The sequence below is a fragment of the Artemia sp. Qi Xiang Cuo genome, chromosome 8, assembly GCF_049724085.1.
Source record: "Artemia sp. Qi Xiang Cuo chromosome 8, ASM4972408v1, whole genome shotgun sequence".
Taxonomy (NCBI): domain Eukaryota; kingdom Metazoa; phylum Arthropoda; class Branchiopoda; order Anostraca; family Artemiidae; genus Artemia; species Artemia sp. Qi Xiang Cuo.
Genome location: NC_142801.1, coordinates 17,721,147 through 18,273,063, shown reverse-complemented (window position 1 = coordinate 18,273,063; position 551,917 = coordinate 17,721,147). Strand labels below are relative to the sequence as shown.

At 35.2% G+C, this 551,917-nt stretch overlaps 6 protein-coding genes and 1 non-coding gene across 16 annotated transcripts in view; 4 read left to right on the top strand and 3 right to left on the bottom strand.

Moving 5' to 3' along the window:
• The window catches only part of LOC148949211 (uncharacterized), a 340,130-nt gene extending 270,239 nt beyond the window's left edge, over nt 1-69,891 (bottom strand). The window contains exon 1 of one of the 4 annotated variants that reach the window (XM_089092875.1): nt 69,678-69,891. In XM_089092875.1, coding sequence (XP_088949001.1) covers nt 69,678-69,698 — 21 coding nt within the window. In that variant the 5' untranslated portion in view covers nt 69,699-69,891. Of the gene's footprint in view, nt 1-19,464; nt 19,545-57,309; nt 57,375-57,942; nt 58,042-69,677 lie in introns of those variants that run through there. The other 3 variants (XM_089092872.1, XM_089092873.1, XM_089092874.1) reach the window with 3 other exon arrangements.
• On the top strand, nt 66,769-138,465 carry LOC148949209 (uncharacterized). The gene is made up of 2 exons (XM_089092876.1): nt 66,769-66,786; nt 137,349-138,465. Exon 2 carries the CDS (start codon nt 137,462-137,464, stop codon nt 138,083-138,085), a length of 624 nt encoding a protein of 207 aa, XP_088949002.1. The 5' UTR covers nt 66,769-66,786; nt 137,349-137,461; the 3' UTR covers nt 138,086-138,465.
• TRNAP-AGG (transfer RNA proline (anticodon AGG)) lies at nt 83,384-83,466 on the top strand. Its single transcript is given in 2 exon segments — nt 83,384-83,420; nt 83,432-83,466. It is a non-coding gene; the product is annotated as a tRNA-Pro (tRNA).
• Nucleotides 138,466-148,717: 10,252 nt separating the features above from the next.
• On the bottom strand, nt 148,718-391,200 carry LOC148949208 (uncharacterized). 4 transcript variants are annotated; one of them, XM_089093251.1, is made up of 13 exons: nt 391,127-391,200; nt 258,314-258,474; nt 243,509-243,885; nt 238,149-238,302; nt 227,941-228,040; nt 208,166-208,329; nt 205,821-205,982; nt 187,108-187,201; nt 183,175-183,334; nt 178,488-178,656; nt 165,203-165,361; nt 161,401-161,581; nt 148,718-148,824 (listed from the first exon to the last, which is right to left on the bottom strand). In XM_089093251.1, exons 1-13 carry the CDS (start codon nt 391,134-391,136, stop codon nt 148,760-148,762), a joined length of 1,956 nt encoding a protein of 651 aa, XP_088949377.1. In that variant the 5' UTR covers nt 391,137-391,200; the 3' UTR covers nt 148,718-148,759. The 4 variants fall into 4 exon arrangements, with proteins under 4 accessions (XP_088949377.1, XP_088949378.1, XP_088949376.1 ...); XM_089093252.1 differs by lacking the exon at nt 391,127-391,200 and adding an exon at nt 273,378-273,486; XM_089093250.1 differs by lacking the exon at nt 391,127-391,200 and adding an exon at nt 273,186-273,306.
• LOC148949207 (uncharacterized) lies at nt 308,694-504,736 on the top strand. Of its 4 annotated transcripts, none has more exons than XM_089093246.1 (7): nt 308,694-308,768; nt 365,632-365,736; nt 389,480-389,695; nt 395,860-397,456; nt 473,048-473,471; nt 487,412-488,140; nt 502,062-504,736. In XM_089093246.1, exons 2-7 carry the CDS (start codon nt 365,725-365,727, stop codon nt 503,137-503,139), a joined length of 4,056 nt encoding a protein of 1,351 aa, XP_088949372.1. In that variant the 5' UTR covers nt 308,694-308,768; nt 365,632-365,724; the 3' UTR covers nt 503,140-504,736. The 4 variants fall into 4 exon arrangements, with proteins under 4 accessions (XP_088949372.1, XP_088949373.1, XP_088949371.1 ...); XM_089093247.1 differs by lacking the exon at nt 308,694-308,768 and adding an exon at nt 343,637-343,656; XM_089093245.1 differs by lacking the exons at nt 308,694-308,768; nt 365,632-365,736 and adding an exon at nt 370,933-370,989.
• A 20,238-nt stretch (nt 504,737-524,974) lies between these two features.
• Nucleotides 524,975-543,880, bottom strand: Burs (Cuticle-tanning hormone bursicon). The gene is made up of 4 exons (XM_089092870.1): nt 543,758-543,880; nt 535,303-535,421; nt 529,074-529,199; nt 524,975-525,911 (listed from the first exon to the last, which is right to left on the bottom strand). Exons 1-4 carry the CDS (start codon nt 543,810-543,812, stop codon nt 525,777-525,779), a joined length of 435 nt encoding a protein of 144 aa, XP_088948996.1. The 5' UTR covers nt 543,813-543,880; the 3' UTR covers nt 524,975-525,776.
• Nucleotides 543,881-544,149: 269 nt separating this feature from the next.
• Nucleotides 544,150-551,917, top strand: part of Pburs (bursicon subunit partner of burs) — a 9,716-nt gene continuing 1,948 nt past the window's right edge. The window contains exons 1-2 of the mRNA XM_089092869.1: nt 544,150-544,261; nt 550,885-551,009. Coding sequence (XP_088948995.1) covers nt 544,150-544,261; nt 550,885-551,009 — 237 coding nt within the window. The remainder of the gene's footprint in view (nt 544,262-550,884; nt 551,010-551,917) is intronic.

The following is a 551,917-nucleotide window of genomic DNA, read 5'->3' as shown; positions in this document are numbered from 1 at the left end:
ATCTGAACTGAAGTGGAAAATTTTTATATTATTTTGGGAAAATAGAAATGATCAATAACTTATTTCATTTTCATTGAGAAAATTCAGAATTGAAGTTGAACTTTTCTTCACTTCCTTGAGAAAATTTAAAATTGAAGTGAAACTTTTAATCTTCATAGAAAATAATCACAATCATAGTATAACTTTTACTATCTTCTATGTAGAAATTTAGAACTGAACTTTAAATTTTTTATGTCATGGCGAACTTAAAACTGAAGTGTCAGCTTTTTTATTTTCTCTGGAGAAATTAGAATTTAATTGTGTTCTTTGGTAAAATTCAGAAGAGAACTTGAATATTAACGATCAAAGTATAGCTTTTCCAATATTATATGGAAAATTTGGAACATAACTTTAAATTTTTTTCATCTCTATGTGAAAATTCGGAACTGAATTTAAGAAAATTTAGAATTAAAGTGAAACTTTTTATCTTCATGGAAAATAATCACTATCATAGTATAACTTTTCCTATCTTCTACAGAAAAATTTAGAATAGAACTTTAAATTTTTTATGTCTTGGTGAACTTAAAACTGAAGTGGAAGCTTTTTATTTTCTCTGGAGAAATTAGAAATCAATTATGTTCTTTGATAAAATTCAGAAGAGAACAAGAACTTTTCTATCTTCTATGAAAAATTTAGAACAGTATTTTAAATTTTTTTCATCTGTTTGAGAAAAATCTGAATTGAAGTGGAAAATTTTATATTATTTTGGGAAAATAGAAATGATCAATAACTTATTTCATTTTCATTGAGAAAATTCAGAATCGAAGTTGAACTTTTCTTCTTCCGGGGAAATATTTGGAACAGAACTTTAAATTTTTTCATCTCTTTGAGAATGGTCAGAACTGAATTTAAGAAAATTTAGAATTAAAGTGAATTTTTTTATCTTCATAGAAAATAATCACAATCATAGTATAACTTTTCCTATCTTCTACGGAAAAATTTAGAAGTGAACTTTAAATTTTTTATGTCTTGGGACTTTTCTTGTTCCGGGAAAATATGTGGAATAGAACTTTAAATTTGACTCTTTGAGAAAGGTCGGAACGTAAAAAGTTAAAAAATACCATGTTAGAAAATTCAAGAAAGTATTTACAAATTGGGGAGGGGACTCTTTGAGGTTGGAAAATAGGTTTAGGAATGACATTATGAATGGAACTTGTTCAGAAAAGATATAATAAAGCCATAAAAAAGTATTAAAAAAATGGAGATGGGACTCTTTGGGGGGCCCGGGGAGGGTGTTTGGGGGACCCTTGGGGGAGGGCGTCCCTTCTGTGTCTCAATGCACAAAAAATATTAAAAAAATGGGGAGGGGAGGGGAGGAGGGGAGGGGAGGGGAGGGGAGAAGGGGAGGGGAGGGGAGGGGAGAAGGGGAGGGGGAGGGGAGGTGACGGTGAGGAGTGGGGAGGGAGAGGGAGAGGGAGGGGAGGGTGGGGGGCCCTTTGGGAGCCTGGGGGACCTTTGGGGGCCGGTGGAGGGCCTTTGGGGGGTCCTGGAGGCCGGTTGAGAGCCTGGGGGACATTTGGTGACCGGGTGAAGGCTTTTAGGACCCCGGTGGTCTTTTGGGAGCTCGATGTGCCTTTGGGGGGACTGGGGTGGGCCTTTGAGGGTCTGGGGGCCGGGTGGGAGCCCTGGGAACCTTTGAGTACCGGGGACTTCCTTCGGGGTTGGGGGGGGGGTTTGGAACCGTTGGGGGTTGGGGTAGGGGACCTCACAACACTGTTCAATGGAACTTGTGTATTATAACGACCACACTCAAAAATCATCTTTTAAATCATCTTTTAAATCAACGTCTCTAACGGTTTCGCCGAAATAATTCCATAAGCTGTCTAAAACCGTTTCGCCCAAATAATCCCTAAAAGTAATTTCATCGTGTTCCTTTTGTTTGGCATCTCAGTGCTTTCACATTTCAAATTTCTAGGAAACCCTTTCCTACGTTAATCTCTTCATCTCATAAATTTTCCTAGCTAAACTATTATGGTTTCGTTAGAATATCAATTTATCTCTCCGACTTAAAGCTCCGTGAAGCCGTATTTAAAAATAGAATTTCTATCTCTTTAGACTCCCACATAATTCCAAGATAACAAGTGATGTCCTTTATAATTCATGACACTAAAGATCAATGAAGCCCTATTTAAAAATAGAATATTAATTTTTCTCTCTGACCTAAAGAACGTTTATCCCTCAGACCTAAGATTAAAGAAGCCTTAATGTTTCTTAATTCACCCTTCGTGAAGCCCTATTTAAAAATAGTATATTAATTTTTCTCTCTGACCTAAAGAACGTTTATCCCTCAGACCTAAGATTAAAGAAGCCTTAATGTTTCTTAATTCCCCCTTCGCGAAGCCCTATTTAAAAATAGAATATTAATTTTTCTCTCTGACCTAATGAACGTTTATCCCACAGACCTAAGATTAAAGAAGCCTTAATGTTTCTTAATTCCCCCTTCGTAAATCAATAATTCCCCCATCGATTATGTAAGGTTACGCAATCAAGTTCTCGGAAATTCACTTCCCCCTCGAGTCCTAGATCAATAACATTGTTCCCGTTAGAATTCAATGCGCATGTGCAACCTTCGTCCCGGAGTTATTACACATAGAAACAACAAATAAATCGATCTTGGAAAAAGAGGTCATTGACCCCATTACGTAATCATTCTCCCTAATGACTCTATGCCCATATTTGGTGCCCCGTCAGTATTCTATGCCCATATAAGGAGCCCCGTCACGAGCTTTAGGGTCACCTCTACTGATTGGATGTGTTTAGGGAAAGGATGGGCGTGGGAGGGGGATTAGGTGCCTTTCAATCACTTTCGACAGTACAAAGGCCTTATTGACTCCCACGAGAACACCGTGCTGCCACCTACAAATTTTTTTAACACCATATTTGGGCATAGAGTCCCTAGGGAGAACACGTGGTTAATGGGGTCAATGACCTAAATTTCCAAGGTCGATGTTGTTTTGGGCAAGTGCATAGAGTCATTAGGGAGAACACGTGGTTAATTAAAGCGATTGGGAATTTGGAACACCTGTGCTGTCAGTCATTAATCAAATTGTTTCCAGGCAAAGTTTATTAATGTCTGACAGGTACTGTCAATCATTAATCAAATTGTTTCCAGGCGAAGTTTAATAATGTCTGACAGGTGATGTCAAGATTGATTGATATGTCACGAAATGGGAATTAATTTGTTGTTCCTAAGGGGAATTATTGATTCAAGAAAGGGGAATTAATTTGTTGTTTCTAAGGGGAATTATTGATTCACGAAAGGGGAATTAATTTGATGTTTCTAAGGGGAAGGTGGGGAAGAGATATATTGATTGCGTAATCAACTAGGACAAATGGATTTCTTTGAAATTGATTACATAATCGGTAGAACCCTATAAGCAGCTCGTGACGGGAATCCATTTATGAGCATAGAATGACGTAATCAACTAGGACAAATGGATTTCTGTGAAATTGATTACATAATCGGTAGAACTCTATCAGAAGGTCATGATGGGAATCCAATTATGGGCATAGAATGACGTAATCAACTAGGACAAATGGATTTCTGAGAAATTGATTACATAATCGGTAGAACCCTATCAGAAGGTCATGACGGGAATTCATTTATGGACATAGAATGACGTAATCGACTAAGACAATTGGATTTCTGAGAAATTGATTACATAATCGGTAGAACCCTATCAGGAGGTCCTGACGGAAACCCATTTATGGGCATAGAATGACGTAATCAACTAGGACAAATGGATTTCTGTGAAATTGATTACATAATCGGTAGAACCCTATCAGAAGGTCATGACGGGAATTCATTTATGGGCATAGAATGACGTAATCGACTAAGACAAGCAAGTTACTTTCTTAATGTCCCTCCTAAACCCATTTTCCAACTTGAAGTACTTATCTTTTTTACCTACAACTATACTTTACAGCTTTTTGGGTGTCCCAACACCAAGAAATACCTTTGAATGACCATTTAAGAGCAATTTTCTTTCATAATGTCCCTCCTAAATCATATTTCCAGCTTGAAGCACTTATCTTTTTCACTCACAACTATACTTTACAGCTTTTAGGATACCTCAACACCAAGAAATACTTTTCAAAGACCATTTCAGAGCAAGTTACTTTCTTAATGTCCCTCCTAAACCCATTTTGCAACTTGAAGTACTTATCTTTTTAACCCACAACTATACTTTACAGCTTTTCGGATACCTCAACACCAACAAATAACTTTCAAAGACCATTTCAGAGCAAGTTACTTTCTTAATGTTCCCTCCTAAACCCATTTTGCAACTTGAAGTACTTATGTTTTTCACCCACAACTATACTTTACAGCTTTTGGATAGCTCATCACCAAGAAATACTTTTCAAAGACCATTTCAGAGCAAGTTACTTTCTTAATATCCCTCCTAAACCAATTTTCCAACTTGAAGTACTTATCTATTTCAACCAAAACTATACACTACAGCTTTTTGGATACCTCAACACCAAGAAATACAGATCAAAGACCCTTTCAGAGCACTATAAATTCTTAATGTTACTTCTAAAACTATATTGCAACATGAAATATTTATCTTTTTAACCCACAACTATACTTTACAGCTTTTTGAGTGTCCCAACACCAAGAAATACTTTTCAAAGACTATTTCAGAGCAAGTTACTTTCTTAATGCTCCTCCTAAACCCATTTTCCAACTTGAAGTACTTATCTTTTTCACCCACAACTATGCTTTACAGCTTTTTGGATACCTCAAAACCCAGAAATACTTTTAAAAGACCATTTCAGAGCAAGTTAATTTCTTAATGATCATCCTAAACCCATTTTGCAACTTGAAGTACTTATCTTTTTCACCCAAAACTGTACTTTACAGCTTTTGGATACCTCAACACCAAGAAATACTTTTCAAAGACCATTTCAGAGCAAGTTACTTTCTTAATACCCCTCCTAAACCCATTTTTAAACATGAAGTACTTACATCTTTAAGTCAAAAAACTACTCAACTTCTTATTGGTTTACATAAACCCATGAAATAAAAAAAATTGAAAAATAATGAGAGATATAATTTAAACAAGAAAAACAAAAACAATAAAACTCAAAATCATAAATACACTGTTAATCACAAACAAAAAAGTTAAATATGTTTGGATACATAAACAAAAAGAAATACTTATCAAAGACCATTTCAGAGCAAGTTACTTTCTTAATGTCCCTCCTAAACCCATTTTGCAACTTGAAGTACTTATCTTTTTCACCCACAACTATACTTTACAGCTTTTTGGATACCTCAACACCAAGAAATACCTTTCAAAAGCCATTTCAGAGCAAGTTACTTTCTTAATGTCCCTCCTAAACCCATTTTGCAACTTGAAGTACTTATCTTTTTCATCCACAACTATACTTTACAGCTTTTTGGATACCTCAACACCAAGAAATACCTTTCAAAGACCATTTCAGAGCAAGTTACTTTCTTACTGTTCCTCCTAAACCCATCTTCCAACTTGAAGTACTTATTTTTTTCACCCACAACTATACTTTACAGCTTTTTGTATACTTCAACACCAAGAAATACTTTTCAAAGACCATTTCAGAGCAAGTTACTTTCTTAATGTACCCCCTAAACCCATTTTCCAACTTGAAGTAATTATCTTTTTCACCCACAACTGTACTTTACAGCTTTTTGGATACCTCAACACCAAGAAATACTTTTCAAAGACCATTTCAGAGCAAGTTACTATCTTAATGTCCCTGCTAAACCCATTTTCCAACTTGAAGTACTTATCTTTTTCACCCACAAATATACCTTACAGATTTTTGGATACCTCAACACCATGAAATACTTTTTAATGACCATTTCAGAGCAAGTTACTATCTTAATGTAACAAATAAACCCAATGTTCAACTTGAAGTACTAATCTTTTTCACACACAACTATAATATACAGCCTTTTGAGTGTCCCAACACCAAGAAATACCTTTCAAAGACCATTTCAGAGCAAGTTACTTTCTTACTGTCCCTCCTAAACCCTTTTTCCAACTTGAAGTTCTTATTTTTTTAACCCACAAATATACTTTAAAGCTTTTTGGATACCTCAACACCAAGAAATACTTTTCAAAGACCATTTCAGAGCAAATTACATTCCTAATATCCCTCCTAAACCCATTTTCCAACTTGAAGTACTTGTCTTTTTAACCCCACGCTATACTTTTGCTCATTTATTTTAACTACAAACCAAGAAATACCTTTAATAGACAATTTCAGGGAAATTAACATTCTCATGGTTCATACTCAATTAAATAGCCAACTTAAAGTACTTATTTTTTTCACCAAAACTACACTTTAAAGATTTTTGGGTGCTCCAACACCAAGAAATACTTTTCAAAGGCATTTCAGAACAAGTTCTTTTCTTAATATGCTTCTTAAACCAATTTTACAAATTCTAAATTTTTCCATAGTAGATAGTAAAAGCTATATCATAGCTGTGAATATTTTCTCGAAAGATAAGCAGTTCTATTTCAATTTTAAATTTTCTCAATGAAGTGAAGAAAAGTTCAAGTTCTCTTCTGAATTTTCTCAATGAAAAAGAAATTAGTTTTTATTCAATTCTATTTTTCCAAATAATATAAAAATTTTCCACTTTAGTTCAGATTTTTCTCAAAGGGATGAAAAATTTAAAATACTATACCAAATTTTCTCAACGAAGTGAAGAAAAGTTCAAGTTCTCTTCTGAACTTTACCAAAGAACACACTTCAATTCTAATTTCTCCAGAGAAAACAAAAATCTTCCACTTCAGTTTTTTATTTCACAAAGACAAAGAAATTTAATGTTCAATTCTAATTTTTCGGTGGAAGATAGAAAAAGTAATCCCCAACCCGAAGGAACCCCCCGGGCCCCAAAGGCCCCTGGCCCCCCGGTCCCCACAATGCCCACCAAAGGAGACCGAACCCAAAGGCCCCAAAGGCCCCCCGACACACCCAAAAGACCAACAAACAAAATTTCTCTTAGAAATAATTTATTCATCTCTGATAACACTTTTCTGTTCGAACTAGGAAGTTTTCTACCAAAGATACCAAATATTTTCATAGAAGTAACATTTTTTGATTGTGATAACAACTTTTCTGTCAGAAATAGCAAGTTTTGCTTAACACTAACAAACCCACTCATCAAACTAATGATATTTTACTTTAATACTAACATACTTTTACTGAACACACGCAAATTTCTCTTAGAAATAATATTTTTCATCACTGATAACACTTTTCTGTTAGAACTAGCAAGTTTTCTACCAAAGATTGCAAATATTTTCATAGAAGTAACATTTTTTTATTGTGATAACAACTTTTCTGTCAGAAGTAGCAAGTTTTGCTTAACACTAACAAACATTCTCATCAAAGTAATGATATTTTACCTTAATACTATAATACTTTTACTGAACACAGAGAAATTTCTCTTAGAAATAATATTTTTCGTCAGTGATAACACTTTTTCTGTTCGAACTAACATGTTTTCTACCAAAGATACCAAATTTTTTCTTAGACGTACCATTTTTTTTATTATGATTACAACTTTTCTGTCAGAAGTATTAAGTTTTGCTTAACACTAACAAACATTCTCATCAAAGTAATGATATTTTACCCTTAATACTAACATACTTTTACTGAACACACACAAATTTCTCTTAGAAATAATATTTTTCGTCAGTGATGACACTTTTTCTGTTCGAACTAGCAAGTTTTCTAGCAAAGATACCAAATTTTTTCTTAGAAGTAACATTTTTTGATTGTGATAACAACTTTTCTGTCAGAAGTAGCAAGTTTTGCTTAACACTAACAAACCTTCTCATCAAAGTAACAACATTTTACTATAATACTAACATACTTTTACTGAACAAACAAAAATTTCTCTTAGAAATAATATTTTTCATCATTGATAACACTTTTTCTGTTCAAACTAGCAAGTTTTCTAGCAAAGATACCAAATTTTTTCATAGAAGTAACATTTTTTGATTGTGATAACAACTTTTCTGTCAGAAGTAGCAAGTTTTGCATAACACTAACAAATATTCTCATCAAAGTAACTATATTTTACTTTAATACTAACATACTTTTACTGAACACACATAAATTTGTCTCAGAAATAATATTTTTCGTCAATGATAACACCTTTTCTGTTCGAACTAGCAAGTTTTCTAGCAAAGATACCAAATTTTTTCTTTGAACTAACATTTTTTGATTGTGATAACAACTTATCTGTCAGAAGTAGCAAGTTTTGCTTAACACTAACAAACCTTCTCATCAACGTAACAACATTTTACCCCAATACTAACATACTTTTACTGAACAAACAAAAATTTCTCTTAGAAATAATATTTTTCATCAATGATAACACTTTTTCTGTTCAAACTAGCAAGTTTTCTACCAAAGATACCAAATTGTGTCATAGAAGTAACATTTTGATTGTGATAACAACTTTTATGTCAGAAATAGCTATTTTTGCTTAACACTAACAAACATTCTCATCGAAGTAACGATATTTTACTTTGATACTAACATACTTTTACTGAACACACACAAATTTTTCTTAGAAATAATATTTTTCGTCAATGATAACACTTTTTCTGTTCGAACTAGCAAGTTTTTTAGCAAAGATACCAAATTTTTTCTTAGAAGTAACATTTTTTGATTGTGATAAACAACTTTTCTGTCAGAAGTAGCAAGTTTTGCTTAACACAAACAAACCTTCTCATCAAAGTAATGATATTTTACCTTAATACTAACATACTTTTACTGAACAAACAAATATTTCTCCTAGAAATAATATTTTTCATCACTGATAACAATTTTCTGTTCGAACTAGCAAGTTTTCTACCAAATATACCAAATATTTTCATAGAAGTAACATTTTTTGATTGTGATAACAACTTTTCTGTCAGAAGTAGCAAGTTTTGCTTAACACTAACAAACATTCTCATCAAAGTAATGATATTTTACCTTAATACTAACATACTTTTACTGAACTTACAGAAATTTCTCTTAGAAATAATATTTTTCGTCAGTGATAACACTTTTTCTGGTAGAACTAGCAAGTTTTCTACCAAATATACCAAATTTTTTCGTAGAATTAACATTTTTTGATTGTGATAACAACTTTTCTGTCAGAAGTAGCAAGTTTTGCTTAACACTAACAAACATTCTCATCAAAGTAATGATATTTTACCTTAATACTAACATACTTTTACTGAACACACACAAATTTCTATTAGAAATAATATTTTTCGTCATTGATAACACTTTTTCTGTTCGAACTAGCAAGTTTTCTAGCAAAGATATGAAATTTCTTCTTAGAAGTAATATTTTTTGATTGTGATAACAACTATTCTGTCAGAAGTAGCAAGTTTTGCTTAACACTAACAAACCTTCTCATCAAAGTAACAACATTTTACCCTAATACTAACATACTTTTACTGAACAAACGAAAATTTCTCTTAGAAATAATATTTTTCATCACTGATAACACTTTTTCTGTTCGAACTAGCAAGTTTTCTAGCAAAGATACCAAATTTTTTCATAGAAGTAAAATTTTTTGATTGTGATAACAACTTTTCTGTCAGAAGTAGCAAGTTTTGCTTAACACTAACAATCCTTCTCATCAAAGTAATGATATTTTACCCTAATACTACCCTAACTTACCTAACTTAAACATGGAGAAATTTTTACTAGCTAACCTAACCTAACTTAGCTAACCTAACCTAACCAAACACCAACCCAGACATGTATGCAAATAGATTCAGAGATAAAAGTGAAAAATATTATTTCTAAGAAAACTTTGTGTGCGCGTTCAGTAAAAGTATGTTAGTATTAAGGTAAAATGTCATTACTTTGATTAGAAGGTTTGTTAGTGTTAAGCAAAACTTGCTACTTCTGACCGACAAGTTGTTATCACAATCTATAAATGTTACTTCTACGAAAAAATTTAGTATCTTTGGTAGAAAATTTGCTAGTTCGAACAGAAAAAGTGTTATCACTGACGAAAAATATTATTTCTAAGAGAAATTTGAGTGTGTGTTCAGTAAAAGTATGTTAGTATTAAGGTAAAATATCGTTACTTTGATGTGAATGTTTGTTAGTGTTCAGAAAAACTTGCTACTTCTGACAGAAAAGTTGCTATTACAATCAAAAATGTTACTTCTAAGAACATATTTGGTATCTTTGGTAGAAAACTTGCTAGTTCGAATAAAAAAAGTGCTATCACTGACGGAATTTATTATTTCTAAGAGAAATTTTTGTTTGTTCAGTAAAAGTATGTTAGTATTAGGGTAAAATATCATTACTTTGTTGAGAAGGATTGTTTGTGTTAAGCAAAACTTGCTACTTCTGACAGAAAAGTTGTTATCACAATCAAAAATGTTACTTCTAAGAAAAAATTTGGTATCTTTGCTAGAAAACTTGCTAGTTCGAACAGAAAAAGTGTTATCACTGATGAAAAATATTATTTCTAAGAAAAATTTATGTTTGTTCAGTAAAAGTATGTTAGTATTAAAGTAAAATATCGTTACTTTGATGAGAATGTTTGTTAGTGTTAAGCAAAACTTGCTACTTCTGACAGAAAAGTTGTTATCACAATCAAAAAATGTTACGTCTAAGAAAAAATTTGGTATCTTTGCTAGAAAACTTGCTAGTTCGAACATAAAAAGTGTTATCATTGACGAAAAATATTATTTATAAGAGAAATTTTTGTTTGTTCAGTAAAAGTATGTTATTATTATGGTAAAATGTTGTTACTTTGATGAGAAGGTTTGTTAGTGTTAAGCAAAACTTTCTACTTCTGACAGAATAGTTGTTATCACAATCAAAAAATGTTACTTCTAAGAAAAAATTTGGTATCTTTGGTAGAAAACTTGCTAGTTCGAACAGAAAAAGTGTTATCACTGACGAAAAATATTATTTATAAGAGAAATTTGTGTGTGTTCAGTAAAAGTATGTTAGTATTAAGGTAAAATATCATTACTTTGATGAGAATGTTTGTTAGTGTTAAGCAAAACTTTCTACTTCTGACAGAAAAGTTTTTATCAAAATCAAAAAATGGTACGTCTACGAAAAAATTTGGTATCTTTGTTAGAAAACTTGCTAGTTCGAACAGAAAAAGTGTTATCACTGACGAAAAATATTATTTCTAAGAGAAATTTCTGTGTGTTCAGTAAAAGTATGTTAGTATTAAGGTAAAACATCATTACATATATGAGAATGTTTGTTAGTGTTAAGCAAAACTTGCTACTTCTGATAGAAAAGTTGCTATCGAAATCATAAAATGTAACTTCTATGAAAATATTTGGTATCTTTGATAGAAAATTTGCTAGTTCGAAAAGAAATAGTGTTATTACTGATGAAAAATATCATTTCTAAGAGAAATTTTTGTTTGTTCAGTAAAAGTATGTTAGTATTAAGGTAAAATATCATTACTTTGATGAGAAGGTTTTTTTGTGTTAAGCAAAACTTGCTACTTCTGACAGAAAAGTTGTTATCACAATCAAAAAATGTTACTTCTAAGAAAAAATTTGGGATCTTTGCTAGAAAACTTGCTAGTTCGAACAGAAAAAGTGTTATCATTGACGAAAAATATTATTTCTGAGAAAAATTTGTGTGTGTTCAGTAAAACTATGTTAGTATTGAAGTAAAATATCATTACTTTGATGAGAATGTTTGTTAGTGTTATGCAAAACTTGCTACTTCTGACAGAAAAGTTGTTATCACAATCAAAAAATGTTACTTCTATGAAAAAATTTGGTATCTTTGCTAGAAAACTTGCTAGTTCGAACAGAAAAAGTGTTATCAATGAAGAAAAATATTATTTCTAAGAGAAATTTTTGTTTGTTCATTAAAAGTATGTTAGTATTATAGAAAAATATCATTACTTTGATGAGAACGTTTGTTAGTGTTAAGCAAAACTTGCTACTTCTGACAGAAAAGTTGTTATCACAATAAAAAAATGTTAATTCTAAGAAAAAATTTGGTATATTTGGTAAAAAACTATCTAGTTCAATCAGAAAAAGTTTAATCATTGAAGAAAAATATTATTTTTAAGAGAAATTTGTGTGTGTTAAGTAAAAGTATGTTAGTATTAAGGGTAAAATATCATTACTTTGATGAGTATGTTAGTTAATGTTAAGAAAAACTTGCTACTTCTGACAGAAAATTTGTTATCATAATAAAAAAAAATTGTACGTATACTAAAAAATTTGGGTATCTTTGGTAGAAAACATGTTAGTTCGAACAGAAAAAGTGTTATCACTGACGAAAAATATTATTTCAAAGAGAAATTTCTGTGTGTTCAGTAAAAGTATTATAGTATTAAGGTTAAATATCATTACTTTGATGAGAATGTTTGTTAGTGTTAAGCAAAACTTGCTACTTCTGACAGAAAAGTTGTTATCACAATAAAAAAATGTTACTTCTATTAAAATATTTGGTATCTTTGGTAGAAAACTTGCTAGTTCGAACAGACTAGTGTTATCAGTGATGAAAAATATTATTTCTAAGAGAAATTTGCGTGTGTTCAGTAAAAGTATGTTAGTATTAAAGTAAAATATCATTAGTTTGATGAGTGGGTTTGTTAGTGTTAAGCAAAACTTGCTATTTCTGACAGAAAAGTTGTTATCACAATCAAAAAATGTTACTTCTATGAAAAAATTTGGTATCTTTGCTAGAAAACTTCCTAGTTCGAACAGAAAAGTGTTATCAGTGATGAAAAATAATATTTCTAAGAGAAATTTTAGTTTGTTGGTCTTTGGGGTGTGTCGGGGGGCCTTTGGGGCCTTTGGGTTCGGTCGCCTTGGGTGGGCATTGTGGGGACGGGGGGGCCTGGGGCCTTTGGGGACCGGGGGGTTCCTTCGGGTTGGGGATTACTTTTTCTATCTTCCACCGAAAAATTAGAATTGAACTTTAAATTTCTTTATGTCTTTGTGAAATAAAAAACTGAAGTGGAAGATTTTTGTTTTCTCTGGAGAAATTAGAATTGAAGTGTGTTCTTTGGTAAAGTTCAGAAGAGAACTTGAACTTTTCTTCACTTCGTTGAGAAAATTTGGAACAGTATTTTAAATTTTTCATCCTTTTGAGAAAAATCTGAACTAAAGTGGAAAATTTTTATATTATTTGGAAAAATAGAATTGAATAAAAACTAATTTCTTTTTCATTGAGAAAATTCAGAAGAGAACTTGAACTTTTCTTCACTTCATTGAGAAAATTTAAAATTGAAATAGAACTGCTTATCTTTCGAGAACATATTCACAGCTATGATATAGCTTTTTCTATCTACTATGGAAAAATTTAGAAATTTTAAAATTTGTTTAAGAAGCATATTAAGAAAAGAACTTGTTCTGAAATGCCTTTGAAAAGTATTGCTTGGTGTTGGAGCAATCAAAAAGCTGTAAAGTATAGTTGTGGGTGAAAAAAACAAGTACTTCAAGTTGGAAAATGGGTTTAGGAGGGACATTAAGAAAGTAACTTGCTCTGAAATGGTCTTTGAAAAGTATTTCTTGGTGTTGAAGTATCCAAAAAGCTGTAAATTATAGTTGTGTGTTAATTATATTATTTATTACCTTTTTATATTTTTTTTATTATTTTAATTAATTTTTTAAATTGCTCTTAATAGTTCTTAGAAAATTATTTCTTTGTTTTGAGGAATCCAAAAAGCTGTAATGTATAGTTGTGGGTGAAAAAGATAAGTATTTCAAGTTGGAAAATGGGTTTAGGGGGGACATTAAGATAGTAAATTGCTGTGAAATGGTCTTTGAAAGGTATTTCTTGGTGTTGAGGTATCCAAAAAGCTGTAAAGTATAGTTGTGGGTGAAAAAGATAAGTACTTCAAGTTGGAAAATGGGTTTAGGAGGAACAGTAAGAAAGTAACTTGCTCTGTAATGGTCTTTGAAAGGTATTTCTTGGTGTTGGGACACTCAAAAAGCTGTAAAGTATAGTTGTGTGTGAAAAAGATAAGTACTACAAGTTGCAAAATGGGTTTAGGAGGGATATTAAGAAAGTAACTTGCTCTGAAATGGTCTTTGAAAGGTATTTCTTGGTGTTGGGACACTCAAAAAGCTGTAAAGTATAGTTGTTGATGAAAGAGATAAGTACTTCAAGTTGCAAAATGGGTTTAGGAGGGACATTAAGAAAGTAACTTGCTCTGACATGGTCTTTGAAAGGTATTTCTTGGTGTTGAGGTATCCAAAAAGCTGTAAAGTATAGTTGTGGATGAAAAAGATAAGTACTTCAAGTTGGAAAATGGGTTTAGGAGGGACATTCAGAAAGTAACTTGCTCTGAAATGCCTTTTGAAAAGTATTTCTTGGTGTTGAGGTATCCAAAAATCTGTAAAGTATAGTTGTGGGTGAAAAAGATAAGTACTTTAAGTTGGAAAATGGTTTTAGGAGGGACATTAAGAGAGTAACTTGCTTTGAAATGGTATTTGAAATGTATTTCTTGGTGTTGAGGTATCCAAAAAGCTGTAAAGTATAGTTGAGGGTGAAAAAGATAAGTACTTCAAGTTGGAAAAGTGGGTTATTAGGGAATATATGACTGGGAATTTTTCTGAAAGTTCCATTGAAATGTATTGAATGTTGTTTATGTATCCAAATAAATCTCATGTATATCTTCGTGTTACAGTTATTTGTCATTAAATATGAAAAATGGGTTTAAGTGGTATAGTAAGACTTTATATTTATCAAAAATGGACTTTGAAAGGTATTTCTTGGTGTTGAGGTATCCAAAAGCTGTAAAGTACAGTTGTGGGTGAAAAAGATAAGTACTTCAAGTTGCAAAATGGGTTTAGGATGAACATTAAGAAAGTAACTTGCTCTGAAATGGTCTTTGAAAAGTATTTCTTGGTGCTGAGGTATCCAAAAAAGCTGTAAAGTATAGTTGTGGGTGAAAAAGATAAGTACTTCAAGTTGAAAAATAGGTTTAGGAGGGACGTTAAGAAAGTAACTTGCTCTGTAATGGTCTTTGAAAGGTATTTCTTGGTGTTGGGACACTCAAAAAGCTGTAAAGTATAGTTGTGGGTGAAAAAGATAAGTACTTCAAGTTGCAAAATGGGTTTTGGAGGAACATTAAGAAAGTAACTTGTTCTGAAATGGTCTTTGAAAGGTATTTCTTGGTGTTGAGGTATCCAAAAAGCAAGTAACTTGCTTGTCTTAGTCGATTACGTCATTCTATGCCCATAAATGAATTCCCGTCATGACCTTCTGATAGGGTTCTACCGATTATGTAATCAATTTCACAGAAATCCATTTGTCCTAGTTGATTACGTCATTCTATGCACATAAATGGATTCCCGTCACGACCTCCTGATAGAGTTCTACCGATTATGTAATCAATTTCTCAGAAATTCAATTGTCTTAGTCGATTACGTCATTCTATGTCCATAAATGATTTCCCGTCATGACCTTCTGATAGGGTTCTACCGATTATGTAATCAATTTCTCAGAAATCCATTTGTCCTAGTTGATTACGTCATTCTATGCCCATAAATGGATTCGCGTCATGACCTTCTGATAGGGTTCTACCGATTATGTAATCAATTTCTCAGAAATCCATTTGTCCTAGTTGATTACGTCATTCTATGCTCATAAATGGATTCCCGTCACGAGCTGCTTATAGGGTTCTACCGATTATGTAATCAATTTCACAGAAATCCATTTGTCCTAGTTGATTACGCAATCAATATATCTCTTCCCCACCTTCCCCTTAGAAACATCAAATTAATTCCCCTTTCGTGAATCAATAATTACCCTTAGAAACAACAAATTAATTCCCCTTTCTTGAATCAATAATTCCCCTTAGGAACAACAAATTAATTCCCATTTCGTGACATATCAATCAATCTTGACATCACCTGTCAGACATTATTAAACTTCGCCTGGAAACAATTTGATTAATGATTGACAGTACCTGTCAGACATTAATAAACTTTGCCTGGAAACAATTTGATTAATGACTGACAGCACAGGTGTTCCAAATTCCCAATCGCTTTAATTAACCACGTGTTCTCCCTAATGACTCTATGCACATGCCCAAAACAACATCGACCTTGGAAATTTAGGTCATTGACCCCATTAACCACGTGCTCTCGCTAGGGACTCTATGCCCAAATATGGTGTTAAAAAAATTTGTAGGTGGCAGCACGGTGTTCTCGTGGGAGTCAATAAGGCCTTTCTACTTTCGACTATTAAAAAGGGAACTAGCCGTTTCAATTTACAAGCAAACGAGCCCTTTTAGAAGTTTCTACGACAACTCCTTCGATACGAAGTGCCCTGGTCTAAGATCCCCCCCCCCCCCAAAAAAAAAATAATAATACATTGTGCAAACATCGTTCTTTACTTAGGCAGCGTTATTGCTCTGCCTATGATTCTAAATACGTAACATATGTAAAATATATAAACGAACAGAACTTATTTGGTATATGAGGGATTGCCCCTCCTTAATACCTCGCTCTTAACGCTAAAATTTGAATTTTTGTCCCAATTATTTAAGAGCAACTCCTGATACATAAGGGCCGTTTATATAAAACAAGAAGCTTTTCTAAAATTATTAAGAAACATTAGCTTGAAAAGCGAGTGATCAAGGAGGGGACAAAGCGCTTATATGCGGAATAATTTCTGTTAGTTTTAAATTTTAATGTTATTCCTTACTTTCAGTTGAAAAAACTTTATTTAACCTCTAATTGTTTTTCAAATAATGCAAGGAAATCTTGCTCTCCTCCCTGGAAATTCCTTCCCTCCACGGAAAATTTCTCTAAGTGAAGTTCCTCCAGCATAAAGTACCAACCCAGAAAATTCCCCCCTGACAATCCCATCTTGACCGAAAAATCCCCCTCGCTGAAATTAAATTTTATTTAATCATTGGCAGCGCAATCGCGCTGCCTAAGTAAAGAACGTTGTTGGCACAATGTATCATATTTTTTTCTTCCATACCAGGGCACTTCGTATCGAAGGAGCTGTCGTAGAAACTTCAAAAAGGGCTCATTCAATTGGAAATTGGAATGGCTATTGCCCTTTTAAATAGTCGAAATTGATTGGAACGCGACTAACACCCCGTCCACGCCCACCAGGTCCCCAAAAACATCCACTCAAAATTTGGAGATAGCCATTTTGTTCAGCGTAGTTGATTTCCACATAGAAATTATGTTTTTGAAGAGGTCACTCCCCCACAGCCCTCAGGGCAAGGGGTGTAAGTTATGCCCTGGGGGCATATAAGACCGATGTTGGCACAATGTATTATTTATTATTTTTTCCTTTAGATCAAGGCACTTCGTATGGAAGAAGTTGTCCTAGAAACTTTGAAAAGGGTTCAATCAATTGGTAATTGGAGTGGCTTGTGCCCTTTTTAATAGTCAAAAGTAATTGGAAGGCAACTAACACCCCTTCGACGCCCACCATTTCCCGAACCACATCCAATCAAAATTTTGTGACAGCCACTTTGTTCAGCATAGTTGATTTCCAGATAGAAATTATGTTTTTAAAGAGGACACTCCGCCAGAGCCCTCAGGGCAAGTGTTGGAAGTTATGCCCTAGGGCATATAAGGTTTTTATAGTAAGTGTTGTCGTAGAAACTTCAAAAAAGGCTCATTTGATTGGAAATCGAAAGGAATAGTGCCCTTTTTAATAGCCGGAAGTGATTGGACGGCAGCTAACCCCCTCTCACGCCCACCTTTTCCCCAAACGTATCCAATCAAAATTTTGAGATAGCCTTTTTGTTCAACGTAGTTGAAAGTTCTGGAAATTAGGTCTTTGAGGATGACAACCCTCCCCAAAGAGCCCTCAGGGCAAGGGTTGTAGGACATATAAGGTTTTTATAGAACGCATTGTCATAGAAACTTCAAAAAGGGATCATTCGAATGGAAATTGAAATGGCTAGTGCCCTTTTTAATAGTCGAAAGTGATTGGAAGGCAACTAACACCCTTTCCACGCCCACCATTTACCCAAACACATCCAATAAAAATTTTAAGATACCCATTTTGTTCAACGCAGTTCAAAGTTCTGCAAATTATACCTTTGAGCAGGACACTTCCCCCACAGTCTTCAGGGCAAGGGTTATAAGTTGTTCCCAGGGGGCATATAAAGTTTTTATTGAAATCTTTGGCGTAGAAGCTTCTAAAAGGGATCATTCGATTGGAAATTAAAAGGGCTAGTGCCCTTTTTAATATTTGAAAGGGATTTGAGGGCAACTAACCTCCCTCCTACGCCCACCTTTTCCGCAAACACATCCAGTCAAAGTTTTTAAATAGCCATTTTATTCAACATAGTTGAAAGGCTTTGGAAATTAGGTTTTTAGGAGGACAACCCCCCCCCCCCACAGCCCTCAAGGCAAGGGTTGTAAGTTATGCCCTGGGGGCATATAAGATTTTTATAGAAAGTGATGTTGTAGAAAATTCAAAAAGGACTCATTCAATTGAAAATTGAAAAGGCTAGTGCCCTTTTTAATAGTCGAAAGTGATTGAAGGGTAACTAACCCCCTCTCACGCCTACCATTTCCCTAAACACATCCAATCAAAATTTTTAGATAGTTATTTTGTTCAAAGTAGTTGAAAGTTCTGGAAATTGGGTCTTTTAGGATGATAACCCCCTCAGAGCCCTCAGTAGAAGGGTTGCAAGTTATGCCGTGGGGGCATATAAGGGTTGTATAGAAATTTGTTGTAGAAATTTCAAAAAGGGCTCATTTGTTTGGAAATTGAAAGGGCTAGTGCCCTTTTTAATAGTCGAAAGTGAATGGAGAGAATGTAAGTTATGCCACTTGACAAAGGGTAAAATGCATTGGCCGTCAGAGAGGCTTTGACTGAAAACACAAAATAAAAGTAGCCCTTTCAATAAATTAACGTTAGTGATAAAGGCTTCTGATTAGCTGAAAGTGGTGTAATGCGATCATTTTCAACAGATCAAAGTCCATTTACCGATCCTTTTGCTTCAAATCAGAGCCATTCAAAAGGGAAGAGGAAACTGCCCCAAGCGCCAGAGCCAGAGGAAGGTTCGGCTGGGGGTTGCCCGCTTTGACCATTGTTTGTAATGCTGTTGGGGTTTTTTGGCTTATATTTGAGTTGGGAGGGGGGCACCGCAATAATTTTTTTCCAACCCAACGAATGGCTCTGCTTCGAATTGTCACTTCTGGTACAGTTTCTAAAACCTGTCTCACATATGCACAGACAGTGGTAGTGGTAGTATGCAAGTGCACTGGTTTAAAATAGCGACACTTAAGTGTTCCATTTTCAAAATGACCTGGATGTTTGTGGACTGCACTCACTACCCTGTTAGAAGCTCAGTAGTTGCTACTACTATAACATATTATGTACAATATTAACATACAAAATTTTACACAAAATCCCAGCCATCTCAAGAGTTTAGAATAAAATCAGGGACATTATATGCTAACTTTTCTGATATTATAATCCTACCTCCCCGCAAGTTATTTCCATGGCCTATATTCCAAACAATCCACTTACAGATGTAAAGTAATTACAAGTGTGTTTTACTGAGAATCGACACTTGAAAGAACTGAGAAAATGTTAGGTATCAGAGATTGAACCTTTATCAAATTAAAAGCAATAAAAGCAATGTACTTGAAAACATTTAGCAGTTAAGATAATAATTTACTTAGATATGAAAATAGAAAAAGCAATAAAATCCTGGTAATGAAAGAAGTAATTGGCAGCCAATTATGCTAAATCAATAGAGATATCTAGACAGATATTTACAATTTCAAAACGAAAAAAATTTTTGTTCTTTCGGTAAAGATAAGTATTTTGTCAAAATTTGAATGGTTTTGTAAAATATCTAAAATATTTCCTTTGTTTTCTTCGTCTTTTTTTTTTCGTTCTGGGCATATTTCGGGATCAGGTCTGCCGAAACCCAAACACTGATTCCAGGGAACAAATTTCTTTGTGCCTGCGCCATTTTTTTTTTAGTAAACCGGTAAACATGCAAGAAAAATGTCAGGTAATGTCAGTGGGTCTGAATATTAGGAACAAAAGACTGCAAGTCTCACTTCCCTAGTGATTTCTTAAAATTACAGATGTGGATTGTTCAGTATAGCATCAATCTTTTGAAAGTTCTGATAGAACTTCCGTACTGCTTCTCAGTTTTGTATTGAGTTTAAAAAAGAAGCCATGGAAAGTTCTGAACTAAAAATGCCGCAATAATTCATTAGAAATAAATAAAAAAGCAACAAGTACACCTGCTCTACAACACAAAAAACATTGTGCTGGACTTCTTTGAGGCTACGGCGATTGGAATATTATTAGCTGTTTAGCTGTGGCTATTTTAGCTGTATAATGTATCTATAATGCTTAAATCACAGCAAAAGACAGTGGCACCAATTGGGAGGAGGAGAAGGGAGATATTTATCATTCCCTAGCTTCTTTATCCCCCCTAGATTTCGAAAAATACATATTTTTGGTATTTACGTTGAATTTTCATTGAAAAAAAAACAACAAATTGCCCACCCCAGTAGTAATGGTGTTAAAGGTTTCAATTACACTTACAATTACACATGAATTGCGCACGGAAAACCCACGCATGTGTCATTACACTTACACATGCAAATTGCAAAAAAAGCATGCAAAAACCTATAAAGTGATTAAACACGTTATGAAAGTTACACCTTTTCAAAGAGAGTGAGTATCCTCTCACATGGCCTTCCACTTCTACGGATGCCCTAGGAAAATATTTCTATGGAAGCTCTACACCTTTTCAAAGAGATTCAGAACTCCATCACACAGTTTGACGTGCAAATTGCCAAAAAATTAAGTTTTGAGGAGATTACGTTCCTTGGCACCTTTTCATGTTGTCAATCAGATGGGTTTTGAAAGCACAGTGTGTACATGTGTGTAGGCTTTGTTATTTAAAAAATTGGACGCTACAATCAGAATTCTTTGATTGACATTTGCAAAAAAGGGTTTAGCATTTGCAAATTTGATCCTATTAAGGTGGAAAAAAAAAGAGTTTAGCATTTGCGAATACTTCAGAGCCAACTTGCTAGCGAAAAACCCGTGTGATTGACTTGAAATAAAAATTTTTAACAAGAAAGGGCTGAAAAGTGTTTTGGGGGAGATGGGATGATTGTGTACTTTATAATACACAAGTGATGTTTGGACAGTGTTGTCAATTTAAAATAGTTTAACGTTATACTATACGAAGAAGTAAAACAATTTTTTTTTGTTAAATAAGTAGTTCTTGTATCTTTTAAAAGAGCTTTACGGGGTTTGAGAGACTCGGTTGCCCAATTCCGTGTGGTTTTTCTTTACTTGGTGCCCATTAAAAACGAAATTTTTGTGTTAAATAAGTAGTTCTTGTATCTTTTAAAAGAGCTTTACGGGGTTTGAGAGACACGGTTGCCTGATTCCGTGTTTTTTTCCTGGACTTGGTGCCAATTAAAAACAAATATTTTGTCTTAAATAAGTAGTTTTTGTATCTTTTAAAAGAGCTTTACGGGTTTTGAGAGACCCTGCTACCTTATTCCGGGGGGTTTTTATTTAATTGTAGCTCCATAAAAAAAAAGTTTTTTTGTTAAATAATTAGTTCTTTAATCTTTTAAAAGAGCTTTATGGGGTTTGAGAGACTCGGTTGCCTGATTCCGTGTGGTTTTTCTTTACTTGGTGCCCATTAAAAACGAAATTTTTGTGTTAAATAAGTAGTTTTTGTATCTTTTAAAATAGCTTTAAGGGGTTTGAGAGACTCTGTTGCCTGATTCCGTGTGGTTTTTCTTTACTTAGTGCCCATTAAAACGAAATTTTTGTGTTAAATAAGTAGTTCTTGTATCTTTTAAAAGAGCTTTATGGGGTTTGAGAGACTCTGTTGCCTGGTTCCGTGTGGTTTTTCTTTACTTGGTGCCCATTAAAAACGAAATTTTTTTGTTAAATAAGTAGTTTTTGTATCTTTTAAAAGAGCTTTACGGGGTTTGAGATTTTAATGCAGTAGTTTTTTAGTAAGGACACTCGATATCCTAAAAGAGTTTGATTCAAACTTTTACCTTGAGAATCGATGTTGTTAGAAGAATTTCAAAAGGATCGTTTATGAGTGCTGGCGTATCTGATGAAATAGTTTAGGTCGTATGAACAATTTAATTTTTTTTTAATGCAGTAGTTTTTTAGTAAGGACACTCGATATCCTAAAAGTGTTTGATTCAAACTTTTACCTTGAGCATCGATGTTTTTAGTAGAATTTCAAAAGGATTGTTCATAAGTGCTGATGTATCTGATGAAATAATTTAGATTGTATGATTAATTTAATTTTTAAGTATTTTTTTTTGCAGTAGTTATTTAATAAGCACACTCGATATCCTTAAAAATGTTTGATTCAATTTTTACATTGAGCATCGAAGTTTTTAGTAGAATTTCAAAAAGATCGTTTATAAGTGCTGACCTGTCATTGATGAACTAATTCATGTCGCATGATAATTTTTTTTTAATGCAATAGTTTTTTCAGTAAGGACACTCGATATCCTAAAAGTGTCTGATTACAACTTTTACATTTAGAATCGATGTTGTTAGCAGAATTTCAAAAGGATCGTTTATGAGTGCTGGCGTATCTGATGAAACAATTTAGGTCGTATGATCAATTTTTTTTTTTTTTTAATGCAGTAGTTTTTCAGTAAGGACACTCGATATGCTAAAAGTGTTTGATTAAAACTTTTACCTTAAGAATCGATGTTGTTAGCAGAATTTCGAAAGGAACGTTTATAAGTGCTGGTGTATCTGATGAAATAATTTAGGTCGTATGATAAATTTAATTTTTTTTAATGAAGTAGTTTTTCAGAAAGGACACTCGATATCCTAAAAGTGTCTGATTCAAACTTTTACCTTGAACATCGGTATTGTTAGCAGAATTTCAAAAGGCTCTTTTATGAGTGCTGGCGTATCTGATGAAATAACTTAGGTCGTATGATAAATTTCATTTATTTTTTTAATGCAGTAGTTTTTAAGTAAGGACACTCGATATGCTAAAAGTGTTTGATTCAAACTTTTACCTTGAGAATCGATGTTGTTAGCAGAATTTCAAAAGGATCGTTTATGAGTGCTGGTGTATCTGATGAAATAATTTAGGTCGTATGATAAATTTAATTTATTTTTTTAATGCAATAGTTTTTCAGTAAGGACACACGATATCCTAAAAGTTGCTAGCGAAAAACCCGTGTGGATGAGTTGAAATAAAAATTTTTAACAAGAAATGGCTGAAAAGTGTTTTGGGGGAGATGGGTTAATTGGAAGAAGGATGTATTATCGAAGTTATAGTGGAGGGCGAGTTGCTAGCGAAAAATCTAAGCTAATAAGGGTTTTTTACCATAAACTCTAGTTTTTTGTAAGAAAATTATGGAAAATACAATTCGTTGGTTCATAGGTGAAACTTAAGTCCAGGTATGGATCGAAAAATAAACTATTTCTGTAAAATCTGAGCTAATAAAGGTTTTTGGATACTCATAATAATGAGGACTGATGGTTCTAATTCAATTTTTTTTTCATAAAAACAAACTATTTTTTTTTAACTTCGAAATTATTCAACTTTATTTTTTTTTTTATCATGAACCCTTTCTAGACCAATTTGATCAACTTGGAGAAAGTTCAAATAGAATCGTTACTGATATTGATATTAGTGCGTAAACTGCAAACTGGCAAAAATATCCAAAACTTTTTTTCTTATAGCATTGTCTATGAAGACATTTCTTCATCTTAATTGGCTTTAGAAATATCATGTAAAATAAACTAGCCAAACCGTCGTTGCTTTGTCGAATTTTGAGCAAACAAAAGGATTGTAACACCTGATTGGCTCGTTTGTATGCAATTTCAAGCCAGTGAAAAGAACGAAACGTCTTTAAGTCACATTTTTTTTAAAAAGTAAATTCGTTGTTTCTCTATGATGCAATCCCAGCGTCCCCCTGCTCTGAGTGTTGAAAATGATTTCACGACATTATTTTAGTTTTTTTTTCTTGTCCCAAACTATTTTTTTATCATGAACCCTTTAGAGATCAATTTGATCAACTTGGAGATAGAATCGTTACTGATATTGATATTAGTGCGTAAACAACAAACTGACAAAAATATCCAGGACTTTTTGATTCAAACTTTTACCTTGAGAATCGATGTTGTTAGAAGAATTTCAAAAGGATCGTTTATGAGTGCTGGCGTATCTGATGAAATAATTTAGGTCGTATGATCAATTTAGTAAGGACTCTCGATATCCTAAACGTGTCTGATTCAAACTTTTACCTTGAGCATCGATGTTTTTAGCAGAATTTCAAAAGGATCGTTTATGAGTGCTGGCGTATCTGATGAATTATTTTAGGTCGTATGATAAAGTTAATTTATTTTTTTAATGCGATAGTTTTTAGTAATGACACTCGATATCCCAAAAGTGTTTGATTCAAACTTTTACCTTGAGCATCGATGTTTTTAGCAGAATTTCCAAAGGATCGTTCATAAGTGCTGGCGTATCTGATGAAATAATTTAGGTCGTATGATAAATTTAATTAATTTTTTTTTTAATGCAGTAGTTTTTTTTTTAGTAAGGACAGTCGATATCCTAAAAGTGTCTGATTCAAAATTTTACCTTGAGAATCGATGTTGTTATAAGAATTTCAAAATGATCGTTTATGAGTGCTGGTGTATCTGATGAAATAATTTAGGTCGTATGATCAATTTAGTAAGGACACTCGATATCCTAAAAGTGTCTGATTCAAACTTTTACCTTGAGCATCGATGTTGTTAGAAGAATTTCAAAAGGATCGCTTATAAGTGCTGGCGTATCTGATGAAGTAATTTAGGTCGTATGATAAATTTAATTTATTTTTTTAATGTAGTAGTTTTTAGTAAGGACACTCGATATCCAAAAAGTGTTTGATTCAAACTTTTACCTTGAGCATCGATGTTTTTAGCAGAATTTCAAAAGGGTCGTTCATAAGTGCTGGCGTATCTGATGAAATAATTTAGGTCGTATGATAAATTTAATTTTTTTCTTAATGCAGTAGTTTTTCAGTAAGGACATTCGATATGCTAAAAGTGTTTGATTCAAACTTTTACCTTGAGCATCGATGTTCACACACACAGAGCGACGACACATGCACAGAGACGACACGTGCACAGACACGACACACACACACACACACAGAGAGAGAAAACACACACACAGAGACGACACACACACACACACACACAGACGACACACACACAGAGATGACACACACACACAGAGACGACGCACATACAGAGAGGACACAGACAATACACACACAAAGAGATGACACACACACACACACGGACGATACACACATAGAGACGACACACACACAGAGATGACACACACACACAGAAATGAAAAACACACAGAGAGAAAACAAAAACACATATATGACACACACAGAGAAGAAACACATAGAGACGATAAACGCACATATACGATGCATACAAACAAATACACAACGTACACCGACACCACGAACACGCACACAACACACACACACACACACACACACACACACACACACACACACACACACACACACACACACACACACACACACACACACACACACACACACACACACACACACACACACACACACACACACACACACACACACACACACACACACACACACACACACACACACACACACACACACACACACACACACACACACACACACACACACACACACACACACACACACACACACACACACACACACACACACACACACACACACACACACACACACACACACACACACACACACACACACACACACACACACACACACACACACACACACACACACACACACACACACACACACACACACACACACACACACACACACACACACACACACACACACACACACACACACACACACACACACACACACACACACACACACACACACACACACACACACACACACACACACACACACACACACACACACACACACACACACACACACACACACACACACACACACACACACACACACACACACACACACACACACACACACACACACACACACACACACACACACACACACACACACACACACACACACACACACACACACACACACACACACACACACACACACACACACACACACACACACACACACACACACACACACACACACACACACACACACACACACACACACACACACACACACACACACACACACACACACACACACACACACACACACACACACACACACACACACACACACACACACACACACACACACACACACACACACACACACACACACACACACACACACACACACACACACACACACACACACACACACACACACACACACACACACACACACACACACACACACACACACACACACACACACACACACACACACACACACACACACACACACACACACACACACACACACACACACACACACACACACACACACACACACACACACACACACACACACACACACACACACACACACACACACACACACACACACACACACACACACACACACACACACACACACACACACACACACACACACACACACACACACACACACACACACACACACACACACACACACACACACACACACACACACACACACACACACACACACACACACACACACACACACACACACACACACACACACACACACACACACACACACACACACACACACACACACACACACACACACACACACACACACACACACACACACACACACACACACACACACACACACACACACACACACACACACACACACACACACACACACACACACACACACACACACACACACACACACACACACACACACACACACACACACACACACACACACACACACACACAAAGAGAGAGACACAGAGAGACGACACATGCACAGAGACAACACACACAAAGTGACGACTTACACATAGATACGACAAACACACAGAGACAACAAACACACAGAGACGACACACATAGAGAGACGACACACACACCGAGAGACGACAAACACACAGACACAAAAAGACGACACACACACAGATACGAAACACACAAAGAGACAACACACGCACAGAGACGACACACACACAGAGTCGACACACACACAGAGTCGACACACACACATGTTCGACTCACACACAGAAATGACAAACACACATAGAGACGACTCAAACATAGAGAGGACAAACACACAGAAACGACACACACACACACACATATACAAACACACACACACACACACACACACACACAGAGAGGCAGAGAGACGAAACACACACACAGAGACGAGACATACACAGAGGCGACACACACACACACAAACACACACACACAGAGAGGACAGATATACAGAGAAGACACAAAAAAAAAGAAAACACACCCACAGAGACGACACGCACACAGATACGAGACACACATAGAGACGACCCACACACATACAGACATAACAACACACACACACACACACACAGAGACAACACCCCAACAGAGACGACACACACACACACAGATACGACACACACACAAAGTGACGACTTACACATAGAGACGACACACGCACAGAGACAACAAACACACAGAGACGATACACATAGAGGGACAACACACACACACACACACACACACACACACACACACACACACACACACACACACACACACATACACACACACATAGAGCCGACTCACACACAGAGAGGACAAACACAAAGAGACGACAGACACAAAGAGACGACTCACACACAGAGAGGACAAACATACAGAAATGACACGCACACACATAGAGACGACACGCACATAGAGACAACACAGACACAGAGACGACATACACACACACAGAGACAAAACACACACAGAGACGACACATACACAGAGACGACACACCCACAGAGATGACACACACATTGAGACGACACACGCACAGACAGGATACACAATACAGAAATTTGGAAACGGGTAACCCCGTCTAAAATTTTTTTTTTCATAATTTCCTGAATTAAATTTCTGTTCTGGAATTTCTGTTCCTGGACAACTCTCAAGGTAAAAGTTTGAATCAAACACTTTTAGCATATCGAGTGTCCTTACTGAAAAACTACTGCATTTAAAAAAAAATTGATCATACGACCTAAATTATTTCATCAGATACGCCAGCACTCATAAACGATCCTTTTGAAATTCTGCTAACAATATCGATTCTCAATGTAAAAGTTGGAATCAGACACTTTTAGGATATCAAGTGTCCTTACTGAAAAAACTATTGCATTAAAAAAAAATTATAATGCGACATGAATTAGTTCATCAATGACAGGTCAGCACTTATAAACGATCTTTTTGAAATTCTACTAAAAACTTCGATGCTCAATGTAAAAATTGAATCAAACATTTTTAGGATATCGAGTGTGCTTATTAAATAACTACTGCAAAAAAAAATACTTAAAAATTAAATTAATCATACAATCTAAATTATTTCATCAGATACATCAGCACTTATGAACGATCCTTTTGAAATTCTGCTAAAAATATTGATTTTTAAAGTAAAAGTTTGAATCAAACACTTTTAGGATATCGAGTGTCCTTACTAAAAAACTACTGCATTAAAAAAAATTAAATTGATCATACGACCTAAATTATTTCATCAGATACGTCACCACTCATAAACGATCCTTTTGAAATTCTTCTAACAACATCGATTCTCAAGGTAAAAGTTTGAATCAAACACTTTTAGGATATCGAGTGTCCTTACTAAAAAAACTACTGCATTAAAATCTCAAACCCCGTAAAGCTCTTTTAAAAGATACAAGAACTACTTATTTAACACAAAAATTTCGTTTTAATGGGCACTAAGTAAAGAAAAACCACACGGAATCAGACAATAGAGTCTCTCAAACCCCATAAAGCTCTTTTAAAAGATACAAGAACTACTTATTTAACACAAAAATTTCGTTTTAATGGGCACTAAGTAAAGAAAAACCACAAGGAATCAGGCAACAGAGTCTCTCAAACCCCTTAAAGCCTTTTTAAAAGATACAAAAACTACTTATTTAACACAAAATTTTCGTCTTTAATGGGCACCAAGTAAAAAAAAACCACACGGAATCAGGCAACCGAGTCTCTCAAACCCCGTAAAGCTCTTTTAAAAGATACAAGAACTACTTATTTAACACAAAAATTTCGTTTTTAATGGACACCAAGTAAAGAAAAACCACACGGAATCAGGCAACCGAGTCTCTCAAACCCCATAAAGCTCTTATAAAATATACAAGAACTACTTATTTGACAAAAAAAATTCATCTTACTTCTTCGTATAGTATACCGTTAAACTATTTTAAATTGACAACTGTCCAAACATCACTTATGTATTATACAGTACACAATCATCCCATCTCCCCCAAAACACTTTTCAGCCATTTCTTGTTAAAATTTTTTATTTCAAGTCAATCACACGGGTTTTTTGCTAGCAAGTCGGCTCTGAAGTATTCGCAAATGCTAAACTCTTTTTTTCCACCTTAATAGGATCAAATTTGCAAATGCTTAACCCTTTTTTGCAAATGTCAATCAAAGAATTCTGATTGTAGCGTCCAATTTTTTAAATAACAAAGCCTACACACATGTACACACTGTGCTTTCAAAACTCATCTGATTGAAAACATGAAAAGGTGCCAAGGAACGTAATCTCCTCAAAACTTAATTTTTTGGCAATTTGCACGTCAAACTGTGTGAGGGAGTTCTGAATCTCTTTGAAAAGGTGTAGAGCTTCCATAGAAATGTTTTCCTAGGGCATCCATAGAAATGGAAGGCCATGTGAGAGGATACTCACTCTCTTTGAAAAGGTGTAGAGCTTCCATAGAAATATTTTCCTAGGGCATCCATAGAAATGGAAGGCCATGTGAGAGGATACTCACTCTCTTTGAAAAGGTGTAACTTTCATAACGTGTTTAATCACTTTATAGGTTTTTGCATGCTTTTTTTTGCAATGTGCATGTGTAAGTGTAATGACACATGCTTGGGTTTTCCGTGCACAATTCATGTGTATTTGTAAGTGTAATTGAAACCTTTAACACCCTTACTACTCACCCCCTGGACTACAAACTACATTTTACCCTCCCCCCTCCCTCATTCCATGTTTTATTGACTTAGCACCACTGGATCCGGAATTAGAAAAGGAATTCCGATACAATTCTCCCTTGTCTTTTTTTTTTTTTTTTTTTGCATTTTATCATTTCTTTTATGCTGAAATACGATGATTGGAAATATTGAATTCAACTAGTGATCCACCCTTCTTAAAAAGATGTGATTTTGTGCTTAGAAATAGATCGATAAGTCTAGGTCTCTCCCATTGAACGATAGTGTTTATAATGGAGATGTGGAGCAGATACACCTCCCTTAATATTTTACCGTTGGTTTATATATATATATATATATATATATATATATATATATATATATATATATATATATATATATATATATATATATATATATATATATATATATATATATATATATATATATATATATATATATATATATATATATATATATATAATATACTATTTTTACAAACGAGCAATATAATTGTATGTTTGTTTATTTATGTATGTATGTATTTTTTCTCGAAAACGGCTCCATATTTTTGGGAAAAAGTTCTATTGCTATTTTTAAGTGACCAAAAAACTGGAGGGCAACCTTTCTCCCGCCCCTTTTTTCCCAAAATCGTCCGATCAAAATTTTGAGATAGCCATTTTGTTCAGCATTGTTGAAAGGCCCAATAACTATGCCTTTGGCTATAACATGACCCCCCACAGCCCCATGGGAATATAACATGACCCTCATGGGTATAACATGACCCCCATGGGAAAGGTAGGCATTCATTTTCGGGTGGGGGTGGGCAAATTTTCTTCTGGGGGCTTTTCCAAGGGGGAATCTATGGAGAGGAAAGTTTCCAGTGAGTGAACTTGAGTTCACTCACTGTGAAAACACAAAGTGTTCACTCACTTTCGCTATATTCTTATTATGAGTGAAATTGTACACTGGGGAAATTTACCAGAATTCTTATACAAATTCTTATATCAAAGTGTGAAAACACACTTTGCGAGTGAACACAAAGTGTTCACTCACTTTCGCTATATTCTTATTATGAGTGAAATTGTACACTGGGGAAATTTACCAGAATTCTTATACAAAATTCTTTTTATATATCTTGCTTTCTCTTTTCCGTCTCAATTTTACGCGCAAAGCGGTTAAGAATAATTGTCTGGGGTAAATTTTCATTGGAAATAAATTGTCTAGTGGATATTCCCGTGGGGAGGGGGTTTCTGCGTGAAGGTGGGGCCAGATTTTCTGGCATTATTTAAAAAACGATCATAACTTAAGTAAAAAAAAAACAAGTTGTTTCAACTGAAAGTAAGGAGCAACATTAAAACTTAAAACAAACAGATATTATTACGTATATATTTGCTCCTCAACACTTCGCTCTTTACGCTAAAGTTTGAATTTCGTCCCAATTCTTTAATAATGACTCCAGAAACACATGAGCCGTTAGTAGGGACCTATCATGAGGTCCCATCCCTCACCCCTGCTGCCATCTACAATTTGATCTAACGGTACCTATCCACATAGACAATGTTATTGATCCACGAAGGGGGACAGATTTCTGAGAAATTGATTTGCATAAACCTCATCTAGTCTAATGAGGTCAAGGTTGATTGATTTGTTGTTGTTGTTGTTTGGCCAAGTGTAATGACACGAGGTGTGATTTACATAATCGTTAGGGGAATGTATTGATCTAGGGGAGAGAATTTCCGAGAACTTGATTGTTGGTGTTCATCCAGGAGAATTGTCTCCGGGAGAAGTTTGCACATGCGCTATCAAGGTCAATTGAGTTGTTAGTGTTCGTCCAGGAGAATTGTCTCCGGGTGAAGTTTATTAATGTCTGTTGGATGATGTCAAGGTCGATTGATTTGTTGGTGTTCGTCCAGGAGAATTGTCTCCGGGCGAAGTTTATTAATGTCTGTTGGATGATGTCAAGGTCGATTGATTTGAAGGTGTTCGTTCAGGAGAATTGTCTCCGAGCGAATTTTGCACATGCGTATTAACGGTGGGGAGAATGTTTTGATCTTAGAGATGGAGAGATTAACGCGGGAAAGGATTTCTTAGGAATTTAAAATGTGACAGCGCAGGTATGCCAAAACAAAAGGAACACGCGTAAATTACGTTTAGGGATTATTTGGGCGAAACTGTTTTGAGACATTTTAGAAGATGATTTAGAAGATGATTTGAGGGTGAAACTCTGTGGTCGTTATAATACACAAGTTCCATTTGAACAGTGTTGTGATGTCCCCTACCCCAACCACCCCCCTACCCCAGCCCCAAAGGCCCCGATCCTCCTACCCCAACCCCGAATGAACCCCCGGGCCCCCAAAGGCCCCCGACCCCCCTAATGCCCCAGAGCCCCCAAAGACCCCCGGGACCCCAAAGCCCACCCTCCCCCTCCCCGCCGGCTATTTTTTTTAAATAATTTTTGAATTTTATTTATATGGCATTTTTTCAACTTTTTTACGTATCTTAAAATGACATAAAATATGCTTACGGCTCTACCAATCGTACTCTGTGCATGTTCATAGACACGACACGGCTTTCCCACTCGTACTCTATGGCAGGTTATCGACACTACCTAGTTTATTGCATGCATTAAATCAAGTGAAGATGAATTATTCGACGAAAGTATGTGCACATGATAAAATCATCGTCGTGTTGAATGCTGACAAGGAGAAATACCTGAACTATGAAACGAGTGCAAGTGGTAACACTATTGGCAAGGTATGCAGGCATTGTCATGACAGCGAGAAGTTAGATTGCTTTGGAGTACCCAAGAATTTCAATCGTGTAAACGTTGGATATGCGAGAGTAACATTACCAGAGAAATTAGTGCTCAAAGAGAATGCAAACTTAAAAATAATTGTCGATGATCGGGGACAACTCCTTGCTACTGTTGCTGGTAACACATTACCTGTTGATACATCCTATCATCATCTTTCCGGTATTAAAGAGCATTTTAAAGAGACAAGAAGAAGACAAGCATACTCCGGCACTAATGTCATTAATCATATCTTATCAATGTGCCAAAACTGCTATCTATGTAAAAAATAATGTGACAATAGACAGTGAAATCGCAGGCAGAATAAAAAGGACATTAGCAGACAATATCATCAATGAATATAAAGATGAATCGACGGAAAGTGAAGCGCAAGTGTACTAATAATGAATAATAATGTATTTAACATATTTTTATATTAATATTCTACATGTCATTATTTCATTAAAAATATCTTATGCATTATTTTGTTAAGTGTTCATTATTTTTAGGGTATGCTAGAACGTCAAACGTGCAAAATATCTTTTAAAAAGGTCAGAGATGTAAGAAAAGGAATTTTTAGAGAAAAAGATACTACTAGCAGGCTCAATTTTTCATAGAAGATAGAAAAGTTCAAGTTCTCTTCTGAATTTTACCAAAGAACACAATTCAATTCTAATTTCACCAGAGAAAATAAAAAGCTTCCACTTCAGTTTTAAGTTCACCAAGACATAAAAAAAATAAAGTTCACTTCTAAATTTTTCCGTAGAAGATAGGAAAAGTTATACTATGATTGTGATTATTTTCCATGTAGATAAAAAATTTCACTTTAATTCCAAATTTTCTTAAATTCAATTCCGACCTTTCTCAAAGAGATGAAAAAATTTAAAGTTCCGTTCCAAATATTTTCCCGGAAGAAGAAAAGTTCAACTTCGATTCTGAATTTTCTCAATGAAAATGAAATAAGTTATTGATCAATTCTATTTTCCCAAAATAATATAAAAATTTCCACTTCAGTTCAGATTTTTCTCAAAGAGATGAAAAAATTTAAAATACTGTTCCAAATTTTTCATAGAAGATAGAAATGTTCAAGTTCTCTTCAGAATTTTACCAAAGAAACAATTCAATTCTAATTTCACCAGAGAAAATAAAAAGCTTCCACGTCAGTTTTAAGTTCACCAAGACATGAAAAATTTAAAGTTCACTTCTAAATTTTTCCGTAGAAGATAGGAAAAGTTATACTATGATTGTGATTATTTTCCATGAAGATAACAAGTTTCATTTTAATTTTAAATTTTCTTAAATTCAATTCCGACCTTTCTCAAAGAGATGAAAAAATTTAAAGTTCTGTTCCAAATATTTTCCCGGAAAAAGAAAAGTTCAACTTCGATTCTGAATTTTCCCAGGCAAAATGAAATAAGTTATTGATCAATTCAAATTTCCCAAAATAATATAAAAAGTTTCCACTTCAGTTCAGATTTTTCTCAAAGAGATGAAAAAATTGAAAATACTGTTCCAAATTTTTCATAGAAGATAGAAAAGTTCAAGTTCTCTTCTGAATTTTACCAAAGAACACAATTCAATTCTAATTTCTCCAGAGAAAATAAAAAGCTTCCACTACAGTTTTAAGTTCACCAAGACATAACAAATTTAAAGCTCCGTTCTAAATTTTTCAATAGAAGATAGGAAAAGTTATACTATGATTGTGATTATTTTCTATGAAGATAAAAAGTTTCACTTTAATTCTAAATTTTCTTAAATTCAGTTCCGACTTTTCTCAAAGAGATGAAAAAATTTAAAGTTCTGTTCCAAATATTTTCCCGGAAGAAGAAAAGTCCCAAGACATAAAAAATTTAAAGTTCACTTCTAAATTTTTCCGTAGAAGATAGGAAAAGTTATACTATGATTGTGATTATTTTCCATGAAGATAAAAAGTTTCACTTTAATTCTAAATTTTCTTAAAGTCAGTTCTGACTTTTCTCAAGGAGATGAAAAAATTTAAAGTTCTGTTCCAAATATTTTCCCGGAAGAAGTAAAGTTCAACTTCGATTCTGAGTTTTCTCAATGAAAATGAAATAAGTTATTGATCAATTTTATTTTCCCAAAATAATATAAAAATTTTCCACTTCAGTTCAGATTTTTCTCAAACAGAGGAAAAAATATAAAATACTGTCCCAAATTTTTCATTGAAGACATAAAAGTTCAAGTTCTCTTCTGAATTTTACCAAAGAACACAATTCAATTCTAATTTCACCAGAGAAAATAAAAAGCTTCCACTTCAGTTTTAAGTTCACCAAGACATAAAAAAAATAAAGTTCACTTCTAAATTTTTCCGTAGAAGATAGGAAAAGTTATACTATGATTGTGATTATTTTCCATGAACATAAAAAGTTTCACTTTAATTCCAAATTTTCTTAAATTCAATTCCGACCTTTCTCAAAGAGATGAAAAAATTTTAAGTTCCGTTCCAAATATTTTCCCGGAAGAAGAAAAGTTCAACTTCGATTCTGAATTTTCTTAATGAAAATGAAATAAGTTATTGATCAATTTTATTTTCCCAAAATAATATAAAAATTTTCCATTTCAGTTCAGATTTTTCTCAAAGAGATGAAAAAATTTAAAATACTGTTCCAAATTTTAAATAGAAGATAGAAAAGTTCAAGTTCTCTTCTGAATATTACCAAAGAAACAATTCAATTCTAATTTCACCAGAGAAAATAAAAAGCTTCCACGTCAGTTTTAAGTTCACCAAGACATGAAAAAATTTAAAGTTCACTTCTAAATTTTTCCGTAGAAGATAGGAAAAGTTATACTATGATTGTGATTATTTTCCATGAAGATAACAAGTTTCATTTTAATTATAAATTTTCTTAAATTCAATTCCGACCTTTCTCAAAGAGATGAAAAAATTTAAAGTTCTGTTCCAAATATTTTCCCGGAAGAAGAAAAGTTCAACTTCGATTCTGAATTTTCTCAATGAAAATGAAATAAGTTATTGATCAATTCTATTTTCCCAAAATAATATAAAAAGTTTCCATTCCAGTTCAGATTTTTCTCAAAGAGATGAAAAAATTTAAAATGCTGTTCCAAATTTTTCATAGAAGATAGAAAAGTTCAAGTTCTCAAAAAAAAGGCAACGTAGAAAAGTTTCCAAATATTTTCCCGGCACAAGAAAAGTCCCAAGACATAAAAAATTTAAAGTTCACTTCTAAATTTTTCCGTAGAAGATAGGAAATTGTGATTATTTTCCATAAAGATAAAAAGTTCAAGTTCTCTTCTGAATTTTACCAAAGAACATAATTCAATTCTAATTTCTCCAGAGAAAATAAAAAGCTTCCACTTCAGTTTTAAGTTCACCAAGACATAAGAAATTTAAAGTTAAAATCTAAATTTTTCCGTAGAAGATAGGAAAAGTTATACTATGATTTTGATTATTTTCCATGAAGATAAAAAGTTTTACTTTAATTCTAAAGTTTCTTAAATTCAGTTCCGACTTTTCACATAGAGATGAAAAAATTTAAAGTTCTGTTCCAAATTTTTCATAGAAGATAGGAAAAGTTATACTATGATCGTTAATATTCAAGTTCTCTTCTAAATTTTACCAAAGAACACAATTCAATTCTAATTTCTCCAGAGAAAATAAAAAGCTTCCACTTCAGTTTTAAGTTCACCAAGACATAAAAAATTTTAAGTTCAGTTCTAAATTTTTCCGTAGAAGATAGGAAAAGTTATACTATGATTGTGATTATTTTCTATGAAGATAAAAAGTGTCACTTTAATTTTAAATTTTCTTAAATTCACTTCCGACTTTTCTCAAAGAGATGAAAAAATTTAAAGTTATGTTTCAAATATTTTCCCGGAAGAAGAAAAGTTCAACTTCGATTCTGAATTTTCTCAATGAAAATGAAATAAGTTATTGATCAATTCTATTTCCACAAAATAATATAAAAAGTGTCCACTTCAGTTCAGATTTTTCTCAAAGAGATGAAACAATTAAAAATACTGTTCCAAATTTTTCATAGAAGATAGAAAAGTTCAAGTTCTCTTCTGAATTTTACCAAAGAACACAATTCAATTTTAATTTCTCCAGAGAAAATAAAAAGCTTCCACTTCAGTTTTAAGTTCACCAAGACATTAAAAATTTAAAGTTCAGTTCTAAATTTTTTCCATAGAAGATAGGAAAAGTTATACTATGATTGTGATTATTTTCTATGAAGATAAAAAGTTTCACTTTAATTCTAAATTTTCTTAAATTCAGTTCCGACTTTTCTCAAAGAGATGAACAAATTTAAAGTTCTGTTCCAAATATTTTCCCGGAAGAAGAAAAGTTCAACTTCGATTCTGAATTTTCTCAGTGAAAATGAAATAAGCTATTGATCAATTCTATTTTCCCAAAATAATATAAAACTTTTCCGCTTCAGTTCAGATTTTTCTCAAAGATATGAAGAAATTTAAAATACTATTCCAAATTTTTCATAGTAGATAGAAAATTTCAAGTTCTCTTCTGAATTTTACCAAAGAACACAATTCAATTCTAATTTCTCCAGAGAAAATAAAAAGTTTCCACTTCAGTTTTAAGTTCACCAAGACATAAAAAATTGTAAGTTCAGTTCTAAATTTTTCCCTAGAAGATAGGAAAAGTTATACTATGATTGTGATTATTTTCCATGACGATAAAAAGTTTCACTTTACTTCTAAATTTTCTAAAATTCAGTTCCGACTTTTCACATAGAGATGAAAAAAGTTTAAAGTTCTGTTCCAAATTTTTCATAGAAGATTGGAAAAGTTATACTTTGATCGTGAATGTTCAAGCTCTCTTCTGAATTTTACCAAAGAACACAATTCAATTCTAATTTCTCCAGAGAAAATATAAGCTTCCAATTCAGTTTTAAGTTCACCGAGACATAAAAAATTTAAAGTTCAGTTCTAAATTTTTCCATAGAAGATAGGAAAAGATATACTATGATTGTGATTATTTTCTATGAAGTTTCACTTTAATTCTAAATTTTCTTAAATTCAGTTCCGACTTTTCTCAAAGAGATGAAAAAATTTAAAGTTCTGTTCCAAATATTTTCCCGGGAGAAGAAAAGTTCAACTTCGATTCTGAATTTTCTCAATGAAAATGAAATAAGTTATTGATCAATTCTATTTTCCCAAAATAATATAAAAATTTTCCACTTCAGTTCAGATTTCTCTCAAATAGATGAAAAAATTTAAAATACTGTTCCAAATTTTTCATAGAAGATAGAAAAGTTCAAGTTCTCTTCTGAATTTTACCAAAGAGCATAATTCAATTCTAATTTCTCCAGAGAAAATAAAAAGCTTCCACGTCAGTTTTAAGTTCACCAAGACATAAAAAATTTAAAGTTCACTTCTAAATTTTTCCATAGAAGATAGGAAAAGTTATACTATGATTGTGATTATTTTCTATGAAGATAAAAAGTTTCACTTTAATTCTACATTTTCTTAAATTCAGTTCCGACTTTTCACAAAGAGATGAAAAAATTTAAAGTTCTGTTCCAAATTTTTCATAGAAGATAGGAAAAGTTATACTTTGATCGTGAATATTCAAGTTCTCTTCTGAATTTTACCAAAGAACACAATTCAATTCTAATTTCTTCAGAGAAAATAAAAAACTTCCACTTCAGTTTTAAGTTCACCAAGAAATAAAAAATTTAAAGTTCAGTTCTAAATTTTTCCGTAGAAGATAGGAAAAGTTATACTATGATTGTGATTATTTCCCATGAAGATAAAAAGTTTCACTTTAATTCTAAATTTTCTTAAATTCAGTTCCGACTTTTCTCAAAGAGATGAAAAAATTTTAAGTTCTGTTCCAAATTGTTCATAGAAGATAGGGAAAGTTATACTTTGATTGTGAATATTCTTCATGAAGATATGGAGCTCCACTTTAATTCTGAGTTTTCTCAAAGAAGTGCAAAATGTACAAGTTCTCTTCTGAATTTTTTTAGAGAAGAGAAAAAAAGTTAGCTCAATTCTGAAATTTACCAATGAAAATGAAAAAGCTTGAAAATGAAAAACCTAATTTCTCAAAGACATAAAAAATTTAAAGTTCAATTCTAAATTTTTCCATAGAAGATAGGAATGGTTATACTATGATTGTGATTATTTTCCATGAAGATAAAAAGTTTTACTTTATTTTTAATTTTTCTTAAATTCAGTTCATTCATCTAACCACCAAAAACAATCGGTTAGGTTAGGTTAGGTATAAATAAATATTAATAAATAATTAGAAATATTTCTCCATGTTTAAGTTAGGTTAGGTTAACTTATCATGAGCGCTCATGATAAGCTAACCTAACCTAACTTAAACATGGTAAAAAGTTAGGTTAGGTTAGGCTAGATTAAGTTAGGTTAGGTTAAGTTAGGTTAGGTTAAGTTAGGTTAGGTTAGGTTAGCCTACGTACGCGCGCGTACGTAGGCTAACCTAACTTAACCTAACTTAATCTAACCTAACCTAACTTTTTACCATGTTTAAGTTAGGTTAGCTTAGCTTATCATGAGCGCTCATGATAAGTTAACCTAACCTAACTTAAACATGGAGAAATGTTTCTAATTATTTATTAATATTTATTTATACCTAACCTATTGTTTTTGGTGGTTAGATGAATGAACTGAATTTAAGAAAAATTAGAATTAAAGTGAAAATTTTTATCTTCATAGAAAATAATCACAATCGTAGCATAACTTGTCCTATCTTCTACAGTAAAATTCAGAACAGAACATTGAATTTTTCATGTCCTGGTCAACGTAAAAATGACGTGCAAGCTTTTTATTTTATCTGGAGAACTTAGAATTGAATTATGTTCTTTTGTAAAATTCAAAAGAGAAATGAAACTTTTCTATCTTCTATAAAAAATTTGGAATAGTATTTTAAAATTTTTTATCTCTTTGAGAAAAATCTGAACTGAAGTGGAAAATTTTTATATTATTTTGGGAAAATAGAATTGATCAATAACTTATTTCATTTTCATTGAGAAAATTCAGAATCGAAGTTGAACTTTTCTTCTCCCGGGAAAATGTTTGGAACAGAACTTTAAATTTTTTCATCTCTTTGAGAAAGGTCGAAACTGAATTTAAGAAAATTTAGAATTAAAGTGAAACTTTTTATCTTCAGAGAAAATAATCACAATCATAGTATAGTTTTTCCTATCTTCTACGGAAAAATTTAGAACTGAACTTAAAATTTTTTATGTCTTGGTGAACTTAAAAGTAAAGAGGAAGCTTTTTATTTTTTCTGGAGAAATTAGAATTGAATTGTGTTGGTTGTTAAAATTCAGAAGAGAACTTGAATATTCACGATCAAAGTATAGTTTTTCCAATCTTCTATGAAAAATTTGGAACAGAATTTTAAATTTTTTTCATCTCTATGTGAAAAGTCGGAACTAAATTTAAGAAAATTTAGAAGTAAAGTGAAACTTTTTATCTTCATGGAAAATAATCACAATCATAGTATAACTTTTCCTATCTTCTACGGAAAAATTTAGAACTGAACTTTAAATTTTTTATGTCTTGGTGAACTTAAAACTGAAGTGGAAGCCTTTTATTTTCTCTGGAGAAATTAGAATTGAATTGTGTTCTTTGGTAAAATTCAGAAGAGAACTTGAACTTTTCTATCTTCTATGAAAAATTTGGAACAGTACTTTAAATTTCTTCATCTCTTTGAGAAAAATCTGAACTGAAGTGGAAAATTTTTATATTATTTTGGGAAAATAGAATTGATCAATAACTTATTTCATTTTCATTGAGAAAATTCAGAATCGAAGTTGAACTTTTCTTCTTCCGGGAAAATATTTGGAACAGAACTTTAAAATTTTTCATCTCTTTGATGAACAGAATTTTAAGAAAGTTGGTAGGATTTTTTTTAATAGTCATTTCTGAGAGAGAAAAATGGGCTCTTTCTAGTGGTGTAACTTGCATCTTTGCATCACTGCTTAGTGGTGCAGAAAAAATATGTCCTCATATGTGGACGGTGGGAACTAAGGTTTCTAATTTTTCACAATTTCCAGCAGAATTATTTGCGAACAAAAGTATCATCTATTTATTTTCAATTACAAAAAACTGACACTTAGCGTGTGTTAAAACTCTCAAAAAATTCAAGGGACAAAAATTTTTCACATTTCACACACTTGATCCGCGACTTGCTAGTACACGACTCTAGCGAACAGCGTCCTGCGTTGGTGGCATTCGTCTTGGTAGGCCAGTGGCCAGTCAGTCCGTCATAGCGAATCTTGGGTGCAACAATGCAATTATACTTTCGTTTTCGTGTCTGAGAAACCGACGGTGACTGGGAAGGTCTCCCGCGAGGTCTAACAGATGCTGCAAAACCAGTTTTCCCGGTGTTGATCAAAGTTCTTGCTACACTGGCCTTGAACTCCAATAGGCCAAGCTCTTTCAGTCCAGCGTCTAAATCGTGCTTTTCCATCCCTGCCTTTTGTGCCTTACGATACAGAATCCACGCATTTACAACTGCAACGTCAACGAAGTTCCAAAAGACCTTCATGTAGTATTTTTTCCCTCTCCGGTTATGGCGGTACAAAGCAATGAAATAGTTCATGAGATCGACACCTCCCATTGATTTGTTATATTCTTGAATGGCATATGGACCCCTCACTGGTACTTGCATTCGGTCTTTCTTTGACCACCTTTTGACTTCATCTTGAGGTTTGACACCAGCGTAGGTGGAAATGGTGTGGACGATCTTGTTATCAAACCAGCGCAAAATTGTAACATTGTTATTTGTGACGACAGAACTTGCTCAACGACCATCAATCTTCAACTCTCTTTCTGGCTGCAGCTTGGAAGCTGCTTCTGCGATTCGATTCTGTCTGACTGTCCCAACGAGATGAATCTGATTTCCAGCGAGATACTCAGCTAGTGAAACTGAGGTGAAGAAGTTATCAGCATAGATTTTATAACCTTTTCCAGTCAATTTCTGGGAAAGACGAGCAACGACATCACCACCAACGCCTAATTCAAACGTTTCTTTCCCTACCGCAGCTCCTTCATACATTTCGAATTCGTGGATGTATCCTGAAGAACTAGCTCGAGCCCAACTTTTGAAACCCCAAGGTTTGGGTTTGGATTTGATGTACTGCTTCATTTGGGAGCGACCTTTGAAGGGTATCATCATTTCGTCTATGCTGTGGTGTTCTTCGAGAGGACCATTTTGTAAGAATGTACTCTTCAAAACGTCAGGAACCGGTCTTACTTTGAAAAATTTATCATTTTCCCCACTCTGCGCTTCATTGAAATGAAGGTATTTGGAAATTTCGTCAAAATGATTGCGAGACATAGAATCAGCAACAATCGGAATCCGCATTGCTTCGTCAGATTTCCAGTACCACTTCAGGCGTGGGTATTTGAGGTAAGTGATTACTAGGTTTATCCCCAGGAAGAGCTTCATTTCATGTACAGAAACGCTGAAACTGCTACCATGTGAAACAGCATAGTGGGTAGATTCGAAAGCAATTTTCTCGATCAAGGCATCTGGGAACAGTCTGAGGAAAAACTCTACTGGCTCCTTCAGCAATAGAATGTCTGGCAGCAATTCATCACGGTCTGCTTGGAAGGTCGGTCGCGCTCCTGCTAATGGATGGTCAGCAGCTCTTCAAACACCCTTTCGCTTGCTTCCATTGTTAGATCTTACAGCTGGGGTCTCAGAAATATGAGCACTTGCAGATCCATAAATAACATCCTCAATAACAGCAGCGACTGTGTCGCTTTCACTTGCACCGTCGAATTCACAGCCGAGTTCCGTTTCTTGATCGTCAAGCAGCTCGTAGAAGGTGTCCGCATTTCCTGGAAAGTTAGATGGATCCCATGTGGGATCGCTGTCATCTTCTTCGCTTGAAAGATCAGTAACATCGAGATCGTCAGAGACGACAAGGCAATCTGCAGCACTGAGTTCTTTTCGTCTTTCCATTGCTGAAAGAAACACTATGCCGATTATTCACAGATTTCGGATATCCTAGATGATGCGTATCGTGACGTAACACCTTTAAGTAGGCATTCCCTTCTTAGACCACACTGCTGTTCTATCACAAGCGAATAAATTTCCAAATGGGGATGGATCCATTTATTTAGACAGTGAAAAAAACATTTTTTTGACAGTGTTTTTTTCACTGTCTAAATAAATGGATTTATCCCCATTTGGAAATTTATTCGTTTGTGATAGAACGGCAGTGTGGTCTAAAAAGGGAATGCCTACTTAAAGGTGTTACGTCACGATACGTCGTACATATGGGGAAATAAGACCTACCAAGTACACAACTATAAACTCAACATTTCTTTTGCAATTAGAAGACACAGAAGACTTTGCCATCTTTATTACAAATTTATTTTACGTTTGGGCAATATTAAAGAAGAAAATTTACATCGAGACTTTGAATGAACTCTGTCAGTGACTTTTCTCTGAAAATAATCCAGTGAATAAGCCGGAAGTTAATTATTTTGTGAATGACCTGAAAAGTTACTTTTTTTGTATATAAATATGCTAGTTTCAGTTATATTATTTTAGTAATTCTACTGATGACGATTGCTGTATATGTAATCGAAATATCTGGACTTTTGTACCTGTTTTTTTTCACTGTCTAAATAAATGGATTTATCCCCATTTGGAAATTTATTCGTTCGAGATGATGCGATCCCATGGATTCGATTGTACTTGTTTTTCCGGTCTTACCGTGCATGGAACTCTGAATTTCCCATTGTCCACAAACAAGGACATATGCTTATCGAATACCTTGGTGCCCTCTAGCAACAGAAATCGTAAAAACAACAAGCGACCCCTAGATGTCCCTTTGACATTCACTACTACAGTGTCATCGGTCCAACTACCCTTGTTTCCCAGCGTCCACAAACGGGGACAAAACGCAATGGCGATGTGCTGATAACCCAGAGTTGCAAAGATGATGTAACAGATGTCTAAGGAAAGTTTAATGACATAATTTTCTACAGCGAAAATCCCAGACTTCCAAATCCAGCCCTTATCAGAGGAAAAAATTTATAAAAGGAAGAATTCTTACCTTTCTGATGTTTGACCTACCTGAGACTTTCTATCGGGCTAGAACGCATGGCTTACCTTACATGGCGATACTGTGTACAGGTGAAATACTTGAAAGACACTTCTCTAACAGATGGCATGTCAGTGATTTCATTATATTTTCACTGGGTTCTGGGATGAAAGATTAAAGATTTGTCCTCAATTGTGATCGGTGGGAACGAAAGGGTTAAGAAGATTTAGAATTAAAGTGAAACTTTTTATCTTCATAGAAAATAATCACAATCATAGTATAACTTTTCCTATCTTCTACGGAAAAATTTAGAACTGAACATTAAATTTTCTTATGTCTTGGTGAACTTAAAACTGAAGTGGAAGCTTTTTATTTTCTCTGGAGAAATTAGAATTGAATTGTGTTCTTTGGTAAAATTCAGAAGAGAACTTGAATATTCACGATCATAGTATAAGTTTTCCTATCTTCTATGTAAAATTTGGAACAGAACTTTAAATTTTTTCATCTCTATGTGAAAAGTCGGAACTGAATTTAAGAAAATTTAGAATTAAAGTAAAACTTTTTATCTTCATGGAAAATAATCACAATCATAGTATAACTTTTCCTATCTTCTACAGAAAAATTTAGAACTGAACTTTAAATATTTTATATCTTGGTGAACTTAAAACTGAAGCGCAAGATTTTTATTTTCTCTGGAGAAATTAGAATTTAATTATGTTCTTTGGTAAAATTCAGAAGAGAACTTGAAATTTTCTATCTTCTATGAAAAATTTGGAATATTATTTTAAATTTTTTCATGTGTTTGAGAAAAATCTGAACTGAAGCGGAAAATTTTTATATTATTTTTGGAAAATAGAATTGATCAATAACTTATTTCATTTTCATTGAGAAAATTCAGAATCGAAGTGGAACTTTTCTTCTTCCGGGAAAATATTTGGAACAGAACTTCAAATTTTTTCATCTCTTTGAAAAAGGTCGGAATGGAATTTAAGAAAATTTAGAATTAAACTGAAACTTTTTATCTTCATGGAAAATAATCACAATCATAGTATAACTTTTCCAATCTTCTACAGAAAAATTTAGAAGTGAACTTTAAATTTTTCATGTCTTGGGACTTTTCTTCTTCCGGGAAAATATTTGGAACAGAACTTTAAATTTTTTCATCTGTTTGAGAAAAGTCGGAACTGAATTTAAGAAAATTTATAAACAAAGTGAAACTTTTTATCTTCATAGAAAATTATCACAATCATAGTATAACTTTTCCTATCTTCTAAGGAAAAAATTTAGAACTGAACTTTAAATTTTTTATGTCTTGGTGAACTTAAAACTGAAGTGAAAGCCTTTTATTTTATCTAGAGAAATTAGAATTGAATTGTGTTCTTTGGTAAAATTCAGAAGATAACTTGAACTTTTCTATCTTCTATGAAAAATTTGGAACAGTATTTTTAATTTTTTCATCTCTTTGAGAAAAATCTGAACTGAAGTGGAAACTTTTTATATTATTTTGGGGAAATAGAATTGATCAATAACTTATTTCATTTTCATTGAGAAAATTCAGAATCGAAGTTGAACTTTTCTTCTTCCGGGAAAATATTTGGAACAGAACTTTAAATTTTTTAATCTCTTTGAGAAAAGTCGGAACTGAATTTAAGAAAATTTAGAGTTAAAGTGAAACTTTTTATCTTCATAGAAAATAATCACAATCATATTATAACTTTTCCTATCTTCTACGGAAAAATTTAGAACTGAACTTTAAATTTTTTATGTCTTGGTGAACTTAAAACTGAAGTGGAAGCTTTTTATTTTCTCTGGAGAAATTAGAATTGAATTGTGTTCTTTGGTAAAATTCAGAAGAGAACTTGAATATTCACGATCATAGTATAACTTTTCCTATCTTCTATGTAAAATTTGGAACAGAACTTTGAATTTTTTCATCTCTAGGTGAAAAGTCGGAACTGAATTTAAGAAAATTTAGAATTAAAGTAAAACTTTTTATCTTCATGGAAAATAATCACAATCATAGTATAACTTTTCCTATCTTCTACGGAAAAATTTAGAAGTGGACTTTAAATTTTTTATGTCTTGGTGAACTTAAAACTGAAGTGGAAGCTTTTTGTTTTCTCTGGTGAAATTAGAATTGAATTGTGTTCTTGGGTAAAATTCTGAATAGAACTTGAACTTTTTTAACTTCTATTGAAAAATTTGGAACAGTATTTTAAATTTTTTCATCTCTTTGAGAAAAATCTGAAGTGAAGTGGAAATTTTTATATTATTTTGGGAAAATAGAATTGATCAATAACTTATTTCCTTTTCATTGAAAAAATTCAGAATCGAAATTGAACTTTTCTTCTTCCGGAAAAATATTAGGAACAGAACTTAAATTTTTTCATCTCTTTGAGAAAGGTCGGAATTGAATTTAAGAAAATTTGGAATTAAAGTGAAACTTTTTATCTTCATGGAAAATAATCACAATCATAGTATAACTTTTCCTATCTTCTACGGAAAAATTTAGAAGTGAACTTTAAATTTTTCATTTCTTGGGGAACTTAAAACTGACGTGGAATCTTTTTGTTTTCTCTGGTGAAATTAGAATTGAATTATGTTCTTTGGTAAAATTCAGAAGAGAACTTGAACTTTTCTATCTTCTATGAAAAATTTGGAATATTATTTAAAATATTATAATGTCTTTGATAAAAATCTGAACTGAAGTGGAAAATTTTATCTTATTTTCGGAAAATAGAATTGATCAATAACTTATTTCATTTTCATTGAGAACATTCATAATCGAAGTGGAACTTTTCTTCTTCCGGGAAAATATTTGGAACAGAACTTTAAATTTTTTCATCTCTTTGAGAAAGGTCGGAATGGAATTTAAGAAAATTTAGAATTAAAGTGAAACTTTTTATCTTCATGGAAAATAATCACAATCATAGTATAACTTTTCCTATCTTCTACGGAAAAATTTAGAAGTGAACTTTAAATTTTTTATGTCTTGGGACTTTTCTTCTTCCGAGAAAATATTTGGAACAGAACTTTAAATTTTTTCATCCCTTTGAGAAAAGTCGGAACTGAATTTAAGAAAATTTAGAATAAAAGTGAAACTTTTTATCTTCATAGAAAATAATCACAATCATAGTATAACTTTTCCTATCTTCTATGGAAAAATTTAGAACTGAACTTTAAATTTCTTATGTCTTGGTGAACTTAAAACTGAAGTGAAAGCTTTTTATTTTCTCTAGAGAAATTAAAATTGAATTGTGTTCTTTGGTAAAATTCAGAAGATAACTTGAACTTTTATATCTTCTAAGAAAAATTTGGTACAGTATTTAAAATTTTTTCATCTCTTTGAGAAAAATCTGTTCCGAAGTGAGCTCTTTTTATGTAATTTCTTTGACACATAATTGGTCAGTAACTTATCTCATTTTCATTGAGAAAATTTAGTATTGATGTTGAACTTTTTCTTCTTTCAGGGACATATTAAAAAAAGAACTTTAAATTTTTCCATCTCTTTTAGAAAAGTCGGAACTGAATTTAAGAAAATTTAGAGTTAAAGTGAAACTTTTTATCTTCATAGAAAATAATCACAATCATATTATAACTTTTCCTATCTTCTACGGAAAAATTTAGAACTGAACTTTAAATTTTTTATGTCTTGGTGAACTTAAAACTGACGTGGAAGCTTTTTATTTTCTCTGGAGAAATTAGAATTGAATTGTGTTCGTTGGTAAAATTCAGAAGAGAACTTGAATATTCACGATCATAGTATAAGTTTTCCTATCTTCTATGTAAAATTTGGAACAGAACTTTAAATTTTTTCATCTCTATGTGAAAAGTCGGAACTGAATTTAAGAAAATTTAGAATTAAAGTAAAACTTTTTATCTTCATGGAAAATAATCACAATCATAGTATAACTTTTCCTATCTTCTATGGAAAAATTTAGAAGTGAACTTTAAATTTTCTATGTCTTGGGGAACTTAAAATTGAAGTGTAAGATTTTTTTTCCTCAGAAGAAAATAGAGTTGAATTTTGTTCTTTGGTAAAATTAAGAAGACAACTTGAACTTTTATATCTCAAATTAAGAATTTGGAAAATTATTTTAAATTTTTTCATCTGTTTGAGAAAAATCTGAATTAAAGTGGAAACTTTTTATATTTTTTTAGTAATATAGAATTGATAAATAACTTTTTTCATTTTCATTGAGAAAATTCAGAATCGAAGTTTAACTTTTCTTCTTCCGGGAAAATATTTGGAACAGAACATTAAATTTTTTAATCTCTGAGAAAAGTCGGAATTGAATTTAAGAAAATTTAGAATTAAAGTGAAACTTTTTCTATTCATGGAAAATAATTACAATCATAGTATAACTTTTCCTATCTTCTACGGAAAAATTAGAAGTGAACTTAAAATTTTTTATGTCTTGTGACTTTTATTCTTCCGGGAAAATATTTGGAACAGAACTTTAAATTTTTTCATCTCTTTGAGAAAGGTCTGAACTGAATTTAAGAAAATTTAGAATCAAAGTGAAACTTTTTATCTTCATAGAAAAGAATCACAATCATAGTACAACTTTTCCTATCTTCTATGGAAAAATTTATAACTGAACTTTAAATTTTTTATGTCTTGGTGAACTTAAAACTGAAGTAGAAGCTTTTTATTTTCTCTGGAGAAATTAGAATTGAACTGTGTTCTTTGGTAAAATTCAGAAGAGAACTTGAAATTTTCTATCTTCTATGAAAAATTTGTAACAGTATTTTAAATTTTTTCATCTCTTATAGAAAAATCTGAACTGAAGTGGAAACTTTTGATATTATTTAGTGAAAATAGAATTGATCAATAACTTATTTTATTTTCATTGAAAAAATTCAGAATCGAAGTTGAACTTGTCTTCTTCCGGGAAAATATTTGGAACAGAACTTTAAATTTTTTCATCTCTTTGAGAAAGGTCGGAATCGAATTTAAGAAAATTTGGAATTAAAGTGAAACTTTTTATCTTCATGGAAAATAATCACAATCATAGTATAACTTTTCCTATCTTCTACGGAAAAATTTAGAAGTGAACTTTAAATTTTTCATGTCTTGGTGAACTTAAAACTGACGTGGAAGCTTTTTGTTTTCTCTGGTGAAATTAGAATTGAATTGTGTTCTTTGGTAAAATTCAGAAGAGAACTTGAACTTTTTTAACTTCTATGAAAAATTTGGAAGAGTATTTTAAATTTATTCATCTCTGAGAAAAATCTGAACTGAAGTGGAAAATTTTTACATTATTTTTTGTAAATAAAATTGATCAATAGCTTATTTCATTTTCATTGAGAAATTTCAGAATCGAAGTTGAACTTTTCTTCTTCCGGGAAAATATTTGGAATAGAACTTTAAATTTTTTCATCTCTTTGAGAAAGGTCGGAATTGAATTTAAAAAAATTTGGAATTAAAGTGAAACTTTTTATCTTCATGGAAAATAATCACAATCATAGTATAACTTTTTCTATCTTGTACGGAAAAATTTAGAAGTGAACTTTAAATTTTTTATGTCTTGGTGAACTTAAAACTGAAGTGGAAGCTTTTTGTTTTCTCTGGTGAAATTAGAATTGAATTGTGTTCTTCGGTAAAATTCAGAAGAGAACTTGAACTTTTCTATCTTCTATGAAAAATTGAGCCTGCTAGTAGTATCTTTATCTCTAAAAATTTCTTTTCTTACATCTCTGACCTTTTTAATAGATATTTTGAACGTTTGACGTTCTTGCATACCCTAAAAATAATGAACACTTAACAAAATAATGCATAAGATATTTTTAATGAAATAATGACATGTAGAATATTAATATAAAAATATGTTAAATACATTATTATACATTATTAGTACACTTGCGCTTCACTTTCCGTCAATTCATCTTTATATTCATTGATGATATTGTCTGCTAATTTTCTTTTTATTCTGCCTGTGATTTCACTGTCTATTGTCACATTATTTTTACATAGATAGCAGTTTTGGCACTAATGACATTAGTACAGGATTATGCTTCTCTTCTTCTTGTCCTCTTTAAAATGCTAATACCGGAAAGATGATGATAGGATGTATCAACAGGTAATGTGTTACCAGCAACAGTAGCAAGGAGTTGTCCCCGATCATCGACAATTATTTTTAAGTTTGCATTCTCTTTGAGCACTAATTTCTCTGGTAATGTTACTCTCACATATCCACCGTTTACACGATTGAAATTCTTAGGTACTCCAAATAAATCTAGCTTCTCGCTGTCATGACAACGCATGCATACATTTCCAATAGTGTTACCACTTGCACTCGTTTCATAGTTCAGGTATTTCAACTTGTCAGCATTCAACACGACGATGATTTTATCATGTGCACATACTTTCGTCGAATAATTAATCTTCACTTTTTTACAGATATGAATTGTGTGTTTATCCTTCCACTGCGTAAAAAATACTGATTTAATGCATGCAATAAACTAGGTATTGTCAATAACCTGCCATAGAGTACCAGTGGGAAAGCCGCGTCGTGTCTATGAACATGCACAGAGTACGATTGGTAGAGCCGTAAGCATATTTCTTGTCATTTTAAGATACGTAAAAAAGTTAAAAAAAATGCCATGTTCAAAAAATTCAAAAATTATTTTTTAAAAATGGGGGGAGGGGAGGGGGAGGATGGGCTTTGGGGTCCCGGGGGTCTTTGGGGGCTCGGGGGCATTAGGGGGGTTGGGGGCCTTTGGGGGCCTGGGGGTTCTTTCGGGGTTGGGGTAGGGGGGTCGGGGGCCTTTGGGGTTGGGGTAGGGTGGTTGTTGGGGTAAGGGACCTCACAACACTGTTCAAATGGAACTTGTGTATTATAACGACCACTGAGTTTCATCCTCAACTTCTCTTCTAAATCATCTTCTAAAATCATCTTCTAAAATACCTCAAACGGTTCCTCTTAAATCATCTTCTAAAATGTCTCAAAACGATTTCGCCAAAATAATTCCCTAAACGTAATTTCCGTGTGTTCCTTTTCTTTTGGCATCCCTGCGCTGTCACATTTGAAATTCCTAAGAAACCCTTTCCCGCGTTAATCTCTCCATCTCTAAGATCAAAACATTCTCCCCACCGTTAATACAAATGTGCAAACTTCGCCCGGGGACAATTCTCCTGGAAGAACACCAACAAATCAATCGACCTTGATATCATCCATCAGACATTAATAAACTTCGCCTGGAGACAATTCTCCTGGACGAACACCAACAAATCAATCGACCTTGACATCATCCATCAGACATTAATAAACTTCGCCCGGAGACAGTTCTCCTGGACGAACACCAACAAATCAATTGATCTTGAAAGCATATGTGCAAATTTCGCCCGGAGACAATTCTCCTGGATGAACACCAACAATCAAGTTCTTGGAAATTCTCTCCCCTAGATCAATACATTCCCCTAGCGATTATGTAAATCACACCTCGTGTCATTACACTTGGCCAAACAACAACAACAACAAATCAATCGACCTTGACCTCATTAGACTAGATCGATAATCCTTGAATAAATTATGTGTAATCAGGATTCCCCTCGATTATGCGCATCAATTTCTCAGAAATCTGTCCCCTTTCGTGGATCAATTACATTGTCTATGTGGATAGGTACCGTTAGATCAAATTTTAGATGGCAGCAGGGGTGAGGGATGGGACCTCATGATAGGTCCCTACTGCCGTTTAATTAGAACAATGAGACACTTTTTTAAACGTACTAAAAATACTTCAGCGTAAAGAGCGAGGTGTTGAGGAGGGGGCAGCCCCTTTATATACGTAATAATTTCTGTTCGTTTTAAGTCTTAATGTTGCTCCCTACTTTCAGTTGAAAAAAACCCTTTTTTATTCAAGCAAAAGCAAAAGTTTGAAGCTTAGTAGAAATCATTGTTAGAAATCGGACTAGCTTCAATAATCAAATATCTTTGAAAAGACCGCAGTATGAAAAGACATTAAATTGCGTAAAGAGCAAAAACCTGGTAATTATAACAATATTTGTATATATTTTAACAAGGGATTACAAAAATTTAAAAACCTTAAAAAAGAAAGCCTTTTTGAACGCAACCAGTTATATAATGTCAGTAGGAAGGCCTCAGTATGAAAAGATATTAAATTGCGTAAAGAGCAAAAAAGGTAATTGCAAAAATATGTGTATAGGCTATATTTTAACAAGGGATTAAAACAATTCAAAAACCTTAAAAAAGAACAACCAAAAGTTTGAAGCTTAGCAGAAATTTTTGTTAGAAAAATATCATTAACGAATTTCTTTTCGTATAAGTATAAGCAATGTCTTTTAAAGACATAAAAAAGTTTGAAAAAATTTTAAGTTCAGTTCAGGATTGTTAAAGTTATTACATAAACTGCAAAAATATTTACGGTGCCTGAACAATAATTTTGATATTTTAATTCAAACTAGAAAAATGCCTGAAAGATTTAAAATTAGTTTTTCTTTTGTTTGATAAAATCCACTCGCTATGTGATTAAGCTTATAGGTTTAAACGCAAGCCGTAATATAATATCAGTAGGGATGTCCAAATAGTTAAAATTTGCAATTATTACAAGTGATGATTCGGTATTTTGACAAGGGAATACTTCAATTCAGAAACCTTAAAAAAGAAAACTGAAAGTTTCAAGCTTAGTACATATCGTTGTTAGAAATCGGGAAAGCTTCAATTATCAAATGTTTTTGAAAGGACTGCAGTTTGAAAAGACATTAAATTGCGTAAACAGCAAAAAACTGGTAAATGTAAATATTTGTATATATTTTAACAAGTGATCAAAACAATTCAAAAACCTTAAAAAAGAAAATATTTTTAACGCAGCCAGTTATATAATGTCTGGCGGAAGGCCCAAAAAACAAATATTTGCAATTATTAAAATGATGATTCTCCATTTTGACAAAGGATTACAAAAATTCAAAATCTTAAAAAAGAGTTTTATTTGCACGGCACCACCGAAACGGTGCCGTGCACACCGCACCGGTCGCCGCGCAGCGGCGCAGATCGGCGCTATGTGAGCTTAAATAAACCTAGCTTTTTTGCATGTCTCTCTCTCTCTCTCACTATACCCGTGTCCCTGAGCAAGTGTGCTGCCATCTATATATATAGGTGTAAAGTGTCATCTATAACTGCATTTATAAAGATGGCAGTAGTGAAAAGGTGTCACCTCTCACTATGCTCCTTGTGTTTGAGAAGTTTATTTCAATTTTCAGAAAAAAAAATGTTCCTTCATTTTTCAAACGGTATCCTAGAGCTAAACATGATATATAAGTCGTAGAAGAAGATGGAAAGTAAACTAAAACATTTTTAGTGCTTAAAAAATTATTCAACAAACAAAAAATATTTGGAAAAATATACATATTAACATATTTTAAAAAAAAGCTTAAACCATTTGATAGAAGGAGCAGGAGCTTAGATCTTTGGATATCTGATACATGTGTACATATAAGCTATCTTTTAAGGTACCCATGGGGCTAAATATCTAACTTCATCTTGCAAATCATGTAGAGAATACTGGTATTTCTCACATTTGATTTCTTCTAAGTTGAATAATGGTATGTCTTGGAACATAGCCGTTTTCATAGCCATTTTCATTACGTGGTCTTATGGTTTCTCCGTAAAAGCCGTTTCGATTTATAAAATTTAATGTTGGACACCATCTTTTTTATCGTACTTAAACATATTGTATTTGATGATCCATTTATAGCTATAAACTTCACGGCGTTGTTCATCTAGCAACAAGAAAGCCGCTTCGAAAATAACACCAGTTGAGGAATATTTCAGTCCAATATATTCTGAATCAATCACACCAAACAATAGTATGGATGAATAAGGGCTTAAATTAAATAAATATGTAACGTTTCTGCCACAAACATAACACACCCTTAGAATAATTCCTTTTCACTTTAAAAAAAAAATAAGATGCAGGTGTTTATCGTTCGAAAGTTTGAAAAATACTTATTTAATGCCTAAAATAAACTAGGTAGTGTCGACAGGTAGTCATAGAGTACCACTGAGATATTCACGTAGTGTCTCTGTGCAAGCAAAGAGCACAAATGAAGTATATGCATAAATTAAAAAATATGTGAGGGAAATAATAGATGGTCGTCTTTTGAAAGGTGTTGCTTAGTACTTGGGATGTGTATAAAGTCAAAGTTAAGAAAATAATGTCATTCTAAGTGATGATGTGACATCCCTATGAGAGAAAAGATATAATAATGTCTTTTGAAAACTTTTTTTTAGTATTGGGGTATGCAAAGGCTTTGGTATAAGTTCTTTTAACCAATCTCAGTTTATAATATATCCTTTATCAGCTTGCTAGCAGCATCTTTATCTCTGAAAATTTCTTTTCTTACATCTCTGACTATTTAATAAACATTCTAAACGTTTGGCTTGCTAGCGTACCTAAAATTATGGAAATATAACAAAGTAATGCATAAAATATTTTTATTGAAATAATGACATGTAGAATATTAACATAAAATCTATTACATACATTATTATACATTATTAATATCATTGACCAACTTCAGGCATTTTGAATCTGTTCCATATATTAATTCATCATGTTCTCTCTTGATACTAAAGTTACTGTCTTCTCTTAGTTCATAACCAGTAGAACAATCATTAATCCATTCTGAGTCATACACAATTGTTACAGGGGTGTCAGTCACATGATCAATGTGCTTTGCATCTTCAATAATATTAGGTTCACTCACTATATTATCAGTAGTAGCAATAGTGTTCACATGCGCTTTATTTTCCGTTAATTCATTTTTATATTCATTAGTAATATTGTCTGCCAATGCCCTTTTTATTTTGCCTGTGATATCACTGTCTATTGTCACATTATGTATACACGGATAACAATTCTATAACAACGGATAACAACGGATAGACATGATATGGTTTATAATGTTGCTAGAAGAGCATGCCTGTCTTCTTTTTAACTTCCGTTGAATACTAATACCAGAAAGATGACGATAGGATCTATCCATAGGTAGCATATTCCCAAAACCATAAGTAAGAAGTTGCCCCGCGCTGTCAACTATTATTTTTATGTTGGCATTCTCTTTCAGCAGTATCATCTCCGGAAAACTCACTCTCGCATATCCACTATAACCATTGCAGAATGCTTTGGGTACTCCAAAGAAATCTAAACTCTCGCTGTCATGACAAAGCTTGCATACATTTCCAATAGTGTTACCACTTGTACTTGTTTCACAACTCAAATACTTCTTGTCAGCATTCAACGCAACGATGACTTTATCATGTGTACACTCTTTCCTCGAATAATTCATTCTCACTTTTTAAATATGATGCAGGTGTTTATCCTTTCAATGTGTTAAAATTACTGATTTAATGCATGCAATAAACTAGGCAGTATCGATAACCTACCATAGAGTACCACTGGGACATTTGCGTAGTTTCTATGAGCAGCCATAGAGTACTATTGATACATCCGCATTAATTAAAAATAATTTTCCAAGTCCAAGAAAATCCAAGTTAGAAAAAGAAAAAAGAATAGTGCCACTACTTCTGAATGTTTCCCAAAGAAGAGAAAACTACTTCCAGCCTTCAAACTATTCCTATGCAGAATGATTCAAAGTACCAAGGACAGTGAATTTGAAATATGATTGTTTGAACCGGTTTAGTAGAAACTAACAACACAATTCAAATATGAAATTTTCTTGATAAAACGTATCTCTGATTGGCCTCAGGCGGCTTTATATTACAGCGAGTTGTTAGAAGAAGTTCTATTTTCGTGTTTTTTGTAAGTCATTTGTACTATACCTTAAACATTTTCAGATATTTTCTTGATAAAACGTACCTTTGTTTCCCGCAGGTGACTTGGTAGTGCAGTGAGTTGTTAGTAGTAATTGTATTTTCTTTACACTAACTTTTACATTTTTTACAACTTTTACACTAACTTTTACATTTTTTACGAGATATAAACCTGGGCGATCACTAGCCTAGGATTACATTTTAACCTAATCGTATTAAAAATGGTTCATCCCTTCTCCGTAAGATTTATTGCGTCAATTTTGCAGAGAATCTTAGTTGGAAACAGCAGCCTGGTTGTTCACATATGCTTTTTTGTTTAGACTACAAGAGACATATTTAGTTGAACATAAAATCCCGACCTCAAATTATCCACCCAGTCTCATTCCCCCTTTACAAGAAAAGCAAAAAGTAGAATTTGCGAGGAATAAACTAGTTGTAAAAATAAATGTTTTATTACACAGCTAGCGAGTTATAAATCTGGGCGATCACGCCTAGAATTATATTTCAACCTAATCGTATTAAAAATGGTTCATCCCTTCCCGCAAATCAAAAGGTTTAATGCGTCAATTTGGTTGACAATGCACATTTTAAATAGGGTTACAGAAATAGCAAAATCAACTGAAACATTTTCACAGATGTATAAAGACGTTATACAAAGAATCTCACTCAATCTCACTCAATCTCTCTCAATCTCTTTTAATCCCTCATAATCTCTCTCAATCTCAGTCAACAAAAAATTATTGTTAAGAGATTTATGAGATTTATCCCACACTAACCTTTACACTAACTTTTACATTTTCTACGAGATATGAACCCGGGCGATCACTAGCCTAGGATTACATTTTAACCTAATCTTATTAAAGATGGTTCATCCCTTCTCCGTAAGATTTATTGCGTCAATTTTGCAGAGAATCTTAGTTGGAAACAGCAGCCTGGTTGTTCACATATGCTTTTTTGTTCAGACCACAAGAGACATATTTAATTGAACATAAAATCCCGACCTCCAAATATCCACTCTGTCTCACTCCCCTTTTCCAAGAAAAGCAGAAAGTAGAATTTGCGCGGAATAAACTAGGTGTAAAAATAAATGTTTTATTACACAGCTTGCGAGATATAAATCCGGGCGATCACGCCTAGAATTATATTTTAACCTAATAGTATTAGAAATTGGTTCATCCCTTTCCGCAAATCAAAAGGTTTATTGCGTCAATTTTGTTGACAATGCACATTTTCCATAGGGTTACAGAAAAAGCGAAATCAACTGAAACATTTTCACAGATGTATAATGCAGTTATACAATTAATCCCGCTCAATCTCTCTTAATCCCTCTTAATCTCTCTCAATCTCAATCAACAATAAATTGCTACGAGATTTGTGAGATTTATCTCACACTAACTTTTACATTTTCTATGTGCACGTAAGAATCTACTCGTGATTCCTTTCCTTTGGCTCAGTGACATATTGATTTGTCTGTCAGATAGAATTGTGTAACTTGATTTTCATCATATGCTTATTGTGTAAATCTAGGCTAAAATTTCCTAGAAGTATAGGTCTAACGTCACTCACATCTGTATTCAATACACTTAGAAACATCTCTGATTGGCCTAGAAATGGGTCTGGCCTTCTTCCGGTCGAATGTCAATATAGGCCTCTATTACTTAACTAGGCCTCTATAAACTGCGTTCTGATGTTTTGAATGGTTTAAACTGCCTCTCAAAACGCGCCACCCTTTCTAAAAAATGTGCTTGCACTGAAGCGACCTGGAATAAGAATCGACTTTTATGGAAGAATGAAAATACTCAAAACCCAACGTTAGCTACTTTATTTTCTTTAGGCAGGTTTACAGAAGCCTGAATTTTTGTTGAAAACGTCTGAGATTTCAGTAAAACTGCATTGAAATTCCACAGGAATTTTTTCGCGAGTGGGTGGGGAAGAATTTGTGCACGGTACAATGACAAGTTAATTATACCAATTTGTATGGAAATATGTACAGTTCTAGTATTATGAGGTTTTGGGATTCTCCTTCTGTTTATATGTCTGTACCCCCTCCTCCTTAATTCAGGAGAATACTGCCATTTGGTCCTGGTTGGGGATGTATTTGAAAGCTGTATCGAATAAGGACAAATGTTCAAGTACATTTATTCTAAGGATGTGTAATTTACCCAAATTCAATATTTATTTAATGTGAAAATAACTCACCTTATAAAGTACTATATCATTTACTGTCCTTGGCATTTTGATGGGCCTGTTTATAACTAAATTAATTTCTAAAGGATTTTCATTCTATGACTACAAAAATAAATTAAACTTTGTTACTAGTTTGACATTCAAAGTTCAATGAAACTGAATAAGCATGTTTTTTATAAGCAGAGGATAATTATTTGACAAAATTATTGCGTATCACGAAACTGTCATTTCCTGCCAGACAAAGAGAAGCATGAAATATATCTTAATAGCTATTATTATATCGAACAAAAAATAGAATATTGCAAACATGTACAATTGAGAGCCTCGCGTTTTCCCAGGCTGTTTTTATATCAAATGATAACGTGACGTCTCAACAGCACGAAAAAAGACTTTTATAGGTTAAATTAAAAAAAACTTTTAGTTTTTTTTACATAAGAGAGACATTAAAAATTAAAATGTGCAGAAATTATCCCGTAAAATTGGCACCCCTAAGTTTCACGAGTCATTAATCATAAGTATTATAGAGTGTAGTATAAGTTGGTAGTTGCAAAGGTGTTATTTACCAGCTGTTTTTTCCGCCATTTTATATCACAAAACAACAAAAGGGCCTAAAAGCGTCCAAAAAGGGCCTAAATATGATGTGGGGACGGTGAGAGGATTGTTCCCTGTTATTGCAAAAAGCATTTAAGTGTAACATAACAAACCACACTTATATCCTTACCTCCGCAATGGGAGAGAAGTGGAAAGATGGCAACCTATACAATATTATTTAAAAAACTGGCTTTGACTGGCCTTGACCCTAAAATGAATTTTGTTTTTTTCAGACCCTCTCCCTTCCTGAAAAAAATTGAAGGGTTACACTTTTATGGATGATTATCATTCTCGAAGAAGTGTTATGGAAATATTAGACTTCAATGTAAAAAATTGGGATTGAAGAAGAATATGGTATCTTCCCTCATATTTGAAGAAGCCTTTTATCAAATAATTCGTATTAAAAAACGGTAAAGAGCTACCCTTGTTAACAGAAGCCAAAGCTCTAAAAGGACAATAAACAACGGTTTGATTCCATTATTTGCAACAACAAAATCTATTATTCATGCTGACTCTAACTATTTATAAGTATAATAGCCCTAAAGTTGCTCATCAGAAGCTATTAGCATATGAGAATTTGTATAACTTTAGAAAAAGGTGTCAAATTCCGCAATAGTGGGGTGTGATATTGACAAATATCATTTAGCGTGATTATGCTTGAATAAAAACCCTTAAAGTATACAAGTTTGTGTATTTTTTCCTTAGGGGCTACCGTATCAAACCAGTATTTCATAGATTACTGGAAGAGGGCTGATTGGAATGAAAGTTTGAAACTCATGTGCTCTGGTTAAATAACAAAAGAGATTGCATCATAGGAAAGTGTTGAATTCTAAAATTTTATCCTGAAAAACACTTTGATCCAAACACGGACGACATCCAATTGAGAAAAAAAATCTTAGAACGATTGGAAGAGCATTCATATAGCCTCCGAGTCTCATAAGTTGTACTCACGTCCAATATATCAACATACATGCAGTACGCAAAAATTGAACAGTTATTATAGACGGTTGTAGAGAAAAACTAACAAGTATACAGCATTGTATAATAGCACACCGTCTATTAGGTTGCTGACCAATAGAGTCTATTACGGGTTGGGGGGTACCTTAGACATTGGGTCGGCAAACTTTTTTATAAAAGGGCCAAAACTTTACGTTGGGATATTACGGTGGGCTGCACTTAGGTCCCATTTCATTACACTGTAGTGTAGTATTATAGGTATACTATAATAAGTAGATTACATCAACAATACACACATATATATATATATATATATATATATATATATATATATATATATATATATATATATATATATATATATATATATATATATATATATATATATATATATATATATATATATATATATATATATATATATATATATATATATATATATATATATATATAAGCAAACGCTTATTGTACAGCTATTCATTTCTTTAAGTCTTTTGAAAAATATATTTTGGTCCCCTTCCATTTCCTTCACGTTCTAGTATTCGTTTTTAAAGTATTGGGGGGGGGGGTCAAATTTTACCGTAAAGAGGGGGATTGAATAGGGGGCAGCTTCCTTCATATATGCAGTAATTTTTCTGTGCTTTAATTTGTAGTGTCACTTGTTTTGAAATTAGTTTGATTTTTTTTTTTTTTTTTTTTTTTTTTTTTTGAAGTTAATTAAGTAAGGTTGGTTTCCCTGAAATATCTTGATCAAGGTATCTCCTGATCAGGATCAAGGTATCAATAAGAAAATTGTATACTTGTTCATAACTTTGGACCCTTGCACAGGAGGCTAGAAGGGTGGGCTACATTTGGAGACATTGTTTTGCTACGTTTGGAAATTTTTGACTAAAATGGCTGCCTTTACATTATGACATGATGTCATCTCTGACCAAGATGGAACAAAAGGGCGGGAGTGGACTAGTCACCCTCTGAGCAATTTCTTCCCTTAAAAAGGATTTTAGCGCTCACAATTCCTGTTCGAATGAGACCCAAAATGTAATTCTTCTACCGGTACCACTGCCTCGATGCGACGACCCATGGGAGAAAGAAAAACCAAATGAGTTACCTACAGATGAAAATTACACAGTGACACAGTAAGAAAATTGGTCTTAAAGAATCCAGAATTTAATGGCATAATCATACAGTTCGTGGTAACGAACTGTAAGCAAGGACCCGGCTCAATAGTTAAGGAAAGTCCAAAAAACGTAATGTTGATACCATTAGGTATATCAAAAGAACAAGCTTATTATGCTGATTTCAAATATATGAGTTTCATTAAGTTTAGTCTTAACCATCAAAGGCTACGAGCCTAAGAAAATTTGTCTGATTTTCAAAAAAAGGGGGAAATATCCCCTAAAATTCCTAGGATCATAAGGAAAATCGCACCATCAGATTCACCGTATCAGAAAACTCCACTGTCGAAGTTTCAAGCTCGTATCTGCAAAAATGTGGAAGTGTGTACTTTTTGTCAGAAGAAAGATCACAGATGCGTGTTTATTTGTTGTTGTTCTTTTCAAGGGGGATCTTATTGACCCAGTGGTCTTAGAATATCGTGAGAGAGCTCATTAGAATGGCAATTAAAGTTTCTAGTGCCCTTTTTAAGTGAACAAAAAGATTGGAGGGCAGCTAGGTCCCTCCCTGCCCTTTTTTCCCAAATTGTCCGATCGAAATTTTGAGATAGCCATTTTGTTCATCATAGTTCAAAGGCCCAATAACTATGCCTTTAAATACAACATGAGCCCCCCCCCCCAGATCCCCAGGGGAAGTTCTTTAAGTTATAAAATTCGACCATTGTTTACGCTGAGTATTTGTTATTGGGAATTTTGTATATATTTTCGGGGGTAGGATGAAGTTTCTCCTGTGGGTTTTTCCACAGGGGAATTTTCCATGGTAAGAGAAGTTAACGGAGGGTGAACTTATCAGGGGAAATTATATACAGGGGGAATTTGCCAGAATTACTATATAAACTTCTTTTTATATGTCTTGCTTTCTCTTTTCCGTTTCAATTTACACGTTGAGTTGTTAAGGCAATTATTCGGGGTAAATTTTCACCACGATTGACTTGTCAAGGGAATATTTCCGTGGGAATTGGGATTTCTCCATGGAGGTGGGGTAAGATTTCCTGGCATTATTTAAGAAACGATCAAAAATTAAATTGCAAAAAGCAAGTTTTTCAACTGAAAGTAAGGAGCAACATTAAAATTTAAAAGGAATAGAAATTATTACGTATACGAAGGGAATTGCCCCCTCCTCAATACCAGGCGCCTTACGCTAAAGTTTGAATTTTGTCCCAATTCTTTAAGAACGACTTCTGAAACATAAGGGTCGCTTAATTAGACAATAAGAAGCTTTTTTAAAACAACTAAAAAAACAACAGCGCAAAGGGCGAGGTATTGAGGAGGGGGCAATCCCTTTCATATACGTAATGATTTCTGTTCGTTTTAAGCTTTAATGTTGCTCCTTACTTTCAGTTGAAAAATCTTGTTATTTTATTTAATTTTCTTTTAGATTATCACTTTTGGATCTTGTTTTTCCTCTACGTGACGTTTCAAAACTTCTGCTTTCTAGTGTTTTGGTAACAGGGTGTCAAGTACGCTTTACTCACATTATATAAATATTAGACAGTATGATCGTCCCCTATCTCACCCATTATAAAAACCCGGACCGAGGTGCGAGTGCTCCAGAGAACGTAAAAACATAAGCGACATTAGATCTTTTCACGGGTAGACAAGTCAGATTTCTTTTGAACGTGAAACTTGGCTCCAACGTTGGAACACTAAATTTTAAAGAAACTAATTTTAAATTCATTTATTCCAATACATATATAAAAATCGGTAATTAATATTGCAATGTTATTATTAGATGTTTTTAGGAATTACAAGTAGGTTTCGAAGTCTCGAGTTGGTTTCAAAGGCATTTTGAGAAAGTTTCTGCCAAAATACGTGTTCCAGGGTAATTGGACCGCTGATGGCAGATCAAATGAGAGGAACTGCTTGTACGCGCTAATGAAAGAGTATGTGGGAGGAGCTGTTTGTTCGCAACGAGAATCAAGAGCCAGAAATCATATGTGGTGAACTTACTGCTAATTATCTTTATACAGTGGCTTTACTTATAGTTTTCTGATGGGTTTGATGAGTAGTAGCATTCCAAGGACTCTATTTTGAGAGGAACTAAGAGGAGGGATAATACATTATCTGCGACATGCCTCAGTATGTCAAATAACTATGAGGGACACAATATGTGACATGATCTGTGAAATGTTCCATAGTCTGTGTACCATATCAATTCAAGTCGACCGTTTTATGTCTTTTAAGCTATTTTTTAATTACCAGGGTATCTTGTATTTTGAGGTGTCTTATAAGTAAGTGGACGAGAGGCTATATGGGTGGCAAAATATATAGGTGGGGATAAGCAGGTATTTTTGCCCATATATTTTGTGTTTAAAGGCCGTGGAAAAGCTAGCGGTCTCAATTCTTTTGCTTAATTCGCAATAAACAGAGACCCAAAAGAAATTTTTGTTGCATTATAATTCTAAATAGAAACCACGATTCAGCTCCACTGAGAGCTCCATCATACTCTAGTTGCAGTAGGTCAGCAAACATCTAATGGCCCCACTAAAATGGAGAAGTTCCTTCTAAGTGGCAAATGTCTAGCGTGAGATTGCGAATACCAAAAATTACACAATGAACACCATTCATATATGCAAACCGATTGAACCAATTGCTCAATCTGAAAATTTTCATCAAACAGTTAGTGGTAACGAACTGTAAGTAAGGAGTAATCCGGCTAAAATAAAACCGAAACTCTAAAAAACAGAGTTTCGATACCAGTAGATATATCAAATCGGCTTATTACGCTAATTTCAAATATATAAGTTTTATTAAGTTTAGTTTTACCCATCAATGGCTACGAGCCTGAGAAAATTTGCCTGATTTTCGAAAGAAAGCAGAAAGCTTGCTGCTAAGGCTAAATAAAAAGCTCTCAAACCTTTTCAATATTTGCCTAATATGAGCCTTAATCTCGAATTCCTAATATTATATTTATTAACAAATTTATAAAATTTATAAAAATTTATAAAAATAAATTTATTAACATAAGTATTGCTAATTCAAAATCAAAGAGTTCGCGGTAACGAACTGTAGGTAAGGAGCAAGCCGGCTTAATAGTAACCAAAACTCTAAAAAACAGAATTTTGATACCGAGAGATATATCAAAATAATTGGCTTATAATGTTGATTCCAAATATATAAGTTTTATTAAGTTAGTTTTTCACATAAAAGACTACGAGCCTGAAAAAATTTGCCTTGTTTTTCAAACCGGGGGGAAACACTCTCTAAAAGTCAAAGAATCTTAATAAAATTCACACCAACAGATTCAGCATATCAGAGAACCTAATATCATAGGTTTCAACCCACAATCTGCAAAAATGAGGAATTTTCTATTTTTTACCAGAAGAAAGATCACGGATGGGTGCCTATTTGTTGTTTTTTTTTCGTTTTTTTCCAGGGGTGATAGTATCGACCCAGTGGCCCTAAAATATCGAAAGATGACTCATTCGAATGGAAATTAAAAGTTTTAGTGCCATTTTTAATTGACTAAAAAGATTGGAGGGCAATTCGGCCCCCTCCCCGTCCTTTTTTCCCAAAATCGTCTGATCAAGATTTTGAGACAGACCATATTTGAAAGGTTCAATGAATTAACCATAGTTGAAAGGCCCAATGACTATGCCTTTGAATATTACATCCCCCCACAGTTCTAGGGGAAAGGTCTTTAAGTTATAAAATTTACTCGTTGTTTACGCATAATATTTGTTATTGGGAAGTCTGCACACATTTTCGGGTGGAGGGGGGGGGGTGGATGGGGGAACTAGTGAGAGTTTTTCCACGGGGAATTTTCTATGAGGAGGTAAGTTTCCAGGGGGTGGACTTGTCAGGGGAAATTTTACACTGGAGGAATTGGCCAGACTTCTCTTTTTCGTTTCATTTTACGCATTGACTTGTTAAGGGTAATTGTCCGGGGTAAATTTTCACCGGGATTGAATTGTCTAGAGGATATTTCCGTTGGGATGGGGATTTCTCAGTTGAGGTGTGGCAAAATTTAAAACGAACAGAAATTATTACGTATATAAAGGGTTTTCTCCCTTGTCAACACCTCGCTTTTTACGCTAAAGTTTGAATTTTGCCTCGTTTTTGTAAGAACGACTCCTGAAACACAAGGGTCGTTGAATTAGAACAAAAAGAAACTTTACTAAAAGTACTAAAACACATTAGCGTAAAGAGCGAGGTGTTGAGGATGGGGAAACCCCCTTCATATACCTAATAATTTCTGTTTGTTTGAAGTTTTAATGTTGTTCCTTACTTTCAGTTGAAAAAACTTGTTATTTTATTTAATTATTATTTAATTCAAATGAAGAGCTCAGATGCTCAGATAGTGTCAATTTATGTCCTAATTTTCCAAAATTCAGTCAGCCATCTTTATTAACTATTTTTGGGTAGACTGCTCTTCTCCTTTCCGGTCCTGTTGGGCTTTGCTATTAAAATTTTCTCTGCTGTACAAGTTTTGTTTTGACTAAGGGAAAAATCCCATCCTTCTTTGTATATTGCTGTTCTAGAGAGCAGAGGCCCTGGCCTTGATTTTTGGGTAGGAACGAATCTTCCATCGGAGCTCTATAGACCGATTCTTTTTTCTCTCGCTTACCCCTACGAGAGCCGTTTCCTTTCGTCTACTTTTTGCTGAGACTTCCATAAGGAATACCATCCCCCTTTTTATCGCTTCATAGCATCTTTACACTTTGTCTGTTTTTGTCATGTAGGACAATTGAATAAATTAAGGGAAGTAATTGATGAAGAGAACTTTGGGAAGGGGAACGATACTTAGGGGAGGAAGGGTCCTTTTTCATATCGAAATATCAAGATGTTAACTGACAGTTACGGTCAGAATTGATCAAAAATAAACTCCATTTTATATTTGAGTCACATAATGTGTGACCGCTTTGTAATGAGGAGCAAATACTTTGCAAAGACTTGGCGCAATGAAGCGTTAGTGCATTAATACAACAATTTAGTACATTATTTCAGCCAGTATTAGGTACTTTGCACGTCGCCAAGGATAGTGAATATGAAATCCGATTTTATGAATTATTACTGCTACTACTAATTGCTCAATGCAACACCAAGTCACCTGAGGCTAACACAGCAATCCACAGTTCCCCTCCCTATTCCAATCTATTTAAAACCTCCCTCTTTAGACCCTTCCTCGAGAAGTTCTAATTGTTATTAAATAATTCCTTATGGCCTCCTCCCACCCGAATCAGGGATGTCCGGATCTTTTTTTTTACCCTAGAAGATCATCCGAAAAGGATGATCTTTGGATGTCATCTTTCGTGGTTAAGTGGAAACTTCCACAACGACAGGCCTATATCTTAAAACATTAGGAAAAATTGGAAATTCAATTTGTGATGGAAAAGACCTCAACATGCACCTATCGGTTTGATATCAGCGGGAAACAAATTTTGAAAATAGGAAACGTGGGATAAAAAGTGAGCTAGAAACGTCAAACAGTTTATAAGTGTCATTCACTTAACCATATAGTTTTGTAGATTAGCAAGGGAACATTTACCAATGCGTTCATTATGAAGGCTGCATATAATCACTAAAATACCTAAGGTCAAACAGTTCACGGTGGCGAGCTAGAAACAAAGAGCAACACTTGTCAATAGAAACCAAAACTCGAAAATACCAACTTTTGATTACAACATCTACATCAAAAGAACACGTTTGTTTATGTTTTTATTATATATCATTTATCTAGTGAGAATCGGTCAAACGATCGGTTATACAGTATTGCATAGTTATGTTTAGGGCGTATAACGGGTCTGCATGCAAAATGTGCTAGCTACGATCATTTTGCATACTACGAAGTAATAATTATTTTCTAACTTCACGCTGCCCAAAAACTGTACCTCCACTCCACTCCCTAATGTGGAAATATATAGCCCAAATTATACAACTCCAATGCATTCTGCAACCATCACTTGTCTTTGTTGCTATGAAACCGGTTTTCTCAGGTCTTGCATTCAGACCAAGAATTCGAGTGTGTTCTGAATAATTAAACAGTAGCAACCAGAAGAAATGCTGTTAAATTTTTGTTAAATTTGTTATTTTATCCTAATTTTCAATACCATATTCGCGTTCTTGACAGTACCACTCTCCCCAGAGGCTCCCATACATAGCACTAATCACAGTTTAAGGATATATTCTCCTTACTGTGAGCACTAATAATATATTACTCCATGGTTTTGAATGTCATGATGTGTAACTTGCAAACAGTTCGTGGTAACAAACTTAATTAAGGACCGACCCGGCTCAATGGTAGGCCTAACCGAAACTCTAAAAAACGGAATTTTGATACCAGTAGATACATCAAAAGGTTTGGGTTTTTATGCTGATTTCAAATATATAAGTTTCATCAAGTTTAGTCTTATCCATCAAAAGTTACGAGCCTGATTTTTAAAATTTGCCTTATTTTCGAAAAAAGAGGAAACGTGATAGAAACTTAAAACAAACAGAAACTTATTATGTATATGAAGGGGTTCGCCCCCTTGTCAATACTTCGCTCTTTACGCTAAAGATTTGTTAGTATTTTCAAAAGAGCTATCTATTCTAATTAAACGACCTTTGTGACTCAAGGGTTTGTGATTCGAACAAAATTCGAACTTTAGCGTAAAGAGCGAGGTTGTGACTAGGGGGTGAACCCCCTCATATATGTACTAATTTCTTTTTGTTTTAAGTTTTAATTTTGCTCCCTACTTTCAGTTGAAAACCTTGTTTTTTTTATTTAATCAAACAGTTCGTGGTAACGAACTGTAAGTAAGGAGCGACCCAGCTCAAAAGTAATCAAAACTCTAAAAACCGGGATTTTGATACCAATAGGTATATCAAAAAATAAATGTTAATGCTGATTTCAAATATATAAGTTTCATCAAGTTTAGTCCTACCCATCAAAAGTTTCGCGCCTGAGAAAATTTGCCTGATTTTCGAAAAAAAGGGGGAAACACCCCCTAACAGCTATAGAACCGTAAAGAAAATCACACAATCAGATTCAGCGTATCAGAGAACCCTACTGTAGAGGTTTCAAGCTCCTATCTGCAAAAATGTGGAATTATGTATTTTTTGCCAGAAGAAAGATCACGAATGGGTGTTTACTTGTTTTTTTTTATGTTCCCAGGGGTGATCGTATCGACCCAGTGGTCCTAGAATATCGTAGGAGGGCTCATTGGAACGGAAATAAAAAGTTCTAATGCCCTTTTTAAGCGACCAAAAAAAAAACGGAGGGCAACTAGGCCCCAACCGACGCTCATTTTTTTCCCAAAGTCACCCAACCAAAATTTTGAGATAGCCATTCTGTTCAGCATGGTCAAAAATAATGTCTTTTAGGATAACCTAATCCCCCAAAGTCCCCTGGGGGAGGGCTGAGAGTTATGAACTTTACCCAATGTTTACACATAGTATTGGTTATTGGGAAGTATACAGACGTTTTCAGGGAGGATTTTTTCCGGTAGTGGAGGGGGGGGGGGGTATGCGGGAGGATCTTTCCTTGGAGGGAGTTTGCATGTGGGAACGGATATCGCTATGAAGGAGACGCCGCATTTCCCAGCGTTTTTTTTTATTTAAAAAACGATCAGAAATAAAATAAAAAAAAGTTTTCAACTGAAAGTAAGGAGCAACATCAAAACTTAAAACGAACAGAAAGTATTACGTATATGATTGGGTTCGCCCCCTAGTCAATACCTCGCTCTTTAAGCCAAAGATTTTTTAGTGCCTTCATAAGAGCTATTTATTCTAATTATCGGCCTTTGTGATTAAGGGGTCATTTTTAAAGAATTGGAACAAAATTCGAACTATAGCGTAAAGAGTGAGGTATTGACTAGGGGGCAAACCCCCTAATATACGTATTAAAAATATATGAATATAGAAGTTCGTTACGTAAGCTAATTAAGTTGTGTATATTTATTACTAATAAAAAACATTCGTAAATAAAATTAAACAAGTTTCGAGTAAGCTATTTAACCAAAAAAAGTAAAACTATTATACCAATTTCGCTTTAGTCATTCATGTACGGTGAGCCAAAATCAAAACCTGCATTAATTCAAAAACATTCAAAAATTAGATAAAAAAAACAAGTTTTTTTAACTGAAAGTAAGGAGTGACATTAGAACTTAAAACGAACAGAAATTACTCCGCATATTAAACAGGCTGTACCATCAACACCGTCTCGCTCCTTACGCTAAAGTTTGACTCTCTCCGAGCTCTTATTTTTTAAACAATAAAAAACTTTAGCTTAAAGAGCGAGGCGTTGTAGAGGGGCTAGTCCCTTTCATATACGGACTAATTTCTGTTCGTTTTAAGTTTTAATGTCGCTCCTTACTTTCAGTTTAAAAAAACTTGCTTTTTTTTATTTAATCTTTCCTAAAATGGCCTAGCTGCATTCTAAACTCAATTAGATCTAGTTTCGCCTTAGCGATAGATAAAATCGTTGGATTAACATATTACTTGAAATGATTTAAAAACGGGGACTACAGTGAAAGAAAACATGATAATGAGATCAATAATAACATGCTGGTTGTTCAAACTTAAGAATTTCGTTGTTTTAGTATTGTATACATCCTAGGCCTATATATGGGGCCATCAAGGGAGGGGGGATGCATTATCAAAGCTCGAACATGCTATTTGAAACGAGGGTATACGGAAACGAGCATAAAATAAGATGTCTATTCGTACTATTTTTACTATTATTTTTCTTGTGTTTACATTTGTCCGTCGTAAATCTGTTCAGGGAGGGGGGTTTTTTTCTGAGAAGTATGGGAAGGGGGCTCAAATCCCGTGCCTCCCTGGATACGGCCTTGGTAATCTGTATCTGTTACATTCGAAAATTATTTGAGTAAAGTACTGGTAGAACTTTACTGTAAAGAGCGGGCGGCTAATAAGCGTAGTAATGTCCCCCCTCCTTACTGGCTCTTTTAGCCTCCAAATGCGTAATGTTACCCAGACTTGATATAACGTGATTTAATTTAAAATTAAATTGAAAACCTGTCTTGAGCCACAAGTCAGAACTATCAAAGAATGGGGTTCTAGTTTGAATTTCAAAATATAACGTACCTTTGGTTGTTTCTCCTTCATAGGTCTGATTTATGGTAGGCAAAGTATACTTAATGTAATTTATCTCCGTTGCGGGTACCTCACTCTCACTAAAACTCTCACACTGTTTAAAACTATCACCCTTAATCAGACATCATATTAAAGTTTCCTATTGATTTATATCACTGAGAAATAATTTCTACCCTAAATAAATGCAACAAAAGGAAATCAATAAAGAAACTGGTGTACGTTACCATACTGACTTATATAACAATAACTTTGTAATTGAAGTGACTCAAAAGTGTTTAAATAAAAGACCTCGAGAAACCTGATCTTAATGTCCTCTGAGGCATTGGTTTTCTTGACGGGAAAATTAACGAAACCCGAGTCATTTGGTTCGTATGAGGTTACTTTATTGCCCAAAAAGCCATACTATGTTTATTTACTTTTTTATTCTGCTAAGTCTAAGGTATGGACATTCCAGAATCTAATTTTGATATTGTATTACAATCACGTGAAAAGAATATTCATTTGCAGCAAAAAACTTAAACGCACAGCTCGATAGAGCTGTGCGTTTAACGGCGCGTGGTAACTGCGCGCCGTTAAACGCGCGTTTAACGCAAATAATTGCAAACGGCGCGTGGTAACGACTTATAGGTAAAGAGCGACACAAAGCAATTGAAATTCTAACAAGTGAAATTTCGATAATAATGTGTACACCAGATGAATCTTCTTCTTAAGTTAATTTCAAATATAGGAAATTCGTCAGTATAAACATACCGAAAAGAAGTTAAGATCCTGGGAATATTTGCAAATTTAGATAAAAATGGAAAAAACAACAACTGAAACGGCCAAATTTTGATGAAATTGCACTATCAGATTTGGGACGTTCAGGAACCCTATCCTTGAGGTTTCAAGTTCATACATGCAAGAACACAAAATGATATATTTGCTGCGTTTATAACTGTTTGAGTGTATTCTCCCCAGGGGTGACGGTATAGAACCAACGGCCATAGAATATCGAGAGAGGCTTCAGTAAAGCAAATAGTAAAAACTTAAGTCTCTCTAATGATCAATCATGCAACAACAAAGTTCTAATTTCTACTAATTTTGGGCCGGCAAATCAAAATTTTGGCTCAAAAAGGGCCGAAACACCATGAAGCAAAAATTCTTAGATAGCCAATTGCTCCATAGCTATGTACTGACATTTACTGTCTTATTTTGCAATCAATATTTAGGCCAACTAGTTGGGCCAAAATGTCGGCCCAGCCAGGGCCAAAAGCCTGTTGAGCGAAAATTCTGATATAGCCAATTGGCGTAAAGCTATTGAAAAGTTATGCACACAGCTATTTGTTGCCGCATTTGTCACTATTTCTGCAAATAGTAAATAGTAAAAACTTAAGTCTCTCTAATGATCAATCATGCAACAACAAAGTTCTAATTTCCACTAATTTCGGCCGGCAAATCAAAATTTTGGCTCAAAAAGGGCCGAAACATCATGAAGCAAAAATTCTTAGATAGCCAATTGCTCCATAGCTATGTACTGACATTTACTGTCTTATTTTGCAATCAAATTTTAGGCCAACTAGTTGGACCAAAATTTTGGCCCAACAAGGGCCAAAAGCCTGTTGAGCGAAAATTCTGATATAGCCAATTGGCGTAAAACTATTGAAAAGTTATGCACACAGCTATTTGTTGCCGCATTTGTCTCTAAACCATCCATACGAAATGAAGGGCTATTGTAAACCTCTATTTATTCTTTTTATATGCCCTTTTATATTGGCAGATGGTAATGGTTTACGTAAATTCCAAAGATAGACGATAAACGTTGGTACATGGTCTTTATTAAATAACCTGAGAATACACAGGGAAAATAAAGTAGCACAAAAACAACTAGCTGCTACGGAAACGAGCTATGGACTGCCTTTAGAAATGAGCGAAGAATATAACTTTCCTGGAACGGAAGTTCCAGCTATTGGTTGTTCAACCATGCCTGGGAACGGGCCCTTTCCCACGACTAGCCTTTGTCCCAAAAGCCCCCCCTGGACTGTTCTCGTTGACATATACATGGCCAAATCTCTAAGAAACGAGACACCAGAAAAAGCCTTCTCAAATTTATGTTCCAAATACTTTACAGATTCTCCCCCCTGTTTTAAGTTAAATTTCCCAAATTTGGCTTATCCCCTTCGCATTAAACCCTCAAGCTTTAATTGAATTCAAAACATTCAATACCCTTCCCAAATTATTCACTTCTCACCTACTAACATTCTTCAGCATAAACTACTAAAGAATTACATAATATAAACACTACACAATACTTGCATAAGTAAAAACTTACATAGTATAAACGAACCACACTAATAACAGTAGTCGGAAACTGGATATTTTAACACTTCATTTTTCTCTCTATACTTTAAAATAGACTTGTTCCCCATACCCCTGAATTTTGATGAGGACAAGGAAAGTTGGGATTATGTATAAACTTCGGATTAGGGCAAAAGAAATGACCGAGAAAGGCTAATTAGTCCTGAAAATATTGGCGACAAATAAATGAAATTGCATAAACTTATAAATAATGGAATATATATGTCAACCATTGCAGTTTGATTGGCCTACCCTGCTGCAATGACGTCAAGGCATTATTACCAATAAAATCTTCGGGGTTATATTGCTATGGAACGCCTCGGTTTTGACCTATTTGGTTTCGCTCTACTAATTTGTGGTTCGGCAAATGGCAGCACTACTATTGATATCTCTACATAACTATTAGCGCTACGCATTAAAACCATCCCGTGAGGCATCAACCTCATCCCACTGGACCTTTAAACCAGCCCCCTTTCCACCTTTTTTTTCTCATCCCACGGGACCTCAAAACCAGCTCACTTTTCCTGGGTAGCCAAACCGCCCTGCGAGGCATCAGTACCATCTCGCAGTGCAACAAAAAAAATCAACCCGAGAGGCATCAGTACCATCCCACGGGACCTCAAAACCAGCTCCATTTTCCTGGGTAGCCAAACTGCCTTGTGAGGCATCAGTACCATCTCGTAGTGCAACAAAAAAACCATCCCGTGACGGATCAGTAACATCCCAAGAGTCCTCAAAACCAGCTCCCTTTTCCTGGGTCGCTAAACCGCCCGGCGAGGACTCAGTACCATCTCGCTGTGCAACAAAAAAAAACATCCCGTGAGGCATGAGAACCCTCCCACGGTACCTAAAAACCAGCTCCCTTTTCCTGGGTAGCCAAACCGCCCTGCGAGGTATCAGTACCATCTCGCAGTGCAACAAAAAAAAAATATCCCGTGAGGCGTCAGCACCATCCCACGGGACCTACAAACCAGCTCCCTTTTCCTGGGTAGCCAAACCGCCCTGCGAGGAATCAGGACCATCTCGCAGTGCAACAAAAAAAACATCCCGTGAGGCATCAGTACCATCCCACGGGACCTCAAAACCAGCTCCCTTTTCCAGGGTAGCCAAACCGCCCTGCGAGGCATTAGTACTATCTCGCAGTGCAACCAAAAAAATCATCCCGTGAGGCATCAGTACCATCCCACGGGACCTCAAAACCAGCTCCCTTTTCCTGGGTAGCCAAACCGCCCTGCGAGGAATCATGACCAACACGCTGTGCAACAAAAAAAAACCATCCAGTGAGGCATCAGTAACATCACACGGGACCTCAGAACCAGCTCCCATTTCCTGGGTAGCCAAACCGCCCTGCGAGGACTCAGTGCCATCTCGCAGTGCCTTCTCATTATCATTGAGTCCAAATTTTACCTTCGTCAGCGCAGAAAGAAATTCATCGGAAAAAGAAGACGTGTCTCCTTTCCCCACTATCCGTTCTATCTGTTCATATTGTATTGCAACCTTGTACGCATCACCTAAACAAAAAAAAAAAATTCTGCACTGTTCTCTAACAAATACCGTTTGTAGGACGGTCTGATCCACTCCTTGAATAAATTAAGAGTAAATCTTCGAAGGACTACACCATCATCCCTGGCTTCTAAGGACACCCTACATGACCTTCCTAATTTTTGCATCCTTCTATAGAATAGATATACCCTTTCATCCTTAAATTGAGCCACGCCTACAAACTCTGCAACCATTTTGCCTGGGGCATATGCTACAAGTAATACACGTTTTAAACTTGAAAAATTTATAATCGAGGGGAGTCAAATAAAAGAGGTGGAAATATGCCATTTATCTTCAACTGTTTTACAAAATCAAAAGCAACCTTTTTGTTATATCCAGTTTTCGCCGGGTCAAATATAGGAATAATAACTGACATATTGAGATCAAAATTTGAAAAAGCAATTACTCTAAAAATTTAAATATTTGTTTTAAACACCGTTCTTTAATTACGGACGCTAAATTTTGGGCAATAACTTCACTTCTAACAACAAGGGTCTAATAAAATTTACTGGGTTGTTTAGTCGTGTTAAATAACTTACGAAAGATAGTCCGTCCCAAATCCATTGCAGTTGGTCTCAATTAAATCACTAGCGTCAAATGTAGTCACAATTGAGAATTAATTTTCTATTATCGAATTCAAAATTTTAAATTTTGGTTGGAAACTGTCAAATGTAGATCCCACGTCGACTGTATAAAATCATGTAAAAAAAACCACCAAACGTAGAATGGCTAAGCGATGGTAGAAATCAACCGGAGACTCTCAGTTGTAGAAATTTGAGTTAGTAGGTAGAAACTATCGGGAGGAAATTCATATTAGGCATTGTATAACAGTCTATTTCAAAATGTTCATTTAAAAGAACGTGTTTCAAGAAGGCGCTTTGAATAGAAGAAAGTTCAATAGCTGGTAAGGTGTCGATGTCTTATTAATCAGTCTTTTGCAGTATTTGCGGCTCAATATCACAGTCTGGTAGCGGGCGAAATAGCTCTTCAATATGTTGTCAGTATTTAGCGTGAGATGTCGTAAGTACTTATAACGGTCACTCAAATGTCACTTGGAGGTTTTCCACTAGTGATATATGCTCCACTAGTTTTAACTGCTTGTCACCACTCTGTAAACCTCTGCTGTCACCACTCTGTAAACCTCTATTTATTCTTTCTATATGCCCTTTTATAATTGGCTGATGATAATGGTTTACGTAAATTCCAAAGATTGACGATAAACGTTGGTACATGGTCTTTATTAAATAACGTGAGAATACACATAGGGAAAATAAGGTAGCACAAGAACAACTAGCTGCGACGAAGGCGAAAGATGGACTGCCTTTAGAAATGAGCCAAGAATATAACTTTCCTGGAACGGAAGTTCCAGCTATTGGTTGTTCAAACATGCAAGGGAATGGACCCTTTCCCATGACTAGTTTTAGTCCCAAAAGCCCCCCCCCTGGACTGTTCTCGTTGACATATACATGGCCAAATCTCTAAGAAACGAGACACCAGAAAAAGCCTTCTCGAATTTATGTTCCAAATACTTTACACTATTATGCAGTATACACAATATTGGTGACTGTTATCACCCCTTTTGGGGAAAGCACCATCCAAAAATAGGTACGATTTGATGAAAATTACGCCATGAAATTGAGCCTGTCTGAAAACCGTTTTATTTGTGTTTTACTGAAAGCATTTTGAGTGCAACAAAAAAAGCCAGCCGGTAATGAACCATTGTCTTTCTAAATATGTGAACTTATAAAAATTTTTACGTATATTCAAATCGATAAGTCCTTCCATTCTATTGGCATTATGTAAAACCCATTGGCCACTTTCCCATTGGCCACCATTCGTCCCTTAAAGATTAGGAAAATAAGTCGAAGCTTAGCGTAAACAGCAGGTGGATAATGGGAGAAGGTACAACCCCCCTCATATTCAGGATAATTTCTGCTTGTTTTCAGTTTCACACTTACATTGGGATTTTTTTTTCTGCTGATTTTTAGCACCATATCCAAGGTTATTCTAAATATGAGGGAAACGCCACCTCTTCAACCCCTTCTCCCTGTTTACATTAAGATTCAAGGTTCAATCCTAATTTACCTGGATGATCTCACTCATCTGAAGCACCCTGCACCAAACGTTTGAAACTACGGGCCTAAGAACCGTTTTTGGGCCCTGAAGTCCCCCCCCCCCCCCCGTTCAGACGCACACACAAACGCAAGATAATGCAGTGGCTTCCATCCAGCTAGTTGCTACTCAACTATATAACACTATATAAATGATAGTTTATTGATAAACGGACAGGAATTAAGGTAGATTTTGCGTGGACCGCGCGAGTAGTAAGGGTGTATAAGATTGAAAACCTACAAAAAAACCTACATGAATATGCGTGTAGTTTAACCGGTAATATGCCTTACCACGGGTCAGTCACCTATTACTACGAACGGTACTTGCCTTACTGACGGGTTTCTAGGGTAACACCCATTTTTTGGTACTAGGAGCGAGATTGTGTGATGCAATCTGACTGGTTTCGTTTCACGGGTTCATTAATAGAACGACTAATGTTTTTGAAAAGGGTAATTACTATTAAGTTCAATAACCAAAATAAACTTCCGATGGTTAAGAAAGCGTAACGGGTAATTAAAGTATGAGGAATGGGACGCTATAATTAGAATGGTTTTAAGTTGAAAATTGTGACGTAAAAATAACTCTATTTGCGAATTTTTTGTGAAAAGGTATTTGTGTAAAGGTATTGCGTTGGTTAAGAAAGCGTAACGGGTAATTAAAGTATGAGGAATGGGATGCTATACTTAGAATGGTTTTAAGTTGAAAATTGTGACGTAAAAATAACTCTAATTGCGAATTTTTTGCGAAAAGGTATTTGCGTAAAGGTATTGCGTTGGTTAAGAATGCCTCACGGGTAATTAAAGAATGAGGAATGGGATGCTTGCGTCAACAATACAAAGAATATGCTCAGATACTTAATAGATTTGACGCCTACAAGAGACATTGGTGAAAGGTATTCAATAGCTTAATTGAAAAGTAACGATAGAATGACATTGTGACTTGACCTAGCTTTACCTCTCCGATTTGGTCTGTATAATACACAAGTAACGTTTGAAAAGCATTGTCAATTTAAAATAGGATCTAACGGTCCCTTCGTTCCCCACTTTCTGTGGGGGCAGGGGTGGGTAGGAGAGGGGGAGGGGGAGTCAATTATGGAGGTAACACATTCTAAAAGTTGGCAAGGTTTTTGTTTTTGATAAGAATTGCACAATGAATGAACGTCATGAATTCCCCCTCCCCGCGCTAGGATTATTGCCTAGCTGTAACAATGGATATTACCTCTAAATACAGAGAATAAAGGTGATAGTATTCCGATACAATAAGTCAAGTATAATAGAATTGATGCTCCTAGTGGAAACTCGTAAAACCTTCCCCCTCCCCGCGCTAGGACTATTGCCTAGCTGTGACAATGGATATTACCTCTAAATACAGAGAATTAAGGTGATAGTATTCCGATACAATAAGTCAAGTATAATAGAATTATGTTCCCAGTGGAAACTCGTAAAACCCTTCCCCCTCCCCGCGCTAGGATTATTGCCGTACACAAGTAACGTTTGAAAAGTATTGTCAATTTAAAATAGGATCTACCGTTCCCTTCGTTACCCCATTTCTGAGGGGGCAAGGGAGGGTAGGAAGTGGGGGAGGGGGAGTCAATTTTGGAGGTAACACATTCTAAAAGTTGGCAAGGTTTTTGTTTTTGATAAGAATTGCACAATGAATGAACGTCATGAATTCCCCCTCCCCGCGCTAGGATTATTGCCTAGCTGTAACAATGGATATTACCTCTAAATACAGAGAATTAAGGTGATAGTATTCCGATACAATAAGTTAAGTATAATAGAATTGATGCTCCTAGTGTAGACTCGTAAAACCTTCCCCCTCCCCACGCTTGGACTATTGCCTAGCTGTGACAATGAATAATAACTCAAAATACAAAGTATTAAGGTGATAGTATTCCGATACAATAAGTCAAGTATAATAGAATTGATGGTTCTAGTTAAAATTCGTACAACCCTTCCCCCTTCCCGCACTAGGATTATTTCCTGGCTGTGACAATGGATATTACCTCTAAATACAGAGAAATAAGGTGATAGTATTCCGATACAATAAGTCAAGTATAATAGAATTGATGCTCCTAGTGTAAACTCGTAAAACCTTCCCCCTCCCCGCGCTAGGATTATTGCCTAGCTGTGACTATGGATATTACCTCTAAATACAGAGAATTAAGGTAATAGTATTCCGATACAATAAGTCAAGTATAATAGAATTGATACTCCTAGTGGAAGCTTGTAAAACCCTCCCCCCCCCCTCCCCGCGCTAGGATTATTGCCTAGCTGTGACAATGGATATCAATTTAATTGGGAATGAAAAGTCAAAGTGCCAGAATGCTTGAAATCCACTAGCTCAGAAGTGAGGTCTCAGTCCACCAGCCAGAATGGTTGAAATCCACTAGCTCAGAAGTGGGGTCTTAGTCCACCAGCCTGAATGGTTGAAATCCACTAGCTCAGAATTGGGGATCCCAGTCCACCAGCCTGAATGGTGGAAATTCACTAGCTCAGAATTGGAGTCTTAGTCAACCAGCCTGAATGGTGGAAATCCACTAGCTCAGTATTGGGGTCTTAGTCCACCAGCCTGAATGGTTGAAATCCACTAGCTCAGAATTGGGGTCTCAGTCCACCAGCCTGAATGGTGGAAATTCCCTAGCTCAGAATTGGGGTCATAGTCCACCAGCCTGAATGATGGAAATTCACTAGCTCAGAATTGGGGTCTTAGTCCACCAGCCTGAATGGTTGAAATTCACTAGCTCAAAATTTGGGTCTTAGTCAGTGTTCAGATTGGAGCGTTGGGGTCCGACTATCTGGGCTTTATTTGTCAAGGCCTGAATGCTAAGCGATGGACATAAGCTCGATTGGGACCCCATTGTGAAAATGGAAAACAAAAAACAAAAATATATTGTTGGTATGTGTGTAGAGCATGGCATGGTTACCGCTAGGGCAACAGTCTAACCGTTGACGGTTTTAGGTATCCGTGAATAAGTTCTAAGGCGAGAGTGGAAGTTGGGACAAATTTTTGGAGGTGCCCACCTCACCTGCCCAGAGTCTCAGGCAAGTGACCCTAAATTTGAAAAAGTAGAAATTGGCTCAGATTTTCTAAACTGAGCTGAGACAATGAATAGATACTACTGGGAAAGTGATTGGAGACGCTGGGCATCCGTGAACAAGTGCTAAATTGAGAGAGGAATTTGGGGCAATATTTGGGGTGCGCCTATCCGGTTCTTATCAAATGTCCCATCAGGATGCTTGAATTTTTAATCTGACAGATATAATTTGAATTTTAATCGCTCATTAAGAAGTGGGGTTTCATATAACAGGATGTTTATCTTCGATAAGATATTAACACAGGAAAAAGGTTTATTAATAATTTCCAAATATGTCATCGCAGTGATGTCAAAAAAAATTATTTGGGCGAAGCCGTTTTTGGTCATTTCAAGCAATTATTTCGACGAAACAGTTAGGGACATTTTAAAAGATTTTTTCGAACAGAATTTGAGGCTGAAACTCTAGGTTCGTTATAATACACAAGTTCTATTTGAACAGTGTTGTGAAGTCCGATACCCCAACTCGAAAGGGCTCTATGTTGGCTCGTTTTATATACTTCAGCTTGTCTATTCATTTGTGTTAAATAAAAATCTTGAATCTGGAAAATGAAAAAATAAGTATTTAAACAAAATGTACCATGCTGCTAATTAAAGAAACATTTGACTTGAAATGCTTCAGGAGAAATAGACTATTGCTTCTTTCTGAACTGTCTGGGGAGTGGGTGGGGGCAAGTATTTAGTGAAAATAATGCTAAAAAGGGGGAAATTAAGTTTTGAGGGGGGTGTAAAAATGATACTTATTTAATATCCCGGTAAACATACGACTAGAAATGCTTCAGGAGAAATAGAGTATTGCTTCTTTCTGAACTAATCATTCCTTGACAAATATTTTTTTTCATTTTTACTGTATTGCTATTATTCAAAACATTGCATTGTCTATGCCACATCAAACTAGCGAATAATTATCGTGGCTTTTTAGGTGTTCAATTTTTTTTCATTGTAATTAATAACATACAAAATGATGAAATTTAGATTTGGCTAAGCTCTATTTTTACTACTTTATATGAAGTGAGGGGGGGGGGGGCAAGTATTCAGTTAAAATAACGCTAGGCCGGGGCACAGTAAGTTTTGAGGGATGGGTAAGAATGCTACTTATTTAATACCCCGGTAAACATTTGACTTGAAATGCTTCAGGAGAAATAGACTATTGCTTCTTTCTGAACTGTCTGGGGAGTGGGTGGGGGCAAGTATTTAGTGAAAATAATGCTAAAAAGGGGGAAGTTAAGTTTTGAGGGGGGTGTAAAAACGGTACTTATTTAATATCCCGGTAAACATACGACTAGAAATGCTTGAGGAGAAATAGACTATTGCTTCGTTCTGAATTAATCGCAATTCCTTGACAAATATTCTTTTATTTTTACTTTATTGCTATCAGTCTTCACGATTACATGAATCTTTTTAGGTGTTCATTTTTTTTCAGTGTAATTAATAAAATAAAAAATGATGAAATTTAGATTTGGCTAAGCTCTATTTTGACTACTTTATATGAAGTGAGGGGGGTGGGGGCAAGTATTCAGTTAAAATAAAGCTAGGAAGGGGGAAATTAAGTTTTGAGGGAGTTGTAAAAATGCTACTTATTTAATACCCCTTTAAACATTTGAATTTAAAGGCTTCCGGATAAAGAGACGTGGGCTTCTTACTCCCAGGGCTGGGGAGGGGGTGGGGGCAAGTAATTACTGAATATAATGCAAACGCGGGGGAAAATAGAAGCTGTTTCCAAAAGATTTAGGATTCATTAACATTTTTCAACTTTATTTATTTTTTTCTTTCTGTACATATCTTAAAATTTCAAAATATACTTATGGTTCTAACAATTGTGCTCTATGATTGGTCAGAGACAGGATATTGCTTTCCCACTGGAGGTTTTATGACTCCTCCCCACAATGAATTCAGATGGTTTTAGGACTCATCTCACTACCCATAACTCCATTCAACCTTGAGCGAAGGTATAAAAGTTTGATGAAGTATTTCTCTACTTAGCAACTACATTAATAGCCTCCAAGATGATAGGACTGTATGACACAGAATTTATCGGATTAAAAAAATCATCTTGTGGTGTTATATTTGAATGTGCTTTTTTATTATTGTTTATGGATCTCGAAGAAATTGACTGTTATCATTGGATAGTGAACTATAATCTGTTTGAGTATGATAAAAGCATGTAGAGTACTACATTACGTTATATAAACAGACTGGGATTCTACGAGAGAGCGATTACCCCACTTAATAAAAGTGGTCAGGAACTGAGATATGTTCAGGAGGAAGTCACTGGAATTTGCAATTTTTCGGGGTTGAAGCACTCTACGTAAAGGGTAATGTACCTACAGATAAAGCTTTAATTCAAAAGTGTAACACTAGGATTCCACTTTTCAATCTAGAAGAATTTAAGTGTCCTAAATTTGAAGGGGGTTATCACCGTCCTGAAGACGAGGTTAGGTTATTCGTGCAGTGGATACCTAAGGACATACCTGATCGTGATAAATCCATAAGACATGGTAAAACAACTATTCTATATCATGGGATCATCGTTTCTGGATGTTTAAGTGTGAACTCTAAGTACTATTTTTATGTAAATATGTGTTTTTTTTTGTTTTCTTTTTCTCAAAAAAAATCTGTTAATACGTTTAAGCAATAAATATCTTTAAGCCTAACCCGTCTTTATTCTTTAGAATAGTTTTATTCATTTCTTTAAATTATGAAGAAATTGTAAGTAAGTAACAATGGCTTTCTTGAATTCGCTTTCTGGACACAATACAGATATTTAATTCAAGAAATCATAATAAAATCGCAAGTAAGTAATAAAGTGTTTATTGTTTTCACCTATTGGATACACAATACTGAAATTTCATTCAAGAAATTATGAAGGAATTGTAAATAGGTAACTCACTCATTCTTGAAGTCACCTCTTGTATAGACAATGCAGAAATTTCATTTAAGAAATTATCAAAAATTGTAAGTAAGTAGAAAGTTCTTTCTTGAATTCGCCTCCTGGATAAATAAAAAAGACATTTCATTCAAAAAATTATGACAAAATTCTAAGTAAGTAACAAACTCTTTCTTGAAGTTACCTCATGGATACAAAATGCAGAAATTTCGTTTAAGAAATTATCAAAAATTGTAAGTAAGTAGCAAATTCTTTCTTGAATTCGCCTCCTGGATCAATAAAAAAGACATTTCATTCAAGAAATTATGACAAAATTCTAAGTAAGTAACAAACTCTTTCTTGAAGTTACCTCATGGATAAATAATGCAGAAATTTCATTTAAGAAATAATGAAAAAATTGTAAGCAAGTAACAAACTCTTTCCTGAAGTCACCTCTTGGATAAACAATACAGAAATTTCATTAAAGAAATTATGAAAAAATTGTAAGTAAGTAGCAAATTCTTTCTTGAATTCACCTGCTGGATAAACAAAAAGACATTTCCTTCAAGAAATTATGACAAAATTCCAAGTAAGTAACAAACTCTTTATTTCTTTATTGTTTTCACGACTTAGATACATGATGTAGAAATTTAATTCAAGAAATTATGAAAAAATTCTCAGTAAGTAACAATTTCTTTCTTGAAGTTAACTCTTGGATACACAATACGGAAATTTCATTCAATAAATTATGAAAAAATTGTAAGCAAGTAACAAACTCTTTCCTGAAGTCACCTCTTGGATACACAATGCAGAAACTTCATTTAAGAAATTATCAAAAATTTTAAGTAAATAGCAAATTTTTTCTTGAATTCGCCTCTTGGATAAACAAAAAAAGTCATTTCATTCAAGAAATTATGAAAAAATTCTAAATAAGAAACAAATCCTTTCTTAAAGTTACCTCATGGATACAAAATACATAAGTTTAATTAAAGAAATTATAAAAAATATTAAGTAAGTAGCAAATTCTTTCTTGAAATCACATGCTGGATAAATAAAAAAGAAATTTAATTCAAGAAATTATGACAAAATTCTAAGTAAGTGAGAAACTGTTTCATGAATCATCCTCATGAATACACAATACAGAAATTTCATTTAATAAATTACGAATAAATTGTAAGCCATTAACAAACTCTTTCTTGAATACACCTCGTGGATACACAATGAATAAATTTCATTAAAGAAATTATTAAAAAATTGTAAGTAAGTAGCAAATTCTTTCTTGAATTCACATGCTAAATAAAAAAAAGACATTTCGTCCAAGAAATTATGAAAAAATTCCAAGTAAGTAACAAACTCTTTATTGTTTTCACGACTTAAATATACGATGTAGAAATTTAATTCAAGAAATTATAAAAAAAAGGAAAGTAATTAACAAACTCTTTATTGATTTCACCTCTTGGATACAAAAAAAAAAGACATTTCATTCAAGAAATTATGACAAAATTTTAAGTAAGTAAAAAAAACTCATTCTTGAATTTGCCGTTTACATGCACAATACAGAAATTTCATTCTATGGGACCTCTACACGTGATTAAACACGTTTTGAAACTACATGCTATTTGCTTGCCTTTCCTTGGCACCTTTCCAAACGAGCGGGGCTTCCCCACTGGTTCCTACACATTGCAAAAAAGTGACCAGTACGAAAACTCCACGTTTTCAACCAGACTGGTTTTTTAGACAACACCCATTGTCAGGTTGACCGAGTGGTTAAGGCGCTAGACTAGGATCTGGTCTCACATATGGGGTCGTGGGTTCGAGTCCCACACCTGACAATTTCCTCCAAAAGTCGACAGGAATGCCCCCCCCCTCCAGTGCTTTCTCGGATATGTTGAATAAAATATGCAAAGTCGACATAGCTTTATTTCATTTTTTTAGGTTAATTTAGACGAGATTACGTGCGCGCACGTAACCTCGTCTAAATTAACCTAAAAAAATGAAATAAAGCTATGTCGACTTTGCTTATTTTATTCAACATATCCGAGAAAGCGCTGGAGGGGGGGGGGGCATTCCTGTCGACTTTTGGAGGAAATTGTCAGGTGTGGGGCTCGAACCCACGACCCCATATGTGAGACCAGATCCTAGGTCTAGCGCCTTAACCACTCGGTCAACCTGACAATGGGTGTTGTCTAAAAAATAAGTCTGGTTGAAAACGTGGAGTTTTCGTACTGCTCACTTTTTTGCGATGTGTAGGAACCAGTGGGGAATCCCCGCTCGTTTGGAAAGGTGCCAAGGAAAGGTAAGCAAATAGCATGTAGTTTCAAAACGTGTTTAATCACGTGTAGAGGTCCCATAGAATGAAATTTCTGTATTGTGCATGTAAACGGCGAATTCAAGAATGAGTTTTTACTTACTTAGAATTTTGTCATAATTTCTTGAATGAAATGTCTTTTTTTATCCAAGAGGTGAAATCAATAAAGAGTTTGTTACTTACTTTCCTTTTTTTTAATTTCTTGAATTAAATTTCTACATCGTGTATCTAAGTCGTGAAAACAATAAAGAGTTTGTTACTTACTTGGAATTTTCTCATAATTTTTTGAACGAAATGTCTTTTTGTTTATCTAGCAGGTGAATTCAAGAAAGAATTTGCTACTTACTTACAATTTTCTCATAATTTCTTTAATGAAATTTCTGCATTGTGTATCCACGGGGTGTATTCAAGAAAGAGTTTGTTACTTGCTTACAATTTTTTCGTAATTTCTTAAATGAAATATCTGTATTGTGCATTCAGGAGGAGGATTCAAGAAACAGTTTGTTGCTTACTTAGAATTTTGTAATAATTTCTTGAATGAAATGTCTTTTTTATTTATCCAGGAGGCGAATTCAAGAAAAAATTTGCTACTTACTTACAATTTTTGATAATTTCTTAAATGAAATTTCTGCGTTGTGTATCCATGAGGTAACTTCAAGAAAGGATTTGTTACTTATTTAGAATTTTGTCATAATTTCTTGAATGAATTGACTTTTTTTGTTTATCCAAGAGGCGAATTCAAGAAAGAGTTTGCTAAATACTTACAATTTTTGATAATTTCTTAAATGAAGTTTCTGCATTGTGTATCCAAGAGGTGACTTCAGGAAAGAGTTTGTTACTTGCTTACAATTTTTTTATAATTTATTGAATGAAATTTCCGTATTGTGTATCCAAGAGTTGACTTTAAGAAAGAAATTGTTACTTACTGAGAATTTTTTCATAATTTCTTGAATTAAATTTCTACATCGTGTATCTAAGTCGTTAAAAAAATAATGAGTTTGTTACTTACTTGGAATTTTGTCATAATTTCTTGAACGAAATGTCTTTTTGTTTATCCAGCAGGTGAATTCAAGAAAGAATTTGCTACTTACTTACAATTTTTTTATAATTTCTTTGATGAAATTTCTTCATTGTGTATCCACGAGGTGACTTCAGGAAAGAGTTTGTTACTTGCTTACAATTTTTTCATAATTTCTTAAATGAAAGTTCTGCATTATGTATCCAAGAGGTAACTTCAAGAAAGAGTTTGTTACTTACTTAGAATTTTGTCATAATTTCTTGAATGAAATGTCTTTTTTATTGATCCAGGAGGCGAATTCAAGAAAGAATTTGCTACTTAATTACAATTTTTTTATAATTTCTTAAATGAAATTTCTGCATTTTGTATCCAAGAGGTAACTTCAAGAAAGAGTTTGTTACTTACTTAGAATTTTGTCATAATTTCTTGAATGAAATGTCTTTTTTATTTATCCAGGAGGCGAATTCAAGAAAGAATTTGCTACTTACTTACAATTTTTGATAATTTCTTAAATTAAATTTCTGCATTGTGCATACAAGAGGTGACTTCAAGAATGAGTGTGTTACCTATTTACAATTCCTTCATAATTTATTGAATGAAATTTCAGTATTGTGTATCCAATAGGTGAAAACAATAAAGACTTTATTACTTAATTGCGATTTTATTATGATTTCTTGAATTAAATATCTGTATTGTGTCCAGGAAGCGAATTCAAGAAAGCCATTGTTACTTACTTACAATTTCTTCATAATTTAAAGAAATAAATAAAACTATTCTGAAGAATAAAGACGGGTTAGGCTTAAAGATATTTATTGCTTAAACGTATTAACAGATTTTTTTTTAGAAAAAGAAAACAAAATATGACAAGGTAAAGCACAACAAAACACTACTGAAATATTCCAACTCTTGCTTTTCACGACAGAAATTCAAAATGAACTTCAAAAAATCAAGAGAATGTAACTGTGACAAGGTAAAGCTGTGGATTTCCACCATTCAGGCTGGTGGAAACATCCAGAAAAGATGATCCCATGATATAGAATAGTTTTTTTTTTACCATGTCTTATGGATTTATCACGATCAGGTATGTCCTTAGGTATCCACTGCGCGAAGAACCTAACCTCGTCTTCAGGACGGTGATAACCCCCTTCAAATTTAGGACACTTAAACTCTTCTAGATTGAAAAGTCGAATCCTAGGGTCACACTCTTGAATTAAAACTTTATCTGTAGGTATATTACCCTTTACGTAGAGTGCTTCAACCCCGAAAAAGCTGCAAATTTCACTGACTTCCTCCTGAACATTTCTCAGTTCCTGACCAGTATTATTAAGTGGTGTAATCGCTCTATCATTGAATCCCAGTCTGTTTATATAACGTAATGTAGTAGTCCACAAGCTTTTATCATACTCAAACAAATTATAGTTCACTATCCAATGATAACAGTCAATTTCTTCGAGATCCATACACAATAACAAAAAAGCACATTCAAATATAACACCACAAGATGCTTTTCTCAATCCGATAAATTCTGTGTCATACAGTCCTATCATCTTGGAGGCTATTAATGTAGTTGTTAAGTAGAGAAATACTTCATCAAACTTTTATACCTTCGCTCAAGGTTGTATGGTGTTATGGGTAGTGAGATGAGTCCTAAAACTATCTCAATTCATTGTGGGGATGAGTCATAAAACCTCCAGTGGGAAAGCCACATCGTGTCTCTGACCAATCATAGAGCACAATTGTTAGAACCATAAGCATATTTTGACATTTTAAGATATGGACAAAAAGAAAAAAATAAATAAAGTTGAAAAATGTTAATGAATCCTAAATCTTTTTGAAATAGCTTCTACTTTCCCCCTTTTTAGCATTATTTTCACTATTTTCAAGCATTTCTAGTCATATTTTTACCGGGATATTAAATAAGTACCGTTTTTACACCCCCCTAAAAACTTAAATTCCCCCTTTTTAGCATTATTTTCACTAAATACTTGCCCCCACCCACTCCCCAGACAGTTCAGAAAGAAGCAATAGTCTATTTCTCCTGAAGTATTTCAAGTCAAATGTTTACCGGGGTATTAAATAAGTAGCATTTTTACACCTCCCTCAAAACTTAATTTCCCCCTTCCTAGCTTTATATTAACTAAATACTTGCCCCCACCCCCATCACTTCATATAAAGCAGTCAAAATAGAGCTTTGCCAAATCTAAATTTAATCATTTTTTATTTTATTAATTACACTGAAAAAAAAATTGAACACCTAAAAAGCCACGATAATTATTTGCTAGTTTGATGTGGCATAGACAATGCAATGTTTTGAATAATAGAAATACAGTAAAAATAAAAAAAAATATTTGTCAAGGAATGATTAGTTCAGAAAGAAGCAATAGTCTATTTTTTCTGAAGCATTTCTAGTCGTATATTTACCGGGATATTAAATAAGTATCATTTTTACACCCCCCTCAAAACTTAATTTCCCCCTTTTTAGAATTATTTTCACTAAATACTTGCCCCCACCCACTCCCCAGACAGTTCAGAAAGAAGCAATAGTCTATTTCTCCTGAAGCATTTCAAGTCAAATGTTTCTTTAATTAGCAGCATGGTACATTTTGTTTAAATACTTATTTTTTCATTTTCCAGATTCAAGATTTTTATTTAACACAAATGAATAGACAAGCTGAAGTATATAAAACGAGCCAACATAGAGCTAGCCCTTTCGAGTTGGGGTATTGGACTTCACAACCATGTTCAAATATAACTGGTGTATTATAACGACCCTAGAGTTTCAGCCTCAAATTCTTTTTGAAAACATCTTTTAAAATATCCCTAACTGTTTCGTCGAAATAATTGCTTGAAATGACCAAAAACGGTTTCGCCCAAATAATTTTTTTTGACATCACTGCGATGACATATTTGGAAATTATTAAAAAACCTTTTTCCTGTGTTAATATCTTATCGAAGATAAACATCCTGTTATATGAAATCCCACTTCGCAATGAGCGATGAAAATTCAAATTATATCTGTCGGATTAAAAATTCAAGCATCCTGATGGGACATTTGATAAGAACCAGATAGGCGCACCCCAAATATTGCCCCAAATTCCTCTCTCAATTTAGCACTTTTTCACGGATGCCAAGCGTCTCCAATCACTTTCCCAGTAGTATCTATTCATTGTCTCAGCTCAGTTTAGAAAATTTGAGCCAATTTCCACTTTTTCAAATTTAGGGTCACTTGCCTGAGACTCTGGGCAGGTGAGGAGGGCACCTCCAAAAATTTGCCCCAACATCCACTCTCGCCTTAGAACTTATTCACGGATACCTAAAACCGTCAACGGTTAGACTGTTGCCCTAGCGGTAACCATGCCATGCTCTACACACATACCGACAATATATTTTAGTTTTTTGTTTTCCATTTTCACAATGGGGTCCCAATCGAGCTCATGTCCATCGCTTAGCATTCAGGCCTTGACAAATAAAGCCCAGATAGTCGGACTCCAACGCTCCAATCTGAACACTGACTGAGACCCAAATTTTGAGCTAGTGAATTTCAACCATTCAGGCTGGTGGACTAAGACCCCAATTCTGAGCTAGTGAATTTCCATCATTCAGGCTGGTGGACTATGACCCCAATTCTGAGCTAGGGAATTTCCACCATTCAGGCTGGTGGACTTAGACCCCAATACTGAGCTAGTGGATTTCCACCATTCAGGCTGGTGGACTAAGACCCCAATACTGAGCTAGTGTATTTCCACCATTCAGGCTGGTGGACTAAGACTCCAATTCTGAGCTAGTGAATTTCCACCATTCAGGCTGGTGGACTGGGATCCCCAATTCTGAGCTAGTGGATTTCAACCATTCAGGCTGGAGGACTAAGACCTCACTTCTGAGCTAGTGGATTTCAAGCATTCTGGCACTTTGACTTTTCATTCCCAATTAAATTGATATCCATTGTCACAGCTAGGCAATAATCCTAGCGCGGGGAGGGGGGGAGGGTTTTACGAGCTTCCACTAGGAGCATCAATTCTATTATACTTGACTTATTGTATCGGAATACTATCACCTTAATTCTCTGTATTTAGAGGTAATATCCATTGTCACAGCTAGGCAATAATCCTAGCGCGGGGAGGGGGAAGGTTTTACGAGTTTCCACCAGTAGCAGTAATTCTATTATACTTGACTTATTGTATCGGAATACTATCACCTTAGTTCTCTGTATTTAGAGGTAATATCCATTGTCACAGCAAGGCAATAATCCTAGCGCGGGGAGGGGGAAGGGTTTTACGAGTTTCCACGAGGAGCATCAATTCTATTATACTTGACTTATTGTATCGGAATACTATCACCTTAATTCTCTGTATTTAGAGATAATATCCATTGTCACAGCGAGGAAATAGTCCTAGCGCGGGGTGGGGGAAGGTTTAACGAGTTTACACTAGGAATATAAATTCTATTATAATTGACTTATTGTATCGGAATACTATCACCTTAATTCTCTGTATTTAGAGGTAATATCCATTGCCACAGCTAGGCAATAATCCTAGCGTGGGGAGGGGGAATTCATGACGTACATTCATTGTGCAATTCTTATCAAAAACAAAGTCCTTGCCAACTTTTAGAATGTGTTACCTCCATAATTGACTCCCCCTCCCCCTCTCCTACCCACCCCTGCCCCCTCAGAAATGGGGGAACGAAGGGAACGTTAGATCCTATTTTAAATTGAAAATACTTTTCAAACGTTACTTGTGTAAGGCAATAATCCTAGCGCGGGGAAGGGGAAGGGTTTTACGAGTTTCCACTAGGAACATCAATTCTATTATACTTGACTTATTGTATCGGAATACTATCACCTTAATTCTTTGTATTTAGAGGTAATATTCATTGTCAAAGCTAGGCAATATTCCTAGCGTGGGGAGGGGGAAGGTTTTACGAGTTTCCACTAGGAGCATCAAATCTATTATACTTGACTTATTGTATCGGAATACTATCACCTTAATTCTCTGTATTTAGAGGTAATATCCATTGTCACAGCTAGGCAATAATCCTAGCGTGGGGAGGGGGAATTCATGACGTACATTCATTGTGCAATTCTTATCAAAAACAAAAACCTTGCTAACTCTTAGAATGTGTTACCTCCATAATTGACTCCCCCTCCCCCTCTCCTACCCTCCCATGCCCCCTCAGAAATGGGGGAACGAAGGGAACGTTAGATCCTATTTTAAATTGACAATACTTTTCAAACGTTACTTGTGTATTATACAGACCACATCGGAGAGGTAAAGCTAGGTCAAGTCACAATGTCATTCTATCGTTACTTTTCATTTAAGCTATTGAATACCTTTTACCAATGTCTCTTGTAGGCGTCAAATCTTTTAAGTATCTGAGCATATTATTTGTATTCTTGATGCAAGCATCCCATTCCTCATTCTTTAATTACCCGTGAGGCATTCTTAACCAACGCAATACCTTTACGCAAATACCTTTTCGCAAAAAAATCGCAAATAGAGTTATTTTTACGTCACAATTTTCAACTTAAAACCATTCTCATTATAGCATCCCATTCCTCATACTTTAATTACCCGTTACGCTTTCTTAACCAACGCAATACCTTTACGCAAATACCTTTTCGCAAAAAATTCGCAAATAGAGTTATTTTTACGTCACAATTTTCAACTTAAAACCATTCTAATTATAGCGTCCCATTCCTCATACTTTAATTACCCGTTACGCTTTCTTAACCATCGAAAGTTTAATTTGGTTATTGAACTTAGAAGTAATTACCCTTTTCAAAAACATTAGTCGTTCTATTAATGAACCCGTGAAACGAAACCAGTCAGATTGCATCACACAATCTCGCTCCTAGTTCCAAAAAATGGGTGTTACCTTAGAAACCCGTCTGGTAAGGCAAGTACCGTTCGTAGTAATAGGTGACTGACCCGTGGTAAGGCATATTACCGGTTAAACTACACGCATATTCATGTAGGTTTTTTTGTAGGTTTTCAATCTTATACACCCTTACTACTCGCGCGTATGTTTAGGAATGTTATACAGCACACTAAAATCGCCTTTGAGACGGGGGGCTATAAAAATACCGTCTCCAGAGTTTTCATACTTTTTGCTCGGTAATAGAAGAAATATCAGTAATTTGCTATGACATGATATCTTTTGTTACCTAAAAAGAGGCGTAAATTTTTCATTTTCATTCTAATAAGGCCTTTTTCGATAGTCTACGATGACAGGTTCCATGTGATTTCCCTGGATACAAAACACGAATGTGTAACCATCCTTCAGTGGAAAATAAGAAGTTTCATGTGTTTAAAGATAGTAGATTTAAGGTTCTCTTAATGTTGAACACTATTCTATAATTTTGATCAAGATCACACCCCTTTTTGGGGAGGATTACCCCTTTTTTTCTAAGATTCTGCACATTTTCTAATGCCAATAACTCTCGATAAACAAATTTCAAGATTAATGAATGAAGTAAATTTGGATTCAGCATAAATATTATGTTCTATTGATGCCTATATTCAGTGGCAGTTCTAGGCTTGGGCGGCGGGGGGGGGGGGTGAAACTGCCTCCCAGTTCTTCTAAAATATGACATTAAATTCCGTCGTTCTTGAAGAACTGAGACAAAAAGTCAAACTTCATCATAAAGAGCGAGGTATAGAGAAGGGACCAGTCCTCCTCATGTACGGAATAATTCTGTTTGTTTTAAGTTTTAATGTTGCTCCTTACTTTCAGTTGAATTTTTTTTATTTAATAGTAATCTTAGTATTTTATTTTAAATCATTTTTCAAAGGATCCCGGGCAATCCACCTCCCCCTCCATGGAAAATCCCCCCTTCAAATATTCCTCCATGAAAAGCTCCTCCCGTTTAAAATATCAACCGTTTTCTATATCAACCGTTTACTTTATATGAACTGCAGGCATCTTTCATCTTTAGTAGCGATTGCGCCACCGTCCGGAATAGGCCGTGGCAACACATAAGGTCGAAAATAACATTTCGCTTTGGCTCAATCTCGTTTGCTTAAAATGGTACTAGAACTTCTGACTACTGTTTGAATGAGCACTTTTCCAATGCTCTCAGACTACTGGTTCGAGGCCACCACTACGTGGGAAAAACAAATCTACAGACACATCCTTGACCTTCCTTGGGGAAAGACATAACTTTCGTATTTTTGTAGATAGGGGATGAAGACCTATGTAAATGAGTTTTCTGTTCTGCTCCTAATAAGTTCTGAAGCCGATACCTTGCGGTACCTGCAACGTTCAAATTCTTCATGCAGGGTTACCAATTTCTGTGTAGCTTGAAGAACTAACCGCAGCAATGTTTCAAAGCTCAAATTCAAGTTGATTGGCTCAAATTCCCAATATAGGTGGAATCATGAGTTTTTATTGGTTCCAATGTCTTCCCGGTTAGTCACTTCCCTATTAGTCTAAAGGGCCTTCTAGAAAACTTGAAAATTGTGAAAAACTATTTTCAATAAACAAGCTATTACGTTTTCTTGGCAAGTCATACCCCCTGGAGAAAACCGGGGATAGCCTTCTCTCATAAGATATTAACTGGGTACACATGTTTCGATGTCTAACTCTAATTGAATTCTGAATTCTGAGTATAAGAATAAAACTAAAAACAAATTTATGATGAAAACATTCAGGTTTTGATAAGCCAAACAGGGATGTTAGCTTAAATAAAGAAAACCTTTGATCCGTCGGTGACCGCTTTTGTAACTGTTCGTTTTCTGGCATAACAATCATCCTTTTTCAAACCTATGGATTTTATTTCCTACTAAGATCATTCATTTAATAAAATTAGGTTTTCCGTATTCAGAAAGTGTCTTGTTTTACACTGTTTATATGCTTTGTCTTATTTTTTGTTTTGTTAAGTAAATTTTTCTTGCCAAGACAAGGCAACTTAAACGTTAACTTAAAGCTGATATTTCGGAAGGGTAACTACCTCCCGGGAAGTTATGATATTGGTAGACTCCAGGATGAGAATTTGAGGGAAAATTTCTAGGAACAGTTGAATACTAAACTTCGAAGTTTAAAATTTGATAATGTAAAAGATGGTTTGAATAATTTTAGAAAAATAATTTGTGAAGCTCCTGAAGGTGTCTTAGAGAAGAAAGATAGGACTGAAGCCAAGAATATTAGTGAAAAAGCTTTATGTTTAATAGAAAAGAGAAAGGACTTGTACAAGAGCTATCTGAGTGATAGATCATATGAAAACAAAAGGAAGATAAAGAAAGTGAACAGAGCATCAAGATATGAAGTAAAGAGTTGTGAAAGGCAATGGATAAAATTGCCAAACAATTGGAAGATGCAGTTTGACAGCACAATAGTAAAATATTGTACTGGCATGTTGATAAATTGAGAGGGAGTAGTCAATACGGACTTGGCCCCGTTAAAGATAGGAATGTGGCCACAATTAGCGATAAGGAGAGAATTAAAGGGAGATGGGCAGAATATTTTGAGAATTTGCTAAACCGACAAAGAGTTGCAGGAAAAGATATAGAGGAAAATGAAAAAGTTTATGATACCTTGGATGTGAAGGAAGAATTGTTTTATGAGGAAGAATTAGCAACAGTACTAAAAAGACTAAAAAATAATAAGCCTCCAGGTGCTGATAGTGTGGTAAATGAGTTTCCTAAATCTGGTGGATCTGAGGTTAGAAATCAGATACTGAAGATTATGAATATGATTTCTTAAAAAGGGGAAATACCAAACGATTTTAGGAAAACCTTAATTAAGCCACTTTATAAGAAAGATGATAAAAGTGAGTGTGGTAATTATTGAGGCATTAGTCTTGTCTCTGTAGGTAGTAAATTACTTAGTAATATGATACTTTTTAGACTGTGCGATGCCTTAGACAAAGTTTTAAGAGAAAAAAAGTGCGGTTTTAGAATAGGTAGAGGATGTGTCGACCAAATTTTCACTCTTAGGCTAAGAATTGAGAATTGCATGAGTTTTCAAAGACCATTGGTCCTCAGTTTTAGAGATTACGAGGAAGCGTTCGTTTCTGTTGATAGAAGAGCTTTAGTAAAGGTCTTATCCTTGTATGGTATACCAGACAAATACATTAAAGTGATTAGTGCTATGTACGAGAATAACACTGCTGCGGTTAAGGTAGGAAATGAGGTTAGCAGCTGATTTTACAGTTAGCAGCTGATCTTATCTTATCTTATTTTGCATTAAATCAGGAGTTAAGCAGGGTTGTGTTCAATCCCCTTTTATATGGATTATTTTGATGGACTTTGTCTTAAGGAGCACATGAAAGGCAATGGAAGACCACGGGATCAAATGGGGAGGAAAAAGACTCCTGGACTTAGGTAATGCTGACGATTTAAGCATCCTAGATGAAAGTGTGAGCAAAATGAATGAACTTAAGAATAAGTTTGAAAATTAATGTTAAGAAGACTAAGTCACTAAGGCTAGGAATAAGTGAAAATGAAAACATGACGTTGGGTAATGAAAACATTGATCAGGTGGGCAGCTTCACTTACCTTGGTAGTATTATTAGCAAGATGGTGGGAGCAGAGAAGATGTTAAAAGTAGAATAGCCGAGGCTCTGGGTGTTTTTTCACAGTTAAAAAAAGTTTGGAAAAATAGGAAGATAAGTTTACAAACCAAGATTAGAATATTAGAAGCTACAATGATGATAGTCGTCAAATGTGGCTCTGAAGCATAGGCGCTCCGAAAAGCGAATGAAGATTTGCTAAATGTTTTCCAGAGAAAGTGCTTAAGGATTCCTCTGGGTACCCGGCGGACTGACCGTATTTCAAGCAATAGGCTGTACAAAAAATGTAGTTCAATACTGCTCTCTAGGGCTATAATGAAAGAAAGGTTAAGGTGGCTAGGGCACGCTGCGCGGATGACAGATTGCCGAAGATTGTTCTTTTCGGCCAACCGTCTAGGGCTAAACGGAATGCAGGTCGTTCTCGTCTGTGGTGGGAGGAGGTCATAAAGAAAGATTTAAAGGAAATGGGAACTTCGTGGGAGGGTGTAAAAAGTGAGGCTTTGAATAGATTGGGATGGAGGAGCTTGCGTGGCTGTGTTGGCCTCCGGCGGCTTGGTGCTGCGATGAGATGTTAGTAGTAGTGTTAGTAGTAAGACAATGCAACATAAGGTTCAGTAAATTTTTTTTTAAATTGTTTGTTGGCTAATAGTGTCATTTGGTAAACTAAAAAAGCCAAAATAAAAATAAAAACTACGAAATGTATTGAATATCAAACATTTTCACCCAAAATTATCACCAGTAAAGTATATAGCTGTAAGCTATAGATCCAATATATCACCATATATAATTATGATAAGACCTGAATTTTCATTTTAATGCTTGGACCCTATGGGTTCCGTCTATTCATCCAAAGTAGTATCTCTTATATTTATTTTTGATGTAATTATTCATTTAATTGATATTTGTTTTATATTTCATTTATTCGATCATAGCAATTTGTGTTCATGTTAAGTTTGACTTTTTATATGACTTTATTTCGAGTCATTTCAGTTTATATTTCGTTAAAAAGCATTTTCAACGAATTAGTTTTCGTTGAAAAGCATTTTGGAAATTTTGTTTTTTAATTGCTTTAATTGAAAGAGTTTCATTGAAGATTAATGGTCGAAGTGTTGGTAGAGTTTTCCACTGCTGGATTGTCATTTTTTTCACCAAAAAATATTGGAATACAACACGGATTTTCAAAGTTATAAAAATTTAAACATTGTTTCCAAATTTTTGATCATCTGTAATTTTGTGCAATACCGTTTTGCAAATATTTATTGCACGGGGCGGAACGAGAGGAGGATCTTTAATTACGCGGATTGAATATTATATTTTTCAGTCTAGCACTGAGGCCGTTTCGACCCTTAGCTAATAGAAGCCGTTGAATATACATTTATCTTTTTCCATTATTTATTAAAATAATTGTATCGTGTACTGTTTTGTCAGAACTGTTATTTTTTTTTTTAATTGATGTATAACCATATGATTTATAAAAAAGAGTTCTGTTTTGTTGTCGTTAGTAGTATAGCTACAATATTTACAATCGGGGTGTCTCCCCATATAGCTATAATATCTAAAAGCGGGGTGTCTTCCATAGAGCTATAACAGTTTCAAGCAGACAGTTCTCCCGCCATACAAGCAGACAGTGTAACGACCTGATTCAACTACCGTGAAAATTCGTGTTGTTTCTGTTCAAAGTGCGTGACGTTTCCTTTGTATGAAATTGTGAAATTCTTTCTGTAATTTAATTTGTTTAATTAATTTACATATATCAATTTATTATTAATTAATTTACATAATTATATCAATTTTTTTTATACATGTATTATTAATTAATTTACGATTTTTTACATTCGAAGTATCTTCCCATTGATTTTTATGAAATTTGTGTTTGATGTAGGAATCGAACGTGAGACCCGTGATTTCATAAGGTAAAAGAACGACATGTTAATCGACTTAACCAAGAAGCCATTGAACATATTATGATTTTAGAAATACATCCAATGTATTGTTTCTGGGACATTGCCCAACTAATGTTAAGCGTCACAATAGCGTAACAGGTTCATTCCATTGAACTGGAACAAGTTCAAGCACATTCGATTTATCAACTGGATTTTTGATAGGTGTTAAAAGTGACCTTGTTTCGGGGCATTTTTATGGCATCATCGTGAGAATATGCATACCACGATGATTTGAGATGCATACTAGACAAACAATTTCTTATGATACTTGGGCCCCAAGTCCTACCCCTATGCCTCAACCCTATCCCTCCACCCTCCCACCAAACCCCCAACCCCCATCCCCCCCACCCCCCTTTTTTCTTTTTTTAACTTTTTTTTTAACTTTTTTTTAACTTTTTTTACGGTCATTGTACTGTCTGCTTTTACCTTGGTTTACCTTGTCAGTCCTACCCCTATGCCTCAACCCTATCCCTCCACCCTCCCACCAAACCCCCAACCCCCATCCCCCCACCCCCTTTTTTTCTTTTTTTAACTTTTTTTTTAACTTTTTTTTAACTTTTTTTTACGGTCATTGTACTGTCTGCTTTTACCTTGGTTTACCTTGTCACAGTTACATTCTCAAGATTTTTCAAAGTTCATTTTGAATTTCTATCATTGAAATGCAAGAGTTGGATTATTTCAGTAGTGTTTTGTTGTGGTTTACCTTGTCACACTTACATTCTCTTGATTTTTCAAAGTTCATTTTGGATTTCTTTCGTTGAAATGCAAGCCTTGGAATATTTCAGTAGTGTTTTTTCATGGTTTACCTTGTCACAGTTACATTGTCATAATTTTTTAAAGTTCATTTTGAATTTCTTTCGTTGAAATGCAAGAGGTGGAATATTTCAGTAGTGTTATGTCATGGTTTACCATGTCACAGTTACATTCTCTTGATTTTTCAAACTTCATTTTGGATTTCTTTCGTTGAAATGCAAGAGGTGGAATATTTCAGTAGTGTTTTGTCATGGTTTACCTTGTCACAGATACATTCTCTTGATTTTTCTAAGTTCATTTTTGGATTTCTTTCATTGAAATGCAAGAGTTGGAATATTTCAGTAGTGTTATGTCGTGGTTTACCTTGTCACAGTTACATTCTTTTGATTTTTCAAAGTTCATTTTTGGACTTCTTTCATTGAAAATCAAGAGTTGGTATATTTCAGTAGTAGATGGTAGTGTTTTACCTTGTCAAAGTTACATTCTCTTGATTTTTATAATTTCATTTTGTATTTCTTTCCTTGAAATGCAAGAGTTGGAATATTTCAGTAATGTTTTGTCATGGTTTACATTGTCATAGTTACATTCTCTTAATTTTTCAAAGTTCATTTTCAATTTCTTTCTTTGAAATTCAAGAGATGGAATATTTCAGTAGTGTTTTGTCGTGGTTTACCTTGTCACAGTTACATTCTCTTGATTTTTCAAAGTTCATTTTGGATTTTTACATTCTCATGATTCTTCAAAGTTCATTTTGACTTTCTTTCGTTGAAATGCAAGAGTTGGAATATTTCAGTAGTGTCTTGTTGTGCTTTACCATGTCACTGTTACATTCTCTTTATTTTTCAAAGTTTATTTTAGATTTCTTTCCTTGAAATGCAAGAGTTGGAATATTTCAGTAGTGTTCTGTCGTGGTTTACCTTGTCACAGTTACATTCTCTTGATTTTTCAAAGTTCATTTTGGATTTTTACATACTCTTGATTTTTCAAAGTTCATTTCGAATTTCTTTCATTGAAATGCAAGAGTTGGATTATTTCAGTAGTGTTTTCTCGTGGTTTACCTTGTCACAGTTACATTCTCTTGATTTTTCAAAGTTCATTTTTGGATTTCTTTCATTGAAATGCAAGAGTTGGAATATTTCAGTAGTGTTTTGTCGTGGTTTACCTCGTCACAGTTACATTCTCATGATTTTTCACAGTTCATTTTGAATTTCTTTCGTTGAAATGCAAGAGTTGGAATATTTCAGTAGTGGATTGTTGTGGTTTACCTTGTAACAGTTACATTCTCTTGATTTTTTAAAGTTCATTTTGGATTTATTTCCTTGAAATGCAAGAGTTGGAATATTTCAGTAGTGTTTTGTCATGGTTTACCTTGTCACATTTACATTCTCTTAATTCTTTAAAGTTCATTTTGGATTTCTTTCGTTGAAATGCAAGAGTTGGAATATTTCAGTAGTGTTTTGTCATGGTTTAACTTGTAACAGTTACATTCTCTTGATTTTTCAAAGTTCATTTTGGATTTTTACATTCTCATGATTTTTCAAAGTTCATTTTGGATTTCTTTGGTTGAAATGCAAGAGTTGGAATATTTCAGTAGTGTTATGTCATGGTTTACCATGTCACAGTTACATTCTCTTAATTTTTCAAAGTTCATTTTGAATTTCTTTCGTTGAAATGCAAGAGATGGAATATTTCAGTAGTGTCTTGTTGTGCTTTACCTTGTCACTGTTACATTCTCTTAATTTTTCAAAGTTTATTTTAGATTTCTTTCATTGAAATGTAAAAGTTAGAATATTTCAGTAGTGTTTTGTCGTGGTTTACCTTGTCAAAGTTACATTCTCTTGATTTTCCAAAGTTCATTTTTGGATTTCTTTCATTGAAATGCAAGAGTTGGAATATTTCAGTAGTTTTTTGTCGTGGTTTACCTTGTCACAGTTACATTCTCATGATTTTTCAAAGTTCATTTTGAATTTCTTTCATTGAAATGCAAGAGTTGGAATATTTCAGTAGTGGATTGTTGTGTGTTACCTTGTCGAAGTTACATTCTCTTGATTTTTCACATTCTATTTCGCATTTTTTTCACTGAAATGAAAGAGTTGTAATATTTCAGTAGTGTTGTGTCATGGTTTACCTTGTCACAGTTACATTCTCTGTATTTTTAAAATTCCATTTTGAATTTTTTTCGTTGAAATGCAAGAGTTGGAATATATCAGTAGTGTTTTGTCGTTGTTTAACTTGTCATAGTTACATTTTCTTGATTTTTCAAAGTTCATTTTGATTTTCTTTCATTGAAATGCAAGATTTGGAATATTTCAGTAGTGTTTTGTTGTGCTTTACCTTGTCACAGTTACATTCTCTTGATTTTTCAAAGTTCATTTTGAATTTCTTTCATTGAAATGCAAGAGTTGGAATATTTTAGTAGTGCCTTGTCGTGGTTTACCTTGTCACAGTTACATTTTTTAGTTTTCAAAGTTCATTTTGGATATAGTTTGGTGAAATGCAAGATTTGGAATATTTCAGTAGTGTTTTTGTCGTGGTTTACCTTGTCACAGTTACATTCTCTTGGTTTTTCAAAGTTCCAAAAACTTACACACACAAAAAAACTTACACACACACCAAAACTTACACACACACACACAAACTTACACGCACAAAAAAACTTACGCACACACAAAAACTCACAAACACACACACAAACTTACACACACACAAAAACTTACACACACAAAAAAGAACTTACACACACACAAAAACTTACACACACAAAAAAACTAACACACACACACAAAAAATCTTACACACAAAAACACACACACACACAAAAAAAAAAAAACACACACAAAAAAAAAATCACACACACAAAAACTTACAAACACAAACAAAAACTTACACACACACGAAAAAACTTACAAACACAAACAGAAAAACTAACACAAACAAACAAATTTACACACACACACAAAAACTAACACACACACAAAAACTTACACACACACAAAAAACTACACACACACAAAAAATTACACACACACATAAAAACTTAGACACACACACACAAAAACTTACACACACAAACACAAACTTACACACACACAAAAAATTACACACACACAAAAACATACACACACAAAAACTTACATACACACAAAAACTTACACTCACACAAAAACTTACACACACACATACAAAAACTTACACACACATAAAAATTTACTCCCACACAAAAACTAACACACACACAAACAAACTTACATACACACACACACACAAACACACACAGAGAAACTAACACACACAAAAACACATAAAAACAAACACAAACTAAAACACAAACAATAAAATACACACACACAAAAACATACACACACACACAAACTTGTAAAAACACGAACAAACTTACACACACACACAAAAACTTAGACACACACAAGAACTTACAGACACACACAAAAATTAAGCCACACAAAAAAACTTACACAAACACACACAAAACTTACACACAAACATAAAAACTAACACACACACAAAAACTTACACACACAAAAAACTTACACACACACACACAAAAAAACTTACACACACACAAAAACTTACAAACACGCACAAAAACTTGTGCGGCGCGCCATTCTAAGTGAACCTAGATTAACCCAGCTTTTTGCATATCTCTCTCACTTATTTTCTGAGGCGGGGGAGGGGGGGTCCCAGAAAATAGGTGCCCCCTTCACCATGTCACTTTCTACAGGTCTAGGCGTTTACCCCCCCCCATCCATGGAAACCCCATCACTTGGAAAACACACTTTGTGTGTTTGTATGTGTGTAATTTTTTTGTGGGTGTGGGTAAGTTTTTGTGTGTGTGTGTGTAAGTTTTTGTGTGTGTGTGTGAGTTTTTGTGTGTGTGTGTGTGTGTGTGTGTAAGTTTTTGTGTGTGTGTGTGTGTAAGTGTGTGTTTGTGTGTGTGTTTTTTTGTGTTTGTGTGTTTTTGTTTGTTTGGTTTTTTGTTTGTTAGTGTTTGTGTTTTTGTTAGTTTGTGTGTGTGTGTTTGTGTATGCTTGTTTTTGCGTTTTAGTTTTTGTGTGTGTGTGTGTAAGTTTTTGTGTGTGTGTGTAAGTTTTTGTGTGTGTGTGTGTAAGTTTTTGTGTGTGTGTGTAAGTTTTTGTTATTTTTTTTTTTTTTGTTTGTGTTTTTAAGTGTTTGTGTGTGTGTGTAAGTTTTTTTTTGTGTGTGTGTCAGTTTGTGTTTGTAAGTTTTTGTGTTTGTGTGTAAGTTTTTGTGTGGGTGTAAGTTTTTGTGCGTGTGTAAGTTTTTGTGTGTGTGTGTGTAAGTTTTTGTGTGGGTGTATGTTTTTGTGTGTGACGTAAGTTTTTGTGTGTGTGTAAGTTTTTGTCTGTGTGTAAGTTTTTGTGTTTAAGTTTTTTTTGTGTGTGTGTGTAAGTTTGTGTGTGTGTGTTATTTTGTGTGTGTGTGTGTGTAAGTTTTTGTGTCTGTGTGTGTGTAAGTTTTTGTGTGTGTGTAAGTTTTTGTGTTTGTGTAATTTTTTGTGTGTGTAGGTGTTTGTGTGTATGTGTGTATAAGTTTTTGTGTGTGTGTAAGTTTGTATGTTTGTGTAAGTTTTTGTGTGTGTGTAAGTTTTTGTGTGTGTGTGTAAGTTTTTGTGTGTGTCTGTTAGTTTTTGTGTGTGTGTGTAAGTTTTTGTGTGTGTGTGTAAGTTTGTTTGTGTGTTTGTGTGTAAGTTTTTTTTTGTGTGTAAGTTTTTTTGTGTGTGTGTGTAAGTTTTTTGTGTGTGTGTAAGTTTTTTTGTGTGTGTAAGTTTTTAGTGTGTGTGTGTAAGTTTTTGTGTGTGTGTGTAAGTTTTTGTGTGTTTGTGTAAGTTTTTTTTGTGTGTGTGTAAGTTTTTGTGTGTTTGTAAGTTTTTGTGTGTGTTTAAGTATTTGTGTTTTTGTAAGTGTTTTTGTATGTGTAATTTTTTGTGTGTGTGTGTAAGTTTTTGTGTGTGTGTAAATTTTTGTGTGTGTGTGTAAGTTTTAGTGTGTGGGTGTAAGTTTTAGAGTGTGTGTCATTTTGTGTGCGTGTGTCAGTTTGTGTGTGTGTGTGTAAGTTTTTGTTTGTGTATAATTTTTTGTTTGTGTAAGTTTTTTTTTGTGTGTGTGTTAATTTTTGTGTGTGTGTGTGTAAGTTTTTGTGTGTGTGTGTGTTTTTGTGTGTGTGTAATTTTTTTTGTGTGTGTGTAAGTTTTTGTGTGTGCGTGTAAGTTTGTGTGTGGGTGTGTGTAAGTTTTTGTGTGGGTGTAAGTTTTTGTGTGTGTGTAAGTTTTTGTGTGTGTGTGTGTAAGTTTTTGTGTGTGTGTGTAAGTTTTTGTGTGTGTGTAAGTTTTTGTGTGTGTGTGTAAGTTTTTGTGTGTGTCTAAGTTTTTGTGTGTGTGTAAGTTTTTGTGTGTGTGTAAGTTTGTGTGTGTGTGTAAGTTTTTGTGTTTGTGTAATTTTTTGTGTGTGTGTCCGTTTTTGTGTGTATGTGTAAGTTTTTGTGTGTGTGTGTGTGTGTAAGTTTTTGTGTGTGTAAGTTTTTGTTTGGGTGTGAGTTTTTTTGTGTGTGTAAGTTTTTTTTTGCGTGTGTAAGTTTTTGTGTGTGTGTAAGTTTTTGTGTGTGTGTGTAAGTTTTTGTGTTTGTGTTATTTTTTGTTTGTGTGTAATTTTTTTTTTTTGTGTTATTTTTTTTGTGTGTGTGTTAGTTTTTTTGAGTGTGTGTGTTTTTGTGTGTTTGTGTTTGTAATTGTGTGTGTGTTTGTAAGTTTTTTTGTGTGTGTGTGTATATTTTTGTGTGTGTGTAAGTTTGTGTGTGTGTGTGTGTGTGTCAGTTTTTGTGTGTGTGTAAGTTTGTGTGTGTGTGTGTAAGTTTTTGTGTGTGTGTGTTAGTTTTTGTCAGTGTGTGTAAGTTTTTATGTGCGTGTAAGTTTTTGTGTGTGTTTGTGTTTTTGTGTGTGTGTAAGCTTTTGTGTGTGTGTGTAAGTTTTTTTGTGTGTGTAAGTTTTTGTGTGTGTGTGTGAGTTTTTTTGTGTGTAAGTTTTTGTGTGTGTATTTAAGTTTTTGTGTATGTTTAAGTTTTTGTGTGTGTGTGTTAGTTTGTGTGTGTGTGTTAGTTTTTGTGTGTGTGTAATTGTTTGTCTATTTGCCAGTTTTTGTGTGTTTGTGTAAGTTTTTTTGTGTAAGTTTTTGTGTGTGTGTGTAAGTTTTTGTTTTTTGGAAAGTTTTTTTGATCTTTTGTAAGTTTTTTTTTGTTTTTGTTAGTTTTTTTTTTTTTTTACTCTTTTTGTTGTTTGTAAGTTTGTGTGTGTTTGTTATTTTTTTTATGTGTGTGTAAGTTTTTTTTTGTGTGTTTTTTTTTCTGTTTGTGTTATTGTTTGTGTGTGTTAGTTTTTTTGTTTGTGTTAGTTTTTTTGTGTGTGTGATTTTGTGTTTTTGTTTAATTTTGTGTGTGTTTTTAAGTTTTTGTGTGTGTGTGTATGTAAGTTTTTTTGTGTGTGTGCAAGTTTTTGTGTATGTGCGTAAGTTTTTGTGTGTGTGTAAGTTTTTTTTGTGTGTGTGTAAGTTTTGTATGTGTGTAAGTTTTTGTGTGTGTGTAAGTTTTTGTGTGTGTGTGTGTAAGTTTTTGTGTGTGTGTGTATGTTTTTGTGTGTGTGTAAGTTTTTGTGTGTGTGTAAGTTTTTGTGTGTGTGTAAGTTTTTGTGTGTGAGTAAGTTTTTTTGTGTGTGTGTAAGTTTGTGTTTGTGTGTTAGTTTTTGTGTTTGTGTATGTTTTTGTTTGTGTGTACGTTTTTGTGTGTATGTGTAAGTTTGTGTGTGTGTGTGTGTGTGTAAGTTTTTGTGTGTGTAAGTTTGTGTGTGGGTGTAAGTTTTTGTGTGTGTGTAAGTTTTTTTGTGCGTGTGTATGTTTTTGTGTGTGTGTAAGTTTTTGTGTGTGTGTGTGAGATTTGTGTGTTTTTTATTTTTTGTGTGTGTTTTAGTATTTTTTTGTGTGTGTATGTCTTTTTTTGTGTGTGTTAGTTTTTGCGTGTGTGTGTTAGTTTTTGTGTGTTTGTGTGTGTTAGTTTTTGTGTGTGTGTAAGTTTTTGTGTGTGTGTGTTTTATTTTTTGTGTGTGTGTAAGTTTTTGTGTGTGTGTGTGTGTGTGTGTAAGTTTTTTTGTGTGTGTAATTTTTTTTGTGTGTGTGTAAGTTTTTGTGTGTGTGTGTAAGTTTTTGTCAGTGTGTGTATGTTTTTTTGTGCGTGTAAGTTTTTGTGTGTGTTTTTTTTTTTGTGTGTGTGTAAGCTTTTGTGTGTGTGTGTAAGTTTTTTTGTGTGTGTAAGTTTTTGTGTGTGTGTGTGAGTTTTTTTGTGTGTAAGTTTTTGTGTGTGTGTGTAATTTTTTGTGTGTGTGTAAGTTTTTTTGTGTGTATGTAAGTTTGTGTGTGTGTGTAAGTTTTTGTGTGTGTGTAAGTTTTTGTGTGTGTGTAAGTTTTTTTGTGTGTGTGTAAGTATTTTTGTGTGTTTGTTACTTTGTTTGTGTGTGATAGTTTTTGTGTGTGTGTAAGTTTTTTTGTGTGTGTGTAAGTTTTTTTTTGTGTGTGTAAGTTTTTGTGTGTGTGTAAGTTTTTGTGTGTGTGTAAGTTTTTGTGTGTGTGTAAGTTTTTGTGTGTGTGTGTATTATTTTGTGTGTATAAGTTTTTATGTGTGTGTAAGTTTTTCTGTGTATGTTTTTGTGTGTGTGTAAGTTTTTGTGTGTGTGTTTAAGGTTTTATGTGTGTGTAAGTTTCTGTGTGTGTGTAAGTTTTTGTGTGTGTGTAAGTTTTTTTGTGTGTGTGAAAGTTTTTGTGTATGTGCGTAAGTTTTTGTGTGTGTGTAAGTTTTTTTTGTGTGTGTGTAAGTTTTGTATGTTTGTAATTTTTTGTTTGTGTGTAAGTTTTTGTGTGTGTGTAAGTTTTTTTGTGTGTGTAAGTTTTTTTTGTGTGTGTAAGTTTTTGGAACTTTGAAAAATCAAGAGAATGTAACTGTGACAAGGTAAATCACGACAAAAACACTACTGAAATATTCCAACTCTTGCATTTCCACGAAAGAAATCCAAAATGAACTTTGAAAAATCAAGAGAATGTAGCTGTGACAAGGTAAACCACGACAAAGCACTGCTAAAATATTCCAACTCTTGCATTTCAATGAAAGAAATTCAAAATGAACTTTGAAAAATCAAGAGAATGTAACTATGACAAGGTAAACCATGGCAAAACACTACTGAAATAGTTCAACTCTTGCATTTCAACTCAAGAAATTGAAAATGAACTTTGAAAATAAGAGAATGTAATTGTGAAAAGGTAAACCACGACAAAAAACTACTGAAATATTCCAACTCTTGCATTTCAACGAAAGAAATTCAAAATGAACTTTAAAAATCAAGAGAATGTAACTGTGACAAGGTAAACCACAACAATCCACTACATAAATATTCCAACTCTTGCATTTCACTGAAAGAAATTCAAAATGAACTTTGAAAAATCATGAGAATGTAACTGTGACAAGGTAAACCACGAAAAAACACTACTGAAATATTCCAACTCTTGCATTTCAATGAAAGAAATCGAAAATGAACTTTGAAAAATCAAGAGAATATAACTGTGACACGGTAAACCACGAGAAAACACTACTGAAATAATCCAACTCTCGCATTTCAATGAAAGAAATTCAAAATGAACTTTGAAAAATCAAGAGTATGTAAAAATCCAAAATTATCTTTGAAAAATCAAGAGAATGTAACTGTGACAAGGTAAACCACGACAAAACACTACTGAAATATTCCATCTCTTGCATTTCAACGAATGAAATTCAAAATGAACTTTGAAAAATTAAGAGAATGTAACTGTGACAAGGTAAACCATGAAAAAAAATACTACTGAAATATTGCAACTATTTAATTTAAGGGAAAGAAATACGAATTGAAATTTGAAAAATCAAGAGAAGGTAACTGTGACAAGGTAAATCACAACAATCTACTACTAAAATATTTCTATTCTTGCATTTCAATGAAAGAAATCCAAAAATGAGCATTTAAAAATCATGAGAATTTAACTGTGAAAAGGTAAATCACGACAAAACACAACTGAAATATTCCAACTCTTGCATTTCAATGAAAGAAATCCAAAAATGAACTTTGAAAAATCAATAGAATGTAACTGTGACAAGGTAAACCACGAGAAAACACTACTGAAATAATCCAACTCTTGCATTTTTAATGAAAGAAATTCAAAATGAACTTTGAAAAATCAAGAGTATGTAAAAATCCAAAATGAACTTTGAAAAATCAAGAGAATGTAACTGTGACAAGGTAAACCACGACAGAACACTACTGAAATATTCCAACTCTTGCATTTCAAGGAAAGAAATCTAAAATGAACTTTGAAAAATTAAGAGAATGTAACTGTGACATGGTAAAGCACAACAAGACACTACTGAAATATTCCAACTCTTGCATTTCAACGAAAGAAAGTCAAAATGAACTTTGAAAAATCATGAGAATGTAAAAATCCAAAATTAACTTTGAAAAATCAAGAGAATGTAACTGTGACAAGGTAAACCACGACAAAACACTACTGAAATATTCCAACTCTTGCATTTCAACGAAAGAAATTCAAAATGAACTTTGAAAAATTAAGAGAATGTAACTGGGACAAGGTAAACCACGAAAAAACACTACTGAAATCTTCCAACTCATGCATTTCAAGGAAAGAAATCCAAAATGAACTTTGAAAAATCAAGAGAATGTATAAAACTGAAATATTCCACTAGTGAAATATTCCAAGTCTTTCATTTCAATGAAAGAAATTCAAAATGAACTTTGAAAAATCAAGAGAATGTAACTGTGACAAGGAAAACCACGACAAAACACTTCTGAAATATTCCAACTCTTGCATTTCAATGAAATAAATCAAAAAATGAACTTTGAAAAATCAAGAGAATGTATCTGTGACAACGTAAACCATGACAAAACACTACTGAAATATTCCAACTCTTGTATTTCAAAGAAAGAAATCTAAAATGAACTTTGAAAAATCAAGAGAATGTAACTGTGACATGGTAAACCATGACATAACACTACTGAAATATTCCAACTCTTGCATTTCAACGAAAGAAATCCAAAATGAGCTTTGAAAAACCAAGAGAATGTAAGTGTGACAAGGTAAACCACAACAATCCACTACTGAAATATTCCAACTCTTGCATTTCAATGAAAGAAATCCAAAAATGAACTTGAAAAATCAAGAGAATGTATCTGTGACAAGGTAAACCATTACAAAACACTACTGAAATATTCCAACTCTTGTATTTCAACGAAAGAAATCTAAAATGAACTTTGAAAAATCAAGAGAATGGAACTGTGACATGGTCAACCATGACATAACACTACTGAAATATTCCAACTCTTGAATTTCAACTAAAGAAATCCAAAATGAACTTTGAAAAATCAAGAGAATGTAACTGTGACATGGTAAAGCACAACAAAACACTACTGAAATATTCCACCTCTTGCATGTCAACGAAAGAAATTTAAAATAAACTTTGAGAAATTAAGAGAATGTAACTGTGACAAGGTAAACCACCTTGTCGTGTGGTGGGAGGGTGGAGGGATAGGGTTGAGGGATAGGGGTAGGACTTGGGGCCCAAGTATTATAAGAAATTGATTGTCTAGTATGCATCTCAAATCATCGTGGTATGCATATTCTCACGATGATGCCATAAAAATGCCCCGAAACAAGGTCACTTTTAACACCTATCAAAAATCCAATTGATAAATCGACGTGATGTAACGCTTAACATTAGTTGGGCAATGTCCCAGAAACAATGCATTGGATGTATTTCTAAAATCATAATATGTTCAATGGCTTGTTGGTTCAGTCGATTAACGTGTCGTTCTTTTACCTTAGGAAATCACGGGTCTCACGTTCGATTCCTACATCAAACACAAATTTCATAAAAATCAATGGGAAGATACTTCGAATGTAAAAAATCGTAAATTAATTAATAATACATGTAAAAAAAAAGTAATTAATGTAATTATGTAAATTAATTAATAATAAATTAATTTATGTAAATTAATTAAACAAATTAAATTACAGAAAGAATTTCACAATTTCATACAAAGGAAATGTCACGCACTTTGAACAGAAACAACACGAATTTTCACGGTAGTTGAATCAGGTCGTTACACTGTCTGCTTGTATTGGCGGGAGTACTGTCCGTTTGAAACTGTTGTAGCTATATGGAAGACACCCCGCTTGTAGATATTATAGCTATATAGGGAGACACCCCGCTTGTAAATATTGTAGCTATACTACTGTCGTTAGATAAAATTAAATAAAAAAAACTAGTTTTTTTAACTGAAAGTAAGGAACGACGTTAAAACTTAAAACGAACAGAAATTATTCCGTATATGAAAGGGGCTGTCCCCTCCTCAACGCCTCGCTCTGTACGCTAAAATTTTTTATTGTTTAAAAAAAATAGAGTTGTGAGAAAGTCAAACTTTAGCGTAAAGAGCGACGCGTTGAGGAGGGGACAGCCCCTTTCATATACGGAATAATTTCAGTTAAAAAAATTTGTTTTTTTTTATTTAATTTTTGAACGTTTTTGAATTAACGCAGGTTTTGATATTGGCTCACCGTACATGAATAATTAAAACAAAATTTGCATATTAATTTTACTTTTATTTGGTTAAATGGCTTTCTCAAAACTTGTTTAATTTTATTTACGAACGTTTTTATTAGTAATAAATATAAGTAACTTACGAATTAACTTACGTAACGAACTTCTATATTCATAGATTTTTAATACGTATATTAGGGTTTCGCCACCTAGTCAATACCTTACTATTTAAGCTAAAGTTCTAATTTTGTTCCAATTCTTTAAAAATGACCCCTTAATCACAAAGGCCGTTAATTAGAATAAATAGCTCTTATGAAAGTACTAAAAAAAATTTGGCTTAAAGAGCGAGGCATTGACTAGGGGGCAAACACAATCATATACGTAATATTTTCTGCTTGTTTTAGTCTTTTTGATATTGCCCCTTAGTTTCAGTTGAAAAACTTTTTTTTTATTTAATTTCTGATCTTTTTCTTTAATAATGATGGGAAATCCGGCACCCCCTTCATAGCAATGTCCCTTCCCCCATGAAAAATTCCTTCATGGAAAGATCCTCCCATATAATCCCCGATAGAACTTTTAGTTTCCGTTCCAATGAGCCCTCCCAAGATATTCTAGGACCACTGGGTCGATACGATCACCCCTGGGAAAAGAAAAAAAAACAAAAAAAGAAATAAACACGCATCCGTCTTTCTTCTGGCAAAAAAATGCAAAATTCCACATTTTTGTAGATAGGTTATTGAAACCTCTACAGTAGGGTTCTCTTATACGCTGAATATGATGGTGTGATTTTCATTAAGGTTCTATAACTTTAAGGGGGATTTTCCCCCTTTTTAAAAAAAAATCAGTTAAATTTTCTCAGGTGCGTAACTTTTGATTTGTAAGACTAAACTTGATGAAACTTAAATAGTTAAAATCAGCATTAAAATCTGATTCTTTTGATGTATCTATTGATATCATAATTCCGTTTTTTAGAGTTTCGGTTACCATTGAGCCAGGTCACTTCTTACTTACTGTTCGTTACCACGAACTGTTTGATAGAGTTCGAACGGCACGAAAAAATCAAACTATTTTGTTTCTTGACTTGTTATTCTATTCTCATGTTCTCAATTACATTCAGTTGTTTTGTAGTTTTGAAGTGAATTAGCTGAGGAGAATGTTGAACTTTGTCTTACTACGAATTGATACAGCCGAAATTTTCTTCTAGAAGTCGCTATCTTTGTTAATTTTGTCTTGACCCTTTCATTGACTGGACCGTATCATATCAATAAAGTGGACATATGAAAAATAATTTTTGTCCCATGTTCGGGTTTGGCAATTCAATACACAACAATTACTTTTTCAAAAAAAAATTGAAAGAGATATTGGACTTATTGCTGACACCCAATAAGTTGCAAAACAATTTGCCACGAAACAAATTTGGGCTCACTTCTGGCGTCAAGGATCAATACGGGCTAAATTTTTTGAAATATATTCGATTTTCATTTATCTCCTTTCATCTCTTTCTCATTCCCTTGTAAGTTTCAAGCCAAAAAAAGGAAAATTTAATGTTTGCAGAAATTCACGTGTCCGAAATTGATGTAACCAATTTATTTAAATACTTTTTTTGCCTTTATATATTGATCAAAAGGGGTCTCCAGTTTTTTTGGCCAGTTTTAGGTGCTTAATGTTGATATAACCAAACTTCCATATGTTAGAGTTTTAAACTTGTAAAAAAGTGCTACTTTGGAAAAAAAGTCTCACTTTTGCTAAAAAGCGTCACAGTAGAGTCACGTTTCCCGAAAAGTACCACTTTAAAAAAAGTGCTTAAAGGGGCATGAAAGTGTCACCCGTGGCAGCGTTACTCATAACACAATCAACGAATATGAATTTATTAGCGAGCAGGTTGCAAATGGGCGTGTTTCAAATTCACCTGGCCTACAGGGTTGCCGCCACTGGTAATTTATCACCAGAACTGGTTATTTTTCATCCTCCTGGGGATTTTTCTGGTGATTTCCTTAAATCTGGTGATTTTCTTTTTTTAATTTGGTGATTTTCATTTAATTTGGTGATTTACTATAAAAGCGGTTGACATTCCATGCATGATTGGTTCCCACTGTCATACTGAGGTGAAATAATCAGTGACTTTCATATTTGATGTCTTGCTTTTATTCGTTATTTATAAAGAATGGCGTTACTTTGAGCTTTTCTGTATCCTGTTAACTTGGCAATCGGCATCTCCGTAGTTATATATTTTCATTTAAATACATATGTGTCCCACATGCAATGTGTTCTATAATCGGATTGAGGCTCAGAAACGAAAAAAAAATTCTCAGGTAAATAAAGCATAGGCCCACATTAAAATAGATTCAGAAGCATAGGATAGGTTTTTTTTTCAAGGGACTGAACAGTCTTAGGGAAAGGAAAGAAAATATTTTAGATTTTGAGTGCAACATATATTTTGTTTTTAGTGTCTTGAACACACTAAACAAAGAAATTGTCATAATTGGCTTTGGTCCTTTAGGCTTTTGTCAGACCTACTTGTCTATGACACATACAGAAACGTGCATAGTTCACCCTTGCAAGGACTGAGACTAGGCTTTGCCCAACTAGGCTTCTGATCCGAGTTTTTTCAGAAATTAATCATTAGTATTAAAGTAAATGGACTCCTGAGGGCGAAGTTCAAAAAATAAATTTTAACCTGATTTTCTTATGTGCAGAATGTTGACATGGGACAAGCCTCACTAGAAATGTTTAATAGCTAATGCTACATTAAATTTAAGTCTGACATTCCTGCTTTGGCCTATTATATTCGTACTCTGGATTAGATTCAAATCATCCACATTTCCTGTGCTTGCTGGACTTTGGGCTGAATGGTGTTCTGTTCTATTATTACTACAGTTGGCAAGTAATCTTGAGACAAAGAGAGAATATTTGCTTTATTCCATTCTTTCAAGCCCCTTTTCAGTGTTGTTTCTGGCCAGTTATATTGTATTACAAGTTTTTGCTTTGCATTCAGCAGGTGCAATCAGGAGTGTAAAGTCAAACAATTTACATGGCTGCCACATAATTGTTTTTATGTATCATTAAAGACTAATTGAAGTTATTGACAATAAGTTATTAGTAGTTAATTGGCCTTGATCTTTGACGCCTGACATTTACATCTTGATCTTGAGTACATTGGTAATTTGCAGTCTTTTGGGACATTCTTGTCTAGGTCATCAGGCTAATGCTCAAAACTTGATCATCATCTTGTAGTTTATTGTCATGAAGTCTTGTCAGCATCATTGATATGCTGTCATAGATCAAGAAAGAAAAGTAACTAAACCTTAACATTGATGATTTTGACAGACAGTTTCGATCACTGAGGCATGCAAACTATGCAATCCGTTCTAAAACTGGCGACAATCAAGCAAACTTTTGATCATTCCTGTCTGAATGTAAGAATGAAGAAGGCAATTTTCTTTTTCCTACCTTGCGGAAATTCATGGGTATCCTGATGACACGGCGACACTCAAGTGCTGCAGCAGAGAGACAGTTTTCGCTGCTATAGAGCAAAAGTCCCCTCTAAAATAAATTAGAGCCAGAAACTTTAAGTGCTTTGATGCATGTACACATATTTTTTGAAGACCCAGCAACATGGGAAATATCCTCATCACTAGTCACAAAGGCTAGGCTGTGGAAAAGGGAAGACCAGTAGCATTTTGGGATAACCTTTGATTTTTTTATCTATTTCTGTTTCATATTTAAAGAGCACAGAATTGTTTTTTCATTTAAATCTTCTGCACAAACTTCTGCAACGTGATACGCTCCTACATATTTGATATGATTTATTATGATATACTATATTTGATATGATTTGATTTGAAATACAGATTTTGACTTGATATTATTTGAATATTGACAGATTTGGTTTCCTTGTGTATAATTTATACTACCATTTAGGATATAAAACTAGTGAATAATAGTCAACGTTGCTCTGTACTTCAAATAGTTTGTCTTTGACTAAAGTCATCCTTCTCACTTCAAATTCGAGGACAGGACTTACGGATAGTTATTAAGATACTATAAGTATTCACGATCCCCTTTTTTATGTCTACACTGCTTATCCAACTTGTTAGCTTAAAGATAAACTGTAGCATTGGATCTAAAATTCCTGAAGATTCAAAGAAGGTCTTTGGAATTCATTCCCGAGGTCACGAATTTACGCATTAATTAACGGAGCTAGCAACAATAAATTCATTATAGGGGGCGGGGGGCAACTCCGCCAGGTACATTTTGTGAAGTTGTGGGTTCGCAAAAGAAATGCCGTTAAAAACTTAATAATGAAATCTGTTTCTGCTGGCTGGCAGAATTGCGTGCTCTCTGGCCCATGCTTCTTTTGTATGATACCTCCAAATCACAGTAGATAAACGGTCTTCCAGAGCACGCCACGGAAGACCGTTATTCCAGAGCACGGCTCTTGTCAAAGGAACCAGGGAAATAAGATTAATCACCGCTTGTCCGATATTTCAGCTTTGACTTGACCCATGACAATTTTCCAGAAGTAAAAGAAAAATATTAGAAATCAACACTATTTGAGTGGTCTTTTTCAGAGCTAAAGTTTACCATTAAGGATACCAACTCTGGCAGGGGGATTAAAAACACTCATAAGCAAAAGAAATTCGATTTGAGGACGAAAGAAGAGTATTGCGCTGATTATTTTCAATGGAAGCCTAGAAAAAAGGAAAAGAAAAGATTTCGCAAAGTAAAGACAAAGAAAAGTAAAATAGTAGTGAAAAAAAAAAAAAAGGTTCTTTATATCCAGAACCAGGAGTTTAGGTCACAGTTTCAGTTTTGGATGGAATTCCGATTTTTGGTATAAATTCTCTTCTTTCTTGAGTAGTAGGCTATGAAAAACATATTGTCTTAGCTCAGGATGCCCAACGCGTCTTTTTGATGTGGAGCCTATCATTATTGGCCACCGATTTTTGATGATTTTGGTGAAATACTGGTGGTTTTTGATGATTTTCTTGGTGAAAAACTGGTGATTTTTATTTCGTCGTGGTGGTTTTTATTTCGTTGTGGTGATACAGACCCTGCTGGTCTGTATCTTCACTGTTGAGAATATAAGTAGATTAACCTTAAGGCAGTGATGTATTTTTCATAAGATAAGGTTTGCCAATAAGGCATATACATTGTGTCTCTCGAAAATTTTTATTGTTCCTACACTTCCTACACTTTTATCGTTGCTTTCGATAAAAATGTGTAGATGGATCTCAAGCTGAAAGTCATCAACCAATTTTCTACAGAAAATAATCAAGGTTTACAGATTATTTAAAAAGAAAAGTGGTAACACTCGTAGCAACTCTAATTTTGTCCATCTCAGGCAGCCTGAGGTTGGGAGCAACTATGGCAATAGCTGGACTCGAACAAGAAAAGGAACCAACACAAAATGCTTCATATTTTACCCAAGTAGAACAACTCAAGAATTCTTAATTAGGGTTGGGAGCTAGTTTTACAATTTTGTGCAAAATAATACACAGTAAAAACCTGAATTTCTTAGTAGTTTCTGAATTTTATTGTCAAAATCAGGCTATATCTAACTCTATGAAATTGCTTTCCTAAACTCTTTGAAATCAGCATTCCACTACGTGTTTCTGCATGTTTTTGCAAAATTTAAATTTAACAAGATGACGTTGAAACTTCAGACTATAAAAAAATTGCAACCTTCTAGAATTGGCAAACGGCTACATGTTTTTGGAAATTAAAGAAAATTTAATAAATGGGCATAGAAACAAGCACGATGCATGACAAAATATTTTACTTCAGGCGATCTCGCGAAGAAAGGAAGAGTAGCAGAGCTCAGATTTGGTCAACTGCTACCATGACTACTATTAGAACTTATTTAGCACTAATTGTATCCCATTCAAAAATTGTAAAGGATGTATCATTTTTTGGGCCTCTAGTTGGTTATTTAGTCAACTTTTGGGATAAGATTTCTGAAAGTTTTGAAAAAACGAACTGAATTATATTTTTGTAACCCCACACCCTAAAAATAACACACAAAAAAGTCATCTCAATCTCTCTTTCATATAGCCTTAGAAAGCAGAATTGAACCAATTTTTTGGACAGCTTACTATTTGAAACAGGGTCAGTCAGTCAGCGACTACTATTAGAATTTACTTGGCACTAATTGTATCCCATTCAAAAATTGTAAAGGATATATCATTTTTTGGCCTCTAGTTGATTATTTAGTCAACTTTTGGGATAAGATTTCTAAAAGTTTTGAAAAAATGAGTTGAATTATATTTGTGTGACCCCACACCCTAAAAGTAACACGCAAAAAAGCCATCTCAATCTCTCTCTCATATAGCCTTAGGAAGCAGAATTGAACCAATTTTTTTGGACAGCTTACTATTTGAAACAGGGTCAGTCTGTCGGGTATCCAAAAATATCCTAACGCAAATTCTCTTGAAAACATCTAGCACATATTTCGTCTTTTAGAGCGCCCACGTTTCAGAACCGTACTTGACTACTGTCAGTAGAAAGGACCCTAAAGGTCCCATTTCTCACCCCTGCTGACACCTACAACTTTTTTACATAATTTATGCATGTTCTTATGGGTTTTCTCGCTTGAAAAAACAGGAATTTTATCACTTTTATGGATGTTTATTGGACGGTTATTATTGTTATTCAATTTATTTGTTGTTTTTCATGGATGTCAACAGCAATTTATGTCTTTTTTATGGTTTTTGTCAGTGAGAATGAAAAAAACAGCGACGAGTACAGCAATTTATGGATGTTTTATGGTTTTTGTCAGTGAGAATGGAAAAACATGATTTTTCTCACTTAGATGGATGTTTCTTGGACGGTTATGTGTATTGGTCAATTTATTTGATGTTTTTCATGGATATCAACATCAATTTATGTCTGTTTTATGGTTTTTGTCGGTGAGAATAAAAAAACATGATTTTTCTCACTTTGATGGATGTTTTCTGGATTATTGAGTCTAACGGGGACAGGGTCAATGACACTTCTTTCAAGATCTTGTTTTGTTGTTGTTTGGCCAAGTGCACGCTCGGGGTGAATGTTAAGATCCAGGAATAGGAAACAGGATCACGTGTTTCCTTCTTAGCCAATCAGAGACTCGGTTACATATTAGCGGCGGAGGATCGCAGAGAATATGAGGAAAGGATTTTTGCTATAGTTTTATTTGTCTGTGAATTCAATACAAAGGAGTAACAACAGTTTGACTTTACTCATTTGGATATACATTTGTGTGCTGACGATGACGAGTGGACGGTTTAACCTCTTAGAAGTGAATAGTGTAATTGAAGGCAATAATACAATAATAACAAATATTTCGATAGAAATCACAACAGGATCACGACTTTTTTTGGAATGGAATGAAGTCTATGCAAGATAAGTGATATCCTTGAGCAAATTTAAAATGGAGGATCAATTATGTTTCACTGCTAAAGTTGATATAGTACATGTGAATAGACTTCCATGTGCTTTAAGTGCATTAGTGAAACATATCTAAGACAATAAACTCTATCGGTAATTGTATATGCTTCGTATTATTGTTGTTGTAAATATTCAATAAAATTGTTTTTAAATCGGAAATGTTCCCTTTCTTTTCTGGGTAGGTTAGGTTCGGGCTGAAGATTGATGGTAAGTATGGCATCAACAGTCAGAGTAAAAGAACTGAAAAAAATTAACGTATTTAAGAAAGGGAGACTAAGATCAAATCTAGGATTTTTTGAAAAACATTTGATTTCCGATGACGATATTCTTAAGCTATAACTTAAACGCAGGATATTATCTTGTCAAGAAACACTTGCCAATATAATGAGGACTGATTCTCCCCCATTGGACTACTGTATGAAACTTTTAAAATGTGATTCAAATGCTTATACTCAATTTATTGATATATTAATTGGAACAAAGCAGAATCATATCGTCGATACATTTATGAAAGCAGTGATAACGAGTTCAATGTTGATGGCTCCCCCGCCATTCAAAAGAGGTTATGTCGAAAAGCTACTATCCACAACATTCTTCTTACTGAATTCATTGAGTGAGGAAAAACAGCTTTATTCTAACTGTCAGGGAGTCAAGTAGAATCGGAAACCAAAAAATGTTCGATATATGTCCACTGTGTATGTAAACTCTTAGCAGTTGGACTCAAAGTGAGAATTGCACAATTATTGATGACTATAGTGAACAGTGTAAATTATGTAATCACTGCAAATTACATAGAGGCTATGCAGTACAAATTAATTCATGTCTTGAGGAGATTTGTGACTCTCACCCTAGAGGGCACCTGTGCTCCAATTGTCACTATGATAAATGTGATCAGTGGGAGAATACTTACCCCGCTATGATTGAAAAGAATCCCAAACGTGATTTTAGTTTATTTCTACGAGATTGGTATCGTCGTGGATTTAAATTATTCAGGGAAGAGGAATCTGGTCTACGATTCAACTGTTGGAGTAACAAGACAATTTGGTTTCTACGACATCGTTGTGACGACACTGCTTACTATGACTATAAACCAAGTGATTTTTATTTGGCAGTTACCGAATTTGATTCACCATTTGAAAACACTGTATGTGATATTGCTTCAAATAGACAGATTGAAACTCGTGAATTTCATATGAATGCAAATAGTATGATTAACTATACAAAGAGATATGACAAGAGTGAAGTTACATTGTACTGTAGAAAATGTGACCCTGACTTTGCAGTCAATCAAGCTCAATATACAATGAATCCAAATGATTTACCGGCATTAGTGGTTCACGACAGTTGCCTTTACACCGATGAAGAAATCTAAAGTGAAGATTTAAAGAGACATTGTTGTATATATATATGCATTTTATTAATAAACAAATTCACAAACATTTTTTAAGCACTTTACTCTTAGGGCACTGAAATCAATACTGTATAGGTCTGAGAGGATATTTTCCACTAGAAAGTCGTTCAGACGTGGATTGTCACTATAAATGTGGAGAAACTGCTTGTAAGTATAGCCGCGACATCGGAAAACAAAATATAGTAGTGCATGGAAGCCACAGCTTTTAGTCATTAGATCCTGCACCCTCTTCCGATTTTGATTAATAGTTTTCTCACTGCTCTCAATATAGTTGCTGATGTGGGGTGTGTAAAATGTATGGGGTAGACCAAGAGGATCAAAAAATTCAATCGTCTTCATTGTTTGAAAGATGCACAGCCAATGACCCGTCAGCACAGTCGACGGACTGCTATTAACAATAATCAAGGCATTGTTGATAGTTTGAATTTTTCAAAGATAGTCGAGGGTAGACACTAGGATTTGTACTGGGATATGTAGGGGTCCATATTAAATACATTGATTATTTTACTGGTGTTCATGGCGCCAAGTCTAGTAGAACACTGCCTTCGGGAGTGATTTCCCAATAGGTTTTTTGTATTGATTTAGTGAGATTAGTGCAATACTCTCAGCCAATGGGTTGGCAAATGTACACTCTAAACGCACACTCCCCGTACGTACTATACTCATTTCCTGTGTGCCAGACTAATCCAGTACAATGATACCATGTGTTGTTGCAAACATTTCTTCGGTTATACCATTTTCAAATAGTTGCGAATCATGATCTAGGGTTTGCTTGGTCAACTCATACAATGTTCTATAGGATTTATTAAGATATAGATTGTAGAGTGGGATACCGTTTACTTTGCACACAAGAAATGAAAGTCCATATATCTCGAATTGATGTGGGCATCCAGTCCCTGATCCTATTGCACTGGCGCTTATTACAAATGTCAAAGTGAGTTTTGACGGAATTTCGCCGTTGATAAAGGGTGAATCGGTGAAGGTGCGTGACCCCGTTGCTATATGACGTTAATTGGTGATTGTTTGAGGAACAAGTAGTTTAATATTTTTTCCCTTGCCTCTCAGTTTTTCCACGGCCAAAGGAACAGAACTCATAACATGTTGTTTGCGTACATGAAGTATTGCAGAGGTGAGGGTGAGACTTACATCAGGATTGGCAGCGAGTTCTTTTCTCAATATGAAATTGGATGGTGCAAGCGTCAGTTTTATATCCACTTTAACATTGGGCGGCAGCCATTGGGGTATATTAAATATTTCTTGATATATTTTTCTAACTAGATTTAATTCACTAGTTGCAGCATTTTTAAGTGCATCTGTACTGTTAGTATTAGTAATATATTCATATCCATTGGAGCTGCCTCTCAATTCCTTGTATGACTTGGATGTCATCAATATGAATTGCAAATAGCTTGTATAATTTGAGATATTGTTGCTTGTGCTCATCAACGTGCCATTGATGTAGATACTCATTTGACGAAATAAATTATGTAATATACAATTTTCATAGGATATTCCATCGGCCCTAATTGGCATTGTATTATCAGATTTCCGGACTTTCATTTGTAAATCTATAAATGTTGAAGACATGTCCATAAAGTAGTCTTCATTGGAATAAATTTGAAAGTGAATATTAACGGGGAGGTGTTGTTGTGGATAAAATTGTTCATAGTATCCATGCTTGACACTGATATCGACATTTTCAGCATTGAATAGATTCAATGAGGCGGTGATTGAAGGTTGAGAATCCTTATGCGGCAGGTAGGACATCTTAAGAGAAGAAATCTAGTTTCGATCTAACAATTCTCTTCCTGGGGCTTCTTCTGTTTACACTAAGTGTCTTTTCTTTTCTTTGACAAGAGGAATGATGTCTTTCGTTTCCAACCTGAGTGGAGACTGATGAGTGATTCATTGTTTCTTGACCTTTTTAAGCCTTTACCATTTTGTTTTAATCTCTCGCCAAGGGTTCGCGCACTGGACCTAAGATTTTCCGTAGCACTTTTTTTTTAATCCTTGCCAGAGCCCCAATCGTATAGTGTAGAGGATGCAAGTCTGTCGCAGCCGGTACAAGATATTTTCTAGCCAGTGGTTGTGAAGAGCGAAACAGCTTAGCAAACCAACTGCCAAGACCATAGCCAGACATTGACGAGCAACCTTTGTAATAGTCCATTCCATTGCCTTGTTGTCTTGGACCAAGAGTATTAACATAGCAATCAATATCAGGACAAGTGAATACTACTTTTCTATTAGACATCTTGTTGTTGAACGATGGGACGAAAATGACATGTAATCACAGCCAAACCTTTTGAAATTGCTATGGGATCACCCAATTCAGTTCTTAGTGTTAACTGACAGAGTTCCAAATAGGAAGTGTTTACGGGAATATATTGAAGATGCTTTATATTGTAGTGGTGAATATGCTCTTGATTGGTTTTTCGTTAAAGAGCTGGTAGGAGGGGAACATTTGAATTACCAACCCGAGATGTTTCCACTAATGAAGCGTAGAGAAATATACAAGTGTCCGTGGAGAAGGCAGGCGGGTAGTCAGCAAAAATGAAATTAGTGTTTCCGGCACTTTTACGATTGATTATATTGAGCTTAAAGCCAAGAACATCCTTAAGATTATCATTGAGAGTAACCTTTTCGCTGGCAATAGGTGAACTAATGTAGATCTTACCCTCCTCCTTTGAATAGTTGAAATGAAAAGCCTCTTTTTTACGAGCGGAAATTCTTTTATTAATTGAACGACATAAATCGTTCATACAGGTTAGTTCCTCGTAGGGTAATTCAATATATGGATACTCCATCCAATTGGTTTTTTGAATTTGTTCTTGATCACTTGAGAATGGGAGTGGCCGGTTATAGCGTCTAATTTTTATTTCATATTTACGTTCTTTTCTCAGTATGTCGTAGGTATTTTTGATAATACAATCGACAGGAGCCACTTCATACTTTACGTCGAATTTGATGGTGGGGGAGAATTTCGTCCAAAAATCACTTGTTTTATTCAAGTTATTGCAGAGAGCATCGGAAACATTGGACATGAAAGTCACATATAAATCATTGGGCATTGTTAATGTCTTCAGCACTGACCCAAGAATCAAAATCTGAGTTGTATCCTAACCAGCGAATAAGTAACTGTCTCTTGCCCCTACGAGTACGACTCTTCAATTTCTTTTCAAATTGATAAATTTCACTAGTGTTTCTAACTTTTTGCAGTTCATATTCATAAAAACCGTCGAGAATCTCTTCATCTTTGGTGTCTCACAGTCGACAGGTCGTGGGTTCGGTGTCCAAGATTTTGGACACTTTAAAAAGTTCGGTGCTCCATAAATAATTCCCCTTTTCAAAAATATTGGTAGTTCTATTAATTCGAACAGTATAACCAACATTGAATTTCTTCTTCACATTTTTTTTTCTTTTTCACCATTGGAGTGTTGCTTTAGAAAAGCATCAAATGTATTTTCACTGCAGTGAACATCCCAAGGGTTTGAATTGGACAGAGATCGATGAGGTCGATGGTTGTATATCCGCATGATTTTAACTAAATCTTGAATAAAAGCCTGTCTATTTTTCAAGGTATAATATCTTGAAATTAATAGACGAATCGTTCTTATTAATCGTTCAGCCAATGCAGCTTTTATCGGGCTGTGACTATGATAAAGTGCTGTATTATATTTCAATAGAACCTTTTGCACATGGGGATTAACAAATTCACTGCCACGATCCGATTGAATTTTTCTATATGAATCCTGTTCAAGATTACTTTCAATGGCCAGAGCAACTTCTACACCTCTCTTTGATCGTAATGGAATGGCATAGGCATAGCGACCAAAGATACTGATAGCAACCAGAATAAATTTTTAGGGTGAACTTTGATGCCGTTGAATTGAATCTAAAATTAAAATATCAGTTTGCACAATATACAGAAGGAAAAAGACTTTAGTTTGTCGATATTGTTTGCCACGAAGCCTGTGATTCCGATGCAGTTTGTAACTCGGTTCATTCTCTAGATGCTATTTTGCTTTTTTCAATGTGGTGCCGGAGACAACTTTAGAAAGCGTTTTGGGAGATCTTAAACTCCCCGCTTCACCAATATTTTCATAGACACCTTTCAGAACTTCATCCATATTGAACGCAAACACTTAGTGTAATGTCCCCTCCCCTTTTGCACACTGGAGGGTGAATCAATTCGTCTTCGCTTTTGACTAGCAGTCCCAGGTGTTGTAAAATCATTGCTGCTGCTGCTGCTAGTATTTTCAAATATTGAATCTTCTTCTTTTTTAAATGGTGTTGGTGTGGGCGTTTTTGGAGGACTATATTCTCCTAGTTTCTTAAGAATTTGCTTATTACCAATAAGTCTTTTGGGAAAGTCTGATACACTTAGAAAGGTGTATAGATTATTGTCAAATGATAAAAGTCCTTTACGATTCGTTACCATATCACAAATTATATCAACTAGATTATAACTTTTTCCCTGAATTATAATTCGTTTCCCTGTGCTGTCGACTTGAACTTGATTCTCACCAAAAGTTTCCAGCATGGGAAATGATAATACTCTTTTACTCTGTTCTCGATAGGTCAGTGGCAATAGGTTTCCAATTTTCAATACAATTGAATTCAATTCTTTCTCCTTTGATGCTGCTGCAGTATCTTGAGGAGATGATTCCTGTTTAGAGGGATCGGTGACAGCAACGGTGGGTCTCTCACGATAAGGTTTATGCTTGTCCACACGTCGCAATGCATCTTGAAGCAAAAATAGTTTTTTGTCATCGGCAATATTCTCATCATTAATGAATTTGCTTAGATTGTCTTCAAAATGTTCTACGGGCAAGAGGACAAGTTCAAATGGTGTCAATTTATAGGGTTTTGCCTTTCTCTAGAGAAAACTGTTTACAAGTCCTGCAATTATTGGCAGTAAAAGTGTGAAAAAGCTACCGCCCGCTTTAAGGAGCTGTTTTCTTAAAAAAAATTTTTCCTTGTTTTTACAAGCCAAGGCGCGTACAGTGGAAAGATGTTGCTTTGTCTGTTGTCTAACACCTTCTGGCAGTTGAACATTGCCCTCAGTTAAATTTAAACAAAGTTCAGATATTAGATTAAAGAAATCATTGTCAGTATCATGTTTGAGTATGACCTTCCTAAGCAAGGGTTTTGAAGTGCTTACAACGGAAAATAGATGCCGTTGTTCGTGTAGTTTCTTCAGTGTCATAATGACAACTAATAGCCTTTTCTACTGTTCACCGGAAGATATACTGTAATTTCATTGTTAAAAATGTCGATGACTGCACGAAGATCCTCGGGTGTGCTCTGATTAAGATCCAGAAAAATGTAGCCGCTGGGTTTATTAGTCGCCTGAGTGCACGCTGACAACAGAAATCTAGGGGCGCCGGGGTATATCTGTTTATTGAGAGTTATTAGCGAGCTAGAATCACGAACAACTCGATAGATAATATAGATGGTGCAATTCAAAGCAAGGGTTCATATGCATTTGCTCTGATAAAACAGATTGTGTAGAACTAGGGTTATGGAAATCTGTTCATGGTGGGAGCAAACGGTGAACCGCTGTAGCATTTCCTGTGAGAACTGTTCTATGGATTCAGCCAAATCATCAATAATCAGCCACGAGTTCGATTCAATACTATTCAAAACATCAAGTCCCCGTATGAATTGTATTGGTATGGTTGTTGCAATAACTTTTATTTGATCGTAGGACTCCTGCCAAATACTATAGCAATAGTAGATTTTTTTCGGTTTTTCCAAAAACATTTTCTGACAATTTTGAATTATTTTAGCTAAAAGTGTTGTTTTCCCCGACATTGAGGGACCAGACAGAAACGATCTGAAGGGTGTTTTAAATTGATACATGCTGCTGCTGCTGCTGTTGACAACAGTCGGACTATAACTAACTGTAAATCATGCGTGTCCAATGAATAAGTAGTAGTAGTAATAATTTACCCATAGATCTATCTACAACAAGAACAACAAAAAAAAATATTTCATGGTCATTTATTTGCAACATGAAACCTCTATTTGTTCAACATGAACAACATAAAAATAACACTTTATGTTCAACAAGAACTTGACAATATTTCATGGTCATTTATTTGCAACATAAAAACTCTATTTGTTCAACATGAACAACAACATAAGAATAACACTTGTTCAACAATAACCTGACAATATTTAATGGTCATTTATTTGCAACATGAAAACTCTATTTGTTCAACATGAACATGAACAACAATAAAAATGACACTTTATGTACAACATAAATAAACACTTTTTTGTCCATCAACAATAACACTATCTGTACAACACTTATTGTCTTTAAAAAAACACTTTTTTTTGTACAACATCACTTTATGTACATTAGCACAGAGTAACACACTTTTCTGTACAACAACAACAACAACAACACTTTGTTGTACAACAAAAAAAACACTTGAAAACAACACTTGAAAAAACACTTGAAAATTGATAGCACAGTTGAACATTATGAATTTAAAAGTGGGGTCCCCCCCACCCCCCGGGACTGCGGGGCCAAAGGCCGGCCGCGGGCAGGCTCTATTAATGTCTGTGATCGGGTTAAAATGGCCAATTGAATTGGCAAGGTCACTAGATGGTGGTGTGTACAACAATCAAACCCAGTGTTTGACCAACTCAATCGACGGACCCCTTACAGGGAAAACCACCCCTTCTTTTTTGAACGAACCCCATCTTCAAATTCAGTTTCAAACTGAACAACAGTAACGCCAATATTTAAATGGACATTGGCCCTTTCAAAAATATCAATGGATCTTAGCGTTACTGGGTATTTTCCCTCTAAACAAGTGAAATCTACAATGGGAAAATTGGACCCGTCTTTCCCATATAGAGCCCAATCGTCTAAATTCGTCTGTGTAGCGTCACGTGCTAGAGGCTCGAATGGTGATACGAGAAAAGCGTACTTGAAACATTTTTCAGCTGTTTCAAAACAAATCCGCTGGACACCACGACAACCTACTAAATCTGGATTATAATTTAAAAATGTATCTCTATCATACCCTGCCCCCCTTTTAAAATAAAATATTTCTTAAATTTACAGATATTAACGCTTAAATTTTCAACATAAAGAACTACAGAGCCGCTCCCATTTTCGTTAAAGTTCTCAAGATGCGCTATAATATGACCTACCCACTCGCAAAAAACACCCTCAAAATTTTCGAAATTAAGATAAATCAAACGTGTCTCGGAGTGTACATAATGATGGTAAACTTCACTTTTCCCCTCAATTAAATAAAACACCTTTAAAACAATTGAAACCTTAATTGAATCTCTCCCCCCTCCCCATCATTGAATTTGGTTCTCCAGCAATGCACGAATTTTATCTACATAGTCATGCACAATTTCTACGGGGTCAAAAACAAAATTTCCCCCCATAAGTGAATTAAACTGATCACCAAAAGTTGCAGTGTAGACAACTATTGCATTTAAAATTGTATTAGATAATTGAAATTCGGAAAATAGTGTAAATTGGACATTACCCCCCTCCTGCTCTTGTATATCATCAGCACTCCCTCCACATTGTTCAATATTTGGGGTATGGGAATCCGCTTCAATTGTTTAAAGTGGGATTAGGTTATCGGGGGCTAGAGGAGGATTCCCAGTTAATTCATTTGAAAAATCGTTTAAAAGCTGTAGTGTATTTTGAGTTAAGTCCCCCTGCTCAACTGCGCTATTATCTACATTTAAAAAATCATTTTAAAAATCTTCAATATTAAAAGGTATTTCATCGGAATTAACAATACCATCCCATTCATTGATATGTGAATTGTCCTGAATGGCATGAAATTCCGTAGACGCGAGTTCTTCCTCTACTTCTTCAAATGATGAGGACGGCGACATGGAATAAGGGACCAATGGTCCAACCTATAAATGAAAAATAGCTTATTTTCAAAGTGTTCAAATCACCCCTACTGTTTTTAAAATTGAATTATTATTTACATATATGCTTGAAAACACACTTAATAGCAGTAGCATTTGATTAATTCACTACTCCATATATTCTGAAAGTTCCAATTTCCAACTTAATATAAGATATTTACAATCTAAAAGATGACATAGAAGGCAATACTTAACGAAAATCTAAAACGCTTTACATAGAATGCAATTTGATTTTGTTCAAACAACTCCACCCCCCCTTCAATTTCCACTATTTAATCCCCCCCCCCCCCCGATCTAGCCCAGCGGGCCACCGCAGCGCTTCCCCTGGCGCTTCCCGGGCGCCATAGCGCTTCCCGGAATCCGCGCCTCCCCACCTTAATATAAAATATTTACAATCTAAAACATGACATAGTAGGTTTTGATTTTGTTCAAACAATCCCTCCAAATTAAATTTCATATTAATACTCTTTATCTGCTTTTGAAAAAAAAACAAGATTTGAAATGGATAGCCATCTCCTGTCATGATACACAACTCATTTGAATAGAAATTTTTTTTTTTTAAGAAAATTTTAGTAGCAATGTGAAAATTTAGGTTATAAAGCGAAATCAATTACCTAACCATACTATTACCAGAAAATATTGCCTTTTTTTGGGTTCACTACCAGAATTTATCAGGGTGACTGCATGTAATTGACATGATTCAAAGGGAGAACTTTATATTTCCTTTGGGGAGAAAAAATCTTTTAATATCTCTGAGAAACACTTTTACAGTGTTGAAAAAAAGTGAAAAGAAAAGACCTAAGAAAAACATTGGAAGAAATAGGTAGATATTTCTATAACTAGAGGTAAAAATGCTTACATTTGCAAATTCCGTCTGGGCTTGCGTGCCGGATGGACCTGGCATAGCATGCTGGAGGGAAACCTCCTGACCTAGCGTTGGCGTGGCAGCTAATAAGGGTCTACGGAGAGCGGATTGGCAGGCGATGTCAAAATCCTGCACAGATAGGGCTGCAGCTTGGGCAGGTAACAGTTGTTTAGGGGGCTTCGGCCAACGACCGTACTGTATGACTGTCGCCTTCGCAAGAGTTTTATCTTGGACCCTTGCTCTCTTACTGGGAGACGGCGGGCATTCTTCACAATTGGACTTAAAAGAAGAGAAAAAATTAGCATTGTGATAATTTTCCTCTTTTTTTTTACAGAAGGAAAATTAGTACCCCCATCCACATAGCCATAATTTTGTCTAGAATGCATTTATCACTAAGAAACCCGCTCCCCATTATTTTCAGTAAAGCAAAAAGTAAAAATATACTAAACACAGAAATCAAATGCTATTTTAATTAATTAAAAAAGCTTATTCATAGACATCCCAGCCCCTTACTTTTCATGCAAAGAAAAACTTTGTTTTCATTTTACAATAATGGCGATAGAATTGAGGCATGTCCCCCTCCCCCCTTCAGTAATGTCCTAAATATATTGTTAGACCTTAATTTGAAAATAACTCGTTTCACTTCTTCAAATAGAGATTGCGTAGGCCTGCGCTTAATTATTGCAATTGTCTGAAAAACCGTTTTAATTTGAAAATAACTAAAACAATCCTTTTTTGATCTGAGAAACCTTTTGGTTAAACTGTTAACGTAAAGGATTGAGAGAGCGGATGTACTTTAAAAGGGGTGACAGTAATTATCATTGTGGAAATGGTTTGTCAATTTAGCGGCTTAATGACTATGGGATTGACAGAAGTCAGTGGACACTTTAAATCACAATACAGAAAAGCAAGAATTTTATCGAAAAGAGAATTATTTCAATTGCGAGAATTATACTTGTAAAAGCAGTGGGGGGGGGGGGTTGAGGACTGTTTAGGTAGTAAAAAGAACACCTTTTACGTTTTCTATCGAGTATAAAGATAGCATAGTGGAGTTTTGGGGGAGCGGAGACTTACCAAAATATACTGGAGGGTGACCTATGAAAGTAATTTTATTTTGAAAATAAAAAACAGAAATGAACTCACATTGCTAATTTCGGCTGTCAAGGCTTCTAGCTCATCAACAATATTCATTCTTGTTCTTTCAACTTTGTCACAATACTTTCTGATAATTTAATCACAATGCATGTCCGTTATATACGAAATCTCAAGGGCGAATTGGTATGCAAAGGGAAAATCATATGTAAGCGAGTCTCTGATTGGTTGAGATGGAGATGTATCCGAGTCTCTGATTGGCTGAGAAGGAAACACGTGATCCTGTTTCCTATTCCTGGATCTTAACATTCGCCCCTAGCGTGCACTTGGCCAAACAACAACAACAATAAATGAATCCCTCAGGCCTAAAGATCAAAGCAGCCATAATGTTTCTTAATTCCCCTTTCGTGAATCAATAATTCCCCACCGATTATGTAAATCAATTTCTCAGGTTAGGTTAGCCTAAAGATCAAAGAAGCCATAATGATTCTTAATTCCCCTTTCGTGAATCAATAATTCCCCGCCGATTATGTAAATCAATTTCTCAGGTTAGTTTAGCCTAATGATCAAAGAAGCCACATTTGTTTCTTAATTCCCCTTTCATAAATCAATACATTCTCCCCACCGATTATGTAAATCAAGTTCTCGGAAATTCACTTCCCCCTCGAGTCCTAGATCAATACATTGCCCCTAGCGTGCACCTGGACGAACAATAACAACAACAACAAATAAATTGACCTTGAAACATCCATCTAAGTGAGAAAAATCATGTTTTTCCATTCTCACTGACAAAAACCATAGAACATCCATAAATTGCTGTAGTTGTCGCTGTTTTTTTTCATTATCAGTCACAAAAAACATATAAAAGACATAAAATTCTGTTGACATATATGAAAAACAACAAATAAATTTAATAGAACTCATAACCGTCCAAGAAAAATCCATAAAAGTGAGAAAATTCCTGTTTTTTCAAGTGAGAAAACCCATAAGAACATGCATAGATTATTTAAAAAAGTTGTAGGTGGCAGCAGGGGTGAGCAATGGGACCTTTAGGGTCCTTTCTACTACTGTCATCACCCTAGCTTTCAATATTCTAATCTTGATTTGTGGACTTGTCTTCATGTTTTCCAAACCTTTTCCAACTGTAAATAAACGCTCCGGGCCTTCGCTATTATACTTTTAACTTCTTCACTGCATCCACCGTCTTTCCTAACAATACTACCTAGATAAGTCGAATTGTCCACTTGATCGATCTTCAGTTACACAATATCACCTATTCACCTTGACCTGACATTTTTTAGCTTTTATAACTTTAATAATTCAAATAATATTAACATTTTGATTACTAAATATGAGTATATGTATATTAAACTGACACTGCAAATTCATTTCTATTTTTTCAGTAAAGTGCAAATTTTGTTCTGGTCTTGGGAAGGCATAGGGGTTTTGCTTCCAACTTATGTTAATTTCTGCTCGTTTTGAGTTTGATTCGGTTATTTTTTGTAATTTCTGTTCGTTTAGGGTTTTATTTATTTATCAATGCGGATTTTGGGTAGTTTCACGCTTGGTAGATTATTTGATTTTATTTTTGCTCATTTTTTATTTAATGGAGTTCTTTACTTTTCTTTGAAAAAATTATCTTAAAAACTTATATTCCTATGCCATCCCAAGGCCAGAAGATAATTTACACTTTACTGAAAAAAATATAAATGTTCTTACTTTTATAACTTTAATAAATCAAATAATTTTAACATTTTGATTACTAAATATCAGTATATGTATAATAAACTGAGAATAATTTGTGTTTTTTTCAGTAAAGTGCAAATTATGTTCTGGCCTTGGGAAGGCGTAGGGATTTTGAGCCCCACTTATGCTAATTTCTGCTCGTTTTGAGTTTGATTCGGTTATTTATTGTAATATCTGTTCGTTTTGGGTTTCATTTATTTATCGATGCTGATTTGCGGTAGTTTCACGCTTTGTAGATTATTTGATTTTATTTTTGCTGATTTTTTGTTTAATGGAGTTTTTTTTACTTTTCTTTGAAAAACTTATTTTGTGGAAAAAGTTTTTAATTAATTTCTGTTCGTTTTATATTGAGATAGTCGTTTCAGGGAAAAAGATAATAATACTTTAAATCTTTTAATTTTTTTAAGACTTTATAGTTTGGACTGCTATTTGTGTGCTGGAGAAAAATTTTCAGCAATTTTTAACAACATAAACCCTTTTATAAATCTGGACACAAATAGCAGTGTTTGATTTCGTTTCATACCTCCTCTAGTTGACCTGAAAAGGAAAACTTGACACCATTCGCAAAAAGATCTGCCTACTTTCTTTGATAGCTTGGATACACTTACGCTATTTTGACTTGGTTAAATTTTAGGAGCAGAAGTAGCCCCGAAAGTTTGAACATAATACCCTCATTCGTTCTTGGAATACTGCTGAGATGCCTTATTGGGAATTACCATTAACACAGTGCATTTTGATTTAATCTTAAGGCAATACTTAGTTTTTAGTAATAAAAGCAAATGGGAGGGTGGGCATGAGAGGGGGATTAGTTGCCCTCCAATCACTTTCGACTATTAAAAAGGGCATTAGCCCTTTCTATTTTCAATCATATAAGCCCTTTTCGAAGTTCCTACGACAACTCCTTCGATATGAAGTGCCCTGGTCTAAACAACAACAACAAAATAAAAATCATACATTATACCCACATCGATCTTTACTATAAAAATTTAAGCCTTCCAATCACTTTCGACTATTAAAAAGGTCACTAGGCCTTTCGATTTCCAATCAAATGAGCCCTTTTTGGGTTTCTACGAAAACGCTTTCTATAAACACCTTATATGCCCCCAGGGTATAAATTGCAACCCTTACCCTAACGGCTATGAGGTTGGTTGTCATCCTCTAAGACATAATTTCCAGAACTTTCAACTACGTTAAACAAAATGGCTATCCCAAAATGTTGATTGGATGTGTTTGGGAAAAGGGTGGGCGTGAAAGGGGTGTTAGTCGCTCTCCCATCACTTTCAACTGTTAAAAAGGGCACTAGCCCTTTCAATTTCCAATCAAATGAGCCCTTTTGAAGTTTCTACTACAACGCTTTCAATAAAAACTTTATATGTCCCCAGGGCATAACTTCATTGGATGTGTTTAGGGAAATGGTGCGCGTGAGAGGGTGGTTAGTTACCCTCCAATTGCTTTCGACTATTAAAAAGGGCACTATCCCTCTCAATTCCCAATTGGATGATCCCCTTTTGAAGTTTTTACGACAACTCTAACTATAAAAACCTTATTTGCCCCCAGGGCAGAACTTAAAACCTTGGCCCTGGGGGCTCTGGGGTGCTTGTCATCCTTAAATACATAATTTCCAGAAATTTCAACTACATTGAACAAAATGGCTATCTCTAAACTTTGATTTAAGATTTTTGGGGAAATTGTGGGCGAGGGAGGGGGGTCAATTACTCTCCACTCACTTTCAAATATTAAAAGGGGCAATTTTCATTTCCAAACAAATGAGCCCTTTTTGAAATGTCTACAACAACTTTCTATATAAATCTTATATGCCCCCAGGGCATAACTTACAACCCTTGCAATGAGGGCTCTGAGGGGGCTATCATCATAAAAGACGTAATTTTCAGAACTTTCGACTCTGTTGAACAAAATGGATATCCCAAAATTTTGATTGGATGTGTTTGGGGAAATAGTGGGCCTGAGAGGGGGGTTAGTTGCCCTTCAATCACTTTCGACTATTAAAAGGTTAGTAGTCCTTTTAATTTCGAATTGAATGAGCTCTTTTTGATGTTTTTACAACATCGCTTTCTATAAAAACCTTACATACCCCCGGGGTATATGTTACAACCCTTGCCCTGAGTGTTGTGGGGGGGAGGGGTTGTCATCCTTAAAGATCTAATTTCCAAAACTTTCAACTACGTTGAATAAAATGGCTATCTAAAAATTTTAATTGGATGCGTTTGGGGAAAAGGTGGGCGTAAGAGGGGGGTTAGCTGCCCTCAAATCACTTTCGACTATTAAAAAGGACGATAGCCCTTTGAATTTCCAACCGAAAGAGCTCTATTTCAAGTTTCTACAACAAAGATTTCAATAAAAACTTATATGCCCCCAGGGCATAACTTATAACCCTTGCCCTGAAGACTCTGGGGGGAGTGTCCTGCTCAAAGGTATAATTTCCTGAACTTTAAACTGCGTGAAACAAAATGGCTATCTAAAAATTTTGATCGGATGTGTTTGGGGAAAAGGTGGGCGTGAGAGGGGGGTGAGTAGCCCTCAAATCACTTTTGAGTTATTAAAAGGGGCACTAGTCCTTTGAATTTCCAATCGAATGAGCCCTTTTTCAAGTTTCGCTGACAAAGATTTCAATAATAATCTTATATGCCCCCAGGCCTCAACTGCTTGGAATAAAATGGCTTTCTCAAAATTTTGATTGGATGTGTTTGGGAAAATGGTTGGCGTGAGAGGGGCGTTAGTCGCTCTCCAATCACTTTCAACTATTAAAAAAGGCACTAGCCCTTTCAATTTCCAATTGAATGAGAGCTTTTGAAGTTTCTACGACAACACTTTTAATAAAAACCTTATATGCCCCCAAGGCATAACTTACAACCATTGCCCTGAGGGCTGTGGGGGAGTGTCATCCTCAAAGACCTAATTTCCAGAACTCAAAACTACGTTGAGCAAAATGGCTATCTAAAAACTTTAATTGGATGTGTTTGGGGAAAAGGTGGGCGTGAGAGGGTAGTTAGTTGCCCTCCAACCACTTTCGACTATTAAAAAGGGCACTAGCCCTTTGAATTTCCAATCAAATTAGCCTTTTTTGAAGTTTCTTCGACAACGCCTTCTATAAAGAAAAAATCTTATATGCCCCCAAGAAATAACTTACAACCCTTGTCCTAAAGGCTGTGGAGGAGTGTCTTCCTCAAAAACATAATTTCTATCTGGAAATCAATTACGCTGAACAAAATGGCTCTCTAAAAAATTTTACTGGATATGTTTCGGGAAAAGGTAGGCGTGGAAGGGGTGTTAGTTGCCTTTCAATCACTTTCGACTATTGAAAAGGGCACAAGCCACTCCAATTTATAATTGGATGAGCCCTTTTCGAAGTTTCTACGACAATTTCTTCGATGCGAAGTGCCCTGCTCTAAAGGAAAAAAATAATAAATAATACATTGTGCCAAAATCGTTCTTATATGCTCTCAGGGTATAACTTAAAAGTTACCTTCGATACGAAGTGCCCGGGTATAGATAAAAAAAAATAATACATTGTGCCAACATCGTTTTTTACTTAGGCAGCGCTATTGCGCTGCCTATGATATAGCACTAATCACTTTAATGTAAAGTGATTAGTGCTATAAATGAGAACCCTTATTAAATGAGAACAAAAAGCGGTATTTTGAAGAAAGAAAAATTACCTAATAAAGAAAGTTTATTTAATTTTGATTAATGTTTGTACGAAGCTCATTTAAATATTATTTATGTTTGTCTTAACAGTAAAACATAATTACGAACACACTTTTTGAGAAATTTCGAAAAAGAGCTTGAAGCTGATATGTATATGATTAACGTGTTTATTTCTTTCTTTTTTCCTTTCTCTAGCACTAGCGGGGAACTGAAACGTCATGAGAAGCTGTTTCAGACATGGACCCCCATAAGGGGGGGGGGGGAGAGAGGCAAGAGGGTGCCAGCCCCCCTGGCCGAATGACGGTTTTATATATTTGTATTAATTAAAAAAACTTTTTCCATTTAACGAGTTTTCAAAGAAAAGTAGAGCTCTATTAAGTCAATAATGGGCAGAAATGAAGTAAAATAATCTTCCAAGCGTAAAACTACCACACACACACACACACACACACACACACACACACACACACACACACACACACACACACACACACACACACACACACACACACACACACACACACACACACACACACACACACACACACACACACACACACACACACACACACACACACACACACACACACACACACACACACACACACACACACACACACACACACACACACACACACACACACACACACACACACACACACACACACACACACACACACACACACACACACACACACACACACACACACACACACACACACACACACACACACACACACACACACACACACACACACACACACACACACACACACACACACACACACACACACACACACACACACACACACACACACACACACACACACACACACACACACACACACACACACACACACACACACACACACACACACACACACACACACACACACACACACACACACACACACACACACACACACACACACACACACACACACACACACACACACACACACACACACACACACACACACACACACACACACACACACACACACACACACACACACACACACACACACACACACACACACACACACACACACACACACACACACACACACACACACACACACACACACACACACACACACACACACACACACACACACACACACACACACACACACACACACACACACACACACACACACACACACACACACACACACACACACACACACACACACACACACACACACACACACACACACACACACACACACACACACACACACACACACACACACACACACACACACACACACACACACACACACACACACACACACACACACACACACACACACACACACACACACACACACACACACACACACACACACACACACACACACACACACACACACACACACACACACACACACACACACACACACACACACACACACACACACACACACACACACACACACACACACACACACACACACACACACACACACACACACACACACACACACACACACACACACACACACACACACACACACACACACACACACACACACACACACACACACACACACACACACACACACACACACACACACACACACACACACACACACACACACACACACACACACACACACACACACACACACACACACACACACACACACACACACACACACACACACACACACACACACACACACACACACACACACACACACACACACACACACACACACACACACACACACACACACACACACACACACACACACACACACACACACACACACACACACACACACACACACACACACACACACACACACACACACACACACACACACACACACACACACACACACACACACACACACACACACACACACACACACACACACACACACACACACACACACACACACACACACACACACACACACACACACACACACACACACACACACACACACACACACACACACACACACACACACACACACACACACACACACACACACACACACACACACACACACACACACACACACACACACACACACACACACACACACACACACACACACACACACACACACACACACACACACACACACACACACACACACACACACACACACACACACACACACACACACACACACACACACACACACACACACACACACACACACACACACACACACACACACACACACACACACACACACACACACACACACACACACACACACACACACACACACACACACACACACACACACACACACACACACACACACACACACACACACACACACACACACACACACACACACACACACACACACACACACACACACACACACACACACACACACACACACACACACACACACACACACACACACACACACACACACACACACACACACACACACACACACACACACACACACACACACACACACACACACACACACACACACACACACACACACACACACACACACACACACACACACACACACACACACACACACACACACACACACACACACACACACACACACACACACACACACACACACACACACACACACACACACACACACACACACACACACACACACACACACACACACACACACACACACACACACACACACACACACACACACACACACACACACACACACACACACACACACACACACACACACACACACACACACACACACACACACACACACACACACACACACACACACACACACACACACACACACACACACACACACACACACACACACACACACACACACACACACACACACACACACACACACACACACACACACACACACACACACACACACACACACACACACACACACACACACACACACACACACACACACACACACACACACACACACACACACACACACACACACACACACACACACACACACACACACACACACACACACACACACACACACACACACACACACACACACACACACACACACACACACACACACACACACACACACACACACACACACACACACACACACACACACACACACACACACACACACACACACACACACACACACACACACACACACACACACACACACACACACACACACACACACACACACACACACACACACACACACACACACACACACACACACACACACACACACACACACACACACACACACACACACACACACACACACACACACACACACACACACACACACACACACACACACACACACACACACACACACACACACACACACACACACACACACACACACACACACACACACACACACACACACACACACACACACACACACACACACACACACACACACACACACACACACACACACACACACACACACACACACACACACACACACACACACACACACACACACACACACACACACACACACACACACACACACACACACACACACACACACACACACACACACACACACACACACACACACACACACACACACACACACACACACACACACACACACACACACACACACACACACACACACACACACACACACACACACACACACACACACACACACACACACACACACACACACACACACACACACACACACACACACACACACACACACACACACACACACACACACACACACACACACACACACACACACACACACACACACACACACACACACACACACACACACACACACACACACACACACACACACACACACACACACACACACACACACACACACACACACACACACACACACACACACACACACACACACACACACACACACACACACACACACACACACACACACACACACACACACACACACACACACACACACACACACACACACACACACACACACACACACACACACACACACACACACACACACACACACACACACACACACACACACACACACACACACACACACACACACACACACACACACACACACACACACACACACACACACACACACACACACACACACACACACACACACACACACACACACACACACACACACACACACACACACACACACACACACACACACACACACACACACACACACACACACACACACACACACACACACACACACACACACACACACACACACACACACACACACACACACACACACACACACACACACACACACACACACACACACACACACACACACACACACACACACACACACACACACACACACACACACACACCCTTCTAGGTGTGTAAGTGCTATCGATCTATCTTCACTTTTATGTTTGACACCCTCCAAATTTTTTACAATTTTATTTCTAAGCGTGCAACTGTTTTAGATTGTTACTCGAACTTGAACACCAGAAGATATGAAGATGAGACCAGAATTGAACGCTCAGACAACAACAACTTCCTAAAGCAGTGTAAACGCAACCTTCGTAGAGCGCAAATAATGAATAAAGCTTTTGAGAATCAAAACGAGCTTCTCACAACAGAAATAGATGAACTGAGGTCTCAAATTCAGGCTCTAATCAGAAATGACATGGTTGTCTTTCCAACGGAAGAAGCAGAAATGAATTTCACCAAAATTGTGGCAAAATTAATTGTTGCCGAAGAAAAGAACAGTCTGTTAGAGGATGAATTAAAGATAAGTATCACTGAGACAAATAAATTAAAAGGAAAATGTGAACAAGAAATTAAAAATCTGAAATTACAAGTTGAAAAACAAATGGAAGTGATAAGAGCAATTTTTAATCACATAAGGGACTTAAACGAGTCTGATGCCAAAGCAATCATCAAAAACAATAGCAGCAAAACTGAAGAAAGTATGACTGAAGGTAGTGTTGCCAATCAAGATGGAGGAGCAGTTGCATTAGTTTTTAAAGGAGAATTCAATGACAAAATAGAGCCGAAATTTGAAGAAAATCCCGAAGAAAAAAACTTTGCTGAAGAATTCATTGATACTAGCAGAGTAATAAATATGAAGGAAGTAGAAAATAGCAAGACGAAAGAAATATTGGAGTCAAGAGACGATAATGATTGGTTTAGCGTTGTTTTCACAAAACTTTTTGGGTAACAATAGTTTTGGCCCTTGTATTGGAAATAAAGTGTGGGAGGATTTGTAGATACCATTTTAGTTATGGTGCAGTTGAAGCTTAGAATTAACTATTTCACGTTTTAAATATAGAAACATTGAAACTATTTTTTTTTTTACTTTGGACCACTTCTCTAAAAGAATAATTTTGGAAAACTGGAAACAAATGAGGAATAAGAAAAACTTAAGTCTCACTTGAAGTAACCACCTTTCTGCCTTTATTTTTTTGAATTTTTGTTGCTATTATGAAAATCCTTATTATATAGTTGTATAATAATTCAATTACAAAGGTATTTATAAATAGAAATGAAAAGCTGAATAAAATAGCGCTTAAATTCAAAATACTATCTACCTGATTCAAAAGGTGGGTCTCATGACAAGGCAAACAACTGTTAGAATCAAATACCGTTCACCCGTTTTTTACATATTTTTTTTTCAAGTTTAGCCATTGGGAAGCAAAATCAAAATTCGTCGGACAAGATTTAGGCAATTTTAACAATAAAATAAATATACTAAATAGAGGTGTTATTTACTAAATAGATACTAGACACAAAAAAAACGTATAAAGAATTTTTTGCAAATATTTAAATTCTCTGTTTTAATTTTAAAAAACATTGACTTTTTGGCATCCCTGTTTTCAATAAAAAATTTCGAGATATTATCACTTAAATGTAATACCTCCCTACCCCCCCCCCCTGGATGCTACCTTGATAGGATACCGTCTCAGTTTACATTAGAAAAATAATTTACTTAATAATTAACTAGGTCCCCATATGGTTCAAACAAGCACGCAAAATAACGTTATACAGCTTGGTGTTCCTTGAAAAAAAAATTGAGGGTATGAGTAAAGGGGTACAAAGACAGCAACAAAAATGTCGAAATTATTCAGATATACCTTAAATAATTCGAAAACTGAGTCATAGATTCGCCGTGGCATTCAATAAGATCCAAAAAATCTAATTAAAAGGGAGGACACACAGAAAGCCAAATTAGGCCAGTAGCCTATGAGAAATCGCAAAATAACCAAGACAATGAACAAGTCCCAATGGGGGCCCTGGGTCTATCAAAATATTTCAATGGTTTCCCAGGGAATTTGATATCATTCTCTTCTGTTTCCACTTTAAATGAAAAAAGTAATTATCTTTTTGGCATCCCCGCTTTCAATAAAAAAAAGAGGTATTATCATTTAAAAATGATAGCCCCCTATCCACCCCCCTCTAGGCAATAATTTACAATTTATTTATGAATTATATTTTTGGGGTAACTTCCCCGTTTCAATCTTTAATTCCCCAACCTTGTACATAGCTTAGTCTATACCTAAATTTTGTCAAACAAAAATTAGGTATTATAATTTAAAAATGATAGCCCCCTATCCACCCCCCTATAGGCAATAATTTACAATTTATTTATGAATAATATTTTTGGGGTAACATCCGTTTCAATCTTTAATTCCCTAACCTTGTACACAGCTTAGTCTATACCTAAATTTTTGTCTCAGTAGAAGGATTTTTTTTTTGGGGGGGGAGGGGGGTAAAAAAGTATCAGAAAGAAGATTGTATTTTCTAACAGGCGTTCAACAATTGAGTATTAAACATTAAGATAATGTTATCTAAAGACAGAAAAAGAAAAAAAATCTGCAAACTTACAATCCAGCTGTAGAAACAATCTGTCGGCTGTCAATTTCAAAATCCAACTGAAGGCTCAAGCTGCATAGTAGTGAATGCGTTCTATAATTCTATTCAACTTGAAAATAAAATTTTTGACTACGAATGATGTAAGAAATAGCGATTGGAAAACCACATTCGAAATGATTTAAACTCATTTCATAAAGACGATACTTTTTTTGTCAACATATGAAGAGCTGTGTATATTGCAATATTTGCAATTGCATATTGCATCTATCTGGTTTTTATGCATAGTAATAAAAGAGATGAAAATTAACGAAACGAGAGAAGTGAAGAATTATGGTATGCAAAGTAGTATTTGGCAGGGAAAGTCACTGGTGACAATTCGCTAGGGGTGGCACCGTGATAGCATGATTGTCGAGGATTCTGGGAACCAAATTTTTTTTCGGGGTGACGCACAGATTTTCAGGGATATACCCGAAAATTCGGGGATGGTGCAAGCCCTGCTTGATTTCTAATTAGGAAAATCGAAATACTAAACCACACGACAAGGAAAAGCGCTGACATTGCCGCAAAATTAATTTAAAATCAACCGAACGCCGCCGCCTCTGGTGGCAGTGGCGCGCCGGCGGCGTTGCGAAACTTCGGTAGCAGTCGACCGGGCCTCTCGTCGGCAGCATTCGGTCGATCTGCCAGCGCGGTCCCGGGGTCTAATTTTCCCCCTTTTCCGAGGTTCTTAAAAGCCATATTTCTCCTCTCCAACATGCTCAATACCTAGCACATCGCACAACAACTTCTAGAAACCCTATTACCAAACCCCTACAATCGATTCAAGATTATTCTGAATTGAATGTTTCTCTTTTAAAAAATACATGCATTCACCTCCATTACATGAGTTATCGAAGCTTGTTCCTGAAAGAGAAAAGCCTATTAAGGGCATCTCTTCAAAACACAGCCGGAAAACCTTGAGCAACGTACATTCGATCATGAATACCTATAAATGAGCTTCCTCCGACGATCCGTTACCACCTGGAATAGCCTCCAGCATAGATAATTCATGAAATCGCCTCTCTTGACACGTTCAAGCGGAGGAACAACGAATAGATCAAAGCTAAAAATAAACTGATGAAATTACCAGGACTAGCAGCATATCAGTATCGTTGATGAGGCCGTGAAGATTGACATGAAAAAGGAAAAATGTCGCAGGGATGTCAGGTTTGTGGTTGGAGGGCCACCTGCGACCCGCATTGTCAATTTTGAAAGCCCCACTGTCAAGAAGAATATTTGATATTTACTTTTATGAACTAAAGTCGAGTGATTGGCACGCGTTGCCACCCCTAATAAGATGTTACTAGATCTATAAAAAGAAAGCCCACCTAGTAAATCTAGAAAAACAAGTAATCTAGTAAAGGTTATGACTTGCCTTTTTTCCAGCTGTTTAAAACAACTTGCTAAGCGTGGTTTGGAGTTTTTTTCCTTTTGTTGCCTCCCGTCAAATTTCTTTGAAAATTATGTTACTTGTTTTATTGTTCACAATCCTTTGATCCGAGAGAGCAGTTTTTGTGTGTGCCAACTTTCGAATCAGTTTGCAAAAATGAAAAAGAAAATGCTTCCGGGCAGCTCGGATAATAATAATACTACTGGCGCAGATTGTTTTTCGTTCTTTCTGGAAAGAAACCCAAGTGTGTCTATCCGTTCTCCTGAGGCTACAAGCATTGCTCGGGCAACAGCATTCAATCAGACAACGATCATTAGGTTTTTTGACAATTACTCAGCTGTGTTGAAAAGGAGAAATTTGAAGCTTATGCTGTATGGAATGTCAATGAAACTGGTCTTACAACGGTGCAGAATCCTAAGAAAGTGTTAGCTCCAAAGGGTGCTAAGCAAGTTGGTCAACTAACATCAGCCGAGAGGGGTGAGCTTGTAATGGTATGTTGTGCAGTTAGTGCTACAGGTGTAGCCAATCCCCCTTTATGGTCTTTCCACGTGTTCAATTCAAAGATCGTAGTGTCTCTGGTGTCCTTACTGGAACGAAAGGTGCTGCTTATGTAAGCGGATGGATGACTGTTGAAACCTTTCCGGAATTTCTTAAACACTTTCAAAAGGACAGGCAATCCAGTTTGGCCTCAAAAGCCTTATATAATTGTGGACAACCATACAATATATGTCAGTCCAGAATCAGCGGTATGTGCGAAACCCAATAGAATTGTAATGCTTATTCCCCTGCGAAACATAAGTAAAAACCTTCGGGCCTTAGATAGATCAGTCTTTGGACCATTAAAAGCTCACTACAATAGAGCTGCTGATGTGTGGATGCTTAACCATCCTGGTCAGCTCATTAAGATTGATAATATTGAGGAACTGCTTGGCACTGCTTTTCCACAGGCTTTCACGCCGCAGAATATTCAGTCTGGCTTCAGAGTTTCTGGAGTCTATCCCTTCAACCGTGATAATTTTACGGATGACGAATTTCTGAGTTCCTTTGTCTCTGATCGTGCACAACAAGCCACTCCCTGCATTAATCCTCATGAAAGAAATGATCTGTCTACACCAAGCACATCTTCTAGTGCATCTTCAGAATTACGAGAAGAAACGTCTGTATGCCCAAATATCTCCCTTGAACAGAGATCTCCTCACCCTAAGGCCAGTGCCAGAAAAATGTCACCAACCGCAAAAGGACCAAAAGCATTATAGCCACTGACACACCTGTTAAAAATCCACTGATGAAAGACTTCGCTGATCGAACAGTAAAGGCTAAGGGAAAGAAAAAGTGAGAAGTAACAAGGCAAAAATTTGCAACAAAGAGGGGAACAGTCCCAGAGTTTTGACACCATAGAGAGTAGTCAGGATGAAATGGAAGAAGAATTCCATCTAAATGACTCAGATGATGAAAGCATGCATGCATATGTTGTGGGAGACATTGACTATGAAGAAGTGAAAACTGGTGGGATAAGTCAATCGAGGCTTTTTCCAAATTGTGCGTCCGACCAGTCAATGAATATGTATTTTCCCCCTTTTACGAGGTTTTTAAAAGCCATATTTCTCCTCTCCAACATGCTCAAAACCTAGCACATCGCACAACAACTTCTAGAAACCCTATTACCAAACCCCTATAATCGATCCAAGATTGTTCTGAATTGGCACCTATGTTTCTCTTTTAACAAATACATCCATTCGCCTCCATTACATGAGTTATCGAGGCTTGTTCCTGAAAGAGAAAAGCCTATTAAGGGCATCTCTTCAAAACACAGCCGGAAAACCTAGAGCAACGTACATTCAATCATGAATACCTATAAATGAGCTTCCTCCGACGATTCGTTATCACCTGGAATAGCCTCCAGCACAGATAATTCATGAAATCGCCTCTCTTGACACGTTCAAGCGGAGTAACAACGAATACACCAAAGCTGAAAACAAACTGATGAAATTACCAGGACTAGCGGCATATCATTATCGTTGATGGGGCCATGAAGATTGACATAAAAAAGGAAAAATTCTACCGGGATGTCAGGTTTGTGGTTGGCGAGCCACCTGCGACCCGCATTGTCAATTCTGAAAGCCCCACTGTCGAGAGGAATATATGATATTTACTTTTATAAACTAAAGTCGAGTGATTAGCACGCGTTGCCACCCCTAGTAAAATGTTACTAGATCTATAAAAAGAAAGCCCACCTAGTAAATCTAGCAAAACAAGTAATCTAGTAAAAGTTATGACTCGCCTTTTTTCCTGCTGTTTAAAACAACTTGCTAAGCGTCGTTTGGAGTTCTTTTCATTTTGTTGCCTCCCATTAAATTTCTTTGAAAATTATGTTATTTGTTTTATTGTTCACAATCCTTTGATCCGAGAGAGCAGTTTTTGTGTGTGCCAACTTTCGAATCAGTTACATTTTGGAGGAAGTTGAGAACACTGTAAGTTTATATCAACATTTTTGAGAGTTTTTTTTTTTGCCTTATCTTCTACGCTAGGATAATAAAGACACTATACTTCATTTGGTTTGGTCTTGGAGCGCATGGATCCCAGGTCTAGTTAGTGGTATTCCTCGGTATATAGGATACTTAGTAGTTACCAGGTTAAGCCTTTGATGAGGCTGAGCATATTTTCATCGAAGTCCTTAGACCACTGCTCAGAAGAGGAAAAAACTCGATTTTCCCAATTATCAATCTGAGAAGCAAGACCAAATTTGTCTTATTTTTAGAAAACAAAACACTTTATTAGTTTTATACGGAATTTTCATTATAAAGAAAATATACTTCATTTGGTTTGGTCTCGGAGCGCATAATGTCATAATCTGATGCGTCGCCCATCAGTTAGAAACCGTCGGGGTCTAACTTAGTGGGGCTGATAAACGGAAAATATCACTAGAATCGTGCACTTCTGTCAAAAAGCACCAAAATTGGTGGAGATATAGATTAAAGCATGGGGTATCCAATGGTGACGAGAAGCACGTCGAGCAGAGGTTCGAAAGCACCTTTACGAGCATCCGAAGCGCTAAAAAAAGTGCAAGTTCATCAGTCTCTCTACAGACTCATCAAAACTTCCGACAATACGTTTTGCGATATGGTGGTTCCAGTGGTAGCTAAATAAAAAGCAACGGATTGCTCTGAAGCGCGCAATAGAACGCTAAAAAAAAGTGCGTAAAGTTCAAAATGGAAGCACCTATTCAACGGAATACAAAAACTGGCAAAACCATAGTTTAGAGTACTAGAACTTCGACTATTACAAGAAGCAGCTGAGGTTTGGCTGTCCAAGAGCGTATTTGCGCTCTCAAAGCGCGAAAATAGCGCAAAACTGATGGAACATTTTGAGAAACTCTAGAAAAAGTGGAAATATGGTATGATATATGGGGAACCCAATGGTAATCGGTATGAAGTCGAACGATTGCTCCATAGCGTCTTAAAAAGCGTTTAAAAGTGCAAGTTTACCAGCCTCGCTACAACAGCATCAAAATTTTCTGTTTTCCGAACGAACTGAAATTATGAGATGTGAAGGAACAGCGGACTGCAGAAGGTCACAAAATGGGCTCAGCATTCCAGAAGAGGCTCCAGACAAACACTAAAAACCTTGTAAATACCCTAATAGAATGGGGTAGTCCTTTCGAAAGTATGTATAACACTCTCGTTTCTATCGAATCTGGGAGAGTACCCCTTTGCCGTGCCATCAGTAGCTACCGCAATTTGGAAATTGTTGGCTAATCCTAATATGATACCTTTGTGGAACAGCGTTTTGTAAAACGTACAAAGCCTATTGATTCACCGATATGCCAAAACAAGATGCCATTTTTTCAACTCTTATTCCATCATCGATACCGAAGTCAAAATCGATCCTTCAGATGGCCAAGTCAGATTCTGCCATATTCTCCTTACTCTATATTGGCTGCAACACCAGAGGCGCTTACTTGGAAGAGTTTTTCAAACACGAGAACTTGCCTTCCCCTCCTTCAATCATGAGTATCAGATCAGGGTAATCTGGGATTTGGGATGAAGTCTGATATTGTAACCCTGCTCAATACTTATTCTTCTGAAGTTGTTACCGAGAAACCTCACTCTGATTCCAAGGTTTTTGATATTTTTTTTATTGGCTGCAATACCAGAGGCGCTGACTTGGAAGAGTTTTTCAAACACAAGAACCTGCCTTTCCCTTCTTGAATCTCTGATCTGGGTAATCTAATATTCAGCACCAAGTCTGATATTGTAACTCTGCTCACAGCTTATTCTTCTGAAGTTGTGACCAAGAAACCTCACCACGATTCCAAGGTTTTTGATGGTGCTATCCCAGTATAAACAGATTTTCAAATCTGTATAGATTTTCACGTGGCAGGTCTGTTTGATATGATTTTTTTTTGTAAATATTGGTCTTTAATAAAAATGAATTTTCTCTCTCTCTATCCCAGTCCACCTTATAAAGCCAAAAAGCAAGACGTTTGGCGAATATGTTACAGAAGAAATTTGCCGATACCTTCAGAAGCAGTTCACAAGAGTGAAACACAGGAACTTGAGTTACCAAACGAGTTGCGACACTGTTACCAATCATTTGGTTGTCGTGAACTCTGGTGAAAATGCAAGAAGTACAATTCCATCTGACTTGGCTAAAATTCATCCTAGCAACCCAGAGGAGAGAGATAGCAGGATAGTCTACACTAGCTTCATAAAGCGCGCTGCAACATGAAATTCATCACTGTCAAACCGGTTAATTCATGTGTAGTTGATCTGCTCATCGCAGAGTACTTTCTTATTGGATTTGATCAACTGTACGTAGCATACGGCCAAGGGAAGAGTTTCCGCTACATTCCTGTTCACGACATACCAACAGCAGTTGGCGAAGAAAAGGCGCAGTCGCTGCTTTTTTTCCATGCTTTAAGTGGCTGTGGCAGTGTGTCCGCATTCTTGTGGCATAGCAAAGGAGGCTTTTGGAAAGTATGGGAGCACACAGTGCCATAACACCGGTCTTAAACCTCCTGTCTTCACCACTTCAAGAGCTCACTGAAAAGGACTTTGCACAAATTGAAAAGATCATTGTACTTGTATATGACATATCCAGTGGGAAAGAGTCGATAAACAAGTTGAGGAAGTATCTGTTCACAAATTAAACGATCATCCATGGACAGACTTCCGCCAAGTCAGGATGCGCTAAACCAGCACATTCGGCATGCCTACCTTCAAGCCCAGATATGGTCCAGTTCTCATTTTGTTATTATTCCCGAAAAAAAAAAAATGATTGCGCATGGTAAAAGACTAGCAATGGGTTTGCTCTCCTCGATTCTCAACCCTGCCCCAAGCTTTTGTCGGTTGTCGAGATCTTATACGATGCAGTTGCAAAAAGCAATGCTCTGGGCGCTGTAACTTCAAGAGCAGCTCACTGAAGTGCAGAGAGTTATGTTCTTGCCACGGGTCCTGCCAAGTATAATGAATTTTTATGTGAAATAGTTATAATGAAATATTTATGTGTTTTGATGTCTCTTTTAAGGTTAAAGCCTAACTTAGAATCTCGGTTGCTCAACATGTGATCTGATATCTCAGCGAAGTACCATATTTTTTGATAATTATTGCCTTATTTTGTGTTCCAATAACAATGACAATCAAGATAAGTTAGCTAAAGTAGCAAACGGAAATGGATTTTTTGGTTGTGCATCTCTGAAAAAGTGCCATGTAGGTCTCAATGTGCCTTCGAAATCCTTCATTCTTTTGTTTCATTAAGGGTTGGGGGCTCTGCTAGATGCTCTAAATTGCGCTTCGTATTGCATGTTCTATGTCATTTCGAATTATCGCATGTTTTAAGAAACTAATGTATTGTAATTTTTCTATTTTCACGCTTGAAGCGAGCATTAAGACATGTCAGGACCGGATTCTGGCTTACAGATTCGCTTTCTTTTCAACACCACTCGTCTCTCGGTATTTCAAAAGTTTCTTCAAACTTTCCATCAGTTTTGCACTTTTTGCGCGCTTTTGAGCGCACAAATTTGTGCTTTGACGCGTAGACTCGAGCTGTTGCTTGTAATCTTTGGACTTCTAGTACTCTAAACTATGATTTTGTTTGTTTTTGGTATTACTTGGGATTGGCGCTCCTATTTTGCGCTTTACGCACTTTTAAGCGCTCTATTGTGCGCCTCAGAGCGATCCTTTGATTTTTTATTAATTAAAAAAACTTTTTCCACACAATAAGTTTTTCAAAGAAAAGTAAAGAACTCCATTAAAAAAAAAATGAGCAAAAATCAAATCAAATAATCTACCATGTGTGAAACTACCACAAATCTGCATCAATAAATAAATGAAACCCAAAACGAAAACAAATTACAATAAATAACCGAGTAAAACTGAAAACGACCAGAAATTAACATAAGTTGGGCTAGAAACTCCTATGCCTTCTTAAGACCTGAACATAATTTGCACTTTACTGAAAAAAAATATAAATGTTTCTACTTTCATAATTTTACAAAATCAAATAATATTAACAAATTGATTACTAAAGATCAGTATATGTATATTAAACTGACAATGCACATTCATTTTTATTGGATGTGTTTCGGGAAATGGTGGGCGTGGAAGAGGTGTTAGTTGCCTTCCTATCCCTTTCGACTATTAGAAAGGGCACAAGCCACTTCAATTTCCAATTGAATGAGCCCTTTTCGAAGTTTCCACGACAACTTCTTCGATACGAAGTGCCCTGGTCTAAAGAAAAAAAAATATAAATAATAAATTGTGCCAACATCGTTCTTTTATGCCCCCGGGCATAACTTAAAAACCTTGCCTTGATGGCTGTGTGGGAGTGTCATCCTCAAAAACATAATTTCTATCTGGAAATCAATTACGCTGAACATAATGGCTATCTCAAAATTTTGATTGGATGTGTTTGAGGAAATGGTGGGTGTGAAAGGGGTGTTAGTTGCCTTCCAATCAATTTCTACTGTTAAAAAGGGCACAAGCCACTCCAATTTCCAATCGAATGAGCCCTTTTTGAAGTTTCTACGACAACTCCTTCGATACGAAGTGCCCTGGTCTAAAACCAAGAAAAAAAATAATAATACACTGTGCCAACATCGTTCTTTACTTAGGCAGCGCCATTGCGATGCCTAAGTAAAGCCACCATTGGAATCGCCATATCTTAAAATGTATATTCAGAGATTTTGATGCTTCTGTAGAGATGCTGGTAAACTTACGCATTTTTAGCACTTCGGGCGCTTGTAAAGGTACTTTAGAGCGCCTGTGCTTCTCGTCACCATTAGATTCCACGTGCTTTAATCTATATTCCCATCAATTGTCCTGCTTTTTGCCAGAAGTACACGATTCTTATGCTTAACAGCCCCGCTAGAAATATCTTTATGTTGACACCTCCTCCTTAGAAGAATTGTGACCATGTCCATGCGTCTCAAACAAAAAAGAAGTTTTTCTTTTTACATTATGTACGTCATGAACACTATCTACATATAGTGCTATTATGGTGCTATTGAGTGCTGAACTTGGATTCTATTAATCGTTAAAAAGATAATAGGCCTAAAAAACAAAATAAACTTATTTATTTAAAGAAAATCTAAAATCAATAAAAGATGGAAGTTGTGTTTTCTACAGGTAAATCTGGTCCTGGAGCTGTTGTGAGTGCACCTATAAAAAAAAGATTGAAGAGACGAAGTAAACTCGTTTTGAAACAGTATTGTAAATATTCAAATCTCGAAGAACTTATTTTGTAACAACCTGAGCCTCAATAAAGGTGCAGTAAAGGTACTACCAATCACTGCATAGACTGAAGTTCAGTTACGGCAAAAGTATACAGAAAAATTGCTTTTCGTTAGATTAGAAAGTTGCTGATGTAGGTGAATGAAAATCTAACAAGTCTGTTTCGAAATTAGGACTTGGAAAGGTGTTTTCAAATTCCTAATTTCACCCCCTTCCATACTATCAAGACTTGAAAGAATATTTGAATATATATTTCTTAACTTACAAGAAGAAAAAAAAATATGTTTTTCAAGTTTGACTTAGATCTTCCTTTGGTAAAAACAAACTTTACTTATGGAAGCAAGGAACTAAGTTGAAACATAGAACATCTACAAAACTAGCTCTAAAACACCGACTCATGGTGTTTCCCTATATTTCTATAATTATTTTACTATATTTGTAAAGTATATATTGTATAAAAAATAGCGTTTTGCTGAAAACATAAGACAGAAAGCAAAAAAACACTCAATTCTGTCTTAGGAGGAAAAAAGTCCATAAATAGCCTTCAGAAAGTAAATATCTAATTTATACGGTTTTCAATAGTCTTTCACTACCCATGATATCGATAACTTTTAGCATAAAATAACTCAAGCAATCAAAATTTTAAGTAAAGCGCTAGTTTTAGAATCCTACAAAAGAGGGAAGCATCGTGAGCCAGTTTATTTTTGCAGGTTTTGTCGATATATCTTGAATATACTTTTCTGGACATCAACTCTCTGACCTGGAACAGCAACTCTCTGAGGTAGCAAAAAGCTATTTTCTTTTACATTTTCCCACTATTCTATAAAGTTAGAATACGAAAATGTTATTAAAAAGTCGTTTTACAATAATTTCTAAGAACAAAAGGGACTTGCAAGCTCCTTTATTTCTTGCAACCTCTTGTTTAGAACTAGCAACCTCTTTTTAGAACTTGCAACCCTTTATTCGAGTAAAAGTTTCAAGCTCTGAATGCATTAGAAAAAATCCAAAAACGTTACAAGTTGTTAAAAAATTTCACTAGCAATTTTTAAATGCAGTCTTCTGTTAGTTTGGTGAAATATAGTAGTTGGTAACACTCATTCTTTTTTGGTCAAAGACGAAGGAAATATGCCTCAGAACAGAGATATAGTAACTACTCACTGAAAGAAATATTCTAGCGTAGTATCATTATCCCTAAGGTCTTAAAATCTAAATGGATGGTGTGATTATCCCTAGGGTGTAATATCATTATCCCTAAAGCCTAAAATCTAAAAGGATAATGTGATTATCCCTAGGACGTTTCCTAATTTGGAAGGAGAGCTCTAATAAGGTTTTCACTTGAATAGCCTTTTTTAAGCGTTTAAACAAAAAGATCTGCATAAATTACATAGTCTGTTTTATTACTGCGATTTTATTTCGATATATAATACATAAGATTTTGAGTTCAAAGGGTATTGGAGTTCGTAGGTATTGCTGCAAAATTTGTTTCCTCCAGTCTTAACGGTCACCCTAGTCATCTTTGGTTTTGTTTTTTACCCGCAAAAGTCAAAACAAGACTGTACACATACAAAGAAAAGTGTATTAAGAACACACATAATAGATTTAACAAGAAGATTTTTAGAGTGTTCAAACTTTACAGAAACCATATTTTTTATTAAATTGATCATTTCCTGGGCCTTAAGAGTTGTAAAAGTATTTAAATACTTCCATTTAAATCCTTATTTGAGCATTTTAAAAGGAAGTAAAATCCTTTTTAAAGGATAGTTGAATGGTGTTTAACTAATTTTTTTCAACATTTTTTATTCATCAAATATTTTAGAAATTCAAAAAAGCTATTTTCCCGAAAGTATAGCGCTCTAAAAGTATCCTCCAGTAATATTGTAGAAGTTTTCGTACTTCTAATATGACTTAGATCCTCGTTTTGATGCTAATACATTAGTGCCTTTATAAGTTCAATTATTGAATTACTAGTGATTTACCGTGCTTAGAACTTTACGACGTACTAGCGTCGTGACAAAAAAACGTGTTACAAATATTTGTATCCTCGGGGATAAGCTCTTTCTGAAATAAAGCTATAATAAAGTCTTTTTTATTTTTGAAATTTAAAGAAAAGTTTTCTGGAAGTATATATCTCTAAAAGTAGCTTCCAGTACTATTAGAGAAGTTTTCGTATTTCCAGTAAGAATCAGTTCCTCATGGTGATAATAGTGAACTAGTGCATTAGTATCAATTATAGACGTACTATTGACTTACGCGCTAGTTAACGTTCTTAGTACGTTATGACGTACTAACGTCGTGACAAACAAATCTGTTTCAAATATTTGTATCCTCTGGGAAAAGCTCTTTCTGAGATAAAGCTATAATAAAGTCTTTTTTGTTTTTAAAATAAAATAAAAAAGTTTTCCGGCTGTATATATCTCTAAAAGTAGCTTCCAGCACTATTAGAAAAGTTTTCGTATTTCCAGTATCACTCAGTTCCTCATGGTGATACTAATGAATTACTGACGTACTATTGGGTCAAGCGCTAATTAACGTGCGTAGTACGTCGCAACATACTGACGTCGTGACACATGACAAACAAATATATGTTAAACGTTTGTATCCTCGAAGAAAAAACCTTTCTGAAATAAATCTGTAATAAAGTCTTGCCCTGCTCAGGACCTGTTAAAATAATTTTTCAATGGAACAGGTTCACTTCTAAAAGGATGCTTTAGGGGAAAGAATTAGGGACTTTTTTCAAAAGAATATGCCATGATTCTAACTTAAACCCACTGTATATACAATTAACAGAATGATCTTTCCCTATCTCACCAATTATATTAACCCGGACCGAGGTGCGAGTGTTCCAGAGAACGTATAAACACAAGCGACATTAGATCTTTTCACGGGTAGACAAGTCAGATTTTCCTTGAACGCGAAACTTGCCTTCAACGTTGGAACACTAAATTTTGAAGAAACTAATTTTTCCAATACATATAGGAAAATCGGTAATTAGTAGTGCAATGTTATTATTAGATGCTTTTAGGAGTTAAAAGTAGGTTTCGAAGTCTCAAGTTGGTTTCAAAGGCATTTTGAGAAAGTTTCTGCCAAAATACGTGATCTAGGGTAATTGGACCGCTGATGGCAGATCAAATGAGAGGAGCTGTTTGTACGCGCAGATATATATATATATATATATATATATATATATATATATATATATATATATATATATATATATATATATATATATATATATATATATATATATATATATATATATATATATATATATATATATATATATATATATATATATATATATATATATATATATATATATATATATATATATATATATATATATATATATATATATATATATATATATATATATGTATATATATATATATATATATATATATATATATATATATATATATATATATATATATATATATATATATATATATATATATATATATATATATATATATATATATATATATATATATATATATATATATATATATATATATATATATATATATATATATATATATATATATATATATATATATATATATAGATAATTTCGGAGACCACACTGCCTTTCCATGACGATAAATAAAAGTTCAAATAGGGATAAAATCCTTTTAATAGACAGTGATGATAGAAATTCACAAAAATACCAGATATTTCGGTCACATATACAGTGACCGTCATACTACTGACAGTTTTACTACTGATGACGGTCACTGTATATGTGACCGAAATATCTGGAATTTTTGTGAATTTCTATCATCACTGTCTATTAAAAGGATTTTATCCCTATTTGAACTTTTATTTATTATATATATATATATATATATATATATATATATATATATATATATATATATATATATATATATATATATATATATATATATATATATATATATATATATATATATATATATATATATATATATATATATATATATATATATATATATATATATATATATATATATATAGTTTCGAAGTCTCGAGTTGGTTTTAAAGGCATTTTGAGAAAGTTTCTGCCAAATATATATATATATATATATATATATATATATATATATATATATATATATATATATATATATATATATATATATATATATATATATATGTATACATATATATACTAAGAAAAGTTTACGAAAAAGAAAGTTTTTTTTAAAGAAAAGTAAAGGCCATATTAAACTTAGAATCAGAAGAAATAGAAGCCTACGAAAACTCAAACTCAAAAAGACCAGAAATTATTATTAAATAATTTAATATTAATACTGTTAGCCATTCTGTTGCCCTGGAAAATCAAACGCAAAATTTAGCGCCTGAAATCTTTGAAATATATAGCTAAAAATGTATTATTTCATATAGTTCGCCTTTAGAAAAAAAGTTTTAGAAATTTTGCCGTAAAAGGTCTAAGATTATACAGACTCAGCAGTAAGAAATGCATTTTATTTATTTTCTGGTAAACAAATTGGAAGAATATTCTATAATAGGAGCTTTTCTAGCATAAAGCCCCGTAAAATTTTGGATCTGCCACTAAAATGTGTGATGTCTTTCCATTTTCAGAAGACTCACTTAGAATTTTATGAAAAACACTTCTTAACAGAAGTTTGGTGTTTTCTTGGATAGGGCTATTGTGGCAACTTTTACCACAGCAACCAATAATTAGAACCCAAGTCCTAAAATTGGTCTCAATCAGGAACCCTAATCGCTATCTAAACTTACAAAGTGCAAAGATTTTTAAAAAAAAGGTGTTTATTCTTTAAAGTTCAGGAAAGGTCTGCCCATTTCATACGAAAACATTGATTGAAAACGAAACTAGTCTTATCTCGGCTCTCCGCCAAAACAGGTAATTAGCATTTTTCAAGTTTCACAAGAACTACAATCTGAGAAAATAAATATAACGACGTGAAAAAAAAATGATAAACCATCCAGTATCAGATTCAGAGGGGGGGGGGGGCGAGGGGGCGCCCCCCCTAACGTAGTCTAAAGTAGTGTAATTCACCTAATTAACGCACGTTTGTATTAATTAAACTTGCTCCTAACGTAAGTTTATCGTATCAACTTATTTTGCGCCCTCCCCCCTAAAAAATTCCTTGATTCATCCCTGAAACCATCACATCTATTCCACCAGTTATTAGAAGAAAAAAAATCCTTATTTTCACAAATTTCATCAACCCCCGCCCCTTTTTAGAAATCCTACATAGGCCAATCAGTTAAGTCCACTGTATATAAATAATAGATTAAGTCATAATTTGTATATCAATTAAGTCATACCTTTGAGATGGGACAGTTGCAAACCACTTGGCCGGCTCACCAAGTTTTTTTCTGCTTTCGCAATTAAGGAATAATACAATCTCGAACCATTTCTCATTGATTGACGCATACGCACACACACTAACCCGCTAATGCATGAATAAGTGGGAGGAGCTTTTTGTTCACACCGAGGATGAAGAGCCAAAAATCATCTGCGGTAAACTTACTGCCTAATTATATATACAGTGCTTAAACCTATTGGATAGACATTTCTGATTTCGCCTGTTATTGATGTTATTAATGTAAACATAAGACATCATGGTTGCAGCGGCAGCTGCAACCTAGTAAAGAGCGAACCACGGCACATAGTAAAAAAACACGTTTAGAAAAAAACTGCCTAGTGAAAAAATCTCCATCTGACACTGATTCAGGAATGGTAACTATCGTTTCAGTTCGTATTAAAAATAAAAGTTTATTGGGAAAAGAAAGTTATGGTTATTTCAAAAAAAGCCTGAAACCCCTTTTTTTTCCAGGGCTAGCGGTTTACCAGAACATCATAGAGAGATGCTTAATGGCTCATTAGAAATCTGTTTCTCACATCTACGTGCTTTTTATAAATTCCACCAACTGCAAGTGCCATATGGCACGAAATGGCATATTATGTGCCATTTCTCAAGGGGTGGGGCTAGCGGGCTACAAAAACATCGTAGACAGATGTTTAATAGCTCACATTGAAGTTATTTCTCATACCTACATTATATTTATAACTTTGACCACCTGCAACTGCCAAATGGCCCTAAAATTACACAATTAATGCTAAGTCACAAGTGGACAATCTAGCTGTTATACACTACCATAGCACCTTAGGTATATGTTTAATGGATGATTTTAAATCTATTACTCCTATCTAGTTGATTTAAATCTGTTTTACCATTCGTAGATTCCAGATAGCAAAAAAAACTGCAACTTTTGTGCCACTTCTTAAGTTGAAAAGCTTTGAAGTATATTACGGTACCATTGCAATAATAATGTTCCAAAACCCTTAAGTGGAGATTTACAAGGGACCCTTCCCGTAGACTCCCCCTCCCAGCCCCCTTAATAAGGCTCATTAGTCTGTTGGGAGAACTTACTATAAACTCTTTAACACTGTCAGAATAAAAAGTCAAAAATCATGTTTAGGAAAAAACTGCCTAGTGGAAATAAATTGCCATCTGACACTGATTGAGGAATGGTAACTATTATTTTGGTTCGTCTTAAAAGTAAGAGTGTATGGCGAGAACAAATTTATGATGATTTCGAAAAAAAACTTGAAAACCCTCGAAAATGATGTCAGATTAAAATGATAAGTGTACTATTGGAATACAGTCCCTCTCCTTGAACAACAAAGAAAATTACTTTTTCCTTGTTGTAGCACTTTAGTGTCTCCTGTTTTTGTTTGTGGGTTTTCTTATTTTTTTAGCCGGGCTATGGTGTTCACCGTATAAAACAGTTCGATTCATAAAATAGATTTAAAAAATAAATTAAATTTGCCAGTTTCCTTTTGATAGTGAAAATGGAAAAATGAGCCTTATATAACCATAGAGGCAAAGATATACTAACTGTTTCTCTGAATGCCTGAATTTTGAAGGCATATCTTAGTTTTGACAAGGTCTTTTTTTGCAGAAACGAAATTTCATCCGGGGGGAATACTTTAGTTTATATAATAATATAATTTGAGCTAAATATTTGCACATTAAGGGGGGGGGGCAAAATAAATCTCAGAAAGGGGTTAAAAACCTAATTCAACCTAACCTTAACCCCGCCCCCCCTAATGGGCAAATATATATGCTAAATTACACAAGTCCAATGCATTCTGTCGCCCGTCATTTATCCTTGTGGCTATGAAATCGGTTTGATCAGATCGTACATTCAGTAAACTTCTCGACTCTTTGGTATCATGGTTGCAGCGGTAGCTACAACCTAGTAAAGAGCAAGCCACAGCTTATATTAACTAAGAGTTTAAAAAAGCATTTGGAAAAAAAACTGCCTAGTGATAAAAATTGACATCTGAGATTAATTAACGAACGGTAATGGGGTTAATGTTCATGAACAGGTTTACTATCCAAGAGAATGTTCGTATTTAATGCGGAGTATACTAAGGAGGCGGGTTATCCCTTAATGTTCTACAGCTTTGTATTGCTATAGTGCTCTCTAAGATAGTTGATACTTGCTTTATTTGTTTTTCTGATGTATCGTATATTGCTTACATGGATGACATCCTAATTATTAGTTAGAGCAAATTGTCTTTGTCTAAAATGGTGGATAATGTGAGAAAAGGTTTTTTAGGTATTGGACTTAATTTAAATTTTGAAAAGTGCGAGTATCTTTGTTTCAACGGTAATGCTACGAATTCTCCTTTGAATTGAAATTATGCTTCTATACGTTCAGTTGGTAGCCTACGTTGGCTTGGTATTACTCAGTGTAATAATATGTTAGGTTTTCGCCAGTCACCTGTTAGGGACGCATGTACCAAGATTAGATGTGGCTGTTCCAAGATTGTTGCAAATCGGTCGAAATACAAACGCAAAACTTTAGTGTCGCTGTATTTGTTTTCTGTGACCATGCTATTTCAGGTATTTACAATTTGCTTAGGAAGAATGACCTATCTAAATCAAGGAAAGGCTATTATCGGTATTGCAAATTTTGTTGTATCTTCCGTTGTAATTTCGTAATTGCCATATTATCAAAAAGTATAACACACCTGATATAAATGAAAAACTTCGTGATTTACATATAAAACTGTCTGCAAATGCCTAGGAAAAACTGTCCCCTCACCATGGTCTCATTCGTTTGTTTCGCTGAGTTTTCTTTTTATTTTTTTTATCTTACTTCAAGTACTGTGTGTGTTTATTTTTCTTTCCTTTTTCTCTTTACTCCACTATTTTTCACATTGTTTGTGCAGTGGGTTACAAATAAATTATAATATATATAAATTATAAATTATTATTATTATTATTAACTATTATTTCGGTTTGTCGTAAAAGTAAAAGTTCATTGCAAAAATAAATTTATGGCGATTCCGAAAAAAAGCCTGAAACCCCTCCAAAATGGCGTCAGATCAAAATGAAAAGTGCAACATTCGAATCAACATAGTCGAAAACCTTATACAGGGAATTTACAGTTCCCCTCCTTGAACAACAAGGAAAATCCCGTTTTCATCGGTAGCACTGATCTGTCTCCCTTTTTTTCTTTTTTTTTTTTTTCTCCAGGCCTTGCGGGTTTTCAGAACATGATAGATAGATGCTTAATAGCTCATTCAAAAGTTGTTTCTTATACCTACGTACTGTTGACAAACTCCGCCATCTGCAAGTGCCACATGTCACTAGAATGACACGTTTTGCCATTTCTTAAGTGGTAGCGCTAGCAGGCTACCAGAACATCGTAGACAGATTTGTTATAGCTCATATAAAAGATATTGCTCATATCTACGTTCTTTCTATAGGCCTAAATTCCACCATCTAAAATTTACAAATGGCACTAAAAACGGCACTTTTGTGTCATGTCTCAAGTAGAAAAGCCGAGGCTATTGGGCTAGCTGAATTTATAAGAGTTATGTTTCATGACTCATTTGAAAGCTATTTCTCATATAAACGTGCTTTTTTTTATAAGTTTTTCCGGTTCCTAGTGCGATATAGTACTGAAAAAAATACTTGGTGGCGCTTAGTAAGTAGAAAAGCTTTAAAGTACAATACAGGCACAATTGTAGTTGTCATGTTCCAGAACCCTTAACTGGAGGTTTACAAGAACCCTTCCCGCACTATCTCCCTCCCAACCCCCCTTAGTAAGTTTTATAGATCGTCGGCTCACCAGTAAGCTATTGAAACATTGGCAGGCGTCCACACTATCGTAGATAGATGTTTAATGGCTCAATTATAAGCTATTGCTTATATTCACTAGGTTTTTACAAATTCTACCATCTATTAGACTTCACAGATTTCAATATGAACTAGTTTCTCTGGATAATATACAATGAACTCGTTTTGATAGTTGAAGCATTAGCTGTATCCTTGTAAAGAGCAAACTAAATCCCACTAGTGACTAATAGTTAAAAAACTTTAAACCAGTCTTTTTTTCTTCTTTTTTTTTCCAGACCTAACAGGATGCAAGAACATCATAGAGAGATGCTTAAGAGCTTATTGAAAAGCTATTTCTCATATGTACGTGGTTTATATAAATTCCACGATCTGCAAGTGCCATATGGCACAAAAAAGGACACTTTATGCCATTTCTCAAGGGGTGGGGCTAGCGGGCAACCAGAACATTGTAGATAGATTTTTGATAGCTCATATATAAAATATTACTCATATTTACGTTCTTTCTCTAAATTCCACCATTTGCAAGTTTCAAATGGTATTAAAAACGGCTCTTTATGTGCAATGTCTGAAGTGAAAAAGCTGGGGCTAGTTGCTACCAGAACTTTTTAGATTGACGGCTCATTTGAAAATGTTTGCTCATGTCTACGGGCTTTTATCAATTCTAAAATTCATAAGCGAGATATAGCACTGAAAACAACACTTTTGGGACCACTTCTTAAGTGGAAAATCTTGAAAGTATAAAACAGTATAATTGTAATAATTATGATCCAAAACCCTTAACTCGAGGTTTGCAAGAACACCTCCCGCAGGCTCCTCCTCCGGGCCCACTTAATAAGCTACGCAATTATGGTACTACAAACACCAATATATTAAATTATATTATTAGAAGCGTGGTTATCTTATTAGAGAGCTGGACTTCAAATTAGATATTCATGCATTTGATTCCTTCTTGGATTTTTTTTTTTCAACTATGGTTTTTCCCTTCTTATCATTGCTTTTTAGATAATCCACTATTTTTGCAATTGTGATGCACTCATTTTCCCAAGCATATCCCGGGAAGACTCATTTTAGAGCTATTACTCATATCTACGTGATTTTCATCAATTTTACCATCTATAGGAGCCATATAGCACTAAAAACGGCACTTTTTGTGCCACTTTTTAAGTGGAAGAGTTTGGAAGCATAAGACGGTACCATATGGTCCAAAGCCCTTAACTGGAGGTTTATAAGAGCCCTTCACATATACTCCCCCTTCCAAACCCCCTGTGTACGTTTCATAAATCTTCTACTCATCTTAAAAGTAAAAGATTATTGTGAAGAAAAATTAACTAAAACTAAAAACTTTTCAACTAAAAATCTACCGAAAATTAAGCTTGAATGATCAACATTTTTTAATTAAACCTTCAAACTCCACTCTGCAATGAAGCCTGTGTGCTAGTTCTAATGGCGGTAATTGAGGGGAAAGAACGTCCTTGCCCCTTATTTTTTGCTCCTGTCTAGGTTTTGAAAAACACCTTTTTTTTATTTCATTGAAAAAGGCACTTTTTCATTTTAAAATAATAGGAGGAAAAACAGAAAGCACTTTATGGGAATGTGCTATCAATCCAATTTTATAAAGAGGGATTAGGCATAAATACGTATACGCCTTTAAATTCGCCCTCGAAAAGCTCCATAATTTTTCAGTTGAAATTAAGGAATGACGGTAAAACGTAAAACGAACAGAAACTATTCCGTTAAAATAAAACACATCATGGCGGGGTTGTTTCTACATTAAATTTGAATAAAAACAAGCAAAGATTAATCTAAAAAAACAAAGTTTTTCCAACTTAAAACGGACAAAAATTATTGCTTCACAGCCTATATAATATATATCAATCGAACTAGTACATATAAACCAACTAATTGTGTTTCCCTGTGTTTCTAGGATTATAGAAAACAAGCGCTTTACTGAAAACACAAAACAATATAGGAGTTTTGGTACAGTAAAAGCAAACCAATTAAGGACACTTTTTACAAAATAAAACTATTGCCAATCTCTTTTGGGATAAATCTTTTTTAAGATAATTAACAATTAATTTTAGTATTGTTGCTTTATTTTTTTTTTCTCGTTTAATTTGGTATCACTTATGCACGGCTGATCATTTCAATGCCTGGCTATCGTGATGGTTTTTAAAATGACATGTAATGATTACTTTTTAGACAAGTTCGAATTAAAGCCATCTTGATAGCATTAGGATTAGGACTATAGACTATTTTTAGAATTTGTAGCATAGCTTGAAATTCACTTCTGTATAGACACAAATAACCATATTTTCAGAATTCATATTATGTCTTATTTGATCTTCATTTCAAGTAATACTAAGGTAAATCAATCCAATATTTTGTATGCTGTTCAATGACTTTGTGGTTATTAAAAAATATTTAATTTTACACGTGAGCTTTTAAGATAATTTCAATTGTACGTGGAAAGTTACTGATGTCACAACTAGTGTTAGACTATGATAAGCTTCATAGATTGTTTCGTTGCTTTTAGGATTTGGACTAACGTTTCACTCCTAAGTCAATAGCCCGGTTTTTAATGTTTGATTCTTGCGTTTTCAGTAAATCGCTAGTTTTCCGTAATCCTAGAAACACAGGGAAACATAATTATTTGGTTTGTTTGTACTAGTTTGATTGATATATATTACCTAGGCTGTGAAGCAATAATTTTTGTCCGTTTTAAGTTTCAACTTCGCTCTTTACGTCCCTTGGAAAAACTTTGTTTTTTTAGATTAATACCATTTTAGAGCGAGTAACTGGTTTGTTATATAAATATGGATGTGTTTATGTTCAAAGTTAAGCTCAGGATTGAAAACCTACTGAACGAACAATGAGAACTATTTGCTTGGTAGAATGGATTCAGGTGCCCACTGTATATTGTCCCACGATTGTTTTTAGAGTGAATACAACGGATAGTGGACAATTACATAAGTAGATACTTTTTTTAAAGTGTGTACATGTTATATCTATGAAAATATATCACTCTATGAAAATACTTACAATATTCGTATATTTAGAAACTGTAATGCGTAGGTGAATAGTACCAAAACACGTTTTCTATGAGGTATTTAGTATTTGTGTTCAGATATTTTCGTTAGTATTTTCTAAAACGCTAAAGAGCTTTTCATAAGTTTACCAAGACCCATAAAAATGTAGGGGGAGGGGAGTCCAATGCATTTTCAAACTCTCAGGGTAGGATAATTTTATCGCTTTTATTGATTTGTTTCAATAAAAATGACCCCAAGAAAGTTATTTTTAAATGTAAATTACGAAACAAGGTATTCATAAAATTCTAGGGCGAGGGGCGAAAATCTAAGGCCTTATCATATTTACTTACCGGCAATACATGCATTTAAAAATGAGGCTGTTGTTCCTGCAATAAATGCCCTAAATGCAATAGATGCCAAATCAGAAGCACGAGATGGCGATAGAGATGATAAAGCAGCTATCTGGGCACCAATCGAGCCAGGATTGGCAAAACCACAAAGGGCATAAGTGACAATTGCTTCGGCTCTTGGCTGAAATGAAAACGTTGCTTAGCTATTGATAAGTTTAAAGATTGAAAGCTTAGTCACTGTAATCAAAAAAGATACTATATGACACATTTGTCAAGGCCATACTTATAGCCCATGCCCTTAAGCTCAACCCACCCTACCTGTTGGTTCAATCAGTTAAAGCACCTTTCATTTCCTAAAATGCATAACGGTTATTATGTCCCTATAGATTTTTATGTATATTTTTTTTCAACTGGAGAAATGTTAGAAATTGTTGCTTTAGACATAAAATTATCTTGCAAAATCCTGAATGTCTATAAGTAGTTTTTTTTTTAACAAATAGCTAGTCAAAGCTAAAAACCCGAATAACAATTTTTGTGCTTTATCCTTCTTCTATAAATGTGGCATCTTTTTGAATAGCCACAACCGAGCTAAGCCTGTAATTATTTTACTTATGTCGAATACTCAGCTGACTTCATTGATTTTTGATTCATCTGTGATTTTGGAAAAATGACAAATATTATTGTTTGGCAACCCTGACGTAGCTCTTTCTTTAAACAAAGATTCAAGAAAAACATGGTTTACATGTATGCAACATAAAAGAAAAAAGATCAGCTGGATTTCTTTTGCATAAAAAAATGGTCTGCGGTAATTTCTGAATGCCAAGAAACTGTTTTTACTTTTCCAGTATGTCTAAGTTTACAACTAAAGAATAACGAAGTAAATAGGTATTTATTTGTACACCACATCTTTTAATGCAACTGGAATGTGGTGTGGTGAAGGTGTTCTAATCACATAATTGTATTAACCATACTTGGAGCATTGATTTATTTTTCAACACCGTGGCTATTTTTTTCTTAACAAGTTTCTTACGTCACCAGTCTTCACCGTGACTTATTTCTTTGACAGCTGAGATTTTGTGTGTTGCCAAAGCAGCAACTTCTATAAAATCTATTGTTCAAGCTTATGAATACACATAGGCAACATTGTTTCTAACTGCTTATTAAATAAAATAAAAAGTTTTTTTTAACTGAAAGTAAGGAGCGACATTAAAACTTAAAACGAACAGAAATTATTCCGTATATTAAAGGGGCTGTCCCTTCCTCAACGCCTCGCTCTTCACGCTAATTATTTTTGTTGTTGTTTTAAAGAATAAAGTTGTGACACAGAGTCAAACATTAGCGTAGAGAGCGAGGCGTTGAGGAGGAGACAGCCTCTTTCATATACGGAATAATTTGTGTTCGTTCTAAATTTTAATGTCGCTTTTTACTTTCAGTTAAAAAAACTTGGTTTTTTTATTTAATTTCTGAACGTTTTTAAATTAATACAGGTTTTTACTCTGGCTCACCGAATTTTAATGATTAAAATGAAATTTCCATGTTCATTCTACTTTTTTTTTGTTGAGTGATATTCTTGAAAGTTATTTAATTTTACTTACGAACGTTTTTATTAGTACTAAATATACGTAACTTACGAATTAACTTACGCAACAAATTTCTATATTCATATATTTTTATTACGTATGTTAGGGGGGTTCGGTCCCCTAGTCAATACCTCGCTCTTTACGCTAAAGTTCGAATTTTTTTTTTCCAATTCTTTAAGAATGACCCTTAATCACACAGGCCGTTAATTAGAATAAATAGCTCTTGTGAAAGTACTAAAAAACACTTAGCGTAAAGACCGAGGTATTGACTAGGGGGCGAACCCAATCATATACATAATAGTTTATGTTCGTTTTAAGTTTTTCAGTTGAAAAGTTTTTTTTTAATTTTTGATCGTTCTTTAAATAATGCTGGGAAATCCGGCGCCCCTTCAAAGTAATGTCCCTTCCCCCATGAAAAATTCCTCCATGGAAAGATCCTCTGACGTAAACCCCGATTCACCCCCCCCTCCACTACCAGAAAAATCCCCCCTGAACACGTCTGTATACTTTCCAATAACCAATACTATATGTAAACATTGGGCAAAGTTCGTAACTTGCAGCCCTTGCCCAGGGGACTGTGGGGGATTAAGTCATCCTAAAAAGTCATAGTTATTATATTTTTTTGACCATTCTGAGCAAAATGGTTATTTCAAAATTTTGATCGGGTGACTTTGGGAAAAAAATGAGCGTGGGAGAAGGCCTAGTTGCCCTCCATTTTTTTTTTTTTTTTATCACTTAAAAAGGGCATTAGAACTTTTAATTTCCACTCGAATGAGCCCTCACGCTATATTCTAGGACTACTGAATCGATACAATCACCACTGGGAAAAAAAAAACAACAACAAAACAAACAAACAAATAAAACAGTGTTCATGATCTTTCTTCTTGCAAAAAGTACACAATTCGACATTTCTGCATGTAAGGGCTTCAAATCTCTACAATAGGGTCCTCTAATGCGCCGAGTCTGATGGTATGATTTTCATTAAGGTTCTATGATTTTTAGGGGGTGTTTTCCGCTTTTTTCAAAAATAAGGCAAATTTTCTCAGGGTAACTTTTGATCAGGCTAACCCCATTTTCTCGCGTAACTTTTGATGGGTAAAACTAAAATTAATGAAACTTTCATATTTGAAATCAGCACAAAAATCTGATTCTTTCGTTTTATCTACTGGTATCAAAATTCCTTTTTTTAGAGTTTCAGTTATTATTGAGCCGGGTCGTTCCTTACTTACAGTTCGTTACCACGAACCGTTTGATAATTTTTAGAAATACTAGAGAAAACTCTCTAGATGGCGTTTGAAAACTGTGTATCCAAGGAAGGACAGCCTTTAAGATGATATAATTTTTTTTTTTTTTAGAGCAAACTTGTCAGAACGATGCATTATATGGAGAAATTTTTAGATCTTTATAGAGGAAAGAGAGCCTGGGTACATGCTTACATGCAGCACCATAATTTTATTTTTGTAGGCTAAAAAATCTATGTCATACAATTAAGCCTAGGATAAAAAAATTAAGGCCGATAATAAAAAACAACTAGAAATATAGCAAAATAATAATTCAAACACAGATCGAACATAGATTAAGAAAGGCAAACATGAAACATATAGAGCCCCCTAAAAGCTAGAGCGTCATTTGCGCTTTACTGAAAATATGGTTTAGTTTGAATAGTTTTTAAATTGACAAAATTTATACAAATTAACTTATTTTTATCAAACAGATTGGGCCTTTAATTTGCAATTCATTGAGATTCTTTCCAGAAACCCGAACAGAAATACATAGAAAATGAAAGCAAGTAATATTTACATGCATTCTAGAACATAAAAAAAAATTGTATCAACTAATTTGCTGCAGATAAGCAACTATAATATTTAAGATAACTGATTATGTTTTATCCAAATTTACCTGCTGCCCTTCCCAGAACTGGTCTCTTAATTAGCATCTTCCACGCCTACACCTACTAGAGGTAGAAATTTTTTGAATATATTTAGGATATTTGGCCCCCAAAGTATAGTATCTTAAGCATCAATTGGCCACTCACCCCCTTTAAAAAAATTTCCAATTCCCTTGTCGTAAAGGTTGACCTTTGTGAATCCAGGGCATATTGTAGCAATTAGGTATAAACAAAGACTTTTAAAAAATCTTTTCTTAGCCAAAATGGTAATCCATCATTATTTATCTTAAGCAAAATTTAGGGTATAAAATAATCTGCAAAAGAGATTCCTTACCGAAATAAGTCCATTTTTCTTAAATTCAGCTAGGCGCCCAAAAGCAGCAAATTCGTTGACAATCGTCTTAATGGCAATTAATTGACCAACTATTTCGCACTCTGACCAATGAACTCCAAGTAACCATGCAACAGGTATGAAAGCCTTTGAAATCAGCCACTATGAGACGAGAAAATGTTTATTAGTCGTTCTTTTTAATGCAGATTTTGTGAAAAAGTTTTTGAATCATTACTATATTTTCCGCTTGATATGTTTGAAGAATTTACGTATTATTTTCTTAACCTTGGGTAATGCCTTTGAATCTTCATACATAACCGAAATTTATAAGCCTTATGCTGCATAAAATGTCTCCGAAAACCTACATACTTTTCTGCTTTAATGTATTTCAATGCATTCGACATCCTATCTTGATGCTCAAGAAACGATCAGCTGACATATTTATCGTAATGAGTACCACGAACACATCCTTTTTGTGCGAGAACACAACCGTAGAAATTTAGAGCAGATTCAGCCAACGGCTAAATCTGACAACGGAGCCAACGGAGTCAACGGAGTGACTGGGGTCAGTAATCCTTATTTTATTTCATTTCGACTGCTTATAGATTGTTCAACCAATATGTTTTTCCTGCGTTGGGGCTTAGGCCCCAAATCAGTGTTTCAGGTTGGTATTGCTCCTCCCGACTTTTCTGAATAGGTCATGCCAAAGCTGAAAGAACCTTTCCAAAGGTACTGAGATAAAAATTGTTTACGAAGTGCATTCCATTCTTCGTAGTCCTGAAAGATCATAGGCAGCGCGCTAGCGCTGCCTAAGTAAAGAACGATGTGGGCACAATGTGTTGTTGTTTTTTTGGGGTTTTTTTTTCTCCATACCTGGGCACTTCGTATCGAAGGATTCGTCGTAGAAACTTTCGAAAAGGGCTCATTCGATTGGAAATTTGAGTAGCTAGTGCCCTTTTTAATAGTCGAAAGTGATTGGAGGGCAACTAGCCCCCCCCCCCGCCCATCATTCCCCCAAACACATCCAATCCAAATTTTTAGATAGCCATTTTGTTCAGCGTAGTTGATTTCTTGATAGAAAATATGTTTTTGAGGAGGAAACTCCCCCACAACCCTCAGGGCAAGGGTTTTAAGTTATGCCCTGAGGGCAAATAAGGTTTTTATAGAAGGCGTTGTCGTAAAAACTTCAAAACAGGCTCATTTGGTTTGAAAATCAAAAGGCTAGTACTCTTTTCAGTCGTCGAAAGTGATTGGATGGCAGCTCGCCCCCCCCCCCCACGCCCATCATTCCCCCAAACACATACAATGAAAGTTTTGATATAATCATTTTGATCAGTGTGGTTGATTTCCAGATATAAAATATGTTTTAGAGGAGCAAACTACCCCAAAACCCTCAGGGGAAGGGTCTTAAGTTATGCCCTGAGGGTAAATAAGGTTTTTATAGAATGCGTTGTCGTAGAAATTTCGAAAAGGGCTCATTCGATTGGAAATTGGAGTGGCTATTGCCCTTTTTAATAGTCGAAAGTGATTAGAGGGCAACTAGCCCCCCCCCCCCACGCCCATCATTCCCCCAAACACATCCAATCAAAATTTTGAGATAGCCATTTTGTTCAGCGTAGTTGATTTCCAGATAGAAAATATCTTTTTGAGGAGGAAACTCCCCCACAACCCTCGGAGCAAAGGTTTTAAGTTATGCCCAGAGGGCATATAAGATCAATGTTGACACAATGTACAGTTTATTATAATTTTTTTTTTTTAAAGCAGGGCACTTCGTATAGAAGGGGTCGTCGAAGAGAGTTCAAAAGGGCTAGTGCCCTTTTTAATAGTCGAAAGTGATTGGAGGGCAACTAGCCCCCCCCCCAGGCCCATCATTCCCCTTCCCCCCAAAACACATCCAATCCAAATTTTGAGATAGCCATTTTGTTCAGCGTAGTTGATTTCAAGATAAAAAATGTTGTTTTTTAGGAAGACATTCCCCCACAACCCTCAGGGCAAGGGTTTTAAGTTATGCCCTGGGGGCAAATACGGTTTTTATAGAAGGCGTTGTCGTAGAAACTTTAAAAAAGGCTCATTTGATGGAAAATTCAAAGGGCTGGTGCCCTTTTTAATAGTCGAAAGGGATTGGAGGGCAACTAGCCCCCCCCCCCCACGCCCATCTTTCCCCCAAACACATGCAATTAAAATTGTGGGATAGCCATTTTGTTCAACGTAGTTGATTTCCAGATAGAAAATAATTTTTTAGGAGGACACTCCCCTAAAGCCCTCAGGGCAAGGGTTTTAAGTTATGCCCTGGGGGCATATAAGGCTTTTATAGAAGGCGTTGTCGTAGAAACTTCAAAAAAGGCTCATTCGATTGGAAATTCAAACGGCTAGTGCCCTTTTTAATAGTCGAAAGTGATTGGAGGGTAACTAGCCCCCCCCCTCATTCCCCCAAACACATGCAATCAAAATTGTCAGATAGCCATTTTGTTCAACCTAGTTGATTTCCAGATAGAAAATTATTTTTCGAGGGGGATACTCCCCCACAACCCTCAGGGCAAGGGTTTTAAGTTATGCCCTGGGGGCATATAAGGTTTATATAGAAGGCGTTGTCGTAGAAACTTCAAAACAGGCTCATTTGATTGGAAATTCAAAATGCTAGTGCCCTTTTTAATATTCGAAAGTGATTGGGGGCACCTAACCCCCCCCCCCCCCACGCCCATCATTCCCCCAAACACATCCAATGAAAATTTTAAGATAGCCATTTTGTTCAGCGTAGGCTAGTTGATTTTCAGATAGAAAATATGTTTTTGAGGAGGACGCTTCCCCAAAACCCTCAGGGCAAGGGTTTTAAGTTGTGCCCTGTTGTGAAACTACGTTTCACAACACGTTTCAACAAAAGTTTCACAACTTTTAAGTTGTGAAACTTCAAAAAAGGCTCATTCGATTGGAAATTCAAACGGCTAGTACCTTTTTTAATAGTCGAAAGGGATTGGAGGGTAGCTAGCCCCCCCATCTTTCCCCCAAACATGTGCAGTCAAAATTGTGAGATAGCCATTTTGTTCAGCGTAGTTGATTTCCAGATAGAAAATTATTTTTTGAGGGGGATACTCCCCCACAACCCTCAGGGCAAGGGTTTTAAGTTATGCCCTGGGGGCATATAAGGTTTTTATAGAAGGCGTTGTCGTAGAAACTTCAAAACAGGCTCATTCGATTGGAAATTCAAAGGGCTAGTGCCCTTTTTAATAGTCGAAAGTGATTGGAGGGAAACTAGCCCCCCCCCCCCTTCACGTCCATCATTCCCCCAAACACATCCAATCAAAATTTTGAGATAGGCATTTTGTTCAGCATAGTTGATTTCCACAGAGAAAATATGTTTTTGAGTTATGCCCATAAGTTATGCCCTGGGGGCATATAAGGTTTTTATAGAAGGCGTTGTCGTAGAAACTTCAAAACTAGCTCATTCGATTGGAAATTCAAAGGGCTACCGCCCTTTTTAATAGTTGAAAGTTTTTGCTGGGAAAAACCGCCCCCCCCTCCCCAACGCCCATCATTCCCCCAAACACATCCAATCAAAATTTTGAGATTGCCATTTTGGTCAGCGTAGTTGATTTCCAGATAGAAAATATGTTTTTGAGGAGGACACTCCCCCAAAACCCTCAGGGCAAAGGTTTTTAGAAGAAGGCGTTGTCGTAAAAACTTCAAAAAAGGCTCATTCGATTGGAAATTCAAAGGGCTAGTGTCCTTCTTAATAGTCGAAAGTGATTGGAGGGGAACTAGCCCCTTTCCTACGCCCATAATTCTCCAAAACACATTCAATTAAAATTTTGAGATAGCCATTTTGTTCAGCGTAGTTTATTTCCACATAGAAAATACTTTTTTGAGGAGGACACTCCCCAACAACCCTCAGGGCAAGGATTTTAAGTTATGTCCTGGGGTATATAAGACTTTTATAGAAGGCGTTGTCATAGAAACTTCAAAAAGGGCTCATTTGATTGGAAATTCAAAGGGCTAGTGCCCGATTTAATAGTTGAAAGCGATTGTATGGCAACTAGCCCCCCCCCCACGTCCATCATTCACCCAAACACATCCAATCAAAATTTTTAGATAGCCATTTTATTTAGTGTGTGATATCCAGATAGAAAATATGTTTTTGAGAAGGACACTCCCCCAAAACCCTCAGGGCACGTGTTTTAAGCTATGCCCTGGGGGCAGATAAGGTTTGTATAGAAGGCGTTGTCGTATAAACTTCAAAAAAGGGTAATTCGATTGGAAATTCAAAGGGCTAGTGCCCTTTTTAATCATTGAAAATGATTGGAGGGCAACTATCCCCCCCCCACGCCCATTATTCCCCCAAACACATCCGATCAAAATTTTGAGATAACCATTTTGTTCAGCGTAGTTGATTTCCAGCTAGAAAATATGTTTTTGAGGAAGACACTCCCCTTAAGTTATACCCCTTAAGACACTCCCATTACTGTTTTAAGTTATGCCCTGGGGGCATATAAGGCTTTTATAGAAGGCGTTGTCGTAGAAGCTTCAAAAAAAAGCACATTCGATTGTAAATTCAAAGGGCTAGTGCCTTTTTTTAATAGTCGAAAGTAATTGGAGGGCAACTAGCCCCCCCCCCCCGCCCATCATTCCCCCCAACACATCCAATTAAAATTTTGAGACAGCCATTTTGTTCAGCGAGTTTTAAGTTATGCCCTGGGGGCATATAAGGTTTTTATAGAAGACGTTGTCATAGAAACTTCCGAAAAGGGCTCATTCGATTTGAAATTCAAAGGGCTAGTGCCCTTTTTAATAGTCGAAAGTGATTAGCGATATTTTTTGTTCTTGTTTTTGTTTAGACCAGGGCAGTTCGTATCGAAGGAGTTGTCGTGGGAACTTCAAAAGGGGCTCATTCGATTGAAAAAAGAAAGGGCTGAGGTTCTTTTTAATAGTCGAAAGTGATTGGAGGGCAACTAATCCCCCTTCCACTCCCATCCTCCCATTTGCCCATTATGTTTAAAAACTGAATGTTGTCTTAAGATTAAATCAAAATGCACTGTGACAATACTAATTCCCAATATGGCGTTTCTTCAGAATCGCGAAACCGCCTGAGTATATTAGGTTAAAAGTGTTAAGGTTAATTCTTTTTTGAAAATTTAACCAAATCCAGAAAATGTAAGTACAATAAAGTTATCTAAGAGTGACAACAGATTTTTTTGTAACCGGCGTTAAGTTTTCATTTCAGGTCAACTAGAGGAGGTATGAAACTAAGTTAAACAGTACTATTTGTGTCAAGATTTTTTTACTGGTGTATGTTGTTAAAAATTTCTGAAAATTTTTCTCCGGCATACAAATAGCAGGCCAAACTATAAAGTCTTAAAAAACGAAAAGATTTAAAGTGTTATTTTCTTTACCCTGAAAAGACTATGCCAATATAAAACGAACAGAAATTAATTAAAAAAACTTTATCCACAAAATAAGTTTTTCAAAGAAAAGTAAAGAACTCCATTAAACAAAAAAATGAGTAAAAATAAAATCAAATAATCTACCAAGCTCGAAACTACCACAAATTAGCATCGATAAATAAATGAAACCCAAAACGACCAGAAATTAAAAAAAATAACAAAGTCAAACTCAAAACGAGCAGAAATTAACATAAGTTGGGCGCAAAACCCCTATGCCTTCCCAAGGCCAGAACAAAATTTACACTTTACTGAAAAAAATATAAATGTTTTTACTTTTATAACTTCAATAAATCCAACAATTTTAGCATTTTATTACTAAATTTCAGTAAATGTATATTCAACTGGCAATGCACATTCATTTTTATTTTGTCAGTAAAGTGCAAGTTTTGTTCTGGCCTTGGGAAGGTAAATGGGATTTGCGCCCAACTTATGTTAATTTCTGCTCGTTTTGAGTTTGACTCGCCCATTTATTTTAATTTCTGTTCGTTTTGGGTTTCATTTATTTATCGATGCTGATTTGTGGTAGTTTCGTGCTTGGTAGATTATTTGATTGCATTTTTGCTCCTTTTTTGTTTAATGGAGTTCTTTACTTTTCTTTGAAAAAAGTATTTTATGGAAAATTTTTTTTAATTAATATGCTACAAAACCAAACAATTCATGCTTAAATTTGACCTGGCGTTCCTACGTTTTTGGTAGGAACACAAAGCACGAGAAACTACTGAGTAGGAAACAACAAGTATACATGAAACCTTAAGAAAGTTACTTTCCGTTTTGATTACTTGTTTGACATTCATTATTTGAAGCCTTTTTCATCAAGATGCAATGATATCCTTAACAAGGGCCTCTTAGTTAGAAGCCTTAAATAGACTCCGGGGTCTTAATTATAAATCCTACAGTTTAAGCAATGACCTTCCTTTAAAGCTAATCTGTTTGTGTGTTTTACATATTAATTAAAAAAAACTTTCCGAAAAATAAGTTTTTCAAAGAAAAGTAATGGCCATTTTAAACTCAAGCTCAGCAGATACAAATACCTTTCAAAATTAAAACAAAAAATAACCAGAAATTACTATTAAAAAATAAATGAAACCCAAAACAAAAAGAAATTGGATAAACAATTATAGTAAAAACTTATAATAAGTAATAATATAAATGAATAAATTGATCGTAAAGCAAGTTATGATTCGATTGAATATTAATATCTAGGTTAAAACGAAAAAAATATTTCGCTATCGAAGTGTAAATGAAACCTAAGACGGACAGAAATTAAATAAACAATCATAGCAAAAACACATACAACAAATAATAATATACAAGAATAAATAAATCTTAAAGCTATTATTGCTTAGATTGAATACGAATATCAAGCTGGAAACGAAAGAAAATATTTTGCAATTGAATCATAAACGAAATTTAAAACGAACAAAAGCTAAATAAACTATCAATGCAAACAAACATACAAAAAATATTAATATGAATTAATAAATAAATGTTAAAACGAGTGAGACTTAAATTGAATATGCAAATCCAGCTAGAAATGAACAAAAATCACCACAAACAAGAGTTTGGGTATGACCTCCTTCTCTCATTGTAAAAGTCTAAAACCTACTGCGTCATTGGCGCTTTACTGTAAACCAATTTTATGACAAATATTTTCTTTTGTACTTCATATTGAAAATAAACATTATAATTATAGTAACATTTTGAACTGATGAATTTTGAACTGATGAATTTCAGCAATTAATATCATTATACATCAATTATTCAGTTTAATTTATTAGTGAATATTCAGTTTAATTTATAAAAGTTGTTATAGACGAATATAGTCTCCCTACAAACAAGTGTTTGGATACTGTATCTTTTCTTAACTGTAAATAAAAACCAAAAGCCTACTGCTTCATTGGTGCTTAACAGAAAACGGATTATATTACACATATTTTCTTTTCCAGTTCTTACAGCATTGAAAATAAAAATACAATAACAGTGAAATACATTTTTTAACTGATGGATTTTTCAACAATTAATATCATTATACATCAAATATTCAATTTAATGTTGTTTATACTTTCCAAGATTGTTCAAGACGCATATGGTTTTTATTAAAGTACCAATGACGTAATATGTTTTAGACTATCACAGTGATAGAAGTGGGCTATACCCACAATCTTGTCTATAATGATTTTTATTCGTTTCTAGCTTGATTCGCACGTTGAATTTAAGTTTTGCTCATTTCAAGATTTATTTATTATTTCATATTAATATCTATTGCATGTTTGTTTACATTAATGGTTTATTTAACTTCCGCTCGTCTGAGGTTTTGTCTGTGCTTCAATAGGAAAATATTTTTTTCGTTTTAAGCTAGACATTCATATACAATCCAATTAATATTTGCTTTAATATCTATCTATCGATTTATATTGTTATTTGTTGTATGTTTTTGCTATGATTGTTTATTTAATTTCTGTTCGTTTTGGGTTTCATTTATTCTTTAATAGTAATTTCTGGTCGTTTTGAGTTTGAATTTTAAAAGGTATTTGTATCTGCTAAGCTTGAGTTTGAAATGGGCTTTACTTTTCTTTGAAAAACGTATTTTTCGGAAAGTTTTGTCTTAGTTAATTTTTGTTCGTTTTTAATTGCAAAATATTTCAGTTTCTAAAAATTCCTTATTTCAAAATCAAACTTAAAAAAAATTAAATATTCATCAAAGTGTCAAAACTGATATCAAAGTAACAATATCAAAGTGAAAAAATGGGCTTGTGTCAACCTCGGACTTTTCATTATCTGAAGTTTGAACTATTTTTAACAAAACTGCTATCTCAAAATTTTTATCGGATGGGTTTGGGGAAAAAGGCGTGGGGGGACTAGATTAAGCTTCGGTCTCTTTTGACTCTTTAAAAGTGAACTAGAACTTTCTATTTTTAATTATAGGAGCCCTCTCTGAAGTTTATATGAGCATCCTTTCTATAAGAACCATATATGCCGTATCCTCAAAGAATAATTTATAACGCCTGTCTTTGAGCCTAGTGAGGTTGTGTCGAACCTGGAGTTTTAATATCTGGTGGTTGAACTATTTTTAACAAAATGGTCACCTGAAATTTTTATTGGATGGGTTTGTCCATCCGATACACCCAAAGGCGTGGAGGGCAGGAGGGGCTAGTTGCCCTCCAATCTTTTTTCATTCTGAGAAAATGAGCTATAACTTTAATTTCAATTCAAATGAACCCTCTCTGAATATACGAGCATACCTTCCATAAGAATCATATATGCCCCCCGAGCAAACCTTAAACCACCTGCCCCGGCCTGGGTGGGGGGGGGGGCTGTGTCAACACAGAAGTTTTTCTTATGTGACCTTTGAACTATTTTTAATCAAATGGCCATGCGTGAAGGAGTTTTGTTATATGATCTTTGAACTATTTTTAAAAAAATGGCTACCTCAAATTAGGGGGGTCAGTTGCCTTCCGATCACTTTTTACTCTTAAAAAGGGCACTAGAACTCTCGATTTCTAATCGAATGAGCCCCTTTGAAGTTTATACGACGACCCCTTCTATATGAAGTGCCTCTTGGAAAAAAAAAATTGGAGTGTGGGGGGAGGCTAGTTGCCCTCCAATTACTTTTGACTCTTAAAAAGTGAAATACAACTTTCAATTTCCAGTCAAATAAGCCCTCTAGGAAGTTTATACGAGCATCCCTTACATAACAACCATATATGCCCCCAGGGCATAACTTACAACGCCTACCCTCGGGTCCTGGGGGGCTCTGTCGACACCGGAGTTTCTTTGTTATCAGAACTTTGAACTATTTTTAAAAAAAATGTCTATCTGAAAATTTTTATTTGATGCATTTAGGGCGTGGAGGAGGGGGGGGGCTAGTTGCCCTCTAATCTCTTTTGACTCTTAAAAAGTGAACAAAAACTTTCAATTTCTAATCAAATGAGCCCTCTCCGAAGTTTATACAAGCATGCTTTCCACAAGAACTATATATGCCCCTAGAGCATTAATCATGACGCCTGCCTCCGGGCCCTGGCGGGTTCCGTCGACACAGGAATTTTTCTTATCTGACCTTTGAACTATTTTTAATGAAATGGGTATTATAAAAATTTTATCGGTTGGGCTTGGGTAAAAAAGGGTGTGGGGGGGGGGGGCTAGTTGCTCTCGGATATCTTTTAATTCTTCAAAATTGAACTAGAACTTTCAATTTCGAATCAAATGACCGCCCTCTGAAGTTTGTACGAGCATCTCTTTCATAAGAACCATGTATGCCCCCAGGACAACACTTAAAACGCCTATCCCCCAGGCTTTTAGGGGCGTTTTTGTTATCTAATTTTTGAACAATTTCCAAAACACTGGCTATCTAAAAATTTGTAGCAGACGGGTTTGGGGAAAAAGATCTTGGGGGAGGCTAGTTTAACTCTCTTGACTCTTAAAAAGGGAACTAGAACTTTCAATTTCTAATCAAATGAGCCCTCTCCTGAAGTTTATACGAGCATCCCTTTCGTACGAACAATATCTGCCCCAGGGTATAACTTACAATGCCTGCCCCCTGGCCCTGGGGGGGGGGGGGGTTGTGACGACACCTGATATTTGGCTATCTGATTTTTGAAAAATTTTTAACTTATTGGCTATCTCAAATTTTTATTGGATGCAATTCGAGAAAAAGGGGCGTGGGGGGGGCTAGTTCCCTCTTATCTCTTTTGACTCTAAAAAACTGAACTAGAGCTTTCAATTTCCAATCAGATGAGCCATCTACGAATTTTTTACGAGTATCCCTTCAATAAGAACTATATATTCCCAAAAAGCATAACTTACAACACCTGCCCTCGGGCCCTGGGGGCTGTGTTGACCCCTGAGTTTTCGTTGTATGGTCTTTGAACTATTTAAAAAAAATCTATCTAAAAATTCTTATCGGATGGGTTTGATGAAGAGGGCGTGGAGGGGGGGAGGGCTAGGTGCCCTCCAATCTCTTTTGACTCTCAAAAAGTGAACTAGAACTTTCAATTTACAATCAAATGATCACTCTTTGAAGTTAATACGAGCATCCCTTACATAAGACTCATATATGCCCCCATGGCATAACTTACAATGCCTGCCTCCTGGCCCTGGTGGGTTGGTTCGACACCGGAAGTTTTGTTACATGATAATTGAACTATTTTTAACAAAATAGCTATCTTAAAATTTTTATTGGATGCATTTGGGAAAAAGGGGTTTGGGGGTGGGAGAAGCTGGTTACCCTCCAATATCTTTGACGCTTAAAAAGTGAACTAGAACTATCAATTACCAATCAAATGAGCCCTCTCTGAAGTTTATACGAGCATTTCTTCCATAAGAACCATATATGCCCCCAGGGCATAACTTATAACCCTTGCCTCTGAAGACTGTGGGGAAACTGTCTGCTCAAACATATATTTTCCAGAACTTTCAAATACGTTGAACAAAATAGCTAATATCAAAATTTTGATTGGATGTGCCTGGGGAAATGGTGGGCGTGGAAAGGGTGTCAGTTGCCTTAGAATCACTTTCGACTATTAGAAAGGGAACTAACCATTTAAATTTCCAATCGAATGAACCCTTTCTGAAGTTTCTACGACAACGTTGTCTATACAAAACCTTATATGCCCCAAGGGAACAACTTACAACCCTTGCCCTGAGGGCTGTGGGGGAGTTGTCATCTTTAAATACCTAATTTCAAGAACTTAAAACTACGTTTAATAAAATGGCTATCTCAAAATTTTGATTGGATGTGTTTGGGGAAAGGTGGGCGTGGGAGGGGGGTTATCTACCCTCCAATCACTTTCGACTATGAAAAAGGGCATTAGCCCTTTGAATTTCCAATCGAATGAGCCTTTTTTTAAGTTTCTACGACAACACTTTCTATAAAAACCTTATATACCCCCGGGGCATAACTTAAAACCCTTGCCCTGAGGGTTGTTGGGGAGTGTCCTCCTCAAAAACATATTTTCTATCTGGAAATCAACTCCACTGAACACAATGGCTATCTCAAAATTTTGATTGGCTGTGTTTGGGGGACTGATGGACGGGGGGGGGGTAGTTGCCCTCCAATCACTTTCGACTATTAAAAAGGGCACTAGCCCTTTGAATTTCCAATCGAATGAGCCTTTTTTGAAGTTTCTACGACAACACTTTCTATAAAAACCTTATATTCCCCCAGGGCATAACTTAAAACCCATGCCCTGAGGGTTGTGGGGGAGTTTCGTCCTTAAAAACACATTTTCTATCCGAAAATCAACTACGCTGAACAAAATGGCTATCTCAAAATTTTGATTGGATGTGTTAGGGGTAATAATGGGCGTGGGGGGCTAGTTGCCCTCCAATCACTTTCGACTATTAAAAAGGGAACTAGTCCTTCGAATGTCCCATCGACTGAGCCTTTTTTGAAGTTTCTACGACAACGCCTTCTATAAAAACCTTATATGCCCCCAGGGCATAACTTAAAACCCTTGCCCTGAGAGTTGTTCGGGAGTTTCCTACTCAAAAACATATTTTCTATCTGGAAATCAACTATGCTGAACAAAATGGCTATCTCAAATTTTGATTGGATGCGTTTGGGGAAATGATGGGCGTGGGGGGCTAGTTGCCCTGCAATCACTTTCGACTATTAAAAAGGGCACTAGCCCTTTGAATTTCCAATCGAATAGTCCTTTGTTTGAAGTTTTTACGACTACGCCATCTGTAAGACCTTATATGCCCCCAGGGCATAACTTAAAACCCTTGCCCTGAGGGTTGTGAGGGAATGTCCTCCTCAAAACGTTTTTTCTATCTGGAAATCAACTACGCTGAACAAAGGGCTATCTCAAAATTTTGATTGGATGTGTTTGGCGGAAGGATGGGAATGGGGGGGGGGGGCTAGTTGCCCTCCAATCACTTTCGACTATTAAAAAGAGCACTAGAACTCTCGATGTCCAATCGAATGAACCCCCTTTGAAGTTTCTACGACGACGTGAGATGCGTTAGAGGGGGGTTAGTTGCCCTCCAATCACTTTCGACTATTAAAAAGGGTATTAGTCCTTTGAATTTCCAATCCAATGAGCCTGTTTTGAAGTTTCTACGACAACGCCTTCTATAAAAACCTTATATGCCCCCAGGGCATAACTTAAAACCCTTGCCCTGAGGGTTGTGGGGGACTGTCCTACACAAAAACATATTTTCTATCTGGTGATCAAATACGCTGAACAAAATGGCTATTTCAAAATTTTGATTGGATGTGTTTGGGGGAACGATGGGCGTGGGAGGGGGGGGGCGTTTGCTAGTTGCCCTCCAATCACTTTTGATGATTAAAAAGGGCACTAGAACTCTCGATGTCCAATCAAATGAGCCCCCTTTGAAGTTTCTACGACGACCCCTTCCATATGAAGTGCCTCTGGGAAAATAATAATAATAATAATAAATAATAAAACATTGGAGCCGTATGGCCTTTATTATAGGCAACGCTATAGCGTTGCCTCTGATTTTCCTTTTTCATTTATTAACTCTTGTATAACAGTATTTTAAAGTCTGTAAAGAGGTTAAAAAATATTATTATTGTTATTTAAATTCCATGAGCTGTACTAAAAATATATAACAGGCTAGGCTATGGACACAAGCAACGTATACGGTGCCTAAAAAAATTGTTATATGGTTATGAACATACTGATGACCACGAGTATGTATTTACTGTCGTTCACAAAGTACTCGAAAAGTTCCAAGACAAACTCTACACTAGGTCGACGAAAAAATTCCGAGAATTCACAAACTCATGCACTAAATACATAAAGAGAAAAGCAATTTTTCTTTGCATTGCAAATAAAAAATGAGTAAAAAGGAAGTGAGGGGAGGATATATACGTATATTAGTAGCCTTACCTCAAAGGTAATATAAGGTGCACCAACCAATCCAGCAAACCAAGAAATGATTCCATTTAAAAACGCAACAAAGGCAAGAAACGCAATGAGGTTGGCAATGATATTCATCACTAAGAATACAGCATTGGAGGCCCCTTGGGCTGCGGCATCTAAGGCATTAGCCTCTTTTCTAAAAATGAAGAGTTTCCAAATATAACAATAAAAATATTACTAAACTATAGAAAATAAATATAAAAATTAAAATAAAAACCGAGGATTAACTAATTCAAATAAATGACGACTTCAATAGTGCATTTAATTTTTATTTCAATTGGAGACAATTTTTGAGGGACTCTGGACTCTTTTTTGAAATTCTTACAGATTTCTTTTTTCTCGTGATTACCAATTTCGGTTCATCGGACTCTGAATGAAATTATTATTTTCATAACAATCAAACAGTTCGTGGTAACGAACTGTAAGTATGGAGCGACCCGGCTCAATCGTAACCGAAACTCTAAAAAACGGAATTTTGATACCAGTAGATACATCAAAAGAATCGGCTGATTTCAAATATATAAGTTTCATCAAATTTAGTCTAACCCATCAAAAGTTACGAGCCTGAAAAAATTGCCTTATTTTCGAAAAAAGGGGAAAACACCCCCTAAAATTGATAGGATCTTAATGAAAATCAAACCATCAGATTCAGCTTAACAGAAAACCCTACTAGAGATGTTTCAAGCTCCTATCTGAAAAAAAATGTGGAATTCTGTATTTTTTGCCAGAAGAAAGGTCGCGGATGTGTGTTTATTTGTTTGTTTGATTTTTATTTTTTTTTTTTTTTTTTCCAGGGATCATCGTACCGACCCAGTAGTCCTAGAATATCGTGAGAGGCCTCATTTGAACAGAAATTAAAAGTTCTAGCTCTTTTTAAGTGACCAAAAAAATTGGAGGGCAACTTGGTCTCCTTCCAAGCTCATTTTTTCCCAAAATCACCATCTAAATTTTTAGATGGCCATTTTGTTCAGCAGAGTCGAACATCTAATAAATATGTCTTTGAGGATGACTTAGTCCCCAACAGCTCCCGAGGGAAGGGCTGTAAGTTATGGACTTTGCCCCATTTTTTACGTATAGTATTGGTTATTGGGAAGTATACGGACATTTTCAGGAGGGATTTTTTCTGGGGGGGGGGGGATCGGAGGAAGGGATTACGTGGGCGGATCTTTCCATAGAGGATGTTTCCTTGGGGGGAGGGACATTTCTATGAAGGGGGCGCCGGATTCCCCAGCATTATTTAAAAAAAGATCAGAAATTAAATAAAAAAGCTTCTCAACTGAAAGTAACTCAACTGAAAGTTTTCTCAACTGAAAGTAAGGAGCAACATTAAAACTTAAAACGAACAGAAATCAATTCGTATATAAGGGGGTTCGCCCCGACGTCAATACTTCACTCTTTACGCTGAAGTTTTTTTTAGTCCTTTCAAAAGAATATTTTATTCGAATTAAACGACTTTTGTGATTAAGGGATTTGTGATTCCGAAAAAAATTCGAACTTTAGCGTAAAGAACGAGGTATTAACTAGGGGGGCGAACCCCCTCATATACATAACAATTTCTGTTCGTTTTAAGTTTTAATGTTGCTCCTTACTTTCAGTTAAAAAAAACTTGTTTATTTATTTAATACTACAAGAGGCATATTTTCACCAGACCGTTTCTTTAAATGCCGGTTTTTTTTTTCTCGGTCACTATGGGCCTTGGTTTAATCTTTACAAGTCTGCAGCAGCTACCATGACTAAATGTCTTCATATACAGCAAGGCGAGTACGTTGATCAAAAGAATTTTGATGAAAATCATAATCGTATTTATTTTTGTATTTAAATTTTTGTATTTTAAACATTTCAGTTTTTCACAGTTTTTCGGCCACTATGGCCCTTGGTTTGATCTTTACAAGTCTGCAGCAGCTACCATGACTAAATGTCTTCATATACAGCAAGGCGATGACGTTGATCAAAATAATCTTGATGAAAATCTTAATGGTATTTATTTTTGTATTTACATTTTTGTATTTTAAACATTTCAATTTTTCACAGTTTTTCGGCCACTATGGCCCTTGGTTTGATCTTTACAAGTCTGCAGCAGCTACCATGACTAAATGTCTTCATATACAGCAAGGCGATGACGTTGATCAAAAGAATCTTGATGAAAATGTTAATGGTATTTATTTTTGTATTTACATTTTTGTATTTTAAACATTTCAGTTTTCACAGTTTTTCGGCCACTATGGCCCTTGGTTTGATCTTTACAAGTCTGCAGCAGCAACCATGACTAAATGTCTTCATATACAGCAAGGCGAGTACGTTGATCAAAAGAAAAAATAATTTCTTAGACCACACTGCCTTTCCATTTACAAAAAATTAAACAAGAAAAACGGGTTTTAATTTCTATAAAGCAGTGAATACAACACATTTAATTAAACACAAATACTCCGAATATTTCGGCCCCACATCCGGGAGCCTTTCTCAACGGAAAAAAAAATTCTTACATAAACATAAAAAACATACTAAACAAAACAAAAGAAAAAATATAAATAAATAGGAAAAGAAAACTCACATATTAAATAAACAAACTCCATTCACTGCCGCATACAATCGAATGCTTATAAATTGACATCTATCAAAAAATGAGAATATATTTATACTTAATTAAGTATAAATATATTCTCATTTTTTCATAGTTTTAATTTGTAGGTTTTTGGATGCTCAAAATTCAGGAAATGACAGACTGTGTATTTCTTTCAATATGGGAGCTGATGAAAACGAGATAATCCAGGCACGAGCTTAGGTCACCCATAATTTGAAATAATTTACATCGCTTTGATACTTCAACTAGCTATTTCCCAGCTAACTGAAAAAAGGAACATGCATGCTCTGATCAAACAGTTCGTGGTAACGAACTTAAAGTTCGTTACCACGATCCAGGCTCGTGCCTGGATCGCTCCTTACTTAAGGAGCGATATGGCTCAATAGTAACCGAAACTCTAAAAAACGGAGTTTTGATATCAATAGATATATAAAAAGAATCAGATTATTATGTTCATCCAAATGTACAAGATTCATTAAGTTTAGTGCTTCACATCAAAAGCTACGAGCCTGAGAAAATTTGTCTCATTTAAGAAAAAAGGAGGAAACACCCCCTAAAAGTCAAGGAACCCAAAGTCAAAAAATCAATAAAAATCAAACCACCGGATTCATCTTATCCAAGAACCCTGATGTAGAAGTTTCAAGCTTCCATCTTCAAAAATGTGGAATTTTGTATTTTTTGCAATAAGAAAGATCACGGATGCTTGTTTATTTATTATATTTTCCGTGGGCAGGGAAGCTCCCAGAGGGTGTGTTTTCCAAGAAAAATTTTTACACTGGGGGAATTGGCCAAGATTCCTATACAAAATTGTTTTTATTTGTCTTACTTTCTCTTTGTCGACTCAATTTTACTTGTGGAGATATTAAGGGGGACTGTCCGGGGGAAATATTTACCGGGTTGGAATTGTCTAGAGTATTTTTCCGTAGGTAGGAGGATTCCCCACGGAAAAAATTCTAGATGGGGGAGTTTTCCACAGGATAAATTCTCTAGAGGGAATTTTCTTCGGGAGCACCTTTCTACTAGGGGGCGGGGGTATTAGTGAGAAGAACTTTCCACAGAGGGGAAATTCCGGCATGATTTTAGATACAGTCAGAAATTAAAGTATTTTTTGAATAAAACTGGGCTAAGAAAAATTTTTATTCGGGATTGTTCACAAGAAATTTTCCAGGAGTAATAATTTTCAGCTAGAAAGGAATTGTTTGGGGGAAGTTTTCCTGGTGGGGGGTATTTTATGTGGTAGGAGCTTTACATGGAGGGATTTTCCGTGAGAAAAAAAATTTCATTGAGGGGGGAGCCAGATTTTCCGGCATTGCATGAGAGGCCAACCCCCTCATACACATAATAAATAGTTTTGGTTTTATACGGTGAGCTTTTCACATTAGAAGGGCAGTTTCTTGAGGTGAATTTTTCAGAGATAATTTTACACAGGGGGAAACTTTGCCAAAATTGATATGCAAATTCGGTTTTAATCTCTCATGTACGGTGAGCCAAAATCGAACCTGCATTAGTTGAAAAACGTTCAGAAATTAAATTTAAAAAAAAAACTTTTTTTAAACTGAAAGTAAGGAGCGACAATAAAACAACACGAACAGAAATTATTCTGTATATGAAAGGGGCTGTCCCTTCCTCAACGCTCCACTCTTTACGATAAAGTTTTTTATTATTTTAAAAGTAGAGTTGTGACAAAGAGGCAAACTTTAGCGTAAAGAGCGGGATGTTGAGGAGGGGACAGCCCCTTTCATATACGGAATAATTTTTGTTCATTTTAAGTTTTAATGTTGCTCCTTACTTTCAGTTAAACATACTTGTTTTTTTTTTTTAATATAATCACTCGAAGGAGACAACACCCAGGATGCGGTATTTGAAAAACAGTTTAGCTCAGGTGGGACTGACCATCTACCTGAGGGTATTCCGTCAAGCCTATCCGTCATTTGGGTGACGTTTAACGGATTTATAGAACCTACTAAATAAAGGACTAGTCTATCATGAAATGTTGGTATGTCTGACACTGCGTGCCCTAAACGGTAATATATGCATATTTAGCAATACTGGTGCAAATACACACAAGCTTACCCCTTTTCCAGAACAATATCGTCAGATTTAGTTTTGGATTCTTCTGTCTCTGGATAAAATAGCTTTGAATATGCGAGTGCCGCAGGTGCAGCCATTACAGATGCAGCTATTAAATTTGAAGCATCAATTCCAAAGCTAATATAGGCTGCCAAAACAGATCCTGGAAAAAAAAATTTGGTGCATTCATGAGAACTAAATGACTTACTAGTCTTATACTTGCGGTAATTTTCTCGGAATCTTTCTTTTATTAACAACAGAGTTGTACTTCGGAGGATGATGGGGCAGGGAGTTCTATTCTTTGAGTACGGTACGGCTTATATCAAGACTGAATTGAATTGGTTTGTTCAGATAAGTACGTAAAAGAGTAAAAGGGGAGATTTTTTTTTTTAATTCAGGAAATCTTATTACTACGTGAATGAAAATTACAGGAATTCATCTATGACCCAAATTAGAGCCCCATAAAGATCAGAGTCCTAAAGGGGAAGGTTGAAGTTGATTATTTCAAACATCTTTCTAAGCCATAATTTCAGTAGATTTGTTTCTGAAAGTTTCATTTATCTAGTAAAACAGTTTTCTGAGCTAGTGGATATCCCCTCTTGTTTACTTTTGCTAAGGAATGTATATATTAAATTGAGATCACAAATTACAATTCAAACAAAAACAGCGAATGAAAATATATTGTTGAAACAGGAGGGAAATTACTATGAGGAAAAAAGAGAAGAATAGAAGGGATATAAAAAGGAAGGAGGGAAGGACTGTAAGTAAGGAGTGACCCGGCTCAATAGTAACCGAAAATTTTTAAAACGGGATTTTGATACCAATAGAAGTTAAGGGGTTTCAGTCTCTTCGGATGGGAAATGGTTGAGGTGGTAATTTGGAACGTCTTCCATGGTCTTAACTTTCTCTGTGAATTGAGTCCTGGAACTATAATTTATCTTAGGCCGGATTTTCAATTTAGCGGATAGTCTCTTCTGTCCATTAAAATAAGATTCTAAATCACAATTTAAATAATACAAAAGCACAATCAAAACAGGAAAGGAGGTCATCAATGGAAAAATAATACACTATTGAAGATCAACCAAGGGTTTCAAATTTTAAAAGCGGGATGACTTAGTTATTACGGACAGAAGGTTGAAGAATAATTTTGAATGAATGCAACTAAAGGACATCAAGCTAAAAACCAGGAATACTATAGACCCAAAAAATATGAACAAGCATGGTCATCTGTTTGGTGGTGGAGCCTGGAAGAAAGCTCCATGGGTTTAGACCAACTCCCAAATTTAGTCAAAATCACCTTTAATTAGTCAAATTCAGTTATACAAAATATACTTCTCGTCTATATAAACATAGAAGGATATTATTCATCATTGAGCCCCTCACAGCAGTTGGGGCTCAACTGCAGTTACTGCAGTTGGGGCTCAGTTGAAGCTCTTTTGAAATAAGATCTTCTGTGCAACTCTACGACTGACCCTTTTTGTAATTTGCATTGTGTTTTAAAATGTGTTTTGCTTTTATATAAGTGCGTGGCTCTTCTAACTTTCATAAAACTATTCGCTGAATTGTTTAGCTTCAAGTCCCACCTTTAGTTCTTAGCTATTTTTCCTTTTCGTTTCTTTCCGAGAGATTCTTTGATTCGTTATTATCAAGGTTGATTTAAGTTTTATGTTTACCTTTTTCTCCGCAGAGTTCCTTCTTTTTTGGTTGTTCTGTACATATTTTTTTTTTACTTCTGTCTTCTTTTTTTCATATTTCTTTAACCTTGTGCTTGTATTGAGGACGGCATATCAGAGATCTTTGCACAGATAACTTGACGTTTTCCATTTTCGTCACTAGTAGAGAATTTTCATCTATTTAATTTTTTTTCCATATATCTAGCCACTGTGTTCTTAAAACGTTTCGTGGAAAGAACTCGGCCAACAAATATAGGTTAAGTTAAGGCTGAAAAAAAGTAGCCTAAAACCTAATATTAGCACTGACAGTCTCGTTTAGAATTGGATGATATTAGTCAATGCATTAGCTTTTTTCCCCTCCTTGGATTTTTTTAGAACGTTTTCTTGTGCCATAAAATGTTTTCCATAAAAGGCTATTCTTCAATGAATAATCTAGGATATTCCTAGGTTTATTCTGATAAAATCCCGAAGAAAATCCGTAAAGAAAGATAGATATTGTCTGATTTGAAGCCACCTATTTTTTGTTGACGAGAAGAAAGGAGTAACTACTAGAATTAGAGATAAACCATTAGATATACCTACAGTCATTTTTGTTGTTGATAAGAAGAAAAATCATTTTATGCTTCGAAACTCCAAATTATGTTGGTATTACCTATTTGCATTACAAATATCATTATTAGTTGTTCTAGCATTTTATATATATATATATATATATATATATATATATATATATATATATATATATATATATATATATAATTGTTTCTCACTGCGGTTTAGTTTCAACACCAACTTCAACGTACCATATTTCATTAAAACAGTTTCTTATCTTACCTAAACATTTAAATATCTTTTTTCTTTAACCTCATTTTCCTGGCTATATATCTTCTTCGTTACTGTGTGGCTTATCCCTTTTTTTAAGGGAGGAGGTGTTGAATTTGTATATTTGATGATTTTTCTGTGTCTAATAGTTTTTGTGTTTTTGATGATTTTTGTGTCTTTTAATATCTTTTTATTTAGTCCGCCATTGTAAAGTAGTGGCTAATAAATGAATAATTTTCATTGTTGTGTGTTCAATGAAGAATGTCTGTAGTACACGACGGCAAGACTTCAATAGAGCATTTCTTTTTTAAGTAAAATTGAATCCAAAAATTTTAATAGAAAGTGTCAGTTGTGTACCTTTTTTCTTTTTTTTTTGCTGAAATCATCATCTAGGCCGGTAAAAATTACCAGCTACTCAGTAAAATCCATGAAAACTGAGAATTACGTTTAGTTAAAGCTCTGTGTCGTTCATTGTTGATTTTCTTTGAATTGAGGATTTCTTATAGTTGTTTATAGCACCTTAAAGGTATTTCCAGAATTTTAGCATAAAGGCCAGTTTCCTGACCAAAAAAGGTGAAGAATACAATCAGAGCTGTCAGTTTGCCCGGTAGGTTGAGCAAAATCGGGTCTGTAAAAATGCGATCCAAAGCTCCACTATATTACCTTTCTTTTACCGAACTCTTCCTCCAGTCAATAAAAATTACCAGATTCTCGGAAAAATCTGTTAAAACTAAAAACTGTCTTAAGTTGCAGCTGTGAGTTGTTAATAGTTGATTTTGTTTGAATTGTTAATTGTTTGTAGCTGAAGAATACAATAAGACTGAACTAAAGAATACAATAAGAGTTTTCAGTTTGGCCGGTAGGTTAAACAAAACCGACTCTGTAAAACTACGATCCAAAACTTCCTTTTTATTGCACCTTCCTTTTACCAAAATTTTAGTCTCGGTCGATAAAAATGATTCACCACTTCTTGAAATCTATAAGCGCCAAGAATAAAATTATGCCGTTAAAAAGTGAAATAAAGACTTTACCCTTTTCTTAGAAATTTTTCTTTTCTTCCGTGTTTTGGAATTTTTAAGATTGGGAAAGGGCATGAGTGCTGTATATAGGGATATCAAATGCATAGAATACTCCTACAACAAAGTTGCAGCAATGTCGCACAGCGTTTGCTTTAGGAAAAAAAAAGTTGATTCAATAAATTTTTCCGAAATTCTCCTCTGCTGAAGGGCTTCTTTGATTTTGTTCCCTATATTGTTTGATGGTATTTTAGCCCTTCTAAGTGAAAATCCTTTTTAAACCAAGGAAAATCCGAACATAAGAAATTCGAGGAAAATAGTATTATTTAAAATAGTATAAATTCAAAGAAATAATATTATATATAAGAAATTGACAAAAATAAACAAAAGTAGCTAAAATTTTGTAAGCGAAAGAAGTACTAGACCTGCAATAGTAGCAAAACCTCCGGTCATCACAGCATGTAATTCAGATTTGGTCATCAGTCCAATGTACGGCTTAATTAGAAGAGGGGCTTCTGTCTGAAATTACGGGAAGCAGGAAATTAAAAACAAGATAGACATGCACATTATAATGAGTGTAGAGGGGTTAGGGTCTGGATCACACACTTCCTCCAACATCGAACAATTGTTCATATAGTTTCTTACGTTTCTAGTGGAAATTCTCACTTTTTTCAATATAATTCCCCCACCCGCTCCTGAAAATCTTGTGTATATGGATCACTATGTTCATAATTACTGAACTCTTTTAAATGGAATATAGTTTATTGATAATTTTTTACTTTTGAGAACCATGGCACCAGTATTTTTGTTTTCTCGGGGGTGAAAGAATACCTTGGGCCACATTCAACTCATTTCTAAAATGGGTAAACTGTGTGAATTTTTCAAGAAAAACAAGGTAAAATATTAAAACTCATGATACTTTCAGGCCTCCTCCCCTCGGGAGATCCTTTCGTGAGGAGTATACCTTGCTCAAATGAGTTTTATTTCTCATTCTTAGAAAATTTTCGATAAAAAGTCAACTCTTTGGAGCAAGTATATCTACAACATGATATTTTATTTTTAATTTAGTTTTTATAACTATTTAGACAGGAGTTTGTACCTTCCAGATTATTTTTGCTGTTTCCTTTTTTCCCTTCACAAGCCAAAATTTTGGAAGTAGGCAAGGCAAATTTTGCCTTTTCAGCCATAGTCACGAAAGGGCCTTCAACTTTTACTACTGAAGAGCTGAAGTACACAAGTGGCATCTCCCTCTACCTTCCAGGGAATCCTACTACTAACCCTTTAGAAGAAAGTTAGGCATGCTGTACGTTTTGTTCATGCAATGATTTAAATTTCCATGGCTGGAGGATTAAAGTGGACCATTGACATCTCTAGCGCACCCACCCCTCTCCCTCATTCCTCATCAACGATTTTTTGGTAAAAAGGTAAGCATGTTGCACCTTGCTTGAACCAGAATCATTCAACTATCACCGGTTAATAGAAAATGCAAAGTGAGATCAAGGCGACTCGAATATCCCCCTCTGCCCTCTCCCCACTATTTTCTTTTCGCTATAAAAAGACAGAGATGTTGCACCTTCTTTGAAGTGAAATCAGGCAGGGATTTTCAATTTGTTTTAATGGAGGCATAAGATGCCCCTCCATTAACCCACCGGTCATCCCATTGCCAAATTCTTGGAAGAAAGATTAGTATGTTGCACTTTGTTTGAACTGAAATTACATAAGGATTCTCAGTTTGTACAAATAGAGAACGAAAGTAAGCATGAGGGCTTTTAATACCGTCTGGTCCCTTTAGCCGCTAACTTCTAGCACAAACAAAGGTATAGTGCACCTTGTTTAGACCACAACCTTTAGGGACGTGAGTTATATAAGTAGGATAATTGTTCGTCTTTTATTCGTTTCTAACACATTTTATGGTATGAAGATTTATTTTCATACAACTGGATACGTTATTATTGTAAATTATAATTCAATGCAATGGCGTGGTTATTGCAATTATTAGTAAAGTGCTTGTGTGGCAATCAGTCGTAGTAAAAATAGAATCAAATTGTTTTCGGCATCAACTATATATGAAGCAGTTAATAACTGTTATATAAATGTTATAAACTAACAATACTGTTTGGGTGTTGCGCCATAGAGAAAAAGTTAGTTTTATGACTATAGGATATTTTGAAACTGCCCCATCCTAAATACCCCGCTCTTTACGCTGAAGTTTTTTAGTTCTTTTAAAAAAGCTTCTGGTTCTAACTAAACAGCTCTTGTGTTTCAGGAGTCGATCTTAAATAATTGGGACAAGAGGTCAAACTTTAGCACAAAGAGGGGGTATTGAGGAGGGGACAAGCCATTTCATATACGGAATAATTTCTGTTTGTTATAAGTTTCAACGTTGCACCTTACTTTCAGTTGAAAAAATATTGTCAGTATAGTCCTTCTAATGAATTCCAAGGGGCCCCCGTACCAAACAGGTTTTTTCTGGTAGGTAAACAGGTCATTACACCTTTGCCGAGAGGAACGAGTATAACTTGATTGGTGATTAGGATTTGAATAAAAGGAATAGTTTTCTTTTTCTTGTTTAGCATTTGCAAAAAAGGGGTAATTAGTGAGTGGAAAATTTTTTAATGCTTTTACAATCGGAGATGTTTGATTAACCTTTGCAAAAAAAGGGGGTAATGGGATTTGTGAATTGGAGGAGATTGGCTGAAAAGTATTTTGAGGGAGTTGAGTTGCACGAGGGTTGACTTGCACGAGGGTTCAGTTACATACGGATTCAGTTAAATGGGGATTAGTTAAATGGGGTCGAGTAGCACGGAGTTGAGAGACTCAGTTGCCTAATTCCGTGTGATTTTTCTTTACTTGATGGTCATTAAAAACGAAATTTTTGTGTTAAATAAGTAGTTTTTGTATCTTTTAAAAGAGCTTTAAGGGGCTTGAGAGACTCAGTCGCCTAATTCCGTGTGATTTATTTTTACGTGATGGTAATTACATTATAAAAGTGGGGTGTTCCTCACTAGATTGTGTATCTTTTTAAGAACTGTATGGGTGTTGCGAGACTCAGTTGCCTAAGTCAGTTTGATTTTTTTTTACTTTATGGTCTTTAAAAATGAATTTTTTGTGTTAAATAAGTAGTTTTGTATATTTTAAATGAGCGTTATTAGGTTTGACAGACTCAGTTGCCTCAGTCCGTGTGGTTTTTTTCTTCAATTGGCGGTCATTAAAAACGAAAATTTTGTGTTAAATAAGTAGTTTTTGTATATTTTAAAAGAGCTTTACATGGTTTGAGAGACTCAGTTGCCTGATTCCGTGTGTTTTTTCTTCACTAGGTGGTCATTAAAAACGAAATTTTTGTGTTAAAAAAGTAGTTTTTGTATCTTTTAAAAAAGCTTTAAAGGGTTTGAGAGACTCAGTTGTCTGATTCCGTGTGGTTTTTCTTCACTTGGTGGTCATTAAAAACGAAGTTTTTGTGTTAAATAAGTAGTTTTTGTATCTTTTAAAAGAGCTTTACAGGGTTTGAGAGACTCAGTTGCCTGATTCCGTGTGGTTTTTCTTTACTTGATTGTCTTTAATATCGAAATTTTTGTGTTTAATAAGTTGTTTTTGTATATTTTAAAAGAGCTTTACAGGGTTTGAGAGACTCAGTTGCCTAATTCCGTGTGGTTTTTCTTCACTTGGTGGTCATTAAAAACGAAATTTTTTTATTCAATAAGTAGTTTTTTTATCTTTTAAAAGAGCTTTACAGGGGTTGAGAGACTCAGTTGCCTAATTCCGTGTGGTTTTTTTCTTCACTTGGTGGTCATTAAAAACGAAATTTTTGTGTTAAATAAGTAGTTTTTGTATCTTTTAAAAGAGATTTACAGGTTTTGAGAGACTCAGTTGCCTAATTCCGTGTGGTTTTTCTTCACTTGGTGGTCATTAAAAACGAAATTTTTGTGTTAAATAAGTGGTTTTTGTATATTTTAAAAGAGCTTTACAGGGTTTGAGAGACTCAGTTGCCTAATTCTGTGTGGTTTTTCTTCACTTGGTGGTCATTAAAAATAAAATTTTTGTGTTAAATCAGTAGTTTTTGTATCTTTTAAAAGAGCTTTACAGGGTTGGACAGACTCAGTTGCCTGCTGCCGTGTGGTTGTTCTTTACTCGGTGGTCATTAAAAACGAAATTTTTGTGTTATATAAGTCGTTTTTGTATCTTTTAAAAGAGCTTTACAGGGTTTGAGAGACTCAGTTGCCTAATTCCGTTTGGTTTTTCTTCTCTTGGTGGTCATTAAAAACGAAATTTTTGTGTTTAATAAGTAGTTTTTGTATATTTTTAAAGAGCTTTACAGGGTTTGAGAGACTCAGTTGCCTAATTCCGTTTGGTTTTTCTTCACTTGGTGGTCATTAAAAACGAAATTTTTGTTTTAAATAAGTATTTTTTGTATCTTTTAAAAGATCTTTACATGGTTTGAGAGACTCAGTTGCCTTATTCCGTGTGGTTTTTCTTCACTTGGTGGTCATTAAAAACGAAATTTTTGTGTTAAATAAGTAGTTTTTGTATCTTTTAAAAGAGCTTTACAGGGTTTGAGAGACTCAGTTGCCTAATTCCGTGTGGTTTTTCTTCACTTGGTGGTCATTAAAAATGAAATTTTTGTGTTAAATAAGTAGTTTTTGTATCTTTTAAAAGAGCTTTACAGGGTTTGAGAGACTCTGATGCCTAATTCCGTGTGGTTTTTCTTCATTTGGTGGTCGTTAAAAACGAAATTTTTGTGTTAAATAAGTAGTTTTTTTATCTTTTAAAAGATCTTTACGGGGTTTGAGAGACTCAGTTGCCTGAGTCCGTGTGATTTTTCTTTACTTAGTGGTCAATAAATACGAATTGTTTTTGGTAAATAAGTAGTTTTCGTATCTTTTAAAAGAGCTTTAAGAGGATTGAGAGACTCAGTTGCCTTATTTCGTGTGATATTTATTTAATTTATGTTCATTAAAAACGAAATTTTTGTGTTAAATAATTAGTTTTTGTATCTTTTAAAAACGAAATTGTTGTGTTAAATAAGTAGTTTTTTTGTATCTTTTAAAAGAGCTTTAAGGGGTTTGTTGGGATGTGTAGTTTGCTTTTAGGACTTTTCAGAGCTATGATTCTTAGTCTCTCATAGGCGTTTGTTGTCTGAAACTTCTAGTTTGGGATGAATAGTTTGCTGAGAAGTTAACTTTTAGTATTTTATGGTTTTATGTGCCTGAAATTATGAATTAGAATAGTTAATTAGCTGTTTAGGTTTTCAGACATAGTTTTTTAGATGTTCATGGGTGTTGGGTTCCTGGAGGGTTTTATGACTCCTCCTCTCAATAAATTCAGATGGTTTTAGGACTCGTCCCCCTAGCCATAACTCCATTCAACCTTGAGCGAGGATATAAAAGTTTGATGGAGTATTTTTCTACTTAACAACTACATTAATAACTTCCAAGATGGTAGGACAGTATGACACAGAATTTATCAGTTACCGAGAGTTCAATGACTCCTCCCCACAATGAACTCAGATGGTTTTAAGACTCATCTCACTAGTCATAACTCCGTTCAACCTTGAGCGAAGGTATAAAAGTTTGATGAAGTATTTCTCTACTTAACAACTACATTAATAGCCTCCAAGATGATAGGACTGTATGACACCGAATTTATCAGTTTGAAAAAATCATCTTGTGGTGTTATATTCGAATGTGCTTTTTTATTGTTGTCTATGGATCTCGATGAAATTAACTGTTATCATTGGTTAGTGAACTATAATCTGTTTGAGTATGATAAAAGCTTGTGGAGTACTACATTATGTTGTATAAACACACTGGGATTCTATGATAGAGTGATTACACCACTTAATAATACTGGTCTGGAACTGAGAAATGTCCAGGAGGAAGTCAGTGAAATTTGTAGCTTTTTCGGAGTTGAAGCACTCTACGTAAAGGGCAATGTACCTACAGATAAAGTTTTAATTCAAAAGTGTGACCCTAGGATTCCAATTTTCAATCTAGAAGAGTTTAAGTGTCCTAAGTTTGAAGGGGGTTATCACCGTCCTGAAGACGAGGTTAGGTTCTTCGCACAGTGGATACCTAAGAACATACCTGATCGTGATAAATCCATAAGACATGTTAAAAACTATTCTATATCATAGGATCATCGTTTGTGGATGCTTAAGAGTGAACTCTAAGTACTATTTTTATGTAAACATTTGTTGTTGTTTTTTTTTTCTCAAAAAAAAATCTGTTAATACATTTAAGCAATAAATATCTTTAAGCTTAACTCGTCCTTGTTCTTTAGAATAGTTCTATTGTCAGCAAGTAACAAACTCTTTCCTGAAGTCACCTCTTGGATACACAATGCAGAAACTTCATTTAAGAAACTATGAAAAAAATTGTAAGTAAGTAAGTAACAAATTCTTTCTTGAAGTCACCTCTTGGATACACAATACAGAAATTTTCATTAAAGAAATTATGAAAAATTGTAAATAAGTAGCAAATTCTTTCTTGAATTCACCTGCTGGATAAACAAAGACATTTCGTTCAAGAAATTATGACAAAATTCTAAGTAAGTAACAAACTCTTTATTGTTTACATGACTTAGATACACGATGTAGAAATTTCATTCAAGAAATTATGAAAAAATTCTCAGAAAGTAACAATTTCTTTCTTGAAGTCATCTCTTGTATACACAATATGGAAATTTCATTCAGGAAATTATGAAAATATTTGTAAGTAAGTAACAAACTCTTTATTGATTTCCCCTCTTGGATATACAGTTCAGGTACTTCATTCAAGAAATTATGAAAAAAATCTCAAGTAAGTAACTTTTTTTTCTCTTTATCACAAACAATTTTCACTTAGCTAAATGATGTAGAAATTATTGAAAAATTCTCAGTAAGTAACAATTTCTTTCTTGAAGTCAACTCTTGGATACGCAATACGGAAATTGCATTCAAGAAATTATGAAAATATTTGTTGGTAAGTAACAAACTCTTTATTGATTTCACCTCTTGGATATAAATTACAGATACTTCATTCAAGAAATTATGAAAAAATCGCAATTACGTAACTTTTTTTTCTCTTTATCACAAAAAATGTTCAATTAGCTACAGGATGTAGAAATTTAATTCAAGAAATTATTAAAAAATTCTCATTAAGTAACAATTTCTTTCTTGAAGTCAACTCTTGGATACACAATTTCATTCAAGAAATTATGAAAAAGTTGTAACTAAATAGCAAATTCTCTCTTGAATTCACATGTTCGATTAACAAAAATACATTCCGTTCAATAAATTATGACAAGATTATAGGTAACTAACAAACTCTCTAATTTTTTCAATAGTTAGATATACTATATATAAATTAAATTCAAGAAATTATGAAACAAATTCCCAGTAAGTAACCATTTCGTTCTTGAAGTCAACTCTTGGATACGCAATACGGAAATTTCTTTCAAGAAATTATGAAAATATTTGTAACTAAGTAACAAACACTTTATTGATTTCACCTATTGGATATAAAGTACAGACACTTCATTCAAGATATTATGAAAAAATCGCAAGTAAGTAACTTTTTTTTTCTCTTTATCACAAACAATTTTCACTTACCTACACGATGTAGAAATTTAATTCAAGAAATTATGAAAAAATTCTCAGTAAGTAACAATTTCTTTCTTGAAGTCAACTCATGAATACACAATATGGAAATTTCATTCAAGAATTTCATGACTTAGATAAACGATGTAGAAATTTAATTCAAGAAATTATGAAAAAATTCTCAGTAAGTAACAATTTCTTTCTTGAAGTCAACTCTTGGATACACAATACGGAAATTTCATTTAAGAAATTATGAAAAAATTGTAAGCAAGTAACAAACTCTTTCGTAACAAACTCTTTCCTGAAGTCACCTCTTGGATACACAATGCAGAAACTTCATTTAAGAAACTATGAAAAAATTGTAAGTAAGTAACAAATTCTTTCTTGAAGTCACCTCTTGGATACACAATACAGAAATTTCATTAAAGAAATTATGAAAAAATTGTAAGTAAGTAGCAAATTCTTTCTTGAATTCACCTGCCGGATAAACAAAAAGACATTTCATTCAAGAAATTATGACAAAATTCTAAGTAAGTAACAAACTCTTAATTGTTTTCACGACTTAGATATACGATGTAGAAATTTAATTCAAGAAATTATGATGAAATTCTCAGTAAGTAACAAACTCTTTTTTTGATTTCACCTCTTGGATATACAGTACAGATACTTCATTCAAGAAATTATGAAAAAAAAATCGCAAGTAACTTTTTTTTTTCTCTTTATCACAAACAATTTTCACTTAGCTACACGATGTAGAAATTTAATTCAAGAAATTATGAAAAAATTCTCAGTAACCCCACCGGTTCCTACACATTGCAAAAAAGTGAGCAGTACGAAAACTCCACGTTTTCAACCAGACTGGTTTTTTAGCTAAATCTTTGGAAACAGCCCAGCCTCTATTTCTGATCGTTTTAAGTTTTGATGTTAGTTTTGTCAGTCAAAAGCTATGACCTTGAGAAAAAAGCTTGAGAAAATTGCCTGATTATCGAAAAATGAGAAGCCACATCGTGTCTCAGGGACAAGCATAGAGTACAATTCATTCAAGAAATTATGAAAATATTTGTAAGTAAGTAATAAACACGTTTTGAAACTACATGCTATTTGCATACGTTTCCTTGGCACCTTTCCAAACGAGCGGGGATCCCCCACTGGTTCCTACACATTGCAAAAAGTGTGCAGTACGAAAACTTGGCACCTTTCCAAACGAGCGGGGATTCCCCACTGGTTCCTACACATTGCAAAAAGCGAGCAGTACGAAAACTCCACGTTTTCAACCAGAGTGGTTTTTTAGGGACCAATCAGGAGAGACATGCAAAGTCGACATAGCTTTATTTCATTTTTTAAGGTTAATTTAGACGAGGTTACGTGCGCGCACGTAACCTCGTCTAAATTAACCTTAAAAGATGAAATAAAGTTATGTCGACGTTGAATGTCTCTCCTGATTTGTCCCTAAAAAACCAGTTTGGTTGAAAACATAGAGTTTTCGTAATGCTCACTTTTTGCAATGTTTAGGACCTAGTGGGGAATCTCCGCTCGTGTGGAAAGGTGCCAAGTTTTCCTACTGCACACTTTTTGCAAGGTGTAGGAACCAGTGGGGTATTCCTGCTCGTTTGGAAAGGTGCCAAGGAAAGGTATGCAAATAGCATGTAGCTTCAAAACGTGTTTATGACTTACTTACAAATATTTTCATAATTTCTTGAATGAATTGTACTCTATGCTTGTCCCTGAGACACGATGTGGCTTCTCATTTTTCGATAATCAGGCAATTTTCTCAAGCTCTTTTCTCAAGGTCATAGCTTTTGACTGACAACACTAACATCAAAACTTAAACGGTCAGAAATAGAGGCTGGGCTGTTTCCAAAGATTTAGCTAAAAAACCAGTCTGGTTGAAAACGTGGAGTTTTCGTACAGCTCACTTTTTTTGCAATGTGTAGGAACCGGTGGGGTTACTTAGAATTTTTTCATAATTTATTGAATTAAATTTCTAAATCGTGAAGATAAGTGAAAATTGTTTGTGATAAAGAGAAAAAAAAAGTTACTTGCGATTTTTTTCATAATTTCTTTAATGAAGTACCTGCACTGTACGTCCAAGAGGTGAAATCAAAAAAAAGTATTTGTTACTTACTGAGAATTTCTTCATAATTTCTTGAATTAAATTTCTACATTGTGTATCTATGTCATAAAAACAATTAAGAGTTTGTTACTGACTTAGAATTTTGTCATAATTTCTTGAACGAAATGTCTTTTTGTTTATCCGGCAGGGGAATTCAAGAAAGAATTTGCTACTTAATTACAATTTTTTCATAATTTCCTTAATGAAATTTCTGTATTGTGTATCTATGAGGTGACTTCATGAAAGAATTTGTTACTTACTTACAATTTTTTCATAGTTTCTTAAATGAAGTTTCTGCATTGTGTATCAAAGACGTGACTTCAGGCAAGAGTTTGTTACGAAAGAGTTTGTTACTTGCTTACAATTTTTTCATAATTTCTTAAATGAAATTTTCGTATTGTGTATCCAAGAGTTGACTTCAAGAAAGAAATTGTTACTTACTGATAATTTTTTCATAATTTCTTGAATCAAATTTCTACATCGTGTATCTAAGTCATGAAATTATTTAATGGAATTTCCGTATTGTGTATTCATGAGTTGACCTCAAGAAAGAACTTTTTACTTACTGAGAATTTTTTAATAATTTTTTTAATTAAATATCTACATCGTTTAGCTATGTGACAATTGTTTGTTATAAAGAGAAAAAAAAATTTAATTACTTCTGATTTTTTATAATTTTTCGAGTAAAGTATTTGTAATATATATCCAAGAAGTGAAATCAATAAAAAGTTTGTTTCTTAATTAAAAATATTTTCATAATTTCTTGAAATAAATTTCCGTATTGTGTATCCAAGAGTTGACTTCAAGAAAGAAATTGTTACTTACTGAGAATTTTTTTCATAATTTCTTGAATTTAATTTCTACATCGTATATCTAACTCGTGAAAACAATTAAGAGTTTGTTACTTACTTAGAATTTTGTCATAATTTCTTGAACGAAATGTATTTTTGTTAATCCAACATGTGAATTCAAGAAAGAATTTGCTAATTAGTTACAATTTTTTCATAATTTCTTGAATGAAATTGTGTATCCAAGAGTTGACTTCAAGAAAGAAATTGTTACTTACTGAGAATTTTTTAATAATTTCTTGAATGAAATTTCTACATCATGTAGCTAAGTGAAATTTGTTTGTGATAAAGAGAAAAAAAAAGTTACTTACTTGCAATTTTTTAATAATTTCTTGAATGAAGTATCTGTACTGTATATCAAAGAGGTGAAATCAATAAAGAGTTTGTTACTTACTAACAAATATTTTCATAATTTCTTGAATGAAATTTCCGTATTGCGTATCCAAGAGTTGACTTCAAGAAAGAAATTGTTACTTACTGAGAATTTTTCAATAATTTCTACATCATTTAGCTAAGTGAAAATTGTTTGTGATAAAGAGAAAAAAAGTTACTTACTTGCGATTTTTTTCATAATTTCTTGAATGAAGTATCTGTACTGTATATCCAAGAGGTGAAATCAATAAAAAGTTTGTTACTTACTTACAAATATTTTCAGAATTTCCTGAATGAAATTTCCATATTGTGTATCCAAGAGATGACTTCAAGAAAGAAATTGTTACTTTCTGAGAATTTTTTCATAATTTCTTGAATTAAATTTCTACATCGTGTATCTAAGTCATGTAAACAATAAAGAGTTTGCTACTTACTTAGAATTTTGTCATAATTTCTTGAACGAAATGTCTTTGTTTATCCAGCAGGTGAATTCAAGAAAGAATTTGCTACTTATTTACAATTTTTTCATAATTTCTTTAATGAAAATTTATGTATTGTGTATCCAAGAGGTGACTTTAAGAAAGAATTTGTTACTTACTTACTTACAATTTTTTTCATAGTTTCTTAAATGAAGTTTCTGCATTGTTTATCCAAGAGGTGACTTCAGGAAAGTGTTTGTTACTTGCTTAAATTAGAAATATTCTAAAGAATATAGACGGTTTAAGCTTAAATATATTTATTGCTTAAATGAATTAACAGATTTTTTTTGATAAAAAAAAACAACTACAAAAGTTTACATAAAAATAGTACTTAGAGTTCACTCTTAAACATCCAAAAACGATGGTCCCATGATATAGAATAGTTTTTAACATGTCTTATGGATTTATCACGATCAGGAATGTTCTTAGGTATCCACTGTGCGAAGAACCTAACCTTGTCTTCAGGACGGTGATAACCCCCTTCAAATTTAGGACACTTAAACTCTTCTAGATTGAAAAGTGGAATCCTAGGGTCACACTTTTGAATTAAAACTTTATCTGTAGGTACATTGCCTTTTACGTAGAGTGCTTCAACTCCGAAAAAGCTACAAATTTTACTGACTTCCTCCTGGACATTTCTCAGTTCCTGACCAGTATTATTAAGTGGTGTAATCACTCTATCATAGAATCCCAGTCTGTTTATACAACGTAATGTAGTACTCCACAAGCTTTTATCATACTCAAACAGATTATAGTTCACTATCAAATGATAACAGTCAATTTCTTTTAGATCCATAGACAATAATAACAAAGCACATTCAAATATAACACCGAAAGATGATTTTTCAAACTGATAAATTCATTGTAATACTGTATCATTATCTTGGAGGCTATTAATGTAGTTGGTAAGTGGAGAAATACTTCATCAAACTATTATACCTTCGCTCAAGGTTGAACGGAGTTATGACTAGTGAGATGAGTCTTAAAACCATCTGAATTCATTGTGGGGAGGAGTCATTGAACTCTCGGTAACTGATAAATTCTGTGTCATACTGTCCTATCATCTTGGAAGTTATTAATGTAGTTGTTAAGTAGAAAAATACTTCATCAAACTTTTATATCCTTGCTCAAGGTTGAATGGAGTTATGGCTAGGGGGACGAGTCCTAAAACCATCTGAATTCACTGAGAGGAGGAGTCATAAAACCCTCCAGGAACCCAACACCCATGAACATCTAAAAAACTATGTCTGAAAACCTAAACAGCTAATTAACTATTCTAATTCATGATTTCAGGCACATAAAACCATAAAATACTAAATGTTAACTTCTCAGCAAACTATTCATCCCAAACTAGAAGTTTCAGACAACAAACGCCTATGAGAGACTAAGAATCATAGCTCTGAAAAGTCCTAAAAGCAAACTACACATCCCAACAAACCCCTTAAAGCTCTTTTAAAAGATACAAAAAAACTACTTATTTAACACAAAAATTTCGTTTTTAAAAGACAAAAAAACTACTTATTTAACACAAAAATTTTGTTTTTAATGACCATCAAGTAAAGAAAAACCACATGGAATCCGGCAACTGAGTCTCTCAACCCTCTTAAAGCTATTTTAAAAGATACAAAAACTACTTATTTAACACAAAAATTTCGTTTTTAATGACCACCAAGTAAAGAAAAACCACACGTAATTAGTCAACTGTGTATCTACACCACTTTAAAGCTATTTTAAAAGATACAAAAACTACTTATTTAACACAAAAATTTCGTTTTTAATGACTATCAAGTGAAGGAAAATCACACGGAATCAGGCAACTGAGTCTCTCAAACCCCGTAAAGCTCTTTTAAAAGATACAAAAACTACTGATTTATCCCACAAATTTCGTTTTTATTGACCACCAAGTGAAGAAAAACCACACGGAATTAGGCAACTGAGTCTCTCAAACCCTGTAAAGCTCTTTTAAAAGATACAAAAACTACTTATTTAACACAAAAATTTCGTTTTTAATTACCACCAAGTGAAGAAAATCCACACGGAATCAGGCAACTGAGTCTCTCAATCCCTGTAAAGATCTTTTAAAAGATACTAAACCTACTTATTTAACACAAAAATTTCGTTTTTATTTACCACCAATTTAAGAAAAACCACACGGAATTAGGCAACTGAGTCTCTCAAACCCTGTAAAGCTCTTTTAAAAGATAAAAAAACTACTTATATAAAACAAAAATTTCTTTTTTAATGACCACCAAGTGAATAAAAACCACACGTAATTAGGAAACTGAGTCTCTCAAACCCTGTAAAGCTCTTAAAAGATACAAAAACTACTTATTTAACACAAAAATTTCGTTTTTAATGACCACCAAGTGAAGAAAAACCACACGGAATTAGGCAACTGAGTCTCTCAAACCCTGTAAAGCTCTTTTAAAAGATACAAAAACTACTGATTTAACACATAAATTTAGTTTTTAATGACCACCAAGTGAAGAAAAACCACACGGAATTAGGCAACTGAGTCTCTCCAACCCTGTAAAGCTCTTTTAAAAGATACAAAAACTACTTATTTAACACAAAAATTTAGTTTTTAATGACCACCAAGTGAAGAAAAACCACACGGAATTAGGCAACTGAGTCTCTCAAACCCTGTAATGCTCTTTTAAAAGATACAAAAACTACTTATTTAACACAAAACTTTCGTTTTTAATGACCACCAAGTGACGAAAAACCACACGGAATTAGGCAACTGAGTCTCTCAAACCCTGTAAAGCTCTTTTAAAATATAAAAAAACAACTTATTTAAAACAAAAATTTATTTTTTAATGACCACCAAGTGAACAAAAACAACACGGAATTAGGCAACTGAGACTCTCAAACCCTGTAAAGCTCTTTTAAAAGATACAAAAACTACTTATTTAACACAAAAATTTCGTTTTTAATGACCACCAAGTGAAGAAAAACCACACGGAATTAGGCAACTGAGTCTCTCAAACCCCGTAAAGCTCTTTTAAAATATACAAAAACTACTGATTTAACACAAAAATTTCGTTTTTAATGACCACCAAGTTAAGAAAAACCACACGGAATTAGGCAACAGAGTCTCTCAATCCCTGTAAAGCTCTTTTAAAAGATACAAAAACTACTTATTTAACACAAAAATTTTGTTTTTAATGACCAGCATGTAAAGAAAAACCACACGGAGTTAGTCAACTGAGTCTCTCAAACCATGTAAAGCTCTTTTAAAATATACAAAAACAACTTATTTAACAAAATAATTTCGTTTTTAATGACCACTAAGTGAAGAAAAACCACACGGAATTAGGCAACTGAGTCTCTCAAACCCTGTAAAGCTCTTTTAAAAGATAAAAAAACTACTTATTTAACACAAAAATTTCGTTTTTAATGACCACCAAGTGAAGAAAAACCACACGGAATCAGGCAACTGAGTCTCTAAAACCCTGTAAATCTCTTTTAAAAGATACAAAAAATAATTATTTAACACAAAAATTTCTTTTTTAATGACCAGCAAGTAAAGTACAACCACACGGAGTCAGGCAACTGAGTCTCTCAAACCATGTAAAGCTTTTTTAAAAGATACAAAAACTACTTATTTAGCACAAAAATTTCGTTATTAATTACCACCAATTTACGAAAAACCACACGGAATTAGGCAACAGAGACACTCAAACACTGTAAAGCTCTTTTAAAAGATACAAAAACTACTTATTTAACACAAAAATTTAGTTTTTAATGACCACCAAGTGAAGAAAAACCACACGGAATCAGACAACTGAGTCTCTCAAACCCTGTAAAGCTCTTTTAAAAGATACAAAAAAACTACTTTTTTAACACAAAAATTTCGTTTTTAATGACCACCAAGTGAAGAAAAACCACACGGACTCAGGCAACTGAGTCTCTCAAACCCAGTAAAGCTCTTTTAAAAGATACAAAAACTACTTATTTAACACAAAAATTTCGTTTTTAATGACCACCAAGTGAAGAAAAACCACACGGAATTAGGCAACTGAGTCTCTCAAACCCAGTAAAGCTCTTTTAAAAGATACAACAACTACTTATTTAACACAAAAATTTCGTTTTTAATGACCACCAAGTGAAGAACAACCACACGGAATCAGGCAACTGAGTCTCTCAAACCCTGTAAAGCTCTTTTAAAAGATACAAAAACTACTTATTTAACACAAAAACTTCGTTTTTAATGACCACCAAGTGAAGAAAAACCACACGGAATCAGGCAACTGAGTCTCTCAAACCCTGTAAAGCTTTTTTAAAAGATACAAAAACTACTTATTTAACACAAAAATTTAGTTTTTAATGACCACCAAGTGAAGAAAAACCACACTGAATCAGGCAACTGAGTCTCTCAAACCCTGTAAAGCTCTTTTAAAAGATACAAAAACTACTTATTTAACACAAAAACTTCGTTTTTAATGACCACCAAGTGAAGAAAAACCACACGGAATCAGGCAACTGAGTCTCTCAAATCCTGTAAAGCTTTTTTAAAAGATACAAAAACTAATTATTTAACACAAAAAATTAGTTTTTAATGACCACCAATTAAATAAAAACCACACGGAATTAGTCAACTGAGTATCTCTCAACATGTATATATATTTTAAAATAAAAAAAAACTCCTTAATTAACACAAAAATTTCTTTTTTAATGACCACCAATTAAAGGACAACCACATGGAATTAGACAACTGAGTCTCTCAAACCAGGTACAGCTCTTTTAAAATATACAAAAACTACTTATTTAACACAGAAATTTAGTTTTTAATGACCACCAAGTGAAGAAAACCACACGGAATCAGGCAACTGAGTCTCTCAAACCCTGTAAAGCTCTTTTAAAAGATACAAAAACTACTTATTTAACACAAAAATTTCGTTTTTAATGACCACCAAGTGAAGAAAAACCACACGGAGTCAGGCAACTGAGGCTCTCAAACCCCTTAAAGCTCTTTTAAAAGATACAACAACTACTTATTTAACAGATAAATTTCGTTTTTAATGACCACCCAGTGAAGAAAAAAACCACAAGGAATTAGGCAACTGAGTCTCTCAATCCTTATAAAGCTCTTTTAAAAAATATAAAAACATCTTATTTAAGATGAAAATTTAGCTTTTCATGACCACCAAGTAAGGAAAAATCACACTGACTTAGGCGACTGATTCTCTCAATACCTGTAAAGTTCATTTAAATGAAAGAAAAACAAAAGATATAAAATACAAAAATCTAGTAAAAGTAATATCTAGTGAAGAAAAACCACACGGAATCAGACGACTGAGTCTCTCAAACCCCTTAAAGCTCTTTTAAAAGATACAAAAACTACTTATTTAACACACAAATTTCGTTTTTAATGACCATCAAGTAAAGAAAAATCACACGGAATTAGGCAACTGAGTCTCTCAACTCCGTGCTACTCGACCTCATTTAACTAATCCCCATGTAACTGAATCCGTATGTAACTGAACCCTCGTGCAAGTCAACCCTCGTGCACCTCAACTCCCTCAAAATATTTTTCAACCAATCTCTTCCAATTCACAAATCACATTACCCCTTTTTTTTGCAAAGGTTAATCAAACATCTCCGATTGTAAAAGCATTAAAAAATTTTCCACTCACTAATTACCCCTTTTTTGCAAATGCTAAACAAGAAAAAGAAAACTATTCCTTTTATTCAAATCCTACTCACCAATCAAGTTATACTCGGTCCTCTCAGCAAAGGTGTAATGACCTGTTTACCTACCAGAAAAAACCTGTTTGGTACGGGGGCCCCTTGGAATTCATTAGAAGGACTATACTATTGTCTGTGTATTTAATTTCTTTTTTTTTCAAATAATGCCGGGAAATACACCTCTTCCTTCATGAAAATTCCTCATGAAAACCTCCTCCATGGAAATTTCCTCCGGCATAAAATCATCCCCCGGGAAATTACCTGGAAAATTAAATTCTTGTCCTGAATTCCCCCAGAAAATTTCTTGCGGATGATTCTGTCTGAAGGATTCTCCTTAGAATACTTTCATTTAAAAAAACAACTTGTTTTTATTCTATTTCTGATCCTATTTCAAGCGATTACAAAAAACCTCCCTATTTAGAAAATTTTCCCAGAAATCATCTACCACGTCCCAATGGAAAGTTTCTCCCGTGGAAAATATCCTCATGAAGATTCTCTTGGTGATAAATCCCCCATGGCACATTTCTGCAGAAGAACCCCCCCCCCCCCTGCTCCATGGAACAATCCCAAAGATGATTCTAACTCTGCTGAAAATTTCTCCGGACAATTCCCCCAGAGCACCTCTACATGTAGAATTAAATCGCCAAAATGAAGGTAAGACAAATAAATGGAATTTTGTATATGAATTCTGGCAAATAGCCCAGTATAAAATTTCCTCTGGAAGGTTCAACCCCAGAAACTTTCCTCCCAACACTAAATTCTCTCCATAGAAAATCCCCCTCCGCTGAAAACTCCCTTCACCCTAAAAAATTTATGTATACTTCCCAATAACAAATACTATAGGTTTCATAAGTTTCATAGCTTGCAGCCCTTTCTTCACGGGCTGTGGGAGGCTATGCCATCCCCAAAGGAATAGTCATTGAACCTTTCAGCTATGCTAAACAAAATGGCTATTTAAAATGCTTTTTCATACGACTTTGGGGGAAAAAGGGGCATGAGAGGGGGGCTAGTTGACCTCCAATATTTTTGGTTGCTTTAAAAGACCCTATGACTTTTAATTGCCATTCAAATGAGTTCTCTCTCAGTCTTCTAGGAATATAGGGTCGACACGATCAATCATGGGAAGAACAAAAAAAAAACAAATAAGCATGCATCCATGACCTTTCTTCTGGGAAAAAATAGAAAATTCCACGTTTCTGCAGAAGGGAGCTTGAAACTTCTACAGTAGGTTTCTCTGATACACTTAATCTTCTCAGGCTCATAGATTTTGAAGGGTAATATTAAACTTAATGAATCCTGTCTGTTTGCAATCAGAATAAAAAGCCCATTTTTATGGATCTATTGTTATCAAAATTCTATTTTTTAGAGCTTCGGTTACTATTGGGCAGAGTCGGTCCTTACAATTTGTTATCACGAACTGTTTGATAATATCTTATCAATAGCTCGTATGTAGGAACTAACTGAAAGGGGTGAGGAAGCGGGGGGGGGGGGGTCAATGCATAAGGAGTTATAAACACGTACATGGTTAAAAACAAATCAGTAGAAAAAAATCTCGGAAACATTTGGAGGTTTTTTGGCAATTTTAGGGGGTGTCAGACTCTAAATATGGGTACATTTCTGTTTGTATACATACTCTTTAATCACGATCGATGTGTAGAGGAGAAAGATAAGAGACGTTAATGCTTTGAAATTGAAAATCAACTAATTATTGTCAAGAAGGATCGGTCCCCATAGAGAATGAGCTCCTAGTAAAATTAACCCAAAGAAGCCATCTTTAAGATTCTCCAAAAGAGGTTTGAATCATTTTCAAAACCACGAATGCAGTGGCATACAAGATGCTTATTGTGAGGCAAGTGTTGCTATGGCTACACACATGTCCATATTTGGCCATTTACATTTACTAAAAATTTGTCTTTTTCAACTAGTAATTAAATATACACCCAACTAATCGTAGTATGTTATGAGTTAAACTAATTAAAATAGATATTGAGGCTTACGACTCGACCTAAAATGTAAATGTTTGAATGTTATAAATTAATTTTATTTAACAGAATTACTTTACCTGTCCTAAGAAAATATTGGCAGAAGCACTCATTGACTCAGCTGCTGTTGTTCCAACCGAAATTTGCAGCAACCAACCCAGCTTCGTGACAACAAATTGCATAACTCCAAAATAATACAAAATATTGATGAAAAAGCTGAAGAAGAAGATTACCGACAAAATCTAGAATTAAGCAAGGACATTGATTCAAGATTTTGGTAGGTTGAAATAGGAAGAATACGTAGATAGACGTCGCCAAATGTTATACTAAATACTGGTAAGGGGCATATTATAGCTAATAACACTAAAAGATGTGTATTAAAAAGAAACTAGATATCAAAGATTTCCTAATGAAAATGCTAATCATGGTTGGAGTATTCAACCTATTCAAGACCGAAGTTCAGCCCACAGTAACCGAAAATTTAAAAACATTTTCAAAAAATTGCCAAATGAGGAAGAACTGCCATTTGAAGCTAATTCAGGAATGCTAACTATACTTTCGACTAATATTTATTGTGAAAACAAACTTTGGGGAATTTAAAAAAAAATGAGCTGACAACCCTTTAAAAGTGTGTTGGATCGAAACAAAAATTAAACCATTAGAATTGCCATTTTCGAAAACCCCACAAAGGAGACTTACAGCCTACCACCTCGAACAACAAGGAAAATCACTGTTTTACATTGGCAGCACTGATGTGTCCTTTTTTATACTTTTTTTTAAAAACGTTTCAAATTAAAAACAGCTTGGATTCACTGTTTTTCTAAATTCTTTAGATATATTTTATAGACAGTGTGACGAAACGAATCAGTTCATGTTTAGCAGTAAAATCAGATCCCAAAGCTTATACATCCTGAATCTTTTGCTCATATCCTCTTTTATGGAGCATAACTTAAAATATTAGCAAATTCTCTGTTGCTTCAGAAGAGGCTGGGTCCTTTCGTTTCGAGTTCAACCCTGTTATAAGGTCATAAAAATAAATTATTGTGGATAGTGTGAAACCCATTTTACTTCTCTGTGAGGCCTGCCCCCCCCCCCCCCAATAGTCTTCTTGGGGTGGCCCAGGCTTCCCAGCTCCCTGTCCTTACAAAGTTCATGCTGACGGCTTTGTTATCCCTTATAGCCGTGTAATCTTTATTTCAAGCGATAACTTAAAAATAATAACACTGTTTAAATACTAATTTTTACCGCCATTTTTAATACAATATCAAAACACATGATCTATTTATTTATGTTAACACATCTATTAACTGTTAACACATCGAAAGTTACAACAACTAACTTATGAAAAACGAATTTCTTGGGTATAAAATTGGAAAATTACTGCCCTAACTTTAGACACTATTAAGCCCGAGCAACTGAATTCATTTTCACCGTGAAGTAGACCGTGTCTCGGCGATAATATGGCTACACTTATTACTAAAATGAAATTACATAGAACATCAGCACCAAAAATGTGTCCTGATCCTATTACCAATCCAGACAATGCTCACTTTTCAACTGTAAAATCAATTTTTTAACCCATTAGTTTACCAACCAATCAGAGTAAAGATTTAATGTATAGTTTTTTGCTTTTCACAAATTCGCTTAGCAGTTTTTATATCCATGAGATAAATGCAATGTCCAGGCCACACTATAGTCACATTTGTCGATAATATCAAAAGTACGCACGACCACAGTGCCAATTATGTTAGCCGTTGGTAATTTCTCGAGTTAAACATTGTTCAACTTTCAAGCATAAAATTCTTCAATGACCAATTAAAGTCGAGATTTAAGGCAAATTTTTTTGAAACTAGAAAAAATGGAAGCTTGGAATAGTAATGTTTCTATCCATAACAGAAATCTGACCAAAGATAAGAAGACGAAGTATTAGTAAAAACTAATTTGAAAGCAAATTAGCGTTGGCGTAGTCTTTTTAAACCGATTTCTTGCAATTATAATTTTCCGCTTTTGAAATACAAATTTGGCACTAAAATCAATAAAATATGATGTCATTCATAATATCTGGCTTTTTTATCGACAGTAGTGACTATGGTGTGGCTCGGGCATAACAAAAGATACAAAGACATTGTACTTGTACGCAGTAATTGGGAAAAAAGTACTAAAAACATGATTGGGAAAATAGATGAACAATTATTAGCTTTCAAACTAATTTCTAGCCACTTCAATTCTCCGCATTTGCAGTACAAATCTGACAATAAAATCAAGGAAAAATACATGCCTTTCATAAAATTTGGTTTTCATCAACAGGTGTGACTATGATATAACTCAAGCATCACATGGAATCATCAGTAATTAGGTCGAGAAAGGTTTTTAGAAAGTCAGGCATACAAAGAAAACAACTAGAGATGAAAGTAAAGTAACTCACGCTGAATGCAAAGACGTCAGTTAGTCGCTCAGGAACAATAGTTATATTATAGTTAGTAATACCAGGTTCAATCATGACTGATAGATTTTGCCCAGATGCAAGCCATCCATACACAAAGCTAGAACCGGCAATAGTGTAGCTAAGAAATGCTGATACTTTGTCCCCTAAAGAAAAGCAAATGATTTGTGTAATTCCATGGCAAAATAAGATAAAAATTACGATTATAACATAAAAAAAAGACTAATTTAAGCTGACAGGGCAACGTGATGTGCTACAAGAAATAACAGGGAAAATACTTTAATTTTGTTTCTTGGTCATTGATTGCGTTATTGAAAAAAGGTGTTCAACTTCTCAAAGCTTTAAAAACGGTATGTCTCAGGGAAAAGCTTCAAGTCCAAAGCTTTAAAAACTGCGTGTCTCAAGAAAAAGCTCATTAAGAAAGAATTCAAAACAGATGATGAAATGTTCCTTAACGGCAGAAAATAAGTTCTTAAATTTTGTTCCTAAAGAATAACAAACCGAACTGAGTTGTAAAAGTAGATGCCAGCACTTTCAGACACTTGGAAAAATGTCAATTTTATGCAAATTTAAAGCTTTCTGCTGGTTATTCTAAGAATAAATTTTGGCAATAACTCGGAGAAACGGTCGCACATCTTAAACCCATTAGATTGAAATTCATTTCTGGTTAGAACTATCGACTGCTTGCTTGGATGGAGCATTCCATTCAAAAGCAGAAACGTGGGTCGAAGAAATGAAAGCTTTGCGGAGCAATTTCAGTTAGTTTTCTGTGAAATGTGCTATAGAACTCCATTACAACTCACGCACTGTTGAGAATCACTCAAGCATAAGCAAAACCATCCTTTTTGGCCTTAGGAAAGGATACTCAGCTTTCCAAAACATGTTTTGACATCTATCAGCGTGGTCGGAGATTCAGCTTTGCGTGAAAACAGTCGGAGATAGACCCTATATGAACAGTGGCGAAAAGTCCAATACTCTCCATTAAATATTTTTAAAGCATATCAGTCTAGACCTCTCTTCATGACTCCGTTTCTTCGTACATACGGAATGACAAATGTTTAGCGCATTACGACGGATTTATGGAAATTATTGCTGTGACGCGCAGAGGGATATCCTTTCCAGAGCACTTTAATGTGTATCATTAATCTGTATATATACTTATACTGTGTTCACAATAGGCTAAATTAGCAACAGAAGAAAAAAGACAAAGAAGAAAAGAGTCGAAGTCAGGGATATGAGTAAAGAGATGGCCTCGCCAAATCCAATTTTTTTTTTTATCGGTACTTTTTATTCAAATTATCAAATGAATTTGGTTTTCTATTATTGCCCCCATTTCTCTGGGGAAAATTGTTATCATTATCTTCTGTATCCCGAAAAATATCTGCGTGCATAGCTGATCAATGTGCTGTTCCCCAAGCACAATTTGTAATGCAGAAACAGTTTATCAACTCCATGCCGGCAACAAGACAAAAGTAACAAAAATAAGTAACAAATATCTTAGAAACAGGAGTTAAAGGCAGTAAATTCAAAGAAGTAAAATCTACCGGAGATTCTTTAATAGTACGGGCAACGAAATGTCCACAGCACAAGCGAAGATAATAAATAAAAAAAAAGAAGCAAAAATCTAAAACTAATACGAAGTTTAAAAGAAAACCAAGAAGCTAAGAGTCTAAAACAAAACAAGGAAAGACTAAAAGAAGAATTTTTTTTTAATTATGCCTTCTCCCAAAAAGCATTCCCTTTTTGCATCATTCTCCTAAAATATTCCGGAAGTAACGGACAAAGACTATTGGCAAACGTGACAGGGCTCTAAAAGCAGCGGAAAATACTCCAAGTAGAACAGTTTTTTTTTCACGTTTTCATGATTCTGTCACACACAGAATGCACGTAAACACAACACAGAAGTAATTCAGAAATCCAAATCAATTAAATTTTAGATAACATAGCACTCTTTAGAAAACAACGATATGCGGCACATGAGACAAGCAAAACAAACACAAAGTCCTCTTAGCCCATCAAACAGTTCGTGGTAAGGAACTGTAAGTAAGGAGCCACCCAGCTCAATTGTAACCGATACTCTAAACAACAGAATTTTGATACCAATAGGTATATCAAAAGAATTGGCTTATTATGCTGATTCCAAATACATACGTTTCATGAAGTTTAATCTTACCTATCAAAAACTACTAGCCTGAGAAAATTTGTCCGATTTTCAAAAAAAGGGGGAAATACCCCCTAGAAGTCATAGAATTTTAATGAAAATCACGCCTTCAGATTCAGCGTATCAAAGAACCCTAGTGCAGAAGTTCCAAGCTCAAGCTTCAGTTCACGTTTACTTGTTTGTTTGTTTTTTTTTTGTTTTTTTTTTCCTAGGGGTGATCGTATCGACCCAGTGGGCCTAGAACGTCGGGATAGTGCTCATTCTAACGGAAGGACGGTGGAAGAGGGAGGACGGATTTTCTGCAGGGGGGGGATTTTACACGGAGAGAAATTTTCATAAAGAGGGAAGTTTCCAGGGGACCTTTTCAGGGGAAATTTTAAACTGGGGAATTTGCCATAATCCCTATACAAAATGTCTTTAAGTGTCTTGCTTTCTCTTTACGAATTCAATTTTACGAGTGGAGATGTTAAGGATAATTGTCCGGGGTAATTTTTCACTAGGATTGAATTGTCCAGAGGATAATTCCGTGGGAAGGGGGATTTTTCCGTGGAATTGGAGCCAGACATCCTGACGTATTTTTTTTACCGATCAGAAACTAAATTAAAAAACAAGTTTTTTCAACTGAAAGTAAGGAGCAACATTAAAACTTAAAACTAACAGAAATTATTACGTATATTATTGGGTTGCTCCCTCCTTGACACCCCGCTTTCTATGCTAAAGTTCGAATTCTCCAATTCTTTCAGAGCGACTGCTGAAAAACAAAGTTCGTTTAATTAGAACAATAAGAAGTTTTTTTTTTAAGTACCAAGATACTTTAGCGTAAAAACTGAGGTTTTGAGGAGGGGCCGCCCCCTTCATGTACGTAATAAGGAGTGACGCGTCTCAATAGTAACCGAGACTCTTAAAAACATAATTCTGATACCAATAGATCAAACAGTTTGTGGTAACGAACTGTAAGTAAGGAGTGACCCGGCTCAATAGTAGCCGAAACTCTAAAAAACGGAATTTTGATACCAATAGATATATTTATGAAAATCACACCATCAGATTCAGCGTATCAGAAATCCCTACTGTAGAGGTTTCAAGTGCCTATCTGAAAAAAATGTGGAATTTTATATTTTTTGCCAGAAGAAAGATCACGGATATGTGTTTATTTGTTTGTTTTTCCCAGGGGTGATCGCATCGACCCAATCGACCAAGAATATCGTAAAAGAGCTCATTCAAACGGAAATTAAAAGTTCTAGTATCATTTTTAAGTGACATAAAAATTTCTGGGCAACCAGGCCCCCTCTCACGCCCCTTTTTTCTCAAAATCGTCCGATCAAAATCTTAAGGTGGTCATTTTGTTCGGCATAGTCGAAAGGTCAAACAAATATGCCTTTGGAGATATAAGGACCCCCCCCTCCCCCCAAAGTGCCTGGAGAAACGATTTTAAAGTTACAAATTTTGCCTATTGCTTAGGTATAGTATTTGTGAGTGGGAAGTATGCATACATTTTTCGGGGTGGGGGGCGAATTTTCTACTGGTGGAATTTTCCACGGGAATAATTTTTCATGGGGAGGGAAGTTTCTAAGGGGGAATTTTTCCGAGGAAATTTTACACTGAGGGAATTTACCAGAATTCCTATGCGAAACTCTTCTTATGTCTTGCTTTCTCATTGCCTACTCAATTTTACGCATGGAAATGTTAAGGGTAATTGTCCTGGGTAAATTTTCACCAGGATTGAAATGTCTAGAGAATAAATTCCTGGAGAGGAGGCATTTTTCAGCAGAGGAGTAGCCAGATTTCCAGGCATTATTTAAAAAACGAAGAGAAATTAAATAAAAAAAAAGTTTTTTCAACTAAAAGTAAGGAGCATAATTAAAACTTAAAACGAACAGAAATTATTCTATATATGAAAGGGGCTGTCCCCTCATCAACGTTCCGCTCTTTACGCTAAAGTTTCTTATTACTTTAAAAAGTAAAGTTGTGACAAAGACACCATCTTTAGCGTAAAGATTGGGACGTTGATGAGGAGACAGCCACTTTCATATATGGAATAATTTCTGTTCGTTTTAAGTTTTAAAGTTGCTCCTTACTTTCAGTTGAAAAAACTTGTTTTTTTTATTTAATTCATACAAAAAATATACACAAAAAGGTCGCAGCATATAGAGTAAAAGACACAATTTACATATTATAACACAGAACAAACTTAGATATATAGGCCTACTAATTCAGACAAGCTCACCTCAAAAGAGGTTGAAGAGATAATCATGCAAATCTTGTAAACCCACCGAATACTTTTGGAACCTATATGTGACAACGACCCTAATTCAGTTCCACAACTACCTGCGTATTAAACCATATTAATTTAAAAACCTTTTTCGACAAGACAAGTTTTTCAAAGAAAAGTAAAGAGCTCCATTAAGCCAAGAGATAAAGTAAAATAATCTTCCAAGCGTAAACTATCACAAATCACTATCAATAAATTAATGAAACTCAAAACGAAAATAATTTAAAATAAATAGCCAAGTCAAACTCAAAACGAGCAAAAATTAACATGAATAGGGCTGATAACCCCAATGCCTTCTCAAGACCAGAACACAATTTGCGCTTTACTGAAAAAAAAAGCAAATGACCGGGGATTGCCAGTTTAATTGATATATACTGACAGTAGAATGCTAATAGTGAATTCTGAGCCGTTACGTTCCTTCCTGTGCTATTCGGGACCTTTACGTTCCTTCCTGTGCTATTTGGGGCCTTTACGTTCCTTCCTGTGCTATTTGGGATTGCATAATATGTGATGAAGGACAGGCTTCTGACATAATTCATGTAGGCCAGATTTCTACTTTATAATATATATATGGCCTACATGCCTTTTAGGGTAAGTACATTATCCGTGTCACAAAACCGGTGTGTCTTGGCTATGTGTTAATATATTCAGTTTTTTTTTACTATAAAATCGAGTTTCAAATTAGAATTTTCTACAGTTTGAATAGTTCATTCATTCTATCTATATATATATAATTTACGATCATTTACATTGGTAGAGATATGGAATGTTCTAAGCGAGTTCTGGTGAGTAAATTTTCTTATATTATAATAAAAAGAATCCGTTTTGTGTTGCATCAAGTTTTCACTGGCCTATATTGAACTAATATGTAAACATGCTCTTATCAGATAGTGGAAAAACACCCTTTTCAGGTATGAGGATGTAAAGCAATTTGATTATTTTATGGTGAAACTGACTGCCCTGTTTGAATATTTACTAAAATTTGAAAAAAAACAGGGACTTTTTAATTAGAATAGGAAGATTTTTTGAAAGTGCTAACAGCTTTAGCGTAAAGAGCATGATATTGAGGGGGGGGGGGGTGATCCCTCATTGCCGGATTAAATCTGCCGAAACTAATATGCAAATTCTGATTTAATTTTTCATGCACGATGAGCCAAAATCGAAGTGAACCTGCCTCTCTTTTTTGAATATTTACTAAAATTGAAACACATGGACTGTTTAATTAGCATAGGAAGCTTTTTAAAAGAGCTAACAGCTTTAGTGTAAAAATCAAGGTATTGAGCCAAAAATGTGGAATTTTGCATTTTTGAGAGAGTAGAAGGATTTTGTACGTGGATTAATTTTATATGAGGAGGGGGGGTTTCCAGGGGGGAAGTTTTCAGGGGGGAAATTTTACAAGTTTTTTTCCGGAGACGTAAACTAACTTTTAAATTAAATTTTAGGTCTTTTGTCTTAGGGATTTGCTCCTCAAATTTTTAAATTGAAAAATGAGTTTGCTGTTCTATTCGTAAAGACAATCTTTCAAGCTCTAATCAGCAAAAATGACAAGTATTATCCATCTAGGACTTCCGCTCTTTTCTTTATGTGTTTAAGTAGCTTGAAATTTAGGTCTTTAAGCTTACGAGCTACCCACTGAGAAAACAGAAAATAATTTTTATTTTTATTTTAGGATGCTGTTGATCAGCCATCGCAACATAAGCGTACAAAGTTGGATGAACCCCAGGACAATGACGAGACAGGGATAATCGAGTCATTAAATTCAATCAGGCAAACTGTAATTCGCTTCGCTCCCCCTTCCAAAGGAAAGGAGGAGGATTCTAGGGACATAGCGATGATTTTTGACGTGATTGCAAATAGATATTCTGAAAATATTTCAATAATTCATTACATCGATTCCATATGTGCTTGAGGTGAATAATACTATTTTGCGATTGACTTGTAAAAATATGCGACACGATATAACCAGATTAGCATGTCTATTTGGTATAATGAGATGCGGGTGCCTTCTGGGTGTTACAAATTAATGTTTAAAAACCCTTCAGCTTCATATATGCATGAGATATCTAGATTATTTGATTTTATTCTAGTTCTTTTTTTTATTTGTGTTTTCTTTTGGTCGCTACTGCATGACTGCATATTTGTTGGTCGCTACTGCATGACTGCATATTTGTTGGTCACTACTGCATGACTGCATGACACAGCCAAGTTCCGGGAAATGTTTGGAGAACTTCATAATTTTTGAAACAATCAAAAGAAAAATTTTCGAAGGCAGTGAAGGCTAATTAAATATTAACAGTTTTTTCAGGTGTTACCATCGGGGTATTTAACTAGATATTAATTCATGAATTGATTGTAAATTTTAAATATCTTTATGTTAAAGCTAAAATATTGTATTGTAGAGTTGATACAACAACACTCGATAGGTTTTATTTATGAAGAAACAAACATCGCTTACTATCAAAAGCAAGATAATATTCATTAATAAAAATTTTTGTCAGGAATTGTGTGTTAACAACCAAAAATTCAATCCCCATTAATTTAGTAAAACCAATTGTTATGACTAGTGAAGCACAAATTGCACTAATTATTTTTATTATTATCTTATTCAGTTAATAATCATAGTTATTGCAAGAGTCGCCATCGGGGTTCTCATGCCAAATTTTACGGCAGTACTGTGTGTAATCCCGAGCAAAATCAAAATTTATTACTTTCTTGTTCGTGCAGGGAAAAATCGAAATGGAGGCGTTATGTAAAGGCACTTCAATTCCGGGGTCCTTTAATTGTTGATATGGAAGGAGAAAAAAGTTCGTCTTCCTACAATGATTTATTTAGTACAGGTGTACTGCTACCAGCACTACAATCAAATCCATCACCACGCGACATAATTTATTATGCATTTGTTCTGTAAATAATGCTATAAGCAAAAATTCGTAATTTATTATGCATTTGTTTGATAAATAAGAATCCAATTAAGAAAAAAAAGTTTGATAAATCCGACTAGGAAAAAAAATAGTGTGCTGAAATTATGATAAAACTTTCCTCAAAAAAACAAAAAACCATTGTTTGATAAATCCGACTAGGAAAATAAATCCCCATCGATCAGAAATTAAATTATAAAAAAGTTTCTTCAACTGAAAGTAAGGAGCAAGCAGAAATTTCATTCAAGGAATTATGAAAAAATTGTAAGTAAGGGTTAAGTTGTAATCAATAGGCTCATCAAAAGAAACCATAGTGGACGGCGAGTTTAGGTGAAACTTAAGTCCAGGTATGGATCGAAAAATAAACTATTTCTGTAGAATCTGAGCTAATAAGGGTTTTTGATCATAAACTCTAGTGATGTTTTTGAAATCCCCATTCCCCCCAAACTCAAAATTTTCCAAAATTTTACTTTAGAAGCTTTTTTTTAATATTTCTAAAGCACTAAGACATAGAGCGATACGAACATCAGAATCAACGTTAGAGAGCAATTTATCTGTAAAAGAGGGGTTATTATTTCCATACTAAATTTTACTTCTTTTTTTTTAAGGAGAAAGTGTATTCATGCAATTATTCTACCCCAGAAAAGGGACCAAGATGGAACGATACCATATCGATTCAAGCTGCCAAAATACACGGTGAAAATATCCCTTTACACATTGACAACGATTCGAGTGAAACAAGAAAACTGCTAAGGACACTTGTAAAAACACAGAAAAAGGACAAACATAACCTTCTGTATAATGGTAGAGATGTGAGATGCTTTAATCAATTAAATCACGCAATGAAATACCCCGTGATATCGTTATACCCCGTGATATCGTTACGCTAAGCATTCCAAACACGAAAATGGTTCTGCAACCAGAGAGATTTTTTTTTAATGTCTCTGTCATTATAATTGGGAAATTAAAGGCCATTAAGTATTTCACAAGTTCAAAACGATTAATATCCACCCATAGGTGACTTGAATTTCATTTTAAGCAATTGTAACAATAGTAGATTTTCAAAGGATGATAAACCTTCCATCAAATCAAGAGAAGAAAATATTGGCATGCTCTTTCGCGATTGACTTGTAAAAATATGCCACGCGATGAAACCGAATTAGCATGTCTCTTTGGGATAATGAGATGCGGGTCCCTTCTGGGTGTGAGAAATTTATGTCTAAAACACCGTCAGTTTCTTGTATGCATGTGATATCTAACATTCTAATTTAAGGAAAATTGTTATTTGTCATTCGCGAAGATAAATATTCTGAGACCTTAATAATAATAATAGTTTATTAAATATAAACCAGTGTGTCTTGGGTATGTGTTAATATATTCAATTTCTTTAGTATAAAATCGAGTTTCAAATTGGAATTTTATACAGTTTGAATGTTCAGCATGTAGGAGAACCCTAAATAGTCATCCCTAAAAAGGTAAGTTAACCCTAAATGGTTAAAGAATTTCTCTGAAATTACATTTTCAGATCCAGCATGCCGGAGAAATTATACACTACTTTTCAACTTCTTGTATATCTCAACACCAAATTTTCGCAATGAAAAAAAAATATGTTACAGATCAATTCTAATTTTTTCCTGAGAAAATAAAAAGGTTCCACCTCAGTTCCAATTTTTCTCAAAGAGATGAGAATCTAAAGTTCTTTTCAAAATTTTTTATAGAAAATAGAAAAAAAAGTTATACTTTGATCGTGAATATTCGCCATGAAGATAGGGAGCTCCACTTTAATTCTGAGTTTTCTCGAAGAACTGCAAAATTTTCATGTTCTCTTCTGAATTTTCTTAAAGAAGAGAAAAGGTTAGCTCAATTCAGAATTACACCAATGAAAATGAAAAAAAAGCTTCCACTCCAGCTCTTAATTTCTCACAGACATAAAAAAAATTAACAGTTCTGTTCTAAATTTATCCATATAAGATAGGAAAATTCATACTATGATGGTGAATATTTTCCATAAAGATAAAAAGTTTCACTTTGATTCTAAATTTTCTTAAATTTAGTTCCGATTTTTCTCAAACAGAAGAAAAATTTAAAGTTCTCTTCCCAATTTTTACATAGAAGATAGAAAAAAGTTATACATTAATCGTGAATATTCACCATGAAGACAAGGAGCTCCACTTTAATTCTTAGTTTTCAAGAAGAAGTGCAAATGTTCAAGTTCTCATCTGAATTTTCTTAAAGAAGAGAAAGAGCTAGCTCAATTCTGAAATTTACCAAAGAAAATGAAAAGGGCTCCAACTACAGTTCTTAATTTCTCAAAGACATAGAACAACTTTAAAGTTCTGTTCTAAATTTTTCCATCGAAGATAGAAAAAGTCCTACTATGATTCTGAATATTTTCCATGAAGATAAAAAGTTTCACTTTAATTCTAAATTTTCTTAAATTCAGTTTCAATTTTTCTCAAAGAGATGAAAAATTTTAAGTCTTGTTCCAAATTTTTTCATAGAAGACAGAAAAAAGTTATACTTTGATCGTGTATATTCACCATGAAGATAAGGAGCACCACTTTAATTCTGAGTTTTATCAAAGAAGTGAAGAAAAGTTCAAGTTCTCTTGTGAATTTTTCCCCAAGAAGATATAAGGTTCAACTTTAATTCTGAGTTTTCACAACGAAGGGAAGAAAAGTTCAAGTTGTCTTCTGAATTTTGTCAAAGAAAAGAAAAAAGCTATAGTCCAATTCTAATTTTCTCCAAAGAAAATAGGAAATTTAAAGTTCTCTTCTGAATGTTTTCCCTGAGAAGATTTAAGGTTCCACTTTAATTCTGAGTTTTCACAACGAAGTGAAGAAAAGTTCAAGTTCTCTTCTGAGTTTTCTCAAAGAAAAGAAAAAAGTTACAGTCCAATTCTAATTTTTTCCAAAGAAAATGAAAACTTTTCGACTTTTTAATAAACATTCCAAGCGCTTGACATGCTATAGTTTCCTAAAATAATAGAAATATAACAAATTAATGCATAAAATATTTTTATTGAAGTAACAACATGTATAATATTAACATAAAAATATGTTACAGACATTATTATACATTATTAACATCATTGAACAACATTGAACATTCTGAATCTGGTCCATAAAATAATTTATCATGCTCTCTCTGGATACTAGAGTTAGTCGTTTCTCTTAGTTAATAACCACTAGAATAATCATTCATCCATTTTGAGTCATATACAATTTTTACTGGGATTTCACATACTGATTCAATACACGTTTCAGCCTTGGTATTATTTGATTCATTGACTATATGATCAATGGTAGTAATAATGCTCACTTGTGCTTCATTTTCCAATCAATTTTTCATTATATTCATTAGTGATATTGTCTGCCAATGCTCTTTTAATTTTTCCGGTAATTTCACTGTCTATTTTAACATTATTTTTACAGAGGTAACAGTTCTGGCACGTTGACAAGATATGATTTATAATGTTGGTGCAGCAGTAGGCCTTTCTTTTCCTATTTGATTTCATTCGAATGCTAACACCGGAAAGATGACAATAAGATCTATCAACGGCTAACATGTTACCAGAACCATTAGCTAGAAGTTGCCCCTCTTCATCAACTATTATTTTTATGTTGGCATTCTCTTTGAGTACTAACTTCTCTGGAAATGATACTTTCACATATCCACCTTTTGAGTGATGAAAATTCTTGAAAATACATTCCCAATAAGATCTCCACTACTACTTGTTCCATAGTTCAAATATATCTCTCTGTCAGCATTCAAGGCAACAATGACTTTATCATGTGCACACACTTTCTTCGAATAATTCATTTTCACGTCTTTAAAAAAAAAATATGGTGTAGGTGTTTATCTCTCCAATGGGAAAAAATTACTGATTTAATACATGCAATAAACTAGATAGTCTCGATAACCTACCATGGATTACCACTGAGAAAGCAGCTTCCAATGTAAGAGCAACCATAAAGTAATTTTGCTACAGCCGCAAGCACACATAGTGAGAGAGAAATACAAAGACGACATAGATTATTAATAAAAAATTAAAAAGCTCTAATCAGGCATAATCCTTCTTTTGGCAAATTATGCAATGTTTCGAATGAACCCTATTACGATATTTGAGGAGCAATGGATCGATTCTATAACGACTCTTGTTTTTCGGGCATCATTCTTAAGGAACTGGGGTAAAATTCAAACTTTAGCGTAAAGAGCTAGGTGTTGAGGATGGGACAATATATATATGGATGACAATAAACAATTGAAACATCAAATACAAATTCCACATTCTTGCACGGAAATACCAAAATCATTGGTTACGTTAGGTTAGCTTACGTGCGCGCACGTAAGCTAACCTAACGTAACCAATGATTTTGGTATTTCCGTGCAAGAATGTGGAATTTGTATTTGATGTTTTAATTGTGTATTGTCATCTATATCTATCGATCCAGTGCTCCTCAAATATCGTAATAGGATTCATTCGAAACATTGCATTTTTTGCCAAAAGAAGGATTATGCCTGATTAGAGCTTCTTTTATTAATCATCTATGTCGTCTTTGTATTTCTCTCTCACTATGTATGCAAGCGGCTGTAGCAAACTTACTCTATGACTGCTCTTACATTGGAAGCGGCTTTCCCAGTGGTACTCATGGTAGGTTATCGAGACTATCTAGTTTATTGCATGTATTAAATCAGTAATTTTTTCCAATTGGAGAGATAAACACCTACACCATATTTTTTTTTTAAAAAGACGTGAAAATGAATTATTCAACGAAAGTGTGTGCACATGATAAAGTAATTGTTGCCTTGAATGCTAACAGAGAGATATATTTGAACTATGGAACAAGTAGTAGTGGAGATCTTATTGGGAATGTATGCGTACGTTGTCATGACAGTGAAGAGTTAAATTCCTTTGGAGTGCTCAAGAATTTTCATCACTCAAAAGGTGGATATGTGAAAGTATCATTTCCAGATTAGTTAGTACTCAAAGAGAATGCCAACATAAAAATAATAGTTGATAAAGAGGGGCAACTTCTAGCTAATGGTTCTGGTAACATGTTAGCCATTGATAGATCTTATTGCCATCTTTTAGGTGTTAGCATTCGAATGAAAGCAAATAGGAAAAGAAAGGCCTACTGCTGCACCAAAATCATGAACCATATCTTGTCAACGAGCCAGAACTGTTACCTCTGTAAAAATAATGTGATTATAGACAGTGAAATTGCCGGAAAAATAAAAAGAATATTGGCATACAATATCACTAATGAATATAATGATAAATTGATTGGAAAATGAAGCACAAGTGAGCATTATTACTACCATTGATCATATAGTCAATGAATCAAATAATACCAAGGCTGAAACGTGTATTGAACCAGTATGTGAAATCCCAGTAAAAATTGTATATGACTCAAAATGGATGAATGATTATTCTAGTGGTTATTAACTAAGAGAAACGACTAACTCTAGTATCCAGAGAGAACATGATAAATTATTTTATGGACCAGATTCAGAATGTTGAATGTTGTTCAATGATGTTAATAATGTATAATCATGTCTGTAACATATTTTTATGTTAATATTCTACATGTTGTTACTTCAATAAAATTATTTTATGCATTAATTTGTTTTATTTCTATTATTTTAGGAAACTATAGCATGTCAAGCGCTTGGAATGTTTATTAAAAAGTCGAAGATTTTTCATTTTCTTTGGAAAAAATTAGAATTGAACTATAACTTTTTTCTTTTCTCTGGGAAAACTCAGAAGAAAACTTGAAATTTTCTTTACTTCGCTGTGAAAACTCAGAATTAAAGTGGAACCTTTTTTCTTCTCAGGGAAAACATTCAGAAGAGAACTTTAAATTTCCTACTTTTTTTTGAGAAAATTAGAATTTGACTATAGCTTTTTTTCTTTTCTTTGACTAAATTCAGAAGAAAACATGATATATTCTTCACTTTGCTGTGAAAACTCAGAATTAAAGTGGAACCTTTTCTCTTCTCGGGGAAAACATTCAGAAGAGAACTTGAAATTCTCTTTACATCATTAAAATAACACAGAATTAAAGTGGTGCTCCTTATCTTCATGGTGAATATACACGATCAAAGTATAACTTTTTTCTATCTTCTATGGAAAAATTTGAAACAAAACTTTAAATTTTTCATCTCTTTGAGAAAAATTGGAACTGAATTTAAGAAAATTTAGAATTAAAGTGAAAATTTTATCTTCATGGAAAATATTCACAATCATAGTATGACTTTTCCTATCTTCTATGGAAAAATTTAGAACAGAACTTTAAATTTTTTTTATGTCTTCGAGAAATTTAGAACTGTAGTGGAAGCCTTTTTCATTTTCTTTGGTAAATTTCAGAATTGAGCTAACTTTTTTTCTTCTTTAAGAAAATTCAGAAGAGAACTTGAAGATTTTCACTTCTTACAGAAAACTAAGAATTAAAGTGGAACTCCTTGTCTTCAAGGTGAATATTCACGATTAATGTATAACTTTTTACTCTCTTCTATGGAAAAATTGGGAAGAGAACTTTAAATTTTTCTTCTGTTTGAGAAAAATCTTAACTAAATTTAGGAAAATTTAGAATTAAAATGAAACTTATTATCTTCATGTAAAATATTCACCATCATAGTATGACTTTTCCTATCTTCTACGGAAAAATTTAGAACAGAACTTTAAATTTTTTTTTATGTCTTTGAGAAATTAAGAGCTGAAGTGGAAGCTTTTTTTCATTTTCATTGGTATAATTCAGAATTGAGCTAACTTTTTCTCTTCTTTAAGAAAATTCAGAAGAGAACTTGAACATTTTTTACTTCTTCGAGAAAACTGAGAATTAAAGTGGAGCTCCCTATCTTCATGGTGAATATTCACGATCAAAGTATAACTTTTTTTTCTATTTTCTACGAAAAATTTTGAAAAGAACTTTAGATTCTCATCTCTTTGAGAAAAATTTGAACTGAGGGGGTACCTTTTAATTTTCTCAGGAAAAAATTAGAATTGATCTGTAACATATTTCTTTTTCATTGCAAAAATTTGGTGTTGGGATATACAAGAAGTTGAAAAGTATTGTATAATTTCTCCGGCATGCTGGATCTGAAAAATGTAATTTCAGAGAAATTCTTTAACCATTTAGGGTTAACTTACCTTTTTAGGGATGACTATTTAGGGTTCTCCTACATGCTGAACATTCAAACTGTATAAAATTCCAATTTGAAACTCGATTTTATACTAAAGAAACTGAATATATTAACACATACCCATGACGCACTGGTTTATATTTAATAAACTATTATTATTATTATTAAGGTCTCAGAATATTTATCTTCGCGAATGACAAATAACAATTTTCCTTAAATTAGAATGTTAGATATCACATGCATACAAGAAACTGACGGTGTTTTAGACATAAATTTCTCACACCCAGAAGGGACCCGCATCTCATTATCCCAAAGAGACATGCTAATTCGGTTTCATCGCGTGGCATATTTTTACAAGTCAATCGTGAAAGAGCATGCCAATATTTTTCTTCTCATTATTTGTTGGATGATTTATCATCCTTTGAAAATCTACTATTGTTACAATTGCTTAAAGTGAAAATCGAGTCGCCTATTAACCATTTTGAACTTGTGAAACATTTAATGGCCTTTAAATTCTAAAACATAATGTACAGAAACATTAAAAAAATCTCTTTGGTTGCTGAAGCATTTTCTTGTTTTGGAATGCTTAGCATAACGATATCACGGGGTATAACGATATCATGGGGGTATTTCATTGCGTGATTTAATTGACTAAAGCGTCTCACATCTCTACCATTATACAGAAGGCTATGTTTGTACGTTTTCTTTGTTTTTACAAGTGTCCTTAACCGTTTTCTTGTTTCACTCGAATCGTTGTCGATGTGTAAAGGGATATTTTCACCGTGTATTTTGGCAGCTTGCATCGATATGGTATCGTTCCATCTTGGTTCCTTTTCAGGGGGAGAGTAATTGCATGAATCCACTTCCTCCTTAAAAAAAAGAAGAAAAATTTAGTAAGGAAATAATAACCCCTCTTTTACAGATAAATTGCTCTCTAAAGTTGATTCTGATGTTTGTAGCGCTCTATGTCTTAGTGCATTAGAAATATTCAAAAAAAATCTTCTAAAGTTAAATTTGGGAAAATTTTGAGTTTGGTGGGAATGGGGATTTCAAAAACATCACTTGAGTTTATGGTCAAAAACCCTTATTAGCTCAGATTCTACAGAAATAGTTTATTTTTCGATCCATACTTGGACTTAAGTTTCACCTAAACTCACCGTCCACTATGGTTTCTTTTGATGAGCCTATTGATTACAACTGAACCCTTACTTACAACTTTTTCATAATTTCTTGAATGAAATTTCTGCTTGCTCCTTACTTTCAGTTGAAGAAACTTTTTTAAAATTTAATTTCTGATCGCTGGGGATTTTTTTTCCTAGTCGGATTTATCAAACAATTTTTTTTTTGAGGAGAGTTTTATCATAATTATAGCACACTATTTTTTTCCTAGTCGGATTTATCAAACTTTTTTTTTCTTAATTGGATTCTTATTTATCAAACAAATGCATAATAAATTACGAATTTTTGCTTATAGCATTATTTACAGAACAAATGCATAATAAATTATGTCGCTTGGTGATGGATTTGATTGAAGTGCTGGTAGCAGTAAACCTGTACTAAATAAATCATTGTAGGAAGAAGAACTTTTTTCTCCTTCCATATCAACAATTAAAGTACCCCGGAATTGAAGTGCCTTTACATAACGCCTCCATTTCGATTTTTCCCTGCACGAACAAGAAAGTAATAAATTTTGATTTTGCTCGGGATTACACATAGTACTGCCGTAAAATTTGGCATGAGAACCCCGATGGCGACTCTTGCAATAACTATGATTATTAACTGAATTAGATAATAATGAAAATAATTAGTGCAATTTGTGCTTCACCAGTCATAACAATTGTTTTTACTAAATTAATGGAGATTGAATTTCCGGTTGTTAACGCATAATTCCTGAAAAACATTTTGATTAATGAATATCAGCTTGCTTTTGATAGTAAGCGATGTTTGTTTCTTCATGATTAAAACCTATTGAGGGTTGTTTTATCAATTCTACAGGACAATATTTTTCTTTTCACAGAAAGAGCTTTAAAAATTTACAAACGATTAAAGAATTAAATCTTAGGTAAATACCCCAATGGTGACTCTTGTAACAACTTTTATTATTAAAGTAGCCTTCACCGTTATCTAAGATTTTTCTTTTGGTTGTTTCAAAAATTATGAAGTTATTCAAACATTACCCGGAACTTGTCTGTGTCATGCAGTCATGCAGTAGCGACCAACAAATATGCAGTCATGCAGTAGCGACCAACAAATATGCAGTCATGCAGTAGCGACCAAAAGAAAACACAAATAAAAAAAAGAACTAGAATAAAATCAAATAATCTAGATATCTCATGCATATATGAAGCTGACGGGTTTTTTAGACATAACTTTGTAACACCCAGAAGGCTCCTGCATCTCATTATCCTAAATAGACAAGCTAATCTAATTATATCGTCTCGCATATTTTTACAAGTCAATCGAGAAATCGAATTATTCACATCAATCGTATAAGGAATTGATTTAATGAATTATTGAAATATTTTCAGAATATCTATTTGCACTCACGTCAAAAATCATCGCTATGTCCATAGAATCCTCCTCCTTTCCTTTGGAATGGGGAGCGAAGCGAATTACAGTTTGCCTGATTGAATTTAATGACTCGATTATCCCTGTCTCGACGTTGTCCTGGGCTTCATCCAACTTTGTACGCTTCTGTTGTGATGGCTGACCAACAGCATCCTAAAATAAAAATAAAAATTATTTTCTGTTTTCTCAGTGGGTAGCTCGTAAGCTTAAAGACATAAATTTCAAGCTACTTAAACACATAAAGAAAAGAGCGGAAGTCCTAGATGGATAATACTTGTCATTTTTGCTGATTAGAGCTTGAAAGATTGTCTTTACGAATAGAACAGCAAACTCATTTTTCAATTTAAAAATTTGAGGAGCAAATCCCTAAGACAAAAGACCTAAAATTTAATTTAAAAGTTAGTTTACGTCTCCGGAAAAAAACTTGTAAAATTTCCCCCCTGAAAACTTCCCCCCTGGAAACCCCCCCTCCTCATGTAAAATTAATCCCCGTACAAAATCCTTCTACTCTCTCAAAAATGCAAAATTCCACATTTTTGGCTCAATACCTTGGTTTTTACACTAAAGCTGTTAGCTCTTTTAAAAAGCTTCCTATGCTAATTAAACAGTCCATGTGTTTCAATTTTAGTAAATATTCAATTTTAATAAGTAATAGTAGGTTCATTTCGATTTAGGCTCATCGTGCATGAAAAATTAAAACAGAATTTGCATATTAGTTTCGGCAGATTTAATCCGGATATGAGGGATCACCCCCTCCTCAATATCATGCTCTTTACGCTAAAGCTGTTAGCACTTTCAAAAAAGCTTCCTATTCAAATTAAAAAGTCCCTGTTTTTTTTCAAATTTTAGTAAATATTCAAACAGGGCAGACAGTTTCACCATAAAATAATCAAATCGCTTTACATTCTCATACCTGAAAAGGGTGTTAAAATTCAAACAGGGCAGACAGTTTCACCATAAAATAATCAAATCGCTTTACATCCTCATACCTGAAAAGGGTGTTTTTCCACTATCTGATAAGAGCATGTTTACACATTAGTTCAATATAGGCCAGTGAAAACTTGATGCGACGCAAAACGGATTCTTTTTATTATAATATAAGAAAATTTTACTCACCAGAACTCGCTTAGAACATTCCATATCTTTACCAATGTAAATGACCGTAAAATATATATATATAGATCGAACGAATGAAGTATTCAAACTGTACAAAATTCTAATTTGAAACTCGATTTTATATTAAAAAAAATGAATATATTAACACTTAGCCAAGACGCACCGTTTTTTTTACACGGATAATGTACTTACCCTAAAAGGCATGTAGGCCATATATATATTTTGAAGTAGAAATCTGACTTACATGAATTAGGAGTCAGAAGCTCATTCTTCATCACATATTATGCAATCCCAAATAGCACAGGAAGGACCGTAAAGGCCCCAAATAGCACAGGACGGACCGTAAAGGTCCCGAATAGCACAGGAAGGAATGTAAAGGCTCAGAATTCATTATTAGCATTCTACTACTGACATTTCTTCCTTAAGGTTTTGATAATTTTTCATTTAGTCTTTTTTTATCAAATCGGTTTTAAAACTATAATCACAAGCTCCTGGGCAAGGTAGACCCTTAAAAAAGTAAAAATTGAAAATAATCTCGGCAGGATCATTTCGTATCACCCAAAAATGGGCCAAGAATTTTTCGTTCTTGGTAGGCTTGAAAACTACAGGCCAGATAACTCCAGGCCAGGCCAGATAAACAAGGCCAGATAACTCCAGACAAGGCAAGACCTCTATAAACACATAAGGTTTTAAGGTTTGTTTGCACGAATTTATGACTTATGAATACCTGCAAAAACATTTAGATTGACTTGAAACTTATAGGGCAGTTAGACAGGGCCTAGTGAACCTCAAGACCGAAAATTGAGGTTACAAATCTGGTTGTAGTCACTTTCACATGTATTAACTCAACAAACTATCATTATAACAAGCATAATATGAGGTCACGGAAAAACCGTTTAATAAAATTTGGATTCAGATTTGTGCATATTCAAGAATGCCTACAGAATGATTGTCAGGATGGCCTCAGCCCTCTTGAAGAAAATCTGCAAAATTTTTAAGATTTTCAATCTCAATATAATTGAAAATTCCCTTCCCAGCCACACGAATTTTATAGTAAGAGTTTTATTTTAAGTTGCTATAAAAAAAAAACTAAGGCTTATCGAACGTTCTGACTAAATATTCAAGTTTCGCCTGAAATTTTACAACCAAAAAATATGTTTTCCAAAAAAAGTAGAGAGCCACACTAGAATATAAACCGAGCATAAACAAAGTCATATAATAAATCAAGCTCAAAACGAAGAGAGATTACTAACCTATTATAGAAAAAGTGAAGTTAATCGGTTTGGGACGCGCCCAGTGGTATGACTCTGTAAGCGTAGCCAGAGTCGACCCAGGTTTAAATATTTACCTGGAGAAAGGTAAACAGGAAAGGTCCTGGAAAGTTAAATAAGAAGGGTGTGTAAAACCACAGGATGGCTGAATCCCCCCCCCCTATTGCACTTCCTGGATCAAGTGCCAAGAAACGGAGATCAGCAGCGCCGGTAGTAGGGATGCCTAAGTCTAGTGCCGCATCCTTTGCCTTTTTTAACTAGCAAAATACAGCATAATCACGAATGTTGCCCCAAATATGACTCACCTAGACACTGAAATATATCTCTACCAACGTCCACTCTCAGAATGAGCACTGCAAAAACAAACTGCAGGAGTAAACCCCAAATCACATGGCGCCATCTCACCTGCAAAAAAAACTTCACTAGAAAAAAAGCTGGTGAAAATGGCTCCAACGTAACTTAAAATAATTGAATCTACTTAGAAAATTTTTTGCTCTTATTAGTTTTTTAACTTTTAGAACTTTAACCATTTTTTTACTTTGGAAGATCTTTATATTACTCTTTTTTAGAAACTTGTTCTTGACGGTACCTGTTCTTGTTCCTGAAACCTGTTCTTGAAACTTGTTCTTTAAACAGAGGGAATCCATTTTCAGCTAAACTTCACGTTGCTTTTCGTCTAGAGTAAGCAAACTAATCAAAATAAATGACTATAAAGAATAATAATGGATGTTTGAGATCCGAATTATTGGGGGCACATATTAAGGAGCAGGGAGTGTGGGGTGTGGTAAATCGCCCCTGACTTTTTGTCTCAATCCCTAGATTTAAAAAAATGCGTTCTTTGGAATTTTAATTGAAAACATTTTTTTTGTATCATTCAAAGACAAAAAAAAAACACCAGAATCAACGCCCCCTCCCCTAACATTTTTGCGATTAAAATTTTATTAATTGACTTTTAAACATATTGCACATTACCCGAAACAACTTCTGTTTTTCATACAAGATTTGCTGTTGTTATTGGACTTCTGTTGCTGTTGCTGCTAGTCAGTTAAACAGAAGAATACGCTTTTAGCCAAAATATAAAATTTTATGTTCAAATTAATGTCCTTGTAATTTTTAAACAGAAAACAACATGTGCTGATCATATCGAATAAAAAACAGTATAAAGGCCATATTCCAGAGTGTGAACATCATGTTATTCGACCTTAGCTACAATATTGTATTCGTGTGATTGGCATGAAACTCGAGCTATCTGACGTTTGCTTATGATAATGGGTTTTCTATATAGATTATTTTATCTTGAAACTTTATCATTTTAACATATGCTCTATTTAGGCTTAACAAATCTTATTAATAAATTAGTGTTAAGCATAAAGCTAATGCCATGACAGAACGATGTACATCTAGCTGTAATTTAGAAATATACTTTGTAAAGTTTAGTAAATTGCTATAGTTACTAATTTAATTATACTATAGTTTAGAATGCACATTAAGAAAATTAAATCGTATAGAAATGTATACTTCTACTACTACTACAATTAACACCTTACTGCGTACCAACCCGCCAAAAGCCAACACGCAAGATCCTCACCACGCAACACGCAAAAGCCAAAACGCAACAGCTACGCAAGATCCTCCTCCGTCCCACCGTAGTCATCCACTATGTCATCACTGTAGCTTCCAATGTTCTAATCTTTGTCAGCAGTCTTATCTCCCTATCCATCCAAACTTTTTCATCTGTGACAAAAATACGACTACTTGGTAAGTGTCCACTTGGTCGATCTTCTCGTTACTCAAGATCTCTTTACCTTCCTAATCTTATTCCTAATCTTAGCAACTTAGTCTTCTAAGCATAAATTTTCAAACCTATTCTTTCACCTTGAGCTCGCTAAACCTCAAAAAATTCCCTCATTTTGCTAACATTTCCATCTAGGATGCTTACATCATAATCATGGTGTGAGTTTAGGAGAGATAGTCTCATATCCTAGGTTAGCCGGAGCAATTTTATTCTCGTAGGTAGCACCAACCACTTTAATGCTTTTAGCTGGTATCAAACAGTACTTGGTAATGAGCTCTAAGTTAGGAACGACGCGGCTCAATAGTAACCGATATCAATATGATATCAACAGATAAATCAAAAGAATCGACTTATTATGATGATATGAAATATACAAAATTCATTAAGTTTAGTGTTACTCATCAAAAAATACAAGCCTGAGAAATGTTGCCTGATTTTCGAAAAAGGGGCGACACACCCCCTAAAAGTCAAAGAATCTTAATGAAAATTGCACCATCAGATTTAATGTATCAGGCAACCCTACTGTACATATTACATATTGCTTATGATAATGGGTTTTCTATATAGATTATTTTATCTTGAAACTTTATCATTTTAACATATGCTCTATTTAGGCTTAACAAATCTTATTAATAAATTAGTGTTAAGCATAAAGCTAATGCCATGACAGAACGATGTACATCTAGCTGTAATTTAGAAATATACTTTGTAAAGTTTAGTAAATTGCTATAGTTACTAATTTAATTATACTATAGTTTAGAATGCACATTAAGAAAATTAAATCGTATAGAAATGTATACTTCTACTACTACTACAATTAACACCTTACTGCGTACCAACCCGCCAAAAGCCAACACGCAAGATCCTCACCACGCAACACGCAAAAGCCAAAACGCAACAGCTACGCAAGATCCTCCTCCGTCCCACCGTAGTCATCCACTATGTCATCACTGTAGCTTCCAATGTTCTAATCTTTGTCAGCAGTCTTATCTCCCTATCCATCCAAACTTTTTCATCTGTGACAAAAATACGACTACTTGGTAAGTGTCCACTTGGTCGATCTTCTCGTTACTCAAGATCTCTTTACCTTCCTAATCTTATTCCTAATCTTAGCAACTTAGTCTTCTAAGCATAAATTTTCAAACCTATTCTTTCACCCTGAGCTCGCTAAACCTCAAAAAATTCCCTCATTTTGCTAACATTTCCATCTAGGATGCTTACATCATAATCATGGTGTGAGTTTAGGAGAGATAGTCTCATATCCTAGGTTAGCCGGAGCAATTTTATTCTCGTAGGTAGCACCAACCACTTTAATGCTTTTAGCTGGTATCAAACAGTACTTGGTAATGAGCTCTAAGTTAGGAACGACGCGGCTCAATAGTAACCGATATCAATATGATATCAACAGATAAATCAAAAGAATCGACTTATTATGATGATATGAAATATACAAAATTCATTAAGTTTAGTGTTACTCATCAAAAAATACAAGCCTGAGAAATGTTGCCTGATTTTCGAAAAAGGGGCGACACACCCCCTAAAAGTCAAAGAATCTTAATGAAAATTGCACCATCAGATTTAATGTATCAGGCAACCCTACTGTACATATTTCAAGCTTCTATCTATAAAAATCTTCTATCTTCTATCACTGAATTTTGTATTTTTTGCTAGAAGAAAGATCGCGGATGTGTATTTATTTGTTTGTTCGTTTTTTCCGAAGGGTTATCGTATCGGACTAATAGTTTTAAATGATCTGCAGAGGGCCCATTCGAACGGAAAATTAAATTTTCTCGTGCCCTTTTTAAGTAGCCAAAAATATTGAAAGGTAGCTAGTCCCCTCCCGAGCTCCCTCACTCCAAAGTCGTCTGGACAAAATTTAAAGATAACTATTTCGTTCAGGATAGTCCAAAGGCTCAATAATTATGCTTTTCGCGATGATAAGACCCTCCATAGGTCTTGGGAATGGGCTGTCAGCGGTGTCGGGTGTATTGGAACTGCACATACAATATAAAGCAAATTACCTCTTACTCATTATATATTCATGTCTACAAACATTAGGCTACCGCAAGGAGGCAACCCATAATAGATTACTTAGCTAGGAAGAGGTTTTCAGCCAAAAAAGGGCACTAAAACAGATCAAACCCAGAAGAAACATATATTCATCAGAATCCAGTGCAAACGCAGCGTCGTTTTCTAGGCTATAATTTCTTCAAGGGATGCCAGTCTTCAAGGTCACACTTTTGCAGTGTTATCAGTCACAATTATGGTTAGGAAAACTCGTGAAAGGTTTACCCTGATGCTACAATGAGGCCACACAAGCAGGATTTCATTGTCAGGGATATGAACGGATAAAGGAACTTATGATGGGGCGGATACCCCAAACCATCCCATAGCAGCGGAGCAGCTCCAACCTTTTACACCCGGTATATCCTCGCCAGAGCGATAAAACACAATATAGCGTAAGAGCCCGTCTGACTAACTGACTCTAAATCAAGAATAATTTCAACCTATTTTACTTCTTGGTATTAACGACTTTTTGCCAGGACTTGCCATTCATTGACTTTTACCGAGACCTGGGGCTTTCAGACAGTCATAAGCTTGGGATCTTGAGAAATAATTTTCTAATTTAAATTTTTAAGGCTATATAAGATGGATTAATCAAAAATTTGTTGAACAATAAACTTAAAACAATAAAACCAACACACCATCATATACCCCCGCAAGGCTTATTGGCCACGGTGCAGGGAGAGAGCAAACAAGAAGATGAAGACGAAAACAAACACAAACACAAAAAATACTAATAGTCGCATTTCACCAATTACCCGGCGAACACCGGGTCATAGCAAAGTGTCATGCGCGATTAACAATACAGGCATATACTTCCAATCTGACCCAGAGACATAAAATAAAAACTATCCATAAATAGTTTTACTTTTATTTTTTGAAGGCACCAAACAAATGAGACTTCTTAGTTGACTCAGGCAGACTATTCTAGATAGCAGGAGAGGCAGTTAAGGGATTGAGTTTCGATCTGACTGATGAGTAAATGGAATTTGAATCTTGTAAGAATTACAAAGATGATAGATAGATTAATTAGAGACCAGAAGTAGGCTAGTTCTGAGGACCGCAGGAACATAAAATTGGAAATGAATTAATTCTGAAAAAACTATTACTTATAATTCTGAAATTGACCAGATATAGCTTGTACAAAAACAGGTCTTGTTATGTCCATATATGTTCAATTCATACGTGTCTGCGGCAAAGTCTGCAAGATTTTCCTTCGTCACCATCTCCGGTTTACTAATAAGATTTTCTTTTTGTGATGATTTACAAAACAGTACATCATCAATTCCAGTAATTCTAACTTCACTGGTATGTGAATTGAATTTATCAAAAAGTTCGTGGTAACGAACTGTAAGTAAGGAGCGACCCGGCTCAATGGTAACCGAAACTCTAGAAAACGGGTTTTTGATACCAATAGATACATCAAAAGAATCAGATTTCAATGCTGATTTCAAATATATAACTTTCATCAAGTTTAGTGCTACCCATCGAATGTTACGCTCCTGAGAAAATTTGGCTGATTTTCAAAAAGGGGGAAAGACCCCCTAAAAGTTATAGAACCTTAATGAAAATCACACCATCATATTCAGCGTATCAGAGAACCCTACTGTCGAGGTTTCAAGCTCCTATCTACAAAAATGTGGATTTTTGCATTTTTTGCCAGAAGAAAGATCACGGATGCGTGTTTATTTGTTTGTTTGTTTGTTTGTTTGTTTGTTTGTTTGTTTTTTTTTCCCCTGGGGGGATCGTATATACCCAGTGGACCTAGTATATATTGTGAGGAATCAATGGGCCGGACATAAAATGTTATTGTGACATATTACATTGACAAAAAAAAATTTAGGGCAACTTGGCACCCTCCCACGCTTATGTTTTTACCAAAGTCACCCGATAAAAATTTTGAGATAGCCATTTTGTTCAGCATGGTCGAAAATATGATAAATATGTCTTTTGGGATGACTTAATCCCCCGAAGTACCCAGAGGGAGGGCTAAAAGATATGAACTTTACCCAATGTTAACATATAGTATTGGTTATTCGGAAGTATACAGAAGTTTTCAGGAGGTTTTTTTCTGCTAGTGGGAGGGGAGGGTGGGTCGGGGGTTATGTTGGAGGATCTGTTCATGAAGGAAGTTTTCATGGGGGAAGGACCGCACCCTGCCGGGGGTAACTGCCGTGCCCTTCGGCGTGCGGTGGGCGGGGGCCGTCTCCCCACCGGGTCCGGCCGGCTGTGGTCGGGAGGGGGGGCGCGAGGAGGGAGGCACGCTTGAGACTGTTTCAAGATAGGAGTTTTCAGTGGGGTATGGGACATGTCTCTGACGGGGGTGCCGGATTTCCAAGTATTATTTTAAAAACGATCAGATATTAAATAAAAAAAAAACAAGTTTTTTCAACTGAAATGTAAGAAGGAATATTAGAACTTAAAACGAACAGAAATTATAACGTATGTGAGGGGGTTCTCCCCCAAGTCAATACCTCGCTCTTTACGCTACAGTTTTTTTTTTAAGTCCTTTCAAAAGACCTATCTATTATAATTAAACGGCCTTTGTGATTCAGCGGTTTGTGAATCAAATTTTTTTTTAACTTTTAACGTAAAGAGCGTGGTATTGACTAAGGGGAGAACCCCTTCATATAAGTAATAACATACGTAATAAAAAAACAATAAAAAAACAAGCGATACGGCTCAATAGTAATCGAAACTTTTAAAAACGAAATTTTGATGTCAATAAATGTATCAAAAGAATGTGTTTATAATGCTGATCCTATATATATATAAATTTTATTAAGTTTAGTATTACTCATCAAAGGCTACGAGCCTGAGAAAATTTACTCGATTTTTTAAAGAGGGGGAAACATCCCCTACAAGTGAAAGAATTTTAATGAAAATCACACCGTCAGATTCAGCGTATCAGAAAACCCTATTACATAGGTTTCAAGCTCATATCTGCAAAAATCTGCAACTTTGTATTTTTTGCCAGAAGAAAAATATACGAATATAGAAGTTAGTTACGTAAGTTAATTTGTAAAGACATCCATTTAGCAAAAGAAAAGTAAAATTTTTATACAAATAAAAGCTGCATTAACTAAAAAACGATCAGAAATTAAATAAAAAAAACAAGTTTTTTCAACTGAAAATGAGGAGCAACATTAAAATTTAAAACCAACAGAAATTATTACGTATATAAAAGGGGCTGTCCCCTCCTTAATGCCTCACTATTTACGGTAAAGTTTTTATTCTTTGAAAAAATAATGTTGTGAGAAAGAGGTCAAACTTTAACGCAAAGAGCAAGGCATTGAGGAGGGGACAGCCCCTTTCATATACGGAATATTTTCTTTTTGTTTTAAGTTTTAATGCCGCTACTCACTTTCAGTTCAAAAAACTTGTTTTTTTTATTTAATTTTACATAATAGAGGCGGATCAGCAAGGGATTAGTAAACAGGTCAAACGGTAAAACATCTTTTTTTTCATCTCAATACTATGATTAGGGATAGCCTCCTTACACACTTACTACCCCCATCGTCTATCAAATGGGGACTGTTTTGTTTCAGGTGTCGCGGCGTAGGATAGTAATCTATCTTTCACCATCATGCTCAGCTCCTAGCTTTTACAATTTGCTAAGATTGGGCAAGAAGAGCTGGTAGAAGAGCACCATCCCCATCATGCTTCTATAATCAAATCACCCAAAAACGACCATACTATCATAGTCATCTATTAACAAATACAAGCAAATATCAACCACCATCATAGTCCGTACCATAATACTGACGGGTGCCACCAGGGAGGGGCCAGGGGCGATGGCCCTTCTTGTGGAAAAAAAAGATGATAATAACAAACTTTACCTGGAGACCAGGGTCCTTTCTATTTTCTCCCTTTTTACTCGGATGAATATAAAACAAAGTCAATGTCACATTACTAGACGCTACTATTTGTTAACATAATTAAAGAGCTTTGATTTATGACCATGACGCCTGTTCATATACAAATTTCCCCCCTCCCTTGGAGATTTGCCCCTCCACTGGAAAAATTTCCTGTGGGCATTCTTGATAGAAGTGATACCCCAACCCTTTTTAGCGGCACTAAATATTTTAGGGTTTTAAACGATTAAACGGAGTTGAACTTATTTATTGGGTCTTGTAAAGCAATAAAAAGTAATCCATAGAATCCAGAAAATTCCAGAAAAATGCTTACGCTCAAAAGTGCCTGGTGTGTGCAAATAAAAGTAAAATCTACTGTATGCTCGAAAGTGTCTAATGTTTGCAATTAAAAGAATAGACTAAGTTCAATACACTTGCTGTGTAACATAAGCACACTATGCTTTTACTTAACTTGTAAAGTAACTGAAAGTTACTATTTCATGTAAGTAATTTATTTATTAATAGGTAGGTATGTTTTGATAACTTGATAAATTTTCAAAATATAATCCATTATAGTCGCCTGCCTAGCAGAAGCAGCACTATTTAGGGGGAGGGGCAGGGGGTATTCCCCCTGAATTTCGATACATACTTCTTTTTTATTTTTCTTGAGAAAAATCGAAAGAACCACCAAAAATCTCACCCTAGATTGTAAAAAACATATTTTTTTGCACCTTAAAAGACAAAATCGAAAAAAAAATCCACGCCCCCCTACGTTTTTATTAACTAGCACCCCTGCTGGGCTGGTGCTTTGTTAATGGGCCGTGAGCACCGTACATAAGCTATTACATAAACGTACATTTGACATCGAAGTATATCACTATTTCAAAATTAGGGGGGAGGTCCACTATAAGATGAGGAACTTTGACCCATAAGTAGGTAAATCAGTAATATACTATGGTAAACATCGATAAAATCTGTTCAGCTTCTGAAATTGGGAAAACGTTTGTTCTTTCTTTACATAATAAACATGATTTGCTGACTAAGCGTTTAATTATCTTTAATAACATTATGGAATTGATCCTCAGCTTTAATTTGTTAAAAAAAAGGGCATATAAAGTCAAATAACCTTGTTCAATAAAAGCCTTTTTAAGAGAATTGTAATGACATGCGAGTGACACTTGTTAAGTGACTCTTGTTTAACTAGTTTAACTCGAGCCCTTAGTAATCAAAAACTTAAAAATAAAAAAAATATCAAGTGAGTGGGGGGGGGAAGAATCACCATTTGAAACTGATCAGGAATAAAAACTATTATTTTTATTAATTCTAATGGTAAAAGTTGGCCGCAAAATTAAATTTATAAGAATTTCAGAAGAGAGCCTGAAATTCCACAAAAATGGTGTCAGGGGGATGTGAAAACTGCACCCTCGGAATCTCCATAGCCGAAAATCCTTGCATAAAAATTATATTCCCCTATCTTGAGCCACAAGAAAAATCCCTTTTCGCATAATGTGGCTCTTTTATTTTTATTTTTTTCTGTCGCCGCTAGTTGGGTCTGTTCAAAAATTGAATTGAGATCTGCTTTTAAATTTTATCCAGCACATATATTTTTCTGGGAATAGTTCATAAAGTTTGGTGTAAAGGCAGAATTTCGACGCTTTGAATTTATATTCGTTTTCTGTTGACCGTTCAGGATGGGAAAATACAAATGAATGTGCATTGTCAGTTTAATAAACATATACTGTTATTTAGTAATCAAAATGTTAATATTTATTTGATCTATTAAAGCTATAAAAGTAAGAACATTTACATTTTTTTTCAGTAAAGTGCAAATTATGTCCTGGCCTTGGGAAGGCATAGGGGTTTTGAGCCCAACTTATGTTAATTTCTGCTTGTTTTGAGTTTGACTCGGTTATTTTTTTTAATTTCTGTTCGTTTTGGGTTTCGTTTATATATCGATGCTGATTTGTAGTAGTTTCACGGTTGGTAGATTATTTGATTTTATTTTTGCTCATTTGTTGTTTAAAGGAGTTCTTTACTTTTCTTTGAAAAACTTATTTTGTGAAAAAAAATTTTTTTATTAATCTTTAGGATATAGAGACAAAATCACAATAGCAAACTAGCAGACTCCTGTTCATCAAAACCAGTATTTACCAGTTTAAGCAAAGGAGGTAAACAAAAGATATAGAGTCAAAGCCACTTAGGAATTAGGTAAAGATTGATAGGAAAGGAGAGTAGCGATTAGAGAGAGGACCCAGGGGAAATAGAATGGAAGAATGAATTTCAGAAAAATACATATAGTGAATGTACAAAATGAGAGAGTATCTGAAGAGTATATGCGCATAAATTAGTCCCGAATTTTTTTTAATGTGCCACTTTATACTCTTAGCAAAAGTGGCAACCCTGAGATTGTCTACTTTTGCAGCATCATCAACAGAAGGTGCACCTGAAAAAGTCCTTGGAAAGAATATTTTTAAACCATCATATTAAATATTGTCCTGGCCCTACAGTGCACCAATTTTTGAAAATACAAGTTTGGAGAGGATTTATTTTTTCAAAATCAAGGGGGTCAATTTTGTGGTTTCTTTGATTTTTTCGATGAAAATAGTTAAAAAGAAGGTATTTTTCAATGAAAATACCAAACACATTTTTTTTACAAGTATAGGGAGCATAATTCTTCCTCCTCCAAATGGTACTCCTCCTCCATCCCTGCCTAGAATAAGAAAACCAACAATGGCCCAATCTATACCCATTCTTACCTAAGATTGTTTCCAAATACCGGGTTTTGTGTAAATCAACTTACATGTCCAGGGTGAGCTGAAAAGATCCATCCAAGAAAAATAAAGACACAAAGGCCAAAGGCTGATATGAGTCGTTCATATTGCTCAGAAGCATCTATGATCAATAGCGTGATTATTCCTCCAAAAATCAAAAGACAGAATATGAGTGGGACAAACCTGAAATAATTCCAAAAAATTACAATGCAACAATTTAAAATCAAAAGGAACTATTCTATTTTTTAAAAGTATGTTTTGGGATATCCAGGGGTTCCAAACGGTGATGGGGCGGGAAAGTAATAAAAGTCCTAGATTTTGCACTTTAGATTTGAGAAATATCTTTTCTTGGTATTTTTACTGAAAAACAACAAAATTACCCCCCTAGATTTTGAAAAAGACGTTTTTCATAGCTTCATTAAAGTAAATTGAAAACAATCCCTGCCCCCGTCCCCCTACATTTTAGTAAGCTAATACACCTGGGGATGGGAAAAACTATTACTTCCCTGTTCACGTGCGTGCTTAGTTAGACATCAATTTCCAAGCATCATCACTTTAATCTAATCAGGGTTGCTTATGAAAAGAAAGCAAACTACGATTGGTAGATAATAGTCATTGCTAGAAATTTATGTATAGCTAAGCATGCTTGTCAAATTTGACTTAGGGAAAGCCAGAGTGTTAAAACCTTTGATAGTGGGTAGAAGAGCTTGTATTAGCGGTAATTATATGATGTTGCAAATATATTTTCCATTCAGCTATCTCTAGCTTTGTGTAAATACAAACACATTGCTATATTATTTTAGACGTTACATTATATGTTACATTAGATCTACTCTTCAATTCTTCTAAGTTATGTTACTTTTGTTCCGACTAAATCAGAACAGGGGTGGGGGGGGGCACAAAATAGGTTGATCCGATCAAAAAATTAGAGGGGGGGGTGAAAAATAGGTTGATCCAATAAACTTGCGTTAGGAGTAAGTTTAATAAAAGCAAACTTGAGTAAATTAAGTAGATTACACTACTTTAGACTACGCTAGGGGGGCTCGCGCCCCCTCGCCCCCCTGGATCCGCCACTGAATCAGAAAGATAAAATTCCAATTCCTAGAGCTCATTTTTACTTGTTGTAAGTAAAATTAAATTGGTGTAAAATACCACGATATTACCCGAAAATTAAACACACTTTTCACAAAAGAACTTTTTTATCAACCTTGTCCCCACCCCGTGAAACGCTTTCTGATGTACCTATGACTGAAAAGTACGCATATCCAATTTGGTATCTAATTTAAAAGCGAATATAACAGCTGTTACTCAACAGCACCTTTTCCCTGAAAATTTTAGGGAAGACGGACGATATTTAACTTTCATAAGACTTAAATATTTGTTTTTTAAGCTCTTAATAAGGAATTGCAGGGGACGGAGGGGTTTTTTTTCCTTTTCCTTCGAAGCTAAGCAAATGTAATTTTGTGACCATTCTTGACCCATACATAATTTCTGAGACCACACTGGCTAAGCAGGACAAAAGGCAAAAACGTAACGAACATAAAACAAGGATAATCAATGCCAGAAAAAAACGTAATGTGAACGTGTCGGTTGACACTGCTCAACCGTCCTTAGTGCAGAGTTAAAAATAGAAAACAAAAATACCGATAAAAATCCACAGGGCAGTATAAAAAACAAATCTTGGACACAAAGAGTAAAATAAAAGAAGCCATTTGCTAAGCAACGATGGAAAGACAAAAGTTGCCTTGCCTTGTGACAGTAAATTTTAATATCCTCCCTTATTTTCCACCCTTACAAACAACTTTTATAGGTTTTAAGATGGAACAAACCTTGTAATACAGACTTATAATACATAATAGAAGAATAAATAGTAAGTATATAGAATATAAATTTACAGAATAAATAAATGGAATAAATAAATACAATTTCATCTTCAGCCATTTTCGAAATGCACTAAATTGCATGGAGTGTCATCCAATTCATCTGGATGTAATACAGACTTATAATACATAACAGAAGAATAAATAGTAAGTATATAGAATATAAAATGAATGAAATGAAATAAGATGAATGAAATAAATGAATAAATAAATACAATTTCATTTTCAGCTATTTTAGAACTGCACTAAATATATTGCTTTTACCTCTTTTAGTTATATTCTAATGTCTCAATCCTATCCATGCTATTTTGTGCAGTTCTAAAATACCTGAAGATGAAATTGTATTTCAAATTAAATTCCATTTATTTATTCAGTAAATTTATATTCTATATGCTTACCATTTATTCTTTTATTATGTATTATAAGTCTGCTTATATTGTTTTTACCTCTTTTAGTTATATTCTAATGTCTCAGTGGAAAGACAACAGTTGCCTTGCCTTGTGACAGTAAACTTTAATATCCTCCCTTATTTTTCCCCTTACTGCCTTATTTTATAGGTTTTAATATGGAACAGACTTGTAATACAGACTTATAATACATAATAAAAGAATAAATAGTAAGTATATAGTATATAAATTTACAGAATAAATAAATGGAATATTCTTTATATTCCATACATTTACTATTTATTCTTTTATTATGTATTATAAATCTGCTTATATTTTTTTTTACCTCTTTTAGTTATATTCTAATGTCTCAATCCTATCCATGCTATTTAGTGCAGTTCTAAAATAGTTAAATATGACTGGTGATTATATAGGATTAATTGGAACTGACATACTTAAATAAATATTTCAAACTTTACCTGACAAAGATAAATATAGTCTAGTTAGTAAGTAGGCTTGCTTACTTTAAAGTGTCTGACCTACTAGGGGTGGAACTTTTCTTTCTTTACTCTCCTCTCCATTTTAAAGTATTTGAGAAGACAAGTATGTAGCATCTTTGGGTGAAACAAAATCGCCAAGTTTTAGATGGTGTTAATCATATTTCTTTTTGACACTAAAATAAAGCACCAGCATCCACTCTTATAAGTTTCCGATAATCCTTGGATGAGACTTAACTACTTTCAGCTGAGACATCTTTTGCTTTTACACCAAGAGGTGAGTCTATTTACTATTTATTGTTGAGAGCAAAACAATTTGAGAGCAAAGGTGTTAAACAATTAAACATTAAACAATTTGAGCGCAAAGGTGTTTTTTTTTTTCGATATGACTACTTAACTATTAAATTTTAAAAAATCACAAGAGGGAGAAGGTAAAATTTAATTCAAAATCAAGTAGATTTAAAAATAGAAAGGAGATTGCAATTACAGTCCCAAAATACTTCCCATGACAAAGGCCAACGATTGAAAATAAAACGTTAATGAAAAGTCACGAATACTTTATCTGCATAATAAAACATGGCACATTACTTGACAACTCTTTTAAACTGTTCATAACCAAGTCATATTATAATCAAACTTCGGAGAAACAGATAAACTAGAGAAACTACCTTTTAAAAGTGTTGTGACTCAAATACTTTTCTTTCGTTTTACTTGCTTAAAATTTTCTACAAAGAAACCAATCAGGATTAGAGTTATTTTTCCTGGTACTAAGTTTAACGTATCAACAACAGATATACGCATTAACAGGTAAAAAAGACGAGTTTATTTGATCTCCGATCGATGCATACCTTTAAAGTAGGAAAGACGTCAAATTAAGAAGATTTTGAGCCCTCTGATCCAGCTTAGATCTATTCATACCTGAAAACAACTATTTCCTAAAAAAAAATTTTTGTTGTTCAAGAAGTTTGAAATTTGTAGGGCAGCATCACACTTCGTCAGTGTTGTCTGAACCACGAACTGTGAAAATGAAAAACCAAAACTTGTTTGTTAAATGAGACAATACTTTTTGTCCGTAAAAATCCGTTAAAAATTTTGTTCATTAAACATTAAGAATTTTTAGCAAAAAGTGTGAAGAACGCCACTGTTCTGCCATATAGAACATTAATGAGAGAACTTTGAGGATCCACTCATCATTGTTTTAAGACCGCTGATCAGAGCAGAATGATGGAAGACGTTTGCATAAAGACGACAAAAGATGTAAGATCTTAGTTCAAAGATTTCACTTTTAAGCGTTTTCTGACAAAAGATGTAAGATCTTAGCACATTGACGAGTGAAAAAACAGCCCTATTATTAGTTTAAATTGATTCTTCTTCTTTTTCATCGTGTTTGGATTAGTATGGAGACACTTTCGCAGAGTCTCATCACCGGAATCAAATTCCAAGCTCTCCAGTGGGTTGTTGCAGCTGGTTTCAAACTCCTTATCCCGTATTGTCAAGCAGAGGTCAATCCCACTCCGCCACTACAAGGCATTTGTGCTGATAGATAAATATACCAAGAATTTTCTTAAAGTGTCAACAAAACAATCCAAGCAAGAAGAAAAAGAAACATACTGTGCTTTGAAGCACAATAAGCAAATAGTAAGTTTAATTGATTTTTGAACGTAATTCAATGATTGCAATTGTCTGCTGAATGCCAAAAATTACAAAAACCAAGTGCAATATTCTGATTGAACTGAATAGCCAAACTTGTTGATAAAATTGAATTACACAAGACTAGAGGGTCATAATGTAAATCGTGCATAATCTGGAGAGTTGAGCCTTTTTTAACTTTCAAGTGCAATCTCCATGATTATCCAATTAGAGTGCGGATTTAATGCGTGATTTTTTTTTTTTTTTATTACTCAGACGGAAACTTTTACAGCGGTTTTTTCATCTGTATGATGAATCTGTGAAAAGAAAAAAAAAAAAGACAATTCAATCAATCAGAAGATTCACTTATATTATTAGAGACATGAATTAAATCGTAAGAACAAAAGGATTTCAGGGGAAAATGGACCCACATCTTAATTTGGGTAATAAAATTACTTCCTCTGCTACTCCCGTGCAATAAGAGGTAAAATCCTTCAGTAGTAAGAATTGTCTTTTTTTTCAAACTACAATAAAATAGCTCTAATAATTCAACGCAAATTCCCTTTGCAAACACAAGAAATGAAAGAATTACTAAGAAAGCATAATTATAAGATCTTAATGGATAACTATAAAAATACGAATATTTGCCAAGATAAGTAGTTCTTTTTTTTCAAACTAATGTTTTGGTATTTCAACTTTTCACTTCAGTTGTACCAGGTGACGTTAAGATCAAGGGAAAATGCATATCATTCATAAATCTTTGTTTTTTTTTCTTACAAACAATAATGGCTATGGTATGACTCGATTATTGTGGCTTGGACATAAATTATTACAAGTGGAGTAACATTAAAAAATTTGCAGAATGTTGATTGACAAAGCTTTCATTTAGCCTGTGAAATAAAGTGTATCCCTATTTGCACACTCCCCCGCAAATAAATGCATAAACGTGCCTATCGGAAACAAAACTCATATATGGGCAATCAAAAAAAGTCCTTACCTTATTCTCCATATGCTGTTGAAGATTTTATTCACAGGAACAAAGATTATTCTATAGATGGCACTACCGAACAAGGGTTTAACAACATTGAAATAAACTAGACCAGTAGTCACAACGCCAGTGAGTATATACAGGAATTCGACACCATTGCAAAAGTCAACTGGCGCATTGGTTTCTATCGAATAATGAATGGCACCAGCAAAGTAAGTTATATAAAGTCCACAGCTTATCACAAGTGAAGCAAACTTGAAAAATGTGGAATGTTTGTAGACAAATTTTCCAATTAGTGAGTAGAAGAATGTGATACCAGCTCCAATACCGGTAGATGACAGTGGAGTTCTGCTGGAGTTTGGTAGCGAGGTGGTAGAGCCGTCTTCCTGAAAAATTCATCACTAATATCGTCATGATATTTTTTCTCTATTAAGCCAAAACTATAATGGAGTTTGACTAAAATAAAGTATAATAAAGTATAAAGGGAAAATAAAGTATAAAGGGAAAAATGAAAGCTATACAACAGAAAAACATTAATCGTGACAGTAGAAGCCAAAATTAAATTAAAACAAAAAAAATCAAAAAATCACTTCCCTCAATAGAAAGTAAGAGAAAACTATTAAGGATTTTTCGATGATATTTGCATATATTAGTTTGGTGATATATGCAGATGTTTCGGGTGGTTGCAATCTTTGTATTAAACAAAACGTGCAGAACTGACCTGCCATGGTTCGTATATTCGAGTTATAAAGAGTTGTAACGAGTTATAAAGTCAACCAAGCGTTTTCTTGTCAAATAAGCATTTAAATCTAGATTGGCATTCAACTTCTCTCTCAACACGTTGACTATTAATGACCGTGTTGTTCGAATCAAGGATCCGAATACAATCACGAGGTACTTAAGAGTTACAGAGGCAGGAATTGTGGCAGGACCAACCCTAATTTTTGAATCGAGATGGTGATGAAAACAAAAAAACGAGATATTCAGTTTTAGCAGAAGCGAATGAAAGCCCAATGTCAAACGGTCGGGCATACAGGCTATTCACAACAGCCTGTAGTAACTGAAAGTCATCAGACAGGAAGAAAATGTCCTCCACGCACGAAAGGCGACTCGTGTCAATGGATGGCTCGATAAGAAAAGTTGGTATTCGGCGGGTTACACAGCGGATAGTATTGTTAAATATTGAAGGACTTAAAACTGGACCCGGTTTTACTCCGCGACGCACGGGAATGTGGCTTGCAGAGAGGCGCAAATGAATCGGTCTACCCCGCTCCTCAAAAGTACTAAAATAGCTACGTTTAAGGATAGAGAATATTCTTTAGTATATATTATAATGAACTTATTTAGATCGTTTTTTTTTAGCTAATATTTGTTCTTTTTATTTTTGTAAACATATACAATAAAACTTAGAAAAACATTTTAATTTAGCTTAGGCAAAGAAACTAAACAAATCAAAATAATAATTTGTTAAAACACAACATTAAAAGTAAGTTTTACCTCCAGCCTCCTATAAACTTTTCTACAATGTATTTTACACTTTGCTGTGACACGATCATTTTGTTGCTTAAAAAGGTCATCATATGCTAATGATTTATCAAAAACTTAGGTTATCACTGCAGCATTCATGTTGCTATTTGGTAAGGATTTATTGTCTTGTTTCACAAACTGGAAGAAAACACCACTTTTCAGTGGCACGATCTCTTTTGCTACCCAAAAAGGAGCCAGATGCTGGTAATTCATTGTTAAATTTTATAGCACCCTATTGTTTTTACTTATACTTCATCACCGTTCTGTAAATCTAGCATCAAAACAGGCATAATCATGCGTTTTTAAAATCCTCCTACTTATGTGCAAGACTTTCACTATTCAGAGGTCTTTAATTTAAAATTGAGGGTAACAGGTTACAGCCAAAAAAAACCTATTTTCTTATTTTCCAAAATGAGGGCCTCAAAACGTTCGTTTTAGATTCTTGGACCATGATAAATTAATTCACCATTTTAGACTTTCCTTTTTCTGACATTTTAACCCTCTTTGAGCAAAACTGATGTTTCTTGGCACAAAATGACCAAAAACACCACTCTGCTGTGGCTTGTCAAGCTTGGGGGCTCAAAACTCATTTGTAGGGTTTTAGACCATGACCAACTGATTGGGTATCTTAGAATTTTCATCGTCAGGCATGTTGACCCATTTTTCACGATAACTAATGTTTGGTGGCACAAAATGGCAGAAAAAACAACCTTTTTGTGGCACTATCCATTTTCTCATTTAATAAAGATACTAAAAAATGAAAATGTCTTATACCTGAGTCCTCCTCTAACATTCTACGACCACTGGCTGGAAGCGATTACCCATTTGAAAAAAAAGAAAAAAGAAGAAATGTGAATGCTTCACATGAAAAAAAATTACTTGTCTTGTTTTCCAATGTGGGGGGGGGATGTCTATCAATTTTTTTTGCAATTTTTTGTCAGTGGTAATTCCAATTCAATCCAATGTGATTTTCATGGGGTTTCAGGCTCTTTTTTGAAATTCTCAATTATTTGTTTTCGCAAGAAATTTTTAGTACAAATATTAATCGAGTAGCAGTTATCATTCCTGAATTAGCGTCTAATAGCAGTTCTATCATACTAGACAGTTTTTTTGTAAAATGGGTTTTTAGAATTTTTGTTACTATGGGCTACAGTTCGCTCTTTACTAGATTATTTGAAAAAAACTACGTTTTCTAAAGAGTTAAAGAGGCTGAGTCACAAGTTCGAACCTTAAAACGTACAGGGATTAGAAGGTACAGTTAGGGGGCTGCCGCCCCCAAACCTCCCGCTTTCGCAGCCTTAAAAAAAAAAGTTTAACTGAAAGTAAGGAGCGACATTAAAACTAAAAACGAACAGAAATTATTCCGCATATGAAAGGGGCTGTGCCCTCCTCAGCGCCTCGTTATTTACACTAAAGTTTGACTTTCTCACAACTCTTTTTTTCAAACAATAAAAACTTTAGCGTAAAGAGCGAGGTGCTGAGGAGGGCACATCCCCTTTCATATGCGGAATAATTTCTGTTCGTTTTAAGTTTTAATATCGCTCCTTACTTTCAGTTTAACATTTTTTTTTTAAAGGCTGCGAAAGCGGGGGGTTTGGGGGACGGCAGCCCCCCCCCCCCAACTGTACCTTCTCATCCCTGTACGTTTTAAGGTTCGAATTTGTGACTCAGCCTCTTTATCTCTTTAGAAAACGTAGTTTTTTTCAAATAATTTCTGCACGTTTTTGTACAGTTTATTACTTATTATTGCTTGACTAACTGGTAGATGATTGTGTATTATTCTTTTCTTTCTCGACAGGGTGTTTTAAGGGTCGACCTTGTAACTCAGCCTCTTTAACTCTTTAGAAAACGTAATTTTTTTCAAATAATTTAAAAAAGAAACTGAGTTTCTTTTTTAAACTTTAAATTCAGTATATAAAAAATTTCCTCTGACGGTGAATCGAACCCGGGTTTTCCGCCTGACAGTCAGGAGTATCGACCGCTGTACTAAAGATACACAATTTTAATTGTTTTTTAGTAAGGGGAATCTATTTTTGACGCAAGCAAATCCCCACAAAACTTGATATTTGGTTTTTGGAAAACAGGGAAGGAGTGATCAGATTGAGCTGCAATTTCGAGGATAAGCTCCCAGGCCCCAGGAAAGCTTATCCTCTAAATTCCAACCAAATCGGACGACGTTAAAGGGGGGCTGTGGTCGGAGGGTCGAAACTTCCGGCCCACTTATACCCATGAACATACAGTTAGAGGGGGGTGAAATTTCGCACGTTTCTTAGTTCGAGCTTGGGCTACAAAATGCGACTGTCGCTGTCTCTCTGTGACCACTAGGACATAGAATCACTTGCGGGCTCTTATAGGAAAACGATAAGAGCCCGCTTATAGCGGGTTCTTATAGGAAAACGAGGTTTTTCGTAAATTTTAATTCGGGGTATAATTTTTTTGGTCTTAAAATATAAGAAGGCCCTACCAGGTTGAATTCTACTTCTAATGAGTGCTCAGTCAAACTGTTCAGGTTCCAACGGTGTCCTTTATTCGTTTATAACAAAATAAAAGTGACATTAAATTTAAGTGACGCTATTTGATTTTTTGAAAACAAGGACAGAGTCATCGGATTGAGCTGAAATTTCGAGAATAAGCTCCCGGGCCCTAGGAAATGAATAACCTCTAAATTTCAGCCCAATCGGACAACGTTAAAGGGGGGCTGTGGTGGGAGGGTCGAAACTTCCGGCCCAGTTTACCCCGTGAAGATAAAGTCGGAGGAGGATGAAATTTTGCACGTTTCTTAGTTTGAGCTTGGGCTACAAAATGCGATCATCGCCGTCTCTCTGCAACCTCTAGGACCTGAAATCGCTTAACATTGGGGTGGGTCGCCTCTTTATAGAGGCACAAGTGTGCCTCCTTGATTAAATAAAAAAAGTTTTTTAACTGAAAGTAAGGAGCGACATTAAAACTTAAACTGAACAGAAATTATTCCGTATAAAAGGGGTTGTCCCCTCCTCAACGCGTCACTCTTAACGCTAAAGTTTCTTATTGTTTTAAAAATAGAGTTGTGAGAAAGAGTCTAACTTTAAAGTAAAGAGCGAGGCGTTGAGGAGGGAAAGCCCCTTTCATATACTTAATAATTTCTTTTCGTTTTAAGTTTTAATGTGGCTCCTTACTTTCAGTTAAAAAAAACTTTTTTTTTATTTAATCCACGCACGAAAGGCGACTCGTGTCAATGGATGGCTCGATAAGAAAAGGCGGTATTCAGCGGGTTACACAGCGGATGGAATTGTTAAATATTGCAGGACTTAAAACTGGACCCTGTTTTACTCCGTAACACACAGGAATTTGGCTGGCAGAGAGGTGCAAATGAATGGGTCTACCCCGCTCCTCAAAAGTACTAAAATGGCTACGTTTAAGGATGGAGAATATTCTTTAATATATTATAATGAGCTTATTTAGATCGTTTTTTTAGCTAATATTTGTTCTTTTTATTTTTGTAAACATACACAATAAAACTTAGAAAAACATTTTAATTTAGCTTTGGCAAGGAAACTAAACAAGTCAAAATGATAATTAGTTAAAACACGACGTCAAAAATAGGTTTTACCTCCAACCTTCCTCAAACTTTTCTACAAGGTATTTTACACTTTGCTGTGACACGATCATTTTGTTGCTTAAGAGGGCCATCATATGCTAATGATTTATCAAAAACTTAGGTTATCACTGCAGCATTCATGTTACTATTTGTTAAGGATTTCTTGCCTTGTTTCACAAACTGGCAGAAGACACCACTTTTCAGTGGCACGATCTCTTTTGCTACCCAAAAAGGAACTTAAAGCCAGACGAGAAATATGAATCAGATAGTGGGAACTTGTAAATATTAACTAAAAAAAACAAGTTTTTTTTACTGAAAGTAAGGAGCGATATTAAAACATAAAACGAACAGAAATTTTTCCGTATATGAAAGGGGCTGTCCCCTCCTCAACGCCTCGCTCTTAACGCTAAAGTTTTTTATTGTTTTAAAAATAGAGTTGTCAGAAAGAGTCTAACTTTAACGTAAAGAGCGAGGCGTTGAGGAGGGTACAGCCCCTTTAATATACGGAATAATTTCTATTCTTTTTATGTTTTAATGTCGCTCCTTACTTTCAGTTAAAAAACCTGGTTTTTTTAATTTAATTTTTGAACGCTTTTGAAATAATGCAGGTTTTGATTTTAGCTCACCGTACATGAATAATTAAAACAAAAGTTGCATATTAATTTTACTTTTATTTGGTTAAATGGCTTTCTTGAAAGTTGTTTAATTTTATTTACGAACGTTTTTATTAGTAGTAAATATACGTAATTTACAAATTAATTTACGTAACAAACTCCTATATTCAAATATTTTTAATACGTACATTAGGGGGTTCGCCCCCTAGTCAATACCTCGTTCTTTACCCTAAAGTCCGAACTTTGTTCCAATTCTTTAAAAATGACCCCTTAATCACAAAGGCCGTTAATTAGAATAAATAGCTCTTATGAAAGTACTAAAAATCTTCGGCTTAAAGAGCGAAGCATGGACTAGGGGACGAACCCAATCATATACGAAATGTTACCGTTCGCTTTAAGGTTTGACTTTGCTTCTTACTCTCCGTTGCAAAACTTGTTTTGTTTTTTATTTAATTTCTTATGTTTTTTTTAAATAATGCTGGGAAATCCGGCGCCCCCTTCATATCAATTAACCTTCCCCCATTAAAACTTCCTCCATAGAAAGATCCTCCCACATAACCCCTGACCCACCCACCCCACCCCCCACTACCAGAAAAAATCCCCCTGAAAACGTCTGTAAGCTTCCCAATAACCAATACTATATGTAAACATTTGATAAAGTTCGTAACTTTCGGCCCTCCCCCGGGGGACTTTAGGGGATTAAGTCATCCTAGAAGATATAGTTATACAATTTTCGACCATGCTGAATAAAATGGCTATGTCAAAATTTTTATCAGGTGACTTTGGGGAAAAAATAGCGCGGGAGGGAGCCTAGTGGCCCTCCATTTTTTAGATCACTTAAAAAGGGCACTAGAACTTTGGATTTCCGTTTGAATGAGCCCTCCCACGATATTCTAGGACCACTGAGTCGGTACGATCACCCTGGGGAAAAATACCAAAAAACAAATAAAGACGCATTCGTGATCCTTCTTCTGGCAAAAAATACAAAATTCCACATTTTTGCGGATAGGAGCTTGAAACCTCTACAGTAGGGTTCTCTGATAACTGAATCTGATGGTCTGATTTTCATTAAGGTTTTATAACCTTTAGGGGGTGTTTCCCACTTTTTTCGAAAATCAGGCAAATTTTCTCAGGCGCGTAACTTTTGATGGGTAAGACTAAACTTGATTAAACTTATATATTTGAAATCAGCATTAAAATCTTATTCTTTTGATGTATCTATTGGTATCAAAATTCCGTTTTTTAGAGTTTCGGTTACTATTGAGCCGGGGCGCTCCTTACTTACTCCTTACCACGAACTGTTTGATTGCAGCAATCGCTGGAACCATGATTCGAGGTAGTTGCGTGTAAGTTGTTGAACTAAAGCCGAGAAAATGATTAGTGCAGGGCTTTCAGTTCATAAAAGTGTAGGAAAGAGGAAAAATTTGCGTCATTTTAAATTTCGTAGGTGATGGCCAACAATGCTGTTTATCGATTTTCTAATGACAATAACTGCCAAAAATTTTTCAGTGAAAATACCTTCAAAAGCTATTTTTATGAGGGGGAGACAAAACTTTAAGCGAACAATTGCATCCCCCCCCCCCTATTTGACACGCCTGGGCTCGTGTTTGCCATTTTATGATGACACTAAAACTTTGAATGATGATGATGATGATGATGATGCATTTATAAAAAAAACTCATAAAAGCGTCGTATTGGAGCAAAAAAAAGAGAAGAAGAAGAAAAAAGAGCGAAACAATGAAACAAATGTAAGAAAGCACAACAGAAACATAAAAAGCACTGAAAACAAAACAACACAAGGTCAATGCAGAAAATAGTGAAAACGAGGGATTAAGTGCATCCAAAAAATGTGCGTGTCTACCAACGACTGTGCCTAAAGGGTCTGCAATCCGGTATTGAGATATAAGACATCGGTTCTTGCTCCATAGCCGCAAACCTAGCAGAAACTTAGCATTTCAAAAAAACGCTTACCTGATTTACTTAATATCACTTTCTGTAAAATTGTTCCAAATCGGCAAAAGAGCAAGAACGCGGGGTACAGAAAAGGTATTGTATACTCTAGCTAGGATGCATCGGTTATACCGTGTTTACGGGGATACCAAAAGCTTTGCGTAATTTTTCACTCAGCTGCTGTTGTAGGAGTAAACGGGCAGACTTTAGGTTTGCACCACTAGGAAGGCCGAGATAATTAATCATAGGTGAAATTTCGACAATTTACCCATCCAATTGGACATTTTTTTACATTGCCCCCATGACAACCAAAAACGATAATTCCACTTTTGGTAGCATTGAAAGAAAGGCCGACTTTCTTATAATCAGCGCTCAGGATAGGAAAAGTTTTTTCAACAGAAGACATAAATCATATATGACATGTATCGTCCGATTAATTTATTAATGAAAAGTCAAATCTACGGTAGACTTAACTCAATTTAGCTTTCTTTTGAGATTCCCTAACGCTATTATTGTGGAAAGGAGGAGACTTAGCTCCTCCCTGTCGAGTGCCTTTCCAAATACGTAATAATACTTTCAATCGAACATAACCATCTTATGTAGGCACTTTTATAGCAAAACGCAGCTTCAAGTACATGTTTTTGAGTACAAAAACAAAATTCGGTTGATTCCTCACCTGACCTTTCTGCGCTCCACAGAAGATAAGAATGCACGCCCGAGTCAAAGGTACAAGATACGTCATGAGTCGTTAAGACATCTAATTCAATACCCTGGAGACATTTATGAAGTAGCGACTGGTACTGGCAACTGGCGACAGGTATTTCGCTTCCAAACTTAGAGCGGGAATTCAAAGTGAAAATAATTTAGCCAGTCTTCTTCATTAAAAATGTGTTTGCGTTTTGCCAAATCCGCCATTTCTAATCCCCGGACGGAGGACATTTTCTCCAATTTTCACAATTTTATTAGACCCCGACTCTCCCGCTTTGCCTCCCTAGCAATCTCAACTTACTCTCCGATCCCTGTAGTAACAGAGATGTTCCGAAAAAGGTTTAAACCTTCTATTCTGGAGCACCTTAATAAATCCTGATATGCGTACTGAACCTGCATGGACTCCTCCGTCTCTTATTTTAGTTGATAGTGTATGGTCACAATAACTGTGCCCAATTTTTATCTATTGCCACTTTTTTTTTGCCCTTTTGTGGTTCTTATTTGAGTTCTTTTTTCTTTTCTTTTTAATTTTTCCTTTGCGCAATCCTCTCTTTAGTTGTAAATATTTCTATTTGAAATTTTGACATTTAACTGATATTCTGATTTCAATTTTTCAATTGTTGTTTTTTTACAGTATTTGACTTGGAATTCGAATTCAGCTATTTTATCTTTTAACCTGTGATAGTTGTTTGGCATATGTATTATCATTTTACCCCCCCCCCCCCCACTCTTCCTTTTTTATTGCCATGAATTGCATTAAGTTAATTTTAGTTCTTGGAAATTTTTTTTTTTTTTTTTTTTTTTACTATTTTGTGTTAAATTTTTACAGTCCATTTTTACGCTGGATTAGTATTTATAAACTCTGTCTTGCTGTATCTATTGTTCTGATTTCTTTTACCTAACATATGAGACGAATTTGGCTCTAGTAGAGCTTGTGAAAGCCTTTTGAAAATAAATATCATCTTATCTTTTATCTTGACAAGGTAGATTTACATTGTCGGAGCATTTGTTTGACTTCTGCTTCTCAACAAATCACCAGATTTAAATTGTTTTTTATTAAGAGCATCTGTGTTTGCATCGATAGCACTCGCTTTATGCTTCTGCAGAAAATTCAAGATTTTTTTTGTGTTCAACCTTATTTTGCTTATTACACCAAACCTGGGACACCCACAGTCGTTCCATAGGTAGTACCAAAATTTTGAAGTCTGACATGACTACTTTAGCTCTGAATTAAGCGACCATTTGGGTACTTCAGAACCTACTCATATTTTTCGTAATGACACGGCATCAGACTCAGCACAGCGCATGGCATGCGCAATCTCAGATCAGTAAATAATATTAATTAACGCTTGTTTTTCGTCTGGGGCTACCACTTAGTTCTGCTGAAGTAGGTGAAAATAGATCATAATTTTTACAAGAATGAAATCCAGGACATATCTTTAGGTATCAGTATCGATGTTTTTCCACTCTTGCTTAAAGAACCGCTTCTGCTTCTGTTTCACTTGTAAAAATTGTTATATCTCTTAGAAGGTATAATAATTCGAAATATAATAATTCGAATTTAAATAATATAATAAATCGAAAAAAAGTTCGAACTTAAATAAGTTCGAACAATTTCAGCCGTCGTAAAGGAAACACTTAGGTCAACATGGCAGGCACTATGAACCTGTACGTCTCTGGAGCACATCATAAAGTCCAGGAAACTCGTTGCACTTCAAATGTGAACATGAGAGTATGCAAAGTCATTAAAAATAGGATTCAGATTATCAGGTGCAGAAAGAAGGATTTCAGTCCTTGGATTTGACTGCTGAGTAATATCGCAGTTAAAATCGCCAGAAATAATGACAGAGAGAGACTTATCTACGATTTGATTATAAGAGCTGACTAGCTTAGCTACTGTTTTGCTAAATTTTTCCTCTGAGACGAAGTTACGATAATGGGTTAATAGTTAACATGAGAAGATCACTATATTTCCGATTTCAATTGCAAAAAAATATTTGTTTTCAGCCAAGAGAGATGCTGAAATTTTTGACTTGTACAGAATAGGTACGGCACCTGAGGGCCGTCCTCATCTAAGACTCTTAGCAGGAACGGCAAAGACGGATGTACTATTGTTTACTTTCAACAGAGGCAGATAGTCAGTGGAAGAAAAACGTTCCTGTATACACAATATGTCATTGCTGCATAATAGACTCTATATGAGAGTGGGCTTGTATAACTTCACGCCATTCAGATTCCAAGCCGCCACTCTAATATCACGTTTATTCATTGTAGCTGCATAGGCTTCTTAGCCATAGGAAACTCTATACTGTAACAAGAATGTTCTGGCTGCTTGCACACGGTGCACTTCATAGAGGCATTATCAGGGCTATCTTTTGAGTTACCATGATTGCCGGAACATCTTGAGCAGCGAAAAGTGCCTTTGCATATCTTGGCAGCGTGACCGTATTCTTGACAATAGAAGGACCCGATCGGTGAACACAATACTCATCTATGGGGTGCTTTTCGTTGCCATAAGTGAGTGGAGAGCCCATTAAGGTCAGCAAGTCTGCGCTGCTGTGAAACAAAAGCTTGTAAGAGCGTGTTTCTCTGATTCTCTCGGCTTTAGCATATTTTTCGGCCATTGAACTTAGAATTTGCGGAGTGACGTCAGCAGGAACATGTCGTACTATACCATTGTAAGAAAAGGATTTCACTTAGGCATCGCATTTTGTCGTAGGCAACCGGGTCAGAGGCCCCAAACACAGAAGCTAGTGGGCGCCAGAGCTGGGGGGTCGTCTATTTCAATCAAATTTTTCAATTTGATTTGGCTTTTTTTTTGCTTATATTTGAGTAGGGAGGGCGGCACTGCAATTAATTTTTCACCGGGTTCCAACTGCCGTAGGAACGGCTCTGCTTGTTAATAGATAGTGGATTTGTAGAGTTTTGAGTGTATTTTAGAGGAGCTGAACGGCTCGAAACAATTTTAAAAAGTGGAATATACAAATAATTTTTTTTATGAAATTGTGAGTGGATTAAGATTAGCAATAATAATTTTATTATTATGTGTTGCAGTTATGTGTGGCATTATGTGTGTAATATTATCTGTTATTTTTGTGCATTATTATTATGCATTATTTTGTGCAATTATTGTTTCTTATTATGTGCGTTTTTGTCTTTGTTATTGCTATGTGTTGTTGTTCTGCTATTTTATTGTTATTTTGTATTGGCTCAAAGAGACTTTGTCGCAATAAATATCTACCTTTCTATTTATTTATCTTTCTTCATGAACAGAGGCAGGAAGAAGAAGAAGAAAAACTATTAAAAGTGAGAGATAATCAAAATAAGCAAAACTTGAAAGCAACCTTAAAAGGAACTAAAATACCGAACTTACACATTCACTATGCAATTTATAAAACAATTTTTGATGAACCAGCGTTATAACAGATTATTTGAAAAAAATTTACGTTTTCTAAAGAGTTAAAGAGGCTGAGTTACAAGGTCGACCCTTAAAACACCCTGTCGAGAAACAAAAGAATAATACACAATCATCTACCAGTTAGTCAAGCAATAATAAGTAATAAACTGTACAAAAACGTGCAGAAATTATTTGAAAAACAACTACGTTTTCTAAAGAGTTAAAGAGGCTGAGTCACAAGTTTGAACCTTAAAACGTACAGGGATTAGAAGGTACAGTTGGGGGGCTGCCGCCCCCCAAATCCTCCGCTTTCGCAGCCTTTAAAAAAAAATTTAAACTGAAAGTAAGGAGCGACATTAAAACTTAAAACGAACAGAAATTATTCCGTATATGAAAGGGGCTGTGCCCTCCTCAACGCCTCGCTCTTTACGCTAAAGTTTGACTTTCTCACAACTCTTTTTTTTAAACAATAAAACAATTAAACAACTCTTTTTTTAAACAATAAAGCGGGGGGTTTGGGGGCTGCCGCCCCCAAACCCCCGCTTCCGCAGCCTTTAAAAAAAAATGTTAAACTGAAAGTAAGGAGCGACATTAAAACTTAAAACGAACAGAAATTATTCCGCATATGAAAGGGGCTTTGCCCTCCTCAGCGCCTCGCTCTTTACGCTAAAGTTTGACTTTCTCACAACTCTTTTTTTTAAACAATAAAAACTTTAGCGTAAAGAGCGAAGTGCTGAGGAGGGCACAGCCCCTTTCATATGCGGAATAATTTCTGTTCGTTTTAAGTTTTAATGTCGCTCCTTACTTTCTGTTTAACATTTTTTTTTTAAAGGCTGCGAAAGCGGGGGGTTTGGGGGACGGCCGCCCCCCCCCCCCCACTGTACCTTCTAATCCCTGTACGTTTTAAAGTTCGAACTTGTGACTCAGCCTCTTTAACTCTTTAGAAAACGTAGTTTTTTTCAAATAATTTCTGCACATTTTTGTACAGTTTATTACCTATTATTGCTTGACTAACTGTTAGCTGATTGTGTATTATTCTTTTCTTTCTCGACAGGGTGTTTTAAGGGTCGACCTTGTAACTCAGCCTCTTTAACTCTTTAGAAAATGTAGTTTTTTTTTCAAATAATTTAAAAAAGAAACTGAGTTTCCTTTTTAAACTTTAAATTCAGTATATAAAAAATTTCCTCTGACGGTGAATCGAACCCGGGTTTTCCGCCTGACAGTCAGAAGTATCGACCGCTGTACTAAAGAGACACAATTGTAATTGTTTTTTAGTAAGAGGAATCTATTTTTGACGCAAGCAAATCCCCACAAATATTGATATTTGGTTTTTGGAAAACATGGAAGGAGTGATCAAATTGAGCTGAAATTTCGAGGATAAGCTCCCAGGCCCCAGGAAAGCTTAACCTCTAAATTTCAGCCCAATCGGACAACGTTAAAGGGTGGCTGTGGTGGGAGGGTTGAAACTTCCGGCCCAGTTTACCCCATGAAGATAAAGTCGGAAGAGGATGAAATTTTGCACGTTTCTTAGTTTGAGCTTGGGCTACAAAATGCAATCACCGCCGTCTCTCTGCGACCTCTAGGACCTGAAATCGCTTAACATTGTGGTGGGTGGCCTCTTTATAGAGGCACAAGTGTGCCTCCTTGATATTTACTTTCAGTCAAGAGAAATGAATGATCATGTGAAATCATGGATCTGGAGCTAGGGAAACTGGAATTTTACAAATATTGCAAATATTTGCAATACTTGCTGTCAACAAAGCAAAAGCTATAAAATTGAATTTTTTTTTCAGTACAGAACGACGAAAATAATGAAAAAATTTTTCCCCCGTCCAAATTAATAAAACACGTTATTAAGAAAATATCATAAGATAAACCTTTTGACGCATCAACATGTTGTGTGCAGGAGTTTTCTTTTTCATTTCTTTGTTATGTTTTCTCTTTCTCTCTCTCTCTTTCTTTCTGTCTCTCTCTCTTTATCGCTCTGTCTCTCTGTCTCTTTATCTCTCTGTATCTCTCTCTCTGTGTCTCTCTCTCTCTCTCTCTCTCTCTCTCTCTCTCTCTCTCTCCCTCTCTCTCTCTCTCTCTCTCTCTCTCTCTCTTCCCAATAAAATAGAATTTAGGTCAGTACTGATAAAACTTTTTATTCTGAGCAAGAATACCCACATGACGGTTCTACATCTCAGGATCTGAAATTGTGCTACGTTAAATCTACTTAGTCATAAGGGGCCTTCGGATGAGTACCCTATATTCCTAACATTGCTATGAATATTCGAAATTTTTTCCGTGTTCCCTGTAATCACGTGTTCCCTGTGAACACTTTTTCCTGTGTTCCTTGTAATCTTTTGATTCTTTGCCCTTTTTATTTCTTTCTCCCTCTGATATCCCTTCTGGTATAGATTTTTGCTTGTCCCAGCCTAAATGCCTGCTCCAGTAACCAAAACTTGCTGCTGGTCCATTTTTCAATGATCGGTCTCGTCTGAAATATATTACTTGAAAAAAGCCAGAGTGTGAGGACTTAATGGAAAACTTACAAAACCTACGTTTGGTAAATAAGGTATTACTCCGAAACATTTCAGAGCGGGAGATAATATACCTAAATAATTACGGTACGAGTAACTCCTAGCCAATGACTAATCTTCATTTCTAAAAATAATCGTTCGACGCTTTGCGTGGAGCCTGAGGTCAAACGAGTATCTTCGTAGACTGTTAGACCAGACTCTTCATACGGCTCAAGAATCGAGTACAAACTTTCAAGTTTTTTTGTTTATGGGCTTTGTGTTTTGTTTTTTTTTTGGGGGGGGGGGAGGGAGAGATGTAGGAGACTTATAATTCTGGGCTGGGGGAGCGGTGGTGAAACAAAATTCCCCTGGTCTTCACAAAACAGTACCCGCTAAGATTTTCTTTTTAATACATGTCATCTTAAAAACTCCGCTACAACATTTGAAAGTATTTTAATGGGATTCAAGAAAATTCTAGCTAGCATTTAAAGGCCTTTTGTTCAGAACCAATAATACAGTTAAATATAAATGAGGTCTTACACTATCCTTATCGTAGTATTTTCTTCGAGTTGGGTAGACTTTTGTGCCATCCGCGTCAACTACTTCAACGGATAAGCGATCATCTTGGTCTTCGATTCTTTGAAGCTGAAGGTCTGACGCATCCAGGGCCTGATTTTCATACACTCCACTAGAAGTCATCTCTTAAAGGGGAAAAATAATCAAGAAATAGAATAATAATAGTAATGTTGGGTGTTACTGAGGATTTTTCACGGGGTGTAGGGGGAGACAACCAGCCCATCAGAGGTGAGGGAACTAATCTTGCACTCACTTTTGAAGGATTTGAGATGGGGAGGGAGTTATTTTGAGGGATGAAATGTTAACCTCTCCTAATAAATGCCCATGATTCTGAGCTCAGTAGTGTTCAGATTGGGTGTCTTTAGGCCAAAAATTCTGAGGAGTTCCAGACCCTACTTTTTTGGTTCCTAAAAACGTTGGAGCAAGTGATTCCAATTCTTAGTAATAAATCTACCGGTAAATGATCTAGGGTGTTCCGACAGCTGAAGGATTAGTTATCAAGTTGATCCAGATGTTTGTCCTTGTCATTCCAGTTATTTGGATTGATGCAGGTCTATCCTAAAAGTTATTCCATTCAGGCCCAAGATTTTTTATTTTACTCATCCTCGTAGATTGGAGAACAAATTAGGATAGCAAAATGTTGCAATTTCTTAAGAGCAAAAAAGCAGCGACTAGAACTCCCCAAAATTTTCCGACCAAAGGCACCCGATCCCCATATTATTCTCATTACAAAAGAATAAGTAAACTGCGACCCAGGCACTTACAGGTGACAAGACTTCCAATTTGCTCTCACGATATATAGCTACGAATTCGAAATTTAACATGTTGATTTTTGCAGCATTTATCACCAAAACAAACTGAATTTCAAGCAACTTAATAAACATTGCAATTCCTGCAAATTGGAAGTCAAACAGACTTCCTTGGGTTTCTTTTGGGGTTTTGTTGGAGTTTCTCCTACCCTTGTAGGCCTTACATGTAGTTGGAGAACAAATAAGTTAAATTATCTCAAGCATTGTTATATATTCACTCGGCTGAACTTGTCAAGCATATTTTTAAATTTGCTTTTGGTTGAAATCCCAATACATTCAGCAATTAAAATTCCGACAAATTTGGTTCCCCATGCTAGTCAGAGGCTACGCTATAGCGTTGCCTATAGTAAAGGCCATACGGCTCCAATGTTTTATTATTTATTGATTTATCTATTATTTTTGTCCCACAGGCACTTCATATGGAAGGGGTCGTCGTATCAAACAGTTCGTGGTAACGAATTGTAAGTAAGGAGCGACCCGGCTCAATGGTAACCGAAACTCTAAAAACCGGAATTTTGGTACCAATAGATACATCAAAAGAATCAGATTTAAATTCTGATTTCAAATATATAAGTTTCATCAAGTTTAATATTACCCATCAAAAGTTACACGCATGAGAAAATTTGGCTGATTTTCGGAAAAAGGGGGAAAGACCCCCTAAAAGCTATTGAACCTTAATGAAATTCACACCATCATATTCAGCGTATCAGAAAACCCTACTGTAGAGGTTTCAAGCTCCTATCTACAAAAATGTGGAATTTTGCATTTTTTGCCAGAAGAAAGATCACGGATGCGTGTTTGTTTTGTTTTTTTCCCCAGGGGTAATCTTAATGACCCAGTGGTCCTATAATATCGTAGGAGAGTTCATTGGAACGGAAATTAAAAGTTCTTGTGCCCTTTTTAAGTGACCAAAAAATGGAGGGCAACTAGGCTCCCTCCCACGCTCATTTTTTTCTCAAAGTCACCCAATTAAAATTTTGAGATAGCCATTTTGTTCAGCGTAGTCGAAAATCTAATAAATATGTCTTTTACGATGACTTAATCCCCCACAGTTCCCAGGGGAAGGGCTGCAAGTTATGAACTTTGCCCATTGCTTACATATTGTATTGGTGATTGGAAAGTATACAGACATTTTCAGGAAGAATTTTTTTCTGGTGGGGGAGGGGGCTGGAGGCGGGGAGTACGCGGGAGAATATGTCCGTGGAGGATGTTTCTTTGGAGCAAGGGACATCTCTATGAATGGGGTGCCAGATTTCCAAGCATTATTTAAAAAACGATCAAAAATTAAATTAAAAAAACACAGTTTTTTCAACTGAAAATAAAAAGCCACATTAGAACTTAAAATGAACATAAATTATTACGTATATGAGGGGGGTCTCCCCCAAGTCAAAAACACTCGCGTTACGCAACAGTTTTTTTATTGGTTTAAAAAGAGATATCTATTATAATTAAAAGGCCGTTGTGATTCAGGGGTTTGTGAATTAAAAATTTTTTTAACTTTTAACGTAAAGAGCGCGGTATTGACTAAGGGGAGAACCCCATCATATACGTAATAACATATACGTAATAAAAAAATACAATAAAAAAAACAAGCGATACGGCTCAATAGTAATCGAAACTTTTAAAAACGGAACTTTGATGTCAATAAATGTATTAAAAGAATGGGCTTATAATTCTTATTCGAAATATATGAATTTGATTAAGTTTAGTATTACTCATCAAAGGCTATGAGTCTGAGAAAATCTGCCGGATTTTTAAAAAGGGGGAAAAAATCTCCTAAAAGTGAAAACATTCTAATAAAAATCACACCGTCAGATTCAGCGTATCAAAAAACCCTATAACAGAGGTTTCAAGCTCATATCTGCAAAAATCTGCAACTGTGTATTTTTTGCCAGAAGAAAAATATACGAATATAGAATTTCGTTACGTAAGTTAATTTCTAAATTACGTCAGAACCAAATTTAGAGACAGCCATTTAGCAAAAGAAAAGTAAATTTTTTATGCAAATTTTGTTTACTTATTCAATGCCGGCGAGCCAAAATAAAAGCTGCATTAACTAAAAAACGATCAGAAATTAAATAAAAAAAACAAGTTTTTTAAACTGAAAGTAAGGAGCGACATTAAAACTTAAGACGAACAGAAATTATTCCGTATATGAAAGGGGCTGTGCCCTCCTCAACGCCTCGCTCTTTACGCTAAAGTTTTTATTGTTTAAAAAAAAGAGTTGTGAGAAATTCAAACTTTAGCGTGAAGAGCGAGGCGTTGAGGAGGGCACAGCCCCTTTCATATACGGAATAATTTCTGTTCGTTTTAAGTTTTAATGTCGCTCCTTACTTTCAGTTTAAAAAACTTGTTTTTTTTATTTAATAAACTTCAAAAGCGGCTCATTCGATTGCAAGTAGAGAATTCTAGTGACCTTTTTAAGAGTCAAAAGTGATCGGAGGGCAACTAGCACCCCCCCCCCCCCCCACTCACGCCTTTTCCCCCCAAATACATCCGGTAGAAAATTTTAGGCAGCCATTTTGATAAAAATAGTTCAAAGATCATATAAAAAAAACTCCGGGGTCAACACAACCCCCCAGGGCCCAGGTGTAGGCGTTGGAAGTTATGCCCTGTGGGCAAATATGGTCCTTTTAGAAGGGGTGCTTGTATAAACTTCAGAGAGGGCTCATTAAATTAAAAGTTCTAGTTCACTTTTTCAGAGTCAAAAGAGATCGGAGGAAAACTAGCCCACCCCCCTACGCCCCCTTTTGCCCAAATGCATCAGATAAAAACTTTTAGATAGGCATTTTGTTAAAAATAGTTCAAAGGTCAGATGACAAAACTCCGACGTCAACACAACTGCCCAGGGCCCGGGGGCAGGTGTTGTAAGTTATCCCCGGGGGTATATAAGGTTCTTATGGAAGGGATGCTCGTATAAATTTCAGAGAGGGCTCATTTGATTGGAAATTGAAAGTTCTAGTTCACTTTTAAAAGTCAAAAGAGGTCCAAGGGCAACAGCCCCCCCCCCGCCTTTTTCCCCAAATACATCGAATAAACTTTTGAGGTAGCCATTTTGTTAAAAATAGTTCAAAGATCATATAACAGAAACTCCGGGTTTACATAACCCCCCAGGGCCAGGGGGCAGGCTTTGTAAGTTATGCCCTGGGGGCAAGTATGGTTCTTATACAATTAATGCTCGTAAAAACTTCAAAGAGGGCTCATTTGATTGGAAATTAAAAGTTCTAGTTCACTTTTTAAGATTCAAAAGAGATCCAAGGGCAACAGGCTCCCCCTTACCTTTTTTTCCCCATACCCATCCGATAAAAATTTGAGATAACAATTTTTTAATAATGGCTCAAATATCAGATAACAAAAACTCCAGTGTCGACCCCCCCCCCTAGGGCCCAGGGGCAGGCGTTGTAAGTTATGTCCTGGGGGCATATATGGTTCTTATGGAAGGGATGCTCGTATAAACTTCAGAGAGGGCTTAATTGATTGGAAACTTAAAGTTCTAGTTCACTTTTTAAAAGTCAAAAGTGATTGGAGAGCAACTAGCTCTTCCCCCCCCCATTCCTTTCCCTCAAAATCCCTGCGATAAAATTTTGAGATGACCATTTTGTTAAAAATACTTCAAAGGTCAGATAACAAAAAATCCGATGTCAACACAACAACCCAGGGCCCGGGGGTAAGCCAAAAATATGCGGGGGGTAGGCGAAAATATGATTAATAAATAAATTGTAAATTATTGCCTATAGGGGGGGGATAGTGGCTATCATTTTTAAATGATAATACCTCATTTTTTTTATTGAAAGCAGGGATGCCAAAAAGGTAATTATTTTTTCATTTAAAGTGGAGACGGAAGAAAATGATATCAAATTCCCTGGGAAACCATTGAAATATTTTGATACACCCAGGGCCCCTCACTGGGACATGTTCATTGTCTTGGGTATTTTGCGATTTCTCATAGGCTACTGGCCTAATTTGGCTTTTGTATGTGCTCCCTTTTAGTTAGATTCTTTGGATCTTATTGAATGCCACGGCGAATATATAGCTCAGTTTTCCAATAATTTGGGGTATATCTGAATAATTTTGACATTTCTGTTATTGTCTTTGTACCCCTTTACTCATACCCTCAATTTTTTTTTTTTTTTTTTTAGGAACACTAAGCTATTTAACGTTATTTTGCGTGTTTGTTTGAACCATATAGTGACCTAGTTAATTGATAAGTAAATTATTTTTCTAATGTAAAGCTGAGACGGTATCCTATCAAGATGATATCCAGAAGGGGGGGGGGTTTGGAAGTATAATATTTAAATGATAATATCTCGAAATTTTTTATTGAAAGCAGGGATGCCAAAAAGTTAATCTTTTTTTCATTTAAAGCAGATGCGGCATCCTATTAAAGTGGTATCCAGAGGGGAGGGGTTGTGTACTAACATATTTAAATGATAATACCTCGATTTTTTTTGAAAGCAGGGATGCCAATAAGTTAATTACTTGTTTTTTTTATTTAAAGCAGAGACGGTATCCTATCAAGATGGTATCCAAAGGGGAGGGGGCACAGGGAGTTATTATATTTAAGTGATAGTACCTTGATTTTTTTTTATTGAAAGCAGGGAGGCCAAAAAGTTGAAAAGTTGACAAAAATTAACAAGGTTTTCTTGAGTTATACTTGATACAGCACTTTTATAGTTTTATCGTCCAAAGGGAAAGGGACATATGCGTCCAACCTGTTTTTTTTCTTATTGATGAAACGCGTTTACTTTGAAAACATTCATTCATAAGTACGAGGCAGATTTACACTAAAACGAATTGGAGTGACGAAAGCGATATCAACACCCCCACCTAACGTTGCACTCGAGTGACAATGGTGCCCTTGGTCCAGTGCCCAAGTTACATTAAAAGGCCAGGTCATAATAAAAGCTTTCAATTTGGGAGGTTCAAGGAGGAGTCTTTGACAGTCTCGTGACCTCAGGGTACTAGATGTTGTAACGTTTTTACGTATCTACAGTGGTTTGAAAAATTTATCACCCCACAAATGATTACTAAAAATATGCACAAATATAACAAATGTAACATTTGTAATAATTTTTTCAAAGCTTTGAAGAAAAGCAAAAAAGGTTAAATACCCCTAACTACTCTTGAAAGCTATTTTAAAATGAAACTCTTTGGAAATTTCCATGGATATGACTAGACCCAGGCGCCGCGCCGGTGGATCGACCGAACGCCGCCGACAAGAGGCCCAATCGGCCGCCGCCGAAGTGTGTTTGAAGGATACCATAATTCTTCACTACTCTCTTGTTCGTTAATTTTCGTTTCTTTTGTTACTTTGTATAAAAACCAGACAGATGTAATATGTAATTGCAAATATTGCAATATACACAGTTCTTCATATGTTGACAAAAAAAGTATCGTCTTTATGAAATGAGTTTAAATCATTTCCATTGCAGTTCTCCAATTGCCATTTCTTACATAATTCGTAGTCAAGAATTTTATTTTCAAGTGGAATAGTAGTGAATTGAACGCATTCACTACTATACAGCTTCAGCCTTCAGTTGGATTTTGAAATTGACGGCCGACAGATGTTTCTACAGCTGAATTGTAAGTTTGCAGAATTTTGTTTTTCTTTTCCTGTTTTTAGATAAGATTTTCTTAATGTTTAACACTCAATTGTTGAATGACTGATAGAAAATACAATCTTCTTTCTGAAACATTTTTAGCCCCCCCCCCCCCCCAAAAAAAAACAGCTGAATTGTAAGTTTGCGGATTTTTTTTTTCTGTTTTTAGATAAGATTTTCTTAATGTTTAACATTCAATTGTTGAACGCCTGAAAGAAAATACAATCTTCTTTCTGAAACATTTTTACCCCCCGCCCCCCCCTCCAAAAAAACCCTTCTATTGAGACAAAATTTAGCTATAGACTAAGCTATGTACAAGGTTGGGGAATTAAAGATTGAAAGGGAAGTTACCCCAAAAAAAGATTCATAAATAAATTGTAAATTATTGCCTATAGGGGGGGGGGGGTAGGGAGCTATCATTTTTAAATGATAATACCTCGTTTTTTTTATTGAAAGCAGGGATGCCAAAACGATAATTATTTTTTTTATTTAAAGAGGAGACAGAAGAAAACGATATCAAATTCCCTGGAAAACCATTAAAATATTTTGATAGACCCAGGGCCCTCCATTGAGACTTGTTCATTGTCTTGGGTATTTTACGATGTCTCATAGGCTACTGTCCTAATTTGGCTTTTGTGTGTGTTCCCTTTTAATTAGATTCTTTGGATCTTATTGAATGGCACGGCAGATCTATGACTCAGTTTTCCAATAATTTATGGTACATCTGAATAATTTCGACAATTTTTTTGTGTCTTTGTACCCCTTTACTCATACCCTCAATTTTTTTTTTTTTTTTTTTTTTTTTTGAAGGAAAACAAAGCTGTTTAACGTTATTTTGTTTTTTTGTTTGAACCATATAGTGACCTAGTTAATTATTAAACAAATTATTTTTCTAATGTAAAGCTGAGACGGTATCCTATCAAGGTGGTATCCTAAGGGGGGAGGGGGAGGTATTACATTTAAAGGATAATATCTCGATTTTTTTTATTGTTAGCAGGGATGCCAAACAGTTAATTTTTTTTTATTTAAAGCAGAGATGCCATCCTATCAAGGTGGTATCCAGAGGAGGGGGGTAGTGGGGTATCATATTTAAATGATAATGCCTCGATTTTTTTTTAAAGCAGGGATGCCAATAAGTTATTTTTTTTTTATTTAAAGCAGAGACGGTATCTTGTCAAAATGGTATCCAGAGGGGGGGCATAGGGAGCTATTATATTTAAGTGATAGTACGTTGATTTTTTTTTTTTTTTTTTATTGAAAGTACGGATGCGTAAAAGTTGAAAAGTTGACAAAAATTAACAAGATTTTCGTGAGTTGTACTTGATACAGCACTTGTATAGTTTTATCGTCCAAAGGGAAAGGGACACATGTGTTCAACCTTTTTTTTCTTATTGATGAAACGGGTTTACTTTGAAAACATTCATTCATAAGTATCAGCAAATTCACACTAAACGAATTGTTGTGACGAAAGCGATAACGACATCCCCACCTAACGTTGCGCTCGAGTGACAATGGCGGCCTTGGTCCAGTGCCCAATTTACATTAAAAGGCCAGGTCATAATAAAAGCTTTCAATTTGGGGGGTTCAAGGAGGAGTCTTTCACAGTCTTATGATCTCAGGGTACTAGATGTTGTAACGTTCTTACGTATCTACAGTGGTTTAACAAATTCGATCCCCCACAAATGATTACCAAAAATTTGCACAAGTATAACAAATGTAACATTTGGAATATTATAACACTTTTTTCGAAGCTTTGAAGAAAAGTAAAAAAGGCTAAATACCCCTAACTACGCTTGAAAGCTATTTTAAAAAGAAACTCTTTGGAGATTTCCAAGGATATGACCATGAAAGAAGCTTTGATCCTGGGTGGAGATCAAAGAGGAGTCTTTGAGTATTTAGACCACAGGTGACTTATTGTTGTGACTTTCTTAAATTTAGTAATTTTTTGAGCATTTGGAAATCAAAGCTTAAACTCAATAACTGATACTAAGTGTCCTAACATTTTGCTTGGATTAAAAGTGACGAACTAGGAAGAAAATTTCAACATCTTCCTGGAGCTACTTCTGTCTGCATTAATATGCATACAGAAGTAATTAAATGTAAATGTAATTAAATTTCATTTAATTAAATTTAAAACGGATGAGCTTTTCTTTTTTTACCTAAGAAAATAGCTGGCACTTCATTTTTCTTCATACCGAATAAACCATTAAGTGTTTTTTTTTTCTGTGCAATTGAAGTGTTCTCATGTGAAATGTTCATTATGTATTTTTCAATTTGATAAATTTACTCCTTTTCGATGCAGTTTATAATTTGACTGATATTAGGTATTTGTAATTTGGAATGAATCCCCAAAAGAAAAAATGAATAATATCCAAAAGAGCAGCCAAAAACAATAAAAAAGCAGCAGTTCAGCCTTAGCCTACATGACATATATTCCATAAAGAAGCCAAAAAAAACTAAAAAATTTTTTTTTAATTGTTATTAAAAACCAGCTTTTAATACAAGAAGGCTTTTTAGGAATCCAAAAGAGCAAAACAACAATCAATATCAAAGTCGCCAATTTCAAATGTTTTAAAGGTGACAAAACAGATATAGGCGAAGGGCATTATGAAAAAATTAAACTTCTAAGTTCAAAGTTATATTCAAAGTTTTTACCCAGATAACTGACGAATTTTGTGATACGGTATTTGAAGTTCTGCATGCAGTAATGCTCGATGAAAAAAGAAACTACTAATTTTGATGATTATTTATGTTAAGAATACATAGCTAATAGATGCTTCAACTACTCGTATTATGCAAGGGTTCTGAAACGCCACAGCCTTTTCGTTTCTACTAGATTTCTACTTCTCTTGATGAATAACGAAGAAGACCAGTTTCCAGCCAGCGACTTGTAGATTTTTGAACTCATAAATAGGCTCGATTCTGTTGTAAATTTAAGCTGTGATTTGAGAAACACTGATGAAAATACTAATGTTTGCGGTCAACATTGATCGCGCCGGCGGCGCATCGCCGAAATCCTACCGGCGGTGTGGCACCGACATCTTACCGGCGGCGCGGCGGCGGCGCGCTGTTTTGGCCCCACCGCCGCCGGTCTTCCCTTATCGGCGCGGCGCCGGGGTCTAGTCTACAGGCTAAAATATGTTCCGAGAAGGTATTTTGAAGTACATGCCTTCACTCCTTCTTGTTCTAGAGAGTCCTGAAATATGCTTACATGACAGATCTATTACCAATTGAAATTTTGACAAAACGACATTTCACCTTAATTTTCAGTTATTAGTTTCTCTTTCTCTGACTTTAGTTCTGAAAATGCAATTCCTGTTATTTGAGTAGAATTTTAAGCCATATCCATGTTTATTTTTTTTCGCAATTTAGGAAATGTATTTGCATATATTTAAAACCTTACAAATTGGGATTGAGCAAAGTTGTGAAGCTGAAAACAACTTTGTAGTACAACATTTAAGCAGAAGATCTGTTTTGAAAGGTTTCAATTTTATAAGACACTGATTTTAAAGATCATCAAAGGCCAGGACCATCTAAAGGGAGAAGGAGTGGACGTAGGTTTTGATGTCACACTTTACTTTAATTTGAAGAAACATTTTTCAACTAAAGGGCGAGTGTTATTAATTATGTAATGTTTATTTTCAGTGGGCTTATTGATTATTAGGAATCAATTTAGGAGGGGATATAAAAGGAGAAACAGGTGAATTATATTTAACATAATTTTTGCCGTAACTTAGAATTAGAAGCTAAATTTTAGAGGAAAAGCTCTTATACCTTTATGTTTGTTTATCATCTCAAAATCCATCAAGTGTCATTATCTCTGGCGAAGATTCAACTGAATAATACGAAATTTGAGCAAAATAGTAGATTTCCTAGTTTGATATGCATGACGTATCATCCTAATACAATGGCCTTTCGCCTTAACCGGATGGTCTACTCTAACAAGTTTTTTTTTAGTTATATTTACTATGTTATACCACCTTTTATCTAGCACGGGTTTTAATTTTTCTTTCATAGAACAGGAGTAAATTACATTATTTTTTCAAGCTTGACTTGAAAAAAATATGACGAGGATAAGTCCTAAATTTTTCTCACTATGATAATCAATTTTTGATCAGGAAACCGTTTGTGTTACTTACAATTATTAGTTCCAATAGACTTTGAAAGGGGTGTGCTGTCAAATGTCTGCTGTTTTGGCATGAAAAAAAAATGGTTGATAGTTCAACTTCGGTGTTTATTAATGTGTGTTTGTGGCACAAATGAAAGGCTGCCAAATATACAGCTGTTGGTGTAAAAATGCTTCCATTTTAATGGAAGTGAATTATTTTTTTTACTCTGATTTCATTTTTCTTAGTTTTTACTATTCTGTTCCGGTTTTTGATCATGTGTTCGTTGCTCTTTACGCTCTCGTGAAAAAAATGAACAAGGACGAAGGGAACCTCCCTTGATCTCCCATGGAGATTGTTTGGAGTCTTCACTTTACCATCAACTCCTTCCTCCATCCGCCGTCCTTAGACCGGGAAAGGGACTTTGCCTCCGTGGGCTCAGGGTGGCTTTGGGGTAGACCTTTCACACTGTTACCTAAACAGACTTCCAAACGGTTATGTGGGGTAATGTTGAGAACTGGAGGTAAGGATTAGTGGGGACCTTGATACAAGTTTCAAGGCCACGGTCATGTGGGGTTATACAGTATTGTAGGATTTTGACTAACGTATATTTTTTTTATCTTTTTGTCCATCATAATATGTGATGTCATTTGCCACATTTAAGCCTATAACTAACTATGGTTTTGAAATCAGCGTGTCTCTTCAATCTTAAAATATAACAAAATAAAAGTGAAATTCTAATCTATCAAATAGATGGTACTTGTCTCACGTATATCTTCTTCTAAACTGAAGTTTTTACTTCGAAGATAAGGTTTCTTATTTTTAAATCGAAGAACAAAGTTGGTATAAATTTTTTTGGGATATACTACCCACAGAGTTTAATTGAGATTATACCCCGGCGCCGCGCCGGCGGATTAACCGAACGCCGCCAACGAGAGACCCGGTCGAACGCCACCGAAGTGTCGTAATGCCGCCGGCGCGCCCCAGGCGCGCCGCCGCCGGCAGAGGCGGCGGCGTTCGGTGGACTCTAAATTAATTTTACGGCAATTCTTTATTGCGTCAACCGCAAAGTCAGAGCTTTTCCTTCTCATGTGGTTTAGTATTTCGATTTTCCTGATTAAACATCAAGCAGGGGTTGCACTATCCCCAAATTTTTGGGTATTTCCCCGAAAAAAAATTGGTTCGCCAAATCCCCGAAAATCACGCAATCACGGTGCCACCCCTACCGATTTATCACCAGTGACTTTCCCTGCCAAATATTACTTTGCATACCATAATTCTTCACTACTCTCTTGTTCATTAATTTTCGTCTCTTTTGTTACTTTGCATAAAAACCAGACAGATGCAATATGCAATTGCAAATATTGCAATATACACAGTTCTTCACATGTTGACAAAAAAAAATATCATCTTGATGAAATGAGTTTAAATCATTTCGAATGCAGTTTCCCAATCGCTATTTCTTACATCATTCGTGATCAAGAATTTTATTTACAAGTTGAATAGAATTATAGAACGCATTCACTACTATACAGCTTCAGCCTTCAGTTGTATTTTGAAATTGACAGCCAACAAATTGTTTCTACAGCTGAATTGTAAGTTTGCGGATTTTTTTTTTGCTGTTTTTAGATAAGATTTTCTTAATGTTTAATATTCAATTGTTGAACGCCTGAAAGAAAATACAATCTTCTTTCTGAAATATTTTTACTCCCCGCCCCCCTCCAAAAAAACCCTTCTTTTGAGACAAAATTTAGCTATAGACTAAGCTATGTACAAGGTTAGGGAATTAAAGATCGAACCGGAAGTTACTCCAAAAATATGACTCATAAATAAATTGTAAATTATTGCTTATAGGGGGGGATAGGGGCTATCATTTTCAAATGATAATACCTCATTTTTTTGGAAAGCAGGGATGCCAAAAAGAAAATTATTCTTTTCATTTAAAGTGGAGACAGAAGAAAATACTATCAAAGTTCCTGAAAAACCATTGAAATATTTTAGTAGACCCAGGGCCCCCCATTAAGACTTGTTCATTGTCTTGTGTATTTTGCAATTTCTCAGGGACTGCTGGCCCTATTTAGCTTTTGTGTATGCTCCCTTTTAATTAGATTCTTTGGATCTTATTGAATGCCATGGCGAATCTATGACTCAGTTTTCCAATAATTTGAGGTATATTTGAATAATTTCGACGTTTTTGTTGTTGTCTTTGTACCCCTTTACTCATTCCCTCAATTTTGTTCAAGGAACACTAAGCTGTTTAACGTTATTTTGCGTGTTTGTTTGGACAATATAGTGACCTAGTTAACTATTAAGTAAATTATTTTTCTAATGAAAGCTGAGACGGTATCCTATCAAGGTGGTATTCAGAGGGGGTGGGTAGGGAGGTATTACATTTAAATCATAATATCTGGATTTTTTTTTTATTAAAAGCAGGGGTCCCAAAGAGTTATTTTTTTTAATTTAAAGCAGAGACGGCATCCTATCAAGGTGGTATCCAGAGGGGGGGGTAGTGAGCTATCATATTTAAATGATAATAGCTCGATTTTTTTTTTGAAAGCAGTGGTACTAATAAGTTAATTATTATTTTTTATTTAAAGCAGAGACGGTATACTAACAAGATGGTATCCAGAGGGGGGGATAGGGAGTTATTATATTTAAGTTATAGTACCTTGATTTTTTTTTTTTTTTATTGAAAGCAGAGATGCCAAAAAGTTGAAAAGTTGACAAAAATTAACAAGATTTTCGTGAGTTATACTTGATACAGCACTTGCATGGTTTTGTCGTCCAAAGGGAAAGGAACATATGCGTCCAACCCGTTTTTTCCTTATTGATGAAACGGGTTTACTTTGAAAACATTCATTCATAAGTACCAGGCAGATTCACATTAAAACGAATTGGTGTGACGAAAGCAATATCGACATCCCCATCTAACGTTGCGCTCGAGTGACAATGGCGCCCTTGGTCCAGTGCCCAAGTTACATTAAAAGGCCAGGTCATAATAAAAGCTTTCAATTTGGGAGGTTCAAGGACGAGTCTTTGATAGTCTTATGGCCTCAGGGTACTAGACGTTGCAACTTTCTTACGTATCTACGGTGGTTTAAAAAAATTCGATCACCCCACAAATGATTATCAAAATTATGCACAAATAAAACAAATGTAACATTTGGAATATTATAACTCTTTTTTCAAATGTTTGAAGAAAAGAAAAAAAGGCTAAATACCCCTAACTACGCTTGAAAGCTATTTTAAAAAGAAACTCTTTGGAGATTTCCATGGAAATGACCATAGTAGAAGCTTTGAGCCTGGGTGGGGATCAAAGAGGAGTCTTTGAGTATTTTCACCACAGGTGACTACTACCCACAGAGTTTAATTGAGATGATATGTTGGTGAACCTTTACTGAAAATCAGGGGTGAATCTCCAGCTTTTTATTGGGGGGGGGGAGACAAGAGGGGTCCATATCTGGATAGTCAAAGGGCATGGGATGTATAATATTTTTTATCCACAGTATTTGGGGGGGGGGGGAAACTCCCCCCCAATAATGTGGGAACCCCAAAAGTGTTCCCAAGTATACAAAAATTTACTGCATCTAAACATAGCATGGCCCAACTCTCATCAGAAGAGTTTCATTTAAGACAAGAAGCCTGCATGTATTAAGTGCCACAAATAGGGCTGTAAAAATTATGGAAAAATTTTTTTTTTTTTTCCTTCACAGAAAAATACGTTTTTTAAACAGAAAAAAATGGGAAATAAGTCTTTAAGTTTCCTCAACTTTATTTAATCCACTTCACAATAAAATAAAGTAAAGCTTTTAAGCTTAAATACAAATGCGTCAACGTTTTATTTTTTGGTTATCTCAGATGGAAAGCAAGTAGACTTGTCTTTCCTTGTAAATTCCTTTTTCTTTTACATAAAGAAAAAAAATTTGATACTTATTAATTTAACGAAACACAACCAGGAAGTGAAGGTAGGTTAATTCTAATGATATATAACCTTCATATAACCTTTAGTTTAAATGATTATATAATTTGGGCTGTATATTTGCAAAAATAGGGATGGGGTGGGACTAAAGTATTTGGACAGCGCTCCTAAGATAACCTAACTCCCCCACCCCATCTAATGTGCAAATATATAGCCCATTTTTTTAAGTCAAATGCATTCTATCACCCGTCATACGGTTTCGTGGCTATGAGACCGGTTTTCTTATATTTAACCTAAGCATAATTCTTGATTGTATTTTGTTCCATTAACAAGTATCCAATTTTTTTTGCCAGATAAACTGCGAATATTAAGTACCATAAATAAGAGGTGTGGTAAAATTACCTATTTCTCCAACTAGAAACATCTCGTTCTAAAAGTGTTTGCCGTCACAGGAAGAACAGCACTCAATAACACCATATATGTTTAATTTATGTCTGTAATAGGGCCATAGAAATTGTGGCTGATTTTTATTTTTCTTCCTAATATAAATTTTTCCTCATAAGAGAAAAAATGAGAAATAAATCTGCAACTTACTTCAATCTTCTTTTATCTAATCCACACCAGAGAAAGTAAAGTCTTTATTTTTAATCCAAATGCATCAACATTCTATACTTTGATATCTCCAACGAAAAGCAAATGGAATTGTACTTACTTTAGAACAAAACAAATAAGACTATCTCTGTCTCAAAGTTTACTTAATGATGAGAATTTTGAAGATTATTAAGATTTTTTCGACGGAATGATTTTTTTAAATATCATTTATCCAAAATATTATCCAAAATAGTATGTTTCCAAATAGTATCCAAATAGTAGTATCCAAATAGTATCCAAAATAGTATCATTTATCCAAAATAGTATGTTTTCCAAAATAGTATCCTCAAAGAAAGAAGATGTATCTCCTTTTCTAGATAAAATGATTAGATCTAGCAATTTAGGGTAATTTAATAAAAAAAATTGTTTCAGAGAAAGATACTGCCAGTTTTTGCAAAATGTAATTTTAACATTTTTATAAGCCCAAATACATTTTTGTAATATGTTACGCCAATACTTTTAGCTGAAGCTTTTGATGTCATCTAGTATAAAAAAATAAAGCTTTTCTAGATGCCGCTCTTAAACAATAAACTGTAAAAATGAGGAGATTTCCCAACAGCAAGTTGCCCTGTCCACACTTGTTGATATAAAAACATGGCAACAAAAGTGTAAACTAACAGTTCTTAGAAACTTAAAATATAATTAAATTAAAAACAAAATATAAGTTTGAAAAACAATTCAGGGTAACCTACGAGGTTAGCCTTTATCTTGAGATATTTGTGGGAAACGAAGCCAATAATTTGCAAACTATAAGAAATATCAGAAGTCACAGACTCTCTATTAGCGTTTATAGCGTAGTATCCTACTTTGCAGCAAAATCAGTTTTGAATATTGCCTTTCAATTTTGTTTTTGAATGATGCATTTTGATTGCCCTAACAAAATTCACAAAAATAATGTAAATCGTAGAAAATTTTATACTCGTATATTACAGGTCCAAGGACAGGGTCGTTGCCAGGGGCACCCAACTTGAATCCCCCCCCCCTGTCTTATATTTTTGTCCAACTCTTGAAAAACTAAAAAAGATATATTTATGCAAATTTTTGCGGCGTTTTTTAAAGTTAATATGTGCCCCCATACCCTTAACAAAGGTTCTGGATAAGGGCCTGGCAAAGAACGGAAAAAATTAAATTTGATTCCTTGAGCTGTTTAAGTGGAAATCCTTTATAACAACATATTACATGATGAATTGGAAAATATCGGAAACTCAGTTTTTAATTAAGAAGATGTCTGCATGCAGTTATGCTGTATTGGTTGTAGTGGGTGTCAAATTTACAAAAGAAACTTGGGTGATAAGTCGCTAAAAAAGTAAGCTAAAAACATATGGCACCAAACTCACCACATATGTGAGCTACACCTTATGTCTTAAGCTATAGGCCTACTTTAAGAAGGTGTAGCTTTCCTTTGAATGAGTAGTTGTCTTTGTGAATCAAAAGGTTTATGATAATTGAATCTTTACGAACGAAAATCGTTGTTGAATTTAGCTTATTCATTTCGCTTATTTACTATCAAAGGTTCAACGCGGCAACACTGGCAAATATGTGACACTGCTTTAAAAACTTCATTATTTTGAAACAACCAAAAGAAAAATATTAATAAATCACGGTTTTCATGCATTATTAGACCTCAGATAGGTCCAGAAAGGGGGAATGTTTTTATTTTGATGTCCTTGGCACTTCAAGTAGTGGCTATGGTGGAATGGCAATTGAAAAGCCATTACTATAAGGGGCTATTACAAAAAAAAACTGTAAGAAAAGTTTTTTTGGAAGGAGTAAATATTTACATTTCTCTCTAAAATCAGGTCTTCAGTACACCCGTGATGCTTCTTGGGATTGAAAATTTGGGTAGGCGGCTTCTTAATTTCGGGACTCAAAGGCATCTAGAGTCGCTAGAGCAGCTTACTAATATCTGTTCCATGCACACATTAATAAATCTAATACATTGCCTTATACTATCTCCTTGTTTGTACTGCTGCTTTGAATCTGCATCAATTAAGTACTTTCCTGATTCTGACCAGTTTTAATTTGGACTTGAAAGGTAGGGCCGCTGGGAATCTTTTCATTTGTTTTTTTTCCTCCGTTAGAGGAACTTAGCAACCATAGAAAATAAAAAAAAAGACAGAAATTACAACAAAAAATCGAGTCATACTAAAAACGACCAGAAACTAACATGAGTAGGACTATCTCCCCTCATGCCTTCTGAAGACCAGAACATAATTTACACTTTACTGAAAATAATCTTTATTTCGAGCTGAATATCTCTATCTCTCATAATATTAAAAAACGAAAAAAAAGAACACCATTAGAACCAAGATTATTGAAAAAAAATGAATGTGGATCTACAGTTGAGTATATATATACTGATATTTGTTCCTTAAAGTCTTAATAATTTTGGATTTATTAAAGTTAAAAATGAAAACATTTAAAATATATTTTGTCTTCAGTCAACTGCAAATGATAGTCTTCATAAGGCATAAGGGGCGTCAGTCCTGCTCATGTTAATTTCTGATCGTTTTAACTTTGACTTGGTTTTTTATTGTAATTTCTGTTTGTTTTGAGTTTAATTTATTTATAGGTGGTAATTTTCGTATCTATACGCTTGGGAAATTATTTGACTTTATGATTGCTCATTTTTGGTTTAATGTAGCTTTTTACTTTTCTTTGAAAAACTTGCTTTAAGGAAAACATTTTTTAATTATTTTCTGTTCGTATTTTATTAACATAGTCTTTCTCTTTGGAAACGAAAAAAATATTCAAAACTTTTCATTTTTTTTCTATAAGAATTCATAATTGCGATTAAAATTTATATGTTGGATAACAATATATACTCTTTTTAAAATTTGGACATACATAGTATTATTTAATTTTGTTTTTCACCTCTTCAAGTTTCCTGAAAAATTAAAGCTTAAAACCCCAAACATGATTCTCGAAACACAGTATCTATGCTATTTTCACAACCTGGATGCACTTACACTCCTTTGACTTAATTCTGAGACGTCTTATTTTAAACCATCATCCACATACAGCCTTTTTATTTAGCTTTAAAGAAACATAAAATTTCCGTGGAAGTTTCCACTTTATACCCAATTCTAAGGTATAGGGTATACCCTGTACCCCTTAAACCCTTTATCCTAGCAGAAATAATAGTAAGAGCAGTAGGACTAGTATTAGTATTAGCAGTAGTGGTATTAGTAGCAAGCAGCAATGCAATTCACATTGTGCCTTTTTGGTCTAGTATAACATCCCCTCCTCATCCCTTGATAGTTTCAACTTAAATACTTTGAGCAGTCTCTAAAAGATTTTGGGTACGTCCTATTGATAACCTGCATACACATAATGTGTTTTTATTTAGCTAAACATCCCCCTCAACAGTCGCTGAAAGTTTCATGTTAATACCATTAGCCTTAGCCACATTAGTATTAGCAGAAGTAGTGGTAATAATACTACTACTAGTATAAGCACTGACACGACCATTTAAAAGCCAGCATACATACAGCGTGTCTCTATTTAATTTACCATATACCCAATATTTTCTCATAATGTCTTCTTAATACCCTTAGCCTGAATAGTAGTATTGGTAGTGGTAAAAGAAGTAGTGGGGATAGTATACATAAATTACCTTTTTGTTGGTCCAGACGTATTTCAATTTAGTTTACTATTCTCTTCAACATTCCCTGAAAGTTTTACTGTAATACCCTTAGCTTTAGTAGTACTAATAGTAGTCGTCGTAGTAGTAGTTGTAGCAGTAGCAGTCGTAGTGCTAGTAGCAGTTGTAGCAGTAGTTGTAGTAACTGTAGTGCGGTGTGTAAAGGTGGTATGAAAAAGAGGCCATTTATACAGCATTTCTGAGAATCTTTTCTAAAATTTATCCAGGTAGTGTACTTCAAAATAAGGATATAAGAGTAGGAGCCATAAAAATAGTAGGGCTAATCTTACCATCCAGTTTAACCCTGCAAAAAACATGTTTTTTCTTTTTATTTCTAACAGTTTTTCAAATAATGCATGGAAATCCTATTCCACACCCCTGTTGTAAAATTTCCCCTGAAAAAACCCCATCTGGAAACTTTTATTTTCACGGAAAATTGTCCCCTTAGAAAATTCCAACCGCAGAAAATTACCCCCTAAAAATGCCCATATATTTCGCATAACAAATACCATGTGAACTATGGGGGAAATGTGTAACTTACATCCCTGTCCCTAGGGACCACGGGGGTTATTTCTTCCTGAAAGGCCTTTCAGCTATGTTGAATCAAACGAGTATCTCAATATTTGGATTGGGTATCTTTGGATAAAAAGGGTGTAGGGAGGGGGCTATTTGCCCTAATTTTGACAGTCAATTAAAAATTGCACTGAAACTTTTGACTTCCAGTCGAATGAACCCTTTCCCGAAATCTAGGTACTATTGGCTCTATACAATCACCCCTGGAAAAAAGATAAAACAAATAAAACACATTCGTGATCTTTTTTCTGGCAAAGAAATTACAAAATTCCACATTTCTGTATACAGGAGCTCGAAACGTCAAGAATAGGGTTCTCTGATATACTGAATCTTCTGGTGTGATTTACAGTAAGATCCCTCTACGTTTTGGGGATATTTCATCTTAATTTCGAAAATCAGACAAATTTGTATGAGGCCCATAGCTTTTGATGGGTAACATTTAACTTAATGAATTATATATATTTAAAACCAGCATACAAAGTTAATTTTTTGACATATCTATTGTTATTAAAATTCCGTGTTGTAGAGTTTCGGTTCCTATTCAGTCGATTTGCTCCTTACTTACAGTAAGGTGAGTACTTTAACTCCTTACTTACTTACTTATTACTACTACTACTAACAACTCACCGCAGCACCAAGCCGCCTGAGGTCAACACAGCTACTTACTTACTTACCTCGAACTATTTGAAAATAAAGATCTATTATTGAACATTTTAATAGTGAATTTGTTTATATACATTTTTTTACATTTTTACGATGTATAACTGTTTCCTATTATGTATATATACATATATATATATATATTTGTGTGTGTGTGTTTGTGGATATATATGTATGTATATATTTTTGATTTATGAGTCTACTGCTCAGTAGGGGCCTCACCCAGGCCACATTAGATATGTGGAGACGCCCTATAGATATGTAGGGTAAACAGGGCCCACCGGCGTGTGTACACGTCCCTTGGGTTACAAACCTTCTCCCAGTAATGGGTTAAATTGCATGGTGACGCAAAACACCATCATGGGAGGATCCACTATAGGTGGATAACTGCGGCACGGCGTGAGATCCAGATCTATGGACAACGGCCTCTGCAAAGGGCTGTCTCGACCTTTTCGGGGTACCTGAGAGACTGGGGACCTTGCGGTGAACTCTATTCCCACTCGGGGATTGGTACCCCTCGAGGAAATTATAGCCTAGTAAACGACACTGCATTTGCACGGGATTCTGATTGATGGATAATTCTCCTGGGCTTGGTATGTTTTGACGGTTGTTTTCGGGATGAGCTAATTTATCTAATATGGTCCGCTTTCACGTAGTAGCATAATATTTGTAGGCATGAATGTATAATGAGTTAGAGCTAATAGGCTTGAGACTGTCTTTGCAGGATTCGACTCTTGTCCATAGAAATTTTGGCGAAGAGCATCGCCAAGTGCTGAAAACCATGGGGTGACTAAGATGGGCCCAGGATTGCATAAAGCCTCCATTAATACTGGAGGTCCCAGGTACTTCTTGTTGTCCGGTTCTAAGCCGGCTTAAGTGCTTTGGTGTAGACTTGAGAAGATTTGTTGGTCTCCGTCCTGCAGTGGTATCCGAGATCGTTGCTTTTCCTGAGCCGAAAATAATTTCAATTATTTAAAGAACATGAAACTTGGAACTTGGAATGTTACGACGTTAAAAAATAACTATCGTATCGACATTTTGACTGATGATTTTAGACGATTCTAACAGAACTTATTAAGAGTATCAGAAAATCATATCCCAGAGGCAAAAACCATGCAATTAGGTGATATAGAATTTGTTTACTCAGGCAGGAAGGATGGGGTAAATAGACATGGAGTAGGGCTCATGATGAATGAGGAAGCTGCTAAGTCTTGTTTAGGCTGGGAAGGTGTTAATAATAGAATAGTAATTGCTCATTTTATGACTAAAAAGTTCAAGGTATCAGTTACAGTAGTAGACGCCCCTGTAGAACCGGCTGACGGAGATACTAGTGACTCAGATAAATTTTTCTTACAGTTACAGCAGTGGCGTAATTTCGTCAATATCCTAGGGGGGGGGGGTGGCAAAGTTGGAGCCAAATTTCCCAAATCAAGTTAAAACGACAGTGTAAACTGAAAAATGACCCATACATTATCATAAAGGGAAAGATATACTAAAGAAAACTGATTTGTTTCTCTGGATACTTGAATTATGTAGGCTTATCTTAGTTATAACAAGATTGTTATGCAGAAACTAAATTTCTGCTGGGGCGGGGGCGGCAAACTGAGGTCTGGGGGAAGAGGGCAAGCTTGTTTCTGGAGAGGCAGTTGCCCCATGCCCCATAGAAAATTACACTCCTGAGTTACAGGAGCAAATAGACAGGGTCCCAGGTAGAAATGTGATGTTATTACTAGGAGATTTTAACGTCCAGTTTGGTAGAAATAGGGATAGATGGTATCCTAGCCTGGGTAAATTTGGCGTAGGAAAAGAAAACAGTAATGGCTTCAGACTTTTGCAACTTCGTAAGCATAACAATCTACTTATAACCAATACGGTGTTTGGGGGGAGGGGCAAACCGCGTCAAGGACTCTGGAGGGGAAGTTGCCCCTGCCCCATAGCAAATTACGCCTCTGGAGAGGAGAGAGGGCTTGTACTAGAATTAACTGAGTGATAGATAATATGAAAACAAAAGGAAGGTAAAGAAAGTGGAGAAAGAATTAAAATATGAACTAAGGAGGTGTGAAGCGGAGGCTATGGATAAAATTGCCGAGGATTCGGAAGACGCAGCTAGACGACATAATAGTAAAATATTGTACTGGCATGTTAATAAATTGAGAGGGAGTAGTCAATCCAGACTCGCCCCAGTTAAAGATAGGAACGGGGACACAATTTGTGATAAGTAAGTGGTTAAAGAGAGATGCGCAGAACATTTTGAGAATTTGCTAAACCAAGAAAGAGTTGCAGAAAAAGATATAGAGGAAAATGAAAAAGATTATGATACCTCGGATGTGAAGGAAGATTTGTTTTGTGAGGAAGAATTAGCGACAGTACTAAAAGGATTAAAAAATAAGAAGGCTCTATGTGCTGATATTGCGGTAAATGATTTTCGCGCACACACGCATACATATCCAATAGTGCTACCATTAGCACTTGTTTCATAATTCAAATATTTCTCTTTCTTGGCATTCAATGATAATACAACACTATCATGTACACACGTCTTCTTGGAATATTTCATCTTAACTTAAAAAAAAGAAGATGTAGATGTTTATCCTTCCGAAGCAGAAGTAATATAGAAAAAAATCATATGATCCAACAAGTAACGCAAGATTACGTCACCCTCAATAAATTTAACGTTCCCTATTATGTAACAGACACCTGCATCTTTTATAAAACATTCTCTATTACGTAACATGCACCTGCATCTCGAAGAAAATTAATAACATCTGCGTCTTGAAGAATTTTCTTAAAAAAGTTTCTGGATCGGGATTAGATGAGATATGGCCCTTGTCAATACCATGGAGGGGATACTACTGAAATTTAATTTCTTTTAGTGTTAAATTTGTAGATTGTGTACAGTTCAGTTCATATTTTCTATTTACTAATTAATTATAACTTTCCGAAAAAGAAGTTTTTCTAAGAAAATTAAAGGTTATATTAAACTTGAGATAAGCAAAAATATAAACCTATAATAATTTAAACTCAAAACGACTAGAAATTACTGTTATAGAATAAATGAAACCCAAAACGAAAAGGAATTAAATAAACGGTCATAACAAACAAACCTACAACAGGTACTAATATAAATGAATAAATACATCTTAAAATAAAGAAAACCTTATTAAATTTACAAATTAAGCTAAAAAGGAACAAAAATCACTACAAACAAGAGTTTGGCTTCTGTCCCCTTCCTAACTGTAAAAGTCTAAAGCCTACTGCATCATTTGCGCTTTACCGAAAACGAATTATATTAAAAATGTTTTCTTTTGTACTTATTACAACATTGAAAATAAAAGTTAGTGTGAAATAAATTTTGAACTGATGGTATTTCCGCAATTATAATCATTCTATATCCAACATTCAGTTTAATTTCATTAGAACTTTCCAAAACTGTTGAAGACACATTTAGTTATCAGTACAAACAAGAGTTTGGTTACTGTCCTCTTCCCTAATTGTAAAAGTATAAGGCCTACTGTGTCACTCATATCACAAATATTTTTTTCTGGGAAGGTATTAATAATAGAATACTAATTGCTCATTTTATGACTAACAAATTTCAGGGTATCAATTATAGTAGCATATGCCCAAGCAGAAGCCACTGATAGACAATACTAGTGACTCAGATGAATGTTACTTACAGTTACAGGAGCAAATAGACAGGGTCCTAGGTAGAAATATGGTATTTTTACTAGGAGATTTGAACGCCAAGTTCGATAGATATAGGGATAGATGGTATTCTAGCCTAGGTAAATTTGGCGTAGGATAACAAAACAGTAATGGCTACATACTTTTGCCATTTTTTTGGGTGTACTAATCTAGTAATAACCAATACGGTGTTTGGTCATAAAATGGTCCATAAGTTAAAATGATATTCACCTGATGGTACGACAGTAAACCTTATTGATTATGTTATAGTAAACCGAAGACTGGCAGGATCAATACAAGATACTAGGGTATATAGGAGTCCTGATGTTGATGTTAAAAGTAAAGACCACCCTCTAGTAGTGTCTAGGGTTAATCTAAAGCTAAAATTTCGGAAGGGTAACTACCTCCCGGGAAGTTATGATGTTGGTAGACTCCAGGATGAGAATTTGAGGAAAAAATTCTAGGAACAGTTGAATACTAAATTTAAGACTTTAAAATTTGACAATGTGGAAGTTAGTTGGAATAAATTTAGAAAAACAATTTGTGAAGCTGCTGATGGTCTTAGAGAAGAAAGTTAGGACTGCAGCTAGGAATATTAGTGAAAAAGCTGTATGTATAATAAAGAGGAGAAGGTGCTTGTACAAGAATGATCTGAGTGATAGATCATATGAAAACAAAAGGAATGTAAAGAAAGTGCGAAAAGCATTAAAATATGAACTAAGGAGGTGTGAAGTGGAGGCCATGGATAAAATTGTCGACGATCTGGAAGATACAGCTGACGTATCTTTTATAAGACGGCATAATAGTAAAATATTGTACTGACATGTTAATAAATTGAGAGGGAGGTGTCAATCTGGACTTGTCCCAGCTAAAGATAGGAACGGGGCCACAATTAGTGATAAGGAAATAGTTAAAGACAGATGGGAAGATCATTTTGAGAATGTACTAAATCGATATAGAGTTGCAGGAAAAGATATAGAGGAAAATGAAAAGTTTGTGATACATTGGATGTGAAGGAAGATTTGTTTTGTGAGGAAGAATTAGCGACAGTACTAAAAGGATTTAAAAATAATAAGGCTCCAGGTGCTAATAGTGTGGTAAGTACCTAACGATTTTAGGAAAACCCTAATTAAAATCACATTAGGGAAAACCCTAATGTGAAAGATAATTGGAATAGTTTTAGAAAAATAATTTGTGAAGTTGCTGAAGGTGTCTTAGGGAAGAAAACTAGGACTACATTTAAGAATATTAGTGAAATAGTTTTATGTTTAATATAAAGGAGAAGGGACATGTACAAGAATTATCTGAGTGATAGATCATATAAAAACAAAAGGAATATAAAGAAAATGGAGAAACCATTAAAATATGAACTAAGGAAGTGTGAAGAGGAGGCCATGGATAAAATTGCCAACGATCTGGAGGATGAAGCTAGATGACACAATAGTAATATATTGTACAGACACGTTAATAAATTGAGAGGGGATAATTAATTCAGACTTGACCCAAGTAAAGATTGGAATAGGGGGACAGTTAGCAATAGGTAAAGATGTAAAACGAAACGGATGAAACATCTTGAGAATGTGTCGAAATGGGCTACAGTTACAGGACCAGAAGCAGAGGTAATTGAAAAAGAGCGTAACTCCTTTGATATAACGGAAGATTTTTTTTGTGAGGAAGAATTACCGACAGTACTAAAAGGATTAAAAAATAATAAGGCTCCAGGTCCTGATAGAGTGGTAAATGAGTTTCTTAAATATGGTGGCTCTGAGGTTAGAAATAAGTTACTAAGGATTATGAATACGATTTTTGAAAAAGGGGAAATACCTAACGATTTTAGGAAAATCTTAATTAAGCCACTTTATAGGAAAGCTGATAAGACTGAGTGTGGTAATTATCGAGGCATTAGTCTGGTCTCTGCAGGTAGCAAATTACATAGTAATATGATACTTTTTAGACTGAGACATGCAGTAGACAAAGTTTTAAGAGAAGATCAGTGCGGTTTTAGAAAAGGTAGAGGATGTGTCGACCAAATTTTCACTCTTAGGTTAATAGTTGAGAAGTGCTTGTGTTGTCAGACACCTCTGGTCCTCAGTTTTGTAGATTATGAGCAAGCGTTCTATTCTGTTGATAGAAGAGCTATAGCAAAGGTCTTATCCTTGTATGGCATACCAGACAAATACATTAGAGTCATTAGTGCAATGTACGAGAATAACAATGCTGCAGTTTTCGTCGTGTATCACTTGAGAGTTCGTCGTGTAAACACCTTGTTTTTGGATACTAATCTTTTAAATAAAGTAAGATTTCAACCTGTGTGTTTCCCTACAGACAGTTATAATCGGCTTATTTATTCTCTGGCTATTGACATTTTTTACTGAATATAAATTCCCTTGAGATTTTGTGATTTATTAAGTACAGAGACTCAGACAGAAACATTTAATTACACTAGAGGATTGTATTCTTTATGACAGCAGCGGTATGGCCGAAATGAATTCTAGATCTAGCTGCGTTGCCAGAGCTTGATTGTTGCGCTGTGGAAAGTGCGCCCGAATTTTTAGAGCAGTGTTGCCACCTACTGTACTGACTGAATATAAGCCAAAATTCTAAAGTAGTTTCCGAAACAGAATATTGATTGATAACATATACTAGACAACAAGCAGAAGAGGGGAGGGTTCCTGCCGCAAGCGCCGTATGTACCTGCCGGTATTTAGTTACCCTTAAATTGCGGGGACTTGGTGAGTGGGTCCCGACACTTCCCTTGTTCCTAGTATTGTGTGGACGGAGGCATTTGAAGTCTCAGAGGCGTTTGTCTGTGCAAACAAAGCAGAAATCGTCAGTCGTGCGCGCAAAATCCCATTCTGCTGTGCATAGAGCTTGTTACGTCATGATGTTTGAACAGAGTGAGAATTTTCAATATTAGCCCGTGTTGAATTTCGTTCAGCGAAACAAGGAAGAGGGAATAGATGATGAGACTATCAAAAGATTTGGAGCGGAGTTTTTTGATTGCGAAGTGATTGTGATCGCAAAGAAATGGCTGGGCTTGAAGCTGGATCCTGATGCGCCATTTCAGAAGCGAACCGGAACGAAGGCACCATCTAGTCACCTTGGTGATATCTTGGAAATGCTGAGAAAAGGTGATTCAGATTGTTTTACAATTCCGACTTTCGTCATTCGAAGCCCTTCGGAAGTGCCAGTTATCCCGGCTTCGGCTTACTCGGCTTTGCTCTCGAAAGTCAATGAACTGAACTTGCATCTAAAAACTATATCCAATCAGTTCGAGTCTTATTCAGCCAATTTTCCACCGCTACCCCAGCCTGGGGATGCTGCTTCTTCACTATCGAGTAGCCATGCTACAGTGATTGTTTCAAACCTTCCGCAAACAGTTTGCAACCCCAAAAGTCGAAAGGAATTCTTAGACCAATTGTCAGGTCACAAGTCAGTTTCCAGTGTCCGCCCACGAGGTGACAAGTTGTATGTCAACATTGAGAAATCTGTTATTTCGGATTTCTGCAATTCGATTAGTGCAGCCGCATCGGGTGCCACCACTAAAACTGTGCTTAAGCGTCACCTTGGGATTGCTAGAGGTATCCCTGAGGATTTTGACATTGCTGGACTAAATTCGTACCCTGGTGTGACTGAAGCCACTCGTTTCGGCTCTTCACAAACAATTAAGCTAGAGTTCTCGGATACATTCGCAAAAGGCAATGCCATCAAGAACGGCCTGAAAATAGGTTACGAAATATTCCGTGTGTACGATTTCATCAGTGTACCCCGTTGCTGCTTCAAATGCCGATCCCCAGATCACATGATGAAGGATTGCACCAGTCCTGTTGATAAATGTGCTCGTTGTGCCGGTAATCATACTGCCACTAAGGAAACGCCTTGCCAAAATAGCCCCAAATGTGCAAACTGCAACGGTGATCATACATCCTTTAGTTTGAAATGTCCAGTGCTCAAGTCTCGCGTTTCGAGTAGTGCCCGTAAATGATGCAGTCCCTTTCAGCTGTCTCGTACAACATAAATGGTACCAGAAGAAAAGAGCATGTTATTGACGAACTTGCATGTAACTATGACATTGTCTGTTTGCAAGAACACTTATTATCGTCGGCTAATACAAACCTGCTAAAAAGAAGTGCTAATCACGTCGTGTTAGTATCGGCGGCACGAACTACTTTCGGACGGCCGTCGGGTGGGCTTGCTTGTATACTGAACCGAAATAGTGTTGCTTGCTACTCGCCTGTGCTTTTTCACAGTGATCCTAACATTTTGGCCGTGCGGATTAACGATTTAGTGATCGTAAATGTTTACTTGCCTTGTGACAGAAAATCGGTTCAGTCTCTTAACAGATTCGCTAAGACTTGCAGTGTATTACAGAAACTTTTGGAATCCGTCTCAAATCAAGGTTATCGTTTTTTGATCGCTGGAGACTTTAACGCTGACCTGCTGTCATCGAATATTCGCTCGGATTTGATATTTGATTCGCTGCCGCAGTTTAAGCTGGTTGAAAAAACTTGTATATATTCTTATCTTCATCATTCCGGTAGTCAAAGTAATATTGATCATGTTGTTTGTTCTCCGGGCCTACCCGTTTCTACTGTAACTGTTCATGAAGATCATTGCGATTTAGATCACCTACCGATTTCGTTTGTTTTTCAAATACCGATTTGTACTAATCGTAATGCTTTACAAGCAGGACGAAGATGGGTTTTCCGTCGAAATTGGAATAAGATAAATTTATCGCTGTATATTTCTACGCTAGCTATGCTACTTGCTACAATTCAAGTTCCTTTCCATCTTCTACAGCTTAGTTGTAAGTCTTCAAATGATAAAAATACTCTAAATGATTATTATCTAAAATTAGTATCTTGCCTTAAAACAGCTGAATTGACCGCTGTACCACAGGAGCGAGTCAGGCGAAACACGCGTAAACCGGAGTGGTCGTGGGATCCTGAATTGAAATCGATTAAAAATAAAGCAAAGTTTTGGTTGCGGATTTGGGTTTCTTGTGGTCGTCCGTCTGAAGGGGTTATTCATCAAATAAAGCAAAAGACAAAATTAGAATATAAAAATTACCTGCGCTCGACTAAATAAAAAATATCGAATTTCCCGTTAAGTAAATCTGATTGGCAAAAGGTAATTAATTCTGAAAAACTTGATGATTCTTTTGCTACAAGCCCGATTAGTGCCGGTGCATGGCATAGTTATTACAGTAAAGTTTTTAGTTCAGTGAATTATCATGTCCATTCGGTTTTTTCGAAACTTCTCATTGCCGCACTTCCCGTATCGCTGAGCCAAACTCAGATTTTGCCTGTCGAGCTCTCTGTGGTTCAGCAGGCAGTAAAAAGGTTGAAATCAAATTCCCTCGATTGTGATGGCATTTCTGCCAACCATTTAAAAGTTGATTGCCCACTTCTTTTTCAACACCTGCAGTTGCTTTTCCAAATGTGCTTGTGTGCGTCTTCGGTACCGGATAGCTTCCTATGTGGGTCTGTAACATCAATTCTTAAAAGAGGGAAACCTCCTAGCGATTGCTCGTCGTATCGGCCAATAACTGTGTCATGCAATCTCAGTAAAGTTTTTGAATATGTTCTTCTTCCGTCCATATCGAGTACACATTTTGGCGAAAATCAGCTTGGTTTTTCGTCTGGGGTAGGGTGCCAGCAAGCCCATCGAGTTCTAATTAATCTTCTTATCGATGCGACTAAAAAGGGATATGAACTCCATCTTTGCGCCTTGGACCTTTCCAAGGCTTTTGACAGCGTCGTCCACTCACAAGCTCTGTTTTCCCTTTTTAGTCATGGCATTAATCTTTCTCTGGTTTCTCTCCTTCGTTATTGGTATGCCAATTCTTTTCTACGAATAAAAGCTGAAGGGGTTATTTCCGATTCTAAAATTCCTGTTCGGCGTGGTGTCAGACAAGGTGCTGTCCTTTCCCCTTCTATCTTTAAACTTTGCATTTCTTCTGTTTTATCTTCTATCCCAACCACTTGTATTTTTCAGGCGATTAATATTTCTTACATAGCGTATGCTGATGATATACTTCTAATTAGTAGGACTAGAAAAGGTCTTTCTGTTTCTGTATCTACAGTTGCAACAAACCTTAGTAAGATTGGTCTATCACTGAATTTCTCTAAATGTGAATATCTTTCGTTTAATAGTAATTGTAACTCGCCTTTAGATTGCGCTTCTTTTTCTGTCCCATGTGTCTCTTCTTTTCGATGGTTGGGTATAAACATTGCTAATAATCTTAAATCTCTCCGAGAACAAGCCGTGGCGAATTGTAAGAAAAAGATCCAAGTATCTTACTCCAAAATTGTTGCCAATCGGGGGAAATACAGTAGGAAGACCCTTGCTAAATTGTATTCTGTTTTTACTGATCATTCTATTTTGTTCCTTTCTGGTGTTTATCCCATTCTTGGGCGAAAAAATACCCGGTCATTACGTTCTTATTATTTTCGGTTCTCGCGTTTTCTACTGTATTTGCCTCCGTGGTACCGGAACCGTAACCTTGTCTCAGTTTTTGGGCTTCCAGATATAACTGAAAAGCTAGTTGAGCTTGCTGACAAACTCCCCCATACAGTGAAGGCTCTCCCAGCTCATCATGGGTTTGTACGCCTCCTTCATTGATTTAGTGTCTTTACTGTGTATTTAGTCGATTTGTATGTATTTTTTCTTTTCTTTTTTTATACTCCGCTTTTGTTACCTTAGCGGGTTAAAAATAAATTATTATTATTATTATTAGTTAAGGTAGGAAATGAGGTTAGCAGCTGGTTTTGTATTGAATCAAGAGTTAAGCAGGGTTGTGTTCTATCACCCTTTATATGGATCATTTTCATTGAGTTTGTCTTAAGAAGCACAGGAAAGGCAATGGGAGACCACGGAATCAAATGGGGAGGGAAAACTCTCCTGGACTTAGATTATGCTGATGATTTAAGCATCCTAGATGAAAGTGTGAGCAAAATGAATGAACTTTTAGAGGTTTTACGAGTTCAGGGTACTACAATAGGTTTGAAAATTAATGTTAAGAAGACTAAGTCACTAAGGCTAGGAATAAGTGAAGATGAAAAGATGACGTTGGGTAACGAAAAGATTGATCAGGTGGGCAGCTTCACTTACCTTGGCAGTATTATTAGCAAAGACAGTGGGAGCAGTAAAGATGCTAAAAGTAGAACCAAGGCTTAGGGTGTTTTTTCACAGTGAAAAAAAGTTTGTAAGAATATGAAGATAAGTCTACAAACCAAGATTAGAATATTGGAAGCTACAGTGATGACAGAGGTCAAATATGGCTCTGAAGCATGAATGCTCCAAAAAGCGGATGAACATTTGCTAGATGTTTTCCAGAGAAATTGCCTAAGGATTGTGGGTACCCGGCTGACTGACAGTATTTCAAACAGTAGGCTATACGAGAAATGTGGTTCAATTCCGCTTTCTAGGGCTATAATGAAAGAAAGGTTGAGATGGCTAGGGCACGTCTTGCGAATAAAGGATAACAGACTGCCGAAGATTGTCCTTTTCTACCAACCGTTTAAGGCTAAACGGAAAACAGGTGGTCCTCGTCTGGGGTTGGAGGATGTCATAAGGAATTATTCAAAGGAAATAGGAACTTCGTGGGAGGGTGTAAAGAGGGAGGCTTTGTATATATTGGGATGGAGGAGGAGCGTGCGTTGCTGTGTTGGCTTCAGGTGGCTTAGTGCTGCGGTGATTTGTTAATAGTAGTAGTAGTAGTAGTTTATTATAATATTGAAAATAAAAATAAAATTACCTTTAGAATACAACCTTGAACTGATGATCTTTCAATAATTAATATCATTATATATCAAAAATTCAGTTTAATGTGTTTCTGTTCGTTGTTAAGCTTGATTTAAATACTTCATTTCAGTTTTCCTCGTTTTAAGATCTGTTTATTCATTTATACTAGCACCTGTTGTGTGTTTGTTTGCTATGATTGTTTATTTAATTTATATTTGCTTAGGGTTTTATTTATTCTTTAATAGTAATTTCTGTTCGTTTTGAGTTGGAATTGTTATAGGTTTATATTTCTGCTTATCTTAAGAGAAAATATGGTCTATTATATTTGGACTATTCTAAAAAATGGCTATCTCAATTTTTTATCGGTTGCATTTGGGGATTAGATAGCGTCATGGGTGGATGGGGATTAGATAGCGTCATTCTGTGATGGAGGGGGGAGGGGTCTTATTAATACTTCCCGAGGTCCCTTTGAATATAGGTCTTTAGAAACTAGTCATTCTATATTTCGCTACAACTTGGTCTTTAATATTTTTCATGTTCTACTTTTCCTGCAACAGTATAATATAAGAGACCCACTATCCTACTTCCAATTTCCAGATAACATAAACATCATAAAAGTGATTTGACACAAATCATATTATGGTTAGATAACAGCTTCTTCTAAGAATTCAATTCAAAAGTTTACAGTGGGGCAAATTTAAATAAAAAAATTGGCATAGGGGAGACCGGCCCACGTTTAGACAAAGCAAACAGTTTCAATATAAGAACCTATGGGGCTCCTGGTGGATTTTAAAAGATCTTACAGATGGCAGTGTATGTTTTTAAAATGTCTGACCTTAATTAATACTTTTACCAAAAATATGAGATTGGATCAGGTTTTAAGGTGATTAACTCTGGAATTTTGTTCAATTTTGTCTGAAAGCCTACGCCTAATTACGAATACTAGAAAACTCGCGTTTAAACTCACATTGTATTCTCTTATTATTTGCCTGTTTTTGGCAGCTTCCGAGTCGTGCCATCTTCACCAGTCTGCTGTTAGTATTTTTTCATCCTGTGGGATAGCAAACTCCCATATTCGGCCACAATACCTGAGGTAAATTCAGCATGCCGTACCAAGGTGTCCAAAAGTGGGCTCTGCTTGTAAAAGCTGTGTAAACAGCATATTTAAAGGTTGAAGGCAAGCTTAAAAACCAAAACTGTGTTAATTCTGGCGTTGGTTTAATCCTGTCAGAACAGTAGGTGAACTGAAGTTCCATTTTTTCCTGTTAAATTTCATTCAAGATAAAATGCTTAAAAGTAAAACAGAAGAGAAAAGAAAGAAAGGTGGCTGTGATCCAGAAGAAAATAAAACAGCAATTTTTTCTGCCTTATTCTACAAGAAGTCAGTTGGATTCTCTAGAAGTGCCATGGGTGTCCCTAGAGGAACGCTGCAAGACTACATAAAAAAAGTTGAGAAGCTGAATATCCCTCTAAAAAGTCTGGACTTGAATGTCCTTACACCCTGCTACAACACATGATAAATATTTACAGAGGAACACGAAAAAAGACTAAAAACTTACTTGAAAATGATAGCTGATATGCTTTCGACTGTATTCCCCTAGAAGCGTGTAAATTTGCATATACTCATGCCATTATTAAGAGTATAAGAGTACCGGATAACGGAACTGCAAAGGCAGTGGAAACAGTGGAGGAATTACAGGTAAAGATTGGTACCGTGGTTTTATGGATTACCTTAAAACTCTATCAGTAAGAACGCCAGAGAGTACAAGCCTATGACGGACAACTGCTTTCAACCGACGCAGTGTAGGAGCTTTCTTTAACCACCTGGAGCAAGGCCTATATAAACACACGTTCAGACCACAAGACATTTGAAATTTTGACGAATCAGGTCTGAAAACATCCACAAGCCTGGTAAAATCATTGCACAGTGAGGCCAGAAGTAAGTAGGGAAGGTCACGTCAGCAGAAAGAGGTCAGTTGACCACGATTTGCGCTGATGTTTATGCATTGGGAACACAGTCCCTCCTCTACTTATTTCCACACAGAAACAGTGTCCGGAAATTTTACTCAGGGGAGCTTTACCAGGAACCATCACGATCAGCTCAGAAAATACTTCTGGCTGGATGACTGCCTCTCATTCTTTGCTTTATTTGCAGCATTTTATAATCAAGTCAAACCCTCCAAGCAGTCACCTGTACCTCTGAAATTAGAGCACTAGATCAGCCAATACACCATTGAATTGCTTGATCTAGCTAAAAAATAATAGTGTTGTCCCTTTAACTGTCCTTCCCCACACTACTCACAAACTACAACCTCTAGAAATGATAGTCATGGGGCGCCTTAAGGACTAATATAACCAGGAAGCCGCAAGATTTATGACTGGCCATAAATTTAAACTATATCAATGAATAACAATGCTGAGCTTCTGGGGAAAGCTTATCCAAAGGTTTTCACTCCTGAAAATATAATCAGTGGAATCAGAGCAAGTGGGGTCTACCCCACAATAAGAGATGTTTTCAAGGATTACCAGTTCTTCTTGTCATATGTCTCAGACAGAATGCCTACCACATCTAGTGAAGCACTTACCAGAGAATTTTCTATGCTCAGCGCAAGTCCTGTGCGACTTTTAGACTCCTTTAACATAAACCCTGAAACAGACGCAGCACAGATTCTGTCTCTAAATGAGAAGCAAAGGTCAACAGATGATTCGTTAAAGAGATCGTCCATGCAAACCCCTTTCCAAAAGGCCCAACATGAAAAATCAACAGGAAAAAAATATGAAAAGTCAGAAGTGCTCACTGACACCCCCATGAAAGAATGCATTACTGCTAGGATAAAAGCTGTATCTGCCAAAAAGCCCTAGTCCTGGAACGGAAGAAAGTCAGACAAGTGAAAAGACTAAAAAGCAAAAGGCGTGTCTCTCGCAACAAGAGTTACAGTTAGAGTGACGATTCTGTAGTAGATGATCCTGTATACAACAACTCTTCAAACCCCAGCATAGACATCGAAGACGAGCCCCCAACCAGCAACTTCTAGTTTGACACTGATAAAGTCAAGGCTAGTGATTACATTCTGATTGAGCTGAAGAGCAAGAAAAGAAATTCTGTTCACAATATTATCATTATCAAAAAGTAGCAACTGAAGAACTTAAGGTCCACTTTTGGAAGGAGACTGGATCAAGAGACTTTGCGCTAACCGAGGAGGTGGAAAAATGGCGGAGTATTTCTAATTATCTTTTTCAAAGATGGTATTGAATGAGTTACTTTTGCTATGCCATGCTCAGCATCTTCTTATCGCTTGAATCAACTCATGGAGAATTAAACAAGTCAAAATCAGCCGATCGTGGGCCAGTCTCCTATCTATATATCGGACCGAAAACCAATATTGAAAATAGAAACGTAAATGTTGATATTGCAAACGATATTTGGAAATTTCTGTTTGTTTCCAGCTTTTTTAACTATCTACCAGGTAACATCCAACAAAAAATTCCAACATACGAAACGCTCTCGTTAATATCTAGCGTAAATTTGAAGTTCTAAGGGGGGGTGGGAGGGGTAGCTGCCCTCCCCTGTCCCCCCTTTCCTACGCCCATGGATAGCATGGAGGGAGGAGGGAGGCTAGTTTCCCTCCGGTTACTTTGACTCCTAAAAAGGGGACTATAACCTTCAACTTTCAATCAAATGAGCCTCCTGCAAAGTTTATACGACCGCCTCTTCCATGAAAACCTTATAGGCCCTAGGGACGAAACTTATAATCCTTGCCCCAGGGACGTAACTTATAATCCTTGCCCCCGTGCTCTGGAAGGCTATGTCAATCCTGAATGCATTGTTATATGATTTTTGCACTATTTTGAACAAAATGGCTATCTCAAAATTTTATTTTGATGGACTTGGGGAAAAGTTGGCGCGGGGATTAGTTGTCCTCCGATCACTTTGTCGGTGCTTGTCGCACTCTGATCGCTTTTGACTCTTAAAAAGAGAACTAAAACTTTCAATTTTAAGAAGTTTATAGGACACTCCTTTCTATAAAAACATTATATTCCGCCGGGGAAAAACTTACCACACTTACTCCCGAGCTCTAGGGGGGGGGGCTGTGTTAACCCTGCAGTTTATATATCTGACGTTTGGACTATTTTGAATTAAAATGGATATTTCAGATTTTCGATCTGATGTATTTGGGGAAAAGAGGGCGTGGGGGGGGGGGGAGTATCCTTTCGACCACTTTAGACCTAAGTTTATAAGAAACCCCCCCCCCCCATATGAAGTGCCTCTGGGTAAAAAGTAATAAATAATAAAACATTGAAGCCTTATAGCCTTTACTATAGGCAGCGCTATAGGGTTGCCTTTGATAGTGCAATTAATAAAAAAAAAAACTTTCCGAAAAATAAGTTTTTCAAAGAAAAGTAAAGACCATTTTAAACTTAAGCTCAGCAGATATAAATACCTGTTCAAATTCAAACTCAAAACCACCAGAAATTACTATTAAAGAAAAAATAAAACCCAAAACGAACGGAAGTTAAATAAACAATCATTGCAAAAAACATACAACAAGTAATAACATAAATGAATAAATCATTTTTTCGGAATGTTTTTTTTAATTAATTTTTGTCAGTTTTTGATTGCAAAATGTTTCAAGTTTTTAAAACTTCCTCATTTCAAAATCAAACTTTAAAAAAAAATATTCAAACGTTCATCAAAGTACCAAAACTGGTATCAAAATAACAATATCAAAGTGAAAAAATGAGCTTGTGTAAACCTCGGAGTTTTTATTATCTGATGTTTGAGCTATTTTTAACAAAATGGATATCTCAAAGTTTTTATCGGATGGGTTTGGGAAAAAGGGCATGGAGGGGGGCTAATTAACCTTCGGTCTTTTTTGACTCTTTAGAAGTGAACTAGAACTTTCTATTTTCAATCAAATGAGCCCTCTCTGAAGTTTATACGAGCATCCCTTCTACAAGAATCATATATATCCCCAGAGTATAACTTACAACGCCTGTCCCTGGGCCCTGGGGGGTTGTGTCGACCCCGGAGTCTTAATATCTGATGTTTGAACTATTTTTAACAAAATGGTCACCTCAAATTTTTATTTAATGGGTTTATCCATCCGATAAACCCAAAGGCGTGGGGGGCGGGAGGAGCTAGTTGCCTTCCGATCTTTTTTCACTATGGGAAAATGAACTATAACTTTTAATTTAGATTCAAATGAACCCTCTCTGAAGTTTATACGAGAATCCCTTTCATAAGAACCATATACGGCCCCAGGGCATAGCTTACAATACCTGCCCCCCCCCCCCCGAGCCCTGGGGGGGGGGGGGTGTCGACACCGGAGTTTTTTTTATCTGACCTTTGAACTATTTTAAAAAAAGGGACTCTCTCAAAGTTCTTATCGGATGGGTTTGAGGAAAATAGGGCGTGGAGAGGGGGGCTACTTGCCATCTGATCGCTATTGACTCATAAAAAGTTAACGAGAACTTTCAATTTCCAATCATATGAGCCCTCTCCGAAGTTTATACGAGCATCCCTTCTATAAAAACTATATATGCCCCCAGAGCATTACTTACAACGTCTGCCTCCGGGTCCAAGGGGAGTTGCGTCGACCCCGGAGTTTTTGTTATATGATATTTGAACCATTTCAAAAAAGGCTCTCTCAAAGCTCTTATCGGATGGGTTTGAGGAAAAAAGGGCATGGAGGGAGGGGAGCTAGTTGCCCTCCGATATCTTTTGACTCTTTAAAAGTGAACTAGAACTTTCAATTTCCAATTAAATGAGCCCTCTCCGAATTTAATACGAACATACCTTCCGTAAGAACCATATATGCCCCCAGAGCTATACTTACAACGCCTACCCCGGGCCCTAGGGGGGGGGGTGTCGACACAGGAGTTTTTATTATTTCGTAATATAATTATTTTAAACAAAATGTCCACACATCAAGGAGTTTTGTTATATGACCTTTTAAATTTCTTAACAATAGTACTATCTCGAATTTTTTATAGGGGGCATATGGGGAAAGAGGGCTTGGGGGGGGGCTAGTTAACCTCCAGTCACTTTTAAATCTTAAAAAGGGCACTAGAACTCTTGATTTCCAATCGAATGAGCTCCCTTTGAAGTTTATATGACGACCCCTTCTATATGAAGTGCCTCTAGAAAAAAAATTGATGGAGCGTGGGAGGAGGCTAGCTGCCCTCCAATCACTTTTGACTCTTAAAAAGTGAATTATAACTTTCAATTTCCAATCTAATGAGCCCTCTATGAAGTTTATACGATCCCTTCCATAAGACCCATATATGCCCCATGGCATAACTTACAACGCCTGCCCCGGGCCCTGCGGGTTGTGTCGACACCGGAATTTTGTTATCTGATTTTTGAACTATTTTCATCAAAATAGCTATCTCCCAATTTTATCGGATGCATTTGGGAAAAAGGGTCTGGGGGGAGCTGGTTACCCTCCGATATCTTTTGGCACTTAAAAAGTGAACTAGAACTTTCAATTTCCAATCAAATGGGCCCTCTCTGAAGTTTATTCGAGCATTCCTTCCATAAGAACCATATATGCCCACAGGGCCTAACTTATAATCCTTGCCCAAAAGACTGTGGGGGAGTTTCCGGCTCAAAGATATAATTTCCGGAACTTTCAACTACGTTGAACAAAATGGCCATCTAAAAATTTTGATTGGATATGTTTGGGGAAATGGTGGGCATGGAAGGGGTGTTAGTTGCCTTCCAATCACTATCCACTATTAAAAGGGGAACTAGCCATTTACATTTCCAATCGAATGAGCTTTTTCTGAAGTTTTTACGACAACAATTTCTATAAAAACTTATATGCCCCCAGGACGTAACTTACAACCCTTGCCGTAAGGACTGTTGGGAAGGGGGAGTGTCATCTTCAAAGACTTAATTTCCAGAACTTTGAACTACGTTGAACAAAATGGCCATCTCAAAATTTTCATTGGATGTGTTTGGGGAAAAGGTGGGCGTGAGAGGGGGGTTAGTTGTCCTGCAACCACTTTCGACTATTAAAAAGGGCACTGGCCCTTTGAATTTTCAATCGAATGAGTCCTTTTTGAAGTTTCTACGACAGAGCTTTCTATAAAAGCCTTATATGCTCCCAGGGCATAACTTAAAACCCGTGTCCCCAGAATTGTGGGGGGAGTGTCCTTATCAAAAACATAATTTCTATCCGGAAATCAAATACATAGAACAAAATTGCTACCCCAAGATTCTGATTAGATGTGTTTGGTGAAATAGTGGGCGTGAAACGGGTGTTAGTTGCCTTCCAATCACTTTTGACCCTTAAAAAGAGCACTAGAACTCTCGACTTCCAATCGAATGAGCCCCCTTTGAAGTTTATACGACGACCGCTTCCATATGAAGTGCCTCTGGGAAAAAATAATAATAATAATAATAATACAATATTGGAGCCGTATGGCCTTTACTATAGGCAACGCTATTGCGTTGCCTCTGATTAAGAGTATAGATTAAAAATTTCGTTGGATGATACAAATCTAAAAGAGACACAGGTTACTTTGTTTTCAGCTGGTTTATAATTCATAGTCGGTTGAAGCCTGTCAATTTCACCAGCAAATAAATTCTCTGTTTCAAACAAGATTTTGTTATTATTATTATAATCAAACAGTTCGTGGTAACGAGCTGTAAGTAAGGAGCGACCTGGCTCAATAGTAACGGAAACAATTTGAAAAAAGGAAGAAACACCCCATAAAAGTCATAGAATCTTAATGAAAATCACACCATCATATTCAGCGTATCCGAGAACCCTTACGTAGCAATTTCAAGCTCTATCTGCATAAATGCGGAATTTTGTATTTTTTGCCAGAAGAAAAATCACCGATGCGTGTTTATTTGTTTTTTCGTTTGTTTTTTTTTCTTTTTTTCCCAGGGGTGATCGTATCAACCCTATGGTCCTAGAATATCGTGAGAGGGCTCATTCCAGCGAAAATTTAAAGTTCTAGTGCCCCCCAAGATTGGAGGGCAACTAGGCCCCCAGCCCTTTTTCCCGAAAATCGTCCGATTAAAATTTTGAGATGGCCATTTTGTTCATCATAGTTGAAATGAGCAATAACTAGGCCTTTGGATATAATATATACATAGAATTCACACAGCCCCCCCACACACATCCCCCCTCCCCATAGAATCCCCCCACAGCCCCAGGGGAAAGGTTTAAGTTATAAAAATTGCCCATTGCTTACGTATAGAATTTATTATTGGGATGCATACATTTTACAGTGGAAAGACGAATTTTCTGCTGGGGGTTTTCTCACGACCAAAGTTGCCATGGAGAGGGAAGTTCCCAGGAGGTGAACTTGTCGCACTAGGAAATTACACACTGGGGGAATTTGCCGGAATTCCTATACAAAATTATTTTTATATTTCTTGCTTTCTCTTTACCGTCTCAATTTTACGCCTAGAGTTGTTAAGGGTAATTGTCCTGGGTAAATTTTCACCGGGATTGCATTGTCTAGAGGATATAATCGTGGGGTAGCTATTTCTCCGTGGTGGCGGGGCCAGATTTCCTGGGACTATTTAAAAAACGATCGAAAATTAAATAAAAAAACAAGTTTTTTTCAACTGAAAGTAAGGAGCAACATTAAAACTTGAAACGTTCTTTACACCTCACTCTTTACGCTAAAGTTTGAATCTTGACCCAATTCTTTAAGAACGACTCCTGAAACACAAGGGTCGTTTAATTGGAACAATAAGAAGTTTTTTTTCAAATGTACATAAAAACTTTAGCGTAAAGAGCGAGACAACCCCCTTCATATACGTAACGATATTTGTTCGTTTTAATTTTTAACGTTACTCCTTACTTTCAGTTCAAAAAGCTTGTGTTTTTATTTAATTCTAACTAAGGGTTTAATTATCCTGTTAGTACAAAAATATGCTCAATTGCCCTATTAATAGTCGTTGAGTTTCATACCCAATAATTTGTAAAGGGGCAAGGGCGTATCCAAGATCTTTGTCCAGGGGGGGGGTAAGTTATTTTTTCAGGGAATTTAGAAAAAAAAATTGCAAAACGCATAATTTTTTACATCTACTCTTGTTACTTTTTAACGAGTTGGGGGGCACAAAAATTTCGAGGGGGCTCAAAACCAGTACCCCCTCTCCCCTGGATAAAGTATTGGGAGGGGAACATTGTTTGGCTCCAACGATTCTTAGGGATGTAAGTAAGAAATGGCCTAAATTTAACTATACGAAAGTCAAAAAATGGCCGAGTTTTATATTTTCCGAGTTCGATTTTCCAGTTCTATATTTTCATATTTTGTTTTCTATAAAACAGTTCTATATTTTCTCTTGAAAAAAGTCTTTATTTAACACCACCTAAGAAGAGAATACAGATTATAAAATAATACCAGACCATAAAAAGACATTTTTAGTTATCTAAAAGATAATTTTATTTGTTGAAAAACGCTATATTCAGCTCAGATGTTAAGTAGAAAGGAACTTGATATTTCCCCGCGTTTTCCATGAAGTAACGTCAAATCCAGTTTCTTAGCCCTAAAAAACTGGACAGGCGTAGCGTTTTTTCGTGGTGAAAAAGGCGATACTTATTCAACAGAGGCGCACAGCCGCCCAAATATAAAAATGCGTATATACACTTTTCATTATTCAGAGAAAATCCTCTTCGAAGTTTCTCCAGTTTTGCGGCACTTTTTCCACCAATTGCGCCACACAGGGGCGGATCCAGGATTTTTTTAGGGGGGGGGGCGCAAAATAGGTTGATCTGATAAACTTGCGTTAGGACCAAGTTTAATTAACGCAAACTTGCTTTATTTGAATAAATTACACTACTTTAGACATCGTTAGGGGGGTCAGCTAGAGATGTCTGTGGTGAAAGACCCCGCTACTGAGCTGAGAACTAAACTGAGAACTAAGCTGAGATCAATCAGGCAACTATTAATAAACTCCAGTTGACTATTTGTGTCCATGCTTTTTGGTTTGGAAAATCTCGCGCAATAAATTTTTCGTTCAAAAAATTTTTCTTACCGCTATCGTTTGTCCACTGATGCTGAAATCGGTTTCCGAAATCAGCTACGTATGCCGATCCCTTAAGATTTCTTTCTATGTTAATACACGTTTTGAATGCCTTTTAGGCTGATTTGTAAGTTTGAGATTTTTTTTAGATGTTTGAAAATTTTTAGTACATGGTTTATAGGGTTACTAGTTCAATTAATATGCTTCTTAGTGGGTTTATCAAGCAAATTGTCTTGGTTTAGTGTCAATGTTTTAGAAACTTAAAATAATTTTCCGAAAACACTACCTTTTCTGTGGAAAAGCTAGCTTATTGTTCGCGTGTGTACACTCTTAAAATGATGGTAGAAAACCCTACATCTTTCTAGCCCTTAAGGCTTAAGGGCTAAGAAGCATGGGCGCCCATATGCTGAATTTTAGGGGGGCTTACCTGGTCTAATCGGCACTTCCAGTTCTGTTTAATTGAAATCTCAAGACAAAATATCATGGGCAGCGCGATAGCGCTGCTTAAGTAAAGAGCGATGTGGGCACAACATATATTTTTTTTTTAGACCAGGGCACTTCTTATAGAAATAAATTTCATAGGAACTTCAAAAGATCTCATAGGGGGCAACCAGCTCCCACTCCCCCACGTCTATCACTTTCCCAAACGCATCCAATCAAAATTTTGAGACAGCCATTTTGTTCAGTGTACTTTAAAGGTCCAGAAAGTATGACTTTGAGAATGAGTCCCCCCTCACAACCCTCAGAGCAAGGGTCCCTGTGGAGGGTTTATATCCCTGTGGGGATATAAAGTTTTTTTTTATAGAAAGGGTGGTCGTATACACCTCAGAGGGGACTCAGCCGATTGGTAATCAGAAGTTCTACTGGCCTTTTCAACAGTCAAAAGTGATTGGAGGTCATCCAGAAGCCCCCACCCCCCGTGCACCAATCATTTCCCCAAATACATTCAATCATAATTTTTTAGATAGCCATTTTGTTCAGTGTTGTTGAAATTTCCAGAAATTATATCTTTGAGGATAACTCTCCCCCCCCCCAATATAGCCCTCAGATCAAGAGCTGTAAGTTACGCCCTGGGGGCATATAAGGTTTTTATAGAAATGGTGGTCGTATAAACTTCGAAGAGGGCTCATTGGATTGGTGATCAGAATTTATAGTGCTCTTTTTAAGAGTCAAATTGATCAGAAGGCGAATAGCCCCCCCCCTCTCCACTCACACACGTCGTATTTTCCAGAAACGCATCTGATAGAAATTTTAAGATGGCCATTTGTTGTCGTAGAAACTTCGAAAAGGGCTCAGTCAGTTGGTAATTGAAAGGGCTAGTGCCTTCTTTAATAGTCAAAAGTGATTGGAGGGCGACCACCCCCCTTCCTCCACGCCCATCATTTCCTCAGACACTTCCAGTCAAAATTTCAAGATAGTTATTTTGTTTGAAGTAGTTTAAAAGTCCGGAAATTATGTCTTTGAGGGTGAGAACCCCCTCACAATCCTCAGGGCAAGGGTTGTAAGGTATGCGCCGAGGGCATTTAAGGTTTTTATGGAAACGGTGGTCGTGCAAACTTCGAAAGGGGCTCATTGGATTGGAAATCGTAACCATTTTTAAGAGTCAAATATATCGGAGGGCAGCTACACCCCCCCCCCCACTTCATACTTCCCCCCAATTCATCCGATAGAAATTTTAAGATAGCCATTTGTTCAAAAATAGTTAAAGATCTCATAACAAAGCATTTGGTGTTGACACAGCTCCCCAAAGTATGGGGATAAGGGTTTTAACTTATGCCGCGGGGGGATTTAAGGTTTTTATGAAGATTTGGTTTTGTAAACTTTAGAGGAGGCCCATTTGATTGGAAATGCATAGTTCTAGGTTCATTTCAAGAATCAAGCGTGATGGAGAGATAATAGCCCCCCCCCCCTCTCTCTGATATCCTCTTTTCCCGAAACACATTCGATTGAAATTGTGAGACAGCCATTTTGTAGCCAATAGTCCAAAGAAAATATAACAATGTCTACAGTAATTAAATATAAGAAATATCTGGGCGGACGTTGAACTAAATCAAAACAAACGATGAGCATGGAAACTTTCAAAAAGGTGACAAAGCAATATCGCAAGAACAGGTTATATTATTAAGTTAGATCTTTAAGAGTAAGTTGTGGGGGATTTTGAACTAGCCAGAAGGCACTATGTGTATACTTTCGGTACTAAAACTACAGTTACTATAACTAATGACGCTAAGAGTATTAAGGTGAAACTTCTAGGAAGTGTTTAGGGGGTGTTCCAATTAAACAAAAAACTATAGATAGATCGTGTATTTCCAAAGCCCAAGAGCCATATGTCAAGCCCCCACAATTATGCCAAACTATGGGTTCTTATAAAAAAAAAACGAAAAGACATATAATATTATTTTTTTTTCATGAAAATGACATTGTCAATAAAAAAAGAACCAAAATTAATCTAAAAAAAACTTTCCACAAAACAAGTTTTTCAAAGAAAAGTAAAGTGCCCCATTTAGCCAGAAAAGGGATGAAATGAAGTCACGTAATCATCCAGGATTAAAGCTATCACAATTGATCTATAAATAATAGAAACTAGAAATGTACATAAATTAGAATAAATAGCCGATTTAAAGTCAAAACGAGAAAAATTAACATTATTAAGGTTGATAATACCCATGCCTTCTCAAGACCAGAATATAATTTGCGCTTTACAGAAAACAAAATATGTTTTAATGTTTTCATATTTTTTAAATTAAATAAGTAAAAAACTTTTTTTACTCACTTTTTTTACCCATTTTTATTTTAAGGAATAAATATCAGTATAGGTATATTAAACTGACAAGGGTCATTTTTTTTCATTTAAGCCTAAGTTGTGTTCTGGTATTGAGATGGGGGTTGTCAGCCCTAGTAATGTTAATTTTTGCTCGTTTTGAGTTTGACTGGGCTATTTATCATAATTTCTGTTGGTTTTAAGTTTCATTTCATTGTTGATAGTGATTTGTGATTGTTTTACGCTTGGAAAATTATTTGACTTTATTTCTGCCCATTTTTGGCTTAATAGAGCTCTTTACTTTTCTTTGAAAATTTATTCTGTGGGCAGTTTTTTTAATTAATACAAATATATGACACCGTCATTCATTCCGGGGAGGGGTATGCCCTCCCCAGCCCTTGCCCCCCCCCCTTATGGGTGCCCATGCTAAGAAGCCCTTTTTCTTATAGAATATCCTCTTGTGACTTTTCTGTAATAACACATTTTGGTTGTGGAGGATATACTAAAAAAGGATAATAATAATAAAATGACTGGAACAGTGTTTACTTTAAAATGTACAGGTTGAAGATGGCTGTCGGGGCCAGACACTTGTGCAGGCCTTTACATCGTGGGATAAAAATTCAAAAATAACAAACAGGCTAATTATCTGAAAATATAGAAAATCATAAAAAAAAAACATAAAACTTGGGATTTCGCGAGTCCCACTCCGAAGCCCCAGCTCCTATCTGTGTGTGTATACAGTAAAGTTGACATTTCTGTTCTTGTGCTGGAATTCATTGTACAAAGTTCAGCTAACTGCGAATAATGTAGTCTATACATATTATGAAATACCCTAAAGTGATGTCTAATTTTATCGTTTTTTAACATCCGTCGAATATTCCAAAATAAAAGATTCTATCAAACGACGAGCCTAGTAAAACTCCACACATTTCGAGGGCAATTTTTTCACCAAAATAGAAAAAGGTTTGAGAACGAATAATTTAACCCGCTGAACAAGGAAAGGTAGATTTATATGTCGATTCAACAATTTCGATTCCCCAATTCATGTAGCTGCCTAACGATTCGGATATTTTGCCATCGTAATACTATTTGGACTTCATCCTCGTACTTCAAGATTGCTCTCAACAGAGGAAAATATCATAGGCAGTGCAATAGCACTGCCTAAGTAAAGGACGATGTTGGCATAATGTATTATTATTTTTTTTCTTTAGACCAGGGCATTTCGTATCGAAGGAGTTGTCGTGGAAACTTCAAAAAGGGCTCATTCGATTGGAATTTGGAGTGGCTTGTGCTCTTTTTAATAGTCGAAAGTGATTGGAAGGCAACTAACACCCCTTCTACGCCTACCATTTCATTAAACACATCCAATCAAAATTTTGAGATAGCCATTTTGTTCAGCGTAGTGGATTTTCAGATAGAAATTATATTTTGAGGAGGCCACTCCCCCACAACCCTCAGTGCAAGGGTTGTAAGTTATGCCCTGGGGACATATAAGATTTTTGTAGAAAGCTTTGTCGTAGAAACTTCAAAAAGGGTTCATGTAATGGAAAATTCGAAGAATTTGTGCCCTTTTTAAAAATCAAAAGTAGTACTAACCCCCCTCTCACGCCCATTATTTTACCTACCATATCTAATCAAAGTTTCGAGATAACCATTTTGTTCAACGTAGTTGAAAATTCTGGAAATTATGTATTTGAGGATGACAACCCCCCACCCCCCCCCCCCCCCCCACAAAACCAAAAACCTCAGGACAAGGGTTATAAGTTATGCCCTGGGGGGCATATAAGCTTTTCATAGAAAGTGTTGTCGAAGAAACTTCAAAATGGGCTCATTCGATTTGAAATTGAAATGGTTAGTGCCCTTTTTCATAGTCGAAAGTGATAGGAAGGCAACTAACACCCCTTCCACGCCCACCATTTCCCCAAACACGTCCAATCAAAATTTCGAGATAGCCATTTTGTTCAGTGTATTTGAGAGCTCTGTGAACTATTTCTCCAAGCTGGAAACACCTCCTGGAATCCCAAGGGAAAGGGCTATCAGCTATGCCTTGTAGATATATAAAGTTCTTACACAAGTCTACGTTGTAGAAACGTAAAAAAGGGCTCATTCGAATGGAAATTGAAAAGGCTAGTGCCCTTTTTAATAGTCGAAAGTGAATTTACGGCAAATAACCCCCTCTCACGCCCACCTTTTCCCCAAACACATCCAATCAAAATTTCGAGATAGCCATTTTGTTCGACGTAGTTGAAAACTCTGAAAATTAGGTCTTTGAGGATGACAACCCTCAATTATATTATTAAAGATATAAAATTATCTCTTTGATCAGGAAACTGCCCCCCTCACAATCTTCACGGCAAGGTTTATAAGTTATGCCCTGGGGGCATATAAGGTTTTTATCGAAACTTTGTCGTAGAAACTTCAAAAAGGGCTCATTCGAATGGAAGTTCAAAGGGCTAGTGCTCTTTTCAATACTCGAAAAAAGTGATTGGAGGGCAACTAACCCCACTCTCACGCCCACCTTTACCCCAAACTCATCCGATCAAATTTTGAGATAGCCATTTTGTTCAACTTAGTCGAAAGTTTTAGAAATTAGGTATTTAAAGGTGAACCCCCCCCCCCCCACAGACCTAAGGGCAGGGATTTTAATTTATGCCCGGGGGGTATCTAAGGTTTTTTATAGAAAGCTTTGTCGTAAGAACTTCAAAAATAGCTTATTTCTTTGGAAAATGAAATGGATATTGTCCTTTTTAATAGTTGAAAGTAATTTGAGGGCAACCAACCCCTCTCTCACGCCCACCATTTCCCCAAACACATAATCCAAATTTAGAGATAGCCTTTTTTTCAAAACAGTTGAAAGTTCTGGAAATTAGGTCATTGAGGATGACAACCCACCCCACAGCCCTCAGGGCAAGGGTTGTAAGTTATGCCCTGGGGGCATATGAAGTTTTTATAGAAGAAGTTCTCGTAGAAACTTAAAAAAGGGCTCATTCAACTGGAAATTGGAAAGGCTAGATACCTTTTTAATAGTCAAAGGTGATTGAAGAACAACTAACCCCCCTCTCACGCCCACCATTTCCCCAAACACATCCGAAATTTTGAGATATTCATTTTGTTCAACGTAGTTGACATTTCTGAAAATTAGGTCTTTGAGGATGACAACCCCCCTCCCCCCACAATTCTCAGGGTAAGGGTTGTCAGTTATGCCCTGGGGTCAAATATGGTTTTTGTAGAAAGTATTGTCGTAGAGACTTCAAAAGGGCTCATTTGATTACAAATTGAAAGGGATAGTGCCCTTTTTAATATTCAAAAGTGAATGGAGAGCCACTAACCCCCCTTTCACGCTCACCATTTCCGCTAACACATCCAATCAAAATTTTGAGATAGCCATTTTGTTCAACGTAGTTAAATGTTTTGGAAATTATGTATTTGAGGATGAGAAATCCCCGAGAGCGCCGAGGGCAAAGGTTGTAAGTTATGCCCTTGGGCATATAAGGTTTTTATAGATAGCGTTGTCGTAGAAACTTCAAAAGGGGCTCATTCAATTCGAAATTGAGAGGGCTGGTGCCCTTTTTAATAGTCAAAAGTGATTGGAGGGTAACTACCTCCCCCGCCTCACACTCACCATTTCCCAAATTTTCATATAGCTATTTTGTTCAAAGTAGTTGAAAGGTCTGGAAATTATGTTTTTTAGGATGACAATCCTCCCCCCATAACCCTCAAGACATGGGTCACAAGTTATGCCTTTGGGGCATTCAAACGTTTTTATAGAAGTTTTTATCGTAGAAGCTTCAAAAAGGGCTCATTTGATTGGAAATTGAGAGGGCTAGTGCCTTTTTTATTAGTCGACAGTGATAAGAGGGCAAATGTCCCCCTCCGCGCCTATCATTTCGTCAAACACTTCGAATCAAAATGTTGACGTAGCCATTTTGTTAAGCCTATCAGAAAGGTCTGGAAATTATGTCTTTGAGGATAACAAATCCCCCCAGCCCTCGGGGCAAGAATTATAAGTTGTTCCCTGGGCAAATATAGGGTTTCTATAGAAAGTGTGGTCATATAAACTTCAAAGGGGGCTCATTGGATTGGTAATCAGACACTCTAGTAACCTTTTTAAGAGTCAAAGTGATCAGAGGACAGCTACCCTCTTCCCCCTACACACCTCATATTGCCTTGAAGTGCGTCTAATAGAAATTTTGTGATAGCCATTCTATTGAAAATAGTCTAAATATCATATAACAAGGGTTTTGTGGTTGAAACAAACCCCAGAGACCAGGGGCAAGGGTTGTAAGTTATGCTCAGGGGGTATTAAAGGTTTTTATGGAAGGGATAGTTGTTTAACTTCAGAAGAGGCTCACTCTCTCTCACTGAAAAAGACTATGTCAATATAAAATGAACAAAAATTAATCAAAAAAACTTTATGCACAAATTAAGTTTTCAAAAAAAAAGCAAAAAACTCCATTCAACCAAAAATGAACAAAATAGAATCAAATAACCTATCAAGCATACAACTACCACAAATAAGTATTCATAAATAAATGAAACCCAAACTCAAGACGAGCAAAAATTAATCTGAGTAGGGTTCTAAACCCCGTGCTTTCTAAAAGCCAGGATATAATTTGTTCTTTACTGAAAAAAATTCTTTTAAATGTTTTCACTTTTATAACTTTAAGAAATCAAAAATTAATCAATATTTTAAGCAATAAATATCAGCATATGTATATTAAACTGACAATGCACATTATTTTCAGTAAATTCATTTGATTTTTTTCAGTAAAATACAAATTGTATTCTGGCTCTTAAAAATCATGGGGTTTAGAACCCTACTCAGATTAATTTCTGCTCGTCTTGAGTTTGGGTTTCATTTATTTATGAATACTTATTTGTGGTAGTTGTATGCTTGGTAGATTATTTGCTTCTAGTTTTGTTAATTTTTTGATTTAATGGAGCTCTTTACTATTTTTTGAAAAACTTATTTTGTGCAAAATGTTTTTTTGATTAATAACCGTAAAGCAATACGCTAGTTTCTCTCTTTTCCAATGGGTCGGTCTTATATATTTCGGGGTTTTATTCACTTTCAAAAAAGAAGGATATTTCTTCCGTGTACGGTTTAAATCCTTCCAATTTTGTAAATTTGTGTTGTTTTTTCCACTATGGTACCGCAATAGCACAATTATGTTAATTTTTGGAACGGGTGACTTTGAAAGGGTTCCTGGGACGAGCAGAAAATTACTAGATATATTATTATCAACTCTTATCCGTGGGGTTGCCGCACATAGCCTACACCAGGTGGCACGTGCCAAGTGCGGTGTAATTATGTCAAGCATTTTGGGGAGTGTGCAAAGCGTTTTGGGGACTGTGCAAAACATGACGGTTGTGTGGCACACGGGGCGTTCAGAGATTTACACCATATGTTGGGAAGTGGGTAGTTCCTCACTCCTATCATTTTATTATCTTGAATGTTTGCTTTTATGTGATATTGTCTAGTGTTCTGTCTAGTGCCTTGTAATTTTTAATCTTCCGCGCAGGTTGTTTAATATTTTGTTTTATGCTTTCGTATATTTTTGTTTTTCATTTTTTTGTATCCAGGCCGTACCCAGTGGGTTAGGGGGTTTGACCCCCCCCCCCGAAATGGTTGTCTGACACGAAAAAACATGACAAAAATGAAAATAAACAAATTTTTGATGCGTTAAAAAAAATTGTACCTCCCTCCCCTCGGAAAAAATTCTTTTGTATCCCCCCCCCTTCCGAAAAAATCCTGGCTTCGGCCCTGTAATAAATACATGGACATATATAAAGTCCCATATTTACCATAACGATTTAATTATTGTAAGAGAATCCTCTATTGTCCTACATTGATATTTTGCCATGATGATATATGTGGGCTTCTTCCCAGTCCAACATTCCTCGTCATACATTTATTTTTGCCTTTATTAAAAATCAATCATTTATATAATTTGATTAAAATTCATTAAAATGGATTATTGAAAGAACAGGCGTTATAACACGGGTATTATAACATTCGATTGACCTAAGGTTCTGTCTTCATCTAACTACCTAACCTAAGGTTCTACCTGACTGGGTATACCAAACATAATTACCTACCTTGTTTACCTCTTCAAGCAAAAACTTTCCCCAAAGGTAAAAACAATATGCGGTTAGCAATCATCTTTGTGAGCAAATCAGTAACGATTTGATTCTGTCGTGTGAAGGTGTTGGCTTTTTTATTTTGTACCGAGTTGTGGGATTTTTGTTGATTTGTCATTCATTTCAGACTGTAAGGTAAGCTGGAAAATCAGTAATTATTGAACAGTTGACTGAGTTCTAGACAAGAGCTATTTCATTGGTAGGAAAAATATTGTAGCTGGCTTTAGGTTAAGTGAATATAAAAATAGATGTACGGCCCAGATTGGCCTATATCATGGGAAGGCATTTTCAAGCGAGGAACCCTTATCTAGAATTTTATAGTGGTAGCCTATTACCATGAATGTCCGAAATGTCGAAATTCACCGGTGAATGCCCGAAACATTCATGTTTTTTCTCCTTGGATTTAGTCAGCGTTGCCAGTCACCTTTTTCAATTTCATGCAAGGTTTGATGATGATAGGTTAGGTTAAACTTGTCAAAGCTAATTGAATCCAAGCAGAGAAAAAAAAATTACGGACATTCACCGGTGAATTTCGGCATTAACCAGATTTCGGACGTTCATGGTAACAAGCCTATTGTTCGTAGTGTTGCAATACATCCATCACCTTTAATCCATTTCCTAAGGGCGGAAAAGATGGTTGCGAATTAAAGACTTTTTGGGGGGCGGGGGGGGACAAGGATTTTTCTTCAATGAAGATTAAAGTATTTTTTTTCAAATCTAGGGGTCAATTGTCTTCATCTACCCCCCCCCCCTTCCAACTAACACAATTGGTATTCCTGGCACAAAAGTCTATCATATGAGTAAAAAGGAGTGAATTGATATATCGCAAAGATTTTCACCGGGCGTTGCTGGAAGCCTTGGGTGCAATGTAGATGTTGATTTTAGAATAACACATTAGCTTTTTCAAAGTAGGGAGAGGATGAAGGGGGGTTCATGTCCCTCCCTGAAAGCATAACAGCTCGGTAAATATTTCGTTGTTCATATTATTGACCTATGAATAAAGTGAACATGCCCCTCGATGCATTTTTTATGCTCTTTCCAGCTATAATACTCACTTTTGCCGCAAATTAATTTTACCCCCACCCCTATATATATACCAATTCAGGGTATATATTTGCACATTAGACGGGGGGGGCGGGTAAAGTTTACACTTGCCTCTCATTTGCATCAGAAATCAACTTTACCCCTTCCCCCGCTTCTAATGTGCAAATATATACCCTGAATTGGTATATATAGGGGTGGGGGTAAATTTCATTTGCGGCAAAAGTGATTATATTTGGAATGAGCATAAAAAAGGCATCGAGTGGTTTGTTCACTTTATTCGTAAGTCAATAATATGAACAGCGAAATATTTGCCAAAAGGTCTACTTAAAAAAAAAGAAAAAAAACTCCTTTGTTAAACCCAGTCCTCCCATGAAATGAGTAGCATCTGGTTGGGATACAACTTAGATATATATACCATGAAAGATAGGACCTTTAAGATAATTTTTTTTTTGAAATATGAAATTTAACTCTTTCATCCTTAGCTCACAAATCAAAAATACCAGAGGTAGCCGAGGGCAAGGAGGGACGGTACTTGTGCATTATACCCACTCTTTTATATACTGCTAGTTTGGTTAATGCTAATGAAATAAAATAAAATAGGATGAATATAGAATAGTTTAGAAACAAAGTTGGGCTATATATTTGTACATTAGGGGGGGGGGGTACAGAAAAATAGATTAAAAAAAAGACATAAACCCGATTATAATGATTTACTCATACAATTACAATAATTACATGTTACAATTAAGGACCCAGAATGTTATTGTGTCTTCAAGAATGGCTGTAAAATTATCTATACTTTCACACTTCACTTTCGTACGCCACATGTGCTCGGCTAAGTAAGTTGATAAATGTTGGCGGTGAGTACCTCGGTGCCGTTTATTTTGCCGTTTGGCTGAGCCCCACATTCGCTCTACTTTTTGTGTATTTGCGCCCGTTATTGGGTCGACAAAATTTTTCTTGTGATTTACTGTTTTCTCTACCGCATTTCTCTCCCGCATCTGTACCGGTAACTGCCGCGTCTCATTTGACATATACAAAAGAGTGGGTATAATGCACAAGTACCGGAGGGACATTATGAATCCCTGGCGAGATGTGTGTCGGGCAACCTTCTTGTAAAATAAGTTGGATTAGCTGCCTTTGTCTCTAAAATTGATTTCTCTTGTCACATGTACATTGCTCTGAATAAAAGGGATTATGAAAATTAATAGATGGTAAATATTACGACAGAAACCGGAGGTCTTTTTTGCCAGATTGGCCAATCGATACACAGTCAAAAAGTGAAGCGAAAATGTTCTACTCACATTTGGAGCTGGCAAGTCTTTTTCAAAGATGTAAACCTTTGAAAATTGTGTTATTAATATACGTCTGTATTAGCTGAAGGTATTGGTACTGTTCTATTAGCTCGAAGCCTCGCGATAACTGAAGGTTAATGCTAATGAAATAAAACAAAATATGATGAAAATATAATAGTTTAGAAACAAATTTCGGCTATATGTTTTCACATTAAGGGGATAAGGGGGGGGGGTAAAGCATAGCATATATTAAATACGTAACCCAACCTAACCTAGGTACCTTTTTTCCCCTAAACCCCCAAGAAATAAAGTTTAAAATATTGTAAACACAGTTTGCATTTTCTTAAGCCATTCGATAGAAAATCAAAAATTGAAGTGAAATTGGTCTACTCACTTTGTGGAGCGGAAGGAAATATTTCCAAATTTATGAGCCATTGATAATTTTACAGTGCTCCTATAAACCACTTTGAATTTAATTGTTTCTCCTGGACATATTAAGCGCAACGAAACGATATAGATTAGGGGTTAAAAGAAAAAAGATGTTTAGAACTAGAGGTATTTTTACGTAGGCTACTCATAACTCGGCTAGTAAACGTCAGAGATTCTGTCACCATGGCAGAGTATGTGCCAAAATTTGCAGAAACACGGCCGCACCTGTCATTCATAGAAATTTTTTCATGGTGGAAGGATTCTTTACCATGCTTGTCTCGATCATTCCCAAAAAAGCCGAAATTTGTATACAATTCTGGTTAACATACGGGTAAGAATAATAGAAAGAGAACGCGTTTTTGGGGGGGGTATGGGATCGGACGCTCTTTTCAGAAATAAAAATTTGTCACATACTTATATTTTTTGTTGTAATTTTAATGGTTCCAGGCTCCTAAATACCCAGAGAATGAAATTCCATTAGTCAAGTATTTACCTTGTTAGCGGGACTTGTGTCTGTTGAACTTGCCGTATTGGCTGGGGCACACTGTACCTTCGTATTTGCTCGAACCCCCTGCTCAGAAATCTTGAAAATATTTTTGACAATCTTCCCGGTGCCAGGCCCTTAAAAACCTAGAAACTGGTATTCCATTACCTAACCTTTTACCTAGTTAGCTAGACTTTTGTCTGTGGAAATTGCCTTAGGCTATCCGCTTGGCACACCGCGGCACAAGTACAGATCGCTCGTTGGAGGGAGGGTGTTGAATGTACTTGCAGAAAACAGCCATTGGCACCGCATCAAATTTCTGACTAAAATTTGTAAAGATGGCCGATCAGGGCTCCAATGCGCACTTTAGGCCCTATTCTGAATCATAGAGTTACGCCAGAGAGAAAAAAATCCAGTATTCTATATTTGGCAATAAGCTTAATGTATCACTTGTACAGAGGGATAGTCGAGCTTGGTGGTAAAAAGTTCTTAGAACCTAGAATCACTCCCAGATTTCTCTTACATGAGGAATCCTCAGACCTCCTCCAAAAGAGGTAAGATGAGAAATTAATTATAAAAATATTGCGTTCGTCATCTCTCTTGATAGCTTCACCCTTATAGATGAAGTCGGGATGCCGACGCAAGACCTGCGATCGGGTGTTTAGCAGCTCCTTAGTAATGGGTGCATTGCTGTTGACCCTTTCGGCATAAAACTACTTTTTTATGATGAGAAGACCGATCGTACAGACAGGTAAGCTTGTAGATCGTCTTCATGTACATGGACAGTTGCTTAAGCCTTTGTATCGTCTGGAAAATGGTGTAGACGGTTAATGAGATTTTTCCCTCTGTCGTTGCTGTACACTGGGAAAGGTATGGGTCCAAGGATACTACCCCGAGGAACCCTAACCTTCACTAGGTGCTCATTTGCAATTCAACACATCGAGGACTACACCAAGAATACGATTTCTTATAAAACTCCCAAGAGCCTGAAGCAGACAACCCCATTTTCTAAGTGCTTAGATTTTTTTCCGTTGGTGCTTATGCCACAGTTTCTCGAAAGCTTTTGCGATATCTATGGACATCTGCCTAAAAGTTTTACCCTGTACGCTATGTCCAACCCAATCCTGATGTTCGGCATTAACGCGGCCAAGTATCGAACGTTTCGGACGCAGCCCATACTCCTTACAGCTAATAAAACTATTTGACACCTGGTACGTGCGAAAGCATTCATGGACCTTACCATTAGGCCTACAGGAGATAAAGTTTATTGGTATTAATCAACCAACAAAAGTAGGATCGCTATCTGTACTAGGAACTGGGAATGCGTGGATGGGCTTCCACTCCCTGGAGAAGGATCTACAGCGAAAGTAAAGTCAGAAGATTGATAACAGAGGGCTGGCCAATCTGAAATTGCATTGTCCAGGCGACATTTGGCTTGTTATTTGTACCGTACGACTCGGTCACGTTGAGGCACTGTAAAGCCTTGTGGACTTATGGGATTGGAGTAGTTGGCACGCTGTAGATGATTGTATCAGTGCGATGAGGGAAGTTGTAATACTTCCTTGCTGTCGTCATCAAGACCTGCAAACTTGGCAAAAGGTCTAAGAAAGAGCTTAATTCTTTCTTTAAGAATCTCGGATCGTAACCCCGTGAGTCTGAAGGGGGGGGGGAATTGATGGGTCCGTCCCTTTTGACACATTGCCTCCTTAACAACTCTCAACCAACTCTTTGCAGAAGCGTTCTGGAGCTTTTTTGACATGTCATGAGTGCGTTCACGAATCATGCTCGATCTTTTACACTGTGTTCTTGTGGTTGACTTCTTCTTGTTTATCTAATGAGAGTACGGTACTGATCAAGCTAAGACCTGATACCAAGGGTGTATCCAGGGGGTAGGGGGTTTGACCCCCCCACCCCCACCTGAAATTTTGTTCTGACTCATAAAAATGTAAAGAAAATGGATATAAACAAATTTTTCATGTGTTTTTTTAGTTTTTTTTTTGTGTAAGACACCCCGAAAAAAAATACTTGCATAAAAAAACCGAAAAAAAAATTCTGGGTACGGCCCTGTCTGATACCTTAAATTTTGCAGTGAATTACCGTAAACATGTTCATTTTCATAGTCTGGGACAAGCAGAAACTCGTTTCTGCCGACAAGGGACAAGGGACGAACTGACCTCTTATACCCAACCGAGCAATAAAGGGGAGCCCCCATATAGTTTATCTTATACCGGGTTCAGAGCAGAGCAAATGCATGATACTATACCACCTATTGGTGGGTAATTTTTTAAAATTATTTAATTTTTAATTGAAAAAAAGGGTAATTTAAAGAGGTTAATCAATTGGTGGGTAGGCTAATATTGGTGGTAATTTTTACGCACACCTTTATTTGTGTTTTCTACATAGTTCGCATATTTTATGTGTTTTTTCACCCTCCTCCCATTCTGTAATAAATTCATACTTACGTGCGTGTGATAAAATCAGCCGCATAATTTCATTCCTTTTTTCCAAAGATAGTAAAAATTATGAAAGCTAAGAAAAGATCATATTTTCCTCAATCAATATTTGTATAGACAGATAGAAGGTCACTATCATTAATTACCATGAATTGCAGTTAAGTTGAATATTAATATTCAGGTGTTATTCAATTTCCCATATAAACCTTGAAATTGTAATTACATGCTGAATTATTACTGAATTTCTGCAGGAGAGAAAAAAGCGTAAAAATTTACGTTGAAACTCGAAAAAAGATTGGAATTATTACTTCGAGGTAGTTTCAAATTGAAACTTACTTCAGAATAGGTTGAAGTTGAAGTGTTTAAAAAAAATATGAGTCTGAGTTTGAAGTTTGTATCTTATTTGTTACCTACTCTTTTATGAATGATTAATATCAGTGATGTTCAATATTGTTGTTGTTAAGTTGAATGTTAAAAAAAATATGAGTTTGAAATGTGTATCTTACTTGTTATCTATTCTTTTATGATTAATTAATATCAGTTATGTTCAATATTGTTGTATGTTTAAGTTGAATGTTTAATAAAATATGAGTCCGAGTTTAAAATAGGCACCTTATTTGTTACCTACTATTGTATGATTGATTAATATCAGTGATGTTCAATAAACCTTGAAATTGTAATTACATGCTGAATTATTACTGAATTTCTGCAGGAGAGAAAAAAGCGTAAAAATTTACGTTGAAACTCGAAAAAAGATTGGAATTATTACTTCGAGGTAGTTTCAAATTGAAACTTACTTCAGAATAGGTTGAAGTTGAAGTGTTTAAAAAAAATATGAGTCTGAGTTTGAAGTTTGTATCTTATTTGTTACCTACTCTTTTATGAATGATTAATATCAGTGATGTTCAATATTGTTGTTGTTAAGTTGAATGTTAAAAAAAATATGAGTTTGAAATGTGTATCTTACTTGTTATCTATTCTTTTATGATTAATTAATATCAGTTATGTTCAATATTGTTGTATGTTTAAGTTGAATGTTTAATAAAATATGAGTCCGAGTTTAAAATAGGCACCTTATTTGTTACCTACTATTGTATGATTGATTAATATCAGTGATGTTCAATATTGTTGTATATTTAAGTTGAATGTTTAGAAAAAAAAAATTAATCGTTAAAGAAGCAAAAAGCCGCAGGCCTAATACTAATAAGGGAGCCTTTGGATATGACCAACTTTGTGGTGGCTGACCAGGGCCGTATCCATGGAGGCTACCTTATTTGATTAATTGGAATAATATTACCCCAAATTATATAATGTTAAACAAGTAAAATTAACTAGTTAGTGAATGTAATTAACATTAATTATGCCCCGTGATCCATAGTCCCTGTTTGGCATGGTATTTGAAAATAAAATATAAATAAAAAGTTATTATATGTTTATATTAACATGATAATATTTAAAATATCAATATGAATAAAAAAATAATATGAATAATAAAAAATATCAATATATCAAAATTTAAAATATAAAATTAAATAATTTTAAATAATTATTCATGTTGATATTTTAAATCTTGACGAGTATCTAACTTTTGAAATCTGATAAATTACCCTGTGAAACTTAAGAACTTTGGAACATTAATTGTGAACGTAAGGAGTAACTCGGCCCAATAGTAACCGAAACACTAAAAAATGGAATTTCGATGATAATAGATACTCAAAAGAATTAGCTTTCTATGCTTATTTCAAATGTATAAAATGTATTAAACTTAATGTTACATATCAAAAGCTACGAACCTGAGAAACTGTGCCTGGTTTTTGAAAAAGGGAAAGAAAGACCCCCAAAGTTCAAGCAATTTTAATGAGGATCCCACTATCACACTCAACATAGTAGAGGTTGCCCTACTTTAGAGTAGAGGTTGCCATAACCCTACTTTAGAGGTTTCAACCTCTTATAAACAAAAATGTTGCCCCTCAAGAGTTACAAACCTGAGAAAACTTGCCTTATTTTCGAAAAAAGGGGAAACCCCCCTAAAAATTGTATAATTTTAATGAAAATCACACCATCAGATTCACCGTATCAGAGAACTCTGTAAAGGTTTCAAGCTCCTATCTGCAAAAATGTGGAATTTTGTATTTTTTGCCAGAAAAAAGATCACGGAAGTAGTAACAGTATAATAGATTGAAACCCGACCCGCACACTGACGACTGAGGCAGAGTTTATGCATGTATATTTTAAACGATTTGGGTTTACACGGGTCATTTGACTATTACAATGAACTCTACATGGTTTGAAAGACATGTTTTCTATTATGACACCCTTTTTTGGAGGACAACCAGAGAGTGAGAGCGACGGTCACACTAACTACTTGATTAGTAGTTGGATTCGGATATAAGGTACACTTAATATTAGTAAGAGAATTGAATTCAAAGAGAATAGTTTTTTTTATTTGAGAGGATATTAGTGGAGAAAAAAAAATGAGTGGTGCATTTATTCGTTTCATGGGTTTCATTAATAGAACGAGTAATGCATTTGAAAAGGGTAATTACTTCTTTAGTTTACGAGATTTGCGAATTTTTTTTTGCGAAAAGATATTTGCGTAGACGCTTACAAGGGACATTGCTAGAAAGTATTCAATAGCTTAATTGAAAAGTAACGATAGAATGACATTGTGACTTGACCTAGCTTTACCTCGCCGATGTGGTCTTTATAATACTTAATTAACGTTTGAAAAATATTTTCAATTTAAAAAGACAGGGCTTACCCGGGGTAGTAGGGGGGGGGGTGGCAGAGAGGGGTGAGTGGCACGAGGGTTCAGTTAAAGGGGATACAGTTGCACGGAGGGATTTCGGTTATACACGGGTTCAGTTACAAGGGGGGTTCAGTTGCACGGGGGGTATCCCTTTTTTTTTCGTAAATCGGGCTCCCTATTTTCAAAATCCCTTTTTCTTCTGAGGCTTGGAGCATTTGGTGGCTAGATATTAAACGTAATGAAATTTAGCACGGAGGTTCAGTTGTACAGGGGTTTCAGTTATACAGGGGTTCAGTTACAAGGGGGTTCAGTTGCACGGGGGTACCCCTTTTTTTTTTCGTAAATCGGGCTCCCTGTTTTCAAAACCCCTTTTTCTTCTGAGGCTTGGAGCATTTGGTGACTAGATATTAAACGTAATGAAATTTAGCACGGAGGTTCAGTTGTACAGGGGTTTCAGTTATACAGGGGTTCAGGTACATGGGGGTTCTTTGTGTTAAATAAGTAGTTTTTGTATCTTTTAAAAGAGCTTTACGGGGATTGAGAGACTCAGTTGCCTAATTCCGTGTGATTTTTCTTTACTAGAAGCTCATTAAAAACGAAATATTTCATTTAAATAAGAAGTTGTTGTTTCTTATAAAATAGCTTTAAGTGGATTGAGAGACTCAGTTGCCTAATTCCGTGTGATTTTTTTTACTTGATGGTCATTAAAAACGAAATTTTTGTGTTAAATAAGTAGTTTTTGTATCTTTTAACAGAGCTTTACGGTGATTGAGAGACTCAGTTGCCGAATTCCGTGTGATTTTTCTTTACTTGAAGGTCATTAAAAACTTAATTTTTTTGTTTATTTAGTAGTTATTGTGTCATTTAAAAGAGCTTTATGGGGATTGAGAGACTCAGTTGCCTAATTCCGTGTGATTTTTCTTTACTTGATGGTCATTAAAAACGAAATTTTGATGTTAAATAAGTAGTTTTTGTATCTTTTAATATATCTTTACGGGGATTGAGAGACTCAGTTGCCTAATTCCGTGTGATTTTTCTTTACTTGATGGTCATTAAAAACGAAATTTTAGTGTTAAATAAGTAGTTTTTTTATCTTTTAAAAGAACTTTACGGGGATGGAGAGAATAAGGTGCCTAATTCAGTGTTATTTTTCTTTACTTGTTGGTCTTTAAAAACGAAATTTTTGTGTTAAATAAGTAGTTTTTGTATCTTTTAAAAGAGCTTTATGGGGCTTGAGAGACTCAGTTGCCTAATTCCGTGTGTTTTTTCTTTACTTGATTGTCATTAAAAAAGAAAGTTGTTGGGTAAATAAGTAGTTTTTGTATCTTTTAAAAGATCTTTACGGGGATTGAGAGACTCATTTGCCAAAGTCCGTGTGATTTTTCTTTACTTGCTTGTCGTTAAAAACGAAATTTTTGTGTTAAATAAGTAGTTTTTGTATCTTTTAAAATAGCTTTAAGGGGTGTGAGAGACTCAGTTGCCTTATTCCGTGTGTTTTTTAATTACTTGGTAGTCATTAAAAACTAAATTTGGGTGTTAAATAAGTATTTTTTATATCTTTTAAAAGAGCTTTAAGGGGTTTGAGAGACTCAGTTGCCTTTTTCCGTGTGTTTTTTGTGTACTTGGTGGTCGATAAAAACGATATTTTTGTGTTAAATAAGTAGTTTTTGCATCTTTTAAAAGAGCTTTACGGGGTTTGAGAGACTCAGTTGCCTAATTCCGTGTGGTTTTTCTTTACTTGGTAGTCATTAAAAACAAAATTTTCGTGTTAAATAAGTAGTTTTTGTATCTTTTAAAAGAGCTTTAAGGGGTTTGAGAGACTTAAAACTTAGAAATTTTTCAACTTTATTTATTTTTTTATTTCTGTACATAACTTAAAATTTAAAAATATGATTACAGTTCTAAAAATTGCGCTCTGTGATTGGTCAGAGACACGATGTGACTTTCCCACTGGCATTCTATGACCGGTTATTGACAGCGCTCTGTGATTGGTCGGAGACACGATGTGACTTTCCCACTGGTATTCTATGACTGGTTATTGACACAACCTAATCTATTGCATGTATTAAATCAGTATTTTTTACGCAGTGGAACGATAAACACATAAGTCATATCTTTAAAAAAAGTGAAGATGGAACATTTTAATAAAGTGTGTTTACATAACAAGGTTATTGTAGCATTGAATGCCGACAAAGAGAAATATTTAAACTTTGAAACAAGTACAGGTGGTAGCACTCTTGGAAATGTCTGCATGCCTTGTCATGACAGTAATGACTTGAATTTCTTTGGACTACCGAAAAAATTCAACTCTTATGGTGGTGGATATGTGAGATTGAGATCTCCAGAGATGATTGCACTCACAGATACTGTCAACATAAACATAATCGTTGATGATAGAGGACAACTCCTTGCTACTGTTGCAGGTAACACAGTACCTACTGATACATCCAATCGTCACCTTTCAGGTATTAGCATTCAACGGAAGATCAATAAAAGAAAGGCCTACTCTTCTACTAATATCGTAAACCATATCTTGTCTACATGCCGAAACTGTTACCTGTGTAAAAATAATGTGATAATAGACAGTGAAATTGCCAGAAAAATAAAAAGGGCATTGTCAGAAAATATCACGATGGAATATAAAGATGAATCGATGAAAAACAAAGCACCAGCAAACGTTACTGCCATTGGTCAAACGGTCATTGAACCAAATAATACCAAAGACGAAAAGCATATTGAGCCTTTTGATGAGACACCAGTAAAAATTGTGTATGACTCAAAATGGAATAATGATTATTCTACTGATTACGAACTAAGAGAAGACAATAGCTATAATATCAAGAGAGAACATGGTGAACTATTTTATGCAACAGATTCAAAATGTCCAAAGTTAATTGTTGATATTAATAATGTATCATAATATATTTATTGTATTAATATTCTACATAGCATTATTTCATTAAAAATATATTTTGCATTACAGTGCTATGTGTTCATTATTTTTAGAGTAAGCTAGCATATCAAACGTTTAGAATGTCTAATAAAACGTCGGAGATGTAAGAAAAGGAATTTGCATACATCTATTGTCAGACACATGGGGACAAATTTTTCTTGAATTCACCTCCTGGATAAATAAAAAAAGACATTTCATTCAAGAAATTATGACGAAACTCTAAGTAAGCTACAAACTCTGTCCTGAAGTTACCTCATGGATACACAATGCAGAAATTTCATTTAAGAAATTATCAAAAATTGTAAGTAAGTAGCAAATTCTTTCAAAAATATGTTAATACGTTTAAGCAATAAATATCTTTAAGCCTAACCCGTCTTTATTCTTTAGAATAGTTTTATTCATTTCATTAAATTATGAAGAAATTGTAAGTAAGTAACAATAGCTTTCTTGAATTCACTTCCTGGACACAATACAGATATTTAATTCAAGAAATAATAATAAAATCGCAAGTAAGTAATAAAGTCTTTATTGTTTTCCCCTATTGGATACACAATACTGAAATTTCATTCAAGAAATTATGAAGGAATTCTAAATAGGTAACACTCTCATGTTACCTCATGGATACACAATGCAGAAATTTCATTTAAGAAATTATCAAAAATTTTAAGTAAGTAGCAAATTCTTTCTTGAATTCGCCTCATGGGTAAATTAAAAAGACAGTTCATTAAATAAATTATGAAAAAATTGTAAGTAAGTAGCAAATTCTTTCTTGAATTCAACTTCTGAATAAACAAAAAGACATTTCGTTCGAGAAATTATGACAAAATTCCAAGTAAGTAACAAACTCTTTATTGTTTTCATGACTTAGATACACGTTGTAGAAATTTAATTCAATAAATTATTAAAAAATTCTCAGTAAGTATAAATTTCTTTCTTGAAGTCAACTCTTGGATGCACAATGCAGAAATTTCATTTAAGAAATTATGAAAAAAAAACAATTTCTTTCTTGAAGTCAACTCTTGGATACAAAAAACAGAAATTTAATTCAAGAAATTATGAAAATATTTGTAAGTAAGTAACAAACTCTTTTTGTTTTCACCTCTTGGATATACAGTACAGATACTTCATTCAAGAAATTATGAAAAAATCTCAAGTAAGTAACTTTTTTTTCTCTTTATCAAAAAAAATTTTCAATTAGCTACACGATGTATAAATTTAATTCAAGAAATTAGGAAAAAAATTCTCAGTAAGTAACAATTTCTTTCTTGAAGTCAACTCATGGATACACAATACTGAAATTTCATTCAAGAATTTCATGACTTAGATACACTTTGTAGAAATTTGATTCAAGAAATTATGAAAAAATTCTCAGTAAGTAACAATTTCTTTCTTGAAGTCGTCTCTGGGATACACAATACGGAAATTCCATTCAAGAAATTATGAAAATATTTGTAAGTAATTAACAAACTCTTTATTGATTTCACCTCTTGGATATACAGTACAGATACTTCATTCAAGAAATTGTGAAAAAATCGCAAGTAAGTAACTTTTTTTTCTCTTTATCACAAACAATTTTCACTTAGCTAAATGATGTAGAAATTTAATTCAAGAAATTATTGAAAAATTCTCAGTAAGTAACAATTTCTTTCTTGAAGTCAACTCTTGGATACGCAATACGGAAATTTGATTCAATAAATTATTAAAAAATTGTAACTAAGTAGCAAATTCTTTCTTGAATTTACCTGCTGGACAAAAAAAAAAGAAATTTCGTTCAAGAAATTATGACAAAATTCTAAGTAAGTAACAAACTCTTTATTGTTTTCACGAGTTAGATATACGACCTAGAAATTTAATTCAAGAAATTATTAAAAAATTATCATTATAAGTAGCAAATTCTTTCTTGAATTAACCTGTTGGATAAACAAAAAAAAAAAAAAAAATAAATTACGTACAATAAATTTTGAAAAAATGAAAAGAAATAAAAAAACATAATTGTTTTCACTATTTTGAAAAAAGTTTTTTAAATAAAATACATTAAATAATTAAAAAAATTATCAGTAAGTAACCATTTCTTTCTTGAAGTTAACTCTTGGATACACAATACGGAAATTTCAGCAATACGGAAATTTGATTCAAGAAATTATGAAAAAATTGTAACTAAGTAGCAAATTCTTTCTTGAATTTACCTGCTGGACAAACAAAAAAGAAATTTCTTTCAAGAAATTATGACAAAATTCTAAGTAAGTAAAAAAATCTTTATTTTTTTCACTATTTATATATAATACATATAAATTTAATTCAATAAATTATGAAAAAATTCTCAGTATAAGTAGCAAATTATTTATTGAATTCACCTGTTGGATAAACAAAAAAAAACAAAAAATAAATTTCTTAAAATAAATTATGAAAAAATTATAATTAATTAAAAAACTTTTTTTTTTTAAAGAGTTATATATAATATGTAGAAATTAAATTCATTAAATTATTAAAAAAATTATCATTAAGTAACCATTTCTTTCTTGAAGTTAACTCTTGGATACACAATACGGAAATTTCATTCAATAAATTATGAAAATATTTGTAAGTAAGTAACAAACTCTTTATTAATTTCACCTCTTGGATATACAGTGCAGATACTTCATTAAAGAAATTATGAAAAAATCGCAAGTAAGTAGCTTTTTTTTCTTTATCACAAACAATTTTAACTTAGCTACACGATGTGGGAAATTTAATTCAAGAAATTATGAAAAAATTTTAAGTAAGTAACAATTTATTTCTTGAAGTCAAATATTGGATAAACACAATACGGAAATTTCATTCAAGAAATTATAAAAAATATTTGTAAGTAAGTAACAGGCTCTTTATTGATTTCACCTCTTGAATATACAGTACAGATACTTCATTCAAGAAACGTGATTAAACACGTTTTGAAACTACATGCTATTTGTATGCCTTTCCTTGGCACCTTTCCAAACGAACAGGGATTCCCCGCTGGTTCCTACACATTGCAAAAAAGTGAGCAGTACGAAAACTCCACGTTTTCAACCAGACTGGTTTTTTAGGGACCAATAAGGAGAGATATGCAAATTAGACATAGCTTTATTTCATTTTTTTTAAGGTTCATTTAGTCGTCGGTTCGGGGGGGGAGGGACGGGGGGGGAAATGAACCTTAAAAAATGTAAGTAATGGAGGTGGAATGTGGAGATCGGTGGGGATGGGGGGCTAAAACTGCAGGCTGGTTGAAAACGTGGAGTTTTCGTACTGCTCACTTTTTTTGCACTGTGTAGGAACCAGTGGGGACTCCCTGTTCGTTTGGAAAGGTGCCAAGGAAAGGCATACAAATAGCATTTAGTTTCAAAACGTGTTTAATCAAGTTTCTTGAATGAAGTATCTGTACTGTATATTCAAGAGGTGAAATCAATAAAGAGCTTGTTACTTACTTACAAATATTTTTTACAATTTCTTGAATGAAATTTCCGTATTGTGTTTATACAAGAGTTGACTTCAAGAAAGAAATTGTTACTTACTGAAAATTTTTTCATAATTTCTTGAATTAAATTTCACACATCGTTTATCTAATTTAATATTTTTTGTGATAAAGAAAAAAAAAAGCGACGGTAGTGATTTTTTTTCATAAGTTCTGGATTTTAGTATCTGTACTTTATATCCATGATGTTAAATTAATAAAGTGTTTGTTAATTAATTACCAATATTTTAACAATTTCTTGAATGTAAATTAAGTATTGTGTATCAGAGAGTTAACTTCAAGAAAGAAATGGTTACTTACTGATAATTTTTTTAATAATTTAATTAATTTAATTTATAAATCGTATATATAAATTTTTAAAACAATAAATTTTTTTACTTACTTTTATTTTTGTCATAATTTTTTGAAATAATTTTATTTTTTTTTTTTTTTTTTTTTTATCCAAAAGGTTAAATAAATAAATAAATTTCTAAATATAAAGAGAATTTTTTAATAATTTATTTAATTAAATTTATATGTAGTATATATAAATAGTGAAAAAAATAAAGAGTGTTTTACTTACTTAGAATTTTGTCATAATTTCTTGAACGAAATTTCTTTTTTGTTTGTCCAGCAGGTAAATTCAAGAAAGAATTTGCTACTTAGTTACAATTTTTTCATAATTTCTTGAATCAAATTTCCGTATTGCTGAAATTTCCGTATTGTGTATCCAAGAGTTAACTTCAAGAAAGAAATGGTTACTTACTGATAATTTTTTTAATTATTTATTGTATTTTTTTTCAAAAACGTTTAAAAACATCTGGTAAACAAATATGTTTGGTTCTTTCATTTTTTTTTGTCAATTTTTATTTTAAGAAATGTATTTTTTTTTTTTTTTTTGTTTAAACAAACGGTTAATTAAATAAGGAATTTTCAAAATAGACTGAGAATTTTGTAAATATTTCTTTAATTTAATTTATTGTTCTTATTTAAAAATATATATAACAAAATAGTTTTTTTTACTTAATTAGAATTTTATCATAATTTATTGAACGAATTATCTTTTTTGTTTGTCAATCAGGTAGATTAATGAAAGAATTTGATACTTAGTTACAATTGTTTCGTAAAATATTGAATCAAATTTCAGTATTAAGTATAAAAGAGATGACTTCAAGAAAGATATTGTTAATTACTGAGAATTTTTCAATAATTTCTTGAATTAAATTTCTACATCATTTAGCTAAGTGAAAATTGTTTGTGATAAAGAGAAAAAAAGTTACTTACTTGCGATTTTTTCACAATTTCTTGAATGAAGTATCTGTACTGTATATCCAAGAGGTGAAATCAATAAAGAGTTTGTTACTTACTTACAAATATTTTCATAATTTCTTGAATGAAATTTCCGAATTGTGTATCCAAGAGACGACTTCAAGAAAGAAATTGTTACTTACTGAGAATTTTTTCATAGTTTCTTGAATCTAATTTATAAATCGTGTATCTAAGTCAATAAATTCTTTAATTAAATTTCCGTATTCTTTATCCATGAGTTGACTTCGAGAAAGAAATTGTTAATTACTGAGAATTTTTTTTCCTAATTTCTTGAATTAAATTTCTACATCGTTTATATCAGTGAAAATTAATTTTTATAAATATAAAAAAAAAGTAACTTAATTGAGATTTTTTCATAATTTCTTGAATGAAGTATCTGTACTGTATATACAAGAGGTGGAAACAAAAAGATTTTGTTACTTAATTACAAATATATTCATAATTTCTTGAATGAAATTTCTGTTTTGTTTATCCAAGAGTTTACTTCAAGAAATAAATTTTTTTTTTTTCATAATTTCTTTAATGAAATTTCCGTATTGTGTATCCAAGAGTTGACTTCAAGAAAGAAATTGCTACTTACTGAGAATTTTTTCATAATTTCTTGAATTAAATTTCTACAACGTGTATCTAAGTCATGAAAACAATAAAGAGTTTGTTACTTACTTGGAATTTTGTCATAATTTCTCGAACTAAATGTATTTTTTGTTTATTCAGCATGTGAATTCAAGAAAGAATTTTCTACTTACTTACAATTTTTTCATAATTTCTTTAATTAATTGTCTTTTTTATTTACCCAGGAGTTGACGTCAAGAAAGAATTTAATAATTACTTGAAGTTTTTTATAATTTCTTAAACGAAATTTATGCATTGTGTATTCATGAGGTAACATGAGTGTGTTAAATCTGTAGACTTAATTCATAATTTCTTGAATGAAATTTAAGTATTGTGTATCCAATAGGGGGAAACAATAAAGACTTTATTACTTACTTGCGATTTTATTATTATTTCTTGAATTAAATATCTGTATTGTGTCCAGGAAGCGAATTCAAAAAAGCTATTGTTACTTACTTACAATTTCTTCATAATTTAATGAATTGAATAAAAATATTCTGAAGAATAAAGACGGGTTAAGCTTAAAGATATTTATTGCTTAAACGTATTAACATATTTTTGAAAGAATTTTCTACTTACTGACAATTTTTTATAATTTATTAAATTAAATTTATGCATTGTGTATCCATGAATTAACTTCATGACAGAGTTTGTAGTTTACTTAGAGTTTCGTTATAATTTCTTGAATGAAATGTCTTTTTTTATTTATCAAGGAGGTGAATTCAAGAAAAAATTTGTCACCATGTGTCTGACAATAGATGTATGCAAATTTCTTTTCTTACATCTCCGACGTTTTATTAGACATTCTAAACGTTTGATATGCTAGCTTACTCTAAAAATAATGAACACATAACAATGTAATGCAAAATATATTTTTAATGAAATAATGCTATGTAGAATATTAATACAATAAATATATTATGATACATTATTAATATCAACAATTAACTTTGGACATTTTGAATCTGTTGCATAAAATAGTTCACCATGTTCTCTCTTGATATTATAGCTATTGTCTTCTCTTAGTTCGTAATCAGTAGAATAATCATTATTCCATTTTGAGTCATACACAATTTTTACTGGTGTCTCATCAAAAGGCTCAATATGCTTTTCGTCTTTGGTATTATTTGGTTCAATGACTGTTTGACCAATGGCAGTAACGTTTGCTGGTGCTTTGTTTTTCATCGATTCATCGTTATATTCCATCGTGATATTTTCTGACAATGCCCTTTTTATTTTTCTGGCAATTTCACTGTCTATTATCACATTATTTTTACACAGGTAACAGTTTCGGCACGTAGACAAGATATGGTTTACGATATTAGTAGAAGAGTAGACATTTCTTTTATTGATCTTCCGTTGAATGCTAATACCTGAAAGGTGACGATTGGATGTATCAGTAGGTAATGTGTTACCTGCAACAGTAGCAAGGAGTTGTCCTCTATCATCAATGATTATTTTTATGTTGGCATTCTCTTTGAGTGCAATCATCTCTGGAGATCTCAATCTCGCATAACCACCAACATAAGAGTTGAATTTTTTCGGTATTCCAAAGAAATTTAATTCCTTACTGTCATGACAATGCATGCAGACATTTCCAATAGTGCTACCACCTGTACTTGTTTCAAAGTTTAAATATTTCTTTTTGTCGGCATTCAATGCTACAATAACCTTGTTATGTAAACACACTTTATTAAAATGTTCCATCTTCACTTTTTTTAAAGATATGACTTATGTGTTTATCGTTCCACTGCGTAAAAAATACTGATTTAATACATGCAATAGATTAGGTTGTGTCAATAACCAGTCATAGAATACCAGTGGGAAAGTCACATCGTGTCTCTGACCAATCACAGAGCGCTGTCAATAACCGGTCATAGAATGCCAGTGGGAAAGTCACATCGTGTCTCTGACCAATCACAGAGCGCAATTGTTAGAACTGTAAGCATATTTTGACATTTTAAGTTATGTACAGAAAGAAAAAAATAAATAAAGTTGAAAAATTTCGAAGTTTTAAGTCTCTCAAACCCCTTAAAGCTCTTTTAAAAGATACAAAAACTACTTATTTAACACGAAAATTTTGTTTTTAATGACTACCAAGTAAAGAAAAACCACACGGAATTAGGCAACTGAGTCTCTCAAACCACTTAAATCTCTTTTAAAAGATGCAAAAACTAATTATTTAACACAAAAATTTCGTTTTTAACGACCACCAAGTAAACAAAAACCTCACGGAAACAGGCAACTGAGTCTCTCAAACCCCTTAAAGCTCTTTTAAAAGATAGAAAAACTAATTATTTAACACAAAAATTTAGTGTTTAATGACTTACAAGTAAGGAAAAACCACACGGAAGTAGTCAACTGAGTCTCTCAAACCCCGTAAAGCTCTTTTAAAATATACAAAAACTAATTAATAAACACAAAAATTTATTTTTTAACGACCACCAAGTAAAGAAAAATCACACGGAATTGGGCAACTGAGTCTCTCAATCCCCGTAAAGCTCTTTTAAAAGATACAAAAACAACTAATTAAACACGCAATTAACGTTTTTAAGTAATAACACGAAAATAAAAATAACACGGAATTAGGCAACTGAGTCTCTCAATCCCCCTAAAGATCTTTTAAAAGATACACAAACTACTTATTTAACACAAAAATTTCGTTTTTAATGACCAACAAGTAATGAAAAATCACACGGAATTAGGCACCTGAGTCTCTCAATCCCCGTAAATATCTTTTAAAAGATACAAAAACTACTTATTTAACACTAAAATTTCGTTTTTAATGACCATCACGTCAAGAAAAATCACACGGACTTAGGCAACTGAGTCTCTCAAGCCCCGTAAAGATATTTTAAAAGATACAAAAACTACTTATTTAACAAAAAAATTTCGTTTTTAATGACCATCAAGTAAAGGAAAATCACACGGAATTAGGCAACTGAGTCTCTCAATCCCCAGAAAGCTCTTTTAAAAGACACAAAAACTAATTATTTAACAAAAAAATTTCGTTTTTAATGACCTTCAAGTAAATAAAAATCACACGGACTTAGGCAACTGATTCTCTCAATCCCCGTAAAGCTCTTTTAAAATAAACAATCACAAATTAATGAACAAAAAAAGTTCGTTATAAATTACCATCAAGTAAAAAAAAAATCACACGGAATTAGGCAACTGAGTCTCTCAATCCCCGTAAAGCTCTTTTAAAATATACAAAAACTACTTTGTTAACACAAATAAAACGAATTTAATGTTCCACAAGTAAAGAAAAAACACAAGTAATTATTCAACTGAGTCTCTCAATCCCCGTAAAGTTCTTTTAAAAGATACAAAAACTACTTATTTAACACAAAGAACCCCCATGTAACTGAACCCCTGTATAACTGAAACCCCTGTACAACTGAACCTCCGTGCTAAATTTCATTACGTTTAATATCTAGTCACCAAATGCTCCAAGCCTCAGAAGAAAAAGGGGTTTTGAAAACAGGGAGCCCGATTTACGAAAAAAAAAAGGTTTACCAACCTGTCCCCGGAAACCCCCTTGTACCTGTACCCCTGTATAACGGAAACCCCTGTACAACTGAACCTCCGTGATAAGTTTCAATACTTTTAATATCTAGTCACCAAATGCTCCAAGCCTCAGAAGAATAAGTTATTTTTAAAACAGGGAGCTCGATTTACGAAAAAAAAAAGGGAGAGGCCCCGTGCAACTGAATCCCCCGTGTAACTGACCCCGGGTCTAAACGACATCCCTCCGTGCACCGGTGTCCTCTTTATCTGAACCCGCGGGCCCCGCACTCCACACTGCCACCCCCCCCCCGCCGAACACTTTTCAGCCAGTTCTTTTTAAATTGACAATATTTTTCAAACGTTACTTACGTATTATACAGACCACATCGGCGAGGTAAAGCTAGGTCAAGTCACAATGTCATTCTATCGTTACTTTTCAATTAAGCTATTGAATACTTTCTAGCAATGTCCCTTGTAAGCGTCTACGCAAATATCTTTTCGCAAAAAAAAATTCGCAAATCTCTTAAACTAAAGAATTAATTACCCATTTCAAATGCCTGAATCGTTATATTAATGAAACCCACTAAAAGAATAAATTCACCACTCATTTTTTTTTTTCCCCAATCATATCAACGCAAATAAAAAAAAAAAATTATAGTTTAATTAAATTATATTAATAATATTATATTTAAAATATATCAGAATACAACAAATAATCACGTCGTTAGGGTGACCGTCGCTCTCTCTCTCTGTCTGTCCTCCAAAAATGGGTGTCATAATAGAAAACATGTCTATCAACCCATGTAGAGTTCATTGTAATAGGCAAATGACCCTGGTAACCCCAATTCGTTTAAAATATACATGCATACCCGCTGCCTCAGGCGTAAGTTTGCGGGTAGGGTTTTAATCTATTATACGGTTACTACTCACGGATGCGTCTTTATTTATTTTTTTCCAGGGGTGATCGTTTTTCATCGCTCATCCCCCTCCCCGTAACTTTCCTTAGACGAATAGAAATCATTATATATAAACGAACTTAAAACGAACAGAAACTATTACGTATATGAGGGGGATCGCCCCCTAGGAAATACCTTGCTCTTTACGCTAAAGTTTTTCTTAGTTATTTCAAAAGATCTATTTATTCTAATTAGTCTAAACGGCCTTTGTGATTCAGGAATCATTCTTAAAGAATTCGAACAAAATTCAAAATTTGGCGTAAGGAGCGAGATATTGACTAGGGGGCGAACCTCCTCATATATGTAATAATTTCTGTTGCGTTTTAAGTTTTATTGTTTCTCCTTACTTTCAGTTGAAAAAAAAACTTTTTTTTTATTTAATTTTCTCCAGGGGTGACCATACCCAGCCAATGCTCCTCTAAGATTGGGAGAGAGCTTAATCGAACGAAAATCAATCCCTAGTGCCTTTTTAGGTACCAAAAAGATTGGAGGGCAACTAGTTCCCCTCCCACGTCTTTTTCCCTCAAAGACCAAGTTGAAAGTTCCAATGACTATGCTTTTGGTGATAACATAGCCCCTTATAGTCCCTGGGGAAAGGGCTGTAAGTTTCGCGATTTGCCCATATTGTTCACGCATGTTATTTGTTATTGGCAAAGAATGTACGGAAATTTTCGAATAATTTTCTGTGGAGAGAAGGAAACTTTTCCAGGGAGGAAAGTTTACGGGGAGAATCTTTCTGGAGGAATGTCACACAGGAGGAAAAGGATTTCCTGGCATGATTTGAAAAAAGGTCAAAAATTAAATTTTTAAAAACAAGTCTAGGTACTTGCGTATTATAGCGATCACACTTTGTTCTTGATCTGTAATAAACCCGGTTTGCTGTGTCCACTCGGAGATAATCAGCTTAGCCTGAGCGAAATAAACGGCAACTATGCAGGATATTTTAAATAAATATTTATTGTATAGAGGTGGTTAGGTCCTAGAATAGCGTGAGAGGGCTCAAAGAACAGCGTATCAGATTCAGCGTATCAGAAAACCCTATTGAAGAGGTTTTAAGCTCCTATCTGTAAAAATATGGAATTTTGTAGTTTTTGCCAGAAGAAAGTTCACTGATGCGTGTTTATTTTCTTTTTCCTCGGGGGTGATCGTATCAACCCATTGGTCCTAGAATATCATGAGAGGGCTCAATCGAACGGAAATTAAAGGTTTCTAGTGCTCTCTTTAAGTGACAAAAAATATTGGAGGGCAACTAGGCCCCTCCACCGCCCCTTTTCCCCCAAAATCGTCCGATCAAAATTTTTTGAGATAGCGATTTTGCTCATCATAGTTTAAAGGCTCAACAAATATGCCTTTGGATATAACATTTCCCCCCCCTCCCTATTACAGCCCCAGGGGAAAGGTCTTTAAGTTATACAATTTGCCATTATTTACGATAGTATTTGTTATTGAGAAGGATGGATACACTTTAGGGTGAGGGGAGGGGTGAAATTTCTGCTCAGGATTTTTCCACGGCAGAAAATTTTCAAAGAGAGGGAAGTTTCCGGGGGGGGGGGGTGAACTTGTCTGGGGAAATTATACACTGTGGAAATTTGCAAGAATTCCTATACAAAATTCTGTTTATATGTCTTGTTGCTCTTTTCCGTCTCAATTTTACGCGTGGAGTCGTTAAGGGTAAAATCCTGGGTAAAATTTCACCGGAATTGAATTGCCCAGTGGATATTTACGTGCTGAGAGTATTTGTACGTTGAGGTGGGGTCAGATTTTCTGGAATTAGAGGCCTATTTAAAAAAACGATCAGAAATTAAATTTTAAAAAACAAGTTTTTTCATCTGAAAGTAAGGAGCAACAGTAAAACTTAAAGCGAACAGAAATTATTACGTATATGAAGGGGGCTGTGGGTTGCCTCCATCTCAATAGCTCGCTCTTCACGCTAAAGTTTGAACTTTGTCCCAAAGGAGGAGGCAACCCCCTGCATATACGTAATAATTTCTGTTCGTTTAAGTTTCAATGTTGCTCCTTATATTCAGTTGAAAAAACTTATTTTTTTTATTTAATTTACATTATAAGGAGGGGTGTTTCACATGAAGAAAAACTTAGTGACAAACTTCGCTATCACTTTGTCTTTAAACCTCTACTTGGTCTTAATCATGTCATAACGGCTACTATGTTTATTTTTATAACACGCTTGAAAATTCAAACATCACCGTGGATCAGCAATAAAAAGAGGATTTTAAATTTAATACAAAGTTTTTAACTAACAATACTTTTCTATTTATTATTATTGTTTTGTACTGTTTTATTATTATTGTATATTATTATTAGTATTGTTTATTTTAATGCAAAGGTATGTGAAGTGTTAAACGTAACGTTCCAAAATGTATATACATTATTCATTTGTTGAAGTTTTAAAAACGATAATTTAGGGAAGGTCACACTGTAAGGTCATACTATCAGGAAACTTAACGTATTAGTCCCCTAATGCGTGGTTGATAGTCTATAGTGTTATCAACGCGACACACGGTGTTTGGCTCCATATTTTTTCCGGAAATTTTGTATCCCGGGACATTCTGGCCTAAAAAACAATCTAGATGGGTCAGAAGTTTGAGAAAATTCGTTAAGAGGCTTAATTTTGGAAAAAAAACATTCATGTCAGTGACGTCATTTTTGTATATATCAGTTTTGTTGTTCAGTATTGTGTGACAACGACGTTGTCACACTTATGTGGAAAAACTGAAGATTTTCATGAATGGAGAAATTTACGTTAAATTGCTTAAAGAGTAAAAATCTGGTAATTGCAAAAATATGTATATATATTTTAACAAGGGAAAGACAGAAAGACAAAAGACATCTTTTTGTCTTAAAAAAAGACATATCAGTATAAAAAAAAACTATCTGAAAGTAGATCCAAAAGCCGAACATTTACAAGTGTTATAAATGATGATTCATTGAGAAAAATAAGTTTTTGTCCCACCACCTGAACAATTACCAAATCTACAACCTGGACCACCATGTAAAGCTAGACCAATAAGGACATTAAAGCAAACGGCATTGACAAATTGTCTGAAGTTATGAAAATCCAAAATAAAGAAGAAAAAAATGGGGTTAGAAGATAAGCGACAGCGAGAATTAAAATTTATCAAAATTGAAAATGATAGTTATGTTGATTGGGCTTGGGATTTTGAAATAGATAAAAACATCAATATGTATTTCATAGTGACAAAAGACAAGCCGGGACAAAAGTCGACGGTCAACATTTTATAAAAGCTCCAAGCGATGAAATCGCTATAAACAAAGACACTGGAGTTTATAAGGACGTTAGGGGTGAAAATTAATAGCGGGGACTATCAAATGAGACAAGACCCAAAGAGAAACTAGACCAATAAGGGCATCTAAAGCAAAGGGCATTGGCAAATTGTCTGAAGTAATGAAAATCCAAAAGGGTTAGAAGATAAGCGACAGCGACAATTAAATCGTGCCAAAATTGAAAATGATAGTTATAATGATTGGGTTCGGAGTTTTGCCGTGGAAAAGGTCATTAATGCTTACCATATCTTTGTTAAGAAAACAAAGGTTTGGTGATATGTTTTTCATAATGACAAAAGACAAGCTGGGGGGGGGGCGTCTACGTTCAACATTTTATAAGAGCTTCAAGCGATGAAATGGTCACAAATAAAATCATTGGAGTTTATAAGGACATTAGCCAAGAACCTGATACTGCATCAGCCTCTTTTACAAAACAAAACAACAAAGGTTCGGCGTTATGTTTTTGATAATGACAAAAGACAAGCCAAACCAAAAATTAAAGGTTCAATAACAAAAAAAAACTTAACTTTATAAAGGCAATAATTCTAATTTAAGGTCATTTAAAATGTTTAGAGGTTGATTGGTGAAAACGTAGCACAGATAAATGTGATTAGAAAACCAGTGAAAGTGAGGGTCTTAACAGCTAAAGAAAAAGGCATGGAACAAACGATAGTAAGAATCAAATTGAATTGTAAACGAAATTTTGAACAGTGATCTGTGGTTGGAAACGAGAAAAGACGTATTTGTTATCTATAACGTCTTAAGAAATTAAATGAGATAACGTATGAATCTAAACTACTAAAGCAAAAGACGTGGAAAAAACTTTCTGAGGTAAAGATGAACAAAAAATGACAATGAAATCTACGGTTGAAAAACAAGGAACAGCAATGACTGTTCACAAAAACGATCTAAATAGATCAGGACAGGACTTTAAGGAAGAATTCGTATTTTTCCCAGGGTGGCTCTATATATATATATATATATATATATATATATATATATATATATATATATATATATATATATATATATTACGCATGTGTGTATGTTATGATCTTTGATATATTAATAACACTTTATTTACAAAAAAAAACATTTAAGCCGTGTTAGTCTTACGTATAAAAACAAACAAATACGCTAACAGTATGCAGTCGCACCAAGTCACGAAAATGAAGATAGCGGGCAATTTTTTTTTAATCCTGGGTGATATTTTTTATTTTATTTATTTTTTCAATGAAAATGCAAAAAAAATATTTTCAATGAAATTACCACCCCAAAAGGTATTTTTCAAGACCTAGACGAGGAAGGGGGCTAGAAAATCTAAGGAGACGACTGTCTTCAAATTATGTCATAGCTAACATTATTTAAAAAAAAACACACACAAAAGATTACCTCCCAAAATCATATTAAAATTAACACATGATAACTCCAAAGCAATATTTGTAACTGTTTAAATTCCTGAAATATGGGGGATGAGGTATCGCTTAAGTGCTACTTCTTAGTACATATCTGACCCAATTTAAAATTAAAAATCGAAATCTCGAAGCACCAAGAACTGGGTGAAAACTACATCGATTGTGAAAATGACTGTCAGGTGATCATGAAAACTACAATAAAATCTGATTGTTTTGTACTGGTCAAGCGAAAACTTACAAAATCATATCTATACTGGAAAAGTTGGGAATTAAATTTTAATTTTAGGAATGTAGTTATTTAGTTTTCGGTAGCAGCAGGAGCAAAACTTAAAAAAAGCGTGGCGAAAAATTGGCAAAAAAAAATCCAATAAAAACATGAGCGGCCCCCAACAGTGGTATTTCTTTTGTTTCTTTTGGTGTTTTGTGTTTCTTTTGAAGGTGTAGTTTTTCCGTGGAAATAAAAAAAAATTGGTACTTGTCGGTTATTGGAAACACACCCAACAAGTGAAGTTAGGGTAATTCTAATAAAAGATAACAAAACATGGTTATAAAATAAAATATACTATAAAATTATTATAAGATTAAAATAAAATTATGGGAGCCTAACCTAATCTAACCTCCCCCCTATTGTGCAAATATATAGCCCCAATTACACAAGTTCAATGCATTCTGTCGAAGTCCAATACATTGTATCATCCGTCACTTGTTTTTGTAGCTATGAAACCGGTTTTCTGAGATGTAACCTAAGCGTAATTCTTCGGTGTGTTTGCAATAACCGGCAAGTACCCAAATTTTTAATGCTTTAATTTTTCAGACAAACGTATTATCATTTCTTACTAACTAGTTTATTTTATTTTCGTGACTCAACATGGTAACCCTGGTGAAAATGTTGTGCTGTCGTAAAACTTTATCATTTAGAAACAGAAAATCCTAGAAATCGCGGTTTTGAGGCAAGAACAGATCTAAGATAGACCTAAGGGGGTAAAGAGTTTTTTTGGTTTGATGATCTTCGTACTTTATGAAAGAAATAGCGCAAAGACAGTCGATATACCAAATATAATTCTAAAAGTTTTTTTTTTTGCATTTACCAGTTTCAGAATAAACAAACAATAATTATTGCTATCAGCTTTCCTTTGAAAGTGCAGTTGTTTTTTAGAACCAACAGATTGTTAATGTTTGAATTTTTACGGATGAAAAGTGTTGTCAAATTTAACTAATTATATTTATTTGTTTCCACGGTTCAACACAGCAATCCCGACGAAAATGGGGTACTGTTCTAATTATAACTTCATAATTTTTAAACGAACATGCCATTTTTGGTTGTAGCTTGTGCCAAATTAAAAAAAAAAGAAGCGCGGATGCAAAGTCACCGGGAATCGACAGAATATTTATGTTTGAATTTTTTTTTACAAAAAGCGTTGTTTTTGCTGTTGAACGTAGCAACACTGACCAAAATGGGATGCAACCCTAAGAAAAATCCTAAACCTCTTATTAAATAGCGATTCTTAGACAGGAACAGAGCTAAAATGGGCATTGGTGTGGCTAGGGGGCAAGGAGGACGGCTGTTCCTGGGTACAGCCTCCGAGGGGACGCCAGATTGAGTTTTTTCGTACTTATATTGTGGTAGTGAAAATGGAGGAGGGGGATTCAAAAACTAACATTGTCTCCGAGTGCTGAAAACCCTTGCTGTGCCTCTGAAGATGAGGGTAGGGGGAGGGGTGGAGAAAGATTGTTATTGTTATGCCCTTTGATGCACGGAGGCAGTCACTGTGCAAAATACTTATTTTCAATTTCCCTTGTATTTCTTAGTTTCAGAACAAACGCGCAATAATTATTGCCCTAATTTTTTTATGTGTATGTAAGTAGTACTTGGTAGCGCTTGAAGAATAACAGAAAAAGTCAAACTACTCAGAAAGACATCATTGAACAGGAAATGCTTGTCATTACGTTTCGGTACACCGGTAGAGCACACCCAAAATGTCAATTTGCCACCTATAATTTCTTTTCTACTAATTTCGTAAATAAATCGCTCGACAATCATGGCTGTACCATGCCATTTAGTATTAATTCATTTTTGTGAGTGCGCTTGATTTTAGTAGCCTATACTACAATAATGATTAAGGGAATTATAGCGCTAAGCAGAGCGTGACGATTTCAGTGCATCTTAATGTTGTTATTATATAGATCCTTCGGGTTGTCAGTTTTGTGTTTATGGCATCTTTATGCCTGATAAAATTTCACCTTCTGCACAGAAAAATAACTCCGCTTAAATAATTATTGTATCAACATTTTTCAAAGAGTTCACCGAAGCGTTGCAGTTCGTCTCAAGCTAACGAAAAAGTGAAGTATTTCCACATTAGTGTGTCTTTAGTTAATACAAGATTATTGCATTCTAGCAAATGGTTTGCACATTAGGGGGGTGGGGGGTAAAGCACTCAATATATTAAATACGTAACCTATCCTGGCCTAACCTAGGTACATCTCCCCCCCTGATCCTCGAAAAACAACAGTTTAAATATTGTAAAAGCAAAGAGAAACCACGCTTTGCGATCAATTTAAATAGCAATTACCCAGTTTACGGGTCTCCATGTCTGCATTCGTTGGACATTCTATAGCGTTGTGTACCATTAAGTGCAACAGTACCAACCCGCTTATACACTATTTTCATGCTTTTTTTCTTGTTACGTTGATAAACTAAACGTAGCTAGGTTGGCTTCTATCTAACCCGGTAAACGTTTTTCCTTCCAACCACCTCTAGATTCTCATGCGTTGAGTGTTGGTGTGCCTAGTGGGGTTTACTTAATCCCCATCTGACACGCGCCGAATTCTACTCACCACGATTTAAATAATTTAATCGTATGAAAGCTTATGTGTATCTTTTAAATTTCAAATTAGGTGCCCATCTGTAATTAATCTTTGAATGGTTGAAATACTAGAAAATCTAGTTAAAAATTGACATATACATAGGTAAAAATAGTTGAAAATAGACACACACAATAAACGCAGTACTTATCTACAGTACTTCGAAGTTTATGGGAAATTTCACATTTGGTTGCCATCATTAGAGGAAAATCGAGGAATACTCCCATTTGAATCCTTGAAAAAACTCCTTGTAATACTTCTCCCTGGAAAAAATGCCTTGCAATGTTCTTTTCTGAGGTCTCCATGGACCTCGTCATGATACAAACGTGGGGACTCTTCATAAAGTACCTATCGTTCTGGAATGAAATAACGAAGGAAACACCTTTTATTCAATACAGCTGAACCCTTAAATGGGAATACGGGCCTTTAAATGGGAGTTGGCTTTTCATTCCAAAATTACTACAAAAAATACAGAAAGTGGGGAATTAGCATAGAAGAAGAAGTTTGATCTCACTAATTATAAAGTCACTACGATACCCTTTCAAACTCTAATAGTTTAACAGCAACGTTTGATGCCTTCCACATAAAGTTGTATCGGCTGCAACTTCAGTCACTCCTTTACGCGAAGACGGGGAGTTCGGTTTACACTTTGAAATTATTACGAAAATATATATAATACGGAGGAACAACGTAATGGAGCTGAATCCTCCCTTAGACCAACAGGGCAGTATCGAGTGAAGCAGTGTCGAGTCATGCATTATTGTGATAGATATTCTGATGAAGTTTTTTTTTAATTCTACGGGCACAAGTTTTTCACTCTGTTCCTTAGATGTTAAGTTGACCAATCATAAACAAGTTGATAGTTCCTTCATTTTAAAATCAGGTTATCTATTTCTGAAAAAAAAAAAACCTTTTTAAATCGTTATTTTAAGGGGCGAGTGGTAGTGAGATGTAGTGGCAAGGAGGAAGGGTGGTGGGATGACAGGTAGTGTGGGAGAGGAGCGGAGTATGAGTGTGTTATGGAAATGATGTTGTTCAGAGAGTCTGGTTTGTTGTTTGGGTACTGTTCTATTAGCTCGAATCCACGCAGCGAAGATGATAAAAGAAACTAGTCAAACAGGTTACTTCAAAGGAGATTTTCTATGCCGAAGGTTGCAAACAGTAGTTTCTCACTGCGTTTACAATATTTAAATTTATGCTTTTTGGGTTTAGGGGGGAACAGGTACCTAGGTTCGGTTATGTTAGGTTATGTGTTAAATATATGCTATGCTTTACCCCCCCCCCTCCCTAATGGGCTAATATATAGTAGAAATTTGTTTCTAAACTATTATATTTTCACCATATTTTGTTTTATTTCATTAGTATTAACCAAACTTCACTTCTCGCGTGGCTTCGAGCTAAAAGAACAGTATACTGTTGTTTGGCTCGTTATTATCGTATTATAACGAGCCTTTATATTCGTTATTATTGTATTAGAATTGATCAAACTTGCTAGTATGGTATGCTGCACGCTAGGAACAATGTTAGTTTTTTTCATCAGTATAGTATTTGTATTTTGTACAAACTGTCTTTCTCCTTGTGAATAAACCTAACCTAAGAAGAATTTCTCGAGTCACGAGAATTATTATAAGTAAGCTCTCCGTTTCTCTGCGGTAGCATTCTGAATAAAGACCTTCTTCAGTTGGGGAGAGGTTTTTTTAATATTGTAAATTTTTTATATTTACCAAGATGGTATAGAAACCGGAAGATTATTTTCTCGTATTGGACTTGCCGATCCGCTAGTGCTGCCTGACGATATCACTAAAGGTATGAGGGCTGATACTCCGAAAAAGATGAGCGCCCGTGATCCCCTCGGTTATTTTTTCCCCGATTTGTAATCAGTGGATATAGCTATGTTGCTTATGTTGTGCTTTTGTTTGTATTTCTTGCAGGTTATAATGATTTTTGTTCCTTGTGTGTATATAGCTTTTTTTGTTCTTTACTCCACATACATTTTGTATTATTGCGGGCTATAAATAAACTCACTTACTTACTAAAGGCCCTTTAAAACCACGAATTTCCCAGCACTGTTATTAAGTATTTATTTACCTAATGAAAGACTCTAAATTTCCCCGTCACAGGCTATTTTAAACTGGAAGCAAGGATCTTAAAAACAGAAGTAGGATATTTTTAGCTGTAATTCCGTGCGACGTTAATACTACCCCCCGTAGAATATTTCTTTCCCGTAGACAGTTTAAAAAACGACCGAACGGTTCGGATTTTGGTTTGTCCGCTTGACTGGTTGAGCGGAAACATTTGAATTGTGCACATGAGGTAGTCCACAGAACTGTCATTAAATGTAGCTTTAGTTTTATTGCGTGTTCAGCGACTAATACAATAGAGTGATTATTTAGGGCGAGTTTCTCAAGTTTCTAAAGTATATTTTTCCTTTGGCTAGATTGACCGATCTTTATCTTACTAACAGTAGGCTCTCGTTTGTATTGTCCCTTTTTTCCATAGGGTAGACACATTTTTATTTTTTGCCGCAAATAATCAAGTAAGGAATGCAAATTCTTTACGACTGGTGTGTCATTAAAAATGTTATTTAATTGTCTTCTTAGGTAGAACTGAAGCTTAGAATAGACGGGTTTTGAGAAGTAAGGTGCGCAGCTGTGTTGACCTCAAACGGCCCCATGCTGAAACGATTTGTTAGTAGTAGTAGTCGTAGCTTAGAGAAAAGGGGTTAAGAACTAAGAACAACTCATAGCAGTTGAAACTACTCCAAATCATGAAATGGATTCTTTTTCTGAATTGCCTGTTCATAATTTATATGTATTTTTAATGCCTTAGTTTATCTCAAATCACAGCGAAAAGTTAATCGGGCTAGAAGGACAGGGCTTCTCTGATTGATAAAATTTATGCTTTTTAGTTGTTCTTGAAGCTGCCTAAACCGTGAAATTGACGGGTAACAATGTGGAATAAGCATAAAAATTTAATTTGACAGACTGGCTACATTATAAAAATTGTATGCAAGGAATTCTCAGACTGTAACTGGAAAAAAATGTACTTACAAAACTTTGTAGTATATGACCACTTTTTCGCTCTCCATTGGGTTTTCTTATTTCTTCTTTTTTCGAATGAATTCTTCGGGGTCACATTAAGTAATTAGCCAATAGATTATTGGATACTTATAAGGGTAAAAACTGTTGCTAATGCGGAAAAGAAAAATCACCATCGCCATCTAGTATTTGGTGATTTGGTTTGACCCTAAACTACTGCATGCCTGTCTTTATGGGCACTTTAAACTCTAGACGAGATTAAAAATAGCAGAATTATCTCATCACTACGCCCACCACCTCAAAGTAAACTAGTCTAGATGGGCTACAAACATTTCCCCAGTATAACGGTTTAGGGTTAAATTTAGGTTTCTTTATTCACAAACAGAAAAACGAATTTTACTATTTACAAACGCTGCACTCATGAAAAAAACTGACGTTTTTGCTAGCGTGCAGCGTAATATACTAGCAAATTTCTTTAACTCTAATACAAAAATAAATAAGGTACTTATGTGTTATCCCGAACACACTCCAGAAGTTTGATCTGTGTGTACTCTCAGATCATCAGCTTAGCCAGAGTGAGAGAAACTACTATGGAGGTATATTTTAATTAAATATTTAATATATATAGAGTCGGTTAAGTTAGGTATTTAATATAATGCGTTTTACAAATAATAGCCAAATTGTGAAAACCTCTGGATTTTCAAAGACCTGGGCTCCTAGACAGGGACATGATTTGCTATTGGGCAGGGGAAATCCACCCCTCCCTGATCTCTGTTTTCAGTTTTCACTGTTATTTTCATTTGATTTGAGAAAATTGGCACCAACTTTGTCCCCCCCTCCCTGCCCCCAGGATTTTCACAAAATTACGCTACAGAACCTAGACATCCCTGTATAAGCGACCAAATTTATCTTTCTTGAGAATTTGACCCCTCCCCTCCCCCCCCCCCCAAAAAAAAAAGAAAATCATGATTCAGTAACTGGACGCAGTGATTCATTTCCAGTAGAATGGGACAAGGATGCAAAAATAAAAGCATAAATCTGTATTCACGCACTGCAGGCAATATTCAAACCCGTGGATAATAATGCACCTTAAAATTCCTCCCTTGTGATATAGCAATTAATTTACCGATATTCAGTAATATATTCTTAATAGCCAAGCATAAAATGTACAATGATTTTGATGAGCTCCTTAATGCTGTATTTTGTCAATTATTCCATGGTTATCAGTCGGCTATTGTTAATTGATGAAGTTTTAATTGTCCCAGAAGGACGGGCAGTTAACGAAAAATATACTTTCGCTAGTTTTTTTTTTTTTTTTTATTAGTCGTGTCGTTGGCGGGTGAAAGTTAAAAACAAGAAGTTATTTTGAACGTGTGAATTGTTAGTTTTAGGTTTAAAGTTACCGGAAACGAGCTATTTTACTTGCGCTTTCTTTTGATATGATTTATTGAGATTGTGACTCTAAAGTTCGGGAAAAGGTCGTTGAATTGCTCACGCATTTATTTTTTTTTTATTTTTTTTTTTTGTCACAGTCTCTTTGATACCTCCTCCCCAAACTCCGAACTTGTTACTGTGTTTTTTGAAGCAATACAATAACAATGAAGCAAGAGCGGATCCAGGATTTTTGTTCTGGGAGGGTTTTACTAATTTTCGACTCGGTTTTCGACTTATTTTACTAATTTTTACTAAGGTTTTACTAATTTTCGACTCGGTTAAAAATTTCGGGGAGGGGGGGTTCAAACCGGGTAAACCCCCCCCCCCCCCCCCGTGGATACGGCCTTGCAATGAAGTTAAGGTTCTATCCCATTATCTGGGCCTCTCGGCTTAATCACTATAGACTAGGCAATTATAAAACCCGTTTTGTGACGTCTTAACTGTTGTAGAGCAGGCAAGGTTTATAATTATAGCAAGGTTTTCATTGCGTATACGATATTAAACTGCGGTTTTTTGGATTTTTTGTTGGGGGGGGGGAGGTACCTAGGCTAGGTTAGGTTACGTATTTAATATATGCAATGCTTTATCTGGCCGTTCTCTCCATTTAGAACCCCACACCCCTTAAATATTGGTTCTTTCGGTTTTTTATCTGTTTTATGCATCCAGGTTTCTGTCTTGGAAGGATCTGGGTTGTTTATTGGAAGTCTTATAAAAAGTTTGTTTTCGGGTGGTGGGGGGGCACTATCAACCACCTGATACTTATCTCAGAACACCATGTATGTCACACAGCTCCGCCACGCTTGTACAGTCTCTGCCATGCCTAGTACAGTTTTCGCCACACTTGGTACAGTTTCCGTCCCGCTTGGCACACTTGCACCATGAATGGCACACCTTTGCAACGCTGGGCATGCACCACCTGGAGTACGTGATTTCTGAAAGTTGTTGTCCCGTGTTTTTTTTTATTATTTTGAGTTTGTAAACAGAAAATTGCTAAATGTAAGTAAGCGAGTGGAATGGGGGCTCTGTTCCATGGGAGTTCCTGTTTCGAAAAATTTTTGAGCAAAAAACAAAATTTGGAGAATTTTTGGAGGAAGGCAATCCGAAAGGAAACGGTAAATTACGTTACTAAAAAATGGCTAATTGACTTTGCTTAGTGAATTTCAGCCTATATGTCGAATTGAAAGAGAAATGTTCCGAATCTTTCGTTGAATATTTTGTTTTACATAGATGTCGTCATTTTATCTTAGAATGGCATCTTCGATAAATATATTTAGAAAGAACTGTATATTTTTAGCATTTAATGTAGAGGTATCTTTATGCATTTTATAAAATATTTTTCCGGCTGCAGAAGCGATTTTTTCAACCCCAATTCTAAAGAGAAGCGATTAATATTTGCCCCCATGAAGAAGTTTTTTTTTCGTCGAGTGATACGAAATCCGGAAGCCAAAGCAAAATTAAACTCATTTCACAACCAAGCCTAAGTCCAATTTTTACCTTTTTTGCAAGCGAATGAAGCGTTCATGCTAATATTAAAACCCTATAATTTAACATCAGCAATTTGAAAACTTTGTCCTTGGTTTTCGGATTGCTTCAAAAATTGAAGCGATGCTTCATAGTCAGGAGTTAGTATGCTGTTAATAAAGTTTGAAGGACGGAAATTATCAACACTGAGATTGAAGTCGGACTGAGCGGTAACCACAGATTTATTATTCGTTTTTACCCACAGTTTTGAATTTTCTGCCTTAAATTTTGGCATCTACATTGAAGGAAAATGTAACGGCTTGAAATTTATGCTTCATGGTTGAAATACTATCTCATCAGATGAAAGAGACTTACACCACTAAGTAATTAGATACATGAAAAAGCAAATATTACAAAACTATTTTATCCCAGGCTAAAAACAATCATTTTTGCTTAAAAATAAGATTTAAAAGAATTTTTATACCGTTAAACTAATGATAGTTATTTTTTTTCAGGACACAGAGAAAACAACATTTATATATTTATTTCGTGTGAATTTTATCCACGATCTATAAAATAGTGTTATTTTTTTAAGGGATTTCTAAGATATTAAATAAAAATAGTTTTAAATGAGAGTAAATACCGCCATTGAACCTTGAAGCGCTTGCCCCCCCCCCCCTCAACCTCCGCTCTTTATACTAAGGTTTTATAGTGCTTTAAAAATGTCTAGCTGAAATTGAACGGCCCTTGTTGAAATTGAGTGTGCCAAATTGAATTTACAAACAACTCTAACTTTAGCGTAAGGAGGCGGGGGCTGAGGAGACGGATTCCCCCCTAATATACGGAATAGTTTCTGTCGTTTTAAGTTTTAGTATTGTTCTTTACTTTCATTTGAAAAAATTGGCTTTATATACCCGAGTTCACCCTAAATGCGGAGAGGACAACCACCCCTTCAAGCATGAAATTTCTTTGAACCTTCTCTTCCTCCCTCCGGGACATTTCCTGGCGGTGTTCATAGAGCCCCGTCCCCCTTTCCACATTTTTGCCGTTAAGCATGCGAATTTAATCATTTATATTACACTGAAAATATTTTCTCGAGTAAGAGGGGTCCTTTCCCCTCGTGGCACCCATATTATAGGCTTAGTCAAAAAACCTCCCGAGAATCAGGGATATTAAAAAGTAATTTTTACCTCCCCCAAAAACTTTATTTTATGTCAAACTGAACGCTCATGGATAGTTAAAACACTGGACACTTTTTAGGTACAGGACCTCCCCCCCCCCCACGCATAAAAAGATCCACTACTCCCTGATAGATGATGTGCAATTATACATTTCTGTACCTAAACTTATAAACCTCAAATGAATCAACTTAGTTGAATAAACCTTAAAATAATAAATGTCTCTGTAAACCATTTATTTTGTGTGGACTACTTGTATATTTAGGGACGAATACGCCAGACGCCACTGCGTGGCATTTCTGCCTCTGAAACTGGAAAGATCAATATAGAGTTCTTCGACAACCTACGACTTTCTCAGAATTTTTACTGGGTTCTAATTTGGCACCCTTTGGGTCGAAACCATTACAGTTCGTTTCCAGAAACTGTCTAATGAAGAATTTACTTTTATTTTAAGGAAATTTTACTTAACTTGTCAATTATTTCTTTATAGTATTTGCTATATGATTAAGTGATGTTAACCAGGAGGGTCCATGGCCCCTAGATTTTTAAGTTTTCGTTTTTCGGTATTTTTGTCGAACAATTAAAAAAATTGCCACCCAACAGTTTAAAAAAAAAAAAAAAAAAAAAAAAAAAAAAAAAAAAGCTCCCTGTCTCTACCTTTCCGTGAATTGGCACCACTGATCTGATTGTGATTTAACTGTGGTCTCTGTCATTTGAGTAAGCAAAGAATGTGAAATGAATATAGTACATTAATTTTGATTGAATGACTGATTCTGCACTCTATTGCAATTCATCACTGCTAACCAGGCAGGAGTGTATATATACCTGATTAGTTCTGATTATTAACAGATTAATAATAGACTGTGTAGCTTCTATGTCTCCAATGTCGAATTGGGCTTTCCTTTGCATCCTTTATAAAAAAAAAAATGCTATTTTCTTTCAATTTCTTTCATGTTTTAGTTCTGCTGTGTTTTGTTTATTACATTATAATTTTTTTAGTGGTAGTGTTAGACGTAGTTATATATTATTTCAAAAACCACAGACAAAATCAATGGATAGCACACAAAAATCGTTGCTTACGAAGGTTAACAAAAAAATTTAACAAATATAAGGTATAAAGATTTGGAAGGTGAAACCGTGTATGGAGAAATACTTGCACAAATATATCACACACAGTAAAACTACTCTCGATGAAACAATAACCCTAAAATTGATGCCTTGTACAATTAATTGCTTCTACGTTGCACCGTTTTGGAAAATATTTACCCATTCGGACAAGACAAATGTCTTCCGTTTCACAAAATATTCTCCAAGTTCCCCCCATTTTGTACCTTAAACTCCTTGTCTACATTATTGCGAGTTGTTAGATTTTCTCTCCTCAGTCTTTTATTTTGTTAGGCGGATTCTCAAATAAACAATAATAATAACAGTGAACAATTTTGCTTTTCTTCGGTCCACCTCTAGATTCTTATTCTTAGAGTTTGTATGTCTAGTTGGTTTTGCTTAGTCGCCACCAGACATCCAGTGGATATTGCTTAGTCATAGCTGGACATCTACCGGGGTTTACTCTGCCAATTTCAACTAATCAGATGGTTTAAAACTTTGGGGTCCTATATTTTTCAAGTTAGTGCTCTATAGTGTCCAATCTATACTTAACTTATCAACACTGTGATCCTTTTACAATGGAGTTTTTCACTATTCAAAAGGGGCGCCTAAGGATGTGGTTCCCGTGACATAATTTGTTCGTTTTACAATATCTCCCTTCTAAAAATAAACTGTACTTCCCTGAGGGGGGAAATTATTTTTAATTTAAAGAAAACTTTATCATCTGAATACTCAAAAGATTTCTAGGCACTTAATTGGGTTCCCATTAAATAATGTGACTGTTTCTCTCCAATTCAACGAATATTTTCGCTTCAGACTTTCGCATTCATGTGTCCATGTTAAACTAAGTTACTGCTGAATTGTTACGATACAACAATTTAATTTTTGCGTTTCGCAAGCCAGATCTGATAAATGGTTAAAAAATTCAATTTTAATGCGCACCGGAAGAAACCTAACAAATGTCACGTCGGGCACGTACATGAGTCTTTTATGGGGAAGGAAAGTCAAATAAAAAAAAAGTGAAAACAGTCAAATAATGCAATTAAAATGAGGATTTTTAGGGAAACTTATATTTTCTCGAGATTTTGATGGGAGCAGCAGTGCAAAGCATCTCTCTCCTTACGTTTCTGCTAAGAGACCAAAGTCTATGCTGCTGGACATCCACTTTTCACGTCTCCCCATGAGATCCCATTTTCTCTTTCGATTTCTGATGGGGAAAAAAATCGTACTTCCTCGTGTTTTAAGTTCTTTAGAATTATTAATTTTTTCAACCTTTAGTCAAACCAAAAAGTGTCCCTATTTTGACATTTAGTAATCCTACATGATGAACTTTTACCACAAAAACGGGCCCAAACACCGGATTTTTTTTTCCACTGTAGTTTATAAATCAGTATCACAAGCCCCGTATTAGCGATAGCTTTTCGGATAAACGCATGACTATGCGACTCTGACTGTTTCTCTGATGCCAGAATATAAGCTATTGCATACTGGCTCTTTCACACCACGCATAAAACCTTTAATCAGTGTTGGATCCAGAGGGGGGGGGCTAGGGGGCGCGCGCCCCCCGAAAACGGTCTGAAATAGTGTAATTTACTTAATCAACGCAAGTCTGCGTTAATTAAACTCGCTCCTAACGCAAGTTTATCGGATGAACCTATTTTGCGCCCCTCCCCCCCTAAAAAATCCTGGATCCGCCCTTACCTTCAATACCAGCATAAGTTAGAACTTCATGTTGTGTTCCGGAGCAAATTTTGATCCGTAGACTCGAGCTTTACTTTGACTTTTATCTTACACAAGTTTACGGTATCATATGGAAAAGTTCAAAATAGCAGAAAAAAATGTAATATCTGGAGGAACAATTAATAAATCTTGAAAAAAAAAATTTGTAAGCTTTTCCTAGAAAGCCTTTTACGCTTTATCTGAACTTGAATGTTCAACTCCATTCAATGGTTTTGACTTTTGAATAGTTTGGCTATGATGATTGCGATGATATTACACTATGATCATGATGCTTTTATGGATTTTTACGTCTGCCTATTGTAATCGACTTATTTCAGTTTGAAAGGTTATACTTTACGTAACGTAAGTTAACCACTTAATGTAGAAATTACGTAAGTTGTGCGAAAGTCACTTAAACCGTTTGGCGGGAAACGAACTAAACACCCGGATAACAATGGTAGACGAAAACCTTATTGACCGAATTGGCCAAAATATACTTTCTCGCGTTAAATGTAAAAAAATTAAAATAAAAAATAAAAGGCATTTAATAAATCAAATTGACGTTAGCCTAATAGACTGTGAATTAGTTCCCTCCTGAGAAATCCGTACAGTAACAAAAAGGTCGTGCGAAAGATCAGAAGCTATTTTATTTCACTGGTTCCTTTATACTTCTTCAATAAGGTTTCGTTTTTCAAATTCAATTTAAACTGGATTAGGTCAAGGAAGTAGTTTAAACTAACTTTTTGTAATCTAAAATAATATAAATGGCTAATTTTCCAAAAATTAAATATATAGCCTTGATATAGCTGCAGCTACTCTAAAATCATTTACTACCCACAAGATTGCACTATTAGCATTGTACGAGCAATATTTGGTGAATTTTGCGATAGAAGTTGTACCTTTTAAGGATTTTGTGAAGGACTCTCGGGGTAGTTAGCTCCCTTGTGCTCTGTAACATTGTTTAATATTTGTGATTATTTTCTGAGTTGTGATTATTTTGTTTTGGTTTGTGTTTGATTTTGTTTTTCTTGAATGATTTTTTTTTGGATTTTGGTCTAATTTGTCTGAAATATTCTTATTTTGTGAAGACTTGGGGTTATAAACCCCCACGAACTCTGTGATATTGCTTATTTTTGTGATTTCGCTCTGATTTGTGCTCATTTGTGTATGATTTTGTTTTGATCGATGATTTTTTTTATTTGTTCTGATTAGTCTAAAATATTCTAATCTGTGCAGGATTCTCGGGGTAATTAGTTCCCATCAGCTTTCTGATATTGAAATTTTGTCGAGAACTGTGTGTGATTTTCTTACTGACAATCTTTTGCAATTGCTTGATTGTTTTTTTTTATATATATTTTGTTCTGAACTGTGATTATATAGTGTGTTACAGGTAATTACTTGAGAAAAGAACTGTCTTCCTAATTTACTTACCCCCACACAATGGCAAAAGACTTTTATTTTTCCAGTGTGATAGCATAATAAGTATATTTTTTTTTTGAAGAAATGTACTTTGGAAAAAGTTGTAAACCAGGTCAGGAAAGATTCTCCATTTGAGTGATGTTACACCCCTTGTATATTTTTCGAAAGTTCATAAAAAGAGTTTTGCTCCTGTGATCTTTTACTGTGCTTCCTCTTTTTTATTTCCTTATTTCCTTTTATTTCCTTTTGTAATTTTTTATTTAAAAGACAATAGCCAATATTTCCTATTTGAAGATTTTTTTTTTTTTGGTCTTAAAAACAGTAAATAGTTTGTTTTTTTTCCTATGTACTTACTCCTCTTGTTATGCCCATTAAAAGTTGTATTCCTTATGCACTTTCCTTTTTTTCCCTTGCTACTTTTCAAGACTTAGTTGAGGCGTCGCCACTTCCTGCTATAATGCCACCACTCAGGGTGCGCACATTTTGTGCAAGATTCTCGAAAGCAGGCAACCCTTTGAGGTCAGTACTAATTTTCCTTTGTGCTGAACAATCATGTAAGGACATGCGTTCATTCATCCGCTTGAATTTTGTAATATCCTTAAAGTAAGGAGCTCGTCTTCTTTAGGATTCTTTTTCTCAAGGCCGTATCCAGGGGGAGGGTTACTCGGTTTGAACCCCCCCCCCACCCACCGAAATGTTTGTTTGACTCGTAAAAACGTAACAAAAATGGACATAAACAAATTTTGTATGCGTTTTTTGTTTTTTTTGTGTACCCCCCCTAAAAAAATTAGTACCCCCCCCCCTCTTTTCTACTAAAATAGATCTTTGACTAATTTAGACAGTTAAATTTTTTGTTGTTAGATGTTGACAATTGCTTTCTAATAAGAATATACTCAAATACCCGTATATTTCAAGGGGGCGTTTGATCCACTTTCTTTAATTTGAGAGATTCTCTTGTTTCCAGCCGTTTTTAATGTTTGCGTTTCAATTATATCCAGTTCTGATTTTTTGAGAGTTTTTAGGCCTATATGAGTTTTGCGCAATGAAGAACTTGTCTGGTTGTAGATGTAGCTTTTGATATAAAAAAATATTCAAATGACAAAAACTACCCAATTTTAACAACAGATGAGCTACAGTTTGTATCCTTGATTAGTTATCAGGGAAGCACACGAGATTTTGGTTTGGGAAGGAGGATAAAAACTTTGGAAAACCGCCAAAATAAGTAAATATGAGGAAATTGTTAAAGAATTTCGGAGAAATCATAACAATCTGAAGTTTTGGAGGGAAGGCATTGGACTGACCCTACCCTTGCGCTGGCGTATATCCCTGTGATAAATTTGAGAGCTGCACCAGTGAGGCTGCAACTATTCAATGTTTAAAATTTATGTTTGTTTTATTTGAACCACACATTTTATTTTCGTTAGAAAAATATTTTTCGGGTTTTCTTTTAATTTTAGCAATGACGATAAAAATGTTCGCGTTAAGACGTTATTGGTACTTTCCCATTATATAGGCACTTCTAAAAAGTCAAGTTTGGTTAATGCTAATGAAGTAAAGTAAAATAGGATGAATATATAATAGTTTATAAACATATTTAGGCTATATATTTGCACATTAGGGGTGGGGGAGGGTTAAAGCACGCATATATTAAATATGTAACCTAACCTAGGTACCTTCCATCCCCCCTTAAATCCCAAAAACAACAGTTTAAATGTCGTATACGCAATGAAAGCGACGCTATGGATTGCATTACTCTGAAGCCGTCTAATGAATTAACCGTGAAAAACGGGTGTTTCGTGACTGGTTTCCTTGCAAGTGCCCATATAATGGGAAAATACCACGTTGTTTTTCAGTTGACAACCCTGATACTCAAGTTGAGAATCTAATCGTGAAATTATATTTCTCTTCACCATCAGTGACGCCAATTCAGAAAAACACGGAAAGGAGGGGGGGGGGAGACAAAGCGTATGTTTTTGCTTTCTCAGTTTTGTGAATAGAATTACTAAAAAAAAGGCGTTTTCAATAAAAGCATAAAAAAATGAGTTTTTCAACATTTAGTAGGAAGGGCAACTTTTTCAGTTTTTCAATGAAAATGCAAGAAAATGGTATTTTCAAATAAAAATACCAAAAAATGATGTTTTTCAAAATCTAGGAGGTACAAAAATCTGAAAACCTGGGAGAAAACAAATCTCCCTCCCCCTTCCACGCCCTCCCATTGACGCCACTGCTCACAATTTAAGATTTTGGTTTTTATTCACAGTTCAATAATCAGATTCTCATTTGGATTGTGAATTCCATAGCCCTATTGCAATCGAGCGTTATCGATTTTAGATTGTAGGAAAAAATAAAAAGCTTACAACATGTACACATTTTGTCCTGATCTAGAAGATGGAAATTTTCTTTTTGAAAGAAATCGTACAGCTAGTTTCTTTTATTTTTCAATTTTGATTTGAAATGATTATACTTTTCTTGATAGGCCCCAGGAGTCCTGATTTTTTGTGGGGGTGGGGAAGGTCAGTTATAATTATAAAAATAAAACAACGAGAGACAAATCTTGAGGAAAAAATTAGTCTCTATGGTCTCTATCACAGTATATAAATAATAGACAGTATGATTGTTCCCTATCTCACCCATTATAAAAACCCGGACCGAGGTGCGAGTGCTCCGGAGAGCGTAAAAACGCAAGCGACATTAGATCTTTTCAAAGATAGACAAGTCAGATTTCTCTTGAACGCGAAACTTGGCTTCACCGTTGGAACACTAAATTTTAAAGAAACTAATTTTAAATTAATATATTTAAATACATACATGAAAATCGGTAATTAGAAGTGCAATGTTATTATTTGATATTTTTAGGAATAACAAGTAGGTTTCGAAGTCTCGAGTTGATTTCAAAGGAATTTTGAGAAAGTTTCTGCCAAAATACTTGTTCCACGGTAGTTGGACCGCTGACACATACTAACATTAGTAACCCGCTAATGAAAGAGTATGAGGGAGGAGCTGTTTGTACGAACCGAGAATGAAGAACCAGAAATCATCTGCGGTGAACTTACTGTTAATTATCTTTATACAGTGGGCCCTATGGTCAGTAAAAGGAAAGAAAAGACGACAAACACGATGGATATTTCACCTGTAGAAAACAAGGTGTTTTCAGCGCTAAAAATAGAAATAATCTAAGACATAAACAATTAAAAGAGAAAGGATTAATCACAGCGTAGATATAAACAATTTGAGTGATTCTTGCGAACGCACAAAAACCTTTTTTTTAATTTAGATTTTACATTTTGTATAGATTAATTTTTGATTTTATCTTTTCTTTTTAAATTGTTTGTGTCTTAGATTGTTTTTTTAGCACTGAAGGCGCCTAGAAAAATATTCATAGTGTTTGTCGTCTTTTCTTTCCTTTTACAGGCAACAGATTCGCTATTTTTTTTTTATAGAGATTTTTGTCTCGTTTTCTTGTCAGGGTTTGCCAGTCCGGCATTAAATTTTCTTGTATATAAAATAGGTAATATTCCATATGAATTTCTTGACTTTTGAAGTAAAAATGTGTAACAGATTTCCACATTTTTATCTTCTCTAATATTCACCAAGATCTGATTTCTTTATAGCCTACTATCAGCAAGACTATCCGGGGGGGGGGGTTTCCGCCTCTAGAAATTTTGTCCGACTCTAGAAAAAGTAAGAAAAATTCATATAAAAAAACTTTTGATGCGTGTTGTAAAAATTCTTTTTATAGCCCCTCCCCCCAAAAAAATCGTGAATATCAGATTATGAGAATTTTTTTACAATTCGGACTGTAGAATTGTCTTTTCTTGTCACTATTCCACAATCCGAGGTGAGAATCTGGATTGTCAGTCGAAAAATCCTTTTGACTGTAGCTCCCTTTCAAACAGTTCGTGGTAACGAACTGTAAGTAAGGAGCGACCCGGCTCAATGGTAACCGAAAGTCGGAATTTTGATACCAATAGATACATCAAAAGAATAAGATTTTAATTGTGATTTCAAATATGTAAGTTTCATCAAGTTTAATCTTACCCATCAAAAATTACGCGCCTGAGAAAATTTGGCCTATTTTCGAAAAAAGGGGAAAAGACCACCTAAAAGTTATAGAACCTTAATGAAAATTACACCATCATCAGCATATCAGAGAACCCTGCTGTAGAGGTTTCGAGCTCCTATCTACAAAAATGTGGAATTTTCCATTTTTGCCAGAAGAAAGATCACGGATGCTTGTTTATTTGTTTTTTTTCTTTTCCCCAGGGGTAATCGTATTGACCTAGTGGTCCTAGAATATCGTGACAGGGCTCATTCGAACGGAAATTAAAAGTTTTAGTGCCCTTTTTAAGTGACCAAAAAAATTAGAGGGCAACTTGGCCCCCTTCCACGCTAATTTTTTTCCCAAAGTCACCCGATCAAAATTTTGAGACAGCCATTTTGTTCAGCATAGTCGAAAATCTAATTAATATGTCTTTGAGGATGACTTAATCCCCCACTGTTCCCGGGGGAAGGGCTGCAAGTTTTAAACTTTACCCATTGTTTACATATAGTATTGGTTATTGGTAAGTATACAGGCGTTTTCAGGAGGATTTTTTTTTCTAGTGGGGGGTCGGGGTTACGTGGGAGGATATTTCCATGGAGGATCTATCCTTGGAGGAAGGGACATTTCTATGAAGGGGGCGCCAGATTTCCCAGCATTATAAAAAAACGATCAGAAATTAAATAAAAAAAACAAGTTTTTTCAACTGAAAGTAAGAAGCAACATTAAAACTTAAAACGAACAGAAATTATCACGTATATGAGGGGGTCCGCCCTCTAGTCAATACCTCGCTCGTTACGATACAGTTTTTTTAGTACTTTCAAAAGGGCCATCTATTCTAATTAACCGGCCTTCGTGATTCAGGGGTTTGTGATTCGGACAAAATTCGAACCTTAGCGTAAAGAGCGAGGTATTGACTAGGGAGCGAACTCCTTAATATACGTAATAAAAACATACGAATATAGAAATTCGTTACGTAAGTTAATTGGTAAGTTACGTCATGACAAAGTTTCGAGAAAGCCAATTAGCCAAAAAAAGGAAAATTACTATGCAAATTTCGTTTTAATTATTCATGTACGGTAAGCCAAAATCAAAGCTGCATTAATTTAAAAACGTTCAGAAACTAACTAAAAAAAACAAGTTTTTTTAACTGAAAGTAAGGAGCGAAATTAAAACTTAAAACGAACAGAAATTATTCCGTTAAAGTTTGTATTGTAAACTAAGTAAATCTTTCCGTTAAAGTAAATCTTCACGCTAAAGTTTGTATTGTTTCAAAAAATAAAGTTCTGAGACATAGTCAAACTTGAAAGAGCGTGGCGTTGAGTAAGCGAAAGCCACTTTCATATACGGAATAATTTCTGTTTGTTTTAAGTTTAAATGTCGCTCCTTACTTTCAGTTAAAAAAAAAACTTGTTTTTTTTTAGTTAATTCTTCAAACATTGAGTCTAGTGCACATCCAGAAATTTATGTTTGAGAAAGTTGAGAAAAATTGAGATTCCGGAGGACCCGGGTCCTGCTTAAATACTTGCATTGAATGCTTTTCCATTCATGATTATTAAATTTTCAAAAATCCAATACGTTTGGACTATCCACATACTCCCTCCCCCAGCAATTGTACAGGCCACGGTCTTTATGCCAGATCCTAAACCCATTTATCATTCTGCGTGTTCGATCACTTTGATTTGCCGAGCCTATTTTCGAACCATTAATTTCAAATAATTAGGTTATTTAATCATTTACAGAAGTTTAAACGAGTAAATAATTAGACCTTTTTCTAAAGGCCTCACGTGCCGTGTATAATTTGTTTAGTTTTTGAACAATTAATGCATTATTATTAGCTTTAATAATAACTTGATTAATTAGTAACTAGGCCTCATGTGCCGTGTATAATTTTATTAGCCACCATAGGCGATTGAATTGAATATATTTTCTGGGTTTGGTTGTCAAAGCCCCCAAAAATACATACAGGCAGATACGTCGGGTTCTGGGCTTTAAAGAGCCTTGTATATTTTACAATCTTAGCCAGGGCTGTATCCAGGATTTTTTTTTTCAGGGGTGTTTTACACAAGATATTTTTCAACAGGGGGGAGGGGTACAGACAAAAAAAAACGCATAAAAAATTTATTTATATCCATTTTTGTCACGTTTTTACGAGGCAGACAAACCTTTCGGGGGGGAGGGGGATCGAACCCCCTAATCCCCCTCCCTGGATACGGCCTTGACGTTAGCTTTAGAAAAGGGGCTCATTTATGCGAATTTGCTTTACACAATAAATAGAAGTGTCCAAAATAGAAGATTCTAGTGTTTCCAATTAAAAACGCCATTTTCACAATTAGAGCTGTCCCCCTCCGCTCATCCGTATTGCACACATTCCAAATATATTCCTTTTATATGTAGGCACTGACCCAGAGTCCATATTTTTTGTGGGTGAGGGGAGGGACAAGGGGAATGGGGGCTCGCATTTTTAAATGGAAGTGACCATTCTTGGACCGAGAATTCTATATTTTTCAGTTTTGAAAGTTTCGGTGCAGCTGGTATTATCTTCTGGTTGGTCTGACACAGGGGCGGATCTAGAGCGAAATCTTGGGGGGGGGGGGATGTGACAAGGGCACCAATGAGCAAAATCTTGCGGGGGCCTAATGTGACAAAGGTGCCAATAATTAACCAAATTTACAAATTTATTCTAGAAAAAGGGTAAAAAAGGGAAAAAACAGGATAATAGGGTACAATAAAAATTTTTGGGGGGACCCTGGGGACCCCGGGATCCGCCAACGATCTGACATGGAAAGGCCCATGTAAAAATAATGCATAACTTAATGTTTCCCTCTGGATATCAGTATTTCCTCTTGAACTAGTAGACTATTAGATTTCTGATAGTTCCTTGCTGATAGAACCTACTGCTATCAGTCTAAACTCATGGCAACATGGTAGCATACGGTCACATCTCGGCCAAAATTGTGGCTCCACTGCACAAAACGCTAAATTGCCACTGTGCTATAGTGTGAGCTCGTTTGTTGCTTAAAAATTGCAGTAGAACTTCAAACTTCCGTTAGACTTTCCGTTCCCTTTCCCGGTTTCCTCTGACCACTGACTCTATAGGGTGATCTTTGAGGGATAATACGCATCTGTGATGATACTTTTGAGAAAAAAAAACGATATCTCTGCAGATAAGAGTTTAAAACTTCCGCTTTGGATTCTTGAACATGTTAAATTTCAGGGTGCATTTAAATTTTAGTGATAACAAAATGTAAGTAAAGAGCGAAATAAACTGTAAGTAAAATAAAGAGCAGAAATTGGCACTCTTTTATGACACAATATCTTCGTTAAAGGGATTGTAAGGTATCGGAAATTTGAATTTCTGTTTTAATGAGTCCTCTTTGAAAGAGGACTCAAGAATGAATCTTTATTTGTTGAAATCTGGACAAAGATAATTATTTTAATGCATCTACCGTTATCAAAATTCCGTTTTTAGAGTTTCTATTACCATTATTACGAGTTGCTTGTTACTAATAGTTTTTTATTGAATTGTTTAATTCTGATACCGGAGAAGATCCTGGAAATTTGACTAGTTTTAAATTTTAAAGTTTAGTACAAAAAAGAAGCTAAACTGTTCCAAATATATTTTGTTTGGTACCGGTGCGTTATATGGTCACTTTTATATATTTTACAAGGAAACCAGTCACGAAAAACCCGCTAGATGGATTAATTGCAAGAGACCGCTATAGAGAAATGCAATGCAAAGCGTGGTTTTCATTGATTTACGATATTTAAACTGTTGTTTTTTGGGGTTTAGGGGTACCTAGGTTAGGTATCTAGATACCTGCAAAAAGGTACCTAAGTTAGGTCAGGTTACATATTTAATATATGCAATGCTTTACCCCCCCCCCCTAATGTGGAAACATATTTGTGCCCAAATTTGTGTACAGTGTGCCCAAATTTGTTTATAAAATATTATATATTCACCCTATTTTATTTGATTAGCATTAACCAAACTTGACTTTTTAGAAGTGACCCTATAATGCCCCAGTACCTTTTGTTTTTAATGATCTCACATCTTCTTACGGATCGATTTTATAAATTTTATAGATTATATAAAACACCCAGAAAGTACGTAGATTTGCTGACATAATCATTTCAGTAATCATTTAAGTAATCCTTTAAGTAAGACATTTCAGTAATCATGAGCATAAAAAAACCTACGGTACTTATTGGATGGAAGCTAACTTCAAGTAGAATGGAAAATACTAAATCGCAGTATTGAAGCAAACAAAGTGTCAAAGTAACAATAAGCAAGTTCCGAAACTCAGAGTCATTTCCCCGGAGTTGGGAGCGGGGGGTTCAACCCGGAAGCATAGTTGTTTGGCATTTGAACTTTTTTGAACAAAGTGGCAATCTCAAAATTTTGCCCGGATCCCAAGCCCAGAACATAATTTACACTTTACTGAAAAAAGTATAAATGTTTTTAATTTTATAACTTTAATAAATCAAATAATATAAACATTTTGATTACTAAATATCAGTATATGTATATTAAACTGACAATGCACATTCATTTGTATTTTTTCAATAAAATGTAAATTTTGTTCTGGCCTTGGGAGGGCATAGGGATTTCGCGCCCAAATTATATTAATTTCTGCTCGTTTTGAGTTTGAATCGGTTAATTATTGTAATTTCTGTTCGTTTTGGGTTTCATTTATTTATCGATGCTCATTTGTGGTAGTTTCACGCTTGGTAGATTATTTGATTTTATCTTTACTCATTTTTTGTTTAATGAAATTCTTTAATTTTCTTTGAAAAACTTATTTTGTGGAAAAAGTTTTTTAAATTAATTTCTGTTCGTTTTATACTGACACGGTCTTTTCAGGGAAGAAGAAAATAATACTTTAAATCTTTTCGTTTTTTACGACTTTATAGTTTGGCCTGCAAAATTTTGATCGGATGTGTTTTGGAAAATGGTGGGCGTGAGAGGGGCGTTAATCGCTATCCAATCACTTTCAACTATTAAAAGGCACTAGCCCTTACAATTTCCAATCAAATGAGCCCTTTTGAAGTTTCTACAACAAAGATTTCAATAAAATCCTTATATGCCCCCAGGGCATAACTTATGATCCTTGCCCTGAGGGTTGTGGGGGAGTATCCTCCTCAAAAATATATTCTCTATCTGAAAATCAACTACGCTGAACAAAATGGCTATCTCAAGTTTTTTATTGCATGTGTTTGGGGAAAAGGTGGGCGGGAGAGGGGGGTTAGTTGCCCTCCAATTACTTTCGACTATTAAAAAGAGTACTATCCCTTTGAACTTCAAATCGAATGAGCTCTTTTTCAAGTTTCTACGACAAAGATTTCAATAAAACCTTATATACCTCCAGGGCATAACTTATAATTCTTGCCCTGGGGGTTGTGGGGGAGTATCCTCCTCAAAAATATATTTTCTATCTGGGAATCAACTACGCTGAACGAAATGGCTATCTCAAAATTTTGATTGGATGTGTTTGGGGGAATGATGGGCGTAGGGGGCTAGTTGCCCTCCAATCACTTTCGACTATTAAAAAGGGCACTAGCCCTTTGGATTTCCAATTGAATGAGCTTTTTAGAACTTTCTACGACAACGCCTTCTTTAAAAACCTTATATGCCCTCAGGGCATAAATTAAAACCCTTGCCCTGAGGACTGTGGGGGAGTGTTTTCCTCAAAAACATTTTTTCTATCTGGAAATCAACTACGCTTAACAAAATGGCTATCTCAAAATTTTGATTGCATTGGTTTGGGGCAATGATTGGCGTGGGGGGGGGGCTAGTTGCCCTCCAATCACTTTCTATTATTAAAAAGGGCACTAGCCCTTTGAATTTCTAATCGAATGAGCTTTTTTGAAGTTTGTACGACAACAACTGCTTTAAAAACCTTATATGCCCCCAGGGCATAACTTAAAACCCTTGCCCTGAGGGTAGTGGTGGAGTGTCCTCCTCAAAACCATATTTTCTATCTGGAAATCAATATAAAACGGTCTTTCACTAAAAAATTCAAATTTGCCCAAAACCGTGCCATTAAAGCAGTTTTTTGGCTTCCCTGTCTGTATCCAACCCGTGATTTGTATTCAGATTTTGGCATAGCTCCACTTGATCAAATCATACAAAAACTAAACTTATCGCTTGCTTACTCTGCTTTCCACAATAATCTTCCACCTCAACTACTAACCTATTATAATATTTATAATTCGGAAGCCCACTGTCTCCGTTCATCCAATAAAGCCTTTAAAATTCCTAAATGCGTTTCTAGTGCTGCCCAGCAATCTCCCATTTACAAATTTATTATTCAATGGAAGAAAATACCCTCCAGTGTTGAACTAGCCACAAGTTTCTGCAAGTTGTATAAAAATGTAACAAAACTTGATAATACAATTTAATCTTTTTATTATTAACCAATTGGCTTTAATTACTCATGATTTATTCTTCTATCTTTTTTTTTCAGTGTTACTTTAATTTTTTCTTTTTTTGGTCCTTAACAAGTTATCTTCTAGGATCTTTATTATTATTGATGTTTGTGTTATGTTTGTTTCTCGAATAAAATTGAATTGAACTGAAATCAACTACGCTGAACAAAATGGCTATCTCAAAATTTGGATTGGATGTGTTTGGGGAATAATGGGCGTGTGTGGGGGTGGGGCTAGTGGCCCTCCAATCACTTTTGACTATTAAAAGGGGTACTAGCCCTTCGAATTTATAATCGAATGAGCCTGTTTTGAAGTTTTTACGACAACGCCTTCTATAAAAACCTTATATGCCGCCAGGGCATAACTTAAAACCCTTGCCCTGAGGGTTGTGGGGAAGTATCCTTCTCAAAAACATATTTTCTATCTGGAAATCTACTACGCAAAACAAAATGGCTATCTCAAAATTTTGACTGGATGTGTTTGGGGAAATGATGGGCGTGAGGGGCGGGGGGGGGCTAGTTGCCCTCCAATCACTTTCGAATATTAAAAGGGGCACTAGAACCCTCAATTTCCACTCGAATGAGCCCCTTTTGAAGTTTCTACGACGACCCCTTCCATATGAAGTTCCCTGTTCTAAAGGAAAAAAATAATAGAGGGTACATTGTGCCAACATTGTTCTTATATGCCCTCAGGGCATAACTTAAAACCCTTACCCCGAGGGTTGTAAAATAATACATAGTACATTGTGCCAACATCGTTCTTATATGCCCTCAGGGCATAACTTAAAACCCTTGCCCCGAAGGTTGTGGGAAAACATATTTTCTATCTGGAAATCAACTACTCTGAACAAAATGGCTACCTCACAATTTTGATTGGATGTGTTTGAGGGAATGATGGGCGTCGGGGTCTAGTTGCCCTCCGATCACTTTCGACTATTAAAAAGGGCACTAGCCCTTTGAATTTCCAATCGAATGAGCCTTTTTGAATATTCTACGACAACGTCCTCTACAAAAACCTTATATGCCCCCAGGACATAACTTAAAACCCTTGCCCTGAGGATTGTGGGGGAGTGTCCGTCTCAAAAATATATTTTCTATCTGGAAATAAACTACGCTGAATGGCTGTCTCAAAATTTTGATTGGATGTGTTTGGAGGAATGATGGGCGTGGGGAGGGGGGGGCTAATTGCCCTCCAAACACTTTCGACTATTAAAAAGGGCCCTAGAAGTCTCGATTTCCAATCGAATGAGCTCCTTTTGAAGTCTCTACGACGACCCCTTCCATATGAAGTTCCCTGTTCGAAAGGAAAAAAATAATAGAGGGTACATTGTGCCAACACTGTTCTTATATGCCCTCAGGGCATAACTTACAACCCTTACCCCGAGGGTTGTGGGGGAGTGTCCTCCTCACAAAGATAATTTCTATCTAGAAATCAACTACGCTGAACAAAATGGCTATCTCGAAATTTTGATTGGATGTGTGTGGGGGAATGATAGGCGTGGGGGGGGGGGCGTGTTGCCCTCCAATCACTTTCGGCCATCAAAAAGGGCACTAGCCACTCCAATATCCAATCGAATGAGCCCTTTCGAAGTTTCTACGACAACTCCTTCGATACGAAGTGCCCAGGTATGGAGAAAAAAACTAAAAAAAAAAAAAAACACATTGTGCCCACATCGTTCTTTACTTAGGCAGTGCTAGTGCGCTGCCTATGATTAACCAATTTTATCGTAAATATGAAAATTATTTACAGCAATTAAAAGTCAAACCGACGAACCGCTCTCTCTCAAATCATATACACGAGGTGGCGTGTGCCAAGAAACGCAAAACTGTACGACACACGTGGTGTTCCGTTGGCTGGAAGTCAGTTTCCCCTTGAGTCAAACACTGCAATGTCCAGTGAGTAAACGTTGCAAGAAAATTGTATATCCCTACTTGAAAAATACTAATCAAACAAAAGTACGAAAAAAAAATACTATTAGACTTGCTTTTTTGCAACCTAGCCACATACCATATTTCTTACACGAACTATTTATTGCCCATGATAACGTTTCCTGTATATCTGGTAATTTTACGGATTCAATAGCAAACAATTTTAGAAATAACCACACCCTCATGTAAAATAGCGGATGTATACGTAAAAATAATTGCGTTTTATTTAATCACAAACATGAAATTTAGTGGTCATCCACGCTTGTGCTCTCCGCTCAATTTGGTGAAATCTACACTTCCTCAATTTCACTCAAACTTCAATTTCATTTGGATTAAGTTGCTGACCATAAAATCGTTCAATTTTAACTTCATTCTTGTGTCTGATGAGGTTAGGGTAAGTAAATTTGGAATTATTATAAAATTCTTGGTAAAAAAAAAGAATTAAAATAGATAAAGCCAAATAGGGAAGAAGAAGAATTTTCAGGGTATTGGAATTTATGGAAGAATTCTGTTATCCAAAACTTCGAAACTCCAATTTGTAGAGCTTTCAAGGCGTCCTAAAAACGTATGCAAGAATGTAAAGCAAACGAGGAGCGTAAGTACTTAGAGCCTCAGGGACAACCCTCTCTCCTAAGTCCAAAATTATATTTCTCATAATTCCCGATACTATTTAGGTATTTCTTCTGTTTTTGTGTTTTCTTATTTACCCCCCCCCCCTCCCCTATCCTCGAAATGGATTTGCCTGGCGATAATTTTCGAGATACAAACCCTTGTTGAATCCAATGTATGCAGTGCATGCATGTTGTCGGAAATTTTCAACTCATCGTAAAATCTTAAGATATTAACTGTCAAACAGGGTCTTACCGCGCACAGTGGGGTGGAGTATCGGGGTACACCCCCATTTAATATTAAAAAAAAATCGAATATATTTGCATTTTTACTCAAGAAATCGCAAAGAATGTTTTTATTATCCCCCCCCCCCAAAAAAACGCAAGTTCCTGTGGCCCAAAAAAGAATTTAAAGGACCAACTTTGTTGATTTTCGTTTATTATCGTCTGTCGGATATCCATTTTGTCTCTTTTTGTTTTTTGGTTTTCATGCCATTGCGCCTGAAGGACATTTTGTAAAAAGTTGAGAATTTTTTTTTGCTATCACCTGTAAGTTATACCTAGAAGTAAGGAGGTCCCAGAAGGCATAAGAAAACGGTACTCTTCTATTAAACGGACTCTTTTGTATAGTGCTGGTTTGGTTAATGCTAATGAAATAAAAAAAAATAGGATGAATGTACAATAGTTTAGAAACAAATTTGAGTTATATATTTGCACATTATGGGGGTTTGGGGGCAAAGCATGCCATATATTAAATATGTAACCTAACCTAACCTAGGTACCTTCCCCCCCCCTCAACTCCAAAAACAACACTTTAAATACAGTTCTTGCCTTTGTTTATATCCCAGAACCTAACCTAACCTAGGTACCTTCCCCCCCCCCCCCTAAATCCCAAAAACAACAATTTAAATACAGTTCTTGCCTTTGTTTATATCCCAGAATGCATTGTAAACCTGTTTTCATCACGCGTCTCAGTCTATTTCGTGACTGGGCATTGCCGTATACATAAGAGTCCGTTTAATAGAAGAGTACCAAGAAAACTCTAAGATACTAACGAAGAGCTGTATCATATTTTGCTGTCATATGAACAACACAAAGAGGTTAACATAAGAATTGTAAAGACAGGTGACAAGCATAATTGGTCAAGGGGTTGGATTGTCACAGCTAAAACATCATGTACGAAATCATTATTTGTTATGGAGGGTCGAGTTGAGGTCCATCTCATAAGAAGATTCAAATGCCTTATCATTGTAACTCCTTGCTTGAAGCTGAAGACCATGGGTTGATATCTCTTCTTTTCGGAAAAAAAAGAAGAGAAAGCGTGCATAGTAAATATTCTCGAGATAGTGGTATCCCTGCATCTGTGTTATTCTTAAATATTCGATGTCCCAGCAGTCCAATAAATGCGCAATAAAACGCGGTGAAGGAATTTCTTGGTGCGTCAGATGGGCTACAGCTACAGTAAAGGTTTCAGCTAGTAGGCCCGTTCTTTTGCACTAAGATCTTACATCTAAGATCTCACATCTTTCTGCAAAGATTTCCGTTCTCTTAACTTGTCTCTGTCAAGATCTTACAGCTCACTGATGTTAGCAAAAAGGGGTAAGGACGCCATCTTTCTGCCATATAGAACAACGATGAGCGAACTTTAATGATATACTCGTCACTGTTCTTAGACCACTGATCAGAGCAGAATGATGAAAGGCGTTTGCAAAAGAACGCTATAAGATGTAAGATCTTAGTGCTAAGATTTCACTTTTAAGCATTCTTTGTCAAAAGATGTAAGATATTAGCACAAAGATGAGTAAAAGAACGGCCCTAGTTACTGAAGACTCGTTAGACTCCTACACCAATGTCAATGTTTTTCTGGAATCTTCCTCCTACTCGCCTTAGTAGCAGATAAATTTCCGTTCCCGTTATTGATTCTTGATTCGTCATTGAATCATTCCCGTTCAAATTTCCGTTCTCGTTATTTATTTCAAAGCGCTATTTTATAGGAAAAATAATTCCAAATTGTAGCTAAATATGAATGAGTAGGATATTCTTTTAGACTAAGGGCGCTAAGATATTTTGCTAAAAGAATCCGCACATTACTTCGTTTAATTTTCTTCTCTCGTTTTATTTTTCTTTATCAATCATATTTCTCTTTATTGTATCTTCTTTCACTAAAAGAGCTCAGTTACCAGAATTATAAATGTACAGCAGAATGGATTTCAAAAGGTTTGGAAGGAATTCGGCAAAACTTGCCTCCGCCTGTTTAACAAAGACACCGCCTCCTAATTTTAGGAGGCAGGGCCTGCCCAATGATGAATTAAAGAAGAGTAGTTCCCTATCCCCATCCTAGGTAAAGTTCAGATATTAATCTATATGTGAAGACTAAGTATGCTAAGCTTGAGATAAAAAATCACTTATTCATTTAAAAATTGTACTTGGATAGTATCTTGGTTTCTGCATGGCTGATAAGTTTGCAGTTTCCATCGAAAATTGCAGGAATTTAAACGCAAAAAGTGTTACATTTACATGCAACAGATCCGCTGTGAAATATGATTAATTGCCTGGGTGGTATGTTTGTGAGAAGCAAGTGTTAGTTATTGGCATTTCTAAGCAGTGGAAAATGAATAAGAAATGATAAACATAAATATTATTACTATGATTCTATTGCCTATATTACCAATTTACCATTGACGGGAAATACAGAAAATGAGTTTGTGTGTTTAGTAGAGAAAGGGATACGCACCGACAAGAATTATTAGAAGACCATAATATAGAGCAGTAGCTTATAGAAGGGAGCTTAGGAGGATCCAGTTTCAACCCTGAAGTCAATGTGGATATGCACACTTTCAGGCACAGCTGCAGTGGGGATTTGGGGCCAGGTTCCCACGGAATACTACTTTTATCTTAATTTCGGGGTACTTGTTATTCAAATTATTAAATCATTAGCCCCCCTACACGCTTTGATTAAATACAGTTTCCTGAATTAGACTCTCATCAATGAGTTGGACGCATTCAAAATGAAAGCCTACACACTTGCTTTAGAAAAACTTTCTAATGGATGAAAGAAATGGTTTACTGACGAGACACTTGCGAAGGATTAATTCAAGGAATGAAACCAAATGAAAATTTGGTTGAAAATATATATATATATATATATATATATATATATATATATATATATATATATATATATATATATATATATATATATATATATATATATATATATATATATATTATATATATATATATATATATATATATATATATATATATATATATATATATATATATATATATATAACAAGGCCGTATCCAAGGGGGGGGGAGTACCCGGTTTGACCCCCCCCCCCGAAATTTTTGACCGAGTCAAAAATAAGTCGAAAATTATTAAAACCTAGGTAAAAATCAGTAAAATTAGTCGAAAACTGAGTCAAAAATTAGTAGCCCCCCCCCAAAAAAAAAATCCTGGATCCGCCCTATATATATATATATATATATATATATATATATATATATATATATATATATATATATATATATATATATATATATATATATATATATATATATATATATATATATATATATATATATATATATATATATATATTATTAAATAGTTAATTTTGAATCTTAACCCTGTGCTGTGAAAATTAAAACATGTTTCTTACGAATTTCTATCCTACCCTGACGTCAAACTCGAAAGGCAATGAAGCAAGTCCAACCTTGATTCATATCTTTTTCATCAACCAGTTTAATTTAGTAAATGCCTTATACGTATTTTCAGGAAGTTGGCCATCATCACAGCTCAGGTAGATGCTCGACTTAAACTAGCAGTTTATCAAAGTTCAGATTTCGATCAAGATATGGAAATCAGTTCATGATTATAAAGGTAAACTGTTATCGATCACAATTCCTCAATCGTTTGGCTATAAGTACCTAATTTAGCATTTGATTCATTCATGCACAAGAATTAGTACTCTGGGAGGGAAGAATATAGATAGAATGAGAGGTTGCTCACTTTAAAAATCCTGTACACCTCATGGCGCGATCGATACATCGTGCGAGGAGTTGTAGTGCAGCTAAAATTGGAGGGAAGTTTGCCATACGTGGCAGAACAACTGACACTGGGAGATATACACCAGGAGACCGAGAGTGAGAAACTTTACGGATAGGATGCCAAAGTTAAGCTCTAAGTCAGGGGTCTCAATCATCCATAGAGCTTTTACATATGGGTCAGGGAAACTCAAGTGAATTGATTTTGATTGTATCTATGATCAGAGTCATGAATTCATGCTATTAGATTTTTCTATAACTGAATTAAGGGGGCTTTGGAACCTTAAGGATCCTTATAAGAGTCTCAGCATCGGCTAACCGTCTCAAAGACAAAAAATTCCATTAGGAAGTTTTTCCATTGCCACGGGGAACTCCCTAAGCAATTTTGGTAAAAATTGATTTAAGATCTTAAACGAGTCAAGTTTTCGAAAAGCTATAATAATAATAGCCTATGCATCCTGTGTCAGCAAGGTTTTCAATCAAGGTTGTTAGCACCACGGGGAACTCCCAAAATATTCAATAGCTCAAATGATACTTCCTTTGCTGATTGTCCCCTCTTCAACGCCTCGCTCTTTACGCTAAAGTTTTTTATTGTTAAAAAAATAGAGTTGTGAGAAAGCCAAACTTTAGCGTAAAGAGCGAGGCGTTGAGGAGGGGACAGCCCCTTTCATATACGGAAAAATTTATGTTCGTTTTAAGTTTTAACGTCGTTCCTTACTTTCAGTTAAAAACTTGTTTTTATTTTATTTTTGAACGTTTTTGAATTAATGCAGGTTTTGATTTTGGCTCACCGTACTTGAATAATTAAAAAAAAAATTTCATATTAATTTTACTTTTATTTGGTTAAATGGCTTTCTCGAAACTTGTTTAATTTTATTTACGAACATTTTTATTAGTAATAAATATTCGTACCTTACGAAATAACTCACGTAACGGACTTCTAGATTAATATGTTTTTAATACATTTATTAGGGGTTCATCCCCTTGTAAATACCGCACTCTTTATACTAAAGTTCGAATTATGTTCCAATTCTTTAAACATGACCTCTTAGTCACAAGGCCGTTAATTAGAATAAATAGCTCTTATGAAAGTACTAAAAAATCTTTGGGTTAAAGAGCGAGGTATTGACTAGGGGGTGAACCCAATCATATACGTAATATTTTCTGTTCGTTTTAAGTTGTGATATTGCTCCTTACTTTCAGTTGAAAAACTTGTTTGTTTTTCATTTATTTTCTGATTTTTTTTTTTAAATAATGCTGGGAAATCCGGCGCCCCCTTCATAGCAATGTCCCTTCTCCCATGAAAACTTCCTTCATGGAAAGATACTCCCACATAACCCCCGATCCACCCCCCTCCCCCCACTACCAGAAAAAAATCCCCCCTGAAATGTTAACATTGGGTAAAGTTCATAATTTTCAGCCCTCCCCCTGGGGACTTCGGGGGATTAAGTCATCCTAAAAGACATAGTTATCATTTGACCATGCTGAACAAAGTGGCTATCTCAAAATTTTGAGGGTTACTTAGGGAAAAAATGTGCGTTGGAGGGGGCCTAGTTGCTCTCCATTTTGTGTCACTTAAAAAGGGCTCTAGAAATTTTAATTTCCGTTCCAATGAACCCACCCACGATATTCTAGGACCACTAGGTCGATACGATCACCCCTGGGGAAAAAGAAACAAACAAATAAACACGCATCCGTGATCTTTCTTCTGGCAAAAAATGCAAAATTCCACTTTTTATAGATAGGAGCTTGAAACCGCTACAGTAGGGTTCTCTGATACGCTGAATATGATGGTGTGATTTTGATTAAGGTTCCATAACTTTTAGGGGGTATTTCCCCCTTTTTTTCGAAAATATGCCAAATTTTCTCAGGCGCGTAAATTTTGATGTATAGGACTAAACTTGATGAAACTTATATATTTGAAATCAGCATTAAAATTTGATTCTTATGATGTATCTGTTGGTATCAAAATCCCGTTTTCTAGAGTTTCGGTTGCCATTGAGCCAGGTCGCTCCTTACTTACAGTTCGTTAGCACGAACTGTTTGATAAATTTCAGATAATTGAGGAAAATCCGTAGATATACGAGAACAAACTAAAAAACTAGACTAGGAAACGTTTAGAGCAAGAGAGTTTGAATCAAACCAAATTTAAGCTCTCTCGAACAATTCAGCTAACTTTGCACAAATCCCAAAAGTAACAATAATCTTATCATCAGCAAAAGCAACAGGATCCAAAGAAAGAAATCTACGGTTATTGGAAGGGAAACGTGTTGGATAACCAAGACGACAATAACATAATGGATTTTTGTTGCACTGGTAAAATTTGGTCATTCACATAAATTAGAAACAGTACTGGCCCTAGAATTGATTTTTGAGTGCCACCATGATCAACTTAAAAGGTGAACGGAAAAGTGGATCGACATATATTATTCTACCGGACATGTAAGATTTTAATTAATGAAATACACTACCTCTTATGCCAACATGAGAAAGTTTAGAATCTTTCTGTGATTTAACGAACCAAAAGCTCTATGAAAATCCAGAATCAAAAGAGAGTTTAGTGCAGAATGAAGATGGTTCAACAGAAAAGCACAAGCATGCTCATTTGAAGGATTTATTTCAAAAGCGAATTGACAATCATGAAAATAGAGAATCCATACAAGCTTAAAAATTATTAAGGCGAGAAAGTATCACTTTTTCAAAAAAAATTGCTAAACACAGACAACAGAGATATTGGCCGATAGTTCACTGAATAAGGAAGGCTAGAAAGTCCATTTTGACATAGTTTGATTGTTATAGCGTATTGATGAGCCAAACAGCAAATTTCATGGATTGCCGTATATATTGTTTGAAGAAGTATTTTAAATTTTCAAGTTGAACATTTCGCGTCCTAAAGCGTACGAATATAAATTCCACCTTCTCTATTTTCAGTTTTAGATTCATTTTGTCATGGTATGGTAATTCGGCTTAGATTATTGTCCGTGTGCCATTGTAAAATTCCAAGTCAAACAGAATATTTTAAATGTAACGTAAAAAAAGAGTATAAAATTTAAAGTAAAAAATTCTTCACTGATAAAAAACTCTTTGTGTATTTATTGAACTGCCTTCAATTGAGTTCACTGGATTGACAAAATTTATAAGCATAATTGTTTTGCTCTATTGAAAGCAGTCTGGTAGATAAATACAATGACTATTTCTATCCGTGAACGGAATGATTCCAGCTTACTGCAGGATGGATTGCAGCTTATTGTAGCTGTTGAATAAGAAAACAATAATTGTGATAAAACGCAACAAACACTTTAGGATACAAATCTAATGATTAACAGAAAAATCTGTTAACGATTAACAGAAAAATCCCTAACAGAAACAATCCCTTATTTAACAGAAAAATAACAAAAATTTATTTAAAAACCACTCTTGAACAAAGGGATATATTTTCAAAGGGCTATGAAAGGTTACATTAGGTTAGACCTAGCAGCAAGAAAACTCCTTTAGTTATCTGACGTTTTGTCAGTTGGATGTACGTAATTGGTGAATTTCTTCAGCTATCCATAAACTACGTATTTTCAAATCATCTTACTAACATAGTGTAGTTGTCCCAAACCTATTTGGTCTACCCCCCTTCTTTCGAGTAAAAATTTTACTCATGGCCCAATGGAAATACAAAAAAAATAGTTGCAACAGCGATTAATTACTGTTTAAGTATTAATGTTTTTACCTTTTTCGTGAAATTTAGTTAAGAAAAGTATACGTTAGGAACATAGAAGTTTAAAAATGTAGACTATGAACTCAGAATAGAAAGTTAACATAAATCACTTTGAACATTCTAACTCATCTTATTGAAAGGAATGAACTTGTGTGAGCTGCTAAATATTTAGTAATCTCTTGCTCTATTTTCGTCAACAGCAACTTTAAATCAGCGCTAATCACTCATTCCAATGAATATTTAACGCAATATTAGCTATCACTATCAGGGGTCATCGCGTCCTCCACGAATCTCTCCAGCACACACCAAGGGACAGCAGCACCCGCTCTGGGAATCACGGGTATAGAAGAACAACTATCATAAGTAACTTTCCTTGAGATTAATCCCAGGGTTTCGATTTCAGGAAAGAATGAAGCCTTTTTTGATAAAAAGAGGTTTGAGCTACGAAAGAAATCTTTTTAGCCACTGTACCACTGAAATTGATTTACTTTGATGTGTTCTAGGCTACCCCCCCCCCCAGAAAATTCACTCTGTAGACAATTACCTCTGCAGACAATTAAAACAAATAAAAATATAAAAATAAATGCTGGAGGATTTTCTACATCATATAACCCTATTCTACCTATATTTTGAAACAGGTAGAATATTCCGAAGTCCCTTCTCACGAAAAGTTAAGCTGCTAAATTTTACACGTTCATTCATTTTATTTCTCAAAATTTCCCTTTGGCTGCCCAATTTTATATGTGGGGGGTTTTCCGGGGATAATTGTCTGCGGGGGAGGATTGTCTTGAGGATGTTTTCCGGAAGTGTCCGCGAACCGATTTTCGGAGAGTTGAATTTTTCGGGAGGAATTGTCCAGGGGAGGAGGAATTAGCCGGGCACCACTTTTATAGAATACTACTCATTTTTGGGCGAGGAGGGTCAAAACAAGAATCTCAATTCGGGTCATTTATAATTCCATTCACTGATCAGAACTGATCAGATAAATAGTTCCATGGCATTTGGAATCACATAAAAACATGACTTAGGCTAATACCCCGTAACTAGATCCATCGTGGTATGCACATTATTTAATCAGATTGCCTTTCTATTAAATTCTTCAGTCTTCATGCTACCTAGCATAGGGGGTTGATTCATTCTGTCTAGAGTGGAGACATTAATAACCCCTTATAATTCCTAGCCTGACTTTGATCGATTTTTTCTCAACAAGTTTATGCAATGTTATGTCAATGATGGGAAATTCTATATTGTTACGCTGGGGGTTATAACGGGGAGTTGTTAGCGATAGTAAAGGCAAGTCAACAATTCAGTTGATGCCAGAACGTACTTCAATAGTGTAGTCCAACAATGGTTCGAAAAGGATTAAGACATAATTTTCACCGGGTAAATAAGTTTAGCCTTTTATCAAATCAGGTCTTAATTCTTAGAATTACAGTTTTCAGTGTTCAATCATAAGCATGGGAATCGACTTATTGCATAACGTATGCATAGCATCTCGGGGAGAGAGCTTTAACCCTTACTCCGAGTGAAAATTTGAACTATTAGTTATAAGTATGTAATCTTCGCTAGGGCAACAGTGCATTTTGTGTCATGTCCCAGACTAAACATTATAACAACGAAATTCTTACTTCATTATGTTCAAACAACCTCGATTTGCTGGACTTTCAGTTTCGCTTCCAGTTTAATTGAGTCCCATTATCCCCTCTGCATAAACGCCTGGATATAGCCCTTGGCGAGACACCAAATTTGCTTATTTTGGTATAAGCCTAGAATCGCGGCTGTTGAAAAAAGAAATTTGTTAAGAAAATAATTCTTGGCCCACTTTATATTATGCAGAATAATTGTAGTTAACACGTTTTGACTATAATTCCGATAACCTTCCCCCCCCCCCCTAATCCTCAAATATGTAGCCCAGATTATATTTTCGACAGCTCCCGATGATTGCTGGTCCCCTGAGAAAATTCGCTAATGGGCCCTTTGTCTTTGTAACAGTCAGCCCACGCTGAGGCTCGCAAAATTATTTCAAGTTGCCATATCCCCTATCCGAACCAGAGCCGTTCCGAGTGGGACAACCAAGGCAGTTGCCACGGGCGCCGTGTCTCTGGGGGGGGGGGGGGCTGCGGGAATTGCTTATTTTGATCAAGTTGTTCACTTTGATTTTTCATGTCGGGAGGAAGGCGCTTAATTAATTTTTCCCTGCGCGCCACCTACCCTAGGAATGGCTTTGATCCGAACAAACGAGATTTTCAACCCATATATTGTTTCGAACAGTTATCTGAGGGTTTTCTATTATCCCTGCGTTTCGTCACCTTTTAATGAACCCTAGATGTATGGAATCTTAGAAGCACTGTATATAAATATAATAATATACAGTGCTTTGAAGTAAGAAATGCTCGCTTGCCTTGACGCATAAAAAAAAACAAAGTAAAATAGACATATCCTCTGGTAAATATCGCAGAGATTCTGATGTTTAACTTTAATGCTTCAAGTTAGGTTGTGACGTCTTCAGGAAAGCCTCTTCTACCGTTGAATGACGTCGTGCCATTGTTTTCAGACAGTGTTTGGCTGGGAGTTACCGACATTACCAATTATAAAAAAAATTATTCTAGTTTAAATGAACAAAAGTACAGTCTTGAGGCAAGACAAATTTAAGCTGCAAGTTCGTATTTTTTTCTTCTATCAAGTACGATCCAGGTAAACAAACAGGGAAGGAGATCCACCCTCTGACAAATAAAGTTCCAACAAAAAAAAAATAGATATTGATAATTTGATAACTTAGCCAAAATATGTTTAAAAAACACATATCATAGACTGAAACATTGTGTTGCACCACGAGGGGAAGGAGTGGCCGAAAATCTCATAAATATTAGGGGGGGGAAGACAGCAGTTATTTTTATATTTGATAATTTTTGATAAGTTAAGTTAAAACGTTTTTCTTAATAGTTGTTTATATTTGATAAGTTTAATAAGAAGTTCCATAAATTCTTAAAAGCTTAGTGGTTTAAAAATTGCTAATATTTCGTTGCAGAAGACTAGAAAATTTAGGGTTTCTAAGAGGCATATTTTCTCTTATGTTTACAACTTTAAAACGTATTTAAGCAATTACGGTTAAGCAAATTTTCGAGTAACAGATGAATGTCATATGCCAGGGGAGGCGGAAAAAAACGCCGGACCCTGGTGCAAGAACAAGAACGAACAATAATTTTTTGCCATGAGCCAATCATTTTTTTAAATTCTACTGTCAAGAATTGTAATTTTTCTTTATCCCGTTTTTTTCATTATCGTCTCAAATCGAAAACTTTGGATGCTGGGGTGGGGTACTTGAAAGCTTTGGAGCTGACTGCGCCTATGTCTGTAAGCTTAAACCCACAATTTTAGTCAAAATAAACAAGGGTTTAATCAAATCTGAGTCATTTTAAAGTTTTTATACTAAACTATTCTTACTTACCTACTTCGCCTGTCACTCCGGTATAGGAAAGTTCAGAAAAGAAATCTGTATTAACTCAGGTGCCATGCCTAGACTTACCCCCCCCCCCCCCAAGACCGCACACGTCGTCATGAATTTCGAACTCGAGAAAATAATAGATTACAGAAAAGGAAGGGATAGAAAAAAAGGGAATATAGTTTCTTTGATTTTGAGACGGGGACATTTTATGAGATCAAAAGACAGGCACATAGGCAGCAATTGAATTTGGAGTGAGAAGTGAAACAAATTAGAAAGAACAAAAAATGGTGAACAGTGGGGAAAAGGAAAAAAAATTGTGGGTCAAACCGGATTTTTTTTTAGATTTCCTCACCCCCTCACCCCCAACATCTCGAAATGTTGAATATATGAAAGTCCTTTAGGGAGTCGGGCTCCACCTCGTGTTAGTGCTTGCTGAAAGATTACAACGAATGATTTTAAAGAAGTTGTGATGCACCCCCTCTTCAAGAGGGTTTGCACTGTTTCCTAGAAATGCAAAATATATTTGCATCACTACGGTGTTTCAAATTGATGGCTGAATGTTCTATAATATGGTCTATTGTATGAAATCAATGTTCTATCGTATTCAATGTTCAGCCTACTGTGTAAGAAATATCACAACATTGCGTTTCCGACTATTCTTCATTGACTAGGACTGTCAATTCATGGCAAATCAATAACTAAACACGCCTCAAAGGGCGTTGTGAGAATAACAGCTAATTAGCATACACCGGGGATCTACACCAGACCCCTTTCATAAATATTCTGGAATACCAGATTTGTTTGTAACTCTTTGAGCAATGACAAGACATAAACTAGGCCCTGTGAACTTGCATCAAGCTCAGGGTGACAGGGCAAATAAATCAGCACTGTGAATCTTCAACTTTTGATCCCATCAGCCTCTTGTTGACAAGTTTATTCATGAATTGTAAGAGTTATTGTTTAATAACCAATGCAATATAATATTTAAATTACGTTTTGTTTCAAATTCCTTATGAAATAGTCTAATGCAGTGGTTCTCAAACTGTGGTACGCGTACCCCTTGGGGATATGCAAAAATTGTTGGGGGTTACGCGGCTGGCCAAAAAAAACAAACAAAAAAAACCATAACTCTAGGACTGGCAATTTTATTCATATTTTAGGTAATGGTGTATTAAAGCATAGCATACATTAAATACGTAACCTAACCTAACCTGGGTACCCCCCCCCTAAACCCCAAAAAACAACAGTTTAAATATCGTATACGCAATAAAAACCAAGCTATCATTGTATTACTCTATAGCGGTTAACCCGTCAAAAACGGGTTTTTCGTGACTGGTTTCCTTGTAAAGGCCATATATAGTGCAAGAGTACCTAGTTTAGAAATAAATTCGGGCTGTATATTGGAACATTAGGGGGGGGGGGTTAAAGCATAGCCTTTATTAAATACGTAATATAACCTACCCTAACCTAGGGACCTTTCTCCCTCCTAAACCCCAAAAAACAATCGTTTAAATATTGAGAAACCACGCTTTGCCATCAATTTATCTAACAAATCACCCGTTGTCTGCTATTGAAATAGCAGTTTGATGGGTTTCGTCCCTCTTCTTTAATATAGTATATAGCGATGCCCGCATAATGTATCAGTAGGCCTACCATATTTTAGCTATAGTTTACTTAGTACCTGTAACTGAGAAGGGGTACCTAAAATGTATTGTGGGTAAAAAGGGGTACAGCGTCTAAATAAGTTTGAGAACCACTAAACTAATGGACCGTAAAAATGCACGTATAAGGCTATTTATCCTAAGAAACTAAAAAAAAATATTTATCCGACTCGTAAGTTGGTTTTCCGAATGCAGGTAAAAAATATTACCCCCCCCCCGCCTCCCCCGAAAAAATACTATAAAAATTTCATAGTAAAAAAAAAGATTTAAACTATAAAGAGTAAACAAGTAACAAATATTTTGCGAACAAAATAAATGTTAAAATAGATAGTAAGAACATTTTTTTAGTTCTGCGACAGAGTTGTAACGACAATAGCGGAATACAGCTACATTTTCTGAACAACTTTTACCCTTATTAGGCGTGCAACGTGTGTCGTTCTATTAGCTGTAGGTTATAGACCATATTTCATTATCACAAGAAAAGAAACACAGTTGTGTTACTGAACAATTATTATGCAGTTACTTAAATGAATTAACTTATGTTATTCAGAATAAATATTACCATGGGCAAAGGAAAAGCAAAAAAGAGGTTGTTTCTACATGTGTTAAGAGATTGTTTCTAGACCCGAAAGAGACTGTTTCTAGACCAACAAAGTTATGGATATTTTAAAATGGTGAAAAGTTGGGGTACTGATGCATTATACGGACACTTCTATATACTGCTAAAGAAGTCAAGTTTGGTTAATGCTAATGAAATAAAATAGGATGGATATATAGAAGTTTATAAACAAATTTGGGCTATATATTTGCACACTAGGGGGGGGGGGGTTAAAGCATACCATATAATAAATACATAACCTAAACTAACCAGAGACAGATACCCGGTTACAATGGCTTATGAATGAAATTACAAGAATTCCATAAATGGCAAATCCTAAATCGTAATTTTAACATTCATATTAGATCCCCCATCCCGCCCAATTCCACTGTAACAACCGTTTTAGTACCGGGTATCTGTCCCGGTATCTGTAGCATCTCCTGTTTGACATTCCATAAACAGTATATAAAAGTGTCCGTATAATGCACTAGTACCAAAATTGGTACATACCTTATGTGCAGTTATCAAAGACGTATATAGAATTTTTGTTCGGAGGGGCTGTGGCATTTTTTGGAATCGGATCGGATAAAAATTTTGGTATTTAAACCTCCTACCCACCACCCCCTGGATATGGCCTTGACAGTTATAATTACAGCCAGGACTTGCAGTATTAAGCAACGCATTTCTTCAAACACAAACCTGTGAGTGAAATAGCAAATGAAGATCAATCTGAATACATTGTTATATATTATTTAAATTGCAGAAAACAAAATGGTACTTATCTGTTAACCAGTACACACTTGGTAATTTGGATCTATAAAATCAGACAATATTTATTGCTGTTTGTATACGGAGACAATTAGCTTCGGCTCAGTTGAAAACTATATTGTAGCTATATTTTAATATATATATTTAGTTGGTATTTTGTTTAGGTTAGGTTACGTTATGCATACAGCCCCGCTTTACTTAACCCCCACCCCCCTAGTTTGCAAATATATAGCCCAAATTGCCCCCCCCCCCCGAGCGTAGTCTAAAGTAGTGTAATTTACTTTTTTAACTCAAGTTTGCGTTAATTAAACTTGCTCATAACGCAAGTTTATTGGATTAACCTATTTTGCCCCCCCCCCCTAAAATTTTTTTACCGGACCAACCTATTTTGTGCCCCCTCCCTAAAAAATCCTGGATCCGCCCCTGCGTTTCAGTTGCATCAACCCCGTACCAGTGGCGTATCCAGGATTTTTTTGGGGGGAGGTGCAAAATAGGTTGATAAAAAAATTTAGGGGGGGGGGCAAAATAGGTTTATCCGATAAACTTGCGTTATGAGCAAGTTTAATTAACGCAAACTTGAATTAATTAAGTAAATTACACTACTTTAGACAACGCTTGGGGAGCGCCCCCATGCCCCCCCCCCCCGGATCCGCCACTGCCCCGTACCGGTTGATCCAAATTCTCGAGTGTGTACTGGCTGTCAGATAATCACCAACAAAATAAACTCTTAAGGGGATTTGTTACCCAACACAGCAACGCTAGATCCAGGGAGTGTCGATTGATGGTATCAGGGGGTGTCAAAACCCATTTTCTGGCATTTTCTTTGAAAAATTGAAAACAATAAAATCCCTCCCTAGATTTTGATAAATTGTATTTTGCTTCCCCCATTTTTTGGTGAATTGGTGCCCCTGGTTACGTCTATTGGCTTTTCTACAGCTCTTAGCATTGATACCCACGGAGAAACATTTACAGGTAATTTGAAACTTGCTTTCATAAATTACTCTAAATATTTTTTTATGACTTCACAAATAAAATGAATAATTGCCAGAATCAAAGAAATGCCGTTGTTTGCTAGAATAGTTCAGCGTCACATTGAAGATATGGCCAATAAATTGATGAACAGGTCAAAAATGATTTGTTATCTAGTGACGTAATTAGTGTTGTAGTTGATGATGGAAGTACATTTCATTTCAAAAGTACAAACATCCCTTTAATATTCGTATTCCAGCTAATTTTTGACCCCAGGCCATATAAGGTTGCCGACTCCTCCGCTAGAGGATCCAGTTTCACAACTTATCTCAACACTGTTGTCAGTGTCAGCCGACAGAAACAGATCCAGCAATGCGTTTTAAAATTTATTTTTATTTCGATTATATTTCGCAGAAAGGTACCTTTAGTTTCAAAGAAATGTTTATCAGCTTAAAGTCACTGATGACCTTAAATAACCGGCTCCATTTAACAATTCTTCAGAAAAATAAACAAATGGGAAACGGCTCAAATCAACAAATTTAGTTTCTTTTCTGAACCTTTGCAGTCTATTTGTTTCTTATCATAGATAGCATTGGCGTTGATCCACGAATACGATAAGTTTTTCAAAAAGAAAGTCAATTTTAACGCTGTTTGGCTAATACAGTGTATACTAATGAGCCCAATGAGTTCATAAGCGTTCAGAGCAGACATGTACGGTACGAAGACAAGCCTTGAATGACTAGTGGTCTCTTAGCGAAAAAATTTCACATTGTTCAAGTCGCTTTCAAAATGAAATACACCCTTCCGTACACGAAGACATGGAAGTGGATATCTTTCAGTTGATACATAACTGATCGACAGTTCGACATCTGATCGAAAGTTCGACAATTCTCTATTTTTCCTAACATACTTATTGCCTGTGCTGTCCTAAGCCAGAATCGTTTTTGCGGACCTGTGTATATTGAGTTGGAATTTGCCGTTCATGTGTAAACTCCGAATCATTTTTTCAGCCGAAAACATTTAAAGTTGGAAGTAAAATACGTTGAGAAGCTTGATTCCGTTCGAAGAATGATATATTTAGTATAGGAAGATCCAGGGGCGGATCCAGGAATTTTTTTTTTTTGGGGGGGGGCAAAATAGGTTGATCCGATAAAAAAAATTTAGGGGGCGGGGGTGCAAAATAGGTTGATCCGATAAACTTGCGTTACAAGCAAGTTTAATTAATGCTTGGGTTAATTAAGTAAATTACACTACTTTAGAGTACGCTGGGGGGAGGGGGGGGCCTCGTCCCCTGGATCCACCACTGGGAAGATCTTCAAAAATTTCCAAATATATGATATTCCAAGCAAGGCTATATACAGAATTTTGTTCGGGGGGGGGGTTCAAAAATTTTAAAAATCCATAAAAAATATGTTTATGTGCATTTTTGTTACGTCTTTTGCGTCCGACATTTTTTTTTGGGGGGGGGGGTGGGCTCAAACCACGTAGCCCCCCCTGGTTACAGCTTTGTTTCCAAGTTCTGAGGCTTCTCTTCGTACCCCAATTGTCTGATTTCAAAAAGGGGAGTCAGCGCTACCTCAATAAAAGTTGACAAATTCACTATTTCCGGGGATAATGTTTTTACCAAGGTCATCATTGCCACCAGTTCTATTAAGTGCTAGGAACAGATACAAATTGTTTACAAACAAGCTAGGTGACGCCTTTCAAGTCAAGCTCATTTAGTCATGGTATTGAAAGTGACACGTTCCAATATGTATCAAAAGGGCCGTCGGATTTCCGGCTTTTTCCGAATTTAAGGCAGATGTTCTAAGAAGGCACTGTATCGCCTTCTAACTTAATAGAACGAGTGATCTATCTCAGAGCTAATGATTTTGAATTTATTTGTTTTGCTGTTACTAAGTCTGTGATTACCTAGCTCCCTGGCTCTATTTTCAAGGTTGGTGTCTTATTTTTATCAACTATTAATAATGACAAAGTAAGGGGCTTCTGTGGGCCCAGAGTCCCCTTTCAAGCACAAAAAGCTGTAGAGAAATGTCATATTTTCTTTGTAAAACTCTTGTTTTTGGACTAAGTCCACAAAATATCCTGTGCATATGGGTATAGGACACAACCCTGCTTAACTCCTAATTTCACACCGAATCAACTATTAACTTCACTTCCTACCTCAATCGCGGCAATATTTTTCTCGTGCTTTCGCACTGATAACTTTAATGTACTTCTATGGAATACCAAAGAAGAATAGGACCTTCACTAAAGCTGTTCTATCAGTTGTATAAAGTACCTGATTATAATCTGTAAAACTGAGAACTAAACGGGATTGATGATTTGAACAATTCCGAATTCACAATCCTCGGTGTCTTATTTTTGACTTCATAACCATATTTGACCATAAATATATTTGACCATAAATATATTTGACCATAAATATAAATATATTTGACATAAATATATTTTGACCATAAATATATTTGACCATAAATATAAATATATTTGACATAAATATATTTTGACCATAAATATATTTTGACTGTCAATATATTTGACCATAAATATAAAGATATTTGACATAAATATATTTTGACCATAAATATATTTTGACCGTAAATATATTTGACCACAAATATAAATATATTTGACATAAATATATTTTGACCCTAAATATATTTGACCATAAATATGAATATATTTGACATAAATATATTTTGACCATAAATTTATTTGACCATAAATATAAATATATTTGACATAAATATATTTTGACCATAAATACATTTTGACCGTAAATATATTTGACCATAAATATAAAAATATTTGACATAAATATATTTTGACCATAAATATATTTTGACCATAAATATATTTGACCATAAATATAATATATTTGACATAAATATAAATATATTTGACCGTAAATATAAATATATTTGACATAAATACATTTTGACCATATATATGTTTGACCATAAATATAAATATATTTGACATAAATATATTTTGACCATAAATATAAAAATATTTGACATAAATATATTTTGACCATAAATATATTTTGACCATAAATATATTTGACCATAAATATAATATATTTGACATAAATATATTTGACCATAAATATAAATATATTTGACCGTAAATATAAATATATTTGACATAAATATATTTTGACCATAAATATGTTTGACCATAGATATAAATATATTTGACATAAATATATTTTGACCATAAATATATTTGACCGTATTTAAAAAACTCATCTACCACCAATCGCCACTTGAGGTCTTATAATTTTTTGATCTTTTGACCGTCTCTAAATTCTTCTCTAGTCTTTCCTCACTTCCAGTTTGTCGAATTAAAAAAAAAAAATCTATCATTTCCTACAATTTTATTACGGTGTAACGTTTTCTCAGAGCATTCTTTCCGTATCTCCTTAACACTTGCCTTATCAATAATTATGGTCCCGTTCCTATCTTTGACTGGTTCAAGTTTGGAGCAACTGCTCCCTCTCAATTTTTCAACATGCCCAATCTGGCTGTTGTGCCGTCTAGCCGTATCTTCTTTATGTTTGGCAGTTTTATCGATAATCTCCTTAATTCTTCCATCCCCCTTAATTTGTGGTTGCACTTCTCCTTAATTTTTTACTTCAATGCCTTCCCTCCATCCCTTTGAAATGGACGATGAATCTGTCAGATTTTAAATATATAAGTTTCATCAAGTTTACGTGCCTGAGAAAATTTCCCTTATTTTCGCAAAAAGGGGGAAATACCCCCTAAAATTCATAGAACTTTAATGAAAATCACACCATTAGATTCAACATATCAGAGAACGCTAGTAAAGGAGTTTCAAGCTTCTATCTGCAAAAATGTGGAATTTTTGTATTGTTTTGCCAGAAGAAAAATCACAGATCCGTGTTTATTTTTATTTTATTATTTTTGTTTTCCCAGGGGTGATCGTATCGACCCAGTAGTCCTAGAATATCGCGGCAGGGCTCATTCGAACGGAAATCAAAAGTTCAAGGGCCCTTTTTAAGTGACAAAAAATTGTGGGCAATTAGGCCCCCTCCCACTCTCATTTTTTCCCGAGGTCACCCGATCAAAATTTTGAGATAGCCATTTTCTTCAGCATGGTCGAAAAATAAAATAACTATGTCTTTCAGGATGACTTAATCCCCCACGGTCCCCGGGGGAGGGTCTGCAAGTTATAAACTTTGCCCAATGTTTACATATAGGCTAGTATTGGTTATTGGGAAGTATAAAGAAGTTTTCAGGGGGGATTTTTTGTGGTAGTTGGGGGGGGGGCTACGTGGGAGGATCTTTCTGTGAAGGAAGTTTTCATGGGGGAAAAGACATTGCTATGAATGAGGCGCCTGATTTCCCAGCATTATTTAAAAAACACTCAGAAATTAAATAAAAAAACAAAAATTTTTTGAGTAAAGAGCAACATCAAAACTTAAAACGAGCAGAAATTATTACGTATATAATTAGGTTCATCCCCTAGTCATTACCTCGCTCTTTACGCTATTTTTTTGTACTTTCATTAGAGCTATTTATTCTATTTAACGGCCTTTGCGATTAACAAAATTTGAACTTTAGCGTAAAGAGCGAGGTATTAATTAGGGAGCGAACTCTCTAATATACGTAATAGAAACATACGAATATAGGAGTTCGTTACGTAAGTTAATTCGTAAGTTACGTCAGAACAAAATTTCGAGAAAGCCATTTAGCCAAAAAAAAAGTAAAATTAATGTGCAAATTTCGTTTTAATTATTCACGTGCGGTGAGCCTAAATCAAAGCTGCATTAATTTAGAAAGGTTCAGAAATTAAATAAAATTACAAGTTTTTTTTAACTGAAAGTAAGGAGCGACATTAAAAAGTTAAAACGAACAGAAATTATTCCCTATTTGAAAGGGGCTGTCACCTCCTTAACGCCACGCTCTTTACGCTAAAGTTTGACTCTGTCTCACAACTTTATTTTTTAAAACAAAAAAAAAAATTTACCGTAAAGAGCGAGACGTTGAGGAGGGGACAGCCCCTTTCATATACAGAACGGTTTCTGTTCGTTTTAAGTTTTAATGTCGCTCCATACTTTCAGTTAAAAATACTTGTTTTTTTTATTTAATAGTATACAAAAAAAAACATACTAAAAATTTATTCACATTGCTCTTCCGTCTATTTACTGCATCTTCTCAAGGAAGGGGTTGCAAGCTTTTCGGAATTCTCTTTTTTTTCAAAATGATTTTCCGATTGTTTTTTTCTTTTCGCTTAAATCAAGATCCTATATTTTTCCTGATACTAGCGTTACCAAATTCTAGGCTACTGGCCAAAGTCAAGCAGTTTGTAAAATAGTAATAAGCCAATTAAACTTCTGAAAATTTAACTGGATCTTTCGTAAATTCTCTGAATGGAATTTTAATGTAATTATGGGTTTGATTCAATTTTTAGCAGTTAGATCTAATTTAAAAGTCAGTATTTGAATTCCTTAGTTTAAGAGCTTTACCGTTTTGCTTTCAATAAAATGCTGTTACTGCAAGGTTTAAAAAAAGAAAGAGGAAAAAAAATCATTAGAGTCAAAATATCACAAAAGTGAAAATCAATTTTGAATTTGATTTAACTAATTAAATTAATTGCAGTTAGGTTATATGTTAAATTAAGATACACAATTGTTTTTTAGATGGGATTGAGGGAGAGCTTGGGAGCCCCCTCCCAACCACTGGCGCCGCCAATTTACGAAGATTTAGGGAGGGGACTTGTGGTTTAAAAGTAGGATGAAAAGTATTCTTTTTCAAAATCAAGGGAACAGTCACCCTCATCTCCAAGGTTGTATCCAGGGGGATTTCGGGGATTCCCTCATCCAGAAATTTTATTCAGCTCCTAAAAACGTGAAAAAACATGCATATAAATCACTTTTGATGCGTTTATAAAAATTTTTGTCCCCCCTCCCCTCTTCCCCGAAAAAACGAAAAAAAAATCATGGATACGCCCTTGCTCGTGTCCTCCCCCAATAGGTGTTAATTTGTCCTGCCCTTAGTATAATATAATTTTGTAAATTTCAAAAAAGGAAGTATTGATTGGTCTTTACCTCACACTAAACAAAGACACATAAGCTTGAATAGTTGCATTGCCTGTATTTTCTTAAAATTTAAGAAAAATAGAAAGCACTATGTTTTTCGCATATACGGTCAAAAATATGTAAATTTTGTGATGCTCGTAAAATCTGACATTTTCTGGTGAAAAATAGGATTGAATCCTTGTTCCTCCTTCAATATTTTCAAATGTTCCGCAGGCTTGGCCCCTCTCTCCCTGAGCAATTTCTACGATGAGCCATCAAACAGAATAATAAAATGTCAATTTTTAGTAATCAAGTTATTAACTTGAAGTAAAGTTACCTTTGACAGTTTTTTTTAAGAATTGGGCCACAAAACCATAACAGAAAACATTTCTCCACTAAATTCCCTCACAACTAAAATACATCACTGCCGCATACTTGTGTTCATACCCTGATGCACATCAGCGTGTTTTGGACTATTTCCCTCCTCTGAAAATACATCTGGCATTTATAGACTTCTTAAAAAAGTATTTGTGTATAAACTATAACAACATCATTTAACATCACATCAACATCAACAACATCAACGTACATTGAAATTTCCTTCTAGTTTGCAGCTAATAATATTAATGACCAGGTCTTGAACAAAACACAATAGAGTCAGCAAATATATAGGTCGAAAAATAAATCGTATTTTTTGGACCTTTGCCAACAACTTTTAATCTTGAAGTCTGCTTGAAGTCTGTAACGATTTAAAAAAAGTCTTTGAAAGCGCATAAACTTCAAAACAAAAGCATATTAAGAATAAGTTTTCTGCAGCATTTTGTTGAAAAGAGTGGGAGATAGTGTGTTTCAATTCAAGGTAAAAAAAAAAAAAATGTTGGGTTGGTCTTATTCGAGGACGACCCCACGCTTTTATTTTTCCATTTAGCCTTAACAGTTTTTTCAGTTAGCAGGAGTTTCCCAACCTCTTTAGACTGACTGCTGATGGCATTTAGCTATACTTCACCACATATCTCCACATATCTCCCTGTGAAACTTGCTCGTAGTAGTAATAGTCCAGTGCCTTGGCGATACTTGTGGCGTCGATTCACGAAAATTGGGTAGGGGGGAATATTTTTCAAAATGTGGGGGGAGGACAAGTTTGTCGGGTTTTTTTCAATTTCTTCGATGGAAATACCAAAAAGGACAATTGCAGTAAAAATACTCTCAAAAAAGTATTCTTAAAATCTGGGGGGGGGGATGTTAGGGGGCACATACCTTCCCCGACACCCAACTGGCGCAGCTGTAGACGACAGTTATAAGAAGGAAAAAAAAAACACAGCGTATACTCTTTTGAAAGGATCGCAGAGAAATGGTTTTGCCCCTTCATATACTCAAAATTTGAATTTGCCTGTACAAACAAAACTATCTCTGAAAGTTTTACCTCTATCCTCCAGCCATGAAACAAAGCAAAGTAGATTTAGGTTAACCTAAACTTTTAATTTCTGAAATACGTATTTCCGAAGAAACAATGTCTCCTCTTAATTTAATTCTTTATCAATCTACACACTTGAAATAGTCTAATATTGATTTTTACTCCACTAATGCAATTTTTTCTCCAAACGGAATATATCTTCAGTGTTTTAATTTTTACCGACAGAAAAAAGCGTAGCACGAAACTCGAACCCTTTACCATGGGATTGGGAATCTGATGATCTACCTACTAAGCTAGCCGGGCTTGTTTGGTATACCAATATATATATATATATATATATATATATATATATATATATATATATATATATATATATATATATATATATATATATATATATATATATATATATATATATATATATATATATATATATATATATATATATATATATATATATATATATATATATATATATATATATATATATATATATATATATATATATATATATATATAGGTTTGTATATATATGTTATAAGGTTTCCTATTCATGAGATTCCTGTAGTGTTGCGAACACAAACCAATTATATATAGGAATAATGGCGACGTTAAAATTGTACTACCATTTATGTTTTTCTGATAAGAACCAGTGACTGTTCTTGATATTCGAAAATTGTGCTTTGATTCTAGCAACTCTGTAAACAATTTTCTATGACATTTCCTTTTTCTTTGCTAACCCTTTCAATATTTTCTTGGGAAAAATAACGTTTTCCATTTGTCAAGGTCTATTGACAAAAATAAATAAGACTCTGGCATTTCTTTTCTGACATTTCTTTTTGAGAAGGTCATTTCGAAAGACTTTTTTCACTTCAATAAGAGACAATTTTCTTATTTGATGATGTGTCAAAATCTAAGAAATGCAGATGGTTATGAAATATGTAAGAGAAGGATTTACTTTGATCTTTTTGGATCTTGTTTTCTTACACGAGTTCCCACTCGATGTAAATTCTGTGGGTGGTCCGCGATTATGTGGGAACAATACAGTCATGGACGGATATAGACCTGGTGGATCCCGGGGCAAGAATGACATTTAGATACCCCACTCCCCAGTCAGCAACATCCATTATAAATATCAAACTATACTCATTTTATTTTTCTAATTATATTTATTTATTGTATATTTATTTAATTGTTCACTGTTGGTGATATATTTTTATGTAAATCATAATATGTAGAGTAAGGTTTAAGAATAACTCTACGTAGCAACATTTTATTGTTGAAACAGTGCACATACAATTAAATTATATGCAATCCTTCTGATCCTGTACACTAAAACCTAACTTTACGTGCTCAAATTTTGTTTGATCATATCAAAAAGTGCCTTACGAGTCGGCACCCCTACGAACTAGTGCTTGGGGTAGGCTTTCCCCCTAGCCCCCGCCCCTATATCCGTCCCTGATTATAGTGTGAAAAAAGTGCAACTGCGTTCCTCTTATTCGGAATGAAAGAAGATGTGAAGATAGAATGCTACTGAGCAGGCATGTATGTCCGGGGTGGAAACTTCAAGACCAAGCTTCTCCTATAATCTAAAATTCTTCACGATTATGTCATAATTTGTATATAGATACTTTGTATATAGATACTATAATTTCACATATCTTTCGCGTTCTCTAAACCCCATCCGCTTGAAATAAATTATTGCTTATGTATTTGCTACTTATGAACAAGGAATTTGTTTAGATGGCATTAGCAACAACTTCCTCTTGTTGTTTAGACCTATTGATTATTTGCTAGTTGTATTTGCCCTTTTATTTTATCTTGAAAGGAGTATTTACCCTCCCAGTAGGTAAATACACTCATATTAATTAATCTAGAGTGCATTCCATGTTCGCTAAAAAGTTACGAAAAACTAACTTTTTCGTTCCATCCATCGTTTTCGTAACAACTGGAACGTCAGAAAAGCAACGTTAAATTTATTTTTGAAATAGCTTTTTACTAAAGATAATTAAGAGGCATCTTTAGTGAAGCAGATCTGCATCATTATCATCATTGGTAATGCTATGAGATTGACACATACCAAATATAATATTAGAGTGAAAGAAATAAATCGATGAAGATTATTCCCTTAGTTATTCACGACCTTTTTCGGTGGATGTCAACTTCAAGTAACTCCTGTAGTATCTGATACGTTGTAATTATCGGAAGGTATTTACGTAAATCTAGCGAAAGATACCTACAATGGGAATTATGTATAAACTTTGAGTATGACTTTGTCGATATAGTTGTGTGGGATAAAAATTACTAGAAACTATCATTTTGTGTGGAATTACACTGGACTTTAGAGTCCCTACCGGTGGTGCTGACCTTCATCACAAGGCCCTTCAGCCAGGAAGTGCAATGGAGGGCTGGAGGCCAGCCATCCTGTGCTTTTGCACACCCTTCCTGTTCACCTTCCCAGATTTCTACAGATTCCCATTTAGAGCTGGTTCGGAATCTGGCTGGGCTTACAGAGTCACGACACTGAACCCCTTTACAAATCAAATAACCAGCAGCACTAGGATTCGAAACCCTGTCCTCACGGACAAAAGATTTCAAGTCTAGCGTGCCAACCACTCGGCTAGGACGGTAGGTTGACGACTGCTTCAGTAGACTTTTCAATTTAGAGACGGTATGGATATTCCTGCTTGTTTCTTTTCTGCTGTATGAGATTATGATCTCCGACAGTAGTTGTATTTTTAGTCCAACTATTTTTGTGGTGAAGGAGCTTGTTATTGCAGCATTATCCAGAGTTAAGTTGAAAAGATCATAATTTTCTTTATGGGATATTCCTTGCAAGGGCGGATCCAGATTTTTTTTCGGGGGGGGGGGTTTAAAATAGGTTGATCCGATAAACTTGCGTTAGCAAGTTTATTTAACGCAAACTTGCGTTAATTAAGTAAATTACACTACTTTAGACTACGTTAGGAGGCCCCTCCCCTGGATCCGCCACTGATTCCTTGCTATTAATTGCTCGTGATATTTCAAAAAACTGGTGATTCCCGCTTTGTATAACATCTTGACTGTGGCAATTAAAAGGGTTTTACATTACTGGACATACATTTTACAGAATAAATTTTGCAAAAAAAAGAAAGAAAATACGTGTTTTTGAGATTTTTGACTTTGTACAAAAATTATTAGTTTCTACAAAGAAGATTTATTAGGCATAGAAGATACGGCAAAACGAGTTTGATGTCAGAAGCTGAATTTTTCTCACTATACCCATGAGTGAGAAAAGGGGATAAGACGTATTTCGAATAAACAGAAAGTTCTAAGTGTCTTTGGAATCCAATTCCACCATTACTATTACTAACTAGAGAATTTCTGCTAGACTAAAAAATTTGTAACTAGAGAATAGGCCCTACTCCTAGAGAATATTTAGTTAATAATTAAGTTTTCCCCGTTTTTTTTGGAGTGATGTCTCTGGATTGGGATGGACGTTTAATTGATTTGGTGGAATCATGCGCTACTCCACTGCCTAGCTTGTGGTTTTGGGGGATTGTTAAGGTTGGCGACTCGATTTTGGATGTTGTTCATATCTTTTGTTGGTATTTCTTTCTCTCCTGTTCCTTCCTGGCCGTGGAGCCTTACGGGGGAGATTATGTTGTTGCTGATTTTTGTTGTAAATTTATTGAGTAATAAAAGAACTCAGATCTAAAAACAAAACTCAACAACCTATTGCAGCTCCATCAGCCCAACACAGTTGCTTACGCTCTCGCTCCACCTCAACTCATTCAAAGCTTCACTCATCACCTCTCCCAATAAGTTTTTCTCTAAATGCTTTCTTATGCCTACTCCCCCTCTTATTCTGGGACGACCTGCCTCGTTTTGCACAAGATTGAAGGCCGAAAAATAAAATTTTAGGCAATCTATCATCCGTAAAACGTGGCCCAACCATCTTAAACTTTCTTTCATTGTGGCCCTAGAGAATGGGATTATGCCACATTTTCGTGCGTCTGATTGTTTGACATACTGTCAGTCAAACGAGAACCGATCGATCAAGCTTAAGGATGTAGACTTAAAATTTTAGTTTGACAACAATGTCACATAACACCTTTTGAATTACTTTAACCACTTTCTTAAGAGATAGATTCAACTAAAAACAATTGACATGTAGTATGAGGAGGGTCATCATAACTTTTTTATGATTTTGTTCTCTTTTTTTCACCCAGCCAAATTATGTAAAATAATTCCGGTTTTAATATATATATATATATATATATATATATATATATATATATATATATATATATATATATATATATATATATATATATATATATATATATATATATATATATATATATATATATATATATATATATATATATATATATATATATATATTATCTTATTTGTCTTATTTTTCTGTTTGTAATATTAGTAACCAATAGGCCTTGATACCTGCATTGTTGCTAGTTTATCGAAAAAAAAAACAACACTTTTCTCCGCTCCAATCGGGCTTGGGTATACTTATTGTCCCCAGTGCTTCTTTTGATACCTTCATTTAAACTCTTTTTTTGCTCTGAAATAAATCTTACTCTTTAACTCTAAATATCAGCCAATTCAACATTTTTGCAAATAATCTTGAAAAAAATCTGGCGAGCCAATTTTTCCAGTTTCGTCGTCCAGACACTGAAAAAAGAAATTGAAGCCGAAATTACATAAGAAGTTGCTGCCGCAGGTTTTTTTTTTTTTTTTTTTTTTTTTTTTTTTTTTTTTTTAACGGGTCAATCTATATTCTTTTGTGATTTTGGTAGTTTTATATTATTCCTTTCACAGCAATATTAAAACGTCAAATATCCGACTAGTTTAATTTTGTCCCCATAAGAAAGACGATCCTGATGCGTTGAATTCGATGCCTCTAATTACTTTGAATTGTATCCGATTACAAAGCCTGGATTGCCCGCTTACTTGTGATCTTTTCTTTTAGATTAAAAACATGATCTTGGATCCCATTGAACAACATGTATTTCAGAAGGCGAAATACTCCACTATCCCTTATATTGATGATAGTGAAACTGAGAGTGAAAGCACAAGCAAAGATGATGCACTAGATGATATACTATCCATCAATGATGAAGAAGTAGAAGAATTTGATAGGTTTTTTCTCCTTTCTTCACCAGAGGATGATGCCAAATCATTTCAGGTAAGGTTTTATTTGTACCCTATCTTGAAAACTAGGTAATACGTTTCATGTAAGCACATTACGGAGGAGATTTTTTTTTTCAGATTTAATCTTTTAGACTTAAATAATTCAACTTTGACAAGTCAAGAATGAAAAGAATTACAGTATTAAAATTTGTAATATTGTTCTTCAGACCCTTAAATGCCATCTATAACAACAATTATGCTAGGTAGCGTAGCGTCGCATGCCAAGGCTGCATATTCTATAAGTTATCTTAGCTTTGCCTCCTGTAGTGGCGCAGTGGGTTTGATCTTAGCTTGGTAATACGGGACCCAAGGATCGAACCTTGCTGTAAAAACACACTGGAGTTCCGACTCAGGGACCTTAGTAGTCAAGAAGCGTCATTAATCCGATTACTTACTTACTATCTAAGCTTTACTAAATTTAAAGTGTTACAGCGTATTTCGATATTTGTCTAAATTTTGCTCAAAGTTCTTAGGTTTCTTATTATAAAATTAGGAACGCTTTGAAGACAGGGTTATTTAGTATAATTAAAAAATAGAAAAAGAAAGAAAATAAATTAATGGTAGAAAACACAAAAAATATTTGGTGACCAAAAAAAAAAAAAAAAAAAAAAAATAAGGGAAGAACTGCTACCTTTATTGATCCCAATGTAAACATTCAAAGAATAAGGGCATAGTTTGACAACATCGTGCTACCACGAAATTTCGTTGGGAGAAGCACAAGTGCTACCAGTACCTTTGTGTTTATTGATATTTAAATGGTTGTTTCTCTGTCCTATTTATCTGTTTTTTAATGTCTTTTTGTGTTCTTTAATGTCTTCTTGATGTTCCACTGGCGTGCATTTCTTCATGTTAGTTCAACGCTAAGGACAAACAACAAAAACCAGCATAAAATCCACAGAACAGCCGAGCAAAACCAAGATCGTGATTGGGTAGGGTAAATTTTGGAAGCATAATGGAAAAAAAGAAGTGTGTTTTGTGGCAAAATAGAAGGAGACTAATAAAGCAACGGGCACCAAAAGTTTAGTTTTCAAGGGTAACAAACAATATAAGAATTAGCCAGGAAAAAAAAAAATGTTTCTTGGAAACAGTTTCGTGAAGAATTTAAGAAGGATCAAAACTATTTGAAGACTAAAGAGTTGTCGAATAAGTCTAACTGTGGACTGACAATTAAAGCTTGTCAGACACCGTACTCTAGTTTAGTGGTTGGCTGCTTGCGGCTGGCGAGCCAACCCCTAAGCGCGGTTCTGGCACAAATATCTACATGCTGGCGTGCAAGTTGAGCCGAGGGTTTTGGTCACTTGTCGAGCGCGAGGGGGAGGGTGTGATTCAGAGGGTGACTAATATGTTTTAACAAGTTTGGCTAGTATTGGCCAGTAAAAGTACCTCTACCCGAAAATATTTAGATCCCCATCGAAGGGAAACTCACCTCCCGACATCTTACTGGAAATCAAGTTTCATTCTTCCTAGAAGCAAACTTGCTGGAAGTACTTATGAAACCGTCTGCAAGTTTGTATTCTTATTAGGTGTTTACATAAATCTGCAACATAACATACAAAAACAACAAAAAAGTATCAGCTAATTATCGAAGTAGCTAACATCAAAAAAGTATCTGTTGATTACCTAATTAATTTGCAGATGTTAAGTTTTCCATTTAAAATCTTAGCTTCTCTCAACTTACAGAATAATAATTAGTTCGTTATTATCTTTTCAAACTGTTAGTGATAATGAACGGTAAGTAAAGTGCAACCTGTAGAAATAGTAAACAAAACTATAAAAATGACAATTTAAGAATAATATGTGTGATAAAAAATTTATTTTTATGCCAGGTCCATTTACAAAAAAAAATCATCAAGTCTGAAATTATCAGTGAGCAAGTTGTCCATTATTGAGAAAATTATATATAAGAAAATTAAAATTATATAAGGAGAAATATAAATATAATGAGAAAATATAATGAGAAAATTAAAATTATACAATTCTTCTTTGATCACATTTCTTCAATAAATCAAATATGGGGAAGCAATGGGAGATTCAACGTTAATCAGGGTAAAACCAAAAGAAAGAGTGATTTCAGAATTCTATGGCAAAAGTTTGCTTTAATTATTTTGGTTTACAGCTGTGTTTTTGCTAGCCAACCACATGATTTCTGGAAACACAAAAAAAAATCCACCTTTTAAAAACCTGATTGATTTAAAAAAGCCAGTAAAGAAAACAAAATTTGAATTCCACTTTATTGGCTCTTTTGTGTGAAAATTTAAACCAATAAAAAGAATGAACGGATTTTAGTTTTAAGGTGGTTTGCAAGTAGTCTCTGCGATTAAACTACTTCCTCTTTAAAGAACATAGGTTTCCCTTTCAAAAGACCAAACTGCATATCCAACCCCTGTGAGAGGAATCGAAAGATTTCATTTGAAAATTTTGTGTCCTTTAAAGAAAGTCTTTAAAAAAATCTTTTCTTACGTTGAGGTTTATTTTCGTAACGTCAGAATGAATCATTCTATCAAATGTCCTGTATACTCCCAAGTTTTGAGCTTGGCTGTGAATAATTGAACGATTTTTATTTAAGGAATGTAACTTATGTAGAAATTGTCCATAGTAAGGGCAGTAAAGAAAAGGAAGGAGGATATCCTAGGCTCCAAAATCAAGCTCAGAGACGGGGTTGCAATTTTATTTTATTTTTGAATCTCAAATGACGAGTCATTAGCGCAAATGGTCTAATCGAGGCTGAAGCCTCCTTCTTTAGGTTGAGCGAATTGTTTCATGTTGATTTTTATAAATCTTATTGACCAAACTAAATTCTCACTTAACCAATTGATCAAAAATAGGTCGATTTTGCAAAACTGCCTGGAAATGAATAGTGAAATGGGTGCTCTGTATAAGGGATGGCGTTTTATTTCTACCAGCATTAAAAATGGTTTGAATTGGCTAAGATTATGGGCGAAAACTTGCGAAAATGTAAGCGCAGGGAAGGATTTTTCAATTTTTTTGAAACAAAGATACAAAAAAGCTGTCATGCCAAGAAATTTTACGGAATAATTGCTGGGGGAGGGGGAAAAGTAAACGCACGAGATTTCTGGTAAAAATGTAAAATAATACTGTGAAAATGTTACCGACTGTAGTAAGTCAAGTAAGATGGAGTATTCGATTACATCAACAGGCCAAAGGAGATTTGTCTTGGTTTTTCTGTGGAGTGAAGTCCAGCCAACCAGTCAAATCATTTGAATTTTTTATTCGTATGTAATCGTTTTCATAACAGCCATCGCATAAAATTTATGCTTCCGTAAAAATTCATTCTTACAACAGTGAGAAACTGTTGCGAACGCATATCAGCTAGATTTAGTCATTTTATTCATATTGCAGGCTGGCATGTGATTATAAATCGGTTGTGCTCTGTTGAAACCTAGTATTCGCACAAATAAATAGATTTTAGATAGTGACATCATCCTATCTTTATAAAACAAATCCATTGCGCTGTCACAAGTTTTCTGTCTGCTATAGTAATATACATTCCGACATGCGACCTAGTATCTACAGATGCAAATTTCAACCATTTTTCACAGCCAAAACCTACTACGGACATGGTAGATTTACAAAACCTAATTTCTACGTCCAGCAGAAAATGGAGAAAAGACGGGAAGGAAAGAGACCTGGGAAAAACTTTAACACAACAACATCTTATTCTATTTCTTCCGTCTCAAAAATAGAAAAAACTTATTTTGTGATGTTCTTCGAAACCCGAAGAACGCAGATACTGAAACAGTAACTTAAAACCTTTGAACATTTCTTTGGAGATACCTAGAGCAAAAACAGTGTGGGTTGTAGGATGAATGCTCATCAGTGAGTTGACTTCAGGTAGCTTCACAGTGTTGTAAGTTTTTGAAAGTAGCAGCAGTAATAGCAGTAATTGTACGAAATAATAAGCTCGTGAGCTTAAAAAACGAGGTTTGCGCTTTAAAAGACTATCAGCTGCGTCGTGAAAGCCGAGATTCCCACGGTTAATTTCTTCACATTATAGGTTATACAGGATGTGTCGTCCTAGTTATATAGCAAATTCAATTCAAATTTAAAACTGTTCAAAACAAAATAATGAAGCAAATTCAAAACTAGAAAAAATGTGATTTATTTAGATATGTTCTAAGATCATATCTCTACGTGACGTTTGACGAAAAAAATATTAGAAAATAGTAATTCAAATTAACCAAAAAAATGAGAGTAATATCAGTCAGTGGACAGAAAAAAAAAGCGAAAAAACAAAGAAGATGTTTCGACAAGGACCTCTGCCAAGCCGTCTTCAGTGCTAAAAAAAAATAATAAAAACTAGGCTTTTGAAGTGAACTCTTGGTTTTTGTTTATTTGATTAAGCGTTTCTTCTGCTCTGTTAGAGTTCAATTCCAAAGGTTAGTTTTTCTTCTTTTTTTAGCACTAAAAACGGTTTGACGGAGGTCCTAGCCGAAATATATGCTTTTGTCTTTTTGCTTCTTTCGGTTCATAGGCTGAAACTTCCATCGTTTTCTTGGCTATTTTTTTAATTACGTTTTCTTACAATTTTTTTGTTCTTTTTGTTAAATGCCAGTCTATTTAGATGATGACAAAGCTGCATTTTTGCCACACTATGTAAATGAGCCAAGTCTAAAAGGGTGGGAGGGGTTATTAACGGCACGAAACTAACTTTAAGTTTATGGGGGCAACAAACCAGGTCTGTGCTTCTGCCTGTTAAGCTGAAAAAAATCTGGAATTCTGTAGTTCTGAATTTTCTAATTTCTTGATAACGTAATTTATTATATTGCACGTTTCTTTTTTTAGCCTTTTTGTAGATATAAGGCGCTAAGTAGGTCTACTAAATGAAGTTTTTCTTTTCCCATTTCTTAGATATTTTGTATTTTCTTAATTGCTTCTCAGACTTTTTATTTAAGTCTCCCAATTTAAATTACTCTTAAATCTTATGCATCAAAACCAAAATTTATAATAAATCAGACTGAATGTAAAAGCTTCTCAATAGAAAGACTTTTGAAATTTGTAACTTAGCGTTAGTACTAAAATTGTAGCATGTAGCGGTAGTAGATTCCTCTGAGCGAACTTGTTAACTACTACTGCTACTACTAACAACTCACCGCAGCACCAAGCCGCCCGAGGCCAAGACAGCCACGCACGCTACTCCTCCATCCCAATCTTCAAAGTCGACCTTTTTACACCCTCCCACGAGGTTCCCATTTCCTTTAAACCATTCTTTATGACGTCCTCTCAGCACCAGACAAGCACGACCTGCTTTCCGTTTAGCCCTAGACGGTTGGCCGAAAAGAACAATCTTCGGCAATCTGTCATCCTTCGTCCACACAACGTGCCCTAGCCATCTCAACCTTTCTTTCATTATAGCCCTAGAGAGCGGTATTGAACCATATTTTTCGTACAGCCTATTGTTTGAAATACGTCAGTCAACAGGGTACCCAGAACAATCCTTAAGCAATTTCTCTGGAAAACATCTAGCAAATCTTCATCCGCTTTTCGGAGCGCCCATTCTTCAGAGCCATATTTGACCTCCTGTCATCACCGTAGCTGCTAATATTCTAATCTTGGTTTGCAGATTTATCTTCCTATTCTTCCAAACTTTTTTTTAACTTGAAAAAACACCCTGAGCCTTGGCTATTCTACTTTTGACATCTTAACTGCTCCCACCATCTTTACTAATAATACTACCAAGGTAAGTGAAGCTGCCCACCTGATCAATCTTTTCATTACCAAACGTCACCTTTTCATCTTCACTTATTCCTAGCCTTAGTGACTTAGTCTTCTTAGCATTAGCTTAACATTAACTTGTTAACGTTAAAAAATGTCGTTTTTCATAAAAGTCCAGTTTCTTTCACGCAGGAATTTCACGTTATTTTCCTAAATAACGTCAAATTTAGAGCTAAGGACACGCTATATTGGTGTCAGAAAACTCTAATTTAGTGGTTCCATTAAATTTTCAAACTAGGAAATGTTTCCTGAAAGACTTCTCGTGAAATGGACATGCTAGTTTTAGAGTCAACCGATGCATTTCCTTTGACAGATTATGATCAATATCCCTTTCCCAAATCTTTAGCCTTCAAAAGGTTATAAAATATGAAAGCACGGAATTGTCAATTTGAATTGTATATCTTTAGCAATCTCTCTTATTTACAGGAAAATGAGGAGATCCGTTCTTTTTTCGAATCAGGAAAGAAACCTCTTAAAAGAGCTGTTAGTCTCGACTCAGTGTCACGGAAACACGGTTGTCGTACTCTGGCGGAAAAAAGGAAAAGAAACTTGACAGATCTTTGTGTTGATTCAAAAAACTGTGGAGTCAGGTCAAATTGTGTGTCGCCCAGTATAGCAGAAGGGATAATAGCCGAAAAAATTGCACTTTTGATGAAAAGTGGTCTGAGAAATAATTCTGGAATAAAGAGACATGATAAAAAAGGGGAAAGGAGTTGCCATGTGAACAACACGGAAAATATCGATCATAATGTCAGCGATGCTGAAAAAGTCAACAATACTCGAAAGCCCAGTAGCCCACTGAAAGATTCTGATATGATCTTGGAGGAAAAGTCAAAGGATCCTAGGAAGGAGTTAACAAATCTTATCACCTATTCCAGTAATTTTTCCAGTGATATTTTCCTTGCACAAAATATGGGCCAAAGGGTTTCTCAAGTGGCTGAAAAAGAGGACCAAAATGAAATAAAAAAGAAAGGAGATCGTGAAGTACTTGCAAACCCTAGCGTAACCTCTATTCCTGATGAAATAAACGCCAATGGTCTGGAAATTATTCCTAGTCCCAGTTTAGCTGGAATAGGGGAGTCAAATGAACATGGTTTTGAGAAGCGTCATTTCGATATGGAAATAGTGGGGGATAACCAAAAATCCGATGAAAACCGGACAGCTTCTTTCTTTACTAATTATGACACTACTTCACCTCCAAAATATTTAGTTGAGAACTCTGATAATGACAGCACTGAGGAAATGCCTATAATGCTTAACGGGACTAGTCAATGCTTAAAAGCAAATGATCAATTGCGTACAAAAAATTATCGGGAGGTAAATAAACTTGAGGACGAATCCTCCCATAAAATCAAGCCTATATTTGATTTTCTTAAGAAAGATGAGACTCCCCTCCCCCTTAATAATGAGGAGGATCGGAGAAGTCCAGCGGTTGATGTTGATACTTACCCACACCTTGCTGTTGGCAAGGTATCAAGTGCGGTAAAGAATGAATTGCGAACTTTACCGAATTCATCTACCGTGACAAAAAGTGAATTTAGTTCTGAAATTGTTCTCATCAGAGAAACAGAAGGCCGCTTCAACAGCGCTTGCGAGAGGATATTGACCGAGAAAAATATCTTGGAAGCTGGAAGGATCTTAGCAGATATCAATGAAACTTCTAAGGAAAACAGTAGTGAATTGTACTGTCTAAGTTGTGATATGCCAAAATCTGCACTAAAGCACACAGGTAGTGTGAACAAAAAGGCACGTGTTATATTCAATGAATCAAAGAATGTGTATTTCGATGCTAATTATATTATATACGTGGATTATGATGAAGATGAATATGAAATTGATTTAATCGATGAGCAAGAGAGACCGAAACTGGTTAGTGTTAAGGAGTTTGAATTAAATGAAGTTGTGGGGTGTGAGTCACAGCCTGCTACTTTAAGCCCTCCTGATGGATATAAAGATGGTTTGGGCTTAGAAACTGGTGCTAGGATGATCGAGTATCCTGTAACCACAGTTCCTGAAACTTCGGGTGAGTAATTTGTTGTCCTTCTTTAACTTATTTTGCGATTGGCCTTTGATCTATTTACTATAGTTGGAAATTTGGTAAATCTGAAGAACAGGGGCACATTTGAAGAAAGTCCCAAAAATTATTAAAACTGCTTTAAAACAATTATAAATACTGTTTATTAGTAAAAAATCATTGCTTCTCTTTAGTTCCCCTCCCCTTGGGGGATAAATATACAGCTCTCTATATATTTCCTATTAAATTTTTTCAATAACTCTATCTTTGTAACTTGAGCAGCGTTCCCGTATAAAAAGGCTAGGCTAGTGTTCCCTGTTTAAAATTGTAAAATATAATGAAAAAATATATACTGGTAAAAGAAAAACAGGTTAACAATATGGCACTGGATTTACAGTCCCTACCGGCGGTCGTTATCTCTGGTTTTGGCCCTTCCTCCAGGCAATGCAGGGGAGGGGAGGTAAATTGAGCTGTATATAGTGGATTGTATATTTATCCATTCGGTGGGGAGGGGGGGGGGCTTTAAAGTGAAGCAGTATGCCTTTAGAAGTGAGATAAGTAAGTATTTAGGATCTTTTAAAAGTAGGTTTCAGAATTTATAATCGTCAGGTGACGCAGGTATGCCGTTGATGCAGGAGAACCTCTACCTTTTATGAAACATAAAGATAGCACAAATTTTGAAAAAGTGATTTTCAAGGCCAAATTAGAGGATGAAGAAAATTTAGGGATGTTTAATTAATTTGCTAGCTAAAAGATGGACACACCAATAATGCACTTTTCTCTGATCTCTCCTTATATAGGCTACTAAACGCTAATGTCGCAAACTCCATTTTGAGCCCTTAAAAGGGCCTGCTGAGTTTATATTTTATTGTCATCTATACAAGTGAATGTGTTTTTTACAATCAAATACAATAACCTTAACAATTTCTAAACCTTTCGATTTCGTCATTTTAAGTTTGGGATTGAAGCGCGAATGAGATAAATTAAAAATTACTTTCATTCGATGAAAATTAGTTTAAAATCAGCATACACTGTTCCCATTCCAAAAAATGTAAGTAAAAAAACAGGAAAAAAATAATATAAACAAATGCATATAAATAAATTTTGGATGTATTTTTCGAAGTTTGTTTTGTATCCCTCCTCCCCGATCCGATCAATGGATCTTAATGATAGTCTGTAAGTCAAACTTTGAAGGAAAACAGTGTAACCCCCCACCCGCCCCGAAAAAAGATTCTGGATGCGGCCTTGCAACTGACAAAGTTGAATTTATTTACAAGACAAAAATCAGACAGAAAAAAAAATACAATTTGATTACCTGTTCAGGGATCTTAGGGAATATTAAATTAAATAAACACGTTGTTTCACTGAAAGTAAGGAGCAACATTAAAACTTAAAATGAACAGAAATTATTACGTATATGAGGGGGCTCGCCCCCAGTCAATACATCGCTCTTTACGTAAAAGTTCGAATCACAAATCCCTGAATCACAAAGGCCGTTAATTAGAATAGATAGCTCTTTTGAAAGCAGTAAAAAAAAACAATTTAGCGTAAAGAACGAGGTATTGACTAGGGGGAGAACCCCCTCATATACGTAATAATTTCTGTTCCTTTCAAGTTTTAATGTTGCTCCTTACTTTCAGTTGAAAAAACTTGTTTTTTTTATTTAATTTATGATCGTTTTTAGAATAATGCCGGGAAATCCTGCGCCCCCTTCATAGAAATGTCGCTTCCCCTAAGAAAACATCCTCCGTGGAAAGATCTCCCACGTAACCCCCTCCTCCGAGCCCCCCTCCCCACAAGCAGAAAAATCCCTCCTGAAAACGTCTGTATACTTCCCAATAATCTATACTATATGTAAACAATGGTCAAAGTTCATAACTTGCCGCCCTTCCCCTGGACACTGTGGGGGACTAAGTCATCCTCAAAGACATATTTATTAGATTTTTGACTATGCTGAACAAAATGGATATCTCAAAATTTTGATTAGGTGACTTTGGAAAAAAATGAGCGTGGGAGGGGGCCAAGTTCCCTCCAATTTTTTATCACTTAAACACGGCACTAGAACTTTGAATTTCCTTTCGAATGAGCCCTCTCACGATTTTTGCAGATAGGAGCTTGAAATATCTACAGTAGGGTTTTATGTTACACTGAATCTGATGGTTTGATTTCCATTAAGATTCTATCAGTTTTAGGGGTTTTCCCCTTTTTTCGAAAATAAGGCAAATTGTTTCAGGCTCGTAACTTTTGATGGGTTACACTAAATTTGATTAAACTTAAATATTTGAAATCAGCATAAAGATCTGATTCTTTTGATTTATCTACTGGTATCAAAATTCCGTTTGTTAGAATTTCGGTTACTATTGAGTCGGGTCGCTCCTTACTTACAGTTTGTTACCACGAACTGTTTGATAATAATCACTGCCGTCACAATGTTTTCCCAATCCCAATGGCTCTGGATAGAGGCCTAGACTATATAGGCTACAGAAGTTTGCTGATTTCGTTTTTTTCAAATTTGCTATATTCGATAATATGAACCAACTGTTGACAAAGGATAAACGCAAAAATAATGCAAACCCCCCAAAATCAGCAAAATTTGTATCAAACCTTGGACAGGGTCTAGCCCCATTGAGGGAGGAGGGTCGGTGCGAAATTGCAAAAGTGGTGTTATTATATTTGGAAAAAACATCGAATGGAAAATCGAATAGTATATTTTTTCTTCTGGTTTGAGTTTGAAAACTTACTTTGAGTTAGTTGTAGCCTAAGTTATATGGTCATTGTTGACTGTATTGATTGATGACACCTAAGAAGTCACTAAATCTTCTCCTTTATTTAACTCTCTATTAGTTCAAATAGAGAGTTCAAAACTATCTTAATTCAAGACTCTATTTGATGTTATTTTCAACGAACTGTAGTAACTCCAAAGAGCAATTGCTCAAAACTTATTTTATTCCACGGGGTGCTTTTATTTGGACGACACGCGCACGCATGGTCTTCTGTCCAATCTTTTGGACTCCCTAGATTCAATAATTTTTTTATATTTTTGGTATAAATTGAGTTTCGAACTTGCCCCTCCTCCCTCTAGAAAAAAGAAGAAAATTGCTATGTTTGTGCTCAGCCCAGTATTATGCTCATTTTTTAGCTTTATAACAAAGCTTATCGCAGCACTAAGCTCCCTGGAGAAATTATTGCTACGTGCGCTCTTTCTCCTCCATTGGCATCAATTCGTGAAAATCTAGTGGATAAAATGTATTTTTCAGTATCTAGGATGGGGGTGACATTTGACGTTTTTCTAATTTTGTTTTTCAAATAAAATTCCAAAAAATGAAATTTTGAAAAATCTGATAGGGGGTCAAGAATTGGGGGGGGGGGCAGAGTCCCCCCAATCGATGCCAATGCTCTCCCCGCTGTACAGAGCTAAGGAGTTCTTATTTTTTTAAAGAGGAACTTCATAAAATTATCAAAACAAATCTATCTTTTAGGATATTTTTAACCTCTTTAAAAAAAATACATATTACACTCTCACTTGCGCAGATGGTTAGTGTGGCGTTAGGAGGCAGTGTCGCCCCTAGGAGAATTATTGACTCACTAGAAAATCCTTAAAAAGCTGAATTGTTACAGATGAAATGATAATTCTTGAACACTAAGTGGCCATTAAGAGAAATTTTAACGGCAAATATCTCCCCCACCCATGTGGTTTTACCCCCCACCCACCCGACAAAAAATCTTTCTTTAAAGATTTTTTTCCCGTGCTTCCCCTGTCTCTTCAACCAAGTATTTATTTAAATGTGTTTTTCTTAATATAACTCTCATGGACTTGTTGCCTTGACGAATCGCCAAGTCGTCTGAGGCAAACACAGCTACGAACGTTTCTCCTCCATCCCAATTTATTCAAAGATCCCTCTTTACACCCTTCTAAGATGTTCCCATTTCCCTTAAATCTTTCCTTACGACATCCTCTCACTCCATTCAGGGAGGACCTTCTTTTCGTTTTACCCTAAATGATTGGCCGACAAGGATGATCTTCGGCAATCTGTCATCGTTCATCCGCAAAACGTGCCCTAGCCATCTCAACATTTTGCTCATTATAGCCATAGAAAGCGGAATTGAACCACATTTTTCCTGCAGCTTACTGTTTGAGATACGGTCAGTCAATCGGGTACCTAAAACAATCTGTATGGAATTTCTCCGGAAAACATCTACCAAATTCTCCAGGGTTCAATAATAGGCTAAAAACAAAACTTATTTGCTAATTTGAATAAGAAGTGCCCATAAATTTGGAAAAATTCAACATTTAAGAGGAATTGGGCTCCTCCCCCACCCTACGTTCCTGCCTCATTGCGATTTTGTAACTATAAATAATAACTTGGATTGGATTTTTTGGCCTTCGGAGCATAATTATCTTATTAGTTCTTGATCGACACATTTTGTTAATTTTGTCCATATCTTCATCATTTGTATATATTTGAAAGTACAATTGACTGGTATCTGTTAATTGCTAATGTAAAATTACAAGTGACCAAAAAGACAATATGAAACCAATATATACTACAATTACTCCAGCTGCTTCTATGCTGATAAGAGGAGTGGCTCATTAAAGAAACTCTACTGTCGTGGTTTTTATATAGAGTAAGTAGGCTATTGTATATATTGGTTCAATCTTTTTTTTTTTGTTCTGGGTGTTAATGCATAATTAGGGTTCTTGAGAAGGCAACATGTTAAGTAAACAATTCTTACTCCATAATGTGCAGTAAAATTGTATTTGACGCATTTTGAAGCAGCTTCCACTATAGTTTACCATCCCCCCCACAGTGTGCAAATATATAGCCCACATTATATATTTACCATGCGTTTTTCTGTTTCTTGATTTCGTCAGCCTTGATTTAATTTACGGGTATGAAGTTGAAACACGAGTGACACATGGCAAAATACATGGGAAATTTGGGCTGTATATTTGCATTTGGGGGGAATTTTGCTGCTCAAAAACCCTAATTGTACCTTAATCCCTTACTCTATTTTGATTTTAAATTATTTCCTTTTAAAATATTATTGTTCTTTAGATTCTTTCCCTTTGTAAGCGCTGAAGGCCCCTTGATCCCTTTTTCGTCCTATTGGCCATAGACCGTCATTTTAAAGATCTATTTCTTTAGTTTTTTGTCATGGTTGGCCAGTTCAACTTTAGATCTTTTAAACAGAAGAAATGCGGAAAAGGCTCTTTTTAAGAAGGAAAACTTCTGCAACAGCAGAGATATGTTCTATATTAATATTCATTTCTCGAATAAGGAAGTACTCTTAACTGTACCTTTTTCTTTTAATACAGAGTCTAAGACTTAATCAACAACAGAGTCTAAACTAGCTTAATCAATCAATGATTGTTTATTGGGAATTGGAAAAGAGAAGCTCAAAACAATAGATACTATAAGATCCTTTATTTTTGCAGATTCACAGATAAATTTAGTTCGTCGTTAAAACATTATTTTCTCTCAAAATTTAAAAGAGTCAACACTTTGAGCAGTTTTAATGCTTCATCGAGCCTGCCTCCTCAAAACTTAAAAACTTCAAATCTCTGTGCCCTGTTTGCTGCTCCAGTAATACTGTAGACCATTCCAAGTTCCTTAGAGGAAGCAAGAAAGGTTTCAAGGGCGTATCTAGGGTTTTTGTTGAAAGAGGACAAAAAAAAACGATATTGGTGCCTTATATGGTCACTTCTAAAAAGTCAAGTTTGGTTAATTTTAATGAAATAAAATAAAATGGGATTAAATATACTATTTTATAAAAAAATTTGGGATATATTTTTGCACATTTGGGGGGTGGGGTGGGGGTAAAGCATAGCATATATTAAAGGCATAACCTAACCTGAGTACCTCCCCCCCCTAACCCCACAAACAACAGTAAATATTGCAAACGCAATGAAAACTACGGTTTGTATTCCATTTCTCTGTACCGGTCTCTTACAACTAACCCGTCTGGCGGGTTTTTCGTGACTGGTTTCCTTGTAAAATGTGTAAAAGCGACCATATAACGCACCAGTACCAAAAAAAAAAAAATTACAAAACGCACCAGAAATTTACTTATATTTGTTTCGTTACTGTATCACAAGTCAGACAAAAGTTTCAGAGGGGGGGATTCAAACCCGGTACCCCCATTTTCTTTGGATACGGCCTTGGTTTTTACCTGAGCCGATTCTCAATTTTATTTGGAGTAGCAGGGCCATATCCAGGATTTTTGTTCAGGGGGGGGGGGGTTTACTAATTTTTGACTTTTTTGGGGGGGGGGTTTACTAATTTTTGACTCAGTTTTCGACTAATTTTACTGATTTTTACCTAGGTTTTACTAATTTTCGACTTATTTTCGAGTCGGTCAAAAATTTCGGGGGGGGGGGTCAAACCAGGTAACCCCCTCCCCCCTGGATACGGCCTTGTGGAGTAGTTTAACTATGTTTATCCATTGCTGGTTCTAAAACAAATTTTTTGTACAGGGTCAGACTCGTAATTAAAGGACCTGTAAGAACCGATCTTCTCCTGAAACATTGCAATTTATGGAATTTTTTTCGTATTTCCTGTAATTTTCATATTTGTCGAAATTTTTTCGCCCCCCTCCCCTCCCAGAACAAGGTTCTGCACATGTGCCGGTCTAGCACATGCTCTCTAGAAGCACAGAGACGTCCAGCCTCGCCGTGAGCCAAAAATCAAACGGGTCCTAAAACAATTTGTTGTAGCCAACTACATTCACATACGATAGCCTGTATACAGTTATTATTTGTGGGTCCGATCTTATATTGCCGGCCCTATCAAGGTGATAAATATTCAATCATGCAAGACCATGTGCAATGTTTATTACATCGTATTAGGCTACGGGCCAAATTGCAAATTACTTTTGCATGAGAAAATTTGCTCATAACCTCTAAAAAGAAATAGGAGAGCAACAAAATCCAGAATTCGCGTTCTTCTGGGATTAACTTGGGACACTTCCAATTACAGAGCGAAAATGGGCTTCTCTAATGTGAGTTGTGATGTCCAGAATTTGTAATTGGATTTAGTGAACCAAGACATTTCCAACTCTGGCTTTCAACCACATTAATCCAATTTCATTTGGGAGTTTCAGGCCCTTGGATATTAAATCTTTATTACTAGTCTAAAACAGGGTTTTTAGCTGGCGCATGCGTAGGATTTTTTCGTGTGGATGGGGGAGGGATAATTTCTTATCTGTGATGGCGAAAAAATTAAAAAAAGAACGCAAAAAACGGGCAAATTAGGCTTTATTGAAAATATATGAAAAATTATAACAATTGTGACATAATAGAGAAAAAGAAACCCCGATGCTCCTACCCCGTTTCCCCCATATGTTTTTATCTGCCTCCAAGTCGAGAATAATCTCTTGTCTGTGTAATCACTGTAGCCCAGTGGTTCTCAAACTTATTTAGACCCTGTACCCCTTTTTACCCACAATACATTTTTGGTACCCTTCTCAGTTACCGATAGGCCTACTAAGTAAACTATGTCTAAAACATAATTAAAATTGCTAGTTCTAGAGTTAAAGGATTGTTTTATTTTTCTTGTCGGCCGGCCGCGTACCCTAAAAATTGTTGCACACCCCCAAGGGGTACGCGTACCACAGTTTGAGAACCACTGCTGTAGCCTATGTGGAAAATAGGAACGTAAGGACGGGGAATGTTCGGATTTTTACCTTCCTGAAATTTCGAAATATTAGTCGTCGTGTTTTTCCAAAAAGGCCCCCCCCCCTCGGACCGTCTGAAATAAATTTTCAGTGAATAGGTATGATGGTAGTGAATTAAAAGCAAATAAATTTAACTGTCAATAGGTAATAATATCTTGATGAAAAGGTTTTAACTAGGTTTTAAATAGATCTTCGGTCTTTATGGTACAAAATACAGAGGCCTCTTTGTCTCAGCGTGTAGTTATTTACTGTCTTTTTTGTCCTCATTTTCCCCGCTCTAGCCTTTTCCTGAAGATGCCAAGGATAGGTAGCCTATGTTCAAACCGTTCTATGTGTAAAGAACCTTGTAATGAATCACATTGAAATTATTTTTGCACGCCCGAGAACTTCAAAGGAAGAATAGGAAATTACGAAATCTAGTATTTACACGCTTCAAGACAAAAATCATGATAGGGCGATGCCCCTCTCCTAAAAAAAAGTTGTAATCTTCATTTTTAAATTTAATTCATGTAATTATGGTATTTCTGGCCTGGAAGAAAATGATTGGAACATATTAAGACTTGTCCGACAAAAGGATGATTATAGTTGTATGTTTTCAGTAACCTTGCTCTAACAGTAATAGGTTGGTGAGTTTCAAGAATTCAAAGATATGCGGAACTAATTAAGAGCATTACATTTATTATGTAAAAGGAGTCATCAGTAACTCTGACGAAGCATGCATGTCGTCTTCAAAATAATGGGCGTTACTTCACTTAGAAACTACTTGCTTCGTAATTATTGATCCCGGAAATTCCTTGTAAAGAGTCAGCCTTCTCAGCATTGAATTTAACATTTATTCTTACGAGATCTGAACTCACTTGAATCCCTCCCCCTGTATTGCTGGTCATGAATCTCTTCCCTAAAGGAAATAAAATATTGTCGCCTAAAAATGCACCTTTTTTTTGTATTTCACCCGCCCTCCCTCTTGTAAAATTTGCCCCCTGTGGATTTTAAAAAATAAATACTTGGTATTTTCTCCTATAATCGAAGAAAAAAGGAAGATACCCTCCCCCAGAGATTTAGAAAAACTACGTTTTCCATCTTCATATAAAACTGACAAAAATCTTTGCCCCATCCCTTACACTTTCGTAAATTGGCCCCCCTGAGTCATAAAATAACGACGAAGGATAAAACCCAATGATCCAAGCATAAATTCAAAGGATTGGTGTCCATTTTAGAAGAAACTACTTTTCTCCAAGGGCTTAAATTTCATCGGAATTTAGCTTAGTAGTGGGCGTGTATTGCTGTTTACTACACTACAGCTATTCATTTTAATGAAGAAAAGAGTGAAGCTAAAAGAGTCCTGCCTGTCAAGAGAAATGTATTGCAACGTGGGTCAATTTATTCAGTGTCTCTCTTATCCTCTTTTAGTCCTGATCACAGGCGAAGAAATCATTCTGTAGTTCTACGTCATCGATAATTTACAGCAGGCGCGTAGGCACGAATTTTTGCCAGGGGGGGGGGGGTAAAATAATTAATAGCTTGAATAGGAAGTGACAAGAAATTGGAGAGCATGTTGGATTCTGGGAGGGGACAAAAGCCCCACCTACGTACCTATATGCTCAATATCATCGATATTTATATATTCATAAATTCTAAATTATATAAAGTCTTGATGCTCTTATGAATATATATTATTCTTTTTAGTTTTTTGAGAAAAAATGGTGGAAACACTGTGGCAACTTCAAGTTTTTTTGCTATAGAGACGCTATGGTTTCTAATTTGCACCCCGCAATTGTCATTTTTAACAATGATAAAGCTTATATTTCTTTTTCTGTTACTTTCAATTATTATGCAGCTCCTTGATGATTCGAATCCCCCTCCCCCGAAACATAAGTTTACCCGTAATAGGTAATAATTTAGTTTGTTATACTGTGGAACCGGATACCGACTATAGTCGGTCAAATAGGATGTAATATAAACTTGCATGAACAGGTCAAAGGAGATTCGTACCGGTTTTCAACTTGAAAACCGGTTGACAACCCGGATGTCAACCTGGTTTGACGGAGGGTTTTTCCAGAAAACCAATCAGCTCGTTTGAATCTTTGACTCTTCCCTTCTAATCGTTTTTATGCCAATAGGAAACTATAGTTTGTTTTTTCTTATGGGTTTTGTATATTAGACTACCTTCGGTCATTTCAGTTCTTTTCTTCTAACAGTGTCTCTAAAGCAAGCTTCGGTACTATTTCGTTTTTCTTTTTCATATAAAACAGAAATTCCTGGGATAAAAAGATCAGGGAAGTGACAGAAGGGGGGGGGGGTGGGATTGCTTTGTCAAAATTTCCCTGCACAGGTGCCTGGAAAAGATTGCCTGTGTTTGCTTTTAAGAAATAAACCAATTTAAGGGGAAGTCGCTGGGATAAAAACATGTTATCCGTTTTCTCTTATATTTTTTTTAGAAAAAGAGGAAAAAAACTTTGGTACTAGTGCGTTATATGGACACTTTTATATATTATACAAGGAAACCAGTCACGAAAAATCTGTCAAACAGGCTATGCTCAAGAGACCGCTATACATAATTAACTGAAAAGCCGTGGTTTCTCAATGATTTGCAATATTGAAACGATTGTTTTTTGGGGTTTAGTGGGGAAAAAGGTCTAGGTCAGGTTAGGTTACGAATTTAATATATGCTATCCTTTACCCCCATCACCCCCCACCCCTAAAGTGCGAATATATAACCCAAATTTGTTTATAAACTGTTATATATGCATCCTATTTTATTTTATTTCATTAGCATCAGCCAAACTTGACTTTTTAGAGAGGCCCGCAAAATGGGATAGTACCATATATATATATATATATATATATATATATATATATATATATATATATATATATATATATATATATATATATATATATATATATATATATATATATATATATATATATATATATATATATATATATATATATATATATATATATATATATATATATATATATATATATATATATATATATATATATATATATATATATATATATATATATATATATATATATATATATATATATAAAAATATATATATATATATATATATATATATATATATATATATATATATATATATATCTTTTTACTTTTTATCAAACTGTATATATATATGACTTTTTACTTTTTGGGAAAATATAGTTTTTTACATACTTTTTGTTGGATCCAAAATTGATGCTTGAAACTAAATTACATTTAATATGAATTGCACTCCAAATTTAGAATAAACATGTCTCTAAAGTTATTTGGTATTACCGTCTCACGGTTATTGTTTTTCTTTTCTTTTCTTTTCTTACCTCTCCGCAGGATAATTTGTATTTTTAAAATCACATAGGAAAACAATGAATGCGTGAATTCATAAAGCAATAATCGGATTCCAAGTATCCTGAATATATTTTTCACCACATCTACAGTCAGTTCTGCTTCTTTTTATTCTCACAATTAATATGAGCTGAAGACAAGAAAAAAATGTTCGGCTGCGCGCACACTCTTCGATCTTTTCGTTCAGCAAGCAAGGACGCTATTTCAAACAGTTCGTGGTAACGAACTGTAAGTAAGGAGCGACGCGGCTCAATGGTAACCGAAACTGTAGAAAACGGAATTTTGATACCAATAGATACATCAAAAGAATCAGATTTTAATGCTGATTTCAAATATATAAGTTTCATCAAGTGTAATCCTACTTATCAAAAGTTACGCGCCTGAGAAAATTCGGGTGATTTTCGAAAAAAGGGGAAAAGACCCCCTAAAAGCTATAGAACCCTAATGAAAATCACACCATCATATTCAGCGTATCAGAGAACCCTACTGCAGAGGTTTCAAGCTCCTATCTGCAAAAATGTGGAATTTTGTAAATTTTTACCAGAAGAACGATCACGGATGCGTGTTTTTTTGTTTGTTTTTGTTTTTTCCAGAGGTGATCGTATCGACCAAGTGGTCCTAGAATATCATAGGAGGGCTCATTCGAACGAAAATTAAAAGTTCTAGTGCCCTTTTTAAGAGACAAAAAATGGAGCGCAACTAGACCCCCTCCCACTCTCCTTTTTTCCCAAAGTCACCTGATCAAAATTTTGAGATAGCCATTTTGTTCAGCATGGTCGAAAATATAAGAACTATTTCTTTTAGGATGACTTAATCCCCCAAAGTCCCCCGGGGAAGGGCTAAAAGTTATGAACTTTACCCAATGTTAACATATAGTATTGGTTATTGGGAAGTATACAGACGTTTTCAGGGGCGTTTTTATCTGGTATTAGGGGGGAGTTGGTCGGGCGTTATGTGGGAGGACCTTACCATGAAGGAAGTTTTCATGGGAGAAGGGACATTGCTACGAAGGGGGCGCTGGATTTCCCAGAATTATTTAAAAAAAGATCATAAATTATATATTAAAAAACAAGTTTTTTAACTGAAATTAAGGAGAAAAATAAAAACTTAAAACGACAGGAAACATTACGTATATGACTGGGTTCATCCCCTAGTCAATACCTCGCTCTTTAAGCCAAAGATTATTTAGTACTTTCATAAGAACTATTTATTTTAATTAACGGCATTTGTGATTAAGGGGTCATTTTTACAGAGTTGGAACTAAATTTGAACTTAAGCTTAAGGAGCAAAGTATTGACTAGGGGGTGAAACCTCTAATATGCGTATTAAAAATATAAGAATATAGAGCTTCGTTACGTAAGTTAATTCGTAAGTTACGTATATTTATTACTAATAAAAACGTTCGTAAATGAAATTAAACAGGTTTCGAGAAAGCCATTTAACCAAATAAAAGTAAAATTAATATTCATTTTTTTTTAATTATTCATGTACGGTGAGCCAAAATCAAAACGTGCATTAATTCAAAAACGTTCAAAAATTAAACAAAAAAAAATAAGTTTTTAAACTGAAAGTAAGGAGCGACATTAAAGCTTAAAACGAACAGAAATTATTCCGTATATGAAAGGGGCTGTCCCCTCCTCAACGCCTCGCTCTTTACGCTAAAGTTTTTTATTGTTTTAAAAAATAAAGTTGTTAGACAGAGTCAAACTTTAGCGTAAAGAGCGAGGCGTTGAGGAGGGGACAGCCCCTTTCATATACGGAATAATTTCTGTTCGTTTTAAGTTTTAATGTCGCTCCTTACTTTCAGTTTAAAAAACTTGTTTCTTTTGTTTAATTTCTTGTAGAAGCCGATGTTATACATCTGCAGCCAAGGCCGTAACCAGAGGGGGGTTAGAGGGATTTGAACCTTTCCCGAAATGTCTTTTTGACTCGTTAAAACGTAAAAAAAATGGATATAAACAAATTTTGTATGTGTTTTTGAGGGTTTTTTTGTGTAAACTCCCCCCGAAAAAAATCTTTGAGCAAAACCCCCTAAAAAAAAAATGCTGGGTACGGCCTTGTCTGCAGCAGCCGATTGGCCTCAAGTTGCACGCCAAAGGGAAGTAGGTTTAGATGTACCCCAGCGAAAGAGACATGCATCCAATAGGGTATCAACATCTAAATTTCATCTACTAACATTTTTTCTCAAATTTCATTTAAAAAAGCTCTGAAAGTACTCCAAATGCTTCTTCCTATTAGTTTCCTTATTTCAAGTAATATAGTGTTTTTTTTTCTCCTTTGAATTTCTATTACTCTGACTATCTTCCTAATAATCCTCAAATTTAATGCTGTATAATTATAGCTGTACATAGAGGGGACCACTATTGTGGACGGAAAAGACGCTTTTTTGTCGTCTGACATGAATATATTTCTCGCTACAGCCGCATTCAGTTCTAATTCTTTTTTATTCTCTCAGTTGATCTGAGATGAAGACAAGAAAAAAAATGTTTGGCTGCGCACGGACTCTTCGATCTTCTTGTTCAGCAAGCAAGAAGCAAGGACTGTCAAAAAATTCTAATCGATCAATTTGTCTTTTATGTTATTCAGCTTCATAGTGTATAAAGGAAGGAGAGAACCATGTTGGATTGACGTAACCACGAGTATTTTAATATCTAATAATTGAAGGATGCGCAGAGGCATGTAATATTTCAGATTGGGAGAGGGGCTTCAATCCCGAATCAAGAAATGGAAATTATGAGGCAAGGTCTTATCCAAGGGGTCTGTTAGGGAGTTTTACCCCCCCCCCCTGAAGTATTTGTCCGACTCGTAAAAACGTAACAGAAATGAATATAGGCTAAGCAAATTTTGATGTGTTTTTTAAATTTGTTTTGATGATCCAGCAACGGAAGCGATGATGCTTCGTAGGATATATATCGGTGCTCACAATTGCAGCAGTTTTATCTGAAAATTATAAGAATATAGTTTTTTAGTCTATAAAATTTCTTACAATATTATACTAACAAAACAACTGATGACTTGTGGCCTGGAGTACAAGCAAAACAAAGGGCTCGGCCGTCCTTCACTTCGACTGGGAGTGTTACCTTTTGACAAGATGTGCATTATTGTGGTATGGCTTTGCGGTAAACAAGTTATACCTGATATTACTGCTCTTCTGTTGATGTTTTGCGCTAAAATGAATAGTTTCGGTTATTGCTACCACAATAAAATCCATGGTTAGGATATTCAACTATTGTATTTTATCTTCTTCTCCAGCTAATTTCAAGAAAATGTATTAGGCAGCTTTGCGTAGCAGATGAGCGATTTTTATAGCCTCTCTGCTAGGACAGATTAAGCCTCAATGATTGTTTTGGTATTGTCAGCTAGCGTTGCAAGCTGATTAGCAGCATTTTATTGCAACGCTAATTATGTTGCATTTTTCAAATTGTGGATATTCAGGATTGAATCCTTGGAGAAGCGTAAGGGACGCTGGAGAGAAATGCAGCAGATTCAGGCGTAGATCAATAGTAGTATTCTTTCTATAGGTACTTGAACAGAGAGGTGTCAAACGGGAGGGAAGAATTGCCTCGAATTCTATTTTTTCCTCCCCCCCTGGTTTCTAAAAGAACCTTTTCTAGCATTTTCATTGAAAAATGGATTTTGGGTACTTCATTTAAAAAGTTGAAAACTAACAAAATTCTTCCCCCCTCCCTCTGATTCCCTTGAATTGGCGCCACTGCTCGAACATATTAATTCTAACGAATATTGAAATGGGGAATTATCTGACTCAAAACATAACCATAAAATATAAATTCGTATGGTAAAATGATGTGTATCAAGGTCTAACCTAACTGCTTTATTCGGAAAAACCGTTTAGGTAGTCACGAGAAAGAATGTGCTTGGGCGTTTTCAGAGAGAAAAGAAATTAACTGTTTATTAGTCTTCTGTAAATGTGCTTAATTCTCATTAGAGCTGAAACAATATGAGTTCTAAGTCCAAACAGATCTGGCCGTTTGGGGGAGAGGGTTTCTCCTGTGAGTTGGGCTGAAACACGAACCCCTCCTTGTGCTCACGTAAGATACTAATTTTTCTAATTTCGTGATTAATCTTCATTTATTTAATTGGATGGTGTCATAAAATGTCTGCCAATAGTTAATCTCAAGACTATGACTTGATGCCATAAGTGATTTAGAGGGAGTAGTACGGTTTACCCGGAAAGCGATCATATGATGAGATCATATCAGTCACTCATTGTTTCCACTTCTACGAATTTTTGCGTACATCTACGGAATTTGAAGTCTGTCTATGGACAAAACAACGCAGTTACGGAATCCCTACACACTTCTACGAATTTTTTAGTTCTACGAGTTACGGAATATCTTACACTTCTACGAATTTTTCCGTACATCTACGGAATTTGAAGTCTGTCTATGGACAAAACAACGCAGTTACGGACAGTGGCAGATCCAGGGGGTCGGGGGGGGGGTGCCCCCCTAACGTAGTCTAAAATAGTGTAATTTACTTAATTAACCTTGAGCCTTAATTAAACTTGCTCCTAACGCAAGTTTATCGGATCAACCTATTTTGAGCCCCCCCCCCTAAAAAAAGTCCATGATCCGCCCTTGGTTACGGAATACCTACATCTACCTCGTCGTTATAATATCCACCCCGAATCACCAGAGAATTTTGATACAAATTTTTATTTCCAGTTCAAACCAAATTTTGATACACTGATCTGCGACTTTTTTCGTCTGTGGTATTGGGCATTGGTACTTTCTATTACAAGGGCTTTGAACAAGACCTTTACAAATAAGAAGAGTTCGGAGAATCTTACTAGCATTAAAAGAGAGAAATCTATTCCAATCTTGTATTTATGAACGATTATGACGGAAAAAGTTGCCGGGTTTTTACGGTCATGTCTTTGGACCATGAGAATTTCGTGGCACCTATCGGCTTACAAAAAAATCTGCTGAATCCGATACGCCATCTAAGGAATTTAACCGGAAAACTTGAGACGTTCAACGGATTTTAAAAGGGGCAAGTAAAAACACTGCAGTCACTGTGTTTTTGGAGAGTATTCATTTTTTCGTTTTTTTGCCTAAGGACAAGCGACTATATCCCACTATAAAGATTGAAGGCAGTCAGTGGTTTTTTTTTAAGGCGACGTGTTTTATAGGTAGTTTGGTAAATATTCAGTGTTTTGTCTCGCGGATAGGGGAAGAAGTTGGAACTTCCAGGAAAGGTTTTTTAGGGAACTTGGATTAAGGAGAAAGATTTATTTTTCCCCGGTCCTTAGAAAACGGTATACGCTGCGGATTTTTTCTTTTATTCTTTTTTTTTATGACAGGATATTTGATTAGCAAGTGGAGACCTACCAACGGCTCAAAGATATTTTTGAAGGGTATTGCGTGTAGCAATTTGAGCAAAATGGTTAATTTGACCAAAAAAGTGTAATGATTGTTTACTGGTGTTACACAATTTTGTCATTTTGTACATTTTTGTTTGTTTTTTTTTGTTTACCGAAATCTCAGTAAATTTTAGCAGAAGCGATACGAAGTCGATTTGTTCCTACAGCCCAGCTATCAGTTTCGATTTTTTTTTTTCGCTTTATATTTTTGAGCAACAGGCGACTGATAAAGCACTTAGAATTCGAGAGCGAACGAGAGCATTATATTTCCATCTTTCAAAGGTCTAGGGAAAAAGGGAAGTGTATAATAATCTATTAAGTGGAGGTTCTCAAGGGGAAATTCTGAATATAGACTTTATTACTTAGCGTTTCCAAGCAAATACTTAGACCTATTATCTTTAAAACAAATGAAAGGAATATTGTTTAACAAAAAGCTCAAATAGTGACTACAGGATAAATCAGTCACGGAAACCTGCGAAAAGCTTTTCTTAGAGGGAGACGAGGCTCCACGCTAGTTTTTTTCACGGAAATATGTTACTGATTTATTCGAGTATTCTAAAAAGAAATTGATTCAAATGTTTGTTTTTTTTCCTGTGGTGATTTTATCGAACTAATTTTCCTAGAAGATTGGGAAAGTTACCAAATACATTGTGCCACGGGAAAGTTGCATTTTCTGCCATTTTTTGGCACCAAACTATGATTTTGTCTCAAAGAGGGCCAAGTTGCCATCAATAGACAGTTCCAAGATCTTTGTGGCTACCGTTACTCAACTTCATGATTTAAGAGAATTAGACACTTCAAACTACCTTATCTGGAAGTTTACACGTACTAGACGCGATGGTTTCAAGTTGAGATAATCTTATAAGCATAATTGTTCCATGAAATTATGATTGGAAATATGACACCAAAAAGGAAATATTATGACTGGAAATGTTACTGCAAAAAAGTGATTATATTCAAGGACGTATCTAGGGGGTTGGGTTAGAGGGTTTGACCCCCCCCCCCCCCGAAATTTTGGCCCGACTCGTAAAAACACTACAAAATGAATATAAAAATTTTGGATGCGTTTTAAAAAATTTAATCCTCCCAAATAAAAGTCTATTTTAGCCCCTCCCCCCTAAAAAAATCATGGATACGACCCCGATTAGATTGAACCCTTTTTGAATTGAAAGCCATTGTAAATAAAACATTAATTGCCATCATTTTTTTTTGTTCACAGATTTGTCTTTAGGTATAGGCCTATCTGCTGTTTTGTGTTTAGTAAAAGAATTGGTTACACGGTTACAGAGAATCATGGTCATCATCATGCTTGAGAATTAAAGGTCCTCTAAACAGCTATACAATCACGTAGTATTTGGCCTCAAGGTTTAGCGTAATGTTTGTTACTATGACTTGAATCTGACCATTTAAAAAGTTCATGATGGCATTTAATGATTTGACTATGCAATAATTATAAACCAGTTTCCTGGTTAAGTTACTATTAGCCTTCTGTGATAGTGAACATAACCGAGAGCGAAACTAGTTAAATAGCCTTTACTGAATCATGTTACTCAATCGTGATGTGATGTTCATTTTTCAATAACTGCTTTATAAGCTAAAACAGGTGGTTTTGGGAGAGGAAGTACTTGCCCCGGGTGCAAAATTTTAGGGGTGCAAAATTTCAAAAAAATTATCCAAAGGTTATAAACTTATAATGATTTTTTAATTTTTGAAATTTTATTTATAAAATAGAGGGTTCTCCTATGTTAAACGGACTCTTTTATATAGTGCTAGTTTGGTTAATGCTAATGAAATAAGATGAATATATAATGGTTTAGAAACAAATTTGGGCTATTTATTCGTACATTAGGGGTGGGGGTAAAGCATAGCATATATTATTATGTAACCTAACCTAGGTACCTTTCCCCCCCCCTTAAACCCCAAAAAACAACAGTTTAAATATCGTATACGCAATGAAAACCGCGCTATAGCCTACATTGTATTACTCTATAGCGGTGTCTTGAATTATCCCGTCAAAAACGGGTTTTTCGTGACTGGTACCCATTGCAGTATATAAAAGAGTCCGTTTAACATAGGAGTACCAAATAGAGAGTGCAGTTAATAAATGCTAGTAATTATTAATTATTTAATAATCAAAAAAATCAAATTACTAAAAATTAATTATTAATGAATTAATAGGGCTGTTTTTTAATGAATTTTGTTAAAACTTGGCCTGAGAATTTTGTGGGAGACAGCTGGGGCAGCGCTAATCAAGATTTTGCCCTTGGCCCAAGAGACAAGGGCGGATCCAGGATTTTTTTTTCGGGGGGGGGATTTACTAATTTTTGACTTTTTCGGGGGTGGGGGGGTTACTAATTTTTGACTCAGTTTTTGACTAATTTTACTGATTTTTACCTAGGTTTTTAGTAATTTTCGACTCGGTCAAAAATTTCGGGAGGGGGTTCAAACCGGGTAACCCCCCCCCCCCTGGCTACGGCCTCGCCAAGAGATACCAGAATAGTCACTGTATGCTTATAACTAAGTACAACATTAAATAGATTTCTGCCCGTCATAGAATGGATAGAGCTGTGTTCAAGTGAACGGCCGGCGCAGCCCGTTCTTCCAAATCACGACAGGAGTGCGCCAAGGATGTGCAGTGGTCCCAGAGCTCTTCAATGTCATCATAGACTACGTTATGACAAGGACTACTTCACACCTCAGCTTTGGACTCAAGTTGGAGATCGTGTCATTACAGATGCTGATTTTGCCGAGGACTTGGCCATTCTGGCGGACTCCATGGAGCAGTTGCTGGAAGCGCTTCGAATCCTTCAAGAAGAGGCTGCAAAAGTAGGACTGCAGATAAACTGGACTAAAACGAAAATTATGGCCATAGACCCATCCTCCCCTGATGCCAATCCTTCAGTTAGCCTGGATAGCACCACTGGCATCGAAGTTGTCCAAATGTTCACCTACCTGGGCTCCATAATTTCTTCCGATGGCTCGCTTCTTTCTGAACTACAAGCAAGAATATCCAAAGCGTCTTCTGCCATGGGCAGACTGAACCGTCCCCTCTGGAGAAACCAAACATCAGTCGCACAACGAAGCTGCGGATTTTCAACGCCCTCGTCGGCTCTGGGATGCTCTATGGAGCTGAGACGTGGCAAGCTTCAACCGCAACCCTCAAGGCAATTGATGTCTTTCAGTCGAAGAGCCTGAGGAGGATCGAAGGTCTACGATGGTTCGACTTCGTCAGCAATGAGAATCTGCTGCAGCTCAGCAAGCAGCCGAGCGAACACTACGAAGGTTCGGACACCTGCTTCGAATGCCTCCACACATACCTGCGAAAACTATCCATGACTTCGACCCTGTCAAAGCCGGTTTGAAGCGACCTCGCGGCCGACCGAAGAAACGATGGTCTGACAGCCAGTCCGAGTTCCTGATGATAGCAAATATTAGGTTGAGCGATGTGCAAACGCTTGCCATGGACCGAAGTGGATGGAGAAGGCAGACGTCACTCTCTACGCCGAGCAGCGCCCGGCAGGAGACATAAGTCAAGTAAGTCAAAGTGTCCGTCAAGACCACCATCCTAAAGTGGGGGCAAGTGCTGTTTAACCAGAATTAAATGGGAGTTTTTCCCACCAGGGGCTTGAATTCACGAAAATGTGGGGGGACATATTTCGTCTATCAAAATCTTGAGGGTGGGGGAATTTAGTTGTTATTTCAGTTTTTTTTTTCAATGCAAGTACCAATAAAAAGGTGTTTTAAATGGTATAATAAAGGATGTAGATCCTCCATAGCCATTATTAAATGAAAAAGTACTTGTCTATTATATAAAACACGCTCGAGAAGTGAAGTTTGGTGACAATAAACTATGATGAAAATAGAATACTTTATTAGCAAAATTGTAAAGGTCATTTGTGAATTATTAAATTGGTCGCTTCGGCGTCGGCTGACCGTCTCAAAGACAAAGAAAAGTTAATTATTAACGCGATTCTTGACCTAGTTCATTTTAGTTAATTATTAACGCGATTCTTGAGGACACCAGTTAGTTAACTTTGACTAATGACATAATATAGTGTCTCACTATGGATGTTCAAGAATTATTTCACATTGTTGGAAGGGCTACAACACAACTGAGCTGGAACAAGCAGGTTTCACTCATTTGAAAGTAAACCTCAAAAATAATTTTGTCGATCCAGAAAACAGTGCCTCTACCCAAAAAGTGGAGAGAATGTGGGGTTCCGCAAAGTGAAGGAACAAACGGCACCGAGGTACATCCCGCCATTATTTACGTTCATACTCGGTAAAGTACATCTGGCGGGCGGCAGTAAAGGCAGAAGGCCAAGTTCATTTTAACGCGATTCTTGAGGGCATTTCTGCGATCTGGCAGCATATTTCCAAGTTGTAGTCTTCACAATTTTGTTAATAAAGTATTCTATTTTCATCATTTTTTTCATTAGGTTGAATAGGTTTGGTTAAGTTAAAATAGGTTTGTTTACGTTTCGTATTTAATATATGCTATGCTTTACCCCCGCCCCCCGTAATGTGCAAATATATAGCCACAAATTTGTTTCTAAACTATTATACTAGACAATTACCAATAAAAATACGAAAAAAGGGGATTTTCCAAAATATGGGATGTTTATTATTCATTTTATCAAAAAACTTTTTTAATATCCCCCCCCCCCGAAAAATCAATATATTTCCTCGGAAAAACTTTGCGCACACGCTTGGTTTACCTGCAAGGAGGCGGAAGAGGTGAAGTACACACTCAGAAGTAGTTTTTGCTTAATGTAATCCCCCTTGGAAAATACAGACATCGTGACGTGAAAAGTCCCTTTTGGCATCCACCTCCTGAAAGATTTAGGAGGAGACCTCACCACCGCGGGACAGTATTTAGGAGGTTCACTCAGTTTGAACCCCCCCCCCGAATTTCGTTCGACTTGTAAAACTAACAAAATTACACGCAAACGATTTTTCTTTGTATTTTGTCCAGCGTTTTATTAGACATCTTGGATGTTTATACGTTTTTCGATTTTCTGACAAATTTATGTTGCGTGAAATGCTGCCTTTTGAACTACTGTTGACATCAGATAAGCCACTTTTCCTATAATCAGCAGGACACGCCTACTCTTTTTATAAGTTCATCAATGCTTTCTGTTTACCTTCCTATCAGGCGATCCTTCAATTAGCGTTGTTAATTTATTCCTTACAATTACTACATAATTAAAACTGTGTTTATTCGATAAGATGCATTAATGGTATATCATTATGTAAATGAGGCGTTTTTTATCTTAAATTGTGTTTAGGGGGGAAAGAGTTAATTTTTGTTGTCTTATGTGGGATTTTTCCTTTTTCTTTCTGCTTGGCATTGTAGGCATACCAGGCCTAAAACTGAAACAGATGTGGTTTCTGCAAAAATAAAATAATAATAATCAATAAGTAAGCTTTTCTAATAAAGTCATTCATAAACTGGAGACAGTAAGGGGGGTAATCCTTTAAGATCGGTTCAAAGAATGTCTAAAAAAATGAGGAAAGCATATCTGAAAATTCAGAAAATTCAACTCTGAAAAGTTGGATGCTTTTTCTAGACATATCCTTTTATAGCCATCATACCCAGGAATGTGCCTGGGAATTTGTTGGGGGGAGATAATTAATTATGTTCCTTTTCTTTTTTTTTTTGGGGGGGGGGGGTAATAGGAAATGTTATTTGATATTCTGAATAAGGAGTTCCGAAAAATTCAAGAAAATTTTTGGGTTCCAGGGGGCACCAGCCGCGTGAGCGCCCCTCCCTTTGTAGTTCCCCAGACCAGACCGATCTCCAGAAAGAACCTGGAGGGGGTTTGTCTATGAATAGTTCTTTGTTATGGTCCGTGATCAGGGGTTTTACGTGAATAGTCCTTACAACCCATATAGAAATAAGATACTGCAATAGTAGAACAATCGAAAATATGTGTCCTTATCTTGATTTTGGCACTATTATAGTCAAATATTGCCGCTTGTGGTTCTTTTCCTTTTTCCCTATTTTAATGCATGCCTTTGTGTGAAAACCATTTACTAGAATTATGGGGGAAGTTACAGAAATCGACACGTGTCTTTTTGTTAATAGTTTATTGTCTGGACAGGCTATAATAAGAGATAGATGAACAGTGTCAAGTGATCACACGGGTCGAATGATCTTTTTTATCGCAAGTTCCACTTTCTGATTCCTTTGGGAAAACATAATTGATTCAGAATAAGAAAAAACGTAATGCTCCTCAGAATAAAGAAGACCCTTGTAATTGTTTTCCATTCGTATAATGTTTGCTTGGATACTTCCTATGCAAATAACAAAGAGGGTTCCCTTTGAGCAAGGCCTTGCCCAATGGATTTTCCAGGTTCAAAACTCTCCAACTAGGAATGAAAAAACAAAAATTCAAATTAACTACGAATCCTTTGATCATTTCCTTTTAATGTTTCAATCCTGATGGATGGGGTTCGTGTTGTCAACAGTTCAGCTTGGAGCATTAATTTTGATTTTTTTTTACCTAAAATTGCAGGCCTTTTCCTGCATAATTTTTTATGAAAGGAGGTTCGATAATTGAACTATAGAAGCACTCAATTATCATTCATAGCCAACTCTCTCCGTTTCAAGTCGAAGGATATCCTCATATAGTGCAAAAAAAAAAGAAAAAAAAAGAGAAGAATAATATTCAGTTCTTGAACTGAAATTCAATTCAATTTTCAATTTATAACTGGGATTTATTTTACTATATACATAAAAAACAAACAAACAAAATACCCCCAGAAGCAAGCTTGTGCGGGGGTAATCCCTTCTAGACGCATAAAAAATCATAATAACAAAATAAGATCCAAAATAATAACTCTTTTCAATTAATATGAATACAAATACAAGTTCTGCCCTCCAACTCAAAAACTAATACTAACATACTATACGTAGCCACTTGACAATAATCACGTACCCCCCCCCCCTTTTTAGCCAATTCATTAAAAATAATAAATTACTAAACAATACGATCTCAATAAACTACGGAACAGCAGCAGGTCATCCACACATTTAAGTTCCACTGGTAAACTATTCCAAGCACTCGGACCGGCATGACGGATAGAAAAAATGATCTTGTCGCTTGCGGAATCGGTCTTCGAAATTCTTCCAAATTTCTAGTTCCATGCTCATGAACATCACCCCCACTCACAAACATTCCCTTAAAACAAACAGGAACACTACCATAAAGATACTTAAACATGAACTGTGTTTTATAAAATTTAAAAAGACCCGATACCGGTAGAATCTTCAGCGTCATAAACTCATTACGAACAGATGATCCTCTATTATCCTTACCAATCAAAAGCCTTATTGCCGAATTTTGTAGTACACGCAGGGGCAGAAGATGCGTTCCAAAAGTAGACGACCATACTGAAGAACAATATAATAGATATGGATGTACAATTGAAAAATACAATAATCTTAATATACTAGTTGGGAGAAAATTTTTCAGTTTACGCATAATTCCAACATTACGTGCAAGTTTCATAGACACACAATCAATATGATCTACAAAACTTAAAGTTTCATCAATAATAATCCCCAAATATCTAACACTCCTCTTTCGTGGAATCATTGATGTACCATTACTTAAATTATTCACCCATGGGTAATAACTTGGAGATCTGCTATATATCAATAAACTAGACTTATTACAATTAAGTTTTAACCTATTACTTCTCATCCACCTTTCTATATTCTTAAAACCTTCTCGTAACTGCGACATCAATTCATTCTCAGTCCTACCACATACGGTTAATTTCGTGTCGTCAGCAAACATAACTAGGGCTTTACTAGGTTTAAGTGCCTCTAGAGGAGGTTTAATAATAGTATACAACCCATCAACTGCACTTGACAAATCATTTATATAAATAGAAAACAAAAGTGGGCCTAGGGGTGATCCCTGGGGAACTCCACAATTTATAAATCTACTGTCAGAACGTGCATCATTAACCTCCACAAACATTGACCTTGAATTTAAGAATGATTCTAACAACTTCAAAGCATTTCCCCTAATACCACAATTTTCTAACTTCATTAACAAAATATCATAAGATACAGTGTCGAACGCTTTCGCAATATCCAGAAAAATTGATGCAACTTTAAGGTTATTGTCTAATGCATCATTAACATATGTAGTCAAAAACAACATTGCATGCTCACTAGAATAACCTTTTCTGAAACCAAATTGATTTTGATAAAAAAACAAATTCTTTTCAAGATACTTTTCTAGCCTTATATATACTAGCTTCTCGAAAATTCTAGCAATAACTGGTAGCAGCGAAATGGGACGGTAATTACTTATATCATTTTTATCACCCCCTTAAATATTGGAACAATCTTCGCTCGTTTCAAACACTTTGGAAACACACCACTTTTAAAACAACCATTTATTAGTGAAACCAGTTGTTTAATAACACATTGAAGAACAAACTTTAGCACTCTTATAGATATTAGATCAACACCTGAAGCTTTATTTTTCATAGCCATTATTACATCTGTTATTTCACTTTCCGTTACCTTAGTCATTAAAATAGAAGTATCACAACTGGGAGGAAGATATTGATCAAAAGTACCATCACTCCTATCACAATAAATAGATCCGGCAACATTATTACCTACACTAGAAAAATAATCACACATCTGATTGGAAAGTTGAACTGGAGTTTGATCTGACTGAAGATTTGGCAACGTAACTCTTCTCTTGCCCATAAGAGGCCTGAGGAGACTCCACGTCTTTGCCGGGTTACCCTCACTCTTCTTAAATTCTTTAGCTAAATACTCAATTCTAGCCTTCCTCAATAATTTATTTAAAGCAACATTATACTTACGATAATTTTGCTGGTTTAGTACGCGGGCCTCAATTATACTCTTTTTATATAATTCATGGCGCCTTTTCATATATATAAGAATACTAATGGTAATCCACGGTTTTCTTGCATAATAATATTTACTCTTTTTTTTTTTTTTAAGAATCCGGCAGTTTTCTCTTAGACTAATACACAAATGATAATACCACTTACAAAATTTAAGATCCGGATCACTTATTGCATTCAATTAGGTTGGTCTTTAGGATGGGGGCAATATTTGCAGTCTTGATATTTAGACCTTTTCCTGCATAATTTTTGATGAAAGGAGGTTAGATATTTCAATTGCAGAAGCACTCAATTATCATTCATAGCCAACTCTCCGTTTCAAGTCGAAGGATTTCCTCATATAGTGCAAAAAAAAAGAAAAAAAGAGAAGAATAATATTCAGTTCTTGAACTGAAATTAGGTTGGTCTTTAGGATGGGGGCAATATTTGCAGTCTTGATATTTAGACCTTTTCCTGCATAATTTTTGATGAAAGGAGGTTAGATATTTCAATTGCAGAAGCACTCAATTATCATTCATAGCCAACTCTCCGTTTCAAGTCGAAGGATTTCCTCATATAGTGCAAAAAAAAAGAAAAAAAGAGAAGAATAATATTTAGTTCTTGAACTGAAATTAGGTTGGTCATTAGGATGGGGGCAATATTTTCAGTCTTGATATTTAGACCTATGACTGTCATGTTGAAAGGACAGTTTTGGGGCGGCCGATCCTGAATACTATGCTTGTTCTATTGCTTTTGCTAATATTGTTGACACTATATTCGCAAAATTGTTATAGGCAATAACATTGCATTTCTAGTGGCTGTTTTTTTTAGCTTATGGTAAAATGAATTTCTTTACGGCAATTATTTGTATATTTTAAACCAAAAAGTGACCGATTATCGTCGATGCTGAATGGAATATATTGTCCGTCTCAAAATAAATGAGCCTATTGTATATTTTCCTAATTCAACCAGAGAGCAAAAACAAGGCTTTTAGGATTTTTCCAGGAACGCTAAATTTTCAAGATTTAAATGAGAAAATATTTTTCAAAATTACAATAAATACATTCTAATGTCACACTGACTATACATGACGTATGAAAACAAGAGAGGAAAGGAAATAATACATGTAAAAACACCATATAAAATAGGTGAGAAAACGAGGCTTTTGCCAGCCAGTGGCAAAATATGAAGACAAAGAACTAGCAAATATTTTGACAAGGACCTCCGCCAAGTCGTCTTCGGTGCTAAAACAGTTCAGCTTGGTTAGTTCTTGCTAGATTCACTTCAGAAGGTTAGATTTTCTTCGTTTGTTTGTTTTTGTTTTTTTAGCAGTGAAGACGACTTGGCGTCTTCAGTGCGTGTTCTTCATCTTCATATTTTGCCACTGGTTGACGAAATCCTCGTTTTCTCACCTATTTGATTTTCTTTTTATTTATTATTTCCTTTCCTCTCTTGTTTTCATACGTCAAAATTACAAAGTATATTTGAGTATTCTGGCTATATTTTGGTTGTTAGTACATACCTTTATATTGTTAGTCTTTTAAGTTAAAGGTACTGGAACACTCCTCCATTCTAATTAATATCTCTGGGACTTAAAATTTCTTGTCTTTTATGTAATGAATGGACCTCTACTGATGCCACAGTAAATAATGACTGGATAGATGAATTATTCTGACTTTCAGGGTTGTTAATTCTAGAAATATAGAACAAAGTGTACTTTTCAAAATCTAGGGGGCAATTTCATTGTTTTTTTTTTAACGAAAATACTGCATAAAAGTGTTATCCAATGGGAATACCAGTAAAATATTTTTTTTAAATGCATGAGGGTATAAAACTCAAAGAGGGACAACTACCCCCTGTCCCTCTCTGCCCGATGGATGCACCTGCTGCCTTTCCATTCAGTTAAATATATATATATATATATATATATATATATATATATATATATATATATATATATATATATATATATATATATATATATGTATATATATATATAAATAAAAAAATAAAAAAAAACACAGGAGATACAGTACGTGATTCTGTTTCGGGTATGTCAATGTATTCCACGATATGTTGTAGGTATGTACAATTCTTTGAACCCCTAGGCCTGCACCTAATTGCATGTTTATGCCTATAATTTACACAAAGCCAGGTATTGCGTAACCTTATACAACAATAGTACTATTGCTGTTGATTGTAAATGAACAGTAATTACCGTTTTGCAATAGTACTGTGAAAATCTACGCCTCTTCCTTTCAGAGTGCCAAATTCAGCAGGTGTGACGTAGGAATTCTATAATAGTTGATGTTTCATACAAAAAAAATTTAAAAGAAATGGTTTAGCATCACGATAGAACAAATGTTTCGTGTCATGCCATTCTGGTCACGCCCATACGACACAGTTACTATGGGCGTTCATTTTTTGGTATTTCCAATCTGCCGTACAGTTCTTGCTATTGTATATATCTATTATGACCTTCAATCGCAATTGGTCATAAATAATAACGTAATTATGATTGTTCATGTACTTACTATTTTATCCCCTTTAGTTACCTTGAGGTAACGTCAAATTATAAACTAGATATTATTTACAGACAGTCGTTTCAAGAATTTTTTTTAAGTCTGGACAGTGTGGTCATTTTTTGAATTTATTTTTAGGGGCTGTAGATTGACAGCCATGTGAGTGTCCTAAGACTACCGAGCCGGGCTGGCTCAGACTCCTCCACTCCGAAAGTCTGCGACATGCCTTACCCTTTAGGTATATGCCTTGGATAGAAGCAAACATGTTCCAGGAGCTTTAGCATAGCGCTGATTTTTTTTAAGCATTACTAGCTTACCCGTCGCGCATTGCTGCGATCTTAAAAGAAATGAAATTTGAGGAAATCCCAGGGAAATTCTCCCGTGGAAGATCCCCCATCTATCAACAACGATCATGTTTTTAAATTTTAAATTATTTGAAAACTTCCCACGCGGACAGTTCTCCCCCCAGAACTCCTCTCCCTGTGAAAGACTATGAAAAATCCCCCCCCCCGTCGGAAATTCCCCTTGAAAAATTTTCCCCATCACTGAAAATTCTCCCAAAAGTCCCCCCCCCCCGAAACAAAAATCACACCATCAAATTTTTCCACTCATGTAAAATAACGATCGTAGTTTTTAATTCTAAATTATTTGAAAAATTGGGTTAGCATTACTAACTTACCTGTCGGGCGTTACTGGATAATTAATATCCAGAAAATATGAATAATGATAATGGAAGTAAAAGTCAAGTATTCGTGTTTAAGGGTTTCTAATTTCAGTCAGCTTGAAAAGAATCAAGAGGGCGCTAGGGTGGGGGTAAAAAATTGTTTATATAACCTTCGCAAGAGTTTAGTCAACAGCTTAAAGTTTCTTGGCGATCGGATGAACGGTGTAGTAATGCACACGGTCACACAAGAATGCATTTGATTTTATTCTTTTTAAATGACAAAACAAGTTTTTCAACTGAAAGTAAGGAACAACATTAAAGGTTAAAACGAACAGAAAATATTTAGTATATGAGCGGAGCTGCCCCATCCTCAACCTCGCTCTTTACGCTAGAGTCTTAAAGTTGTTTTAAAAAAACTTTCCATTCAAAACAACGGCCCTTGTGCTTCAGCAGTCTTTCTTAAGACAAAAATTCAAGCTTCAGCCCAGTGGCGGATCCAGGATGTCTTAGGGGGGGGGGGCAAAATAGGTTGATACGATAAACTTGCGCTAGGAGCAAGTTTAATTAACTCAAACTTGCGTTAATTAAGTAAATAACACTTTTTTAGACTATGTTAGGGGGACGTGCGCTCCCTCGCCCCCTGGATCTGCCACGGCTTCAGCCTAAAGAGCGTGGGTTGAGAAAGGGGCAGCCTCCCTAATATATGAAATAATTCTGTTCGTTTTCACTTTTAATGCTGCAACTTACCTTCAGTTGAAAAACTTTTTTTTTATTTAATTTCTTCCCATTTTTATGCCATTTTATGGCCATTTTATGCCAGGAAATACCCTTCTCCTGTTTAAAATTTCCCCCGGCAACTTTCCTCTCCATGGAGAATTCTCCCCGTGGAAAATCCCCTCCTTTCGCAGAAAATTCCATTAAGATCCCTTGACGTTTTGGGGTGTTTCTCCTTCTCCCCTTTTTCAACAATCGCCAATTTTTTCCAGGTTCGTTGCTTTTGATGAGTAACATTAAACTTAACATTTTATATATTTGGAATCAGCAAAATCAGTCATTTCTTTTGATGTATCTGTTGCTATCAACACTTGTTTTTTAGAGTTTCGGTTACTATTTGGCGGCTCGCTCCTTACTGTTTGTTACCACAGACTGTTTGATAGATGAACAAGCATTTGATTCAACTAATAGAAAAGCTCTAGCGAAAGTTCTGTCCTTAAATGATGTAGCAGATAAGGACGTTAAAGTGATAAGTGGTATGTATGAGAATAACACTGTTGTGGTGTGGTTACGCTTGGAAGGGAGGCAATGGCGGATCCAGGATTTTTTAGGGGGCGCAAAATAGGTTGATCCGATAAACTATCGTTAGGAGCAAGTTTAATTAACGCAAAATTGCGCTAATTAAGTAAATTACACTACTTTAGACTATTTTAGGGGGGGGCGCCCTCTTGCCCCTCCCCTGGATCCGCCACTGAAGGGAGGTTAGTTATTGGTTTGGTATGGAATTAGGAGTTAAACAAAGTTTGAGTGTCTTACTCGTAGGAATTAGTTTGTTCGATTTTGCCCTAAGGAAGATAACAAAGGCTGTGTAATACCAGAGTATTTAACGGGAAGGTAAAGTTCTTTTAGGCTTAGATTACCTAGTTGATCCGAGTTTCTTTGATAAAATGTTCGCAAACATATGAATTAATTTTAAGAAAATTTAGATGCTTAAGTTGGAAATATAAGAGGAAGAAGAGGTTTTAAGTAATAAGAAAATTGGGCAAGTCGATAGCTTACTTACCTCGGTACCATTATCAGTAAGAACCCATCCTAAAGATTCTTTCGAGTTTGCTCCTCCCTCCTAAATTGAGTAGAGTACATAAAAGTAAAAGAAAATCATAAAAAACATGGGTACTCCTATGTTCAACGGACTCTTTAATATAGTGCTAGTTTGGTTAATGCTAATGAAATAAAATAAAATAGGATGAATATATAATAGTTTAGAAACAAGTTTGGGCTATAGATTTGCACATTAGGGGGGGGGGGGATAAAGCATAACATATATTATTACATAAACTAACCTAACCTAGGTACCTTCCCCCTCCCTAAACCCAAAAAAAACAACAGTTTAAATATCGTATACGCAATGAAAACCACGCTATACATTGTATCACCCTATGCCGGTGTTTTGAATTAACCCGTCAAAAACAGGTTTTTCGTGACTGGTTTCCATTTCAGTATATAAAACAGTCCGTTTAACATAGGAGTACCAAAACATGTATATTTTTGGAGAGGGAGTGGGACCAAAGACTCCTTCAGTTTATGTCACTTGAAGCTTATAACCCCCTCTAAAAAAGTGTCTGCTGCCCTCTGAATCTTTGATCACTTATCGACAGCCTCATTTGTAAAACAGGGATTGGAATTGTCTGCATTTCTTGGGATACAGCGCGTAAGGTCTTTTATGGCCCAAGACGACACAAAAATTCAGCTTACAATTTTCATTGTCCATTTAGTATTTCCCACCCTTTCCAAAATTCTAACCCTTGTGTCTCCGACTTCGTCTGAAAAATTAAGCCTGGTCCACCTACGCTTCCAGGAACGTGCGACTGAAAGCAGTAGAAAATTTCCCCGTTCCAACGTCGTTTTCCATCTACTCGGATCTTTCCCTTAAATATTTCCTTACGACATCCTTCCACTCCATTCGGGAACGTCCTGTTTTCCGTTTGGCTCTAGACGGTTGGCCGACAAGGACGATCTTTGGCTATCTGTCATCCCTTCATCTTGGCTATCCGCAGAACGCGTTCTAGCCATCTCGACCTTTCTCTCATTATAGCCAAGGAAAGCGGAATTGAACCACATTTTTCGTACTGCGCCTGAAAAATTAAGCCTGGTCCACCTACGCTTATCCAGGAAAGTGCGACTGAAAGCAGTAGCAAATTTCCCCGTTCCAACGTCGCCTTCCATCTAAGCTTAACATGACGTGTTTCCACTAAATCCCTGTCTATATTTTCATGGAATATTCATGCTTTGGTTAATAGACAATAGGGAAAGTGTGAAGAAAGCTATGACAATATCTTGCAGAGGAAAGAAATTTTATTCCCCGCACGGATTGCCCGGGGATGCTTTCGAGAAAGAGATCAATAGGTAAGTTTGGTAGATTAGTGCGCTGTTGCTGCTGGCTTTCTGATTTTAATGATGTCCAAATATAATCAACGAAACTTTTTTAGCCATGGAAACAGTTGTGGAGACAGAGCAGTTGTTTAGACCGTAGAATCATTCCCCTCCAGAATCTTGAAAACTTCCTGGATATGCATACTTTTTAAAGAGGTGTTTATAATGGCTACTTAAAACTCGTCTCCTTAGCTGAATCGCAGAAAAACATAAAAAATGTGGTGACTCCGGAACCATATCCAGTATTTTTGTTCGGGTGGGGGGGGGACAGAAAAAACTGAAAAGCGCATAACAAATGTATTTTATGCATTTCGCTAGGAGTTCGGTATTTGCTAAGAGAACTGACTGGAGAGAAGGAAACATGTTAAGGAAAAATTCTTACATCATAATAACACATTCCACATGCAGCCTCGCTGTACTTTACCCCCTCCCCCACCCTAATGTGCAAATATATAGCCCAAATTATATATTTCTCCCAGTGCGTCTCGGTTGTTTCAACGTCTATTTGTAAATTGAATCAACTGTGACGAAACAAAAACTGGAAAAATAAGTTAGTGGTGGCAGAATGCATTGAAAGTACATACTTTGGGCTGTATATTTGGACATTAGGGGGTGGGCTGGGGATAAAGTATTGCGAGGCTGCATGCAAAATTTGTTAACTATGATTATTTTGCATATTAGTACAAATTGTTTCTTAACATGTTTCCTTCTCTTCAGTTATTTCTCTAGCCAAATACCGTCTTTACGAGTCGGACAGATAATTATTATTATTTTTTTTTTTTGGGGGGGGGGGCCAAAAAACCACCCCCGAATACGACCTTGGGTAATGCAAAAAAAATTCTTCTTTTTACTGGCTTTATATTTCTCATAAAAGAGGTAATAAGGTTTTAAAAAGGCGGAGTTATTTGTCTCTCCAGAAATGGCATTTCCTTGTCTACCTTGAATTGTCACTCAACATTAGCTAACCCGAAGTATTAGTTAAGTCAGTTTTTAAAAGGCAGGGCTATTTATCTCTCTTCAGATAAGAAGCAATTTGATTGGCTCTCAAAAATCTGTTCGAAGATAAACAAGTTGAACACATTTTAACTCAGATTTATAAGATAGAAATTTCTTTTATTCTCTTTAGCTAAACTCTCGCCATCTTGAAATGGACTAACTAACGGGATAGACTAGGCCAATGTAATTCAGATTCTTGCTCAAAGGGCCATTAGTCGTCCGTGAAGGTTTTGTACTGGCCCATGCAAGAGTGAATCCAGGATTTTTGTTCGGAAAGGGGGGTTTAAACCCGATACCCCCTGGATACGGCCTTAGGCCCATAGTCCGAATGATTAAACCACTTTTCGATTCAGTTTAATTTTTGGCTTATCCCTAAACAAACCCTCATTCTTTTATAAAAACACCTTATCGGACCCTTGTGAAAAGCAACGCCATATTAAAAACGATCCCTTGAATTGAAGTTATCAAGTATTTTGCAGTAGGTTGCATAGGTTGCATCAAGACATGGCTAATTGTAGACAGAGAAAAGCCGACAGATAGTCCAAGTAATAGAGAGGCATATGTTTAAATGGCTGGGGCACGGGTAAATGGCAGGAGTATTGGCAATAATTGACTTCGGCTACAATTATTGTAGCCGAAACTCTAAAATGCTTAAGAATTAAGTCCAATTTTTATGCTGATTCCTAATAATAAAGAATTAGAAATAATGTGATAACTGAAAAAGTGGTAAAATACCTGAAATAATAGAAATAATTGAAAAACCAGTAAAATTTTACATTCCTTTTATCGGCGAGCTCGTCAGCCTGGTGACACTACAGGGAGCTTTCAAAGTAACAATTGCTCAAATGGTAATTTCTTTGAGCTGACTTTTATTTTTTTCTAAAATTAAAAGGTTGGGGTTAAAGTATTCGGACAGCATGAAGTTATAAAACAACTCTTGCTTCATAATATGTAGAATAATTGTAGCTAACACATTTTGCATGCAGATTTGCTATACTTTATCATAAAATGCAAATATATAGCCCAAATTTGTTGCTAAAGTACTATACTTTTATCATATTTTATGATATTTCATTAGGATTGAGCGTCAGAGAAACAGTTTCAATTAGATGGAGAATATTAGGTAGGGGCTAAATCATACCAGTACCCAAGTGTTATAATATATAGTAGAAAATATAATTTTTTTTGCAAAATATACGCGTGTGCTTTCAATGTGTATTTGCAAAATGTTTAAAGATAGTTCTAGTTTTGATTTTTAGTTGCAAACGATTGTACACAACGAATGTAAAACATTGCCAGACAATTATTACTAATTATTAATCATTAACAATTATTAATAATGGATAATAGCCTATATTTTAACAGAAGCAGATTTTTTGCTGTTGATATATTCTCTAAATTCTTCCCTAATCATTATTTGTACTAGAACATTTTTAACAATATTAATAATTGTTTTGCCCTCCGAAGCTTTGCTTGTCGATAGTATAAAGCAGTGGTTCTCAAATTGTGTCACGCTTCTCCCTAGGGGTAAACAACAATTTTTAGTGGGTACATGGCTCGTAAAAAAAAAATTAATAAAATAACTTTTAGCTCTAGGACGGGCAATTTTATTTATATTTTAGCTATAGTTTACTTTGTACCGGTAACTGAGAAGGGGTACTTAAAATTTTGTGTTGGTAAAAAGGGATATAGTGTGTAAATAAGTCTGAGACCCACTGGCATAAAGAATAATGATAATTTACAACAAATATAAAAAATTTACGAAAAAATATACATACACTAGCAAGGCCGTACCCAGGATTTTTTTCGGAGGGGGTTTTACTAAAAAAAACTTTTTTTTTGGGGGGGGGGGTACACAAAAAACTTAAAAACACAAACAAAATTTGTTTATGTCCATTTTTGTTACGTTTTTACGAGTCAGACGAACATTTCGGCCTTACCCCCCCCCCTGGGTACGGCCTTGTACACGAGTAAAGCTACACCAACAAAAGATAAATAAACGCAACAAACCTGCTTGGAGGCTTAGCCTCCCGGCTAAGCCTCCAACTTAACAATTAATTTGTAAATATTAACAAATCTATTAAAAATATAACGCCCATTGGCTTTTTTCTTTTAAACCCGTTATCCTCTATTGAAATTACTGTAGCAAACATGATTTTCATTAATAGCCTATTTTCATATTCTCTGTAATATTCCATATTATTTGCCTGTTTTGGTGGATTCATCCCATCTCTTTTTGCCCTCATCTGTATACAAAAGGATATCCCGAAATACCTATTTGCTAATTTGGTCCCCTGGGAAAGAGATAAACTAACTAAAATAATTGCTTAATCTTTCTTTTCCTCAAATGTTTTTTTTTACTTCAATGGAGTAATGCGCCTAGAAAGAGTTTTAGAAAATAAGTATCAAGTTCCATCTAAAATAAGATCGTAACAATTCATATTTAGTCCATTTTACAGTAGCTATTCTCTGGGGAAAAAAGGGAGGGAACGAGAAGAATTTTTATAGAGGGGTAAATAAAAACTTAATCTGCCTAAAAGGAATCCGTAATTTATATATATATATATATATATATATATATATATATATATATATATATATATATATATAGTAACTTACCCTTGGAGAAACTAAGAATGTTTCCTGCAATAATGTCTATTTCATAATTTAGAAGAAATCCATCGGTACTTTAGTATTAGTTGGTACCCACGCGATATACTGTATAGGGATTGGCTAAAGGAAACTAGTAAAACGGGTATATGTCAATAGAGAAATGGATCGCAAAGCGCGGTTTGTCATTGCGTTTACAATATTTACACTATTCTTTTTTGGGGTTTAGGGGGGGGGGAAGGTAGGCTACCTAGGTTAGGTTACGTATATAATATATGTTATGCTTTACCCCCCCCCCTCCCTAATGTACAAATATATAGCCCAAATTTTTTTCTAAACTATTACATTTTCATCATACATTGTTTTAATTCATTAGCATTAATCAAACTTGACTTCTCGCGTGGGTACCAGCTAATACCAAAGTACAAATCCATCTAATTCAAGTAACAATTCGTAGAAAAAAAAAGTTTTCCGTTTCATGAAAAAAAAAAGTTGCTAAGACATAGCAACTAGCTATATCAGGGTCGTAGGAGAGTTGTTCCGTGGCGCGAAAAAATATAAACAAAACAAAACTATAACGCAAAAAGAACTTATTTGCATATTTGGAAGAATGTGTTAAGTTTGTAAACAGTTTTCATCCATCAAATATCAGACAGTTTAGCCGAATTATGCAAGGAAATGGGGGTGATATAAAACACCCTTTTGTAATGTAATGCACGATGGTTTCAAAGAGAGGCGTAAGACGTCCGTTTCAGCTAAAAGACGAAACTTGTTATTCCTGAATGGAAAATCACCATCTAAAGAAGAAGCTATTTTTCCATTTAAGGATAAATTTCATGATTTTGAGTGGTTCATATAAAGCTTATATGTGCAACGCATAGGGAATCAGTTAATTGAATTAAATTTGCAAGGCGCTAGCTTCAATATTTTCAAAGCAGCGATAACTAAATAGTAACTATGTTTGGAATAACGCCTTTCACAAGGCAATTTTAAATTTTCAGAAACGTGACATGAACTTATTGAAATCCACGTAAACTATGATGGAGGTTATTTACGTGTAGGTATACTATACGTTTCACTTGAAGAATATCTTTTCGAGCTAATAAGCAGTTCTAAAGTCTACTTTCCGGATGTCCCTTCAAATCATATATAGATTGAATGTCCTTTTTTCCGTCGAAATTGAAAATGAAAAATTGTTTAGTTTCTTTGAAGAAGAAGTTGATGATTTAACTAAAATTTGACGCGACACCAGTCTGACCAGTCTGAAGTGTTTGGAATTTTTAAGATTTGGAAATTTGAAAAAATTAATTACTTGTAATTTTGCTTACCGTAGGACGCAGACGTTTCAGTCGGTTTAGACCCCTCCGCATGGTTGACTCCCATTGGTTGCAATCTTTTGCCAGATCTTCAGCCAACCAGAGCCAGCACTTCTCCCGCTTTCTGCCGTACTGTCAAATTCCGCCAACAAAGTCGAGGTTGTTTTTACAATTGTCTACCAATTCTTTAATTTACCACCACATCGCCTATGCCGTTCTGGCAAATGATCAGCTAGAAGTACTTGCTTGATGAATGATGATGCGGTCACTGGGTCTTCTCAGGACACGACCAAGCCAGCGCAGTCTTTTGTGTTTGACAATCGTGGCAGTGGTGCTCAATGTTAAAAAAGCGGCGGCGCACACTAACATTGAATACTCTGTCCGAGTATGGAATAGTCCAGGATTTAACGTAGATAGCAGTGGTCAAAGACTTCCATATCATAGAGATGATGCGCCTTGAGCTCCAGACTGCATAGTAGAGGACAGATCTAACAGCCGCTTTATAGACACAATTTTTTGCCTTTAGGTCCTATGCTCATCTCCCGCGTGTTCCATAAATAGCGGCGAAGCTGTGGAAAGATGACTTGGGCTTTGTCAAGTTTTTATTAAATTTTGATTCCAAAATTATTTGAGTTTGGTTGCTCTGTCAAAAAGAGTTTCCAAATGTAAGCGAAAAAGTCATAGACGATTTATATGTATGAAGCTGTGTTCTAAGATTTGGTGTACTTAAAGACGAGTGTAAAAATAAATCCGATTTCCACATTATTTAATAATAAAATTAACATCGTTACCTCCTAATTTGGTCTAATGTGATGACAATGGTTTAACATGATGAATATGATTGTTAATTTTCAATTAACTATGCTTTTCTTATAAGGGCTGCAACTTAAAAACCGCAATTTCTTCATGAAATTCAGTACTTTGAAAATTGATTACAAATGGATATCTGTAACTACAGCTGTAACCTATCTTTCTGGCAATTTTCATATTCAATCTTTAAAAAAGTCGGACGGCTTTGAGGCATTGCACGTATCGACCCACCTTTTTTGTTTCTTTGCACGAGATGAAGCGCTGTCCAGCCAGGTCACGCCGCATATTAGTAGAAGTGACCCTATTGACCCCACGATTCACCCCTGCTGCCACCTACAACTTTTTTTAACACCATATATTGGCACGAGAACCACGTGGTTTATGGTTTTTTTGTCAATGAGAATTTGAAAAACATGAATTTTGTCACATTTATGTATGTTTTCATGGATGGTTATGTGTGTTGGTCGATTTATTTGATGTTTTTCATGGATGTTTAATGGTTTTTGACAGTGAGAATTTGAAAAACAGGAACTATGTCACATTTATGGATGTCAACAGCAATTCATGTCTGTAATATGGTTTTTGTCAGTGAGAATGAAAAAACAGGAACTTTGTCACATTTATGGATGTCAACAGCAATTCATGTCTGTTTCATGGTTTTCTCACTTGTTGTTCGATTTATTTGATGTTTTTCATGTCTGTTATATGGATGATCCAGAAATAGTATTTAATGTTGTTGTTCAAGCCAAATGTTATGACATTCCCGGAAACAGTTAGATCACGTGTTTCCTTCTCAGCCAATCAGCGTGTCGGATACATCCTCCTTCTCAGCCAATCAGAGGCATGCTTACATATGATTTCCCCGTTACATAACAATTCGCCCTTGAGATTTCGTATAAAACGGGCATGCAATGTGATTCAATTATCAGAAAGTATTGTGACACAATGGATAGAACATATGAAATTATTGATGAACTTGAAGCCTTGGCAGCCAAAATTAGCAATTTAATTTTTTTTTTAATTTTTTATTTTAAAAATAAATTTTTTTTCCGTGGTCACCCTATAATCTATTCGGTTAAAACCCCCCCCCCCTAGACAAACGTCCCTAGATGATGTTTATACTCGATAAAAAGTGTAAATACGTTCGTTTTTCGTTACGTAAACCCCATCCTTCCTTCCCCCTCTGTTTACGACCTTAATTCTAGCAAAAAGAAATAATTTTCTTTCGTTAAATTTATACAATTTTAAGTGTTCTATATCCTAGCTAAAAGCGATCATTTACTTCCGTCGCTGTTGTTATTAACCGAACCCGGTTTTGACACAAGACTCCAGTGCGTGGTTAAAATTAGTAGTCACCCTTTCCGGCTTACAAACGTGGTCAAGTCAACGGAACTATTCTTCTGTCAAATTAAAACACTAATTAAGCGCAGGCATATACAATCTCTTTTTGGAGAACCGGTGAAATCTCGTTATTTTCAAATTAAGATCTAACAATATATTTAGGACATTGGCGAAAGGGGGAGGGGGCCATGCCTCAATTCTATCGCCATCATTGTAAGGTGAAAACAAACTGTTTCTTCGCGTGAAAAGTAAGGGGGTGAGTTTAAGAAAAAGATACATTGCTTTATTATGCGTAAATTGAATAGCATTTTTACCATATCTTTCGGTGGAGGGAGGGGTAATTGTCCCATGTCTTTTCTCAGGGATATTTTCCGTGAGGGTTATTTTCCGTGGGCTGTTTTTTCTGGGTGTGTGATAAATACCAGCTATCGTAAAAGGATATGGAAAGATAAAAAAAAATACCGTTAATACTTTAAATGCATCAAACAAGGCGTGCACAATGCAGATTAAAACCAGAAAAGAACAGAAACGCCTAAAAATAAGAAATTAGGCCGATTTATATAGGCCGGCTTTTGAAGGGCTCAGTGAGCCGTAATTCTCAGATTCAAAAAAGGATGCAATTAGTATATTTCACGAAATTTTTTTTACGTTGTGCTTTCTTAGTGATAAGGATGCAATTAGTATATTTCACGAAATTTTTTTTACGTTGTGCTTTCTTAGTGATAAATGCCTTTTCTAGACAAAATTACATGGATGATGATACTAACTTTCTTTCTGTAAAAAAGGGGGCAAATTATTTAGATACTAATTTTTTCTCTTCTTTTTAAGGCAAATTGTGAAGAATGCGTGACCCCTCCCTCCAAGAAAGCGAGGTTTAATAATGTGGGCCACACGAAGGCTACTGTCCGGCAATATGGTATCTGGCTAAAGCCTCCAAAACAAGTGCAATCATCTGTACAAGAATGAAACGCAGCCGGCCCGTCCACCTTCCATCATACAGTGCCTGGGCATTCAAGAGCTGCCCCACTTATGCAAGGTCAGGAAGTAACCCTCCAGCATGCACTACATGGTCCTTTGGGTGCCCAAGTGCAGCCGGGATATGCAAATGTAAGCATTTTTTCCTACCTTTCTATTTCTTCCAATTTTTCAGTCCTTTTCAATCCCAATATAAACTTATCTCTGTGATATATTAACCCCTATTACATATCTAAATATAATTTTTTGCAAGGAAACCACTCTCTTCTAATCTTTGCTATCTCTTCGCCGTTATCTCATAATAATATTTTTAGCTAATTTTCTAGTTTACTGTTTGAGAACCTTTTTATCACAAAATGCTATTTTTGCTAGAATATTATAGTTTTAAGTGGCCTAGAAGTAAACCTTTTATTTCATCACAGTAAAATTATGTCAGAGATATTAAAGGACATTGCCCCCCCCACCCTTTTTAAATCAGGTTGCTGTTATCGCATACATTCAGCAGTCTGCTGAATCGGCTCGGAGTGAAGCCGAAAAGGGATACTATATCCCAGACATAATTTTTGCATAGAAAACTGCCTTTGCGTTATAAACTGCCGTTTTATTTAAACACAATTTTCTATGAGGAGGCTATCAAGTAAAGAGCATGGTTTTTCAAAAGCTGATTAGTTTCTACCCATTTCCTCCATCTTTTTGATTTTCAATTTTTTTAAACACTATAAAATTAAAATTTCATAGATTTTAAAAAGATGTTTTTCCCCCACTCGATTTGTGTTGGCCAGAGATTATAGCATTGAAATCTCTTACACATAGACCTAATTCTAATTTGCGTAACGATTGTCTAGATCAACATGTCATGATTTTGCATGGAGAGACATTCCTGAATAAGAGTTAACCGTCCTAAAATTTAATTGAACTGTTTCCCAGAGAATACGCTTGGAAACAGAACAGACACGCAATTAAAAATAATGTACGCTCATTTGAAGTCATAGACAACCTGTACGGAGAGTAGGCAAAACGACTTGTGCCGCCTAACAATATGGTTTTTTGGGGCATTAGGTAAACGGCTGGGAGCCGCGGCGCCCGGAAGGCACCGATGGTCATGGGGAGGTCTTGGGGGGCAAGGTTAGGGAAGCGCCGGGGGGATGCGCCACGGGTCTGGGAAGCGCCACAGGGGTGCGCCACGGGCCCAAGAAGCGCCACAGGGATGCGCTGTGGCTCCGAAAAGCGCCACGGGTGGTCCGGGAAGCGCTGTGGGGCAAGGTTAGGGGGGGCGCTGGGGGGAGCGCCGAAAAAAAAAAATTTTTTAACACTTTGAAAATAAACGAACAAATTGTTGCCTTCTATGTCATATCTTAGATTATCTTCAGTTGAATTAACCAAATGTTATTAAGCAATAATAATCCAAATTTTAAAAGCAGTAGGGATGATTTGAACACTTTGAAAATAAGTTATTTTTTCATTTACAGGTTGTCCTGGTTCCATACTCGCCATCTCCCCCCTGCTCGTCAGTTGGAGAAGGAGAGGACGGCACACGTGGAATTGTTGGGGGGCCCACGTGGAGCCCCCCAACAATTCACTATGGGATGATTTACATCAAATTCCAAATAATATTGACGACTTTTTAGGTGATTTTTTAAATGTTGATTATCACGCAGTTGAACAGGGGTACTGGGGTCAAAACACTTTGAAATTTTTATTTTATTTTACGCGGTATTTAACAGGGAACCCTCAACCCTCCTACACCCTCGCGACCCCACTGCTAAGACCTGAAAGGGAGCCTGCGCCATATTTTGTGGACCCACTTGGGGAGGGTCTACGCTCCAAGCGGGGGAGGGGGGTACAACTCTCCCAGACTGTCAGCTGTGCAACAGAATTTTAAATAATATAGTTGTTTTCACTGCAACGTTTGGTGATCCCTTCAATTCGCTTTTGTGTGATAATTTTGTTTTTAATCCTATAGAGATTGTACACGCATATTTAGAAAAAATTCGTGCACTTCTGGAGAACCAGATTCAATTGTGGGGGGGTAGGGATTCAATTAAGGTTTCTATTGTTTTAATGGTTTTTTATTTGAATGATGGAAAAAGCGAGGTTTACTATCATTTTATACATTCCGAGATGCGTCTGGTTTATTCAAATTTAGAAAATTTTGAGGAAGTTTTCATAGATTGGGTGAATCAAATTATAATACATCTCGAGAACTTTAATGAAAACGGTAGTGGCTCTCTAGTTCTTATTTGTTGAAAATTTAAGTGTTAATATTTGTAAATTTAAGAAAGATTTTATTTTAAGAGGGGGGGGCTAGGTGGGTATGAAAGGGATACAGTTTTAAATTACAATCCAGATCTAGTAGGTTGTCGTGGTGTCCAGCGGATCTGTTTTGAAACAGATCAAAAGTGTTTCAGATATGCTTTCCTCATATCAGCCTTTCGAGCCTCTAGCAGATGACGCTACCAAGAAGAATTTAGATCACTGGGCTATACATGGGAAGGAGGGGTCCGTTTTCCCAGTTGTAGATTTTTCTTGCCTAGGAGGAAAATACCCAGTAACGCTTCAAGCTATTGATATTTTTGAAAGGGCTAATGCACATTTAAATATTGGCGTTACTGTGGTACAGTATGACACAGAATTTGAAGATGGAACTCGTTCTAAAAAGAAGGGGGTGGTTTTCCCCGTAAGGGGTTCCTCAGTTGATTTGGTTAAACACTGGGTTTGGTTGCTTTACACACCACCTAGTCAACCGAACACAATCGGGCATTTTAACCCTATCACTGACATTAGTAGAGTTCTGGGGGGTGGTAAGAAACAGAGTGCCCGTTTCTACTGTCCAACATGCCTCTCTAGATTTTGGACTGAACTAAAGTTACAAAATCACATGAGGCATTGTAGCCGCCACGGCTACCAGACAGTGGAAACGGTTTCAGGGGATAGGGCCATTCTACGTTTTAAAAATTTTCAAAATACCCTTCTCCAGTGCAACAAAATATCTTTGGACTGTGAGGCTAAGCTGGTGGAGGTGAATGACCCCTAATAACCAAACCGAGTCAAAGAACATCAGTCTATTGCAGTGTCCTACGCCCACGCGCAAAGAGACAGTTCTAACACCCGGCGGGTGGTAGAAAGAGTTGAAACATTGGATGAGGGGGAGTGCATGGTCAAGGCATTGACTCCACTGATTGGCACGGCTAATGGTGCTATGTCTCGATGGAGAAATACGCATTATCCAATTGTGCTGTCTGCTGAGGTTCGTCTCGCGATTAAAAATCACAAAATTTGTGGGGGTTGTAAGGGGGAGTGTGCAGCGGCGGGGGATACGGGCCCTACCGCCCCCCGTGGGGGGCGGGGCAAAGTGAGAGATCCTGACCAGGGGGGGCAGGAAAGAGCCTCGGGTGGGAGTAATTTTAGAGGGGTTACGTATCAATCGTGTAATTTAAATGCTAGCCAGCAGTTTTTTATCCCTGTTTTTATTCATAATTCAAATTATGACTTAAAATTTATTTTACTGGCACGGGCACGTATGCATAGGGAGGGAGGGGGAGTAGATTGTCCATGGGTAAATAGTTCATTTACCTATAACATAATTCCCAAATCAGCTGAGAAGTTGTTGCTTCTTGAACTGAAATGGCAGGCAGTGGATAATGGGCATATGTGCTGGAATAAAATCAGGTTTTTTAGATTCCTTTTTTTTTTTCCACATTTATTTGATTAAATTTATTAAAGTTAAAAAAATTGACAATTTTGATAGCTTTCCCTTGATTAAACAGCACTTTCCAGACATAGAAATGTATGAACTGTTGACCTGCAAAGGTATATATTCATACGATTATTACTGTTCTGGCGCACGCTTAAGTGAGGAGAAACTACCTCCAATTGAAGCTTTTTACAATTCACTGACCAACAGTGAATGCACAGCCGCGGAGTATGAGTTTGCCAAGAAGGTGTGGTCCAAGGGGGATTGTAAAAATGGGTAGCATTATTGTAGACTGTACTTGGCCAGTGACGTTCTAACTCTGTTGGATATAATCTGTAAGAACACAGACCAGATCTATTCAGAGTTCGGGTTAGATATAGGCTATTATTTTTCCACATCTCATTTAGTGATGGATTTAATTTTAAAAATTAGCAGGGAGGAAATAGGTCTAAGCACCAATATAGATCAGCACCTTTTTGTAGTGCGTACAATGAGGGGCTGGTATGTTTTTCAGGGGGACCGTGTCTTGTCAACCGATCCGAGCGGACAAAGCACCGGTGCAAAGTCAAATGCAGTGTTCTTGGACATGAACTCATTGTACCCCTCGGCAATGTTACACTACTCTTTGCCGTGTGGGAACTATCATTGGCTTGAGAATCCTTGTGAATTCCCTGAAATGACCACCGTCGAGGACAATGGACCACAAGGATGGTTCTTTGAAGTTGATGCTCACATTCCGCTGGTGATTCACGACTCAGTCAAAGAGTTTGTCTTTCCCTGTATCACTCGGCCGGGGAGCAAGGACTCTCTGAGCCCCTACAATCCTTCATTGGCTGAGGATATGGGGATGCACTGGACTCCCTCTAAACAGAAACTGATTGCTGATTTGGACCCTAAGGAGAATATCGTTGTTCACCATGTGCTTTTGCACTGGATGGTGAGCAATGGTTTCAAGATCACCAAAATACACAGGGTCCTACAGTTCAATCAGCGACCCTACTTGAAAACGTTTATCGACACTTTTGTCGATAAACGCTCTAAGGCAAATTCAAAGGTGGAGAAGGAAATGTATAAGCTCATCCTAAATTCAGCGTTTGGCAAAATGTGTGAGAGCGTACGTAATAGATCTCGCTGCGATGTCGTGACTGACCCTCTAGAGTGTGCACGAATTATTGCCGACCCCAATTTTACATCGTTCACGAGCATAGAGACTGGCATGGTTCTTCTACACAGGCGAAAGCGAAATGTAGTACTGAACAATAATATTGCAGGTGGCAGTTCAGTACTAGAAATTTCCAAAAAGCTCATGTTGTCGTTCTTTTACAATGTGTGCAAGGTGCAATGGCCATGGGAGGGGGAGGTTCAAGTTTACTATTGTGATACAGATTCTCTGCTTTTAAATGTAAATGGGGCTGAATTTGATTTATTGGGTGATTTAGAAAATGGGGAGCACATCAGCTCGCAGGTGGATTTCACCAACTGGAATCCATCTCTCTACCCTGATTTGGTGAAACTTCAAACCCCCAACCAATTCTTAATGTTAAAATCAGAAATGGGGAGGGATTTGATATCCAGGGGGGTGTTCCCAGGCCCCAAAGTCTATTGCGTTGAAACTCAGAGTGGTGAAGAAAAGAAGGCATTTAAAGGGGTGCCTACACACTTTGTAAAGAGCAATTTCAACATGAGCGTGTACAGAGACTGTGTATAAAGTAGCCTAGTGCCGAGAGCACAAGTGCTTGCAATTCGCTCTCTACAGTATAGAAATTATACTGTGAGAGTGGAAAAGAATGCAATGTCGTGTATATCCGACAAGGTCTATGTGCTCAAGAATGGTGTGAGTGTTCTACCCCACGGCCACTACCGTATTTCAGATCGAGTTGAATGCATTGACTATCGCAATCAACTTGGTCTGGATAAATTAACCTAATCTGACTAACCACCACTCAACCTGTTCATCTAACCCACGCACTAACCCAACCACACCTAACCCATAGCAGTGATGGCAACTATTCTTTTTCCACCGCCGCTCCCGGGGGAGGGGGGGGTCCCTTCCCGCGGCCGCCCAGGGGGGGGGTCCCGCCCGCGGCCGGCCGGCCGTCGGCCCCCCGGGCCCCGGGGGGGGGGGGCCCAACACCTTTAAATTCATAATGTTCAACTGTGCTAGTAGTTCAATTTCCCTTGTGTGTATTTTCTGTTGTATAAAAAGTGTTGTATAGAAAAGTGTTGTACAAAAAGTGATGTACAGAAAAGTGCTGTTGATGATGGACAAAAAGTGTTTTTTATTGTACATAAAGTATTGTACAGAAAAGTGTTTTTAAAGACAATAAGTGTTTTATTATAAAGTGTTATCATTGCAGTTCATGTTGAACAAATAGAGTTTTCATGTTGACCATGAAATTTTGTCAATTGTTCTTGTTGAACAAATGTTATTATTTTTATCATTGTTCATGTTGACTGCAAATATTTGTTTTCATGCAGTGCCGAAATAAATGCTGCCATGAAATATTGTTTTTTGTTGTTCTTGAATAGATAGATCCATGGGAAAATTACTACTTATTCATTGAGCACATATGATTTACAGTTAGTCGTAGTCCGACTGTTGTCAGCAGCATGTATCAATTTAAAACACCCTTCAGATCACTTCTGTGTGGTCCCTCAATGTCGGTAAAAACAACACTTTTAGATAGAATAATTCAAAATTGCAATAAAATGTTTTTGAAAAAGACGAAAAAAATATACTATTGCTATAGTATTTGGCAGGAGTCCTATGATAAAATAAAAGCTATTGCCACAACCATACCAATACAATTCATACGAGGACTTGATGTTTTCAATAGTATTGAATCGAACTCGTGGCTGATTATTGATGATTTGGTTGAATCCATTGAACAGTTCTCACAGGAAATGCTACAACTGTTCACTGTTCGCTCCCATCATGAACACATTTCCGTTACCCTAGTTCTACACAATCTCTTTCATCAGAGCAAATGTATGCGAACCCTTGCTTTGAATTGTACTGTCTATATTATCTATCGAGTCGTGCGGGTTTATATCTAGCGACATAAACTCGAAAAGCAGATATAACCCCGCGCCCCTAAAAGTATGTTTTAAGCGTACATACAAGTGACAAGCAAGCCCTATGGTTACATTTTTTTGGATCTTAATCAGAGCACGCCCGAGCATCTACGTGTAGTCACCGACATTTTCAACAATGAAATTACAGTATATCTTCCGGTGAACAGTAGAAAAGACTATTAGTTGACATTATGACACTGAAGAAACTACACGAACAACGGCATTTATTTTCCATTTTAAGCACTTCAAAACCACCGCTTAAGAAGGCCAAACTCAAACATGGTGTGGACAATGATTTCATTAATCTAATATCTGAAAGTTGTTTAAATTTACCTGAGGGCATTTTAAAACTGACATAAGTTTTTAGACAACATATAAACAAAAATCTTTCCCGGTACCGCGCCTGGTCTTGAAAAAAAAAGGCCAAAAATTTTAAAACAACACGACTCCTTCAGGCGGGCGGTAGCTTTTTCACACTTTTACTGCCGATAATTGCAGGACTTGTAAACAGTTTTCTCTAGGGAGAGAATAGCAAAACCCTATAAATTGACACCATTTGAACTTTTTCTCTCGCCAGTCTAACATTTTGAAGACAATCTAAGCAAATTCATTAACGACGAGAATATTGCCGATGACAAAAAACTGCTTTTACTTCAAGATGCATTGCGACGTGTGGACAAACATAAACCATATCGTGAGAGACCCATCACTGATCCCTCTAAACATGAAACATCTCCTCAAGATTCTGCAGCACTGCAATCAAAGGAGAAGGAATTGAATTCAATTGTATTGAAAATTGGAAACCTATTGCCACTGACCTATCGAGAACAGAGTAAAAGAGTCTTATCTTATCTCATGTTGGAAACTGGTGATCAGGTGCAAGTCGAGAGCACAGGAAAGCGAATTATAATTCAGTGAAAAAGTTATAATCTAGTTGATTTAATTTGTGATATGGTGACGAATCGTAAAGGACTTTTATCCTTTGACGATAATCTATACACCTTTCTGTGTGCAATAAACTTTCCCAAAAGTCTTATTGGCAATAAGCAAATTCTAAAGAAACTAAGAGAATATAGTCCACCAACAACGGCACCATTTAAAAAAGAAGAAGATTCAATATTTGAGGATACTATCAGCAGCAGCAATGATTTTATAACACCTGTGGCTTCTAGTCAAAAGCGAGGACAAATTGATTCACCCGCCAGTGTGCAAAAGGGGAGTGGACATTACACTACATGTTTACGCTCGAAATGGATGAAGTTTTGAAAGGTGTTTATGAAAATATTGGAGAAGTAGGAAGTTTAAGTTCTCCCAAAACACTTTCCAAAGCTGTCTCCGGCACCATCACATTGAAAAATGCAAAAGAGTATCTAAAAAATGAAGCGAGTAACACACTACATTGAAATCATAGGCTTCGCAGTAAACAATATCGACAAACTAAATCCTTTTTCCCTCTGCATATCATGCAAATGGATCTTTTAACTCTAGACGCAGTTCAACAATGTCACAATGCGCCCTGCAAATATATTCTGGTGGCAATCAGTATCTTTAGTCGCTATGCCTATGCCATTCCACTACGATCAAAGAGAGGTGTTGAAGTTGCTCGGGGCATTGAAAGTATTCTAGAACAGGATTCATATAGAAAAATTCAATCGGATCGTGGCAGCGAATTTGTTAATCCCCATGTGCAAAAGGTTCTTTTGAAATATAATACAACACTTTATCATAGTCACAGCCCGATAAAGGCTGCATTGGCTGAACGATTAATAAGAACGATTCGTCTATTAATTTCAAGATATTGCACATTGAAAAATACATCGACTTTTATTCATGATTTAGATAAAATCTTTTTTATTTTTAATCAACGACCTAATCAACCTCTGTCCAACTCTCTTCCCCGTGATGTTCACTACAGTGAAAATAAATTTGACACTTCTCTGGAGAAATACTCCATTGGTGAAAAAGAGAAAAAAAAGAAGAAATTCAATGTCGGTGATACTGTTTGAATTAATAGAACCACCAATATTTTTGAAAAGGGAAATTATTTATGGAGCACCGAACTTTTTAAAGTGTCCAAAATTCTAGACACCATACCAATAACTTATCGACTGCGAGACACCAAAGATGATGAGATTCTCGGCGGTTTTTATGAATATGAACTGCAAAAAGTTAGAAACACTAGTGAAATGTATCAAATTGAAAAGATATTAAAGAGTCGTACACGTCATGGTAAGAAACAGTTGCTTGTTTTCTGGCTAGGATACAACTCAGATTATGATTCTTGGGTCAGTGCTGAAGATATTAACAATGCCCAATGATTTCTATGTGACTTTCATGTCCAATGTTTCTGATCCTCTCTAAAATGATCTGAAAAGAACAAGTGATTTTTGGACGAAACTCTCCCCCACCATCAAATTCGACGGAAAGTATGAAGTGGCTCTTGTCGACTGTATTCTCAAAAATACCTATGACATCCTGAGAAAGGATCGTAAATATGAAATAAAAATCAGACCCTATGATTGGCAGCCACCACCAGGTGATCAAGAACAAATTCAAAAAATCAATTGGTTGGATTATCCATATATTGAATTACCCTACGAGGAACTCACCTGTATGAATGATTTATGTCGTACTATCAATAAAAGAATTTCCACTCGTAAAAAAGGAGCTATTCATTTCAACTATTCAAACGAGGAGGGCAAGATCTACATTAGTTCACCTATTGCCAGTGAAAAGGTTATTCTCAATGATAATCTAAAGAATGTTCTTGTATTTAAGTTCAATATAATCAATGGTAAAAGTCCCGGAAATACTAATTTAATTTTCGCTGACTACCCACCTGCCTTAACCACAGACACCTTTATATTTGTCTATGCTTCATTTGTGGAAACATCTTGTGTTGGCAATTCAAATGTTCCCATCCTATGAGTTCTTGAACGAAAAAACAATCAAGAACATATTCATAAATACAATATAAAGCATATTCAGTATATTCCCATAAACACTTCCTATATTGAACTCTGTCAGTTAACACTAAGAACCGAATTGGGTGATCCCATAGCAATTTCAAAAGGTTTGGCTGTGATTACATGCCATTTTCGACCCATCGTTCAACAGCAAGATGTCTAATAAAAAAGTGGTATTCACTGGTCCTGATATTGACTGCTATGTCAATATTGTTGACCCAAGACAACAGGGCAATGGAATGGACTATTACAAGGGGCGTACTACAATGTCTGGCTACGGTCTTGGCAGCTGGTTTGCTAAACTGTTTCGCTCTTCGCTACCACTGGCTAGAAAATATCTTGTACCGGCTGCGACAGATTTTGCATCCTCTACACTATACGATTGGGGCTCTGGCAAGGATTTTAAAAAAAGTGCTTCGGAAAATTTTAGGTCCAGTGCGCGAACCCTTGGCAAGAGATTAAAACAAAATGGTAAAGGTTTAAAAAGGTCAAGAAACAATACATCCCTCATCAGTCTCTACTCAGGACGGAAACGTAAGACATCCCTTTTGTCAAAGAAAAGGAGGAAAGAGCCGACACGTGGTGTAAACAGCAGCCCCAGAAGGAAAATCGTCAGATCGAAACTGGATTTCTTCTCCTAAAATGTCCTACCTACCACATAAGGATTCCCAACCGTTAATCACCGCCTTGTTCAATCTATTCAATGTTGACAATGTTGAGGTGAGCGTCAAGCATGGATACTCTGAAAAGTTTTATCCACTCCAGCCCCTCTCCGATAGTATCCACTTTCAAATTTAGTCCAATGAAGACTACTTCATAGATTTATCGACCACATTTATAGATTTACAAAGGAAAGTCTGGAAATCCGATAATACAATGTCAATTCGGGCCGATGGGATATCCTATGAAAATTGTATACTACATAATTTATTTCGTCAAATTAGTGTCTACATCAATGGCACGCTGGTGAGCACAAGCAACACTCTCTCCAACTATACAAGCTATATGCAATTCATGCTGATGACACCCAAGTCATACAAGGAATTGAGAGGTGCCTCCAATGGTTATTAATATGTTACTAATACTGATAGTACAGATGCATTTAAAAATGCTACAACTAGTGAATTACATCTAGTTGAAAAAATATATCATGAAATATTTAATATACCCCAATGGCTACCGCCCAATGTTAAAGTGGATATAAAATTGACGCTTGCACCATCCAATTTCATATTGAGAAAAGAACTTGCTGGTAATCCCGATGTAAGTCTCTCCCTCATCTCAGCAATACTTCATGTACGCAAACAGCAGGTTATGAGTTCTGTTGCTTTGGCCGTGGAAAAACTGAGAGCCAATGGAAACAATATTAAACTACTTGTTCCTCATAGAATCACCAATCCGCGTCATATCGCAATGGGCTAACGCACCTTCACCGATTCATCCTTTATCAATGGTGAAATTCCATCAAAACTAGCGTTGGCCTGTGTAAAAAGTGCTAGTGCAATAGGGTCATGGACTGAATGCCCACATAAATTCGAGAAGTTTGGACTTTCATCTCTTGTCTGTAAAGTAAACGTCATCCCACTCTACAATCTATCTTTTGATAGATCCTATAGAACATTGTATGAGTTGACCATGCAAACCCTAGATCATGATTCGCAACTATTTGAAAATGGTATAACCGAAGATATGTTTGCTAAAATACATGGTATCATTGTACTGGATTTGTCGGGTACACAGGATATGAGTATAGTACGTACGGGGACTGTGCGTTTATAGTGTACATTTGGCGACCCATTTGCGGAGAGTATTGCACTAATCTCACTAACTCAATATGAAACCTATTGGGAAATCACTTCCGAAGGCAGTGTTCTACTAGACTTGGTACCATGAACACCGGTCATATAATTAATGTATTTAATATGGATCCATACATGTCCCATTACAAATCCTATTGTCTGCCATCGGACTTTCTTGGAAAAATCCAAAGTGCCAACAATACCTTAATTATTGTTAATAGCAGTCTGTCGACTGTGCTGACGGGTCAATGGCTGTGCATCTTTCAAACAATGAAGACGATTGAATTTTTTGATCCTCTTGGTCTACCCTATACATTCTACACACCTCACATCAGCAACTATATCGAGAGCAGTGGGAAAACTATTATTCAAAATCGAAAGAGGGTGCAGGATCTAACGACTAAAAGCTGTGGCTTCCATGCACTACTATATTTTGTGCTCCGATGTCGTGGCTATACTTACAAGCAGTTTCTCCACATTTATAGTGACAATCCCCGTCTGAACGACTTTCTAGTGGAAAATATCCTCTCAGACCTATATAGTATTGATGTCAGTGCCCTAAGAGTAAAGTGCTTAAATAATGTTTGTAAATTTGTTTATTAATAAAATGCATATATATATACAACAATGTCTTTAAATCTTCACTTTAGATTTCTTCTTCTTCGATGTATAGGCAACTATCGTGAACCACTAATGCTGGTAAATCATTTGGATTCACTGTATATTGATCTTGATTGACTGCAAAGTGAGGGTCACATTGTCTACAGTACAATGTAACTTCACTCTTGTCATATCTCTTTGTATAGTCAATGATACTATTTGCATTCGTATTATGAAATTCACGAGATTCAATCTGTCTATTTGATGCAATATCACATACTGTGTTTTCAAGTGGTGAATCACATTCGGTAAATGCCAAATAAAAATCCCTTAGCTTATAGTCAAAATAGGTGGTGTCGTCACAGCGGTGATGTAAAAACCAAATTGTTTTGTTACCCCAACAGTTGAATCGTAGACCTGATTCTTCTTCCCAGAATAATTTAAATCCACGACGATACCAATCTCGTAGAAATAAACTGAAATCACGTTTGGGATTCTTCCCAATCATAGCGGGGTAAGTATTCTCCCACTGATCACATTTATCATAGTGACAATTGGAGCACAGGTGCCCTCTAGGATGAGAGTCACACACCTCCTCAAGACATGAATTACATCCGTTAATTTGTACTGCATAGCCTCTATGTAATTTACAAGGATTACATAATTTACACTTTTCACTATAGTCATCAATAATTGTACAAGTCTCACATTGATTGCAACTGCCAAGAGTGTACATGCACAATGGACATGTATAGAACATTTTTCGGTTTCCGATGTCAACTCACTCACAGCTAAAACGAAACTGATCGTCTTCGCTCGATAAATTCAACGAGAGGGAAATGGGGGAGAGGAGTAGCTCTGTAACGTTACCTCTTTCGAATGATGGGGGAGCCATCTACATTGAATCCATTGGCAATGTTTTCAAAAGTATATTCACAATATGATTCTGCCTTGTTCCAATTAATATATCAATAAATTGAGTATAAGCATTTGAATCACATTTTAAACGTTTCATACAATAGTCCAATGGGGGAGAATCACTCCCCATTATATTGTCAATTGTTCCCTGACAAGAGAATATCCTGCGTTTAAGAGATAACTCGAGAAAATCATCATCCAAAATCAAATGTTTTTCCATAAACACTAGATTTGATCTAATTCTCTCTTTCTCAAATTTATTCATTTTTCAATCCTTTCATACCGACTGCTGACTCTAGACTAACCCTGATTCGTTAACCCTTACCAGAAAAGAAAGAGAATATTTTCGATTTCAAAATAATTTTATCGAATAATTACTACGTCACCCTCACTACTACAGAGAATTTACAATTAACTAGGCTGATTATTATCCTTAATTTATTTCACCGATGCACTTAAAGCACATTAAAGTCTATTCACATGCGCTATATCAACTTTTGCGGTGAAACATAATTGATCTTCCATTTTAAATTTGCTCAAGGATATCACATATCTTGCATATACTGCATCCCATTCCAGATAAAGCCGCGATCCTTTCGTAATTTCCACCGCAATGTTTGGTGCTCTTGTACTATTATCATCAACTCCACTATCAACTTCTAATAGAGTAAACATTCCACTCATCGCCATCAACACAAATATATATCCAAAATGAGTTAAAGTTAAAACTGTTCTTCTTCTCACTCCATAGAATCCTAGTCACAGACTAATAACCCTCTAGCAAAAATCCCTTCCTTATAGTCACTCCGCCGCGAAGATGTAAGCTAGTCTCTTAGTGGTTGAGAAGGGGGATGTAACCAACTTGTTGGTTGGCTGAGAAGAAAACACGTGATCTAACTGTTTCCGGGAAAGTCGTAACATCTGGCTCGAACAACAACATCAAATACTATTTCTGGATCATCCATATAACAGACAAGAAAAACATCAAATAAATCGAACAACAAGTGAGAAAACCATAAAACAGACATGAATTGCTGTTGACATCCATAAATGTGACATAGTTCCTGTTTTTTCATTCTCACTGAGAAAACCATAAAACAGACATGAAATGCTGTTGAAATCCATAAATGTGACAAAGTTCCTGTTTTTCAAATTCTCACTGACAAAAACCATTAAACATCCATGAAAAACATCAAATAAATCGAACAACACACATAACCATCCATGAAAACAACCATAAATAGGGAGGCTATGCCCATATTTGGAGCCCTGTCAGTATTCTATGCCCATATAAGGAGCCCGGTCACGATCAATAGGGTCATCTCTACTCATATTTTAGAAGTAGGTATTCGAAGGACCAATGTCTGAGCTATACGATGGGTGGGGCAGGACTTCCTATTTCTCGCGTTTCAGGTTATGTTATAACAACTAGTGCAACATGCGACCGAGCGTCATTATGTCCTTCTTGCCTAAACTTTTAATTTGTAGTCAGTAGCGTCCCTGGGATTGTTTCGTTTGGTTGAAACACCTCATAGTTAACCACAACCTTCTGATTGCACCAAATACAGAGTATAGCCGAACATTTGGCTAAACCAGTTGAATTTTTTTTTGTAAATAAATATTTTTTTTTTCAGAAGGTGAGTGGCGAAATTTTTTTTTTAAATCAACCGCTGTCCCAAGAGTATGGAGAACGCTGGTATATATGATTATATACAAACTATAACATTTAAGAACTCAATATCTGACCTCGGAATCCATTGGACCAAACTTTGGGGGAGGGGGAACACCCAAAACGCTACCCATTTGCTGAGCCCTCGCACAAAAAGATTGAAACGGCTCTACACGATCCATATATATCTACTTTTATTGCTCTAGAATTTCGCTTTGTTAAAAAAAACTATCGTTAAACCATAAGCGAGAGGTTTCCAATTAGCGTATGCCTTAAGTAAATGAGCATGACCTTAAAGGAGGTCATGCTAAAATGAGGTTTCTTCTGTTTGGGGTCTAACTTGCTTTCTAATTTGACTTTTTTTCAAAAGGAAAGTATTATAAAATATGGTACTTTTGTCGTATAGCCACCACACTGAAGATCTTGTATTGCAAATATGAGACAATAACCCTGTTTTCATGGTCTTTATACCAGACAATATTAGCTTCGGCTCTCTGGGAAACTACATCATAGCTATAATTTAATTAAATATTTAGTTTGTTTTTTGGTTAGGTTAGTTTTGGTTACTTATTTAATATAATGCAGTCAGGACAGCCCCCCTTCCATAATCCTGTGTAGAAGTTTTCATAATTTTGCTGATAAAGTATTATATTTTCATCATATTTTGTTTTATTTCATTAGCATTAACCAAACTTCACTTCTCGACAGAACTTGAGTGTGGTCAGTGGCGGATCCAGGAAGCGATGGGGGGCGCGCGCGCCCCTAGCGTAGTCTAAAGTAGTGTAATTCACTTAATTAACTCAAGTTCGCGTTAATTAAACTTGCTCCTAACGCAAGTTTATCGGATCAACCTATTTTGCGCCCTCCCCTTCCCTAAAAAATTCTGGATCCGCCCCTGAGTGTGGTGGCTCTAAGACACAAGTACCGAAACTTTTTTTCAAGAATAGTAGTCTACATTTTAGTTTGTTTTTTAATTCAATATGGCCTAGATTCATTAAAGTTGAGTTTAATATATGAGTTTAAAATAACTGTTGAGTTTCAGAATCCAGAATTCAAATGAGGAATTACACTTAATTATTTCAGCAGCATCATAACTCAAGATAACTTAAAAAATAATCAGAAAATAAGGCAAGCCGAAACTTCAGAAATCTCTCCATATTCTTGGTGTGTTAACGCCTCTTCTCCTTTCCTTGATAAACTTACTCAACTGAACATATGATTTCTTTTCTGACTTCCGTATTCCATAACTAAATTTTCAACAAAAAAATATCCCGCAAAAAATGACTATAAAGATGTATAAGGTTTGGCTTCTTTTGAGGAGTGGTAATGGTCAAAATTCTGAAAATGGTCATTTGACGAAGGAATACACCCATAGGTATAGGAAAATAGCCATCCTAATCAGAGAAAGATTACTATCCTATACTTCCGGTTTAAAGTGGCGCGGCACTTCGCGCCGCAAATCATTTTGCGAGCCTCAGCGTCCGCTGACCGCAACGAAGACAAAAGGTCCATTAGCGACTTATCCCAGGGGACTAGCCATCATTGAGAGCTTTTGTGATTCTATGGTTTGACTGTGCAATTTTACTGGAAAGACAATGAAACATTACGTCCTATTTTCGGTAAGCTTGTCAATCAAAGCGGGTAGCACCACAGGGAACTCGCAAAGCGGCAAATTGCTCAAAGAATAATTCCTTTGAGCGGATTTTTAGCGTTTTCCTAGCAGGTGTGCTAGGATATTTCTAGGTACTGGCTTTTCCTGAACTTTAAAAAGAAAAATTCTGATCCAACTAATGGAAATAATTTATACTTTCATATACAATCTAAGTTTCCTTAAATATGGATATCGCTATATCTCTTTTAAAACACGAGTAGTTAAAGGTTTGTTTTTTTCTGAGATTTCCCAGAAAGTAGGTGTCCGCTTTTATATTTCGTCATTTATTATTATTATTATTTATTGAAAACCCCGTTAAATAGTAATACTGGAAAGCAACGTAGGAAAAGAGAAACAATAAGATAGAAAAACGTAATATCAAATAATTATACACTGCGCTAACATGAGAAACAAATAATAAGACAACCATAAATACATTATATATAAATTTACAATTCTAAACTACACACAACGCATTAGCAGCGGGTACCAAGGATTATTAACTGTGTTTGTATTGTGTTGACCGCTTATCGAAGATACAGCTTCCTTCGAAGAACTATCCTAGAATAGTTCAGATTTCTTACCCAAGCTCTACAAGTTATGGTAAGACCGCCGAATCAAGCTGAAAAAGCCTTTGTAATGAACGATATAGGGCGGTCCTCAGTTTTATAGATTATGAGCAAGCGTTCGATTCAGCTTATAGAAGAGCTTTAGCAAAGGTCTTATCCTTGCATGGTATACCAGATAAATACATTAAGGTGATTAGTGTTATGTATGAGAATAACACAGCTGCGGTTAAGATAGGAACTGAGGTTAGTAGCTGGTTTTGTATTAAATCAGGAGTTAAGCAGGGGTGTTTTCTATCCCCCTTTATATGGATTATTTTGATGGACTTTTGGTTTTAAGGAGCACAGGAAAGGCAATGGGAGACCACGGAATCAAACAGGGAGGAAAAAGTCTCCTGGACTTGGATTATGCTGATGATTTAAGCATCCTAGATGAAAGTGCGAGCAAAATGAATGAAGTTTTAGAGGTTGTGCGAGTTCAGGGTGCTAGAATTGGTTTAAAAATTAATGTTAGGAAGACTCAGATTCACTTACCTTGGTAGTATTATTAGTAAAGATGGTGGGAGCAGTGAAGATGTTAAAAATAGAATAGCCAAGGCTCAGGGTGTTTTTTCACAAATAAGTTTGAAAGAATAGGTAGATAAGTCCGCTAACCAAGATTATAATATTGTAAGCTAGGGTGATGACAGTGGTCAAATTTGTCTCTAAAGTATGGCCGGCCCGAAAAGCAGATGAAGATTTGCTAGATGTTTTCCAGAGAAATTGCTTAAGGATCGTTCTAGGTACGCGGCTGACTGACCGTATTTCAAACAATAGGCTATACGAAAAATGTGGTTCAATACCGCTCTCTAGGGCTATAATGAAAGAAAGGTTGAGGTGGTTAGGGCAGGTTGTGCGGATGAAGGATGACTGATTGCAGAAGATTGTTCTTTTCAGCCAACCATCTAGGTCTAAAAGGAAAGCAGGTCTTCCCTGTCTGGGGTGGGAGGACGTCATAGAGACAGAATTAAAGGACACAAAAACATCTTGGGCGGGTGTAAAAAAGGACGCTTCGAATAGATTGGGACGAAGGAGGAGCGTGCGTATTTGTGTTGGCCTTGGGCAGTTTGGTGCCGCGGTGTATTGCTAGTGGTAGTAGTAGTAGCAGTAACTAAAGCTCAGCGATAAATCTAGATTGACGAGAAATGTAATTTCTGGAGAGGTAAGTGACTCCGCCTTTTAGAGCCTGATTGGCTTTTTTCTAAGAAATACTGAGCCAATAAAAAGAACAAAAAAGCTTCTGAGTCACGAATTCTCTGTTTCTTTGCAGTATCACTTTATATTACCGTCAATTTTGGTAATGGTTGATATAATTATAAAAAAAAGTGAATGTACCATAAATAACTAATGCTGTAACCATTCGAGCACAATAATTGTTATTTATAATTTGGAAAGTCGCATTTTTGTGGTTTTTTTATTGAAGACATTTTGTTGCTTTACGATTCTCTCTTGGACTAATCTCGCTGCGATATGCACCATTTTTATTTGGTTCTGCGACGTGTTTACAAGGCAAAAATGTCCCAGTTTCGCCGGATGACAGTCATCTTAAAACTTTTTTATGTTATTTCATTCAGATTGGCCTCGGCTCTTCCGCCATAATTTGCTCCAGTTGAGAAATAAAGACATATGCGTTAAAAAAGGGACATAAAACAAGGTATGTGCGTTTGCGATACGAACGTTTCACGAGGTATAAGAAGCAAGGCCGTATCCTGGGGGGGGATAGCAGGTTTGACCCCCCCACCGAAATGTTTGCCCGACTCGTAAAAACGCAATAATAATGAATATGAACAAATTTGGTTATGCGTTTTTTTAAGTTTTTTGTACCCCCCCCCCTCCGCAAAAAAATCCTGGATTAGTTTTTGATAAGAAGACACAAACCTCTATTCAAGGGTCTATGCACTGTGGTGGAGGTATTAAGGAATTTGCCTCCACCTCTGCCTCACGACTGGGTTGTTCGCATATAGTTGTTTCTTGCAGTTGATCTTGTACATAGTTGATTAATCAGTGATTAATTCATGCATATAAACAGAAGAATTTTCTACTTTCATCAGCGCAAATAATTGGAAGCGTATCTAGTCGTGTTCGTATTTTGCTGGCGTTTAAGTCTAAAGGACACCCTAGACAGGGAATCACTTCGATAAAAGTTTCCGCCAATCGATCGACTCAAGGGTGATTGGCTGCCTAGGAGCTTGCTTGATGCGGGAGTAAAGCGTTTACAGTGATTGATAAAATCTGTGAGTAACTCAATCGTTTTCATCAAAAGCAGTGCGTTACATTACCTTTGGTCAAGATTGAAGGGACTTGAATGAAGGTTGATTAAAACACACGTCAATCGATTGACTGAAACTTTTGATCAAAGTGATTGACCGTCTAGGGCTTCCTTAAACGATATTTGTTTATAACCAGTCATTTTTAACAGGTCCCTCCAGTATTGCCAGATGTTTGGTCTAAAGTTGCACCACCCTAAAAGTGAAAATGCGCCGAAAGCTCCATTTTCGAATGAAAATGTGCAACATAAACAATCCCCCCCCCCAAAAAAATGTGCCGATTTGAAAAAATTAATGCACAAACGTCTTGAAAAAGCGCTGAAATGGCGCAGATGCGCCCCATCTGACCACACTGAATCCCTCTATTTTAAAAAGTGTTTACATTACGTCGTGCAATCAAAGTCGGTTCGAAGCTTATCACTTGTGATAAAAGTGCACCACATGTTGCGCCAAGAGGTGTTGTAAGGTGAAAATATACCGCTTGCGGCAGAACAAGTGGCGCTGCAAGATGTACACCAGGTGGGTATAGTAACAACCCCTCGATGTCTACTGAGATCAAGTTATTCCCAACTCATAGCTATGCACGTTTTGTTGGTGGTTTTACATTACCATCCTCTTGGAACAAACGATCATGTTCAGTAAACTCTTAGTAGTCAAGCTTTTGTATTCGAGACAAACATTGATGGACTAGACTAGAAAATGAATCTGGCAAACCTAGGTTTGCCCTAGGGCTAAGGCTAGGTCCTAGCCCTAACCTAGGGCTAGGTCTAGAAAAATGACCAGTTTATTTCTTGACTAAACACCAAACTTATTGTGGATGATGATAACCGAATAGCCGAAAGCTGGAATTTGGTTCTCTGATGTCACGGGGGGAAAAGGATATCACAGAAAGTGTTGATATGTTCGGTTTTTTAAACTATTTTTTTACGCTGAATTTGAAGCTATTCAGCTTTTCTCTTGCCAATTTGTATAAAAGGAAGTTACTGTAATAGTCTGCCTATGTAGTCTGCCTAGTGGTTGAACATCCAAAAAAGGGAAATGTCCCATTTGATCGTTCTAAAGTGCCCTTAGGTTCGGGTAACTCAAAATTGGGCGTGTTGAATGACTTCAATATTAAAGAAGAGTAAAAAAAAACCGTAATTTTTTTTCGCCTTTTCACTGTTATTAGTAACCTCTTGTTTGTGAAATGTTTTATTTCACGCTTTCAAGGTCAAGAAACATATTTGATGTCAGAACCTCCATTTACCAGCTACCCCTATGTGTGGAAAAAGGATATAATTATAAATATAATACAATATTTTTAATGTTATAATATTATTATTCATATAATATATAAAATATTATATTTGCATTTCCCTTCTTTTTTCAATTGGCTGTAAATCACCTCGCTTGTCCCAGATTCCTCGCAGTACTTTTTGAATTATTGTAATCACCGTTGTCTACCTCTTGTAGAATTCCCTGTTGTCCTTACCAAGAAATGTACATACATCCTAACATGAATATGTTTCGCAGACGCCATTATGTTACGTCATTTGTCTCCTTTTTTTTGGCTTTAAGGAATATCTTCTCTTTTTATGGAAGATACAAGTTTCTGCTCAATTTCATTAGTTTCCGTCCAATGCTATAAAGGGCTGTTTTGTCACGTAAGGAACCTATCATAAGTTCACTTTTTGTAACTTTTTTATTCCGCTGTTTCAGGCATGCATTAAGTTGATAGTATATTCTCTTCAAGGAGTTGCCCACTGTCTATCGTCTTGTATACACTATGCACGATTATTTGCTTCCGATTGCTTTAAATCCTGTCCCTTCTTTTCATCGTTCCTTCAATACCTCCAAGTATGGATTGAGCCCTGTTTTCATTGTCTCAGATACCTCCTTCGTGTTAAAGTATAATCTATACTTTATACAATTTAGTGTGTACCCCCTTGATTCCTTTATCCATCAATCAGTCTCTCGCTTGATTGGCTTTGCTATTTTTTTCTCTCTTTCAGAGAAGAAGGGAATACACAATTCCGATGATTGTAATATCTAAGGGGTTTCTAAAGTCGAATTTTGATATATGGGGGAATCATTTACATCAGAATTAGTGTTTTAAATGTCTGGTCTCAATTTTTTTGAACAACACAACTACGAAACTTGAAAAAATGCCAAGAAACACTGAACACTAGATGACGTTGGTGTTTTTTCTGTCGACCCTGGCACCAGTTTCTATTCTTACAAGTTACTTTAGTCTTTGACATAATCTATAGTCAATATGGTACTTTCCCATTATATGGGCATTTCTAAAAAGTCAAGTTTAATTAATGCTAATGAAATAAAATAAAATATGATCAATATATAATAGTTTATAAACAAATTTGGGCTGTATATTTGCACATTAGGGGGGGGGTAAAGCATTGCATATATTAAATACGTAACCTAACCTAACATAGGTACGTTTTTCTCCCCCTAAACCCCCCAAAAACAACAGTTTAAATATCGTAAACGCATTGAAAACCACGCTAAGCATTGCATTGCTATATAGCGGTGTCTTAAATTAACCCGTCAAAAATGGGTTTTTCGTGACTGGTTTCTTTGTAAATGCCCATATAATGGGAAAGAACCGGCAATATTATGCGACTTGAGGACACTTTTCAATTCCGCCCGTAACCAAAATTTTGAGATTTTCTACGATTTGGCATTTTTTTTTTTCACTCTTTCCAATGATCTATGTGCAATTGTACAGCGCTTTGTTGCTTAATAAGAGAAAACTCAGTTCTATCCTAATCGATACGTCAGCACTTTTTCTGACAACTAAATTGTTCTATGGACGAACTATCCTATCCTGATCATTTTTTATCATTATCATTAAAGGCTAAAGAAAAAATTAAGCTGATATAATTGCATTAAGTGGAATATGAACGTACTAGTGCATTATTAAATAAAAAAAAACAAGTTTTTTTTTTAACTATAAGTAAGGAGCGACATTAAAACTTAAAACGAACAGAAATTATTCCGTCTATGAAAGGGGCTGTCCCCTCCTCAGCGCCTTGCTCTTTACGCTAAAGTTTTTTATTGTTTAAAAAAAAAAGAGTTGTGAGAAAGTCAAACTTTAGCGTAAAGAGCGAGGTTTTGGGGAGGGAACAGCCTCTTTCAAATACGGAATAATTTCTGTTCGCTTTAAGTTTTAATGTCGCTCCTTACTTTCAGTTAAAAAAACTTGTTTTTTTTATTTAATTTCTGAACGTTTTTGAATAAATACAGGTTGGCTCACAATACATGAATAATTAAAACGAAATTTTCATATTAATTTACTTTTATTTGGTTAAATGGCTTTCTCGAAACTTGTTTCATTTTATTTACGAACGTTGTTATTAGTAATAAATGTACGTAACTTACGAATTAATTTACGTAACGAACTTCTATATTCATATATGTTTAATACGTATATTAGGGGGTTCGCCCCCTAGTCAATACCTTGCTCTTTGAGCGAAAGTTCGAATTTTGTTCCAATTCTTTAAAACTGACCGCTTAATCACAAAGGCCGTTAATTAGAATAAATAGCTCTTATGAAAGTACTAAAAAATCTCTGGCTTAAAGAGTGAGGTATTAACTAGGGGGTGAAACCAATCATACATGTAATATTTTCTGTTCGTTTAAAGTTTTGATGTTGCTGCTGTTGCAGTTGAAAAACTTGTTTTTTTATGTTTAATTTCTGATCTTCTTTTAAATAATGCTGGGAAGTCCGGCGTCCCCTTCATAGCAATGTCCCTTCCCCCATGAAAAATTCCTTCATGGAAAGATCCTCCCATATGATCCCTGACCCCCCCCCCACGACCAGGAAAAATCTCCCCTGAAAACGTATGTAATGTATACTTCCCAATGACCAATACTATATGTTAACATTGGGTAAAGTTCATAACTTTCAGCCTCCCCCCGGGAACTTCGGGGGATTAAGTCATCCTAAAAGACATAGTTATCATATTTTCGAACATGCTGAACTAAATGGCTATCTCAAAATTTTGATTAGGTGACTTTGGGAAAAAAATGAGTGTGAGAGGGGGCCTAGTTGCCCTCCATTTTTTGGTCACTTAAAAATGGCACTAGAACTTTTAATTTCCATTCTAATGAGCCTTCCCACGATATTCTAGGACCACTGGGTCGATACAATCACCCCTGGGGAAAAAAAACCCAACTAAACATGCACCCGTGATCTGTCTTCTGGCGAAAAATGCAAAATTCCACATTTTTGTAGATAGGAGCTTGAAATCTCTACAGTAGGGTTCTCGGATACGCAGAATATGATGGTGTGATTTTCATTAAGGTTTAATAACTTTTAGGGGGTCTTTCCCGCTTTTTTCGAAAATCAGCCAAATTTTCTCAGGCGCGTAACTTTTGATGGGTAGGATTAAATTTGATGAAACTTATATATTTGAAATCAGCATTAAAATCCGATTCTTTTGATGTATCAATTTGTATCAAAATACAGTTTTCTAGATTTCGGTTACCACTGAGCCGGGTCCCAATAACCAATACTATATGTTAACATTGGGTAAAGTTCATAACTTTCAGCCCTCCCCCTGGGGGCTTCGAGGGATTAAGTCATCCCAAAAGACATAGTTATAATATTTCCGACCATGCTGAACAAAATGGCTATCTCAAAATTTTGATCGGATGACTTTGGGAAAAAAATGAGCTTGGGAGAGGGCCTAGTTGCCCTCCATTTTTTTTGGTCACTTAAAAAGGGCACTAGAACTTTTAATTTCCGTTCCAATGAGCCCTCACACGATATTCTAGGACCATTGGGTCGATACGATCACCCCTGAGGAAAAAAAAAAAAAAAAAAACGCATCCGTGATCTTTATTGTGGCAAAAATTGGAAAATTCCACATTTTTTTAGATAAGTGCTTGAAACCTCTACAGTAGGGTTCTCTGATACGCTGAATATGATGGTGTGATTTTCATTAAGGTTCTATAATTTTTAGGGGGTCTTTCCCCCTTTTTCCGAAAATCAGCCAAATTTTCTCAAACTTGATGAAACTTATATATTTGAAATCAGCATTAAAATTTGATTCTTTTGATGTATCTATTTGTATCAAAATACCGTTTTCTAGAGTTTAGGTTACCATTGAGCCGGGTCCCAATAACCAATACTATATGTTAACATTGGGTAAAGTTCATAACTTTCAGCCCTCCCCCTGGGGGCGTCGAGGGATTAAGTCATCCTAAAAGACATAGTTATAATATTTTCGACCATACTGAACAAAATGGGAATCTCAAAATTTTGATCGGTTGACTTTGGGAAAAAAATGAGCGTCGGAGAAGGCCTATCTGCCCCCCATTTTTTTTGGTCACTTAAAAAGGACACTAGAACTTTTAATTTTCCGTTCGAATGAACCCTCCAACGATATTCTAGGACCACTGGGTCGATGCGATCACCCCTGGGGAAAAGAAAAAAAAGAAAAAAAAAACAAATACCGCCAACTCTGTATTGTATCTTGTTGGTAAAAATGCAAAATTCCATATTTCTGTATATAGGAGCTTGATACATCTAAAGTAGAGTTCTTTGATACGTTGAATTTTATGGTTAGATTTTAATTAGGGTTTTATAGTTTTTAGGTGGTCTTTTCCCCTTTTTTCGAAAATCAGCCAAATCTTCTCAGACGCGTAAATTTTGATAGGTAAGATTAAACTTGATGAAACTTATATATTTGAAATCAGAATTAAAATCTGATTCTTTTGATGTGTCTATTGGTATCAAAATTCCGTTTTTTAGAGTTTCGGTTACCATTGAGCCGGGTCGCTCCTTACTTACAGTTCGTTACCACTGTTTGATACTCACTCTTTTATAATCTCAAACTCAAGACGCGTTGAAGAAAACCGTTTTTGCGGGATGATTCAAAACACTACTGTAGATGTATAGCGTGGTTTTAATTACATATACGATATTTAAAGTGTTGTTTTTGTATTTTTTTGGGGGGGTGGTACCTAGGTTAGGTTACATATTTATTATATATTTGCTTTGACTTTACCCCCCCCCCCTCCCCACTAATGTGCAAATATATAGCCCAAATTTGTTTATAAACCATTCTATATTCATCCCATTTTATTTTATTTCATTAGCATTAACCAAAGTTGCAGTATATAAAAGAGTGGGTTTAATGCACCGGTACCGAAATCTTTAGGCGCGTTTTCTGGGAATGAGTCCGAGCTGTCGTGATTTCGTTCTTAGCTCGCAATTAGCATTAGCTACAGTCAAGTTCGACCGTTAGTAACCCCGCATTCATTATCGCAATTAATTGCATCTGATTTTCATCACTGAGAACCAATGAAAACCATTCTCCTTGAAAGAGAAATATGTTCATTGGCTGTCAGTGGAAAATCAATATCAATCAGTGCAATAAAGTAAACTGAACACGGGGTAGGTTTTCCTCCGAAATGTAGCTGCGATTATTTGCTTATTCTCGAACTAGTAATTTGATTAATCTCGAACTTAGTGTTTTTTTCGAACTTAAGTTATTTTTTTTACTAGACTTGTTGACGTCCAAGAATTTTTCCAGCATGAGTGGGAAAGGTTACGGGCTTAAAAATCTATCTTTTCTCTCTGTCAACCAAAAACAGTAGATAACAAGCCCATGAACGATCAGTAGACTCAATCTACTGACGGTAGACACAGTCATACTAATGGCAATAGTAAAAGTTATAATAACAACTATTTTTGGTACAAAATCCAAAAAGAACCATTACGAACATAAAAAAAACAACATACTAACAAATGATAGCACTTAATATCAAAAAAATAAATATGTACAAATAACAGTTCAATAGGGACAAATCCTTTTATTTGACAGTGAAACTATTTGACCGACATTTCCAGAGATTTTGTTGTTGTTTCACTGTCAAATAAAAGGAATTGTCCCTATTGAACTGTTATTTGTGCGTCAAGGAAAAGCAGCGTGGTCTTCGGAAATACATAAATACGTGAACACAATCCATTATAACCTATGAAGACAGAGCTCTATGATTTAGTCCTTGACTCAGGAATTGCCCCAGTTTTAGAATTTCCTCAATATCCTTCTTTTCTCAGTATTCTTATCCAATTATTTTTATCAATAAAATTTTTGCCAAAAAATCATTTCCATAAGGCTACCAATTCTTTACATTCCCCTACAAAATGCATAAGGTTTTCCCAAATAACCCCACACATTTGGCAAAAGTGAGGATCATTTTTGTTCCTGACCTTCTTTCCCCTTCCCCAAGTATATTTTCTTCTTTCCCCAAGTGGTAACTTGTCCCCTCTCATACTTACCAAATAAAAAAAAGCTCAATCCCCTCTCTACACAATCGCCTTAACCTTAATTTCTTCCCGCCACTCCTATTTAACCTGTGCAATACTTGGGGGCGTTCTTTCGGGGGGGGGGACAGTTGCCACCCTAATAATTTGGAGAAAATAACTATTATATATCATATGCCCCTTGACTATCTGGATATGGACCCCTCTTGCCCCCTCGCTCTTCAATAAAAATGCTGGATCTACCCCCTGGCAATATTCAACCAATAAATTTACGACAATAACACTTCAATATAGAACTCCCCGTAAGGTTTTATGGCCAGGAAAAACAAAAACAGGGGAAAAACAGAAATAGCATAAATACTAGCTTTCAGGGCTAAAATGTCCTCGAAAGAGTCTGATAAATTTCAGGAGTATTTGCAAGCTCGGCAAATGCTTTTTTAACAGCAGGTGTGGATGAATCAGTCATTTTAGGGTAGTATTTTTGAAGATTTGCTTCAATGAGCCTGAATTAATCGTGACTTCGTAGCAAAAACGAGGTATGTAAGCGTCCCTTTTGAGTCCTTTCCATTCTGAATAACTCTTACTGGCCAAATGGGATATTTCTTGAATCTAGCCAGCGCAACATCAAACAGCTCGAAACGCTGCATAACTATTAAAAATCTGATTAGAATGAACCGATAAACAAGACAAAAGACTTATCTTTAAGTGAGGGTCGAGTCTCACTAATGTATCCGACGGGATTTCAAATCCAACCTGTGTGAACTCGGACCACCTGCCTTGACTGCACGGTACTGACAGTGCACGTTAACGCACATACCTTAAAACTGCTAATTTTACACTAAAATAGTTTTTCGAAATAATAATAAAACTAAGATAAACTAAGATAAAAATAAGATAAACTAATCAAATATAGTCAATAACAATCCAAAAATCCAAGTCATCAGCTATCAATACAATAAACAGCTGATTTATCGTGATGCACTCAATCGCAATTGCACAATATAACAAAGCATAAAAGTTAATCCGATTGGCTTCAAAAACTAGTTCTTTCCAGTTCAGAGATGGTTATTTTCTCGGGGGGAGGGGGGTCAAAATTTAATTGTCGGACAATATTACTTCATATGAAACCTCGAAATATTCATTTGTATTTTTTTTTGTGAATAATTGAATTAAATAAGTTTTATGAACTTAGTGGCTGGGCATGACGCGTGAAAACTAAATAAATAACGAGGAAGTTTTTCAGCGGATGAGAAGCTTATTTTCTGGCCAATTCGAATTGTCAATTCTGCCAAATCGCTTGTTTTTGGTGTTTATTCGAATTGAATAAATTTGAAGAAAATGCTATAGAAACAAAAACAAACAGTTTCCTGCTTACGCGCCTATCAGTTGGTGACTTACAGCTTTCTGTATGAATAAGTATCTCCCCAATACCGCCGTTTTGTTTTCGAGCGATGTCTGATTATTGTTCGATATAACTGAATCAAGTACATTTAATGAAAAAGGGTGCTTATTCACAATCAGCTGAAAATCCCCGGCCGGTTGCAATCCATCGTTACTAAAACAAATCACATCAATTAATTTTTCGCTCGCCCTTTTCGTAATCCTCTTAAATTTTATTGTCATGATAAAGTCCAAAAATATTTGTTAAGACTTCAGGGGCTTAAATAGTTTGCCCGCTTTGTTTATTAGCACTGTACCGTGATTTATATTTTTAAGCAATAGTAGCCTAACCTTTTTTTTTTTTTTTTTTTTTTTTTTTTTTTTTTTTTTTTACACGGTGTGCCAAAAGTAACGCCCTAATTTAAATGGGATTTTTTTACATTTGTAATTATCTTTTTTTCGGATTGCCACAGATTGATAACTCAGCATAATGTTTTAACGAAATTAATGGAGATTTTATTCGTTTGCTAATGTTTAAAACAATTGAAATCAAACAAAATTTTGAAAAAAAATATAAGTTACAAAAAAAAGGATTTTAGAATTTAGTCATTTATTTGAGATGTCCCACGTGTCCTTCTTCTTGTTTCATACAATTCTGAACTCTTTTTTTTTTTTTTTTTTTACGAGTTAAACAAAAATTTTGGGAAGGGGTTCAAACCCGGTAGCCCCCCCAGGATATGGCCTTGTCGAAAGCATCCATGTAGCAATTTTCGTCAAGGAACTAGCACAGAAAATATTCATTATAAGATATCAAGCAGTTCGTGGTAACGAACTGTAAGTAAGGAGCGACCCGGCTCAATAGTAACCGAAAATTTAAAACAGGGAATTTTGATACCAATAGATACATCAGAAGAGTCAGATTTTTATGCTGATTTTAAATATATAAGTTTCATCAAGTTTAATCTTACCCATTAAAAGTTATGCGCCTGAGAAACTTTGCCTTATTTTCGAAAAAAGGGGGAAACAACTCCTAAAAGTCATAGAACTCTAATGAAAACCTTACCGTCAGATTCAGCGTATCAGAGAACCCTACTATAGAGGTTTCAAGCTCCTCTCTGCAAAAATGTGGAATTTTGTTTTTTTGCCAGAAGAAAGATCACGGATGCGTATTTATTTGGGTTTTTTTTCAGGGATGATCGTATCGACCCAGTAGTCCTAGAATATCGTGAGAGGGCTCATTCGAACGGAAATTAAAAGTTCTTGTTCCCTTTTTAAGTGAAAAAAATGGATGGCAACCTGTCCCCCTCCCACGCTCATTTATTTCCCGAAGTCACCCAATCAAAATTTCCAGATAACCATTATGTTCAGCATAGTCGAAAATCTAATTAATATGTATTTGAGGATGACTTAATCCCCCAGAGTTTCCGAGGGAAGGGCTGCAAGTTGTAAACTTTGCTCATTGTTTACATATAGTATTGGTTATTGGGAAGTATACAGGTGTTTTCAGGAGGAATTTTTTTCTAGTGGGGGGTCGGGGTCGGAGCAGGGGTTACGAGGGAGGATCTTTACATAGAGGATGTTTCCATGGGAGAAGGAACATTTCCATGAAGGGGCACCAAATATCCCAGCATTATTTAAAAAACGATCAGAAATTAAATAAAAAAAACAAGTTTTTTTTCAACTGAAAGTAAGAAGAACATTAAAACTTAAAACGAACAGAAATTATTACGAATATGAGGTGGTTCACCCCCTTGTCAATACCTCGCTCTTTACGCTAAATTTTTTAGTACTTTCAAAAGAGCTATCTATTCTAATTAACCGGCCTTTGTGATTCAGGGGTTGGTTATTCGAACAAAGTTCGAACTTTAGCGTAAAGAGCTAGATATTGACTAGGCAGTGAACTCCCTAATATACGTAATAAAAACATACGAAAATAGAAATTTCTTACGTAAGTTAATTCGTAAGTCACGTCAGAACAAAATTTCGGGAAAGCCAATTAGCCAAAAAAAGGAAAATTAATATGCTTATTTCTTTTTAAATATTCCTGTACGGTGAGACAATATCAAAGCTGTATTAATTCAAAAACGATCAGAAACTTAAAAAAAAACACAAGTTTTTTTTTAACTGAAAGTAAGGAGCGACGTTAAATCTAAAACGAGAAGAAATTATTCCATATATGAAAGGGTCTATCCCCTCCTCAACGCCTCGCTCTTTACGCTAAAGTTTGACTCTGTCTCACAACTTTATTTTTTAAAACAATAAAAAACTTTAGCGTATAGAGCGAGGCTTTGAGGAGGGGACAGCCCCTTTCATATACGGAATAATTTCTGTTCGTTTTAAGTTTTAATGTCGCTCCTTACTTTCAGTTAAAAAACTTGTTTTTTTTTTTAGTTAATAAAATTAAAAAGGGCGTTACTACTGCCGCAACCGGTATATTTTGCTTTTTAATATTGGTTACATTAACCATTAATTGATTAATTATTAATCAAGTTTACTTTAGTCAGTTTAGATTTTATGTATTTTTTGTCTACAGTTATATGATTACCCTCCTCCCCTCCTCAGAAAATACTGTATACTTCTCAACCAAAATACAAATACGGGAATTCATTTTGAGAAAGGGTGAAATTTCCCTGCCCGTCGCCTTTTCATGCGAATCAATAGAAAAATGTGAGAAATATGGAAAATCTCAATAACCTTCGAGAGTGGGGTCATTGACTGGGTTTGTGAGGCTTGATTCCTTCTTTTTTGAAAATTCTCCTCATAAAATGCTGTGTACTACCCAACCAAGGTACACATGCAGAAATCCATTTTGAGAAAAGGTGAAATTTCCGTGTCCGTCTCCTTTCCATATGAATCACTAGAAAAATGTGAGAAAAATGGAAAATCTCAACAACCTTGGAGGGGGAGGGGGGTCATTGGCTGGGTTTATGAAGCTTGATTCCTTCTTTTCTGATAAAAAAAATGGCAATCAATACTAGTTTGGTTTGAGAACTATTGACCTTAACAAGCGCCGAGTTTAATTTGCAATTGTAAGGTAATATTCCAGATGAGAAGCTAAACCTGATTGTCGGATATAGTATTTCGTTTCGTGATTTAATTAACTTTGGAAAAAAGGGGTGAATATCATTATCAAGGTTAGAAGTCAATGTTACCTGATTGGATAGATGACCGGCACGGTTCGAAGGGGGAAAAGTGAGAAAAACTTGCTTGATGTTTTTTAAGAAACAGTTTGAAAGCTTGTAAGGGTCTGAATTCGATAGTGATCTTTCAATGAAAATAAAAAAAAAATGTTGTTTTTAATCTAGGGGGATTCTAGTGTAGAAAATGCCACTCCCCTCACCAAAAGTGGAGGCAGTTTGCGAAAGCATTTCCATAATAATCCAACCAGAATAATTAGAAGAAGGTAATCGTATAGCTAAATAATTTTAGGGCATGATGTGAGTGAGATCACCAACCCCGACACCCCCCTAATATTCTAACTAGCACTCCAACTCTTTAACTTGACTTTGCTAAAGACTTGTCTTATTTTATGAAAACTATTCACTATGTCATTTTATTCGTATTTTCTTCGCGTGCAGTGATAATCAAACTTTTAAACCTAGTCCCACCGAAGTAAAATGTCTGGACAAAGTTTCAGAGGTTTAGCCAAGTTTTCAGCTAAGTCAAAGTTAGAGAGTTATAGTGCTAGTTAGTGTTAAGGGAAATGCGAGGGGCTGATGATCTCACTCACATCAGGGATGTCAATTCATGAGACTGTAGACGGAGGGGCAAAATTAATTTTTCCAAATTCGGGGGTGGAGGGTAATTTGTTGTTTTTAGATTTTTTGATAAACTAAGATAATAAAAAAGTAGTTCCCAATGAAAATACAAAAAATTTATTTGTCAAAATCTAGGGAGGGATGGTAAAAAAATCAAAGGGGAGGGGGGGGGGGGGAATTGCCCAAACAATAGACTATAACTAAGAGGATAATAGTTACATGGTAAAAGGTTTTGCATTCACTTCTTTTTTTTACAATATATATAGGCTATATACATTTTCTGTTCCTGCAGTTCCTACATTCGGTTTAATTTATAACTTCTTCGAATTTCTAAGTAAAATTGTTTTGTATTCATAAAAATTTTTAATTTTGCATAATGTTTCACGTCTTAAATGTTGTCCTTTTCGAAGCCTTCTTCTTAAAGCGACTCTGGTCGGGCATGTAAAATCATTACATATCAATCCGTTCTTGTTTTACGGTTATCGGAGGGGAAATAACAAAGTTGTAAGGTTTTTGTTTGATCTTCTGAAAATAATACAATTATGGAGATATGTCCTTTTGATACCTGACTGACGATATGTTATTTTAAAAATAATGGAAAATGTCCGTGAATTCAGTTCTTGTTGAAAGATGTCTCCACATACATTTATACGGTTTTGTTATAAGCTGGCACCAAGTTTAAAAAGAAAGAAACGTGTGCGAAAAAATCACGAAAAAAAGCAAAAAACACGTGGCACCAGTCACCCTAGGAAGCTATAGCTTCCCTTTGAAGATCTAGTTGTCTTTAGGAATCAACATATTTTGATGTTTGAATTTTTTACGGCCGAAAAGCATTGTTAAATTTAACTAATTAGTTTTGCTTAGTTATTTTTACGGTTTAACCTGACAGCAGAGACGAAAATTTGCCACTGTCCTGTAAACACTATGATTTGAACAATCAAAAGCAAAATCTTAGAAAATCCTAAGAAAATCCTAAGAAAATCCTAATCCTGTCCTGTAAACACTATGATTTGAACAATCAAAAGTAAAATCTTAGAAAATCACGATTTTCAGATATGAATGAACTTAAGATGGGTCCCTGGGGGAAATATTGTTTTATTTTGATGTTCTTGGTACTTAAATCTAGGATCTACCAATTTTTGGATTTTTGCACCCAAAACCTACAAATATGTTCAAGTGCGCAGAGTCCAGATCTTTATGAAGATTACAAGATTTATATGTTCGAGGGGGAGAGGGCTTTGACCTGACACGTAGCCTAGGCTACCTTAAATTTTTAATTACGGTAGGGGCCCAACATTGGAGAGGGGTTTTGTTAAAACAGCAGAAGAACAGTGAGTTATTTGAAAGGTATAGAAAATTAAAAAAAAAACAAGGACGTTTACAGGGTGTAGAGGGTTTAATCCCTCCCCACCGATATTTTGACTTGTAAAAACGTAACAGAAATGTATATAAAGAAATTGCGGTTTCTTTAAACTATCGATGCCTTTTTAAGTGTTTTGACCCCCCCCCCCCCTCCACCAACAAATATCCTGGATACCCCCTGGGGAGAAACCATGTTTTCTCTGGGTCAGGCTGAGACACCCCATGCCTAATGCATACATTCCTAGGCATGATGTTGTTTTTAATCTTCAATTTTCCTTCTGACGTTCTGAGACTTTCCTGATCTCCTGTCTGTTTGTCGATCACTAAAAGACAGTCTAGTCTAAATTTTCAGATAAACAAAAAACTTTAAGGTCAAGAAACGGGTAGCATGTATCATAATACCATTTCCTATTTTTGGTCAATGCAGGAAATCGAAACTTCAAAGGTTTCATTATTTAAAGAGGTATAAGCCCTTCCTGTTTAAAAAGGGGGGTGTTTACAGTAACAGGTGTTTGTGTCTCTTTAAACATTAGTTTTTGTTTGGGAACGAAAAGCTACTGTTTCCTTAGTGATATTTGTCTTTATTAAATCAATAAAGTTTATAAAATTAGCGTTATCTAAAAAGTTGTGTGTGAATGTTCTCCAAAAAAATTGATGTTTATTTTTAGTGCAGAGTAAGCCTACTTACTTTGGATTTATCAGGATACAGATCACATTCAACAGACTATACCTTGATAAGAACTATTGGTGAGGGTTCTTTGTCTTTTTCCCCCAAAATTTAGTCACTTTTGAAATTGAATACATGTTATAATAATACGCTTTAGTGTATTTTAGAATTGGACCTCTTCAGATGGAGATATCCTAGCTTAAAAAGAGAGTTAGTCTTAAAAATGTAAATAAAGTTTTAAGAGATAAACAGTGTGGTTTTTTATAGGGGAGAGAATGCGTGGCCCAGGTTTCAACTCTTGTATAAATAATTGAGAAGTGCCTTAATAATCAGACCATTTAGTCCTCAGTTTTATAGATTATGAACCAGTATTTGACCCAGGCCAGATTGTTTTACTGACGATATATCAAAAAATAAGCAATACAAAAATTTGGTTCGATCCCACCTTCTAACACAGTTATGTATATATATGTATATATAATAAGTATAATTATAAGTATAATATGTAAAGTCATATTATAAGTCAAACTGAAATGGTTAAGATTTAAAGGTTTAAAGAAAATTGGAACTTCATGGAGGGGTGAAGCTTTGAATAGATATGGTTGAGAAGCAGGGTGCTAAAATGTGTTTGCCTCAGGCGGCTTGTTTCTGGAATGAGTTGTTAGTAGTATTAGTAGGCGATCTGAGCGTAAATAAGTAAATTACACACGGATCTCTTCTATTTTAAAATTATTATAAATCCGACATTTCACCTAATAAGTTTTTATTTTTGAATTGACAACACTGTTTAGTCGTCAACTTAAGCCTTATTATATAATAAACGGGGGGGGGGGGGGTAGTAGCATGTATCACCAAGGTTTACTAATGGATAAGAAGGTATACACCTTAAAATTTTGACTAGGATGCTTGTCTTTTTCGGGCACTTTATAATTTATTTTTAACCTTCTTGATTAAATCTTTAATCATTACTATGGTTAAAATTTTAGGTAAAATTCTACTTTAGTTACTTTTGAATATCTTGGGAAGGGGTTAGGTTAGGAAAATGAAACTTTCAGGGATGGGTCTACATGCTCAAGTTTGTCCTAGGAAGGTATTTTGAAGTACCTACCTCCACTCCTCCCTCTAGAGTGTCCTGAACTTTCATGACCTTTAAAAGTCTGTGTATTATAAAAGTGAAACCTTGCAAAATAGATCTGCTTAATTGAAGCATAACAAAATTGTTTTCAGCTTCACAGCTTTGCTCAATCCTAATTTCTAACGTTTTAAAGATAGGCAAATACATTTCCTACATTTTGGGAATAAACATTGATATGGCACAAAAATTCTGCTCAAATAACTGAAATTACATTTTCAGAACTAAAGCCAGAGAAAAAGAAACTGATAACTGAAAATTAGGGTAAAATATTGTTTTGTCAAAATTTCAATAGGTATAGACCTGTCATGTAGGCAAATTTCAGGACCCTCTAGAGGGAGAAGAAGTAGAGGTAGGTACTTCAAAATACCTTCCCAGGACATACTTTAGCCTGTAGACCTATCCCTGAAAGTTTCATTTTCCTAACCTAACCCCATTCCAAGATAGCCAAAAGTAGCTAAAGTAGAATTTTACCAAATTTTGATATTATATAAAACAATTACTTTGATAAAATCATAAACTATTTAAGGTCTATTTTCAGGAGTGGGGTAGGTATGCCGTATCCAGAATTTTTGTTCTGCGGGATTTTTTTCTTAGTGGCTGTTTGGGTGGGTTTACGAAAAAACTTTAAAAACGCATCAAAAATTTGTTTATATGCACTTTTGTTACGTTTTTACGAGTTAGCAAATATTTTTTTTAGGGAGGGGCTCCTTGCAGCTCACAGATTTTTAGTTTTCAGGGTAAAGTTAAAAATTATGTTTAAAACGTGGTGAAAAGGGGTTTTTTAGTAGTCTTCCCTCATTTCAAAAAAAAAATTTTGGCTCTTTGACTTCTTCCCAAAATGGTGTCCCTCCGAATTGCCTTTTATACAATGGCGTTTTTGACGTTGGGTAAGTTTACGGATAATAATACAGTTCGTAAATTATAATTGCATTTACAAAAGGCTATATAAAAGGCGTTTAAAGGCATAGTTTGCGTTATAAAATGAGCCTGACTTTTTTTTAATTTGTGGTGTTTTTTGCTCTGTCACTGAAATGGCCACTGCGTTTGTTTAATGATAGACGAGAAGCCTTAGGAATTTTTCCCAAAAACTAACTGTCGATATTTCCAGATACGGATTCCAGTGACAGATCTGACGTTGAGGACCTGGAAACAAGTATTGAAGGGGTGTTGCAGCCTAATCGTCACAACCCAGTAATGCCAGATACCCCTTCTCCTGTAACTATGACAACGAAAGATCAACATGAGGCAGATTGTGATTTAAACGTTAGTCTTGAGATGGAGCCACCACGTGGAATATTAAAAGGCGGCAAGAATTGGCGCGAGAATAATAGCAGAGAAAAATCTGTACCTGGTGTGAGGTTTAATAATTGTGAGGAAACATGTGATAAAAGTGAAGAAAAAGTTGATCTTAGACAGAATTCTGCATTTCAGCAATTATTTCCGCATGCAGCGAAAAAGTTAGTCCACAATCAAAGTGATACAAGTGCCGCCATGACTATTGCGTCTATTTCAGATCTTGATGCTTTCAAAAGGTAACTGAAGCTTTCTTTTATACAAAAATTGAACTTTTTATTGAAATTGACACAAAATTGAATTTTTAAGCCCCAGGGTGGAGGAAGGGTCTTATCCGCAAAATAAGGAAAGGGAGGAGTAGGATAACAAATTATGATAAATAATATATTTAGCAACCCAGGGGAAAATGAGGAGGGAAGGTGGCAAATGATAACATATAATATAATTTACAGTTCTAGGGGGAAAATATAATGAGAATTGATTTATGACCAGAGTTGAAAACATGCGTCTGAATCAGTGCCAAAATCTCGTTAAAATCCGGGGAGGGGGGGCAAAGTTGGAGTCGATCGAGTGATATATTCACTTTATTCGTAAGTCAATGATATGATTTGCGAAAAACTTACCGTCGATTTTCCCGAATTAAGTGGAAATGACACTGAGAAATGAAAAATAAACCATATAGTACCATAGAGGCAATTATTTATGCAGGCTTATCTTAGTTTTGATAATATTTGGTATCATGGGCGCCCATATGGGGGGGGGGGCAGGGGGGGCTCTTGCCCCCCTGGCTGAATGATGCTGCCTTATTTTTATATTTTTGTTCTGAGATTTCTATTATATAGCACTAAAAGTAGCAATTAGACGAAGTTTGTCCCCCCTTGGAATTCAGCTTATGGGCGCCCATGTTTGGTATAGATGTATGAGCAGTACACCATATAAGGAGATATGTTAAGAAACCAATTTTTACTTGCTAGTATGCACAATAATTCTAGTTAATACATTTTGCAGTAGGGGAACATTTATCTTCACTTCTTTCCTTGTTTTTCCAGTTTTTTCTAAGAAATTTATGAATTTCTTAGAACTTATAGGCTCTAATTGCATTCTAAATCTAAATATAACCTCCATTTGCATCACATATGAACTTTGCCCCCACCCCCATGATGTGCTTATTATATACCTGATTTGGATATATTTAGGTATAGGGATAAAGTTCATTTGTTATGCGAATGCAGGTTATATTTAGATTCTGAATGCAATTGTGGGTATATATACGGACACGAACATTCTTGATACGGACAAGCCCGTTTCCATAATTTTTTTCCCGGTCGGGGGGGGGGGGGTAAAAGCAATTTTTGATACTTATCGGTTACTGGAAACACATTCAAGAATTATCCTTATGTTACATCTCAGAAAACCGGTTTCATAGCTATAAAAACAAGTGATTTGGTCTGCAGAAACTGAAAGTGCGTTACAGAAACCAGAAATAATCGTTTTTATATATTGAAATGTAAAAAAGTCCAAATAATGAACTGAAGTCCTCTTCTGAAAAATGAGTTCAAGGTCCCATGCTTTCTTTGCACAGTACCTGAAGAAAAGAAACAGTTTGAGCGCAAGCGCCGGGGAGGGGGCTTAAAACTCCACTTCTCGAAATTTCAAGATTATGCTGCATATAACTTGCCTGTTTTCAGGTCTCCAGCAATCCCTAAGGTGACCTTTCTCCCTGAAAATATCTTACACACGTTTATGGATTAGCACAATTTTAAAGGACAGCACAATATGAACAGCACAATTTTAAAGGACAGCACAATATGGACAGCGCAATTTTAATGGACAGCACAATTTTAAAGAGGACTCATCAGTACTGACTTGATTATTTAGTTAGGGCCCATTCACAAGGAGATTTTACTATACCAGGATTTAGCTAGCACTAATTTGAGTTAATCACGTTTTTCATAGAATTTTTTGAAAGACTGAAAAATTCTGGTTGGCTCAAAATCTCGGCATCAGTGGCGGATCCAGGGGAGGGGCGATGGGGGCGTGTGCCCCCTGACATTGTCTAAAGTAGTGTAATTTACTTAATCAACGCAAGTTTGCGTTAATTAAACTTGCTCCTAACGCACTTTTATCGGATCAACCTATTTTGTGCCCCCCCCCCCCCCAAAAAAAAATCCTGGATCCTCCCTTGCTCGGTATTTGTAAAATTTCATTGTGAATGGGGCTTTGTCATTCATGTTGCATTTATTCATTTCTTTTTAAGACATGTTTTATTGCCGTTGATCAGTTTGGTAAATTTGGCGTTTTTTTCTTGTTTATTTTTTGTTTGTTTGCTGTATTTCAGCATGTCAGTTTAAGACCAATGGAAAATATGCAAAACTACCTCAAACCATTGATCAGGTCATTTTGATCAGTTGGCCTGATGACCAGACTGGTCATCAGACAAATGATGACTGATGACCAGACAAAAAAAGCGCAAACTGGGGTGACAATTAATAGGGGGAATTACCTCCACCTAAATTGTAAAAAATACCTTATTTTTGTATTTTGATTAAAAGTAGAAATATGCCTTTACCTAAATTTTGAAATAACCTATGCCTTTTTTTATATTTTCATATGAAAAATCGAAAATAACAAAAATACCCGCCCCCTCCTAGATTTTAGTAGCCTAATACATCTTGTTGCATCGTCATTTGAAAGTTAAAAAACACCCCTCCCCTATTTTCTCGAATTGGCACCAGTGATCATAAATGCTTTTCTATTGAATACAATGGATCCATAGCCGTAGAAAAGTAGTAACTTGTATACGTGACTAGCATGTTTTCAAATTCCCTCCCAGTTTTCTATAAAAACACGTTTCCTGCTTCTTGTATAATAATAAGGCTTCTTTATTAGCAAACATGATATTTCCCAAATTTTTCACTGAAACCCTACATCTAATTAAGGAAAACTTCTTATAGGAAAAGGATTTTTTTTTTACTCTATATGACTGTATAACAATCTTCTGTTGTCAGTGTGGCCAATTCATGAGATTATAAGGGCAGGGTCATTCTCAGGATTTCCTTGATTAGGGGGGGGGGGGGGGGGCTTACAAAAAACTTACAAAAGCAACCAACTTGCTCACATGTTTTTTGTCATTTCTGTCCGAGTCGGGCAAAAATATCGGGAGGGAGGCTCAAAACGGGTACCCCCACCCCGGATATGGACCTGATAGGGAGCAAGGATTTGGGTCAAATTTGCAATAGAAATATAAAAAAGAAAGTATTCTTCAGAATATAGATAGGAAGTATTTCTTTTTTTTCGATTTTATAATGAAAATACCCCAAAAAAATGAAAAATTTCAAAATTTAATGGAAAATTTAATGGAAATTTAATGCCTGTTTCGTGAAGGTTGATAAGGCCTCTGCTTTCTCAGTTCAGTTTCTAAAGGATTAAAGTACGTCGGGGGGGGGGGGTATTCCGTGAACACCAACTTAAACGTAATGCATTTTCAGGCCGAAAAAATTACCGTGTTTCCGGCGAGGAGTATATCCCAACAGGGGGAGGGTCATTTTATATAGAGGAAATTTTTATATCTTTAAGGATTCAAAACGCTTAATTAAATTATAGTTATCGTATTTCATATAATTACAAATTATTATAAGGCAATAATTATTAACCACCCTGGGGAGAGAGATAAATACGTGGTATAGAAACAGATTGTTGTGATCATTTCTTTTTGAACCTGACGTGCTTTCTTTTGCAGAGATGAAAATAAAATCGGATGACTATATAATAGTTTATAAAAAAATTTGGGCTATATATTTGCACATTAGGGAGGAGGGATCGGGGCAAAGCACAGCATATATTAAATATGTAACCTAACCTAGGTACCTCTTCCCCCCCCCCCCCAAAAAAAAAACAAACAAAAAACAACAATTTAAATATCGTATACGCAATTAAATCACGCTATACACTACAGCTTTGTCTTGTATCATCAAACACTTCGTGGTAACGACAAGTAAGTAAGGAGCGACTCGGCTCAATAGTAACCGAAACTCTAAAAAACGGAATATTGATTCAGCGTATCAGAGAACCCTACTGTAGAAGTTTCAAGCTCCTATCTGCAAAACTGTGGTATCTTGTTTTTTTTGTCAGAAGAAAGATGAGGGATGCGTGTTTATTTATTTATTTTTTTTCCAGGGGCGATCGTATCGATCCAGTAATCCTAGAATATCGTAAGAGGGCTCATTTGAACGGAAATTAAAAGTTCTAGTGTCCTTTTTATGTGACCAAAAAAATGGAGGGTAACTTGGCCCCCTCCTACGCTCATTTTTTCCTGAAGTCAATTTTGAGATAGCCATTTTGTTCAACATAGTCGAAAATCTAATAAATATGTCATTTAGGATGACTTAATCCCCCACAGTTCCCAGGGGAAGGGCTGTAAGTTATGAACTTTGCCTATTGTTTACATATAGTATTGGTTTCGGTTTATTGGAAAGCCATTTAGCACAAGAAAAGTAAAATTAATATGCAAATTTTGTTTTACTTATTCGATGACGGTGAGCCAAAATAAAAGCTGCATTAACTAAAAAACGATCAGAAATTAAATAAAATAAAACAACCTTTTTTTTAACTGAAATTAAGGAGCAACATTAAAACTTAAAACGAACAGAAATTATTCCGTATATGAGCCTCCTCAACAACTCGCTCTTTAAGCTAAAGTTGTTTTATTGTTTTAAAAAATAAAGTTGTAAAACAGAGTCAAACTTTAGCGTAAAGAGCTTGGCGTTCCCTTTGATATACGGAATAATTTCTGTTCGTTTTAAGTTTTATTGCCGCTCCTTCTTTCAGTTAAAAAAACTTGTTTTTTTTATTTAATCCCGTTGAAAAACGGGTTTTTCAACGCGCTCGAATTTCAGATATAAGAAGGGTCCAGCTAATGGAAGAGTACCCACAAAAATGTCCTATTAAAAATTTAAAGATGACTATTTCTTTTTCTTCCTTTGCATAATAAAAAATGAGTGTGTAATGTAATTCATTAATAAAATACTATGTATATCAGAATACACCGGATGGATTCCAATTTCAAATTAGGTACCATTCCCTAATTAAACTTGTCTTCCTTCCGGAATTGGACTAAGCAGAAAAAGTTTCGCCCCGGAAATCCGCCAAATTTTCACATCACCTTTGATGTTGCCATAGCTACTAGAAATCTAAACAGGTGTTATTTTAAAATAATAACTCATTCAAAGCTCTGGTTTTGAGACAGGTGATTCATAATATCTTAATTAGCTTGAGTTAGAGAGTGTTTTTGCCCATATATTTATATTATGTGATTGTTGACACTTGAGACCTATAAAAGCTGGTACGGTTGTAATTTCTTCCTTTTTTGACATTATATGTTTTTACACATGCCTTCAGATTTGGAGGGGGGAATTTATCTCTACAGATTGGGTTCAAAGACCCCTCCTCTAATAGCATTTATACCCTCTGAAAAATACCTTAGTATCCCTGCTTAAAATGTCATTTGTTTCCGTACAGCTGAGTATCCTTCTGCTCTAAGAGGGCAGGAGTAAGGGCATGAGAAGGGTCCCCAAGGGACTGTAGGGGAAGTTTTGATATAAATATGGTAAATCCTAAAAATTTAGGTATTTTGGCTTATAGTGGCCCAAGGATTTCTCTGAAGTATTCGACCGCTCGTCTAGGAAGGTTTTGTAGTTGCCTTTAAAGCTTTAATCCTATCCTACACTTTTCAATATTTTAAGCATACCAGAGGTAGGGAGATACATCCATTCTTCTAGGAATATTCCGAAAGGTGCCAAGAAATATTAAAAAAAATTGTGGCAATGGCCTTTTTTCCTTTCACGTCCTCTATCTCAAATACTTCTCGCCCCCTCCAAATGGTTAAACCTTTGTGCACTTATACTTTAGGTAATGTGTGCATGGGCGCCCATAATCTGAATTCCAGGGGGGGGGCAAACCTCATCTAATTGGCACTTTTAATGCTATATAATTGAAATCTCAGAACAAAAATATAAAAATAAGGCAGCATCATTCAGCCAGGGGGGGGGGCGGGGGCCCCCCTGCCCCCCCTATGGGCGCCCATGAATGTATACACAGGTTTTATGCAATGTTTACCCTCCTTGCACCTAGTAATGAACAACTATATAAAACGTAGTTTCTGATTATATTTTTTTTAACATTTGTGAAAAATATAAGGCGAAACCTCGTAAAAATTCAAATCTATTTCTCTATTTTGGTATAGTTTATCGCTTCAGAGATGACGATTTAACGAATCCATCGTCAAAATTTAAAATCGTGAAAATAGGGAGGACTAGAGGCTTCATTGTACGTTTGTACATGAAACTGCGGGATTCTCGGTCCTAACCAAAGATTTATTTTCTCTTTGTTTCCATTATAAAAAACTGAGTGTGTGATGTGACATTCATTGATAACCTTACCTGTATACCACGGTCGTATCCAGGATTTTTTCGGAAGGGGGAGGGGGGATACAAAAGGATTTTTTAGGAGGGGGGCTTATAAAGAAACTATAAACGCATCAAAAATTTGTTTATATTCACTTTTGTCACGTTTTTACAAGTTGGACAAACATTTTGGTAGGAGGGGGTTCAAACTCCCTAATCCGCTCCCCTGGGTACGGCCTTGCTGAACAGAGGGACTCGGGAAAATTCTCGCGATATGTTGTACAAGCTAGGAACAAAATGCATAATTTTGTTATCTCAGGCCACCGAAAAAAATCCTCTCAGCTGCTGAGGGGTGACAGAGGAAGCCAAGACACGGGGGGGGGGCGGATCATGATTCTCCCTCTTGGAAGATTTAAAATTACAAAAAATAGTGTAGTATTTTCTAGTGTTGAAATTTTTTTTTTTCTTGGCAGTTTTTTAGACTTACCCTTTTGCCTCTGGAAAATGTGTGCGGGTTCCTTCATGCAGTTGAATGATTTTTCTTTTAATATTTTAAAAGGACATAATTAATTGCAAAACAGGCTAAAACGCAAAAAAAAACTTAGTAAAAACGCTGTCATGGAAAGGCCGAAGGTCGGAGCTGCCGACCGAAGCGATCCTACGGAAGCCACATAAAGCCGTAACTAAGCGGTAACTAAAAAAGTGGTAACTAAGTAAGCCGTAAATAACGTATATTTCAATTTTGCAAGATTGACATGATATAGGAATACGTGAACCTTTGTAGCCCAAATGTTGGTAGTTTATTATTTTATCCTATCATTGCTGAAGTTAAATAGTCCATATAATTATCTTTTGTGGCCCTTTTACCAATTTGTACCCAACCGCCCCTTCCTAAAAACATTCCGTACACGTGTTTGTTCGGTAGTAGTCTACCGTTATTTTGAATCAGCAGTTCAGTTTTGTCACTTGAGATGACTCGTGGGATGTAGTGCAAGAAAAAAGTCAATGAAATTGCTTAAAACGTCAACATTTACCAAACCATTTCATTTATCGATCTGTCAAACAGTTCGTGGTAACAAACTGTAAGTATGGAGCGACCCGGCTCAATAGTAACCAAAATTCTAAAAAACTAAATTTTGATATAAATAGATGCTTTAAAAGAATTAAATTTTTATTCTAATCTCAAAATATATACATTTCATCAAGTTTAATTCTACCTATCAAAAGTTACGCGCCTGAGAAATTTTGGCTGATTTTCGAAAAAAGGCGGAAAGACCCCCTAAAAGTTATAGAACCTTAATGAAAATCACACCATCATATTCAGCGTATCAGAGAGGTTTCAAGCTCCTATCTACAAAAATGTGGAATTTTCCATTTTTTGCCAGAAGAAAGATCAAGGATGTGTGTTTATTTTTTTTTTTTTCCAGGGGTAATCGTATTGACCCAGTGGTCCTAGAATATTGTAGGAGGGCTCATTGGAACGGAACTTAAAATTTCTAGTTCCCTTTTTAAGTGATAAAAAAAATGGAGGGCAACTAGGCCCCCTCCCACGCTCATTTTTTTCTCAAAGTCACCAAATTAAAATTTTGAGATAGCCATTTTGTTCAGCATAGTCGAAAATCTAATAAATGTGTCTTTTAGGATGACTTAATCCCCCACAGTTCCCAGGGGGAGGGCTGCAAGTTATGAACTTTGCCCATTGCTTACATATTGTATTGGTTATTGGGAAGTATACAGACATTTTCAGAAAGGATTTTTTTCTGGTGGGGGGGAGGCTGGAGTAGGGGGTTACTCGGGAGAATCTTTCCGTAGAGGATGTTTCTTTGGGGTAAGGGAGATTTCAATGAAGGGGGCGCCGGATTTCCAAGCATTATTTAAAAAACGATCAGAAATTAAATTTAGAAAAAACAAGATTTTTCAACTGAAAATAAGGAGCAACATTAGAACTTAAAACGAGCAGAAATTATTACGTATATGAGGGGGTTCTCCCCCAAGTTAATACCTCGCTCTTTAAGCTACAGTTTTTTTTAGTGCTTTCAAAGAGCTATCTATTCTAATTAAAATGCCTTTTTGATTCAGGGTTTTTTTATTTAAAATTTTCTTAAATTTTAACTTAAAGAGCGTGGTTTTCAGTAAGGGAGAACCCCCTCATATACGTAATAACATATACGTAATAAAAAAACAATAAAAAAAAACAAGCGATACGGCTCAATAGTAATCGACACTTTTAAAAACGTGAATTTTTATGTCTATTAATGTATCAAAAGAATGGGCTTATAATGCTGATTTTAAATATATAAATTTTATTTAGTTTAGTATTACTCATCAAAGGCTACGAGCCTGAGAAAATTTACCTGATTTTTTAAAGAGGGGAGAAACATCCCCTACAAGTGAAAAAATTTGAATGAAAATCACACCGTCAGATTCAGCGTATCAGAAAACTTTATTACATAGGTTTCAAGCTCATATCTGCAAAAATCTGCAACTTTGTATTTTTTGCCAGAAGAAAAATATACGGATATAGAAGTTCGTTACGTAAGTGAATTTGTAAGTTACGTCAGAACCAAATTTAGAGACAGCCATTTAGCAAAAGAAGAGTGAAATTTTTATGCAAATTTTGTTTGCTTATTCAATGACGGTGAGCCAAAATAAAAGCTGCATTAACTAAAAAACGATCAGAAATTAAATAAAAAAAAAAAATTTAAACTGAAAGTAAGGAGCGACATTAAAACTTAAAACGAACAGAAATTATTCCGTATATGAAAGGGGCTGTCCCCTCCTCAACGCCTCGCTCTTTACGCTAAAGTTTGACTCTGTCTCACAACTTTATTTTTTAAAACAATAAAAAACTTGCGTAAAGAGCGAGGCGTTGAGGAGGGGACAGCCCCTTTCATATACGGAATAATTTCTGTTCGTTTTAAGTTTTAATGTCGCTCCTTACTTTCAGTTTAAAAAACTTTTTTATTTAATTATCTTAAAAATAAACTGAAAAGTAAGTAGAACGATTTTTTATTAGGCATCTACGGAGGAAGGAATAAACCGGATCCACTCTTGCCAAACACCGACCCTAAATGTCATGATTCCATTGAATCTCTGATAATGTTCAGAAAATAGCGGATTTGACAAGTTTACCGACTCCCTCCCCCCAAATAAACTCCCTATGTAAGTTTTTGCGTAGTCCTGTATGTTTGCTCTGTACAATTTTTGTTACATAGCCTAATAAACTAAAATTCGAGGAGGTGCCCACTTTTAGAAATCATGTACACCTGGTAGTGCCAGAAGTTTGCCAAGCGCGCAGGAACGATGCCTAGCGTGGTGGAGCTGTGCGGCACAGGTGGCATTCTGAGATGTACACCAGGTGGCGGAAAGTGGATCTCCCCACGACACATCGCCATTGTTATTCTGGAACAGGGAAAATTCCTACATCTGGAAAACAATCAGCCTCAAGGAGTTTGAATAAATGACTGCCAGCCTGCAATAATAACTTACTTTCATCAAAAATGTGAATTACGGGTTTTTTAACTTCACTCTAGAGAATTGAATATTCAGACGAAACAGTTAATCGACTGGAAGATGTTATTTGTCTTTTAGACTATTTTTTTAAAACGCTTAAAAACTGAACATTACATACTGGGGATGATTTATCTAGAGACACATAGTATACAGTATTAGGCTATCAAATATTGTTAATTACACAACAAAACAAAACCCCGGAAAAGGTCCGAAAAACCGCAAAAATTTAAGAAATTGAAAAAATTTAGAATGCGGAGTTGCAACTAGTTCCCGAAGCCGTGCCACGCCGACATGACGGCGGCGAATGTGTGATTTAGTATCGGCGGCGGCGCGCCGCCCGGCGCACCGAATTTTTTTTGGCGGTGCGCCGTCTATTTTAGCCCAGCGGCGCCCAACGGCGCGCCAATTTTTCTGATTAAAATAATAATAAAAATTCCACTTCACCAAGCACGTTCAACCTCGATTTTAGTAAGGATTTTTAAATGGTTGGCTAAAAACATACAAGAACAATATGACAAAACAGGAATTTGTTAGGCCGCGCGGAAAGTGTTTATGTTCACCGTCGATCAGACCAAGTAAAATTCTCATTTTTAGCCACTAGACCCAGGAAAACCTATGTTGTGTTTATGTTTAACATCGCATTGTTCCTATAAAATCCCGTGTTTTGTCATTTCCTTATTGTTAATGATTTGGGCTAATGTGTATAACTTTCAAAGTTTGAAGTTCAAACATCTCCTGTTCATCAAATACATACGAAAAGGAAGTGAAAAAAAAAAACAAATAACGTCATCGAAAAAACATTGTATACAAGTCAGATACCATGGCTTAACAACACCAACAATTTAAATCAGCGGTTACATCACTTCAGTTACAATTGATGTAACAAAAGTGAGTTTGTTCACTCTGCCTGGAGCCATTAATCTTTTTGCAGTCACTATCAGTCATGTCGTGCTAAAAAGCCGTTTAGCTGGAGCACTTGTAGCCGGTACAACCAGAACTTTACGAGCGTAAACTGCCACTCGCGGGATCTGATACTAGCATTGGACATTGGGGTCCCACAGAATGCCGCAAATAGGCTTCTTCTTTGTAACTGCTGAAATAAGTTGTTTTTATAAGGGAGAACGCACCTGCATCTTTACGATAGGGCTCCTGCGCTCTACACTACAGGAGGAACTAAACTGCACCTTTACCCTCTTTTCTTATCAACACGGAATAACCCTCCAAAATTCTTTTCTGAAAGAAGTGGTCAAGTTATGACGTTTCAAGTCAAAGTTTAAGCCTACTTCAACTTCAGTGTGCTCTGCTAAGTGTGCAAAAAATATGTAATTTATCTCTATAGATATATTTCTATACTAGCTCTAGATAATCTACCAACCGGGAAACTACCACAAATCAGCATCGATAAATAAATGAAACCCAAAACGAACAGAAATTACATTAAATAACCGAGTCAAACTCAAAACGAGCAGAAATTAACATAAGTTGGGCTCAAAACCCCTATGGCTTCCCAAGGCCAGAACATAATTTGCACTTTTCTGAAAAAAAATATAAAGGTTTTTACTTTTAGAACTTTAATAAATCAAATAATAATAACATTTTAATTACTAAATATCAGTATATGTATATTAAACTGACAATGCACATTCATTTGTATTTTTTTCAGTAAAAGGCAAATTATGTTCTGGCCTTGGGAAAGCCAAGGGATTTTGCGCCCAACTTATGTTAATTTCTGCTCCTTCTGAGTTTGACTCGGTTATTTATTGTAATTTCTGTTCTTTTTGGGTTCCATCTATTTATAGATGCTGATTTGTGGTAGCTTCCCGATTGGTAGATTATTTGATTTTAATTTTGCTCATTTTTTGTTTAATGAATTTCTTTACTTTTCTTTGAAAAACTTATTTTGCGGACACAGTTTTTTTAATTAATTTCTGTTCGTTTTATATTGACAAAGTCTTTTCAGGGAAAAAGAAAATAATACTTTAAATCTTTTCGAACATAGACCCTTTTAAAAATCTGGAATCAAATAGTAGTGTTTAATTTAGTTTCATACCTCCTCTAGTTGATCTGAAATGGAAAAGTTGATAACATTCGCCAAAAAATTTGTTTACTTTCTTTGATAGCTTGGATACACTTACGCTATTTTGATTTGGTCCAATTTTGAGAGCCGAAGAAGCCCCGAAAGTTTGAACATAATACCCTCAGTCGTTCTTGGGATACTGCTGAGATGCCTTATTGGGAATTAGCATTAACAAAGTGCATTTTTATTTAATCTTAAAGCAACATTTACTTTTTAAACATAAAGGCAAATGGGACGGTTGGCGTGGGAGGGGGATTAGTTTCCCTTCAATCATTTTCGACTATTAAAAAGGACATAAGCCATTTCTATTTTCAATCGAATGAGCCCTTTTCGAAGTTCCTATGACAACTCCTTCGATATGACTTGCCCTGGTCTAAACAGCAACAACAACAAAAAAATGATACATTATACCCAGATCAATCTCTATTATAAAAATTTCAAGCCTTCCAATTACTCTTGATTATTAAAATGGACACTAGGCTTTTCTATTTCCAATCGAATGATGCCTTTTTGAGTTTCTACGACAACGCTTTCTATTAACACCGTATATGCCCCCGGGGCATAAATTACAACCCTTACCCTACTGGTTGTGAGGGTGGTAGCTATCCTCTAAGACCTAATTTCCAGAACTTTCAACTACGTTAAACAAAATGGCTATGTCAAAATTTTGATTGTATATGTTTCGGGAACTGGTGGGCATGGAAGGGGTGTTAGCTGCCTTCCAATAACTTTCGAATATTAAAAAGGGCACAAGCCACTCCAATCTCTAATTGAATGAGCCCTTTCGAAATTTCTACAGCAACTTTTTCAATATGAAGTACCCAGGTCTAAAAGAAAAATTATTAAATAATACATTGTGCCACCATTGTTCTGGTATACCCCTCAGGTTTAACTTAAAACCCTTGTCCTACGGGTCGTGGGGGAATAACCTCCTCAAAAAATATATCTTCTATCTAGAAATCAGTTACTCTGAACAAAATGGCTATCTTAAAATTTTGATTGGATGTGTTTGGGGAAATGGTGGGCGTGGAAGGGGTGTTAGCTGCCTTCCAATCACTTTCGACTATTAAAAGGTGCACTAGCTATTCCAATTTCCAATCGAATGAGCCCTTTTTGAAGTTTCTACGACAACTCCTTCGATACGAATTGCCGTGGTATGGAAAAAAAAAAAAAATACTACATTGTGCCAACATTGTTCTTTACTTAGGCAGCTCGATTGCGCTGCCTATGATAACATCCTCAATTGCCTAATGTTCTTTTACCTACTTCTTTTCATCCGAAAAATCAGAAAGAAAAATGAACAGAATTTTAAAGTGGAAGGTAGAATTTTTGTTTCAAGAAACATTTCTTCTTCTCCTTCCTACGAACCGTAATACATGGCGAGCAGTATTTATCTTTAAGAAACAGATTAGCCGGGATGACGGTTGAAGCCCGGAGGTCGATATCGATAACCAAAAAAGAGAGAAAAAAAAACAAAAAAAAACGGCGGTGTAGTAGTGACGCCGCCGCCGATAGAATCAGCGGCGGCGTCAGCATGCTGTTACAAGCTCGGCAGCGCGCCACGGTTTTTTGTTCGGCGGCGCGCCACCGACTTTTCGGCGCGGCTTCGGGGTCTAGTTGCAACAATGAAAAAATCTTCTATATATGGGTCAGTGAATAAAAATAGAATTGTTTCAGCACAATAATTTAAATCTTTAAAATTTAAATATATTTAAAATTTTGCTTTGTAGACAACAATTGATGCTAAGAAACGAATTAATTCCCAACGGCCTTAATACAAGAAAATTTGGGGGGGGGGTTATCAGATACTATCAAATTTAGGGTAGGGGCAAATTTGTCTTTTCTTTTTTTTTGTCAGTGGAAATCCCCCCCCAAAAAAAAAAGGTATTTCTCAAAATATAGGTGAGGGGGAATAATCTATGGGACCACATGCTATAACCCACTCCCTCCCAGTTGACACCACTGATAAAACCATCCAGTAGCGTCATTGACTGAAAAAAACAAAACAAAAAAATAAATCATAGTCTGAAATGCTCCCATTTCTGTTAAAGCAGTGAAGTCTAAAGTTTTACTAGGATTCATTAAAAAGAGGGGGAAGAAGACAGGATTTGCCAATAAAATGTGTCCTAACCCCCCCCCCCCCCAAAGTTGTATTAGTGGCATCCATTAAAACAAGATATAATTTCAGATACGAAGATTGGCGCCATTTTATGAAGACAAGACCTTTAAAAGAAAAAGAAATGATAGAGTCAAGCACTCGACTTCGTCAGTCAATTGAGAAAAATTCACTTCGAAGGTCCATGGTTAAAAGAAATATAGAATTGAAAGAAAACTGTGCTTCTGAATCTATGGACAATCTAACCGAAAAATTACGATGGTTAACTTGTATTGATGAAAATGAGGACCAAGAAAACGGTTATGTCAGAATGAGTGATGTTGTACCTGAAATTAAATTAGAAATGGAACAGGTCTTGCAACAACAGCAACAGCAAGTCCAAAAACATGAGGAAGAACATCAGTGCCGTTATCAAGCAGTTCCAAACAAAGAACCAGAAAAACCCATTGAAGATAAGAAGAAAAATGAAAAGATATATAAAAGATTTAATGACTTTTTCCGTTTGAAAAAAGAGAAGGATGACAAAAACCAGAAATCAAAAATGAGACGTAGTGTGAGTCCCCCTCCGCCTAGTGAAGTGGAGCCGGGATTTATGAGAAAGAAGAAAGAACAGATGCCTGATATATTACCCCAATCTGTTTTCAACCCGCCGGCAACTCAAAAAAGGACTGACTTAATTATGTTGAGAGTGCCTGATGATGTAAATAGCGGCGACAGTGGGTCCTCGGGAGCTGAAAGCTATTCTATCGATGACATAGAAGAAGTCCTTGGTGGAACTGGCTGTACAGTCCACCACGCAAGGTAAGCTGGCCCCTTTTTATCTTGCAAAAAAGAAAAAAGAGACGGTTCCCTAATTGTTTTGTCTTTAAGTACCAAGAACAGTGAAAGTACAATCGGATCGTTTGAATTGGTTAAGTGAAAACACACTTAACCTATATATATATATATATATATATATATATATATATATATATATATATATATATATATATATATATATATATATATATATATATATATATATATATATATATATATATTATATATATATATATAAGAATTAGGTAAAATTGGGAACTCTGTTTTTATTGAGCAAGACTTCAATATGCAGACATTCAGTTTTTGGGAGTAACAAAATTAATAAAATGGAAAGAAACACGCATGAGACATAAGCTAAAAACACATGGCAGCGCTTAATACAACTTAAAGCAGGTTACTATTGTTCGAATTTTTAAGGGTAAACAATAAAATTTAACTAATTAATTCTGCTTATATATTTTCACAGTTTAGGATGGAGAAATTGACGAAAATGTGGTGCTGCTCAAAAAATTTCATAATATTTAAACAACCAAAAGAAAAATCTTAGTAAATCATGTTTTTCAGGTATGTATAGACTCAAGATGTGTTCAGGGACAAGACATATTTGTGTTTTAATGTCCTTGGTAGAATTAAGATGAAATGTAAAATGCAGAGAAAATGGGTGTACTATTTCAAATAGGACAGTGGGAAAGAACAAATAAAACTTTTTTTTCACTAATAGTTATAAAAGTCCTAATATTCCGGCATAACATCCGGAAGCCTTTATCAACGAAAAACAAAAAACAAACTAAACAAAACATATAAAGAAAAGGACAACAAAAGCTAAAACACAGACAATAAAAAACTCACATCTCAATACTGTCCAATATGAAAATGTTTGCTATACACAGTTAGAATTAATATCATCAAAACAGACATCACAAAGCAATAATCGAACAATAAGGGATACGATTGGGACTAATGGTTATTGCATAGTGAACATTTTCATATTGGTAGTTATTAAGATAAGAGTTTTTTTTTTTACCGTTTCTGTCTTTGTTTTTTCATTATATGTTTTGTTTAATTTACTTCTATATCTCATCGATAAAGGCTTTCGGCCGTGACGTCAAAATATTCGGATTTTTATTAGTGATTAAATAAGAATAAACATGTTTTTTTAAACTTAATAAGGAGTAAAATTAAAACTAAAAACGAACAGAAATTTTTTCGTATATGAGGGGGATTGCACTGTCCACAATACCTCGCTCTTCACGCTAAGGTCGTTTAGTACGTTTTTAAAAAGCATCTTATTCTAATTAAGCGGTTCTTGTATTTCAGGAGTCGTTCTTAAAGAACTAGGATAAAAATTTGAACTTTAGCATAAAGAGCAAGGTGTTGAGGAGGGGACAGTCCCCTTTATATACCGAATGATTTCTGTCCGTTTAAGCTTTAATGTTGCTCCTTAATTTAAATCGAAAAAACTTGTTTTTTTTATGTTTAATTTCTGATTAGTTCCCCATTCCATTGAAAATTTCATCCCCGTCTGAAAATTCCTCTCCATGGAAATATCGGTAATTTTTACCAAATCATATTATTGAGTTTCGAATAAAGTGGATATACCACTCGATGCCTTTTTTATGCTCTTTACAAATATAATAATCATTTTTTTTGGAAATGAATTTTACCCCCCACCCATATATATACCAAATCAGGGTGAATATTCGATCATTAGGGGGTGGGGGGAAAGTTTAAACTTACCTCTCATTTACATCATAAACGAAATTACACCCCCTCCCCTAATGTGCAAATATATACCCTGAATTGGTATATATAGGAGTGGGGGTAAAACTCATTTCCAACAAAAATGATTATTATATTCTTAAAGAACATAAAAAAGGCATCGAGTGGTATATTCACTTTATTCATAACTCAATAATATGATTTGGTAAAAATTTACCGAAATATTTTCCTACATGAGATACCCCCACCTGGAAAATTCCCCAAGACAATTTCATCATCACTGAACATTCCCCTGAAAAATTTTTTGTTGAGGATTCTGCCTGAAAAATTCTCCTTAGCATACTTCCATATTAAAAAGACTTCTGATCGTTTTTCAAATCATGCCAGTCCCCCACCTCCGTGGGAACTTCTCCTCGGAAATCCCCCCGCCCATGGGAATGATCTCCAGAAAATTTCTCTATGGAGGATTTCTCCCTTGGAAAGTCCCTTCCCCTAAAAAAAAAATTGCAACCCCGCTAAAAATATCCCCCGGGCAATTCCTTCAGAACATCTCCACATGTAAAATTGAGTCGGCAAAGAGAATGCAATACAAATAAAAAGAATACCATACAAGAATTCTGTCAAATTCCCCAATGCAAAATTCCCCCCTGGGAAGTTCACTTCGAAACTTCCCTTCCTCCCAAAAGCTTCTCCCCATGGAAAATCTTCCCCTGAAGACCCCCCCCCCCGAAGAATATCTGTATACTTCCCGATAGCGAACACTATACTTAACAAGGGGCAAATTTAATGACTTACAACCCTATTCCCACGGGCTTTCGGGGGCCATGTTAACCCCAAAGGCATAGTTATTGGACCTTTCAACTATACTGAACAAACTGGCTATCCCAAATTTTGAACGGACGGTTTTGGGAGAAAAGTGAGAGAGGGAGGGGGATGGTTGCCCTCTAACCTTTTTGGTTACTTAAAAAGGGCACTGGAACTTTTAATGTCCATTTAAATGAGCCCTCTCTTGGTATTCTAGGACCATTTGTTGGATATGGTCACCGCGGGAAAAAACAAAAAAACAAATAAACACGCATCCGTGATCTTTCTTCTGACAAGAAATACAAAATTCACATTTTTGCGGATGGGCGCATTAAGCCTCTACAGTAGTGTTCTCTTATATAAGATGCTGAATCTTATGATGCGATTTTCTTCGAGGTTTCTTGACTTTTTGGGAGTGTTTTCCCCCTTTTTCGAAAACCAAGCAATTTTCTCAGGTTCGTAGCTTTTGATAAGTAACATTAAACTTAATGAATCTTACATGTTTGGAGTCAGCATAAAAAGCCAATTTTTCTATGTATCTTTTGGTATTAAGTTTCAACTTTTTATAGTTTCGGTAACTATTGAATCGAGTTGCCCCTTCGCTCTTTAAATTTTTTCGTTTTTTCCTCCGTCTTATTTGAAATATTATATCCATTTTTCTATATTTTTCATTTCATTTTTTTTATTTTATTATTTCATTTTTTTTATGGAAAAGCAGTGTGGTCTAAGAAATTATTTACATTTAGTAATTGGTACTTTTGACTATTTTCGAATCTTTAGACCATTGCTCTTAACATGTTTTGAAGAATTGTGTCTGTCGGGTTGTTTGTTCCTGCAATGCAAAATTTCTTCGGTAAAGCTTACCGGTTCTATTGATAAAATACTCCACGTCAAACAAATAAAAGTTTTATTATGCTCACAAATACAGGGAAAATTTTTATTAGTTAAATGAAGTACCCCTGAAATGTATTAGATTCTTTAGTCACACATTCTAAGTTTTTGAACTTAATTTTGAATATAAGTGCGTTTTCCAATAACCATAATAAATTTTGGGGATACACTGCATTCATATGATTGCATAGAAAAAAAGAGAACTAGATGAACTAGGTAGAGAGAACTATGTAGAGAGCTGCTCAGGGAGGGAAAAGAGAACTGAAACCCTGATGTAGCTTTGATTCTTATCGGTATAATGCACTGTAATATGGAAGGTGTGCATATTTAAGATAAGATAAGATTTATTCTTCATTAGATATACATACAATATTACATGTTATTATTCCCCCAAAGGCTCATTGGCATGTACAAGGGGGGGAGACAAATGAGTTGCTTACTCAGAGATGAAAAACAAAAGAAATTTTAAAATGATCACTTATTCACATACGAAGGAGAAGAAAAGAAAATATAGATAAAATGAAAACTATAGAAAAAATAGAATAAATATGCTAAATTAATTAATTAGATTAAATAGACTCAAAAATAATTATAATCAAAAAAATAAAATAAAAACATAAATAAAAATAACTTCTGCGAAGCCAAAGAATTTGTAATAATTTTTTTAAACAAACCGAATGAGTGGCACCCTTGAGCTGATTCAGGCAACTTATTCCAAACAATATGACGCGCCATTTGAGGATTAAAATCTGACCTTATGCAAGAGTAAATGGAACTTGAAGCGGAGCACTTAGGGGCCGGGGGAGGTCACCATGAAGCTGAGAAAAAGTAAAACATGCACAATAAACCTTAGAAAGTGGTTTTAACAGTGAAGGAAAAGATGACATCCACACAATTGGACAGTAAGAAACATATCTTAATTTTAATAAAATCAATGTGTCATTTGAAAGATAGGTTTTCATCAACAAGAATGCCCAAAAAACGAACATATCGGTATTTAGATCTATGAATTATTCCATTTGGCTGGTGAATTTCTGATAACTGGGGATAAACTGAGAAACACGCGGAAAATTAAAAAAACTGGACTTAGAAAAATTTAGGGTAAGATAATTAGCATCAAGCCACAAAATCACCCTCTCAAACATATTTTCCAATTAATCGAAGCTCGGATTCCTAGTTTCCCAAATTGTCAAGTGTGCTCTCATCAGCAAAACAAACAAGGACATCAGAAGAAGGCGAACTATAGTTGCCACTATGGGCAAGGGAAGGCTTAGAATGACGAAGTCTACAGCAATTAATAAGTTTCTTTTTTTTTAAAACATAATAAAGATCATTTACATAATTCAAAAATAGCAGAGGCCCTAAAACTGATCCCTGTGGGGCACCAAATTCACTTGCGAGGGTGACCGGAAAAGTGGATCAACAGAAATTAACCTATCCTTCAAATCATCATATCCTTCAAATGAGTTCTTTCACATAGAACCGATGTTCCTCAGCCTTGTAAAATCTGTTATGACTCATTCACATCCGGTAAAAATGAAAAGAAAAAAAAGGAAAATTAATGCACCCTAATTAAATGAATATGTGGATCATAATTAATTTTGTTCAGTCCCAATTTATATATTTTTCGCGTGAGTTAATGTCCACTTTTTTTGGTATTAGCTCCTACCCTGCTTATTGGACATCTTACAGTTAAAGGAGTTCAAACTGGTTTTGCCCTCTGGACCCACTGGAAACTACCGGAAACTATGATTTCTGTGGTTTTGTTTTGTTTTATTTTCCAAAATTATGGAGTTTTTAGGGCAGTATCACTTTTTCGTCAGCCTTCCTCTCCCTCCCCCTCCCTCCCGGGAAACGGCCCTGCTAAATAGATTATTAGCTCCGAAGAGTCGGGACAAATATGCCAAGCTTATTTACCTAAATAGTATAATGAACTCCAATTATGTTTCTTGTTTTAAATTTGTCAACAGTAAAGACGCTTTGTACATGCCATTTTTTTGCTCTTTTTTTTTGATTCTATAAACCTAAGCCCACGTATATTGCGGATTGGAAATACATACGTATGTCATATATAAGTAAATGTTTTTGGAAGAGAAATATCAGAAAATTCAGAAACGATTATTTCTGGAAAAATATTAACAAGACTGAATTTTTTGCATGGAGTCTTCTTTTTAACCTGTTTCTTGCCTAGTTTTCTCATCAAAACAGAAAATTTGACCAGAGCTATAGCAACTTTATTTGTACCCTACAGCTCGGCCTCGTTCAATCGAGACTTTTATCTTTACCCCATTGTTACCCCATTGAAATAGGCTACGCACATTTGAATATTCGATCTGTTTAGATTATTTCCCGACGACCAATATAAAAGATTTTTTTTTATAAATTTTGACTATCAGCGGCTCCTGGCAATAAAAAAACATTTTGTTCTAAAACGCGATTTAATTAAACCAATGTCTCTAAGATTATTCATCTTTCTAAAAGGGTTTACCCCATCACCTCCCCCCTATTGCCATTGTTGTCAGGGCAACGCATTTGCTTGCTACTAAGGAGGTAAAAAACTGGACAACGTTCTGTTATTGTTGGGCTAAGACCTGACATTTACCAGGTGTGAAATGACAGCCTCGAAAGAATTAGGCTTTCGTCAAGGTTAAGCGGTAAGTCGTCCAACACCTGACATGGGGATACGTTGGATCCATTGTTACTTTACATCTGTTCAAACACTTCCTGTTTTTCTTCGCTATTTGTTCTAGAATCTATTCCAAAGCCGTCGCATAGACAAAGAACTACAAGAATCATGCACCTACGCAGGGGGGGGGGCGGGGGAGCTCGGGACCCGCCCCCTGGAAACCTAAATTTACTTCAAATGCGTTTCTTATACTATTTATCAGCTCAAATGGTTTTTATTAACCCCCCTACTCACCCCAAAAAACTCATTCGTATGTACATGATATAGAAAGTATTACATTATTAATAACTTACATAATAACGTACACTATAATGACTTACATAATAACGTACATATAACATAATAACGTACATTATGAATACATTATAAATGGTCGAAAAAAAATTTAACTTGGAAATTCCAAACTCTATAGATACTTTTTTTCAGCTACTTTGCGACATTTCTTCACTTTTGGGTTGGCTCCGCCTCTCTTTGCCCATTTAAAGTTCGTTCTAGAAGACAATTATAATTAATGATAATTAAATATTTTCTATCCATAACACCAAATAACAAAATGAGGTCGATTCTTTGTATTATAGGCCTAAGGGCAAAAAGGGTTTTTATGTGTTATACTAAACATACTCTAGAAGTTTACTCTCTTAGATGTGCGGTAACCGGTTTTTGCAATGTACTTGTACGGGTGACAGAATGTATTAAATTTATATATTTGCACATTAGGGGGGGGGGGTAAATTATTTGGACAGCGTGAAGTTAGAAAACTATTCTTACTTCATAATATGCCGAAATAATTGCAGCTAACACATTTTACATGCAGACTCGCTATACTTTACCCCCCCCCCCCCTAATGTGCAAATATATAGCACAAATTGTACAAGTCAAATGCATTCTTTCACACGCATAAATATATTGCAAACCTAGACAAAACCGATTATCGCACATCTAAGAGAGCAAACTTCTCGGGTGTGAAAACTTCTCGCAAAAAGAAATAAATGCGAGCAACTTATGCTTAGTATGAGCGCAATAAGTGAATTTGCAATTATCAGTCTTTTTAGGATGAAGTTCAGTTCACTTTTTTTCAGCTCAATTCACTTTTATTTTCCACCAAAAAATGCCTTCAAATAAACTGCCAGTGCTCAATAAATCTTACATCACCATCATCATACATAAATTTTGATGTCTTTGGTTGTGGCCTGTTGATGATGCTGTTTTACGAATGCTGAGATGCAGCTAACACTACATGGGCATCAGCTAGCTTCAGCATCAACAATCGGCATCAGCAATCCTCTCAGAATAATGTTTAGTCGTTACCTACAGCTAGCATGGGCCAGAGCCCAAGTTTTATTTATTCGAAAATTTTGAAATTTAGTTAAAGCTGTGCTAATTGAAAAGATTCATTATCAAACTATGTCTATGGAGGGGTTGGGGGTAAAGCGTAGTGGAGCTGCAGTTGAAATATGCTAAATACAATTACTCTGCATATAATGAAGTGAGAACTGTGGTTTTTAAGCCTTTTATATAGCCAAAAATAAGAGAAAAAGGTATCATCTTTGGGGGTCTGTTGAATTTGTTGAAATTGAATTTGCGAGTAAAGCGATTATTATATTCAGAAAGAAAATAAAAAAGGTATCGAAAGGTATGTTCACCTTATTCGTAGATCAGTAATATAAACGGCTCCAAATTTACCATTGGTAAATATTGTACCAAAATTATTGACAATGAATTTTCAGGCTAATAATTGATAAGTTTTGAATCAAAATATCGGTGAGAATACGTTCAGGCTAATATTGGTAATATAACGATCGGGGCCCTTAAAGCTAGGAATGTTAAAATTTCAACAATCTCTGGAAATTGCCAAATCTGAAATATGAGCCATGAAAAAATATTGCTTCTGTTTGTCGGCAGGGAAGGATTTCTCAAAGGCATAAAATTGGCAAAATAGACTTCTCACCAAACCACTCGACCTAATCAACGAACCGTCCCGAAACCAAATGTGAAGAATAAAAATTACACAGATTCTTTGACAGTAATGGCCAATAGCTTATGCTCAAGCATGGATGCTGTCCATTGTGAAACCGAATAAGCCCAGTCGATTTCTAGTGAAGTTTTTTATACTGTATGCTAATTGACTGTGATAATTTCTATGTTTCTGGAAATATAGCGCCGATTTCTCATATTTGTGTACTATGTTAGTCACGTATACACAAGTACTGCATTATTTTTTAGGGGGGGGGGGAGGGGGCCATGAAAAAATTAATTTTGTTTGATAATTTGAATGAAGTGCCCAAAAATTCCCGAAAACTGGTAATACAAAGGGGGACGGACCTTGAGCCCCCTCCCCACGTACGTTCTTTGTTACCTATGTGCCATTTTTTAAAGGAAGAGAATCAGTTGAATCAACTGAGTGGTCTCCTATCTTTTATATTTTCTCAAAAGCTATTAAATGAGACACATTGTGTTTCCACTGGGCCAAATTCTGTTTAAACGGAACATAAATTTCAGAGAAATAACCTTGAAACAAAAACATAGTACTAAAACGCTCTAGCGAGCGCAAATACTGTTTCTACATTCAAATATGCATTACTCAACAACAAAATGCATATTGCACCAATAATATAATATTTATTTCCAACCCACTTACATCAAAAGGAAAATAGTGGAGTTAAACACTTTAGAAAAAAAAACGTGATATAAAAACGAAAATCAGCAATAATATTAATCAGCAATAACATTAATCAACAATAACATTAAATAATAAAATTAATAAAAGAAACGGATCGGATCGTGGTGAGGCGGCAAACGCAGATACGCTGTTTCTGAAAGCTTTTTGTGTAAACCTGTCAGCTTCTCAGTAATATTTGGAAGGTAGACCTTATTGACTATCTTTTGATTTCTATACCAAAGAAGGAGATAAAGAAGAAATTTAAAGGAGCGGAAATAAGAGGCTTGAATATCACTAAAATCCGTTACCCTAAAAATAGGGCAAAGCCCGGAAAGGTAAAGAACAGAATGATCTGAAAAAGTAGAATACAGCTTACCAAGGGCAATACGATTATATTTCCCTCGATTGGCTATAATAGAAATTGGCTAAGAGAAATAAAAAGCTTCAACTTCTCTATGCTCAGCACAAGGGCCCATTTTGTCCGGAAAAGAATAAAATAATAGACATAATATAATAAGAATATAAATTATAACATAATAATGATAATAATAATTAACAAATTCTAATAATAATAATAATTATTATTATAACAACAGATTAATAGTTATACTACTAATAATATAACAAAAATATTAGAAAATTCCCAGTAACTTAATAAAACAGTTCCAATCAAACACAAATGTCTCCACCCAAACCTCACTCAAACGATAATAAACACATTTTCTTTGTTTTTGCTTAGAAATTTCTTAGGAAAATGCTTAAATAGAAAACAGCTCTGCTCAGGGCCCTCTTATGATAACTTTTTAATTTCTTAAAGATTTCCTGAAAATATAAAGCTTTCGTCAGATTTATAGAAATTCCTAGATTTTAAAGACTTTATAAATATAAAATCTGGCGTAATACTTTGGATTACAGAAATGTTTTAAATTGTTTATCTCTAATAGCTTCATTTATTTCTTTCATCTTGAAATTGAGACTCCTCTTAAATATTTTCTTGAATAGAGATTAGAGAGTGTGCGACAGTTTTTTTTTATTTAATTACCTATAAAATATCTGTAAAAAATACAGTCGGTACATTTTCTGTTATGTTTTAGAGTAGAAATGTAGATTTTATCTCCCAAAAGTGCTTATCCCCGGAAGTCATATAGAACATCTTTCAAAATAGGAAAACAGCGTTGCTTTTAAATTAAGAAAATTTACCTTTTAGCTAACAATGTCCACTATCATAAAATACAAATTTTTCAAAAAAAGAAGAAAAAACTGCAGATTGAGATAAGCCCCGAGTCTTCATGATTGGACCTTTTAGTGCCAAAATAACGAGGTCCAGAGATCTAATTTTCGAGATTAGCAATAAGACTAAAAAAGGGGGCGACGAGAAATATGATGATCTCCAGTCTAACAACAAAAAAACAAACAAAGCTAGGTGGCCAAAGTTGACTGCTGCTCTAGGGCATATAGAAATTTCTAAGGAACTGTAGAAGCTGCTGAAATATTCCAACCCATACATTAATTAGAGGCTGGTTTATAACTGCATTATTCAGATAGAGGTATTCTGGGGCATCGATAATATGGAATTAAAATTACGTAGTCGAAATTTCTTGTCGCTCGGGATGTAAATAGGTTTATTTTAAAAATATTTATGATTTGAGACCTTGAAATTTGACAACTTCACTTTTCAATAATATACCAGCAATCTGGAGAACATTGAAGAAGTCCAAGTGATCTAAGAGCCACTGGAGCTGGCAGATGAAAAGATGTTCATGCATGAGAATTTACTTTAGTGTGAGTTTTCAGTGAAGATTCTGCGAAGATCATTGCATTGCTGCAGTAGTTCTTTACATTGCATTGCTGCAGTCACTTTAGTGTGAGTTTTCAGTGAAGATTCTGCGAAGATCATTGCATTGCTGCATTGCTTATTCCAGTAGGAAACAGAAAACAAATAGCTTAGAAACCTTGAGTTTAAGAATAAAAAGCGCTTTGTACATAAAAAACGTGCTGACTATTACTCTCTATGTCGCAGGAAGGTGTTAAAGCTAGGCAATGGATCAACCACCTAGTTTTTTTTTGATGACCTACTTCATAACAAAATAAACAAAGGAAATGACTCGAAATGTAAACACGGCTCTTAGTCGGTTAATTTGAAACTATCAAATTTTACAACTTGGAGATCAGCATAAAAAGTAGATTATGAAGAATTCTTTGGTCAAGCTGCCTAAGACTCTAGGCAGGCGTGCCTTTCCAAAAACTAAAACACAAGCATTTGTCCAATAAGAGAGTCATACTTACTCCCGCCGTTAACCCGTGCCATTTAAACATTTGCCTCTCAATCACTCGGACTATTTGTCTTGGCTTTTTCTACAGTTAGCCATGTCTTGATGCTTATTGTAAAATACTTGACTTTCAATTCAAAATTTACTGATTTATATCTTCCTTGGATGCAACTTAGGCTGTAGGTATACCTCCAAATGTTTTGTTTACCTGCCTCAAAAACTAAAAGGGTTTGCCTTCCACAGTGTTTTGATAAAAAAAAGAGAAAAAATTTCTCAAATCATCAATGTTTTTCTAAAAAAGGATAAATAAAGAAAAATAAAAAAAAATATTTGAACAAATGACTAGTTTGATCATCTTTCTGCTATATATTGTCGTTGTTACGCCTAAAGGTACAGCGACAAAAAGTTTTTACTAAGCTGTTCTCAATAAGAAGATCAGTAAAATATTGCAGATCAGGAGGACCGAAGGGTTCCTGGGAATTAAATGTCCTCCTGCTTTTCTCTTTGAATGGACGGTTTTCAATACACGGTTTTTGACAATTAGAGAATGTCAGATACCCTTTAGGGGTAACCGTTACGACTCATATTCATCTCCCTCAGAGACTCTGGAGAACCTTTGGAGAGTCTTTGGCTCTTCAAAGGCTTCAATTTTTTCAGTTCCAAAACCAGATTATGCCTCTGGCTTATCATAGATAAATGTTTTTTTTTAAAATATAGCTCTGTAGCTAGGACATATTTGAAATAAACATTTATTATGCAGACTTTTAAAAATTAAATCGCCGTAAACAACCGCTTTAAACTAACTACAGTGGCCCTACATTCAGTGGCACCGGTTCAAGAAAATATAGGAGAATCTCTGCACTTCCGGCAACAAAGCTTTGCGGGAGGAATATGAATTTAAAATATTCCCTTGTTTATCCACGGTTCTTATTGTTGTTACCGTTGAATGAAGGAGCTCTGAGCGGACAGTGGAGGGATCTCGCCCGATATTGGTCTGAATAACTCCCCTCCCAGACAATTGAAAAATTATGTTAACTTCAGAAATACGAAACTTTAGTGAATACATTAAAGTCTGTCTCAAAACTGGTATGGGAAAATGCTATAATTGTTCTCAATCTAGACACTCTTTTTAACAGTAAAAATAGTGAAATTGCTCTCTGGTTTTCTAAGAAATATACCTATCTTTCTAAAGACTTAACTTTCTGTATGTCTGTGCCTGTCTCTCTTTGTATCATCCTGTAAAATGCTTTGGATATTTTGTCTTCGAGTTCTAATTTCTCGGAAAAAAGAGATGAAAAGTTAAAGTTACATTATAATATTCTCTAATTCTAGATTTCTCGACAGTTTTCACTTTTGAAAATTGCTATTTTTTCTAAACAAAAATACGGAGGGATGAACTTAAGTTGCCCAGAGCATTTAGTTTAGTTCGAGATCTTCTCTGCTACAAAGAAACCATTTTTATATCTTCAGGCTTTTATTTCCAAACGGAAACTTAAAATTATCTAAAAGAAAGCTTAAACAAGGAAATATAATTCTAGAAGGATTAACTAGAATTAGCAAAGCACTAGGATTAACAAATCATTCAAAAGGATAAGTATGGGCATGTCCAAGCCGGGTAAATACCCCCATCGCGCTAAATATAGCGAAAAGGGCGAAAAAAACTGAAAAATGTATCAAAAGGGGAACGAATTAGATATTTTTTTTAAGTTCCCTCTATTTATTAGAAATGCCTCCTCCACCTTTTTTATTACGATCCTGCATAAACCCATAACAATTACTGCAAATTATTCTTAAAAGAAAGAAAATTAGGTCTAAGTGTTCACCAAGTGATTGAATTTTTTAATCCTAAAATCAGAATTTTCATGAAAATATGTTGCAATATATTTTTTTATTTATGCAATCTCTGAAATATACGCAATATAAATTTCATAGTGATACGACGTTGCCCATTCTATGTCCCCCTGTTTGCAGCTATGAATTTAGAGTTAAAGAGTCTCGTCTTCTATAAGAAGTGCGATGTATACATACTCTCGGTCATGTGTTTTATAATGTTTTTTCAAAATTTAACACGCGACCCTTCTAGCTAGAAATAAGACTACCAATAGTTTTTTTTATGCGAAATTTGCAAAGTTTGAAAATAAAATTGCAAAAACTTGAAATACTACCATAGACCAGGGGCACTAATTGGTAGGGGGTGATTACCCTTCTGGATTTGAAAAATGCCTTTTTTGTTTACTTTCGTTGAAAAAAAATCCCCCTCCTATATTTTGAAAATAACTTTTATATCTTCATTAAAAAAAACGTTGCTCCTCCCAATCATGCAGTTTTGTAAATTGGCGCCCTTGCCATAGATGAAGTCGATTGATACCCTGCATCAGTCAATAACAATCAATGGGTGAAATAGCTCAAAATCCGAATAAACTATAATTTTTATCTTACTTTCCATGGCTGAAACTGAAATACACAATGCTATTATGCATTGTTCATTCGGAATAAAATATTTCTGGAATGAATATATATTTTTTAAAAGTATTCCAAAGCCGAGTTTTTCTATCCGAAGTTTATTTTAAGAATTGGTTATTAAGTTACTATTAATTAAAGATGCACTTCCGTGGTATTTTTCTTCTTTCCTTTTTTGATTTTGAAATCTGTATCTTATCCACGTGCGTGACTAGACTGTTAGAATGGGGGGGGGGAGTTAAAGGTGTACTTCCCGTTTCAGAGCTTTTCTATTATTTCTATATAATAAGATACGCATGCCATGTCTCTAACAACTGCGATATTACTATATCTCTTTATGTTCATATTACTATTTAGTGTTAAATTGCAAATATTTTAAAATTCACGTGTCACAAACGTCATTTTTTCTTTTAGATACGTACCTGGTGAAGAAAGTAGAGATGATGGTGGAGGATCTCGAAGTTCAAGAAGTTCTGGAGACAGTGGAGTTGGTGTTCAAGATTCAAGTATTGACACAACAGACGGCCAACCAAGACCTGGTGAAGAAGAGCTCGCTTTATTTATTCAACGAGACGCCGGTCGACTAGATCGCCTCAAAAAGAGGTATAGTATAACAGAAGAAGAGGATGAAATGGAAGATTATGGGTTCTTGAGACGCCCCTCTGTCAGAGGTATAAAGCCAAAATTTGGTACAACAACCGAAATTATTAAGCAAATGCAAGAACATCTTCAACCTCCAGCAATAGCTACCAGAGGGGCTAGCCATACTACATGGCCATATCCAGAAAAAAGTGATAAGAGAAAAGGTATTGTCCATTCCTTACAGCCTCTTTTAGAAGAAAGACCAATGAATCAAAGTATAAGATTCATCCGCCCTGCCCAGCCTCCTAGGTTGCAGAGGTTAGCATCAAGCCCTAATCTTCTTGCAAGACCTGATACATGCCCTATTGAAACTATATCAAATATAAGAAGGGCGACACAATCAGTTATTCCACCGCATAACCACCCTCGGCCTGAGTTGGCTATGCAAAGGTATCCCAACTATCCACCGGGTTCAAGGCCAACGTCTTTAGCCCCTTCTCATACTCATCCTACTCACGGATTAAGATCTCCACTCCAGTTAATACCTGAGCACTTTAGCACTCTGCCACATCCTCTAACCAGCTCTTACCATGACGGAATTCAAAGGCTTTCGTCTCCACATTACAGAGGAGTTGACGATAGCATAATATATACTACGGATGGACGCTTTCGACCTTATCAAAAACAAGTGCATGCCTATTATAAGCCCGAGTGTAGTGATTGTGGTGTCTCTACGCCTGGAACTGAGGATAAAATCATATCTATGGGACCTAAAGGAGAAAGAGAGGGACCTGAAGGGGCCAGTTCAAGTCCAGGTTTGGCAAGTGATGTTGTGCCAAATGCCCTAGATTATTCCAAAAAAGACGCTGCTGCTATTATACCAGCATCATTAGCTTTAGTTCGTCCATGATGTTATTATTACACAATTTTTCCTTTTTTGCGATATGACTCTTGCCATAGCTCCTTGCAGTCCTTTAAAATCCTATTTCTTTTCTATAGCTCCTCCTCCGGCTCTTCCTGAAATTTAGGATCGTGAGTTTTGTTCAAAAGGAGAAACAATTATAAAGTAATCCTCCTGAATTATAAACTTTTCCAAAAATAGCGGAGAAGACTAGGACGGAGAGGTTTTATATCAGTATTGATTCCTTTTTTAAGTTAAAGCAAACAACCCAAAATATATGGCATAAATCAAAACTGCGTTCACTGCCCAATTCATAAAGATGATATTCCATATTGACAATCTTAGCCAAAGTTATGATTTACCTATAATTTCTAATTTCAGTTCTTTTTCCGAGTCCTGGTGCATTTACTCTTTCTTTAAAAACTCTTCTCTTAAATGAGTAATTTAAGTAGACCCTCTTTTCATTATTGTCTTTAATTATTTATAATTCCCTTCATATGCCCTATTTTAGACGCGTCCGTATGGGTTGTATAGCTCAGATTTTTTATATGATGTGAGCAGTTGTTACTTCAAGCTCAACTGAGAGGTAACACTGCTTTGGTGACATTTTACTTTATTTTCGTTCTGGAAGCAAAAATGACGAAGTATTATGAAAGTGATCGTAAGACCAAAAAAGTTGCGTGGTATTTTTAGTGTTTTAAGTGCCCCATACATTTATAGATAAAGCCTAGAATATCACCCTGAATTCAATTATAATAATTTTTCTAAGAAATTAATGAAGGAACAATTTTGCATTTGTGTAGATTACACAAAAAAGAAAAATTGCTATTTTCACTTGGAAATTGGCATATTTTTATGACGTAAGTGAGTCAAACACATTATTCCTTATCCCTGGAGAAAAACTAGCCCCACCTTTTTTTTCAAATCCTGCTAACTAATTCTTAGTGACAAACAGAGGCATAGCTCCAGCATTTTTATTGGGGGGCAAGAGGGGTCCATATCCGGATAGAAAAGAGGCATGTATATAATATGCATATATATAAAGGGGCATATATATAATAATTTTTTCTCAAAATTATTGGGGGAGGGGCAACTGCCCCCCCCCCCCCAAAAAAACAACGCCTTTGATGACAAATCTAGACAGACAAGGAGATACAATTTCTAGGGTGACAAATAGCTGATTCGTTTTCTTGTGAAAAATTTTAAGTCAGTAAAAGTAATGAAAATGTTTTTGAGTCATGATGTTAAGCCCTCTATTTTTCTTTTTTAGACAAGACTGAAAAGACATGAATTCTGAATAGTATCCTCGGTTTTGTCTCTACATGTATAGGGCCCTTTAATCTTGTTACATTTGTTTTTTTTATGCTTTACGCTTTCCATTATCTGTATTGTTATAATATGGAGTTATATTTTAGTTTTGTATTTTGTCATTTATTGTTATACGACACACTTGCGAGTTGTAAATTTTACGAGCTGTATTTTTGTGTAATTCTCGTGATGAAAGAATATAAAATTATTTACAATATTTTTTGAAAGTTTTAGTAAAGACAAATCAATATTTACTCGTATATTTCCATGCTAAGAAAGTTTTATGTCATTCAACTATATGCTACTGCATCTACATTAAATCCTTACAGTTTATGGATGTCTGGAATTTTATTAATTTTGTACCTTTGTATCTAATTTGAACAACCCGCATAGAGGCTTCGCCAGATTTCCTCCCCCTGTTTAGAAGACCTAACTGCTAAAAGTACAAATTTTTCTCATTTCGTTTATTTTTGTCTGTTCAGACTAGATTAAAGGTTGACTAAATCAATAGAAATACAAATCGTTACAACAAAAGTAAAATATTATAGCCAACTGGAGAAGTGCGCGATGTCTACAATTTTCATCTATGACACAATTCAGGCAAAAACGTTTCTTTTCAGCCTTTGCTCCCTGGAAGTACATTTATAAGCTAATACGCTTCAAATTTCAGTTATTTTTATCAGATATGTCGTTTTGTAGCAATTTTCTAATCATTTGTAAATAATTCCTAGCTTTATGTGTAGGAGTAAAATGTTTTGTCTCCTGCACATAGGTTCGTACGCATTTAGGGAACTATGATCTTGACCCTCCCCCCTCACCCCGCCATGTTAGTGGTCTTTATAATTTGTTCTACAATTTCCTATTCTTTTTATAGAACTAATCTAATTCTGACGTTTTTTTCAATCTTTGTTCCTCCCCGAAACGCTTTGTCCAATCTGAAATAAATGGCTCTGCTTGCGCCAACTCAACGTGACCATGGTGGAAAATCTGAACAACCGAAATTTATCTTTTACGCTAAGCATGCCAATTCTGCCAATCAACTTCTAATTTCAACTATAAAACATTATAAATTACCACCATTGGCGGGACCACGGGGACCTAAACTATACCTGAGACACAAATCTCTCCATGGTCCTCTGCTATTTTCTTTTTTTTGGGAATACAAATGCGAAGTCGTAGGCCTGTTAGCGCACATTATACAAGAATTTCATGATGGTTTACACTTTTTTTACGGTCCCTTGAACCATAAGGTAAAGTCCATTATTGTTCAATCTACCTTTGATATGATCTACCACTACCAATCTACCACTATGATATGATAATATCATAGTGGTTTCACATTACTATTCCGTAGCGAAAGCTACTTAGCATATAGATTTAAACTTGTTTCTGATTCATGGATTTATATCTGCTGACCAATCATAAACACATCCACTTTGTAAAACCGTGAAAAAAATTGAAGTATATATTCAAGGCCTTCGAGTATGGTCGATGAGCGTCGAATCGAGCTGAAAAGACAAAATTAACTTTAGGCCTGAAAACAGTCCCACTATGTGATACCGTGGAATCAATTTAGACCGTCGGTGTCTAAGGTTTGTTGTTAGAATACGAACACACGTTATTTACTCACTTGCGACGTCTGACAACGCTGCTATGTTTAAAAAAGTAAAGTTATGCCAGGTCTCAGTTTAAATTTAATGTGTTTCTATGTATCTGTATACTGTATAATAATGAACATAAGAAAGAAACGCAAAGCCACGAGGGAGTATGCTCTAGAAGATTCCTTGCCAACTACCATTTACTTGCAGATTCTTTTCCAGGCACCCTCACGCTCTCTCACATTTTGTGCTGTCATGCCCATTAAACTGAACCAAGGTTATTTTTGGAGGATTTCTAACCATCAAATTAATTTCTAGAAATTGTCCGAGCTGAAGTAAGTCTATTGTTTTCTTCTCTAGTCTATGGGCTAACGACGCTCTTTGAATATAAAGTGCATGTGCCAGCCTTACGGCAGTTGGGATCGAATCGTGAGCCCCTTAGCGCCGAATAGAGATGAATCATTTGTGCCACTACAGGCACTTCAATCTCTTTGTAAAAAAACAAACAAACAAACGAAAAACACAGAAAAAAAACCAAAAAATAAACTCGCATCCGGCATCTTCCTTCTGGTAAAAGAGACAAAATTCCACATTTTTATAGAGAGGAGCTTGGAACCTCCCCAGTAAGGCTCCCAGATATGCTGAATCTGATGATGTGATTTTCGTTAAGATCTCTTAACTTTTTGGGGTTTTCCCCATTTTTCGAAAATCAGCCAAATTTATCCGACACATAGCTTTTGATGGGTAACGTTAAACTTGCTATATTTCATATACTTGGAATCAGAATAAAAATCGAATTCTTTTGATGTACCATATCAGTTATTATCAGAATTTTGTTTTTTAAAGTTTTGGCTACTGCTGGACCGAGTTACTCCTTAGTTATAATTTTTTTACCACGAACTGTTTGATTATCAATTAGTTCATTCATTTCTGAAGTAAGAAAACCAACATAATCACTACAAACATTGACAAGCAACGCAACAGCAATGCCAAATAATTATCTGACTTATCGTGTATGCCTTCATTTTAATAATAAAATATTCATCTAAAGAATCAAATCATATTATGAGATTTGCCAGTATAGTTGTCCATTGGAAGCTTGCCAAGGATGTGCAATTGTGGGCAGACTGAGGCTTAAGTTATGTGTACACTGCGAAACAAACGATTTTTACGTTTGGCTTCAACTGTTTGGGCTTCAACTGTAGCCAAAAGACAAAATACTCATACCTCTAGATTCATTAGTTTCAAATGTATCCATTCACCAAGCCAGATTGTGATTTTTAGCTTTTTCTTAGAGAAGGATCTAAACATGCTTTAAAAACGGAGAAATTATCTTTTTTTTAAACTATTTTCAACTTATTTTTAATCAAAGAACCCTGTATACTGAATAACAAAAAATTGATTTGGATATAACTGAATATCAGCTATGGAGTGATAATTTTTTTTTTTAATATATTAGAACCGTAGAAAGGCAGGAAAATAACATACCAAAACTAGCACAGGGAATATAAACCTTAAAATTCATAATATAAACCTTCAGATTATCATTCAGCTGGCTAGAACCTTCAGTGGTATCTAGCCAGTGATAATATTGCTCAACAATAGTTCGAGCAGACTGGGGTTGGGAATTCTTCTTATGTTTTCTGGAGATACAGAAAAGCTATTGAATCTGTGAAAACTATATTTCAACGCATAGCAGTAAACTAGGTTTTGAATTTTCCGGTTCATATGTTTTTTTTAGCGTTGTTTTTTTTTTTGCAAAATACTGAATGAATATGGCATTTTGTGAATCGAAATTTTTGAATCTTGCAGTGCCATCTTAAAAAAATCATTCGAAGGGAGCGTAGTATTTTTTCAAATACTGCATTACTTCTGGCATTGGGTACCTTGCATTGACAATTAGAAAAACTTTTTTTTTATTTCGACGGTGACACAACAAGATACGCTTAGGCACTAAGTATATATGAGGTTTTTTTTCGAAAATTGCACTGTTTGTCATATATTTAACATTTAAAGTTCCAAGTAATACCTGAAGAATGGAACCTAGACTCAACTTTTAACTTGGAAATTTTTCGATAGAAAAGCCAAAAACTACCACATTTTATATAAAATGCAAGTATACAATTTAATTATAAAAAGTTTATTAACCTAACAAAACTCAATTTTGCAACAAGTCGCACTAAAGCAAATAAAGTGCTAATACCAATAGAGAAAGAAAAAACAAAGAAAAGACAACACTTAGAACATATAGAATTCGTAAAAGTCAGACTTGAAAATAACAAAAAAAATCGTTGTATCTAAAAAAAAACTTTTCTTGTACCTATAATATTTCTAAATTCCTAAAAAGCTTTTTAACACATATTTTAAGTGTTCACACTTAAAAACAACATTTAAAGATCCTATAAAGCATACAAATATACTTCAAAAACATACAAAGAGGTTAGTTGATTAGTTAATCAATGCATTATAAAATTCAAGCAGTGAAATATTAAAAAGTGATTGTCAGTATTTGGCAAAAAAAATTTACAAGTAAGAGAGCAATAAGTGGAAAGAATCCAAACATGGCGCGCGAAAACTACTCAGGCTATTGGTATTACAACAGAGATGCCTTTGAATTGAGAGGAATCCTTACAAAGTATCCGGTTCCAAAGAAAAAAAGCAGCCAAACAACACATTATCCACAAACCAGCCGAGATTTGATTTTGATTCCAGGTGATGATATTCAGATGAAGACACTTTCCAGGAACAGATGAATACCAAACTGGACAGTTTAAAATTTGACGATGTAGAAGATGGATCGAACAATTTTAGGAAAATAGTCTTTGAACTTGCTGAAGGTGCCTTAGGGGAGGAAGTTAGAAACACAGCTGGAATATTAGTGAAAATGATCTATGTTTAATAGGGAGGAAGAGAGAGAGAGAGAGATAATTTATAAACCAAAATGACGCTTAAATAGTCTTTCAACAATCATCAAGGAAACCTATTGGGTTGTATATGATGGTAGTTTCCATCCTTATAATCTACTAAATCAAAATCACAAAAAAAACTTAAATCATTAACTACTTCCCAGAAGGTAACGTTTCAACCCACTTTTCAACTGGCTAACATTATCTGCCACCTTTATACCCTCAGGGAGTGAATTCCATAGCTGTGGTCCTGCAAAACACGGAAATAAGGGCCCACGTTGAGTACTCCGAGCCTTAGACACTATCCATGAAGAATGCCTAGTTTCATAACAATGATAAAACGAGTTAGACTTAAAAATTATATGACAAGAATTGCATGTGTCATAGATCATATAAAAATAAGTGGGATGTAAAGAAGAAGAGAAAGCATTTAAATATAAATTAAGGGAATGTGAAGTGGAGGCCATGGAAAAACTGCTAAAGAACTGGAAGATACAGCAAGATGGTATAATAGTTTATGAGCAAGTGTTTGATTCAGATGATAGTTGAGCTTTAGCGAAGGTCCCATCCTTGTATTGCATACCAAGTAAATATATTAGAGTGACTAGTGCTATGTACGAGAACAACAGTGCTGTGGTTAAGGTAGAAAATGAGGCTAGTAGCTGGTTGTGTATTAAATCAGGAGCTAGGCAGTGTTGCCGTCCTATCCTTATTTATATAGATCATTTTGATGGACTTTTTTCTAAGGATCACAACAAGGGCAATGGAAGAACACGAAATCAACTGGGGAGTCAAAAGTAAAACTTTCCCAGGCTTAGATTATGTTAATGATTTAATAATCCTAGATGAAAATATTAGCAAAATTTATGAACTGTTAGTGGTTTTGTGAGTTCAGGGTGTAAGAATATGTTTAAAAATTAAGCAAAAAGACTAAGTCGCTAAGACTAGGAATAAGTGAAGGTGAAGAAATGATCTTAGAAAACAAAAAGATCCATCAAGTGGACAGCTGGGCAGCTTCGCTTATTTAGGTAGCATCACTAGTAAAGACAGTGGATGCAGTGAAGATGTTGTAAGAAGAATAGTCAAGGCCCTGGGTGTTTTTCCTCGGTTGAAAAAAGTTTATAAGAATAGGAAGATAAGTTTGGCAACCAATATAATAATACTGGTGCCTACTGTGATGATTGGCAGACGTTTACCCCCCCCCGGTGACTACCCCCGGATAATACCCCCCCCCCCGCGGAATATCCCCCCGGAAAATCCCCCTCCGCAGAAAATACCCCCTGGAAAATATCCCCATCGCAAAATACACCCCCGCGAAATATACACCCCAGCGGAAAATACTCCCAGGTAAATACTCCCCCCCCCTTGGAAAATAAGGCTTTCCAAATTTGAGAATTTTATTTGAGTTTTTTTTTTAATTTCCGTAGGGGGAAGGAATTTTGGTATTTGTGTATTATGCGCCACTCACTCAAGTTTACGCTGTGTAAAATTCAAGAAGACACCGGTTTTTTGTTAGTTTCTTCGTTACTTTAGAAATAAATTTGGGCTATAGATTTGCACATTAGGGGAGGGGGGCTTAAAATATAGCGGGTCTGCATGCAAAGTGTGTTTGGTACAATTAATCTGCATATTAGATAGATAGATAAATAAGTGTATTTTAAAGCCAAATATACAGCCATGAACGCAGTAAAATAATATTTTTGGAGCCCCTTGATCTTGGAGCCCCTGGGTTTTGGAGCCCATCGTCTGCTTTTCTAGGTCAATTTGGGTGTAATCCTCATCTGGATGAGCAAAATTATAAATTATAAGGGTCGCCTGTACATTTTTAGAAGAAGTATTTCAAACCTAATGAAATTTTTTCATTACCCAAAATGTACAAATTAAAATGTTATCGGTACTTGTTAAGAATCCGGTAAATACGCGAGAAGTGAAGTTTCGTTAATGCTAATGAAATAAAACAAAATAGGATGAAAATATAATAGTTCAGAAACAAATTTGGGCTATATATTTACACAATAGGGGTGGGGGAGGGTGTTAAAGCATAGTATATATTAAATACGTAACCTAACCTAGGTACCTTTTTTTAGCTCTTCAACCCCAATAGACTAAACTTTAAATCTTTTGTCACGGACTGAGCAATACCTCACAAGGCAGCGAAAACTGGTTTTTCATTAGTATTTCTTTAGATTCTAGATGCGGTTCTTCGCAAGTTTACCGAATTCTTAACAAGTACCATGTTATCTTCTTCCTTTGAAATTTTTGGCTCCTTCTGCCATAAGATAGGAATTTGTATATTTGGCATTTTGTATACCTGAATTTTTGGCTTTACATAAATTTGAATTGTTCTTGACCATGAAGTTCAGGAGGGTAAGGATTGAGGATGCTTCTGAAGTCAATAGTTTAAACTTTTTTGGAAGTTTTATTTTATATAAATTTTGGCTCAGTCTACCTCCACATCCCGACCTCCTATGGAATACAGTCAACGTTTAAAGTAATAAAACTACAGCTTTATCCTCTGTAATCATACTGTAACGACTTCTATACCATCAAAAACTACAAAACTAATACACACATGATATATAGTTTGTAACAGACTATAAAAAAGCAATGACTTTGTAGTAATTAAGAAAAAGGAATTCAGTAAAGCCTAAGTATCTTAAATTAGAAGTAAAAAATCAAACGATTTTTACGACTAGACTGTAGGAAATCTAACGTAACTTACATATGTGTAAACATTTATGAAGGTTAGTTAGATATTCAGATTAATCTAACAATCATCCTCAAAAACCTGATGTCGAGGAATTCCTTCAAAATCGCCACTATTTCCATACGAAAATCTGCTTATAACGCTATTGATTTGCTAGATAACGTTAGTGGCTCCTTAACGACATCTAACTGAGCATGGGCGCCATATGGGCGCCCATGCTGCTAAGTGCCTGAAAAGTATATACTATAAACATTAAATATCTGCTGTCCAGACTTCACGAACATTCTTTATCCGAATTTGGATGTTAAATAATATGTTTTCCGATTACTAAATCCATTAAAATGATGGAAAACTGAATTAAATATACCTTTCTTTTGCAAAACCTGACCTAAAAGTTGAAGCCCTAAGCAAAGAAAGCACATCCTACTAAAACAAATGGAATTTTAGTATAACGGGGTTAATATTGTTAACGGGTTCAAAATTATAATATTAAGTATTAACGGGTTCAAAATTATAATATTAAGTATTAGCGGATTACCTCCTCCCTCGAAATTTTCGTCTGACTCATAAAAACGGAACAGAAATGCATATAAACATATTTTTGATGCTTTTTTTTTTAAGTCAAAGCTTTTTTCAAATTCTAACTATTGATAAAAAGATATCATCATAAGATGAGAGCCAGTGGATCTGAAGGGGTCACATTCTAATTAAATAGCCACTGTTGCTTTTAGTGACTTGAAAAAAATTGAGTGGGTAAATGCAACATGTCATCTATTGGCGTGAGTCGTGACATTTTCACACGTGTGTTAAATTTCGGAATTGAGGGTTGCGTGAACGAAAGTTTAAACGGAAGAAAAGGCGATGGTGACTTAGTTCTGAATATTAAGAAGGAACGATCTGAGGGCGTCAGCAGAACTTTTTAAAACCAGAATTGAATGATCCATCATATGATGTAAACATTTTAAAAATGCCAGCTTTTAAATTTAAAATGCTATTGGGGTTTGTGACACAACTTATTAAAAAAAAGATACCAAATCCCATTAGTTGATGGCAAGTAAACCAAAACTAGAAAGTACTTTACGGTATCTAGCGATTGGAAAAAGTTTGATCTCTTCGGCCTACTCGTTTTGGCCTTCTCATAACTCAATTTCAACATTCGTTCCAGAAGAGCTGAGTGATATTCACTTGGTTTTACCGTAGTATATTAAGGTGCAGTAAATTGTTTACTTTTTACTTACATTGTTTACTGTTTATTTTTATTTATTACTGTTTTTATATTTATTATACTGTTTATTTTACTGTTATTTTTACTGCTATATTTATTATACTGTTATTTTTATATATTATACTGTTTATTACTGTTTATGTTTATTAGTTTTAAGAACTTTTGCCACAAAAAAGCTTTTCAAGAAAAGTCAAGTGCTACATTAATTCAGAGGAGAGCAGAAATAAAGTCCAATAATAATACAAGCGTAAAACTGCCATAAATCACCATGAATAAATAAGTAAAGCCCGATACGAACATAAATTATAATAAATAGCCAAAATAAAACTAAAAACCAACAGAAACTACCGTAAAGAGGCGTAGGGCTAACGCCAGGAGCGTCCTTTGGGGGAAGGGCAAGAGGGGCAGTTTCCCCCCCAATCATTTGAAGAAAAAGATTATTATATAGCCCATGGCCCTTGACTATCCGGATACGAGCCCCTCTTGCCCCCCCCCCCCCAATAAAGATGCTGGAGCTACGCCCCTGGCTAACACCCCCTGTACCTTCTAAACACCAGAATATAGCTTGCACTTTACTGAAAAGAATATTCATTTTGAGCTACGTGGCTCTGAAACGAAAATTAGTCTCTTTACAATGGCAACAGTTCCCGAAAGTGTAGGGGGGCTTGTTTTTTCCCGTTTTTCCCTAAAATAAAAATGCAAAAAAAGTATTTTTCAAAATCTTGGGGAACGCTAATTGAAACTGCTAAATGGAATCGCTAAAAACACTGTTTTTCAATAAGGTATTCGCAGGCTATTAAAATTTTGGTAAAATGCTATAGAAAAAAGTAAGTGTACCCTGTTTTTCTAGATCCATGTTTCTAGGACCCCGCGTCGCTCTTTACATTTTAGAAGATGTGTTTAAAATCTATCGAAATTATCTCACTAGCCCAAAGCGTAAAAATTAAAGCGTTATCCTCTTCCTTTGAAATTTTCGGCCAATTCTGCCATACGATAGTCATTTCTATGTTTGGCGCATATAGCAGGCCTAATTTATGTACCTGCTTTTTGGTTTTATAGAATTTTATTGTTATTGAGCTTCAAATTTAGGAGGTTAAAAATTGCGAGTGCTTCTGGAATGTATAATTTTATATGGAGTTTAAATTTATTTTGTTTTTTATTTTTTAACCAAGTGTCGGTTCCGTCTATCTCCACGTCCCTATCTCCCACGGAATCAAAATTCAACGTTTGTAGCAATCAAACTACAACCTTCTACTATGTAACTATAGTGTAGCGACATGCATACCACTGAAAAATGAGGAATTAATACATCCATGATAAATAATTCCTGACAGGTTATAAAATGAAGTTATAAATTCGTGGTAATTGATAAAAAAAGAATTCAGTAAAGCCCAAGTAGTTTATAATAGAATTAAACATATAAAGTAGATTTTTACGACTAGACTGTGGAAAATCAAACCAAACTTTTACTTGTGAAAACGACGATAAAGGGATAACATTTTTTTGGTTAGATTTGAGATTAGGTATAATTAGATTTGATACAGAAATTACTAAATTAGATCTAGCAATCCAGCTCGAGAAGCTGCAGTTGTGGAATGATTTCAAGATCGGCATTATTTCCAAATTGAAAGTTGTATATAACATTATTGATATGATAGATGTCGTTAATGACTCCTGACAATAGGTTCTTAAGAACTGTAAGGTTTTCATATAAGAACAATGTAGGTTTCTTATTGATACCCAGGGCCATCAAGAGAGGGTAGCAGGGTATAATATTAGAGAAATTATCAAAATTGTTCATTCTGAATTCCCGAAAAGAGGATTACGATTCAATTTGTAAAAAATCTGATATCATCCTTTGTAGTTGGAAAATGGATAACCCAGTTCCATTTGTAACTCATGTGAATGCACGCCCTTAAGCTTCTTCTTGATTAATAAAGAAAAACCCATAAGCATCTTCTTGATCAGTTAACGATGATCAGGAACGAGTTGTTGTAGAAAATTCAGAAAAGGGTCATTCGATTTCAAATTAATCAAAATTGTTGGAAGATCCAGTAATTATGCCTTGGGGATGTCAACCTCTCCACAGTCTTTGGGCCAATGGGTGAAAGTTAGGCAATTCGTTCATTGTTTACATATTGTACATGGTATTGAGAAAGGTATGCATGTTTGAACTTTACTTTCTAAAAGGACGAAGGGCATTCAGGTGAGCTGCTCAGAGAATGTTGAGAGAGTGTTGACCTAAGTAAGCTGCTGAGTAAAGTGTAACTTATTTTCTGGTCTTGAGAGGGTACGAAGGTTGTCATCCCTACTCATATTGATTTTTGTTTATTTTGAGGTTGAGTCGGTTATTTATTGTAGTTTTTGATAGATTGGGTTTCGTTTTTATTGATGGTGATTTGTGGCAGTTTTACGCTTGGATGATGATTTGACTTAATTTCTATTCGTTTTTGGTTTAATGGAGCTCTTTAATTTTCTTTAGAAAATATTTTGTGTCGAAAAAGTTTGCCTCCCAACGCTAAGATTGACATAAAGTTAACATTTGCCTCAAGTAATTTCATTTTGGAAGAACATATGCCGCAGCACCAGATGCAATAGTAAATGTCACTTCAACAATACTTCTTGTCCAAAAACAACAGGTTATGAGTTCTGTTGCTTTGGCAACAGAACTCATAACGTGAAAGTGAAAAGATTGAGAGCCAATCGTTACAAAATCAAACATTTAATTCCCGATACAATCATTAATCAACGTCACGCTTCCATCGGTTTTCGTAGTTATACTGATTCATCATTTATAAATGGAAAAATCCCCTAAAAACACGCCTTCGCCTTTGTGAAGAGTGCTAGTGCTGTTGAATCCTGGAATACCTCCAACACAATTTTCAATTTTTGGCTTATCCAGTATACTGTGCAAAGTAAATAAAATTCCCCCGTACAATTTATTGTTTGATAAAAAGTCCTACAGAACTTGGTATAAATTGACAATATAATCGCTGTATAATGATTCACAACTATTTGAAAATGGAAGAACCAATTCAATCTTTTTTAAAAACTGACGGCGCAATTGTTTTGACTTGTCGGGTACTAAAGACATGAGTGTTGTTAGAACTAAGAATGTGTGCTTAGAGTGTGCATTCACCGACGCCTTGACCACAAGCATTACTTTAATATCACTAAGTCAATTCGAAACCTACTGTGAGATCATCCCCCACGGCAGTGTTCTAGTAGACTCCATACCATGAACACAAATCAAATAATCAAGGTATTTAACTTGGATCAGTTCAAAATATGCACGCTTAAAATCGTTACACATATTGTCTTCACATTGATGATGTAGAAACCATACTCTCTTGTAGTTCCAACGATCTAAGCATGGACCAAATTTTGCCTCCAAATATAATTTAAAACCACGACGATACCAGTCTCTCAGAAATAAACTAAAAGTCTGTGTAGGTTTTTTTTAATCATATCGGAATGCGAATTTTATGACTAATAACCACTACAATGGTAAGAGTTCGAGCACAGAAATCCTCTGATACGGGAATTACAAACTTCTTCAATACGAGAATTACAATCCTTAATTTGAACTACATATCCTCTATGTGACTTACATGGATTGCAAAATGTATACTTTTCCATATCCATCTGCAATAGTGGAGACCTCACATAAGGACAGGCTGCCCAATGTATACAAACATAAAGGTATCTTAATGTAAATGTGTAGTATTGTAAGCATAAATGTGTAGTACATTTTGTTTGACTATTGACGCTCACACTGCTGATTACAAACTAACAAGTGCCCAAGAAAGAATATTGTTTTTCCTTCGATTATCCGCTTAAGGTGATTGCCTAATGGTTCCCTAGGGAGACGTTGGGAGGAGTAATTGAAAACCTAGGTAATGTTCAAACAATGTCAATTTGTTTTGTCTCTATATATTTTAATCAAATATATTAAGCATATGCTTTGGGACCACGATGCATAAGTCTCATACAATATTCCATGGCTGGAGTGTCCTTTTTCATAATATCGTCAATGATTTTTTGGTTGAAGATTCTATTCCGCACCGACAACCCCTGAAACTGATCATTTAGATTCAACCATTTTTTCAAAGTAACATTACTCTGTATAATTTTTGTCCGTCCACTATGTTCTTTTGTTTCACTATTGACGATCACACTGCTAATTAGAAAGTAACTAGCACCCTCCAAAATAGAATATTCTATTTACTCCAAGTAATTACTTTAGATGATCTTCTATAGGCTCCCTAGAGCTAAAATATATATAACCAACTAAAGTATATAACCAGAAAGCAGAAAAAACTTTCATTATAAACATTTTATTCAAAAATATATATACGCATAAAAGTCTCATGGCCTCATCAATAGATGACTTATTTAATTCTTCTTTATGCGATCGAAAATTGCATTCAGTCCTGTTTAAGGGGCCAATATATTCATTATATTCACTTTAGCTGCAAAACATAATTGTTCATCCATCTTGAATCTACTCAGGGAATATTACATATCTGCTAAACTTCTCATCCAATTCGAAAGTTAGTCTGTTTCCCACTGCTATTTCTACTGCAACATTTACAGCTCTTATTTTTCCTTCAGTCTCATCACCATCTTCTTCCTGTCTCTTAATATTCAACAGTGTGAAGTTACTCATTTTTTGTAGTATTCCAAAAACAATAATAATAGTACCAAGCAAAGTCCAATTTAGAACTGGGATACTAACTAACTCTTCATCAAACTTTTATACATTCGCTCGAGGTAAAAGAAATCAGTTACATAACTAGTATACGAGCCAAGTAAAAGTTCATTGACCCCAACAGAGTGACCTTGGGTAAATAGGATAATCTTAATTCATTAAGCCCACGTATTATGAAATAATCTAAACTTCACCCAAGGTCAAAGAAATCTATTGTTCCATTAGTGCACCAGTCAAATAAGAGCTCTTTGACCCCAACAGAGTGACCTTGGAGAAGACCTTAGTACCGTGCTCCACAGAATTAGATACGTGCATTTTATTGGTTTTGTGATCACTTTAACAGACATAAATAAGGACCAAATATAAAAAAACGGTTCTTGGACAGGGGTTGGATGGCCTCCTATCACTTTCGACTTAAAAATAAATGACTAGAACTCTTGATTTCCAATCGAATGAACATCCTCCAAATTTCTTACAGCATTGAGGGGGAGGTTGGGGATAAAGAAGGAGCAGCCCCCCTCCCTTAATGAATAAATTCTCCTCATTTTGAGGTTAAATTATATTCTATACTGTCATGATAGCAGCGTAGACCAGAGATACTCCCGGAAATCAAGAGGGATTAAAAATCAATTTCTACTACCCCCACCCATCCGTATAACTAATTATGTATTTATCTGAAGGCTCAATGAGAGCTAGGATGTTTTGGCATTAAAATCCACCCTTTGAGGCATCTGCCATTTTCATAACTATAAAACAAGCAGAGAACCCTCCTGTAGAGGTCTCAGGCTCTCATCTACAAATATTTCAAAATGTGTCTTTTTTGGAGAAAGCATGATCATCGATAAAAATAACGACATGTAAAACAAAAGGGAATTTACCTAAAACAGTTAAATTTATTTAAACCTTAAGAATATTTTAGCTCTATTTTCAAAAGCCTTCATCAGCAAACTACATATATAAATGAAATGAAACTTACAATAGAATTGGATCTGATTTTTTCTACAGACCACACTGCCATTCTTTGACGAAGCGAATAAGAGTTTCTATAGGGATAAGTCCTTTATTAGACAGTGAAATATTAAATACAAAAGTAATAAATTTTTTTAAGACAGAGTCGGTCTTTATCATCAGCAGAAATACTAAAGTATTATAACTAAAACAAACTATATTTATATAGAAAAAAGTGTAATAACTTCCGGATCACTGACTGTTACCGGTCCATTAGCTTAAAAAGTCAATGTGTCTTCGAAATATTCAGAATTTCTGTATTTGTTTTTTCACTGTCTAATAAAGGATTTTTACCTATTGAAAACCTTATTCGTTTAATGGGATCATACAAAACTAAATTTGAAAAATTAAAGCAGACCCAATTTTGTTGTTTTTATGAAGGAAAGCCAGTGCGGTCTTTGTCCTTAATTAAAGGTCATTAATTAAAAGAAAAAGTCTTCCACAAAATTAGTTTTTTAAAGAAAACTAAAGAGCTCCGTTAAATAAAAAAACAGAAGAAATAAATTCAAATACTTTTCTGAGTGTAAAACTACCATAAATCACCATCAATAAGCAAATGAAACCCAAGACGAACAGATATTACAATAAATAATCAAGTCAAAATCGAACGAGCAATTTATTGATGGTGCCAATGACTATGGCTGACAACCTATATACCTTCTTAAGACCAGAACATTATTTGCACTTAGCCGATAACAAAATTAGTTTTAAGTTTTTTCACTTTTTTAACTTTGATAAACGAAAATTATTAAAACATTAAGGAATAAATATCAGTATATGTATATTAAACTGTCAATCCACATTCATTGTTTTTTTTTTGTCAGTAAATTGCAAATTATTTTCTGGTCACATGATTTCGGTACACGCCTTCTCCTGCATGTTAAGAATGGACAAATTGGAAAGTTTACAATCCTTTCTTAGGGGATGGCATCCCCAGAGGCATAGCCACTAGACCTAGTGACTATTTTGAAAGAAATGGCTTTTTATGATTTTAATCAGTGTTAAGTAGACAATATAAAAGGGCAAGAAAAAGGGGATCGGTTGCCTTCTGTTCCTTTTTCAGCTTCCCTTTCAACATGATTTTAAAGTTCCAACTTAATACCCTTAGCCATTCCTTAGATGTTGCTACTGTACCTTTTTGACAGACCTCCCGCATACAGTGTGTTTTGATTTTGTTCAACATCCCTCTCAACATTCTCTAAGGCGTTTATCTGTACATGCTTAGCCTTTTTGGAGACTAAGGATCAAACATGCCCCCTTTTACCAATCATCAACATTATATATAAACAACGAGCAACTTAAATTATTTGACTTTTTGTCTGTTTTGAACAAGATGGCCATTTTTCAATGTTCTTCTCAATATGCTCTAAGAGTTTGAACTTAATTCCCTCAGCTGTTCTCGAGATTTTGTAGATGCGTCTTTTTGAAAAACTGGATGCACATAGTATCTTTTGAATACCCCTCAATATTCCTCGAAGTTTCAGTGTAATACACACAACATTTTTCGAGCACACTCAGAATCAAATATTCCCCTTTCTCCTGACGATAAATCATGTAATGTAAAAAAAGGTTGATTGAATAATTTATAATCCCTGCCATAGGGGCTCTGGGTGTCATTGCATTCCTGGAGATACCCCTTAGCCTTATATGTTAACAATGACCAAAGTGAAAACTTACTGCCCTTACATCAGGGGTTCGGGAAGAGGGTTGTCGACCCCAGAGGCATAGTCATTTTACCTTCGGACTATTTTAAATGAAATGACTATCCAAAAATTTTGATCAGATTCATTTGGGGAAAAAAGCGTGAGGGTGGTGGTTTGCCTCCGATTACTTTTGAATTTTAAAAAGGGCACTGGAATTTTCTATTTCCAATTGATTGAGTCCCCTCTAAAGTTTATACGACCACCCTTTCTATAAAAACCTTTTATCTTAACAATTGGCATATTACATAACTTACAGCCCCTGCCCTGAAGGTAGCGGAAGGGAGTTTCAATCCCGGATACATGGTTATTTGACCTTTGGACTATTTTGAACAAAATGTTTATCTCAAAATTTGATCGGATATATTTGGGAATAAAGGACAGGGTTGGACTGGTTGACCTCCATTAGCTTTAGACTCTTAAAAAGGCCACTAGAGCTTATAATGTACAATGGAATGCGCCCCCTCTAAAGTTTATGCTACCATCCCTTCCATATGAAGTACCTCTGGAAAAAAATAATGATATATTGAAGCCCTATGGATCTTTACTTAGGCAACACTATATAGCGTTACCTTTAACCTAAACGGGCGATTAGAATTTTCAATTTTGTTTTTTAATGAACATCCGAAATTATCCAGGGGGTATATGAGGGGGGGGGGGGTAAACCGGTGGGATTTTTCGTGGAAACACCTAGCACCCAAATAACTATGCCTCCAGGGATGATAAACCCCCACAGCCCCTAAGGTAAGTGTTGTACTTTATAAAATTTCCCCATTGTTTATGTATAAGGATGGTTATTGAGAAAAGAGAGTTTGTTTAGTCCTGAAGCCCCAAAAGGGCTAAAGGTGTTAAGGTAAAACTTTTAGAATATGCTCAGTGTTGGGGTTTCACCCCTGTTTTTTTCTTTTCAGATAAATGACCTGTTTTCGTTCCGTCTATAGGATAATATTCAATGGTAATAATATTCAATTTTTAAGTCTCGTTGCTAAGCCATAGATGTTTGGCAATAAGCAAACTTTCAAGCGAAATCCTGTTTTTGTCTTCCTGACCTAGGGCATTGAAAGATAATATTATTCAAAAAAAGCTAGGGATTTGAACTTTCATTTAGTGGATTGGCCAGGGCCATTCTAAGGTCCGCCCCTAGGCAAAGTTTGTTGTATAGAACTAGCGATTTAGTTTTTAGTGTGACTCTGAGACCCTGTTTAGGGAGTCTGTATTGAGAAGTTATAGATGTTATAGAAAGAGATAGCTAGAGATATTAGGGGTGACCAAAGTGGTGGTACCCTTGACGTAGAGAGTTGGCCGTTTGACCGTTTGACCACGTTACCATACCATGGATCAGCGTATACTGTATTAGGGTGTTAACATACTCTATAGTTACGATACAGTAGTAGTGACCGCGTGACATTCCATTACAATATTTAACATTTAGCGCTAGCGAGGCTTTCCCCTCCAAATAAGTGGTACAGCACCATTTCCGCGCCAATATCTGGTGGCAACCGTGGTTACCAACGCAATACTAAGGGTATGTCAAATAAAATAAAAACACACTATATCCAGGAAGGTTGTCAAACGGGCACAACAACCATGTCTATGAATGACTAAGAGCATTAATTTGGAACTTTGAAATAATGCTGAGAGACGAGTTGAAGAAGGAAACGAGGGCACTCCTCATTTTTTCACCTTTTAGATGCCCTACTTTATACTGATAAAAATTCCAAGCCGCCGTTTTATTCAAAATACTCTTAAGGTGTAATAGCCTGCCTCTGGGTATGCCATTCCACACAGCCTCCTGGGCAAGGATTGGAGAATTATCCATTTTTTCCATTCTAACAAGCGGAATTTATTTATAATTGGGAAAGGGTGGAATATTGTATCCTAGGTGTGTCCGAAACGAATAAGATTATAAAGGTGAAATTTTTTGAGGTATGTTGAACTGAATAAACTTTCAAGCTGACTGCTGCTGTAGCTGCAACTGGTTGCAACTGCGACAATGGCTACTTCCAAACGCAACAACTTATAACTATGACTGCTTGCATCTGCTACTACATCAGCTTGTGGACTACTTTCAGGGAATATTGAGGGGATGGTGAAAGAAATCGAAACACACTGTCTGTATGCTGATTATCCATCAATGTCTCAGGACAGACTGAGGGCATTATTTTGAAACTTTCCGGGCATGCTCAACAGTGGTCAGTCCTTCAGGGAATGCTGAGTATGATGTTAAACTACATCAAACGACAAAATGTTCATCCAGGTTATAAAAAGGCTGTAAATGCTATATTTTGGGAGCGACCAAGGGTCAGAATATTCAATCAAAAGATACTATGTGCATATCGGTTTTCAGAAGGGCGCATTTGAAACATTCCTAGAGTTTCAATGGTATTTAGTCAAAATTATCAGGGAATGTTGATGGAGGTGTTGAAAAGAATCAAAAGTCACTAATTAGAACTATCATGTTAAAATCGGATACTTTAAATCCTACATGAAAAACTGGAAAAATATTCGTTGCATTAACTAATAATACAATTTTGGCAATCAAAACAAACAGAAAATAAATAAAAAACTTTCCGAAGAAGGATCTTTTCAAAGAAAAATAAAGAGCCATATTAAACTTAAGAAGAGCAAAAATAAATCACTATAATTTTTCAAACTCAAAACGATCCAGAAATTACTGTTAAAGAATAAACAAACCGAATAAAAATTAAATAAATGATCGTAGTAAACACAGAGAAAACAGGTACTAATATAGATTAATAAATAAATCTTAAAATGACTAAAAATTTAATTAAATATTCAGTTCCACATTTAAAGGAACAGAAATTACTGCAAGCAGCCTTTTTGCTACTGCCCCTTTCCCCCTTCTCTAACTTTAAAATTTTAAAGCTTGTTGCCACATTTGCGCTCTACTGAAAACAAAATATCTTTTAAATATTTTCTTTCATATTTGCAACATTGAAAAACAAAATATAAATTGAAGTGAAACTAGACCTTGAATTGCTGAGTTTCCAGGAATTAATATCATTATATGTTAAACATTCAGTTTATTTTTATTAGATATGTCTAGTAATGTTGATTATTATAGTGATTTTTATTTACTTGTCGTTGATGTTTTAAAAAACCAAAAATGTTTAAGACACGCATAGTTCTCAATGAAACAAAAAAGAAGCAACAGGCTTTATACTTTTATAGTTAGGGAAGGGTAAAGGGGCAGAAGCCAAACTCCCATTTGCAATAGTTTATGTTTGTTTAAAGTTTGACTTAAATATTCAAGTTTATTTTTAAACGTTTATCTCTGAGGGAGATAAGAGGCAGATATAGAACCTCACAGATGCTGCAACTGCAGAACAACAGCTCTTTCGTTGCTCCCGAAAAATTTCTCCCCACACAAAGGTGTTGCAACTACAGGACAATAGCTCTTTGGTTGCTCCCGAACACTTTCTCCTCACTCAAAGATGTTGCAACTGCAGAACAACAGCTCTTTGGTTGCTCCCGAAGACTTTCTCCTCACACCAAAATGTTGCAACTGCAGAACAACAGCTCTTTGGTTGCTCCCGAACACTCCTCACACAAAGACCCATTTCTGAGTCTGTAATAGGAAAGCAGATGGGAATTATAGTCGTTTTAAAGTGGCTCGTTACGCCCGTCACACTAGCCACGGAGTAGTAATGTTACTATTCCTTAGTCCCCTTTAACGATTTTGTACAATCTGATTTCGGATGGAGACATTGACGTTGAACGAAATATATCTGAGATAGATGAGGTAACTGTGTTTTTCTTTACTAGTTCGCAGCAAGTGAATAAGAGAGAAAATAATCAATGAAAAAATCTCTTTATTCAATCATTGGTAACTGGTAAACGCCAAATAATAAAACAGTTTGGTCACTTCTTTGCATTTTAAGTACAGAAAACAAAAATATTTACAGCTTTTGCTTATTATTAGTATATATAGAGTGAAGTTAGTAGTTATGAGCCTATTTACGATTAAGAAATAACAAATAATGAATCATAACTACTGACAATTGGATTCTCGAATGTACCCTAAGTATAAGACAGCAGATATTAAAAGCTCGATTGAAAGTATTCATCAATATTAGTACCATCTATGTTTTCTGTAATCGTTTGTTTTAATTTCTCTTCTTTTTTAATTAATGTCAATAAAAATGAACAGTAATTAATTAAAAACAGTTTTTCCACAAAACAGTTTTTTCAAATAAATGTAAAGAGCTCCATTAAACCAAAGATAAGCAGAAACAAAGTCAAATAATTTTCCAAGCGTAAAGCTATGACAAATCACTCCAAAACGAACAGAAATTACAATAAATAACAGAATCAAATTCAAAAAGAAAGAAACTAAGATGAGGAAGGCTGACACTCTTATGCTTTCTAAAGACTATAATAAAAAAAAAAAAAAAATCAACAAAAAATTACAAATTCTAAAAAAAATTCTTTTTAGCTTTAATACGTCCGTTTATTAAGGTTTTCAGGAATGAATCTTATCATATCCACATTCAGCCCACATTAAGTTTTTTTTCAGTAATCTTGGTTATGATCGTTTTTTTTTTTTTTTTTTTTTTTTTTTTTTTTTTTTTTTTACTTGTATGAGAATAGAAACATTCAGCTCGAAATAAGTATTTTTTTTTAGTAAAGTGCAGATTTCGATCTGGTCTTTAGAAGGTATGGAAGGAGGGTGTCGGTCCTACTCCTCTTAGTTTCTATCGTTTTGATTTTGACTCGGTTAAATAGTTTCTATTCTGTTTTATTTGACTTTATTTCAGCTCATTTATGGTTTAACGGAGCTCTTTAATTTTCTTAGAAAACTTTGATTTGTGACTTTTTTTTTTAAGTTAATAACAATCATATAGACAGAATACATTGGGTATAGTGGCACAATATGTTTATTTTGTTTACATATTGTATATTATCAATTAATAGTTTTTTTTCAATATAAGATAGATTTTCTGATCTCTCCATATTTGTTTGTCTAAATTTGCAACTAATTCATATTAATAACTATTGCATTCTAACTAATTCAAACAACCAGATTTCATTTTACCATCCTGCATTAAGGCTATAATTAAGGTTGCATTAAGGCTATACCATATTTTTGTCAATTTCAAAGGTAATTGTTTCATTAGTTTTGTAAGCAAACTTCGTAATTTTTTAAGCTTTAGATGGCTCTTTTACAGAAGAATAATAATGATAATAAGGATTGAAATTTTGTGTACTAAGAGTAGGCTAAAATTTCTAAGGTGGAATAAGCCATAGAAACAATAATTAGGGAAGCGTTTTTACGTTCAGAAGGGTGATATGTACAAAGTAGCTTGACTGCAGCAAATCAAAATGTGTTTTTTTTTGTCCAATATGTTTTCACAAATAACATGATTATATTTTATATATTCTGACAAATATATAGCAAGAAACTTTTGGTATTCTAATTTAATTCTCTAGTCACTGGGTAAAATATGATATAAAGCAATATATTATTGATACTTGAATGGACGTGTTTGAATCAAACTATCCCCCATGAATCGGGCAAGCTCTTGCGGAATGACCGCCCCTTCTTCAATCGATGTGCATGGCCGGCACATGCAGTCCGTTGGAGCTCTTGTTACAACCTAAAAATAGATTGTTCCTTAAAGATCGTTTTCCAAAGTAAAACCATAAATAACCAAATTGACCAATATATTTTTTTGAGAATTACACCCAGATAACATCCTTCATAGGATAACTGGTTTTTAGAAAAAACTAGTTAAAAACTTAGTTCAAAACAAGGAATACTTAAAATTCTTAGAAATACTAGTTACCAAGTTCCTCTAATGTTGACATTCACACAAGGAAGTTTTGGAATGAGCATAAAAGGGTCTAAGCTCCCACCGATTCAAAATATTATGATTTTATTAAAATTGTTCATGTTTTTCAACAATATTCATATAGTTCCCAGATAGTTCATATAGTTTTGCTGTTTTGGCGAACTAATTCCCCTCGTAAATATATTATTGATTATTTCCGTCTAATGAGTCCTAATACGTGTGGTGGATCCAGGGAAGGGGCGTGGGGGGTGCGCGCCCCCTAACATAGTCTAAAGTAGTGTAATTTACTTAATTAACGCAAGTTTGTGTTAACTAAACTTGCTCCTAACGCAAGTTTATCGAATAAGACTATTTTGAGCCCCCCCCCCCCCATAAAAAATCCTGGATCCGCCACAGCCTAATACTTTTTAAATCGTTGATGACAAGAAAAATCTATTAGCCTATTAAATGACCGTAGCATCCCCTTGGGAAAGTGATGTAAGCTATGCATTTTACCTGTTCTGTACATATACTACTCTTTACTGGGAAATATCCGCAAATTTTTTTTCGGAGAATTTTTGGCAGGGGGGATTTACTTTGGGAATTTTACAGGGGAATTTCACACGGCGGATGTGGGATGGGGGACGGGTGATGTGAGCTACGTACTTTGCCCATATAGTGCTTGTTATTAGGAAATATGCTTTTTTTTTAAGGGAAACTTTCAATAGGCGGATTTTCCTGGGAAAATACTCCATGAAGGGGAGAGGGAATTTCCAGCATGATTTGAAAAACGACCCGGAATTAAATAAAAGAACGAAAATAAAAACATAAATATAAAGAATAAATTTCCAATGGGGAATCTAAGCAATTTTCCATGGGGTAATTTTACACGGGAGGCATTTTTAGCAGGAGAGAGACTTTCCAGAAGAATTTTTTTCAAGGAGAGAGGGATTTCCCGGCAAAGCTTGAAAAATGATCAGAAATTGAACAAGAATAAGTTTTTTCAACTGAAAGCAGAGAGCAACATAAAACTTGAAACGAAAAGAAACTATCCTATATATGAGGGGGGCTGCCCCTTCCTCAAACCATACCCTTTAAGCTAAAGTTTGGCTTTTTGGCCCGATTATTTAAGAATGTCTCTTGATATACAAGAGCCGTTTAATTGTAATAGGGCCTCTTCTTTAAAACACTAGAAAACTTTAGCGTAACGACCGAGAGTTGAGGAAGGGTTATCCCCACTCATACACAGAATAATTTCTGTGTTTTTTAAGTTTTATCGTTGGTCCTTACCAGGGGCGAATCTCCAGCATTTTTATTGGGGGGGGGGGGCAAGAGAGGTCCAAATCCGGATAGTCAAAGGGCATGGATGTATAATAATTTTTTCTTCATACTATTGGGAGGGGGGCAACTGCCGTCCCTTACCACCCCAAAAGACGCCCTGATCCTTACTTTCAGTTGGATTTTTTTTATATGATCACTTTAAACCACCTTAAAATGGCGATCTTTCTCACTTTGCAGGTTTTTGATTTCAAGGAGCGTTTTTACAAGTTCGGTTACTATATGCTAGAGTTCGTATTTTAAATTACATGAGCAAATGTGTGTTTAAAAGCTATGGAAAAACATTTATTATGAGCATACTCTTTTGGGACGATTTATAAATTTGGAATTGCAATATTATGGTGCTTCCATATTCCAATTCCGCAGCTTAAGTTACTTGACGTAAGAATTTAAAAGGTTCAGGACTGACAAAAAAAGAAAGAAAGAAGATAATCTACCAATTAGAATGAAGATTTCATTATTGCGAACCATAAATAAATCAGCAAGAGAGCCACAATTAACCAGTGTGAAATAGGCATTACTCATACGAGAAAAACAAACAATAGAGTAATAAAGGGATTTAACTATATTGCATTAATTTTAAGAAGATAATCTTGAAACTTCATACCAGATTGGGGGGGGGGGGGGGTTTGGTTGTGTTGAGGGTGGGATGGAGAATTTTATGACAGAACAAATAAATAGAGAGTAACCTTGTAAAGACATGTTGCAATTCCAAAACCGGGTCGTTTCTTTTATTGGGGTTTCGATCAGGTTTTTTTCTTTTTAAAAATGCAAAATCTTATATGGCAAGTTTGAATAAAATAAGATTTTGGTTAAGACGTAATTTGGCCCCCTTTAAGACATACAAGTGGAATAGTGCGACTTTTTTTCAAAATAAGGCACAAAAATAAACCTAACAAGTCAAAAAAATTAATTAAATAAATGTATAGGACTGTGATACCAGTATTTTCTTTTGTGGCATTCCCAGGAGGCTAAACGCTGCCACCAGTGTCTAGTGCACTAGATTTTATTTATCTATAATTTTTCAAGTTTTCAAATTGTATTCATAAATTGGAAACATTTATGTATGGATTCCCTTTTTTCCTCGGCTGTAGTATAAATTAAAGCAAAATTACTATTATCTGAATAAACAGTTCGTGGTAACGAACTGTAAGTAAGGAGTGACCTGGCTCAATAGTAACTGAAACTCTAAAAACGAAATTTTGATACCAATAATTACATAAAAAGAATTAGATTTTTATACTGATCTTAAATATATAAGTTCCATTAAGTTTAGTCCTACCTATCAAAAGTTACGAGCCTAAAAACGGAATTTTAATACTAGTAGATACATCAAAAGAATGGAACTTCTATGCTAAAAAAATCCTAAAAGGATTTTTTTTTTACTACTGTAAACACGATGATTATTGTGGTTTTTGAGTTGTTATGAAAAATGAAAACAGTTGTTTTCAAGAAAGTATCAATAGCGTTCTAACCCTTTGGGAGACTAAAGAGGTGGTGGTGCAACTTATTTCTGTTAATCTTTCCACATTTTTAAGTCACCATTTTGTGGGTAAAAGAACATTAGCGAGGTTTTTAGTACTTAATATAATGTATTAGTTAAACGAAGAAACGATTTATGAGCCAAGTTTAAAATTTATTATTATTTACCTTTCTAACTTTGGGCTCTCCAGGCCCTGCCTTGGGACAAAAAAGTGATACAACTGCCTCTCGATGACCGCTTTCTTGACAGCACATGCAGGATCTTTCTGTTTGCCACAGCTTAGAACCAGATACCTAGAAATATTGCTATTATATCAAAGACTGTTTCACTTGGTGTTTCACATATTTTTTTTTCAGTGACAGAGGCATAAAAGAGTGATATTGATCCTAATCAATTAGAAAAAAATTACCCAAAGTATTGTAAATGTACTATGTTCAACGTCAAAAGGCAGTAACTAGGCTGGGATTAATTAGCAATATGTTCACAGCTTAGCCTGCGTGCGGAATTTTATTTGGCGGGTAGGAAGTGAATTAAACGGAATAGCAAAGAACAGGCATAGTAAAAGGTATTTTTCCCTTTTATTTAAGGGGAAGATTTTTGAGGGAGTGAATTTACCGAGTGACAGAAAAAAGTAAAAAAAACAACTATAGAGTAAATGTGCATGGCCTAAATTTCCCCTACAGAAACATGGTCATACCTGATCAAAAATAAACATGAGAATGAATGTATTTCATCTTTCAGCTGAACGGATACTCAAAGTCAGGAGGGTTGGATTTTTTTTTTGAGTTAATGAAACCATACGAATTAGTGCTAACAAATCCGGGCAACTTACCACTGCGCCATTCATCCTCACGCCAATATGACGACACAGGCTTCTCTTCTTATTTTAGAGCTATACTTCTCACTCCCTACCTATTTTGAATATGTCCATTTAAGGTCATCCCGCCCGATTGTTGAATTTTTCTGATTCCTTTGATCCCAGCTGATCTGCTTATAACACGATTTCTGTCTACCCTATTCGCTTCATCCGCTCAACATGGCTTAATAACTACTTTCCTCTTAAAACAGGGGATCAAACTATTGGCTATTAACTAGTAAAAATGGTGTGTTAGGGTAAGATGTGCAAAGATCTCAATAAGATCTTGTAATAACATCGTCCAAACAGGTATTTTCCCTTAAAAGACTATCTTTACCCCCTCCCATCAGCTTTCTTCGTGCTCTATGTCTATCCTTGTATATCGCACCCAATTTGAGAACACTGTTGCACAAAAATAGAATTGAATTGCAACTTCACTGTTGCATAAAAATAGTTTGTGAATCTGTTGCACAGATTCACATACAAAAATAACTCAATAAACTGAATGGCCAAGAATGCCAAATGGCAAGAATGCCACGCAATAAACTGAATGAAATACCGCAATAAATTGAATGGCAAGCAATTTTTTCTTCAATATTACCTTCTCTCTCTCAAAGAAACTAATTTTTCACTTTTTCACTCTCTCAAAGAAACTAAAAAGTTTCACTTTTTTCTTTTTTTTACGTCTAAGAATAGATAGATAGATAGATTTATTGACACGAAAGCCCTATTGGGCCATGGTTACACACAACAATCAAGAAAAGAAAACAACAAAACGTAAAATGACACGACAATAAACTGATTATTCAAGAAAATCTTAGGGATGCCTCATACCTACCCGAAGGAACGTTCCAATATTATTTATATTTAAATAACGCCTACTTTTTATATTTCCAAAATCTAATATCTCTTTACTTTTGGTTAAATTTCTAGGAGGGGACTGGAAGAATTTCGAAAATTTGGAAAAATTAAACTTGATCCGGCAAATACAACCCAAACATACCAAAAATTTTGTACCAAATATTCTACAAAAATGTACCAGAAATTTTGGACTGTACCATTGAATGTTCAAATGTACTACATTGTGCCTAATTATACCAAAGAGGGTACAATTGTACCGCAATGGCGCTACTGAAGCCAACCATCTTAACCCCAATTTTGGCATAATCATAGGCTTATATCCCATCGTAGACTCGATATTAGTTACGTTGACTATTTACAGAGTAAAAAATATTTTCATAGCAGATTTCAATAGAGTAGGCTATTAGATCTAATTGCTCCAACTATAGATAAAACGTTGAGGTGCCAGTTTCTTATAGAGTAAAATATACTTGACAAAGTAAGCTAGTACAGACACAGTGGGGAAATTAGACTTTTTTACAGAAAAAAGTATTATAGAAAAGGCTGGCATCGATATAGTAGGCCTTAAGATCAAATTAAAGCAAATATTGAGGTGACATTGAGCTGCCACTTTTTTCTATACAGCTAAATAAACTTTATTTGCAGAGTGAATTAGTATAGATAAAGCAGATATAGATAGAGTTGGCTTTACAATTTAATTACTTCAAATATAGATAAAGCATCGAGTTGCCATGTTTTGATTGAGCAAGGCAGACTTTATTGACAGTTTGACAGAGGAGAGTAGTATTGACAAAGCAGACCTCGATAAAGTAGGCTTTAGGGCCTAATTACTTCAACTATAGATAAAGCACGGAGATGCCACGTTTTGATTGAACAAGGTAGACTTTATTGACAGAGAAAAGTAGTCAAACAGTTCGTGGTAAAGAACTGTAAGTAAGGAGCGACCCGGCTCAATAGTAACCGAAACTATAAAAAAACGGAATTTTGATACCAGTAGATACATCAAAAGTATCGGACTTTTATGCTGATTTCAAAAATATTAGTAACATCAAGTTTAGTCTTACCCATCAAAAGTTACGAGCCTGAAAAAAATTTGCCTTATTTCCGAAAAAAGAGAGAAACACCCCCTAGAAGTGATAGAAACTTCATGAAAATCAAACCATCAGATTCAGCCCTACTGTAGATGTTTCAAGCTCCTATCTACAAAAAAGTGAAATTTTGTATCTTTTGCCAGAAGAAAGATCACGGATGCGTGTTTATTTGCTCCTATAATATCGCGAGAGGGCTCATTCAAACGGAAATTAAAAGTTTTAGTGCCCTTTTTAAGTAACCAAAAAAATTGGAGGGCAACTTGGCCTCCTCCCACGCTCATTTTTCCCCCGAAGTCACCCAATAACAATTGTGAGATAGTTATTTTCTTCAGCATCGTCGAAAATCTAACAAATATGTCTTTGAGGATGACTTAATCCCCCACAGTTCCCAGCGGAAGGGCTGCAAGGTATGGACTTTGCCCATTGTTTACATATAGTATTGGTTATTGGGAAGTATACAGACGTTTTCAGGAGGTATTTTTTCTGATGGGGGATCGGAGGGGGGGGGTTTACGTAGGAGGATCTTTCCACAAGAGATGTTTGCTTGGGGGAAGGAACATTTCTATGAAGGGAGCGCCGGATTTCCCAGCATAATTTAAAAAGCGATCAGAAATTAAATAAAAAAACAAGTTTTTTCAACTGAAAGTAAGGAGAAACATTAAAACCTAAAACGAACAGAAACTATTACGTATATGAAGGGTTTCACCCCCTAGTCAATACCTCGCTCTTTACGCTAAAACGTTTTTAGTACTTTCAAAAGAGCTATCTATTACAATTAAACGGGCTTTGTGATTCAGGGATTTGTGATTCGAACAAAATTCGAACTTTTACGTAAAGAGCGAGATATTGATTAGGGGGAAAACCCCCTCATATATGTAATAACATATACATAATAAAAAAAGTGATAAGGCTCAATAGTAATCGAAACTTTAAAAAACGGAATTTTGATGTCAATAAATATATCAAAAGAATAGGCTAATAATGTTGATTCTAAATATATAAATAAATAAGGAACCAAAAAAATTGGATGGCAACTAAGCTTCCTCCCCCGCCCTTTTTTTCTCAAATTCATACGATCAAAATTTTGAGAAAGTCATTTAGCCAAAAAAAAGTAAAATTATTATGCAAATTTTGTTTTAATTATTCATTTACGGCTAGCTAATTTCAAAACCTGCATTAATTCAAACACGTTCAGAATTTAAATAAAAGGAACAAGTTTTTTTTAACAGAAAATAAGGAGCGACATTAAAACTTAATACGAACAGAAAAAGGGTTGTCCCCTCTTCAACGCCTTGCTATTTAGGCTAAAGTTTGACCTTGTCTCATGACTTTATTTTTTAAAACAATAAAAAAATTTAGCGTAAAGAGCGAGGCGTTGAGGAGGCGACAGCCTCTTTCATATGCGGAAAAATTTTTGTTCCTTTTAAGTTTTAATGTCGCTCCTTACCTTCTGTTACAAACAAAATTGTTTTTATTTAATACACACAGCAGATATCGATAGTGTAGGCCTTAATTACTTCAACTATAGATAAAATATGGAGATGCCACGTTTTGATTGAGCAAGGCAGACTGTATTGACAGAAGAGAGTAGCACAGACAAAGCAGATGTCGATAAAGTAGGCTTTAAAGACCAATTACTTCAACTGTATAATTAAAAACTGGGGTGCCACTTTTCGATCTAGCAAAGTAGACATCTTTGACAGCGTAGAGTAGTTTAGACAAATGGCAGAGATCGATGCATCAGACTTTAAAATACAATCAAATAAGTTCGAAGCAGAACGTTGAGTTGCTGGTTTTCGATAAAGCAGAGTGGCTCATTGCGAGGTTGGTTTTAGCCAATTTTTCTGCCAGTGTTTTCTGACTTAAAACAAAGAGAAGCAGAAATTGCAATAAAGTTTCGCAAGATTAACAGAAGCAAAAATGCTAGAATTAAAAGACTAATACCAGGCAATTATTAACGGTGATGAACTGAGAAGCTATGTGTCTTAGACTTAGATTTAAGAAGATGTCCATTTGGTTTCCGACATTACGAGCAAAAATACACAATCAAGATAGCACAATTTGGGTGTGTATGTATGTTGTTCTTAAAATTTCCTCTTAGAAGGCATGTGGTCTTCCACGTAAGGTCTTTAAAGTCGGCTAACTGAAGATGTCAGATTCGACTCCTAGAGTTTAGAATATAATAATTGACTCCAAAATATCTAAGTTTTACAGGTACTAGGTCTGCTCGGACTCCAACTCTCTATTTTCTATGCATCTTTTTTTAGTCAGGGTTGTCCAGGGGCTTACACAAGAAAACACGAGTCTTTTTGAAGGATAAATGTCGAGGTGGCTTAATAACCCAGAAACGTTAAACATAAAAGTTATAAAATATAGTAGAATCAGAACGTTGTGTATTTTGTCCGACTTATAGACTATAACACCCTAATTTCTAATTGCTGCAAATTTCTATTCTATTAAATGAAAACAGCCTCCTATCCAAAAGCCTACCACTATGTATAAATGTTCGTATTAATAAAGAAGGCTATTTCCCTCTTTCCCTATTTTCTGAACTATGGAGCCCACTTGAAGAGGTACTGATTTTTTTTTTCGTGTTTTGCTGTCGTACATGTATTGTTAATAAAATAAGTTGAAGTTGATTTTGGCTCGGGAGAAAAAAACCCCTTCCAAACAAAAAAGCCAAACTCAAGGGAAAAAAACATAAACAATCTCCTGGTTACGAGGAAAGGCCCGAGAACCCTTGAAAAGAGTTGCTTACGCAAGGTCATTATAGGTTTTAGCAAGCGTCGTGTCCTCAATGATGTCGGAACATGATATCTTTTTCCCTCGCTTCTCTTATTTTCCTGCAACATTTGTGCCATTATTAATTTTATCCTTATTAAGTTTTATTGTTATATTTTTTTATTTTATAATTAGTATATTTGATATTTCAAGTTTATATTTCGTATTCAATATGTTTTGTTATTCCAAAGTGTTCTATCCAGCAGCTTAAAATCAATTAAATACTTGGTATAAAACAATTATAAGTATTGAATTTGAAATTACAAGACTTTTGTCAACGAAAAAATTCTTGATTTTGGCACAAACATTCGACTGAATATTCATTCACCTTTTTCTGGAGAGGTTGAAAGAGGGAAATAAGAATGGATAACTAGTCTATGTGCACCTAAACAGAGGAGGGGGGGGGGGTTCAGCCACATCAAGGTGCTTATTAATTGGTCAGTGATTTTGATATCCATTGACCAGCTTCGCAGGAAGAAATCAAATGAAAACTGCCCTTCAAGGGATATAATGGATATAAAATATTTTCACTGACAATTGTATAACAAAAAAAAAAAAAAAAAAAAAAAAAAAAAAAAAAAACAAAAAAACATTGACAAAAATGAGCAACCCATTTGTAGTTGCTTTTCTCCTATTTTCATGTCTAAGCATAGGTACTCTTATTACCTTAGCATGCCAGTGTTGCATGGCACATATGAAGAATATATTCACCTTGAAGTATTAACGCTTAAAAAACACAAAAAAAACAGGCTTGATTTTCTATCAAATTAAAAATAAAATGAGTATAGAAATCAGTGGTCTGCCTACCTGTACATAGCTTGAACATCGACCTACACACGCAAACGAGGGTATGGGTCTCGGTACACAGCCAGGGTATTGAAGCACATGTAGCACAGGTGTTAGATTACATTCATCTGCCGTCGCGTCTTAAAAAAAAATAAATATATTTCTCGAATTAGTATTTGGAGGAAAGTCTGCCGCTCCTTGAATTTTTTTTTCAAGATCTTAAGATTCGGAATATGAGCCTTGGACCTTGAAAAATTATTTTTATTAAAGATTACCCTTAAAAAGTAAATTAATAGGATTTTTCAACTTGTTTTCATAACATTGGTAAAGTTTTAGATGAACCATGTATAGTCAGGTTATGTGAACTGGGGTACCAATCGGGGAGGGAAGGATTGCCCCCGTTACAGTTTTAAAAAAACACTCTTTTTTTGGAACTTTCATTAAAAATTCATAGAAAAAATTCCCCCGCATAGATTTTTGTAAATTGGCACCTTTGTTTGTAAATAGAATTAAATTACCGATATTTTTAATTTTAATTTTGTACATAGGTCCACGACAACATGTCAAATTAGTCTTTACGTTCTGAGTTTATTAGTTAGTAATATATTTTTTCTTTTAGATAAAAAAAAGCTAACAGTCTTCTGGACGCTACATTCTCCTCACATTTTATTCGCTTATACATTACAACTACTCTGTCTAATTTTGATACTACTCTTGATGAAATTTAAAAAAAACAAGTTTTCCTAACTGAAAGTAAGGAGCGAAATTAAAACTTAAAACGAACAGAAATTATTCCATATATGAAAGGGGCTGTCCCTTCCTCAACGCCTGGCTCTTTACGCTAAAGCTTTTTATTGTTTTAAAAAATAGAGTTGTGAGAAAGAGTCAAACTTTAGCGTAAAGACCGAGGCGTTGAGGAGGGGACAGCCCCTTTCATATACGGAATAATTTCTGCTCGTTTTAAGTTTTAATGTTGCTCCTTACTTCCAGTTAAAAAAAACTTTTTTTTAATTGAATTTCTGAACGTTTTTGAATTAATAAACCTTTGATTTTGGCTCACCGTACATGAATAATTAAAGCGACACTTGCATATTGATTTTACTTTTTTTGGTTAAATGGCTTTCTCGAAATTTTGTTCTGACGTAACTTACGAATTAACTTACGTCACGAACTTCTACATTCGTATGTTTTTTTTTTTGTATATTAGGCAGTTCGCCCCCTAGTCAGTACCTCACTCTTTACGCTAAAGTTCGAATTGTGTTCGAATCACAAACCCCTGAATCACAAAGGCCGGTTAATTAGAATAGATAGCTCTTTTGAAAGTACTAAAGAAAACCTTAGCGTAACGGGCGAGGTATTGACTAGGGGGTGATCCCCCTCGTATACGTAATAATTTCTTTTCATTTTGATTTTTAATATTGCTCCTTACTTTCAGTTGAAAAAACTTGTTTGTTTGTTTAATTTCTGATGGTTTTTTAAATTTTGCTTGAAAATCCGGCACCACCTTCATAGAAGTGTCCCTTCTCCCAAGGATAAATCCTCCATGGAAAGATTCTCCCCCGTAACCCCCTCCTCCGACCCTCACCAGAAAAAAAAATTCTCCTGAAAACGTCTGTATACTTCCCATTAACCAATACTATATGCAAACAATGGGCAAAGTTAGTAACTTAAAGCCCTTCCCCCGAAAACTGTGGGGGATTGAATCTTGCTCAAAGACATATTTATTAAATTTTCGACTATACTGAACAAAATGGTTATCTCAAAATTTTGATTGGGCAACTTCGAGAAAAAATGAGCGTGGGAGGGGGTGAAGTTGCCCTCCAATTTTTTTGGTCACTTAAAAAGGGCACTAGAACTTTTAATTTGCGTTTGAATGAGCCCTCACACGATATTCTGGGACTACTGGATCAATTCGATCACCCCTGGAAAAAAACAACAACAAAAAACGAACAAATAACCCGCATCCGTGATCTTTCTTCTGGCAAAAACTACGAAGTTCCACATTTTTGCAGATAGGAGCTTGAAACTTCTATAGTAGGGTTCTCTGATACGCTGAATCTGAACGTGTGATTTTCATTAAAGTTCTATGACTATTAGGTGTTGTTTTCTCCATTTTTTGAAAATAAGGCAAATTTTCCCAGGCACGTAACTTTTGATGGGTAAAACTAAACTTAATGAAACTTATATATTTGAAATTAGCATAAAAACAGGATTCTATTGATGTATCTAATGGTATCAAAATTCCGTTTTTTAGAGTTTCGGTCACTATTGAGCCGGGTCGCTCCTTACTTACAGTTCGTTACCATGAACTGTTTGATAACCATCCATATCCTCCAACGAAAGCTCTCAGGAAGGGAGCTGTGATAAACTTTCACAATTAGGAGTTACTTCGGGATAATCCAGTTGTCATTTGAGTTTTGATGTCGAGTTAGCCCCTTTCTTTGCATATATCGAACAGTTCGTGGTAAAAAAAAACTGTAAGTAAGGAGCGTTGTGGCTCAATAGTAACCGAAACTTTAACAAACAGAGTCTTGATAACAAAGATTCATCAAAAGAAACGAGTTTTGATGTTTATTATAAATATATAAAATTCATCAAGTTTAATGCTACCCATCAAAAGTTAAGAGGCTGAGAAAATTCGCCCAATTTTTGAAAAAGGAGAGACACATCCCCAAAGCAATCTTAATGAAAATCACACCATCAGATTCAGAATATCAGAAAACCCTACTGCAGAGGTTTCAAGCTCCTATATACAAAAATGTGGAATTTTGTATTTTTCTGCCAGAAGAAAGATCACGGATGAGTGTTTATTTGTTTTTTTTTGTCTTACTTGTTTTCCCCAAGAGTAATCGCATCGAACCAGTGATTCTAAAGATTGGAAGAGGATTCATTTGATCGGAAGTGAAAAGCTCTAGGGCCTTTTTAAAGTGACCAAAAATATTGGAGGGTGACTAGCCCCTACCCCATGCCAATTTTTCCTCCAAAGTCACCCGATCAAAATTTGAGTTGGCTATTTTGTTCAACATATTCAAAAGATTCAATAGTTATGTCCCTGACAATTACGTGACCCCCAACAGACTCAGGGGGCAGGGCTTGAAGCTATGAAGTCTGCCCATTATTCACATTTGGTATTGGTTATCGGGAAGTATACAGACATTTATCGGATAGGGGGGATTTTTTTTCGCGAGGGAGGGGGGGGGGGGCAAGTTGGGGGATCTTTCTATGAAGGAATTTTGTGGGATAAGTGAATTTTTCATTTAAGGGGAGCCAGATATCCTACAATTATTTAAAAAAGATCAGAAATTAAAAAAAAAGTTTTTCAACTCAAAGTAAGTAGCAGCAGGATTAAAACTTAAAACTAACAGAAATTATTCCCTATATGAGGGGGTTACCCCCCCCCCTCAATGCATCCCTCTTAAAACTAACAGAAAATATTCCGTATATGAGGGGTTATCCCCTCCTCAATACATCTCTCTTTACGCTGAAGTTTTTTTTTAGAAATCTTAAAAAGCTTATTACTTTAACAAAATGGCCCTTGTGTTTCAGGAGTCATTCTTAAATAATTTGAACAACAAGTTAAATATTAGCCAAAAGAGCAGGATATTTAGAAGGGGATAACCCCCCCCCCGCATCTACGTAATAATTTCTGGTAGTTTTAAGTTTTAATGTTGCTCTGTGCTTTCAGTTGAAAAAACTATTTTTCTATTAAGTTTATGTTAAACTGTACTCTGCTGGTCGTCTTTTTCATAATTTCTCATACTTTACGGCGTATCGCTTTGTACAGTTTTGACATGTAATAAATTCGTAACATTATTACGAGAGCTACAAGTTACCAATTCTAGTGAAATTTTTGGGTTGAAGCCTGCCTTTGAACTCTCAATAAAGTACTTAGAAATTTTTGTAGATATTAATAATAACTTTGCAGATAACTTTGCAGATATTATTAATCATTGTAGATATTAAACATCTGGAATATTTCCTCTATTCTAGTTCAACATTTCCATGCGGGTTAACTCCGTACCAGCCCTCTTTTTTATGTATTCTATGTATTAAGAAGATTCTCCGAAAAGCAATCTTCCTTTAACGAAAATATTATATATTTGTTATTACTTATCACAAGATGTAAATTTTGATTAAAAATTCTGAACATTGTTGATGATGGTGATGATATAAGGGTGATGATATATATGATGATATAATGTAAAGATGGTGATGATCTTGTTCAGTTAATTAGTAAATTAATTTATTGGAAACCTGCTTAACAAGTACACTAAGAAAAAGTGAAATGCTGGCAGAAAAAATGAACACAAAACAGCAACTCGAAATGATACAGCAACAAAAAATATTTACAAGAAAATGATTAATATAAATCAAACATTGAGAAACATTCGTGGCATGTGAAAAGATATATTTTAGTCTTTCTCTCTTGGTCACTTTACTAAACTAATTAAAAAAGTTTATGAACAAGAAATTTTTAAAAGAAAAGTAAAGAGCCGTAATAAACGTAAGACCAGAAAAAATAAATTCCAAAAATAATCTAAACTCAAAACAACCAGAAATTACTATTAAAGAACAAACGAAACTCAAAACACACAAAAAATAAAAAAAAAGATCATTTCCAATTTGATACCCACAGCCGTTGCTCAGATACGCCCTTTTGACAACTTGGATGCACCTGGTATATTTTGATTTAGTGAAACATCCCTATCAATATTCAATAAAAATTAGGATTTAATAGCCTTAGCCTTTCGTGAGGTGCTGGAGATAAGCCGTTTGGACAACCTGGATGCACTATGCCACTTTTACAAACAGGTAGCGGTAGAACTCTTTTGATTTAGTTTAATAGTTTTAGTTTTAATAGTTGAAGCTGTACGAGTATTTAGAGTCATATTTGCAATCGCAGTAGCAATAGCAAAACTAATAGTACTAGTCACGGTCAGAAGCAGTAGAAGTCGTTTTCACAATGTGTCGCACTCGTAGTCACAAGTTGTCACACTTGTGGTTGCTTTTGCAAGTCGTCCTAGTTACAAGCATTCGCAATCACAAGTAGTTGCAGTCGTAGTCATAATTTATCTCAATCGCAAGCAGCTTAGTTACAAGTATTTGCAGGCTTTAGTAGTCGCAGTCGCAAGTATTTATAGTCTAAAGTTTTCGCAAATGCGAATAGTCACAGTTACAAGCAGTTGTAGTTGTAAATAGTCCCAATCGCAATCTCAAGCAGCCTTAGTAACAGTCACAAGCAATTACATTCCTGAGTGTCAGCAGTCAAAAGAAGTCATAGCTCCAAACAGTCAAAGTTATAAGTAGTCAGATTAGCAGATACAAATATTCACCACCGCACTCACCGGTAGTCACAGTTGCAAGAAGTTGCATCTACCAGCAGTCGCAGTCTCAGTTTCATGTAGAGTTTCAACTATCCTGCATAGAGTGTGTTTTCAGTTTGTTTTACATCCCCTTCAGCATTTCCTTAAAGTATTACCTTAATACCCTTAGCTTTTTTAGAGACTTGTGATCTAACATGTCCCTTCTCCCAATAGCAAAACTTATATAACTTACAACCTTGCCCTGGGGGCCTGTGGGTTGTTATGTCACCCCGCAGGCATATTTATTTGAACTTTGGACAATTTTAAACAAGATGACTAGTTCAAAATTTTGATCAGTGGTATTTGGGGGGAGGGCAGCTAAAAAGGGCATGGTAGGCGGGATCGTTGCCCTTTGGCCACTTTTCAACATTCCTCTTAATGTCCCCTGAAGGTTTAAACTTAATACCCTATTCCATTCTTAATATACTGCAGATACGCCTTTTTGATCAACTTGATTTACATACTGTCCTTTGATTTAGCTAAACGTACTTCTCAACATTCCCTAAATTTTAAACTTAATAACCTTAGTCTTTTTGGGCACGCCCAGAATCAAACATTCTTCCTTTTCTTCGTGATAAATCCTGCATATAAAAATGACAAATTACACAATTTAAAACCCTTGACCTGGTGGTTTGAGGGCATTGCATCCCTGGAGACATAGTGACTAGACCTTTTGACTATTTAAACAAAATATTTTTCAAAATTTCTATGATTGTTGAGGAGAGAGGCATCTAAAAAGGATAAGGGGAGGCTGATCGCCCTTCGACCACATTGCAACATCCCCCTCAACATACCCTAAAAGTTTCAACCTAATACCCTCAGCCGTTCCTTAAATATTACTGATCCACCTTTTGGACAACCAATATGCACACAGTGTGTTTTGATATGTTCGGAATTGTATTCAGGGAGGGAAAGTATGTCATCTCCATAGACATAGCTATTTGAACAAGATGGCTATCAGCCGTTCTTAAGATTAACTTTTAGATAAACTGCACGCACTTAGTGGCTTTTGATTCAGTTTAACATACCCGTAAACATTCTTCAAAGTTTCACCTTAATATCCTTAGCTTTTACGAAAACAACCGCAATCAAATATTTCTCACTTTCCTAATGATAAATCCTGCATGTAAACAACGGGTAAATTGTATAATTTGCACTCCTTCCCCCAGGGCTTTGGAGGAGCACCTAAAAAAGTAAGTAGAGGATTGGTTACCCTTTAATCACTCTTCAACAGCAGCTCAACATACCCTGAAAGTTTGATCTTAATACCCTAAGCCTTTTTGCATACCCAAGATCATAACCTTTCCCCCCTTATTTGTTAACAATGGACAATTTGCATAACTTACAGTCGGGGGCTGTGGGGGATTATGTCAAGCCCGGAAGCATGGTTGTTTCACCTTTGAACTATTTTGAAAAAAATGGGAATCTTAAAATTTTAATCGGATGCACCTGGTGAAAATGGGCATGGGAGAGGGGCTGCTCACCCTCCGATCACTTTTGACTCTTAGACAGGCACTTGAACTTTCAACTTTCAATCGAAAGAGTCCCTTCCGAAGTTTATAGGACCATTCCATATGAATGTCTTCGGGTAAAAAAAAAAAATCCACTAAATCGTTATGGCTCTTTATTATAGTTGCGTTGCTTCTTACTAGGGATAGACTTGATATTATTTTGTAAGAAATACATTAGTCTGGGATGCAAAGCAAAACTTTCAACTATTTTCACGGGCCTTAGCGAAACGGAGCTTTTATGGCATTGCCAGTGAAGCTTAAATATTACAGTAAAGAAACGTAAGCCTTGTTCGTTTCATGCAACCTGTTGAGAGGAATTACAGAAGGGGTTACTTGTGGAGATACAGAGGAGCGTTACAGAGGGATTAATTGTGGGTTTGATTTCATATTTTGTCCCCAGAACAGCGTTTGATTCCATCTCTTTTGTTATAAATCTCGTCTTTTGACAGTGTACCAAAATTGTATACTCTCATCTATGTCGTCATTTTTTCTCTGTCAACAATGTTGTAAAAAACAAAACAAAAAAAAAAACGACTAACATCTTATTCGGCTATGAACTATTGATTGAGCGTGTCAAACCCCAAACAACCTTATTTTGAAAACGTCTACATTTATGTCGCAGACAAAGCAAGAATCGTATGAAGCTGTAACGGACAACCGGGAGTGCTACTTCAGGAAATAGGTGAGTCAAAATATGCTCGTTGAACTTGAGGGCTATTAATTTTGCACCATTTAATCGGAAATAACTTGAATGGCTGTATTCAAGGGACGGTACGTTTAAAATATGAAACATTTGGAATAGCTAATAATCAATATCTTTCCGGACAGTCAAGCAAGCACCGGTGCTAATTTGAAGCGGGACAAAGGGTAGATAATTGTCATCCCCTATTTTAAATGTGAAAAGATCCTTTTTCTGTTTTCAGTTAAAAATAGTAAAAATCCTTGCCTCCTCCCCTATATTTTTGCAAATTGATATTACACTGCTAAGGCCCATCATTCCCTTTTTTTCATTCTAGATCAATGAACTTTAATTTCAGAAATGAACGTATTGTATACTGTTAAAACTGGCTCAATTATCTTCTATTCTGCAGTGACTGACAAGTAAATATTGGATCGTTACTGGTCGTAGATATAACAAAATGGTCTAAAGCGTCATTCATATTACAAATATTGACAAACTTGATTCGTTTTTCTGTAGGCTACTAAAGCAGCGAAATCTTAGGACACGTTTGCAAAAACATATTTTGGAGATGGGGGGGGGGGGTAAATTTTAGAAGGGAGAGGGGTCACATTACTAGTAAAAAAGTTGTCTCATTATTAATGCAAAGTTGGAGGGGAGAGGAGGCGAAAAATGAAAAATGAGGTATATAGTACCATAAAGGCAAAGGTATATTAAAGAAAACCTATATGTTTCTGTGGATACTTGAAGTATATAGGCTTATCTTAGTTTTGACGAGCTTTTTGAAGACACTAAGTTTCAGCTAGGTGAGGGGGCAAACTGCGGTCGAGGGGGAGGGAAATTGCCCTATGCCCCGTAGAAAATTACACCCTTGCTCCTTAGGTTCAGACAAGCTGGAAAATTTAACAAAATTTTAAACTTACATTTTGCGGCCAGAATCCCAATCACTAAATACAGAACTTTGTCTAAATGTTCCATCTCTTTACTAGAAAACCCAGTCAATGAAATGCAAAACTTGTATGTATACAACGCTTATAAGGTGTTTTTAAGAGGTTTAAGCTCATGCGTAAACAATTGAAATAGTGGACTTTTAAGTAAGCTGATTTTAATGTTTCTAAAAAGACCAAAGTAGTTCATAAGGTTCTCATCAGTAGGGAGTCTACGGTTTTTATATTTCACTTTGTGGAGAAACAACATTTTCCACTTTGGAAAATGATTATTTGAACTTTTCTAAAGTGCGACCAGCTGAGACAAAATGATCTTTTTGGGATATAAGGTCAAGCTGTTTCTCAGTAGCCTCAGTTAATAACCGAAAATGCTTCTTAGAGGTTCAGTTCCAAGCTTACTGCTGGCACTTAGCATTTCTAATGTTGTTACAAGAGGAGATTCGTGTGAGACGCTGCCTTCTAGTGTTCATATTACAAAAGGTTCGTAATACATTACTGAGTTTTGTTCATAAAAGGGGCACAACAAAGATAAAGAGTAATTTATGAGAGTCGGATCTTTGGTGATCCAGCATGGGAAGTCAAAGATTAAAAACAAATAGCACCCCTTACAACGTAGCGTCTGGCCGCTTCATTAAAAACGTAGAAAGTTTCGAAAAAAGCTGGCAACACATCACGCCTTTCGTAAAATAAATTAGACCATGGGAATAATTTCTCAATTGAATCTTCATACATCAGTTGCATTTGGAGAGGTGTAATTATTTCATCTAAGACACGGAATACTGGTCAAAGTTGAAGGTATGCTCGGATAAATTTTACCTTCAGGCCAATAGGGCATTCATGGCGGTTAGTTTTAACTTAGCAGGATTTCTAGGAATTCAGACCTTCAACCTTAGTTCCACCTGTGTCATCTACGGCGCATAAGGCATCGACGAAGCCTCTCCATTCATTGCGCATGACTGACGCTGCGATGATATCCTCCCATTCAGGTGTCAGTGAGGTATCAGCCATCTTTCGATCCCAGTCCAGTGTTCTGCGCAGAGTATTCTTCGGGTGACCTCTTCTGTGTCTACTGTCAGGTTTCCAGCTAGGCGTTTAAGACACTAAAAAAAATTATTCGAAATTGTATCCCCTAAGTAATGCAACAAGGAAGAAATAAAAAACTTTTCAATATCAAACAAGTTACTGAAAACAAAGCTGACTGTAAATTCCAGTTGGCCCAATTTTAGGGCTTGGGGCTAAATCTCAGTTCTTGCCAAATGTCAAGCAAAACCTTTAAGAGCACTGATGCCAAAATACAGATAATATAAAATTTTGCCCCCGCCTCAATATTATGATAAATTACCCGTAATAACTTTTGTAAACCTAGGCAGGGCTGTCACGTATTGGGGAGGGGGGGGCAATGTTTTTGGTCACTCGGTAAAAAAAGAAGGCGGTAAAATTCTTTGTTCGGTTCAATAAAGACCATGAAAGTAATGACATGTCGTCTATAGAAGTATCGAACTTTGTCGGTAAATGTAGCAGTTTTACCGACTCCTGCCATCAGTTTATAGATTGTGCCACAATTTTCCATTTGATTAACTAAACAGAATTAAAATAGTCACATGGTATGTACCAAAATCTGAATTTCGACTCGTGCGGGGATTTTACTTATTGTATTCGAAACGGACATTATGCTAATTTTTGACAAAAACAATGGGTAGAAATGATCAGCCAGTCGATAAAGTCTCTTGCCCCCCCCCCCCAAAAAAAGAAAGATTTTGGCTAGTAAAGACGCTGAATCTAGGTAAAAGTTTTTGTGGTGAACCGGAATAACAGTAAGTCTGATCAAAAAGAATATCTCGTTAAAATTTGGTGAACAGTAATAATCACATTAAAACATTAAAAGAAAAAGTAAAACAGCAGTAACAGCCATACAAAACCACATAAAATAATAAATTCTGTAAAAGGGGACAACTTGTGAATAAACTTAAAGACAATTGCTAATTTTACACATGCAGCAGTGCAGTCAGGATTACATTTTGCAAACGATTCAGCACACTTTTAGTGGATAGAGTGCAGCCAGGGAAAGCATATTTCAACCTTCAAACTGTAATGGTTTCTAGAGAGTCCTAAATGGTAAATAATTTGATTGAAAAGAAAATTCATATAAGAAAGCTTATACGATCTTTCTTAAATTAAATATTACAACATTTTAACTTGTTCTTTTAATCCTTATTTGTTACCCTCTTTGTCCTTTGTTTTCTGTTTCTTTCTCCTCATCTCTTTTCTTCAGTTTGACTGAACATGTAAGGCAGCGCTCAAACTGACCTCCAAAATACTAACTTCCCTTCCAGGCAATAAAAATTGTTTTAAAGTACTAAGACCCTACTTGACAGTTGTAATTTGCTAAGATCTTTCTTTCGGTTGTTTCAAAATTATAAATATGCAGTATCACATTTCTATCAGTGTTGCCTCTTTGGACGAGGAAAATGAATCGGCAAAAAGAATTATTTAAATTAAAAAGCACTAACAATTTCTAAGTTCCCCAGGATAACTAAACCTTGAAAGGAAGTCTACACCCTCTCAAACTGCTTGGTGTCCTTTGTTTTTAATATTTTCTTTTTCGTTTTCCTCAACATTTCTTTTTTTAAGTTAACACCTGCTGCGTCGAAAAACTACATAGCAGCATTTTCATTAAAAACTGAATATCTGATCCTTCCTGAATATCTAATCCTTCCTCTGAGGCTTCCTATTTGGTAACGATATATATGGCTGTGTAAGTTTCCACTGAACCATTCCAACCGTTACATTTAATTTTTAATGTCCTTGGTACTTCGAATAGAAGGTAAAAGAAATATTTTGAATCCTGGTATTATCAAGATTCAAGAACTTTTTATAAGACATTGGTTTGGCTTCAATGATATTCTGATTCTGACAAGGGGCCATATTAGGTCCAAATACTGGGTTTCTGGGATACTTGTTTTTTTTTTTCACTAGAAAGGTTTAAAATTCCTTCAAAGCCATACAGGAGGAGGGGGAACTGAAACTAAAAATAACAACAAAAATAAAATTTTAAATTTCACATTTTAAATGAATATTCTATCGACAATATTATATTCCAGTCACAATTGAATTGAGTCAAAAAGGGAATTAGAAAGAACTGTTGAAAGTTGCAGATCTTGTAGAACTTGATTGCCATATACTTTTCAGTTTTTTATTAAAATATTTAATGTGTTTCTATTGTTTAATTTGTTTCTTGTTTTATTTTCTCTTTTGTAGCCGGCCACCGAGTTTTGAAAGTTTCTTTATAATTATCTTAGATATTTGGCTGAATCTATGAACATACCCGATTAACTTCAATTTCAGCAAAGGTTAATAGTCTAAACTTTATTGATTAGCCTTACCTTGGCTGTAGGTATCCCTTTAGTAAATTCAAAGTAAATACAGATACTTTAGTGTAGAAGGTAAATGTGCCTCAAAAGCTGCACACGCCAAATTCGCTCTGGTCCCTTGACTCAAAGTTACTCGTTCCGCATGTTTCAAGCGGATCAAAAGTCGAAGAAGGAGAGTAAGCCTCTAAAAATCATCATTCTCGTGTTCCATTGAGCCAGAGTACATGCCTCATAAATTTAAAGCCGACCAATAAAAAAAAAAAAAACTCCCGCCGATAAAGTTGAGGTTGTGAGGCTAATGATGTTCAATGTTTTCAGGGAATTTTTTCCCGACAGTCTCATGAATAATGCTTAAGAACTAATCAGTCAATCAATTTATTTAATGATACAGAGACAAAATTACAAAACTTTAGACCCTCACAAAGGCTCTTTGGCCTGTGAGAGTGGGAAACTAAACATAACATTTATATTTTAAATTTTTTTATTTTTTTTATATTTTAAATTGGTCCTGCCAGTGAATTTTTAGAGGCAGTTAATAGTTTAGAAGCAGTCCCAAGATAAAGTCCGCCAATCATTATTATAGACAATATTTTCAACTGAAAAGATACAAGGTAGCCTAGAGTTTATAATAGTTTCTACAGTTTAAAATTAAATAGAAAAAACAAGTTTTTTTTAACTGAAAGTAAGGAGCGACATTAAAACTTAAAACCACCAGAAATTATTCCGTATATGAAAGGAGCTTCCTCAACGACTCGCTCTCTACGCTAAAGTTTTTTTTTATTGTTTTAAAAAATAAAGTTGAGAGACAGAGTCAAACTTTAGGGTAAAGAGCGAGGCGTTGAGGATTAACGTATTTCTAAAGTATTTATTGTTTTAAAAAGTAGAGTTGTGACAAACAGTCAAACTTTAGGGAAAAGAGTGAGGCGTTGGGGAGGGGACAGCCCCTCTCATATACGGAATAATTTCTATTCGTTTTAATTTTTAATGTCGCTCCTTACTTTCAGTTAAAAGAACTCGTTTTTTCTTTATTGTTTAATACCATACAAGGATAAAACCTTTGTTAAAACCTTTGTTCTATCATAATAAAACCTTTGTTCTATCAGCTGAATCGAACACTTGCCCATAGTCAATAAAACTGAGGACTAAATGTGTTTGATGACTCAGGCATTCAATGACGCAATTATTAACCTAACAGTGAAACTTTGTAAAAAATCCTCTATCCTTCCTAGAACCGCGCTATTCTTCGATTAAAACTTTGTCTACAGCATCTGTTTCTCTAGCAATCTGGTTCTGGCTCTTTAGCAATAGAAGGGGGGGGGATTTATCTTTCTAAAATTAGGGCAGGGAAAATTTTTGTGTTAATTGTTCAACGAAAGTACCAAAAAACGTGTTTTTGTAATTCTAGAGGGTACCCGATTATTTCCTCCCCCCCAATTGATGTCCCTGTATATATGGTAGAAGTGATACAGAGCTTTTGACATCAAGTATGCTATTTATTTTTTTGTATTGAGCTTTTGGTATGGTGTTTCTTATCGTATGAGTTTGTTTTCTTTTTTAAGTCATTTGCTTGTTTGCTCTGTTTTTCAGTTTTTGTTTAAATTGTTGTTTGACTGGATTAAGACTATTGGCCTGAGTTAAAAATTGACAACTTGCTTCTGCTTCTAAGCGAGGATAATATGATTCGCCTTCAAATATCCACAAAGTTATTCGTAATATATAACTCGCTCTATCAGGCCTCCAGTTAGAAGGTAATAAATTTTTGCTCGAGACAAAATTTAAATGAAGTATCGATGCATACTTGGAATAAGATTGGAACAGCAATAAGGTAACTATATTGTGTTGGGAAGATTACGACCAAAATCCTGTATTTGGGCTCGGAATCAACCAGTTTGTGATAACAATTTGTAATTCCGCACGATTGCAAATAAAACTCTAAAGAAACAGAATATTGAAAGTAATACATGCACAAGAATAATTGACATTTTATGTTGATTCCAAATATATAAAATTCTTTAAGTTTAATGTTACCAATCAGAAGCTAAAAATATGAGAAAATTTGCACGATTTTCAAAATAGGGGAAGTACTCCCAAAAAGTCATGGGGTCTTAACGAAAATCATGTCAATCAGATTCAGTGTATCAATGAACCATACTGTAGAGGTTTTAATCTCACATTTATTTCCTAGAATAAACAACAGAGATGTGTGTTTGTTTATTTATTTTCTCTTTATTTTGCTTCTTTGTTTTCCCCTGGGATGATCGTACCAAACCAGTGGTAATACAAGGTTGGAGAGGACTCATTCGAACGAAATTAGAAGCTCTAGTGCCCTTTTCAAGCGACAAAACGATTGGAGGGCAATTAACTCCCTTCCACACGCCTCACCTCCAAATTCATCTGATCAGAACTTTGAGATATCCAGCTTGTTCAGCACAGTTAAAAGGTCAAATAACTATGCCTCTGGGGATGATAAGACCCCCACAACCCCTGTGGAGAGGGCTGTAAGATATTAAATTTGTTCCTTGTTCACATATAGTGCTTATTGTTGGTATGTGTACAGACATTGCCAGAATTCCAGTACAGAGTACTTTTTATCTGTCTTATTTTCTCTCTGGTGACTCAATTTTACACAAAGAGATATCCGAGGTAAATTCTCCTGTGTAAAATGTCAGGGGTGATGGAATTGCGGGGCGGGCGGGGCAAATTTTGGAATGCGGGACGGGGGAAAGTTGGAATTTGGGGCCTGGGACTCCGGGTAAATTTCTTATGAAGAGGAAAATTTCTGGCATGATTTGGAAAACGATCAGAAATTGAAATAAAAACATGTCTTTTTTAGGCCAAGGAGAACGATTCGGGTAGAATTGTCTGCAGAAAGTTTTTCGGGGGGGGGGGGGATTTTCAGTGAGGATAGAATTGTCTGGGGAAATCTTTCATGGGTGATTTAACGCCGGACGAATTTTCCATGATTTTTTTTCGTGGGGGAAATTCTCCTTCGATGGGAAGGGTGAATTTCCCGGCATTGTTTAAAAACAATCAGATATTAAATGAAAAAAAATCAAGCGCTTTTAACTGAAAGTAAGGAGCAACATTAAAACTTAAGACGAACAGAAATGTCTCCATTTATGGGATGGCTGTGCCTTCTTCAATACCTCACTCTTTACGCTTAAGTTTGACTTTTCTCCCATTCTTTAAGAACGAATGAAGCAGACTCCCAATTAGGACAAAAAACTTTTTAGGGTACTGAAAAACTTTAGCGTGAAGAGCGAAGGATTGAGAAGGGGTAGTCCCCTCATAAATTTATTAATTTCTGTTCGTTTTAATTTTATTGTTACTCCTCACTTTCAGTTGAAATTTTTTAAAAAATAAATGTCATATAAAAGCGACAAATATAGGATTTCAGTTTTGTGTACCGATTTCCTCTAAATAAGAAACTCAAGTGCATCTTCACCCTCATTTAACAAAAATGTTACTCATGGGGTTGTGATTTCCAAAACAAGATTCGAAAATTGGAATCACGGCTTTGGGTTGTGATTCTAAAACCAGATCTAAGTAAAAAGTTACCACTCTCCAAAATATTTTGACTATATTTTTTTTTACTCGCTTTCCTGTCAAAATCCCAAGCGTATACGTGTCCTCTGGGAGTCATATTTGCTTTAGATCAAATTTCAGACTCAGAAATAAAAAAAAGCCTCTGTTAACAAATACATTTACTCATCTGGATTTATTTTTCTTTAGAGGAATATACAGAAAGTGGGTCACTGGCAAGGACTTGCGAAGGTGAAGTAGCAGTAACAAAGTGCGAGGGGGCTTGCAACTCCCAAGTCCAACCTTCTGTTAATCATCCTACAGGGTTTCTCAAGGTACAGATTTCTTCTTTTTTCAAATCTCTAAATCCATATTTCCAAATCTTTCCAAATCCCTATTTTCAGATCACCATATTGATACTGAAAAAGAGAAACGTCTACTTATTTTGTGGGCGACCAAGTGCTAAATTTAATTTCAGACAGGAGGAGAGAGACTAAAGCTAACTCACTTGTACCCCCTTCTTTTTTTATAAGAGTTCTTTCTTTTGGAAATATATTACGAATTTCTAAGAACCTAATTATTTTACTGCGTCCTAACTGTTGTTAAATTAAAAAAACAAGTTTTGTTAACCGAAAGTAATGAACGACGTTAAAACTTAAAACGAACAGAAATTATTCCGTATATGAAAGGGGCTGTCCCCTCCTCAACGCCTCGCTCTTTACGCTAAAGTTTTTTATTGTTAAAAAATAGAGTTGTGAGAAAGTCAAACTTTAGCGTAAAGAGCGAGGCGTTGAGGAGGGGATAGTCCCTTTCATATACGGAATAATTTCTGTTCGTTTTAAGTTTTAACGTCGTTCCTTACTTTCAGTTAAAAAAAACTTTTTTTCTTATTTAATTTTTGAACGTTTTTGAATTAATGCAGGTTTTGATTTTGGCTCACCGAACATGAATAATTAAAAAAAAATTTGTATATTAATTTTACTTTTGTTTGGTTAAATGGCTTTCCCGAAACTTGTTTAATTTGATTTACGAAAATTTTTATTAGTAATAAATATACGCAACTTATGGATTAACTTACGTAACGAACTTCTATATTCATAGATTTTAATACATATATTAGGGGGTTCGACCTCTAGTCAATACCTCGCTCTTTAAGCTAAAGTTCGAATTTTGTTCCAATTCTTTAAAAATGACCACTTAATCACAAAGGCCGTTAATTAGAATAAATAGCTATTATGAAAGT

Coding starts and splice junctions, on each gene's coding strand:
- LOC148949209 (XM_089092876.1), top strand. CDS start 137,462: ATGAATAAAGCTTTTGAGAATCAAAACGAGCTTCTCACAACAGAAATA.
- LOC148949208 (XM_089093249.1), bottom strand. CDS start 268,563: ATGGATTTTGAGATGATAAACAAACATAAAG. Junction 228,041..238,148: donor TTTCAGCTCACCCTGGACAT/GTAAGTTGATTT, acceptor TTTTTTTTGCAG/GTGAGATGGCGCCATGTGAT. Junction 205,983..208,165: donor CTGACGTCTTTGCATTCAGC/GTGAGTTACTTT, acceptor GCTTAATTCTAG/ATTTTGTCGGTAATCTTCTT.
- LOC148949207 (XM_089093245.1), top strand. CDS start 370,954: ATGGTTCGAAAAGGATTAAGACATAATTTTCACCGG. Junction 370,990..389,479: donor TAAGACATAATTTTCACCGG/GTAAATAAGTTT, acceptor CTTTTCTTTTAG/ATTAAAAACATGATCTTGGA. Junction 473,472..487,411: donor GATCTTGATGCTTTCAAAAG/GTAACTGAAGCT, acceptor ATATAATTTCAG/ATACGAAGATTGGCGCCATT.
- Burs (XM_089092870.1), bottom strand. CDS start 543,812: ATGGAACATTTAGACAAAGTTCTGTATTTAGTGATTGGGATTCTGGCC. Junction 535,422..543,757: donor TGGGATTCTGGCCGCAAAAT/GTAAGTTTAAAA, acceptor TTTTTTTTTAAG/ACGCGACGGCAGATGAATGT. Junction 529,200..535,302: donor GATGTTCAAGCTATGTACAG/GTAGGCAGACCA, acceptor CAATATTTCTAG/GTATCTGGTTCTAAGCTGTG.